This window comes from Sordaria macrospora, chromosome 4, assembly GCF_033870435.1.
Source record: "Sordaria macrospora chromosome 4, complete sequence".
Lineage (NCBI taxonomy): Eukaryota > Fungi > Ascomycota > Sordariomycetes > Sordariales > Sordariaceae > Sordaria > Sordaria macrospora.
The window spans coordinates 1,589,210-2,062,976 of NC_089374.1; the positions used below are offsets into that span (position 1 = coordinate 1,589,210).

Genomic DNA, 473,767 nt, shown 5'->3' on the forward strand with positions numbered 1-473,767 from the left:
TGACGTCTAGGACGAAGGAAGACTTGAAGCAAGCGAAAAGCACACAACAGTTGCTTCACGTATATACCGAGGAGAATGACATTGTTCGATGTTACGGATATGCAAGCCCACGAGGATGGGGAAGGTGGGTTTGTTTTTTCCCTTCCAGTCGTTTTCTGCGGAAGCACCACCAGACCATCAGAGAGACCACCTGAGATCGTAGATCGGGGACCCAGATGCGAGATGCCCGGAAAGAATTTTCTTCTCCTGCAGTCCTGCTTCTTTTTCCTTCCCAACGTCCTCTTTCCAAGCCACGATGCTACCTGATGATCAGTAAGAAACTGGGGAAAGTGGAGGTTTTTAGGTTGCAGTGTGGCAAGATGGCAGATGGATGGCTGATGCGGCTCTTTTTTTTCCCTGTTGGCGAGACAAGCGAGGCGACAAGAGGAGGAGGTTGGCCTTGCTTGGGAGTTGCTTTTTTTGGAAGGCGGTTGAAAACTGATCTCCTCTGGAGTCTTTTGACGTTTGGGGTTTGGATCGAGATCCGTAGCATCATTTGAAAGCGGGAGACTTGGCCGTGTCTGTCACGATGTGACTTGATTTTGTTTCTTCTATTTTTTTATATTGTTTTTTTGCATATGACCAAGCGTAGAGAAAGGGACCGGATTGGCAGAGAAGGAGTTCAGGCTGTCCCAAGAAACAGTAGCATATAAAACCGTCCGCGTGACTTGAACAGCAAGGAAGCAGGACGTACTTCTTATAGAAAAGAGGAAACGTGACGGCTGACAAGCAAAGGGAATAAGTGAAACGGTGGCTTATGATTCGTCAGTTTGCTTTTTTATAATTGAAAGTCGACACGGGTTTCCACTTTTGGCTTCCCTTCTCCGTATCATCAAAATCATCCGCTGACTTGTTTCTGAGGCTCGTTGTGCCGTCTGTTCCTGTGATGCTTGCTGTCTTGGTTGATGAGGGACTGACTGAGGCTCCCGTGGCTTCCTTATCTGTGTCTCTGTGTCGCAATTGGCTCGCCATTGGTATGTAAATCATTCACTCTTACATAGCTGAGTGTATGTACCCGTTACCCTAGGTATCTTGAGGTCGGACTGGAAGTTGGAGGTCAGAGGATGAGGCGTCCGGCAGCCTTTTTCAATGTCTAGCATACGTAGTCAATCAACTCAAGTCTTGCGGTCCAATAGCATTTCAAATCAGATCTCATACTTGGTGCGGGTATCTTCCCTTGGCATCAGCCAAGCATCATCTCTTTCTGGAAGGCGTTTCTGATGATGGAGAACAGCTGGGCTTGATAAGATTCTCGTATGCCGAGACACCTGATGCCCCCCCAAAAGCCGATGATTTCCATTATCAACAGCCCCGACGTTTCGGCGGTCAAGGGTCGATAGTCATCTTTTTGAATTTTCATTTTCTGCAATATTCCACAGAGGAGCCCGCTTTTGAGGACCGATTACATTATCAAAAACCCCATTACGGGGATCCTTGGAGAGGGGCTCGAGGGGTTCATCGTGGAAGGTGTCAGTTCATTGACGAGGTGTCGTGGGTGAGGAAGCGAAGGCTGCGAAGGAACCTGAAAAGGAGGACGTCGGTGCGGTGCAGTGTCGCATTGGTTAAGTTATTCAGTGCTTCTGGACTGTGTCGGACAGTGTCGCACTGGCGGTGGACTTTTTTCTTTTCTCGGGGCTTCTTCCTCATTCTGATAGGCCTGTGCCGGCCTAGATCAGCGCCGCCGTTCTGTTCCCCAGAGACACCTCACCTTGCGAACCTCCACTCTTCTCACTCTTTTGTTACGATCGCACTGCCCTGCATCAACACACAACGGAGGAACTCCCAAGACTCGGCATTTGTTCCATTGCACCTAGTTCACCATTGTGGTTGATTGATCCCTTCCCACGGTAAAAGTACAGGGAGGACCAGGCACGAGGACACTTGGGCGGACTGCATAAGGTACCTAATCCTGCACTGAGGCCACTGGTGGACGGGATTGACGGTCGCTTACTCCACCCCGCAAAAAGAAGAGGAAGGTCCACTGGTGCACTTTTGACGTTTTGCACGTCCATTTGACGACCCCGACACGCCGGCATTGGGATCATTCCAGCATCCCGTCTGCACCAAAAAAAACCGATTGGATTGGAGATCCTTCGGTTGGAGTTATTGGAGATCGATTGGAGACGGCGGGAGGGGCAAGAGCAACCTTGGATCCGCCGCTTTCGTTTTATCAAGTTCCCAGCTAATCAACTACCTATTATCGCCGCCTGCCCATCTCGTCGCCCTTCGGCTCTTTTATCCTACCAAGACCTGACTCTCCAGTTCTTCAACCACCACAAACCGCTGCAAACCGACACCGACGTCCGACCCAGGGGCCTACCTGGACCCGACAGCCCGACACAGCCATCATCACCACCGCCGGCCTCGGGTCGCATTAACTCCATTGCCGCCCCTAACCATGGCCCAGTACGCCGCCCCGGCCGCTCAACAACAAGCCGCTGCTGCCCATCACTCTCTTTCGCCGCTGTCGCCGTCCGCCTCCGTTTCCGCCTCGGTCGGAACTGCTCCGCCCTTGACCCCATCCGGCACCGCTCCGGCCGGCACGGGTGCAGCTGCGGGTCCCGCTCCAGCTGCCGCTACGGCTCAGAGTGGAGCCGGATCTGCTTCCGCCTCCCAACCTCAGGCCGAGCCCCGGTCCCAGTCGCAGTCCGGCGCCGCCCCTTCTGTCTCTGGCGGTGGTGCTTCTTCTTCTTCTACTGCAGGAACCCAACACAAGCGGGTTTATCAAGCATGTATTCCCTGCCGTCGTCGCAAGGTGCGGTGTGATCTGGGTTCCGTCGATAACCCCAGTGATCCGCCATGTGTCCGCTGCCGGCGCGAGAGCAAGGAATGCTACTTCAGCGCAACCCGCCGGAAGCGCAAGGTCGACGATGACATGACCGACATCTTTGATGATCCCGACCAGGATGACTACATCCTTCGCAACGGCAGGAAGCAGCTGCGCACTGGTGAAAGTCCGGTCGTAGCTGCCCCTCTTGATCGTCGACTCTACAGCGATGTCCCTCTCACTCCCGGGGGTAGCCGTGGCCGGGCACAGCCGTTGAGGAGACCTGGTGATGGCGGCCCCAGGAGCACCACCAGCACTGGAGGGGCTCGGAGTACCACCGGCGGTGAGTTTGGCGCCGGTGAGGCCAACACTCCGCTGGAAAACTTCGAGGCCAGAACGGTTATGCGCAGGGAGGTATACGGTCCACATGACGCTCTAGACTTGTTGTACAAGGCGGCGACCGACAAGTTAGTTGACACCCGTGATGATCGGTCCCAGAGACTGCCATATGCTGATGTCGCGCGCTTGCGTAGCCCGATGCATAAGCAGGATGGGGACTCTTCTGCCGCCGGGAGCTCTTCGCGGGCCAATCTTCATACTGGGCGCCCTGGTCTGGACTCCCGTCACTCATCTCACCACAATGATCGTCCGGGTCTTCACCCTCGTCACGCTTCAAGGCAGGAAGTTCCCGCTGAACCCATCGACCCGGAACTCACCAAGCGTGACATATCGCAGGAGCCGGGTTACAATGAGGCCTTGAAGGCATGGGCGCGCTTTCGGTTCGTGCGGGCTGGATGGTTTACTGCGCAGGAGGCAATTGACTACATAGAGTAGTAAGTCTTTGCCTTCTACATCTTATTCTTGTGCTAAGCTAACACGTCTACCTAGTTACTATGCATATCTTTCACCACTTACCCCTATTTCACCTCCTACGTTCCGGAATCCGGCTTCCCACCTCACGTTGTTGACAGAGGAACCCATCTTGACAGTGACGCTCCTTACGATTGCGTCTAGGTACCGCCGCATGCCGGGAACGGGTGGCCACTGCCGATCACACGCCATTCATGAACAGCTATGGACATACCTCCGAGGCATGATTGAGCGTGTGGTCTGGGGTCAGGAGGCATTTGGCGGTGGCTTCTGTGGCTCGGGGGCGGACGAATCGCAGAGTTCTAGCACGGCGCCATGGAGGGGTCTTCGCCGCGGCAGTCTCAGGACATTCGGCACAATCGAGTCCCTTATGATCCTGACCGAGTGGCATCCACGTGCTCTCCATTTCCCGCCAAGTGAGGCCATCGATGAGCTGCTTTTGCCCTCGTATGAGAACTCAGTGGATGACGACAACAACCAAAAACCTTCAGCCGGGTTTGGCGGCAGGAGAATAGAGAGCTGGCTGGAGCCTGCCTGGCGAAGTGACCGTATGTGCTGGATGCTGCTGAGTACCGCTTTGGGCTTGGCGTACGAGCTCGGAGTCTTTGACGACATCGACGAACTGCTCGCAACCGGGTCTATAACTCGGCCGGAATACGAGGATGAGTCGTATCGTCTCAGAGCCCATCGCATCAAGAGATTGCTCTTGATTTACCTGAGCCAGCTTGCTGGTCGTCTCAACTGGACAAACATGGTCCCCGAGAACATGCGTAACGATCCGATCATGTCACGGAGGCGACCTCACACGGGAGCAGAAGGCACCACTCCGGGAACTAATCCTTCGTCCATGTCCAATGGGTTTGTGTACATCCCTGACCTCGAGTTAGACGACCAGATCATCCTCTGCTGGGCCGGTGTCAGTAATGTGATGCACATGGGCAACGAGAAGCTTTTCCGGTCTCGCAACTACACCACCGATATCATCCAGAGCGGGAAGTACATCCAACTATTGAAGGAGTTTCAGCCTCTGTTGAGGAACTGGTGGAACGACTTCAACCGATTCGTTCTGCCACCATACATCCGGCACATTCTTACCATCGAATATGAATATGTCCGGATTTACGTCAACTCGCTTGCCCTACAAGCTGTGGTTGAGCGTTGTACTAACAACCCCAATGTCGGAGGCGGAGGCTCAGCCAACGGCGGCAGCGTCTCGGGACACTCGGCTCCTCAACTGTCGCCACAGACGCAAAACTACCTCGGCAAGCTGCCGCTCAGTCAACTTGGTGGATTCGGGGCTGAAGACGAGGAGTACGTGAAGGAGGTTGTTAACGGCAGCCGAAACCTGCTTCGAACCGTCGTCGAGGGTCTCTTACCCAAGGGTTACCTGAAACATGCCCCCGTGCGGACTTACTTCCGCATCATCAGTGGCGCCATGTTTCTGCTAAAGACATTTGCACTCGGTGCGCCCAAATCAGATGTCGAGTTGAGCATCAAGCTGATGGACCAGACGGTAGATGCCCTGAGGCACTGCGTCGTTGACGATGTTCATCTGGGAATTCGCTTCGCAGACATGCTCGAGACTCTGACCAGCCGTCTACGCAACCGCTTCATCCACGCCCCACCGCCGCCCGTTGCTACCACAGATGGTCGGTCTCCTAATCCCAACCACCATGCGGATAACAACGGCAACGGTCCCATGTCCCATGGGGCGCCAAATCTTTCCTCGGGGGACGTCTGGTCCAAGCTGTCTGCTAACAATCTCGGTGAGTTCTCCTGACATCCCTTCCACAACTGCCGTCCAGAAAGTGAACTGAACTAACAACCATCAAACAGAACGCTCCAGCATTCCAACGAACAACATATCCGCCACCCCCTGGGACGTCGCAGCTGGCGACTTTCCCTATCCCACCGGCTCAGCATCCATGTTCGGCCCCTCCACGCCCGCCGCCACGTCCAACTTGCCCGATAACAACGGCAACAGTAATGGACACAACGGCGGAAGCGGCGGTGCTGGTGGCGGCAATGGGGGTGGTTTAGCCGACAGCATGTTTGAGAACACGGATTGGGCCAACCCCAGCAACGAGATGTGGTACCTCCCCACCGGCCCGGCCTTTTTCCAGAACATTGACAACACGAGCGTGTCGATGACAGCGGAGGGTGTGAACGTGGGTGGTGTGGATTTGTTGGACTTCATGGCCATGGACCCAATGGATGGGGCTAGTTTTGTTCTTGATGGGGGGAGGTATTCCTGAGTTGTTGAGTCTTGAGTCGAGTTGTTGGCGAGAGAAGGGAATCGATCTGTTTGTGGAGCTGCTAGGGATCAAAGTACAGCAGGGACGGGAGGTATCATCATTGATTTGGTGGGGAGAGGATGATATATAAGGGAAGCAAGGGGGAAGACACAATACTGCTGAGAGCTAATGAGCTGCTGCAGAAGATCGGATGCAGCATGAAACACAAAAAAGTTATTATAGGAAGGGATGTATTGCTCTTTTGTTAAGAGCGAAAATTGGGACAAGCGCGGTGTTATTTGTTTGATCTTATGCCCAACATTAGGTAGCGTCAAAATGGGATATTACGGTAGGAAAGGGAAGGAACGAACGAAGTCATAAGTTGAATGGATCAACGGTACCTTGCAAGAGGTATGGAAGCCATGATCAATCAGTGACTGCAATTGTTTGTGCGCTTGTGAAGTTTTAGTGTGTTGTCGGGTTTCATCGAACAAGGGCAGGATAGATTTCGGATAGTGTCTTTTTGCCTTAAGCCATGAATACCGACATAGGGTGAATAGTCACCGAGTTCCTGATCTTTTCAACCTTGGTATTGGTTAATTGATGTGTTTACAATATTTTGAAGTGCCATGCCATTCACGGTCCAAGTTGATAATAGTTGTCCTCCCGTTGGGTCGGTTTTTGGTAAATTTTCTTGTAACTAACTATAACTTGTCTCTCGATGAAGGCAAATCGAGAGTTCCATGATCTGGTATGTTATACACTAGTTATCCGTCTATTCCCCTCTTGTTTATATGTATCCCTTAATCTCCATCATATTTGTTTATCCCCAGATTCACCCCCATATCGTATCGTGATATCCATTCATAGTCCATAGATGTACACCCTATTCTATTGTCTTCTTCGATATCGTCTCTTTTCAAACATCTTACATCCGTCACACTCAACTCGCTCTATACCCCCATCATCCTCACTGACCCATCCCATTTTACCTAAAATTAGTTAGGCAACGGCTCCTCCACCGCCTTGGCCCAACTCCTAAACCACTCCAGCGCCTCCGGGTTCGCCACGCTCGCATTCGTCTTCACCTTCAGCCCGCTCAAGATCTGCTTAACAGCAACCTCAATCTTCTTCCCGTTGCCCGTCCGCGGGATACCCGCGGGGCCACACTCCTCCACCACACCAGGGACATGTCTGGGACTCAGCTCGCGCTTGATCACGTTCTTGATCCTATCCCTCACTTCGCTGCTGAACTGCTTGCCAGGAACCATGACCACAAACAGACACACGGTCTCGTCGCGATCGAACTCGCGTCTGCGCCCGACGCAGACCGCGTCTTCGACTTCGGAAGCGAAAAAGCGGGTGAGCACGTTGTAGATCTCCGCAGAGCCGAAACGGACGCCGGCCGGCTTCAGCACGCCGTCGGAGCGGCCGAGCATCACCAGCGCGCCGGTGGAAGGGTCCATGCGCACAAAGTCGCCGTGGTGCCACATGGCTGTGCCGAAGCGCTCAAAGTATGCGGCGCGGTACTTGTCGTCGCCGCCCGGGCCGAAAAAGGTGAGAGGTTGGCAGGGGAAGGGTTTAAGGCAGACCAAGTCGCCTTCGGAGCCGACGGGGTCGACGGGAAGGGGGTTGGAGGCGTCGGAGGCCGAGTCCATTACCGAGATGGCCATGCCCAGGCCGGCGCATTGGACTTCTCCCGCGCGAACGGGGAGGAGGGGGCAGGGGGCGCCGAAGAGCGAGATAATGTCTGTGCCGCCGGTGATGGAGGCTAGGTTGATTGTGGCGGGGAAAGCGGTGTAGACGAAGGCGAAGGTGGAGGGTGGAAGGGGGGCGGCGGTGGAGTAGATGGCTTCAAGGGAGGAAAGGTCGAGGTTGTGCTCGGGGTCGATGGGGCGCACGTTGTTGGCTTCGAGAGTGGTGAGGTAGGCGGCTGAGGTGCCGAAGTGGGTTACCTTGAGGGAGGAGAGGAGGCGCGGCAGCGAGAGGTGGCCGTGCGGGCGGAAGGGGGAGCCAGAGTAGAGGACCAGCGAGGCGCCGCACGAAAGCGAGGAGACGGACCAGTGGTGCATCATCCACGAGGTGGTGGTGTAGTAGAGCATACGCGAGCCCGGGGAGAGGTTGCTGTGGATGAAAAGCTCTTTCTTGTGCTGGAGGAGAGTGCCGGCGGCGGTGTGGACGATGGCCTTGGGCAAACCGGTGGTGCCGCTGGAGTAGAGGACGTAGAGAGGGTGCGAGGGAGGAAGCTGGGCGAAGACGAGGGGCTCCTCCTTGGGCGAGCTATGAAGGAACTCGTCGTATTCCTCCGCCTTGACGCCCTTGGCGCGGATCTTGTTTAGGCCAGTCTCGAAGTTCTTGAGACCCTTGACAACGACGACGAGCTCGAGGCCATGCTTCTGCAGCTCCTCAACGACCTCGAGGGTCTTGGGAATGCCAGACCACTCCTTGCCGTTGTATAGAGTGGCGTTATCTGAGAAGAGAACCGTAGGCTTGATCTGAACAAGACGGTCCAAGACGGCGCTGACACCGTTGTCGGGGCTGATTCCTGTCCAGATGGCGCCGAGAGTGGCAGCACTGAGGAGGGCAACCAAAGCCTGCACATGGTTGGCGACGAAGCCCGCCACGACACTGTTCTCCTTTACTCCAGCAGCTCGGAGGGCGTTGGAGCATTGCCGGACCTGTTCCCTCAGCTGGTCCCATGTGGTTTCGGTAAGGTGCTCGTCGTTTTCGGTGGCGGTGATGACAGCAACATCGGATCCGTTGACGTCGGCATTTCCAGGGAACAGAAGGTTCTCGGCGAAGTTTAGTCGGGCACCGGCAAAGAAGTCGGGCCTAGGGAACATGGGCGCATTTTCAGGGAGCACCTATAGTAGTCGGCATGATTAGTCTGTATGAAGCAATACACAGGTCATCTCTGAAGGTGCTGCTGGTTGGCTCCCAATGCTTATTCCCAATAGGGGTATGTTTAGGGGTATAAGGGTCCGCCATGGGTTGTTCGGTAACCCCGACGACGCCATGCGGCCGTCAACAAGGGCAAATGAGACGAAGGGATGCGTTCAGGCGACGTCCATATGAGACATCAGTTCCCCAACCCATCGCATCCCATCTACAGAGTTCGTAGACATCCTTCCGGTCGTACATTGTGCTTCGTGAACCGGAAGTGGGGGCTGAACAAAGTTGGGGTTTGTCCGGGGTTCCCCATCTTCCCCCCTTTTCCCCCTTTGACCCCACGAAAAAAAGAAAATGAGACGGTTTGAGAATGGAAAACACCATCCATGGAAGCCAGCGTGATCGCATGAAAAACAAAAAGACTCAGCCACCCACCTCACCGAATAGCTTGGAACTCCTGATTCCGGTAAAGTGCCATGCCTCTTCCCAGAAGGCGGCAACGTTGTCGACTGACCACTTGTAGAGGGATGGATAATCGTTGAGCTGGAGGCCGTACTTGGAGTTCACATGCTCAATGAACTTCCACATCTGCGTGGACTGGGGGTCCTGATGCCTCCATAGCTCGTTGGTGACCGTCATGGTGAAGAATCGAAGAGGATTAAAAGATATATCTGATAAAATAAGAGACGCGTGAAGCGAGAACGGAGTCAACTTCCAAGGGACGCGTGGGGGGAGGAGAGTGATGACGATTCAGGTTGTCGCGGGGAAACTTCCACACTTTGGTCCGGGGTAACGGGGACTCGGGACAGTTATCAGATTCCGATGGTCGGATTGGGGAATCTGGGGTTCGTCAATCTCAATGCTCCTCCACTTTGCGCTCAATGCCCAGACCGGAGAGTGGGAGACGTGCGTGTTCGACGTGTTGGGCGGTCAGCGTGTACGTGATCGCGGAGGCGCCAGGGAAGGTTGAAGATGAGGAGCCGCTACGGGTTTACCGTTACGGGGCCTCGGGGGGTCTATAGTTTCGGCCTTGCCAGCTACTTGTAGGTAGTGTAGAGTGCTGGGCTCACAGACCATAGTAGCGCCGCAGTATGCCGGTTCAATGCCGGGGCATGCTTGAGTGCCACATGCCGCCGGCGATGGTCACCGGAATTGCAGTTGTTACAGCGGGCTGGAAAGGCAGAAAGGGACGAAAATTGTGTGCATCGAGTGGCTGAGATCGTCGTCCATCCCTCCGCGCTCCGATGGGATGGCCCGAGGCTTTTGACATCGGGACCCATCCAAAGCCGAGTCTGGGCGAAGCTACCTACCTCTAGAGGTACCTCTACCTAGAGCTAGACTCTGGAAACCGCTGCAGAGACTCTAATTCGCCAAGAATTTCCTAGAGAGGCTTTGGGGACTTTACCATTGTGAAGCATCCTTTCGGGCTTGAAGAAACCGGCAATCTTCTTTGACTTGTGAAACCGAAGTAGATAAGGCCAGCTAGGTACCTTACTGGAGAATTGTGTAACGGTTGAACTTGTCTTTTGCTCTCCGCATTTGTTTAATGACGGTGTGGTTCTGTTGGAGAAAATCGAGAAGACCAAGTGCAAACTCGCAAGAAATGGCCTTGCTTCCATCCCATCTTTTGTCCCGTCAGTTCAATAAACTCAACATACGTACCTTGCATAGGTATTCTGAACTGTCGGCATCCGTGAAACCCACGGCAACCCGTCATCATAATTCACGTCTCACGTCGCACGTCTCGTCTCTGATGGCCTTCAAGAAGGTCTTCTGTCTGCCATTGTCTTGGCGGCAGCTGTCGGGATCAGCCAATGGTTGGCGAAAGAGACAAAGTCGCACGATTGGCAATGCTTCTAGCGCGGCACACAAGCGGTAGCAATAAAAAGGCGGCTGCAAGTCTCATGCAGTCCCGTGTCCTGTAATGCAGCTCTGCATCACCGCATCTCACCACATCATCGCAATCAAACCGCTTCAGGACAGGCCGTGATCCCAGACCTTGACCGCCAAACTGCTCAACTACAAAAGAATCCAGCAACCTGCGACGGCCTGTGAATGTGATTCCTGCGAAAGGCTAGCCATGTTCCAGTTTCTCTTTTGCCAAGCGTCCGACGTCTCCATATCTTTGTGGATTCAGCCATCAGGCCATGGGCGCATCACCTCAATGCAGCAGGGCTGTGGTTGACTGCCCGTGCTGGGACCGACTGATAAACTCCGCCGTAGCACTACCACTAGTGTCGCGAATTTGGGAAGACAGATCGATGATCGGGCATCAACCCAAGCCAAGGGCGAGGGTTAGAAGGCGATGCCGAGCGGGAGAAAAATTCGTTGAATTGGGCCCTGTGGGAAATGGAAAAAAAGGGGAGTCAAAAGAATGTTTGCCGTTCTAGGGTTTCTTCCCTTGATCCCTTTCATTTCCAAAAGTGCTCGTTCGGTGGCAATGGTACACAACACAAGAGACACTCAGAGTCCCTTGCCTAGTCGGGACCAAAGCCGGCTGATGATTGGCACACCCGCCAATGTGTCGCGCCTGGACAAGTCCGTGTCAATGGTGCCTGCAGTGGTTCGAGGCGATCCCCATCCCAGGAACGCATTTTCTGAAAGTGAGCCCGTTCGAGGTGCAGTATCGGAGTGTTCCTGAGTCCGGAGAGCCGTTGGTGTCTCGTCTCAAGCCAAAACGCCGGCATTATAGAGATACTTCATGATAGTGTCTGCTTTCGTGTGGTGGCAGAGATACGCGGGAAATAAGCGACACTTGATCACCTTGAAGAACGCCTCGAGTCCGACCAACTGACAAAAAGTCCCGTCATCAAGCACAAGACCACCAACCGATCCCACCGATCCGGAGTGTTCGGGAGATACGGAGGAACTTCGCGTTGGATGGGCTAACAAATCCAGACAACCAGTACCAAAGTACACACCTCACAAGGGAGCGGCCGCATGATCCAGGGGTATCATGGTACCTGACTGGATAACGCACTCGGTGCTGTGACAGCCCGCTGAAAGGCCCAATCGTGCTAGTGCTCGTAGTGTCTTCGTCGTGGCCCTCTTGTCAGACTCGCAGTGACTGGCCAAATTAACTGGCCGAGTCGCCTCATTGGCCATCCGCCATCGGTTCCACAATTTCGGACGGCTACGGTGGGAATGCGGTGGACTGCGGTGGACTTTGTCGCCCGACTTGTGGTGGGTTATCTTTGAACCACTTGGTGGGCTGCCTGTGCCCCTTTCCGCGATTTCATTGAAATCTTCTGCCTCGTCCACTCTTTCCAGACAGCCGACGTCCCCGACTCTTCCGTCCTCGCCCTATTCAGGATCCAACACCACCAGACAGCCCTTCACAAGACAGCCTTGACCTGTCCTGCACACCACACAAGGGCGAGGGTGTAGTAGAGTTGTAAAGGGCGACACTCGACTGCGACGACAAGCGCGACGACGTTCCCCTCTCTTTTGGTTTCTTCCCGCCAACACCGCCTACCGCTACCGCTGCCGCCTTAGAGGTTCCATCACGACCGCCTTTTTGGCTCGAAACCTTTAATCGCTCGATCCGACTTCCCACCTCGTCGCCGCCTTGTACGTTGCTCTCGGAGGCTGTCGTACTTGTACACACATCTTGGATGATAGGGCAGGTGAGTGTTTCGAAGACTGCTTTCCGTTGTCCTTATCTCTCTTTCCCCTCGCGAGCCAAGGTGTTGGATGGTGGGTGTTGCACCCGGGCGGTCAATGGATGGGAATGGCTGGAAGCTGCTACTACTGTACTCCCGCAAGAGCATCTTAATATTTGGTAGCCGCCACCACATGCATGGCAGCTCGACTGGACCTGCATTGGCAGCACTGTGCAATGCCTGCGTCTTCGTCATTAACATGGCCATCGGGTGTTTCGAGCATGCGAAAAGCAGCATACCAGCATCCCCAGTTGCTTCATTGTTCGCAGAAACTCCATCATTCCAGATTGTTGCGATAACTCGTCCTTTTCCCTTGGCTTCGCTCGCGACCCGTCTCACTATCAAAGTAATCCTTCTGGGCCACCCTGCTGATATCTCTCTACTACAGTATCTGTTGGAGTTAGCATTTGCGCATCGCTCTACCTCCTACACGTCGTAAAAAGCGGCGGACAACTGCTTGCATTCAACCACCTAGTTGCGCCCTCACTTGCGCCCTAGACATGCCCCGAAGGATTACCAACCCCTTTTCCTCCTCCTCCTCATCCTCCACTATGCCGAACCCTGACAGGGCCGCTGAGCGAAGGCCGTCTCTGTCCAAAGCCACCCGCATCGCCCAGTTCTTCTCTTCGCCCAAGAACAAGGATCAGCTCTCGGAAAAGCAGGCCCTCCAGGCCATGCAACAGAACCAGGGCACCGGTACGGCCACGAGCCTCTTGTCTCTGCCCTCCATTTCGCTTTCCGAGGACCTCAACAGCCATGAGTCTACCACTCTCTTCCAGCCTCCCTCCCCCGAGGAGACCCTCAAGCGCCAACACGCCGAGGCGCAGTTTGGTCCCTTGAACAGCCCGGCCCACCGCTACATCAGCACCCACGATGGCAGCACTCTCGAGCCTCCCGTCGAAGACGAACCACCATATTACTACGTCCTCACCACATATCTGAGCTACCTTATCCTAATCTTCTTCGGCCACGCCCGCGACTTTTTCGGCAAGAGATTCGGAGACCAGACCCACTACAAGGCACTCCGGGTACAGAATGGCTACGCACCCCTGAACGACGATTTCGACAACTTCTACGTTCGTAGACTCAAGATGCGCATCGACGATTGCTTCGCCAGACCCACCACTGGCGTTCCTGGCCGTTACATCACTCTCCTCGACCGCAAGTCTGATGATTTCAACCGCACTTACCAGTACACCGGTACCTGCACCCAGACCTTGAACATGAGCTCGTACAACTACCTTGGCTTTGCCCAGTCCGTTGGCCCTTGCGCTGATGCCGTCGAGGAGTGCGTTCGCAAGTATGGCCTCAGCAGCTGCAGCCCTCGCGCCGATGTCGGTACTTCTGATCTCGCTGTCGAGGTTGAACGTGAAATCGCAAAGTTCGTTGGCAAGCCCGCTGCTATGGTTTTCTCGATGGGCTTCGTCACCAATGCCGGTTCCTTCCCTGCGCTCGTCTCCAAGGGTGATCTCATTATTTCCGATGAGCTCAACCACGCCTCTATTCGTATCGGTGCCCGTCTTTCTGGAGCTGTCATCAGGTCGTTCAAGCACAACAACATGGAGGAACTCGAGAAGCTCCTTCGTGAGGCTATTGCTCAGGGTCAGCCCCGCACTCACCGCCCTTGGAAGAAGATCCTTGTCGCTATCGAGGGTCTCTACTCGATGGAGGGAACCATGTGCGATCTGCCCGGTGTCTTGGCTCTCAAGAAGAAGTACAAGTTCTTCCTCTATATCGATGAGGCTCACAGTATCGGTGCCGTTGGTGCCAAGGGCCGTGGCGTCTGCGATTACTTCAAGGTTGATCCTGCTGAAGTCGACATTCTCATGGGAACTCTGACCAAGTCTTTCGGTGCTAATGGCGGTTACATTGCGGCTGAGAAGCACATCATCGATAAGCTCAAGGCTACCAACGCTGCTACCCTCCTCGGTGAATCGCCTGCTCCTGCTGTCCTGATGCAGATTCTCGCTTCCCTCAGGATCATTGAGGGTGAGCTTGCTCCCGGTCAAGGCGAGGAACGTCTTCAGCGCATTGCCTTCAACTCTCGTTATCTCCGTCTCGGACTTAAGCGTCTTGGCTTCATTGTTTATGGCCATGATGACTCCCCTATCATTCCCGTCTTGCTTTACAACCCCGGCAAGATTTCTGCTTTCAGTCACGAAATGCTCAAGCGCAAGATCTCGGTCGTCGTCGTTGGATATCCCGCTACGCCTCTCATTAGCTCCCGCGCTCGCTTTTGCGTATCGGCTGCACACAACAAGGAGGATCTGGATCGCCTCCTAGCTGCCTGCGACGAAGTGGGTGATATCCTCCAGGCCAAGTTCTCTACCGGTGTCGCTGGAGGTCTGGAGCCTTTGCCTGCTGGTGTTACCCCCGAGATGGAGAAGGAGTACATCAAGGCTCAGGGCCAGGCTCTCATCAAGCCACCTAGGTGGAAGCTGGAGGACGTCATTGCACGTGGCGCCGAGGACGCTAAGCGGCCATTGCGGTAAAACGCTCGTTTGGACCATCTTGGTGGCGCCCGACTCTCACTTGAGAAGACCGGTGCCGTTGTATATATATAGTACTTGGCGGTTAGGCTACATTACCCATGTGCCTCCTCTTAGAAATCTTCTTTGCCCCTTGGGCGCATGAGGATGTCAGTTGACATCTCTCTTTTTTCTTTCTTTGCTGCCGATGGCAGAATTTTCATGGGGCTTAATGAAGACATGCCAGAGACGGGCCTAATGTTTAAAACTTTGAAGAGGAAGCAACGGGACGGAAAGCAAACCGAATGAGCAAGGCATAGGTGTTGCAAAGGCTGCTCGTTTAATATGACATTGGCATTGGAGTTGGGGTTGGTTAGGGCAATCAACTGTACGAAAATAAATGTGGATGAAGGGGGTTTTAATGATAAAAAGCAATAGACCACCCTCACTGGGAGAACATTTCAATGTAAAAACATATATGAAAGAATCAATACACATCTTAACTCAAATGTTACATGTATATCTCTAGGCTGGGTGTAACTGTGCCAACCACCTTATCCTTCAAAATACCCCGCTTAAACACGTGAACCCGCGCTCATCATCACTTTTTCGTCAAGGTACAACGCGAGCTTCATCCATCAGCGCGTCACATTTCTGACCGACTTTGAACTTCAGTTTGAATCGTGCGTCCTTTTAGGCAAGAATTGTAATACTGCACGTGGGACTGTGTCTTGCAGTATTTTGCCTCAGACCTCAGCTCGAAGTACTTGCTCTCCAAATCGCCTCGATCGACTCCTCCACCTCGTCCACTATCCTCAACCTTGCTGCCAAAACGACCCGCCTACCTAGACGATCATCATTCCATCTCGCTGGTTCAAACCGATAGACATAGCAAAGGATATCTTCGATTCAGACTTCCCTCAGCCTCGCTACCTTGCAGATTTTTCCCGTTTTAGAACGGCCTCTTCCGTTTGCATCCTGCGCCGGGACCTCCTCTCTACATTGCTCTAATCCCAATTCTCGAACCAACGACTACTGTGTAAAGCCGCGACCATGCCACCAGGAAAGAAGTCCAAAAAGCCCAAGCAACAAACCTTGGAGGCTGCCTTAGGTGAGTTTATCATCACATCCATTTTTCTCTCCTAACCATTCACTTGCGTTCTCCCCCTCCAACTTTTTTTCACCCCGCGTCCACGACTTTTCCCAACCAAGTGGATTTGCCAACCTGGTCCCACCTGACACAATCTAACAAAGAAAAATAAAGGCCAACCAAGAGTCAAGCCGCCCACCATCACGAATCACTCAACTCGCAACAGTGCCAGTAAGAAAGACGACACATCAAAGAATCCAGCGGCCGGCAGCAGCTCCCCAGCCGCAGCATTCACCACCATGGCGACTACAATGACGCCTACACGAGCGCGACATCGGGAGCGCGAGGACATATCCCCCGACCGACAGCTCCCTGCCTCCTCAGCAGTCTTCATCCCCAAGATCTCCACAGCCGAGGCCAAGAAGCGGACCATCGTCATCGACGACTCGGACTCGGCTCCCGAGGCCGAAGATCACGGTGGGGCGGCGGCATTTGAGTATGACGAATTACCAGTCTTTTCCTCGCAGACTGCGGTGACGGTTACTCATAACCCCCGCGCTACTACTGGTGGCCGTGGTCGTGGTCAAAAGGGAAAGGAGGTTATTGTGCTGAGTGAGGTGGATGAGGATGCGGACGAGGACGATGATGACGATATGCCGGTGGCGACTCAACGTACTAGAGGTGTGAAAAGGCAGGTGGCTGTCTTGTCGGACGTTGAGGGGGATGGTGATGAAGAGAGCCTTGAGGGGAAGGGCAAGGCTGGATGCGAGGGCGGAGGCGAGGAAGATGACGACTCGGGCTCTGATCGGATTTTGTCGTCGGCAATTAGGAGAAGGGCAACAAGACGCAGTGGAGAGAAGTTGGAGTCCAGTCCGGCTAAGAAAAGACGGCTGATTAGGAGGGGGAATCCATCTTCGGCGAGCTCTGCTAAGGAGGAAGAGGACTCGGATGATGATTCGGAGGCAAAGAAAGACGAGGATGAGAAGACTGGTCGTTTGCGAAAGGGCCCTAACTCATCTGTCGCCACTTCCTCATCAGAATTACGAACCGTTAGAGCCAAGCATCGTGTCAAAAAGCCTATGACGGAGAAGGAAAAGGCGAGAGAGCTACTGAGGCGCAAGCGGGCGGGTGAGCCTATCGACGATCTGGAGAACGAGGAGGAAGATGACGAGTCGGAAGTCGAGCTCCCTAAGAGGGGCTACTACGACACCGACTCTGATAATCCAGCTCTCTCAGAGTTTGATGATGAGGAGACCGATGAGGGTGAGAACATCAAAGAGGAAGAGGAGGAAAAGAAGGGGGAAGGGAAGAAAAAGCACAAGAAGACCAAGAAGGATAAGAAGGAAAAGAAGCGAAGAGAGATCTCGCCCGACTCGGAGGATACTGGAGACAATGAAGACGAGCGGAAGGGCAACGTGGGTGGCTCCTATGAGGACGAGGAGATGGAGGATTTTATCGCCGAAGATGATTCCGACGCCCCTATTGGCGCACCTGATGAGATCGGTATCCCGCTCGAGTTCACAAGACACGCGCATAAACCTCTAAAGGAGCACTTCCGCGATGTCGTTGAGTGGCTAGTCTATTACAAGATCCACCCCAAGTTCCCGGAGAAAACCGCCGCACTATACAGGCTGGGCTGGCGGAAACTGGACGACGAAGTCCGTGGCCTGGCCCAGAGCAAGTTCGCTTCGTCGGCCTGGAAGACGGACTTCTATATGGCGTTGAGGGCCCGACCGTATTACACTAGCGGCGAGTCGCACGAGCTGAGCATATGCTTTCCCAACTGCGCGGCGTGCGGAAGGAGTGGACATCCTGCCAAGTAAGTTTGCTCTCTAAGATTTGTCTTTCCTCTCCTCTATTCGCCTGGGCTAGAAAGGCCTCTCAGACCCATGGCCAGGGCTAGACTGGGCGTTTCTTAGCCTGAGGAGTATTGTTTTCCCTTTCAAAACTAACCTCACTGCCCCCCACCCAGATACGAAATCACATTCTCCGGCGCTCCCTACTACAAAGATTTCTCCCACCCAAAATTCCTCGAACCTGTCCCTAATAACAACAACAATTCACCCTCCTCGTCCCCATCCCCTGAGGATGAAGAAGGCCAAGGTGACCCCGACGAATATGACGCCGACGGTAATACTATTCCCGCCGCCTCTCGCACTTGGAAAATCGGCTCAGTATGCCACTCCAACGCCGAGACAGCCCATAACCTGCTTCACTGGCAATACGCCCTGTTGGACTGGGTTGACACTCGCTTATCCGAGGACGGACACCTAACCGCTGCTGCTGCCATCGGCAAGAAGCGTGAAGGAGAGACCAAGGAGCAGCGCAAAAAGAGGGAGAAGAAGAAAAAGTACAAGTTGGTGGCCAAAGTGGTGAGCGAGTGGGAGGCCAACGGCACAGTCAAGGCGCTGTTTAGGGAGTTCAAGAGTATGTTGGAGGGGGCGAGGAACAAGAGCACGGCAGGGCCGAGGGTGCAGAAGGGGTGGGCGAGGTGAGCATACCTTATTCACATGGGTTTTGTGATTTGTGTGCTTCGTGGACGAGACTTGGGGAGACATATTGAGACAGGTTCAATTGGAGGAAGGAGCAAATCGCGTTGCACGTTCACTTGCCAGTGTTGCTTTGAAGGCGACGGTTGCTTTTTATCTTATAAGTATAGAAGAGGAAGGAGCAGAGGCCTCTGTTGTTAGTGGTAGAAGTGGCAAGCGATACACAGTCTTGCTCAGTACCTACGCGGTCACGCTTAGTTTCTTATTGCATTAAACCAACGAAGTCTAGCAAAGGGCTACACTTTCTTCAAGTTAGCCTGTTTGGCTTTCGAGCTTTTATAGACAGTATCTAGTCGGGCAGTCGAACTCAAAAGTCTCCTATAGGAATGGACTCGCCCTCTTTACCCATCACTCCTACCGTTTTCATCCCCATCATCAACTTCCTCACGTCCCTACTCTTCTTCCCTAGCCCCTTCAAGGACCACCAATGACAGTAGTGATCGGGCCCGTCTCAATGTACACACCAGAGAAGTAAAAGTCCTCCGTCGTATCACTATACCCGTTCCTGGGCAGTTCAAGAACACCCAAGTGCCAGTCGGCGCCGTTAGACGAAGTCGAGACCGAGACGGGGGCAACGACCTGCTTCAGAGGTTCGCCGCCTTCGGAGTGCCAGAACCCGACCTTGTTGGCGCTAAAATCCTGTACGTCGTTGCAAAACCGGGCATATCAGCTTCAACTCCCATCACCCGACGCTCATGACTTTTCCTTCTTTCCATCCATCGCACAACGAACTCCCCAGCCACACACATCACAGACACCGAAAGAAGGGAACAGAAAGAAAGGAACAGAAAGAAAGAAGAAGAAGAAAGACTCACAATCTCATAAGCAACATTATGCCAAACCCCCGCCTTCCACTCCGTCTTCCACCCACTCCTCTGGTTCGTCATCCACTGCAAATTCGGGTTACTCGTTCCCGACTCGCCCGAGATCCAGCCGCTCTTCAGCTCCGTAAAATGGCTCTCAAAGAAACAAATCTGATGTTCCCTATTCACGCTCGGCGCGTTTTTGTCGGATCTCATAATCGAAAAGTGATAGTACACTTTGCCCTTGTTGATAGCCTCCTTGGTCTGGGGGATGAGTTCGATGCGCCGCATGTTCTGCCCGTTCCAGTACGCCGTGTTGTCGAGCGTGAACTTGGCGCCCTGGCGGGAGCGCGTGTCGTTGGGGTTTTTGTAGGATTCAGACAAAGAAATGTACTTGTCGACGGAGCCGGAGCCGTGGATGTAGTACTGGTAGGGCCCGACTTGGTTGGACCAGGACCATTTGTTGAGGTCGGCGGCGGAGGCGAAGTCGTTGAAGCGGCCGTCCCAGATGAGGGCGGCGTTGGTGAAGGGGAGGGAAGCCAAGAGGACGGTGAGGAGGGATGCTGTCTTCATTGTGGATGAGGTGGTGGGGGTGAGCTGGAGGGAAAGGAGGTGGTGGTAGGGGAGTTGGGGGAGTTCAAAGGAAATAAGGAGGATACGCACCAAGGCTGTGCAGTGGTTTATATAGCTCTTGGGAAGCGAGTGGGAGACATTTCCACTGCCCTCGCAGTTAACTCGGACCCGTTGCATATTAAGTTGCATCTTACTCGGAGCAGGATATATCAAACAGCAATCTGGGAGAGGGGACAACGGTCCGTTACTGGAGGAAGAACAGATCACGCATAGAATTGCGTACAAATTGCGGACAACAGCCTCCGATCTTATATGTACGGGCGATATTGATCATCGGGATCGATGTCCTCGGGGTTTAGCCTGTAGTATATTATATCTCTGCCGCGGCATCAATGACACGGGGCTGTCTATGAGCCTATTGGAGGCTCTGTGAAGACACTCGGCCATTGCGTGATCGACGGCCATGGATGGCAAATTTGAAAGAAACAAAATAGCAAGTCAAAAAGCTCAGTCGCCCAGGTCTGAGTTGAACTCGAGACCAGCTGCGACCTACGAAAGCTGTACCACCAGTGCCGCTCACTAAGCAATGTTTTCTAGCTCCCCTACACGACACCACTTGGCCACGCACAGGGGGGTATAGGTGCGCGTGTAAGTACGAGAGTTGTTGAGATATGTGGGCTTGGGGCTTATATGGTTCAATCCGATCCGGGTCAGTGTTCCAAAATGCGTGGCCTGTCTTAGCTTTGGCAACCTCAAAATTCTACTCGGGAATAGGACGAGTATGATACCTTCCTGTATTAACCCTAGACCACTCTCTAAACTAGTTCCTGAGGAAGAAATACTGCTCTAAAGATATCACCCCAAGAATTAGTAAAGGGGAAAGTCATACCGAAACACAGCGACCACGTTGAGTGACCGAATATCTTTAGACGAACAGTGCGCGGCGCTGATGAACCATTACCCAGGCTACAAAACCAAAGATCCCAAATAAAACGATAGAAAGAAACCCAACTCGCTGCAACTTCTCCTTATGCCCCGCGCTTCTGAAGGTTTGGTTGCCCACGACTTTACCATACGGTCCGTATCCAATGGTCTATACCCCCGATGCGTCTGAGATAGAGCCGAGGCCAAGTTTGACGAAAAATTGTCTCAAGGATTGAACATGCACGGCAGGCTTTTAATACTCCATGCCACCGAAGCTCTTATTCCGGACAAGGGTTGCACGCTCGAGGCTCGCTCGAGGAGGTTGATCAAAGGAGCGGCTCCGACTATGTACGCTCGGTCTCGGAGCAGCATCTCCCTCTTCCACCGCACTTATTTCGTCATAAGCAACAGTAGGCTCGTCCCGAATACGATGGATGAAGAGGGCCGAGATTAAGACCGTGATACCGCCGAGAGCCAGAACAATGGCAATACTGTGGTCACCTGGCGTTCCCCGTGGTTTCTGAAAGAGACGGAAGATGATGCTGCTTGCCACCGTAGCAATGATCTGCGGTGCAGCAATAGCCATGTTGTGAATACCAAGGATCACACCGGCCTGGTCGGCGGCTTCTTCCTCGTCCTTACCGAGGTCGCTGTCCTGGTTGTCATCCGACGAGTATCCATCCAAGGTGTCGAGGCGGCTAGGTGAAAGGCGCTGTTGCTGAGTTCGCCGTTCCTCATCACGCCGAGATATTTCAGCGCTAATGATTGCCCAGGGTGCCCATAGTGTCAAAGCCCAGGTGATACCGACGAGACCAATGAGTACGGTGGCTGCTGTGACGGTTCGTACGAAAACAGTGCAGAGCATACTGCCGGTGAACAGGATTTGCGAAAACATCCAGGCACGACGAAGTGTAAATCCGGGGATGATAAGGTGATGGGTCCATGACCTCTGTTCGGGCTCGTAATCGTTAATTACTGAAGGAGCCTCGCCAGGGGCATCGGCCGTAACCGCTGGTTGGTCGTAGGTGGGCGCGATAAAGAATGGCAGGAAGACGTTTGTGGCCAGACTTGTAATGGCAAAAATGAGCAAGGCGAAAGTGCCAACCTGTGTTGCCCTCTCGTACAACTCATCGAGCTCCTTGTCAGTCATATTTGGGTTCTCCTCGAGGAAGGGATCAGCGTAGATCTCTCCGATATACGAGGAAGTATAGAAGAGCATGGGGAAGAAACCAATCCAGGCGCAAAACTGAACTTGGCAGACTTTCTTGGTTTGCGGCGGCAGGCGTTTGATCGATGTAAAAATCTTCTTGAAGAAGGCAACCACCCCAGGCTTATCCTTTGCTGGAGGACCCTCGAGTCTTGGATCCCTCTCCTTGATGAGAAGGCAAGTCATGAGAACGGTGATACCGAGGGCAAGGCTGGCAATACCACAGAGCTCCTTGAACTGACTATCTCCAAGCCACCAGAAGGTGGTGGCGAGGTGGGCGTATCCGGCGAGATAACCGCAAATATTGCCGATACCTACGAACCTGCTTGCCATAGCATTTGCCATCTCTGAAAGGCGTTAGTATTCAATGACTTTGATGTCTTTGGGCCTTATCGCGGGAGCACATACCTTGCTGGTGAGTAGGCGCGCAGTCTACGATGAAGGCGCGGATCGCTGCTTGGACTGAAATTGGCTTGTTAGCAAGGCACATGGAATTAGTTTGCGAGTTGTGAGGATCATACCAGTATTGATGGCAAAATCAAGAATATAGATCCAGAGCACGGCGGTGCAGATAACACAAAACTTGACGCCGTCGGACTGAGGGTCGGCACCAAAGAGCCCGAGAATGCCAGTAACAATCTCTCGGGTCCAGGCAAGGAACATCAGCGAGACAATAGTGGCAGCAGCACCTCCAAGCATGAAGGGCTTGCGCTTGCCCCAGCGAATGCGACAGTTGTCACTCATCATGCCGACATATGGTTGCACCAATGTGCCCGAGAGGGGACCAGCGATCCAAACCAAAGCCATCAAAGACTTGCTGATACCGAGAGAAAGCAAATATGGGGATCCATTGGACATCTCAACCGACCAGGCAATCTGCAGACCGCCGATGCTGATGGTCAAAAGGATCATATACCATGCGCTCTTTGTGGTTTGGAACTCGTCGGCCGAGTCGGCACCTGGATCGCTGGAGGAGCCATCCTGGTTATCGACCGGAGAGAGCAGCGGCGACTGCTCGCCAATGAAGAATTGCTGGTTTGTGTTTTCGCTCGCACCGTCACGACGACCGGTACTGAGGCGTGGTGCCGGTTCCTCGCGACGAGGTTTGGGCTGTTGCGATTGTTGTTGATGGCCTTCGTTGCCTGCGGGGCGGGCCCGGTCTGGATGCTCTGCTAATGACGACGTCATGCGGAGATGCGGGCTATCGATGCCTTTGAGTGACCTGCGTCTCTTGATATCGCGCGCAACGGATGCCTTTGTGACGGCTAGGGATAGAGTATCGACGACTCCCGCCGCAATGAGCTGCTGGAAAGAAGTGTTTGGTTGCGATGCGCAGTTGGGTCGGGATTAGGTTATTGGGAGGGTTATGTAGGTCGTCTGTAGGAAGAGAGAAAGTTGGTGTGTTAGTGTTTGTCTTGGAGGAGGCAAGGAATAAGTGCGGATTACACCACCGCGGCCCAGTGCTTAGCGGGCGAGATATCGATCGAGATGCCCTTGTTGAAGCTGCTGCTGCTCCACCAAAACCCAACATGCAATTCTTTCAAACAACGTAGAAGGAGAATGTGAAGTGCACTAGAAAGTGATAAAAATGGACAAGGGCTGATCCGGATGTTATGTAATAAACAAGCGATCAGTCCTTAGCATCACACAGCTAAGTGCTCAGGCGAGCTTGTCGCTTGTCCGTAATCGTCACGCGGGCAAGTCAACGAATGCCACGAGACCGGCGTGATTCGATTGGATCGATTACTGCGAATCGTCAACTTGCTGAATGAGGGTCAAGTGAGGGGAGACGGAAACAGGGCAGTCGCAGGCCCAAGGTCGGACAGGAGGAAGGCACAGAAAGGGTCAAATATGGTCAACAGACGCAAAAGAGGGCTAGACTAGGAGAAGGATGCACTAACAATTACAAGGCTGGGGGAGCACATCCAAACCGCTGAGACATGCGGGACATGCAAGTGGTGCCGCCCGTTAATACTCTGAGCGGGACACAAAGTCAGCGTAAGAAACACAGGCGGTTTGAAGATGTGATAAGACTCAATCCGACCTTATCAATTCTGTATGGGCGGGATGGGATGCTTGGTCTTATCGGACCAGGTATTCCGAGTCTAGGTAGTGTTATGCATAAATGCCCTCTCAGCTCGGGGCATGTCAGAGTCTCAGGAGTCCCCTTGTTACGTTATTTTGCACTACCGCGGGGTGTTAGAAAAACTATGCTCTTCGCTCTCAAGGCTTACCTAGACTATGTACGATGGCCCAAGTGTGTCTTAGTGTCACGGGTTTAGGTCTGCGCACTAAACGGGTGCACCACAAAAGAATGAATCGTTGTTCCAATTGTCAGTCGGAACAACTACGCAGACTTATAAATTCTTTATACTTAGGCTTATTATCCAAAATTCTATTGCAAAAAGGTTGCTATTAGCTGCAGGTAATAGATAGGCAACTGAGCGTGTCAATGTATATTCAACTTAGCAATTACATCTGTTTTATCTTCTATATAACCTCGCTTTTGCTTATAACAAGACTTATTTTAAATACTTTTATTGTAATAATAACTTATTAAAAGTTAACAATTACTATGATAGGCTAGGGTGCATATACCTAGACGGCCAAACTTATAAAAAATAGGACGATGTTCTGCTTGCAAGGCAGAACTCGAAATGCATACTATATAGCCAATGCTAACTTGTGACAGTTACAACTAGTGCTGATTAATTAGTAAGTGTATAGATGTAAATGCAACGTGATTCTTTTCCTAAATTAATGAAACTACAATAAATAGTAAGAATAACCAGTAGAGCAATAGCAAAGAGAAATATGTTTAATTGTTAATAATAAGGTGTAAGAGTGTAGAAGAACTTGAATTGATTCAGTGGAAAGAAGTGTGCGCGGTTGTGCGTAGAGTGTTAATAATTTGCTCTACTACCTGCCTGCACCTGAAAGCTCGGACCAATTTTATAACAAGCCTAAGACACACTTGGGCTACCGTAACCATGTAATATTAGCACGCTGGAGTATTGAGGAGTGCACGAGTCAATAGTGTAAGTATATACAAAATGTTATATTCCAGCGCTGAGTCTGGACACGCGATTGTAACCATTTATTCATAAGTCTATCATCTTGTCATCCATATTACAGCGAGACCAACGAAAATAACACCGGCACTTTTTTTCTTTCTCATCTGATCTTACAGAGAAACATTACAATTGGTCAACTAAACTCTGAACAAGTTATACTATGTCCTTAATTCCACTAAGTTCTGCTATGAAGGATACTCTAGCCTAGTAATTTATATAAATCAAATCAAATCAAACTAAATCCGGTATTTAATTAGCTTTGTTTGAGTAATTTCGAGCATAGATTTGCTTTATTTATATAGATATTTGATTTGATTTATTAAATTTGACCTGGAAGATTTATTTTCTAGTATATATTAAATCGCTGGAATACTAAGAACCTCATATATTTATTACTAACTTTTATATAAAGCGATACATCTAATAGTTGAGTACAATAGGTTATACTTTCGTTAACTAAGTACGAATTTCCTCTTACAAAGTATCCCCTCCGCTTTTAAAAATATTTTAGGTATAATTAAGATATTGATAGCTATACGTACCAATCTAAGGAATTTATTTTCTTATTTATATTCCAACTACTATAATATTAAGTATGACAGGCTGGGGTGCACATGCCCAGACGGCCAAACTTACAAAAGATAGGACGATGTTCTGCTTGTAAGGCAGAACTTGGAATGCACACTATATAGCTAATGTCAACCTGTGACAGTTTAAGCAGAACATACTATGACAGGCTGGGGTGCACATGCTCAGACGGCCAAACCTACAAAAGATAGGACGATGTTCTGCTTGCAAGGCAGAACTCGGAATGCACACTATATAGCCAATGTCAACCTGTGACATTAAGTCAATAACGTACTTTAATAGTAAATCCTTCTTTATAATGCGTATTGTCACGGAATGCACTCAGGTGCCTCTTCTGGGTATCATGGGGCTGGCGCCCAGGATGTCTGCCTGGCTTAAACCCAATATAAGCTAGGCCTGCCCTCCGGTTGAGTGCACTCCTGAGGTGCGCCGCACGAACCACACTTCTGACCTTGGCGTTTCTGGAACCTTTGATATCCGCATCTCTCTTGTGTATTTAGCTGCAAGCTCCATGCTATACTGGCACAGACTTTTCTTTTCCTCTTTGTCGAATATTACAACTTTCACTAAGGCCTACCTGCGTGTATACCTTGTAGAACCCTTACACTGGGACAAACTATATAATGTGACAGCCTGATCATCTGTCGCAACTATATAAGACCACTTGAGCAACTGAACTGCCAACTTCAGTTACTTGTATCCTTTTGGAATATAGCCTACTGGTGTAGTGGTCCGCCAGCGCTATGATAATTATAAGCAATATTTAAGTAGGTAAATATTAACAACGCTACTTTTAAATTGAATAGTATACTATACTTATTATATGAGAACTATTTTGAATCGGGTTTTCAAAAGTTTTTATTTTTAATTATACTAACTTTATACTATATTAGTCAATTAACACTTGATCGGCCCGTTTATTAAACTTCTATTTGCGTGGAATATATTTCCGACGTTTATACTCTAAATACAGCTATTTTAATAGTTATAAATAAATCATACCATTAGAGTTAATATTATTTAATTTAGCAATTCGTATTTTAATTGAGTTTGTGATAGGGCAACTGAAGAGCTAGCGGAGTTTAGTAAATATACTAAACAATTACTAGAGCGATTTTTCTATAATATCAAGTAATAAAAATAATAGTGTTATATTACTATCAATTAGTATTATAATATTAGAACTCGCTTAGTTAGATTAAAATGTAGTAGATTAGTAGTATTTAGTACGTATTGATAGTAGTATTAATTTAATTAATAGTATAATTAACAATTTGTTTAATAAAGAAAATAACAAACTGGGGAAAGAAGGAAGGAAGGAGAGATTCTAAAAGTAGCGAAAATAATATATCAATACCTTCAAAATTATGATAATAACTCGTTACCTAGTCAAATACAATATTTTTTCTTATTAATAGTTACGCATTTATATCTAAGATTCTACTGCAAAGACTATATCATATACATTAAGAGGTATTTATAACAAAAATCCTATATATTACTGACAAAATAAATCTCATAAATCAAATATAGCATTATATTTACGTTAATTTGATATCCTTTTTATCCGTATTTAGTTTATTAACTAGAAGTTAAATTTGCTTTGCTTTATTATAATCTGATTTGTGTAGACTACTGCTCTATTCAGCAGGCGTATACTACAATCGTTATGTCTCCGAAGAAGTTCTGTTGGAAGTCCGTGCCCTGGACACTCCTTTCTAGGTATTTAGGCTGCCCTGGTTTCCGTTTCTCCTCTTCCGCAAAACAACAACAATCAAGCCCTTTTTCGTTGTCGTCTTTTCCAGCCCTCCGACAAGTTCGCAGCATTATATGAAACACGGTATGTGTGAACGGCCTCACCTGCACGCTAGCAGTGCCAACACACCACACATTTGACGGACTATGGACCAGCTTCTGTATAAGGGATAGACCCTTAAAGCTTCTTATTTTCAGGGGATAGCCTCTCAGCATAAAAAGAGTGCGATGTCACGGACAATCGGTCAGGCTGCTCCATCTTTCTTGTTCCTTCAAAGAAGGACATTCACCTCTATATCTCGTTTCCTACTCAGATATCACAGACATGGCGACAGCTCCCTCAGCCCTCCCGGCATCTACCCCGCTCACTGCTGAAGTGGCTGAAAATTTGGGCATTCTGCCCGCGTCTCACTGGCATCATGATGAGGATGATGCAGGAGCCGATACTGATGATACCGCTTCCACCATCGGCTCCATTACCTCCAGTACTGCTTCTCTCTCCGAGAGCATTTTTGAATACCGGCAGGTCCTCGGCAGGACGTACCACAGGGATGTCGGCACTGCTGAAGCATGGCAACCAAACGATCCTCGTCACATCGAAGCTATGGATCTCTTCCATCATCTGCAGACGCTTATTCTGTCCGGGAAGCTTTTCCGTGCACCGCTTTCCAAGAGCATTCAAAAGTCATCCATATCGGAACCGGCACCGGTATTTGGGTAATCGACTTTGCTGACGAATTTACTGGTGCCGAAATCATCGGTACAGATGTCTCGCCCATTCAGCCTTCTTGGGTTCCTCCGAACGTCAAATTCGAAATCGACGATATCAACTAGGAGTAGACCTGGCCCGAACACACTTTTGACTACATCCACTCGCGCAGTTTGATTGGCATTGTCGAGGACTGGGAACGGTATTACCAGCAGGCCTTCCGTTGTTGCAAACCGGGAGGTTATGTTGAGGATCTTACCAACGGCGTCGTCCTGGACAGCGATGACGGAACTGTCAAGGAAGGCGGTGCCCTTCATCAATGGGGAAAGGTCTTTCACGAAGGCGGTAGGAAGCTTGGAAGAACCTTCAAGGTGATTGAGTTGGGACTGCACAAGAAGGCCATGGAGAAGGCCGGCTTCGTTGACATTGTGATTGAGGACTACAAAGTGCCCATTGGTCCTTGGCCAGAGGACAAAAAACGGAACGAACTGGGTACCTGGGCCAAGATTGCTATGGAGTCGGATCTTGAAGGATATGTCAACTACATCTGGGGATTCGTGTTGGGCTGGGCTCCGGAAGAGATCAGCCAATACTGCGCTGCTGTGAGGAGAGAACTGAAGAACCCCAACATCCATTCCTACTATAGGACTCGGGTGGCCTACGGCCGGAAGCCGGAGTAGGACAGGGAAGGATGACGCGGGATCATGGACGAGGATTGAGGAGGAGTCTGAAAATGATAGGCATGAAGTGCGAATGGGTGAGGGTCGAAATGAAAGGATTGATATATATATGTACTTTAAGTGCCGGTGTTATTTCAAAATTCGACTTCACATTGCCAAAGGCCCATTATTCTCACAGTGTTGTACCTGAACATAGAAACAATGTCTAAGCGGGAAAAAAGACGACAGTGCTCTCTATCTCCAACGAAAAGCAGGAATCCGACAAGAAGCACGAAGCGGTAGCATATGCGCCGGAAGTGCATATCCTGCAGGGACTATGGACGTTTTTATCTCTAACAAAGCAGAAGCGGACGGTCCAGGCTGTGATGTGATGGAGGGTAGCGGGGAGGCTTCGATTTGTTCTCGATTGTTTGGCGCCGCTGAGCTGAGGGCTAGCGGAGGCGGCTTTTGCAGAACTGGCAGATTTCCCTTGTAAGTACCACAACAAGTCACTTTGGTAGGAAGTGCATCTCGATGTTTCGTTTCCTGGAGGGTCTTCCAACTTCAAAGGTTGCGGGGAAGCCCCCCAGCAAGAGCTGTCACGCTCCGGCAACCCCGGACAAAGAGTGTGGACCGGCACCATGTGGAGACTCGCAGTGGTCGCAGATATGGAGTCCGAAACGTGAGGGTGGAGGAGTTTTTGACTCTGCCGAGACTGGGTTGGGGTTTCGATGTTCAGGCCTTGGTGAATTCACGCTTCAGAGCTTCCCGGCTTGACTTTCACTCGTGTTTGGAAAGCCACGAAAAACCTCCTGACATGTTGAAGGCCGCATGTGCGCTCTCGACATCCATGCTCAGCCCAGGCAGCCTCTGATGAAGTGGTGGTGGAAGTGGTCACGCAGCGATTCATAGACACCGGTTACGATTGATCACTTTCACAGGTGGTTTGAAAGCTGATGTCAGACATGTCGATAGGTTGTGTTCTTAACCCAGGGCCCAGTACAGAAAATCTGATTTACTTGAGGCAAGCCTCTGTAAGCTTCCCTAAATTTAATGTCTTAAGCGTAACCGCTTTGAGCCCTGCTTTTCTGTGCAGATGTTGTGTTTTCTGTTACGTTCTTCACGCGTGAAGACTTTGTCAACTGAGCCCCTTCAAATAACAGGATCTGGCAAACATTGAAGCAATTTTCCTTGGAAGGCCGCCATACATTGCTTCGTTGATCAAGTTTCCCCCATTTCAGCACAACTTTTCACTCCGCAAACATAGAAATGTGACCATAAGTCGCGAAACTGAAGGAATACAACTCTTGGAGCAATGAACAATGGGATCAACATGCTGGACGTTGATATCGAACACACAAATTCCATCTCGTTCCTGAACACCTCCACTTGACCTCGAAGATGGGATTGCGCGGATCAGTGATCAGACGCAGGGAAGGCTAAGTGTCCAATCAAAGCTTTCTTCCTTGCCAAGAACAGGCACCCAGGTCCCTGCCCCGCTATGTATCAGCCTGACAAGACGGGAGCGACCCGACAGCGGGCACTTGGCAACCAGCCTTGTTCCCGCCTTCTCCCAAACGATAACGCAATCCAATCCGTTCAACCTGGCGACTTTTTGACAAACACAACAATCAACATCTGGACCGGTATTCGGTCTGATGTCAACATAACCGACTCGGACATCTGTCATCCTCTATCCATAATCCATCGGGCTTTCATGGTTTCGCAGATTCTTCCGGCTGCTCTCCGCCGAGCTACATTTGCTTCTGTCCCCGACACGCCGAAGTCCAGACAACACCTTGCGCCAAGCTCGAAATCGCCAGTGCCGCCATACGAAACACCATCACAACCTCGCCATGCTCTCCGAGGTGATTGCTGGCTCCCTGGCGGAGCTTGCAAGTATGTACAGCCCTGCTCTTTGCGCCGATTTGGCTCCTGTGGATCATTGCTAACCTCACTGTTTCTAGAGAGAGATGAAGAAGATCCTGGGGGTAGGCCAAACCACCTCGACACGCACAGCGGGTTCACAGAAACTAATACGATGCAACAACAGCTGAAAACCCGACCAAGCAGGAGATGTACTCTGCAATGGCCATCTTCATCTTCATCCTGCTTCTCATGGCAGCCTTCTTCACGAGTTATATCATGCAGGAGAGGAAGATCCAGGCTGTCCACGAAACCGTTGTGTCTATTTTTGCTGGTGAGGATGCTACTCCCACACCTGCTAGTGCCATACTCCCACTGACTTAGCGATATACCAGGTATGATTGTTGGCCTTGTCATCCGAATCTCCGGCAGCGACAACATCCAAAGCTTGCTTAGCTTCAGTCCGCAAATATTCTTTAACCTGCTGCTACCTCCGATCATCCTCTCGTCCGGCTACGAACTACACCAGGCGAACTTCTTCCGAAATATTGGCACAATCCTTACATTTGCTTTTGCCGGCACCGCCATATCGGCTGTTGTCATCGGCGTCTTACTATGGCTGTACACCAGGATCCCGCTCGAAGGGCTGGAGGTGACCTTTAGAGAGGCAATTCAAGTTGGCGCGTCTTTGTCTGCCACAGACCCCGTTACCATCCTGGCCATCTTCAACTCCTTCAAGGTCGACCCGCAGCTGTACACGGTTATCTTTGGCGAGTCGATCTTGAACGATGCCATTGCCATTGTTATTTTCGAGTCGGCACAACATGCAGAAGGAAACGGCACGAGAATCGGTGTAGTCAGTATCATCCATGGCATCTGGTATTTCCTGAAGGAGTTTTTCGGCAGCTTGGCAATTGGATCTGTTGTTGGCATATTGGCTGCCGTACTCCTCAAGTTTACCTACCTCAGGCGATATCCTAAGATGGAGAGCTGCATGATCATCCTAATTGCCTACTCGACTTATTTCTTTTCACAAGCCATCCAGATGTCCGGTAAGACCTACCACTACTTATTCACATGTTTCAGGTACAAGTTCTAACCGTGCAACAGGCATCGTATCGCTGCTCTTCTGCGGCATCACACTTAAGCATTATGCTTATTTCAATATGTCACGCCGGACTCAGCTGACCACCAAGTTCTTTTTCCAAGTCATGGCGCAGCTATCCGAAAACTTCATCTTCATTTATCTCGGCTTGTCGTTGTTCACGGAGAAGAATTTGGTGTATCAGCCTCTTCTGATTATCGTCACTGTGTCATCGGTATGCGCAGCAAGATGGCTGGCAGTTTTCCCTCTGTCGCGACTCATCAACTGGTTTATTCGATACAGGGCTCGGCGCCATGGCAGGGAAGCTGCGGATGTATTGCCTTATAACTATCAAGCCATGCTCTTCTGGGCAGGCTTGCGTGGTGCCGTCGGTGTGGCTCTTGCCGCGGCGTTCACTGGCAAAAGCAGATTTGCCTTGCAAGCGACCGTGCTTGTTGTCGTTGTGCTCACCGTCATCATTTTTGGTGGAACCACTTCCCGCATGTTGGAGATCCTCGAAATCAAGACTGGTGTGGTCGAGGAAATTGACTCGGACGACGAGTTCGATATCGAAGCCATTCACGGCGGAACTTGGCACAAGCGATCAGGTACAGGCATCGGGTTCAGCGCCCCTCATCGTGGATCAACGGTGCCATTGGGGAACCTCGATACGGAGAGGAACGGAAGTCCTGGCGGCAATGGTGGCAGGAGCGGGTGGGCTTCTGGACATCGGTCCCCAAATCCCATGCCGAGAAGACAGTCGAGCCGTCTCGATGTCAAGAACAGCAACGACCTCGAGAGGGTGGATTTGCTGGGAGTCTCAGGGAACAACACAGACTCTGAAATTGGTAGCGACATCGACACATCGGATTTGCCACCACCGGCCCCAAGAAGGAGACCGAGCCCGATACCAGGAGGCGGAGATGCTGATCTTGAAGCCGGACCTGGCGAGCGTGGCAGCGGATGGAATCGATCACCCTCTAACAACGAAGGTGGTCAGGGCCTCAGTGCCACGGCTGCTATTCGACAGCTCTTCAGCAGTGAAGATCCATCGGCGCTGTTTAGACAGTTCGACGAAAACTATATAAAACCGAAACTTTTACTAGACGGGGGGACTAGGGGAGGACATGGTGGTCCCTCGGGGTCTGGCTAGGAGCGTAGAACCCGGCTAGAGTATCTCGTGAGTTCTTACAGCGAATGAAAGATTATTTTCAACCCGTTATGCGGTGGCTCTTCTCGTCAAGCACACCAGTGTCTAAGCACCCCCGGTTTTCATGGGCAGTGAGCACAAGAGACATGAGAACCGTTCAACACAGTCCGGCCTAGTCGATGCGGTTTCAAAAAATGCACTGCCCACTCGACTGCTGGCCGGGCTGAAGCAGTCTTTGTCTGGAAAAACGCCTTGTATAAATATTATCCTGGTTAAGCCGTTGTTACGCAAGCAGTCTGACGAGGCTCGAACCCCTGAACACCTGAAAGAACAAGGCCACAGCGTGTAGGTAACGCCCATTAACTAATTAAAGCCATGGAATCCAATCCCCTCGTGGCTTGAACAGGATCCACTACTATAAAAATTGCGCCGTTGCCAATTCCGTGCCCGTCGAACCTTCTGAATATTATGTTGTTTGGTGGTTTGCATATGACTCGTTTTCTAGCAAGACTCTCCCTGAAAGTCTGTTTCAAATCGCATGGCCGCGCGTTGCGGTCCCAACCGACTCGTCGAAGAGATGCTCGGAAAGATTTGGAGCCTGCACTGCCTCGTTTCCAAGAACGATCTCACAACCAATGGAAATCGGTTTGGCATGTCAGAGGATCAACACCAGCTTGGGACTCTGCCGCTCCTGTCCTCGCCCTCTTTCTTTCACTGCCTCTCTGTCAAAAGCGAGACTAAAGCGAAATACTAAGCTGGGTCCGTGAGAAGATGTACCGAAGATTTAGTAAATCGCGGCCCTGAAGAGCATGACTTGATTGGAATGCGGCTCACTGGTGACGTTGACGTTCTCTGCAAGGCGGGCGGGCCGTTCTTGGTGCGCCTTGCAGCCCCCTTGCTGTTTTGTGCATTTCTGGTGGATCCTGGTCACATTCCTCAGCCTGCAGGGGCATCACGACAGGGAGTTCCAGCCCTGTTGGAGGAGCTACAGCCGGGGAGTGGAGCGCGGGGTTCCTGCCCACTTCCTTGTAAACATGGAGCCCGTGGCCTGGATGGGATTCCACTTGGCGCCTGGTCATCAGGGCGGATTCAGGGAATGGCAGGGGGCGGCGGGGCTTCATCTTGGGCTTCCATCTGATCTTCTGGACTTCTCCTACTTTCGTTTATCCATTCTTCCTTCTCTTGCCAACACTCTGAAGGTCGAATGTAGGCGGTCTTCAGTTCATCCTTCCTCGACAACGAACCGGAAGCTACTTAACCTTGAACACGAGGATCAGTCCAAACACACTCCCTACGTCTGTCAGGATTACATCACTCCAAGAAACTTGTCAGATTTCACCTGTCGATACCTCGAGGAGCAGTTTCACCCACCGAGTGAACCAAATCGCAATACCGTGTCTAAGAGATTGATACCTTGCTTTTCAGCAGGGATCTGTATAAGCCAGTGCCCGAGACACCTCAGACTTACCATTTCCCCTCCGATCGGCGATGCTCGACGAAAACTTTCCCACCTTCCGCTCGCGCCCTTCTCCGGACAAACCGCTCTCTTCCATCCTCTTCTTCACGCAAAATGGCGCCGACCCCACTCCCGAGTACATCCTCCGACGGGCTGACCCGGCCCTTCCGGCCTCGCGCAACAAGTATGCCGCCGCCCTCTGCGGGCCCTTGAACGCCGACGTCATCTACGCCGAAGTCCTCGTCACGCCAGAATGGTCACAACCCGCCGTCTCTGGCGCCGAGATGCGCGCCCAGGCGCTGAACGGCGCCCCACCTGCCCCCGCGACGGCGCTGGTCCCGGAGACCTTTGCCATCCAGCTGTACAACCCAGACTCGACCGTCGCAATCAAGATGGTTCCAGGCACGTGGAACAAGACCGACTCCTGGGAGTTTGAACTTCCGGTCCAGACGTTCAAGCAGCCTTCGGCCAGCGAGCTGGACAGGGAGAACGGAGGACTGCCGCCGCCGGACCTGATGCCGAGGGTCATGTTCAGGTGGAAGAAGGACAGCAAGCTGAGCAAGGATATGACGTTGTATATGTGCGGAAAGAACTTGGAAGGGAGGAGAAATAAGGAGCCGGATATCACGATTGCAATGTTTAAGACTACCACGCGCAAGGATGGGGAGAGTGTGGTCACCATCTACCAGCCGAATCTGCACCGGGTGGAGGTGGAGGATCGGAAGGGGTTGGAGCTGGTACTGTTGCTGGGAGCCGAGGTGATCAAGGACTTATATCTGTCTCCAAAAGCCGATGTGTTCAATGTTGGAGGAGGGGGATCTCCCGTTGGAGTTGCGAGCAGGAGGAAGAACTCGAAGCCTACCAGCGCGCCACCAGGAATTCCCATCATGTCTGGTGCCGTGGTGACCAATGGTGGTCCATCAGGGGCGGCAGCATCGTTCGTGGCTGCGAACGCGATCCGTCATCCAGATACTATACCGGTCACTGCTTCAAGTGTGGCGAAAGCTGGGTCATCAAAGGCAGATATCGATGCTGAAACGCAACGGTTGAAAGCAATGGTTGAGCGCGAGGAGCACGAGCGACAAAAGAGGGAAAGACAAGAGCGAGAGAGACGTGAACAAGAAGAGCAACAGCGTATCAAGAGGATGCTCGAAGAAGAAGAACAACGCGAACGTCAACGAAGAGAAGCAGAGATAGCGGTCGAAACGGAACGGTTGCGCAGAGAGTACGGAATGGAAGGGCAGGAACTCCCATCAATCATCCACTCCCCTCCAGCTCCTCAGAACACAGGCACTTTCAGTAGCCCTGCCCTCCCGCCACGGCAAACCTTCCAAAACACACAACCTCCTCCCCATCTTTTCCAACAGCCAAGTCAGGGCCAGCTGTCGCCAACCACAATTTGGGGAGCCGCTCCCTCTCTGCCTCCGCGGCCCCTTAGTGCTGGTCCATTGGGGCATCACAATGTGAGCGGTAGTATTAGCAGCAGCAGCAGGCCAGGGCCGTTCCACTGTGATAAGCTGAACAAAGTGTGGAACGGTGTAGTGGTGCCAGCTCTTGACCGTGGTTCCGGAACTCCAGGGCCCGGTAGTTCGTCGAGGAGGCGCAGTAGTGGTGCGGCGTACTTGTCGGCAGATCAAAATGGCAGTGGGAGGTATGGTTATAGCCAGAGTTCGGTCGGTTTGTCTGGTGGTGGGACTGGGAGCTCAAGTGCGACGGGGAGGGAGAGGGAAAGGGACAGAGAGGAAAGAAATAGGAAGATTGCGAAGAAGAAGAGTGCGATTTGGTAGGCAGCTCAAAGGGGTGTGGATATGAGGTTTGTTATGAGCATATGGGAGCTGGTTCATATTTGCAATATCACATGTGTAAGGAGTTGGTTGGCGTACTGTAGCATCTTTCATACATTAAGACAACGAGCTGTTGCGTTGAGCGTGGATCTAGCTGCGGGGAATTCGATATCATTATAGCATAATGAAGGCAGATTTTGTGGATAACCAGTTTCCGAATGTGATGACGTTCGTTCACGAATCGCTTCAGCGACTAAACTAAATATTATGACGAGAACCAATATCAGACAACGATGCCTATCTATTTACGGAACGCACAACTGTTGCCATGTACTGGCAAAGACACGCTCCGGGTGAGCCAGGCCTCAGGGTCAACCAGAAACGTGGATGCGACAAAAGAGGTGAAGCAGCTGGGCTTGCCGACTCTCTAAGCAATGGAACGTCTGATCAAAGCTTCATGCCAGTAACCGGACTGTTTCATGATATGCACAAGGATGCGATGGCTTTCATGGAGGCTGGTATAGTGTTCATCCTTACCTATGTCCGAATGGCCTACGTAAACAGCCTCATGCTCCCAAGCTTGTCTGCATACGAATGGAGGAGTTGAGCCCTTGAGGAGGTGAAGCCATTCGCAACCCTGTTGTACCTCTCAGAATAACGTAGGAAGAAGCCCAGGGGAGAAGGGACAGGTCAAGATTCCTTGGGCATATATTGTACTACCAAGAAAGCTTTCTTTTTGCGTCAACTGGGGAGCGTGTACTAAAAGGAAACCCCCCACATCTATTCATACCATCTCTCATTGCCATGTCCATCCTATATCCCTTGAACCTACCTACCCGTCCCGCACGTTCCCTTGCGTGCTTTTGCTTATCTTCCCACGCTTCCCCGGCCTGTGAGCCCGCAACCACTGAGGCGGGTAGCGCACCGTAGCGGTAGCGTAGTGACACGGGATGAATGCGGTTCTGTCTTTTAAAAACTTTGAAGGGTTACGTAGTTGGGATAAATAGTTGACAGTAACGGTCTGCATCCCGGAGGATGGGAGCTTCTCGATCAGTAATCAGTCTGTTCATTGAGTTAGGCTCTCCTCCTTTGAAGGATCAAAGACTTGATAATTTAGCCGTCATTCCCATCGTGAAATTCATTCTGGCCTTCAACTTGCGTAGTCTTGACAATATTGCTCAGGCCGCAACGTCATGGTTCGGGCAGAATCCCACCGGAAGATATTGATGAGCAAGACACAGAAAGGACGGGCAACATGGGAATATAATATCCCACCACCACCGCTGTTAATCGTCATGCCATACAACGTTGTGTTCGGCTCATGGAGAGCTATAGTGTATTAAGTTAACGGATATTGGCAGCCCGACTACGACAGAAAGGGTGGGATCGTTCTGGTCGAATTTCCGGGTCATGATTCATTCGAATAGGACTCTCCAAGCAGATTTGTCGTCGCTTGTAAACCAGCTGGGCAAAGCTCCCAAGCTTTGTAAAATCAAGTTTTTGATATACGCCGAGCGGGGAAAGAAGAACAAGAAGACTTGGAAGTAAGGTTTTATGTCTTGAGCGATATACGCACCTGGAAAAACCAAAGATGAAGAACGGAAATGCCGACCGAGTGATATTATTGTTGGTATGTGCCTGATAAAGGGGAAAGGGAAGATTTTATTCAATGATACTCCATGTGGACAAATGAAAAAAGAGCCCACAAGCTGATGCAGTAGCAAAATCGCCTTTCCCTTTCGGACTCCTCCCGTAATGGGGTTTATGGGATGGTATTCCCAGCTTCAATGCCCCCGTCGCTCCATCCAAGCCAGCCTGCCCACGTCACCACCACTTGAAAAATGGCGGACTGAAAGACTCCAGCTGTGCCCCTGACAGGAACATTACTGCGTAGGTAGGTACACGCCCGACAGAAGCTTCCCGTCGTCTGGTAGTCTACACTTACAGCGTCCGGCATGGTAACCTCGACCACTGCAACTGCAAGGCAAAGCCGGGAGAGTAACTCATCACCAAACAAGATTCGAGATTTGAGGTTGGAGAAAAGGAGTGGGGCACACGCACTGGAGGTAAGCTCATAAGGTACCTCTCTGAGAAACGTCCAGTACGGAGCAATATCCGGACAGAACCCAAAAGCTGCAGCACAGTGCACCATCAACACCTCAACATTCCCATAGATAGTGTACCTTTGTACCTTGAGGTTTTGGGTCAACGACCGGGCGGCGCACAATGCCCAAAAGCCAACCAAAAGACTGAAAAGACCGCCGACTGAAAGCAACTTGTGAACGATTTGACCAACTTTGGGCGCTAGTAACGGTTTGGGCAATAAATGGGGTGCCACTCGATCGGCCACCCGCCAGACACGTTGCGACCACCTGCCTGACTGGCCACGAGCTGGGCAAGAACTGGGACAGGCGAGCGGCTAGCAGCTGCGGGCGGGCAATGGGCCACTGCACCTGAAGTGCTGTTGCTACGCACAGGCACTGCACACCTCTAACACCAAAAGGAAAGCACCTGCCGCCCGAAGAACCTCACAAGTGGAAGTGCCCCTGTTGTGTGGGAGAGACGCCCGCCCGCAAGTGGAATCAATATCTACCATAGCGCGCCCGGTCTTGACTGTGATGCCCAGACGGTGCGGGAATGGGAAGGATACTTCTAGAGGTAGACAGTGGCAGAAGAGCAAGTTCGTGATCTCCAACACACTGCACCACTGAACGCACCACGCACCCGCGCAGGCACCACACAGCAACAGCATTCAATCGCTGCACTCAATTCAACATTTGCATGTTTGGACCAAAACATCCACAACAATCGATCCAACTCCACCACCGCGACAAGGACATTGAACTATTCAAGAGAGTTGCACTGTCCACATCCCACTGTCACCACCGGCCGGTCTTCTCTCCCTAGTCCATTGTCTAGCGGGAGGTGTTTGTCATTCATTTACTACCTCTCCCAAGGTCTAGCCGGACTCCATCCGGCCGATTTCATCACACTTCACGACACAGGACCCTGACCGACCGACGAGACGACAAGTTGCTTGTCAATCAGACTCGATCCAAACCCGCCTCCCGCTTCTCGTACCCGACACTTGCTGTTGCTCCCAGCGCCGTAATTCTCGCCAAACATTGCCCGCTGCTTGTTGCACGATCCGGCCAACGTCTTTTTTACTGCAACCTGCCAGCCAAGCTTGGAAAGCCCACCGCTGTTGGCCTAGTGGCAGCTCTACCCGCCCACTCGCGCCTCCTCCTCCATCCTACTCGTCGCGGAACCGCTCATTGCGCTTCCAGTCGCTGGGAATCGAGGCGCTCCTCTTCGTTTGTCCATACCAGCAGGGCTCCTCCGCTCTTCTGTTTCCCCCGCATGTCGATCCGGACGACGCAGCGCCCATCGCTGATTCCCGCCTCTCCGTCCTCGAGCCTCCCATAAAGAACGACTTCAGCGTTTTCTGTCTCCTGCCGCCGCAGCCCCGGCTGTGGAGGCCCGGCAATTCGCGAACATGAACTTCGACTCGGGCACCGCGTACGCTGAGTCGGACGCCGACGACGAGTACGAGCGCGATATTCATGGAAGCTCCCCTATCGATCACACCGACGTCGAACACTCACCCATCGACTCTGGCCCCCCCTCGGCCGAACACACCCCTACAACCTACGGCTACCGAAATAGTGCAGATAGACACATAGAAACCTTGATTTCCGACTGGTCTGCCGACGACTGCGCCGACTTCATTGCCTCGATTGGGCTACAGCAATACGCGGATAGATTTATAGGTCCGTTCCCATAACCTGAGCAAATGGTTGCGTATGGCTCTGACTTCCGCTAACTCTACGCGCAGAAAACGAAATTGTGGGAGAGGCCCTGGTCGCGTTACAACATGATGATCTCAAGTCGATGGGCATTACTAGTGTTGGCCACCGCTTGATGATCCTGAAATCCGTCTATGATGTGAAGAAGGCTCAAGATGTTCCCATCGAGGACGACCACTACATGCCTCTTAGTACGTGTCGCGCCCCTTTACCTCGTGCAGTTCTCGCGTGCTAACAAGCTGAACCCTGAAGCCGCCGCAACCGAAGCGCTATCCGCAAATGCCACGCTCAACGATATTAAGCACCTTGCTGAGCAGTTGCGTCTGAGAGACGAGCGCATGAGCCTCTTTGAGCAAGACCTGCGCCGGTTAACCGAAGACTTTAGGAGGTTACGGGAAGATATGCTACCGGCGTTGCGGCTCGCCAAGGATGCTCAGCAACCGCTACCGAGCGGACCGTCATACGAATCAACTCTGTCACCGCCGGCTCCAGCCTCGGCGACGGGTGGCCAGCCGAGTGCCGGGCTAAGTCGGCAATATTCCACCAAAAGAATCATGCTTGGGACAACGCCGAAAGCAGTCTCCCCATCTCACCTTCAGACTTCCCACGGCCCGGCATATGACTCTTCTGCAACTAGTAGAGGTATGCTGTCGTCGACTCATCTTGGCGCCATGAACGGGTCTAGTGCGAACACTACATCCGGTGGTTATCCGTCACCGAACATGCCATCACCTACCTCACCACCCACCAACAACATGTCAGGCACTACTCTTGATCCGAGATCTTACCGCGGTGATAACCAACCCCCATCATCGAGCCGATCCACGTTTGGCGATAACGATCACTACGGTTCTCAAGACAAAGGGCCTGTGTCCGCTCCCCGTAGAGGACAGACGCCGGCACCTGATACCCCTGGTTCCGCGAGCAACGCATCCGTTGAGATCTTCAAGTCGTTTAGGGTCAGTATGGATGACCCTTGCTACAAGGTTCTTCCAGCGGCGCTCAAAAAGTACCAAATCAACGCTCCATGGGATCAGTACGCTCTGTATATCGTATATGGCGACCAAGAACGGTGTCTTGGACTGGACGAGAAGCCTCTCATATTGTTCAAGCAACTGGACAAGGAAGGGAAGAAGCCCATGTTTATGCTCAGGAAGACAAACAACGCTCCAGCTGAGGAACAACCTGGGAGCGCAGGACTATCGGCTGCGGCTCGTGGGACGACGACCGGGTATGATCCACCGGGAGGTATCATATAAGTCAATAACAGGTAGATGGTGATACTGTGACGGCGTTAAATTGGGCAGTTTATCCGAACCTGTCCACTATTCGAACCGAACTGTCAGGGTGTCTGTCTGGGTTGCACAGCTTTTGCATATCGTGGCGGAGGATTGTGCTGTGAAAGAAGCCCTAGCATAACTGAGGGTCCGTTGGTCGAGTGGCAAATGTCCATGAGGAGAACGGGAAAGCTGAGTCGAGGCTCAACGATTCAGTGTAATGGGCAGACGGCTTGACAGCCGTGAGGAGCGAGTGGAAAGGCAACCATTAACATGGAACTCCAGCCTTCTATACACAACAACCCAAAGAATTGCCTGTATATGAGGATGGTAAGCCAGTTACCGTTGCCTATTTTGTGTATCTTTCCTATTTAATTCGCGGGCGGCATGGGAAACGGGGAAACGGGTTGGAGAAACTAACTAACTGCGCAAGGGAGGGGGGGAGGGGACGGCCCGGGGAAGGCGAATTTTGTAAACTCAATTTCATCCGAAAGTGTGGTCCACACAAACTTTGAAGAACAACACGTCTTGGTCTTAAATGTGCTTGGAACATCTGGTTGAAGGATCAGGAGAAGGAGGAAGCCGTGATGAAGAGGGGACCAGGTTAGGGATGGGGGTCAAGTGGGTGGTTTAAGAAAACTTTTGGAACTTCTTGTGTTATTTATTTATCATTTTAAGTGAAGAGATCACGAACTCTTTTGTTGGGTGAAGGCTCTAGACTATGACTGTGGTATTCATGCGATGGTAATGTTTATCTTGAACTCGCAGGCGTTTCATGCTGTTGATCCAACACTATCTTCGAAGTCCATCCGGGCGGAGAACATTGCTCAATACCTCGAGCGCGGAACAATATGCTCAAGAGACACTTCGCCGAGACCGTTCATCCCAGAGATCATAACTAACGCCATGAAAGCATAAAATCGAGAAAACCGTGTAGTTTGCTCTATTTTTACCCAACCTCGTATTTTATATAGCAAGCAAGTTACATCCTCCATCACCTACACCATCTCCCCCAACTCAACAACCATCACGAGTCAGTCTAGACATCCTAGTACAGCGCATTCCCGGCCTTGATAAAGAAAGAGAAAACTGTTCCTAGGCCGGCCATCCACACCAAGCTGCGCACAGGCGCAAACTTGCGGTTGTCCTGCAGGAAGACATAGACAATGTTGTACACCAGCCTGCTGACGAGGTAGAACAGCGAGAGCGTGTTTAGCGTCTGGACGGGCACCTTGGCGGCGTTGGCGGCCACAACACCCGCGGCGTAGAGCCCAATGGTCTCGAGGCCGTTGTTGGCGGCGGCCTTGGCGCGCAGGATGCGGTTTACTTGAGACTTGGGGATGGAGGCGTCTTTGGCGAGGTGTTCCTCGGTTTTGCGGGGGCTATGGTACAAAAGATAAGGTTAGATTTGTGGTGATGTGATGATGTTGATGATTGCTCATTGGTGATTTGGGTGGGTTGTAGAAAAGAGGAAGTGGGTATCGAATGGGATGGATGGCTGAGAGGGTGAAGAAAATAAGGTGCTGAGAGGAGGTAAGATGGTGGAGGGACGGAAACGGGAAACTTACTTGGCTAAGTCATAGTTCTTGCCGGCAGCGAAGCTGGCGTAGAAGTTGGGGAGGAGGGCGAGCACGAAGGCCGCGGGGATCTGGTAGCATGGAGTCGTGTTAGTAGATCTGCTGCGTGGGAGATCATGGTCTTCTTCATCTTCTTGGACATGTGTTGTTTCTGCTCGAAGATACTGAAGTGTTTCAAAGACAAGGCATATTGTCCTCTTCACATGCTCGGTAAGGGGCAAAGTAGCTACATACCGAGTGGAGAGACCAGTTGGACGAAAGATCAAGAAAGGAAGCCATTGTGATAGAGTTGATGACGAGTTATCTCGGATTGGTGTGTTTTGAAGGTCGTTTTGGTGCTTTTTTGGAACTGAATGCTATGAAGTACGAAAACAATGTTCAGGTAATCGGAGAGGACAGAGACACTTTATATTAAGAAGACCTCGGCGGACCTTACATTGTGAGGAGGGGTTCACGAACAGCTTCGATGACGGAAGAAGCTTGTGTGGGGCGACCCACAGTCTGACAGGGGTACATGGTGGAACGAGCTGAGGGAAGAAGGATCGATCCACTCGGTGCTCCATGCCCCTTGCGGCCCAGAATAGCTCCCTTCCCTTCTTTTGACATTTTGACTGCTTTACTCCCGTCCTCCCGCCCCATGCGCCTCATGAGCCACACCAAATCAACCGGCTACCAACTGGCGAGACACAACCTGAGATCAGTAAACAGAAATCCTAGGCGCTGTGCTGAAACATTTAACTTTTGCCCGATGCAGAATGTCACCTTAATTAGACTTGGGGATTTTGCGCGGGACCAAACTTGACATCATGTTCGACGAAGGCGTATCCAAAACGCACGGCTGATTACAGAACCCAAATTCAAGGAACGAGTATTACATATGGGATTCATTGGACTTGGCAGCGCTATCAGCAGACGAGATGCCTGAGACACCTAGATTACTCAACAATAAGTCGGGCACAGTCTCGATCGCGACAAAGCATAGCAGCCTCCTTACATGGCAGTTGTCCCGAGAAACATCAATCGTCTCTCCGCAAAGGCCCCCAAGTTTCATGAACCAAATCCGCTTTTATTTCTCTACCAACAAACAAATTTTGAAAAAATACGCGGCGTGGCGTGTCCGTCTTGGATATAAGCCTGGGGAGACAGACACGCATCAACTTCACCGAACATCCTCTCTTCTGCCCTCTCCTCATTCTGTAGCGTCCCCATCTTGTCATCAACCTTTTCCCTCCCTCCGCCCTTCCTTCTATTCTTGCTTCGCCCACCTCCTTCTATCACTGAGATAGAATAGGTATCCGTACGTTCCACGTGTTTGAGGAAAATGATGCGCCCATGTAGAAGAAAAAGGCATGGAAAATAACACCCATTTGGTAATACCTATAACCCCTTTCCGAATTTGCGCAAACGTAGATTGTGAGCAAAGTAGAAGAAAACCCAGGTAAATTTGCGGCGAGAATGCTCTTACTGCATTGGAGGACATTGCCTATCCAAAGCAGGGACTAGATCGCGCGAGGGGTAACTGAGTCGTGTGATCGCTTGTGACTCCTTTGAGGGTGGAATATTTCTCTTCAAAGTCATTGGGGCTGGCAAAACGTGAGCAGGGCAACATGAGCCATGCACCATGCTTTTCGGAAGAGGCTTTCCGGCGATCGTGAAAAGCTGACGGGATGTCGTCTAGTGAACAAATTAGTAGGCACGGTTGGTGCCACGACGGCCCTTGCTGGGGACAGTGACGGTCGTCCAGCCATCATCTTCCTCAGCAGCAGCGGGAGTAGCGGGGGCCTGCTCAGCGGCGGCAGCCGGGGCAGCCTGGGCGGGCTGGGTGGCAGGAGCACCGCCGTTAGCACGAGGGCCACGGCCAGAGTCGCTACGAGGAGCGCGAGGAGCACGATCAGCGGGGGCACGATCGTTGCGGCGAGGTCCGCCAGGAGCGGCACCAGCACGGGGTTCCCTAGGAGCAGAGCGCCAGTTACCGCTCTCGGTGGCTCTGGTCTTGGGAGCCTCGCGGGGCTCACGAGGCTCACGGGTCTTGGCGGGGACCTTCTGATCGGCCTCACCGTTGGCGGGAGCAGCACCGGGGGACTTGACCTCCTCCTCAGCAGCGGGGGCGGGGGTCTCCTCAACGGGCTTCTCAGCCTCAGCCTTCGCCGCCGCAGCATCCGCTTCAGCCTTCTCGGCTTCGGCCTTCGCAGCGGCCTCCTTGGCGAGGCGCTTCTCCTCCTTAGCCTTTTCGTCGGCCTCCTTCTTCTCCTTCAGAGCCTGGAGGCGCTTCTCCTCGATCTCGCGTTCGCGGGCGGCAGTGTCGATAGGGCGAGCGGCACCGAAGGGGCTGGCCTTGGAATCAGCGGAAGGGGTCGATCCGGCCTCGGGGGCTTCAGAGACGGTTCTCTTGGTGAGGTTGAGCTTGGGGCGGCCAACGGGAAGGGCAGCCGAGGGCGCGGGAGAGTTGGGAACGCTTCCTTCACGAGACTCGGTGGCAGGGCGCATCTTGCTACGCCATTGGTTGTCCTGCTCGGCAGCAGTAGGAGCGCGCTCGGGACGGTCGCCAAACTCGCGGCGGGGAGGATGGGAAGTATCTTGACGACCCTCACCAGGGCCCCAAGCAGCGGGGGAAGCCCTCCTGTCGTTGCGGAAAGACTCGCCACGGGCTTCAAGGGGACGCGAGCGAGAGGAGTCTCTGATCTGCTCAGTAGGCTCCTGAGGGGGGAGGGGACCACGCCTCTCCCAATTGCCGAAGTCGCGCACCTTGCCATCGTCGGCAGGGGCAAACTCTCTGGGGGCTCTGCGCTCGCCAAAGTCACGCTGGGGACGGTCACGTCCGGGCAAGTCGGCGAGGGGACCCTTACGCTCCCAGGTAGGAAGGTCGCGACTGGACTCCATCCTGTCGCCGTATCCCTGCTTGGCTGTAAGGTTGTCAATACAATATCAAACGTGGCAGATCAATAATAAGGTGGCACATACGGGGATCGGCAATCTTGATGCGGATGCTGCGACCGTCGAAGGTCTCTCCATCACGGGTCAAAGCAGTCTTGAGACCCTCGACATCCTTGAACTCGGCATAGGCAAAACCCTTGGGGCGTTGGGTCTCGCGATCCTCGATGATGCGAACGTTCACAACATCGCAGCCCTCAAAGAACTCGGTAACGGTCTCGGCGGTCGCATTGTAAGAAAGGTTGCCGAGATGGGCGGTGAAAGGAGGGCGGGTAGGAAGCTGGGCCGGGCTGATGTTGTCGCGGATGGAGGAATAACCTATCATAAACTCTAAAGTCAACACAGGTTTGGGCCGACTAGTTGTTGGGAGGTTGACGAACCGCGGTCAGCATAGGAAGAGCCACCACCATACGTGGAAGGGCCGCGACGCTCAGCAGGAGGGAGAGGCTGGGTGCCGGAGGCTAGACGTATGTTAGCAAAGTAATATCACAATACGACGGAGAGAAGGCGTTACTTACCATAGGTGTCCTCGACCTCGTCAGCCCAGGAGCCGCCGAAAGCTGTACGACATGTCAGTCATGTATCTCATCAAGCGACAGGAACGCAGTTGACATGCCACCCGGCTAGGCGTGTTGGTGCCTTGGCGTAGAGGGGGAGGGGTGAACTCACAGGGCTCGTTCAAAAATTCGCCCAGAGAAAGCTTCTGGACTTCCTTCTTCTTGGGAGCTGTTGCAAACCCGAATCAGCATGTGACGCCAGTGAGAAGACGGTAGGACCGTAGCGTCACGGATGGGCGCGAGGTATGGTAGGTTGGGGTTGAAGTTGTCGACGGAGTCATGGGAACGGTGACGGTGACGGTGATGATGATGTCGTCGACGGTGGTGGTGCTCACCCATGATTGCGGTTTTTTGAAAGGCCTACGTGCGACAGTCGATGGTCGCAAGCGTAGACGAGGGGGTGGTTTGCCGGAGAGGAGTAGTCTGGCCGGCTGGGTTGATGGTAATGGCCTCGAGGTGATCCGAGAGCGATGGAGGAGGAGGAGGAGTGCCGAGTACTTCGCAGCTGTGGTACCGACAAAGTGGGAGGGAAGGACGAATGGTAGACGAGGATGGGGGGGTCGCCGTTGGTTCCGTCGTGATTTCCCAAGTGGATTCAGGATTCGGCGTTGCGGGCAGGTCGACAAAAAATTCGTCTTTTGATAGAAGGTGGAATCCAGTGGAGGGTTAACATTTTTTTGCTCGGCATTGAGTGGGCAGGTGGGCTGCGTGGGCAGCTGGTGGGTGAATGTGGGAAAGTGCGTAAGGGTGGGCGGTGTCATGGTCGAGCTAGTCCGTATGTAGCTTAGCGCATGTCTACTTACGCACCTCCACCTTCTTGACTTCAACCTTCGAGACCTTGAAAACCTGCGCGCTAGCAGAGGGTTCAGTGGGTGTTCTTGTGCGCAGAGAGCCCTCAGCTGGTGCCGCTTTTGGGACTTGCCCGCCCCGACCTTCGGTTCCTTCTCTCGCACCCCTCTTTGCGGGCCGTCATGCTGGGCTCCCCGCTATCGCTGCCCTGTGGCCTGTGCCTTCCACTTGTTGCTCCCCCTCACGTCCTCGAGCCGGATCCCTTTCTCCAAAGTCAAATCTCCAACTCCCGTCCTGCCTTGATATTCGAGACTTCAAGGCTGGGTTTCAGTAACGAATATTCCAAGCACACAATCCTACCGTACCCAATGCGCCCTGGGTGAAGCCCAATCCTTTGTTTGGGTAGTTGACGCACTCATTTGACAGGCCTAGAAGCTATCATCCGAGGTTCACAGCACTCGGCAGATCAGACTCAAAGAGAAACCAGACTCGAGTAACCTCATTCCCTAACTGAAATGAAGAAAATTGTGGCTCCTGTCCCCAACCAGGCGTTGGGTGACAATGTAAACAGTGCACAGATGCCAACTATTTCAGATAATGCGACCAAAGAACAGACGGGCGACCAGGCTCCTTCCTTTTCTAACACACGGCCGAATACACCAGTCCTCGGTCCTGCATTGAAACTTGGAGCCGGTGTTGGTGTGTTGAGCCCAACGTTACTAAATCATTTTTTACAGCCGATGAACTGACATTGTCTGTTAGGAACTCTGGGTCTCCTTACTGGAGCTGCAGCTGGTATCATACGCTCGGCGCCCGTTGGGTTATATGCGGCTACAACTGGTATTCAGTGGTTTGTCCTGAGTTCCACTTTCTGTGGTATGTAGTCCTCTATTTCTCTATATCAAATCTGATGTGTGCCATGGTATTAACCTCCTCCAGGCTCTCGTCAGTTCGCTACAAATTCTTTGACGAAAGGCACCGATATTTTGTCCTCAAAAGACAATCTCATAGCAACTAGCGGTGCCGGCGCATTTTCGGGAGCAACGGCGGGTTTACTTCGTAAGTTAGACCAGGCGTCTTGCAAGGAGCAGCAACATAGCTAACAAATATCGCAGGCGGACCGAGAAATGTCATACCGGGTGCCATCATCTTTTCATTGCTCGGCCTAGGTGGTGCGGCTCTTCAAAACAAGCTCAAGTCGAGGGAGCAGTCAGAGAGTTGGTTCCGCAAAGTCATTGACGGGAAATGGAGCCCCATCACCCGCATCACTAACGAAGATTGGGAGAGGATACTTGAGGAGAAGCTGCTGCGAGTTGAGACAGAGATTGCCGTCTTGGATGATTCGATTGCAGAGCTGCGCAAGAACGAAAAGAAGACCTAGTGTCCGTGGTGCGCTTTGTATTATGGAGGATTAATATATCACAAAAAGCTCCGGTGTTCGCACCTATACCCAACAGTAGCTAAATGGATTCACGGACATCACATGCACAAGTTCAAATCTCTTACACACTCGAGAGCGGGAGCCTCAAATGTTTATCCTGTGTTTATGTAGCCCAAGCTTTCAGGGGAAGTTCTTGGCATTTGTAGATTCATAAAGAGGAAACCTTGTGGAATATGAGGCCAGGACTCCCCAGAATACCCCCATATATGATGGGCAGCACAAAGTTGCCTTGATCATATACACTAGAGCTTAGACATTCCCCGTCGCGATGTTTGATCAACTTGAAGTTCAAGGCATACGTGCAGTACGCTGACGACGGTCTCGGAAATAGGCCAGCAACACTTTGAATCTGGCGGGAGTGAGCGGGAAGCAAGCGAGGTGTACATATTTATATGGTGGATCGGTGTCCAATAAATGAGCGAGCCCATCGGCAAATGGATGCAGTTTCGCTCGGGCAGAAAACCCGGAAGCTCCGGTCCCTTGACCACCTTTCCGAAAGACCACTTTTCACGCAACGTTGACCGAGCAGCAACGAGTGGCCCATCAGAGCGAAGTAAGGGAACAGCAGACCAGGAGAGTTCCAGTGGACTGTGATGTCAGTCTGGTTAAGCTTTTTAGTAGTGAGCCAAGCTCGTTGATGGCACGATGGGCCTTGGACGATCCTGAGAAAAAGGGGGACATGGGATGTCGTCGTGTGAGGCTGCCCTGGTGGCTTGGTCGAAGTGGAATTGGAGAAGAGTGTCGATTCACTGAATGTTGTCTAGGGACTCTGGGCAGGGGACCTGACGGGAAGCGGTCCCAACTCCAGCGGAGCATCAAGCATCATCCTTGCCTAAAGAAGCTTAGCGTAGAGATCTCATCTGTTGCTTGAAGCGTGCTCGCGTGCATTCGGGGCCTTCATTCCAGAAGAGTAGCACTGAGAGGAGCTTGTGGGAAATATGCCCTGACAGATCAAAAGATGAAGTCATATTCGGGCACCTCATCCGAGTTCGGGAATTTGTGCAAACCGCACAGTAGAAGGGCGGTATCAGATGGCAGTACAGGGAAGAGAGATGCCGTGGATGTGTTTCTTTTATCAAACGGGCGGAACATCAAATGCCCCACTATCGAGACTCTGGTGGGCACCCACAGTGCTGGGACTGGACCTCCTCCCTCGCCATCCAATTCCCCAATTCCAACGAGCCCAAGCAGGCGGATCAAGCGAAAAGAAGGGACGGACAAGCGGGTTTGACGGGAACTCCAGGGCTTCGGTCATAAGTTAGGACATCATTCCAAGAGCCTTGCAAATCCTTCCAGGGCATCCCACCTCGTTGGTTACGAGATTGCGAGCGGAATGGCGAATGGCGATGCGCTAGTGTAAAAGACCGTGGAATTCAGGAGTCGCGGACATTCATTTGGCTAGCTCGATACTTTCAACGCACAGCGCGGTGGAATTGGTGGAATCGGTGGAAGCTGTGGAATGCCTGTGGAATTCGTGGGGATCCATCTCGTCAATTTCCCTCCTGAGTCCGGGCAAATCTACAGACCACCCCAAGCCGGCCGGAAACCAACCAAAACGAGAGCCAGATTCAACTAGTCAGGAACACTTCACACTACCATCGTACGCCTGTCTTCTTTTTTTCCTTTTTTCCCGTTTTCAGGACATATCCTCGAGCACCTGCCCCTTTGCCTGTCTATCTTTTGTAACACCACGTTGCCAGTGCTGACAGCATCATTCTATCCTCCATCCAGCCAGCCATCATCAACACTGCGCTTCAAGTCAAGCATCTTCACAGTGTGCGCGCACCACTCAGGAGTACTGCCAAGTTTTAGTAAGCAACGTACCTCAACCTGCCCAGGTACCTTTGTACAGGTAGCTTCCCTTCACAGTCGCAGCCGAGCACATCGTAGCTCCGTAATTACGTCTTCGACTCGACGGTCACCCTTCGGATTCGAGTACTTGTCCGTCTATCATCCGAACAGCTACACTAACCACCATTGTCCGTACAGCACGATAGCCAGCACGGCAGACAGCAAGCACCGTAACACCACGACTCCGAATCTCCATTATCTGGACTACCTCTACGGCCAGCGGCACGACCGGGCGCATTCCATACTCGACACTCGATAGTCAACGAACCCAAACCCGATTCCGTACCGTTCGAATATGGCATGCTTCACCAACACATTGCGCGACTGAGAAAGAATCCTAGGCCGGCTACGCGCCTGGCGCCGTATCGACAATGGCACTGCTTAATCCGACATTCATTTTCGGCATCTTCGTCCTCCTCTACCTATCCTCCTTCATAATATTCGCCGTTGTTCGCATCCTTACCGGCCTGTCGATCCAGCGCATCGGCTACTTCTCCCTCCGACGACTTGCCTATACACCAAAAGATGGCATCAAGATCGAGATCCGTGGCCTGGGCCTCAATGTCCATCGCCCAACTTTTTCCCAACCGACATGGCTCAGTATAGTAGTGGACGAGCTGGCCGTCACCGTGGATGTCAAGGAGGTGGAAAAGAGCAAGGGCAAGCATGTTACAGCAAAGCCAGAGAGCAACACTTCCGACAGTACGAAGCAGGGAGAAAAGGGGGAGACGGAACCGCTGCTTTCAACACCGCCAAAGGTGCCCGCCATCAAAACCGATACGAGTCTAGAGAGTCGGGGCAAGACTTGGAGACAGTTGACAAAGTTAAAGGAGAAGATTAAGCGGCTGCATCGGAGCCTGGACTATCTCCGCATGGTCGATATCGTCGCCACAAGCTCGACCCTTACTGTTACAGATGTCGGCAGCGTACAGATTGGCAACTTTACCCTCGCCGTGGACACCCGAGACAAAATGGTAGACCGCGCCCGGTTCTTCCTACAGAGCAGGTCGGATCAGCCCGGAGAACAACGACAGGCCGAGTGGATCATAACCCTACGAAGCGTACTATTTACCGCCCATGGACGGGAGGCTACCGAAATCCTCGACGGCGCCAGTTTCAACGTTCATGGTTTTCTATATGGAATGCACAACGGGCTCCGAGATGCCGCTGTAGGTCTCAAGCTGGGCCGGCTTCATATTCCCTATGACGATGTCCTGTACAGCGCCTTGCTTTATAAGAAGATCAAGGAATTTGCCGAACAGGTCGTCGGGGTCGAACCCGAACCACTTGATGAGTTTGTCGACAAGGTCATGCAGGAAATCGATGTCCCAGGAAGCACGAACAAAGAGTTGATGCAGACCGTCTCTGATTCAAAGCAGCTCATAAGCTCCGTCCTCAGGGGCGTAAAGGAGGTCCAGTTTGCCGTCAGTTTCATCGGCCTCACCAAGAAGGTCGAGAGTGTCAAGGCTGGTGGAACGCCTGTGGTGCTGAATGCTTCTATGAAAGAAGTTGGTATCGACCTCCATCGCCTCGATCCCAAGTCTCCGGCTCATAGGATGTACTTCCCCTCCAAGGACATTGCCCACGAGGCGTTGGCTGCCGCGCTCTCTATCTCAGTTGGCATTGACGACGGGCAAGGGAAACCGGAGAGACTCATGTATATCCCAATGGCCACCACTACTGTCAGAACCACCCTGCCTTCCAAGACTGTCGAGCTAGCCGAGGAGGGAACTGCTGAAGAGCGAAATGCAAACATGCTTTTTGCGAATTCCGTTGTAACATCTCCCTCTGTCGACCTCAACCCTAGACATCTTCCGTTGCTTCTGGCAATACTGCGGCCGAAGCCAAAGAGGAAGACAGAGAACCGGCAACCGCACATGCTCATCTCACGACTTCTGCCCAAGGCCAACATCAAATTTTCGATGCACGAACCTGTTTTGCGCATAACCCTGCCTCCAGTCGAAAAAGGTGTTGGCCCTGACGAGTTTGACCTCCTAATCTCGTCCATTTCATCAGTGTCTTTGGATCTTGAGTCCTTCCATTCCGCAGTTGAGGAGCTACACTATTCATTAGCTGCTAGTATGCGCATTCAGACACACAACCTATACTACCAAACATGTTCTGGTGAGAGATTCGACCTCCTCATAACAGAAGCGTTCGACTTGAAAGTCCAGCTTAACGCCACGCCTGATGTCCACGTGGTTGCCCAGGGTAATCTCCAAACATTCGCACTGAAGCTGGTCCGCGAAGAGATTGGCGACGGCTTGCGTCACATTGTGAGACAGCTTCGCCCAGATGTCAAGCCGGACAAGTTGGCCATGCCGAAGAGCTCGTCCAAGAAGTCGAACTTCCTTCGTGGCATGCCCGCATGGCTGCTTCAGTTCCAATTTCAATGCTCGGATTTTAGCCTGGCAGTAGCTGGGGTCGATAAAGAAATTTCAGAAGAGGCCCGGGGTGTCGCCATCGACCTGGAATCTTGGTCGATAGACTACCGTGCCCAGAGAATAGATGGCCTGCAGAGACGGTCCTCTAGGCGGCGAGCAAGCAGTCGCAGCTTGATACCCTCCGAAGCAGAGCTGATGAGATCGGCACCTACTTCCCCCAGGAAGAAACACCGCCACGAAGGAGACGGTCGGCGCGTTACGGTTCAAGTGAGGGGCTTGGAAGCGTATATGGTTGAATCAGATGAGATCGGGAATGATGCTTTCCTCAACATGCCCAAGCTCGACCTCGCGTTCTCAACATTGAGCGATAACCAAGGCCCGATCTTCCATGTCCAGGCTAACATGAAGAAGCTCCTTGTTCAGTATTCTCTATATCGCCATTACGCAGTCGCTTTGGCTGTCTCGGTTCTGCTGAAAGCGTTTGGAAGGCCTGGAAAGCCCACAGCGGCAGAACCGTCAACTCCCACAGAAGCATCACCCCAACGACGGGTCGTAGGTCTCCTTTCTCCCCTGTCGGCCGGCAGCGGACTCGATTCTCTCACAATGGACGACGAATCAACAACAGCCCGAGAGTTTGTTACCATTGATGCCAAGGTAACATTAATCCAGATCAAGGGGGACATGCCTTCAGACCCCCCGGTGATGGTCCACATCTACGCGTTGGAAGCGGGCCGCCAGCGATGGTCTGCCCCTTTCTGTCAAGCGAAGCTTATCAGGTTGTATGCCGAGGCTCCCAGGATGCGCAAGGTTTGGGCTAGGGTCATCAGCATTAAGAACGGACGGGTGGACTATCGGGAGTCGAGACGGAAGTTCAGCAACGGAAGCGTGCACGATGAGCGTATGATCGACATTGCTACGGAAACAGTCCGGGTGGCTGTTCCACATGAAATGACCGGTCACAAAATCACGGACAACGTTGTCAATGTGCTCAAATCCGCCAAGCAACTTCATCATCGGTTCAAGACCGGCACCAATGAGTACATCCTCGACAAGGGACCCGAAGGTCCGAAAACTGTTCCCAAGGTATCCATAAGGGCTCGTACCTTGTTGTTTGACTTGGAAGATGGTGCTTTCGAGTGGAAACTCGGTATGATCTACCGTGCGGCTCGTGTTGAGCAGAAACAACGCCAGGCGCGGGAGGAAGCTTTCCGTATCAAGGTCAAGAAAATCCACGAAGAGGCTACACGCGATTCGAGCAAGCTGCGGACGCGGTCTGCTGCACCAAGAGGACGAGCTTCTCCGGGAGGCGGTGCCCATGCCAGGAGTCACAGTACTGATAGTCGTCAACAACCAGGTACTGACCCTCATTTCAGGGGACGTGTGCCGAGGTATGATCCAGATGGAGGGCGATTGAACATTACCGGCAACACGGACATCTCTATCGCGCAGGCGAAGCACAATCTTCACCTTCATAATGCAAGGAGTTGGAAACGGCGTATCGACCGACAGTATGCTGCTGCCAGGAACGAGGTGAAGGACATGCAGCAGGATTACTGGGCCGGCGACGAGACCATCCCGGACGATTTGGACGAGGGCGAGAACATACTGGAGGTCCCCTTGCGGCATGCTCTTATGTCCGCTGTTGTCGACGACCTTCACCTCGTGGTCGACAAGCCGTCTTTCCCCCTGAAAGGCATTCCTGACTTCCTTCATAAGGTCGGGAAGGGTATGCCAAAAGACATGGAATACACACTGCTCGTCCCCCTTAGCGTGCAGATTAGCATGGGAGAGGCAAGGGTGTCTCTCCGCGACTACCCTCTACCCTTCATCCATATTCCAGCCACCAAGTCGAATCAGTCTGCCCGCCTACCAGCCCTGACACTCAAAACGGACTTTGTGATTGCCGAAGAGTTCCGAGGCATCGAATCCACTCGAAAAATCAGGGTTCAGGTGATACCACCGCAAAGCCACGACTCGTCTGCGCCCAATAAAGGTAGCTTCGCAATCGACGTCAACAGGACTATCGGGCCCGTCAAGATGTTCTCAGACATGCATATCGATATCCACACCGCCAACCCGACTCGCATCACCTGGGGACCTTCCTACCAGCCTGCAGTTCAAGATATGATGATGGCTATTGAGTCTCTAACCAAGCCACAACTCGATCCTTCCGAGAGGGTAGGCTTCTGGGACAAGATCAGGCTCAATTTCCATTCCCGCCTCCGCGTCACTTGGAGGGGAGACGGCGACGTCCACCTCGCGCTCAAGGGAAGCAGGGATCCTTATGAAGTCACAGGCGATGGTGCTGGTTTCCTGATGTGCTGGCGCAGTGACGTACGGTTCAATATTAACGCTCACGACGACCCCAAAAGTTTCATGACCGTCGACAGCGGAGAGTATGTCCTTGCAATTCCAGACTATAGCCATCAAGTCCGCGAAGGTCGTCGTCGTCGCGGAGAAAACGAAAGCATCGCGAGCGAGAGCAGCCATAAATCTACCGCGTCCTTCAAGAAGGTGGTCATGAAACTTTCAGGGAAGGTCCAGTGGCTAGCCGGTCTTGTCTTTGAACAGGCCATTGAAAACGGCAAGAGGAACTTCGAATTTAAGCCTCATTACGAGGTTGTCCTGAAATCACCGCAGTACGCCAAGCCGCAAAACGGTCTTCCTTACGACGCTTTCCGTGGATTCCGCAGCCAGCATATCCATCTTTCAGTTGCGATCCGCGCGCCGGTCGATCGAGAATGGACGGCATCCAACCCTCCGCCATCACGCAGCTATAATGCTGTTCACCTTACGCCGCGTTTCTTTACCCACTTCTTCTCTTGGTTGGCCTTGTTTTCGGGCCCGCTCTCTCTTCCTGTTCGTCAAGGCCCCCTTTGGCCCAACAGGGAGAAGAACAGTAAAAAGTTTGGCAGACACTTGGCCACTATCAAGTATAACATCATGTTTGCGCCTCTGTTCTTGAGTCACATCTACAAGCACAAGGATGTCGAAGACTATTCCGAGAATGCGGTCTCGGCAACGGGTATCAAGGTTCGACTTGATAGCTTCATGCTCGATCTGCACCAGCGGCGAGAGGAGTTCAACACTAGAGACCGCGGACGCGGGACGCAGACAAGGATAAGCAGCATGAAGCTTCACGCAGGTCAACTAGATCTGGTCTCTGCGGATATTCGTGCTGTCTCCGCTAGTATCCGGGGCACGACCGCTGATGCCTTCCTAAAGCACTCGCTTTCGACCTTCGTCACCGACCAGGAGGAAGATGGTACAGACTTGTCTCGATTTACCATTCCTGATAATGACCTGACGTGGATCGATATGGATGACTTTGTTGAGCTCGACTGGATCTTGCCCACAGAACCAAACCCGGACACGAAAATTCTCCCGCTCGCTTTCGCACCTCGCATCACCTATTTCCGCCAGACAGATATCGGCGGTGTCATTGACGGCGATCCGGACCGGAGCAGCCCCTTCGGACAGGAGCCAACCCATTCGTGCATCATGAGCCAAGATGATGATCCTAGAAGGATACAGGCTCAGTTGATCCGCCAACGGTTGAAGCAACTGGATAAACAAATGGAGACGCACAACCGCAACCTGGGTGAAATCGAACTTCGTCTGGTTCGTGACGAGGATCCGGACCTGAAGGCTGACTTTGAGGCCTTAACCAGACACACAACTGTGTTAGCTGAGAAGAAGGTTTTCCTGGAGGGAATGCTAAGGGAAATGACGCAAACATCGCACTGTCATACTGGGAGTGAAGACTCGTCATCTTTCTCCTCGGCAAAGTCAGAAGCACGAAAGTCGAAAGCGGACATCAGGGGCTCGATGTCAACTCCCACAGAAGCAGAGTTTGCGAGCGATTTCAAGAACCGTTTCGTCGTCCACAACTTACAATTGAAGTGGAACAACACCCTACGAAACATCATCCTCCGCTATATCCATCAGGTTGGCCAAAGACGAGGGTTCGTCTACTACATGTCGCGGCCGGCGGTCAAGTTTATCCTGGACATCGTCGGGGAACAGAACAAGAACAAAGCGGCAAAAGAAAGCAACTCGACTCCGTCAGCTAGTAGCCCCAATGCCAACGGTGCAGAGAGGGAAACCCAGGCAGACATTGAGGATAGGATTCGCAAAATCTTGGAGGACGGCAAGAAATTCGCCAGTGCCGAGGATGCAGGACCCGGGAATCCATCCATGGCCGACCTCGCCAGTGGTATTGCCAAAGAGTACATGGCCCAAAGTAGCTACCATATTCGTGTCATTGCGCCACAGATTCAGTTGCAAAGCGACAAGAACAAGAAACACGTGGTACTCATTGCCGCTAAAGGCATGGAGCTCAAGGTTGTCGACGTGATGGACCAGAGCAGACTGTTTGATACGGTCAGTGGTCTCGTTCAGCGACGTTTCCTCGTCAACATGGACAGTACGCAGTTCTTCGTCACCCATCAGAAGTGGTTTTCGACACAGCTGGTGTCCATGTACTCGGGAAATACCTACGGGACTCCCGCTGGGTCTTCGTGGCCGCCTTGGGTTCCTATGGAGGTCATGTTTGACTTTGAAGCAGATCCGTTTGGTTTCAAACGGGTTGTCAAGAAGACATCTGCTATGTTGCGATACGACAAGTACAACACGCTGCGCTTGAAGTATAACGATGAAGTGAACGCCAGCGAAGCAACCGACAATGACGAAGAGGCCGCCGCAGACAACACGGAGTCCAGAATGGATAACCTCTGGATCGAATTCCCCCAGGCTCACGCATTGTGCAACTCATCTCAATACTATGCATTCTACGTCATCGTAGTGGATTTGTTGATGTACAGCGAGCCTTTGGAGAAGACGCGCAGCGAGAGGCTCGAGAAGATCATGCTTGCTTCCGACTTCAGCGATCTCAGAGGAGCCCCTGAAATGGTAATCAAACTTCAAGAGCGTGTCCGGCAACTGGAAGACATCAAAACCCACTTCCAGACCCATGGTAAGTACATGGATAAGAGAGGGTGGAAAGATCGACTGGTGCTGGAACGTGATTTGGCCGCCTGCGAGGATGAACTTTTCTTCATGATGAAGGCCATCACATCGTCTCAACGCAAGTACGACAGCTCAACAAGCAGCGCACTCCTGAAGTGGAGCATCACGGCAAAGGAGATCGTCTGGCACCTCATCCGGGACACTAGCGAGCCGCTTGTCGAACTCCAGCTCAAGAATGTCGAGTACGACCGTACCGACAATTCGGACGGCTCGCACGTCAACCTGATACAGGTTGGGAGCATACTTGGTCTCAACCTTCTCCCTGACGCAATATACCCTGTGATGGTTGCACCGTACGTTGATGGTAACCGTGGTGGGTTTGACCCAACCTCTCAGCCCATGATTCGGGTGTACTTCCATATGCTTGAGGCCATCGCCGGTATTCCTGTCATGGACCACTTCGAGGTCAATCTGTTCCCGCTCAAGATTCAGCTTGAGAGGGAGGTGGGCAAGAAGTTGTTCGAATACGTCTTCCCCGGTATCGACGGTGACGAGGCGACTTCTGCCAAGAACACTTCTCCTTTCATCATCAAGCAAACCCTGCCGGAAGATGACGAGGATGCGGACGATGATGGGTCTCTCGAAACCGTTGGAATAGCGGACAGCGACAGGGAGGCGGGAGGTTTCTCAACACGGCCGGGCTCTCTCGAGCTGCGCCTGCGCCCTACATTGACGTCTGATCCAGAAGCTACGCCCACCAAGAACAACAAGGCCTTGAGCATTCACACTGGAGAAGGAAGTTCCTTCAGACTCTTCCGGTCTGTCGGTACCGGGTTCAAGACGGTGTCTAAGAAACCATCGTCTGAAGAATCTTCTCTCCGTCCCAGCACCCCACGGCCCGGCATCGGCAGGACATCCACGGGTTTGTCATCCAAGGATAGCTCCAACCCGGAGACGAAGAAGGGAACTCGCTTCATGTTGCGCAAGACGGCCACAGACCTGGAGAAGAGAAAGAAGTCGGACGATCTGACCAAGATGATTGACCGTGCGTCCAACTACATGACGTTTGCCTACATCAAGATGCCATCGGTGGTACTCTGCCTGAGCTACAAGGGCAAGGGTGACCGTAACCTGGAGGACGTACACAACTTTGTGTTCAGGCTGCCCATCATCGAATACCAGAACAAGACGTGGTCCAACCTCGACCTCGCCCTCAACCTCAAGAACCGCATCATCAAGGCCCTCATCAGCCACACGGGCGCCATCATCGGCAACAAGTTCTCCAAACACCGGCCCAACACCGCACAACAATCCAAGCTTCGTGAACTTGCCACAAGCTCAGTGTTGCTAGCCACTCCGATGCTGTCAGAGTCGCGAGACAACAGCGGTGATGACTCCTCTTCAATCTACAACGCCTCTATCGTGGACTTTTCTCGCTCCCCGCCACGGTCCATTGCGCGGTCGCAAACAGTGTCTGTGGTTCCCAGCGCCGAAAGCCGCAGCTCTAGCATTGCTTCCTCGCAGCGATCGCCACTTGTGCCGCAGACCACCGCCACCGCCACCACCGGAACCAGCAGTAGTGCCCAGTCGATTGCATCTGGGCCACCAGCCGTCGGCTTCACCATGACCCCGCCGACACCCATTATGCCGCCGGGTATGGATGGCAGCCAACCACACCGGGGTGCATTCAGCTTGCTCCGGCCCGCAACCAGTGCCGGGTCAAGACTGTTCGGTAGCAGTGGTGCAGGGGCATCTGCTCCCGCGTCGATCGGAGCAGACGGCGAGACCATCTCCCGACCTGGCACCAGCAGCGGCGTATCGATGCTGCGCCAGTCCAACACGGTGCTGAGAGACGACAGGGAGAGCCCCGAGGCGACGCAGAGGAAGGCGGGGTACTTGAGGGATAAACTCAGTGCCATCTCGAGCAGAATCAAAGACCGTGGTCATCAATCACAGCCTGGTCCGGGTCCCACTTCGGCTCCTCGCAATCCATTCTCGAACGGCGACCGGGCTGGTGGTGCTCTTCAGGAGGTCGCAGAAGAACAAGAAGCTCCTGAGCGTAGTGAAGATAATCTAGAGAATAGGAGGCCGGTCACTGCACATGCTGCTGTGGGACCTACTAGCTCTAGTGAAGCCCTTGGCGGCGGCGGCGGGCCAGGTAGGCCGGATATTGTTGGGCATAGGCTCAGTAGGAGCTTTAGTGCGAGAGTGAACTCCTAAGCGGAGTGAGTGACGCTTCATTCAGGAGGGAGAGAGTGAGTGGGTGGGTGTCACCAAAACAGTGCTTTTTATTCGGTTTAATCATTTAGCTCGTCTACTTCTCGTCATCTTGTCATCATCGTCTTGAATTACGCTTTTATTATTTTTTCCTTTCTTCTTTTTTTTTCATTGTACTACTCGCACTGGGGTGTGAGAGGACAGCAACATTGTTTCTGGAATTGGCGAGCATGGCGACTGACTGTCTTGGTACAATGTAGTTGCAGTCAGTAGGATAAAGGGTTGAGGGGGAAACTGATGACAATAGAGGTTAGACACGTTAGGTTATTGCGAGGGGACTTGTACATAGACACGGCGGGCCGGGAGAGAAAGAGGCCGCGGGACTCAAAATATCTGGCGCTGGACTTGAGGTGTGCTTTGGAAGCTGAGCGGGACGGATAGCACACCTTGGATACCTCTACAGAACCGTGGAGCATACACGTATATAAGGTAGTAATATTTGGTAATTTAACAGCATGACATTCAAGGCGGCGTGGGAGTGCCGTGCAGCAGTGGAGGGATTGGTGAACATCATGATGTGCAGAAGTGATGGCCTTGAAGTGGCGGACCGTTTTACACACAGCTCAGCTGCAGTAATTGCAGTGTTTCGAGTCCAAGGCAGTCATCGAAGACTCAACTCGGAACTAGAGGCGGCGGTTACAATGAACCTGCAGTGAAGCGAGTGACATGTACACCGGCGGGACCTCTGTTAGAAGGGGTAGTAGAGCGATGAAATTTCACATGCTGGAGACTGAGCCTCGCCAACAGAGGTACATTGACTGCAGTACCGTGGTCTTTCATAGGCGGGTGGGTGGGTCTTCACGATCGTTCCTTCCTTGTTAACGATCGTTATGTCACACCCGCCCTCTGATCAGGAAAGAACGTGCCTTACTTCAGGTGCCTTATGCAAGCATCCGAACTGCCTAGCGGTACACTAGAGGTAGGTACGACCCACCATTGTGAGCAAAAAGCTGGTACGGGTGGAATCTAGCCTAGAGGGGGTCGTCTGGCCTAGATGGATTGACCGGCTGGCAGTCACTGGGTAGTAGTGCGGATAGGAGACACTTGAGGTTGCGAAACTTTAGTGAGGTTAACGTATTCCCAGACAGGCACTCAGCTTCAGATCGTACATGTAGAGGTAGTGTAGGTACCTACACGTATGAGCACCTCGGCGTGTTACCATGAAGGAGTGCCGACCTCGATGCCGGTCTTCAGTGAAATGTGGAAGGAGGGACTAGAGCTCCGTTGCAGGCAGGCCGGAATGTGAACTCAATGAGCGCTCGATGGCATAAATTCGAGCAGTGAGCGATTCTTGGCCTTTCTTTGCATTCAATGAGTGAGTGTCGGAATGCCTCACTTCACGGTAGTATTGGTCTGTTCTAGCCCTCAGCCTGCTCACCTGCCTGAATCAACCCAGGTTACTCTATGATGGTACCCAGCTCACTTGATTGCGTAAGAGGTGCCTTGCTCTTCCTTTCTGTTGCAGCCTCGGACTAGATTCAGCATTCTTCACGACACTCATCCTTATCAGCGCAGCTGAAACCGGTACGATGCCACTGTCACCCGCTGCAGATCTTGTATCCCAATGTTCGTAATTCCAGTTTAGCACATGTGCTGCCAGCCCGATGCTTCGGCTGGACTGGCAGCTTCACCACCAGCCCTGATTGCAGTGCGAGGCACTGGTGACAGGGACACTACCTTCCTACATATCCACCCTGCTGTCTTAGGCTTGGTTAGATACATACCATGATCGCTGCTCATTGTTTCAGTAGTGGAATACACGAGGTCGGGAACCTCAAGCTCGCGGAATGTTCTCAGTTGGCTTCACCAGCTCCAGTCGTTGAGCTGAGTTTGGACTGAGCGAGCTCCGATAAATTACTAGATTACGATGATGCTTACCTTCCAGTTACCAATCAGGAATGTACTTTCGGCTTTTCATCCAGTTCGCCACAGGTGGGTGTCTGGTATCTTGCTCCCGGCTGCGTCACTACCATACAGTTCGTTCTCCAGTCTCCGAATCAGAACGAGGTCCGCCACAAGCGAGTAAGGTACCGAAAGGTAGGTGAGGGCACCACTCAGTAACACTGTATTCTAGATCCTCTTTCGCCTTGTTTTTCCTTCAGTAGTCCTTTTGATTTCCAGCTGTTTGGTTACAATACTAGGTACCACAAGATATCTTACTGACTGACAGGTAGTACCCAAGACACCGAGAAGGTCCTAGGATGCCGGGCTTCACGTCTAACAGATCTAACTTACCATTCGTGCGCTTGTACAGCTAACTGTACACCAAACCACAGGTTCGTATCAAGTCCCAAGTCCCGTCGTCGTGTTGGTATAACCGGAAGATACCTTATCATTTGAGTCATGTATTGCCGTCCAGTCTTTCTAATTTTTCCTTTTCATTACTTCCATCCTTCCATGATTCCATCGGCCATTTAGGTCCCGTCGTCCGTTCGTTGGTTCGTTCACTGATAGCAAGCGGCTCAATCAGTCTCACATAAGTACTACCGCTTTTACTTAACCTGCGTTAAGATCCTGGCAAGCCACGCCTGACATGCAATTTGACCAATCTGCGAGTGAGTTGGTGCGGGTCGCGGGTTTCCTTATTGGTTGAGTAAAACCATATCGACTGAGTAAAAGCGGTATGCGTGCCGAACGTTGTGTCACCGTCAACTTTCTTCCCTACATATTCTGGAAGCTGTTGCGAGGTAAGTTCGGCTGGGGAAGCGAGCCGCTGTTACAACCGGTAGAGACTGCAGCAGATGACAGTGACTCAGCTTCAACTCTAGGAGGACGCCAAGCTCGTTATCTTGTAAGATGGACTGAGAATGACCGCTTCCTTCCGAGGCTTGAAGGATCCGTGTCCGATGTCGGTCAACAGCTGAGTAGAAGGGTGTGATGTTCTCGGCAGATGAGACATTACCCGGAAAATTGGTACTGCCGAAGAAAAAAAGAAGATTCCAGTTTACTCGGTTGTGGATGAGACGAGAGGTCAATTAGACACAGGGCCTCTCTAGACAAACGCTAACGCTCTATCGATGTTATCAAAGCCAGCGCATAACTCCATATGAATCTCCCTGAAACCTTATAAGCGAGAGTCTCAAAGCTACCATGACCTTTTCTTCCATTCTGGAAGCAGCCTTCTTTTTCATAAACCCATATCAACCCTTTTTTTTGCGCCAAAAACCATTATAATATGTTGGTGTGATGAACTAGGATGATTATTTTTCTTTGTAGAGCACCCAAAGATTTACTCCTTGTTGATGCTTCCCATTCTCCTTGACATGCTACGGAAATTGTTAGTATCATAATCGGTGTTTGAGAAAAGGTGTGGGTAAACTTACAAATCATAGAAAGCAAACTGGCTGGGCGAGCTACCAAACTCGTAGACAAAGCGACTGGCGAGGTAGCTGCCGAAGATGGCCCTCAGATACGAATCCGGAACGCGCTCGATGATGGTATCGAGGCCGACCTTGTTGATGAGAAGATTGGGCAAGGCATCGGCAAGGACGGACCTGCGGATCTTCTCGTTGTCCCAGAGCTCAGAGCGCTGGAGGTCCTCGTCAAGAGAGGTGATGGCCAACGACAGCTTGTCAGAGAGAACAGAGCGAGAAAGGCCTGTCTGCTCGTGTTCGCGCCAGATGGCCTCAAACTCGAGGCGGGCGTTCTCCTGGATCTTGTGCTGTACTTCCTTGACGTAGGCCTTGTAGAACTCGGGCGCATTGCCGCGGGAATCATGGCACATGTGGGTAACGAAGCTCTTGTCGTCAAAGCTGAGGGAGGCAAGGACCTCGAGCGATGAGCTGGTTACACCACCCTTGTTGGCGCTGGCATCCTTGTAGACGACGCAGCCGGCTTCTTCGAGTCTGAGCTTGGCATCCTGAGTGATGAAAAGGTTGGCACCCTCCACGATATAAGGGATGGTAGACTTGCCATCCTTGATGAGCTTGGTCACTGAGGAGAGGTCGATCGACTCGGGACGGCCACCGCAAGGCACGAACATGTCAGTGATACCAGTGTCACGGAGATGGTATGTGTTGCGGAAAGCAGTGCCGTTGTGCACCACCTCTCCGTTGGGGAGCGTGATGTTGGTATCGTCGCAAAGCACGCGGTAACCATCCTTGGAAAGCTTGGAGATGTCGAAGTTGGAAATCATGGCACGAGCCTTGGCAAGGCGGCGCAACTCCTCCTTGTCAATGCCGTTAGGGTCACAGAGAACGCCCGATCCATCGACAATAGCAGTGTATGTCTCATTGCTGAGCAGAATCTCGTTGCTGCCAAGGTCACCATCGGGACCACCAGTCTGCATCTTCCTGATCTTGGAGGGATCAAGCTCAAGCTTGCGGTAGATACCCTTGACGTACTCGCGGACCGACAAGGTTGTCATGCCATAGTGATCATGAGGGATACCGCCAAGACGAGGCGACTTGCCGGTGAAGAAGGACTTCCACCAAGGAGCGCCGCGAGCCCGGGCATGCTCAGTGGCCCAGTCGACAAGGTCAGCAGTGTTCTCATCCGGTCCCATGAACAGAATCTCCTCCTTGCCATAGAGATCAACAATGGGGTTCTTGATGCCAGGTGTCTCGGCCTTCAGAAGAAGGTCAAGGATACTATCAATGTACTTCTCAAAGGCCTCGCGGTGCCTGTCTTGCTGCTTGGGGTCCAGGAGAATGACACCCTTGGATCCGCCCTCTGGAATATCCTTGTTCTTGCGCTGCTGGGTGCTAGCAAGACCGTAGTTCTCATCAAAGAGGTTGCGGGCATTGATCTGGTAGGCCTCCTTGCTGCGAGACTTGACGATACGGATACCGCCACGTGCAATGTCCTTGAAGCGGAGGTGGAAGCCACGCGACTCTGAAGTGATGACGAGGAACATGCCGTACAGTGGCTTAGGATACTCGACTTCCGGAAGGAACGAGGGGTTAAGACGGAAGCTCAGAGCCACCTTGGTGGGGGTGAAGAAGTTGGTCTTGAGAACCGCATTGTTGAAAACACGGAAAGCAGTCATAACCATTTCCTCGTGCTCGTTAGAGACATCCTTGGTGATCCGCTCCTTAAGCTTGGCATCAGAAAGGACCTCCATGGCAGGTGTAGGCGCAATCAGGTGGCGATCATAATCGCTACCGACTCGAAGATGAACGCTGGCAAATGAGGCGTAGAGAGCGCGCACAAGCTGCGGGTGGGAGCTGATGATCTCGGAGATATAGTCAGGCGTGAAAGTCTCGGTGCGCAGACGCTTCTTCATCTTGGAGAGAATCTCAACATGCGAGTTATTCTTGGGATCGAGGGCAGCAATGAGCGAAGTATACTCAGTGCCAAGGCGGTTCAAGAAGTGCTGGACGTATACCCAGACGCAGTGGGCATAGATGGTCTCCTGCAGACTGAGCTCACCAGAGGCAAACATGTTGTGGAACTTGTTCTGGGGGAGGCAGTACAACAAGGAGATTTCCTTGGTGATCTGGTGAATAGACTGCTCGAGAGGGAGGTGCTTGCCGTCGACGTTCTCAGCAGGGCGCAAGTAGATACTCATGACGGTGATACCGTTGGAGAACTGCTCGACGTACTTGCGAGAGCTTGTGACGCCGTAGTAGTGGTAAAGATCGCTGAGGGCGCTGAAGATTCCCTTTGCTGTGCGAGAGCGGAAGGCAACTACCAATCTCATTTCCTCCGAGCCCTCAATGTCGAAGACCTCAATGACGGGGCCATTACGGCTCACAGCAACCTGGATAATGTCCTGGTAGATCTGCTTCGTGTTCTTGGTTGATTTAGCCAGGAACATGCGGTCGCTGATGACTTCCAGGCGAGTTTCCTTGGGATCGGCATTGGAATCAACGAAAAGACACTCGTAGACGAAGTAGCAACGAAGTGCTGCCTTGGAGTTCTCCCTCTGTCCCAGGACACCGGGGGATCTGAAAGTCTCGACACGGAAGCGTTTCGAGGTATCGTCACCATCCAAGTACTTGGACTCTAGCCTGTGCTCATATCTTGGGCCGTCAAAGGAGGTCATGCCGGGCTCGCTTGTGTCGATGTAAATGGCGTGGTCTGAGGCTTCCATATCCAGTCTGATCTCTTCTCGCTTGTCCTCGCGAGAGAAAGCGGCAACCTTGGCCGCATAAAGGGATGTGATGTGATTCGCAACCACCTGAGGGTTCTCTAGTTGAAAGTAGACGTCGTCAATGCCAAGCTCGTTATAGAACCAAGCAATCTGAGCGTCAACCAGAGCCTCGGGGATCCAGCCGCCTTGGACAATGATATCCTTGACTGAAACGGATGTCAGTGAATGCCACAGTGCAGTTTATCGTTGGAAATACGAACCTTGCTTCATCTGCTCTGCCTTCCCCTGGAAGATAGGGGCAACATACCCAACGGTCGCGGAGCGGAGCACTCTGTGTCCGTTGCCGTTCACCTTAGGATAGCTGACATGAGTCGGCTGAGGAGAAGGATGCCTGTTGGTCTGATCTTTGAGGCTGTCAACCAGCTTGTGGGCCGGGACAGGAGCTGAAGGGGACTCCATGATGGTATCGCCTGAGGATTCGAAAAGTTCCGGGAAACTAGACATGGGAAAGTCAGTCTGAATGGTCAAGCCAGATGCTTTGCGTTTGAAGCCCCCAGGACTTGGGAGGGCGACGACGTCCGCCATGGCAATTGGAGTGTGAGGTCACAAAAGCCGCCCAGGCTAAAATCAATGTGTAGAATAAGGTGTACAAGAACACATGGGGGAACAACAAAGAGGAAGAGGAAAGATGAGGCTCCCAGAAGGGGGTTTTGTAGGGTATTCATGGTGCAATGACAGGCGCTGGTTTTTCATCTCGACCGTGGTATGACCGATATCAGAAGGCTCAGTGTGAAAGACAAGAATAACCAGAACATGGGATGTCCCGTATCAGGTCAAACAGGTCAAGCCCCCGGGAATCGGATAAGCCAGATCGACCACAAATCGTAGCACAGCCATGAGCCCGGGGAGGGAGAAAGGAAGACACGGCAACATAGCATTGATAACGGCAAGACAAACTCAATGCCGCCATATTGGGACGGCAGCAAAAACGAGCGCGTTGCGTTTTGTTTTGCGGGACTGTAAGCTCCGGCATGCGAGTTTGTGCTCACCGCTGCGGAAGCCATCCTTCGTGTTTCCCTCTCGTGCTGATAAGAGAAATACACACCCTTTTTTGAGGGCGTATGCGAGGGAGAGCGGTACGTACCTTAGTCAGAACTTTGCTTGACAGCCGAGATTATCCGCCGAGGCAGATAAAGGGATTGACAAGTTCAAAGTAGCACAGATACTTGCGCTTAGGTGCTGGTGCTGGGGCGACAGGTATCCGTGTGTATGAGGACCTGTGCTAATTCGAGAAAATCACAGGCGTCGGTATGGCGATGCTGTGATGCTGTGATGCTGCTCGCTGGCGGGGCGATAGACGAATGGTACCTGGAGGGGTAAAGACCAAAGTGAGATGCAACGGTCTAGCGATAAGGGCAATTTTGTCTCGGAAGTTTTTCGAGACAAAGAGGACGAGTGTGAAAAGCCGTGAAAGGTATTTTGTTGACAGCAGTGCCTAAATTCCTGTTGGCCTGTTAGAACGCGGCTTTGAAGTGACTGACGAGATAGCACGATGCGCATTGTGAAAGGAATTGTGTGCTCGTTGGCCGGGAGCCCTCAATGGTGAGCCACTCAAACGGCTGCTTTCCATGGCGAATTGGCAAAGTTCCTCCCAATCCATCTCCAATCCCTCTTTCCTGACCGACTCATCCTTGCCGTTTGGCCGCCAATGGGCGGCGCTGACAGGATTCGGATGAAGATCGGGGGAGGTCGCAATCAGAGAAGGAGCAGCCCGGGTACGAAGTTCTTGCGCGTTCCATAGTACAGATGATACCAGGATTCATCCCAACATCCAGAGATACGGGATTCTGCTTTGCACGCCAGATATCACCGCGAGCAAGAAATTCAGGCAACACGCGGTCTTGGCACCCCAGCCCACTTCGGCGGTATACAATGCGGGCTTCCGCCTTGCCGCGCAACGGCTGAATTCCCAAGAGATAAGGGAAATAGGGGCAGGGAAGAACAGTCGGATGGAAACATGAAGGTGGTGGGACAGGATGACAAAATCCAGGGGAGATCGATATCTCGAGGGCCGTTGAATTGTGTTTGGAAGGGACAGTGTAGTGGTTGCAGCGACAATGGTCGTAAACCGTGCTGAGTGGTTCAGGGGTGTTCCAGGTATACATCGATCTTGACGACGTCACCCAAAGGTAATTGCTAGTGTTATTGGGGGTATTCGGCATGATATCTCCGCCAAGGGCATCTCTCCAGGTAGAAAGGGAAGACAATGCCACCTACCAAAAGGGACCGCTGGTTGAGGATATTCGGCCGAGTCTGTTGCACAGAGATAATACCGGTTTGTTTGTTTGGCTGAAAGTGTACAGCTAGGGGTTTCGTCGGTTGGCGGGTTGATATGGAGGTATAATGGAACAACAGGCCAAAGGCTTATAACAAAAACTGACAGAAAGAGGGGCCTGGGGTTGTGGACCTTTGATCAAGGGATGAAGAGTGTGTATTAAGTATAGTCTTTGATCTCAAGCCTTGTAACTGTTGGCTAACGGGGAGGGCGTCCTAGAGCTCTTTATATGTTCTGCACAATTCCGGCTTGTTGGCTTGATCCACTAATCCATGTTGTTGCAACAAGTGACCTCTGCAGTTAGTTGGGAATGGCAACTGACCAGGATGGAAGCTACAGATGGACCGTCGATGAGCCGTGATGGACCCGACCGACATTGAGGAGGCTTGTCAAAATTTTGCATTGCTGCAGCCGGTTTGCGAGGATTGTGGACTTGGCTAGAGTAGAGAGGTAGCGAAAGTAACTCCCAGGTACCTTCCTGACTGTCTTGACGATGTGCCATGCCATGTTGTCAGGAAGGAATGGATGAGTTGCTAAAACACCATTACCCCAGAATCCAAAGAGTCCCAATGGGGGCTTTGGGGTACAGGGTACGTACCCTTTATTTGTGGGTCCTTTCTCGCTCTGCCCACCAACCGAATTCGCCGGACTGCACACCTAAGCCTGATCGGGAAGCTGCTGGCCTGTGCTGATTGGGTCACAGGATCGGTACCTGAGCGGACGGCCGGGGTTTCCCTCGTTGCTATTTGCAGTCAAAGGTACGGGGTACGTATCTCTCCTCAGTGGGGCAGCCCCTTCTCCTTCCCCAGAAAGCGGCTATTCGAGGTCTTTCAGTTTTGTTGACGTTTAACAATTTCTAGCTTTCGTTCTCTCTTTCGTATTGCCAGGCCGCTCGTCAATGTCGCCATCCAATTCATGGCTGAGCAAACCTTTGAACCGAAGCCGTCGTGACTCTTCTTCGTGCCCCTTTCTGCCGTCTTCACTTCCAGCAACGCCCGCAATTCCTTTATGCGGTACAGGGCTTCCAATTGCTATGAGGAGGGACCCGTGGCCATGTCCATGTTACCAGTAAGCAACTTCCATACCGGAGTACCCCTGGGCATTGATGCTTGTCACGAGGTCAACTGGTCGAATATTTTCTCCAAAAAGCAAAACGTTGCAGACGCGGTTCACCACGAGTTTCCCACTTCTCAACAGAGCATCAACCGACCATAGGGGGGATCGCCCATCGAGCACGTTCTGGAAGCAAGCGTTCAGGTTTTCTGGTGCAGTTTGCCCCGTCAGTACCCAGTGTCGTAATGTACACCGTGCGAAGTTGGATGTCTTTGGTGGGGATCACGACATTCGCCTCACAGCTTTAGGGGGCTCGGTGGGCAGCTGGGAAAGGAGACAAAGAGGTACCTCCACAGTATTCGATGCTTCGTATCCCGGATTCTCTGCTGGATATGGCAGCTGGACGGGAAGAGATTTTTGCACCGCATGCAGCCCTGTAGAAGCACTACACATCACCCCTGGTTTAATTGTTAGCTCGTTACTTGCAGAGGGCACTTCCAACACTTTCAGGCTGGCCAGGCGGAACTTCTGGCCTGAGAAGCTTCTGGTTCGTTATTGCCCGCTGAGAATGGAGTCGTTCTGGCGCAGTTTTGGTGGCATGTGTGCAGGACACGATAAATCGTCGTTCTTGGCCTGGTCTTGGGATGGTTGTGGCTAATAGGAGCGCCGAAATCCCTTGTCTTTCTTCTGATCGGGAGAGGTTGCAAGTCTCGGGCTAACAGTTAAACCAGGGTTGATGTATATACCGCAGTAGTAAGATGGAGACAGACTTAGACAGTAGGTGGTGCTGCCGGTGGATTTCGTCAACATCGATCATGTTGTGTGACGGCGTGCTTCCTTACCGCCTCTTGGCTTGGCCATTGAGAATTCAGCGAGCCAAGAAACGCGTACTGGCACCATAACCGTGTATACTGGCCTCATCGGGGCTCTGGGGCCTCGAAAAATCGTGGTCAAATTGTGAAAACTTTGAATTGTGGCCCAAGAGGTTCCAAACAAAGTTGGTCCCGTGATGGCCCCCAGTACGTAAAAGTTGGAGAAGTTGGAGCTCCCTGGTGGCCTGTACTCCGCGATTTCTCCCTGTTTCTCCAGACCGGCTCCGTTGAAATAGTCGGGACCCACGGCGGCTGCTGAGTGGTTGTCCCACCGGTTTTCATTACCCCCAGCTTTTCCAAAAACCGTACTTGTTTAGGTCAGTCCGTGTGTGCTGGAGCCGCCATCAAGTAATCTGGGGGTAATGAAAACTATCTGGAGCTCGATCTCGACTGTCCTGACGTCGCACGGGATCCTGAAGTTGGCTCTCTTTGCAGGACTAAGCCCAAAACCTGCGCGCTTGGTATGGAGCCGACGAGGTTCCGTATGGGGATCTTCGCCTACCACGAGTGTCTTTCTAGGCTTGACCGCTGATGTGCCGTAACGGCCCCCAGGGATCACGACAGCCTCTACCTTCCGGATCGCCTACCGAGTAGGAGCAGGTCTTGCCCCTGGTGACACCGTTGTTTCCGAGCTGCGAGCTGCGCTTACAAGAGGGCTGGCGGGCTGGCGGAAACCATGGGGCTGCTGTCAGGGACGAAAGTTCTGTTGATCTCGTGCCTCATCGACAGGCTTGACAGGGCGCTGTGAAATTCGACCAAAAACAGACCTGACAGGTCACGGGAGCTTGGCTTCCAGGAATTTTGGACGGCCGTTGGCATTGTCCAATCCCGCCAAGCCAATCCAGGCTTTTTCCCCAGACTTAACATCCTGGCTCGCCAATCCGAATGTTCACACTGCTGATATTCAGACTTCAGGTACCCCTGGCTCTGACAGCTTCACAATGTTGAGAAAACGTCCACCTCAACTCTGTGTTCGACGCGCGGAACGAGACAGGGAGCACCGCCACGGCTCGAAATCCACAACTTTCAAGCATGCTACCGGGAGTCCGAGACTCAAATGAGCAATGAACAAGCGATCTCCCTCGTGTCTCATTGTCCATACCGTTGCCTCATTCAAACTTTCCTCAGCTGATCAAAGACTTATTTCCCATGGTAGACATTCCGATCTGCTGATCTACCCGAGAGAACCGTCGTGGGTCTGTCTTACGGTGTATACCCCTAAACAGTCAATCACCTTTGGCGTCTCGTTTGTTGAGTTTGTTGAGGTCTTGAATGGGCCCGGGCTTGCAGTTCAGGTATCCGGACCGCTCTGACCCTAAAAAGCTTGTACCGGCAAGCTGTCTACGAAACCAGGGACAGCGGAGGCTGTATATCAGACTCTCCTGGCCTTCGGAAACTGTCATTGCAATTTCAACTCTCTGCGAACAGGTCCTGAATCGTGGTGGTACTTTTCTCACATGGCAAAGACGCCACCGATGATGCACGTATTGCGGAATGCGGAGACAGATGACGCTGATGCTGAGGAGAGAGCCTTCCAACCTGGCTATCAAGTTCACGAGGCTCGAACGTTCGCATGTTGAATTGAACGCAATGCTTAACGTTTCCATCAAGTTGGAGGTGATCGTTAGGTGCCTCTCCCGTTGGAGGCGCACCATTTTCAGATGTTGACCGTCAAATGTTTGGGGTGAGCGGTGAAACAAACTGCAAAGCTGAGGACTGGTGCCTCTTGCGTAAGAAGTCACCACGTGGGTTTCATATCCTTCATCGGATGTCGTCTCTGCAGATGAGCGGGCGGGCGGGAAGATTTGGTGACAGAGGCCTGACAACTGACAGCGTTCCATTTTGAGATCGGGGGAAAACTGATCGAAGACACGGCGGGATTCTTTTTTTGGTTCAGGCCTTGGAGGTCGAACGGCCCCACCGTTTAGGAGTCCCGTCAGTGCGTTGGTGCGGGACGAATGAGGGGCATACACGGGCCACGCCAGCCGATGGCAGCGGGAAAGGTGGGACACGTCGTTTCCTCTTTGAGAAAAGACGCTTAGACCCTCCACTATCGATAGCGATGATGCAAGAGCCTCACACAACTTCATGACTGCTTCATCGTGGCCCACCAACAACGACAATCATCCCACCAACTCACCCGCCAAGTGGAAAAACATGAGTACCGCAGCGGTTCAAGACGCCCGGAAACAGGCCGAGGCTCTAGACAATGAGGACCCCATCGCCTTCATCCGCGACGAGTTCAATATCCCTACCAAGGCCCAAATAGCGAGCTCCCGCTTGGCCGACTCTCACCCAGGTTTGATCGCCAACCATGAACAAGAGATGATGTCCCGCTGAGGCTCACCAAGACGGGGGCTAATGCTCGGTTCTAGCCGCCTTGCCAGCGTCCAAGGATGATGCCAAGTCCGTCTACCTCTGCGGCAATTCGCTGGGTGTCCAGCCCAAGAGAACCGTCACTCGTCTCAATCAGTATCTCACCACATGGGCCACTCAAGGAGTGCAGGGCCATTTCAAGCCTCTTGAAGAATCCCCTCTTCCGACGTGGCTTGATGCCGATGCCAAAGCTGCAGAGCTTATTGCGCCCGTCGTTGGAGCCGACGTGTCCGAGGTGGCTGTCATGCAGACCCTCACTGCCAACATTCACCTCTTGATGTCTGCCTTTTACCGCCCAGATATCAATAATCGTCACAAGGTCATTCTGGAGAACAAGGCTTTCCCTAGTGACCATGTAAACAACCCCTCCTATCCGGCGCTATGTCAGATTGGCAATGGGATGACTAACATGATAATTCTACCATAGTTCGTGGTCGAAACTCAGATTCGCCATCACAGCTTGTCGACAGAAAAGTCCATGGTTTTGATAGATTCATCCTCCAAGGACAACATCATCACCACCCAAGAAATCTTGTCCGTAATCTCGGCCCATGCTGACACTACAGCTCTCCTCCTACTCCCCGGTATCCAGTACTACACTGGTCAGCTGCTTGACATTCCCGCCATCACAGCGTTTGCCCACAAGCACGGCATCTTCGTCATCTGGGATCTCGCCCACGCGGTAGGTAACGTGCCACTATATCTCCACGATTGGGGAGTAGATGCGGCGGCTTGGTGTAGCTACAAGTATTTGAATGGCGGGCCTGGATGTATCGGTGGCCTGTTCGTCCACACCAACAACAGCATCGTGACCAAGGAGATCACGGACGAGAAGCCGGAGGAGGGCTACAGCAACCGCCTTGCCGGCTGGTGGGGGAACGACAAGAAGACGAGGTTTGTCATGGCCAACAAGTTTCACCCTGTAGCCGGTGCGGCCGGCTTCCAGTTGAGCAACCCCAGCATTCTCGACATCACCAGTTTGAGCGCCTCCCTGGAGATCTTCCAGGAGGCTGGCGGCATGGAGGCACTCAGGAGCAAATCCCTCAAGCTGACCAACTTCCTCGAAGCCACTCTCGGTGGGATGAAGGAGGAAGACCGAGCGCATTTCCGCATCATTACCCCTTCCAAGCCAGAGGAAAGAGGCGCCCAGCTGAGTCTCATGCTCTCCGACGGGCTCCTAGATACCGTCATGAAGGAGCTCGAGGCGCGGGGAGTTATCGTTGACGAGAGGAGGCCCAATGTCATTCGGGTCGCACCGGCCCCATTGTATAACACATTTAGCGACTGCGTACAGTTTGTAGAGGCCTTTTCGGCGGCGCTGGAGGCGGCCACCAAGCGCGCACTCTAAGTGGCTAAGCCTCAGATTTCGCTCGTATATACAAAGTCACATGCTCCGCTATGTTTTCCTCCCGCCTGCCCCCGAATCTGTGAATAATAGAAACTTGGATCTGACCAGTCGGGCAAAGTTGTTGCAAAACCCATGCAGGTTTAGTCAAACCCCGCAAAATGATGAGCGAGTGAGAGACTGGTTCCGATCATTCGGGAACCGCATGTGGCTTGGTGTTCCTCGGACGGGTATTGCATCCGGATGCTTGGGCCTGGAACAAGGAGCAGGAGATCGCGGAGAGCACACCGAGCACATGGACAGACAGTCTTACGTTTCTGTGAAGCACACTATTGGTGGCTAAGCCTTCTCGGCAACGGTGTAGCTGGGGACGAGTATATGTCGTGCCATGTCTCGATAGTTGTGGTCCCTGATCAGGGTTTGGCCATGCTAACCGCAGATTGTCACTACTGACCGACTGCATAATGTATTCAGGGTTCAACTTTGTTTCCACTGGACTCCTGAATCATGTCTTATTGCGGATGAAGCATTACTTTCCCATTGATCATTCTCTTCCTTTCCCAAAGCTCCAGTCACCTTTTACTGCTGTCACAAGGCCAAACGGACCTTTCCAGCGCAAGAGACTAGTCAAGGCCATATAATTGTAAACCTCAATTATCTCCAAACCACCAAGCGCCAGAAACCCAGCGATATCTTTGACATCGTGATCAAGGACATCAGTCCGACACTAACCAATTGCCAAAGGCTACAATGACAAGACGGTCAATGAGAAAGTTGTAGCCAAAGATGTCGAGAGCCTGTTTCCTCTTTCTTTTCAAATGCTGACATCTCTTGCCATGGACGGTCATCGTTCATCATCCAACGAAACCCCAACGGTTCTACACCAGTCATCATCCTCTCATACCGACTCACAATGGCGCAACTCTCTCTGACGGCAGTCCACATCACATACATAACCAAGGAGACTCAACACGTAGTGCGACTACATGGTCGGCGCGAAGGGAAATTGTATATGACCACATGGGCTCAGATTTCGGGCTTCGGTACCTAGTCCGCACGGCACCAAGGTATCACAAACCACAACAGGGATGATGACACCCGAATAGGAGACGCTTGGTGTTTTTTCCTCAATCCATTCTCAGTTTCCATAACCTAACTTCTTCCACTTCCTTAATCGAACCTATTACAGAAAGCATCAACACCCAGCCCTCTACCAATAACTCGGAGCACCGCTCGAAGCGGCCGCCTTTACCGCGGCCTCCTCTCTCTCTCTCTCCCTCTTCCGCTTCTCCTCATCCTTCTTCCTCTGGCAGCTCCTACATCTGTTATCGGCCCGCTTACTAACCTCCCTATTGTCGGAAGTAGTACTACCGCAGTCGCCCCAGCTTCTTGCCTTTGTACACTTCAGGCTGTCGAAGCTGGAGGAGACCACCGCAGAGCAATCAGTACATTCGTAGTTGGTTGTTAGTTTGCCGCATATTTTGTCTTTTTTCTTTGCCTTCCAGAACTGATGATGATGATGATGATGATGATGATGATGATGATGATGATGATGATGATGATGATGATGATGATGAATATGTACAGGTAAGAAAATGTAACAGCCTGGATTGGGTAGAACTCGTGAACTTTATATAGGTATTGTATTCCTAGATTGTGATTGGAAGCTGATTATATTCAATCATGATGGACGGTAGACGTACGTAGTAGAGGTAAGCTATCGCGGCCGTCTAGAGCGTCCAGTTTCCATGTCTAGAACGAACTCAAACTTGCCGAGTCTTGGTGCCAAATGACTGACTGACACTGTAGTACTATCAAACATGCCCCTGCTGATAAAAGTCGTCAATGGTCTTGTCACCTATTTCCAGATGTTGTTAAAAACAAGGCTGTTCCAGAAAAGAGAGAACCTAGGTTCGTGACCAGAGAAAGATTGTCGTCTAGAACCCAACAACACCACCGACATGCCCATGTGGCCTACGGTCCCACGACATTAGGCTTGTGTGAGTATACATGTCCCCCGCCCCCCTTCTCCTCGGTCTTCGGACACGTGAACCCCTAGAAAAGACCAAGACTCGGATACTCGGAGGATAGATATCAAGTAATGATATGGTACTAGTGTTCGGGGAGGCCCTACGGGCCTCGGCCCTTCCGTGGTGGATGAAAGGCTTACGGTACCGTGCGTGATTATCAGATATGAGAGGAACACGTTGGGAAGGAAAAACGGGACGAAAATGCTGCACTAACAGAAATGAATAGTTAGATGTTAGGCCTAACAGTTTCTTTAGGGCGAAAAACAGTCCGTGCGGTAACAAACACATAAGGCTTGTACATATCAGCCCTGGTAAGTTAGCGCAATTCGTCTGACAGGGGTCTGCAAAACTCTACTAAAAAGCAATAGGATAACCACAATCAAATCGGTGAATTGGAGAGTGTGCATGAAGCAAGAAAAACGCATTGGCTTGATACCAGCTTTTTGCATGAAAATTGGTGGAATTTTGGTTGAGTTGCGAAGAGTACGTTGTGAAGTCTCACGCTAACGAACTTACCAGGGCTCAAGTGTAGATTTTGTAGATATATAGAGAAAAGCTAATTTGTTCCGCCGCTTTTACCACTCCAAGAGGGCACAGTAACTGAGAAGGGTGTGGGTAGGTCATTCGGTTGCTGCGTGGCAATGAAGATGACGAGTACCAAGTTACGTATATTACTTTACCGACCTGAATGAAGAAATTGCCCATGGTCGAGAACTTCAACCCTGAATCTCGACCCTTCCGTGTGAATGCCATACATACGTAATTAGTCTCGAGGTGTAATCCGTCAGGTAAATTAACGTAGCAAGCACAAAGTGACCATATTACATCCTAGGTCTACCGCTACCGATCTCTGTGCCGGAGATTGAGAGGTTTCCGGTGTCTTATGACCTTTGGTCTCCAGTCTCCGGATGACCCAGAGAGGTTATCCCGGTGCTCTTTATAGCTAGGTTTGGTCAATGCCTGGAATATCCATTCTGGTTCCCATCAGGGTTATGACTGAAGGAAGCAAGTTTGTGTAGAAGTGTACATGGGAGGAACCGGTACTTTGGGAACCAAGTGACAAGTGTCTTCAATGGGACACAAATTTAGGCGATGACTGGAAAGCATCACGCGACGTGATTGCTGCTTCGTTGCTGACTTTGTAGAAGGGATAGGGGTTTAGCAGTTCCTGATTCGAATGTAACGTAACACATGCGCCACTGGAGAAGATGTTGATCCAAACTAAGATCAAAATCCAAGATACAAAGAGAAAGACCAACATAGACACGAAACAGCCGACTCAGATGGTTTGGCGGCTTGCCTCTTTTGTCCACCTCAAAACCACAGCTATTCTTACAAAGACTTCACAGTAAGATAGGGCGGGTTCTGGTAGTCCTGACAGAGTGGGATAGCCCATTGTGTAATCTTCTCATGACCCAACATCAACTTCTAATGCCCGTACTAACGAAGTCAAAGTCGGCTGTAAGAAGTGTTGGGCAACGGCCTACTTTCTGTCATTAGTTCGTCTGACACGTTTCACCATGGAACAGCTGCAACGTGCTCTCAGCTTTGAGTCAAGATGGTCTGGTATCATTTCATATCTTCTGTCCGTGGAAGTGCTGCCCCATATCCCAGAGACAACAAAGATGACGAGGGGCCAACAAAGGCAGGTTCCTCATCACAACGCCGTTCCCGTCCGTTGTTTTTATGTGTGGTGCCCAGTGGTAGTAGATGCCTGGTTTTCGTATGTGTGCCTTGACAAGCAAGCCGCGTTTTGTATTTTCACTAGCCTGGATTGGTTGCTAGCAGAAAACCCGCTGACCAAAGAAAGCAGAACCCATTTCCCGTTGAGACCGCCTTGAGATGCTCCCAAAATCACACGTGACGAAAAAAGTGCCCCCTTATGACGATGAAGACAGGAAGATTTAAACCTCGGTGGTAACCTTGGCCTTGGCGTTGGTGACCTTGACGGAGAGCTGCTTGGCACGAGCGATGATCTCGATGCGCTTGCGGGAAGAGACGTTGTGGGCAATCCTGTAGGTATGAATGTTAGTGACTATCCATTGATTCCCCCTTGCCCGATGCGTTTATTTTCCATGGGAGACCGCGAGGGCATCCCCACGGTCTCCAATCCGGCTGGTGTCCTAGGGGGTGTGGTATCTCAAGGTAACGTACTCAGCAGCATAGGTCTTGTTGTGCATGAGGAGGAGCTCGACATCCTTGACGTTGCTGACGAGGAAAGCCTTGTGGCCGGAGGGCATCATGTGGCGGGTCTTCTTGTTGGAGCCATAGCCGATCTAGAAGCGCGAAGCAAGTCGCGTCTGGTTAGCCACTTGATTGATTGAAGTTCCCAGTCGTTTTCCCAACTACCACCCGCGGAGTGTCTCTCTGTCCGGGGACTTTGGACAATCCAATTTTGCGGTCCCCGTCCAAGCCCGCTCCGCGTTCCACCACCACCACCACCACCACCTCCATCGGAATAAGGCCAAACGTACCGAGGGCATAGCAAGAGTGCCCCTGAAGCGACGGCGGACGCGGTTATCGATACCCTTGGGTTTGCGCCATGCTGCAGCCACACGCATAAAGCGATCACTCTGGTGGCGCATGAAGCCCTTAGAGCCTATTTACCAAAGATTCGTCAACATTCTAGTTCCATTGGTGTTCGTCTCGATCTTTGGTCGATTTGCGTCGGAAACGGCGGTGATGGAGTTGTCGGCCCTCGAGCTCGAGCTAGCGAGGGGATTTCCATTTTTCGTCGGTCGGAGTCGCGGGATTGAGGAAAAACGTACGCTTCTTAACGATCGGGACGTGCTTCTTGGCGGCAACCATCTTGAATATGCTGTTAGAACTGCTTCGTTATTGAAAATACGATTGAACGAGGGTGCCTACCTTGACTGTCTGTTATCGAGTGATGGGGGACTGTTTCGGCGGGCAGCGTCACGGCGGGACCTGGGGAAAAAAATCGAGAAAGTGTAGCTGGTGGGCTTAGGGCTGTGCGAAATTGTTAAGGCGAGGCTTGGAGCGACGCTCTTATTGGTCAGAATTTTGGGACTGTGGGTCACCATCTGGGTGGCAGTTGTAAGTCTTGGCAGTCAAGCCGCACCTGGATATGGCGCCGAGCCATCTTGAGACCATTCACCATCTTAGGAGCAAGTATGAGCTGCTCGGATGATTTGGAGTCTTGTGCGGTATCCGCGCTTGATCTTACAGAACCAACACGCAACGCATGATTCGTGACCCGGCGCTCTACCTTGCAAGAGTCTAACCTCCGGAGACCAAGCACAGAGAGAGGCATGGCATGGACCACTCAGGCGATAAACATCATCCTTTACAGTTCACGCAGCAATGATTTCAGGAACCTTTTAACAACAAAACGGATATCCAGTCATTCATTCAGAATCATTGTCAATCAACTTTTATTCATCCGCTATCATATCGCTGGGTATGGAGAATACACACAAAGTCTATGTATCAAGTCTAAAAGATAGGGATGATCATGGGTGGTTGATGGGCAATGCTGCTTGACGTCTACAAGCATGCCGCCCCCTAAGGACCGTTCAAGATGTGTAGAAACGGCCATTGCTCCATGTTGACCAAAAGCATCCAAACCTGCCGTGTCCTGTGGCAGTGGGAGCAAATGGCCCGCCGGATCAGTGATGGGAACTTGCAGTTTGCTTATCCAACCGGGCAAGGCCATGCTCCTAAGCATGCTACTGCTGGGCCGCTCTGCAACAGAGCTGTATGAAACCACAAAAGGTTTAAGAAAACGGTTACTCTGGTCTTGCGTTCTTGGTCCGGCAGTCGGGCGACCGTCAAGTGCTGGACTCTCCCACTCCTTTCCAGCCACCCGCGCCGAGTTCGAGACTGGGCGCGTTGTACTCGTTGAGGGATCGATGGCGACGAGCACTTTGCCAATGCTCTAGGTATATAGCACTCCCTACAAAGTGTATATTTCCTTACTGGGTAGCGCACTGGGGACCAGCACCATCATCCTCATCCTCATCATCTTCCCAGTCGTTTCCGTAGCGCGGGTCACCTTGGTGAGCGCCCATCTGAATTCGAGTGTTAGCAAGAACTTTCACTTGAGCATCCCAGAAATCATCTTACCTGTTCGATATCGGCACCCGACTCATACTCCACGTCATCGATCTCCTCGGCCTCGATGGGCTTGCCCGGAGGAGGCAGGAACTTCGCCAAAGCATCATACTGGCTGTCGTCCTGCATCCAACCGTCTTCAGGGAACTCGATCTTCACAACAAGGTACAGATCGCCCTTCATATCACTCTTCTTCACAGGCATACCCTCGCCAGGGATCTTCAGGACATCACCGGGGCGGAGAACCTTGCCACGGGGGTGGTCGATATGAATGCCTCTGCCGTCAAGATGCTTGACGACAACACGCGAGAAGCCGCTCAAGGCCTCGATAAGGGTAACCTTGAGGTCGGCTGAGAGGTCATGGCCGATGCGGGTGAAGACGTCATGGGGTTCCTCGACAAGGTGGAAGATAAGATCTCCCGGGGCCTGGTCCGGAAGCTGGTCTGCCTCTCCTTCCAAGACGATCCTATCGCCCTGCATGGAGCCGGGAGGAATGTAGAGCTCAAGAGCCTTGGTCTCCTTGCAAGTCCGGTTGCCCTTGCACTTCTTGCAGCGGTCCTTCTCCTTGTAGTGCATACCAGAGCCAGAGCAGTGGTCGCAGGGAATGACGACTTGACGGGCCATGTTAGGGCCGATGGACTGGTAGGCCTCTACAAGGCCGCGCCCCTTGCAGCGCTCGCACTTGTTGGGCTTGACGTTCTCCTTGGCGCCGCTGCCCTTGCACTGGCGGCAGACAACCTGCTTTTCGGCGGCGAACTTGACAGTCTTTCCCTTGTACAGCTCCTCGAGTGAAACCTTGTAGGGTTGCTCCTCATCCGGGCTGCGCCTGGGGCGTCTAGGCATGCCGCCCATACCGCCCATACCGCCCATGCCTCCCATGCCGAACATGGCAGCAAAGATGTCATCCATGTTGCCGTGACTATGGCCGCCTGGGCCTGCCCTCGAGGGGTCGAAAGCAGCCATACCGTGGACGTCGTACGCTTCGCGCTTCTCTTCATCGCTAAGGATCTCGTACGCCTGGGCGATGGCCTTGAACTTGACTTCGGCTTCGGGGCGCTGATCCTCGGGGACCTTGTCCGGATGGTGGATCAATGCGAGCTGGAGATGGAAGAGTCAGCTCAATATCTAAAAACTTGGACACTCGATGGTATGTGTAGTGGCTTGATTTACTTTGCGATAGGCCTTCTTGATGTCATTAGGGCTAGCCGACTTGTCGACGCCGAGGAGGGCTACAAAAAGTCAAGTTAGTACATGGTGAAACTCAGTGCCGGCATGACGGCTAAAGTGCGTTCGGTGGCAGCCTCACCATAAAGATCGAGGTCGCCCTCGTCGCCGCTGTTGCTGCTCATGGTGATGGCGTTTCCTGGGGGCTTCAACGGCGTAAAGGTGGTTTGTCGGGTCAAAGGATCGATCCGTACACCCCGTCAAGAATCTGGTTGACAAAAAGGGCAGCTCGCAAAAGACGAAAGGTGGGGGAGGTTTTAGTCTGCAACGAAGAGGACACTGGACGGATGGAAGAGGGAGGTTCTTTTCGTTTTGAGTTCGTATGGGAAATTTTAGGCGGCCCCGCGTTGGATACCCGGCGCTCTGGGTACTTCTTCACCTGCTACTGCTCTGCTGCTCCTGCTGAGTCAAACTTTGTTTGAAAACCCACAGTCAACCTTTCTTTGCAAAAAAGTGATCAGATGAAAATACACATGCACTGCTGAGACCTTTGGGCGGCAAGAGAACCATAAAAACCAGAGTAGGTCGTGACGTGAAGACAAAAGCAGTTTCCCCTCATGGAAGGCGGTATCCGTATCGCCGTGTTCCTGATAACGACGGGCGGGAGTGTCAGTGCCATCCATTTCGCCCGTCCGCCCGCGTTCAAGCTTTTGTACATGCACGGGTATTCACTTTCAGGCTCCCAAACACTTTACTCTTGGGTTGTCTGCGTATCAGTGGCTCTGTCTTTTCTTGTGGCTAATTTGGTTTGTCTGCAAATATTGTCCTTGTATGAGTGCTTGGTCATAGACTCCAGCCGCGATGCTCATGGTATCGCCAAAAATATAGTTTGCCGATAACGTTATCCATGTTCCAGGAGCTGCCCGCGAACGACGGGACCCTTGACTTTCCAATCTTTTCAGAATTGAAGGCGCCATGAGATGCCAAGACTGCAGAATGACACCCCAGGGTCCACTTAAAGCTCGGTTCAAACTGGGCTCCACAGACCCCAAGTAGTATCCACTTCTGCCACTGGACCGGGGAGCACCGCCACATCACAAACCGTACCGCATGAGCCACAGTAGAAGTCCTTCTTGGCATCAAATCTTCAACTGCTTCTGTGGCTGTACTAAACATCCAGCTCACAGTCACTGCACCACAGCTCAACCCTACCTACCACCTTGCACCCCCCGCCTTCTCATGCTGTTAGTCTCAGCATCTGACCTCACGATTTGAATAAGAAGGTGGCAGTCTACAAAATGAGGGGTATAGGGGTACTGTTGAGAAGGCCAGGCTGCCCTTCTCTTGCGAGTGTTTCAAGTCTTTCTTCGCGGCGTTTGTGGTTCTCATCGACAAGATCCACCCTTTGCCCACATCAAACGCAGGTTACGCAGCAACAACAAGTAGAAGGCGTCTTGAAAGGATCCAAGAAAAAGCAGGCTGAGGATAAGTGGAAGCTGCCAGATTCACCAGCTCGTACCCGTTTTGCGCCATCGCCTACCGGATATCTGCACCTGGGATCTCTCAGGACCGCTCTGTTCAACTACCTCCTTGCCAAGGCAACCGGCGGCCAGTTCATCCTCCGCATCGAAGACACAGACCAGGTGATTACTACTCAACACCTTGCACCCCAGGATCACACTTGGTCAAATCGTAGAAGGAGCAAAGGCTGATGCTCTCCATTGTATCTGTAGACTCGCCTGGTACATGATGCTGAGCAGAGGCTATTTGATGACTTGAGATGGGCCGGTCTCTCCTGGGATGAAGGCAGGCAGTGACCACCCCATGAGTCCGTATATGTCTTCCATACCTGCCTCTCCATGCTAACTCTGCTTGTATCGTGATAAGGCCCCGATGTTCAGGGACCGTATGGACCGTATAGACAGGTAAGACGCAGAGCAGTTCTTGTGAACCACACATATGGAACTTGAGTTAACCACTTACACATGCCAGTCCGAGAGACTGTCACTTTATGATGAGCACGCCAACCAGTTGATCCGCGAGGGCAAGGCGTACAGGTGCTTCTGCTCGCCTGAGGATCTTGAGCGTCACAAGCAGACCGCACACGAGTCTGGAGAGTCGACAGCTTACCCCGGCACATGCCGCAGCGTTTCGCTAGAGGAATCCGATGACAGAGCTTCCAGGGGGGAGAAGTATGCCGTGAGATTCAAGAGCAGCGACAAGCCCATCATCATCGAGGACATCCTCTACACCCGGTACCGCAAGAGGGAGCCCGAGGAGGACTTCATCATCCGGAAGCGTGACGGTTTCCCTACCTACCACTTCGCCAATATCGTTGATGACCGGGCCATGAAGATCACGCATGTCATCCGCGGTGCCGAATGGCTCATCTCCACCCCCAAGCACGTCGAGCTATACAACGCCTTCGGCTGGGAACCGCCCAAGTTTGCCCACGTCGGCCTCCTCGTCGACAAGGAGCGCCAAAAGCTCAGCAAGCGCCACAAGGGCGTCGACATGTCCTGGTACAAGGACAACCAGATCCCTCCTGAAGCGCTGCTCAACTTCGCCGTCCTGCTCGGCTGGAGCCAGAAGAGCGGCGAGCCCGACTTCATGACGCTCCAGGACATGATTGACCGGTTCTCCTTCAAGTTCAGCAAGGGCGACATCGTCGTCTCCTTCGACAAGCTGCCCTACCTGCACGAGAAGCACTTTGAGCACCTGCTCCGTCAGGAACTTACGCCCGACAACCTGCCACGTCTGCAGAGCTACCTGATCAATCCCATCGAGAAGATGATCACGGCTGTTGAGGACGCCCGTGCCGAAACCCCTGCTGGAGCCCTGGAGGAAACTACGGCCCATAACATACCCCTCCCTTCGCTTGCGCGTCCCGTCCCCCAGATTTCCGAGTCCACCGCTTCCGCCCAGGACTACATCCTCCACGCTTTGCGCACCGCCAAGTCCGTCAAACCCGACCTGGAGCTCTTCCTCTCGCAGAACCGGTACGCCTTCTGGACCATCCCAGTCTCGGTTTTGTCCCAAAACTTCGATGAAACCCCTTCTCTCCTGCACGCCACGCTCGATGGCGAGAAAGCCAGTCCCAGTGTCGTCATGCGCTTCATCGTCGAGCAGCTCAGCGATATTATCTTCTCCAAGGGGGCAGAGGGGTCTCCGGAGAAGAAGGCCGAAGTGGAGGAATGGACGGCTGAGAAGATTAAGCCGGTCGTGGATGCCACGGTCAAGGCCGTGAGCGTCAGCGATCCGGAGACGGGCGAGCCGATCAAGGGCGCAGGCGGGTACAAGTTCTTGCGGTGGGCGCTGTTAGCGGGCGATCATGGCCCGGGATTGGTGTCGGTCATGGAGCTGCTGGGTAGGAGGGAGACGATGAAGAGGCTGGTTACCGCGTACAAGGTTGCGCTGGAAAAGGAGAATAAGGAGAAGGATGGGAAAAGCGGTTCCTTCACAATAGATGCGATGACGACCGGTCTTGGACTGGCGTTGTTCGATTTGTTCTAAAAGAGAAGGAAAGGGGATTTCATCGTGTAAGGTATCAATGGCCTTGGGCCTGTGGCTATAGCTGTTGAGCTGTGAATTATTACTTATCGTCTCGATCTAACTTTGGATCTATTTTTTTTAATCGGCATGCATTGGGCCATCATCTCCAGTTTGTGCTTTCGGTCCTGTTGCCCCTATCGATTCTGATATGCCTGTCTTGGTACTTCCTTGGACGCTTTTTAACATGCGGATGTCTCTTTCGTGCTACCAATACTGGCACTTTGCTTTCCCTCCTCGGTCCAGACGCCCCTGTCAATAACGTTCATTTTTGTCCACACTTCAGCCCGTAAAGACATCATGGGTTCTCAGGTTAAGCACCCTGCGCTTGCCCACGGCAGCCACATCCAAACACCTTGCCTTTGGCCTCCGCCGCCATCAGCCCAGACCTCTCCTTTGCAGCAATCTGCTTCATTTCGCCGAGCAACTTTTCAAGGTTTTGATCGACCGCATCACTCTTTGGCCCTTTTTGCCCAGTCGTTGAGAGCAGCTCAATTGTTTTCGAAGCCTTCGAAACCCGGGATCCCAAATCCACCATCTGGCTGCTCGTGTAGTCCCTGTTGGTAAGCAGTGGGTTCTGGGCAAGCGTCTGCACCCAGTACTTATTCCACAACGTCTCCAACAGCTTACTATCGAGCGTGCTCTTGAAGTGCTCAACATCGAGCGCGTAGTACCGATGACTGTGCGCGCCGAAGTCCTCCACTTTGTTCAGAGGGACGCTCTGTCCATCACCCGTCGTCGCATTCGTTGCCGTGGGAGGCTTAACGCCTTCTGGAATCGTCCTGAACGCGCCGATCTCAACCTTGTTCTGGCTGACCGTCCTGTCGGGGTCGATAACCACTGCCACGAAGGGCTCGTTGAACTGCTGCTGCAGGGACTGGGTGCCGACATCGATGCCGCTTAGCCAGCAGCCGTAGCCCGGATGTGAGTGGTACCATCCGATGACGTTCTCGAGGCGATTCTCCTCACGGCAGAGACGGAGGTACTCGACCATGTACTCGTTCGCTTCGTCCTGGGCGTTGACGCGGGTTTCTGTTCCCTCTACGGGTAAACGGTAGGCGTCGGTGATCACCATGGTGCTACCCTCAATGTAGCCCTGCATCATGCCCATGACCTCGAGATTGCCGCCGGAGCGGGCGTGCATGACCATCTTTATCATGGCGACGGAGGAGATGCGGACGGTTTTGAAGTATTTGTAATCGGTAGTCCATGGTCGCGCGTTGACAACGGCTTTGTGAGCTTCTGCGTCGTAGGCGTAAAGGGCATCGCGCTGGACGTCCACAAGGCCTGGGTTCGGCGGCAGCTCTGTGATGGGAATGGAGAGGTTAGCTGCCGGTAATAGGTAGTGGAACAGGGAGTTCTGTCACTTTGCGCCCACGCAGAACTTACCCATCTTGCCAAACGGTTGCTCTTGCCGAGCTGGTGTGAGGTAGCTTGGGTTAACGCGAAGGCTTTGGGCGCGATATCACGATGTTTATCTGGAGAATTGGTGTGATGGTGTTGAAGAAGTATACAGATATCTCTATCAGATACAATCGGAGAAACAGCAGTATCTCGTTGGATGATGATGTGTAACAGGCAACGAAGAGTGGAAGCAAGCTGAGTGGAAGCTTGATTGCGGCAGGCGGGCAGTGCGACCTTGTGTGGGGGTCGGATTACGGCGGGGTTCTGGCGGGCCCAGCCAGCGATAACGGGGTTGATGAAGCTGATAAGCTTCTAGTCAGCCATCAAGGTTCTACTTGTACTGCTCAGGGTCCTTTAACGAACGACGTAAGAACTGTCGACGTCAATGGCCAGGGTAAGGGAATATCAAGTTTTTAAGTCGGGGTGTCAATCTACACATAGACGGGAGGATTCAAGATGATTAAGGCAAAGTTCTGGTTCGCATGGCCGAGAACTGGAAGGGCTGGCGATGGCAGAAGGTACAGGCCTCCGATGCTACGGACATCATCTCTCGCAACGCCTCGGATAGCATGTCAGTACGCCCTAGAACCGAACCCGGACATTATCAAAAGACCAACCCAAGAGACAAACACTCAAGCCTTCATTCGGGAAATTCTCATTCATCAATATCGGAACCGCTCCTGGGAAGCCTATGCTGGGTAACTGTGTCCTATCTACAGGGGTAGATATGTCTTTCGAACCTTTTCCTTAGTGCCGTTCTAACAAACCTCCGCGCATAGCAACCTATACGCATATCCGTCTCTACTCCCCTCCAGGCTCGTCTTTAATCCTTCTCATCACTCGCCAAAACAGCCTTGATCATTGCGTTACCCACCTCCACCGCTCCCTTGAACCTCGGCTCGAAGAAAGCCTGGGTAACCGCAAACCGCTCTCTCCACGTCTCGAACTGTCTCAGACCAACACACTCAGCCCAACCCGCAGCCGCAATAGTAAACTGCAAGTCGTCCCTTCGGAAAGTGCGATCCTCAATGCCGACCTTCAAGCACTCATCCAGCAAGCCCGGGGTCCTGAACAAGTGCTCGGTCACGCCCAGCCAGAGTCGGAACAGGGGAGTCGAGCAGATCATGTGGTCGTACGGCACAATGCCCAGGGCGCTCCAGCAGTCGACCATGGCCAGCAGCGAGAGATGGTTGTTGGGCAGGGACGGGGTCGAAGGGTCGGTGTTCTCGGGCGGGCGGAGGCTGAACTGGTCGAGCACGTCGTCGCGGAGGAGAGGCTTGCTCTCCCACTTGGGGCTTCCCTCGGCGCCGAAGACCTTTTCCTTGGCGACGTAGACGCGGGCACGGAGCTCGTCACCGCGACCCTCCAGCATGAGGTAGAACAGCTCGGTGGTGGACTTGGCGAACTGGGCGATCTGCTTGTGGGCTTCAGGGTTGAGGATGGCGAGGCCAGCATAGACGTGCCACTTTTGAGCGTAGATGCGGAGCATGAGGTTGATCTTGACGTTTTCGATGCCGCCGACATAACGGGTTCCCTCCCAGGGGAATTGCTTGGTCGCGTGCCAGGCCTTGCCCATGCTGAGGAAAGCAGCGTGGGTGACGGCTTGGGTATCGGCCGTGATGCGGTCGTGTTCCTCGGCGCTCAAGTAGACAACCTTGGACTTGAGGCAGGAGAGTACCTGTTCGATCTTGGCGAAAGACTCGTCGGAGGCGCGATGCTTGATGAGCACCAACGGCTGGCCCTTGGGATCGACATTGGGACCGTGGAGGGAGTGGCAGGATACGATGTCAACGTCGGCGGGCAGGTACTTTTCGAAGGCCTTGATCTCGGGATCTTTACAGGACGTCTGGCCGCCAACGATGGCACCGAGCTTGGTCGCTAGAGGTAGAAATGCGGCATACGGTTAAGATCGGGTCTACGCGATGAGAGAGAAGTCATGGCAACACACATGGACCGTACTGGGCGACGACACGATCGATGACCGCCGCCTCGACACTGTAGATAATATAATCGCTGGCGCGAGACACGAGATAACCGTTGCGGAGGATTTGTATATTGTTCTAGAAAGCAAGATATGAAGACTCAGCACTGATTCTGCTGTAGAGATCGGGGTAAATGTGTGCGACCGTACATTCCCCTCGAACTCTTTGACCAGCTCATCATATTTCTCTTCCCTATCGCAGGCCATGATCCTGAAAGGGATCGTTAGCCAGCCAGCTCCTTGATCATGCTACAACACTAAGAATCTGTTGATATCTGGTCAGCGCGAGTCCCCTACAAAAGCTGATAGATAAAGGCCTGTGAAGATGTGTTTGTTTCAGACGAAAATTGTAAGGTAGCTGAGATTTTTCATCATGGAAAGCTCCCTACACAAACTGGGACCGGAACGGTTACCAGCCGTGACAGGCGCGATACTCTAGCCAAATGCACTCAAGTCATCATATTAGGAGGGGTGGGGAATGAGAGATGTTTGCAACATACCATTGAGAAAACTGCGTGATGTTTGTCGAAGGTTAGTCGCGGTGAAAGGCTCCGCGAAGAGCCTCAGCGTGATCGACGATGATGAGACGAGCGAGGAAGAATTATTACCTCCAACCTGCGCTGCTAAGTCTCCGGGCATACATCTTGCCCATATCACCCATGCCAATCAGGCCAACAGTGAAGCCAGCCATCTTGGAGGATTGGGATGTCGAAGCCATGGTGATAAGTGCTGTTGTTTTGTTGTTGTTGTTGTTGTTGTTGTTGTTGTTTCTCTTCCAGCAAAACCGGGCGCGTGCGGCAGCTATCACATCGTCACACAAGATCCTCGGCACCAATGAAGCACTCGCTCGATGATCACGCGAGAAGCAATGGGTGAGGCTGCGTTGCTGTTGCTGGCTTTGTGGTTCGGAAAGGAAAAAAATTTCAATTCGAGAACCGCAAGGTGGGATTTTAAATTGACTCGAAAATCCTGGGGCTTGGCCCCACTTTGATTTGCACTTGAAAGCTCGGGCCATTTCGACCCGACACCGCAAATGGCGGAGCCACCCTTCCGAGCTCAGCGGACCGAACCAGGGCCCCACCTGTGTCCCGGCCCGGCACCGGCTGCGCGCAACGAATGTCAAACAACGGGACGTCTCTGAGAAAACATCCGGTTACAGTACCATCACTACATGACGTCCAGCCCGCCACTCGATAAACCATTTCACAATGTTGCTACTCTTCGCTCTTGGGTCTAACGGTTCCGGTCAGCTAGGCATCGGCCACAAAGAAGACGTTTCCGTTCCAAAGGATGCCCATTTTGATGCAGACCTCCTGACTACCGCCTCCATCGCTAAGATTGCTGCAGGAGGTAACCACACGATAATGCTAACTTCGACTGGCGACATCTACTGGAGCGGAGACCCGAATACCGGTGCCTGCGGCAAGTTCACCCAAACGCAAATCTCGCAGCCTCCTCGATTTTATCCCGTCGATTTTTCATTTGTGTCTTCACCCCAAGACCCGTTCAGGGTAGGTCTCGTTGCAGCTACCTGGGAAGCGAGCATCTTTACCCGCCTGGATGCCCAAGGTCACAACACCAGAGTCTACTCTTGCGGCACCGGCCAGAAAGGAGAACTGGGTTTGGGCAACTTCATCTTCCGCACGGCTACCCCGTCTCTTATTCCGGATTTTCCTCCCGCAGGCACGGAGGTTGTTGATCTTGCCGCTTGCATGGGCCATGTCGTTGCGGTGTTAAGCAATGGCGACGTTTGGGGATGGGGTAATGGCCGGAAGGGTCAGATCGGAGCGCCGGAGGACATCGTTCACTCCCCCCGGAAAATTGAGGGTTTGAGCTTCAAGGTTGTGAAAGCTGTCTGTGGAAAGGAGTTCACATGTTTTCTGGGAAGTCCAGAAAGCGGTAACATCGAGGTCGCTGGGTCAGACAAATGGGGAATCAAGGCTGAAGTCCCGGGCCAGGTTGTCGGATGGCGGGAGGTCGGGGCAAGTTGGGGCAATCTATTCGTCTTGAAGGCAGATGGGAACCTGTTGAGCTGGGGTCGAAATGACCATGGCCAACTCGCTCCCAACAATCTGTCCCAAACCAAACATATTGCGGTGGGGAGCGAACACGTACTGGCTTTGAGCGAGGAGGGTGATGTCACAGCATGGGGATGGGGTGAACACGGCAACTGCGGACCACTCAGTACTTCGGATGTCACAAAGGGTCAGCAGAACGTTATTGCTTCGTCCAAGTTTATCCCCCCGGGCGCTAAAATAACCACCATCGGAGCTGGCTGCGCAACCAGTTGGGTTGGCATACAGATGCTGTCATCATAGAGCCCTGAGGACAGTCACGAAGATGCCGAGGAGGATTGATAAGTGGTACGTAATACTACATCAACAAAACTACACCCCCACTCAACACACTGCGTAGTTTACTTGCTTAAGAAAACAATCCAAAGCGCCGAACCTGGTCGACAGTTAGTGGAAGAAGAAGCATAACAGAAAAAATATTACATGCCTCGGAGAGCTGTTGGGTTGGCTCGAGTCCCCCAGCAAGTCTTTCTGGTTCATTGCCGGGCACAGCCGGTCTTGCCAGTAAACTACTAATTCGCAAGGACGGCGGGTTCTGTATGGATGTTAGCCAACTTCCTTCGCAAACTAGAGGAAAGAGACGTAAAAGTACCGGTTCGCCCATTGCATTCCACTCTACTCTGGCGTTGTCTACCTCATCATCATCCTCTCGATCCACGGGCTCCCATTGCTCGTCTTCGTCGCCTTGTTCGACAAATAATGGCGAGTCGGATCGATCAGACCTGGCGGTCACCGGGGCTCGAGGTGGAACGGGTGGTGGTCGGATTTCGAATTGTGTCTGTCGTGGTCGTGGAGAGATCTTTTGTTGAGGTGGACTCTGCACTGGCTTTGGGGCTTCCTGGGCCTGGTTGCTGGCAACAGAGCCCTCAGGTTTGGATGCAGGACTCGGGCCCGGCCCCGGTTTTGGGGTCTTTGAAGCCCTTGCTCTTGTATTTTTGTGCTTCTGGGTGATGGCATCCTGTTCTCCAACCGTCATGAGGATGAACTCACACAGGATACCGTCCGCACTATAAGACAACTTCATCGGTCGTCCGGGCTCCGAGTAGTAGGTTGCGAGCTTCCCGCTGGTTATTTGGGCGTGTTGGAGGATCGCACGGAAATCCTTGACACTAATAATGATATGAAGCTTGTCTTGCACCTCAACGTCGTCAAACTCGGCCATTTCCACAGAAATGTTGGTGTGAAGCGGCTTCTTGAGGACAGCTTTTTATGCCGTTGTTAGCATCATCCGATTTGGGTTGAAGGGATATCTCACAAACCTTCATTTCCATGGGGCCCACGCTTCTGCACCTTGTCCGTGAAGCAGGTGAAATTCACAACACGATCTTCGTCATCTGTGTTGATATCAAGCAACTCGATACCCGGACCGAAATGATCCATGAGTTGTCGCAGTGTGTTGGATGAAATCGACCAGCAATTCGCAGCCTCGTCCTTATCAAACTTGGCATGAATTGGTGGCTTTGACTCGAAAGGTAAAGAATGAGAAGCGGTGATTCCTGTGACGATGTGAGCTTTGTGGGTATGATAGTACTATGAACGGTAGCGTTACATACCGTTCCTGCAAGAGACTCTTGCAACCAACCGGCTCTTCTTGCCAGGGCCATCGTCAATGGCAACATCACAGCGCTCTATGGAAGCATCCTTGTCCCGTACAGAGTCACTGCCTTGGCGAGACCGGAAGATGGACAAGAGGGACTGTGACAGCTTGTTAGGAGACACCCAGGCACAGATGTCCGGAAGCGGCCACTTACTCGAATATAGAGCTGACAGAAGAACCTGTCACGATACTGGGCATTTCCCTCGAAATGGTAACGAGAGAAGAACCTGTTGGCGGCAAAGGTGAAGCAAACGTATGCTGACTTTGAAATGTTTAGAGTGGTCAAGGTAAGCTAAAAGATAAATGAGTTAACAGCCGCAATATTTGGAGAAGAGAAAACTGTCTGAGTGAATCCTTTACGAACGTACCTTGTCCTTTCTTGCTTCCAAGCAGACATCATCACTGAACTTGTACATGCAGGCGAGGGCGTCGTGGAAAACAGACACGCCTTCCTCGCTGAGCGTAAAGTTCAAGATCACCATTTTTAGTGGCCGCCGTCGTGATCAGTCGGGTCGATTTATCTAGGTTATTTTGGCCAGACGGGGATCTTCGAGTTCCAAATCCAGCCGCTCAACCACTCGCATCAATTCAAGCGATTTCTGTTGTCAACAGAAGAATGGCAGCCTGGACTGGAGTGTGATGGAAACCAAGCCAAAGACCAAAGAGTGCTAGGAGTGCTCCTTCCCTTCGTGATGGAAAACGCCGTACCACAGGCAGGAAGGCGCAAGGGCCCAACTGTTGCGCGGGTTTGCTTTACACGCTTGCAGCGTATTAGACTGCATTTTGGCGGTAAATTTCAGTGCCTAGTTCTCGTACCTAGGTACCTAGGCACTATCAGCCAAATCCAGGGTGCTCGGTCCCGACTTCCGGATTTCACCGGTGACGTTCTCTCTCCAACTTCGTGCAGCTTAAAGCCGAACTCAAAGGCAATATCTTGCATGAAATCTTCAAGACATATGGGATTCTCATCCTGTTCATACAATCTTTCTTTTGCTGGATTCCTTCTGAATTTAAAGAAGTGATATGGCTGTACTTTCCAAGCAGCAACAGTACTCAATCTGATTGGCTACCTTCTCGGTCGTGTGGGGCCGTTGAATTCAGAGTCAATACATCAGAGCAAAACACCAACTTGGAAGCTGTGAATGAAAGCACACACGCAGTTCTAGATTACCGCTGAACGCGCTCTGATCAATCTGTCATGTGCATTTGCCAAGGGCTCTAGTGCCCTATTCATTGCCCAAAAAATATTGACAACCGGCTTTTCAAAATCTTCAACCTCCTTTTCTCACCTCGTCCTAGACCGCCCAAGTCGCTTTGACAATTAGGACACGACCATCTTGTCTTCTGCTTCCCCTTCCTGACCAAATAATTGCGTCTTTTGTCCTTTCGTTCAAGTCCCTCGCGAAGCCGAGCCGGAAAATTCGTCGTCGTTCGACTCGTCTACGTTGTCGACAAGTGCGTTATTGGGAACTCAGCGAGGACAGCCACATTCAGAAGCCGACTTTGTCGTGAGCATTACATCTGAACGTGGGAATCATCACCTGGGTAATTCGGATCCTTCAAGCCGTCTGTCGGTCACGCCAGTGCCTCATTCTGCTTGTCGAAAGAACCCACGCTCCCACGGTTCCTTTTGAGTCCCGCTTCAAGACCGGGGTGCTTTCTCCGCCCCCTCTCTATCACGCGCCCAAGTTAACACTTGTTGCCGTAACTGCTTCTCCAGTCCCTCTCAAACTTGCAATATTTTCTGACATTTTTCCCAGACAAGTCTGATAAAGCCGTCATCTTCCGCCGTGGCCGCGGGCAACTACCCTGCATCTCGCATTTCCTCCTCCGTGTCATCACATGTTCTATGATGCCTCGATCGAAAGGTGCCATGAACTTCCGGGGCTTTCCCCAAGAACTTTGGTTTCTCATTGCCGAACAGGCTGTAAACTCGCGAGACACCTCGACGTTGGTACTCCTTGCTCGTCTCAATCGTGCCATGGCGGACTTTGCGTTGCCACGGATGTATGGCATCCCCTACGACCCTCGCCAGCCGACCAGCGAGTACAGGAAGTACAGCCACCCGGACAAGCAATCGGTCTCCTTCTGGAGGTCTGTCATTGTGTCCAGCTTAGGGCGAACCTTATATCCATATTGCTGTTGGATCAACACATTTGACTTCTCCTGCCTCTTCCTATTCCTCAAGGGGATAAGCAAATCTGAGCATGTCAAACTGCGTCAAAGATTTTACAGCAACCCGCTTCGCTACTTGGAACTACTCAACACCGAGATACACAACTTTCATAGTGTTGATGGTCCGGGCCCGCACGTGCTGTTCTGCGAACTCGTCACCAAGATCACAGAAGGTATTAAAGCCACTGTTGACCGAGGGGACGTCACTTCCCGCTTAGCCAAGATTATTTTTCCGAACCTAGAATACCCTCCCTCTATTATCTACTTTCCTGTTTGGATTTCAAGGCTCACTGGATTGAAAGCACTCCATCTCAGAGACGCACGCCTACTCACTGACAAGGCAGCTCTGGCTCTTGCTCGGAATTGCCCTGCCCTTCAAGATTTGTACGTATTCCCCGGTCCTCCACTGATATGCAAGTATGACTTTTCACGAGGCCTTCCAGTCATCCTTGTCAAACCCTAGTTACTAACTTGGTAAACGCATTAGCTCATGTGCGATTATAGCCGAGGAGGAAACTGAAAACAACCTGTCCACTTTGCTGCGGAGTCTTCCTCCTAATACATTGGGTATGCACGCCCCCTCATCAAACCTAGTGAATAACGGTAGCTTACCAAGCACAGCATCTTTCAGAGTCACACGGGGTATTGTTCACGGCCAAGAGATACTAGAAGCTTTGGATAGGCATTCCGGCTCTCTGCGGCGCCTTGTATTTGCAAAACTGGGGCCAGGGGCGCTGAGTGCATTGAATCAACTCCGAAATTGCAATGCATTGGAGATTTTGTCTCTCGGCGCTTCGGACGTCAACGCGGACTTTGACTTCGCACGGTCAGAAACAGCAGTCTATGATCAGTGTGTGGAATGGCTGCGAGGCTGTTACCAACTGAAGGATCTCAGCTTGCTCCGTTTCCCAAGCGGCACGCAACTACTCAAGGATTCATTGGCAGGGCCAAAGCTGCGTCTCAAATCTCTCACGCTGGTTGAAGTTGGGGCGAGTGCGCCCTGGTACCATGAACTGCATCACCAAGCGAAACTTGAGTGTTTGGAAGTTCATGTTCCAGATTTGGGACTTCTTGCACTTGGACCTGCTAGTGGGAGATGCCAGGACCTTGCTGCAGGCATATCTCGCTGTCCTGAGTTGACCGAACTGCACGCGGAAGATTACCTCTCGGTCGGTGATATCAGCAAGATCAGCGAAGGGGCTTTGAAGTTGGAGCGTATTAGCTTCAGCGGGACTCTGGTTCACGATGAGCACCTCATGCCGCTTGCAAATCTCCCACGCCTAAAGGAAGTTCACATAATGGGTGACTCGTCATTCACGGCCTCGGGTATCCTGAGATTCTTCGATAAGATGGAAGGGAACGCTGATCACGACCATCGGGGATTTAGTTTCAGCGCGGCGTTCCAGCAAGGCACCTTGTTCGGGCTGAAAGAGGACATGCGCCTTCGTGAGGCAGCCGAGCGAGCCTTTGGTGGCAATGTTACTTTTACCTACGTTGACTCTGACGGAGAAGATTACTACGGCGAGAGACCCAACCCTAACCGGTTCCTTGGTAGCCCCTGAAACTATATTCAAATATTGCCAGCGTGGCAGTAGTTCAAAGAAGTGATCGGGAGGGCTCTTGTTTGGGCAAAATGACCGGGGCGGCTACGATGTTTGTTCAGATGAGATTTTTTTTTTCCAGTTGTCAAAGACAGGATCGGAGAGAAAATCTATATATACCTGGACAAAATATGTTCTACACATATATGCTTTCGGGGTTTGCGAACGATGTTAAATCAGATTGCTTGTACTGCATGTAAGGTACGGTTGCATGACTACCGTATTTCTAGTCAACCTGCGTTTCCAGGTCCGAGAACAGAGCAGACAATGTTACAAGATACCACTACATCAGCCAGTCCGTTGTTAACTATGATATTGGAAGCCGTTGAGAAGGACAGCATCTCAGTAACCTGCATAAGAAAAGAAGGAAATTGCTCTCATAGGTACCATATAAGTAGGAGGAAGGTTGTAGGACAGTGGTTAGGGTTAGCTACGAAGGAATGATAATATTTCAAGGCAGGGCAGGTCGAACTATATAAACGGCTAGCAAGAGGACGGTGAGCCAGACTAGGAAAATCTGACAGTCACAGAGGTAAAAGTGTATCTAGATATATTCCACTTCTGTTGATATTCACCTTTCTGGTAACCATCACAAACAGACGAAATGACGGCATGCACTATGGCGTTCATAATGTCGGTGCGCGATGGAGCCTTCTACGTCTTTCCATATGAGCCCCACTCTTCCAGAATATCGTCAGGAGCTACCCCGCCATAACACAAGCCGACTGCTCTTCCGCTCTTTCCTCCATGCATGGTGCAGTGACTTGCCTGAAACAGAACCGTCATCCGTGTTTGCGCATTTCTTCGCTGGCCTTGCTCTAAGGTAGATTCACCATTTTCACGCCGGTATATTATTTCACAATCGCTTCCCGCAACAAAACATCAAAACCGTTAGTCAGATATACTGCTCGCCGCAAAGTGCCAGGATGCCGGTCGACTACAGCAAGTGGGTAAGTTACCCCCTTTTCGGCCACCACGAGTTTTACTCGTGGACAAATGCACTGACATGCGGATTTAGGATGCGCTGGAGCTCAGCGATGACTCTGATATTGAGGTCCATCCAAATGTCGATAAGCGGTCCTTCATCCGCGCCAAGCAGAACCAGATTCATGCGGAGCGCCAGCAACGCAAGCTCCAGATCGAGACCTACAAGTACGAAAGAATCATCAATGATACCCTGATCAAGCGGATCTCTTCCCTTCTTGCCTCTCTCAAGGCTCATGCCTCGGAAGTCACCTCGCGCAACCCGGGCGAGGTGGCCTTCCAAGCTGTCATAGAGTCGGCTGCTGGTCTAGATCCCAAGGATGACCAGCCCCCGCCGAGGCCCGCCGGCGTTCACAACGCAGAAGAACAACTGCCTACGTATACCAAGATGATGGCAACGCTTCTCGATCAAGTGAACAAGGCATTGGAGGAAAAGAAGGTCGAGCAAGACAAGAGATACGAGGCTACCATTGCGGAAGTGGAGGAACACTTAAAGAAAGTCACAAACCTACAGGGCGAGTTGCTCGAGAAGCTCGACGAGCTGGAAAAGATTGAAAAGAGCAAGATTACGAGCGAATCGATCCACACAGGCTTTGACAGCACTCACATCAACAAGTCGAAGCCTTCTACCTCGGAGGAGAAGAAGGATGCGTCCAAGGTCGAACTCCTGAATCCGAATTACAGCGGCACCGACAGCATACCCGCACCCATCAAGGCCACGGACGATGATGACGATGACGCTGAAATTGAGGCTTCTCCTACCGCCAAACACTTTGCTACCATCAAGGCCGGCGACTACCGCGAATCTCTCGCCTTCCTTACGAAGCACCCGGAAATCCTTACCGAAAAGGAAACCGATGGCCTTCTTGTCCTCGCCTTCGACGCACAGCTTCAGAGTCATGACGACTACGCTCGCAATTGCGTCCACCAAGCACTCCTGCTGCAGTACTGCCGGGCTTTGGGTCGCGACGGTGTCGCTCTATTCTTCAAGCGCATCACGACACAAGGTCACCAGGCCCAGGAGGTCTTCTTCAAGGATGTGCAGGACACATACTACAAGATCAAGAACAGAGTCAGGGAGATTAACCTGCAGAGGGCAAAGGAAGAGGCCGAAGATGGCGGCGAGGGTGTGGAACAGATTCAGCTGCATGCGGTAGAGCCGGGTACGGTGATCAACATCAGCATCCCTCCAGCTGACAGCGAGGACCTGGAGGTACAGCAAGCTAGAGCTATCTTCGAGGGCTTTAGCCCCGAGATGCAGAAGGCTCTGGAGACGGGCAAGTTGGATGAGGTGAACAAGGTTTTGGGCAAGATGAAGGTTGAGGAGGCTGAGGATTTGGTGGGCAAATTGGGAGATGTAAGTTCACGGTCGTCCGCTCGTATATTGGATTGCTGTGGGAACAAAGTTGCTAACTGTGAGGTCTTTAGGCCGGTATCCTGAGTCTCGAGGAGGAGATCATTGATGCTACTACCCAAGAGGGTCAAGAAAAGTGGAAGGAGATTGAAGCTGCCGGGAAGCACGCGGAGGCGCCCGCCGCTGACCCGGAGTGATCGATGTAGGACGCTGTCTTCACAACTTTTGTTCTCATTTGGAACCCTTTTAGGACATAAAATGCCTTGTAATTCGGCGGACATAGCAACGAAACAGGAGCATGTCAAGCTTATGGTTTATTGAACTCATGGATACGTCTGCGACGTTTACCACCCTACGGTATCTATGATGTCTTCTACGAAAATGGTCAATCAGATGAGTGCATCCACCAATAGTCAACTTTGTGTTTCTGAGTTATGGTTAGCGTGTGGAATTCTGTATCACTTCACGGCACGGCCTCGCTGGAGTATTCTTGGTTATTCTGGCGATGTTCGTAAAGCAACACAATGATCACGCAATCAAAGACCTATCTTACCGGAGAGAACCTTGACAAGGTCTAAGACTCGCGTGGATGTTTCATTTGTTCATCTTGAAATTTCCCAAGCGAGAGCAAGCAGCCTCTTTTCTCCACAAGCCTACGTTTCCTCTGCTGCGCTGACGCAGTCGTCCTGTGAGGTGCTCACAACCTCGAGTATTCCCGGTACAATGGCGATAGTTCGCTTGAGTTCATCATTAGAAGGCAGCAGAAGAATGGAAGGAAGAAACAAAGTACCAGTTTCCCCGGTGTTTCGGGGGTGTTTGGGAGGTTTATATTGATCAGAAAAACGGACCCCTCAGGGACCGTCGCTGGGGCGACCTTTCCTGGGCCACCGTGGACCAATCAGACTCTGCGATTTTTCTCATACCAAATCTACCCCTGAATTGCAAACCCCGAATTTATGTGGTACGTACACACGTCTCCAGATCGGGAACTCCGGCCTACTTTACGAGGCGCAACCTCACCTCGTTTCGGCCTTGGTCCGCTCGGGGCCTTTGTATGAGCCGCGCGCTCTTCTGAGAATTGGCAAGTCAAAAGGAGCGAAGATTGCGCGGGTCGTAACCGCTCGACCATTCACGATTAAGCGGGCTGACTGACTGGCAGTGACTGCGGTAGAGAAGCGAGGCGCAGCACGCCCCCTTGGGTCTTGTCAAGTTACAACAGAAGATTGTTTCGTATGGCTGAAGTTGAGTGGTGAGAAGCGGTGCTTATTTTGGAAACAGAGCCAGAGAGCCTCCTTGTCGTCGCAGAGACGTGGAGTGATCTTCAGCTCCGTAGCGGATCCCAACCCATAGGGTAGAGGTATGTACAAGCCCACCCATGCAGATCCGTACAAAGAGCAGGCTTTCCATTTTCTACAGTGCAGAAAGAAATGAAAGCCGGTGGATGAGGCAAGGGCCAGAAACGCTTTGCGAGAGACTTGCATTCTTCTTCTGCTTGTCATTCTCTTTCTTACTCCTCTTCAATACTTTTTTTTTGAGACTCTTCAATATTTACTTCCGGGTGTTTAGTCGTTTGCTTATTACACTAGATACCAGGCTCGGGACCCAGACCCGAGACCCCTTTCCCACGATCTTTTACCACCTCAACTCCTTCACGGGTCAAACCGAAAGTAATGATAATGCCATCACTCATCTCATCTCTGACGACGGCACTATTACTGGCATCTGGAATTCATGCCGTTCCACAAGGACCGTTTGGAGCTGAGACTGGGGTTGTAAGCGCGGTGCCAACAGCTTCAGCGTCGACGGCCGGCATAGCCGCTTCTCAACCAACAACATCATCAGCGTCATCAAGCAATGTCGCCAGCGGTATCTCAGCTTGCAATAACTCACCGTTGCTATGCGATCGCGCCTACAACAATGTCACGCACATGGGCGCGCACGATTCATCCTTTCTCAAAGATGCCAGCACCGGCAACAGCTTAGCTGGCAACCAATATTTCAATGCCACAGTCGCCCTCGACGCCGGCATCAGACTGCTTCAAGGTCAAGTCCACTACGTCAACGAGACACTCCGGCTATGTCACACCAGCTGCTCCCTGCTCGACGCAGGACCACTCCAAGACTGGCTGGCCAAGATCAAGTTCTGGATGGACACCAACCCCAACGAGGTGGTGACGATCCTACTCGTCAATTCCAACAACAAGCTCGTCTCCGACTATGCGGCCGTGTTCGAGGGATCCGGAATTTCCACCTATGGCTATCAGCCTGCTGACGGCAGCACAGCCAGCACGGCCTGGCCCACGCTCGGAGAGATGATCACCTCCAACAAGCGTCTGGTCAGCTTCATCGCCTCCATCGACTACTCCACCACTTATCCGTACCTGCTGAGCGAGTTCGACCACGTCTTTGAAAACCCCTATGACGTCCTCAGTCTGAGCGGGTTTAACTGTACTCTCGACCGGCCCAAGGGGCAAGGGACAGCGGAAAATGCTATCGCGTCCGGGCGGATGCCGTTGATGAACCACTTTGCCTATAGCGTGCTTATGGAGGGTGTCCAAATTCCCGATGAGACGAACATTGACATCACCAACAGCGCGGACACTACCGCCACGGGAAACCTGGGACTGCACGCTGATACCTGTGTCAAGCAATGGGGAGTGAAGCCGACCTTCATCCTGGTGGACTTTTTCGATCACGGACCGGCGATCGATACGGCCGATCGGCTAAACGGGATCACGGCCACGGGGAGGAAGTCGACGTCTGCGGAGAGTAAGGAGAGCACGAGCGGCGCTGGGGAGAACAAGGCAATGGACATCAATGCGGCGCTGGTGGCTTTTGTAGGCTTTGCTTTGGCGATGGTGTAAATGATGTTAATAAACTAAGGTTTTGTTAGATTGATCTCTTTGGACAGGATGAAGCTGTTAGCATGCCCATGGCGTTTAGGGCAATTGGATAGATTTGAAAGAGGATTATCGTTTTGTGACCATCTGTACGGGTAACGTTCGTCCCATTCTTTCCTCCCCTTGTGAAGCATCTTGCGAGATCTTGCCGTCCACCACCAGCGGTGTTCCTGCATCGGAGCATTAATGGGTTTCGGTCTGTATGATGCGTAAACATCTCTTTATCACCGATATCAGACGAAATTATCGCCATCGCCATAGTTGATCCGAAATCCCGTTTGCTCAAGTGGAGCGGAAAACTGTTCTCCCGCATAATATCCTTCTCCACGCGTCCACCCCCTCCCCGTCCCTTTGGCTTGCATGAGTGACCCTCCGCTGTGTGTTAACTAAGTAACATTAGTTTGGGCAGCACGAAGGCCACCCCACGAAACGATCCAGTTGATTTCACATTGTTATGAGCTTGGAGTGTATTCCAGTGTTGTCTTTTTCATCCGAGCTCCAACGCTCTTTTTCGTGTGTTTCTTTGCCTGGACTGGGTGAAATTGGCACGCTGTTGCTGAAGATGATTGTTAGTTCGATTCAAAGATTAGCCCTCCACGATACTGAAACTGTTGCCCTTAAAGGCAGAAGCACCGTTACTCTTTCTCCATCGCACAAAACTCCCATACCTAAAATTCAGACTCGTTCATGTGCGGGTAGAAGGTGGCCGCTCCTTCCACACTGCAATAGTTGATCTCGAGGTAAACTGGAAGGTACGGTCAACATACCCTATGCTCAGACATCAAGAAATCTACTCCCGTTTGTGAAATACTTCCTCTTCATCATCAAATCTTGCGTGCAGTTACTTGCCCATTCCCACGATCAAACCATCTTTACAACGTCGCTACCAGCGTTGTGGCCACCTTCGCATCTTTTATCCCCTCATTTGACTCATTTGTGATCGACTGTTAAGATAGACATCTGCAAGAGTTTACCCCGCGCAAGCACGATACATTCGAGATATTGAGGCCATCGGGGTCTCGACGTACTAGGCACGCAGAAACGATGAGTTCATTAAGAGCTACATTCTACGCGCACCAGACGCTGAATCTCCACGCTCGGTACAATCTATCGGACAATGCGAAGAAGCTTCTTCGGGCTCACGACGAGTGGAGAATGGGATCCCTTGGCCAAGAAGAACTGGGTCGTCGGGTCCGAATGTCTGTTGACAACCGGAAGGCCATCACGGATACGATCACCAAATGCGCCGCGACAATGCGCAAGAAACCCGCCGATACCAAGAACTGTATCGATATTATCCAGGCCTGTACCGAGATTTTGGACGCTGCTGGTAAGAAATTTCCATTGCTACTTGCCGCGGCTTTCATCTGCTATGTATACCTTTTGTATGTGGCTTGGATGCTAACAAGTCCTTTTACTAGACAAGCCACCTGACTCGGGCTGCCTCCCATTCCTCAAACTACCTGCCGAACTACGCCAGATCGTATATCGCTGGTATGCAAGCAGTATTGTAGCTTCGACATTGGTAGCATATTCAAGCGAACTGGACTGCTACTGCGGCAAATGGACATCTCCGAACACTTCGGCTAACCCTCCTATACATCGCGTGGACATGGCGTTGGCCAGGACCTGCAGCCAAATCAAGACCGAGTACCTCGAATTCCTCTACCACAAATACACCTTGTACTTCGACTGCTGCTGCGAACTGAGCAAGCGCTTGCAAGGCAACCCGACCCTGCGCTCCAATCTTCGTTCGGTCAGGGTCCATTGGACCGGTCCCTTGTCGGACAAAGCCTTCACCTGTCTCGCCAAGTGCCAGGAGTTAAAACATCTTGACATAGTCGTCTCCAAGTCAACCACGATTTACGAGACTCCCCGGGAGAAGGAGATGCGACGTTATTTTCGTTCAAACAAGCCAGTTAGACTTGCGGACGCTTTAGGAATCGACGAACTGCTCACCATTCGAGGCCTCACGTCTGTTTGTGTTTCGCACGTGCACGCCAGACAAACTGCAAAGCGAACAGATGAAGAGCGGGCGAATCTCCAGGGCTTGCTCAGGGTCAAACTTCGCGTTCTTGAGCTCAACTAGAGGAAGAATATCCGGAAATAGGGTGGTTGTGGCGGCCATGCTTAGGCGTGGATGCCAGATCAGAAATATTGGCGGCTAGGGCATTCAAGTGGAGGAATGGAGCAAGTGACCGAAATAAAGGCGATTGGCATGTCAAAGCGAGCAATGGAAAGGACTTGCTGGATTTTAGCCAATGCATTTGAGGGATGTTCGAGTACATGAAGGAGTATATGGACAGTTGCAAGTGTCAGTGGCTGTATGGATCACACAGGAGGGAGGATCTCAAAAGCCAACGGTCTACATGCGGCAACAGATATCGAGAACCACGTCAAGCTAGGAAGATGCAACTGGAGGGAAAATGTTGCAGCGAGAAATTGCGAGATACCTCCATAGGGAAAGAGAAGGTCCCGCACTCAATGAACGCCGCAGAGTTATTCTTGTCTTGTACGCAGCTCGCAAGCGAGGCGCATCCTGGCTCAAGATCAACCCCGGGGCAGGATAGTTGACCGAATCAGGCATAAGACGACAGCGCAAAGGTCGTAGTCATAGAGACACTGGAACCTACCTTTCATCGTGTTGTCCTAACGTCTTCAGTTTCGGAAGATAGACACATCTCGCATGGGGCTTTTGTTGCCCAGAGATGCTGGTGATTGGACTCTTTATATAGAAGAACGCTGGTTCATTGCTTTTGCGTCATTTTCGTAGAGATCTACGCGAGATATCAGCGTATAGTTTTGCAAACGTGCAAGCGGCGACGTTTCGATTCGTCTTTGGTCGGCGAAAGACCAGATGATGGAAATTAGGAAGGTTGTTTGTGTTCAAAAATGTTTCGGTTCGAAATGGAGTTGAAGTTAAAATCTGGACCCACTTTCCGTTGTGTGCCAAATGCCAAGACATTCTGGCAGCTGTCAACTTTCTCGTCTACCGCTGCGCTAGCATCGTTTCCTCAGCACTTCAAGCAACTCCTCACCAAAAACACTCTGACATCTATCACAGCCAAGTTATAGCGATGGTGAAAATGAGCAAATCTTGACTTTGCAAACCCTAGGCCATGAGTTCGAGCAAATATGCATCCAGAAACCGCTTCTAAAGAGCAGAGGGGAGAACATCCAACCTCAATCCGTGGAGTGGAAACATCGCGTTAACAAGTACCAGGCGTTTCTTCTTGTCGTGGCTTTCAACGTTCGTCGGATACATTCCCCACCTTCTCAGGGGCTTTGTCGCACCATAGCATCAAGCTGGATAACACTCGCGATCTCTTGATACGCAGCTTATCCTATCGTCATGGCTTTGGGGTTTGAGAGTGCGACGAATAACATCGAGCAATTCCTTAACTTGTCGTTGTCAGCCTTCGATACGGCATCCCTCGCACGTTCTCTGTCGAACTAGGCTGTTGACGACAAATTGGTGGTTAAAGTGATCGTTTCATCACAAGATCTCATAATACTATACCACTTCCTCTCTTACCGTGAACCCGGGTCTCTTAGAGTCCTTCGAACTTCTAGTTCTCGTGGAATTCCCCTTTTCGGCCATATGTATCTCACCCGAACACTCGCAACCTTATTGGGCCTTATGTCCCTAACCTCAGCAGGTATGTTCCTGTTCCTCACACGTCCTTGGGCAGACATAGAACCAAGTACTGCTAACACGGAATAGTCCCGGCGGCAGTTGGACGCCCCGTTGAACGAGACATTGCTCCATTCGAAGGAGGAGGAAGTGGCCCAGGTGGGGGTGGTCTGAAGCAGAGACCAAAACCCCAGAAAGCTCCTCTCGCTCAAGATCAAGACGCTGCCACTGTTACCACCACCACCACGTACGCGACCGTGACTATACCGGGAACTACTGAGACTACGGGAGTGGATGTTGCGGCTGCCGAGACCGACACCGACGCACTCGCGAGCAACGTGATGTTGACCCTTGTAGTTGGGGATAATTATGGTCCCGTGATCACGGTGGCATCTGCCTCGCCCGCTACGACATCCGTAACTTAAGTTATAGCCGTGTGATGGAGCGTTTGTGATGCGGAAAGTGTTGGTGGTTTCATTGGCTTTTATCGTTGGTTGCTTTCGGCGTTTGAGTGCGGCGGCCGAGCGTGACCATGGTTTTGGATGATTCTAGCTGTTGTAGGAAGGTTCGAAGGGTGCTTGTAAGTCACATATCTGTGCAATAAACTTCATCAATCAAAAGACAGGTCCTTAGCAAGAAGTTGGAGCGTCGTTGTGTTGCTCAACGTCATCATAGCGTCTTGGGTAGACACTCACCCATATGGCTTGAAGAGATGATGCGTTGCGTGAGATCAGCGTGGAATGCAGTCAAACCCGCAATACTATCACTGTAAACACGGTCTCGAACACCATGCCCGTAAGACACCTTTCCTCATAACCAAACCTGTCCCGTTGTTGTTGAGGTGAAGGGCTGCTTAACATCAAAGGTTAAGGGGCATGGGTTAGGGTTATCGCGGGAATTTGAGCCAAAAAGTACAGGCAACTGACGGGCACCTGACCGTGCACGGACCACAAAAGACCATTTCACGGCAATTGCACGCACTTTTGCCCCGCCACGTGACGCACAAATTTCGAAAACCATCTGGGCTCGAAATCGACGGAGGACTTCCACGAACCTGCGACCGAACACACAGCACAGACAGTATCGAGGCGGTATCCTCGAAATCATTGCCCAAGATGTCTCTTGTGTCCGGCGAGAAGGTATGTTGCAATCCTGCAGACTCTATTTCCTCCAGAAGAAGATCTTGCGTTGCCCGACCGAAAAAACAACAACAACGGGGGTTCTTGGCTGGCTGCGGTCGTTGTTCATCCTTTGGCGCCTTGGGGAGGCCATCACGAGTGACGAGTTTGGCGTCGCCGCCCACCTTCAAAACCGATGCAAATACGAGACGACATGACGCGAAAGTCCATGGAAATGGCATTCCTACGAAAATGTCGCGACAACAGACGATTCATCGACGCGCCGGTTTCCGAATACCGATGACGGCCTCGAGCAATGTGTAGACATGGATGTGGATATGGCTTTACAGTCAGCCTGCGGTAGACCGAGAATGGAGGCGAGCGACACAGTCTCTAACGACGAGAGAGTGCTATTCGAACTCGTTTCGCATGTGGCGGACGATGTCCAGAGACGGCGATAAGAGCAGGCGAACATGGCACTTGATTGAGAATCGAACTCTGGGAGCGATCCTTGAACAGAACATCGCAGCAGCCAAAGGGGAACAGCACGGCAGGACCAAAAACCAGGAACCGGCAAGCGCTGGGATGCAATGATCTTCGACTGGATATCACAGAAGACGCTTTCGGATGCTAACTATCTCTCCAGAGCAACTTCAACCACATCTTGCGTCTGCTCAACACCAAGTATGTTTACCGAGGCACCCATGATCCCGTCCGCATTGCGAATCCGGAACAAAAACCGTTTTCAAGAGGAGGGTCAACATGTTGAATACGGGTGCTGACTTTTATGCAGCGTTGACGGCAAGCAGAAGGTCGTTTACTCCTTGACCAAGATCAAGGGTGTCGGTCGCCGCTACTCCAACCTTGTCTGCAAGAAGGCCGATGTCGACCTGAGCAAGCGTGCCGGTGAGCTCACCTCTGAGGAGCTTGAGCGCATCGTCACCATCATGCAGAACCCCACCGCCTACAAGATCCCTGCCGTACGTTGAACCGATCCCGCTCGGCATGATTTCATCGTCTAACCATATCCTTTACAGTGGTTCCTCAACAGGCAGCGCGATATCGTCGACGGCAAGGACTCTCAGATCCTCGCCAACGGTGTCGACTCCAAGCTCCGTGACGATCTTGAGCGCCTCAAGAAGATCCGTGCCCACCGTGGTCTCCGTCACTACTGGGGCCTCCGTGTCCGCGGTCAGCACACCAAGACCACTGGCCGCCGCGGTCGCACCGTCGGTGTCTCCAAGAAGAAGGGCAACTAAATCTGTGCGTGGTTGTTCGGCGCTGCTTTTTCTCGGTTATTGGTGGTGTCATTCCTTACGGGTGGTCATGGGACATCTGGGACTGAATTTTTTCGCCCTGCGAGTATCTGGATTCTAGGTAGCCTATGGCTTATGGGGGAACTCGCATACTAAAGGAGAACACTCATCATTGACAGCATGACAATAAACGGCGCGGGTACGGAAAATGATTTACTGTTTCGATTCCCATATGGTGTCTATGAATGTGACAAGACAAAGACCGATATTCCCAGAACAGCCAACTGTGTGATTTTGGATACCATAACGCCCGCCCCATGTACCGGTATGTAACTAAATCTATCAAAGAGGAATGGCCAACAGGGTATCCGGCCAAACAAGAAAACAAAGCCGTGACTTTAATCCTCGTGAGTGACGGCCATATCTAGGACCTCGACTCTTCCCTGTCCCTTGGTCTCGCTTCCGATAAAGTCACCCAAGATCTTGAAAGCGCCGGGCTCTACGAAGCCCACCAGCTCCCACTCTTGGCCCATGACATCCTGGCTCTCAACCTGCTCAACGAAGCTGAGAATCTTGTCCTTGACGGTTGAGGGCGCCTTCTTCTCTCCCTCCCCGCCATCCTTGTCGGCCTCCGCCTTGTAAGTCTTGACGCCCTGCTTGAGCACGTTGGTTGTGCAGGTAATGCGCAACCTCATTCTCGCCCTGGCAACGGGTATAGGCTGGTGAGCAACAAGCGCCTTCATGGCCTCGAGCGCCTGCGACTTTGCGCTCTTGTTCGTCGAAACTCCGGTCCAGATCGGTAGGGACTTTGCAGGCTGGGGCTTCGCCTCGCCGCTCTCGCCCGTCGCCGGCGACGCCACGCCGCTTGTGGCTGTCTCCTTCTTCTCCTTCTCCTGGGCCTGCAGCTGATGCGCCTGCGAGCTCAACATGTCCAGCGCCTTGTCGATCATGCCAGTGGTGTAGACCTTCTTGGTCCGGGGGTCGACCAGCTTACTGGCGACGATGGAGACGACCTCGTTGTGGACGCGCTCCAGCTGCGCGCTGCGCTCCTTCTCTCCAACTTGCATTTCGCCCTTTTTGAGGATTTCGAGGATGATGTCATTGACGCTGGTATCCTTGCCGAAGGCTTTCTGAAGCTCGGCCGTCGGCGCCGTCTGGCCCTTGGATACGTTCAAGAAAACGTTGGGGATCTGCAGCACGTTGTCGAGGTCGGTCTCGATTCCCGAACGCCATTCGAGCACTTTGTTCTTGTAGCAGGCAATCTCGAAGCGTTTCTTGCCCTTTTTGAGCCGGACAAGGGAGACGTTGGTGAGCTTGATCTGGTTGGAGGGTTGTTGGATGACCATTTTGGCGGTGGTTGTGTGATTGTCGCCAAAAGGGAACGAATTGGGTAGTTCGTTGGTGTCAATTCTCCAGGAGATGGAGCTGTTAGAAATGGATTCGAAGGTGGTAACGATCGGTCCGTTGTATAGGATGTCTGACGGGGTTTCTTCTTAGACACCTGTTATGTTTCAAGAAATCGGGCATATGCTCAGGTTGACTTCCTGGAGTTTCTCCAAGAATCCGCCGGACGCCCGTCGCAGATAACGATATGCCCGTGGAGCACAAATTCTTGGTCTCCGCAACTTTCTCTGCTGCAGAGCCCGGGCCTTGAAAGTCTGCCCCGCCTGCGCGCCCGTGCCACCCAGTCTGATGGGCCGCCCCATGCCCCCATCGCCCCGGCTCCCTAGACCGCATGACGATTGACGGCGGGCAAAAAGCGGGCTTTGGAGTCGAGCAACGCGAGTTTACGAATTCCATTTGTCCATCGAATGAGTCAGTGGGTCTTCTTGTTATCGATACCACAACATCACGCTTGGAGACGGGGTTGTCAGACGGGATATTCCAAATGATAAACATTGACGCGAAGTGATGCCTCGTTCAATTTCGAAGGCCGGCGAAGTTCTTGTACATTAAACTCATTCATTTTACAAGGCATCTATACAACTAGCCATGTCCACATATCTTCAAGCTGGCGTCTGTTTATCTGAGCCGAGCGTGCCAAGGAAGCAGCAGGAAATCACCGTTCGTCTGATATCTTCCAGGGACGATAATCGCGTTGCATGATGCGCGATTCAGGACAGTTTTTGGAGTGCCGTGAAGAGTTATCAATGTCCGCCCGCAAACAACACTTCTGCAGCCGGAGTTTGGAGTATCGGATACATATGGATCATTTATCAGCAATGAGAAGGAAATGAGTGAGCTGTGCTCGGGCGGTGGACATGGAGTCGCATCAAGGCGACCTTGTTGGGGAGGTTGAGACAATGACGAAGCTTATCAGACATGAGGGGCTGACAGGTTGATTGGCGCCACGTCTTGAAGCCAAACCGTACAAGAAAATGACCGCTAGACATGGCGGTGAAAGCCTTTCTCGCAAGCTGTTTCGTGATTATTTTGTTTGGCTGATCGGCTAGGCGTCTGTTCTCGTGACCAACGTGACCGCCCTGCAAGGTACCTGACCAATACCCAGGCACGCACTCATGTGGCGGCAGCGTCTACCCAATCCCATGCCTGCTTGCCCCAAATCCTGGGGGTTTCTGCTGCATCCGCGTCCGGTGAAGCTCGGTTCCGGCGTTGTACCTTGGCAGTTTGTTGCCCATCCGTTTCCGTTATCAACCTCTTCTCTTCCTTCCTCTTCCTCTCTTCCATCTTCTTCTCATCCATTCATCTGTATTACAACACCACACTCCTATCACCGTCACAATGAGGATCTCGGCTTCAACCGTGCTCCTCGGGGCTGCGTCGGCCGCGTCGGCAGCTTCGTTCCAGAACCAGGCTCAGCAGGTCCTTGCCGATAACTTCCACAAGGCCCATGACGCCATCAAGCCCGTCGCCGACTCGTTCGCACACACCACCCTCGAGAGCTTTGAAGAGGCCTTTAATGGCATGAACTCGCAGGCCAAGGCCCTTTGGGACGAGATCAAGCTTCTCGTCCCCGAGAGTGCCTTCGATAAGCCCACCTGGTTCAGCAAGCCCAAGGCTGCTAAGCGCCGTAAGGACTGGGACCACGTTGTCAAGGGCGCCGATGTCCAGAAGCTGTGGGTCAAGGGAGCCGATGGCGAAAAGCATCGCGAGGTTGGCGGCCAGCTCGATAACTTCAACCTGCGCGTGAAGTCGGTCGATCCTTCCAAGCTCGGCGTCGACAAGGTCAAGCAGTACAGCGGCTACCTTGATGACGAGGCCAACGATAAGCACCTTTTCTACTGTAAGCCAATCTCGCTCGATTTGCCCTTAACACCACAATAGATCGCGCTGCTAATATCAACTGTCCAGGGTTCTTCGAGTCTCGCAACGATCCCAAGAACGACCCCGTCGTTTTGTGGTTGAACGGTGGCCCCGGCTGCTCTTCGCTTACTGGTCTCTTCCTTGAGCTCGGCCCTTCTTCCATTGACAAGAAGCTCAAGGTCATCAACAATGAGTACGCCTGGAACAACAACGCCAGCGTTATCTTCCTTGACCAGCCCGTCAACGTCGGCTACTCGTACTCCGGCAACGCCGTCAGCAACACTGTCGCTGCTGGCAAGGATGTCTACGCTCTCCTTACCCTCTTCTTCCACCAGTTCCCCGAGTATGCCAAGCAAGACTTCCACATTGCTGGCGAGTCGTATGCTGGCCACTATATCCCCGTCTTTGCCTCGGAGATCCTGTCCCACAAGGACCGCAATATCAACCTCAAGTCCGTCCTCATTGGTAACGGCTTGACTGATCCTCTTACCCAGTATGAGCACTACCGCCCCATGGCCTGCGGTGAGGGTGGCTACCCCGCCGTTCTCAGCGAGAGCGAGTGCCGCAGCATGGACAATGCTCTCCCTCGTTGCCAGTCTCTTATCCGTAACTGCTACGAGAGCGGCAGTGTCTGGTCGTGCGTTCCTGCCGCCATCTACTGTAACAACCAGTTCATCGGCCCCTATCAGCGCACTGGCCAGAACGTCTATGACATCCGCGGAAAGTGCGAGGATGACAACAACCTCTGCTACAGCGCTCTTGGCTGGATCAGCGACTACCTCAACCAGAAGGATGTCATGGACGCTCTCGGTGTCGAGGTTGAGAGCTATGACAGTTGCAACTTCGATATCAACCGCAACTTCCTCTTCCAGGGTGACTGGATGCAGCCCTTCCACCGTCTCGTCCCCGGCATCCTCAAGGAGATCCCTGTTCTCATCTATGCCGGTGATGCCGACTTCATCTGTAACTGGCTTGGCAACAAGGCCTGGTCCGAGGCTCTTGAGTGGCCCGGCAAGAAGGGCTTCAACAAGGCTGAGCTTGAGGACCTCTCTCTTCCCGAGGCTGACAAGGAGTATGGCAAGGTCAAGTCCTCTGGAAACTTCACCTTCATGCAGATCTACCAGGCTGGCCACATGGTTCCTATGGACCAGCCTGAGAACTCGCTTGATTTCCTCAACAGGTGGTTGGGTGGCGAGTGGTTCGAGCAGTAAGCGCCTCATGGCGTAACAGGAAACCCGCATTTGGAAAGCGGGGATCTTATGAGTGTATGATGGATGATTATTGATAAGGGATTGGATTGGATTATGACAAGGGTACGGTGTATACATCAAGGGGTAAAGACCATAGGGACCTTACAGATAACTTGGCTAGTGCCAGCGAGCTCGCGTCTGTTTGATCGTTCAGACTGGACACAGCGTGGCGTAATGGACAGAAGCACTCGACAGAGTTTGTATACAGAATGGATTTTCTTTCATCATTAATACCTCGTCGCAGCGAATATTTGAATATTGTAATCGTATCAGATGCAACTCCCTAAGTTCCTGGACACCGTTCCCAACAGTAGAAGTGATGGCCATGGAGACGATCAGCCAACATTGTGAGGAATGTACAACCACCGCCTCAGGGCTCAGATATTCGAGATGATGTGTCTTGTCATTGCCATCTTTCGATCTATGTGTAGCAGTATAGCTAGACACTAGTCAAGCCTTTCAAGCCAAAAGGCCAGTAAACTCTTCCTTTGATATTATATATGGACGAGTTAAATTCAGCTGCCTCCTTGTTCAGACGTCTCTACTTCCGAGACACTCAAAGCCCCTTCCCAACACGTCAATGAACCCATAAAAACATAGGTCCAGCTGACGAGGGAACGGGACGCAGGAACGACCAAGGAGTTCGATCTTGCGATCGCTCTTTCTCATTTGCTCTTCATTGCTCTCCATCGCTGCTTCTTGTATAAGCTCCGACTACCAGTCTGGGGAAGGAGCGCCTTGACAGCACAAAGTTTGAATCGTGAGAGAAGCCGAGATTGGTGATAGGGACATGCACATACATCCCACGGGAACGGTGGGAGCACCTATTAAGTAGATTGGCAAAGGCAGTGAGTGGGGAGGTGGGTGGTGATGAAGCAGAGTTAGATGGCAATATCATATCTTGTCATTATATTTTACGATATTTGTTGAGTAACCAAACCGAACTCAACCTAACTCAACTCAACTCCAACTCGACTCTTCTTCTTCAGTCTGTATTTTCCCGACTCGGTTAAGAGGCAGGACATAGCACGCGTATGTACCTAGGATGGACGAATGAGGAAAGCCAACAAAAAAAAAGAAAAAAGAAAAAAAGAACGTTGGTGAGTGGGTGTGTGTATGGGTTGGGTATGTATGTCAAAAAGTGAGAACTGAACTCCGGTGAAAAAAGTCTAAGCATAGTACAGTAACAATGATAATCCAATGTCGATGATGAATTCCGAACCAAGCCAAGGAACAAAAACTCAAACCGTGAATGACACAGAAAGGAAAGAAAATAACGGGAGGAAGAAGAAAAAGAAACCAAAAAGTAGGTATCATGTTGAAGGCCGAGAGGTAACAAGAAGAAAACAAAACGAAAGAAGTAGGAAGAATGCAAGTCCCACGTAAACCTCTAGTAATACACTAACACGGTCGAAGAAGTGGTTTACGAGTTGTTCTGTTTCCTGGGCAGAGCCTAGAATAGAGACGGGGCTTTTCTTTCTTGCCTGGCTCTTGTGGGGGAATCGGATGGTAGTAGTAAACCATCAAAAAAGTGTGTGTGAAACAAACTCCGAAGGAAGAATGAATAACCAGCAAGAAAAAAAAAAAACGAAGCCCAATGGTAAATGCTCTCTCCCCTTCTCCCCTTCTCCCCTTCTCCCCCCTCCTTTGCCTTTCCTGATCATGTGTATACGTATGTAATTCGCCCGTGCATCCTTTCCGTACCCCAACCTGAATAATCAATAATCATAAATGCATCCCGCTCCTCTTTTCCCTACTGTCCCGACTTAATGATGAGCAACCGCATGTGGACGCAAAGCGTTTGCGTATTGGTAACGAAACCCCCCTTCTCCGCCCGACAGGAGACGACACTGACTCATTATAATCTTGAGCGTCCAGTAGGCCAGTTCCAACCACCATCGATAACGATCCAGATGGCTCAGAGTCGTTATTTGAGACTTGGGGGGGTCAAATAATGAATGCAGGGCCGGCGTTCCACGAGTTCTCGCAAACCCTATCCAGAAAATACACACCCAGGTTCAGCAGCGGCGGTGTTACGAGCGTAGGCATCTCGACAACACCCTGAAGATATGATATCCGATAAAAAGGCACTATGCGTTAACAGTGTCAGAACCTTTGGCGGTATCATCCATGATGCCCGATCCACAGCGGAAAACTTCATGAGCCGCTGGATCTAGGCCTCCACTTCTTTGCGCGCTTGACAATATCGGGTGAAGAGTCCGAGAGCGTAGCATCGTTATCATCCGCGGGGACGACAAGCATGCTGCCTTGTTTCGGAGGCGGCGACGAAAGCCGAAGCAGAGAGATGGCACTCTATCCCATCGAATCTGCTGACCTTTCGGGACTCGCGGGGCATGATGTTTTTCCCTTCTTTGATTTGGTGAATGAGGAAAATTTGGACGAGAACTTGTTCTTGAGACCCATCAGGCTCGCCTTCTTCTTAATCGTCTTGCCGTTGCCGGGATCTTGTTCTGGTTTCAGATATTCTTGTCCTAACGTCGATCCGCTGCCATTCATATGACCGTTTCCGTTAGAAATGTTATCTTCGTCATCGCTTATGAAATGATCAAGCTTTTCGTTCACTTGTAGCTGATCCCGGTCCGAAGACAATTTGGTCGCCTCGGGTATCGCAGTTGGTGAGTCCGGCGCTGTGACGGTGGTCACAGGAACACCGACAGACTTGTCCATCGAGTCCCTGCTGATAATGCTCGTACCCTGCGTACTAGGCGAGAGCGGCATCTTCCCCGTCGTTGCGCTGTTTGCCTGCGAACCCCACTCTCCCGAGCAGGGTGCTGAGCTCCCTTCGGTCGCCTCACTGCACCGCTGACGGTTCGATCCGTGTAACCCAGCACCTCCGCGGGAGAAATCGGTGGTCGTAAGACTAGGAAGCACGCCATTGGGCCTTCCATTGAGGGCGCTCTTTTCTGTCGGGGGCTCCGCATCGCATTTTGGTGGGGGGCTGTGTTTAGAGATGCCAGGCTGATTTTCCATAGTCGATCCTCCCGAGGGGAGTAGCAGTTGATTCTCGAAATGAGTGAGGTTCAGTTCCATTTCGTCAACGGAGAACTGTAGACCGGGCAAGATATCTGCCACTCCTCGGAAAAGAGGGAAGGCAAACAACTCCATGAATTTCAGCTGGGATCTGATGCGGCCGTCGAGACTTGTTGATGGAGGAGCAACCAATGCCGTCTTTTGACCCATATCCCTCTCAATCTGAGTCTGCAAGATGAGCTCGTCATTTAACAGGTGCATCCACTGAGCCCCGATATCGTGCCTGCGTGCGACGTTGCTGATATCGGCGCACTTGATGATGAGAGCGCACACTAGCACCCTCGCCTCTTCCACAGCCTTCTCATTCCAACCGCCAAGATCGGGTTGCTGAGCTCGAAGTTTTTGTAGGTTTCCGAGTTTTGCCATGTAGTCAAAGTGAAGGGCCATATCTGTAGCCAGGATACAGCTGATCATCAACGTGCGCAGACGCCTATTCTCGTAAAACATGGGCCAATGTCGCTTGAGGATTTGGCAGTAACTGGTGCTGTGAAAGTTCTCTAGTACTGAGCGATCGTTGTAGAGCTCCGCGAGAGGCGCTCGGGCCTCGATTAGGAAGCCGTTGTTGACACCGGGATGCAAAACATCGTGACCAATGGCAGTTAGAAGGAGCGTGAAGGCTTCTTCCGGACCTATCGAGGGAGTTGTTGCTGAGCATTTCGCGGTTGGGCCCGTATGGTTGCCGTTCACGTTTGGGTAAGGAGGCAATGCGCCGATCCGGAGCAGCTGGTGAAACGTTGCCTGTAAAACATCGATAACATGTCGAAAGTTGTGGTAAGGCACAAAACCCATATAGGCAGCCCGACAAGCCTTGAGGAAGTTTTGCAGCTGCCATGACGAAATGCGAAATGCCGTTAGTTCCGGCATGGACAAGGCATGGTTGAGCGTAAGCTCGGCTGCAACTATCAGTTCGTCGTAGTCAAATTTGTGAGCATCGAAATGCCATGTGCTGATGGCGCGGGAGATCTCGGCTCGCTTCTCAGGGGACACCGAGACATTGGCCTTATAGATCTCATCATCTCTGTCGTCCTCCGTGCTGCATATCTTCTTAATCAGACTCTCCACTAGGTATTCGCGGAGATAACCGTACGGCCGGGTATCGTTAAAGACAGCAATCAGCGATCGCTTTCTGCCCTTGCGCACATCGGCTAATGCTTGTTTCCTCGAAAGAGCGTCCTTGTAAGCGTGATATGCCCTGTCTTGAATCACTGTGATGCTCTTAGCATTCAGAGGTCCCGATAGGACTGCCTTGGCCCCAAAATCGATACATTGCTGTCGCATCCTCGTCCTATCGGCCCCACTGACGTTGTTCATGGAGTCGGGTAATTGGATGAGTGGGACAGGTATAACTTGTTCGTAGAGATGGCGAGCACGAGCTTCAGACTCGACCTTTTTAAGTAACGAGAGGCCGTACGAGTTGCCATCGTGGCTCTCGTCCCTGCGTTCGTTCGGAAATTGGGCTGGGAAGAACTGCTGGTAAGGAGTGTCCAAGAGGATAATCGTTGGTTGAAGATCGGCCTCGTGGTCTTCTTGGGGCTTGAGCCAGTGGGACATGCAGGCACCCTCAGTGCTGCACAAGTAAGCTGCGTCCAACTGTTAGCACAAGAGGTCGACATAAAGGATGAATATCAGCGGCCCCGCAAACCTTCGGAGAAAACTTCCAAAATGCACTTCACTGTGTCGCCAATGCATTTTGGTTCCGTCTTCGCAACAACCTCGTCCAAATGCCTTGGGTTTCGTTGGATGCAGCGGTCCTCGGATACTGAGCGGTTGACGTATATAACACGGTAGTGGATGTCTTCCATGGCAACCTGTGGTTCCTCCATGATATCCATGTTGACTCTTGGTAGTGACCAGTCTCCTGCGACTGCACTCTGGACCCAAAAAAAAAAGATGACTGATCAAAACCACGACCTTGGATGCTTGAGTTTCTTGCCAAACCACCGAAACTAGCCAATGCTTGTGTTAGTTTCGGGGAGGGGGACCCAAAATAGGCCAAGACGACTCCGACAGCGTTTGGACGCCGATACCTCCTTTGACTAGTTGGTGTTATCTTTCGTCGATTTTTTCTCTTCGGGGGGCGAGAGCGATTGCGAGCGGTGCGATCGCGAGGGATGTAGGCGATATTTGCGACAATGAAATACAAATCTGGGATTGCGGTATCCGGCGAGTAGGAATGCTATTCGAGGCGCTCAGGGAGGCGAAGAGACGGATAGAGGCTCGATCGAGGTCGAGTTGCCTGGCTGGTCGGGAATTAGAAACGCGACGCACAGAGGGTCAAATTGAGCAGAACGCCGGCGACGACGACATGCGCATCTAGACAATTGTGCCGTGAATCGCGGGTAGGCGGTAATTGATGACATGTAACGGGTGGGTAGCGTGATGGTCGTGGTCGTGCTTCAGCGGACTGAGACTCGAGGGAAATTGGAAGACGAGAAGGAAGGATGGAAGAAACAAAAAGGAAGGATGGAATCGCCAAGGGCCTGGGAGGTGGCCAGACATGGACGGGAGAGAAGAGATAGGGGAGGGCGTGGAAAGACGGGAGGTTTGGAACTCGCTGCTCTACAGTGAGAGGTGCTAACGGTAGCAGTATCCGTACCCGGTACACACACTGGGTAGGTAGGCAGGGCCAGGCAAAGGTAAGGTACCTACACGTGGTGCAGGTACCTTTCTATGGAAGTAGAGGGCAGGTACCCGACCTGTGGACAATGGCTGCAAAGGGAAGAATGGGACGGGACCCGAGTTGGAGAGTGAAAGGCCAGGTACAAGTACCTTACCTTGGCTCCTCCCTCCACCTCCTACCAGGTCGAGGCAGCGAATAGCGGGCGGGTAAGTAGCAGCCGGTAGCAGCAGGCAAAGGACGGCAGATTATCAGGAAGATGGCAAGTGGAAAAGGCAGGCTCCCGTCACGGTCCCATGCTCCTAGGTACCTATGCTCCTTCGAGGACTACAGCCCGAGAGGCGGGCGGGTGGAGACTGGAGACTGCGTCGAGTGAAGCAGGCACGCAGGCACGCAGGCAAGGGTGGAAGTGAGCAGTGGAAGCGCAGTGGAAAGAGCTTTTGGCTGCCGTCGCGAAATGAACGGCGGCGACGGGAGGAAGGGGGCACCGGGGAATACTGGGGAGGAACTGGGAAGGGGTGGAATTGGAATCCGAACTGTGGAAGGGGATGGGGAGACGGGAAGGGACCTCAAGGCCACAGTCCAACCTGAACATGAACCTTCAACAAGGGGGTGCCGGGGATATGCTATACGTACATTGGACAGGAGATGTTTGTTGGTCGATATTGGCTACCACGGCGGCAGTGGTTGGAATATGACAAAGACAGGGAGGCCGGCGACGAAAGGGAAAAGCCACGGCTCCCAATGGAGATGTGGTGGTTGCTCAATTGGTAACCGCAAATGTAATAAAATGGGAGAGGCTAGACCCGTTCGCTCATGATAGGCATGGGTTTCCAAGGGCGGGGTTCGCTTCTTATACTCTATCTATTTTTTTGCTGGTCTTTGGTCCAATTGGTTTTGGCTTTGGAGCTGGGATGACGCGCGAGCCTGGCGACCGAACACTGGTAGAAGCCGGCATGGAAGCCATCCAGCGCTGCACTAACGCTTTCGTTTCATCCACCGAACCTGCGCGGCATGGCACTCGGGTTGGCCGATGCCCGTGGATCAGCACCCGCTCGGTAGGCCTGTCACGTCGGGTCAGGATCAAAACATCAACAAGACGGGCGGAAAGATTGTTGAAAAAATGCCACGCATTGCTTGGCGAGAGCGAAGTGTGCTGCGCGCGACAGCTCTTGCAAAAGGAAGCAGGCAAGGTCGACAGGGTCAAGTATCGCCAGGTACCACAAGGTGACTTTCAGATTGGGGGGTGGAACACAAGACGGAAGGGCGAGGGGCCCCCTTTCTGCGAGCCAGTCAGGCTCGGCCAAACCTCAAGTGAGGAGCGAATGGGAGGAGGGCATGGGCGGGCAGCGACCAGCCAGGGTTGGCCGCCTTGCAACCTAACGGTTGGGGGAAGCTGCTGCGCGAACGGGAATGGAAGGTATTGGCACGACATTTCAGTGGCCCATCAGCGAACAGCCCCAGCTTCTGGCCGCCTTCGAGAAAAATCATCGAACGCGCTAACGCAGCCCACGATTATTTGTGTCCTCTTGGTCCTGAATCCCTCCCGCCCACCCGCACACACTGCACAGCAACGGCACGCACCATTGGAAGGGCTACATGAAGCGCCTGAGGCACCCCTCTGCAGCATCCTCTGCACCATCCTCTGCACCCTCACAGCGCACAGCTCGACGCATTCCTGTCTGCGAGTGGACGCACCACAGATTATCATGTTGCCGTAGGTCCCTACCATCAGCGAATACGGTACGGTGGTCGAGGTTGTCGCTGTGGTCGAGGTGGTGGTCACTTGGTCGCCGTGGCCGAACCCTGACAGTGTGCGCTTTCCCTCTTCTTGACAGCTGGGCCGAAAAGACGGACCCACAAGGGGTGCAGCAAAATTTGATCGTTGACCATCATGATTGCGAAAGCGGATTACTGTGTAGCTAACCCCCCGTGCCTACGGGGGCCCGTAGAGACCCGTCCGCCGTGGCCCGTCTGGGCAATTGCTCTCCGTGCAGCCGCTTCGAGTTCCACGGCCTGGCTGTGGTGGACTGAAGGTCACTGGTCTGGAAGTGGTATGTGTGGCCCTGGTTGGTGCAGGTGCCTGCGCTGCATGTTCTCGAAGGAAAGAACATTCTCACATCTGTTGGCCCTTTCAGATGGCTGCGACAACTCGACATGCGCAACCTGTGGTCTCGATTGTGTGCCCGTCTGGCGGCAGGTACGACAGCTGGATCATCTTGATGCCCAGGGCGTGCCGAGTCTCCAAACAGGCGCATCACCAGGGGCAGTTTTGGTGTTTAATCAGAAGGACCACTAGCGCTGCCAAGTAGTCTACTTTGTCTTCCATGTCATTGGAAAGGAAACCGAACTCGTCCAAACAACACCACGTCGACATTTGCGAACAAGGTCAGCAAACTTGTGCAGCATCCCGATAGTCCAAGAAGGGAATTGTTTTCTCTGGCTGTGTGGACAGGCTGACAGGATCCCGACTTGGCGCGGGACAAACAGCACCCGACAGCACCGATGCTGACGGCTCACAGGCACTCACAGGCACAGCTATGGATCAGATCTCGGTGCTGGTCCCAGCCAAAGTCGTCGGCCGGCGTCTCACAGGAGTCCCATTCAAAGCTACACATGCACCGATATCCAACCTCGCCAACCTACCATCGAATGCTGAGGGTCCCAAAGCGGAGTGATCTTCGGAGTCGGCGACCTCGGGGCGACCTCCACCACGCTGCCTTCAGCTGTCTACCTACATTGCCCTTGGACATTTCACATACCTATGTACTACCTATCGGCCACATTGACACCTAGATCCTCCCTGTCTTGTCCGTTCCCAACCTGGCTCTTATGTAGGCTTGTATATGTCACAGTGGCATGGGTCAAGTCTCCAGGCCCTCGCTTTTCGTGCGCGCAGGTTGCCAAGGCACGTCTCTGGGCTCTTGTCTCTTTGGTCTTTGCCGCCCTGGCATGTCTGGGTTTAACTCGCCTCGGAAATATCCACCATCAGTCCCTCGCAGGGCCCAATGTCATGTAGATTTAGAAGGTTAGGTAAAAATCCAGCGCTGTCCTATACGGGTACGAAAGTGTATTTTCTCTCTCTCGGCCATCACATGGAAGAGGATCCAGTCTTTGCACTATTGCTTGGGCTTAGGTTTGGAACTTGGACGGCTCTTTACCAGTAGGCCCCTAGAGCCCTGCTGATGCTACGGCGTAGATATGATGTTCAGTGTTTCTCCACCCCACTGTGATATGTCATCATCTCGGTGCTCCGGCTCTCCATTTCGGTGGTAGGCGGGTACCTGTACCTTAACTCTAACCTCCAAATCCAACACTGGGCTCCAACATCACCAGACATCAAACCCCCATATTTATCACGGAACTATTTACGCGACGTACGAAATGCTTCGTTGCCTGAAACAAAGCAGAAACTTGCAGTGGTGGTGTGAAAGACTGTACATGATGGTGGCTTCCACTTGTACAGATTCTCATCTGGATTCAGCCTGTCACCACCACCTCCAGCTCGGGGAACGTCTCATGCCCTACGGGAGGCGGAAGTAGACGTTAAAAGAAAAATAACAACTCCAGCTCGGGGAAATTGAAGGCCTTAGAGGCTCATCACTGAGCAGTAGGCACCGGACGGAAAGAGGGAAGAGTTTCCAGCATCCCACCGTTGCCGTATTGGACACACACACACACACGATGGTCTGACCAATCCGTCATGCAGCCACGCCCACACCCTGCTGTCACCAATGCTACGACCTTCCTTATCAAGCTTCCGCGCTAGATCTCGACTTGCATGACCGGGGATTAGCTGGAGATGCGCATCCTGTCTTGCCTTTTGCCAGGCTTGCGTGTGAGCGGGATTTTTTGACTGGGCCAGCCACTCACCTCATTCAGTTCATCCATCCGGATCTTACCCTCGTCACCTACATTCTTCTAGAAGCAAACTCTGGAACAAGCTAACCACGGTTAGGCCATTGGGAGGAGGGTATGTAATGCCAGGGTGTGTGGGTGATGACCGACAGCAGATGCGAGATGAATGATTAGTCGTCTCTCGCTCGCCGAGGTTGTTTGAACTTGGTATAGTCGGGATCCGTGAGCGACACTCGCCAACCTTTACCCGATATCTCCGTTTGCCTGTACGCTCACCACATCCAGCTCAGCCTGACGACAGCCGCCCAGCGATCAACAAACTGTTTCTCGAGCAGTGCGCCAGACATCTCCCCTCGCTTCCATGGCAGAGCAATTTCAGGTGTCATCATTTAAGATGGAATTCGACATGGTCTATGGTTTTCCGAATCAAAGCTCTCTACATGCTCAGCTAAACAGGAGAAAGCCATTGCTAACTCTAGCCTTCGACTTGCCCAGGATGGCAATCATCAGAAGACAATAAGACATTTCCATACGTCGGCCGATTAGATTTGCCCGTTCAACCTCCCTTAGTCCCCATCCTGGTCTTCGCTTCGGACAAGTGGTCTTGTCAATCTGAGACATGCATCACGCTATGCTGAACGGGCCTCACAAGGGAGAGACATACAACGGACCGAGTCCCCTAACTGACAGGACCTCACTACTCACAACATGCCGCAGAGAATTTTCAGCAGTCGAGATTGGAGTGAGTCGCCACGCCAACCCGCGTGCTGCACAACATGATTCAGTCAGGTGTATGTTGTGGACTGGACCTTCTAAGGGAAGCCTGGTCAACTACCTACCTACCTACCTACCTACCTACCTACCTACCTACGCTGTACTACATATACGGATACTGACTTGATGTATCGTAAGTAATGGTTAAGTGCCCTGGCCCATGCTGCGTACTACCTGACCTGCAATGTCATCGAGACTTTTTGGCTTTGGATGCCCCCTTCGATGCCATTCATCATCCGAATTCCTCGCAATGGTCAATAATGTCCATGCTGAGGGTTTTTAAACCCATTGTCAACTTGGTTGAGAGGATCACAAGCCACTCCCACTAACTAGAAGAAACAAATGGACAGCCTCAGTAGCACTTGACGACCAGTAGCTAGTCCATCTAGTGTACTTGACGAGTCGACACCTATCATCAAAACCTCTTACCTAACAGACTACTAATCTTCTCAAGTGGCTCCCTCCGAAAAGTAACCCTCCGCCATCTCTTCCGAACATGATTTCCTTTTCTGTTTCAGCCCTGTCGATCAACCCTTCGATATCCACCTATACTGGATATTAGTCACTCCTTTTCCTCTCACAGCCTTACTCACACACGCAGTTTCCCTAGAGAGGGAGTCAGTACTCTGTTACTGGATGTTCTTGCTGCCTGTTCTGTCAAGGGTTGATAGGCAGATTAGTCTAGTCTTTCGGACGTGTGTTCACGCAACACTCCAGTCACACAGATCTCATCTCATCTTGCACATCTCGGTCTCTCTCTCTCTTGCTGTTACACATCTTTTCACCGAGATTGCGGGTGATGGTGGCGATCATTGCCTTGTCTGAGGGGTGTCTGTGAGTGGGAAGCTATGTATTTAATTGAATGGTTCATTGATCTCTGGAATTCTTGAGAAGAAGAGAGTATATGTGGGTTTCCCTCTCTGAAACAATCACTTTTCGAAAAACCAGACCACACATTTGGTCCAAAAAATAGGAACAGAGGCGACATGAGATAGTCATCCAGGCAGGTGTTATGGTTGCACAAAGGCACATATCCCTTTCTCAGATCCAATTCTGCACCCGTTCGAACAACGTCTTAGCACATACAAAACGCTTCCCTGGCCTACTGTTGTTGTTCTATGAAGTTTTGACAGGATAGTATCTTGAGACACTAACAATGTTGATCCTTTCACATACACACACATGTTCTTCTCCTCCTCCTTCTCCTTTTTCTCGTCCTCCAAGAAGCCAACTAAACCAAATTCACATACCTGAAACAATGGATCTTGAGCATGTTAGAGTCGACTAAAACGACCCTAACCGCTCAAAAACAAAACCCCCCCACTAAACTTCATGACAATCAACAACCGGGGACGTCGGCCGTTTCGGCGGCGGGATGAATGACGATCGTCCTGACTAGTTTCTTTAGTCAGAGGGCTAGACTAGTTCACGATTCTATGAGCACCTCCACTATTTACATAGTGTAGCTCTTACACTCTAGTAGCAGCAATTCTGATGTACGGGTTCGACTACCAAGTAATCATCACAGTTAACTAGTGAATTTTCTATATCTCAGGCACCTAGTACAGGTAATGATATGTACTTCTAACTTTTATCCTTGATACAGCCATATTCCAATATATTTCGTCTCAGTCCCTTAGTTCTCACTGGCGTGAGCGGCCACACCGAGCACACTTATCTATCTTACTATCCAATTGCCTTTTGTCAACTTGTAACACCCTCCTGGAGGTCAGGTACTCTAGTCTCAAAATCAAATCTCAACGGTTCTCCTTCCGTCTCTCTTTTCTTTTGTTTTTCCCTTGCGCAACCCCCCTTCCCCCTTCCCAGACCAGACAAGTAGAACAAGCAAGGGGGTCATGACGGATTGGTGGATTAGGTGGATATGTGGAATTGCGGGTTTCCTCGTGAATATCAGTGGCCTGATAATCCCGTTCCTAGCTCACATAGTTCCCTGACTAAAGCTTGCTAGCACCCGCTCGGTAGGTAGCGATCGCCGTCCCCCATTTCTTGAACGCGGTGAATCGGAAATCTCTCCGGGTTAGCTTGTTCGTTGACGATGTAAGGGACCATGGGGGCCTTGGAAACCGCAGTAAAGTGGTGTGGTGGATGTTTGTACACTAGAGAGAAAGGGCCCAGCGCAGATTTTGTTTCTTTCGGGTTATCTGAAGAGGGCGGCATGAGTCTATAGTCACCGAGGCTATCGTTCTCATGGACACAAGGAAGGCCAGAACCGTCTACACATTATGTCAGGTTAACTATGCAATCATCAACCCATCGACAAACGCTACGTGTTCCTATGATAATGTTCCATAATTCCAAAGTTCCAATGTGAGAAGTCCTTGTATTTTCCTAGCCTCATTGTCTTCCTTCTCCCCTCTCTTCCCCAAGCCTACTCCCTCTTTCTCTATCTGCTACCCGAATGAGAAGGGGTTCCACCCAGGCTTCGCTGTAAGCCCAGTGTATATGTATGTATGTATGTGGGCGTATGTATGTAAAGTTATGCGTGTGTATGTGTATGCGTGTGTATGTGTATGCGTGGTATGTGACAATGCGCTTGTTTTAAAACATCTAAACCAACCCATAAGACAAACAGAAATCTTTACCGATGACCAATGGACCATGCACAACCCCAAAAACGTTTTCAACGACAGCGATCAAGAACAAGGCTACGAAGCCTGTAACAAAAGGCAAGCCCGCCACGGCCCAAACGCTGGGAGGAAACATGAAGGCAGGGTAAAACAGCAGACAGACAGTGGGTGGTGCCACACAAGCAGGTGTCGAAATCTTCCCTTCTTCCAACAAAAGCATTTCTTATCTATCAAAGGGATCCAGGCTATGAGGATACGTCAGCGCAATCGGACCCTATTCTATGCTGCGGTCACGAACGAAGCCGGACGCCACTAGTCTGAAGACTTATCGCCTTCTTCCGGCTTCTTTGGCGGTACCTGACCTGGTGGCGATTGTCTTTGCTGCTCTTGATCGTCGACGTGAATCTCCGCGACCTTATCGTCGTCGATATCAGCGCCACCATCAACGAAGACCTCGTGTACTTGCTCCTTGTGGTCCCAGGTCAATTGCGTGACTTGGTCCATGTTGTCCTGGTCCTGTTCTGACGGTGGCGGGGGGACATTGTCAGTGAATGCAGAGTAATCGTCGTCCTGTGCAGCAGGCCCGATGAAGTCCACAGCGGAGCCATATTCATTGATATCAGCAAAGACAGAACCTTCGTCGCCGGAGTTGTCGCCTTGTGCCACATCGCTCGCAATCTCGTCGTCTAAGCCACTAGCTTGGGAGCCGGTCTTGGGCACGTTGTCGAAGCTCCAGGTTTTGGGGATAGCAGAGGCCATGCCGGACATGTTACCCGCAACTCCGTATTTGGGGAGGTCAATACCTTCGTCCTCAAACTCGATGCTCTTCCGCACCCCAGGGGCAGTAATCGTGCCATTGCTTTCCTCATAGGGAGGCAGTTCGGACTCGCCATTTAAACCGCGGCCACTAACCAAACCAACTTCTCCTCGCAGGAGAATTTGACCTGCTCCGTTCGAAGCGCTCGGCGACCCACGAAGGGAGGAGCCATGACCGAGACGCTGGTCTTCCCCCGAGCCCAGCATTTCCTCATCATCGTCAAGGGAATAGCGCTGGGCGACTTCTTCGCACTTGGGCCCACCGAGAGGTTTGTTTGAGCGGCGACGGTAGAACAGCAAGTATGCAGCAGGCGAGACAACCTTCGAGGTATCGGTCACCTTGGAAACGGATGAATCTACTCCAGGTTAGCATCTGTCTTGTCGGTGTATGTTGAAGGGAACCGGAAGCCTTACCATTGAATTCATACCACTGGTCATCAAGGAAGTTCTTGGCAAATGCAGTGTAATGACCACCGCCCAAGCCGCCCCAATGATCATCGACAGCAATCAGGTCATAGATCTCCTGCTTACCGTCCTCCTTGTCGATGACCCTCTCGGTCAAATCGAGGCCCTCGATGGGGAAGTCGACAAGAACATCCAGCTTATCCCGACGCCAGCCAACGGAGCTAAAACGTTTGAGATGGACGACCAAGATATCCGGGGTCTTCCAAAGGTCGAACTTCTTGCTTGCGCGACGGTGCTCCTTGCAACGAGGGCAGTACCATGTATCTTGCTCGGACAGGATTTCTTCCTTTTCGAACTCGGCTAAGCAATCATCCAGGCTGATACCATTCTTCTTACGCAGCTCCCGTTGCCTCTTCTTGGCGCCCAACGACGGGTCATTCAAGGCCTCGATCTTATTGTAGGTCCTGTTCGCGGGGGAGAAGACAGTATCGAAAGCGTCCTCGTACCAGTCCACAACGATGCCTTCGCCAAGACGCACAAGGGGCCCTTCCTCGGAATCGACACGGTAATCTTGCTCGGGAACCTCGATGGGTTGCTGGGCGGCCGCAGATCGTTTTCTCAGTTGTTCTTTCTCGAGACGCTTCTTTGCCTTCTTGCCATAAACGCGGCCATTCTTCATCTTCTTGTTCTTACCGCGATGACCGGTATTGGCTCCTCTAGAAGGACTAGCAATAAATCGATCCTAATAAAGGCGTCAGCACACTGTACCACGTAAGCCAAATAGCTGGAGACACTGCAGTAGTTTGACTTACACTTCCCTTAGGAGAATCCGGACCCTCGCTCGATTCATCGGCCATCCGTGTCACTGAATCCACATGTTCCGAGGAAGCATCTTCACTACCACTTTCGTCCGAGCCATCCAAAGCATTCGGGCTTCGCATCTCCACATCCGAAGACTCCTTCTTAGGGGCCCTTGTGCTCAGTCTTTCGTATCTGTTGGTCTCGTTGACGCTTTGCCAGCCAGTAGGAACACCGCCATGGGACTCTCTGAAGTAAGACATCGCAAATATGTTCTGCAGGGCTGGATTCAGGAATACTGAAGGGTCAATCCACTTGGGCCGCTGCGACTTGAAACGCTTGATCGACGCCGGAAGACTATTTTCAGTCCTAGTTAGCAACACTCTGCGCAGATTAACATACTCACGGGGGTTACTTACGTTTGAGGAGCTGGCGACACCGTTGGTTTCTCGGCAGTGTTACCCATGGTGACATCGACAATATCTTCCTCGCCCTCAACGGACTTGGCAACTATCTTAGAGTCCGCAGAGTCGATGTCGGATGCGCCGTTAACCATCTCGGGATCCGTAGCCTCTGATGCCTCTTCGTCGGCAAAGAATTCCGACCACGTAGACAGGGTGGCTACCTTCTCGAGAATCTTTCTGCGGATGACGTTCTCATCACAGGTCTCTTGAGGCGTCAACACAATGTAATGTGGCGGTGGCATGTCCTCCACTTTCTTGTGGTATCTGGCACTTGCCGCATTAGGGTCCATGCGATGTAGAACCGGAACAAGGAGACGTTCCGCCAAGGGATTTGACACAGGTTGAGCGGGCTCTTCCTCGGTATCGTCAAGCAGCGACCTGTACGCCTGCTTCTTGGCCTTTTTGGCGTTGACATTGGTAGGTGGGGCTTCCACTTCATGAATCGCTGCAATATCGGCCGACTGAATCTCCTCGTTAATTGCCATCATGTCGTCGTATTGCTTGAAGAATTTGCCCTTGAACTCCTCACCGCCAACGAGACGCTCGGGGGGGACTCCGACCCTTGTTGAAATGAACTCCTTGATGGCCTTGAAGGCGCTCGTCTTATCAACCTCGACAACGATTTCCACTGGGGGCTCGTTCAACGGGTAATACTTGACAGTCCGGGACCAGACGTTGCTCATGGGCAGGGGCAGCGTGAGGTTATTGAAAGGATCGAACGTAATGCTGATCTTGTCGCACACAGGGCAATGCAGGGTTGACTTGTACATTCCCGTGAACAGGTCGGCAATGATCGAGTCATCACGCTTCTTTGTGATATCCCACACCTTATCGGCCATTTCCTTGATAGCAGCTGGGTTGCCGATCATGTCATCCGTAGAATCTGGCTTTTCAATGTACGGCTTTTTCTTGATGCGGTTGAGGTCTTCTTGTAGGCCATCGAGCAAAAAGCCCAAGAACTCCTGAGAGTCCTGCTGACCATAGCCGGAAAAGGCGGAGGCATACCGACCCACGATGCTCTTGAAGTGACGGGGGGCAACCGAGTTTGGCGCAGGATTCTTATAAATTTCGTCCAATAGCCGCATGTATGCCAAAGCGACGTCTCCGTTATGGGAAAGCGGATTCTCAGCATTGATCTCTTTCTTGGCCTCGTGAGTGAGGAAATACTTTGTCAACTCTTCAACACTTCTTAGACATTGCAGAGCCGAATTCATGTAGCATGTGTTGCCCAGGTTCTGCAAGCCAACGCACCCTGGTGTACGACCAGATCGTGGTTGCACCCGGCCCCTATTAAGGACGCTCTGGGGAGCCGGACTGTTACGTCCGCTGGCAGCACCACGGGCCTGAGCGACAATCCCGTTGCCAACGGTCTTGTTGCTATTGGCCACCTTGGTGAAAAACGTTGAGACGTAATCATCCCGGTCAACCTGTTCGTCGATGATCAAGGTTTGGTCCACAGTAAGGCCAACCAATGACAGACTCTTCCTCCCGTTGTAGTTGGAATTGGTTGTAGTATCCTCCACTGCGAGGTAATCGCGGTCCACGCCACGCTCGAGTTTGCCGAAGTCTTCAACATCCACGAGCATTTGGGGCCAAGAGCCTGGAGCCCTAGGTAGGAAGTTAGGTATGTTCGAGGAACGCCCAGGAGAGTCGGGAGGGGTTTCCATGCCAGAGGGCCCTGTGACCTCTTCGGTGGCAGGAATGGTTTGCAGTCGCTGCCAGACCCGGACTTTTCGATCCACAGGGACACCTGTCAACTGCTTGATTTGCTTAAGGAAGTTGTGAAATGATCCAGACGTGCTTTGGACAATGACGGGCGGTGGCGGCTTCTTCAGTTTAATCTCTTGCTCGATGGGCAGGGGGCTCGCCGCCGACCATAGCCTGTGAATGGTGAAGACGGGGGGGTGAAACTCGAACTGGATGTTGGCCTCGCTGGCGGCATTGAGCGCGGTGTTGTGCGCTATCCGAATAATGGGAGTTTGCCCGTCCGCTAGACCATACCATGACAGCACCAGGTCCCATGCATCCTTGGGAAACAGCTCGGCAGACTCCGGGCCCACACCCGGCTTTAGCTTTACACACTGCTGGCCAGCGGAGTCGGTGAAGATAGCTTGAATGATATCCGAGTTGTCGATCGGCCCAAGAGACTCGACTGAAGCCTCCTTGCTCGTGGGCTGCCCATCTGCACCGAAAGCCTGGGCCTTGTTCAGCCATTGTCGTGATACCAAGTATGCAATATCTCCCTCTTTTGCGCCCGCATCATTGAAGGCCTTGAGAAGTGTTTCAATCGTCTTGATTTGTTGCTCGATCGGTGGAATTTCTGTATTTTCCTTCCGTTAGAAGACTGCGCGGTTTTAGTCAAGTCACGGAAGGCTGGCACGCTTACCTGTTTTCAACGGCAGTTCCATGTCAGCGACAGGCACGTTTGTACCTCCGGCGACGTCTGCTTCCACGGGCTGAGGCTCTTTCGCATCTTGCCCAGCCTGTTGGTCTTGGGGCTGGGCATCGGGAACTGTGAGCATATCCACGTCCTCCCGCGCGTCCACGTTCTCGTACTCTGGATCCATGCTGGATGCTCTTCGTTTCAGGGGAGAACCAGATCGATGTGTCTGCTCTGAAGCCCCACCCATGAGCGCACGGTGGGGCGGGCTGGTGAAGGGAGACTGATTTCTCAAGGTCCCGCTATTGGAAGCCTGCAAAGTCGAGCTCGAGTCGAAGAGCTGCTCGAAAACACGATCGTTGTCGACAGAGAGATCGGCCGAGGCAGCGCAGGGCGAACTGGCGGCGGAATCGGCAGAGACGTCGGTCGCAGAGCCAGACAGTGTGCTGAACTGGGTCTGAAGGTGGGGAGGAATGCCTGAAGGTGGTAGCGAGTCGCCGCGGCTGTATGCTGGAGTGTTGGTGGCAGAGGCCGAAGCAGAGGCCGATGTAGAAGTCGAGCGTTGGTGGTCAAACGAGTAGGCCGGGTCGAACTCTGCTTCTTGTTCGGTAGAGAGCACCACGTCTAGGGCAGTGTCGGTAGACCCTTCCTGTCCTTGCTCCCTTGTCGACTGGCGGGTAATCCTGCGTTTCTTTGAGGAAGACGTGGTGAAGGTGAGCTGCCTGTGCAGCTCGGAAGGCGCTGGGTCGGCGTGATGGAAGGTGGGAAGTGGGGGACGGCGCGCGGTGGAGGATGCCGGATGGAGATCGGGGAGATCGTGACAGCCCAGTGAGACGATGAGTCGGCAGAGCAGTCACGCACCGGCACGGTAGAGCGACTCGGACAGAGCGCTGAGTGGTTGAGGCAGGTAAGGCGGTCAGGTTGGGGACGGACTGACTGACTGACTTGACTTGACTGATAACGACAGGAGCAAAGCCAGACAATAAAGTTGCGTCTGGGGAAAGCGAGTCGTTGTGTCAACGCTTTGGTGGTGGCGTCCGTGATAGGTTAGTCGTGGTGCATGGGGGTAAACTGGTTGGCCCGACAGTCTTCAAGCTTTTTTTTTCTTTTCAAAGCGTCGTTTTTTTCTGGAGTCCTTTCCAGTGGACTCTCGACGCCTCGACGGGACCTCGTTCGGGCGATCGATCAGCAAGGGCAGGTTGGAGCCGGAAAAAGCGACGGAGGCCAAGTAGCGGGAATCGGGTGTTACAGCGTGGAAATTTGTTGCGTCACGTCAACGGGAACCTGGTACCTTTTTTGGTGGTGGCCAGAAATGGTATCAAATTTGAAAAAAAAAAAAAAAAAAAAAAAAAAAAAAAAAAAAAAAACTTTGACAAACGCCGTCTGTTGTCTGTCTCTTTTTGCCAACAACAAAAGCTGGAGCGATACATATGTTTGGAGAGCAGGTGATGGTGATCCTGTCCAATGAGCTTCTGGGCGTCGTCTACCTGTGGGTTGATGTGGTTTTTTCCCTGCCGCAGCGGAAGCTGGGGTTGTCCTCTGACCGTGGTCCCGCTCCCACAGACTGGGTCTCGTCGCTGTTGCAACCTGCAAGCGCAAGCGCAGTCGGCCACAACCCACAAAGTCACAAGCGAGCAGAAATCGCGGTCGCGTTACAGCCCTGCTTGTCCTGACTGTAAAATACCTGTATGTAAAATCGGGATGTGGTTGAGAGCACTGTCCGCCTCCCAAGCCCTGTGAAATGCGGGTTCTAGGGCTGATGAAGCGCCCTGGGCAAGGGGAAGAGCACACCCCCGCGTTTCTGGTACGCTGCTAGTGGTAGGCAGTCCGGGGGCGGGAAGTAGCGTTAATTTCTAACAGGACCTCCAACCTGGAACTTCCGTGTCCTTCACGGGAAGTCCCGTCGTGATTCCTGTGTTCTAGGGTTTCTCGCCGCGTACGTACTGGTTTGCTCCTTCAATAACGAAAGCTCAAAATGTTGAGAGCCGTGGGTTACGTTTGAAAGGAGGAGAACAAATTGAAACAAGCACGAACGTCACCAGCGCCGTTGTCAGTGAATCACTCAATCTGCCGTGAGACACGCTACAAATCAGGAGCTAGATCAAGTCAGCCGTGAACCATCTTAGCAAGATAGGAATTTCATCCCCTTGTATATCTAGAGATATTGTTCCTCCCAACCTTTATTACGTAGCCAGATGACGGGGAGAAAGAGGATTGAAACTACGATGAGAGCCTTCAAAGGTTTTAAAAGTGTGAAGTACATCACAACGAGCATGCCCACCAGTCCCTGCGGGCCGGATGCTCTTGAAATTTCCACAAAAGAGAGCCTTGAAGAGGGAGCATGATCCATTATTCTTGTCCATACCGCATCTCACCGTTGTTTTATCCAGGGGAGACTCAGTCGTGGGCTTTGTTTCGAAACGCCTGCAGGACTGGCCGTTTCTTTGTACCTACCTGCACGTTGGTCCCTCGAACTTTGAGCATATCCTCTGTTTGAACACACCGTGGCGATTCATCGCCACAAACGCCTACACGCCAAATCACCATAGCAACAACTGGATTGAGTCTACCTGTTATGGGCCTGTATGATTCAGCTGCATTTAATGGAAAGGGTATTTTTCTTGCAAGTGAATGCCTTTTCGCTTTGTCCTCCAGGGGAGAGCTCCATCCCATACATGTAACCTGCCAATGCTGTCTAAACAGGTCAGACAAACGCATACTCTGGCACATGCGTCTAGCAACAAACAATGGTCTTCCATCATAGCTTTGCTTTCCGGGGATTCCGAGCAAGGATTGATGTGCAATCCGCTAATACACTACTTGATGCTTCTACTTAAAGCTTGGAGTCCAACTCTTCATACTCGCTTAGATCCTTCACCGGCCGGGCAGCAGCGCTGACAGGCAGTCCAGCCTTGTAGCTACGCACATCCTCAATGAGGATCGGCTTCGTGCCGTTTGACGACGGGGGCGCCGCATCCTTGACAACGCCGCTGACCTTCTCGGCATGGAGCTTCTTCCATGTCTCGGTGGCAACGTCAATCTTGGTCTCGGAAACACTGAGATGGCTGAGATACTCCTTGAGACCAGCAATCTCCTTGTCCTCATCATGGTCTGCCGCGCTCAGTCTCGCTTGGAGATCAGTGGCAGTCTTGGCTGCGGTAGTGGCATCAAGTTCCAGAGTCTTGACGAGTTCGGTGATCTGGGCAGTGGTCACGTCGCTCTTTGCCTGAGCTTCCAAGTAGATGGCGAGCTTGGCCCTGGTAGGCGACGAAGGGTGAATGTAATACTTGAAGAACTCAACCATCTCTTCGTTGGTAAGAGGCTTGACGTGGGCGGCATCACGATGGGCTAGAGAAAAAAAGGTCAGTACAGACTCGAGGTAGTGGGGCCAACCTCAGATGTTGCGGACTTACCGATCTCGAAATCGTAATACTCGCTATGGATCTGGCTCCATTGCTTGTTGGTCTCCTGGTCCAAGAACTTGGGCTTCTCAAGACGCTTCGCGATCAAGCTGCGCTTGTGAGCCTCGAATTGCCTGGGGTCCATCTCTTCGATCCACTTAGCCATCTTCTCCAAGAACAGCTCAATCCTAGTCTCCAAGTAAGGCGCTGTCTTCTCGCTCTGGATAAGGAATCGGAATCCGTAGCTGGTGGAAGTGGCACGCACTCCCGAGAATACCACGTATCCGAGTTGCTCCTTGGTCCTGAGTTGATCGAAGCAAGGCTCTTGGAGTATCTGGGCCAAGAGCAATGTCTTGGCACGGACAAGAGAGTCGTTCTTGTCGCCGACATAGAGGAAGTATTCAATGCAGTTGTTCACGTTGGCAGGGTCCTTGAGCGTCTTCTTCCAGACGTAGTTGGACCCAGGCGGGAACACCAACGAACGCAGGATCGGCCACTGGGAACGCGGCAACACCCTCGGCTTGAGGGTAGTTTCGACCATATCCGTCAGCTTCAGAGCATCCTCCTTGTAGAGGTTTCCATGAATGTAAACCTCCATGTGCAGCTGAGCGAGAAGTTCCTTCCGGAACTGCCGGACCTGATCCGAGGTGATGTGTGGTAGCTCAGCTGCAAGCTCCTCGACCGTGTGGTCATGCTCCGCGGTAAGCCATTCCGTGAAGCCGCCAACCTGATACCATGGAACCTGAAGCTCCCAGTTACGGTAAGCTCTGGTCAGACGTTCCTTGATGATATTAAATCTGACGTCTCGGACCTCAAGATCCCGCATCGTGATGAGAACCCGTTCCAGGAGGAGGGGTAACTTGTCATTGTACCCAGATACCTCAACAAACAAGCCACGACTGTCGAGAGATACTAGGTAAGACAAGCCAGCAAGGTCGGCATCGTACGAAAACTCTTCTAAGGCATCCTTGACGTGATCGGTAAAGAGCCTGGCCTTGACAACGTTTTCGGCAGACGCATGAATCAAAGGGCTCTTCAAGCTGACAATCAGGTTCGCCTTAGGCACCCAAAATGTGTCGTCCTTCTTATACCAAGTGCGGACAAGGTCGTCGTTGCGTACAATCCGTGGAGCAAGAGCCGGCTCCTTAACGTCCTTTCGTTCAACCTCCAGCTTTGTAGGGATGAACTGGTTCTTATGCGGGAGATGAAGCTCCGGAATCCGTTCCTGATCAGAAACGGCAGCAGCCTCCTTGATCTCCTCCATAAGTTCGCTGGGAATCTTGGATAGGGAATACTCGGTACCGTACCACTTCTCCTTATGCTCCCATGTCCCAGGCACCTCCCTCGAAACGATAGACATACGGAAATTGTCAGGTCGCAAGCAATCTAGGCCCTTGCGGATGAGATTGGCATCATACTTGCGCAGCTTGTTAGTTCCGCTCAAGAGCCATTCCCTGGGCAGTGGCCGTTGCATGACTCCGGCTGTCTTGCTCGCGAAACTAGAAGCCTGAGTCTTCTGCTTGAACTTGAAGTCAATGTCTCCCATGATCTTTTGCTCGTCGTGGATCCATTCCTGGGGTCCTGCTTGTCTGAGCAAGGAGATGTATTGGAACACCACCTTGGCAACCTCCTGGTAGTTCTTGAGCCCCTGTATCTTTTGGTCAGCGATTTGGATCAGATTCAGGGATCTTGGGAGGACATACCTCCTGAGTCAACTTGATCTGAATGTCAAACATGCCAGGGGAGCCAGGGCACACGGCCCATGCACCAGCGCTAAGGCCATTAGCCCAGCCCTTCGACTTGATATAAGCCATGATGCTGCCCGGGCCCTCATGGCCAATCAAGTGGCTAAGGTAGCGACTTGGAAGCTCCTCGAACAAGAGATGCTCGTCTAGGAAGGGGAAGGTGATGTTGAGTTCTCGTGAATCCATTACGGGTTTGGCAAAGGTCACTACTCCGAGTTGCTCCGGCGTAAGAGGAGCTTCATCCTTCCACTCATTAGGTGGTAGGTCTTTGTTCTCTACGTCTGAGAACAACTCGGCAACCCAGCCTTCAAGAACGTCCAGTGATTCTCTTCCGAGCACGCAAAGTTTCATGCGGTTGGCCGAGTAATGCTTCTGGTAAAACTCGATGAACTTGTCACGAACATTGACGCCCTTGGATTCAGGAAGCGCCTTGAGCGTTTCCAGGTTTCCGGTTGAGAAATGGCAGTACGGATGCTTGGGGTTAGAGTTGGACTTGTCCAACTGGTGAAGCCGCCACGTATCGTTCTGCAGGTTCTTCTTGTTTTCAGAGTCCACAGCCTGAAGTTCCCGGTCAAGGGTGCTGGCTAAAAAGAGCGGCGCAACGAAGAACTGAGCAAAGCGATCCAGAGCACCGTAAAGGGGCGAGGGGTTGGTGGCCGAGAGCTCCTCATCATCATTGCTGGGTTTGGCGGACACCTCGAAATAATAGTTGGTATGAGTTGCTGCAGTGAAGGCGTTAGAGCTACCAGAATTTGTCGACAAATACTGGCTGTAGTCATTCTCGACCGGATACTTCTTGGTACCCATGAAAAGGAGCTATAGCCAGAAGCCATCAAGGTCAGTAAAACAATACATCTATGTATGTACCAGACGTGGAAACTCACATGCTCGACAGCATGGGCCATGCCAGGCATGTCATCTTCATCACTGAAGCTTCCAACATTTACATCCAAGGCAGCACTGGCCTTGTCCGTCGTCGGATCATGCACCAAGAGAGCCTCAAGCTTATTGGAGAGACGGATGACCCGGTAGCTACGATCATCAAGAGAAGGCTTCTCCAGCTGATCGGTGACCCGCTCAACAGCGGGTGAGCCCTTGATGGGGGTGTCTTGAGGTGAAGTGGACATGACTGAGTAATGACGCCGGTCCAGGAGGTGAAGAGTTGATGATCCGGAAAGACGTTGGGTGTTGTGAAGTGGAGGAGAAGACAGATATTCAAGCTGGGTCTGAAATACAGCGGGCCCAGAAAGTACTGGCAGGTTGAAGCGGCTGACGACAGGGAGGCGAGAGTAGGGCGGCGGCGTAGAAGAGAGGGGCGGCGTTGGCGTTGGTGGCGGTAGGCTAAGTGCCGTGGGGGAGGCTGTCCCAGGGGTCTTTAGCTCTAGGGTCCTGGAGCAAGTGCTGCTGTTCCGGGGACGGGTCCAGAATGGTGTCAGGGTCTGTGCGACGGGTGGAGACACGGCACCAGAGCTAGGCAAGGTTACCGGCAAGTTGGGTGCCAGCAAATCCGGGCTGGCAGTGACACTTCCGGTAGGACGGTACTCTCGCGCTTGAAGTCTGTTTCGGCTGTGCGCCGACGCGGGGAGACGTGTGAGGTTGCGGTGGCACTGTTTGAGGGGATACGGGCTGTTACCAGGTCCGTGTTGTGGTTGCGCAACGCGGTTTCGCGGGTTCAGTAGAGCTGAAGAAGTGAGGAGACGAGAAGTAGACATCCAAGTGGAAGTGATTGTCGGCTCTTTATACCTGATTGTGCTGTCAAGAGTTTCTCGCTGCGGGTCGACTCACTGGTTGACTGAATCCCGGGTCGTATCAGAAAAGGTGAACGTTGTAAACGAGCAACCGTTTTTTTCTTGGGGATTTTTACCCGTAAGTTGCGAGAACCTCGATGGCCATACGGGTAAAGAGGTTGGGGTGATGACGATGGAAAGAGCGCCTGGTGGAGAAGGGACAGACGACAAGTGCCAACCCCTTGGGAAATGATTCACGGACAAGAACCGAAAACCCACGATGACTTCGCCTGGCATTCGTATATATCACAGCTCACAGCCCAAGAAGAAATTTTGCCTGGAGTGAAAAGTGAGACGACATAAAAGTTTAATGATTCTCTGAGGGACGTTGGATGAGGGGCAGCTTCAAAACTTCCGAGGTACGGGGTACCTCTACGTAAGCACTGAGGCTTCACGCTAGAGCCTCAATATTTCCCCATGCAGTAAGAAGCTCAGCATTTCATCGACGCCTTGTCTGTTCAGTGCTTCGGTTCAAGGCAACACTTGTCATTACGTTTTTGCTCTCATTTGGTCGCCTGGGGACAAGGCTTATCTAGGTATCACTTGCCGGTCAAATCTTTAGACCAGTTGGTCTTACGTTGCCTGTTACGAGGTGGCTAGAGCAGGATTGGTAAGCATCAGCTCCTTTGGCGGACTACTCGTCAGGGCTCAAATTGCCTTTCTGACCTTGACCTGTGGCAGGGTCAGGCGGGTTAAGATCGAATGCGGGGGCAACTTTTAAAGAACGTGGAGTACCTACACAGCTACTAATTTTATTAGCAAGCTGAAGTAAACTAATTTTTGTATATAATCATATACTTACGTACAATTCTAAAGAGGTATTAAGGCTTGTAGTTATGTAAAAGAAGATAAGATACTAAATATATAGTAAAGTATAAATATTGAGAGGTAATAATATAAGATGAATATACAATAAATAAATATAGTAACAGATATTAATAAGAGTTAGAGTTACTTATATAACTAATAATAGAAATTTCAAAATCATAAACTACATTAGCTTACTAGTATGAACAGTCAAAATCTAAATACTCTAGTCCGTACTTAATTTTTAGAAGTTGCTCCCGCATTTAATCTTAACCCGCCTGACCCTACCGCAGGTTAGGATCAAAAAGGCGATTTGAGCCTTGACGAGTATAGAGCTATGATGTATGCACAGATCAAGGCAGCAAGTTCAGCTTACGGGTAGCCTCATCGTCAACAGTTCAGGTAGAAGATCATATATAACAGGATGCCCAGATGCGTAAAGCAAGCTGAACAGCCCGGCAGCCTGACATCCTCTGACAACCATCCTGGTCTCGTTGCCGTTTTGGGAGAGAAGTGAGGGTTTGAGGCCTGGAAACGACGATACCCCTTCTGGTTAGCATGGCTTTTTTTTTTATCCATCCGTCGATAAAGGTATCTGGGGACCCACAAACCCCGCCAGCCCACCTTGCCGTCAACTCAACGTCAAGAGCTGCACCAACTGATTTTAGGAAACACATCAGATGGCAAGAGCGATTCGAAGGTTCAAATTGAAGATGCGAATCCATGGGACGAAAGGGTAAGTATGGTGTGTGTCCAGTAGTTCGACCACTTGCCTGACTGACACTTCATAAACTGAAGCGGAATACATGCGGCTCATCACCATGTTGACCCATCAAAAGCCATCACCACAGGACGCACAATGAAGTGTTCCTCTCCCTCTCGCGCCATTTCATTGCCCCAACGTTTCGTGATATGTAACAGGAGCCGCACATCTTAAAATAGAATAAATATATAGAGTGTGATTAGATCCTGCACTTTTTCAACAAGTCAACCCCGACTGACGGACGACCCACGAACGGCAAGTGTTCCACTATGGGAATGTCTTGCAGGTGAACCATCATCAATGGCATTGTTGTCGTTTTTACATGTCGTTTCCTTTCTCACCCTAAACCTCTCGCCGTAATTGGCTGTTCACGTTATCCAGTTGGTTTGATTCATTATAGACACTGTATTGTACTAACTCTCCCTGTGAAGATAAGTGATTGCTCTGTCATAGAACAACATTCTGCTGTTAACCTGTCGTACTACATACGGTATCATCAAACAGAGCAGGCTGTGTAGATAGTCAGTGGAAGGGAGAAAAGGCTCGCAAGGTAGTCCGTTGTTGTCCGGGTGTTGTGTGCGTTGCCAAACGACAAACATTCACAACAAGCATTTGTCACACACTACACACGCGAACTTTAGCACAAGCACGCAACGGCACACTTAGCAGAAAAACGTCGGGCTTGGTGTTATGCTACCAGCTTACCTAGGCTGGTTATTATATCATATGTGTCATGGTATGTCACCAGTCTACTAGGCATGGCCACTCAGGTAACAAAAACTATGTGACAAGAAGTGACGATTGTAACTACCCTATGGGCTGTGTTTCCGCTCACGTGTAGTACTTGGTATGTATATGGGATAAAATCAGGATAGGAATCCTCTGGTTTTGCTATGGACGGGATGAAGCACGGATGTGTAAAATGAAAGTGAGATACGTGGGGGGTTGTAACAGTCCCCCAGATAGTGAAAGAGGGACCGTATAAAGTGTATTGTGGTGCGTTGCTGCTCCCAAGACCTTCAGCCGCCAAGATTCTTCAATATGTTCGGGATGGTACCGATGAAAAAGAAACACGGGACGGATGTCACCCGTCAAAAGCCAATATTGCGGTTGCCTGTGATTGATATTCCGTCCTGTTCCTCGCGGCTCGGCGGCAAAAGCATTCTAGGCCGCATGCAACCTTTTGCTTCCTCAGCCATGGCAGGGAAATTGAGATTCTTGGCCTATCGAAACCATGAATCATTAACAAATGCCTTGTCCGGATATGAGCTTGCCCGGTGACCGGTCTAGGAGGCGTGAGCGGGTGGGTAGACTTCCCCCCGGCGCTTCGGAGGTCTTCAAGAGAACGTTTCAAATCTCTTTAAGCTGCCTAGCGGCATGCAAAACTCATCACACTTCCACCCCTTTAACCGCCCATCAACAGAAGGGAAATACCCCTGAGGATTCATGATGCGATCCATCACACCGAAGGCCATACAATGCCTGGCGGGACCAAAGACCGCATATTGCGCGGTGCTACCCCCTGTAAAATGAATCCTTCCGCCGCCAGGATAGTCAACGTGTCAAAAAAAGTGCCCCTCAAGAAACCCCATTTATGGCCTGAGTCAAAGACCTTAACTCTAAGTCGGCGTAGACGCCATGGGCACACATTTCCCGGTCCTCCACAGGCCCCAAGGAACCCATCCGATCATTTGGCCTCTCTCCGGCCCGGAGAGTAATAACCCATGATCATGGAGCTTATGAGCATCGCGGCCAGATTTATACAGCCGAACACCCGGTCGTAACTGTAATGGATACTGAACCATCACGCTACTTCCGCGACTTGCGGGGGCAGTCGGCAGCTCTGTGACCGTTTTGTCCACAAGTGTGGCAGGCCCCGGTGAAACCCTGCCGCTGAGAGCCTTGGGGCTGGCCACCCGAAGATAGCGTGGCAGGGCGGTTGGGATTAACTTCCCTCTTCCTTCGGCCTTGCGCAAACTGCGCTGCCTTCCTGCGCTCCTCGCTCTTTCTGTCAGAGAACGTGGACCCTGGCCTTGCCCGTTTCTGTCCCCTGGGGTCAGCACCCTGTTGTTGGCCTCGATCCGCCTGCTTGTTGGAGTCTGAGGATGCTTCATCCTCGGAGCGATCGTCGTCGTCGTCGTCATCGTCGGAGTCTGAGCCTGAGCTATCACTGTCCTTATCACTCTCGTCATCGTCTTCTTTCTTCTCATCCTACATAGCCACGTTAGCGTGTGAAAACAAACTTGCTGCCCAATAAACAAACATGCCTTTTTCTTCTTTATGTTGAACTGGCGGAAGCGGGGGGTGGTTGAAACAACGGCGGGAGCGTCATCGTCGTCATTCGCGTTGCCTGAGTAGTCAATCTGCGCAAATCCAACTTGAACAACATTCAGCACCGGGCGAGCCCCGGCCTTGGGGGCGACGGCAGCTCCGGGCAACACCCAGTGGGAGTCACCAAGCTCTGCAGCACGCTTTTCAATGGCAGCTTGTCGCTTCTTCTCTTCCTCCTCCAGCGCAGCCTGGATAGCCTTTTGATCGTACAATGCCTGCTCGGCCTCCGCGTTGGGTGTGCTCGTTTTCGATGCATGGGAATGCTTTCGGCGCTTCGAGGGACCCTCGTCTTCTGTCTTCGAGATGCTGGACTTGTCCGTTGGCGACGCAGTAGCAGCAGTAGCAGCAGTAGCGGCTGCTCTCTGCATGAACTTCATCGTCATCAAGCGAGAAGACATCGTCTTTTGCACCTGTGGTGCCGCCATGGTCGGTGGGTTCGCGGGAGCCATCGTAGGTATGTGAAATGGGCGCGCGGTAGCGTTAAGTATTGGATAATATTATCGCAAATGATCTTGTCGTCGGGATTAATAGGTTGGGAAACAACTTTCTGGCGCCCAGTAATGCGACGAGGTTTTGACCCGCCGGTAATGATATCGCGTGTCGTCGGTGATGATATCGCGTCACAGAAGAATGGTTGACATTTGACAAACTGACAAAAATTCCCAAAGTCCGGGGTTGTCAAGGTGGGACCTCCCTTGACGGCCATTTAGCCCCACTTCTTCTAGCTTAATTGCCAGCTTCAAAGTAGGTGCACGGACCACCCAGGCTCAGAGCCGCACACCCCCATACCGATAATCTGCCGACAACAGCATTGGCCCACTGACGAAGCTCAACTTCATCATACCTACCTGACCTGGTCCAGCTCTCGGCCGGTGCCCGCAGTGACTGACTCGAGACGCTCCCGTCTCCATCACAACCTCCTCCACTGAACATCCACCATGTACCCGTTGCGATTGCGGGCTGCCCAGCAGCTGTCGCGCCAATGCGCTCGCTCGTTCACCACTTCCGGCCGTCAATTGTATTCGTCATCGACCATTCCAGCGCCCGAGAAGAAGGATGGAGAGAAGACTGTTGAAATCACGCCGACAGAACCGGCCGCCGTTGTGAAGCAGGCTCCGAATCGCGCTGAGATCTGGTCTCGGAGTCAGAAGCCCCGCTCCGAGGCCATGACCGGCCCCCGTTTCGAGCAGACCAACTTTGATCTCCAGGTGAGCTACGGCCTGTTGTCCAGGAACGGATCTCTGCGCAATCGCAATTCGCAAACCACCATTCGGGACAAGACCAGATATACCAACATTTTGAAACTCTTGCTAACCCAAGTTGCAAACTACAGCCTCAACCATGGTCCGCCATGGAGCTCATCCACAAGCAGCCTGTCAAGTGGGTGCACGAGCGTATTGTCGCATGCGATGGTGGTGGTGGCCCTGCCGGTCATCCCAAAATTTACATCAACACCGACAAGCCTGAGATTGCCACCTGCAACTACTGTGGACTTCCTTTCGTAAGTTCACAGCAGGCTTCGAATGCCTTTGTCCGGGCTGACAGCTAACGATATGATTTCCAGGCAAATGAACACAACCGCAAGCACCTCGAGTCCCTTCCCCAGACTTCCTACCCCCTTCAATAGAGGAGAGCGCGCCCGCTGCAGTCTGAATTACGTTGAGTCTGAAAAGTACCACGGTACCAGTCCGTGATGAAGGTCAAAACAGGGACCTGTACATAAAGAGCTGAATAATGACGGAATAGAACATTTATCATCACAGCGGGCACGAAGCAAGCCAATACTGATTTGCTTTAACAGATGGCCACAATGCAATATTATGAGCCGGTACACGTATCCTGCCGACTTGCTAAGGAAGGGTTGGTTATCGGCTTGATTTTCAAGCCCTTCGGCGAACATGGGCACCCCGGTCGGAGCACGCGCACACTGTCTAAGTGGCATATCTAGTCATTCACTACGACCGTATTCCTCCGCCTATTTGTATTGTGCCGGGGCTGAAGTTGTTTGTCGAAGAACGTCCGACGACACCGAGTATGTGTTCGAAGAACAGGTTTGGAAAACATCCGAAGGGGCTGCAAGGAGATGCCGCAACAAACTTGAACGACCTTCATTCTATTGTTACTCCAACTGACATGGATTTCTAAAAATCGCATAACGCCACGGCTGTTCCTTGATTACGGAACTCCCATCTCCAGGACCCTTACGATGAGGAAAGCTTACAGAAGCAACCGGTAGATGCTCAACCCACCTACGTATGTACCACTTAGGAAGTAGGTTCACGTGTGAGGAAGGCAGCGTTGAGGCTGATACCAGCAAACATTTGATTTGTATGTGGTCAGGCGCGCCCGGTCCTCAGCTCGTCCTAGTTGCATATGATTGCCATGTGTCTCAACCAAGGTTAACGGTTCAATCAAAATGCATGTGAGATGAACAGGGTTCGCTCGAGAGTTTGTGAGCTGCAAGAGCTTTCCAGCTCTTCTCAGCTTTGGACGACTTGGCCACCGGGAGGGCAGTGCAACGACCGGGTGTCACCGAACGGGCGCCAAGCTACCTCTACCCGCTACAATGTTGCTATAAATAACATCGGCCCCGAAGGACCGGGAGTCAATCGTCGGGACATTACGTCCAATTGACACCTATCGGAACCCGTTGGGCTTGACCGGGCGAGGACCCCTGAAGTGTGCATTCAAACTGTCAAAGTGTACTTTGGTTACACACCACCATTTCTGTAATCGCCCACCAGTTGCCAAGCGCCAACATATCAACACCCAGCTTCTTCGGATTCAAGATTTGCAACTTTCAAGGAAATGGCACACCTTTGTTGGGTTGTAGACCACCCTGATGCTACCACCCTCAATACATTCTTTCGGATATCCTTTGCATGGTGAAGTTTCTTTATTGAGGGGCCAGGAGATCACGAACTTCCTGAGACATGCTCGCATTCATCCGCCGTTCCTACGCTGAGGTTGCTCTGTTGTGATATCTGTTCCAATGCGCACATGCATTGTACCCGTCCAATGGCAATATTTTGCAACTCTGTTCTTCTTCACCACAGCCGGCTTGGTTGCCGGGTGACAATGAATCAAGTCCGTCACGAGATCACTCGGACTTGGCTTTCAAATAACATTGTGAAAACTAAGAATCAACTGAGTCTTGGAGCTAGTTGGGCATGGATGTCAAAAGCATCAAGCTCAAAGCGGGGAGTTAGTGTAGACAAAGCCAAGGATGAGGCTTGAAAAGCCTATCTACGGATCTACAGTCCTCTGCCTCTTTGGAACCTCGAATAGAGTTAGTCTCAAGGTCCGTTCCCGTCTCCTGCCTTTGTTTCCAACAAAAAGTCTATCGTAATCTCCGTTCTGCTCACGCTCACGGCATCCACATCGGTCGGTTTCCCGTCATTGTTCTGCTCCCCTCGCCTTTAATCGGCAAAGCTGAACTGTCATGGCACCTTGGCCCCTGAATGTGATGCTACCCACATCCCGTCCAACCAGTGGATAGAGCACTCGCACTTTGTGAGAGAAGAGAGGGATTCAGCACGCGGAGCACACGCGGAACACAGCCCCACGAAAGAGACCCCAGGATCGCCCAGAGTGGCAGAAAGTGGCATCTTGATGAACCCCCGTCCCCTGCTTTCGTCCAATCCATTGGGTCCGCCAGCTGCACCTTGCGAGGGTGGAGGCAATTCAGCACCAACGGCCTGCCCTGTTGCGGATCCTTGGAATCTTGGGTGCCTGGAACCAAACGAATGTGAACCTTGGACCCTTTTCGTCTCATTCTTTTTTGTGTCCCTTGCTCCACAGCTGGCTCCTAGCTCTGACATCAAACTCTGTGCTGTGGGTGAGCTCCAAACAGCTGTGTGTAGACTCCGTCACAGTGTCCCATTGTGATCGTGTTGCAAGCCATCATCTGAATGTCAAGGTACCTGGTCTCTGTCAGTCCGTCTCTTCACCTTCTGCTCACCACTGTTACTACCTACCTCTTCATATTATCTACACCCTGCTCCGTCCTCGTAGGGCGTTGAAGACCCGGACACGGCGGCCTTTTGACGTTACGTTGCGGAGGACAACCACCCCTCATTCACGCTTTGTTCCAAGAGCGTTCGCTGCGGTTGGGTTGTCGTGCTGCTTCTGCTGCCCGCTGTCGCCTGTGCGTGGATTCGCCGCTTGTGGTTTTGCATGCGCCTTTTGTGCCGTTGGCTTCTCCCTACCTCGACGTACGCAGTGCATCTGCGTCCTTGTCAGGCCAGCACTGTCCCTCACGCCCACTCCGATCTCCCAAACAGTTCAGGCTATCTGACGACCCGGTACGAGTGAAAGCGCTCCAGTCTCTGGGAGTGACGGGAGCCAGTTCAGTTTGTCGTCGTCAACGGTGCTTCTTTCGGTCCAAGCCCGGTTCCATCCATCCCAACTTGTCCGCTTAGGTCCGAGTCCTGTCAGCGCTATCTGGGGTTATCTGTTGCTATCTGATCTATTACTGGAACTCGGCAGCGCAACATCAGAGAGGAGGAGGAGGAAGAACACTGCCTCTACCACCACCACCACCCGTGCATTCGGCAACCTACGTTTTCTGTCCTCCGGCTCTGTGATCGCCGCCAGCGCAATACCGTCCTTTCTCTTTAACCTTTCATCTCGACTCTCTCCCGATAATGCCGTACTGGAATCGGTCTTCTAAGCACAACCGGTCTCAACACAACTTGCTGGGGTCATCGGTTGCTGAAGAACCTTCGCAAGCAACGTCCTCCGTTCCATCAGGCGCGAGCCCGGGTGCGGGCGCTGCAAACCCCTCTTCAGCCTTGCCAAACTCGGCCTTCAGCTCTGGGTCCAACGATTCTTTTCAGATCGATAACGGCGCCGCAGGACTAAACCTCGCACAGGCCTCACAGCCGCAGCCGTCGCACTTGGTGAATATTTACAACAATCCCGCCAGCGGTCCCTCTCATTTCGCTGATCCTGTTCCGCAATTGCAACATTCTAACACGGTGACTGGTGTCGTTGAGTCTCGCCAGAGAGACCACGACTTCCAAGATCAAGTGGCCCGGTCACACTCTCATCGCTTCCCCCAAATCTCACCGACCCAGGCCCAACAACAGCAGCAGCAACAACAACAACAACAACAACAACAACAACAACAACAACAACAACAACAACAACAACAACAACAACAACAACAACAACAACAACAACAACAACAACAACAACAACAACAACAACAACAACAACAACAACAACAACAACACTCCCCGGCCACGCCTCAACAACATCACCATCTGCAAATACAACAGCAACAACAGCAAAGTCTCCAATCAAACTCGGTTGATAACCTACCAGACACGGCCTCCATTCATAATTCTCCATTCTCCGGCCAAGGACAAGGCCAAGCTTTTGTTGCAAACCAGCAGCCGCCCCCACCCCCGCCCAAGACAAAGCAGTCGACGCGCAAACTGATCAAAAACATATTGAGCGGCTCGTCCTCGCATCGCAACCACGATTCTCACTCTGGACAAAGTTCGTGGGGCGACCCTTCAGGTGTTGTTCGCAGATCGTCAAGGCGTATAAGCCAACCGCCTCCTCCTCCCGCCATCCGCACGGGTGTATCCCAGGTTTCGCTTGACCATCCTCCCGCCGACTGGCAAACCCAATATCCTCCGTCACAGCCTTCGCCTCTCCAAACCGCAGAGTATCGAGACTCGTACCTTGTTGCGGGACAAGAAAGAGACTTGCATCTCCAGAACCCGCAAGACGGCCAATACAACCCCACCATTCGACCGGTCCCTCCTGAGAAAGACGTTTCGCCCTATTCTGCGGGGGAAAGCGGGTACCATCAGCAGCAACAATCCCATCCTCAACTGCAGGTTCAGATTCCTCCGGAGCCCCAACAGCAACAATTCAACCAGGCCGAGTTTGAGGCCGCACTCCAACAACAGCACCAGCACTCACAGCAGGTGACCCCCCAGGACCCATACCAAACCTCGTCGCAAGTACAATACCAGGCGAGCACTCATTCTGCAGTCTCGGGCCACCTTGGCAATCCCCAGCACAAGAATCCCGAGACGGTCTCGCAGCTTTCGCGCGAATCGCCCACCATCGATTCGGACCAGCGCTCTGCTACAAACGTGCAATCATCCCTCCAAGCTTCGGACGAGAGCAGTTACACGCCCCAATCCCAGGATATTCCCCTGCGTCAGAATCCACTCCCCGCGCAGCCTTCAGCCCAACCCCAAGGCAAGACCCCGCAACAGCAAGTCATGGCCCCACAACCCGGCGGACGCCGGTCCCAGGATACCACCGATAAAGCAACCGGGATCCGCGAGATACAACCACCCCCTGGCCCCCCGCCAAGCTATCGCCAAAGTCAACAGCCCAGCATGAACAACTTGTCCCAGCCCTCCAACGCAGGCGGGCAAAGTTCAAGCAGCTATCGCCAGGGAGACAGACAGGGTTTCGATGGATCGGGTGACCAAGGGCGTAATAGCCCCCAGCCGGCCTCTTCTGAACGTGCTGCCGAAGACCAAGAGAAGACCCTGAAGGAACTGCGTACGTGAAACCCCCGATCCCCCTTTCCGCTCTGCGAATTGCAAACTAATCAGGCGACTTCTCCGGCGCGTAGTGACCAAGTACAAGAACGTCAAGAGACTGTACTTTGACGGCAAGAAAGAAATCGAACAGTTGGGCAACCAAGTTGAACAGCTCCAGAATGCCATCGCCAACCAGCGCATGTCGCAAAGCCGGACGTCATTGGACGACAGCGAGTATACGACGCGGTTCAATCGTTTACAGGGTGCCATTACAAACCTTGCCTTCAATATCCGGAAGGAATGGAAGACATTACCCAAGTGGTTGGACCCATACGTGACCGCCGATGCGCTAAAGACGGGCAGACAAGAGATGACCGCGGTCGGCCGCGCAGTCATTACTCGTTGGGTCGTAGACGAGATCTTCAACCGCTGCTTCCACCCTGGCTTGGAGCCTGAGCTAAGCAAGCAGCTCAAGACGATTGAGCAGAACATCAGACACTTCAGCTACACGTTGAACAGCCAAGAAGAACACGATGCGCTGACCAGCAAAGTTGTCAGCTGGAGAATGACCACACTGGAAGGACTTCAGGACGTTCTCAGGAGTGCCGAGGCTGACGATCACAAAACTAACTTCACCCAGCTCGCCACCAGCAATTTGACCGCTCACCTTTTCCAGCACCTTACGGAACCCGCGCCCGTTGGAGTTGATGGAAGTGTAGGCATGATCGTGGAGCTGGCAGTAGGGATCGCCAGCAACCTGCCCCTCGAGAGCCGCGACGTTGCCATCGTCTACCCTTTGCCAGAGCAGCCCATCCAGACCAAGCTCATGGAAGTCGAAAAGACGGCCCTACCGCCCCTGGAAGGTCGTCCGTCCGATGCCAGCGAGGAAGGGACCGCAGGCGACGGAGCCAAGGAGTCTTCCAAGGAGCGCGCGCGCGGCGACAAGGCCACCAGATCCGGTATGTTGAACACCATCCATCACACCATAGGCGGGAACAGCGCCGCCGGCGGTCCACCCGGTAGCCGGAAGGGAAGTATTGCTGACAGTTCGACGCTGCCGACAGCACCATCTGGAGCAGCCTCACAATCCAAGGATGCTGGAAGGGTCCGCTTTGCCGGGTCCTTTGGCGTGGAAGTCAGGGGACGCCATGTTCTGGTTAAGGCGCCAGTCTGGACCATCTGAGGCCTTGACGGATATTCCTTACTCCTTTTAACATTCTATCTGCCCGTAATTGGCCATGAGTAGGGGCGCACAGAGGGAATCTGTGCACGGAGAGAGAGAGACAAGTTGTGAAGGACCAGTTCTCTGCATGTTTCGCAAGCTGGGAAAACGGAATAGGGATGAACTTGAGGAGACAGCTGAACGGACTGGTTTGAAAGGGCAGCCAAAGCACATTGTGGGCAAATGGAATACAAGATGCAAATGAAAACCGAGGATGGATTTATGTGACCTGGTTATGATCCTAAACTTCTCTTCATATGTTTGGGGTTACTTTAACATTGTGGGGTTGAACGGAGGGTTGCCCTTGAACAAGGGCAATAAGCCACCACATAGTTGTTTCTCTTCAAACCTTGAAAGGCATTTCTCGTGTACCCTTCTACACTTGTGTAACTCAAGATCTTCATCGAAGTGGTATCGTGTTCACTTCTGTTGGGAGATTGACAATGGAAGGTGTACTGGCGATAGGATTGTCGAATTGGCTGCATAACTTATACACCTTTCACCGCCTTCCCGTTTAGGCGGGGTTACCCCTCCATCCCCCAAATCGCAACTTTCCGCGCGCTTTCTGCCGCATCGCGAGAAGCATTGCCGTAGGAAAGATTTGGCTTCACACCCAGCGACCTCAATTCCACGAGAGAGAGGAAGATTATACGAGCGAAACGAACCCACCTTTCTCACACCAAGAACCTAAATCTGGAATATCATCAATTGGTAACCTCCCCGACTACGAAATACGAAGCCACCGAAAATGTCCGCCGACACAACTACCCCCGTCACCACGACGACGAGTGGTGAGAAACCCGCTCACTTGGAGCCCTCCAAGTTGGGGACGAAGGAGTAGTACGTTTTTTCCCATTAATTTTCCTTCTCCCTCCGCTCCCTACCATTCCCTCCCCATCATCCCCAATCCCAGCCACCCTCCAACCCCATTGACCAGCTTGCTAACCTTCCCTTTCCCCTCTCTCTCCAGCTGGGACGCCCTCTACACCCGCGAAATCTCCAACCACGCCTCCAACCCCTCGGACGAAGGCACCGTCTGGTTCGACGACTCCGACGCCGAGAACAAGATCGTGCAGTTCCTCGACGAGCAAGAGCACGAATTATTCTCTGGCCTCTTTACGCGCGACGACGCGGCGGTTCTGGACCTCGGGTGCGGCAACGGTTCCCTGCTCTTTGCGCTGCACGATGATGGCTGGGAGGGACGGTTGTGCGGGGTGGATTATAGCGCGCAGAGTGTGGAGTTGGCGAGGAGGGTGTTGAGGACGAGGGTGCTTGGGGAGGGCGTGGATGGGGAGGAGGAGGATGAAAAAGAAGAACAAACACCAGAGACGAAAAAGGGAGAAGAAGTAGAAGAGGAGGGGGAACATGCGTTAGAAGAAGATATCGGCATCGAGTTCAAAGTCTGGGACGTCCTCAACGGCGACTTCTCTACCGTCCAAGCCCGGCCCGCCCACGCCCCATCATCAGAACAACAACAACAACAACAACGAGAAGAAGGAGGAGACCAAAACGCCGGCTGGGACCTGATCCTCGACAAAGGCACCTTCGACGCCGTCTCCCTCTCCGACAGCCGGGACTCCCGCGGTCGGCGAATCTGCGAGAACTACGGCGCGCGCGTCCTCCAGCTCCTGCGCCCCGGCGGGTTTTTCCTGGTGACCAGCTGCAACTGGACCGAGGAGGAGCTGAAGGGCTGGTTCGAGACGGACTTTGCCGAGGTTTATGATGGCACGGAGAAGAAGAAGCTCGGGTTGAGGCAGGCGGGTAGGATTGAGTACCCTAGTTTCAGCTTTGGGGGTGTCAAGGGGCAGACTATTAGTACGTTGTGTTTTCAAAAGAGGAATATTTAGAGGGTGGGAGGGGGGATGAGGGTGGTTAGGATGAGAAGTAAGGGGTGAGAGAGGATAGACAGGACAGTAGCACACTGTAATGACTTCAAAGGAGATGAGGTTGTGGGTGCTCAAAAACCATGTGCAGGATGGATATCTAAATGCAATTATGAAGTGCAACTCTGAGTAATCTTCGGTTATAGGTAAGCACTCCGGAAGTCATGTCCTGTCCGGTCTTTCTCTTGCCTGGCCCGGAACGTTGTTTCTGAGTTGCTGGGTTCCCTGTCACCAGAGAGTAGGAAGCATCCAACAAAGAAGGAGGGAAGGAAGGAAGAAGCAACTGCAGTGTCGGCAAGGTTTAAAAGGAAGGCAACAACTTCAGCAGAGGACAGGGGGAGCTTGGGGTTAATTCCCCCGCCCCAAATGTAAGCTACCAACTTGTCTTCAACACCACATCATTTTTTATTTATTTTTTGATACACATCATCATCACCAAGAACCCTCCCTTTCCACACGCAACCCATCCAATACCACGATTTTGAATGAGTAGTAGTAAGCTCGTCGAAAACTTGTAGATGCCAGCACAGTGAGGGTCACGACGAGAATAGAGGGGGATGGGAACAAGTAGACCACAGTGAAGAAGCGAAATACATCAGCGTTGAAAGGGAGGAAAACAGCGCGACACAGGTTAAACTGGTTTTGTTTCCTTACATTGTTTGGCGGTGACTTGTCGCCCGTTGGTTGGATATCTTATTGAACGTACGGTCATTCATTTTAGCACTATGCCTATATAACGCAGAACCATGTTCGCCAAATCTGCAACGTATGAATAGTAGTGATGGTGCAACGCCCGAGTAACTACGACGAACCTAGGGAGACGAGAACCGGTCACTTGTTTATCAGTCTTAACGCTGCTCTGTTTGCTCATTGATGGTAACAAAAACTTTCTTCATTAGGTGGGACTCTCTGCTTTCTTATGTTCTTGCGTCTCAACGTCCGTTGTCTATGGAGATGTGTTCATGGGCTCCCCACCGCTAGGAATGGGGTTTCCTGCCTCGGTAGCAGCTCCCATAAGAGGACCAGTTGCTTGAGCCGCAGCAGTCGTCGCAAAATACCGCACATCCACATCATCGTCCTTCTGAAGCTTCTCCAAGCACGGCATGATGCGCTGCTGGATGAGTTCCTGACCCTTGGGCGACGGGGTAGCAGCCTTGCCCTCCTTTTCTAGCGTGTAGATGGTGCCCTCATCGGGAAGGCGACGAAGAACACCGATGATGACGCCATATGTCTTTGCGACGTTAAAGCGAATATTAGGGATCGAATCCGCTGTAAGCTTCTCCAGCATCGGGAGGATGGACTTAGCGATCACATCCAAGCTGACGACGGTAGCCAGGGTCTGTAAACATTGGTTAGTCATGCGCATTTACCCGATCGCGTACCACATAGTCTCTTACCGTGATAGCAAAGCAAGTGGTCATCCGGTAAAGGTAGTTGGGGTGGCCACCCATAGCCATAACCTTGGGAATGATAGCCTCGCTTGCCCATTCAACACCGAACACTTCTGTCAGCTTCCTTAGGTTGTGAGTAGCGGCCTCACGGATGGAGAAAACGGTGTCTCCCAGCCAGCCCATGCAAAGCTGGCTGAGCTTCTCGTCGAAGAACTTGACGCCCAACTGACTGGCAAGGAGTGGGATGTAATCGATAATAGCCAAGCGTACACGCCATTGCTTGTCTTCGGCTAGCTGAACAATCGCAGGAAGGAGAGACTGAGAAAGGAGGTCGATGCCGATAACCTGGTTGACAAGCTCCAGTTTGCTGATGATGTGAAGGCGAACCTCTGGGAACTCGTCCTTCAGCATCTGAAGGAACATGGGCAGAAGATGATCAATAGTCCTGTTACAATGGTTAGCATACGCGTGAGCAGGACGATTGCGCGACTGCGGGAACGTACTCTTGCTTGCCCAGAATAGGAGCGAGGCCGCTGATTTGTGTGCCAAGGGCGGCTCTGACATGTTGGGAGCTATCCGAGACGAGATCCTCAACACTTCCCATGATGTCATTCAGGAGAACGTTGCGATCAACCAGAGCACAGAAGCCGGGGATCTGACCAGCGATCGCAGTGCGCACCTCAGCCTCGTTATCTTTCAGTAGTTTTACGAACGCAGGAACAAGGTCTCTGGACACAACCTCCTCGTCAACCGCCTTCGCAATCTGGGTATGATGTTAGTCCTCTGAGAAGCAACTTGAGGGGAGCCCCAGCGCTTAGCGCGACTACGAACCTTCTCAAATCTGTCGGCGATCATATACCGGACCCTCCAGCTCTTGTCCTCTATCAAGCTGCGTAGCGATGTGAGGAGCACGCCGTGGCTGGACTGTTGCTCTTTGGGCACAACCTCCGCAATGGAGATCAAAATCTCGACAGTAAGGAGCCTGACGCTGTCCTGGTCGTCCCCGGCGAGGTGCTGGAACATGGGTATCATTTCCTCGACAACGATGGCAGTCGGCATCTCCTTCACGAACTTAGCCATGTTGGTGGCGGCCTGACGGCGCACCATGGGGGTCTCATCGTGGACGAGCTGTCCGAACTGCTGGCGCAACTGTTCTTGAATGGGCGGCGAAACTTTCGAGTAGGGGGTTGTGTAGAGGCCGCATCCGGAGACCTTGGACGTGAACCAGTCGGCCTTGGAGAGGCGAATCGTAAGAGGGATGAAGTATTCTTCGACTTGCTGCGAAGAGAGCTCGGTGCAGATCTTGTTCAACGATTCGACGGCCTGAAAGCTCGTTAGTACGTGTGCGGATTTCATCGCAAGAAACCAGGAAATGGTCGCGTATTCGTACCTTGTCCCGCACAACGGGTTCCTCGATCGCAGCGAGGTTCTCAAGGGGTGAAAGCAGAACATGTCCCCATGCGGGGCCTCCCACGTACTCGACAAAGTTACCGAGCTCTTCACTCAGAGCAACGAGGACCTCATCTTCATCTTCGACCGACTCTGTATTCAAAAGTGTCAGCGGCCGTATCAGATAATCCCAACGGCTGTGTGGCCGGACGCCGGCGTGAGTGGGGTTGCTAGGCTGAAGCTGGGTCGAGGGGTTGGCTAACCATCGAGAAAGGGAATCAGCTCCTCGCGAGTGCGCTCGGGACCCAAAGCAAGGGCGATAGTCGAGAGACGGTGGATGGCGTTTAATCGGAGAACAACCTCGTCGTGCTGCCCAAAAGTCAATCAGGGTTTACGTCCCATCAATAGGCAAAGAGGGATAGTCAGGGGTTCTGGCTGTCCGGGTCACCGCCAACATACCTTCAATTCGTCGATAAGCACGGCGATGGGAAAGAGCTCGTCGTTCGCGTTCGTCGCGTCGGCCATTGTGGGTGATATGTGAAGTGGACGCGGAGGATCGCGGGGAAGTATACAGTCGGCGAGCGAGGCGGATTTGGACAAACTGTTTTACTTGGTACGGATGTTCGCTTGCGGGCGTGATGCAATAAGACGGGGGTTGTGGACTGGACTGGTAGCCGATCGGGAGATGCTGTGCGGGCGGCGGTACCAGTGACTGTGATTGTAGTAGAGAGAGGAAAGTGGATGCGTGCGTGTGCGCAAGGTAACTGCGTTGCTTGGGCGGGCAGGTTTGTTGTGTTTAGGTTGGTTTTTGGTTGCTTGGATGAGAAAGCAGGAGTGACGCTTCGTCGGGTCGGAATCGGAATTGGATGCGATCTCTTCAGCGTCGTCTCACACACGGCGCCACGACACAACGGGCAGAAAGCAGGCGAGGAATGATACTGAATGGACGGGTTTGCTTGAGAATAAGGGTTGCTGGATGGAGGGTTGACGGTGGTTGTTCTGGGGGGGATTCACCTAGGTGCGGTTGGAGGTCGAAGCGAGCTTGGTGGTCCCGCAGGGCCGCAACAAGGAGGAGCAGCAACAGGCAGGACAGCAGGGCAGCAGGGCAGCAGGGCAATCAACCCACGGCGGGACACTGGACCCGGTCTGCGACACAAATTGACCTGACCCGCAACGCTGGGGTCCAGTTCATGACGGGGCCCGGGCGGACAAGGGTGAGGAAGTGGAAGGAAGGAGCACTGACCACTCGGCTTTTCAGCTTGGGACGTAGATAGCCGCCCGTTCGTCAAGCACCACTCGCTGTATTGTACCACAAAGATTCATCATATGCCAAATGGGCAATAACTTCTTTCACTTCAAATCCGTGACGTTGAGCCGCTCTTTCTGTTCAAGTTGCCTTTCGTCATGATGTAGGATTGTAGCAAGCCACTGGAGGGAGACCTAAATGAAATACGAGGTAGTACAGCTCCCGGAACCCAATGACATATATGGCAGGAGCAACCGAGACTTAAGAGCCGGAAACTGATTAGCATCAACGATTGCCCCTGCCTGATCACAGCTTGAGGGCAGTGGTTACAATATTTCATATCCAATCTGCAACTCACTGCCAAATAGCTTATCACATGCAACTTAGTTGTTGGTTATGGAATATGTGATGTTGATATTTCGCTGTCTTATAAAGTCAGGCATTACTACCACCAAAGTCATCGCTAACCTCGCTTCATCTGCGAACATGCTGTTCCAACGTGCTATTCCCATTACGCAACCAGTCGCCCATCTATTAGTTCTACTGTAGCCTTTTGCTCCCCCAATTGCTTTCTTCTTCCATCTACTCCATGCTCTTCATCTCTTGCTCCACCAGTTCATTCTGCGAATTCCGCCCGGAATCAGAGCCGGTTCCGCCAATGGAGTTCCGCCCAGTGCTGCCACCAATGCCGCCGCCGAACATAGCCTTTCCAAGCGACAGTCCGGAAATCCTCTCCTGAAGAGCTGCGAAAGTGCCCGTAGGATCTCCAGCGACAGCATTTCGGTTGAGTGGCGCCGGACTCCTAGTCCCGGGCGTCAGAACATCGTGCGCCGACTCCGCGCCGGTAAGCACGGACCCTCCGGCAGTAGTAGCTGCCAAGCCCGGTGGCAGCGGGCTCCGGGTGGGGCTTGCCGATGTCCGCGATGGTGCCCCGGACGACGATGGGTTGCTATTCGCGTCAGACGTACCCGCATCAATAGGCCCTGAAAGCTCTGACGACGATGAAGTCTGCTGATAGGCAGCTACACGCTCCGCTGTTGCGGCCAAGGCATTCAGATCACCATTCATCTCATCATCAGTCCGGTTGAAAAGCTGATGCCACCACCGCACGTCGTCGCAACGAGGAATTATTATACGCTCACGGCCCCTGACGTGGTCATCAACCGTGGGATCGTACTGCTCGTTCGTAAACTCCGAGCGTCGGCTCAAAAAGTAGGCCCACACGCTTCTTGTGCGTTCTTGCAACCGTGCTTCGTGGCGTTGGCGCTCGTTGTTGAACAAAAAGGTACCGTACTGACAGGAGTAAACATGGTAATGTAAGCGGCGCAGAAACCGTTCATTAAACTCGAAGCGAGTCGGGTGTTGCCTGAGGAGCTGGTAGGTGGCGTCAAGGAATTGGTGGAAGACAGGCGAGATATCTTTAGGTCTTGTTGCCATATTTTCGGCAACTGCAGGTTCCACGGCGGTCTCGATAGGGGTCCCATCCGCATCAGTAACGGCGTCCTTCCCGGGGGCTGTTTTCTTGGTCCAAAAACGCTTTGCACCGGCTATAGCGTTCTCAAAATGGTCTTGCCGACCATCGTTTTCACCGGGCCTCACGGCAGTCCCTGCGAGTGCATCGCCGTCCACTGTAAACCAGTCCTCGTGACTGAGGTGCCCTGACCGAAGGTGAAACATGTGCCCGAAGGATAGCCAATCCTTCTCAACCAGCACAATGAAGCCTTCAAGAGTGCGGTAATAGGGGTCAAGCATCAGCTGAGAAAGTGCGCTGAGCTGGCCTGTACGATCCCATCCATCGGAACAGTGGATAAGGACATTGGAGTGCTGGATACCTACTCGTTGCGCAATCAAGGCTGATCCGGACAAGATACCGCTTATATGTTTCAGCCATTTACTCTTTGCCAGGAGCTCTTTGTTCGGGGGAAAGGGTGACACATCGGCGTCCTTGATGGCGCTGATAACCTTTTCTAACGACTCTCGCATGACGTGGATGTTGTCGATGTTGAGGTATTCTTTCTTGGCGAACTTGTAGTGCTCCATGTTTTCGGTGCCGTATCCTATTGCCTGCATCGCGTAGGAGTTGATTACCGGTCGAGCGTCGACAATCAGGTTTTGTTGCTGAGCTCCATATATCAGTCTCTTGCCAGTCTTTTCGTCGTAAAGTATAGTGCCACCAACAGTAAGTTCATCCTCCGCCTTCTGAATATCCGATATTGAGCCATCAGTGTTCTCGCTCTCTGTCGTGAGATCGGCCGTACTCGGGGGCGGGCTTTCAACTGTTGTGTCGAGAGAGGCGCCGCCTGCAAACTCTGTCGAAGCCGAAAAGCACGCGCTGACCAGAGATTCGTCTTGGATGTTGCGTTTGAACGATATGCCTGGAAGTGGCTGCGAGCATCTTGTAATGGTACAGTTGTTCACCGGGTGGCGGTACGTGAGAGTCGGTATTCGCTGTCGGGACCGGTAACTCGCAGCATATTTCAGCGTGATGTCGGATATCTTGGAGGGCACAATAAGGAACCCCGGATAGGTCGGGGAAAAGGAGTAGTCCTTGTTGATCGTCGAAATCCTCCATCCCAAGTCGCGTGACTTCTCGCTTATACCTTGCCGGCGAAACTCGGCTCTGGCATCGTATATGTCCCAACCATTGATTTTGCTTTCGGGTGCATTGGATGGAGGCCGGTAGCTGAAGGCCAGAAGCTTATCGACGCTTCCAAGCTTGCATGTTCTGGCCTTGATGAACTCAAATGCCTCCCGGGCTTCCTGATCATCTGAGAAGTTGAAGCTAACATATGTAAAGTCTCTGAACCGAATACGTATCGAGGAAGGAACGCCACTAGAAGGGGGCGTGGGTCGCAAGGTGCATTGCGAAATGATGTGAAAGGCAAACCACACTTGCTTCACACTCTTTTTCAGATTCGGATCTGTGGCAGTCAGAGACTCGGGGGGGAAGCGGAAAACGAGATGGTAGTCACTGAGCGCAAGGTCGCCGAGTTCCGGCTTTCCGCCTCGCAAAGCATGTATGTTGGCGAAAGTCTAGCCTTGAGTTCAGTAAAGACACAAAACGAGGTTTGAATCGGGGTGTCATGGAGAGCATACGTGCTTAAGGTGAGGCGCCGCCATCGTGATGTTGGGAAGTAAATATAAACTACCCCGGCACTATGAGGCGCTGTGCAGCCAGGGCAGGAGGCCGAACGTCCGAGACCCAGGTTGTCCAGACAAGGGGGCAAAACGTTGACAATGCGGTTGCGGCGAGAGGAACTGGGAGGGGAGATATACTTCGTCTAAGTGTATCGTAGTTGTACAATAATGCCAGAGTCAGGACTGGGAAATAGAAGATGTACCAATCAGGAACATGTGTCCTGATATAAACGAAAAGGAGGAGCTCCGCCGTGTAGTCACCGGTGCCGGTCAAAGATGAATGATCCACGGGACCTTGTAAGGTCGAGTGATTGGCCTGAGGTCCAGATGAGGTCTAGAGGTAAGGCGGCTATAGCGACAGACACTGATAAATTTCTGATGCTTAACCTCCCTGCCGTCTGGATCCAAAGGCATCAGATGCGAATTGTGACTGCGGTTTGGGAACAAGCAGAAGGTCAGCAACTGGAGCTGGGCAGCATCGTGCCCTGGGCCGGGGAAGCGACGATTGACGTCGATGGAGCAACCGGTTACCCCACTATCAGCACCACCCCGAACCCGACTGAGGGATGTTCGTAGGTAATGCCTGCCGGTGTCAAAATCGCTCGAACGCGCAACGACAATGGACGAAGTGCACGAGGTGGTCTGGGCGCAAGGCTGGGCCTGGACAGGAAGCCCAAGGAAGCGACCCCACATGTGAGATCTGTACGTTCCCTTTTGGGTTGCGCTTGGCGGCTTTTGGCGTTGGGCGCGCAGACTGGGTGCACACTGCCAGCCGCTTGCCAGCCGGGATAAGCCGTGGCGGCTGTTAACCCTACTCCGCCAGCCACTCAGAAGCGGTAAAGGACAGCCCACCAAGGAATTCGCAAAAAGTAGCTGTGCCAGTCGAATTTCCCCCCATCTTTTTGAAAAGTCCGGTGAACACCGCGAGAAGGTATCCCACTCCATCCTCCTCAGCAGCACAATTGAAGCCCCCAGGACCTTCATAGCCAAATCGCAAAAATGGCTGTTCCCGGCACCCAGATGTAAGCAACCAGAGCAAACCAAGAGCATGGAAGCCTCCTACACGTCTACTACACGTTTACACGTCTGTTTCCACGTCGGTGCGATCTGCTGCTGCTGTGTGGTGCAAATGCAAAACGAAGGCCTTCAGTTACGAAGCCGGGAAAATGCTGCCCGCTTGTTGCAGCAGATTGAACCAACGGGGACGGGATTGGAATAGTGGTGGCTTGGGAAACAACAAAAGCGGCGTTGATGCTGACTACTTCTCTTTTCTGTCTACAGTTCCAAGCGCAGAAAGTTCGTCGCTGATGGCGTTTTCTACGCCGAGCTGAACGAGTTCTTCCAGCGCGAGCTTGCTGAGGAGGGCTACTCCGGCGTTGAGGTCCGCGTTACCCCGACCGTCACCGACATCATCATCCGCGCCACCCACACCCAGGAGGTTCTCGGCGAGCAGGGTCGCCGCATCCGTGAGCTCACATCGCTCATCCAGAAGCGCTTCAAGTTCCCTGAGAACTCTGTCTCTCTCTACGCCGCCAAGGTCCAGAACCGTGGTCTCTCCGCTGTCGCTCAGTGCGAGTCCCTCCGCTACAAGCTCCTCAACGGTCTTGCCGTCCGTCGTGCCTGCTATGGTGTCCTCCGCTTCATCATGGAGTCCGGCGCCAAGGGCTGCGAGGTCGTCGTTTCCGGCAAGCTCCGCGCTGCTCGCGCCAAGTCCATGAAGTTCACCGATGGCTTCATGATCCACTCCGGCCAGCCCGCTAAGGACTTCATCGACTCCGCCACCCGCCACGTTCTCCTCCGCCAGGGTGTCCTCGGTATCAAGGTCAAGATCATGCGCGGTTCTGACCCCGAGGGCAAGTCCGGCCCCCAGAAGACTCTCCCTGACGCCGTCACCATCATCGAGCCCAAGGAGGAGCAGCCCGTTACCCAGCCCATCAGCCAGGACTACGGTGCCAAGGCCGCTCAGGTCCAGGCTGCCGCTGAGGCTGCCCGCCAGGAGGAGCAGGCCGGTGAGGAGGAGGCCGCTGCCCCCGCCGCTGAGGAGTAGGATACCCTCAAGGTCGGATCAGATGAGGTTATGCCTATCACCGAGGTTCCTGTGTCTTTTGACGAGCCCGAGGCCGCTCCAGTGGCGGAGTTTGGATTCTCCCAGCTGGACGAGTATACCGGAGGCTGGTAAAGGACGCTGGGTTTGGGAGGGGTCTTTTTTCAATGTGCTTGCAAGCTCAAACAAACACTGGGTTGCGGAAATGGATGGGTTCACTTTGGCGTCAACTATGGTCATAGCACATTTGCATTAAAGACTTGCGAAAAGGGGAAATGGCGGACGGATTGTTGCTCGGGATTAGGAATTGTTTTTGTAACTCCATGATCACAAAGCAGCAACGTCAGGAAATTCCTGACTTCGCCAGGGAAATAAGATACCTGAACAAGCCCTCCTCTCCTGCCTTGCCTCACTGATAAATCGATATGTGCTCATCTTCTCATGATAATGGAGATGATACCCGTAAGGTAGTGATGTGAGACACATGGAGAAGTAAACTGAGTCTGGAATATGATATCATGCTGTATACCTACCCACGTCAACCCGCCTGCATAATCCAAAATAGGTAAATATTGACAATGGGCACTGTTCGCTCAGGGGTAAATCGTACTGCCTCCACCAATAGTCAGCCGTGGAAGCACGCTACGTAACTACCACGACTGGATACAAAACAACTTACGAATATTTTCGATTGGCACATGCCCAATCGTTGAGTTCATGGGCTCAGAAAGGCAGAAGGCGATGGTAAAGGAGACAGAATGCGCAATTTGGCTGTGTACTAGATATAGTCTATGGGTAGGTAACTCTATGTCATGACTTGTGCCTGCCTGGTGATTTCAAGAGGGGATATATCAGGCTCTAGTCTGGGTACAGAGGTAGGTTGATATAGCTTTGACCCAGATCCAACTAAGCCAACCTGTGCTCTGGCCTGCTGTAGGTATCTTAGTGATGAACCTCTTCTAGTGCCCCGTAAATCATACATAAGAAGAGTGACCTCAAACGCAAAACAAATCTCTCTTATTGTAGCAGTACTCGATCATCTATGGAACCGTTCCCCTTTCGTTCCCGTTCCCACGGTTCCGCGTAGATGATCCCTTTCTTGTCTTCTGCATCTCCTCCTGCCCTGCCTTCCCGTCACTCACTTCCGTATGTTGTCTATATATCCCTCAAGCGTCTTCTCTTCCCTTTCGATGTTGCGTGTACGGTAGATAGATCATCAATCTCTGTCGGGCCGTTACAGGTTGTAGGTATTAACCTATACCCCACTCATCTATGCCTCTCATTTTTGCTCGAGAGCTTTTGTAGGATACACTCAAGTGGGCCAGCTGTCAATGATCCCTCCAAACGAAGGTTGCCCCTTAGGGAGAACCTCAAGCCGTCAATATAAGGCCGGGCAACTTCGATCGAACTCAGTAGGTGGGCCTATACAGCTATTCCTAACGAACTTCGTTCGCATTGATATTCCGTCGAGCGGTGCACCGATCTCCCAACTTTCGTATTTTCGGAAAACAGGCAAGCATGCGTGTAAAGTAGTCAGCGTAGGGAGATTGGTTTTGGTACATGAGTACTTGGATTGCGCTTCGAGTCCACCATGCCTTCCGGTCAACGAAACAGAGAAAATGAAACAACCGACATGCCCCCTTTTATGTCCCATATAGCCTAGTCGGTCTATTGCGTTGAGGAAGAACAATATGCGAGTTAAAACAGGAGAGAGAAGAAAACAAGAGTAGCGAAAGTGAAAAAAAGAATATTTTCTCGGTTGGACTTCGGGGTATCGTATTCATCTCTCTCCAGACTTCTTCCTGTTTTGCATCTCTATCGAATCGCCGACCGCGTGTTTCTTTCCGTTAGGGGCGAGACGCCCTCCTTGTGTTGTTGATGTTGTCGTCGTTGCGTTTCCATTGGCCGGACCTCCGTTGCTGTGTCTGAAGCTGCCGATCATGGGCGAGCGGGGGTCGTCATCCTCCTCGTCCGAATCCTCGGCAAGATCGGCCAGGCCAAGGGCTTCTTCCTCGTCGTACGCCCTCATGAGACCGTCGCGGTCGCGGTTGCTGCCTGTGCTCATGCGTCCCTGTGAGCGCCGTGCTTCCATACTCATGCGGGTTTGCAGACCTGAGATCATATCGGTACCAGTGGCATCGCCGCGGCTCCGTCGTGCGAGGTGCTTGGTGCCATCGGGGTCGCCGCGGCTTAGGTTGAGTAGGTAGACTCCGGTAAAGGTGACCAGAAAACCGCAAAGAAGCGAAAGGGTGGCGACAGGCTCGGTGGTGTTGAAGCCCTTGAAGAGGATGAACGAGGCACAAAGGGTGGCGGTGGTGAATGTGACGTAGTACAGAGGGTTGACACTAGAAAATATGTTAACGGAGTTCCCATGTTTTTCCAGAACTTGAACCTCAAAACCCACATATTGGTAGGGAACTGGCTGAGGGCCTTGTTGAAGTAGTTCATCTGCGTCAGAATGCAGACAGCGGTGATGATCATAAAGACATAGGTCGAAGGGTGGCTGAATTGGTTGTTGCCCGCAAAGGTCAACTTCAGCGCAATACCAAAAGCCTTGACAGCCATGACCGAGATTGAACCAACGGTGGAGCAAATGCTAAGATAGACGAGGGGGTTCTTCTTGCCGTAGACCGGAGCGACCCTGTAGATCATGAACCCGGCAAAACCGCATACCAAAGCCGAGTAAAGGAGAAACCCTGGTAAAGACAGTTAGCCTAAATATCACCGCGAAGCGAAACCGACATCAGGAGCCAAGACATACCAGGCTGGATAGCATAGTTAAGAATCTGGTCGATCGTCTGGATATCCTCGTCAGGGGGAGCATGGAGGACAATGATGACAGCACCGATGAGGCAGATGGCGCTTCCCAACTTGCCCAATGTCCCGAGCTCTTCGTTGAGGAAGTACGATCCCAGTACAGCTCCTATTAGCACTGCCAGTGCACCTAGTGGAGTGACCAAAATGGCCGGAGCAAATGCGTATGCCGCAAAGTTGCAGATCTCGCCAGCAACCACTATACGGGGAAAAGAAATGTCAGCCTTCCTGTGTCTTTGGACAAACCACAGCCTTTGGTTGTAGGGATTCCATACTGCATCCAATTCCCGCCCACCACATGGGGTTCTTGAGGTATACGTAGCCATCCCCTTCGAAACCGTGTCTCTCTTCTGCTTGGTTCAATCCCTATAAAACCTTAGTGTTAGCACCAGTGTATCCTCTCGCTATGCAGTTCGTAATCGCAACCGAGGCAAGTGCAAGTGTGGCCGGAGCGGAGGAATCGCTGGGTTCGGTACCTTCTTGGTGATCACGAAACTCGTGCCTGTGTGGTGGAGTGTGTTAGAGGCCGGTGTTCCTGAACGTTGCCTGAGGGATATGCAAAACATACCAATTGCTAAACTCGACGTCATGGCTAGCGCCAGACCGATATACCTGTCCACATCTCCATCAGTATGAATGTCCTTCTCTCGACCGGAAACCGAGTCCCAGGTATAATGGGGACTGCTGTTGCTTTGGCCTACTTTTCTTCCAACATCCACGACATCTTGAATCAAACGAGTGTAACGACAGCTTAAGATTGCGCTGCACAGTTGTAGTTCGTAAGGAAGCCGCGGTGGCTGTCGTCCTCTCCCAAGTTGGAGTGGGGGAGGTAAAGTCGGGACTCGCGCCGGGCGAGATTTACGAAGAGAATGGGATTCCGAGGCTTAGTTGGTCGTCGTGAGGGTTGGGTGCATCCGCTACGCGCCCGGAAGCAAACGGCCGACGATGGCAACGGATGAGGTCAATCGGTGCGTGTAAAAGAGCGACGACAGCAAAATTGTCAAGCTGTGTGTGTCTGTTTTGCAAGCCCTCCCTTAGGTCAGGTCAGGGTGGTTTCGCTTCGTTCGGATCGGTTGTGTAAGGCAAGGTGTCGTCGTGTGTCTTGGAGTCTTGGACGTTGGTGGTGCCGTTGGTGGTGGTGCCTCCTCAGTAGTGCCCTGAGGCAAGGTTGCTCTTGGGGAATCTCCGGTTCTTCGAACGGTGTTTTAGCGCGCAGGGCAAGGTGGGCGGACTAGGTAAAGGTAGGTAAAAGTCGTAGCGTATGATAAATCGTGCTAAGGGAAATTCGTAGCCCTGTACAATGTCACGGCAGCGAGCCAGGTGGTTTCAATTCGAGGGGCCCCTGCTTCTGTTGCTGGTGGCTGTTCTGATGAATCTCTTTGTGTGTCTGGGGGGCGTGGTCGCTGTCGATGGTGCGTCGGCGCTGTGGTGAGGCTAAGTGCAGTGTCTGGGTGTCGAGCCAGTGGTGGAGGGAGAACCGTGGAGCCAAAACGGTTTCAAGAATCACAAGAGAGCGGGACGTGGATTCGGCACCCCCTGTCGGAAATGTGGTTGAACCCCTGGATATAAGTAGGGCAACCTGGTAACTCTGGCAATTCTGGGAGGGCGCCTGTCCCTGTTAGTCAGCCACATAAAACTCCCAGGATAACTTGCTTTCATACATACGTATAAGTACGTGCCTTGGATTGTGAAATGTCTTGAGTGCTCGGTTGTCCATGCACGTTATTGAGGACAGATTTCGTGTTGCCAAAGCACGCGTGTGCAGTCAGGTAAAAAAAGAGTTTGGTGATGGCAGTATCAGGCGAACCGACATGCCCAATCAACCTCGCCACTATAGTCACTTTGAAATTTTGTACACTACAGCACGCGGCCTGGCAGTTCGTGCTGTAACGACTTCGATATCTTTCTTAGCCTCATCCGTGCTGCCCGTCCGGCGCCTTCCTTCATTTGTTCTCTAGTAGGTGGACCCCATTCTGTTGAGCTCAGGATAATTCCTTCCCTTGTTCCTCGGCATCACAGGGTGGATTCGCTGCGGGCGTGTCTGACCTTCCATTGATCTTTCCAATTTTGGCTGTTCAGGACCTGACAGGATCACTGCCCCCGCACTTTTATTTTAGTCTTGGAAGCCTCCCTCCCCTGTGCCTGACATATATGTAAAAGTCTAGTATTCAAGGCGAGGAAAGTGACTTCAACCAACATCTGATATAGAGTAGGGGCATGTTATCTCCGATGTTTCTAGGCCTTTGTGTGTGGCACGTATTGAGATGATGCCTTTTTGTCAAGCATAACTCCCGTTCGCAATACCTGACGTTTGGGAAACGTCAAAAGTTGAAACGCGACTCTGGAAGTGCCGGAACATTATGCATTTCATCGAAACAGCTCTTCCTCCGTCCTCCGTCCAGAGTCTCCATTCTATCCACTTCTCTCAAGGCCCGCAGGAAGGAAGCCCCATTGATCACATCACCGTGCGTATCACAGCAACTAATTACACCTGCAGTTGAACAAAATAGCTAGCTGCATACCTACGTTTGCGGGACTGATCGCCTTAACGGAAGCAATGGGTTCACACTAGTGGTGTGAAACTTTAACCCTAGATCCGAACGGGGAAGAGCGATTTGATAAGATTCCGTCCCGTCCTCCTCCTGGTCTCCAGGAAAGGGGTTTCTCAATTACTGATGTCAATATGCCAAGGAGAGTGTAATTTTGTTTCTTGACATTGGTATTTACAAACCTTTGTGTAGCAACAGGCACTTTTGGGAGCACGTATGCTGTGCCGGATTGCAGAGTAATTACAATTGAGGCCCGGCTGTGTGGCGAAGCAAAACATTACGAATGCTGTGGAGTTTCTTTCAGCTGGGCGTGTTTGAGGCTTCAACTTCCACCACGACGTAGCCAGATCGACAGTCTCAGCCTTGCAAGAAAGTTCATCATTCCCGTTTGGTTCACAGTGCCTCTGCCATCGAGATATAAGAGGAACTCAAATGTTCATCCATAATCCCATCTAAACTGATACCTAACCCCAAACTTCCTCATCCGACTTTCCTTACGTGGTCCGCCTTCGCTATCTCTCTGTTCAACACCTATTTTTGATTTCGCAGAACCCTTATATCCACCTCTCCCAGACCGAAATGCGCCGCCACAAACAGAAAAAAGGCTCTACATACCTCGTAAAGAAGAACCCCATGCCTTGTGTCGACTGCGATGACCATATGTGACCCGGATATACCCACCAAATTCAAACGCACCTCTGAAGCCTTAGGGGCTTTTGAAAGATAGCCTAGCAATATGCCACCGCCGTTACACCAAACGCCACCAAAGACCAAAGTACAGGAAAATATGTACAACAGGAAATATGCTATATGAACCCCAGGGAGAGACGTTCCAGATATGCAGCTTTAGGTTGCAAAGATGACAAGCAATCCCTGAGGTACCGCATGTGTTTTGGTATATTCACCAGCATTGTGCTTCTTGAAGCGAGATGTCCCCCAGGTCTTCCCGGGAGTCTTTCGGATTGTTGATGAATGCTGCCTGCAGCCTAAAGTTGGGCTGCGTTATCGAGGTCGCCGTCTCGAATCCTGGTGTTAAGTGTTGCTGATCGGGGGAAGAGCAACGAAGCAGGGGCCAACCTGACTGGGCCCCTTAGAATACGGCGGATCCGTTTCAGCTTACCTTACCATCTTTGAAGCTGGGAGCTTCTCCCAACGCGCCTTCAGATTCGGTTTTCAATGGAAATGAAAGGGAAATCAAAAGCAACTCACAAAACACAAAGCTGAACTACAGCGGTTAGAGGGGAAGGGGAAGGGGAACGTGTGCTGGGAGGGTTAGAAAAGGGTATGGAGGTGTTGGGGCGGAGCTACATTTGAACCACAACTTTACCGATCAGGTCCGACGACGCTTGACAACTATTGGTCTTGATTAGCGAGGTGTTTTCCCGTGCAGATCAAGCGTTGAACTTACCGGCCTCTTCGGTTTCCTCATCCAGCTCATCAGCCCGTCCTCTCTTTGCTGTAAAGGGTGGCTGGTCTTGAGAGGTTGCGGTCTGCTGTGTGGACTCATCGTTGTCCTCTCCATCATCTCCCCATCCGATTTCGTCATCGTCATCCTGAGCATTGCTGAACTCCTGGGCTTGACCTTCTGTTTCGAAGGAGCCATCCTCTTCCTCGTGCTCGTCGTAGTCAATCTCGTCGCCACTCATGGTATTGGTTGTACTCGTGTGGTTGGCGGGTTCTTCGGCTGTGAAGTCGTGAGCACGTTCTTCAGTCTGGTCCCTCGAGTCGGTAGTGTTGATTGTGAGATGCGATGTGTCATGCGTGTACTCGACTTCGAGCGCATTTTCTACTTCAGTGTAGTCGTCCATGTTAGGGTCGTCGTCAGTGTGCTGTTCTTGGATGGTGGCAGAGTCCAAATTGCGCGAGGTGCTAATATCGTTGGTTCCTTGATAGGGCAGGTCAGCATCGTAAGCAGAAAAGGTGACGCTTAAATCGGAGTCTTTGTGGAAATGAAAACGACCTCCACTGCCCCGCTGGGGTGCAGAGAAGTTGACCGGGCTGTTGGATTTCTCTATGCAAGGTGAGTCGGAACGGAAATGCAGTGGCGGCAATGTCCCATCCGTTGGCCCGGGTCTCATCCTCTTTGCCCTTAAGCCTAGGTCCGGGAAACCGGGCTTTCGTTTAAGACTAGGCTTGGTATGGATTGGAGCTTCATCGTCCGTGTAGTCGATGAGATCGTCATCCTTGGCTTCGCTTGTGTGGGAAACGTGTGGGTGGCTGTGTGCGCCGGGGTCGTGTTGGGTTGACAAAAATAAAGAAGGGCATTTACCAGTTTCATTGTTGTCAAGGCCGAGCACTGCGTTGCCTTCGGTAGACTCTTCCATGATATCGAGGGAGAAGTTGCCGTCGTCCAGTGTCTGCCTGAGAGTCAAGTCATCACCAAACTCCTCCGCCCCCGCTGCGTAATTGGCTTCATCGTCGTCTTGCTCCTCGCCCTCAGCATCTTCATGATTCTCGAGGTACTCGTCCTCGTCACAAGCCTTCTCTTCTTCTTCCTCGTTGACAACATCTGTATGATCATCATTTTCCAGCTGAGGTTCGTCCATGGCAGACTTCATTTCGGGAGCATGCTCCAATTCACTGCCAGTCCCCTCCAGGTTGGGCTGAAGCTCTCCGAGATCACCACCCATCTCATGTTCGACATCAACTATGCCTGAAGGACCGTGAGTGGATTCACCGGCACCAATGTGGCTTTCACCGTTGATATCTGCAGATGGCTTTGCTTGGGCAGCTTGGTCGATGTTCTCTTCTAGAGAGAATTGCCCAGCATCACGCTGATTCTCGGCGACATCATGGGTGACCTGAGGCTCCGTGTGTTCCTCCGATGCTTCAGCCTGGATGTCTCCAGCTGAGACGGTGACATCCACAGTCTCAGCTACGTCCCCGCTGACTTCGATGTCTTCAGCAACCTCGACATCCTCGGTGATTTCGGCATTCTCAGTGAGTTCAAGGCCCTCTGGCTCTCCGTCATCTTCTTTCTCTTCTTGATCTTGATCTTGCTGAGCTTCCTCGCCTTGATGCTCTTGGTCATCGAATTCATAGTCTTGGGCATCCTCATGATCATCATCACCCTCGAGACATTCATTGTCATCGTCATTGTCATCATGATCTTCAATGTCCTGATCGTCGTCCAAATATTCATCCTCTCCAGAGGCGTCTGAGTAATCGGGAGAGTAGTCAGCTCCACTCCAGATGCCAGCCTCCTCGAGCAATTCCAAGAACCGACCCTCGGGGTCCGGACGGACCACAAGATTGAGCATCAGGGACGTCTCTGTAACGATTCCTTTAGCTAAGAGGACATTGTAGCAGTAAATGATCTGGTGGAAGCTGCGTTGCAAGAAGTCCCTGCTGGACCGTTCGCCAAAGTTCAAATCAAGCGAGTCAATAACAATAACCAGCTCTTCTCCGGGTGTCAACTCTGAGGCAATGACAGAGCGGATTGATGCAAGTAGTTCCGACAATGGCGCGGTTGCGATCTCAGTATCGGAGAGGAAGTATGTCTCAGGATCCATGTCCGAGTTTCCAAACAGGGCGTAACTGCTACCTTGATACTGGACTGTGATATCTGTGATGCTGAACGCGGCATCATCAACAATGGCCTCGTCATGGTCACTCTGGCTTTCCTCAAGCTGGTGATCTTCACTCACGACCTCGCCCGTTTGTTCAGCTTCTGAGACAGCTGTATCCGGAGGATTGGCAGCTGCAAGACGATCGACGTCTAGGCCGACTGTGGTCTCGGCAGCTTGGTGAGTAGCCACCTGATCACCAGAGTTTTCTGTGCCCGCCTCACGACCGGTGGGTTGTTCTTTCGCATCGTCGCCCATTTTGGGCTCGGAAATATCAATCTGGACGTCGTGGCCTTCCTGTCCCGATTCACGTTGTTCTAGAGCCTCGTCATTTGCAGGTGGCGCTTTGGACGCGTTGGTTTCTTCGGGCCCGTGTTCAGTCGCGGCATCTTCTGCAACGCCCTCCTCATCTTCGTAACCTATCTCATCGTTGTATGTCATAGAAACATCATGACCATCTTCCTCGGCGTGGCCTGACGCCTCTGCATGTTCATCGTTCGTAGTAGGCTGCGTCTCGATGCCATCGACTGCGACTTCCAGATCGGCCGTGGCGGGTTGGGCGTCAAGATCAACGGTCTGGTACCCGTCATCCTTATCGTGTAGGTCGTCGAGTTCTAAGACAAGCTCGTCGGCTTGCATGCCGGAATCTAGCATCAAATCATCGTCAAAAACGGGCCTCCCCGCCTCGACGGGGTCGTCCAAGCTAACTTCCTCCATGGTGATAATTTGCAGGTAAAAAAAACACGCCTGAAAGTTGAATCAAGTTCGAAAGACTGGAAGTAATGCGAAACTTTCACGAAGTCTCTTTGGGGTGGGACGTCTTGATTTTGGTACGTCCAGCAAGCGTGATGAAGAAGCGAGGTTGTAGAAAGTTGGTGCACTTGGTCAAAAACCTTGAGCTTGGCGATGGTTTTCGGTGGATGTCTTGGACGGAAAGACGGTGACTTCTTGTTTCAAGGGAAACCGTAGGTGTATAAAGACCACGAGTTCGGGGGTGTACTGAGAATGGGTCGCTCCGCACTCGACAAAGAACGCCCGACAAACAACGGCGCTTCTGGATGCGCAATATGGACCGGTGAAGGGCTGTGAGGCGACACGTAGACTGGGCGGGATCCGAGAATACGATTTAACCGCTGTTAATGATTCGGGGGTGGGTATTCCGGGCAAAAGTGCACATCGAATCGAGGTATGTGATGCTGGAAGAGGTGGTTGGTGATTGCGATGCCTCACGTTCACGGTGCTGCTGAGGTGGTGGACGGGTGAAAGGCAAATGGAATCGATTGTGCTCTTGATGGCAAAGATGCGTCACGAAGATAGTGAGTGGGTAGTTGTTGATCCGCGAATGGGGCTCGTATCGTCCGGGCAATGATCAAGCGATCGAGAGACGGGTTGTTCGATGGCAAATCGTTTCTAAGTTGGAGGTGGTTTGAGTGCAAATGGATGTCGGAGGATTTCGACACGCGGTTGTGCGTTGTTCAGAGGAAGGTGCGGTTGTTGCCCAGGTACTGCCGCAGTCTTTGAATGACGGTGAAATTCGCAGAATTGATCACAAGCAAAGTGCCGCATGGAGTTTAGCGGGCCTTGTGGGTGCCTAATCTTGGTGTGCCCCTGGATTTCCCTTGCCAGCTGGCAGCCCCTCGTCGGCCACACTGCCGCCGTTGCTCTGGCCTGAACTTGACTTGACGCTGCATTGAAGCTGCCGTCCAGGTATCGCTGCCCGCCGGGGTACCTCCAAATGGTACCTCCAGTTCAATTGGACCTGACCGACAGCGCACCTCAGCACGGCAACGGAAAGACCACATCAACCTTCCCGTCCACGTTAACTTTCAGGAGGTGAAAGCTCACGACTGGACTGACCTCAACACATCCCGAAGCTCCCCGCACCACGAAAATCCCTCCAAGTCAGTAGTAGTGGTTGTTTGCTGCTGTCAAAATGGTAACTCATTCATCCCTGTCTCCTAGTGGGAAGAAGCGATTGACGGAACATGTCAGGTTGTCCTCGCTGCCTCCATCTGCACCCGCGGCGGCAAGGCCGTCCTAGCCCGCGCCTTCAACGATATCAAGCGCTCCCGCATCGAAGCCCTCCTCGCCTCGTTCCCCAAGGCCGCCGACTCGGGCACCCAGCACACCATTGTCGAGCAAGACAATGTCCGATTCGTCTACCAGCCCCTGGATGAGCTGTACATGGTTCTCATCACCAACAAGCAGTCCAACATCCTCCAGGACATCGACTCCCTCCACCTCTTTGCCCAGGTTGTCACCAGCACCTGCAAGAGCCTCGACGAGCGCGAAATCCTCCGAAATGCCTACGAACTGCTCAGCGCCTTCGACGAGTTGGTGACCCTCGGTTACCGCGAGAACCTCACCATCAGTCAGATCAAGACCTTCCTCGAGATGGAGAGTCACGAGGAGCGCATCCAGGAAATTATTGCCCGGAACAAGGAGCTGGAGGCCACCGAAGAGCGCAAGAGGAAAGCCAAGCAGTTGGAGATGCAGCGCAAGGAGTCGGCCAGAACTGGACGTTCCGCAGTACCCCGGACGCCCGTATATCCCACATACACACCGCCTGTGCGACCTGCTGTTACCGAGTCTTACGATACGTATGAAGCCGAGAAGAACAAGGCCAAGTATGGGCTATTCCCTCTTCTTCCCTAGCTGGAATGCAAGCTAACGTTTTTGTAGGTTCAATGCTTTGCCAAAGGGCAAAGGTATGCAGTTGGGCAAGAAGTCCAAGAATACGGATATTTTCGAGCGCGTAAAGGGAGATCTTGGACACGAGACCGAGGAAGCGCCCCTTGTTCCCGTAGCCGCACCGGCAGCTGCCGCAGAGCTTGCCGCTTCCAGAGTCTCTTCGACACTTGATCGGGATGCTATTCATGTCCTCATCAACGAGACGATCAGTGCCAAGATCTCGAGGGATGGTGCCCTTGAATCCCTCGCTGTTAGCGGTGACCTCCAGCTTCGTGTCTCCGACCCAGCGCTCTCCAGAATCAAGCTTAACCTTGGCGCCACACCAACCCACGGCGCCCAATTCCGCACTCACCCGAACGTCGACAAGAATGTCTTCAACAGCTCCCAGGCTATCCAGTTGACCCAGATATCAAAGGGTTTCCCTACCAACAACTCCGTCGGTGTTCTCAGGTGGCGGGCCACTCCCAAGGTTGACGATACAAGCGCACTACCAATTAGCTTCACTGTCTGGGTCAATAAGGGTTCAGATGGTAACAGCACATTGACGGTCGAGTACGAGCTCACTGGCGGAGATACCCTCAAGGACGTTACTGTCGTAATCCCGTACTCGAGCGCAGAGCCTCAGGTGTCTAGCTTTGACGCTGTGTATGAAGTGTCTGGTGACAGTCTAGAGTGGTCGATAGGCACCGTAAGCGAGGAGAACGCTAGCGGAGCGTTCGAGTTTGAGGCGCAGACAGATGACGAGAACGAGTTCTTCCCGATGCAGGTCCGGTTCTCCAAGTCGTCACCGTTTGTGGAGGTTGATGTAAGTTGCCCCCGCCTTGTGTTTCGAAGACGGGAAAAGGGAAAACCACTGACACACCCTAGGTTCACTCTGTCGAGCTGGTGGATGAAGGCGAAGAGGTTTCGTTTTCCAAGGACATCAGATCGGTGGCCGACAAGTTCGTCATCGAGTAAATTTTGCTGTTGTTTTGAGTACAGCCAAAAAGGGGCGACCATAGTATGTCGGTCAGGCGTCTCGATCATCATCTTCCGCACCAGGATTAGAGTAATGTATGGGAAGTAACCGAGTTGTCTAGCTCCCATTATAATGAAAATTGTTATACGTGGTCATAAGCCCTGACGAGTTCCAGTGGGTGCTCGAGTTATGTTTTTCTTCCGTTGACAAGTGATAAGGGGTTCCCGGAAGAGCGGTTCTTGACATGTTCGGGATCCTGAGAGATCTAGAAATCGTCAACGTTTATCATTGGATATTGGCAGGGTTTTTTTTCTTTTTTTCTTTTTTTTTTGTATTTCTTTTTGTACAAGAACCTCTCCAATTCTGCTATCGATATTGTAAACATTTGGGTATCGCAATTCGATTCTTTGCTGTGTAATTCGCTACTAGCTTGAAGGGTTACAGTACGAATACCTAACTGCACGGTATCTCATTGCCATAGCAACTGCTCTGTTAGCACTGTGTTTTCGATCAACAGGCAGGACGAAACCACAGTCGCAGAACAAGAGCAACAACAGCAACAACAATGCACCAAAGGCAAGTGAAGTTATAGCAACTTAAACATCAAATCCACTGCCCAAGTTATGGACTTGCACGTGTCATTGCAATCAAAACATCACATCCCGGAGCTGAAGGCTGGGACCAGTTAGCCGTCGCTTTCCACGTCACCTAAACAATCCAAAAACCGTCACATAACTGAAGCACCGAAAGAATCCCAGACAATGTCATTAAATGGGCAGCTCCAGCTATTCAGTTCCAGCACCTTGAGTGCGCCAGTCTCAGGCAAACAAATTGCATGCAACCCGGTAATCAACCTGACAGCCACGGTCGGGGACAGCAACGTAATCTATGTCTGGCGTGGCAGCAATCAGTTGGTCTCTAAGCACACGGAACGAAACCAAAAGGTTGACGCGATCAAGTGGAAAGAGGATGGTAAGTGAAGCGTTCCCTGATGACTCTGATGAGTGCAAATATCTTACAAAAACTCGCAGGCCAATTCTTAGCTGCTGGCTGGAGTGATGGCGTGGTGCGGTTGATCGGCTTGGAAAGCAACAAAGCGGTACATCACATTCGCGTGGCGGGCCATGATGGGAAACCTTCCAGAATCGAGTTTATCGCCTGGGCTAGAAACGAAACTGGCAGGCAATCGCGCGCCGGCAGGAAGCACAATGACCTCCCCGATTTGCCGTGGAGGGATCTCATGTCTGACGAGAAGAAACATGTTTTGGATCTCCCTCATGAGTTGACTTTCTTGGAGGTGGAGACCGCTCTCCCCAAGATCAGCCCTCTTCCTTTGTCGGGAGGTACTGGGTAAGTAAACTTGATCTAGGAGCTTCTTGTTCAAGGAAGTAAACACGGAGATGCTGTAGCTGACATGGTTCGTAGTGACGACATGTTTGTTTTCTCGACAGCGGCATCACTCGAGTTCGTGTTCCGCCCCCACCAGCCCGAGGACTCAGACAACGTCCATGTTATGATCGCCGGCACGGCCGATGGAGGCATCCATCTCAGCATTTACGACTCATTTGTCATTGGCACCTTTCAGCATGTACCGCATACGGCAAGGGGATCTCCCTCCAGCAAGGGTGCTTTCCAGCTTTGCGGTCACAGCTCCCATCCCAAAGTGTCTACTCATGCACTCCTACTAAGGCATAAGGATGCCGGCAGCCTGGCATCCATTTATCTTGTTCCTATGGACCTCACTTTTGTTCATAAGTCACCAATCAACCTGTCCTTGCTGGCGTCGAAAACGACAACGCTTCAGAATCTCCTGAGATATCTGAAGCAGGCGCAGTCGCATATGATCAGTGAGTGGAAGTCGACAAGAGAGCTTCCCGGGCGTTTTCTTCGCAGTGTCCAAGAAGACCTGGAGAAGAGTCCCAAGGGGCCGGTGACGATTGTCCAGGCACTGTACCACACGGTTGCAACGGGGCATGTGTTTCCCCAGGTGAGGGAATGGCTAGTCGACAGTTTGGCCGAGAGAGTAAGTTTGAAAAGGGAGATGAGCAAACTGCCACGAGACTAACAAGTATTTAGGGACACAAACGGTGGGATAAAGCAGTCGTAAGCGGCCTACAAAATCTGAGAAGCCTCATCCACGAGAACTTCTTGCCTGCGCTCGAGAGGTGCGGTATCGTACTCAGCCGGCTCCTAGGCCTCTCTCGTTTCCACGGCGCGCGCGAGAACATTGGCTTTACCGCCGCGCAGATCGAGAAGCTTCTGGACATGGTCGCGGCGCTGACCTTGGTCTCGTACAAGATCCTTCTGGGGGTCATGGACGAGCTGGACCACTTCACTTGCTTTTCGTCTTGGCTCCGGATGGAAATTGACAAGCTGGCTTCGTCATCGGCAGCGGCCGAGGAGCTGACCGAAAAGGAGGCGACTATGGATAATGTCAAGGTCTTGACGTATATCCAACGATACCTCATGGGTAGTCCGTTGGCTGTCTATCTTGGTGATATTTCCGCGGAAGAGCGCGAGAGCGACTGGAAAGTCGTTGAGGAGAGCAATGGCACATCTCTGCTTGAACTGGTTGATCAGCAGTTAAAGAACAAGGAGTGCGGTAAGCCTTATTACAAGGCGTTGCCTAAAATCGACCAGTTGGTGAATCATCTCACTGGCAAATCGGCTATCGTGTTCAAGGAGATTGCTGAGGCAGAGAAGCGCAGTGTGCGCTTCAACCAGGCCGTTGAGATATCCACTGGCGAGAAGATCTGGAGGCATGATGTTCATCTTTGTGCTCGACCTCAAGCTGTAGGCCATCTTGTCACGGCTCAATTTTGTTTCTCGAGCTTTGATCACTAACGCGGATATTTAGACTGAATCGGGTGTGACAACATTCGTTGCGACAGTACCAGAAGGCGACAAGAACATGAGTATGTCTCCTTTACTGAAGCTGTTGTGCAAAGACTAATGCCATCTCTAGTCTTCATCGTACGAACCGTTATTCCAGTTGCCAATGGCACCAGCGGCACAGCCTCCAGTAGTGCATGTGGTCTTGCCTTCCCGAACGGGGCGACCGTAGTTGATATCAAGTTTATGGACGACGAGTCTCTGCTCGTACTAAGCCAACTCAAAGGTTAGTTTGTTCGCGACCATAATTCAAGAGCAGACCAGACAAGATGATGCTAACATTTCATACCCCAGACGAGCAAAGCCCTGCCCTGGTAAGGATCGGATATCAATCACCCACCCTACCTTACTCAGCCTATAAAGAAGGAGAGAGATCCCAAACAATCGACATCGGAGGTCCAGAAGTCCCGTTTATTCCACTTTTCTTTAACGCGGCTGGCTTCGTGCCCATTCAGATGGAAGTCCAGCGCGCGAGCAAGACCAGGGGCGAGCTTCATGCTAGGGTCTGTCTATTAGGACGCGACAGGACAGTTTACAAGACATATGCTCTCCCCGACCATTTTGAGACATCTCCTGGGACTGTTGCAAGATCGTCGACAGAGGGGAAGTCATGGAAACAACAAGATGAGGAGGAGGAAGATGTGGTGATGGAGAATAGCCAGTAGATGCCATGTAGTTTTTAGGTCCACGTCCGAGAGCACAGGGCGAGAAAGATCGGAAGATGCGGTAATAAGGTTGGGGGATTGGTGATAGCGGGAAGCGGAACCCTCAATTACTCTCATTACTCTGGGGATTGTGATAAGTCCCGTTCGTGAATATATGATTAGGAGGAGGCAGGTTACAAATGAGGAATTTCATTGTGTGAAAGGGAGACATGGATGAGGTATCGCTCGGTTAACAAACTGGGGCGTTCTACTTACGAATAAGGATGCTGAGTTCTCCTACTTGTCCGTTTCAGTAAAGTATCAACACGTATTCACGAAATTTTAACGTGCGCGTTTTCATTTCCATTCCTTATGAAGAACATTCAGTGTCCTGGTTGCTGTCCAGGTCTAATATATGAATCCGGCCACGAATTCCAGTCGATGGTATTTGTTAGTGAAGCTGTTAACAATGAGCGGAGCTGGCGGGACGTTTGAATGAGAAGTGGAATGCTTCCGTTAGCGTGCGCTGCCGGGACATGCCTTGTCCACTGATTAGCGGAATTCCAGGGGTTCTGCAAGCCAAGCCACGGGGCTAAATGGGGTTCCTTGTTAGAGCGAGCCGGCGCTGAAAGCCCACCCAGGTCGGCGGATACGCGGAATTCTTGGCAGTGGAGGCAGCTTCGATCAGGGGTTCAGCAAGTTCCAGTTGCAGTCGACTAGTCCGGCCCAGTCTCCCGTCTGTCTCTCTCACCACCCCCAATGTCCACTGCCGTTCGCAGTCGATCATGCCCCGGCCTGAAATGGCTGACCACCAGTGACTCCCGATCAACAACGTCATTGCGTTTGCAGCGGTACGGGCAACGGTAGCGACCTGGAAGCGGAAGTCTCCAGCTAAAATGGAATGGATGGTGCAGTGTGCTAACTTTAAGGTACCTACCTATTGCTGCCCTGAGGAGGAGCTGAAGAGGAGGTACCTTGGGTACCTTTTTTTGTGCGAGTAGGCGCCGCTTTCCCACTTCCCGCCTTGTCTCCTTTTACACATCGACGTCCATCCCGTCACCACCACCAACTTTCTCCAACGACAACTCCACCACGAACCAACTGCACCACCCTTTGCGCCAACTGCAACAACCGTCCTTTAGCAAACCTAATCGATAATGAAAGAAACCGAATAGAACACGAGCATATTGAAAGGGACTTTACGGATGGTACTACCGCGAGGAGTTTTGTAATACGCCACCACCATCGTTAGTTTGTTGCTGTGAAAGCTGCACCACCCGGTTAGACCGGTCCAGCTGCCAGAAAGGTTCTCGCATCTCGTACCTCGAACTCGACTTTTGCGACCGGCCTCCCCGAGCTTTTGTCCTGCCCTATTTACCCCTAATACAAGGTGCCGAGATCGACATAACTGTGGACAGCAGCCGCCGATTATACCCTTCGAGTTCCCCAGGACACCACACAGATCATGTCCGATACCACAGCGTTCCCCGTCTTACCGCCGGCTGCCACGGCCCCGAGCAAGCCGCAATCGACGCAGCCGGCATCAGTTCCTACACAGACCTCTTCGTTTACAACGCAGTCGCAACTACCCCTTACCAAGAAGCTACGCCCTGGCGCTCCCAACCCCGTGAGCCTCAACGAAGCCGCTCTCGATTCTCCCACATTCAGGGCCTCTACCGTCCATTTCTCCGAAAACCTCGACGTAATCGAGCGATGGCTCGACAACTATATCCGCAGTACTTCCAAGGTGGTTCACGACCTGCTCGCGCTCGAGGACAGCATCCACGCCTACCTCCAAAAGATTGCGCCGCCACCGGTTAACGCAACCGCCCAAGCCGACGCCATCATCGACACCGACTATACATTTCTAGCTCTCCGCCGAGCCGGCGATGGCGCTCGTGACTGGTGGACGGGAGTGATGGCCACGGTGCGGCGACTCGAGCCCATCAGCGTCGAGCCCATCCGCACTTTCGTCAACGGCGAACTCCGTACATTCAAGGAGGCACGGCGAGCGTTGGAGGCTGCTCAGAAGACGTTTGACACGACACTCGCCCGCTATGTGAGCCAGAACAAGACCAAGGAGCCAAGTGCCCTGCGCGAGGACGCCTTCGCTGTGTTCGAGACGCGCAAGGCGTACCTCAAGGCTAGCATGGACTTCTGCCAGTCGGCGCCTCAGCTACGGTTTGCGCTCGACAAATTGCTTGTGCGGGTTTGCGCCGATATGTACAGGGAGATGCGCCGCTCGCGGGGCGACGCACCCCTGGGCGCGGCAACTGCGGCGGAGGAGTTAGAGAGGATACGCGGCTGGTCGAAAGAGATGGAGTCGTATGAGCCCTTGTTTAAGCGAGAGCTACAGGCGGCGAGGAAAGAGGTTGGCGAGGCGACACTGGCGGTTTATAAGCCTTCGAGGGAGATCGAGGACTACAGTGTTTCTACGGTGCCATACCTGGGGTCTAGAGGACCGATGAACATGCAGCAGAAGGATGAGACGGACGTGATAGCGGAGAAGCAGGGGTGGCTCTTCCTACGAGTTGTGTCAGGAAAGCCGGCGAGGACAACTTGGGTGCGCCGGTGGTACTACTGTCGTAACTTCCAGTTCGGCTGGCTCATGAACGGGCCTCAGGGTGTGCTGCAAGGAGACGAGATTGGTGTGCTGCTTTGCAGTGCTAAGCCGGCTGTTCAGGAGGAACGTCGCTTCTGCTTCGAGGTCAAGACCAAGACGCAGACACTTTTGCTCCAGGCCGAAACTCAGACGCAGTTGATGGAGTGGCTGGAGGTTTTCGAAGTCGCAAAGAAGAGAGCATTTGAAGCGACAATGGGCCGTGAAGCGAACGCCCTTAGCAACGGTGTTGATCCTGCCTTCTCAATTAATCCGTCCACGATCCCCGAGTTCTCGGCCAAGTCACTCGACAGTGTCGAGAGTGATGCACCTGGCCCTGGCCTTGAGCGGACGGCAACACTCGCTGTCCCTGGTGCTGACGCTGCGGCGCGCGCCAGCTTTGATGCCGCCACCAACCCTCCCCGGCGCTCGATAACGACCGCATTGGGCCGAGAGGAAGGCGAGAGCGGTCGGGAGCATGCTGCCCGGCTCATGCAGAGGCTCGATCTACACAGGAAAGCCATGCTTGCCAACACGGACGCGCAAGCTCAGCCTTCAGGAGGGATTGCAAACTTGATAACAGCAAGTCATGGCCTCATAGGCAACAGTCCTATCTCACCCATCGTGCCCCAGACTCCCGCTCTGCGGGTACCGATTCCCTCGCTCGGCGGTCCTTTCGATCACGCCCCTACCAGTCTTGCGCCTGCAACGCTATCTAAACCTCCGGTCCCGACGAATCTCAGCAGAGCCGCTGTTATGGCCAGCGCCACTGCAGATATCAATCGCGGCCTACCGAGTGCGGTTCTCGCCAACTACTGGGGTAGCAATCCCTGGGCATCCTCCTTCACGCCCTTGCCTGAAACTGTTCGGACGCCAAAAGTAGATTTGGACGATCCGCTTGTCGGTATCGTCCAGCAGAGAGCACCCAGTGCCATGAGCGAGAAGGCCTCGGTTGCCAGTCTACACAAAAAGACTCTTAGTGTAGATGCTGCGTCTGATGCCCACGGGAAGATCCAGGAGAAGCAAGGCCAACTCGTCGATTCCTTCCCGGCAAATTATCCTCCTGAGTTGAGAGCTCAGTATGCGCAGTTCCGGTTGGTCTTCCCAACCGTTGCTCCAGAGGAGAAGCCGGTCTTGGTCTTCAATGCCGCCTGGTCAAACTCATCTGGCGAAGGCAAGGAAGGGAGAGGCATGGCTGCTAATGGGCGTATTTTTGTGACACCCGATAACATGTACTTCTTTGGTCATCAGTTGGGCCTGGTCGTTGCCTACGCCATCAGTCTCGACAGCATCACAGAGGTCACGGCGGCTCCTGGAAAGGATTGTGATTACATCTTCCTACATTTGAACCAGGACGCCAGCGACTTCAACATCTCTCGCATCACTATGAAGATCTTCTTGGAGGACTTTACGCTCCTGCATGCCCGACTTAATCTCCTGGTCGATGATCTTCAGGCCGCTGAACCAATGAGCCTCGGGGAGATTATCACCGCGTTGATTAACCTCGAAGGGGAAACCTTCGATAAAAGAAGCCCCAGTGCAGAAAGTTGGGAGGAGATTGCTTCAAACACACCGATGGATGACGGAACACCCCAAGGTAGGCCGGTTCAACGCCGAATCGGGGACTTGAGTGGCCGCTTTATTAGAGGAGCACGCGGTCTGAAGAAGGCTCCAATGCACAAATTCCAGCTCCCAGCGCACCCTGTATACTACGAACCAGAGGATATGGGCAAGCCTGTAGCAGAACGGAATTTCGAGCTTAGCGCCAAGGCGTGTTTCCATGTTCTGTTCGGTGACAAGAGCTTCATCTTCCCCAAGCTCTACTTCGAGCGGCGGGCCAAGGAGATCGCTCAAGGGCCTTGGGAGCTCAAAGATCACGGTGGCAAGATGGCGCGTCAGTTCAAGTTCAAAGTTGATAAAGCCGACATGCTTGGGCGCAAAACGGATGCAAACATCGTCGATACGCAGAATATCGACATTTTCAATGACCACATCACCTACGTCGTCACCCACGTCAAGACACCCTGGCACTTGCCCCATTCGCACGCTTTCAAGCTCATTACCAAGGTCGTCATCACCCACGTCGCCAAGTCCAAGTGCAAGCTCGCCATCTATACAAAGGCCGACTGGTCCAAGGCCCCAGCCATCGCCAAGAATATGGTCGAGCGACAGGCTCTCGACGACGCCGCCAACGATGCCGAGGAGCTCGCGGAGGTTGCGACTGACCAGGTCCGCCGACTCGGCCCCCACAGCCGCACCAAGCGCGCCATCCAGGTTTACGGCAACATTGGCCAGCAGACGCAGGTCGTGGTCTTCTCGCCCAACGCGGGCCTCGACGGGTCCGGCGCCGCGTCGGGATCCAAGAAGGGCCAGCCCATCCGCGTGAGGTCGCTGACGGCCATGATCCTCGAGACTGGCCGGTCGTTGCTGGAGAGCGCCATCACGTCGGTCATGATGTGGGCGTTTGCCGTGGTCAAGAAGGTTTTCAAGATCATCACTGCGCACCGCGTCTTGCTGGTGCTGCTGCTGGGTAGCCTGGCGTATAACCTGGTGGTCGTCAGCCAGTCTAGTGCGGCGTGGTGGGCGGAGCGCAAGGCAGCAAGGTATATGGAGCGGATCGGTGTCGGACCGAACACGGTTATGAGCAAGGCCATCTTCTTGGCGGATCTGGAGGAGGCGGCGAAGGGAAGCGCGGTGGTGGTGGAGAGGCCTGTTGGGAGTCAATGGTATGTTATACGTCCCAGTGTTTCCTTCCTCAACAAAAACATACTAACATGCATAAAACAGCTACGAAACCTTCCAATCGATCCTCAACTCCACCGACCTCGACGCACCCCACACCGACGCCGGCGCTGGCTTCGCCTCGACAACAGGCAAGGCCACGGCCCGCCGTCTCCGCCGCACGCGCCAGCGGCTTGGCACTTACCGCCACGATCTCCTCGTCGCCATGCGCGTCGTCAACGGCATCGAGCGGGAGATGATCCAGTCCGAGTGGGAGAACTGGCTCGCCGACGAGAACCTCCGGTGCGAGCAGGTGAGCAATATGTTGCTTACCGGTAATAATAGCGGGGTTCTTGATCAACAGATCATGTATGATACTTCGCAGCATCAGAGACGGGGACAGCAGAGTGTTTTGAGCTCTGACACTACGAGTATGGGTACCAAGGGTGCTGCTTCTGGTAATGGCGATGGGGGAGAGGCTACCGCCTCTGGTGACAGCGAGCAGCAACAACACCAAATCACTAGGAGAGACGCGCTGAAGAAGTGGTATGCTGAATACTGCGGCGCTTGTGAGGCTGATCAGAGGGCGTTGTGGGAGGGGAAGAAGATGAGGCAGGTGGAAGTTTCGCCGTTTATTGGTTAATTTGGGACCGTCATTGGTTAGTATCATGAGTGGCTCAGTTGGCATAGCATGGCATGGCATGGTACGGTGGTATGCATACCTAGGTGGTAATCGAAGCAAGGAAGCACCCGTTTGGACGGGCTCTTATTATTATTTTTTAAAGTCATTGATATCGGGGAAGGGGCGACACCGGAGATGGAAGTGAGTACCTCCAAGTAGAAGGGGACGGAGTGATCCGGTGTATATGCGTATATAATTATTAGAATCAGGACATAAGCAAGTGAACAAGTGGATATATCAGTTTGGTGGTCTGTCTGGATACCCTACCTTATGTATTGTATTCTCTTGTAGTATCCTCGCAGAAGTAAAAAGAATTAGTTGAGTAGAGGAGGGAGCATCGATGGATTCATTACCCACCCCGGCCGCCCATCCAGTTGAGCTTGACAAGATATATAGCTTGCAATTATATACACATCTCACTCAGCATATCTCACTGGCTTCCATCGTTCGCACATCTCTAAGACATCGCGCAGTGTCTGCGATAATGGTTATTTTGTACGGTTGTGTTGTTCACCGCCCGCCCGTTGCCCTATTGTGACGGGGTCTGGTAGATACCACTGTTGACACGGAAAGTAAACATTAAAAGCAAGGGTGTCACGAACATCACCTTGTCTACATTACATACCCACGCTTCTACATACAACGCAACATAACTGATTGAACCCTATTCGGTTTCATGTCTCACCTCTATTTGATTTTCTGTACCCTCGTTCTCATAGCCTCATCATCTCTCGTTCATTATTCGTGTCTTCGTCTTTTCATCGCCTTTCCACCCTATTATCACGCAGCCTAGTTTTCCAATCTTTGGGTTTCTCGTCTTCGCCTCTTTTCGCGCATGTAAATGCTCCCACGGAACTCCCACCCATCCCGGACACATGTGTGCTATCATTATGATATACGACCAGAATGATAATAAGTGATGTAGGAAAGATCAGAATGTAAACAATAACGAAAATAGGGGCTGAAGCCCTGAAAAACAAAAACTGAGATTCAAACTCCGCCACATGCTCGCTCATGCGCTCACATAAACACACAAAACACACTTTACTCCTCAAGCCTCACCCACCCCATATCCCACCCGTCTCGTTCCCACTTTCTCATCCCTATCCTTACTCGTTTGTGGGTGACTTGGTAGTAGCCCAGCTCCCACGGGCAATCACCACGTCTGCCTTGGACATAGCCGACAAGCTGCTGCTTCTGTCCTTCTTTCCAACCGCAGCTGCCGCTTCGGCATTGGTGGTGTTAGTCGTGTAGCTTCCGTTAGCGATGACCACGCCGCTTGTTGATTCCCTTCTGTGCCCCAGCTTGGGAGGTACCGCTAGTGCGGCTGTCAATGCCAATGAATTTCCCTTCGTGTCCGTTGTCCGCCTATTGGAATTATCCTTCCTGTCGTTATTCTTGTCGTTGGTGACCTTCGCCCCCTGGTCACTCTTCTCTCTACCCTTACCACACGGCATATCCGTACTCTTGTCTTCGTCGTTCTTACCATCTCCATCACAAATCTCTTTCAGCTCGTCACCTCCCTTCTCATCCTCTGCTCCTTCGACGCCCCTGGTTAAACCGCCTTCTCCTTTTCCCCTTCCTCCACCCCCATCTCCCTCCTCCCCGATAAACACCGCCCTCTGTTCAGGCACCCAAGCCTTCACTCCCAAGGAAAGCTTCCCACAGGGCTTTTGATCCAGATGTGCCACTGCCAACTCCGCATCTTCGACGGTTTTGAACCGCACGTATGCGGTATGTCCATGCGGTGTGGTTTCCTTCCTATCCAAAATCTGGATGCCCTCTATTTGGGCGGCGACAACTTCGGAGACATGCTTAGAGAGAAGCAGACGGATTTTGTCGGGTGTGAGATTATTCTTCAGGAGGCCGGTTATGATGATCGTGCGTGGTTGCTGCTGTTGATGTCGGGACTGCAATGGATGGGGTCCAGGTAGGTTGATAGACAACGAGTTAGAAGGGTTACGAGTGTTGGGAGGAGGAGATGGAACGGTCAGCGCTGTGTTGACGGTATTCACCGTATTCGGTGTGCCAACGTTGGTGATGATGTCGGTTATCGGTGTGCTGGGGCTGGGGATGGAAGCGAGACTATTGACAATGCTGTTGTTCCGGTGGGTCTGAAAGGGAATAGGATGTGTGGCGGCTGCAGCGATGGCTCCATCGTAGTTGTTGTACCCTTCCTGATAAATAGGAGGGCTGTGATACGACAGAGCGGCTACATAGGCCTGAGTATAAGGCTCTTGACCGTGATCATGGGTAGCGTATCTTGAATTGAAGCCTTGGTGAGCGTTGTAGGGCTGTCCAATCGAAGCATAGGGGTTCCACGCCGGATCGACGCTGTAGGGACTGGTCATCAGCGGGGCCTCAGGATATGGCGCCACAACATGGCCTCCATACGGCTGCGCGGCCCCATAAACCGCCGGAGACCCGGAGATGGCCATGTTCGCAAAGGCCGGTATCATACCACCGGCCGCACCACCTGGGCTGAAGCCGTATCCATATCCATAAGCTGGAGCGGGGTCCGTCTCTAGGGATGCAGTAGGCCGAACGGTCAGAGGTACGGCGATGGTGGGCTTGACCATGACCCTTCCACCTTTGTTCCTCCCATCAGCAAAAAGGGCACGGCCATTAAGAGTACTGCCGTTCAAGAATACTGACTATGCTATCAGTAAACAGGGACCGGGGTAGTTAAAGATGATGATATATCACTTACTGAACGCTTTGTCAAAGTTGTCCCTCTCTCGGATTCGAACACAGCCACCGAGAGGAGCATAGACCTCGATTTTATCGGCTTCGACACCACATCCCCTCCTTACGTGGTCCTTTAACTGTTGCCACGTCGTTGTGTGGGGAAGCTGCATAAAGAGAATGGTTAGTGTCAATGTAACGGTATTGGCAAGGAGAGAGCTAGGTTACGAACACCAGAGATGGGAATGTAGTAAATTCCCGTCAGCTCACCATCCTCGACGAACACAGTGTCCGCCGTTCTGATAGAGTCTTTGGCATTCTTTGAGCTCCGTGAACCAGGCATTTTGGCCCCAGTGGGCAGTTTTGACGTGGTTTAGGTAACTTCGTCTAAGAAGAGGGTGAGGGCGGAGACCACAATAGGTCGCTGCTGCCGTCGAAACCGAGCCTAGTTGCTGATAGTCCTGTATTCTTCTGAGTCGTAAGGTTGGGTGACCTTGAGAAGGCGTGGCTGTAAATCTATGATCACATAGACAGTGGGAATAGAGAGGATTCCAACTGAAAGAGGATCTGGGCATTCTTGAGTATTTGCCTCGAGATCACCTTGATGAGCGAGAGTTATGGCGAGTCCAGAGCTCAGTGGAGCTTTGGATATACCTTCAACTATTGCCAGCTGGGTCGTTCTAGATTCGGGGTCATCCTTGGTGTAAAGTGTTGATGCCGGACTGTCAGGAAGTTTCTGGCTCGGTTTCAACGAATTGTGGCTCCGACTAGAGACCGACGTTTTGACAACTCCCTTACCCCTGAGACTGCGTGTCATCATCAAGTTCGTAATCGACGCCGGCCAGCTATTTAAATCCGAAATCTGTACACATCTCGGTGTCCAACCGCATGCAACGGAAGATTGCCGTCGCCTGGTTCTCGAGGCTCGGTGGCCTTCCGGCATCAATGTAGGTTTCCTCTAAAGAGGATCACCAGAGGCAATACATCCTGCTCAACCTCTGTCCGGGAGGTGTTGACTCGGCTTCCGAACCGTGTGTTAAACTGATCACATCTGATAAAATGATGCACAAAACCATGACCACTTGGAGATGGGAAAGGGGATTCCTCTTAGCCACTCTACGTCATCCTCATTACAATGCTACTCCGTGTCCTTCTTGGAATAAGACATCTTCGACAACAACAGTGTTTTGGCATCGGCGTCGACGCCCACAATTTCCCTTTTAACTAAAAGCAATGTGTGCGGCCCGGACAGGCCAGCAATAGTATCCGTACTCGCCGTGATGGTCTCAAGGATGCAGAACTGGAGATGCAAACACACGTTACGGGAGTGCGTGATGCAGCACCTATAGGGACTCGTACGTTGTGTAGCGTAGGTAGCCCACCAACCCACCCAGCTCCCGTGGTCGCCGTTTCGTAACTGTGTGATGCCAGCTTGTCAACTACCCGAAGGGTACTGAAAACGGCAAGGACCCACTGAGCTACGTACAGCTGCGGCTCAAGAGATGGAACCTGTCAAGCTGCTGTCTCAGTGTCAAGCGAGGCAGGTTATAACGGCGACCCATGGTTGGCGACGCTCTAACTCGTGTGTACGACAAGGTGAATGCAAGCAAGGGTCCGTCTGTCTGCCAACCTGTGTTTATGAACGCGAGGGAGTTTGACTGGCATCCTCTGGTTGGACTTTGGTCTGTAAAAGGAATTCGATCGAAGCCCGAAAAGACACAGCGGTAAGATCCGGGTCGCCAGCAGCTGCAGACGAAGGTGATTTCTGGGTTATGGGGTAACTCGAACGGGGTCAAAGGCCGGACCGTCATCCTTTTGGGACAGTTTATTCCGAGTACGGACCACAATGTTTGTTTTCACTTCCGAACATCGTCAGCTAACCAGCTGCACGAGTCATTCGAATCAGGGTTTGGGCAAACATTGAAACATGTGAGCTGGCATACGGGATGAACGCATGAAGGTAGGGTCTCTGGGAACAGATTGTCGCGCGAGTCGATTTACCATCCTCCCACCGTGTGATGATTAAAAGCGCGGGGGTCATTTGCTGCGGCAGTTCATCGTGGGTCCCCGTTAAAACGCCACTGATGTCGGACCCAAAGCCTAATTTGTCCAAGCGGTGCGTCTTGGATCCTGTCACAGTGACTTGACAGCATAGTACTGAGGGTTGATAAGCCCATGAACAACCTCGGCGGCTGGTCCTTCGTGCTCCCAAGTGGCCAGTAACGAGAACTGGAACATCTGCCAAACTCCCGGGTCGGGTATCCAGGAAAGATCTAGGACATCTGTAGGTAGTGCACAGCGCCAAGATACATGTGGCAGGTACGGGAGATCGTTGTATAAGATCAGTCGCACAAATTGCCTATCGCTTGTAGCCATATGTGTCCTCCATTACAATGTCACCATCATCTCCGGTGTGTAAAGCGTCTGCTTCGTCTGCTTCGTCTGCTGTTGCTGGAACAAGCTCAAGGGGTGATTCAGCGCGGCTCGGGCCGTCACCATCTTGTGGGTTGCGTGGATTAATCCACGGCAGAGAGTCCCTGTCCGAATCGGCGAGAGATGCCAACACGTAATTCTGTGTATCCGAGAAGAAAACAGACAGGGGAGTTGATGCATCAAGGCCGAGCCACGAGGCATGCCACTTACCAACTGCTTTAAACCCGGACAGTTGCTGGCTAAAGTCGACCGATTGAGGCCCTTCGGACAGAGGATCCCAAACAAACACGACGCTATTATAGTGATCTCCTTCACATCTTATGAGTAAAGTCTCGCGAACGCGCGGATGCCACGACAGGGTGCTGACGCTCCCGTGAAAAAGGAGAACTGCACGAAGCACTGCGGCCTGTACGTCCCAAATCCAGACGGTCGAGGGGAAATCTTCAATCCTGGTTGCTATGAGATTTGACGACAGGTCGAAGGCAATGGTAGCACAACCTGACAGCTGTTCAGCAGCCTCATGGGGCCTCGGCGGCGGAGAGACAGCTTGAGAGGCTCGGATAAAGGTATGCATGGTAGGCCCGTGAGAGATTCCGATTCGTTCTTGCCAGATCTGTTGCGTTCCATCAGCTGGTCTGACTCGCAGGAGCCAGGACCCGTGTTACATTCTTACCTGTAGCGTGCCCTGAGGGACAAGATTGTTGGGATGTCGGAGCCGCAGCATTTCCATGGTGGATGTCATATCGACGATGGATAGACTTCTGCTGTGATCACCAATAGCAAGCAGGCGGGCATCTGGAGAGAATTGCACCGTCTTGACACTGGCACCCAGGGCAAAGTCCTTCTCCTCGTGTGTGGGGTTGACGGGACCCGACCAAGTCTTGAACAGGTTGCCATCTGGCGTGTAGAACACGACCTTGTGGCCAAGGGCGGACGACTCCCACGCAACCAGCCACCTCCCATCTGTGCTCCAAAGCAAGCCTTGTGCATCAATAGTTTCAGGAGCCCACGATCTCTGCAGTTCCCTGCTGGGAAAAGCGTGGATGCTAATCATATCTTTTCCAGCTGTCCTAGTCAGGATGGCAAGATGTTTTGACTGAGGGCGAAACGAGAAACCCCTGCGGACAGCCGTGGAGGAGAAGAACTTGGGGCTCCCGATCTCGGTGGCCTTTGATGAGCTAAGGTCAAAGACGGTGAACTTGACGCCGAATGAGGCCATGACACAAATTTCTGTATCCGAGGCGCCAAAGTCAATATGGGTAGGCTTCAGATGGGGAGCAACAGGGTTTCGGATGGTGGCATGATAGTTCGCATCCAGAGCAGAAAACACTCGAACCTGGTCGAAGCTGGCAACAAGAAGCAGGCGGGAAGACGGCGACCACTGGAAAAAGAGGAACGGGCCAATGAAGTCCTGAGGCAGTCTGACAACGTGGATGGGCTCCCATGACTGGACGCTCCGAACATTGATCAAAGTCGGGAACAAAGTCGCGATGTATCGGCCATCAGGGCTGGGCAGGCAGTGAGCCGAAGCTATTGAACAGACCATCGATCAGCCATGGTGCCCCGGGAATAAGTTTGGCAAACAACCTGGACTGCTCCGAGGGCAGCTCCCGACGATCCTGATGACAGTCCAAGCCCTGCCTGGGGGGGCCATGTGGATGTTGTGGTTGTGGTTGCGGTGGTGATGGTACTTCCTCACCTACACTTTACGTTTTTTGAAAACAACATCTTCCTCGCTTTTGGGTTCAAGTCCGGCGTCGGTTTGGTGTCGGTCAGGCCCAAGAAGTAGTTGAGTGGTCCACGTTTAATTGCCGTTTTGTTTTGGTGGGTTTCTGCTATTTTTGGGCGTGTTTTGGCCGGATGTTGTTGGCCAATTCCAGTTGGCAAAAAGATGTTGAACGGGAAGTGGAAGCCTAGACGAAGAAGAGAAAAAGGGGCACGCGTCAGAAGGAGGAATTGAACAGGAAAGCACCGGCAGCTAGAGTAGAAGGCGGTCAGCAAACAGTCAGTCGACCAACAACGTGACTTCCATCACCAACTGTTTCGATGAGAAGAGAAGTGACAGGTTCGATGGATTGTTCCTTCCTTCCTGTCACAGGCTCAAAGGCGGAAAGTGCAGTGTCGTGCAGGCCACTACGCTATCTTATCGCTACCTAGGTAGCGCTACCTCTACACAGTAGGTACCGTCTGGGGTGCACAGGGGCAGGGCACAGTCAGAACAGTTCCCGTTCCCAGAGCCCTCAACGACCCCGGGCTTGTCAGAATGAAGTGCACGGCGATGCCTGCCGGACAGTGTGTTGATTCCCCTGCCAAGAACGGAGGCTTCCAGGGGGGAGGTGGTCGGTGCGCCCTTTCGTGGACAATTCTGAAATGTTCGCCGCTCTCCGCAAACACGGTGCGGGGTGAATGTCCAGCGCCGGCTTCCGTGCCATAGTAAACCTTGTCACCACCAACTTCTCCATCTTTAGTCGGAGATAATCGATAGCAGTGTTACTACGGTTTGTCATGAGACTTGGGTATTATCGTATCTATGGGTGGATGTCAGATTGTTGCCACTATCCTGCTGAGTCACCTTTTCGATCTGGAACTTTGCGATACTGAACTGTAAACTTCTTCAGCAACTGCTTCAAGTTGACTTTCTCTCATTCAAGTCCATCCTGGCTTCAGCAATTGCGAGTCTATCACGGCCAGCTGATAGGCTGGTACTCGGACTTGCACCTAATGACCAAAATAGTTGATGAGGTCATCACATACTAGCTTGCCCATGTTCAGCCAAGCCAGATTTTCTCTATCTCTCTAGTTCAAACATTCTCGAGGTTCAGAAATACGAAAGAAAATCAACCCAAAAAGAGAAGCCAGCAATCATGTCTGCTGTGGCTCGCCATGCGGCCCAAGGACTCCGAGTCCGCATCGGAACACGGCACCTTACCAAGACGTCGATCCCCTTATCCCGGCATGTTGCCACAGCTGCGGCCGCAACAGCAACGATAACCACATCGTCACCAACATCGATACTTCGCAATGGTTCCTCGTACCTGTCATCCGCCCAAGCGCCAGTGACTCCAGACGAACATGGTTCGTCTAGTACACCTGTCGACGTCAGCATCGGGACTCGTCTCCCTACTCCAACAACACAATCTGAAGAGCCACTTCGTCATCCGGCGCCAACGTCCTCACGAAGGGACATGCTCAAGGATGCAAAACCCTTCTCCGACTTTTTGACAGACAACTACAACCGCCAGCATGATTATCTTCGCATATCAGTGACGGAGAGATGCAATCTTCGCTGCCTGTACTGCATGCCTGAGGAGGGTGTCCCTCTGTCGCCCCCAAAGGAGCTTCTGACCACCCCCGAAATTGTCTTGCTCTCGTCTTTATTCGTCTCGCAAGGCGTGACAAAAATCAGACTCACAGGCGGCGAGCCAACGGTACGGCGCGATATCGTGCCGCTGATACAGCAGATAGGCGCCCTACGGGCTCACGGCCTAAGGGAGCTATGTCTTACTACGAACGGGCTCTCGCTGCATCGCAAGCTGGACGCCATGGTCGAAGCCGGACTGACGGGCATCAATCTCTCCTTGGACACCATGGACCCCTGGCAGTTCCAGCTGATGACGCGCCGGAACGGTTTCAGTGCCGTGCAAAAGTCCATCGACCGCATCTTTGAGCTCAAGCGCCTCGGCGCTGGCATCAAGTTCAAGATCAACTGTGTCGTTATGCGCGGGCTGAACGACCGCGAGGTTCTTGCCTTTGTCGAGATGACACGGGACAAGGACGTGGAGGTTCGCTTCATTGAGTACATGCCGTTTGGCGGCAACAAGTGGACCGAGGGCAAGATGTTCAGCTACCAGGAGATGCTGGAGCTCATTCGCTCCAAGTATCCGGACCTGCAGAGAATCCAGGGCCACAAGAACGACACCAGCAAGACCTTCCAAGTGCCCGGTTTTGCTGGCAAGGTTGGCTTCATCACGAGCATGACTCACAATTTCTGTGGATCCTGCAACCGACTGCGCATCACTGGTGATGGGAACATCAAGGTGTGTCTGTTTGACAACACTGAAGTCTCTCTGCGAGATATCGTGCGCAAGATCAACAAGGGAGAACCAATCGATGAGGAAGCTTTTGAGGTTATGAGGCAGGCTGCGCTGGAAAAGGCAGGCCAGGCCTTTACCGATGGTACTTCTCCATTGCTTGCTCCCAACTCAGAGGAGCTGCTAAATATTATCGGCATGGCAGTGAAGAACAAGAAGGAGAAGCACGCCGGCATTGGCGATCTTGAAAATATGAAAAACCGACCAATGATCTTGATTGGTGGGTGACGCTCCTCCTCCTCCTTTATTTTCTAGCTTGTTCCTGTTCTTTCTTTGCACTTTTGGCCGGAGTTGGGATGGCGTTTTGGTTTGAGGGTTTGGCACATGTACATGATATGGGTGGTAAAATTCCAAAATATTCGGTCACAAAATCAACGAGCAACGAACATACTTGGGCGTTCTTGTATACGTATTCTTGAGCTTCAAAGATAGTAGACATACTAAGAATGTTTTGTCTACGTAGATACCAATATTACCAATGCCACATCCCAACATCGCTCCCAGTCTCTGGACCGCAGCAGCCATCAAGTTCAATGGAACCACACCGGACTCTCTTCACTTCTCTCGCCTCTGGCCAGTAACACCACCAGCAGCTTTGCTCATCACAAACTCCAAGGCACCAGGATGTTCATCCCTCCATCAACCCTTCCTCAGGGACTCGGGCACCTCCGCCTCTTCTCCACCACACGCTCCTTCCTCACATCTGAGGAAGAATCCAGTACCAACAGGAAAGAACAACCCGAACAACTCGCACCTAGCAACGGGAAAGAACAACTCAAACTCACCCACCTAACCCCAACCGGCGAAGCCCACATGGTCTCCATAGCCACCAAGACGCCTTCCTCTCGCACCGCCGTCGCCCGGTGCTCCGTGCACTTCTCCAACCCGACGGCCTACCCGCTCCTCATCACCAACTCCCTCAAAAAGGGCGATGTCTTGGGCGTGGCGCGCATAGCGGGCATCATGGCGGCCAAGCGAACGCCCGATATCATTCCGTTGTGTCATCCAATTCAGTTGACGCATGCCGAGGTTGAGTTGGTGCCTGTTGGGCCTGTTGGACCTCTTGAGGATTCCTTTGAGGGGTCAGAAGGTTCGGAAGGGGGGTCGTCAAGCGGATACGGATACATCGACATCAAAGCCACCGTGTCTTGCTACGGCAAGACGGGGGTGGAGATGGAGGCCATGACGGCCGCGTCGGCGGCGGCGTTGACGGTTTATGATATGTGTAAGGCGGTCGACAAGGGGATGAGGGTCGAGGGGTTGAGGGTGGTGATGAAGGAAGGGGGGAAGAGTGGGAAGTGGGTGGAGGGTGAGAGTATCAAGAATGAGTGAGTGAGTGAGTAAGATCCAAACTGATGGAGACATGATGGCGGATAGGCGGACAAGGGGAGGGTTATAGAAGGCAGAGAAACGCGGTTGTTGGTGACGAGTGCCAGGGAAGGATGAGACTCTTGACGGGGAAGAGGAGGACGGAGTGTTTGCACGAGTGGCATGTGGAAAGCCCAGAAGGTATTCTGCTTTTGGCAGACAGCGTTTCCACACCTCTCTTCAAGGTGAAGAAGATTAAACCATCATGCCGGTGTATGCTCTTTCGTTCTCATGTTTCGTATGCGCACATAGCATGCTTACAAGAAGCTGCAGTCAAGCATCAACGAGTGTCGCATGGCCATTCCCTTTCCTCCCAAAGAGACATGAATCCAGTTCAAACTAGAGAAACCATCGTGATCATGCGTTCATCTACCCATGTCGCTGGAGGGTATGTGTTCGAAAACACCCAAGATCACCTTCTCGCGTTATCTCGTAGATGTTCGAGATAGGAAATAAGTAAAAAGACAGCAACCTCGGCATATCCCTTAATCTTCGCCATCAAGAAACTCCGGCGCGCGCGGCTCCCGCTCAGCTCTATCACACCTACCTAATTAGGCAAACCCAAGAGCATCGCCAAGAGTCTCCAGGATTCGTCTCGACTATGCCATATGTAACCGCCGCCACCGTCGCCGACGACCCTGAGGTGTTGCCGGCTTGCAAATGTTCTGGACTTTCAGTCTCATTGTAAATTGTATCATCTCATAGGTATGCACCGTTATCTAATCTTAACCTTGGGTCGGGGACCTCCGACGAGGGGGGTCGGCGGGAATAGCCTCAGGTCGCCGCCCTAGCCTCCTCAAGTCCCTACGGGCGCTACGGCGTACCCCTGAACCTGACTGGGCCTGCGGGATCGCTGAACCCCGATGTTCCGTCCTCAGCAGGAGCCGCCAGCCAGCGCCTACTGGTAGTTCACAAGGTCCTTGGCGTTCTTTAGAGGCATTAAACTAGCGGTTGCTTGTCCCGTCCTCTTTTCTGTAGCGCCGCACCGTGGTTTCTCCAATGTCATGGTCATGATATTGGTTCTGCAGTATCGGGCCGTAGAACTTGAAGATTTGGTTCTGCTGGCCCTGGCCCTTGCTGACCTTGCTTGCGGTTTTGTGGTTCACCCATCGTTGTCGACTCGCTCGTCGTCGTCGTGGTCCATTAGCGCCCACCGACCACCACGACGGGTCCGGACCTTGACTGGTTAGTCACGGTAGTTGTCATGACGTAACAGTATCACAGGCTTTCAGCTGGTTCCGCTGCCGCTGCCGGGGTGTGTTAAAGTGAAGTTGGGGGTACCTCGTAGGCTCGTAGCGTCGAAAGGCAGCCCACGCAGAGCCCCAACACCGCGAGGGATCTCCGAGACCATTGGGTTTTAGGTTGAAGGGCTTATGAGATGCGAAATGAGAAAGGGACGGGATGGGGAGATGTGAAGGATCATCGAGAAGACGGAGATGAGATGCAGTTAGAGTTGCGCAGGGCGGGTCGACCGAGATTGAGGCAGATATTGAACGGGAATGCGGAGTATTTCGAGTCGAGGGAAGTTAAGGTTTTCACAACTTGGTGAGATGAGACATGTCGTGGTGTGCACAACCTGTCAAGTTGACCATCTGAGATTGTCAGTCCCCGGTCCCGGTTCCCGCTCCCATGGAGGGGGGAGGTTCGGTTGTATTCAAGTTGTCCTACAACGCTCCATGCCTGTGCAACTTTGAAAGCGGCGGGACGTCGTTCGCTGGTCTCCCGCTCCGAAACGTCGACCGGCCGAAAGCCAACTTCATGGACAACTCCCACCATTTCGCCTTCTTCTCCCAACTTCTGTTTCCTTCCGTTGTCGGTCAAACGGGTGCCTGTCCCGTTTACATCAAGCAGTCAAGGCAAGCAGGCAAGTTGGCAAGTTCCATCAAGCATCTCGCGTCTTCGGGGCGACTCGCACGAATCTCGCCTCACCACATTTCCTCCCATTCTCCCACCCCCAAGTCCGACGTTCGCTTCTCTGTGGTGGCTCTTTCCTCCAGCGCCGCTCCAGCCGCCGGCAGAGCGCCCACGGCGCCAGTTGGACAATTCCAATTGAGACAGTGGCCTGGACCCATTGTAAACTCTTTGGCGATGGAGCCAGGTCTTTTGAGGGATTGTGAGGGGACCATGTAACTGCGCTAACGCAAGGCAAAAAGAAAGAGTGTAACCATGACCATACCCGAAAAAGAACACACATTCCACTCTGCCCCTTGAACATGCTTTTGGCTGTTGGAGCTCTTTTCTTTCGAGGATTCAGATGCGTGACATTTTGGATTTTCAAAATCCCGAATCGAGCTAATCAGCTCGTCGCGATAACCTTTAAGTGAGGTTGACGAATCATGTGGCGGGCTCAGAAAGAACTCCGCTTGATGTGCATGTGCCATTGCTTGCCGAAGCATGCTTTTGAAGTTCAATGCTTGATGCAAATGCACCTCTGCCATGTTCACCAATGTCTTGTCATTGACTCTTTTGGAAAGTTTCGACGTTGAGAACGAGATCTACTTTTTGCGTTTTCGTTTCTCCGGGAAGAAAGAGACAGATCGTGGCTCTTAGGTTCCTTTTTTTTTTTTTTTTTTTGCTGTACGGGAACGTGGCATGTCATGACATTGGAACAGTATAGCAGATGTGTATCGATGTATTACATCGTTACAAGCATCCACCAAAATCTGGAAAAGTCCTTTCAACTTCTCTCACTTCGACAACCGCAAGCGATTGTTACACCATCTTACTTGGCGGGTGAATCATTACCCACACGAAAGGTAGATCACCCGTAAACCGTGGGCCGTGGGAGGCCGAACACACACATACAGACACACAACCTCTCCCCCCCGGCTCGAAGAGGACGCCCACACCCACTTCCATCTCATCATGCCAGAGCCTCTTCCCCTCCTCAATGTCGACCGAACCACCAGAAGCAAAAGAAGCAAAAATAAAGGTCACCCCAACACACACACCCCTCTGCCCAATCTGCCCCTCCTCGAAACCAAGGAACTACTGCACTGCAACGACGGGAGTGATGAGAAAGTTAGTGAGTGAGTGAGCAAGATGAGACTTTTCACCCCTCACTTTGAGAAAAAAAAAAACCGTAACCGTTTGTGCTTGACTGGTATGGGTGATGTCTGTCTCTGCCCATCAAATCCCCTGGCCATTTGTGACGACAGGCAGGATGACTCGTTGCCAGGGAAAGAAAAAAAATAGAAGGGTGACAATCAAGATCTTGTACCACACTTCCATCGATTGATGTCCGGTTTGGACGGGCGGCGGTGAGTCCTTTTGCTCATGGTGGCCCTTTCATTTAGCTGTGAGCCCGTTTTCTGTTTTTAACAAGCTCAAGACAAGATGGCTCATGTCATTGGAACCAGAAGAAAAACAACTGAAAATCCTCACTGAACTGTGCTTGATTTTCTCACGTATGGCGAAAAAAAAAAGAAAAAAAACCCCAGGCCTGAAAAGAGTGTATATTCCACGGGAAAACGTCTTGATAATACTTGATTGTATATAGGTAATACCGCTACATAGTATGTACAAACATGCATAGATATATAGACTTTGCATCTGACTCCCATTTGGAACTTTTTTGGTACCGGTAGGTAAACAAACGCCTTGGCCACCGGGTCCCGGCAATGGGTTTGTTTGCTTTGGGATATGACTGCGTGTAAGTGATACATACATATATCTCGAGGTTTAATCGGCCAATGTCAAACAAAGCTCCAGCCCAGTTCCAAAAGATAACGTACGCTATGTCTCTACGTATAGAGGTTCCCAGTTTCTGACATGTTCTTAACTTGTGATTGTTCTCGACATGTCAGTTTGGCGGTTGGCCCCGAGAGCCCAACCCCAACCCCATCCATTTGAAGCAAAGGCGCGACATCAGGCATGAGAGCTCTATCGCCCCACCAGCTATGAGTTTCAGTTTCATCTGATGTTGCTTTGAGGTAGGTCTATAGTGTATATTACATAGATATGTCAATATATTCCTCATGACGTCGATAGAATTGGGAGAAACATCGTCACGGAGGCAGATGCGTACGCAATTCCACATCATGGATCAGCCGGATCATGTTGTTGGGAGTGTACATTGTAACGTTTCCGATTGAAGGATTCGAGGATCCAGATGGTCAGAAGGTCTTTTTGCCTGGACTAGCCTGGGATAGAAATCAAACCCCTAAAATATACAGTACTGTATAGTTTTGTCTTGGTTCGCACAGTCTATAGCTACGCTGGGGCTACCACTGCGTGGCGGACAGGGTCGTCATCACGACCGAATGTTGTGATTGGGGGAACCCGATCGCTTGTGTCGGCCCATCAATCTTAAAGACGGACGGGTGGTGGCAAGACCGCCTACCAAATGAGGACGGAATGTGGGCGAAAGGTATGGATACCAAGCAATTGGATTGTCGGTGGGTATGAAACTAACGGGTATGCAAGAAACGGAGTGGCGATCACCAATGGAACGCAGTCTGGGGTTCAACACATAACAACTCTATAACATGACTACAGTAGTCTAAGTAGACATGTTGACATGGTGGTTGATGTAGTAGTTTCCGCATTGTTCTTCCCGACGCGTACTTGTTTTCATTACTACGTTTTGGTATGTGCCACACATGTATGGACATGAGGAAGGGTATATTGCGGGTTTAATCAGATGTTTAGCATACTAAAAGCCCAAGAAGCCGACAAGGTGAGCGGCTTTCATATGTCCAAACCGGCTACAGCAAAGCCTTAGGTTGTCATTGCCAAGACTGCAACCTTCGCGGAAACCAATAACAGAATTAGATGAGACACTGCCTACGCCTCGGACGAGACGAAAGGCCAAGCGCTGCTTTGTATTTCGATATGAGGAGACGTCGTGGTGGATGGTATATATCGTGCGGCTGACTAGAAGCCAAGACAGCCGCGGGCGGTTGGATGCGGAAGATGACCTTTACATAACCAGACAGCACGAGTTTTGCTTCTTCGCGCTCTGGTAGAACATCTTGCTCTGCGCACTCAAGTCGGAACTCTTGGCAACCAGGTCGTCAAGCTTTTCACCTCTTTGGAGAACCTATACATCTGTTAGCAGTTTATAGAGCAATGCTACCTCCCGTATATGGACATACGCTATCAATGGCCTTGTGTAAAACAATCTTGGTCTCATCGAGCTCCTGCTGGATCTTGGCGATGCTGCTCGCATTGTTGGCATCCTGGTAGTCGCGGAGGTACTGCTCGATGGCCGGGAAAGGGATGTCGCCATCATTCTTCGCGGCGTTTATCGTGGCGATCGGCTTCTCCGAGAGGAACTGGTCCATGAGCTTGGAGAGGACACTGTGGGCGGCGATAGGAGGGTAGTCCTTGGTGATGACGACACCGCAGACACCCTCGGAGCGGGCATAGGCGTGGATAAGGTAGTCTGTTCGAACACAATCTAGTCAGCTAGGCGTATCTACACGAGCAGGAAGCTGACCCTAGACGCACCTTGTTCCTCAACACTTTGCCTCTGGCCAGGCTTCGTCCTCTCTGCGACGGTCCTGCTAATCATGGTCATGAAGTTCTTGTATTGGTCTCGTGTGAATCTAGAGAAGTCGCTAAGCTCATGAGCACCGCAGAGCTGCACCGCGGGCTGCTCGGTGTTTTTGTAGATCTTGTTCCCAGTCAGCAGGTGCCTTTTTCCCCCAAAGACAGCCGTATCTTACACCGATGTAGTAGAGCTTCATGGTGGCGGTACTGAAATGTTCCCGAGGATTTGTGATGGTCCTGTTTCAGGGGTTTGGCGCAAAGCAAACGAAACTCGAAGTTGACGTTTTTTTATGGCCCAAGATGATGTTGATGTTTCGCGATGGTCAAACAAGGGCGACGTGACAGCGTGAGGAGGAATGAGGTCTGGAATTAGCGAATCGTGGGGTACGTCGTTAGATTAGGCTACGGGTTGCAATAGCTCGGTCAAAGAAGCGCGTCGCTATATCTGTCGTGGTTCGGGGTCGAAGATTTTCGATGGATTAGGGGGGAGGATTTGATGGTAGATGACGCGCGGTTGATGGCGGCGATGGCGATGCGATGGAGTATCGTTGGACTGAAGCCGTGTCGTTCGAGGTTGAATGGCGATGTGTTGAAGCCAACCACAGCCGCCCGCTTCCATCTTGTTGAGCCGGGCCATCGACATCCTGGGCTGGAAGCACAGTCAGGCGGGCGTCGGCCAAACACCGCCCCGCTAGTGCATGTTAGTGCCTACAGGCCTGTAAGTGACCACGACCTAATGATAGGCAGACCTTGTCCTAACTTCTTGCATCTCCGTGTCCTTCTCATTGCTTTGTTCAACCATGATGATTGACACGTGCAATGACAAGGACGACCACCCAGAGCCTAAAACATACTTCTCGCCCTTGTCATGAGTATGGATTACCTGGACCTTCAAACAATGGTTTCAAGAAGATCAACCGAGGATGCGGAAAGGTAACTAGGTTCAAAATACAAACATAACCAACAAAAGACGGCACATGCTTATAACGAGGGTTCGTGAAGTTATAGAGCCTCTGCCATGTTCACACGCAAAGCGAGTTTGTATGCTCCAAGACAGGCACTTTACTCCGAGTCTAGAAGGGATCATAGACGTCAATATCATATCGTCTCTATGAGGTCCAAGATCTCACTACATGTTAGCAATGTATGTGATCTTACGGAGCAAAGCTCCTACAAGTCAGACGAAAGAACATGAAATGTCATTGATCATCATCAACCAGGCCCGGATATTACACCCCCATGGATTCCCATAATTTCTTATCGTAACTCGAAACCTTTGGGGTACACATCATTCATGGTTACACAATGTTCCCATGCTACCATGGAACCGGTTACCTGCGAGCTGGTACATCTTTCACCAAATAATGAAACTCTGCTCCTGTACATATCTCTGAGATGTCAGAAGGATGAAGCTGAGGCACTAGACCTACCAAGTTCAAACTCGACGGAACCGCATGCCTCCATCTCAACATCTGTAGTGTATGTAACGACGAGGAGATGGCTGAAAGCGGAAAGCGAGGCCTGCAACGGATTCAAGCAGGAGACAGGGTTTTCCGTGAGATGGCCTCTAGCGGATGAGCGTTCCTCCTTCCACACCAGAGTTAACGCCCCGATGGTGCTCCACCGCTCTTTGCACCGATTAGGACAAGTCTCACGAGTAGTGGCTCTCTGCCATTCTTTCCCCAGCGATCTCACTCTGCCGTCGCGGTGCTGTTCGCTTGTGAGCAAGAGAGAACGGGATGCTGGGGACGTTGGGACGGCGACGAAAGCGCAGTGGACACTGGATGGACTCTTTGCAGTGGGTGGGTGGATACGCTGCTGCAGACCAGGGCCGAGCCAATCCCATTGGTTGTAAAGGCAAGTCCAGGGTGCAACGTCTTGCCGGGTACGTAACCTGGACAGGAACCATCGTTCGCTCTTGGCCCGCTTGGCTCTCACTCGTCTTCCCGTGCTCCGTCGAAGGACGAAGAGGACCTTCCCGACACGACCTCGTCCCCCTGGTCAGCTTCTCGAGCCTTGTCCACACTGGTGAGCGCTCCCTGCCAGATCCCCATCGATGCGGTCTGCCATCGGCCAGACTTGCGGACTTGTCTTGACAGGCAATTTGAGGTATCCACCTGTTGGGTATTGGAAAGCGATAATAGTCATGGTGCATCCGTGTTCTATACATATGGACTATTGCTGCAGAGTATCTGTCTTCTTTTGACGGCCAGACTCCAGATATCTCCCTGGGTATCTGTCCCGTATAGCTGGCGGTACCTTACTTCTTCGACTCATCATCCGTCCGTCCCTCCGTTCGGTCTTACAAACGTAACTTCGGCTCTTATACCTACCTACCTTACCTCTCTCTACCTACCTACCTATCCGCTCCCTCCCAAGCCTCCCACCGCACTCGGTGCTTCCTCCTACATTACCATACATATTACCTCTACTTCTTTGCCTCTCACCCTCATTCCCTAAACTTGCCCTTTATGCCCATGTGCAAGCCGCGTACATAACTCCGAGTTTGGACACACACGGACCCCTCAAGGCTATATCATTGACGCATCAACCAAACGAGGTTGAACGTCAACCGTGACCAGCTCTCACTCTCACCGTCTTATCTACGAATGCCTGCCGTTTAATTTCCGACCACTATCATCTTATCAAAGTTACCTCAACCTCACCTTAACGTATCTTCAACTTCGCCCATCCTTATATACTTCAAAGCGATAAGCTTCTTCACATCAGCCTTCGATCCCTCCTGAGACGTCTTCAACTTCGTCTCTCGCGACTTTCCCTTCTGTCTACTACCACGATTCAACAAGCCGCGCGCACCATCCGTCCTTTCCCGCGCTCCAAGTTGTTTGGCCTGGAGCTATCAACAACCACACATTATTCGACCTGCTGTTCTGCGAAATCGGAACACATCACCGCCCCATCAGCCCACCGCCACAGTAATGGCTACCGACTTCGTGATGCCTCGGTTCCCCAACCAGCAGCAACAGCCCCATTCAGGTTTCCAGCAAACGTATCGTGGCTTTCACAATAACCCCAATATGAATCGCCAACAGCCGCCGCCTCAGCAAGTGAGCACTGGTGCTCCTTATCAGCCATCGGCCCAGTACGGCGGCAACGGCAACAGTCAGCAGATCTCGCCCCTTAGCACATCTGGCAATGCTTCGCCAACCTCCCCAAAGACCCTCACCCGTCAAATCCGCCCGCTGTATATGCCGGCGGCCCTCAGGCCGAACCAATACGCATCTAAGCCGCCGACATCGAGGCCCAGCTCTAAAGACGAGGAGATCGTCGAGGAGCCGAAACTGAAGCCAAACACCAGCTACATCGGACTGGGCGCTTTGGGGCGGCTGAGCAGGAGAAACACCGGAGACAGCGGCATGTGCATCGACCCCAACGTGAATCTGGATCATTATCCCAAGCCGACTGGGATGCCGACGCGGCAGCACTGGAAGGTACGTTTTCCCCATTTGCCCTGGCATGTCTCACTTTTCTGTGGCTTTTTGTGTGTTTTGGAGTGACACAGGGTGCATGAACTGACACATCTTCACTATACAGCCCGACGCAGAGTCTACGGTATGCGATGATGCCAGGTGCAAGAAGAACTTCAACTACTTCACCCGCCGCCACCATTGTCGCAGATGCGGAAACATCTTTTGCGACATCCACAGCGCATTCGAGATCCCCTTGGACCAAGATGCGAACTACAACCCCCGGGGAACTCCGAGCCGCGCCTGCCAGCATTGCTATTCCCAATTTAAGGAGTGGCGAAGCCGGGCCAACAGCCAGTCGTCTACCAGCGGTTCCTCTACCTCGGGTGATGGCAACTTGACCAATTCTGAGCCGGGCAGCCCGGTTCTCGCTTCTCCCACCACCCCCACGGGGATCAAGATGGGATTCAATCTAAGCTTGCCGAGCATGCCCGAAGTGGCCCACAGCGTCCCTAGGGACTGGAACTGGAGCACATTCTGAAGGCTTGATCGGCCTTTGCTAAAGTCATTGTCTACACAGGTCTCCTGGCTAGAGAAGAGACCTGTTCTTTTTGCACCATGCGATCCAGCTGGATTGCTAGCGCCCGGAACGATCACGCAAAGCACATGTGCATTTACTGGTCTGGTCGAATCGCACCGGAGACGCGGAGTTGAGTGGATCCTCCCATCCGGCAACGGCGACGACAACGAGCAACACTTTTTACGACCAACATGGCACAAGATTGGACGAAACCATTATACGTTCAACATGTTACGCACCTAATATGGCACAATGAGGTGGAATTGATGGGTTGCATTGCTTCAGATGGACATTTTAGACGTTCGTTCTGATCTACACGGCATAGAATCCCAAACATCGCGGGATTGAGCGTCTGCTTTTCGGCTTGCTTCAGTTTTATCACGACCTCCTGGCTTTAGGCCTCGCAAACCGCCCGAAAGAGAGAGGCTTGCGCATCACAACAACAAAGTCGCCGCATTGGCAACGGAGTTGACTCCTTTTGCCTGCATTCACCCTTTGGCCATACACACAACGAATTGCCAGGGTTTGCTTGCGCGGCATTTCGGTGGGCTTTTCGTCGAGCGCAGGACACACGACTCGCGACTTGCAGCTTCGGACCCGCATCATTGAGGCCGCTCGCTCGCTCCACGCCGGGGTAGGGAGGGGAGTGGGAGGTTCCACGTCGTCCCGCTCAAGACTCCACTTCCTTTACCTCGACGCTGTCAATCCCTACCACTCCTCCCAAGTGGAGTTCCGCCGATTTGGCTTTTTGGTGATGGACAGTCCGATCTGGTCATGGGATCAGATTCAGAGCACGCGGGCGAGGAACCAATATTACCTCGTCATACGATGACAACGACAGCAACGTTTGTGACAACAAATGATCTTTGTTGCTTGCTGCTCTGTATTTGTTGGAGTTCTTGATGGAGTTTGAGAGCTGTTGTTCTCTGCTGTTTCTGTTTGAGAAGGGGGGCCAGCCTCTAGCTAGCCCAACCCACTGATTTGCAAATTTGCATAATTGGCGCTGCCGACGGAATGTTTACTGTTTTCGTATAAGCATGTCCGAAGAAGGACCCCTATACTCGGCATTCGCGGTGTTGTTTTTCTGTTGAGATCTGCATCATGTTTGCGATTGTTTCAGCTTTTACTATTTTTTCTTCTTTTTTTCTTCTTTTTTCGCTGGTTCAAAGAGACATTGCTACAGGACAGTTTACAGGCGTTATTAGAAGATGTGTACATTTACAACAACATGGGACTCAAATGAGAAAGGATGGAGAACCGGAGACTTGTCCGGTTCGTTGCTCAGATCAGTGTTTCGTTCCCACTTTCTCCCGCATTGTGTGTCGGCATTCATGTCTGAGTCATGTAGAAGGAGGATATACCAGTCAATGTGTCAGATGAGAGAAGTTTTACAAGAACTCGAGCGCGTCTTAATCAGATGGGTTACAATCAGTTCTCCCTTTCTGTAGTCCCGTTGCTGTTGTACTCTCCAGTAAACCAGTAGTCCCCATGGTTTTCCTTTCCTGGGATGTTTAGGTCATGGTCATTGAAGGATGAGCATACCGGCAAGTACCTAGGTATCATTGTCTAGTCCGTTCCTCACGAGTAGTCCGGGTAAAGTGGTTCATTCTACCTAGACATGATAGTCCGTAGAGTATTGGACGAGTGTCTAATCTCAAAAGCAGTTCTTCCATCCATAACGGGCTGTAGTCACCACTCCCCACGCTCCCACCCTTGTCTCATCCTCCATGAACCTCTCGGTCCCGCTGGCAAAGGCCACTTAAGTTAATGCAAGATGGAACATGCGTGGAGGTACATATGTGCGTCACACATCACAGAGTGGCATTGCTGGCGTGCGTACCTGCGTTCATGGCGTCCTGCAGCAGCAGCATGTCTTCCGACACTCTGGACCTGGACACTTGGACGGACGGCGTCCATGTTGGGGGATGACATCGTCGGGCCGCCTCGGGACTTGAGGCGGGATTCGGAAGTCGAAACTCGGATCCCTCCCGGCGTTATTCGGTCCCGCTCCCGTTACGGGCTCATCATAGCTGTGCCTTTTCATCACACCTACTGCAGTACTTTTTACTGTATGGTTTAGATAGACAAACAGGGACTGCACTGCAGTTGTCTCCCTTGCAAGTTGCAAGCCCTGGGGGTACATGGTACTCCTGTGCACTGCCCGGACTGCTGATGATGATCATAATGAGGCAGATTTCTAGGAATATCTTGGCGTCGCGAAATGAGACCTACTTGTCATTTAACTTGTCCCCATTTGCCTTAATATATCAAACACTCAAGAGCTAGAGGCGGCAAAGCTGATCTTACAACAGTTGGCTGACTGACTGACTTATTTACTCACCTACTGACTTTTCCTCTTGTCCAGCCATCTAGACATTGGTGGGTTAAAGGGGGGGGGGGGGGGGGGGGGGGGGGGGGGGGGGGGGATAACAGGTTGCAAACAGGCAGGCATTTCTGCTGTAACATTCCTGCTACATTAAGAGGTTGATACCTACCTCAAGCCTTGCTGAGAGAGTATGATAGGAGAGTTAAGAGTTGAGATGCGGGTAATGGAACAAGTGAGCAAGGGAGGGAGGGAAGCAATCAAGAGAAGTGAAGAGAGAAGTGAAGAGAGAAGTGAAGAGAGAAGTGAAGAGAGAAGTGAAGAGAGAAGTGAAGAGAGAAGTGAAGAGAGAAGTGAAGAGAGAAGTGAAGAGAGAAGTGTAGAGAAAAAGAGAAAGGAAAAGTGCTACCCAGGAAGTTATTTCACCTCCCTGCCTCCTACTATAAGCCACTCTGAGTTTTAACCCGAGGTTTGTTTATGAACATATATCTACTTCGCTCGAGTTTCTCTAAGGGGGAACAGACATTTACCTCTTCCATCTGATGGTTAGGTGTGAAATACAGTCACTCCGTAAGCACAAATTAAAACAAGACAGACGTTATCAACACATGTCATCAACCTTCCCTTCACTCCACTACCACCATACAATTCGACGAGAATATGAGGAGCACATACTTCTTCATTTCTTTGTGTTGACAGTTAGTTAGTTACCAATGATGGCAACTTGCCCATTTTTGTGGGCGACACTGCAGGAGTAATAGGGCTTGGAAGATTGTTAGTCAAACACTTGCAGATGTGACGGTAGCTTGGCCCGATATTTAAGGTAGGTACTTCTAGAGGTAGAAGACTGGAATGCAGAACTTGGGAAGGCGTGGGGGCAGTTGGTTTCACAATTCTTTCAAGTATTGGGCAAGAATACTGCAGCTAGTACTCCGTTAGGTATAGGTATTGCTTTGCGCCATTGTCGTGACATTGAACACAGCCAGGCCTTTCAAGGGTGCCTGTATTACTATGCTGGACCAAAGTGGAATGGCAACGTTGACGCCTACACGCCGTTAGCCTTGACCATATTGGAAGAATGTCCGTCATCAGAGCATGATCAGACATCATCGACAGGATATCACTCGGTAGGAAAGAGCTTCACAGAAATGCAAGAGTTTGAAGTTGGACCATGAATAGTTCTATTCTATGAAGTACCAAAATATGCTGATGAAATAACGATATGCCAATAACCCAAGCAAAATACCCGTCCCATGCTAGTTCCATTCCCTTTTTCTCTTTCCATATGCTAATAAAACCCAATCAACGTTAATCATCTCTCGTTTCAGAGAACCACAAATTTTCTTGTTTTCTATCTTCGAACAACCTCGAACGGCCAAGTGGCACTGCTCTTGGCTTGAGATAATCTGCAACCGCCTTTAGAAATACAGGTGTTTACCCACAGACCAGAGGCGTGGGCGCGGTGCAGAGAATCGGGTATCTCTGTATGTCAGGGTATTTTTTGTTTGCTTCACCTCCTTTGTTGGCTCATCACAGAGACCATGCAGCGAGGGAAGAAGAGACCAGATGAGAGCTGACATCATCTGATCTCTTGGGGTTATCGCCAGGTCCGGATTAGGACCGGACCTGTAACGCGTCATAACCCCCATTCATAATGGAAGTTATGGGACTGACGACAAATCGTGGTCAGGAGACACTTAAGCGCGCTGACGAAGGGTGCGCTTGGAGCCGGAGCGGGTGGTGCGAGCCTCAGAGTCCTCCTTGGTCTCGCCATAAACCTCACCCTCCATCTTCTTGGCAGCCTCCCAGCCAGCCTTCTCAGCCATGGCGACGTTGTCGACGGGCTTGGCGTTCTTGGCCTTCTCAGCAGCGTTGCTGCGGCGGGTGTAGCTCTCAATGAAGAAAGAGACGAAGAGGTAGGTGAGAGGGGCAAGGTAGAAGACGTTGAGCCAGATGGCGAAGGTAGAGTTGTTGTTGGTGACGCAGGGGACAACGCGCTGGCCATAAGTGGCATCGGCGGCGTCGACACGAGTAGCGTTGCCGAAGACAAGAACCTTCTGGCTATCGACGACGGTGCTGGCGGCCTCGGCAGCGGAAGCAGTCTTCTCGGGGTTGGCGACAACAACGGGGATGGTGTAGGAGACGAAGGAATGGACGATGGCGTAGGAGGCACCGACAAGGAACTGGGTGATCTGCATGGTGGTGAGGGAACGCTTGATGGGGGTAGGGACGCGGATGTTGAGGGCAGTAACGGTGTAGTAAGTGTACTGGAGAACTATTAGCTTTTGTGCATGCTTAGAAAGCGAGTATTGGCTTTGAACTTACCATCAGAGCGTGGATGAAGGAGTTGACGAAGCAGAAGACCCAGATAGGAGTGGACATGTAACGCATACCAGCCCACATGCAGAGCATAGCACCGGCGTGGTGGTAGGTCTGGAGAGTGGAGCTGAGCTTGCCCTTGGCGAGGATGATGAGGGTATCAAGGACCTCGTAGAACTTGGAGAGGTAGAAGATCCAGCCGTAGAAGGCAAGACCCTCGTTCCAGAGACGGCCAGAGTCGAAGCGGCTGGGGTTGCCATCGGCACCGAGGGTGACGTGGGGAGAGTAGGTCTGGAAAGCACCGGCCTCATCGCTGTAGAAGACGGAGTTGCTGAGACCAGCGGGACCGTTGATGCGGCAGACGGAGTCGACGAAACCAGCGAGACCTTCAGGACCGAAGGGGCTCACGAAAGAGCGGTGGACGGCACCGAGCATGCCGATGAAGGTCCAGGCGGAGTAGACGGCGAGGAAGACATTGTGGGCAATGACAAACCAGTGGAAAGGCCTGGTCTTGCTGATAGCCCAGGGCTTCTTGCCGGTAGACTTGTTGTAGATGTTGAGGAGCTTGGCGGTAACGGCGTAGACGGTAGCGATGGTCAGAGGGACCTTGGGGTCCAACCAGGCGTAGTAAACATCATCGGGGATGTTGAAGACGGTCGCGGAGTTGGGGCCGACCGGAGGAGGGGGGACGAAGCCCGGGTTGGTGGCGGGCGGGAACTTGAAGAGGGCTGCCTGGGGCAAGGAGAAGGAGACGGACGCCATTGTGACTCCTGGTGCAACCTAAATCGAGTTGAATTCGGTGAAGGATGGTGTTGAAAGAGAACCGGGAGAGAGAGCTGGACGTCTACGAGATTTTGCTCTTGCGTCTTTTGTCGACTTTTAAACAAACTTTCCGTATAAGAGGATCCCCAACGCTTTCGGGATCGTCCAATCTCTGCGTCACACTAGCAAGGTACTGGGTACTTCTGGGTACCTTTGGGTACGTACTGCGGTGGGTTGCAGGGGTATGGTGGACGTCGGCAATTGGCCCGATGGACGGCCGTGGACGGCGACACTGGATACCGGGGTCGGATTGTCTAGGCCTCTGGTCAATTTGATGACCGTCTGTTCGCCGGGTGGGTGAAGATGCTGCCGGCGTCGGATCGGCTCGGAACGGGAGCAAAGACGAGCGTGGTCAAATACAGGTTTGCAAACGTTGTGGGCAGGATGGGCCAGTCAAGTGGACTTTGGACCGGAGTATAACGACCGAGTGTTTGGTGGAGGAGAGGACGACTAAGTAGTAGAATATCAGCAGCCAGAGATGTGCCATCTCAGATAGGCCATATGCCCTCAACATCATGACTGCATGAGATTTGGATTACAAAGGGTCGAAGAGGGCAGTGAGAGACGAGCAGGATCGATAAGGCACTGGGCACCTCGCAGATACGGGCAGAAACCAAGGCGGAAATTGGGCGAGTGCATCTCATCCATGGCAGGAGGCAGGCGAGGCAGGCTGGACCGTCGTTGGCTTCTTTCTTTCTTCTTTTGTCAGCACTGGGCTCGCATGGCAAGACCATCCGGGGGCATTGTCCGTCCACAGGCACCTTGCAAAGAAGGCACCTCACGCCATCACCACCACAATTTCTCGCTCATAGCATGACTGCACCGATAACACCAGAGCGCTTGCCATTACTGTACTGGCGAGCCATGAGGAATGAGACTTCCCAGTTCAGAAGGTTAACTTTTCCAAGGGTTCCACCCAGAACCCAAGGTACGTAACCTAGATAGGTACATGGGGTGGGTAAAGACAAATGCATTTTCCAGCAGACTTCCATAGAGCTTCCATGGAGGCAAATTAGGCAATCAAAGAGGTTAGTAGGAAGATGTGTGCAAAGCATTTCAGCCAACATGTTAGACATGCAGGACATGTCAACATTTTGCTTGCCAGTATTTTCCAGCATCGACGGCGTTGCTCTCCCACATCTTTCGCCGCTGGCCAAGAGGTCCACTCATGCACCGAGTTTATCGCGACTCCGCGAGTTCATGGCTTTCAGGTATCGGTACCTTGGCAGTACAAGACAGCGGATGTAAGCCAAGGTCAGCCTCGGCCGACCCATATTTTACCATAAACAGAAGGAGAAGGACTCATTGAGGGTTTTCATTGGCTCACCACCTTCACTTTCCCTACCCAGCTGAGTTATTAACAAAATGGGTGATCCTGGGCAATCGAACATTGCGACGAACTCGGCGACCATATCGGGAGCCGCGGGGAGGCAGCGGCAGCGGCATGGAACAGAAGCACAACGACAGAAGCGCAGCAAAAGAGGCGGGCGGGCGGTTGTCGCTATCTTGGCACCTGCCCAACCAGTATCTGCCAAGGTAGGAGGTGCTAGGTTGTCATTGACGTGCCATCATCCGGTTTCCATCATCCAATAAAGCCGGCTGTCAGGCGTTGAAGCAGTGTTGCAGTGTTGTCGAGAAAGCCAATCACTTCGACAGCAACTGAACCTGGAAAGATTGACATGTTTGACGGTATCGGATCGCTCGGTGGCGGACGTGAAGTTTTGGCGTCTTGGGTTGTCTTGGCAGAGCGAAACCGAACGTCGATGCGTTCAAGCGGCGGTCGTGGGCAGTCATGGAGATCCCGTCGCCGCCAAACAGTCGGACGGTGATGTCAGTTTGGAAAATCGGATGAGATGGCATTTTGCGACCCAGGCGTGCCGACGGACTCTTGGCGTTCCCGCTCGAAATCTCCGAACGGTTTGGTTCGTCCGATCAAGTTGACCCCGGGCTTTCAACTTTCTCTGAGCCAAATTGGTCTCGTGCCACAAACTTTGCATGTGAAAGCTCAGGACAGGGAGCCTATAACCTTGAAGCTCTAATTGGTGGCATCCGAAGGCAAAGAATCCATTATCCCGAGGCTCGTCGGAAAAGGAGGTCCACTTTGTATAAAGTTATCGCACTCAAAAGGCTCGAAGAGAACGCGGTTTACGGCTGTCAGGGTGCGGTTCTAGGCGCTTGAGAATCTCTAGGGCTACAAATTCAACAAAAATATCAGAAAAGGCAGCCTTGTTACCCCGCCATTTGATCCACATCTCCCCAACAGTTGGAAAGAGCTTGCGCATTTTCATGCACTGTAACCCTGCGCGTCCTTCCGCGTCTGTAGTACACAGTAGGGTGTCGCAGGGCGGAAGGTACGTACCTGCCGCTTGTGCCTTGCCTTGCAGCACGCCGCAATTCTTGGCATCAAAATTGGGGTTTCTGTTGAATGACACCGTCCACTACAAACACAATTGAGCCTTCGCTGCGACTCTTCCATTGCAACTGTCGCCTCCCACAACGTCAGCCATGGTTTGTCGTCAAGAGAGAGAGTGAGAAAAGGGATCGTGAGGGTTCCCCAGACGAGCCAAAAAGTCAACAAGTTCGACAGTTCGACAAGCACGTGAAAGAGGAACATGGATCCAACGCCAAAGGTGCTCTCAAACGCCCACACGCCCACGCCGCCCACGCCTTTGATCGCCAGCTTTCTCCAGAACAACGTCCACTTCCCCCGCGTTTCCGTTGTGGCAGTGCTCACTCCCGTTCCCGCGTGGGTATCACAAGGATATTGAGCCATGAAGAAGATCTGGAGTGCAGAATCATATGGTTCCTGCAACTTCTGCAAGGTGAGCCATTTGGGCGTACCAATGTGTCGTCCTGTGCATCCAAGGTACATATCTTCTACTGCAAACTACACTTCACGGAACGTTGATCGCCGTTCAACAAAAAATGGTGATAGCTGCTTCCGGTAACAATGGCCGTCCAAGCGAAAAGAGGAGGTGGGACAGACGTCATGAATTCAAGGTCTTTTTCTGCATTGGCAATGCTAGCATTTTGCCTCTGCTATCTTTACCAAAAGTCCATTTCTAGCAAAAGAAACTCTGTCGCTATGCCCAAGATGGACTTGGACTTATACCCAGCCTTGGCGACGACGCCCACAAGAGTCTCAGTGTGAGAACGCTGATTCACCTCAGTTTTTACCGAGGTGTGCACGGACACTCTTCCCGTCTTGGATAGCCATGTGTCAATGAGGCCGGATCAGATGAGGGGTGAAAGAGAGGGGACGAGAGTGAGAATTAAGCTTCATGTTTGTTGAGAATGCACGTTTGACACTATTCGCAACTTCATCTCGTCTAGCCTGGTGTGTCGCCGCAACTCAGGTGCATCTTGATCGCGAAATCCGACATCGCATTCCAAACCCGCGACTCCAAAAATGGCCTCTTCCGTATCCGGTCCCACTCCGCCCGGGCTCCCGCCGCTGCCGCCCGGACATGGAGATTACTATACCGAGACGCAATGGACCGTGCTCATGTCCCTGCTGGACGCTACTATCCCTTCCATCACAGCAGTCTCAAATAAGAAAGATGATAAGACCCAGCTCGGCCTTGCCGATGCCGAGTTCAAGGAGATTGTCACCAATGCCCAGGCCAGCGTGGTAAAGAAACCCGCGGTTGAGGACATCACGGCTTATCTAGCCGAACGTGCATCCGATGACCCGGCCTTTTGCTGTGCCATGCGCCGGACTCTCAGCACCGTCCCCGCATCGGCCCGGAATCAGCTCGGTGCCGTCTTATACGCTCTCTCGTAAGCTACCACCAATCAGGTTACACAGGATCTGTACAAGCGTTGCCCCGGACTACCCCTTTCCTTGAATCCCAATGTAAACAAAACAAGACAAGCCATGAGATCTAACCCCCAACCGTAGGACACGCCCCGGCAGCCTCCTCCTAACCGGCTATGCAACCCCAATTCAAGACCAGCCCCTCCACATCCGGGAATCCATCCTCCGCAGCTGGGCCACCTCCTGGTTCGGCACTCCCCGCGTCCTCTTCAAGACTTTCACCGTCATCGCCAAAGTAATCTGGCTGCAAACCAGCCCCCTTTTCCGCACCGTCACCGGCTTCCCCGACGTGCCCGTCAACTGGAACCCCGGCCGTACCGAAGGCTTTGGATTCTTGCAATTCGACACCTCCGTCAACGAGCCCGCCACCGTCGAAACCGACGTCGTCATCATCGGCTCCGGCTGCGGCGGCGGCGTGTGCGCGAAAGTCCTCGCCGAAGCGGGCCACCGCGTGCTTGTTGTGGAAAAGGGCTACTACTTTGATCCGTCCCAGCTACCCATGCCGCGCGACCAGGGCGGGTTCCATCTATTCGAGAACAACGGGTTCGTGAACAGCGTCGATAGCTCCATCAACGTCGTAGCGGGCTCGTGCTGGGGGGGCGGCGGGAGTATCAACTGGAGCGTCAGTTTGCAGACGCAGGGGTACGTGCGCAAAGAATGGTCGGAGCAGCACGGCTTGCCGTTTTTCGAGTCGGGCGAGTACCAAACTTGCCTGGACCGCGTGTGCGAGTTCATGGGCGTGGTTGGTGGGGATGATGTGAGACAGAGTTATCGGGGCCAGAAGCTGCTGGATGGATCCAGGAAGCTGGGCTACGCGGCGCAGGTGTGTCCACAGAATAGCGGCGGGAAGGAACACTGGTGTGGACATTGCCATTTGGGATGCGCTAGCGCGGAGAAGCAGGGGCCGGCAGTTAGTTGGTTGCCGGCGGCGGCGAAGAGGGGGGCTACCTTTATGGAGGGCTTTTCGGCGGATAGGATTTTGTGGGATGAGTCTGAGTCTTCGTTGTCGTGGTTCGGCTTTGGTGGTAACAACAATAAGAGAAGGGCGGTGGGCGTGGAGGGGACGTGGACTGCGAGGGATACCAAGGGGGGAGTGACGGGGGAACAGAAGACGAGGAAGGTTATCATCAAGGCGAAGAAGGTCATCGTTGCTGCTGGAACTCTCAACAGTCCTTTGATTCTTCAGAAGAGCGGGTTGAATGTGAGTGCTCACTACTGGTATTTCATGGCAGCGAGAAACGTTATGGTAATACTGACATCTGGACAGAGCCGACACATTGGCCGCAACCTATATCTTCATCCTGTCAACTTCCTCGGCGCCTACTACGAGGATGATGTTAAACCCTGGGAAGGTAAGTCTTGTCTCCAGCTTGGTCTCACACTTACAACATGTCACATCACTAACCGCAATAACTACGACAATCCAGGTGGCATCATCACCAGCGTCTGTACCGCTTTCGAGAACCTCGACGGCCAAGGCCACGGCGTAAAGCTAGAAGGCACATGCATGCTTGTATGTGTCCTCGTCCTCGTCCTCGTCCTCCTCCTAGTTATTATCTCTCGTCTTACTAACGCATAACGCAACACACCAGCCCTACGCAATCCTTACCCAACTCCCCTGGCGCGGCGCCCTCGCCTACAAGCTCGCCTGCCTGCGCTACCGACACCTAAACGCCTGGATCTCCCTCGCGCGCGACCGTGACACTGGCCGAGTCTACGCCGACCCGATTACAGGCAAGCCCAGCATCGAGTACACCGTCTCCCCCTTCGACGCGGCCCACATTCTCGAAGGCCTCATCGCCCTCGCAAAAATCGCTTATGTCTCCGGTGCCACGGAAATCGACGCTTTCTTACCGGGCGTGGAACCTTTTGTTCGATCTTCTCCCACCACCACCACCTCAACCTCAGAGCAGCCTGCTAGTGAAGAAGATTACGACAAAGGCGTCAAAGACCCCCTCTTCGAGTCCTGGCTAAAGACTCTCCGAGAAAGAGGCAACGCCCCGCCTTACCCACCTTATACGTCCGCCCATCAGATGGGTACGTGCCGGATGAGTAGCACGCCGGAAAATGGGGTGGTGGACCCCAAGGGCAAGGTCTGGGGCACCGAGGGACTGTATGTGGCGGATGCTAGTGTCTTTCCGAGCGCGAGCGGGGTGAATCCCATGATCACCAATATGGCGATTGCGGATTGGATTGCGAGGGGGGTGGTTGGGGAGTTTGGGAAGAAGATCTGAAAGAGGGTACTAAACTAAGAGAGGGAGGACAAAGGAGGAGGGGAGGTATGCGGAAGAGTTACGATATGAAGTTGGAGATACCCGCGCGAGGTTCTTGGATAATTTTTGTATGATATGATATGTATGGGTGTGATGACTTGGATAAGATGATGATAATACTTTAGGGAAATGTGCTTTGGAAGGAAGTTTCGTTGTTGCCGTCGTTTTTTTCTCTTTGAGCTGGTATCGACTTGCGTTTACCTCACTTGCGGTGCAATTCATACATAATACCAGGGGTTGAAGAGATGTTGATATCCGGTGTATTCTCTTGATAACGTAACGCTGATAGCATTGCCTAGCACAAAAAGGACCGTCTTGCAACAACAAGAAACTGATATCTCAGGTAACAACAATCGTGACTAGCAATAATCATTACTGCAACCAAGAAGAGGTATACCCTCCTCGTATGCTCATAAACCATTCATAAAAAACCAACCACCATTTCATCAACCCGTCATCCTCCTCTTCATCATCCCCATCCTAACGATCCCTCCTCTCCCACCTCTCCCTGAACTGCTTCCTCTACCCGAAATACTTCCTCTCCTCGACCAGCGAGGTACTGCTGTTGTTGTTTCACCCTACGCCCCTACAACGCCGTTGCCGTTCTTAACCACTGGAGCTTGACTTTCTCCTACAACGGCGGCTTCACTTCCAGCCGCAGGCCCCTCATACTTGCCCAACCTGGCCGCCAGCATGGTGTTCTGCCTCTGCAACTCGCCCACCTGCTCTCTAAGCATCTCCATCTGCCTCAGCGCCAGGTCCCTCTCGGCTTTCACCTTCTCCATCTCCCTCAACACGTTCGCCTTTTCTTCTTTTTCGGCCGCCTTCCTCAACTTCTCCTTCGCCTTGCGCTCCTCCCGCAGCCGGTGCTGTTCCAGTCTCGTCAGCTCGCGCTGGTATTTTTCTTCTTGCTTGGCAATCTCGCGCTCGTGTTTCTCGCGCAACTTGGCGAGGCGAGCGTCCTCATGCGCCGCCTTGCTGCTCTTGCTGTGCTTGGAGGCGGTGTCATCGTCAAGGGCGGCGGCGGCTGCGGCGGCGGCGAGTCCCTTCTCTTCCTGCTCGCGCCGCTTGGCGGCTTGTTTGGCTTGGAGACGGTGCAGTTTCTCTTCGGCCTTGCGGTGGCGCTCCTCGAGCTTGCGGAGTTCCTTTTCATGCTTCTCGCGCCGGGCGGAGTAGTGGTCAGGGAGATGGATGCTGCCGTTTTCGCCGGTGGTGATGGGCTGAAGGGAAGAGGCAGATTCCGTGGCAGAGAGGTCGGAGCGGATTGATGTCGCATTGGTGAGATCGTTGGTAATGTCGTCGTTGACGCCGTTAGCTGCGACGGATTGACCGGATGCGTTGACGGCGTGACCTTCTCCTTCTGTCGCGGAAACGAAGCTGCGGATGGATGAGGTGTCGCTTTCAATGTCAGAGGAAGAGGTGGAGGAAGCAAGTGAAGCGGTGTCGTCTTCCGTGTCGTTGGTGGTGCCGGCAAAGTTGGATACTTTGTTGGCTACGGCATTGCCTGCTGCACCGAGAGCGCCGGTCAACATACCGTAGAGGCCACTCGACTGTGAAGCAGGGGTTTCTTCCTCAACAGCCTCTGTCTGCCGTAACGGAGATTGAGCATGGTTGACCTTATCAACTCCAGGAGCTCTTTTCTGTTGTACGGGAACCTCCTTGCGCTTAATCTGGTTTGGTGCCGTCGTAGTGGCGCCAGGCGTTGGGACAGTCTCGATGGTCTTCTCCGGCACCTCGTCATCGCTGCTTCCGGTAAGCTCCTCAATACTCATGGTCGACAGCCAATCCACGAAACGCGCGGCATCATTAGTTATACCGCCAGGAGTTCCTCTTTCGACCATGAACCTAGGCACGCTGCCTCCGGGATCACTGCGTGTCACCATGAGCCACTCAACAGCAAACTGCTGATCATCCTCATCACCCTTAAAAGACGATCTGCCACGATCATCAGCGCCATCAGCCGCTGCCGCGGACGCTTGCTTAGCAGACCGCAGCACAGCCTCCTTCTTGATATCATCCACGCCCGCCTGGTCCAGCGCATCCTTCACCTCGTGAAACTCCTCCCTACTAAGTTCCGTAGAAGACTTTGTCTTTCTCAACGGCCTGTCCAGCGGAATCTCCCTGATGACCTCGACAGACTCGTACTGTCCCCGGATAAAGTTCGACCGAGCCGGCGCATCGGGGTGTTCGCAAGGTCTTGACACCAACATGAACTGTCTCGGCTGTCTCGGTCCTCCCTTTTTCGAAGGGGCATTCCCATGCCCGGGCATCATCAAACAAGTGACAAAGTCCCTAGGCGTAGTCGGCCCAGGAAATCTGGCGCTCACCAAAAACACCTCCAACTTCCCTTCTACCCCAGCTCCCTGCTCTTGTTCTTGTCTGCCATTACTCTCCCCTCCGCCTGCGCCAACCCTCACGCGCTCAATCCTCCTCTCTCCCCCAATACCTCTAATATTCCCCGTCCCCGGCTCCGTCCCATTCTCCTGGTACCGTTTAATGCTCTCGACAAACTCCCTTTCCAAGCCAGCTCTCCACTTATCAAAGCTCATGTCCTTATGGACGCTCCTCCGAGCGAACCAGGCGCCCTTTCCGTCCTTCGATGAGAGCTTGTACACGTTAATGCCGAGCGGGTTCTCTTTCGGGGAGGAAACCTTGCACTCCTTCCACTCTTTGCGCAGCTTGGTGGCTGTTTCGGCTGCTTCTGCTGAGAGCTTGGGAGGGTGCTGGTGGGAGCCAGTTGTGTGATGGCTGGTTACGACCGAGTCGGTGGCTGAGCGGGTGCGACCGGCGGCGGTCTTGTGGGCGGCTGCGACGCTGGGTGGTATCGGGATCGAGTCGACGAGGGTTTGGGCGTCGGAGAAGGTCAAGGTTAGGAGGGCTTGTAGGTCGGAGTCAGGACGGCCGGCGAGGTCGGTGGGCCAGGAGACGGGACCGAGGGCCTTGAAGGGTTCGTGATGCGCTGATCCGCCCATTGTGGTAATGTCGTCGTGTATGGTTCGTTATGGAGGTGGTGGGTATCCTGCGGATGAAGAAGCTGAGAGAAAGTGTGTGTATGTAGCCGGGCTCTATACAGATACCACTGTCGAGGATATGGTGACGGTTGGCAGCGGTGAATGATGGGTCAAGTAGAAGGGCGATCGTATCGCCATGTAAGTCCAAGTGGCAGTATGGGTTTAAAGTAGGTACTCGTAGGTAATAGCGTAGATGGTAGGCACAAGATCGACAATTCCGAAGTTCGATTGGCGTAGACTGTCGTGTGTACGTCTAGCAGTCCGTACCAGTTCCCCAGGTTGTTCTTGGAGGAGATGTTCTTCGTGGTCTCGTTGATCTTTTGTAATCTAATGATTCAAGTTGTCGTTCGGGCTTATCGTTGCTTCTTCTGCTTCTGCTTCTGTTCAGGTTCCTGTGCGCAGAGGTTGTGGATATAGGTAGCTTTCTGTATTTTAGGAACGATCTTTAACCCACGAAATTTGTTATCAACAAGACGGAACTTGACCTAAATCCAGACGGCCCTGACGACAACTGACATCGATGGAAACCATACAAGGAAAGAAGAGTGTAGTGTAACCTGCTGCGACATCCATGTTGTTGTTGCTCCTTGGCTGATGCCCTTGTTGACGTCATATCTCGGGACCCATTGTCCATACAGTGGGTGTCCATTGCTCAGGGGCTTCTACACTACAGGGGTCTACAGGGGCACTAACAGCTCCATTCCCTACGTACCCCTGGAGCCCCTACGGCTGGCCATGTGCTTGATGGGCCACTTGGTAATGATCATAGCGGGGAACCAACGGGCAGCCTCACCTCACTTACACCAGACATCCAAAGATGCCCGAGTTGTCTGCAGAACAACAACAAAGATGCCGTCCGTGCCGTCTTAACCATGTAGCCAAGAGGAAGCATGCCCTGGAGCCGTCATGCAATGAAACTCGTCTATGGAGGTAGTAAATGCAGACAAAGGCACGAGGTAGCACAATGCGCCAAGCTTCGTACGGAATTCTTTCATCGATGACGATCTGTTCGCCGGTTTGCTTCTTATGAATGGGAATGTTGGGCAATGAGTTGTCATGATGCACTCATAATGCGTCGAGAAAGCGTTCTTTCCAGCGGTAGTATCTGATTCAGTTTCATGTACTGACTTAAATCTGTTAACATGGAATCCGTAGGATGCCCATGCGATCAAGTCCCAAATCACTTCAGTTGTCAGCTGCAAGATATCTGAATGATTGCAGCCCAGCTATTCGGAACAGAAACCGCCTCCAAGGATCATTAGTCGGGGCCAAATTTAACCAATCCACTTTATATAAACCTATATAACACCTCATAATCGCATCTGGATGATTATCTCCTCCACTGGCCGCGGCTTCTCGTTATCCCTCATCAAATTAAACGTCTGCTCGACCAGCGGATTATGGATGCCAGGAACTCCAGGCTGACATGGCAGTTGTGGCACCGAAGCCAGATATGAAGCCTCGTCCCGCTTTTGTCCGCGATTGACACGGCTGCTTTGCTGAGCAACCCACGAATTCAGACTTCGGAAACGTGCCGGCGTGTCTTCGCTGGCCTCCGTATACATCGTGTCCCTTTTACCTCCTCCTTGCTGCGTTGATAATTCAGAGAATCGGTTTGTAGTGCCGGTGGGCGAAGACGGGTAGGCTATGGCGGCCGGTAGGGGTGGCTGGAGAATCTGTCCCCGCATGATGAACTCTCCGTCGCCAAAGCCGGATGAGAGCGAGGACATATCGCTCATGCGTTGGCCTGGACCTTGGAATGGACTGCAGGGTGATATCAGGTGCTTCGAATCAAGGTGGTTGACATACTGTATTTCTCCTGCTCCGTTCGAAACCAGTGTCGTCCCGAGAGATCCATCCTGTGAACGGTTGGAGGAAGTGCTGAATTGTCCGGCCTGATGAGAGTACATCGCGGCAGGTGCCAAGTTGCGCGGATCCGCGATATTTGCCGGGTAGACGAAATTTGCAAATGTCGCATATGGTAAGGGACTTCCGCAGTGTTGATGAACAGGACTGGGCTGCTGGTATTGAATCTCGATACCCGGCGTGTGTGGTTGAGGCAGCAACTCATTCACCTTTTCGTACGAGCAGAGGCTTCCGACACTCTCGCTATCTGCAACAGTCTTGGTCCTCTCTGTTACCGATGATGGTTCATTCAAGGCCCTAGAACTGTCATTCAAGTTTTGCCAATCTCTTCGCTTGAAAATGGCCGTTTTTGCTGAAAGACCTGAGAATATCCCACCACGCTTGCCTCGGGTTTCTTTTGACTGAGGCAGCGCTGCTCTTCTGATTGCTTTCCTAATAATCCAGATCAGAAAGCAAACCAGGACAAAACCACCTACGACAGATGTTAGCGATTGCTCTTTGATTTTCGAGTTGACAAGAATGAGTACCAATTGATCCTACTGAGATGAGAACGCGTTCATCAGTCTTATCGAAGGTGGTTCCAGCAGCTTCAACTCTATTATTTTCCACCCTTTGCGGATCGGCCGTGTTGCTACCTGTACTAATGCTTTGTTGACGAACATCTGGAACGCCCGTTGACGACGAGGATGGTACGTCTGGTGGACTCGTAGTAGAACCCATGGGAGAAGCGCTGGTGACGCTTACGACCGCAGTTTGTACCTTTGTGGATTTTGAGGGATATATAACATTGTCTGGCCCAGGATTAGAAGGAATGGGCTCAGTCATGGTAGCCGGATCAATAAGCTACTCCTGCTGTTAGTGGACTGAAAAGTAAGAATGATGGCCATGGAAGCTCACCTCAGGTGTCCACGTTGCCTGGTTCGGTTTGGTTGCTTCAGGGACATAACTGGTTGTAAAGGATGGAGAAACCTTGAGTGAAGATGACTCCATCGAGCTGAGAGAAAGGTCTGCCGGGAGAGACAGAGTTGGAGCCTGAGTTTGTCCGGAAACCAGCGAAAGCGACGTTGGACCCGGGGTTGGCGATATTATGGTGGTGCTCTCCGGTTTATTAGGTCTAGAACTGCTGTTGCCGTCGCCATTCCCGCTGTCCTTTTCCTTTCCGCCTCCTTTGTCCCAACCGTCGCCATTATTGTTTCGGCCTTTTCCATTTGTTCTGTTGCCCCTGCAAAAGATATTGAACTTGCCGCATCCTGTCTTCCCGCCCGCCTCATTGTTGTTGTCGGCACCCCCCATGTCGTTTGAATTAGTCTCCTTCCCTCTATCACCGCCCCCCCTTCCATTACCAGTGGCGTCGTTTGTCTCATCGCCCTGTATCACCGTGCTTTTGCCGCTATAAGTAGTAGTCCTTGTGCGGTAACTTGCCCGGGATAGATGAACTGGGTTCCCGCCATCTGTACGCCCAGCCTCGTCGCTGCCTCCTCCGATCAAAGAACCCCGAATCGTCACAGGACTTTTTCTCGTCCCGTCCCGTGTCTCGCTCCCTCCAGGCAGAGCAAATGGTGCCATTCCGCATCCTCAGGCTGTTCTGGTTTCTGGGGAAGCCGATTGATGTACACATGAACTCGATGCAGGGGGCAGGCTTGATATGCCATCGATGTCGTGGTCATGAATATGAGTGAGGAATAGCATCAAGGTGGCTCACAAACAGAAGATGAAATACCAAGCAGGGAAAAAGAAGTTATCAACATCTGGTTATTATAATTAGTGCTAAAAGCCAAACAAAAAATGATGTGTATATAAGACTTGAAGTAGCAGGCCAGCCTGGCTACAGCAGCAAGAGAGAAGAGAAAGAGAAGGAGATGGATGAGGAGTGTCAGCTCAAGTAGAACAGAGGTGGTATTAGCAACACAATGCAACGATCGAAACTCGACTCCTCAAAGAGTTCGTCTACCTTGGCGCGTTGCCGGCGCATGACAGAGGTAAACTCTTTCGGGCCCGAGCCGCCTCACCCCCTCAACCAGGAGGCCTCGCGGCGACAAGCTGCGAGGACAGTGTCTGCTCGACCACTCTTATGTTCTGGAGTGGACAGCTGTGCTTAATCTATGCTTTATCAGTGAGAAGCTCCGGATCTTCGTCCTTGTTACCATGGTAGGCAGCCACATACTTCTGGTAACGGGAGACAAGCTTTGGAACGTCATCTGCTATCCATAGGACAGAGCTGTATCCCAACAGAGATCCGTGGAGTCCAGATATCGAGATTGGAAGGAGGGTCAACGTGAAGATAGATTGGTCGGAGACGGGAACGGTCGAGACCAGAGCAAAGACGGGATGCTACCTGAATGGTGGTAGTGTATGAGATGTGCCGCCTCATGTCGTCGCCGCGCAACTTAAAGATGTCTGGGCAGGGTCTTGCCAAGTGAAGCGATCGATGTTGTAGTGTAGAAACTAAATGTTGCTTGGAAGTGTTGGGAGGGTGCACTGACTGTCGTCTCATCCGCCCCGGCAGATATCGTTTCACCTCAGCCTCAGAAGATTGCTGGGCCGTTCCAGGGTTCAAAGAGCCTGGCGGGGTTGTTCACGAGCTTGTAAAGGGAAGGAACAAGGGCAAAGGGCGATCAAACACACCTTCCCCGGAGTTCATGACTCGAGGCATTTGTGACTTTAGAGTTTCAATCGGGTAAGGCAGGAGGGCATCCACACCGTCGAGGTACCTTCCATTTATGATGACATGGAAGCCGTCATCATGGGCAAGAACATTGCTTGTTCAGGCAAGAACGCAGCGTGTCTCAACTTCGAAATGTCATCCTCTTCAACATCCATCACAGAGATACCGAGAGCCTTCGACTGACAATCCCGAGATCCCATTCAAGTTCCGTCTCTGCCGTCGAGGTTGCAACAGTGTTTTGCAAAGTTCGGCGTTTAGCCAGGTGGACCATCAAGAGCCCACAGTGGGAGGAGCCTTGGCCCCTCTGGCTATTTTAGCGGCCCATAAAATTCCCTGCAACAACTGCACTGCATCATCACCACTGACACCACCAGGAGCATCACTGCGTACGGTACGACATTCCATTCTGTGAGATGCAACCGAAGATGCCACTGCACCACCATTCTAATGCCGGGTGGATGGGAGCGCGGGATTGGGATGGAACACTCGGCAAAATCCCGTCGGTGCAGACCGTGGTGCCTGCTGCTGTGTCGTGCTAGGTGGACTCGGACATTGTAGTGAGGTGAGGTGCCCGTTGGCTCCGTGCAGGGGTTGAGGCCGGACCGGGCACTTCTTCCTTCTTGGCACCCCGACCACCGGCCCGGTACCGACTGTCGAGGTGACGATACTGCACATCTGCCACTGCTCCCACATGCTTCAGCTTCCTCTCGATTGCGATGTTCGGAGCTCTGCTTATGGGAGTGGAAAGCCTGGTCCAACTTTCACAAGTGCACGACTCGGGCTCCCAAGACCGAAACCGTCCGACCCCAATGTTGAGACGGCATTGCATGTGACATATCCTGGGCGGCGCTCGAGGCATCTGTTGCTTTGACATGTGCCTTCACGCCACTGCGCATTCTCTGTCATCCAGTCTGTTTTGACCCGTTTGACAAGTGGTCGAACGCAGGGGGAAGTTCGCATCAAGCAGATGGGATAAATGCCATCGAATGCCAGAGCCGCAGCGACCACCCCTGCTCAAAGTGCTGACGGTTGATATGGCTAAGTTCCCTCCGTCTTGGCTCGCTGGCTCTTTTTCCTATGTGCTCCATCGCAATGGTACCATCACCAAGCGGCCAGACCGTTGCTAGCTAGGTGGTCGATGCTGGCCGACGGCACTGGCCCCGATAGAACCTACCGCCCCGTTTCACTCTCGCCGTCTCCGATTGCTCAAAGCTGAAAGAAGAAGGTCTTTTGCTCTCCTTTTTAAACTTATGTCTTCTTGCCCTGGATGACTTGGCAAAAAGCCACCGGGCTGATCCTGAGACGAGAGGCAAAGAAACAAGTCTCATCTGCCGGTCCAATCGCAAAATTTGTATGACGTGAGGCTCTCGAGTTTTGCATCAATGGGATTGATGGTCGACTTGGCCAAAAAACCCACAAAACCCGCCAACCTGATAGGGAATAGGGCACTCCTTGCAGAGGGTTTAAGGCCCGATAGAGAGGTCCCACCCGGGCGGGTTCCTTCCATCATGGATCGCTCCTGAAGCCTTTGCAGACACAAGACAATCCCCTCGATCTAGGATCAGTCAGAGTCCAGTGGGCAGTTGGGGGTGTTTGGGGGGTCCCGAGGCTGTTTTCGCTGAAATGCTTGGCTCGCTCCCACCCCCGTTGTACGGCAACTTCCTACAGTGACGGGAGGACGGCATGGACTGCGCCGATGGGAGATGAGGAGGACTAGTAAGAACCAGGAAGGTGGGACGAATCGAGAACCCGGGAATTTGTTTTAACCAGAACTCAGGTTTGGCCTTATTTTTTCTTGGGTCCTGGATTCGGTGTAGCTCAGACACGGGTACGCGCATTTTTAGCCCAAGTCAAGGTTGCAAGATTGGAAGAAGAAAATAAGACGGCCGCCAGTGAAGAGAGGCTAAAAAGAGTCACTCCTACTCAGACTCCTATTACAAGGCCAAGCAACCAATCCTAGCTGACTCGCTTATCACGCCGCCCGTAACCTTTTTGCTAGAGCTTCAACTTTTCTTATCCCCCACCTCCCCTTCAGAATCCTTCCATTTTGCTTCCTTTTCCTCCTTTTCTCACCTAAGCACACCTAATTTTTACCCCTCCCTCCGTGTTCCCTACCTCCCCTTTCGAGGCCATCCAGGTCGCCATCCCCATACCGCGTCGTCACGCTCGTCAATTCAAAAAACGACTAAACGACCAACCATGGCGTCCACATCCAGAGCTCTGGGCAGGCTTTCGGCCCCCTCCATGGGCGTTGCCCGTCTCCAGACCCAGGCCATTTCCCGCCTTCTCAGCTCTGCGCCTCGTCGCGCCCTCATCTCTGAGTCTAGGCAGGTTGCTGTCACTCAGCAGATCCGTCGCGCCCACACAGAGACCACTCCTGCTCTCCCCGAGCCCCCCAAGGAGCGTCGCCGGTTTCGCAAGTTGAGGTGGCTCTGGAGGGCACCTCTTCTCGCTTCCCTCGCCGGTATCGCCTATGTCGGCTGGGGTGTCTACGAGGAGAGAAACCCTGGTCCTCAGGTTGAGCCTGACCCGTCCAAGAAGACCCTCGTTGTTCTTGGTGAGTTTTAACTCTTGCGCAGACGAGAGAGTCATACGCGCATCCTTGCGCCATGCGCTTTCTCTTCCCTCTACGAGTTCATACTGACTGACTGATCTCTTTCAGGCACTGGCTGGGGCTCTGTCTCTCTTCTCAAGAAGCTCGACACTGAGCACTACAATGTCATCGTCATCTCGCCCCGCAACTACTTCCTCTTTACCCCCTTGCTCCCGTCATGCACGACCGGTCTGATCGAGCACCGTTCCATCATGGAGCCCATCCGCACCATTCTGCGCCACAAGAAGGCCAACGTCAAGTTCTACGAGGCTGAGGCCAGCTCCGTTGACCCCGAGCGCAAGGTCGTCCGCGTCCTCGATACCTCCGAGATTCGCGGCGACGTGATCGAGACCGAGATCCCCTACGACATGCTAGTGGTTGGTGTCGGTGCTGAGAACGCCACCTTTGGCATTCCCGGTGTCCGTGAGCACACCTGCTTCCTCAAGGAGATTGGTGATGCCCAGCGCATTCGCAAGAAGATCATGGACTGCGTCGAGACTGCCGCTTTCAAGGGCCAGTCCCAGGAGGAGATTGACCGTCTTCTGCACATGGTTGTCGTTGGTGGTGGTCCCACTGGTGTTGAGTTCGCTGGCGAGCTCCAGGATTTCTTCGAGGAGGACATCAAGAAGCTCATTCCCGATATTGCTGACCGCTTCCGCGTCACCCTCATCGAGGCTCTTCCCAACGTCCTTCCCAGCTTCTCCAAGCAGCTGATCGAGTACACCGAGAGCACTTTCAAGGAGGAGAAGATCGACATCATGACCAAGACCATGGTCAAGAAGGTCACCGACAAGACCGTCGAGGCTGAGATCAGCAAGCCCGATGGTACCCGTGAGAAGATCACTCTCCCCTATGGTCTCCTCGTCTGGGCCACTGGCAACGCTGTTCGCCCCGTCGTCAAGGACCTCATGGAGCGCATCCCTGCCCAGAAGGACTCTCGCCGCGGTCTTGCCGTGAACGAGTACCTCGTTGTCCAGGGTACCCGCGATATCTGGGCTGTCGGTGACTGCGCCGTTGCTGGATACGCCCCTACCGCCCAGGTTGCCTCTCAGGAGGGTAACTTCCTGGCTGGTCTCTTCAACAACATGGCCCGCACCGAGGTCCTTGAGCAGCGCGTCCGCGAGCTCAGCGGTTCCCTCAACCTTCAGCCTGGCAACGCCGCCGAGATCTCGAAGGAGATTGAGGAGCACGAGCGCCAGCTCCGCCGCATCAAGGACATCAAGCCCTTCCACTACTCTCACCAGGGTTCTCTTGCCTACATCGGAAGCGAGAAGGCCGTTGCTGATGTGAGCTGGTTCAACGGAAACCTTGCCTCCGGTGGCAGCCTCACCTTTCTCTTCTGGAGGAGTGCCTACTTGTCCATGTGTTTCAGCAGTAAGTTTTCTCTTGGAAATGTCCTCGCTTGTTTTAGGAACAGTATAACTAACATATCCTGCCAGCTCGCAACCGTCTCCTTGTCATCAATGACTGGGTCAAGTCCAAGCTCTTCGGCCGTGACGTTTCTCGCGAGTAGACGACGACTTGCATCTATAGCATGACTTGGATTTCACTCTCTCCTTCTTGCACGCTCTTTTGGCATGTTTAGCGTGTCTCTTGTATAGCGGGTGCGGACCTGGGGACTTCTTTGCCTTTTCTTCTTCTGGAGTCTCGGGCTGCTTTGGTCATAGAAAATGGGGGCTTTTTAGACGGGTTTTTTTTAAAGGGGATTTAGACGAGGGAGCAATGAAATGAATGGGCCTTTTGTGTTTTCTTTTGTATGATGATTTTGCTATTCCGTTCAATATCCTGTATCAAATATTCGAGCTATTCTCGCAGCCCTTACAGCAGTACAGTCTTCTTGTCCGTTTTCTTTTTTTGCCTGTTATCAAGGGCTTCCAAGACATACCTCACACAAAAATCATCTACTTGACCTATTGGGGTCAGTAACTGTACAGTACCTAGAAGTCTCGTCAATAAGTTACATGTATTGCTAGATTTAGATTACTGGTAGATGCGACAAGCAATTTTTGGGTCTTGATATCTGAAAGAGTGAAATATGATAAGGAACAGAGGAACTGTTTTGGCGATGATGATGTCGGCCCCTGAGCCGAGCATGACCAGGGTTAGGGTTTCAGTAGCATTGCACTTTGCTCCTTTCAGGCAATCGGCATCATCATCATTGTCGCTTTTTCATCTGACGACAAACGAATTCGAAACCCAGACTCAACAACCACTCTTGAAGGCCACTTTCCCCTCAAAAAATAGAGATTTTATTTTGATTCAGACACATCTTGACTCGAATTTTCCTTTTCTTTGATACTGCCACGTAATGCACGAAATCATCACGCTCCAGCTCGGGCAGCAGAGCAATTATCTAGCAACCCATTTTTGGAACGCCCAGGCAAGCAAAAGTCATTGATCTCACCTGAAACCCCAAGTAGGAACTAACAAATTCTCCAGGAGTCATATTTCACATATTCCGAAGATCAAGAGTCAGCCGTCAACCATGACATCCACTGGCGTCCCGGCATCGGCGCGGATGGCACCGAGACCTACATGCCGCGGACCGTTATTTACGACCTGAAAGGTGGCTTTGGGTCCATGGCAAAGACAAATGCGCTGTACAATAATCTCGAGGAGGGACAGACGCCTCAAGCTTTGTGGTACGTTGAGCAATCCTCTTTCTGGCCTGGCGGACATTTTTACCGGGTTCTTTCATTCTTCGATCGATGTCCCAAGCATCCATCAAGGTCATCATCGCCTCCTCCATCCACCAACTGACTGACTCACTTCAACCATAGGAATGGCCCAACCGTCCTTCAAAAACAGCCAACCATCCCTCAATCCGCCTACCAACAGTCCCTCGACGCCGGCCTCGAACCGGCCCCCCTCTCAACAGACTCAGTCCGCTACTGGTCCGACTTCAACCGCGTCTTCTACCACCCGCGCTCCGTCGTCCAACTAAACGAGTACGAGCTCAACTCATCCATCATGCCCTTTGAGCGCTACGCCACAGGCGAAGACCTATTCGCCTCTCTCGACAAGGAATTCGACCTTCTCGACCGGGACCTCCGCCCGTTCATCGAAGAAGCCGACCAGATGCAAGGCATCCAAGTCCTGACGGGTATCGACGACGCCTGGGGCGGCTTTGCGGTCAAGTACCTGGAGAGGGTGCGGGATGAGTACGGCAAGACGGCGGTATTCGTGTGGGGCAACGAGCATGGGGACTCCTTCAAACCGGGACAGACGAGGGAGAAGCGCCTCCTTCGACTGGCCAACAAGGCGCGCACGCTGACGGAGGTGTACAAGTACGCGAGCGTCGTGGTGCCGTTCACGGTGCCCTTTGCTACGCTGGACCCGACCAAGTTGGCCCTGGACGCCGGGTCGCAGTGGCATACTACTGCGTTGTTGGCTACGGCCATGGAGAGCGTCACGCTTCCGAGCCGCTTGAGGGATAAGGCGAATAGGGATACGCTGGGCACGCTGGCTGATACGCTTAATGCGATGGGCAAGCAGAATGTGGCGAGCTTGGGGATGAGCTTTGCGCCGCAGCCGATAGACGAAGAGGAAGAGGAAGGCTCGACGGATCTCAGGCAGAGGCAGCTTGGCAAACAGAAGCAGAGTGGACATGCGGCTGTGATGGCGAAGGAGAACCCGGAGGGAGTGTTCCTTGATATTAACTTTACTCCGTCGGATCAGCTGGATTATATCCGTCGTCGTGGCGGTGGTGGTGGGGGTGATAACAGACCGAGGATGTTTAGCCAGGTGATCACCTCGAGAGGTTATGAGGTTGGTGATGAGGCGCAGGAGGCTGAGGAGGCTGAGGAGGATGAGAGGTTCCGCAGGAAGAGCTCGTATGAGCCTGTTACGAGGAGGTACGTTTTTCCTTCGTTTTCTTTTTTCATGCTTGTCGTCTGTCGCTAACAAAGTTCTTCTCATACAGTTATCACACCTCCCTTCGCTTCCCTCTTCTGGATAGCTTCCCACAGATTTTCAAGGATGGCAATGGTGAGCTACTGAAGAGAGGAGGAGGCCTCAACGTCACTAGCAGTCTGTCCACGGATGCTTCGGTGTGCAAGAGGCTGAAGCTGTTGAGGACCACGGTCGTTCGGTCGATTGGAATGGAGGACAGGGAGCAGCTTGGAAATGAGCTGGCGGAGATGGCTGATGAGTATCATGAAGGGTGGTCGAGCGGAAGCGATGATGGCGATGACGATTGAGCGGCTCAGATGTAGCAACAACAGAAGAAACGTTCAAGGCAAAATTCAGGATGAAGCAGACAAGGCGATTGCTACCTAGTCTAGGTATCTAACCATCAGTCCAAACCCAACAGCGCCCCAATTAAATCGCCTTCCCCTTCCATCTCCCAAAAATCCATTACCACAACACCTAACCTCTTCCCCCTTAAACCATCCGATCCACCCTCCTTCAACAACCCCAACAACTTCTCATTAACTCCCCCCTTCACCGTCCCTCCCTTACCACCATCCACCTTACGCCCCGGCATCCGCTGCTCCTCCGGACCCAACGCCATAACCTCCGGCGTAATATTCGGTTCATTCAACACATGTTCCCCCGACGTGAAGGTAATCCACAGTCCATCATCCTCCCCCTCACTTCTCTGCGAAGCCGCGGCCGCCGTTCTCAAGTGCTCCTCCACAGCCTCCCACTTGGCGCCCACGTTCTCCTCCACCGTCCCGTTCATCTGGTTAGGCAGGTCGTTGGGCTCAAAGTAATCTTCTATGTAGGCCGTCTCGTTCCTCCTCTTGTTTTCGTCTTTGGTGTCGTCGTCGAGTCCTAGTTGGTTGTAAACCAGCTCGAACCCTCTGTTGTTTTCTGGCCAGAGCGAGGGAGAGAAGTTGAGGCCTGGTATGGCGAGTTGTTGGTCTAACGACAGGTCGGGCAAGTCGAAGCGTTTGAGGAGGACGATCTTGCCGCGGGCGTGGCCGAGTGTAGGAGGCAGGAAGTGGGAGGGGTAGATGAAACGGCGGGCGGCGGGGGTGGTGAGCGTGGAATGTAGGAGGCGTTGGACTTGAGGGGTGTTGGAGGCTTTGGAGCGGGTTGGGTGCTGGATTTGGGTTGTTGGTTTAGTTTAGTTTGTCTGAGTTTTCTTGGTAGGAGGAGGGTGATGGTGTAAGAGAAGGATGTGAGTGAGTAATTAGTGTATGAGGAAGGATACGTAGTGATGATTGAGATGATGGCCGGGCCCCTTTTATTTACATATAACCAAATTTGGCTATACATATTCGAGACCACCAAGAAAGCCCCAGGTCATCATCACCATCATGACCAAGACACCAACACCACTATCCCCCTCCCCCAAGAACAGAAAATCAAAAGAAAAAGAACGAGAGAAAAACTCACCTCATACTGCAAACTAATCATCACTGTCTCCCCCTTCCCCCTCGTCTCCAACCATTCATAAAACCCAAACAACACATCCTCCACCGTCGCAACTTCGCTCAACAGCACCATCTTATGCCAAAACACCAACCTCATCCCTTCCTCTCCTTGCTTCCCACCATCTTCAAGTGCCGCATACCTCAAATCAAAGAACCTGATCCCCGCCTCCAAGCTCTCCACGATGCTTCTTTTTTGACACCGAAACCATTCCGCCGGCAGGTAAGACGGGTTGGAAGGGATCGCGTTCCTTGTCTCGGTAGTAAAGTTCCATGTCGCGCTGTCGTGCGTCCCCGGAATGGCTTTCAGGGCAGTGAGAGGGATAGAATCGGGCAGGGGGGTCATCCATTGGGCGCGACGCTTGGCGGCGGCGGATTTGTTGAAGGAGGAGGGGAAGGGGCCGAGGATCCGGCGGCCGTCTTTGAGGACCTTTTGGAGGGCCAGGTCGGCTACTGAGGGTTCTTCTTGTGGTGAGGATGGAGATGTTGTTGAGGGGTTGCCGGTGGTAAAATCTGGGAAGAGGGAGAAGAAGAGGAGGTGGACGAGCCAGAATAGGACGGCCATGATACAGACGGAGCTAAGGACCGCGCGGTAGGATGTTGTTATTAATGTGGGTAGGAGACTGCAGAAGCGCTTGAAGCGCCGTGGTGATGACGATGATGGCGAAGGTGTGGATGCTGGTGAGGGAAGATGATGAGGAGGATTCGGAGGAAAGGGCGCGGAGAGGAGCGCCCGACTGGCCTTTGGTTCCCGGTGCATTATCGCTGCATATCGGATGGGAATTGGAGGCGTTGTGTGATTGTGGTCCCTCGAAGTTGACTCAGGTACTTCGTATGAGTTTACACAGCGAAAGTACTAGAGGAGGTTTTCTCCTCGGTGAGATGTTGGGTTGAGACGGGGAATACCAAAACGGGTGTTACGGTGTAAATATTGGAGGACGGGCGACGATCTACAGGGGCAACGTGCAAGCATGATTGGCTGCTGGCATTTGTACATATGGCGTTTTGTCAAGCACAACTCACAGCTCAATTCACCAGCAGAAACAATCCATAAAGCAAGGGAGCTGTTAATATAACATTGAATGAAGCAAAAGAAAACATAGGAGTCATATCATGCGAGATGGGACATTGACTTAGTTGATGGGGCACTTATGCCCCGAAAAACTAAATTTATTAGTCTAGCAGATTTAGCAACTCTATCTTAGATACATTTCTCTACACCTCGCGTGTGATTCTGATCGCACATAGCAACTGATTCGTGTTGTAGCCACCAACAAGACCCGTCTGTGTATCCTCCGATCACTGTTCGCTCTTGATGGTCGGGGGCGCGGTCGCCATCTGTTGTCGCTTGGCCATCGGGCCGTTCGCAGGATCGCCCTCTGCCATACGCTTCTTCTTCTTGACCGGCTTCGTAGGCTTCGTCTCTCCAGGCTCGAAAACGTCATCGGGGAGATCGAAATTCCTAACGTGTTGGATAGTCAATCCCATCAACTCTGCTTTGAAGATGTCGTTCGAAGTGCACATTGCCTTGAAGTCGTCCACTTCTCTAGACAGATCCAGAGACTTAGCCTTCTCCACCAGCTGCAGACCGATGTAATGGTTAGTGGTATAAATCTCAATCTCCAGCTCCTTCTCCGGTATATCCGCCAGCTTAACCTTGCCATCGTCTTCGTCCTTGGCCTCGGGCTTTACGGGTGTCTCCTCGGGCTTAAGAGGTACCGTTCCTAGATGCACCACGTCGTTCGGCTCTTCCTTCACAGTCGGCACAGCCGAATCCGGGGCAACACCGTCCGCCTTCTTGATCTCCGCCTTGACTTCAACTTTGCTTTCGTCCTTGGCGTTCCCATTCGTGGCTGTATCCGTCGGCTTGACCATGTATGAGAGGTTTCCAGTTTGGATCTCTTCGACCTGAGTATCTGTCTTGCATCGGTGCACTCTGTCGTAACCTTTGTTGAAGGGGCGTGCAAGGGCGATGGAAGGGTGCAGCTCAAGCTTCTGGACCAAAACACGCACTCTTGACTCGACGAAACCAGACCAGGTATTTTGCGCCTCTTTGGTCCTACCAGATGAAATGACTGTCAGGTAAAACTTGAAGCCATTGGTAAAAAAGGTGTGTTTCTCGAACAGATCTTTCCAAGGCCTTTTACCCAGCATGATCTCTTCGGCAATTTGCACCCCGCGTTCCAGCTCCTGTTGAATTACCGCCATTGAAGACCTTCCAACGTTGTGTGTTGCGCACATGGAAGGGTATGACGGGGTGATGATGGGCATCTTGTGATTGCGATCACTCGGGTATATCTAGTCTGTGGTGAGACATCAGCGCGACAATATTGAGGGGATGACTTACCTTGGGATTCCACACCGCTACACGCGTAATGGACTGGTTGTATTCGATATTCTTCAGGAGAACCGGGAGCGGCCACGGCCAGTTGAGCATGATGGTGAAGAACTTCCGGACAACGACAGCACTAGTCGCCTTCGGGTAGAGTTGGCATACTCTGGCGACCAGCATAGCCCAAGCCACACCACCAGGATAACCCATAATATTGGCATATATAGCCCTTCTCTGAGCCCAGAGCTTGATGGCGCGAAGTGCAAGCTTGAATGTTTTCTCTTCAGGGACCAGCGCAAGGATCTCATCGGTTACGCGTGTTCCATTGAGCGAGCGCACCTCGTTTTCGGACAAGCCGCGCAGGAGGTTGTTGTTGTTCAAGTTCCACTCTTTGTCGTCGGGAAGTTGACGAAGGCTCTGAATCGAACAGAAGATAAGATCGATGCTGATGCCCGAGTACTCAAACTTGATGATGGGAACGAAAGCCTCGGGTACCGGGGTCAGGTCGGTAATAGCGCCAGGGGGAGCCATTTCCTCGAGAAGCTTGGGGAAGATGTCGAAGTATTGCTTTACAGTGACGTACTTGGGTACGACGACGAGGGTATCGATATCGGATCCCGGCCCATACACACCCAAGCGAAAGCTGCCATAGGTGAAAATTCTGCCTCGAGCATCACGAATGAGGATGGAGTTGTGCGGCTCACTTTCCTGGGCGGCCCTCTTCACAAACTCGTCAGTGATGCGCTGGAGGTCTGCGAGCACCGCCCATCTCTTCTCAGTTTCGGCCTGACTTTCGAACGTGCCCTGCGCGCGCAGCTCTTTGAAAAGGGCGTCGGTCTGTCGTTTCTCGGCATCGGTAGGCAGCGCGGTCGAGATAGGAGGCGTTACCCCCAAGCTATGTTCGGGGTTCGACATGGTGGCACGAAGCGTGGTGGGACGAGGAAGCTTGCTGGGTGCGCCAGTGGGAGTATCGAAGATGAAATAGGTCGTGCAGGACTGATCGATGACGCTGTTCGGGACGAGAGGATCTAACGGATCGCGCGCAAGAGAGGGAGGCGCAAGCGCAGGGAGAAAACGCTGGCAGGCAAAGATGGGAAATGAATGGAGTTATGAACAATGCCTATGATGGGATTGATGAACAGAAGGAACCAAGTAGCTCCACGAAGTCAAAGAACTCTCAGGTCATGATATGCTGTGCTTTTTGTCGATTCGAATGATTGTGATGCCAAATAGTTGATTGATTGTGGTATTGACCCTGGGGCAGTCGGAGAAGCCGAAACCAGGCAGGGCAATTGATGGGGAGGGATGAAGGGGTTGCGTTTGTTGCGAAAGAGAAAAAGCACGTCGCCGACTCGGCGCGTCTTGGTTGAGCCTGGGGTGCTGAGCACGGACTCCTATTTAACACTGAGGACGGGAGCTCAAGGGTGCGGTAGCGGGATTGGCACGAGGCGGTGGCAGGGCCGGACATTGCAAATGCAACCTGCAGGAATCACACCCAAACTTCGATCCCTTGGACCCGCTTTCAGACGGGATGATCTCCACTAAAGGTCAAGTGCTCACCTCTAGATACGTCCCTCATGCCGCAATATCATGTTGGTCTGTTGGCTTGTTGGTTGCCAGAATTCAAGGGATTCAAGCTGTTGGAAAAGTCAGTCGTCACAATCAGTCTAGGCGCCTTTTAGAGAACCAGAGTATTCGACCGCTAGACTGCCGCATTGTGGATTAAGCGGGTGTTGTGTCATTCCATGAGCGGGCACTGTCTCCAAGTAATTCGCCCTTCAAGTTAATACTGTACAAATGGATCAGCAGGACGGTTCAATGCTCGCAGGATATGTTGGTCCAGCATGTATACCGAGCCTCAGCCTCCAGATGCCATGATGTTAATATGATATACCTGTGTCGAAGAAAGTCCTCCTGCTGTTAAATACTTCATATACCTCCATTGAAGTCAAGGTCTGATGGTTTAAAATTAACCAAGGATGTATTTGGATGATAGATGACTGTGAACTGGGGATGTCGGAATTCTGGAGGATGGGATTCTGGTCAAAGACCGGAACTCGAGACCGAGCGTCCATGCATCCACTGGAGCTTTCCCCTGGAGGTCCCTTCCATAGGACGGCCCCGCCCCCACATTGGCCCTGCAGGCCCCCTGCACATGACGATCGTGACAGCCCGGGGCAACGCGGAAAGTTTACATCCACATTGTCGCATTCCCTCGGGCAGCCTCCCCTACATCCTCTTTGCACCACTTCCATTGATCAGTCTCAATGCCGGAGAAGGATGAAGAAGACATTACTTCTCTGCTTCATCCACGGCTTCAAGGTATGTTATGATCATTATGCGACGCTCCAGCCAACGCATCAAACTAACCTTATCGTGTAAAGGGGGGTGAGTCGACCTTTGGCGACAACTATGCCTTCACCGAGCACCTCCGCCAGCTTGTCGCGGCCGACCTCCCCAAGATAAACGTCAATGTCGTCGTATACCCCAAATATGAGACTCGAGGAGACTTGGGCGAGTGCGTAGGGCGATTTCGCGATTGGTATGTTGCTCATCGACCGCTGTCTGCTTATCTGTCACATGCTGAAAGCCCTGAACCAAACCACCACTAACATCCTCATTCTCAACCCATCACAGGCTCATGAACAAAGTCATCGACCTCGAAGTCGCCGCCGGCACATCCTCGCCGACTATCGACCCTTCAGTCCGCGTCATCCTAGTCGGCCACTCCATGGGCGGTATCGTCGCCGCCGAAACCGCCATCGAGCTCTCCTCGGACAAGCCCATCCACGGCAGCACCGACCCGGCCGTCGAGGACCCGAAGCTGGAGCATCGCACCGCCAACTCTGCGCCGCTCCACCGGCCACCGAGCCCCAACTCGCTCATGTTCCCTTACATCCAGGGCGTCCTCGGCTTCGATACGCCCTACCTGGGCATCGCGCCCGCCGTCTTCGCCCACGGCGTAGAAGGCCACTATGCAACGGCTTCGGCGGCGCTGTCGCAACTGAGTAGCTTAACTAGCTTGTTCGGAGCAAAGGGGGTGCAGGCGCAATCTAATGTCACGACGCAGCAAAGACAAGTAGCCGCTTTGCCGGCGCCGGAGAAGAAGGAGGAGCAGAAGAGTAATGGCAGTGCCTGGGGCAATTGGGGCAAGATCGCCATGGTTGCCGGCGCTGCGGCTGCTGCGGCGGCTGGTGGAGCGGCGGCGTATTACAATCGAGATCAGATTACGCAGAGCGTGAGCTGGGCGACGTCGCATCTCGAGTTTGTGGGCGTGCTTTATAGAAGGGAGGAGCTGCGGCGCCGGGTGGCGTACATGGTACGGCTCAACAAAGACCTTGGAGTTGGATTCGGGAACTTTTACACCCGGCTGGGACGGGCCGCGGGGTCAAAGGAAGTGAGCATGGTTGGGACCGTGATGGGCAATGAACGGACGTTTTGCGTCCTGCCCAAGAAGGATCCCGCTGGGGACTGGAGGGAGGCTATCAACAATAAGGCTATGGACGAGGTTTCGGCCCACATTTGTAACTGCACCCCCCTTTTGACCGGTTGAAGAAATCATGATAGGCCGAACGATTACTGACACGTTTTATAGCCATGTTCGACCTGAAGGACAACCCTGGTTATACGAAGATGGCACATGATGCTAGAGACATGGTTGTCAAGTGGTTGCAGAACGATTGGTACGAAAGCAGCAACGGTGGTGTCATTCGCGCGTGAAGCGCACCCCAAACACCGTATGCTTCTGTCTAGTACCCAAAGTCTTTTTATTTATCCCATCATAAAACGTCTATCATAATCTATACATCTCCGGAGTTCGTTGCGAGTCGTACGTATGTTCCCCCAGTAAACCTCGACCGCACACAATCTGCACCTGAAGTGACTTTGTAAAGAGCATACACTTTATCCACAGCACTCCAACAGCTAGGAGAGATGGAGGCATAAGCCGTGCCCGAGTCCCATTCCCCCATCAATCACCCCCTCGTCATTTAAAGGGTATAACCCCTTACTGGCTCTTCTTCGCCTTCTTAGCGGCGCCCTTAGCACCACCACCAACCTGCTTCCTCCTCTGGCTCAACATATGGCTATACAGGATCACCGAGCCAGGGATATACGACAACAGCACGGCAACCAGCGCATACGGGTACCAAGGCGCGAGCTTATCGGCCGGTCCCACGAGCCCCTTGATGATCATGGCCACCTCGGAGCTGATGCCCATGGGGTACAGAACCAGGAAAGCCGAGTAACGCAACCAGTGCAAAAAGTAAGGGATGAAGTCGAACTGCTTGAGCGCGAAATAGGTGTAGCGGATGACCTCGGTGGTGGACCACGCGGTAAGCATGGAGCTGTACCAAGTCGAGGTGTTGAGCTGCGGGAAAGGGTAGGAAATGCCCCAGACGAGCATAAGGCGGGAGGCGACTTGCATGAGGGTGGTGAAGAGGGGGGCGGGGACGATGCCTTTTGCAAACAAACCAATTAGCTTTGTCATTTCTACGGATAGCGGGGAGAGGATGAACGAGGGGATGGGAACGGGCATAAGCATACCGGTAAGAGCATGGAAGATCTCCATGACAGCAAAAGTCTGCGTAACGCGAGCAAAGTCGTCAACGACCAGGGGCACGGCGCCCGCGCCGTTGGCCAAGTAAACGGACGCGACGCGGACGAGAATCATCGCCCAGGAGACGGCCGAGGCGGCATTGTAGAGGACTAGGTAGCCCTTGCGGAGAGCGGAGCCAGCCATTGTTTGCTGTCGTGTGAGGTTTCTCGTTGTTGTGTTGTCGTGATGTTCGTATAGATGAACTCGACTTGGCGGTTGTGGGAAGAAAGTCAAACTATGATCCGATGTTCTCCTTTCTGAACGTGATGGACGGATACAGTGGATGAGATTCCCCAACAAGACGGAACCGGTACCGATGGCGGCGGGGACAACAACAATTTTCGACACCCAAAAAGAAACCCGACCGAGGCCGCGGCAGGTGCTGTGGATTCGCGCGTCGGGACAGGGGTTGGGGTTGAATCATGGATGGTTCTTTCCTTGTGGGGCTCTTGAGTGTAAACTCCGCGAGGCCCACCATCCATCGGCGGCCCGGCGTCTGGAACGCCGATCACCGACCCCGTCTGTCGAACCGTCGATTACACTAGACCGGTGGTTATGAATATTTGCATGTGACGGAAGAACGCTCTGTTCACTTTCATGGCATTTTCTAGAATGATTATAAGAAAAAGGATAAAGCGCAATGATGAGACGAAGCCAAGGATAGGCGACTTTCACAACAGCAAATTCGCCGCTCAAAGTCTCGGCATCCATCATTCTCACCAAAGAACGGACGTCGATTGTCGTCGCCCAGGACTGGGCATTCGTGGCATCTTGCCGTGTTAACCGACCGTGAAGAATTGTGATACCGGTAATACTTTGTCTTACATTTCCAGTCTTTACACTACTAGTTACGCTGCTGTAGTCCAACATCCTGATAGGTATTGCCCTACTTTCCCAAGCATGCATGGCTCATATCTGGTATTAACCACACCACTACCCAGCCCTCAAAAAATGCACCCAACTCCATATCTGTTCTTCATAAACCCATAACTCCTTTGGTATCATATCCCATAGAACAAGAAATGAAAATACAAATGATGTTGTTACATGCAACGAAAAGGAGTTGTCATGTCATCGTTGAGCGTAGATGGGTATCCCGTTGTTGTTGTTCTTCCTCCCAAAGCATCCAATCTCCCTTGTTGAGACGAGCTGGTAATGTATTACGTTCCCCCCAATGCAACCTGTTCCAGCCAGTGCAGACGGATGAGAACCGTAGCCGAAGTTGAGTTTTCTTCACAAACTTGATCCATTTTCAGGAATCAATAATGATGAGGATGGAATCACTCCCGCGAGTCTCTTCGGTGCTTAAGGTTGCTCAAGAGGTCCCTGATGGAACGACCTCCAAACAGGAACTCAGTCGAGTGTCGTCCGCAGTAGCTATGTGCGTTGACGTGCTTGTTGTGTGACTTGGATCTTCCTAGTGGCCTTGATGATGACTCTGCCGAGCTGGCTGTGTTCCCCGAATCCTTTCGGCTGTTGGTAGGGGCCATTGTTGTCCCGGAGTCGTACGAGAACCTCATCTCGTTGTACTGTTGAGTTTCATTAGTCCCATGAAGATGAGAGACCCAGAAGGGAGCATGGCTTACGCTATCTGGAGACTTGGGCGAGGTAAGAGGGCTTGTGATGGGTGCGGTGGTGTTGATGTTGATTGCCGACGGGGCAGAGGCACGAGAAGAAGAGCGCTTCATGGCTAACTGTTGTTGATGAGGCTCGGTGGTGTTGTTGAAAGGTGCTATTTTGTGTTTGACTTTTGATGTCAAGGACTATTGAGAAGAGCTTCGAGACGTGTAGCTTCCTCTTAGTTCGAGTAGTGTCGTTGGTTCTAGAGAGTGCCCTCCGGGGTAGATAGTTGTTACACGCCGGGTGCTTGGTGTTGTATCGATGGAACAAAGGGAACGTAAGTTTCACTTTGCTTGAAGCTGACGATGATGCTTGATCTTGATGATGGATGAGTAAGTAGGTAAGTAAAGAAGGTCTGAGTTCGTCAGTCCGGAGCCGGGTCGGCCGACTTATATGTTTTCAAGACACCGCGGGGCCGATCATCTTCCTTGGGACGAACTCGGTCCTATCTGGTAAACCCTTCTGACCTTTCCCTTCAAGGTACTGGGATTGCTGCAGTGTTCTGACAGAACAAACAAGCCAAGAACCCTTGGCACACGTTTGTTCCACCGGGACCCCATGTTTGACTCTTCGCCTGTGGGAGCCAAGGGAGCGCATTTGCGTGTAAGTCGGACCCTCGGCCGGCCGAGCAACGTAACGGCAGAAAAAGATCCTCGCCGAGAGGTCCTTGCAGTAGGTAATTCAGTGTTGCAGCGCTCATTCTCGCAAAGCTTCCAGTAGGAAGCCTGAGGAGTGAGGACATCCATTGAACTGGCCCCTGCCGAAAATTAACGGCCAATGGCATGTCATTGCATTGAGCAAAAGGGACGCCATTCGCAGCTTTGATTGGTCGCCTTAAGAAGAGTGTCCCACCTTTTCAGGCATCCATTGCGATCCTTCATGCAGGTCTTTGCTCACAGGGACACCGACCAGCAACGGGACAGGTGGACCATGGCAGTTTCAATGCAGTCGTGACTTGATGAGTCAAGTTGGGCCCCCGGAGATAGGCCGTTGACGATAGGATAACGGTAAAAGATCAACAACAGACGTGGGTATTGCCAAGTCGGCCTGGCCGAATGATTATCGGTTGCTCCATTCCGCGTTTTCAATCTCCGTCTGAAGTGTGCGGCGTCGTTAGTCCTGTCGTCCTGTCCCAGGACTGACCTGGGTGGTGGTGATAAGCCAGCTCGAGCTAGGACTTGGACGAATGCCCTGGGGACAATAACACCTGGAAGCCGAAGGTGGACAGTTTGGTCTCCTCGGGCCTACATTCCTCTTCTGTGTTTGCGCTGTCGGCGGGTTTCACCAAGATTGCCGACTCTGGCAGCATGCCAGTGTTGACCGCCAGGAATAGGGACTGTCCCACGCAAAGAGGAAGGATAGTTGGCTGGATGCGGTGGGTGAAGCAGATAGCCGTCGGTGTCGAAAACCAGACTGGCGAGGAGTTGTGTTGCACAAAGACACGGGGACGGGAAGCGAAGTTCAGCAGGCTTGTGTTGGCGAGGGACGTTGCGAATTGCGGGACGCAGGGTCAGGGCTCCCCACACTGGACATCCACACATCCCCAAATTCTCCACAGTTCCCGTTCCTCGCCGGATGGAACTCGACCCCAATCCATTCCGTCTTCATCCGTCTACGCCGCAATTCAACCATCTCCCGGCGACACGATATTTCCCTGTCATCAACAAAAAACAAGTCACTCGTTCTCTCCCATCAAATCAATCCAAAGCTATCTTCGAGGCTTCAGTTCCGGTTTCTTTTCTCTATTGAAACTGAATGGCTGCGCCGGTGACCTGAAGAGAAATCACTCAATAGCCCAGGAGTGGTTAGGTCCGTTCCCGTCTCCAGCGTACGAGGTCATGTTACCCGAGTGCATAACTCGAGGAGCCTGTTTTTAGGTACCTACATCTAGCTTCTTTCTTTGGAGGTCGGGTGCGTATGTGTCCGTCCGGGGCGGTTGCAGGACAGGCCGCCGCCTGAAATGGATACGATATGTACCTGTAGGAACACCGCATCGGAGTTATCATGATGGACAATGGTGTTTCTTGGTGGTGGTTGCACAGGCCCGTCGTCGTCGTTGACCCGTCGTCGCTGTCGTAAGACGTGACGCGGGGTTTGTAGGGGGCCACCTCATCTCTCCCGTGCTTCCCAAAGGCCTTCATGCATGATGTTCCGGTGCTCAGCAGTCCGCAGGCCACGACCGGAATGACCAAAAAAGGAAAATCGGGCATCAAATGGGAAAGGTTTGGTTTTCTTCCCCTGGTTGTCGACAAAGGCTGCCTTGCGCTACTGCACAGTAATTAGGTCGCTAGAAGCGGTCCAACCTCAGCAGAGCCGCATACAACTCATCTCATGCGAAGAACACTTGTTTCATGTTTGGAGGTTGCCATGCATGCGAGGGAGGCTTCTGGCGGCTTTTTTCTGAATTGGTGTTCCATCGTGCAGTTAGTTGTTCCTGCTGGGGTCTTTGAGCTGGTTGCCTCATTTACGTCGCTTGCCCGTCATAGATATCCACTTCTCAAGGTTGAGTTTTGGAAATATTGGAGAGCCCTGGCCGTAGAATGACCGGAGTCAAGAAAGTTGGCTCAGTTGGACGGTATTAAAAAGATGCCTGGCTCACCTGTCACTTGACTTGGAGGCAGATTGCGCGATCATTGGTTTCCGGTTTCCGGATCCTACTGAGGCATATGTCTTTCAGCGGCAAAGTGCGTTGGGGACAGTAGCATTCGTGACATTGGAGATGGTTGAAATGATGTAAGGGGCAGAGGATTAGTCAGGTAAGTGTCTCGTTTCTTTCACTTTTTTTTTAGGTGAGGCTGAAGAAGTGCGATATTCACATTGGAGACAGATATGTCTCGGTGTCGTGCCTTCAGCTCATGCTACTTGCACCTTTTATCTTTTTCAAACGTGGATCTTCATGGGACTGGTTACTTTGTTAACGCAGCTTTGACAGTGTCTTCACCACCTACTTCTTCTTGAACGCTCCTTACCTGTAATGCCTCATAAGGTTCTCTCGGCTTTTAGAAAGGTCATACGAACACACTCCCTAAATATCCGGTACCTTTCACGCCGTTAAACCACGGTGTCGGGAATCTTAAAAAGATCAGTAAGACCTCCAACACCCCTTGTCAATCAATTTCCCCTTGGTGGCTTTCCCCGGATTCTAGACTTCCACACGATTTCACGTTTGTCAAGATCAGGGTTCCTGGGTGCCTACACAAAAGGATCAAGTGGTATCCGATTCGGCACTCACTTTTGCACAGCCTCAATGTGCCGTTTGGATGGTGACTGTTCCTGCGTCGTTCTGTTCCATCCAACTCTTGGCTTTTCGAGAACGACAATGGAGCGGAAGCTGGGGCAGTGGGAAAGGAGATGTCTGGTTCTTTAGGACACTGAAACTTTTGCGTTACATTCACTGAGCGGCATTCACCGGCTCATGTCTACGAACATTGATGTACGACGCAGATAACAAAATATTTATAACCGTCAGCGCCGTGCGTTGGACTTCCCCCTTGCAATCGTCCTGCTAATTAGGCGTCCAGCGGCTTTTGCGCATACACACACTTCCAGGGCCAATATCCATGTTGCTTTCCTTCCTTGAATTCCTTACGAAGTTGGGCACCAAAAGCCGAGATTTCTTCCTTGCTCCAGCCCATGATCTGACCGAAATGGAACTGGATAGCACCTTCGACGTCTGACGCGACTGCAGCGTAGCCGCAGAGGCCGACTTGCTTCTGCGCAGGATCCTCTGGCCACCCGGTCGTGGGCATCTGAACTCGCTGGTTAGCTGTTTATTCCGTTGATGGTAGCTCGTGACGCAACCTACCTTGAATGTCTTCACGTGCTGGTTCACGAACCCAGCATCCTTTATGCCGGACTCCATTTTCCCCTCTTCAGCGACCGACGCGCTTCTGCCGAATTTCTTTCCGGCCTCGACCAGAATCTTTCCGTACTGATCGATGGCAGATCCGGGGATGATGCTGTCATCGTCAGACCTGATGATAGACGCCACATCAACGTGCTCAATCCAACCACCAGGCTTGCAGCACCGGTAGGCCTCTTGGTAGATAGCGTCCCAATCTGCGATGGAGCCATTCATGAACATGATATGTACGTAGTCGAAGTGGTTCCCCTTGAACGTCCATGGCTTTGTTGCATCGTCGATCTGGAAGTCCAAATTTGGAGGGCACCAACCGGGTTGAATGGGCGAGATATCAGTACCGATGACCGCGCAGGTAGTGTACTTATCAGCAAAGTCGATAGCCCACAATCCTGATCCCGTACCGATATCTACAGCATGTTTAATCTCGTCTCCTTTGATAGGGGCTTGATGAAGCTTTTCGCCGAGCATTAGCCACGCGCCATGGTAGTAGATATCCAAAGCATCAATGTGCTTTGAGTCGTTAGGGCCCCAGTATTCATTGTCGGTTACTGACTCGCTGTGATAGGTTCGACCGTGCAAAGTACGGTAGTTGAAGATACTGGAAGAAACGGAGGCAGTCGAGCTTTCAGCATCACTTCCGAGTGTTGAATCTTCGTCGTCGTCTGCTTCATTAAGCTGTTGTTGCAGCCAATGTGCACCAGACATCAGATCAGGGGCAGCAGACTGGTCGGCCGCTGGCGCTCCGGGACTGGATGGTGTTGATGTTCCCTTGGCTTGAGGAGGTGCGGGGCCAGGAGTAGGTGACTTCTCCTTGGGGCCAAGGGATGAGGGACCAGGAGCTGTTGGCTTGGCTTCAGGTTGAACATCGGACAATGGCGTCCCGGCCTTCCGTTTGGCGGGAGTACTCATGATTGCAGAATCGTCTGTCGGTGTCGGTGTCTCTGAACTGAAGGGTAGAGGAAGAAGTATTCTGAGCTAAATGATTGATGAGGAACTTTGTGAGAACCAGCGCTCATCCAGAAGGCCAAAGCTGCTCTTTTAAACTCGAGCGGCCAACAAGGTCTACAACTGAAGACTGGGGGCTTTGAAGATCTAAGCCCAGGCGGAAAGCTGATACAACATCGGACTGAATGTGACAGCTTCCGCCGAGAGTCTGGTTCCTGCTGCAAATTGCTTTTTCTTAGGTTACTATTGATGGTAAGGTAGCAATCAGGAACCGCCCGGATGGTTACCCGGTGGTTGTGTGGTCCAATGAACATTTTTGTCAGGTTGTTGTCGCTTACGATAATCTCGGAGGAACAGGCACTAGAGGTATACGTTGTAAGTTGCCATAGCTAGTTGGTCTGCTGTGATGGCGATGAAATATGAGAAGACACTCACTTTGTAGTTGAATGTTCATGCTGGAAAGCAGCCTCCCAACGCTAGGAATCTTGTGCACGATAATACATTTTGAGTCGTCTGCACAAACACGTTGCTGAAGCGCATTATACTTAATCGGTCCAAGATAAATTGCCTCGGTTGCGAACCAGGGTCTTGCTATGTACTGATGTTTGATATGGTGCGGCGACGGCGTTACTCTCGTTAGAACGAAAAACGTGGTTGTTAGAAAGAAGTAGCTTTGGTTTGTCTGGCTTGGCTATGTTATTGGCACGGAGTATATAGCTGACTGGGGTGTTGGCAAAAGGCGTGATGGGCTTATTGTTGCAGAGCAGCTAACCTCTAATGTCTCCGGTAAATGCACCCAAATGATTCTGTTACTGCGTTGGTACTTTACCCCGAGTCTAGAATGCTGAAGATCCACAAAGAGGCTGGGACCACAGTGTTTTATTTTATAGAAGGTATCGTGCTACACGGTACTGGGCTGTCGGAGCGCCGCTCACAAGTGGACATATATCCCGAAGTTGTCTCAGTCGTGCGCTATCACGATGGGAAACCCCGGAATTCGTGGAGAAGTAATGGAGTGTTCGTCTGATTGATGAAAGCAGGAGACGAGCCAACTCCGAGAATGAACTTCACGAGGATGGAAGCTTGGGTGGGCAACGACTTCGCAACGAGGGTGATACCCAGGAGAAGCAACCACCTACCTGTTTTTGTTCAGCTATGGTCAACTGTGGAAGGAACACTTAGCATAGATGAGTTGGCAAACCACGAGCATGCTTCAGCTTGAATTGCCTTCTTGCTAGCTGTGGACTCTTTTCTCTTCCACATATCAGCATGCTAAGTTTGAACTGTCACCGTCGCTATTTCTTCACACAGTCCCCCTGGATTAACCCTATACTTGGATTTGCAGAGGCCAACTTTGGTAGACGTGGGAAGGGAATCTAAGGAAGAGTCAGTCTAGAGTTCTTTATTAGCAAAAAGTGTTGTTTCTGCTTATCAAGTTGAAGTTTTACGTAAGGTCATGAGCTGGTACCTTGTCGCACCTATGTACGGTATCCCTTTATAAGAGCGCGGGATGCGGAATTGAAAAAAAAATCGGACCGTGGACAGGATACTTGTACAATACCTCACTGGTTGTGTACTGTTAGGTCATTTTAACCTTAGCTCTGAACTTTTGCCTGGAGGGTCCATGACAAAGTTTAGAACGACCGCGCAGAAGAAGTGTGAGCGCTATCGCTCTCGGAGACGCAGCGCGAGAATGTGGGCTTGGTGACATGTACTGATGAGAAGCTCATGATTCGTCTTTTGTTGTGAGCTTGAAGTATTAATTTCCGACGGCTCTGGCGTCGAGTGGTCGCCGGAGCCGGTCCCATTAATTAAAAGAAGGCTATAGAAAGCTCGTAAGCTGTAGTATGTAGGCAGAATCTCTGAACCGTTATGTCGTTTTGTTTGTCATCAAGGCATCCGCTGGTACCAACCACCACGGGACATAACCCCTTAGAACGCCGAGAAACCCGGCCCGCCGCCGCCGTACGTATCCGATATACCCAAGTCATGTGTTGGTGTATGTAATTCCGTCGATACGACCAATTCCCGAATGTTGATGTTGTTGTCATTGTTGTTGTACAGATTCTCCTCGTCGTTCCCGCATCATCTCAAAACCGGTGGTGATGTTCGCGCATTCCACTGGTTTTGGCCACTACTCCTCTTTTACGGTTTGCTGCTTACTTGGTTAGAACATAGAGACGATAACGGGCCGGGAGCAGCAGGAGAAGAGGTTAAACATACCACCAACCAGTCCATGCCCTCGTTGATGCCTGTCCCATCCACTGCACTGCAGGCCATGATGCTCCAGTTCCTGTCCCTTAGCTCGCCTAGGCGGAGAGCCTGTGAAATGTCTGCCGCCCCCTTTGCACCTGGTTGATCTTGCTTGTTGGCGAATACCAAAAGCGCAGCGTCCTTAAGCTCTTCCTCGTTCAGCATGGCTGCCAACTCGTCCGCCGCGGTCTGCAATCGCTCCATATCGGTCGAGTCAACAACGAATATTACCGCCGCCGTGTTCGCATAGTAGCACCTCCAGTAGGGGCGGATGCTTGTCTGACCACCCAGATCCCACACGTTGAAGTTGAGGTTCTTGTATGTGACTGATTCGACGTTGAACCCAATTGTTGGTATCGTCGTTACTACCTCGCCAATCTACACAAAGACTGTCAGCTCTCTGAACCTTGATGCGCTGCCATGCGTATTTCCTTTTTTTTTTTCAGGAGGTGAGCCTACCTTGAGTCTGTATAGTAGTGTCGTCTTTCCGGCGTTATCGAGACCCAAAATCAGAATGCGGATTTCCTTCTTTGTCCAGAAGAGGTTGGACAGGCTAGACAGCCATGACATGCTCTGACCCATCTTTGCGTGTTGGTTGGTGCCCCGGAGGAGTCTATGCGCGTAAAGTTCGTGGAAATTCTTTGATCGAGGCAGATGACACGAGGCGAACAAGATGGGTTGACCGGGCAGGGCGACTCCTTGATGCGGATCGGGCTCTGACGTGACGGATCGGGCCGTACTAGTCGACGGAAATGATGACGGGGAGTAGCGTATTATCGAGATGACAGTGAGTCGCGGTCAGCCCAGTCGGTAGCTTTCGGATGCTCGAGCGTGCACGGTTGAGGATAGGATAACGAGATTTTGTGACGCCGTGGTGTTGCGACAAAGGTGTTTTGGTTTAGATTGCTTCAAGATGGTCTTCTCTTGTTGTCGTTGACAGGTCGCCGCTCCAATGCCGCCAAAGAGCTCCTTGATCATGCCGGCACTCAGGGGTCTCGGGAGGCAAAGCCGTCCCCAGCGCCCAGCCCAACTGTAAACATCCCGGCAATCGATTGGCAGAGACGGCGCCGTGGAAGCCTCCGATAGCCGCTTCCAATGGTCCGTGCGTTGCCTTCTGGGCCCAGATGGACCTGCCTGTCAAAGAGCGGAACCTTCGACGCGAAGGGAGACTGTGCCACAAAAGTACGAGCCACAAGCACACACGTGACTCAGCCACCTGCGCACTTTCGGGCCCTAGTGTTCTGCTTGGTTTTTGAAAGCCCACACCAAATATTCTAACCCACCTCATCGACACCAGCCAAATCGACCGGTAACTCGACAACACCGTCAAAATGCCGGTACGTAACGCCCCGTCGTATTGAGAGTAGAGATCGCTCCGAATTGCTCTGCTGTCGAATTTTTGGCCGTTCTGCGATGCCCGAAATGGCAGCGATACGGAACTTCCAAAATGACGGTTTCGGAGCGATCGATTGAGGCACCGGGGAGGGGTCTATGACTTCACCCGTCCAAAACGACGACAAAGACAGGTTATGCTGACGATGTGCATCGCGAAAACAGAGCCACAAGACCTTCCGTGTCAAGCAGAAGCTTGCTAAGGCCCAGAAGCAGAACAGGCCTATCCCCCAGTGGATTCGCCTCCGCACTGGCAACACCATCCGGTACATATCACCATGAAAACACCCACTGCAGTGGCGTCCAGCCGGAGAGAAGAGGGAGAGCAATGGGCAGTGACGGGGATAGAGATGGGGGCAGTTGGGGAACAAACCAGCTGCCTCTGCCGTTCCCGGCGCAACATGCCCTCTCGCAAACTCTCTGGAAACAAGAACGCATGACGATTGCTTCATCATGACACTGGATGCTAACATGACGCCAAACAGCTACAACGCCAAGCGTCGCCACTGGCGCAAGACCCGTCTCGGCCTCTAAGTGCTCTCTCGACTTTTCCATATTCCACCCCCAACGATGGTCTTCTTTTCCTGGCTGCTCTGAACCACCACCTCTATTCTTCTAAAACTGGAGCGTGGTGTGTTTAAAAGAAGCGACCCTATGACGGCAGCCCTCTTTTCTCGGCGACTTTGTCCTTACGAAAACCAACACCGATAACGAAATCCTCCCGACCTCCCGCCACGGGGTTGTTTTGTTTGGCATGGAGTCACCGCATATCAATTAGGAAGCACAACAAATGAGAAGAGTGGCGAGGGAGCAAACCAGGAAGCAAAACAAACCCGGAAGATGATGTGATCACAACCAAGTTCTGGCTCGGCGGCGGTCGGTTTTCAGCTGTGTTCTTTCGGCGGGGGGAAAATATCCTGGAACTTGATCCTTGTTTTTTTGGGAAACGTAAACTTTCGGAGTACTACTGCTTTATGGCAACATTTAGAGGGACCGTTACGGGGCAAATTAGGATCTGGAATGAGAGAAAGCGTGGTGTCGATGCACGAGAGTTTGATTCCCATACTTTTACCCATGCTCATGGAACTGTGATACCCAGTTGGTCCATCTGCCGTGTACATGTCTGCATCATCTGTAAGATCTGTGTGACGCTGTCGGTGATGGTTTCCGAAACGTGGACAGCGTTTGTCCAGATTGTTCATATAGCGTCGACGACCTCAACGCCTCTGGCTTTCGAACCGAGCTACATGAGCCCTGATATACCACTTGGGTTAGCGCTCGGTTGAACCATCTTGAACTATTCCCGGACTTCCCTGTAAATATACAGTTCCGGTATTTTTTCTGAGTTGCGTTAAAGTTGTAACGCAACTTAAGCTGGCTTTGCGCGTGAGCATGTTCGTGTTTCCCAACTTCCATGGGAGTAAGAAACGTGACTCTTGTACTGGAGACTATTATGAGTGAGAGCCAGATGGATGCATGGCTGCGTTTATTTCCCTTAGTCTGAATCCTGTTTCTATCTGGTCACAGCGGCACTCAGGCGCACCTCGAAGCATGTCGGACCGCAATTAGCTGCACAAAGGGTTTCCTGTCACTATGAGCTACTGATCATAGCTACTGATCATACTTCGGACGTGATAGGTGGTGAGGATGAGGCAATGCGAATGACACGCTAGGCGTGTTGGGAAGCATCATGGAAACAACACGGGATCACGGCGATATGGCATGTCTGGACGATAAGAACGCATTCAACCGCATGAGTACCTGGTTCACTAACCGTGTCATTATAAGAAAACCCTCGATTCAGCCCAAGAAAAACAAGCTAGAAGCAACGCCTCTAAACGCCTGACAACGCAGAAGTACGACTGAGCGCACTGCATGGAAGAGTTCCTGAATTCCATTTGTAATCCCTCCAATTGAAGACCAAACTGCATCACATCCGCGTCAAGATGTTGTCCGTAACACGGATGTCTTTGGTATCCATCTCCATCATAACAGACCTCCATATATCTGCCAGACTCGGCTGACGTGTGTAAGTCCCGGTAGACTAAGCACACGGGCGACCTCTGCCTTTAACGATCCTCGGCCCACTCGTTCTCGCGACGGATCTGCTCCTCCTCCTCCGGAGTGAAGTCGTTGGTGATGTTGAACGTCTTCCTGATCTCCTCCGGGGACTTGCCCTTGATCATGTTGGCTACGGTCTTGCAGCCGACATCAAGGAGGGGCTTGATGTCCATGTAGTTGGCAGCCTGAATGAGGAATATGTCAGCATGGCCTGACCTTGCAAAACCCGAGTGTCGTATGCATGTCAAGTAAGCGTCGACCGATGGAACGAAGGGGGAACCTACGAGAATGATCTCAAAGAGCATCTCCTGGTCGACCTGCATAAACTTTTGGTCCCACTCGTCGATTTCTGTGCTCTTCTTGCGGCTGTCGTTCTCGTCCTCGGTGGTCTGGGGCGGGTCCTTGCGGTGGTGCTCGCACCACTCGACAACCTTGCGCAGGACAGGCTCGTTCACGTTTGGTAGGGGGATAGCCTCGTTCATGACAGCCTCGTCGCCCAAATCCTCGATCAAGTTCTTGATGAGAAGAGATCGCTCGGCAACCACACGATCTGTATTTGGCGTCGGTTAGTCGGCTGCCATCCCAGGGGAACAAAGGAGGCAAGCCAACGTGGCGGGGTAACTCGACTCACCGACGGTGATGACCTGGCCATCGTTGCTCTGGAGAGATACCCTCTGGAGGGCGCGCTCGTCGTTCTCCGCCATATTGATGTCTGTATTTGCGATCTCGACGTTAGAAAATAAGTCGATGGATGTCGATGGGCTGAGGTGGCGTTAAATGCGATTGATGCTGGTGGGTGAATGATGCAAAGAGGAGATGGTTCAATTGTGGGGGGAAGAAGTGGGAGGGGGTGTTATTTTAAATACCTGTTTGCGTAAATTCAAATCCAAAGCAGCAAGTGGCCTGCTCTTTCGTTGCAGAAGGTTTGGAAAACAATGAGATGAGTGGAAGGTATTACGCGGTGTGATTCACCGGCTGCAGTTGGCTCTTATGGTTTCCCCGTCAATGGTGCCTGTAGTTTGCTTGGGCTAGTGATGAAAGTTGAGGTCCGCGTGAGTGCCCGTTGGCGGGCGCAGTCCTTCAAACGAGTCGCCTCTGCCTTCATTTTGTGGAGCCCGCTGCACGCAAAGGGTCCAATTGCACGCGTGGAAAGTGCGTGCATGGACCACCTAGCAGTGCTGGCCCAACTGGTCAGCCTTCTTGGGATTGATTTTGTGGGGTTGGGCAGTCGGTGCCTGGAGGGACGGGAATTGTTCCAACGCTGAAGAGCTTCAGGTTAGAACGACCGGAGACGACCTGATCGTTGGGCACCACCCCAGGGGCAGTTGCCACCATCCATGGAAACGAACATTTGTCAATAGCTAATCGGTACTAGGTATTAATGCCCGGAATGGGATGTCGTGAACCAGACATCGTAATCATCAAGCAGTTGCTGTAAGGCATGAAGCTGAGGACGTTGGAACCAACATGTCTCTTGCTTGCAATACAGACAAAAAACGTTGCATCAAACAGGATATCATACGAAGTTGTCTATAAGCTACATATAAACATAGTTTCCCGTGCCGGAGATATTGTGATTTCCAACCAGTATGTTGAAGTTGGTATCAATCAGAAACATGACGCTTTTGATATATACACTACGGATATGATAGTCGGGTCTTGGCGTATCAATACTGTAGAAAGGCTTCTCGACGTACTATTAGGGATATTGTGTATGGTGTGTCAATTTCAGTATCATGAGTACCTGACCACGTGTTATCAAATGCCGGAATGCACATTGAATTCGTCGAAAGCTGCGGTATCATTGTTCTTCTGAGCACGTCATGACAGCTCGGAAGGAAAGAAACACCGAGGGTCAACTTCAAAGCCTTGAGGTACATATGGGTCTTCAAGACCGTTCCGCTTGAAGGCTCCAAGATATCCATGGACTGTGTTGACCCTTTCATCTTTATAGTGACAGACTGATAGTTCTTGGCTTACTATATCTACACGCATCGCAGTATGGTATCGTGTATAGTCAGATCATGTAGATATAGTTTCCGTTTTCAAGATCGTGTCCTTCGGCGCTACCTAGGATGTTGGTATACACGTATAAATGGTATGTAACTCGTCGTGGTCCGGCTCGCGTAGATCGACAAGTCGCTGCACCCGTACGGGAGGAAATTAGACTCGCGCCAACGAGCCTGCCGCGTGGCCCGAGTGCGGACGGGCAACTGCGTGGGGAATCTGGAAATGTCTTCACCCCACCTAATTTGAGATTCAAGAATTCCAGAAGCCTTCCTTTCCGATCGCAGCCAACAAGTCCGAAGCTTCTCAAGATTCGAACAATAGTACCTGCAGGGGCTTGCCGTAAAAGTCGCTCATCATTACCTTCACCATATGACCCTGCCTTCCATGGAAAAGTTGAATCCCTGATTGTCCCGGTACTCGTGAATGCTTCCCAGAGTGCCTTGTGAGACATCGTCGCTTCTTATCTGGGCAACATCTGGACGCCTGATGAAGAAGGCGTGATGCTCTGTACCATTGCGATGACGGCAATGAGGCTGGATTGGCTACAGCGTGGTACAGGGTTTGCATGATTCAAACGGACGGCTGGATTTTTAGCGTGCCTGGCGCTGACCATTACCCCCCTGTCCAGAGCTGTTCGCGGACAGGGTTCGCTCCTACCTGAGCTCTGGCACGATGCCACCGTCCACTCCCGGTCCATGGACATTCTCTTCTCACGGAGGTTACAGGCCCATCCCTTCTTTTCGGATTACCACCCAAAGGTCCTCCTCGTCGCTTTCGGGTTATTACTTGAGCGCAGCCTTTCCGCGACACGCCATCATGCCCTTATTATAATCACGGCGACTTCACTCCTTAAATTTTCCCTCTGGTGATGCCCTCCTACACATAGCTTTCCTCTGACCTGTGCCACGAACGGCTGCATGCGCTTCAACAACGGATGCTCACATCGGTAGCGAATGACTGCGCTTGCAGGAACACAACGAACTTGACATGTGGCGGAGGACATACCTTCTTTTGCTGTTAGCAAGGCTCTGGTTTGCCTTATCACCAAGCTATCTTCATCCAGATGAGAACTTTCAGGGCCCAGAAGTTATAGCCGGTATGTTTGTACCTGGACCCCGCCGATCGCATGGCTCAAAGCTGACACTCTTCGCGCTTCAGGACAGATCTTTCACTATCCCGTTCGGCACACATGGGAATTCACGAACGAGTACCCGATACGCAGCGTTTTCCCGCTATGGCCTGTATACGGGCTACCGATGCTTCTTCTTCGGTGGCTATGGATAGGAAATGGAAATGATGGCGAGATTCCGCCTATCGCAGTGTTCTGGACTCTGCGCGTTCTCATGTTCGCCATAAGCTTCGTCCTGGAGGATTGGGCCATCCACGAACTTATACCATCGCCGCGACACAGGCGCGTTGCCGTCCTTATTGTCGCCTCCTCCTACGTTACCTGGACGTTCCAGACACATACCTTTTCGAACGCGGTGGAAACATTGGTGGTAGCATGGTGTCTGGTGCTGATTCAGCGCATAGTTGAGAATCCGGTGAGTACTCCAAACGGATGATTTTGATGTGTCCGGGTATCAGGGTTGCTGACAGAGTCCGGCACAGCATCGCAGTTCGTTCCTTGCCTCGGCGGTATTGGGCTTCGTCGCAGTCTTTGGAGTGTTCAATCGCATCACATTCCCCGCGTTTGTGTTGATCCCTGGCTTACAGCTGCTGAAATATTACTGGAAAAAGTTGGTCTGCCTGATAACCGTTTTCTAGCACGTATGCTGACAGCCCACAGTCCGTTGTCCTTTATGACAATAGTCTTTGCAGGTATCTCGACAACACTATTTGCCATCGCCCTCGACACGGCCTTCTACACACCGCACTCGATAACCTGGTCGTACCTTATAAGGAACCCCGTGTTGACGCCACTCAATAATTTTCTTTACAATATTGACCCGGTAAACTTGGCTCAACATGGATTGCACCCGTGGTACCAGCACTTGCTCGCCAACCTTCCTCAGCTGATCGGACCGGCCGCCGTGCTTCTATTCACCCGACCGATATGCTCCATACGACTATACTCGGCCATCTCGGGCCTTGCCGTTCTCTCCTTATCAAAGCACCAAGAAGCAAGATTCCTCCTCCCAACGGTCCCCCTCTTTTTATCTTCCATTCGACTTCCGAAACAAAAGTCGGCCTTGCGCATTTGGCTGGGGTCCTGGATTGTGTTCAACCTCGTCTTGGGCACACTTTTTGGAACCTATCACCAAGGTGGTATCGTGCCAGCGCAAGTATTTCTGAGCAAGCAGCCTGATGCGACCCAAGCGATTTGGTGGAAGACGTATATGCCACCGACATGGCTTCTGAATGGGAAGAATGAGGTACTCATCACGCGGGATCTCATGGGAATGAAAGGAGAGACGATGCTTGAAGAGTTGGAGAAGATCGCCACGTGTGATACCCCGGCGGATAGGAGAAACAACGAATATTTGAAAGAGAAGAACGGAACATATCTGGTGGCGCCTCTATCGGCTGCGTGGCTGGACCCTTACCTACCAAACAAGGGCCTGGATGGGCTACGGTTTCGGAAGGTATGGCAGTATCGGCAGCATTTGAACCTGGATGATATGGACTTTGGGGATGACGGCGTTTGGAATACCCTGGCTAGAGTGATTGGGAGGAGAGGTCTTGGGATATGGAGGGTTACCAAAAGTTGTCCTAAGTAGGACTTGCATAGCGGGATGGCCGAGCGGTCTTTGATTTCAACAGCTATTTTTACCATAGTGCTGGACTTAATGATACCTGAATTCTTCACGGAACGTGAAGCTACCGTAGAATTCCGGGGGATAGCTTTTCAACAACCCTGGGAATCTCTTCTTGAACCCAAGCCCTAAGGCACCTAATGCAGGGTTTAAAGAGATTCCCAGGGTTGTTGAAAAGCTATCCCCCGGAATTCTACGGTAGCTTTGCGCAATGGAATATCCATCGACGGTGTGAAAGTAAATAAACATGTGCCAAGAGTCAGGGGCAGCATTTCGTCACCGGGCAGCCGGGATCGGTTGCTGTGGGGAGCCAAGAGCGGAAGCACGGCCGGACAAGGGCGGGGAGTGTTCTACGGGCGTCGGCCCACTGTAAATTTGGAACTCGAGCGCACTGGACGGAGCTCCGTCAATGACCCGAACATTGAAAGTCCGCATCCACTCATCCGTCCCGTCGAGTCAACACCACCCACCCGACACCACCACGTTCTGTAGCTACTTGCGCCGCCCCATCCACAACCCACTACCACTACCCGTAGAAATCACATTAGTCACAGCCGATCTAATCAAGATGGGTGGTCTCAACCTCGAGGTTTTCAAGGTGAGCAGCGCCCCATCCACATCCCGTCCCAGCTCCAAGCTGCCCCTCCTTCGTCCCTCCTTCCCCAGTTCCGTTTCCCGTCACACCTTAGGCGCGTGAGCTACAGTTGGCTGACCATGACTTGCTTGTAAAAACCAGTTCGGCATGTATGTCATGTTCCCCATCGGGATCATGTTCTACTTCGGCACCAACCTCGACCAGCGCTTCACCGTGCCCGACTTTTGGCCCAAGCCCGAGAACGCCAACAAGGTGCCCTTTGACCGCGAAGAGATCCACGAGGAGCTCGAGAGGTTGAGGGCGAGGAGACTCTACCTCAGGGAGAAGAGGCTGGCGAGCGAGGGACAGCAGCAGCAGAACAACAACAACAACAACAACAGCAGCAGCAGCAGCAACGAGTAGGGCGGTTACCTACGGGATTTGTCGGTTGTTCAGAAGAAAGTTTGTGGCAAGACGAGACGCGCCGTTGGCGCTCGGCTGAAGAGGGGGCACAAACGCTGCTTTGAGGCTGGGTTCTGGACAACTTTGGCTGAGGGGGATTGTATGATTACTGGGGTAGCAAAAGGAAGAGATGGGAAGTTGATATGGTTAGAGATGGATGAGTATTGACCTGGGTTACAAGGCGTTTATGGGAAAACATGTCATTTTTAGGTATCCTGGTCACGACGGAGGAACCTCTCTGCTTTGCATCGGGCCTAGACATCATCTTTGGAAATAGGGGGGTATATCAATGTTTACAATCGTCTGTTTTGTGCCTTTTTTTGCTTCCTTTCGGGCCAGGACTACTCGTTAATGAGCTCAGCCACCCTGGCCCACTCATCATCACTCATGTTTCCCCTAGAAACATTCGACCAGATCGCCTGGACATCAGGGTAGTCCTTGATGCTTGTGAGGAGGTCCGTAAACTTGGTCAACTCCTCAGACGAGTCCAGCGGCACCCTGGTATCTTCAATAGCATGCCACACGATGTCGGACTCGGCGATCTTGAGGTTGAACTTGGACCCAACAGCCTTGCAGATCTGCTGCGTTGACGAGGGGTCCGACCAGACAATAATGTTGCCCTCTGCGTCGTTCTCCAGGTCCTCAGCGCCAGCCTCGATCGCCTCCTCCATGATATCATCTACATCCAGCCCGCTTTCGCCCTTCTCAAAGATCACGCGGCCCCTCCGTTCGAAGAGGAACTTGGACGGGCTCTTGGTGCCGTTTGCCTTCTTGACGTACTGGTTCAAGTCTTCTATAACGCGCTTCGTGTTCTCCGTCGCAGCGTCAACCACCAGTGCAATGTTGGGCGGCACAATCGCCTCGTATATCACGGGCTCCAGCGTGGCGCCTTCAGACGACTTGCCCTGGCCTCGGGCAATGGCTCCCTCGATCAACGCCTTGGGTGTGCCGGCCTTCTTGGCCGCCGCGACAACGGAGGCAAGCTGCGGGTTATCACTCAGGTTGGGTCCATAGACTAACAACTCGCGTAACTGCGTAAGCTCGGGCTTTGACTTTCAGCCGGCCGGGGGCATCGGGATGATCGGTGGATGTGGATGTGAATGAACGCACGCTTCGAGTACAAGGTGATGTTCTTGGTGAATGATGTCCGGATTGCAGTCTTTTTGGCGTCAGCGGCGGCCTTGTCATGCTTAATCTTGGACCACTTGTTGTGTCCGGACTGCAGGGCGGGACTGGCGATGAAGGTGCGCCGACATTGCGCGCATATCGAGGAGGAGCTCGTGGATTTGGGAAGAGAAGACCGGGAGAGTGGGCCGATGACGATACTCCGCGTGAGAGAGGCCATGGTTGCGGTTTGCGAGCGAATTATCAGTCTGGAGAATGAGCAGATCACGGTCAGAAATATAGCCACTAGAGAAAATAACGAAGCGCGTTGAAGAATCGACCACCTATAAAAGAAAGGCGTACAAACGCAGGAGGCTGCGGCTCTTCCCGCGACAATGGACGGAAGCTCTCAGCCAAACTTCCGAGAATTGTTAAGAAGTTGTGCCGAATGGCGGCCGGGGGTTCGGGCGCGGGGCGGAAAGGAAAACGACCATGGGCGCAGCGCGGCGGTTCACCACCGTGGCAGGGGCGTCTCCCGAACCCCTTGTCGGGTTGTTGCCCCTCGGAGACCCCTCATTGGCCCACGGGCTGTTAGGTATAGCACGCTTGCTTCCCTGGACGCCCATGCACATGCGCCCGTAGACTTCTGCAACCTCCTGTGAGCTGCATTGGATGTTACAGACCTCGACCATGTCAACCGGAGAACTCAAGGCCAGGTCAACTCCCACCACTTGCGACTGACACCTTCCACTTGGCTTCAACAACTTTCAGAGACACTCCTATTCTAGACCGGATTGCCCGATGATGCTAGCTTCGACCATTCCAACGACCATACGAATTATTTAGACCAGACTACAGTACAGCTATATACACCTAATTCCGCCGTCGAATCCGCACCGACAGAGCCCTCGACCGGCACCTAATAATGTCATCAACACCAGCTCCTGGGGAGCCCAACGACGCCGCCCATGGCGAGCGCAACGGCATCACGAACACATTGACATCCCACGTCACGACCAATCCCGAGCTCGATCTCGCCAAGCTCCAAGCCCTCCCCGCCGAGCAGCAGGAACTATACCTCCTGACGTCCGTCTCGGCACTTAGCAGGCATGTCCTGGCGCTCGAACCAGACGACTGCACCGCGCAGCAGTTCTACATAAAAAAGGAGGCCTTCAAGGTCCTGAACCTTACCTCCCCATCGCCAACGAGGGTCATACGAAACGCGCTGGGCCGGTGTCTTGCTCACGTGTTCGACAAGGGCGATAGGAAGCTTCTGTTCGAAACCGTCAACGAGCTGGTCGGTATCATCTCGAACGGGAAACTGAAGGCGGAGAGCGAGATTCGGATGAAACATGCGGCCGTGACTTGCTTGGGAGACATATACGGTTCGGCCGGTGACAGCGCCATTGGCTTGCACCAGCTGGTATGTTCGGCGCTCTTGAAGCTGTTGAAGGCAGCTTCGAGCCACGCGGGGCTTCGCGCAGCTGTCTTGACCGCCTTGGGGAAGATTGTCATGATGATACAGGGAAGCATGGACGAGAGTGTCGCAAGAGATATATGGAAGCAGGGGAGGAACCACGCCTCTGCAGACAAAGGGTCGCTGGTCGTTGTGGCGGCTTGCCGATGCCTTCGGTCGCTTGTGCAGTACACCCCCTATTTCAAGAACTCGACCGACTTTGACAAGCTCAAGTCGACTTTGTTCAAGACGTTCGACAACCCATCATCAAATGCGCGATCGGCAGCAGCGGATTGCTTTGCCCAAGCGCTTGTCGGGGGTTACTCCGAGTCAGCCATTGGGGAGGCACCCCTGCCCCTAATCAAAAGATCCAAGTCCAAGGCGATTAAGAGGCAGTCGACAATCGGAGGGCTTCAAGATGAGGATGAGATGCCCTCACGACCCGAAAGCCCTGCTCCAACCCAGAGGACACCAGACTTGGCTTTGTCGCTGGCCGACATACTTAAGCATCTGTCTACCCAATACGTTCGTATGTCTGCTACAAACAAGGCTAGAGCTGCCATCGCTATTTGTATCGGAAACGTTCTCCAGAAACTTGGGGAGAAGACTGTAGAAGTCAACTATCTCCGCATTCTCGAGATCCTCACTGCCGACTTTCTGGGCCATAACAACATCCTCAACAACCGGTACCGCTTGCTCATCTCGCGGCGCATGGTTGATACCATAATCCAGGACATAATAGGGAAAAGGATCCTGGGCGAATCGGGCCAAATTACGGCTGCTAAAGCTATCGTCAACGATATTCTCAAGAACTACCCTCAGGCTCTCAAGGAGAGGCCAGAACCATCCAAACACACATTGGTTGTCTCACTGAGTGCTCTGTCGTCATTGATCTCTAGCTTAGGAACAGCGGCAACAGATTTCTCAGAGGGATGTCGCGATGGTCTGCTTCAAGTACTCCAGCACCCTAGCTACACTGTCCAGGTATACGCTGCGGCCTGTATGAAGATGTTTGTGCTGGCCTGTCCGCAACAGCTTCTTCCCTGTCTGTCAGTTTGCATGAACAGCTTGAGCAGAGAACTCAGTCTTCTTGGGACGGGAAGGAATTCCCCTCGCAGATGCATCGGTTTTGCTCACGGCCTCGCTGCCGGGCTCAGCGCAAGCCCTCAACGGCCTCTTTATGGTTCAGTTGAGATCAACAGTCGTGTTCTGACCATGGCTACAAACTTGCTCAAGTCAAGCGGAACTTCGGAACTACGAGTTGCAAGCACCCAGATCCAAGTCGCCTGGACCTTGATAGGAGGACTGATGTCCCTTGGGCCCAACTTTGTCAAAATTCACCTCTCGCAGCTCCTTCTTCTCTGGAAGAATGCGCTGCCTAAAGTTCTGGCAAAGGATAGCATGGCGGTCCATAGGAACCTGCTCAATGCCTCGTTTCTCACACATGTCAGGGAATGTGCGCTTGGGTCTATCCTAGCGTTCCTTCAGTACAATAGCCGTCTTCTGACTGTGGATGTGTGCAAGAGAATCGCTACGATGTTGCAAAGCACTACTGCGTTTCTCAAGACACTACCAGCAAAGAAGACATCGGATGATATCGCCGAGAGGTTGACACCAGCCCTGCAACTCCAGGATTTGGAGGTCATGGTGCGACGCAGAGTTCTTCAGTGCTATACCAAGCTTGTGAACGTTAGCCCTGCTGGCGCCACTGAAGCTCTCCTACAGTCTAACCTTCTGACTCTTGCCATTTCTCTCTTTGCCGACCCCGATAACTACACACCAAGCTCTCTCAGCACGTCGATCGCGAACGCAGCAGGTACCTTCGACTCGATCTGGGAGGTGGGCGACAACTCAGGCTTTGGTGTGACCAGTCTTGTTAGGGGCTTCGCAACAAGAAGCCTCCCAGGACAGCAGACCAACGGCTTGGATAGCAACGAGCAAGAGTATGAACCGGAAGAGTGCATCGAAAGGCTGCTTCTATCTCCGGTTTGCGGCACTCTGGAGAACGACGCTTGTCTTCTGTATATCGGCAACTCGGATAACCCGGGGCTTCCCGACCCTGCTGCCACCGAGGTGGTCAACATGGCTATCCAATTGTTTGCCTTTGTCTTCCCCTTGACCCCGTCCAAGGTGCAGGAGAGTGCCCTGGAGCAGATTACGACTTTCATGGGTGCTGGCTCTCTTCGGCGGGAAACTGGACGTGGGGCTGCTGTCAACGTCAACGTGGCTACGGCCCTTCTGTCTACTCTTCGGGTGGCTTGCAAGGAGACTAGGTCTTCACCTGGCGACATCACAAACATGGCCGTTGAGAGACTTCTGCAGGAGCTGTTGAGAAGTTTTGTGCTTGACCCTGATCAGTACGTCCGTAGCATTGCGTACGAGGCAATTGCGAGACTCTGCAGCGCTTGTGGCAATGCATTCACCAACCAAGAGATCAAGTTCCTCGTTGATACTATTGTTGTCAACAGAGAACCTAGCGCAAGAGCGGGCTGCGCCATGGCTCTTGGATGCATCCAGACCAAGATTGGCAGTATGGCAGCTGGGTATCATTTGAAGACGATTCTCAACATCCTCATGTCTCTGTGTAACGATCCACACCCGACTGTTCATTACTGGGCTCTGGAGGCTATAGCGCGCGTATCGGATGCTGCTGGACTTGGTTTCTCCAGTTTCGTTTCTAGCACACTCGGAATGCTGGCTAAGCTCTACGTCTCGGATACACACAACCCTGAATTAGCTTCTCCCATCACCATGAACTTAGAGGTTGACCTTTCCTCATCTGCCGCGATTGCTCGCTGCGTTGATGCGCTCATCAACGTTCTTGGCCCGGATCTACAGGACTCTACTAAGTCCAGGGAGCTGATTCTAACCCTGGTTGGATACTTTCAGCAAGAGGAGGATTTGGAGATCCAAGGGGCAAGTCTCGCCTGCATGGAACATCTGACGTTGTATGCTCCGGGGTACATGGACTTCATCGACTACGTCAGGAACCTTCAGCGGTACATCAAGTCCGATCATGCCGCCCTCCGGGATGTGGCCGTGGACAGTCTCTACAACCTTATGAAGAGGAACTCCTACGACGTCATCAAGGCTGCTGAGCAAGGTTTCGAGGATCACCTGTGGTTGGTGCTTGACGCCTCTCCTAACCATGATGGCATGCGCAACCTGATCAGGAACTGGCTCCGCCAGACCTGTCTTTCGGACACTGCCGCTTGGCTTGCGCGCTTCCAACATATCTTGAAGATGACTAGGCCGAAGGCTTTGGCTCAGGCGATCACGAACACCGGAAGGTCTGGTGGAGGCATTGACTTGCAGGACGAAGAGGTAGCTGGCTTCGCCGCTGCTGGAGGAGGTGCCAAGGACGACAAAGACACTCCTAGCGGTTCAGATGTGGAGCCCCTGAAGTGGCAGGTCACTACTTTCGCCATGGACTGCCTGAACGATATCTTTGTTCTCGTTCAAAAGGACGTCGCGACTCATGGCGAATCTGCTGCGCAGGCGGCCCTTCAGAACAAGATTGCTGATGTTGTCCGCATGGCGTTCTCGGCGTCCACATCGGGAGTCCTGGACCAGAGAATCTGGGGCTTGAAGATTATTGGCGCTGTCCTGAAGATGTTTGGAAAGATTCCCGATCCAGACTTCGAGGAGGCCATGTTGCTTGAGCAATACCAAGCGCAAATTAGCTCCGCCCTTACACCCGCTTTCGCTGCGGACTCGTCACCCGAACTGGCCTCTGAAGCCGTCGACGTTTGTGCAAGCTTCATTGCAACGGGCATTGTCACTGACGTGGACAGGATGGGCCGCATTCTGAAGACGCTGGTGAGCTCGTTGGAGAATTTTGCAAAGGATGAGGATAATGCCGGTATTGGTGACTTGAAGGGACTCAGCTCAAACGCACAGGTTATGGTCAAGATGTCCGTCTTCGCCGCCTGGGCCGAGCTACAGGTTGCCAGCTCTGAGCAGAAGTACCTACTGGATGTCCTCAAGCCCCATATTGGTACCTTGACTCCCCTATGGCTCGAGTCTCTGCGCGAATTTGCTCGGCTACGGTTCGAGCCGGATATTTCCATGACACTTGGCCCTCCATCGCTTTCTGGAAGTTTGGACACTGTCTACGCAGCGCTGAACCGCGAGACGTTGCTCAAGTTCTACCAAGAGTCTTGGTTGAAGTTGGTAGATGCCATTGCCAGCCTTATTGAACAAGATAGCGAGTTTGTCTTCGATGCTCTCGATGGCAAGGAGCTATCAGGACCCAGCACCAACAACAGCTCAAAGGGGGCAGATATCAACTACCGCGATGAGCCTGTTGCCTTCTTCTTTGTCTTGTTCGGTATCGCGTTTGAAGCTCTCGCCACGAAACCAGGTCAAAGCGAGTCCCTCGCTACCCGAGAACAGACACTGGAGATTCTCCATGCCCTCAAGAAGATCCTTCACCCAAGTGTATCTGGCCATGCCATCTATCGCGATGCTATCTTTTCTGAGACCATGGATCTCCTGGACCGTCTCGTCCTCACTGAAGGCCTTGATGTGCAGGGTGTCATCGTCGAAATTGCGCGTGCCCTGTGTGTGGCGCATCCGGCAGCCAGAAAGCAGGCCGACGACCCTGAGAACAGCGAGCTGTCTGATGACATTGAGCAACTCTTTGAGCTTACCAGGATCATTGTCTTGGTTCTCTCCGGACTGTTGCCCAACCTCAGCGAAGCTCAGCAGCCCGTCCGCCATCAAATGACGGAGGAAGCGATCCTCCTCGTCAAGACATCGCTTAACGCACTCGTTGATTCCGCGGAGGTGTTCCCAGCCATCATCAAGACGGATCTACACGCCTGCATCTTGCACATCTTCGCGACCATCCTTGCTACCCCATCATGCCAGGAGGTCATTGTCCCCCAAAATCTGTCAACGCTCAAGCGTTTCATCAACGGCATGACCGGCTCTAGAAGAGACGGCGGAGACGAGGACGAGGGCAACTCACCCACGGACGTCCAGCTGCTGGGATGTCTGCGCCGCTTCCTGTCCATCTACCTCAATGCCCAGAAGCGTGAGGTCCCAACATCACTGACCTGCGTCAAGAACTGTCTCCTGGCCATCACCATCCTCTTCACCGGCGGCAAAAACCACCTGTCAGCTAGCGAGCCGCTTGTAGCCAAGTTCCTAGATGAGTTGGTAGACTGTCTAACTGACCGAATGGTAAGCCTTTTCATTCCCCCTTCCTTTCCCCCTTACCTCAGAGCCATTTGATAACTAACGTAAGTGTGTGCTACAGACCGCAAAAATAGCCGCCAACTGCATCCGCTCCCTCCTTCTCAACACCTCCGGCTCATCCACCTCAGCCGACCACTCCCTCTCCCGCCACTTACTCCCGCGCCTCATCGCCTTCGTAACCAACACCTCGCCCGAAGACCCGGAACACGCCCGCGCGCTGATCGCCCAAACCCTCGTGCAATTCACTGTTGTGGTTGCCCGGAGCTCATCCCAGCAGGACGGAGGCCAGGGGGCATCAATCGCCATGGCCCTCGTTGTTCCCACTCTCCTCTCTCGTGCGGCGACGGAACCCGCGAAGGATGATGCATACCGCGAGACGAGCGCGAGATTGCTGGAGTTGGCGAGCGCCGATCAGACCTCCTTTAGGGCGGTGGTGGGCGCGATGAGTGAAGGCCAGAGAGCGTTTATGGAGGAGGTTATCAGGAGTGGACGGGCGGGCGGGATGGGCGGTGCTGGTGGTGGTGCTGTCGCGGGGAGGCGGAAGATAGAGGAGGAAGAGGAGGAGCATGCGCCTACTATTGCTTTGAAGATGAACTTTGGTGGTTGAAGTGGTTGAAGGGGTGGTGAAGAAGAGTTTGTGGGGTTGGGAGAGGGGATTGGGGCTTTTGTTGGGTCGTGGATTTAGGTGTAGAGGGAAGGCATATATAGATATGATATAGGACGTTGTAACACATTTATATGAGACACTCAGTTAAGACAATTGTCTGGAGCGAAAAAAAAAAAAAAGGGGCGTGGTTTGGAATTCGGTTTTGAGTTGAGATGAGAAACAGGGGTTGGCTTGAGTTGAGGCCCCTTTTCTGTCAATTGTTTATTTGGGTATCTCCTGGTTTAACCCTAACCCCCCCTGCCCATGTCCCTTCGGCTTAACAACAGAACAGCTGAACCACCATGATGCGTTCTTGAACATGCAAAATCCACCCCTTTCGCTTCCTCCATATGCCTGTACCATTGCATTCCATGTTTCCAAGTCCCAAAAGCGACTACTTCTAATTCGCCATAAGAATTTCCGCCGCCATCGGTGCCGGCGCACCGTCCCTCGTGCCATCATGTCTCCTGGCCTCCTCAGCCTCGCGCTTCTTCCTGTCGGCCTCCTTCTGTCGCTCGTGGTTCACATAAGTGGCGTAGCGCAGGGTACCGAGGGTAGCGACCGCCATGAACAGGATTCCCAGCACGGAGCGGCGAATGAGAACCCAGCGCAGGGCTTCGATGTCGGAACGGGCGTCGCTGTTGAGCATGACCGAGATTTTATAGTTTATTTGTTGGATCTGTCGGCGCATGTCTGTCAGTCGTCTACGTTTTGGGGGTTCCTTGTCCTTCTGGAAAGAGGCGGGGGAAGAGAAACCTACCCGACTGTCAACAGCCTTCTGCTCCTCCCTCACCGCCATCTTCCGGTCGTTGAACATCCCCCGCACGTTGTCGTTCAGCGTCAACAGCTCCTGGTTGAGCCTCTGCGTGAGTATGTCCACCTCGTGGAGCAGGTGCGTGCGCTGCTGCCGCAGCTGCTCGTCCGCCACCCGCCGGTTGTTCTTCACCTCGGTGCTCAGCTCCGAGCAGGCCGCGCGGAAGAGGTAAGTCTCATTCTCCACGTCGCTCTTGCTCACCAAGCCCGCCTGCGCCACGTCTAGGTTCGAAGCCAGCAGCCCGCGGACAGCCTTCATGGCCGTGATCGCTTGCGGGAGCGTATACCCGCCGCTCGAGAGCTGTTTAACGAGCGAGTAGCTGTCGAAGTGGTGTACGTAGGGAGGCGGTTGGAGGTGCGGTGGTCGGCCGTTACCGTTTTCGGGGTCGGTCAGGAGGCGCGTGGTGTGGTCGGAGGGAGGCGGTTCCATGTAGAGAATGGTTTCCAAGGGCGTGGCGCTCTTCTTGTCTGCTTTTGGATCTGAACCCGTTTTGGTAGCGGCTGCCGTAGGTGGCTGTTCGGGAGACCCTGAGGTTGGGACTGCCTTTGGCGCATCGGGAACACCTTCTTTTGGTGTTGTTGGCTCGCTTTTGTCTGGCTGCTGCTGCTGCTGCGGTTGCTTCTCGGCCGGGGCAGCATTGGGCTTTGAATCGGCGATTGGTTTTGTTGGTTCGGAAGACGTTGTCGGGGTCTCTTCATGTAATGGCTGTGGTTCTACGGCCTTTCCATATTTGACAAAGGCGGCTTGCCTCCGAGAGGCAGAGTTCGAGAAAGGAGCTGAAGCGGTATGCGCGCAGCATGATTGCTGAGAAGGGAGAGGAGCGACGAGACGACGGGGCTTGCGGGCGGCACGAGCGGCAGCTGGCTCGGACCAGAGTGCTCCTGTGCGGAAGAGCTGAGGGTACAGGAAGGTCAAACGGCCTGAGGTGGCCATTGTTTCGAAGATGGGGAGCTTTGTTGCTGCCCGAGCTGTCACAATCTCGGGAGCGGACTTGGAGGGGAGCTTCGAGGGAATCGCAGGGTTCGAGATAGGCGTTGGGAGGGAATGTGAGTGTTGGGCTGTACTGTAGCAGAAGTGTTGTTGGATGTCTGTGGATGACACTTTTCATCCGGGAGCAAAGGATAAAAGGAGGAAAGGGAGCGATGACAACAGCTAGGCGGGTATGTCGGTGGGTCGGGAACAGCCGGTTGGAAATCACCTCAATGTCATCTGCAGGACTAGGCCGCCGTCAACGGAGCTCGGGATCCATTGTCGCGGGTCGCTAGCGCATCACAGGATCGGCTTCTTGGTGAGTCCATTCCATTCCCGCCCAGGGGCAATGGAAGCGATGAAACGGCTAGTTGCGGCGGTTGGTGTGCTGTCAGCGCAGTTGAAGTTCAATACCAAGAGATACAAAGAGCAGGGCCGCTCAGTGCTGCAGGGCAAGCGGTCTCGGTGGAGCACGCACGTCAGACGTTCCTGAAGGGGGAAGTGACGTGCGTTGGAATATTACTGAACTGGTGTCTCGAACGCACTTGACAGTCAACTTCTTGAATGATGAGGCTCTGATAAGACATTCCTGACATTGAAGCAGCTTCCACTGTCTTTTTCAATCACATTCTTCCATCTCAATTGCTCAAAAGAGACAGATATCTGGTACCCAAGTACCTCCCGATGATTTCAGATGAACTCGTAGCTGTCGGCATTTCAAGGCGAAAAGGTAACATCATGTGGCCAATCAGAAACCGACTTTCATCTACATTTTGCGGGAATGACGATCGTTGACTCCGCTGATGTTGACACACAAGACAGTACCTGCCTCCACTATAACGCAAGAAAGAAGGCCCTAGAGGTACCTTACAGGGCATTCATGCTATGGTTGCAGAACGCGTGTGAAAAAGATGGGTTTCACCGTCTCAATGCAATATTTCTCCAGGGCAACTTCTGCTGCCTTTGATAGAACCCTCAAACTCAATCACATCTCAAATTAATATTTTGCGCGTCCACCTTGTGTAATGGGAAAGCGCACCACGAGATATCTTAACTGCGGCACAAGGCATATAAAAGAGGTAAGTACGTTCCACCAACATGGGAGAATTGCAACCATGTCGAAAGGACCTTCCTTCCATGACCGAGGTTCCTGGTCCCGCGCGGCAGGCTGATTGACTCACGGTTCGCTTCAAGTCGTGGAACTCACAAACGAAAACCCAACTGCAATCTTTGCGCCCAAACACACGGCACGGGTGACAGCCCTGGGACGCTGCTTCTTGTTCATCTTCTCTGCTCGCACACATCATACTCGCCCTGCCGCTTCATAAACTACACGGACCCGTCCCCTTGTCCCTCTTATCTTCACTCTACTCCAACCATTTTTCTCGGTACCATTTTACGCATCACCATCCACCGGTGCTAATCAAATATTTTGGCTCATGTACGCCTTTACACTGTCTTTCTTTACCAATTCTTGCCCATGTCTCATGCTAACTGACGCTGTAGTCCATAGTGTCTTGTTATAATTCGCTGGCCTGGCAGCTGTTCCAGGCGTTAATGCTGGCTGCAGATGGCTTCCCCGTATGGTTTGTACACCTATCCCCATCCGAGTCAATCCTGGCCAATATGGCTCCTCAGAACCTGAAGGTGCTCACTGACAACGCCTCCTTTTAGATCCCGTGGCTACGGATCCACCACTTCTGGAAAGAAGTAGTGAGATCAAAACTTATACCACCTCAAAGTTCACTTATCCCGGCCTGCGTGTCTTCTATCGCCGACACCAACAAGCCGACCGTCTTCCAAAGTCACCAGCGCCGATACCACTTCTCGTTTTCATCCATGGACTTGGCGGCTCGGTAGCTCAGTTTCACCCGTTGCTCACCAGCTTGACGTCGGTCGCGTCCTGCTTGGCTATTGATCTTCCAGGATGCGGGAGATCCGAGTTCTCAGTCCGGTCATGGGAAGCATATACCACCGATGCTCTGGTAGAGCTCCTGGAGACTATTATCGAGGACTACCGTGAGAAAGAGGATGGCCAGGGTGTGGTATTGATTGGTCACAGTATGGGTGCCTCTCTTGCCGCACTCCTGGCGAGCCCGAGACTGCCACCCCAGACTTCACTGAACAAGCACGTCGTTGGGTTGATTGCAATCTGCCCCAGCTCAGGCCTTCCATCCCAGAAGCAGATCACAATCTTTAGGGCTCTGCTTTGGATCCCCGAATTCATTTTCAACTTTTGGAGAGCGTGGGACAGGAGAGGCGGAAGCGGGAGTACGAGCGTTAACAGGTTCGTTGGCGCCGATGCCGACTCCGAAGCAAAGCGACTCCAAGACTTGTACAACAACCAAAGTAACACCTCAGTCTGGCGGCGCATGGCTTGGGGTTGTCTACCTACTTATGTCAACGGGGTTGCTCAAGGTGGCATGCCCTCGAAGGAAACCTGGGAAAAGCTGAACGTGCCAGTTTTCTTGGTGGGAGGAGAAAATGATAAAGTGACTCCTCCCAGGGAGGTTGCTAAAGTCTGCGACTTTCTAGAAGACGTCAAGACAATATCAGACACAATTTCACCCGGCACTTCAGTTCTTGCTGATTCAGCAGCGCCGGTAGACATCGTCGCAGCGGGATCCAAGATTGATGCCATGACAAGTTTGGGACAAGGGCACGAAGATACTCGAGGGTGTGCGGATCAAGAGCCAGCACACAAGACACGGGTCGCTGAGCCAGAGGAAGGAGCGGACGATCCGGTGACGCCTACTGAGCAGGCAGCGAGTCTACCGTCTTTGTCTCTCCACCCCGAGAAGGTTGTGCGTTCAATTATCATGGGCAAGCCAGCCACGCACGCCTTACTATATACACCATCAACAGTCCGTATTCTGGCCGGGCTGATCTCGGATTTTATGGTCGTGCATATCACTGGTCGTCTTGCCCTGGGTTGGCAACTGCAGTACCTCTCTCAAGATGGCAAGTGGGATGTCAAGAATCTTCGGAAGTGGCAGGCTGTGGAGCCTGTTTCTGAACCCATTGGAGGTATCTTCCGGGCCATCAAGACATTGCGCGAAGTGGACGAAGATCACAGTCCTTCAGAATTTGTCAAGAAGTGGGGTGGGGTCATCAAGGACGTCATCGACATTTCGCACGACAACCCGGTTTACAACCCTCAGGGCCTCGAGAAGGGAGGAATACATTACCACAAGTTCCCAACGGTGTCCAAGGTCCCGCCTACGGATGCGGAGATCAAGGGCTTCATTGAGGTTGTTGACAAGATCCGCGCCGAACAAAAGGAACGGGCGAAGAGAGAGAACTGGGGAGAGGAGTACTATGTTGGAGTCCATTGCCATTACGGCTTCAACAGAACGGGATTTTTCCTCGTCTGTTACCTTGTTGAGCGATGCGGCTATACCCCGGAGGCGGCTATTGAGCATTTTGCTAAGAGCAGGCCCAAGGGCATCAAGCATGCTCATTTCAAGGACCGGCTCTATGTCCGGTACTCTGGTTTGAAGAGCGAGGCGATAGAGGAGCTTTGAAATTCATTCGGCCCCTTCTCTTCTGGTTTACTTCACTGTAAATCTCTTTGAGTTTCTTCAAGCTTTGTCTATCTTTTGATACGAGCGGTTGGATTAGTTGTAAGCAGTTCCTTGGTCGTGGTAGTGGGATTGGGTCTTGTGCGAAAAGATAGATGGATGACATGGGCGTCTGGATGGTTAATGCTGTTTGATTATTGATACCTGAAAATACTAGGTTGTAATCATTGTTTTTCATTGTTGGCTGTGGGGTAGAACCCAGAAAAAGGTCATGTTTCCTCCAGACAGTCCAGAACAACCGTCATGTTTAAGCTTTGAAACACAGTCTCAAATCTCGAACCTCATCACGACAACTCTCCCCGACTAGCCAAATACGCAGCCCCCGAGTCAGCCCAAACCTCATACTTCTTCACCCTCGCCTCCTCGTCAAACTCCAACACATACGTAAACATCTCGTCCCAGCTCTGTCCCGTCTTCGTGTTCGTGAACACCGCCTGTCCCCTAACCGAAACCTTGCGCACCTCGGCGTCCACAATGTAATTAGAGAATGTCATGTCTTTGTAACTCAGTTGCTCCCCAATCGTCTTGAAGTATTCCAGAAATCCGTCTTTACCCCGATATTCGCGACCGAGAAAGGGTGCCAAGCGAGGTAAGCCGTGCTCGAGGACTATGATGTCATCGGTTTTGGAGGTGAAATGTTTGGTGAGGATTTCCGGCGGAGGGGTTTGGGAGGCGAAGGCAGAGCAGAAGGACTGTGCGGAGGTGAGGAGGGATTTCCGGATGATTGAGGACATTTTTGGTATGTTTGGAAGGTTGGAATGAGGTGGGGTGTGTTGATATCGTCAAGTTCGGTTGGTGTTGGGGTTGTGACAGTACAGTGTTCTCTGTGTGAATGAAAGCCGGAGTCGAGCGGCTTGGCTTCCACTAGACATGGATTGAGGTGACGGATTGGGGAAGCACGACAGGGGACTGACAGGGTTGCTTTTAGTGGTCAGGCGGACGAATCGTGGGCTCCAGCTCCTGCCGCACCCGATGCAGCCCTATCGGTGCTGCCCGCAGTCCGCACTGCGTCTTGACCGCTGTGCTGCGTTGATAACGTCCAGTTAGATGCTAGGAGGAACGTCCTGCTACGGTCTCTACCTGGATACCTTAGGTAGCCAAAGAGGTGCTCAAACAGTCACCGCAGACAACGCTTTACCTTATAAGGTCCAGGTGCACCACGTCACACGACCACCGTGACGGAGACGGAGGACGGAGGGCACAGACAGGCACGCGCCAGCCGCTCGTTCGAAGTCGGTTTCAGTCCCATCTTTCTTTTCCGTCCCATCTTTCCCGCATCTCTTTTCTTTCTTCCCTTTCCTCCCTTGTTTTTTGTTCCTACTACCGCAACTGAAAGCTCGGTATAGGAAGAAGTCCCAGCCAAAAGATTGACTGTGGTTTTCTTCTGCTGGGCTGCTGATCGCAACCACCATATCTCTAATACACCACAATGGTAAGTTGAAAGCTCTCCGCTTCCCGTAGTCCTACAAAGAGAGATTTTGGAATGTTAACCGGGGGTGTGGGTACCCTTCGCAACAGGCGCCGTCTCCGGAACGCAGGCCGTTGTTGGCCTCCGACGACCAGTCTCCCGGTCGCCGGGACGAGCGCGACAACGAGAATGCCGCTCCCAGGTCACGATGGCGCGAACTTGCGCTCTTCACCTGGGCTCTTGTGGCTACCGCCGTCGTGATCGTTCTGGCCGTGGTGATCCAGCACAGTAACTCCACCCAACACTTATCGACTTCGCCGGCAGCGGTCTCTGACTCCTCGGTAGCCGACGGCAAGAAGTCCGGTTCATCGCCTTCCGGTGGCAAGCGCAACTTGGTCTTCATGGTGTCCGATGGCATGGGGCCCGCCTCGCTCTCTCTTACGCGCTCGTTCCGCCAGCTCACCCAGGACTTGCCTATCGACGATACCCTCACCCTCGACCGTCACTTCTGGGGTACCTCCCGCACGCGCTCGAGCAACAGCTTGGTGACCGACTCCGCTGCCGGCGCTACGGCCTTCTCGTGCGGCCTCAAGAGCTACAATGGCGCTATTTCGATGCTCCCCGATCACAAGCCCTGCGGTACCGTTCTCGAGGCTGCCAAGCGCGCTGGATACCACACTGGCTTGGTGGTGACTACCGATATCACGGACGCCACTCCTGCTTGCTTCGCTGCTCACGTCTTCCATCGCATGCAGGGCGATGAGATTGCGCTGCACGAGGTTGGCCATGGTCCTCTTGGTCGCGTTGTTGATCTCATGTTGGGCGGCGGCAGATGCCACTTCTTGCCTAAGGGCACCCCGGGCAGCTGCAGACAGGATGATATCGACGTTACCAAGCTCGCTCAGGAGAAGTACGGATGGAACTATGTTGATAACCGCGCCGGTTTCGATTCCCTTGGACTGGGCAAGAACGTTTCTTTGCCTCAGTTGGGTCTGTTTGCGACTACGGACGTTCCCTTCGAGATCGACCGCCGCAACATGGCGGATGTGTACCCCAGTCTGAGCGAGATGGCTGCGACGGCGCTTGCGGCGCTTGAGGAGGCTACCAAGGACAGCGACAAGGGTTTCTTCCTCATGATTGAGGGCAGCAGAATTGACCATGCCGGTCACATCAATGACCCTGCTGCTCAGGTCCGTGAGGTACTTGAGTACGACAAGACCTTCAAGTCTGTTCTTGACTTCATCGAGAAGTCGGACACTGAGACCATCTTGGTTGCCACGAGCGATCATGAGACTGGTGGTCTGTCCACTGCTTGGCGTACGTTTTTCCCATCCCCCCTCTTGTCTCGATCATTGACAGTAATTAACACCCCAAACAGAGGCACCCAGCGAACTCCCCGTCTACAACTGGCACCCCACCATCCTTGCTCGCGCCAACGCGTCATCCGAGTACCTCACCGCCCTCCTCATCAAGCATATTGCCGAGACCGGCGACAAGGAAGACTCGCTTCTCCGCTGGATCAACGACGAGCTGGTCGTCAAGCACCTCAACATCCACGACGCCTCCGAGGTGGAGCTGAACTCGATCGCCAGCAACCCGTTGCTGGCCGTCCAGCTCTTCGCCCGCCTGGTCAGCGTCCGCGCCCGCGTCGGCTGGAGCACCCACGGCCACAGCGCCGTGGACGTGAACATCTACAGCTCTGGCGGCCGCGGCACCGAGAAGATCAGGGGTAACGTGGAGAACACGGATGTGGGTAAGTTCCTGAGGGGATGGCTCGATTTGGATAACGAGGTGGAGGATATAACCAAGGAGCTGGTCAAGAAGTTGGGCAGCAAGGCTCCCTCGCAGCAGCAGTTTGAGAAGATTGAGAAGGCATCGACTGCTTTTGAGGCTGACGGACTTGCGAGTGGCGGGTTTGAGTCGGGGCTTTATGGTCATTTGTTGTGAGATTTTGGGCTGGATTTGTGAAGAGTGCGTTTCTCGGAAGTTTCCTTTGTACTGTACATGGATATGATGCATATATCTTGATATGAGATATAGGTGGAAGGATGAACGATACGAAGTGTTGCATAAAGATTGAACATTGGCATGAGCGAGAACGGAGTTGCATGGTACATATTGGCTGGTTGACGTTTGTATCGTAGGAATAGTGTTCATGGATTAATGCTAGCGTTGTCGTTTGGATACGTATTGTCATATTGAATACTCGCGGTTTCTCGATAAAGAGTCATTCTCTATCACCACCATGTATGCACACACATTTCATCAAATTCGATTTCATTCCCAACTCCCGCTCCTGCCATTCTGTTTTCTGGCGGCATCGCATGAGCCTTTCAGCCAAGTAAGAGACAAAACCAGCAAGTATCATGAACTACATCCATCACTCATAACCATCATCATGTCCCGTCCCACCCCTTTACTTAAAAGAATTGGCAATCTTCTCCAAAGCATCCACCAAAATATCCGCATGCCTCTCCTCGAAAATCAGCATCGGGCGCAGCCTAACCGCGCTCTGCCCGCTCCCGCCAATATTAACCCCAAACTTCTTGGCCCTGGCCAGAAACTCGTCCCGGCGCGGGTTATCAAACGCGATGAACGTTCCCTGGCCTTTACCTCTCAGATTGGCAAACTGGCCGGGGTATTTTTCGCCCAAAGCCTCCAGCTTGCCATACAGGTAATCGCCCACTTTCGCCGTGTGCTCCACCAGTCCCAGGCGCTCAATCTCCTCGATGATGGCCTTGAACAGCAACGCCCGTGCCGGGTCGCCCATCCACGTGTTGAACTGTCTGTACGGCTTATTGGGCCGCAGCTCGGGGTTGCCAAAGTAGTAACCGGCCGTTTGCGCTTTCTTGGAGAAGGTCACCATGTCGGGAGGATCCTGCAGGTTCCAGTGGTCGTGCGCCCAGAACTTGCCTGTTGCGCCCACGCCTGTCTGCACTTCGTCCACGATCAGCAGCACGTCGTGCTTCTTGGTGATGGCGCGTAGGCCGCGGAAGAAGGCCGGAGAAGCGTGGTTGTCGCCGCCCTCAGACTGGATCGGCTCGACGACCACCGCTGCCGGGGGCACGTGGTACGTGGTTATGAGACGCTCGACTTCGTCTAGCGCCGCCTGCTCGGCCGCAGCGTTTTCCTCGGCGTGTTGCTCGAGGGGATACTTGAGCGCTGGGAAGGTGGCCTGCGGCCAGTCGAAGGCGGGGATGTCAAGCTTGTGGATGGGCTTGGAGCGGGTGGTGGATAGGGAGCCGAACAAGCGGCCGTGGAAACCTGTCTTGAAGGACAAGATGGAAAGAGGCTTGGAGCCGGCGGGGGTTTGGTTGACCATGGCGGACTCCATCTCCTCGGCGGTGAATTCGACGTGAGCGCCGCCGCGCTCCTTTTGGCGGCGCCACATGAAGGCGGCCTTGTAGGCGGTTTCGTTGGCGTCGGAGCCGGCCATGGCCGTGAAGACTTGGTCGAGCCCCTTGGGGGAGACTTTGAGGATGCCCGTCTTGAGAGTGGAGGCCCAGTCTGTGGGAGGGAAGTTGCCGAGGGCCGGACGGTTGATGATGGCGTTGACCATGGCGGAGCTCTGGGCGGCACTGTGCAGGACCGGGTTGTTGTAGCCGATGGGGATGGAGGCGATTTGAGCGTAGCTGTTGGAAGAGATTTGGGTGGTTAGCTTTTTCTGTATTTTTAAGTCTGTGGAAACTCATGGTCGCTAGGTACTTACACATCGAGCAGATAATTGCCATCAGGATCGGCAATGTAGTTGCCTATGCTCTTGTTGTAATCAGTGAGCATGTTCAAGCTCCGAGTATCAAAGACCTCATGAAGCTCTTTGATGGCCTCCTTGGATTTGGGGCCCGGGATCTCGGTCCTGACTACGGGACCTTCGGGTTCCCGGCAGAATGGAAATCCCATCTTGTTGGAAGAGGCAGAGGACTGGCAACGGGCAGGGAACTGGCGAATTGCGGAAACTACAGCAGGGCGAATCGTCGTCGATGCAGCAGTAGATACGGCACGCAGGCCGCCGGTGTAGCTGCTCCTAAGAAGTCTGGAGGCCATATTGTGTGTCGCACTCGTGATGATGCTGGCGTGTTCGTCTGAGATGGTTTCTTATAACCAATCTCCAACTCAATCAGTTGTCCAACCTGTGTACACCTCTTTTAGAGGTATTGTGTAAGTCAATGAACTCCCTTCGGGATACACAACCAATTTTCAACAACAAACAGAAAGAGCGATTGGGACTTACAGAAGTACAACACGAAGTAAGAAGTAGATGAGATTCGGAGAAGCGGATGTGAGCAACCTCAGCTGATACCTGCAGGTAATGCGGAGAAGAGGAAGTTGAACTGGACGCCACTCAACTTTCAATGGAGCTAGAGAAGGAAAGGACGGTACGATGTAGTAAACAGAAGCGAAGTAAGATGGAAGTAAAGTGGCTATCGCCGGCTTATATTGGTATTTTGTATAAGTAGCCCCATGCCACCGCATGAGGAATGAGAAGCGGGGAAGCCGATATAGGACGTCAAGACAGTTCAGCATTGGGGAAACGTTGGATGTCTGTACGTACATTAATTGGAGATGATTAGCTGATTGGAATCTTGGGTGTCCTGTTCTAGACTTTCCACTTACAGCAGCCTTGCCAACACGGGCAGGACACGAAGTGTTTACGTACATGGAACGGACGTCACGTACCCGACTGTCAAGCTATCGCTTAATAGGGGCAAAATATCCCGAGATCATCACCATTGCGAAGGAAGAGGACAAGCCTTCCGACCACGGCAATGAACAAGTATGGAACCAGCTCCGTCCTCTGATTCCGTTGCGCCGCACACCCCGGGCTTTGTCTTTGTGCCGTGGACTTCAGATAACCCTTTCTGAGTATCCTTTTCCGTTAGCACTGCGATCGGCTCTCTCTTGTTATCACCTCGTGAATAGTCGTAGAAGAGACTAAGAGTATGTAATTGTTATCGGGCGCCATATCACAGCATCCTAGCTATCAGTTAACTGCGTCATCTCCAGCCTATCAGGTGATTGGCTTTGACCCCGCCGAGTTCCGCTGAACCCCGCTGGAATCTGGGGACCTGCCGTGTGTCTGCTCACAAACTCCATCCGGACCCAGAAAGCTTCCTTCACACATTGTTTTATAACTCCACTCATATTCAGATGCCATCATCAGTTTGTTGATCCAAGAGTATCCAAGAGTATTTCGTAAACCTTGCTTTACAGCTTCACGCAGCCACCAAAGAAAACTCCCAAAAAATTTACAAGACAAAACACAGTTGCACCGTTATCACGATGTTCCTCAAAGGATGATGTTGAAAACAAATGATTTGAGTGACGGCTGAACACGGGGTCCACTCACTCCCCACGAGTATCTAATAAATGCCAAACAATACCTCAGAAGAATAATAGTTCATCCAACCAAGTAAGAAGTAGAAACTGCTCCCTTCAAAAGATCCATCCTTGTCCCTAACTACTGCCCTCTGGCTCTTCTTTTGGTTGAGGAGGCTGTAAACCGGCTGACTCGGCAATGCTCTTCCACATCTCCTTCTCCCGATATAGTCGATCCACTTCCTGCTTCAGTTTGTCGTTGGACTGACTTAGTTCCTGGATGGCCTGCTCCGTGAGAAGTTTCTCCAACGTCCATTTTTCGATGTTCTGTGTCTCATTCTCCTTGAGTTGGGTGATGAACTGGACGGCACGCTGAAGAATGGATCCCTTATTCTTCTCGCATCCGGGTACAATCTTCGCAAGCTCATTAATGCCTTCGTTGATGGTCTCACGACGCCGTCTCTCCACTGTTACCTTGGTTAACTAAGTTCTGACCTCAGTTGGTGAATGCTCAATACCTACCTTCTTTGTGGTTGTCCTTCCTCATCTTGTGCCACTCTTCACTACCAACAGCCGGCTTGGGCGTTGGCGGGAGATGCGTTCCCCATTTTGGCGGCTCAGGTTGTACACCGTTGGGCGGTGGGAGAGATGCCTGAGGGGTCATAGGTGGAAGTCCGTCTGGCTGTTGAACGGGAGACGGGTTGTGATAGGCATTCTCATCGTGGTGTTGCATCTCTGGTCCCGGCGGGGGAGGAGCAAAAGTCTCCTCAGTTGGTGGAGGAACATGAAGGGTGGGATACATGTTGAGAGCGGCGGCGGCAGTATTAGTAGCGCTGTTCGCGTCGGCCGTGTCTGTGTGATCCGAGGCAGCCTGAGCCAGCGCATTGAAATCGTCGGCGCTGACATGATCATGGGCTGCTTGCGCGATGCTAACAGCATTCTCAAGAAAGGCCTCTGGCTCGGGGACCGACATTGTCGCAGGTGGGACGCCGCGCTTGTTCCTGCGAGAATCGGGCGAAGCAGACTCGGATGCGCGCTTTCGCTTCTGTCCTGGGGTGTTGGAGAGGTCTGTGAGGTCGGGATGCTCCATAGCCATAGGAGCAGCCATTTTGTATCTCTCAGAGGAAAGGATGCTGGTACCTCATAGTCAGTAAACAATCATCAAGGGATGCAACGACCCATTTTACGTGTTGCCAATGCCTCATGTTCAGCCCTAATTTCAGAGGCAAGCACCACCACCAGCAACTTGGAAACCCAGAAGTCTCGCACTCCAAGCCGCCTAATCATTGGCAAGCACTTGCTTGACATAGATCTTGTGGTAACGAGGGGCCTGTTGGGCACAGCTCCAGATGATGGCAGCGCTTTATGCGACAAAATCAACACGTCGCTCCGCTGATACCGGCTGGGCAGCAGAAAGGGTCCCGATGTGAACAGGACTGAGTGTGGTAGTTTCCGCGATCTGTCCGCAAGCGTCGTGGAAGCCCTATATGAAGCTGCATTCGTGTTCGTGATGCGACAAGTAGGATTGATCAATGACTTGATGGTTTGTATGGAGAAGACGATGTTCTCTCGATCCATGTCGCCTCGGGTTTTGTAGGAAAATGACGCCGGTTGCATGGTTCGCGAGAACAGAAAGAGTCTTTGGAGACTCGACGGCGGATTGTGCAGCGTGCATCCACCAGCCAGGACTCCATTCGCGTTGATGGGGAAAGGCACATGGAATCGTGAAGGCAAATACCTTGACTGGAGGTTTTGGTAGTCGGGACGCTTAGGAGGTCGAGGTCATGTGCAAAACTCGTGACTGCCGTCAATCAAGGACTTGGACCCATCCGACAACGCTTCAAGTTCGAGGAAACAAGCAACCAACAACAACGCAAACAAGAAACCTGGGCATCAAGAAAAGGATGTTTATCAATCGATTTAACATGGAAAACGTACCGGTTATTTGAGGAAAATCAGTTTCGAGTCTTGCGTTCGTTGGGCTTAACAAAGCCTCTTTTTCGAAGTTGATCTGGAGAAAGTCATGTGAGCTGAGCCGAGCGGCAGCGAAGGAGGTCGAGCCGCCCGGCTTGTATAAAAAGCCTACAAAGTAGAGGCACACCTTGCTGTGCACGGACCATGCGCAATGCTCAAGTGAAAGTGAATGCTGAATGTCCGAATGTCCATTCCCCGGTCAACTCACCCCTTCTTCCCCACTGTTTTATTAGTGTAGCCTGGCCGCGCTTGGGAATCCCCCCATCTATCTTCTGAGCACCCCTGGCTCTCTCTCATCTTATGAGGGCATTCTCGACGGCATGCATCTGTTTGGCAACACATAACGTGTCAAATCAAAGTGGAAGATTGGCACCTTGGAGGCGTCGAGGACTCTACCGGGTAGCACATGTGCGGCCTCCTAATCCCATTCCAGGCACGTGCGCCCAAACAATACGACCCCAATCCTTCCCATTTGCCTGCCTATTCCACTTGACCAACTCCCTCCTGGTTAAACCCAGGAAGTGAGTGTGGCTGTCCAAGGTGAAGAAGGCACACATCTCTGGGCTGTGCGTGTCGGGACATGATACCTTGTGAAAACCAGTTGCCTTCTTCCTACAGATTTCCTACAGATGGTTCCGATGCACAGGAAAACCCCGTGCGTGACTGCAAAGGCCCGTTGGTTATCGTGGATGCAACGACTCAATCACACCCCAAGTCCGGCCGCCCTTACTAACTTCTCTTTTTCTCATAATGCCATTGAGGCCTCTGAGATGACAGTGTGAGACAGGTCGGCACATGATTTGGGTAACTGTGATCACGAGCACGAGCATCTGACCCTCCATCAACATCACTTCCTCTATGGGCAAGTTTCAAACCAACGGGGAAAGGTGGCAGCCTTTTTGAATCAACAAGGCTGCCGTGAGTGTTGATCCTTTGAAAGACTACCATGCCAAACTCACATCTGAATCGATCTTCCACCAACGTTAGTTATGAAGTGCAGCTGACCATATAAAAGCCAAAGAATGAAGAAGCTACGGCAGCGCGCACATGCTTATCAGTTGAAGCCTGTCATTCGATGCTAATCACAGCGCCATCACTCACACCAGGCCCGGGTAACGCTTCGCAGAAAACCTGAGGATTTCTATACCTTAAGTAACAGTCCAAACATCCTAAATGCTACTTACAGAGCATAATATGGAAATCAACATCGGGTGTGAATTGTGCTGTTGTCCTCGTTGCCAATTCGTGAGAGCGATGGCGGTACGTACTGTTTAGAGGTGACCCACTCGGTAGCCTTTATGCAACTTGTGCAGCACTAGTAGGTAGCTCACCTAAGGTGGGGAAGTGGGGTATAGCCAATGGACGTTGACATCAGTGGGGTACCCGCTCCCGCGCGCTGTACGACGGGACTGACACACTGGAAAGCAGGCCCGGCTCCGTGGCCGTTGAGGTTCATCTTCCATCCCGTCATTTACCTTTCCGGCATCCATAGATCCCGTGTATCAACCAACGTACCACCCGCCCTTTCTTTCATCCCGTCTTGTCTTTTTTGGACTCTGACAACAGCCATATCTCCGGACTTTGGAGCTTCCACTTACCCCGGAACACCGTCTTGGCGATTCACTAAGTGTGTTGCTGCCCTGCCAAGATGGCAGATCATGAAGCTTCAAAGATAAACCACGACAACCATCTTCTACTAGTGAGTTGCTCCTTCGCCTCCCTTTTATCGCTGTAATCGGATGCCATATACTAATCATCAGCTCTACCTCACCTATAGGACCAACCACTACTCCGTCTGCCATACGAACTCCTCCGCAAGAACTTCCGATCCGCCCACTTCACAGTCGAGAAAGAGTCGACAACCCTCAACAAACTCCTCAAGGACACAGCGAAAGGATCGCTCGACAGCAAGACATCGCCCGAAGATGTCGTCAAGAACCTCGATACCATGATCGCCAAGATGCGCGGCATGAAGCGCAAGCTGTCAACGTACGCCAACGAGGAAACACGGCTCTACAAGCAGCTTGACGCTCGTGTGGCGCATCTGCGCGAGCTCTCCGACATGCACTCCGTTGAGGACGTCAAGTACGAAGCTTGGTCCAGGAAACGCCTGGATCGACTGCTGGTCGACTACATGCTACGGCACGGATACAATACTTCTGCCCAGGCCCTAACAAACGAGCGCGAGATGCACGACTTGGTAGACGTGGAAACATTCCTGACGATGAGTAATATCCGTGAATCCCTCGAGAACGGCAGCGTCACGGAGGCGTTGGCGTGGTGTAACGATAACAAGAAGGAACTTCGGAAGTTACAGGTATGATGCCATACCATTCCCCATTCACCACGTCAAACACTTATACCGGCACCATACTAACCCTTCCCCCTCTTAACTCCCCAGTCCAACCTCGAGTTCCTCCTCCGCTGCCAACAATACGTCGAGCTCTTGCGCGTCAATACCCAGTCCAAGTCGGTCGAGGCCATCGCCCACGCCAAGAAATACCTCGCGCCCTTTCAAGAGCAATACCCGGACGAAGTCCGCGAAATGACGGGTTTGCTCGCCATCCGACCCACCGACAACGACCTCCTCCCGCTCAAGTACCGCGCGTGGTACAGTCCCGACCGGTGGTCCAAGCTAGCCGCCACGTTTGTCGAAGCGCATAACAAGCTCCTCGGCCTGCCGACGTTCCCCCTTTTACACACAGCCCTGTCCTCCGGCTTATCAGCCCTCAAAACTCCCGCCTGCCACGGCACGCAAAAGACTACGTCTTCCTCGCAACCGGGCCATAGCCAGACTAGCATGACGACAAGTGTCTGTCCGATCTGCTCGATTGAGCTGAACGAGCTCGCTAAGAACGTGCCGTATGCTCATCATAGTAAGAGCCATCTGGATAACGACCTGCTTTGCTTGCCGAACGGGCGCGTGTACGGGCAGGCGAAGCTGGATGAGTACGCGGCCAAGGCGGGGCTGCCCGATGGACAGGTCAAGGATTTGGTTACGGGCGAGGTGTACTCGCGAGTGGCGTTGAAGAAGGTTTTTGCTTGAGACGGACTGCACAGGCGTACAGTACTTTCTTCGAACCTTTTTTTTTTTTTTTTTTCCATTTCGGGAATTCGGGGGCTGCAATACGGCGCAGTTTAACTAACGCTTCTGATTATGGGTGTTTCGGGGGTTTTATCATTATTATGGTCTTATGGTCTCTCAGGGAGAGGAGCCCAAAATTTGGGGAATTATCGTTATGAGTCTGGTTCCAGTCTAGACACCTCCTTCCTGGGAAGAAGATACACAGCAGCGGAACAAAGGGTTTCATTGGGAATAAGAGTGTGGAATGGGAAATGGGAAGATTGGGGACAAGGTACACTATACGGCATACAGTACACACACAGAGAGAGAGACAGACGGTTATGAGATTTTAAAACAGCGATGCCATTACCATACCTCTAGGAAGAATTCAACGAGACTTAATGACTTTACATCACATCGTGTGCTTAACTTGACGATAAAGTGTCATTACCCGCTCGTCAGTACGTGTTCGCAAAGTGAAAGCCAGTAAGTACTCATTCTGTATCAACTATACGACCCCTTTTTCTATAAGCTGGAGATGAAAATAACAAGTACACCAAAAACTACTGTTGTAAGTCAGTCATGTCATGTATACCGAACCATCGAAACACCGCTGCCCGTCCATGTTGCCTTCCATTCTTGCTAATCCTTTTGTCTCTCATTCATTTCCATGTTTTTGAATGCCTTCCGCCAGGAGCCAGTGTTAAAGCAAACAGACAACAGCTGAATGGCAAGTTAAAAACGTAAAATATAATAAACCACACGAGTGTAATGTAGTGTAGTGTAGTGTAACTGCTAATGGACTAGTATACAGCCTGAATCAAAAAGAAAAGGAAAAAAGAAGCTGAATCAAAATCAAAAGACCAGGATATAACTGGTTTTTTTTCGCTGGGTTGTGTATGGTAGTGTTGTGTTGTAGTGTTGTAGTGTTGTAGTGAAGAGGTAGACAGACGATATTGAGGTAACTAGGATGTTGAGGTAACTAGCGTTGATGTAGATGTCAAGGAAGATTCGCAAGTACCGCCGTTGTTTTCGATCCCGTCGTTTTCAATCCATCCCATCCCTTTTTCTTTTTGCTCGCTTGTCTCATCAGTTGATTTATTGTGTCCCATCCACAATGTGTTTCCCGAGGCACTTTCGTTGTACGCTTTTTTTTTGCCTCCTTTCCACGCATGTATCGCCGACCTAGACCTAGGTATTCTCTTGTCCGGAAATTGACTGTTGCAGTTTCGTCAAACAAAACAAGCCAAAGCGCACAATCGATCCATCACGCAGAAGAACAACGAAGGCAAAAGCTTATAGGAGGTGTCCCAAAAGATATAACCCGTTTTTGAGAACATACGGAGAGACCAAAAAAAAATTTGAAATAGAGCGCAAAAAAAGGGTAGGTAGGTAGGGAGACGACAAAAATAACAGCAAGCCAGCATATATCAGACTCCTTTGACCCATGCATATCGCATTCCCATTCCATCTCATCTCTTCTATCCACACAAAAACACACACACACATACAACACAGATAAACTTCCTCCCATCGTTTACACCGCCCCATTCCTAGATTTCACCAGGGACTCCCCGCAGGCTTGTAACAGCGGCCGGCACTGTCCCATACCAATGGCGCCCCAGTGAAAGGATCACGCACAACCACAGCGGCAGGATGATATGAAGGAGGTCCGAATCCAGGCTGAGCAAGACCATGGACCGGCGACCCAGCAGGAAAATTGTGTCCATATACCGACGACCCAGCAGGAAAATTTTGTCCATGTACCACCGACCCAAGGTGAGGGAGAGCAGGATGCATATAATGTGGCATCACCCTAAGAGGAGGGGGAGGAGGAGGATGATGTCCCACGAACCCAGGATGTGTGGGAAGTTGAGATTGAAAAGGTTCGGCAGAATGTTCCGACTGAGAGGCGGCTGCTGTTGCTTTATCCCGTTTTTGTTTTCCCTTGTTCCCCCTAGCTTCCCTCGTATTAGAGCCCGCCGCCGGATGGTTCTAACCTCGGTTGGCGCTGCTATTGTTGCTATTGTTGCTATTGTTGCCGAACGCAAACTGGCCGAACACGCCACCTCCGCCACCGGGGGTCATAGGTCCGAGGTTGCCCAGCGCCGCCGCAGCACCGCCGTTGGTGTTGTGCGAAGCGGCAGCGGCAGCTTGTGCGGCGACGGCCGCCTGAGCTGCGTTGGCGCCCGCAGCCGCGAGTGCACCGGCAAGGTTCACTGAAGCGCCGTTGGGCGTGCTGGGGGTTCCGTTCTGCGCACCGTTTTGCTGCTGTCCAGTCGATGAGCTCTCGGCGTTGGCGCTGTTATTGTTGTTATTGCTAGCAGTCGCGGCTGCCGTGTTAAGGCTGGGAAGGCTGGCTACAACAGAGAAATCGGGAATGCCAAGACCCCAGACCTTACCGACGTGCTCGCCACCGATATCTCCGTTAAAGATGCGCTTCCGTAGCTCGAAAAAGACCTTGCCGGTGATAAGGCTGTCACTACCCGCCTGGTGTGCACTACCCACGCGCTTAACCTTGAGAGTGTCGGCGATATGTTCCAGGCCGGATTTCTGTTCGAACTTTTGAAGGATTTCGGCTGCACCCGGATCGTTGGGGGTCAGCGCACCGCTGTTGTATTGCTTGATCGCGTGCTTCATGAGGTGCTTAACGTCATACGTTGAGGGAAAATAGAGCTTCATGATCTGATCAAACTCAACCTCGTCGTTAGGAAGCTGAGAACAGATCAAAAGTTTTGTAAGGTACCCAAAGTCGTAGCCACCGTGGAAGCTGATCCAGCGCACTTCTTCGAAACACACCAAGCCAGATGGGATAAGCAACGCGGCGAATTCCTTGGGGTCGATGCCGTCCCTCTCCAGTAGGTTGAAGTCGATACCGGCTTGCTGCAGAGACTCGATCGAGGTCTGGTTAAACATGTCCTCCTTAAGGGAGAATTTAAAGTTAAACTGCCACGCGAAGGGAAACGGCCCCTGTTGATTGGCCGCCCTTTTTCCTGCAAGGTCCATAGAATCGGTCGAGTTTGGTCGTGCGGGGGGCTGCTCGCCGTCTTCGTTGAACAGGGCGATGCCGATCTGGATGACCTTCAACATGTCGACGTTGGTCCTGAGACATTGGTAATGGTAGTCGCTCTTACCCCTGAACCCGCCCATCGGTCTCGACACAACGCCGGGAAACTCGGTGTCCTAGAAAGAAGCCCAACCCACGTTAGCCATTTCCGAGCTCTCCTCTCTCCAGTAAGGGGATAACTGCAAAGTCCCACCATAGCAATGTACGGATACTTGTCCACCAAGTCTCTCAGTATGGCCATCTCGTCGTGCAAGTTGTACTTCCACACCTCCCGTATCCGGCTCTTTTGCTGCGATCGTGTGGGATGGTCGGCAAGGGCACCGTGGCCCTGTTGTGGTGCGTGCTGCATGTGCTGTTGGTGCTGGGCATGCTGAGCGTGTTGTGGGTGTTGGGCCGTCTGTTGTTGAGCCTGCTGTTGGTGTTGTTGTTGAGCTTGCTGTTGTTGCTGAAGCTGAGCCCCGTGCTGGAATGACATCCTCGCAGCATGGCTCGCCAGCCCCGAGTCTCCCCCCACATTGAAGCCGCCACCACCAGCATTCAGTGCCCCGCCCAGGCCTAATAGGTTGCTATTCGCCGAAAAGGGGTTCACTTGGGCGTTCTGGTTGAGGTAGGCGGGGTTTGCTGCCAGCTGCGGAGGATGGCTTGCCGTGTGCTGGCCATGTGTGGGAAACTGCTGATGGTAGGGCGAAGGTCCGCTGGGGAACCTGTTGATGGGTGGAGGAGGCATCGCGGAGGAGCGACAGCCAGTGGAACGGGCTCGATGCTATGCGTCTATCGTGATATCGGACTTGTAAAGGTTGATCTTAAAAGGGTGAGCCGTGTATGCACCATTCCTGACCAGGCGCTGCTCTGAGGGATGACGGAGGGGCGGCCGGGCGCTCAGTCGGCGGTGGAACCGGCCTATGTGGGCTCGATGATATCGTCGTCGTGGTTGGCAGGCGAATGATCGGTACGACTGCGGTCGAGGGGAACGAGTGCGGAGGGGTACAGCCTGGAAAGTTGATAAGGTGTGTAAGTTCTGTGGTGCGTGTTGACAGATTTCGTCGGACGGGGTCGAAAGCTGGTCGAGTGCTGTGCGTGTTTCTGGTGCACGGTCGAAGGCTGTCAACAGCAGTTGCTATCTGACTTGTTTCGGGCGGGCAGGTTCGCTCAATCGCTCCAGTTCCAGTTGCAGTGTTGAATGCGGGAAGGTTGGAGGCGCCGAGGCGGCAGGCTGTTGATCGCACGGGCCACTCGAGGTTGATGTCAAGTGCAGCGAGAGCACAAGGTACAAATGGGTACGTACCTTTTTCTTTGACTGGGCGCACGAGCCAGCTGCGGTTGCAGTGTTCCCCACGAGGAGACGAGGCCCCTTTCTGCCGCCAAGGACAGGGTTGGGGGTGGTGGTGCGGCGGGTGCGGGTTGCCTGTTACACACTGGGCAGTCGCACTGGCCCAAGCACGTTCGGGTGCGGCGACAACGTCGTCGACGTCGCTACAAACCAATTGAAGCCCGCTCTGGTGTGAAGCCATTCCCGCATCGACGTTAACAAGCAATTGCCGGTCACCAAAATGCGCGTCACACGGTGAGTCTTGCCTATGATTACAAGTATACCAGCTTCGCGATTCCTAACAACGACAACGAAAAAGGATCCTCCGGGCCATCCCCAAGACCAACCCCACGGGGTTCAACATCAGCGAGTACCGTAGAGCTGCCCGAGTGCCCGAGAACGATCCCTGGAAGGAGAAGTGAGTACAGACCAGTTTCGACAAAATTAGAGGAAGCTCTGATGACCAACACGAGAACCCCGAACACAGCGAGTCCTGGCGTACGACCGGCGAATTCACCCGCGCCGAACGCTTCAAGGGCGCTCTTCCCGGCTTTGGCACCGCCTCCGTCGCCTTTGCTATTTACTGCGTTTACGAGCACCTCTTTCTCAAGGATGAGCACCACCACGATGGTACTGCGTCCACCGTCACTGCGCACTGAGGTACAGACGGAGATGGAGCAGAGTGTCTGAGTCGGACTGGGTGGATCCGGGTGGATATTGAGAGGAGGGGCAGGCCGTTGATATGGGGTTCGACAAAGAACAAACGACAAACAGGACGCCTACTACAAACGCCAGATATCATCAGATAGCTGGCAGCCGAGCTCTGGTTGAAAGAGCTTCACCAGGGAAGTCTATCTCGGATGGCGGGAAATACACAGAAAGAGGTACGTGTCATAGCAGTACATAAGACGTGGGGTTTTCAGAGGGAGAGCGGAGGCTACAATAGACTGGTCTTTCTAAAGAGCATACATATCATCTCATGAAAGTGATAAACATTCAGAAACGTTGGTTTTTGATCGTGTCTATATTACTGACTGCTTCTTGTATGTTTCGGCAAGACATTCGTGTTCAACGGTGTTAACACACTTCCAGGAAGGGGTATATGTCAGCACCATTCTGCCCTATAAACTTCGAATATCGAATTTAGATTAATAGAACCACCAGCACTTTTATATACATTATCTGTCTTTTTTTTTTTTTACATGCATGCTCTCTCTCTCTCTCTCTCGCTCTCTCTTGGCCTTGATCGCCCATTGTCTGCTTCTTCATCCTGACATCATAAAACCCTTCTCTTCCATCCCGTGCCGACCCCCAACACCCCAACCTTCTGGTATATCTATCATCTCATCTTGGCATTTGAACAAAAAATGGTATCTGTTTCAACGGAAAACCCAACAGACACACACACACAATGCAAAAAAGAAACGAAATCCAGAGTCCATCTAGCCTGCGGCTGGCTAGCTAGGTCATGCTAATTGTTGTTGTTGTCATCCACAGCCATTATACTCAAGAAAAAAAAGCAAAACAAAAAAAGCCAAGAAGGTAAAATGTCATCATAAAAAAACCTTTAAAACGCCACATCAACTGAACTTGACAAAAGGGCGAAGAGCTTCTTTTACAAGCCAATGCCATTAACCAAATCCAAACATCCCTCGACAGCCACCTCTAGCTCGCCCACGCGCTCCTTCAAGTGCCTGTTCTCATCCCGCAGCAAGCCGACCGTGTCCCAGGCCATGCTGGCGTCCTGGCCCATGCAGTTCGGGCAGTCCGAGCCGGGCGCGATGCCGCGGATGATCTTCTGGAACGCGCTCATCTGGGTGCCGACGATCTTGGGCTTGGGCGTGGTCGGGACCGGAGGCGGGGGACCCATGGATCGCCTCTTGTTGGTGACGCTCACGTTGCGCTGCAGGGCCGATACCGAGGGAGCCGGGCTGTTGACGATGCTCATGGTGCCAGACTCAAAACCGCCGCCACCGGGAATGACGGGGCTCCGGCACCGCGCCGAGAAGACGCTCTCGCTCTCGGCGACGCTGTCAGTGTCGGTCGAGTACGAGTAGTCCGTCTTAATGGTGCTGGCGCTCTCGCGCCACTTGCGCCGCGTGTTGTAGTCGGCGTCGACCCCGAGGTCTTCCGACACCACACTGCACTCCGACATGATGGTTGACGTGCGCTGCGGAAGAGGGGGCCGGAACTTGCTGCGCTCAAAGGCCAGCTCGTCCATCAGCTTCTGAATGGCCTGCTCGTGCTCCGAGGCCTTGCGCGCCATGCCCTCGAGTTGCATCTTCAGGTGCTGGGCGCGCGTCTCGGCGGCGTCGATCTCGTCGCGCTGAGCGGACTTCTCGGCTTCCAGGTCGCGGACGGCGATCACACGCTCCTTGTAGGCAGCTTGCATCTTGGTGAGCAGCTCGATGGCGTTGGCCTGCAGGTTCTTGTAGGCCACCGGGGAAGAGGTGTCGGTGGGGGCTCCGGAGGGAAACAGGGCGGCCTCGATGTCGAGGTTGCACAGCTCGTCGTCAACGGCCGGGCTGGAGGGCGCCGGGCCCGGCGTGAACTTGGACGAGATGGCTGATATGAGCCGGGAGGTGACGTTTCCCTTGGGGGTGGATGGCTCATGCATGCTGCTGCGGTTGCTGAACTGGCTGGCGTTGGTCCCGCTTCTACGTGACCTTGTGGGCGTCTTGTCCATGGAGGTGTCGCCGTCGCGAACGGAACCGGTCAAGGACGAGGACGAGGACGAGTGACCGTCCGCCGCCTTGCTGCTGCGGGCTGTCAAGGTGGGAGCCATTCCCAATGCTTCTGCTGCTGCCGAGCCCGAGCTGTTGAGCCAGTCGGCAAACCCTCCTTGGGAGCTGCTGTCCGGTTGCTCCGAACAGGAGGAGGAGGCGGGCTGGTTTCCGGTGCCAAAGGTGAGGGCGATCAGGTTCGGGAACGATGTCCCGCGGCGATGTTTGTTGGGGCCTGAGCCCGACTCAGCGTCTTGCTCGGAAAAGCCGCTGTGGTACTCTTGCAAGGGGGGCAAGGTGGAGGGGGCTGGGACGATGATGGTCGAGGCTGGGCGAGGCGGTGGAGCGGGAGCTATGCGCTTCTCAGGTACTCTTGGGGGAACGAGGTTGTGGTCTGAACTGACGGATCTGATGGTGTCCAGAGACCCTCGCAAGGCTAGGGCTTTGGGAGGAGGAGTTGGACGTTCAATGGGGCGTGTGGGAGGCGGTAAGTCTCTTGCTGGCTGCGAGGGGGGCAGGGCAGGATTGGGTCTAAGGGGCATGATGTAGTAATGTTTGGAATGCCACAGTATCCCTGGAGGTCCCGTGTGTTTTTCTCCTGTGTCTCCCCTGGTATGGTAGTCCCTGGTAGGCGAATCTAGCCGTTGTTGGTCTGGCCGGCCGGCTTATTGTTTTGTTTGGCGGGGCCGGAGTGTTTTCTATGAAGTCCAGATGACCGATTGTCCGGCTATCCTCTACCGCCGTATTATTCTGGGAATACAGAGAGTGGTACAATATGTGGAGGGGATCTCTGGGACTGAAGCCAGTTTCGACGCCAAAGCAGCAAGGACAGTGGAATGCAACAAGCTTCGACAGCTTCCACGGGGTGTTGTTTGGGTGGAATTGGTGGCAATTGGCGGCGGGGATCCTAAGTCGTGTTTTTGATTCCAAGATGGGGAGTTCCTTGCGTCGAAGGTGAACTCGAGTCGGGCTTTCGAAGAGAGTGCGGACTGCGGAGGTGGACGGGGCGAAGAGTAGTTTATGCTGGCGTGCCGTGGTTCATGCGCTCATTTCAGGGGTCCAAAAGTCTTGACCGATATATGGCTCCGGAGAGGTGTAGACCGATGTTGGCGCACGAGATGCTATCGTCCGAACAGGTGAGTTGGGTGAAATGGATGTCGAACCTCGACGTTGATAGAGGAGAGGAATTTTTCGATAACCAAAGCCATTCAAGAAACCAAACCAAGGGAAAATAAGTATCAAGGGGGTAGACCCTCATAGAAAAAAATAAAAAAACTAAAAAAGGTTCCAACGGTCTGGAGAAGTTCGAACCGAAGCGAGGTCCCGTTCTCCCCTTTTGCTGATTGCGCGCGCACGCGGCGGCACCACCACCACGGTCACCACCACCGCAACCACGACCACTGGGGGCCGGCGTGGACACCCACCAGCACCGTCCGCAACAGGGATCGCGGCGGGATAGGAGACACAGCCACGGGCCCAATGAACCTCCAGGGGTTCGCTAAACCGGGACTCGTTCGCTTTTCCACTTTTCCCTTCCTGTTCTGTTTTCTGTTTTCCGGGGTCGTGAAGAAGCTAGAGATTCCCAACCTTCTTTTTCGAAGGCTTGGCAACCTGACGTCTGCACAACGCGACAAGGATCCCGCCAATTGGTCCGGCCCCGGCAATGCGGACTGCGGGACCACCGTGGGCAGGCACCGCACTTGGCAAAGTGGAAGAAAGTGCATTGTCACCCACTTTGTGCAAGGTTGCAGCACTTGTGCATATCAAACTCAACATGATCAAAATCCACCATCACCGCTTTTCAAGATCTTCATCATTTTGCAGATTGTACATACTACGGGGTTTCCCTCCAAAACAAGCACATCTGGAGAGTTGGTTATCAGTTTTCCAACTTTTTACCTTATCCTCAACACTTGAGACATTGTCTCGCCCTATGACCACGAGCACCCGCCGCGGGAGTCGGTTCGGAACTGCCGAGTACATCTCAGACTATCAGACAGTACCGTGGGTCTGTGTAATTTCATCGGATCTCGCGTCCCCGGAAATCGATAAAAAGCCCAAATTGACGAATTTCATCTCGAATTGGTATTTTCCACTCACGAGCAAGCAATCCACTGTCTCCTCCCACCACGGCATATCTCCTCAATATCATCACGACAGAAGATGTTGCCGTGGTCAAAGCCCAGCCAACAGATACCGAAAAAGCATGGAACTTTCTTCACAAAGAATCTAGACGTCACATACGTACCTAACAGTGATGTCGTGGAACTTGTGGAACTAAACCTAACCAGCATTCGTCAACAACAAACAACTTGATATGCATAGCATAGCATAGAAGGGAAGGGGGCTATAAAATGATGCGCGTATGTACATATAATACCACGAGTCCACGAGTCCTTGAAAAGTGAAAAAAAAAACGAACAACCACATCATCGTGCATGAAACACTGCATCACCACCCGCCCGCTGGCCGCTGACTGCTGGCCGCCCGCAATTGCAACCAATGCCGGCAGCATAGGGCTTAGTATGTACGTAGGTACCGCACTTTTACATGCTGCTGCTTTGAAATGGTCTCTGGATGGATGGCATCTCGCTTCGTGTCTATTTGGATTTACATTCTCTAAGAATCTAAAGGGGTTGAAGGGGTTGAAGATCACTCACAGAAATGGAACTGAAGAGGACAATGCACACTACAATATCTTCTTGGTCTCGGTCAACTGCAGGTGTAACCCTAACCCCGAGATACAAGTCTCAGTTTTTGTTCCCAGGCCGCACCACAACCCCCAAGTACTCGGGCTTCCCTCTCCGTCCATCTTGTTCTGTAGACAGATCATAGAAGGTGTTATGCGATGACTTGATTGGTTGGTCAAAACCTCATGACGACTTGATCAGGACTGGAGCTTTGAGTGTTGGATTGCATGGCTTCTCGTATGCGACAATCGTCACCATGCTACCTATATATCTCTGCCTGCCAGGGCTTGAAGAGTTTCGTAAGAGAGTTTTGAAAGCTTGTCCCTTGATCCTTCATTCAAGAGATGTCGGCCACCTTGTCGAATCACGACAAAGTCTGCGCCAGTCTTCCAGGCCTAAGCCGAAACCAAATGTCTTCTAATCGGATTTGCCGGTGACAAGTGTTGGTGATCCCTTTTCTCCTCTGACCATGGGGGGCTCCGAGCGGGATGCGGTAGCTCTAGATTTGTCGAAATATGCTACGCATCATCATCATTGGAGTGACCGCTTGAATGATTCGGAAAGGTAGAAATACTCCTGTGATGATTATAGTCCATAACGACATTTCAATGCGACAGAGTACTCCCCAGAATGCAGACAGTCTCGCAACCTATCCGTTCCGAGCCACAACCGGGCTCACCCTCACACGCATCATGATATCTATACTCACGCAGAAAAAAAAAAACGCCACTCATTGGAAGCATTTTGTTGGATGAAAAAAATCGCCAATTTTTGCTCACGCTTGAGCATGCATGTCAGAAACGACTACCCATTGTCGTTGTAAGGTATACCTGACAAGAATCCCGCCTCCTACAACAGTCATCTCTCGCCTCCGCTCCTCCTCTTCCTCCTCTCAATACATCCATCCATCCCTTTCCCTACCAAGCAGAAAAAACCAACTCCAACAGAAGAAGAAGCCAAAAGAAAAACCAGTGATTTAGTAGAAAGACTCGACCATGGTATCCTTGAGGCTGGAGTTGATCTGGCCAGGGGCGGCGCCCTCTCCTAACCTGAAGACGCTTTCGATAACACTAAGCTCGGGCGCCGTGGTGTCAAGACCGGTGACGGCCATCCAGTCGTTGACCACCATGCCGCCGCCGATGACGTTGGAGCCTCTGTTGACGGAACCGGCCACGAGCGGTACCTGGAGCAGGGAGCTGAGCTCGTCCTGGTCCTGGATCGACGTCTTGGGGTGCACGAGGCCGCCCTGGTTGCTGAGCGACATGTAGCTGCCGACCAGCACGTTGTCGGCAATGGTTTGGCGGAACACCTCGACGCCGAGCACGTCGGCGATGATCTCCTCGGTCTCGCGCTCCAGGTCCGGGTGGATGAGGGCCGTGTGGTCGTTGCACACAATGACGTTGCCCAGGGCCGAGAGACGCTCCTCGATACGTTGTATGCGCACGTCGTCGGGGAGGGAGTTGCGCAGATGTTGCAGTTCCTGGTCGCTTGTGCTAGTAGGGACGAGGAGACCTTTGCGGTTACTGTTTTGGAGTTGTTAGCTTACCAACATTCCCATATCAAGATTCTGGTTTTGCGCCCCCTCCTTCAAGGACTTGGGGAGTAAAAAGTTTTGACATACCCAGCTGTTAGGCGACCGATAATCCTTGTGCCGGCAATGGTGGTTCTGCAGATAGGGATAACATCTTGGAGCTCGGCCTCGAAGACGCTGTAAAAGTTCTCGCTGGCGCCGACGGCGACCAAAGCGTAAGAGTTTGTAAGTGTGGAAAAGACTCCAACCCTGTTGAGAAAAAACGGACAAAATGTCAGCATGTCTGTCGCTTGATATCCCAAATGACAACCACCACCCTCCGCTCCCCATTCGGATTCACAGAGTCGCCTTGCTGGTCACGGTGTTGTCGAAGCATGGTACTGATGTCGTTGTCGCCGGTGGCGGGCGGGGCAGTTTTTCGATCTTTTTCGCATCGCAGAATTCCATCTCGGGGACGTGGAGGCCACAAGCAAAACTTACTCGTTGGAGTTCTCGAACTGGGCGCGGACAGCCATGGCTTCGGATTATTTCGTGTAGTGCTGATGTTTGTATTGCCGTGCTTTGTAGTGAAGGAGCAATCCGAGAGACGGAGAGATGAGTTTATGCGACAGAAGAAGCAATGGAGGTGGGAGGTATAGAATGCTGATTGCTGCTTTGCGAATGACGACTGGTGGGGTGGGCGATGGAAGGAAAATATAATCTGATAGCGACTGGGCTAGGTGTAAAGTGGGGCTGCTATCAAATCTGGACTGCAGTTTCTTTGGCAACCTTTCAGCTTTTTGGCAGCGGGTACCAAGACCCTTACATATATACCTTCCCGTCTTCGACAACAGCATACATGCGGCTAATCAACTTCGCCCGGCACTTCTCAAACGCCCTCGATTTTTGCCATTAAGAATCTCGAGTTTGTCGGCATTCCACTTGCATTGCAATTTTCATTTTCCATCACCGGTGACTCAGCCAAATCAGTTCTTCGCAAATCGTAAGGCTGCTGCACTAGAAGCAACTAGCCACCCTCAGGATGGCAAAAAAGCTTGCCACTCGGCCCACTACAATCGACGGTGGGTGACTCCACTGCTACAGCGGGATGGAAGCTATCTTCTACCCTATTACCGCCTCTTTGAAGCGCGTTTGCCCAATCAGATTTGCAGTGGCATTCCCATTTTGGTACAGCCATTTTCATTATGATTCATCATTGTTGCAAATATGCAAGGTACCCAAAGGAGCTTACTTGCGCGGGGCGTAGAATGACTGGGGGCTGTTTCTAACATTTTGACACTTGTTGCGATATCATGGTGGTTGAAAATGCCAGAAGTCGAGACAGAGAGATTCATTCATTTTGACCATCTTTCCTGTTTGACTTGTTCGCTCAGCTCATACTGAACCCTAACCCACGAAATCACGATCTCGCCTCGTCAACCCATGCTGCCACGGACCTTCGATGAGGACACCGAGTTGTGGTGAAGGAAGCCGTCAATGGGCGAAGCAAAAGAAATCGGTGAATATCCACCTGAGTCCATGTGATATGCACCCATTGCAAAACGACACAAAGAGGTAGAAAAGACCTAATGTACAAGATATATGCGGTCGCGTAACGGCCGAGGAAACATATGGTTCGTTCGAGAAAGCGCCCTTCGACCTAATGCTGTGAGGACATCATACAACTCGCTGGCGTCAAAACCCATGACCATTGAAAAGCCATTCATCATCCAAGTACCATGAAGCCCGACGCCTTTGAACAAGATGCATCATAACCAAAACTCCAAAACTCCCTTGCCCCCGGCTGGCGGTCAACCCATGATCCGTTGAAGCCCCGTCTAGTTCGGAACGACTCGACCATTCATATCGGTGATCTTTATACCAGATAATGTATGCTTTGCAAGAACTGATATCCTCCCTTGTCTCAGTCTCATTGCAGTGTTTGAGCGGGAAATAGCTGTGGACCAGCAAATCCCTTCGCGATAACCCCCTGAATATCAATATTCTTAAGAGGATCCGGATGTGGACTCCACATCTTAAGCAAGATGTACCGCGCGCTCACCGGCGGATTGAACTTGATGGTGCACTTGTTCTTGTCCTTCTCAATGTGGAACTGAGCCAGCGGAGACATGAGCGCTCCGCCAACGGCTCCTACCGCCTCCTGCGTGGCCACCTGCGAGGCTTCCCGGGCTCGCTCCAGCGCCGGGGTTGCCGTGCCGTACTCGTTGCGCCAACTAGCAGAGTGCTGCGCACGCGTGATATCATTCGGCCAGTCCAAACTGGTGGGATTCCATGGGTCCCTTCCATCATCACTGCTGTCGCTTTCGAAAGGCAAAGCCCCAATCCTGTTGGGGGTCCGCCTACGGCGTACGTGATTCTCGTCTCCTTCGCTTTCATCGTCACTACATTCGGCCGTAACATTAAACGGTTGGGATGCGGTCGAAAATTCGGGTGGTAGCGCGGCTGTTGCTTGGTCTTCATCGTCATCATCGTCATTATCTATGGTGTTGATCAGATCAGATATGTAATCGCGTCGATACCTCGAGGGGTACTGTGCGATCCGCCCCTCATCGTCGTATCTAAGGGAGTAGATTGTTCCAGTGTCGCGTGATGCCCGGGGCTGTGGATTCGAAGGCTGCTCATACTGAATCTGATACTGCGCTGTACGCTTCAGCAGGTTGTCATGTTCCATCGAGACAAACACCATCCCCTCTCGGACTCTATGGAACGGGTCAGCAAGGCACTCGGGAGACGACCGGAAAACGACAACACATACGGTTGAGAGTAATGTGAGCCAGGTGCTTTGATGACCAACTCCTTCAAACTGAAGACAGTACTACCTTGGTGTCGCAGAATGATATTGCACCGGTTTGTCCTTGTGCAGTACACCGAAGCGTCGTCTTGCAGGATATTCTCCGCCACATATGCCCGGCCGTCCCTGAATATGCCGCCATCACAGCTAACGATCTCTAATAGAAGCGGACCCGGTTCCACCTGACCGTATTTGCCATACAGAACGTTTTTATAGCTTGGCGATACCTTGTCGGAATCTAGCTTCCGTCGTTTTGCGCGCCGATAATTTTCTATTCCTTCGACATCTTCAGGGGGGGTATCCGGACCGAAGGCCGAGGGTTGAGAAGAGCTAGAGGAGTCTTGACGCTCTCCAGGTATTGCATAACTGCTGCGATCCCTGACAGAGTTCATATAAGTTCGGTGTCTCTCCATTGCCCGATCAGAGGGCCAATAACGGGAAGGACGGCCGTTCTGGCCTCCGGGGGCCGACATGCCGGGTCGCAGCCTTGATCCAAGCGAACGAAGGGACGGAAGTAAGGGTGGTGTAGGGGTCGAAGAACTTGAACTTGGGACGGCAGGCGGCAAGAAGCTGCTAGACGGCTGGGAATCCTGGTTAAATCTCCGGCGTAGGGACCGGTCAGAGCCGGAGGACATCCTGGAGTGAGCGAGCACCCTAGAGGCAGCCTGTTCGATAGCTAGATTGCGACTGGTGCGATCGAAGCTATCGATTCTGTGTTGAAATCTCTCAAGAGCCTCAAAACGTTCTCGGGATATCGATGTGGGAGATCTCGGAGGGGGAGCATTGGGTTGGGTGTTGTTTTCGTGAGATTCCGAATCCCAAGGCGGCCTTAGAGGTCGACTGTCGGACTATCATATGAAAGAAGAATGTTAGTAAAGTAGTGGTGAATAAAGGCAACACAACACATGTAAACGTTGTCCTTGCAGCGAAGTTGGCTGTGTGTAAATCAAAAGCTTACGGCTTCGGGCCAGGTTCATATGTATCAAGTTGGTGCCAGTGCGTGTCGAAGGCGCAGAGATGGCAGGTGATAACGCGGTGATATGTTTCGATGGGGGCCGTGGAAGCGAACGTCAGAAAGGGCAACTCACCATGAACCTTGAGGGCACAAAGACCAGGGGTGGGCAGGCGGAGGGGTAAAAGGAAGAATAGGACCCGACTGGGACAAGACGAACTACCTAGTCTCCGAAAGCGAGAAGGAGGAGCACAGTAAAAGATGCCGTTTCAGATTTGTTATGTATGGGATACAGTAGGGAACAGTTTAAGGTTATCGAAGCGGGCAGAGAAAGAAGGGAAAGAAGGCGATAGTCAAGGTTAATGCAAAGTGTTCAGGTAAGGAAAGAGTATTTGAAAGAAAGTGGAAATGGATTGCTACCTGGGCAGGTGGCAGACGTCAAGCGCAAGCCCATCATCTTGTACACTAGACGTTGCACGGGACACCTTGAGACGAGCGGAGGAGTCGACCAGCTGGGCAAGCCAACGCCATCCATACCTATCCACCGAGAACCTAGGCTGGCAGGGCATTCTTCACTGACGTTGTGGAAGTGGAATTGTTAGCATGTACTTGACAAGACAGCGTAGTGGCTACGATGTGTAGGTACCACTTTAACTGCCGTCATATCAATGGGGATCTACGATACGTGCGTTCACACAGGCGTGACCCCATGCCCCCCCCATCCAAACCACAAGGTGCATTCCCTTGATTCCGTTCTTCTCCCTCGTTTCAAAGTCGCCTTGATTGTTGATTTCATTGCTTGATATAATGGGTGGCGTTTGTATGATCGTTACCGAGAGCGCGAGTGTTTGCCGTGGTCCGATCTTACGGAATTACAAACATTACTCGGTTTGGTACTGGAACTAGTGGGCTTAACCGCAGTACACGGTAACACCGCTGAAATGCACAGGCCTCTAACACTTTTGCACCACGCGTCTCAACCTCAACACCATTCACCATCCTCACCTTGAAATCGAAAAGGTATTACGGTATGTGCATTGATATCACTGATCTCGAATAATTAAATCTCGCTAACCCGTCTTCAGATTCTTGAAAGGCAACTCTTCGCCGGTTTTCTAGGTCTAGTTCTCGGTCCAGTCCTCGAATACTCACTCGCTTGTCCGCGCGTTCATTCGCCTCTCACCTCAACCTCACCACCAACGACTAAAAGCGCAAATATCACTTGGCGCAAGATATACCATAGGAGGGTGCTTTTGTTCCTGATCACAACAACCACACTGTCATTATCAGAGTCATCCCCCATCATGACAAGCACAACCACTCAGACTACCGAGACCAACGGCTGGGGTCAAGAGGCTTCCCATTCAGCTGCTGGTATCAGCGCAGGCAAGTGTTTAACCCACCGTTTGTTGGAAAATAGATCACGGAATATATGGCTAACCCCCGTAACAGATGAGATCGCCCTCTATGACCGACAAATCCGTCTCTGGGGCATGAAAGCCCAAGAGAAGATCCGCTCCGCCAACATCCTTCTCATCACCATGAAAGCGCTCGCCAACGAGATCGCCAAGAACCTCGTCCTAGCAGGCATCGGCTCCCTAACCATCAATGACCACGCCGTCGTCTCCGAAGCCGATCTAGGCGCGCAATTCTTCCTCTCGGCCGAGGAAGGTCACCTAGCCCAGAATCGCGCCCTAGCCGCCAGCGCCGCCCTCCAGCGTCTCAACCCGCGCGTCAAAGTGGTTGTCGATACGGACGACATCCGCAGCAAGCACTCATCCTTCTACTCGTCCTTCGACATCATCATCGCCACCGACCTCGATGCCGACACCCTCAACGTCATCAACACCGCGACCCGCATCCACAACCGTAAATTCTACGCCGCCGGCAGCCACGGCCTCTACGGGTTCCTATTCGCCGACCTAATCGAGCACGACTTCGTCATCGAGCGGCAGCGCGCCAACCTGCCCACCAGCCTGGGTCCAGAAACCAAGACCCGCTCCATCATCTCCGTCGCGCCCAAGGAGCCAGAAAACCCCAAAAACGACATCGAACTAGTCACCAAGCGCGAGCTCTACTCCACCTGGCTCCTCGCCTCCTCCGACGCCTCGCACCTTCCCTCAGAAATCCTCTCCTCCCCGCGCCGCAAACGCGCCGTCACCCCCGTGCTATCCTGCCTCCGCGCCCTCTGGCAATTCACTTCCACCTTCGGCGTCCCGCCCACCGGCCCCGAGCTGCTCACCAACCACACCGCCCTGGCGGCCTTCACGCAGATGTGCAGCGACAAGCACAAGGCGCTCGGGCTGCCCGCCGAGACGCTGCGCAGCGAAGTGCTGCGCTCCTTCCTGCAGAACGTCGGTGCGGAACTGAGCCCCGTGGCCGCCGTGTTGGGCGGACAGCTGGCGCAGGACATGATTAATGTGCTGGGGCAGACGCAACAGCCTGTGCAGAACTTTGTGGTGTTTAGCGGGGAGACGATGGAGGCGAATGTTTATGCGCTGCATCCGCGGGAGGGCGAGCTGGGCAGGGGACTGTTGCCGGTTACGATGGGCGTTATTGATGCTGCGGCGGAGGTAGCGGGCAGGGAGGGAGGCGAGCAGGTTGATTTGACCAAGTTGGGGGGAAAACATTTGGGCCAGCAGCCTTCTCAGATGGAGGGTGTCGAGCAGCAGCAGGCGGGTCAAAGTAACGGAACATCGGTCGAGTTTACGGGCGCTGCTGGACAACAGCAGGAGCAAGCGCAGGCGGGAGCTGATGCCGGTGTCGGTGCTGGTAGCGCTTGATTTCTCTGAAAAGCTGATTACCTACCTCTTGGTTTGCGTATTACTTACTGGCTTACTTCCCTTCTCTGTGGCTTGGCTTGGCTTGGCTTGGTTTGGTTTAGATCCGGAGTGTGTTTTGGCAGGCGTTCTTTTTTTTTGTGGTTGTTAGTTAATGGCCTCCATGGCTGGCATGGACCAATTACATGTATGATGAATGTAGTAACAATTTTAGACAGAACATGGTGAACGACTTCTTCGATGAAGGATTAGGCGGTTAACTTGCTGGTTACATTCTGCAAGAAGTATGAACTTGAGCTTTTCGAATGGATATACATTATTGTTATGATGCTGAAAGCTTGTTGAACCTACATATGTTCGCACAAATGTCCTGGTATCAAAGGGAGGATCCGGGAGATGGTGTGCAATGTTAATGTCGTACATTGAGAATCAAACTATGCCTGGACTTCACGTTCAAAGCACATGTTCTAATGAGTCCATGATTCCAAGTAGTTCAATTCTATGTATCTCAATTCGCAATGTATATATGATCTCTCGAAAGCTGATGATCTCAAAGCAACTAATTCTTCAATATTCTGTATAATTTCGTAAAACCTCAAAGAAGACCCTTGATGAAATATGCTTTTATGCTGCCGAAACTCCTCTTGATAGTAAAGTAAGTAGCAACCGAAACCGAAACCGAAGAAAAAAAAACCAGGACCATGACCAAAGACGGTCGGTCAAAACAACTCCGTCCAGTTTAGCGTACTGTGACCTATGTGACACGACACGGTATGGTCGTGATCGTGGTATATACGCTTCCTTCCTTCCTTCCTTCCTTCCTTCCTTCCCTCCCTCCATCTTCTTTTGATATTGTACGAAGCAATACAAGTAGAATGCAATCTGCTATGTATTCAGATTCCTTTATAAAGCTTTCTTTTGTAAGCCCTGAAATCTTCTTGGATATCCATATCCTTCCATCTTCCATCTCCAAGATGGACTTTGTGTGTGGTGTAACCAAACCACTCCAACTTATGTCGCGCTCTCCGAGTTCTGCTGCTGCTGCTTCTGATCATGCCCAGTGGCATCATCCTCAGCAGTGGCAAGCTCAACCAACTCCATCTCGCCCTTCTTATTCTCCACGAACTCCAGCCGCGGCCCGCCCCTGTTCCTAAGTCTGTAGTTGCTATGGACGGGCTGATGTTGGCGCGGCTCTTCGTTCTCCTTTTTGATTTTGACCCTCTTATTAGGGCCGGGATTGATGCTTTCTGCATCTCCCTCGGGCTCTACTGTGCCTCTCTTCCTTTTGGCTGGAGTCTTAGCCGGGGTTCTGGCTGGGCTATTGCCCTTGCCCTTGCGCTTAGCTGGGCTCTTGCTCTTTGCGGCAACCGGGCTGGTAAAGGTGGCTACCGGGTTGCTGCTGAGAGACACGGTGATGGAATCCAATATGACATCCTCATGTTGTGACTTCTGCTGCTGCTGCTGATAAGGTGCTGCCGCTAACGAGGAGGCCGACGAAGACGCATCATTTCCCAATTTTGGCGCCGGGATTGCAACCGGCTTTGTAATAAACTTAATTCTCTTGGGGCGGTTTTCTGATTCCTCAGATGTGGATGCTCTCTTTCTCTTCGTAGACTTGGCGCTGGGCTCCGTTGAAGGAGTGGGGGTGGGAGTAGGGACTGCTACTTGAGTTCCTTCTTTGATGCTGCTATCGCCCTTTTCATCACGGGTGTTGGTGTTGACACTCGCAATTCTGATGAACTTAATCGTCTTGGGACGGCTTTCTGAGTCCGCACTTTCTGACGATCTCTTTCTCCTGGTAGAGCTGCTGCTGGCCGAGCTGCTGCTGATCTCCGTTGGTGGAGTGAGAGAGGGAGTATGGACCGCTTCTTCGCTTTCCTCTTCGGCGCCGCTATCGCCATTGGAATCGTAGTCATCACTGACGCTACTGGCGCTGCTGGAGCGGATACAAGTACTGGGAGTGGCATTTCTAGACCTATTCTCGTAATACTTGTCCATGACCGACTTGGCAATAACCAACGATGACCTGCCCTCGATACGAGCCATCGGAACAGACTTCTCAGGCGGTTGAGAGCCGGCTGCAGACGGTTGAGTAACGGTGGACGGATTATCATAGATGGGCGCTGGGAGAACAGCGGGGCCCTGGGGGACAATAGCTGTGTGAGAAGCAGCTGGTTGAATACCAGCTGATCGAGTAGCGGCCGATTGAGGCGCAATTGGCGACGGAGCAGGCGCCTGGAAAACAACTGGCTGTTGGAAAACTACAGGCGGCGGGATGATAGCGGATGTCTTGCTGGCAGCCCTTAACGAAGACGAGCCAGCGTTAGCACCGACGGAGGACGGCTTAGCGACGGCAGAGACCCCTTTCTAGGAGGTCTCCTCAGTATTGCTTGATGTTGTTGCCGGTGCTAATGCCGAACCGTCTCCGTTTGTGGAATTCGTGCCATTGATGCCGTTGGTGATGGCAGCGGCGCCCTTGGATGAGGAGGGGCGGTTGCTGTTGGCCCCGGGTCCCTTCTTGAGATTGTTATGGGTCCATCCCCGGATGTGAGTCGGTCCATGCCTAGGGGGCGGCTCAACCGGGGTGTAATCCTTGATTGCCTCGCGGTAGTCGAACTGAACTGTTCGGAGCTCCTGACCGTTGGCGGTGTAGCCGAGACGGTGAGGAGGTGTAGGTGCGGGCTCGAGTTTTCGGTATTTGTTGGAGGCGGCAGAGGCTCCGGAAGGCGGAGGTGGTCCAGACGGCGCCGAAGAACTGCCAGGACGTGAACGACCGGGCGGTGGGCTACCGGCCGTGGGCATCATGGGCTGACCAGCCGTCGGTGCCATCGAGTGCGGTTGTGGTGCCGGCTGGAGCATAGGGGGCGCATGGCCGGGACCGGGCGCAGGCGAAGGGGAAGCCGCGGGAATATGTACGGGGCCTTGCATTGGACCTGGCGCCGGCGCAAGAGGGATCGGACCGTTTTGATAGGGCTGAGGCGGCATCGGATAATGATGCATCTGCATCTGAGATGGATGCGGCTCGGCATGGCCGGGTGGTAGCTGGATGGGCATGCCCTGTGGATGATGCACAGCCGCTTGCATAGGTACTGGTGACTCTTGTGCCGAGTAACCATTGTGAAAGGGTCTGTTAGGCGCCGGAGGATAGAATGCACCGCTATTCGAGACCACCATGCTAGGATGGGCCGAAGGCTGGAGAACCGGGCTGACCTGACCATCAGGACCAGGCGTTCCGTGCATAGGTCGCAAAGCCGGCAGTCCCTTAGACGAAGCCGTATTCGAGAAGGGAGTTCGGCCAGTGGCAGAACCCTGCATGGAGTAGTCCTGGTATTGTCCGGGGTGTGCTTCCGGGGGCGGAGGATAGGTGGAAGGATTGAGCGCCGTCCTCATAAAATCATTCGGCCTCGATCCATCGTTAGGGTGAGGCTCTTGATGGGGGTAGACCCCGTATCCTTCTGGCCGAGGATATTCAACATGGTGGTAGTGTTGTGGTCTTTCGAAATCGCTGTTACGAAGCACACCGTTGTGCTGTGACTGTGGTGGCAGTAGCGATGGGTCGATTGGAGTACTCTCTTGATGAGCATCCGAGTATGTGCGCGGCGGTGCTGGACCGGACTGCATTCCCTGGTGGTGGTAAGGGTGCATTAGGTACCGCTGCTCTTGTGCCTCCCTCTCAGCGACATCAGCAAGATAGGACAAGCTGGTAGTATCAGCAAAGCCCGCGGCTTGCGTCTCCTGAGTCGGGATTGCGGCCGGTTGCGGTGCCGGCGCAGGCGTCGAATTGTCCATAAGTGCATCTCTGATAGCATCGAATGGCTTGGAGGCTTGCGTTGAAGCCTGCGAGCGGGATGCGGCTGCTGCCCGTTCAGCTTCCTCTTCGGCTGCGGCGGCTTGGAGTGCTCCTTGAACAAAGTCGTCGAAGATGGCAGTGTTAACAGGCGAAGGAACCCGAGCAGGCGTGACTGATTGCGAGATCTGGGACTCGATATCTTGGTCAGGGTCGATACCCCTCAACTCAAGCTCTTGCCTTCTCTTCTGTTCACGCTCCTCCTTGCTCGGGGCAATCTCCTTTTCGGGGATGCCTTCCTCTTCGCTGAACTTATGCAGAGCATACATCAGATCAAACTTCCTTCCTTGAGCATCCAGCCTGGCTGTCTTGATGGTCCTCGACGCATGGACTTGTTGTCCCTTTGGATCGACCAAGACTACAGGCTTCCAGCCCGAAGCATAAGGAACCGGGGGCTGATCGATATTGACGGACGTGGCCATAGGAACGCCCAGTCTGGGATGGACGCCAAATTGTTTGACAATCTCCTCATCCAACTCGCCCACAACTTGGGTACTATCCCAGTTTGACGCGCGGCGGTCGAGGAAAAGGTAATTGGTGTTCGGGGTCATGTAAAATCTGCCACGCTTAGCTTTGGTGGCGCCCTTGACGGGATCGTTGGTCGAGTCGCGGAAGCCGATCTCGTGATCTTGGAATTCGAAAAATTGCGGCACCATGATGCGGTTGTTGTGAAATTCGGCGCGCTTGTCCTTACGCTGGATGATGCGTACCCCGTACTCATCACGTTCGTCGGCACCCTTGGGAAGAGGGGGGTCCAGCAAACTCGGTTGGGCCAGTCCGCCCTTGGACGGCGAGTAGGGCACTGGTGATGGAGCTTTTGAGCCGGGCTCCGGTGTGTTGCTTTTGCTTCCCTGAATGGTATCGGTGCCGCCGAGAAGGCTGGCAGTGTGGGCCTTGATCATCTTGGGGTTGGGTTCGCTCGCCAGCTCGCCATCGGCCTTGCGCTTGGGCGGAAGGGTCGAATAAACCTGATATGCTTCCGTCATAAGCTCACTAACCTTCTTGCCGGAGCATGGCAGTTCATTGCCCTCGTCGTCGCGCTCGTAAAATATGCCCTGCTCATCCATTTGCTTCTGTGAGATGTCCTTGTAGGTGTAATCCGTGCAAGGAGCAGGGGGCAGCTGTGTAACACAGTCAGTATGTAAATACGAGGACAAAGGGGTAGCGGAACATCTTACGTCCAGGGGAAGTTTGTTGTCGTGAAGAAACTCTAACCTCTCAATCTCTGCCAGCGCGGAGATGTACCATTCCTCGCATAGTTCACCCGTGAGTTGCTAGGAGGTAGATTAGTGTTAAGCACTTTAATATGTGATTGCAAAGTGAATGGAGGGATCTCTGCTTACCTTTGTTGACCTGTCAATAGCCTCGCGCTGCCCTTCCAAGACTTTGAGGCTCATAGCTTTCTCAAATTCTAGACGACGAGCGCTGGTGGCGATGGTGTCATCACGGCGCTGGTCGAGGAAGGCCATGACTTGTTGGTACTCGGGAGCTTCCTCGACGATCTTTGGATTTTCCATCAGAGCCTTTTTCTGACGGGTCCCGATTTCGTCAAGAACGGGCTTGGCCAAGCGGGCGAGCTGGTTGTAAGCCGAACGAAGCTCGATGTTGCGCTCATAGGCGGCCTGGGCCCTGGTATACTGATATGCCCTTTGACGACGGCCACGACCAGTGCCTGGCTTGCTGATAGTAGTAGAGGATTTGGTTGCTGTGATCTTGGGACCTGCCTTTGCAACTCTGCCCTTGCCTCTGGCACGACCACCTCGGCCCCTCCCGCGAGTGCCGCCTCTTGTGGGAGCTGGCTTTAGGACGGGGGCTGATGGGGCGGCAATATCGGCAGCGGGCTGCTGGACATTGTTGGAGGGGGTATCATTGGTGAAAAAGGAGGAAGGGGTCATTGTGTTGGTTAATGGTTCATTCTGTGAGTTTGGGGTAGATTGACTGGTATCTACCAGCTGCTGAGAGCTGCTGGCGTCGTCCATGATTCCATGGACTGGGTGAGGCCAGCCAAGGTGTGAGAAGAATGTGATATGGTTAGTGGTGTTGATGCTGCTGACTGTGTGTTGCAAAGCGCGGCAAGAAATAATCCGAATGGGTGATGGCGACTACCAGAGGAACGAGAAGACACCGAAGTAGGGTATCCGTGATTGCTGGTTTGTTTGGGGTGGGTATAAGAGGTTGTTGGTGTGGTGTTGAGTTCGGGATGCCGGCCTCACTTTTTTGTAAGTAGAGGCACAGATCCTTTCTCCTTATACGCCCCGCGGGTATGTTGCTAGGGGTGCGGGCAGTGCGGCTAAGGAGATTCTGAAATCGGGATAGACGCCCGGAAAAGGAACTGCAAAAACTGCAGAAAAGGAATACCAAGGGTATGAAAATTGCTGATGTTGCAAAAAGAAAGGCTGTCCAAGAGGAAGCATGAAGAGGTTGCTGGGTGAGGGAAGAAGTAGGTAGAGGTTGAGAAGTATGTGGTGTGGTCTGCGGTGGTGCCTCTGGTGGTGGAAAGGGTGAATAATGTTCTTCAGGATGGTACCTATGTACCCTGGACCGTGGTCTGCCCAATTTTCGGGTCTGCAGGTTCGCAAGACAGCGACAGTGATCAAGATGTCGAGTTTGACAATGGGATGGCAAGACACGTCCCTATTGTGCCAGACCTCGTCTTCTATTGTCCGTCGTCACTGCAAGCTGAGGATGGGATGAGATGGAAAGGGCCTCCTTCGGTTGAGGTGTTGCACATATCCAATGCCTGCTGGATGCTGGATACCTATGGATCCGTGCCTCACAGACCACTCGCTGCTCGCTGCTCTGCACACACAGGAACGCTCACAAGTGGAAGTCAACGAGGCCCGGGCAATAATCGTCTCGCTGGCCGCCCATAAGGCATTTGAGCCATTCAGCAGAGGGCAAATGGACCACTGGCGCTGCAGAGCTTCACTTGCAGGGCTGGCCGGTGCACTACAGGTAACAAACCTGGACGCCCGCCCTGAGCACAGACCTGGACCGGCTGCCCGTTGTCTTGGCCATGAACGAGAGGTCTAGGACCCACCACTTTTCCGCCTTTCAGCCAATCACCAACTGTGTGCTCCTGCCCAAAATGGAACTGGTTCCAGCAGCGGCGGCCGGCGGGTCCAAAAGCCTCCAAACTGGTCGCCGTCCGCCATGTCAAGGTGAAGGCTTTTTCAGACGACGACACAGATGGAAAATGGTGACCATATGGCAATGCACAATAGCAGTCACTGGGCAGAATGATCAATAACCGAAGGACCTTAATAGTTGAATAGAATCATGATTCCCATTATGACCAATACACTTTTGAGCGCAATAAACATGACATGACCGCCTCGAGTGGTTTCAAATCTTTGCAAGTGAGAGTGACCCTGACGAGAGAAGAGACCCACATCTTGAATTCAACGTTGCCAAGACTCCTCACACGCCCGGTCGTCGTGCATTTCGGAACCAGCACTTGTCGCGAGCATGGACCACACTTTGCCAGGTGTCCTGTCAACGTCTCTCGTGCTAAATCATGGCAAATAAAAGGTAATCGACTAGAAGGCCAGCTCGGTAGATGATGCTATTTCCAACCTGATCGGCCTTTTCCGTTCTATCCTGTCCCTGTCTGGTGATGCTGCTCAGGGGGAAGACGGGGGGATGTTGATCAAGATCTGATCTAATGTCTCAGTGCGCCATTGGTAGCGTTGGCTAGAGGTATAAAGATACGCTTTCAAGATTAGGACTATGGCCAATGTTCAATGGCCCGATGTTTGGGAGCCGACATGGACGTATATATCGTCAGTTTGGCCTGTGTTGGAGCCGACAAGTAGACGACCCCCCTCTTAAGACGTGGACTGAACCCTGCTTGATATATCGTATTCCCCTTGAGAATCATGGTCACGGTCGGGCTCGCCCTGTTTTCCCATTTTCCTTTCACTTTGAATTCAACTCAATGCAAGATGTCATCGTAGCATTTGGACCTGCAGTAGGCACCATGCATACCGTATCTAGCGACCCGTTGGAACTGGAGCACATCCTTCTGCTCGCTGTCTGTTGTTTTGCTTCTGCCGCGATCAATGCTGATTGCGCATATATAACGACGTCAGTCATGGCTTCGGGACTGCATTGAGTTAATACATGAACCTCATCAGGCGCGTCAGGCATTTATTGTCGATGGCGTCGAATACGTAGCCTCTGTCCAGGACAAAAGTGATGACATTCAAGTCCACCATTCAAAACACCAAATCCGGCCAGAACACCACGAAAATCATCAACTTAATCGAACTTGATACCTAGTAATGGCTTATTGTGGATCTATACAGTCCTGGGGTGTTTGGGGTAATCAATTTAGTCAGTTGTTGTTGGTCTCCCGTGTTAATCTGCTAAGGACTTGGTCTCGGGTGTCATCAATTTTGTCCTGGGCAAGCTTTGTAGCCTCCCGCACCCAAACGTGGAAGTGAGGACCAGTTGGTATGGGTGCCTCACAATCCGCCTAACAACCTCATTGAAAACAGGTTGGATTAATATCAGCCCAAAAACAAAAAAGGTGGAGGAATAGGTTTTGGTCACTTATAAACATCGTTAGAGGTAGGTAGGTAGGCCTGATCTTGATCGTTGGCCGTTGCAATGTCGTGCATATGTTGTAAAGGTACCTATTGACTATTCCTCCATTACATGTTCGTCTCAACCCCATCGTTCCAACTAAATATGTAATTTCTCCAAGCCTGTCACCTCATTGGTATTTCGGATGTCAGAAACGTTTTCACCTGTTGCACCATGATTTCGCGGCGGTCAATGGGATAATAACACCACGATCGAGGTATGCTGTCGTGGTGGTGGTACCTCACGTGGGGCCAGGTCCCGTCCCGGAGCCGCCTGGCTAGGGTTTAGGTGCCTGTGGGCTTTCCCTCAGTGGATGAATGTGGTGGGGCAGGGGCACACAACGGGACCCCTGCACTCCATGATCTGGTTCCTGCCGGATGGAACCGAACAGCGCAAGACAAAAAGCGGGAACTAAATTTTCAGCACTCGACAGCGCGCTTTTGCTGCCAATCTCGCCCGTTTCAATCTCCGTCCATCCGGACCCTGGATTTTTTTTCCCTTGCATCGGTTGGCCGCCCGCGTGCCGCAACCGCCTCCTCCGTGCCCACTGCCCCCCCGTAGCCCCGAAAGCCCGAACCCCCGGAGCCCGCTTTTTTTTCTTTGCAGCTGGGGTTGCTCCAGACACCACACACACCGGCCACCGCATCCACGCACTTGGCATAACGTAGAAGGTATTGTATCGAACAAGGCTGCTTTGCAGTGTTTCAACTACAACAGGAAGACAACATGGGAAAGAAGGGAGGTGGTCGTCTTCTTCAGGCCGCAAAGGCTGCCAACGTATGGAAAGGTGGTAGTGGTGGTGGTCCACCGGCAAAGAAGCAGAAAAAGAGCCACGGCCCCGGCCCCGCGCAACATCAGAAGCAACAATCCACCAAGCCTTCCCGCTCCGCCTCCGCTTCCTCCGCAACCTCTGCAGCCCCGCCCCCGCTCTCGTCTTCCTCGACGTCCGGCTCCAAGAAGCAACACAAGCAAAAGCAGCATTCCGAACCATCAATACCCTTCAGCCCCGACGAAAACATCCTCCTCGTCGGCGATGGCGACCTCAGCTTCGCCGTCTCCCTGGTCGAGCACTACCACTGCACCAACCTGACCGCCACTGTCTACGAAAAGGACCTTGACGAGCTCTCCGCGAAATACCCCCACGTGCGCGCCAACGTCGACAAGATCTGCGCCATCCCGGGTTGCAAAGTTCTCTACAACGTCGACGCGCGACGCATGGCGCCCTTCGCCCACAAATCCAAAGACAAACAAACCGGCCGGGTGGAACAGACGGGAACAATGGACCGCATCATCTTCAACTTCCCGCACGTGGGCGGCAAGTCGACCGACGTCAACCGCCAGGTGCGCTACAACCAGGAGCTGCTGGTCGACTTCTTCAAGCGCTCCTTGCTCTCGCTGGCCCCCGGCGGGTCCATCATCGTTACCCTGTTCGAGGGCGAGCCCTACACGCTGTGGAACATCCGGGATCTGGCAAGGCACTCGGACTTGGCAGTAAAAGAAAGCTTCAAATTCCAGGCCAGGGCGTATCCGGGCTATCACCATGCTAGGACGCTGGGCGTTGTCAAGAATAAGAAGGGCGAGGCGGCGGAGAAAGCTTGGAAGGGCGAGGAGAGGCCGGCCAGGAGTTATGTCTTTGTGAGGAAGGATGACGTGCCGAAGCCGCCGGCGCCGGGGATGGGGAAGAAGAGAAAGGCCGAGGAGTCGGATGATGAGGATGAAGAGGAGGAGGATGAAGATCATTGGGGGAGCGATGATTTCGAGGAGGCGTTGGGTGATGACGGTGAGGGCGATGTGGACGATGATGAAGCTGCTGATGAGGATAACTGAGTGGCTGGGTCATCAGCTCACTCGTAGGCACACCGTATACAGACAGCCCTGGAGTATGGCGAAACCGTATGTGGTGGATGCTCATACGAGGTATCATCCTTGATACCGATCTCTTGACAGGAAATAGGTCGCGTTCAAGCTCAGACGCCGTCGAGACAGTCGCTTTTATCGCATCGGTTGGTATCACGGGGATGGTGTACGAGTTCTGTGGTTCAGGAAGCGACTGGATAGGGGCCATCATACGCTGATGAGGACTGTCACCTTACCAGTTCGCGAGATACACCACACAAGCCAAAGCCTCTGCGTGCTCGATTTAGGCCGGTATCCATCTGACGATATGCGGACAATATAACGGTGGGTGAAGCATGGTCCAGGGCAATATTTTCAGGCAAGTTCTCCTGAAAAGCAACTTGTCAACCGTCATCTGTAAGACGGGATGACTACTTCGCACCCAACGGTCAGTTCTGGTGGAAGAACGCTATAAACGCGATACCCAGATTTCTTTGGGAGTAATCCACATCGAGCTCTTCAGGCTATGCGATACCAACCACTAGAGTTGCCGGCAGTAGAACGTTATGTGGTGGCTTACATACCATACCGTTGTCCGTCGTCAGCATCGTTGCAGAGTATTGGGCCTCTTAGTCTGTCTTAATACTGCCAGTTCATCTCATTCCTTGCCGTCCTCAAAGGAACCTTACGTATAATAAGAACCCGTGCCTTCGTCCCAGCGTCTTTTGCGGTTTTATGTTTCATTTGTGATGTTGGGCAGCGATAGTGACGTGCGTCTTGAATGAGAAGATACCGCGGCATGCCGTTCAACAGCGACGAAATCATCACTGTGTACATTTCCACTCGCGATTCAGCTATTCTGAATGGAAGCGGATGGACATCGAGAGATGGTGTTGTTCTTTCCAGGACCAGCATTACCAACTGGGCCGCCATCAATCACGCCTCGCCCCTCATGTAAGTGGTCTACCTTCAACCCCTATGAGAGGTAAATTCCTCCAGGCAAGAACCTCAAACCTACCCGCACTTCCTTCATCAGCTTTTGTGTAGCTCACAGTTGATTGAGCCTTGGGAGTGATCTCATCATCACTCAAAGCGGTTTTCACTAATGCCATGCATCTCGAGCTGTCGGGAGATCCACTCCTTAGTTTTCATTCATCCGATACACAAGACCACATCAACATACACGGTCACCGCCCTCACAACCATCGCCAGGGATAATCTGCCGGTGCATAGACGCCCAACCACCAATTTCCGTTCAGGACACCTCCACCTCGCTCGGCGGCTGAATTTTGAGTTACTACGACCGAGTGGCCCTGTACCTTCATTCGGATCTCTCGACACTACGACACCGAATGCCAGCAAAACCCAGCTCCAACACAACAACACTTCAAGTCATGTTATAACACAGTTCGTTGTTAGACGCGGGCTAGGGCGGAGACATATCTTCATAAAAACGTCCAAGTGACAAGAGGCAGTAAGTACCCCGGATCCTTCTGGTCCCGTTCAAACTCTCCAGGCCTCAGACAAGCAAGCCAGTGGCTAGTAGACAGTAACCGGGGCGAGAAGTCTTGTTGAAGACTATGTTGTTGTATGTTATACCTTGAAGGAGCGGACGCAATTTTATCTCGTTCCTGCCCTTCCGGGAACATGACTCTGTGTGTATGTGTGGGTATAGGTATATAGGTGCAAGTTCTCGCGGTAAAATTCGTGACCAGTAAGCTCTACCGTTGAGAGTCCGTGGATATGGGTTTGTTATGAGCTCAGTGGTACTGGCAACTGGCAACTGGCAACTGGCGCAAGAGCTAGAAATCGCCGTTAGTCATGTACCTTGGTTACAGGTTCGATTCCTGTACGGGCTACCTACCTACCTTTTTTGCCCTTCCTTCCCGCAATTTTGGTCTTGGTTCGTCTTATCCATACGGAGTGCGTCTTTCTTCAATTTGAGATTTCCCGGGCAAGCAGCCGTGCAACGAGACGCACCCCTTCCTTCCTTCATTTGTTAGATAAAGTTTCCGATCCCTCGAGGGCCATTGTGGTTCCGGTGCCCACGTCACTCATCTCAACCGCTGGGTGTTGGTATTCTTGTTCGTCAGGTTGAACAGAAGATGTACCATTCGTTGACCAAGATTGATGATGATCTAGACTCTTGCACTTATACATCCTAGATAGATGTAATCAACTACCGTCAGGATGATGACGAAGAAGAGGAGGAGGACAGGAGACAACTAGAGCGATGTATGGCGATATGTGACGATAGTGCCGTCGAATCGAGGCTGGTCACGATGGGCGCCAGTACAACTATATCCATGTATATATATCACCTAACACTTTTAGTTGCCGAACTGCTAGCTGCAATTACCTGCAATACCCTTTTACTGGGACATGGCAGATTGGTGGAGGTTGTCCGATTCATCGAGGTCCGTGACAAGATAGACACATGGAGCATAAATCGGGTTTTTTTTCTTTTCGTTTTTTTTTTAACACTTCGTGCGCTCGAGATATATCCAGTTAATCCTATAAAGTTGCTGAAGCGATAATGAGTAGTGGGGGAACTGGTGTTGTATTATTCGGTGTTTTTTGGGCGTCTTTTTTGGGCGTCTTTTTTGGTCTCTTGCTTCTTTGTTTTCCCCCTTCGCGGTTTGATTATTGTGCTGAGGTAAGGATTAAGTACCGTCGGCGCATGACAAATTCGTGATAGTGCACGAAAGCTGAACACCTTGCTGTGTGTAAGAGAGATACAGTATTCTTTATGTGCAGAAACTTTTTTAAACCAGGGCACCCCATCTTTACAAACTCCACCTATAAACTCCAAAACTGGACCGAAATTTTATCAAATTATCTCAACACGGTCCGCTGGCTCAATGGCAGAGCGTCTGACTACGAATCAGGAGGTTCCAGGTTCGACCCCTGGGTGGATCGAGGATTAACAGATCTCTATATCTGATTTTTTTGCGTATGATCTTTTTACTCTAGAGGCGAGTATCTGCTCTTTTTGCTTTCATGTTCTTTGTCAAGAAACCTCAACCTTAAGTCAACGACTCAAGTCTGGGCTTTGCGCCCCTTTCACAATCACTACTCGTGGACACATCGTATGTTAATTCAATGCACGAGGCTTGATGCAGTGTGGCATTGTCGGTGTATCATATTTTACATCTCATTTGGTAGTCATTACTCTGTGGCTCGGTCTCTATAAGCATCAATGGGTGATAGACTAACAAAATTTTAAGTGCAGGAGACTGAAGAACACAAAGCTTTTGGCCTGGAGTATCCCATGGGAAAGAAAAGGTTCCGAAAAATTTCAGACAATAACATTGCATTTAAATCTTACCAGAAATCTCAGTCCAACAAAAGATAACATTGGCTCCTTTTTGCAATATAAAACTTCTGCGGCGGGTAGAGTGCACGTCTTAAAAAATCCGAAGCAAGATTGATCATGCCAAATATCTCCCATATTTCGTCAACACTTCCCACCAGCATCTCACCTGCCCATTACCACTTCCCAAAAACAAAGCTGTCATCGCAGACCACCATCATCATCACCACCTATCAATCTCACCATTGCAACCGCCGTTCGCATAGCGGGTCGGAGCGAAGCGGCCTGCATCCCGTTGCCAAATGACAACTTCTACCACTCTGGCGAAAGATATCCCCACGGAAGAAGAAAAAAGGAACGGAGAATACCACGCAGTCCCTCACTTCTCTTCCCAAAAGCCACTGCCCAACTGCGGACACTCCCATCCATACCCACGCTCCCACGCCCAGCCGGCCCCACGGAGCATTTTTTGACAGCAAAGCCACTAAAAGACCTGTCACTTACGGTTCGGGATCAGATCACGATTGATTGATCATGATGCTGATTTTGCTTTTTGTTCTTTTTAGCTTACCTGCCAGGCAGTGTCCGTCATAATCGTCGACCTATCATTCATGTTCAAGAAAAAAGGAAAAAAAAAGAAAAAAAAGGTGGTCCGCAAGACCTGACAGCAAGCAAGCAGGCGGGGGCGGGCGGGCAAGCGGGAGCGGATGAACTCCCCGGCTGAGTGAAAAGGGAAAAAAAGAAAGAAAGCAACATAAAAATTTGCGTGGGTATCATCGAAACGATTGTACAGTACAGTAAGGAAGACCTGTTCATGCTTCCTGCACGCTGCAGAAAGCAATCTGCCTTAGTTTCCTGACTAATTCTGGTTAGCAAGGGTAGGAATGTTTGACACCACCACCACCACCACCACCCAAGAGGAAGCAAACAATGTACAATTTTGACGCCATGGAACGTCGTTTGGAATTGACGATTGAGTTGAGGACACTGGGCATATTAGAATTCGACCAAATCCGGGACTCTCTCTCGTCATCATGGCCAATTCATGTATATTTTTGAACAACCGCTCAAACGCTCCTTGAAAGGGTTTTCTGTCCTGTCCTGTCTGTCCCGATAGAGGTAGGCCGCCCCTCGTTCAAGATGTGCCAAAACCAAAACCACGTTGTACTTCTAGCTTCTACTACTGTGTCCGTTGTATATAGAGATTTGTTATCTTTCTCGGAGACACTCCCCAGGGCATTCTATCCGAAGCATTTCCGCTTCCCCGGCCGGCCGAGCGAGCGAGCGAGCGACCGACCTCCCGAGACGACATCGTCAACTGACACCGTGACACCAAAGAACCCTCTTCGTAGGTAACGTAACTTCCATTCCAGACAGACAGACAGACAGACAGACAGATAGATAGACTGTGTCATCACTGTCTGTCGTGTTCCAAAGTACAGAAGAAACACAAGCTAGGTTCCAGTTAAACCGGCGTCAAAGCCGCTGTAGTGTGGTGTTGTGTTGTGCTGTGTACCACACCCCCGTTGGGCTCTCATGTTACTATGTAGACCTAGTTGCTAGACATTCATTGCCTTTCTAGATGGAACCTCGGTCTTTGCACTTATCCTCTTTTTCTCCGCGGCAACCACCTATCCTCGTTGATTGCTCGTTCTGGTCTACGTATCTACCGGTGTATGTTCGGAAACCAGACAGTCCAAGTTACCTTACCTAAATACCTACCCCCACTGCACTACTTGACCCCATTCATCCATCTCGTGTATCCCGTGTATCTCGTGTAGCGTACACTCTCTCTCGCACACACAGTACGATATTGTACCACAACCCACCACAGTATGTTAGAAGAAGAGAAAAAGAAAAATGACAGGTACCCTGCATATACACATTGAGCCCTAGTCCAAAAGATCAAAAAGATCTGCAAGTAGCCGTTTGCTTCCCTTTTCAAATGTGAAAATGCGGTGGGGTGTGTCGCCGGAGGTGTCGCCGCTTCTTGTGCTTGTTGTGATGTACATAGTATGTGAGTAGTGCAGTGTAGTGGTTGTGGATTGCTAGACTGCTTCGCTTTTTTTTCCTCTGGCCTGTCACTCACCCACTCACTACATACCTATTCATTCACGAGCTCCGAGCTCCGAGCTCAGCCGCGTGCTACATGGAAACCTCCTCCAAGTCCCGAACCGGAGGAGACATTGCCGTATGTACCTACATATATGTACACCGTGATGTGGCACTGGTATTGTTACAAATAGGCAAGTAGCTAGCATAGTTTGTGTATGTAGAGAGGCATCTGTTTGTGCTTCCACCATACGTAACCTAACTTGCCCAGACGAGGAAACCTGCCTTTACATATACATACCTCCTTCACTTCAGTGTCGTTGACCCCCACACCGCGGTGGCCCCTTTCCCAGTCGTGTTCCCATGCTTCTTGTTGTACAATTATTCCTATTACCTTATATCGGTACTGTGGTAGCTGTATGTAGACGAATACTGGATATCGTTTGGAATACGTAGGAGTGATGACATACGTAGTGTCTCCAAGATCCGGTGTGTACCTACCAAGAAAGACGCATTACCGCTTCCATACGATGAATTACCCATGTACCGATAGGCCCGAAGAGATAACTGCACAATGATAGATCCTTTAAACCGACGGAGTGTTCTTCTTTTTTGTCTAGTGTCACTGTATCAGTGCCTCCTTACTTGTAGAGGTAGGTAGATAGGTAGGTACTCACCCCACGTCCAGTCCACGTCAAGACAACCCCCCTCCCTCTCTTATGTATATGAAAGACACTGTGGAACGGCAGCATAACAAACTCGCGTACAACATTGTACAGTTCCCGGTCTAACACAGTCCCTGGGGGTCGCACCTTTCAGGCAATTTTGCTTTGTAGTCATGAACGGACAGTATGTACCGATACTTGCCCTCTCATCTCTTGACACCAAAAACCGCATACAATAATATCTTTGCCCCTCCATGCTATCCGCCTCCTCGGCTTTTTCGGAGGGTTGAGCTTCCCCTTGAGGTTCTTGAAGCCCAACCCAACCCACACTCTCTCATACCGTGGTCACGGACCGCCAGGGACTCTCACAGCCCACCACGGGACTGTCTGCCCGCCCTTCCAGAAGCAGATATACGTACATAACCCCATACCGCGGTCGTGTATCAAGTAGAAATGCCTTCATGTCTTGATGGCTCAGCAGACCTCGGTTCTTATGCAGCGACCCGATACTGGTATACGACGTGGAAGACCGGTGACGGGGGCGGGTTTGTTCGGTTAGCTTGGGCTTAGCTCAGAGGTTATTACCGGGAGCTCATAGGAAACAAAAGAGTAAGGGTTGATGATGTTCCACATGCCACCTTTCGGGCCAAGGGGTGAGTGAGTTGTGGGGATGGGTAAGCGACGGGATTTTGGGCGTAAAAGACAGGAGTGAAGAAGAGGAGGCCCGGTGAGCTTAGCTCTGCTTTCATGATCGCCGCTTGGGTGAAAGATGAGTCGATGATAGTGTAAGACATACTGTGTGCAACGCATTGGGGTGAAGGACAAAAACATGTGAGCACTTGTACGGTACCAGCAGACATGACGACAACAAGGCATTGAAAACGACAAGCAATAAAATAAGCACAAGTGATATACTAGCTATGCAAGAACTAACAAACGAACTCGACAAAAGGCCACCCACCCAACCAGTCCAGAGCCCCGATTCAAACAACCTTGTGGGGGAAATCAACTAGTAAACTCATGTGCGCCATTGTGTAAACTGAAAGACAGGTCGGCCACCCACGCAACGATGTTGTAACTTGCAAAAGAGCAAACTTTGTTTGGCGCCCGAAGAAAAAGCAAAGAGTCAGAGACGCGATAAAAAGGAAGGGCACCGCACAGATTAAGAAAGAAGGATGAGTAAACACACTATCAGCCGCCGAGCCCTAAACTCGCAGAAAAAAACGCACAACCTCCCGCTTTTTTGGAACGCTAAAATTGCAAACAAGTAAGAAACCAAGGAAAATGATGATGCCAAACCAGATGAAGAAGAGTCCAACCGGAAAAACAGTCTCCCTTTCCTGTTCCATATCGATGACCGCAAAAGGTCTCTGGTCAGATGGTACCATGTCTTTCTGGATGTCCTCTCTTCCATGCTCTGACCACCTCCGTGTACCCGTTTCCACTTCCCTCTTCCATCAGTCCATATTATCACCAATTGCTTGGCTATCTCAGTGTATCATGTCGTGCGCGCGTGTGTATTGATGCCATGCCATGAGAGGTGTACCGAATATCAGGGGAAGTGTATGCATAAGGTGGAAATACTGAATGCGCTAACACAAGATGGGTGCTGTCCCGTCAACCAGCGTAGCATTGTAGATGAATGCCCCTTCCGCCATCTAGGATGCGTAGGAAAATATGAAATCGTGCTTTGGATGGGAATTCTTCGAGTCATAGAACCAACAGTGACACAAGCGAACCAGTGTTGCGCTATTCAGTTCCGACTCAGTGCGGCGGTAACCCGCGATTTGAAGGATCCATCTTCATGTCACCCGGCAGGCCTCTGGAATCATGCTGCATGTAGCTCGGATAACTTTGCCCATGAGACACGGAGCCTTGACCGACGTTGGGGCCACGGAAAAGACCGTTACTTGTATGAGGGAGTGTGTCGAAAGATGAGCCCATGTACGGTGGCTGGTTTTGACCTATTTGTACCCCCTGATGCGAAACAAAGGTTCCCTGAGGATGAGGGAGCGGCGGATGCGGCGGCTGCTGGGGCTGTTGACTTGGAGTACCAAAGGAATACATGGCCGCGCTACCAGGAGCCGTTGTAGTCTGCTGCCAAGCACCGGGATACAGTCCGGAGGCAGTAGTGCTTGCGTAGTCGGACGCGGGACTGAACAAGGGTGGTCGACGGCTTGTTTCGTGAGGACTCGGTATCATTTCCTGCATCTGAACGGGCGCTCCGTGCTGCTGCAGAGATGCTTGACCTCCCACAGATATCCCCCCATTCTCCACATAGTGCTGGTCAGGCGTGAGATCTGGCGGCATCAGAGTAGTCGAATACTGATTTCTAATCGGCATCTCGCTAACGAAGCCTGGTTGAATGTTGGTAGTTGGGCTGTGGTCAGTAGTCGGAATAGGCATGAGCGCGTGAGGCATCGTTGTCTTGGGAGGCGAGAGTCGGGATGGCATTACCGAAAGATGATGCTCGTCATCCTCCTCTCTACACGCGTCGTCCTCATCGTCGGATGGAAAGTCTGTTTGGCTGTTGTCGGCCATGACATATACGACCGTATCACCATCTGGTTAGGTTAGCAAAGTGTCCCCCGCAACTTTGACGGACCATGGATGTTGTAACTAACCGATTTCACCCCTTTTGTACTGCTCCTCAACCTTAGCGACCTTGAAGATCTCCTTTAGGAAGGGTTTCTTTTTCGCCTGATTAGGATTGGCCCTGTCGTTGAAGAAGCCTCCCATTGCCTCCATTGTCAGCTCCTCCAATTTGGCCACAGTGAGCTCTTGTGCGCGGATGCTCGGATGCTGCTGAGAGTTTGGCTCGACAATGAGTCTCAACAGGTGGCATAACAAACGGAGGCGCTCTGTACTCGTGTTAGGGAGGATTCTCAACTAATCGTACATCTTGAAGTCGCATGAGACAATTGTCTTACCTGGCTTGAACAGGTGGTCCGGCTCCTTGTGCCTCATGCCCTCATCCTTGCTCGGGCCCAGAGGCTTTGGCCACCAGTCGGGGATTTTGGTTCCTGTGTAGGGATGTGTAGACTGCTTCTTGGGTGCAATCGCCTTGATCCACGCTTTGGCAATCAGCTTGCAAGTGTTCTGTTGTATCTTTTTGAAGCGCTGGTCGTAGAAGTCCCCAACCTCCTGCGCATTATTGATTCGTATCCCCTTCTTTGCGGAGACAGTCACCGCTGGCTCGTCATCATCGCGAACACGTCTGGGAACGTTAGCCCTCTGGCGCTTTCGGGTCCGGTATGTTGGTGGTGCATGATCGTAGAACTGTTCGGGTGCCTCGAGACGGCGGTCACTTCCGCGACGCCCATACTCTGGCCCAAAAGACATCTCATCATAGGCCCCAGCGAGACCGCCTTAAACTTCTGTTAGCGTGAGCCTAGACCGAACATGTGGCAAAATGACCACTCACTCTCAGCAGCACGTTTTTGGTAGCGGATAAACCGCTCCATGTCAAAGTATCTCTGGATTTCACCCTCTGGCAGCTTATTCGGGCCCGTGAAATAGACCGTGCGACCATCTTCGGTAAGAACGGCAAGGAAGAAGCTCTGATGGTTTATCTTGCACTGGTCACGCAAGACATCGCCAATTGTCTGTATCACCGTCAGCACCAGGCAGGTGAGTAAACAGGAGGCATGACCTACAGGTGGCGGGGTTCTGATTCCAGTATCGTAGTAACGACCATTATCTGGCATGTGCTCCCCAGTGGGCCTCTCTGTCGTCCATTGTGGCCGAGTGTAATGGCCATGCCCGTTATATGTATTAACCATGGCTGGCACCTTCGTTCGTGAGTTCCGACAAGTGATGGTGCTCGTAAAGAATCGTTGTGGTCAAGAAAGAGTGACCGCCAAAATCAAGTTGATGAACACAAATAGTTAACAAGACAAGATGTAAATGCTGGGATGGTTGTTGATTTATTCTTCGACGAGCCCACCAGGCTTGTTGGCGGCACAATGAGAACAACAGCCGTCTTGCAGCACGAAAATGGCTGAGACAGAGCCTTTGAGCCAAAACAAAGCTGGCAAATGTCTCTGGATGTCGGTGGGATAGATTGTTGATGTTCGGTCGAACCAATTCTTCCTCGACGCGCAGCTGTGGCCACAGCGTGAGCCAAAGGCCAGAGAATTTGTTTCAAGAGTAGTGGCCAGGCAAGACAGGTTCTTCTCAATCGTGCAAAGGGACCGGGAACGTGCTTGGAGCGGAGACGAGCTGGAACCACTGCCAAACAGAAAGATTGGCAGAATCAAGGTAAGATTAGGTGGATCTAACCACGCAGAGAGAGACAAAGAATGGCGTCCCTAATGTTAGAGATTGAGCCAGAGGTGTTTGGTAGACTTTGCGCAGGTGGAGACAGTCGGATCGTGGCTTCAAACAGAACGTCAGCTGAGGGCAATCAAAGTGATGAAGTTGATCTTACCGAAGTCTTTGTTTATTGAGTGAGACTGAGACAGGCCAGAATGAAGAGCGCGAAACTATCGGTTCAATGTTGCTCAATATTCTCCTTCTGAGGTTGTTAGGTCAAAGGATTCAGCGTTGCAAAGCGCGCCCCCTACGTCGAAAAGTGAAGCGGTGCGGAGCTTGGCTGGATACCAAAGGTGGCTACCGGTGAGAGCGGTGATAGCACGAGTGCTTTGGCACACACAACCTACGGAACAAATGGCTGACCTGGCAATGGGGTAAAGAGGAGAGCAAGATGGGATCAGGACTGGCTCAGTGGATCCTGGTAAGGACGAAGAAAGCGTGGACTTGCGCAGCCGTTTGACAACTTCTCCTCGGTCCCACCAGTGGTTGGTTGAGGTTGGTAGAGGCGGGTGCTTGCAACCTTCCGATGGCAACGGCAAGACACAGACAGTGTGGGGATGGCGGGCACCCGGAGGACTCGCCGGCTATCTTGTTCAAAGACCAGTATGTTTATCAGGTTCGTTGTCCTTGAGCTTTCGCACCCTGATATCGTGTGGAGATCAGTGCCGTGGATTCCTTGTGTTGTTTATGTCGTAGAGCCTCGGACAGGACGGAGGCTGAGACTTGTCGGTTCGGTCGAAGAAGTGAAGGCGTGGTCCCGGAGATGTTGACGACAAGAACGATCGGAATGTCAAGATGATGACAGCCTGTCTGACCCACTACCAAGTCTAGACCAAGATGGACAGGTCGACGTTAACCAAGCGAGGGAAACTGGTTCAACGGCCCGCGTTGTTAGATCAGGTGTTCCAAGTTCAGGATGCAAACATGGGGGCTGATGGTCATCGTGGACGGGGATGGGAAACGGATGATGTTTAAGAAAAAGAAAGAGAGGTGACGAAGGCCTTGTTGATTTTGTGCTAGGCGTCCCAAAGCATCCACCGAGTAGGAGAAGATAGCTGCCCACTTGGTAAGAATAAGAACGAGGATGGTCAAGAGAGGGCCCAGGTAACATCCAGATTATCTTGCCCACTCACGCAGTTGAGTCGAAAGGTTCCACCAGAATCAGAGTCCACACACACGCATCGAGAACACCACTCAGCACTAGCTGCAGGAGGGGAATTTTGAGACGATGAATACCGAGGGTAAATAACGCACAGGATGATGGTAGCCCGACTCTTTTCCTCGTAAAGTCTTATATTGACCCCGGAAAAGGCTGAGTGACTGGGCTTCGGAGACTTTACGAAAGGTTGTGTAGTGTTGAATTTCCAAAGAGTCTCTTGTGAACGGAACAGCCGGGCAACGACAATCAGACGAGAGCAAGACAAGCAAGCAGCAGAAGCAGTCCCACGGAGTAACAAGCTGCATGCCTCCCATGTCCCCAGTTGCGGTAGAGACGTAGAAGAGACCAGGAGAGAAGCTCACGAAATGGTGGCCGCGCACTGTGATCGGACAAGTACCTGGGGCTCATAGAATATGTTTTTCTACCTGATGGCTGCGTCAGTACAAGAACATGGGGGGGGGGGGGGGGGGGGGGGGGGGGGGGGGGGGGGGGGGGGGGGGGGGGGGGGGGGGTGGTTTAACTTGCTCCGAAGACACTATATGCAGTACATCGTCCGTACTCGGTACTGGGTGCATGCACATCCAAAATAATCCCAGACAACCTGAAGAGCTAGCATTGGGCATGGCGTTTTCCAGTCCTGCCAGTGTCTATTTGGCGCGGAGTATGGAAGGGTGCCACAAAAAGCCAACACCACCACGGCACCCCTACTTCCCCTCCCCTTGTCCCACCGCGCCTGTGGCTCACGTTGGATAGGCTCGTAGGCTGGCTGGTAGGACCGCAGTGGTGTGCAGTACGAGTGGTGTGCGTATGATGTGGAATTGGAAGCTCTGGCCCTGATGGCCCAAGGGAGTGTGAGATGGGAGGGTGGTAATGATACGGGACCGTGGCAGCAAGCATCAGCACCACCACTGCACAAGAGTCTCCATGGATCTTGTACCCAACCAGACTCTTCGTTTCCCGACACGGTAGTCGACGCAGGAGGTAGGCGTCCAAATGTCCAATAGTGGCTGGGCATGTCCAGAGCATGCCCGTCGACCGTCTCGTCGCTCTTTCGGGAATCTCTGTTGCGACAGGGTTTGACTACCGGACGCCCGCCGATTCGGTTGATTTGTCCAGGGTTGATAGGTACCGCGGGGCTGCTTATGGATGATGTACCTATTGGCTGTCGTCACGGCGTCATGGTACCAGAGCGATTATGACCATGTCCACCATTGTAATCGAGAGGCCCAGACTGATTGCAACCGCCCTAGTACGGCCAGACGCACACAATGAAATATGCCACGATTAGCAATAGCAAGTCTTGCTCGACTTCGAGGTGGGCTCGCAAGGTGATGCTCAACTCGCTGTTCTTGAATCCCGGGCATATGTAAACCGTACTCTCGTCAAGTGCCGAAACAAGATGGAGAAACAGCTGAGGACAGCTTGAGACATGGAAGGGAGAAACAAGAACACGGAAAGAGAAGAAGCAACCTCAAGCCACTGAGAGAGGGGAATGTCTTGGTGCGGTGCCATCGTCGAACTGAATGTTCCGTCGTGTGAAGTGGGCGCTGGGACGTGTGCTCAGTCTTGCGTTGTCAAGGACGGAAATTGAAGATGACGGGAATTGAAGCGAGAGGAGCGAGTGTGAAGGACCACCTCTGGACTTGAATGAGACTCCCCGTGGAGAAACTTGCGGTCGACTTCCTCCACAGTGAATGATGGAAAGTGCGCTTTGCAGCTGCCTGATCTTCGCAAATTGAGTTCATAGGTCGTGACTTCCCGAAGTCGATGCTCTCGAAGGCTTTCATGCTTTCTTCCTTCCCAGTTCAAGAGCCCATGCTTTGATCCCTTGTTCCGGTTCGCAGTTTCCAGAAGAGGAGAGAGAGGGTTGTAGTCCTGAGTGGAGACGTCCCCACCACCCCCTCCTTCAGGCCTGCCTTAACAGCGGGTCGCAACTCGCCAATACTTTCGGTGCGCAAACATCACCACCATCACTCGCGAGTGATACATCTTGTCATTGGGAGCATTGCCGACAACCGTCTCATCCAGGCACAGGGCATCATCAGACAGCACCTGGCCAGACGTGTTCTCCGGGTCGTTCTTGCTACGATCATATCAATCGAACTGGGGATATATACGACCAAGCCCCGGATTATGAAGAATACAGTCTGAGACTATGTAAGATAATACCCTGTGCTTCGGTGGATACCGTTAGTGCAACAGTCTCAACTCCACCAAGATCATATGCTCCTTAATCGCTCCAACCCCTCGCCTTAAAAATGACGGGCGGGAACAACTCGCCAGTTGCTTCAAAACAACCCACCTTCATCCACCAACAAGACGACATAGCACATCAGCAACACAAACACAGGGAAACATTCGACGTCGTAGTGCTCATACAAAATGGCGAGCTTGAGCCCGTATCTGCGCCTTTTGTGGAAACCTTCATATAGAGGGTCCTACGGTCCATCGTCTTGGCCCCGATCCGATATCTCATTGGGTCATCTGCCACCATCGTCACCACCACCATCGTACTCTGCGTGCGAATATTCCCAATCACCAAAAGGTGGTGGGTGTGCTGCCCCATCTACTACCCAGCCAAGCCAGCAGGTTTCGGTTCTCTAGCTTCTTTCTCAAAATTCGGCTCTGATGGCAGGACGATCAGCCACTTCTGGGTTGTAGTAGCCCTCCGCTCTATCGCCAAGTCGAACCTGTATTATATGACCATCTTCAAGCAAGACACGATCAAGTAGTATGCACCAGATGAAGACTGACTGATCTCTCCTTGCAAGGTCCAGCGCGGAGATCTCCCGGACACTGGGACGGAAGCTAGCAATTCCCGTCCACTTTTCGGCGGGGATAGCAGCAGAAGAAACAAGACAGCGAAACAAGCCGAGTCCCCACAACTTTGGACATGCTCGACTATCGTTGCGTACCTTACGGAGTCTATGGCTTGTTCTATCCTTCAATTTGGTCAAACTGCCCCCATTATCCTGCGATTACCACCGGCTTGATAGTATTATCGCAAGAGAGTCGTGGGAGCGCTGGACCTGATAACTGATACCGTACCCCCATTTGCCCACCTTCCAACATCCCGTCCATGCAATTAACCCCTGCTCAGGACCAGAGAAAAGATAGAGATTGCGTCTTCTCGGCATAATATCCCACATCGGTTATCGTCACTTGAAAACCGTAGCTCCCAATGAGCCAGCAGCTCGTCCAAAACATCGGGCTCAATTTCTCAAAGCGGATGCATTCAGGTCCGTCCAAAGTCGAGTCTTCTTCGGGCCGCCTAGCAAAACCTGGCGCGGAAGCAATCCCTCGATTTCCCGGGCTGGTGTCTCTGCAACAAATGTTGGACCATTGGATCAATAGCTAGCAGCCACCGAGGATTGAGGCAGTTGATATTGGGGAGCGCGGGAGCGGATGCTCCTGAGACCGCCCATGGTTGCCTGTTAGTGGACGGCAGGTAATCAGCCAGTGAAGTATGCCTTATCTCTCCGGGTGAGTGACCCGATCACCATCGAGCCAGTGAATGGACTCTGGGCAAGACCCAAGATACGCTGTTTATGGAAACAAACGCAGTCTCCATTTCCCTGGTGCCGACTGTCCCCAGCTGTCCTGGATCAATGGGCTCATCCGTTTCCACAGGTCTCGCAAGTCAGACCACCTGAATGGGTCCTCGGGTCCATGTTTTGCGCAGATGAGCAGATATTATTCATTGAAACCAGTGTTGTTGGCACTGCATCGCAGTATATACACGGCTTACTCGACAGCACCAGCAGCTGCAATGGTAGGTATATCTTTGCCCAAAGACATGACGGGCCAATGCCATGCCCATAGTGGGCTCGTATCACGCCTATCAAAGACGTCGTGAAGGAAGCCGCTGTCGCACACCCATCAAATGGGTCCCGGATTCTGTCATTCAAGGCGGCAACTAAGACGGTTCGACCTGAGGCTCGTTATGAAGAGGGCTGCCAATGTCGTAATACCAAACATGGATCTATGCTCGAAACGAGGAGTAATACATGGCACATGTTGCCCCACGTCTGTTGACAGCTGTGTTGCTTCACAGTTACAGATATTTATGTCATTCTCCGCAGTCGAATGGCAGGTCCTTGAGAATACTGGCGGGGTATCGTTGGGCCGGGTTGATTCCGTACGCTCGCCAGTTCACCAGGCATATTGACCTGCACTTCTTGCACGAAAATGCTCCTCGGCCACTTTTCCACCCTGAAGCAATTCCAGACGCAAGACTTGGACAATAGACGGTACTGACTTCGGCAATTATTGCCTTCTGAGGGGGAGCCAACAAAAGTTTTGTAACCCTCACTGTCACTATTCCCGCCCTTGCTCGACTCAAGTGGAAGCTCGAGTCATGACGTGCTCTTTGGATACGGGGAGGTGCATCAGATCCTGCAACCTACCCATCCGTGAACATTCTAACCAGCTGACAATCTCCAAAGAACTTCCGACTCTGATATCAATAACTCGAAAAGAGAAGTTGAAAGCACATACCTGTTTCTGTAGCCAATATTGAATGCAGTGGTAGCAGGAGTTTCAGTGGTATACATGGAAATAAACTTTGTGGGAAGGAACGACGTCGGCAATGTGCTTGCTGATGATCACTGATCAGCACTCATCCAACAAAAAGGCCCCACCTTCCTTCCCCAAGCACAATTTACAGCCCAGATGGAGGCAGCATCATTTCAGGCATTCCCGTCTGACTTGAAGCTGGATGGGAAGGAGGCACTCAATGGATATGGAAGGTTCGAGGCAACAGTGTCCATCTCCCGCTCGTTCCCATCCTCAAAATTGAGTTCCCTCACCCCGCCATCATCCTTTCCATCCTTCACCTTGGCATCATGATCGCCAACAAAATGGATGTCGCCGTCTTCGTTTTCAATACTTCATCCAGTCCGTCCACCCCAAGCAACAACAGCCCAGATGCATATTCCCGTTGACATGACACTTTTGCTGTCAGCCAGCCAGCCCAACATCAACATTGGATGACGCCGCCTTGCAGATGAGACAGGGGCAACCGAAGCGAGACAGGATGAACCACAGCACCCACCCCATCTTGGCTCAACGGTGAAGTCAGGTTACTTACCCGGATCGTCCAGTCCTTCTCCATAGCCCTGGGGCTCCCGGTCAAGGGGTCTGCGGCGTAAGGCCAGGTACGCCTGCCACGGCATCTGGTACCTGCCTGGCCCTCAACCATCATCCATCATCCAAAGTTGAAAGGAGGCAATGTCCAAGCAAGGTACCGTGGATCCTGTGTCCCAGACCGGCTCCTTCTAGGGTGCAATCGAGGTGCAATGTGCATCCTTCAGGTACGCCTTGGTCATATCTCGCAGCGCCGCATGTCAGAGGCACAGCATCCTCAGAATGTCCTACCTGGCCGGGAGCTTGTGTGTGTAGGCTCAGCTGTGTCCTCTTTCTGGCTTTGAGTACCATAAAAGCTCTCCCCTCGTGTTTTCGAACATACCTACTATGCTTCATCCACACGTATGCTGACCTGGGGAAAACCCAACAATCCAGGTTAACCAGAGAAACCTGCCCCAACATAAAACGATAACATCATCAACCATCTCGACTTCGAAACTCGTGCGCAGGTGCCGTTTCCCTTCAATCGTTGTCTAGAACATCCTGTGTAACCGTCGCCGGCATGCGGGGAGGGAGACATCGGGCAGGTCCCCTGTGGGACTCTGCCAAGTCTCCATGGCCTGGCTGTCATGTCACTGAATCGAGATCCTGCACGGTGAACGAGCGTGGAGCTGGCGGAACACGATGCTGAGAAGGAGGTCTCTGAAAGTGACAACCATCCCCTCGGAAATGTTGTCTTCCCCTGTCTCGCACTGCTAATGGTAGGCTAGTGGCCAATGAGACGAGTACTTGTCCCACCGGGACGGATCAGAATTAATAGTCTGCTGCGAGGCTTCGCATTCCGGAATAGTCTGACCCCCTGAGGTCTTGGATGGATCGCAACTGTAGTTCCACGCAAGACGTCCAGACTCCAGACCGTTGGTGAACACTCGATGACCCACAAGAGTCAACCTCCTACCACACGGCAACTCTTTCTTTTTCGGCGGGCACTTTTGTGGTCACCTCTGCTTCATCACAGTCACAATCACACAGGACCCTCTCAAAGCCAAGTGCTTTAGACATCGTTCAAACAAAGAGGCGTTCTGATGTCTTCTCTTCATTGGGAACGTCCAGTTCTTATCCAGAACATGAACGGCACGGATCGACCTCGAATCTCCTTCTGCTCCAGGTAGGCAGTCCTTATGAAATCTCGGACTTCACCTACTCCCAAGCCATCATCATCCCGACCTCACCTAGACAAGATAATTGGACCCCGTTGGTTTCGTTACGTTGCGGCATTGCTCACACAAGCGACTTACTGACAAAGAGGGTTTCAGCTGTCAGACATGAAGTCGAATTGGGTTACACGGGAACTTCCACATCCATCAACAAAACCGCCCACCGGCACATTTGGCCATGCCTCTTTTGGATCTTTGTGCATTGCGACCACCATCATCCAGGTCGAATACGCCAAAAGGGGTCCAAATGATGACACCCCTCTTAGCCACTATTTCTCCTCTTTGATTTCCAAAACACGGTGGCTGGCGAATTTATCTTTTCCGCCAAAACAGCAGCGTGGTTTGGTGATTGGATGCTGACTTTTGCTTCCCCGACTACTGTCCTTTGGCGAAGGGTCCTCAGTCTCGACTTACTAATCAATGTATATACCTTTTGCTTGGTTGATGCCCGACTTACGGTACAGTTTCAGTAATGCTCAATACGGTCACGTCTTCTTCTGGCGAGACCTTGAAAGCCAAGATCGGGCTTAGAAATAGCTTACTCTCTTTTCTAGGGTTGAAAGAGTCAGACCCAAGACCAATTGACCAGCAGAAGGCTTCCTCATGGTAACAGCTTTACGACGCCTATTGGGTCAAGTCTTCAAGGTACGCATTAATAGTCCGTGGATGGACCATGGCTTCCCTTCCTATTGCTTGACTGGTAAACAACTGATAGTGAGCCCTGCGAGCCTGCCACTAATCTTGTGCAGCCGTTTTGAATCGGCATGACGGCAAGGATGTTTGAATGTCTGGGTCTGCCAGGGGCGTGTGTAACCTAGGGCTGCTCACCTACAGCGCGGATGCGCTACAAGTCGGGTCTTCAACCCTGTCTTAACCCCGGATTCTCATGTGGTCAGCACGGAAATGGAGAGCATTTCGCTAACAATATTCTCTCCAGGTTGACCGCATGCCTGGACTTCTCGATGGCCATTCCCTGCTCAGAACATTCATATGTCATGAAGGATGTCCCATAAATGGTCATCAGCCAATCCACCGCTTCCCCTTCTCTCGCTTCAACCTGATTTCATTGCTTTTCTTTTCTCCCGTACCCTGCCGGCGATGCGGCGGAACGAGCTTGGTCTACCGTGGCCCTTCTCTCACCGCACACAGTAAGCGCTATGTGTTGGTGGACAGTCTTCTGGCAATAATGTCTTGTTATGCGTTCTCTTATTGGCAATGAAATGATAATAATAATATGTCGGCCAATCTGAACTTTCAACCCAATCAATTGTGGTGGGATTCCTCCGGTCGTGGTAGGATTGATGGCTTCGATAGACCATCAATATCATGTCCCGCACCTCCTTTCACTTCCTCTTTATCTTTCTCAATGCGAATCAAGGAACAAGCTGGAAAGCCTGAGACTCCACAAGGTTTCATGCATGGGCTGTGAAGTTATCACATTTGCTATCGTCTTGGAACCTTTTCTTTCATCACCTCCATGGGGAGCGTTCCTATGTCAGAAAATGCTGAACATCGGGTTCGGTACCCGGAGAAGGTATCTTTTGACAGCGGGTGGCTTTGGTACAACTCTCGCCCTCAATTCTGCTTGGACGTGGATTGTAACTGGCTTTCCTCCCTCATCATCAGCTCCCTACCCTGAGACACTCACTTCATATCGCCTCTTCTTTTTAACACTGATGGCGTCCAGTAGCAGCTGTCTCATCCATGCCTACTTTGTCCTGTCTGGCTGGTAACGCACCATTGTGAAAGACCCCCGGTTGTCTGGGTTGATGAGCAAATGGGGCACCTCAATCTCGGACTACGCTGTCTCTCTTTTTGATGACCGAACCTGTCGGCATCAGTATCAGTATGTCACACAAGACATTCAATCCCGATATGCATCTTTCTCGATGAGTTCCGTGTAAACATTAGCATTCCACAAGGCGTTATCTCAAAGCACCAAGTTTCCCTCAATCCTCACACTTCACCGCAATACCCTATAACAGGACTTGTTATACTTTCGACACCGTGTTTTATGGTATCAAAAGGATCGATATAGGTATTCCATGGCGATAAGTATTCGTAGCCGTACATGAGCGTGCCGTGCTGTGCCGCACGAGTGCTTACTGCTTGGTTTACCTACTGTCTTGTCCCGATAAATTGCATTACACCGTCGTTTACCGGGTCAAGGTCGCAAGATCTACGTGTTTGGTCGAAAACAGTAAGGTGATTTAGGTGGTCAGCACGTGAGCTTACCGTTTGTTGTATAGCGTATCGAGTGAAGGTAATAACGAAATACAGACTTTGTTGAGAATTCTCCCCTGACAATCAACCTGAACCCACGGCCGGCACGAGTTGTGTCGCACAAGATAGCATCGACACATTCGTTGTCCACAGCTGAATAGCAGCCAATTCCCCATGGCATTCTGTTTTTCCTTTCATTGCTTGTCAACCCTCTGGTTTTTCAACATCCTCATGTCAACATGTGTCCAACCCATCGGCCCCAAGTAGGTACCCTTCGTCTTACCACACCATCACATCACAGTGACGATAATGACAAAGCAACACCTCAACTCACCTATCGCTTGGATAAAATATAATGCTACCACAACCCACCGCTTCCTTAACTCTCCATATTATTTACGATTCCATGCATTCCCATTTGCCTCAGCTCTTCTAATCTCAATCAGCCCACTCCAATGACATGCTTGAGCGGAGACAACTGCGCCCTCCACCCTGACATAACATCTCTCAGCAGAGAAACTCTAACGAGAAAGATAATTAGTGCTTGCCTTACGTTGTGTTGGAACTAATCCAATAATTCAGGCCAGCCGCCAAACATTTCCAACCTCACTGGCCGTATGCGATCTAGGAAGAGATTGGAGATTGATCGCCGTGTCATCAATTAGCAGTCAACGTGTTGGCTTCACTCCATCGAGATGACGGTGAGCTCCAACGAATCGCCATTATATCGACTCAGCTATACATATGGTAAGCAGATACCTCATGATCTCCAGATTACCTTACTGGAGACGAAAATCAATCGTCGAATGGACACTCGCGGGCTCCGAGCCAGACTGGCCCGAACCACAGACCAGTTCATGATCGTCATTTGTCGTCTACGTCTGCCCATCGACAATCGACAACACCACCACCACTCTTATGGTCACATTGCCGAGCACCGACTTGAGCGATTTCTAGAACCTCGCACCTCGAATCGAAGATCAAAGTCAAACTTTGAACAAATGACATATACCTTCAAAACCTACCAAATTCTCACCTACGTAATTATCTTGTGTTTGCCCAAAGCCGTTAGTCATAAATGGCCGGCTTATCTTGACGATGTTCGGTTTGAACTTCATGATCCATTTTCTGTGCACTATCAATTCATCGATCCACAAGCTACATTACCAACAATCCTACGATTTATGAGCATTAAAACACGATAGTGCGTGATCTCACCGTCCAAGCTAACTATTTGTCGGTGCCTATTACACCTTCGCCATCCATGCGTTCATTCAACACCTCTACCCACTCTACCATCTCTATCAAATATACTTTCCTTACCCTGTGTATTTTACCAGGCCCAGATGGGCAATCACCACTGCAATTTCTCAGACAGCTTTCTCACTGCCTGAGTGGAGCATCTGGAACCAACAGCCGGGCAGCGAAGCAGGTACAGTACAACCATGAACCAACAACCACAACCACAACCCCTCCACCCTTCCGCCCCCTCCGCTTCCTCCGCACCTTATACACCATAGCTGTCCCCATAGGTATTCGATCTGCCCCGGCCATAATCGGTCTCCCCATAATCATCATCCTGCCCTCATACATACTCAATCCATATCCATATCCATATCCATACATAGCTTTTGCCAACCCGTTCCAGTCCAGTCTACTATATTCTGCTTATGCCTAGAGGTACCTACCTTAATTATCCGATTCTGATCATGACGGATTAATGCTCGGTCTCCCTCGTCATCTCGCAAGTCCCTACCCCCAGCCCCCCAATACCGGACTCCATAATCCCTACGCCCTCAACATATACAATCCGAAATATGCAATATACAACGTACTCACTGTGCCGTCCATCTCCATATCCATACCCATACCCATGCCCGTCCGTCTGTGCCCCTTCCCCCTTCCCACTCAAACTTTGCCGAACTGGACTGTGTAATCTGTAAGAGGTAGGGAACCCATTTAGAGTAGAGGTACTGTGATGAATGTGATGGTGATGAAGACGGCACAGCCTGCAGGTAATCCTGATCACGAGATTTCTTGGCTCTTTAGGTTTCTCTCTTGTCTCTCTTGTCTCTCTTGTCTCTCTTGTCTCTCTTGTCTCTCTTGTCTCTCTTGTCTCTCTTGTCTCTCTTGTCTCTCTTGTCTCTCTTGTCTCTCTTGTCTCTCTTGTCTCTCCTGTCTAAGAGTACCCTTTCCGCACTTTCCACACTTTCCACCTCTATCTACCCATCTCCCCTTTCCACCCCTATCTGTCCTATCTACCTCCCCCGTCCCGTCCGCTCTGTCTGGCGCTCTGCCCAGTCCGTCCCGGGACTGGGACTGCGACTGAGACTTGCAAAGATACACAAGGATTATGGTAGACTCTAGGTTTCTGTTTCGCTGGTTTCATCGATGACTGGACTCGCCCGTGCAGTCTATGGTTCCTATGGTTCGTATGGTTCCGCTGGGGGGTTCTTCAGACGGTTCGTCGGACGGTTCGTCAGGAGAGGTTCCATCAATGATGGAATCCAGTTCAGTTCAGGTTCCCAAGTCCGATGGGGGCCGATGGAGACCGAAGCGTGGTGGCTATCTGTGGGTTTGTGGGTTACCATAGAGACTGTCTGTCCGTCCATGATCCGAACTCCGAGGTCTCTCTGAAATGTAAATCTGAATGTGAATGTGATAAGGTGGGTGAGGTGATAACAGGTTATTGGTGCTTGCTAATGTGTGTGTGGGTGTGGGTGATTTTGCCACAACACCATAACACCATTCCTCTGTTCCATCACCAGTATTATTGTGGTAACTGTGGTGTTGTAAGCTGGAATAGCGCCTACCTACCTTTACCATCAAAGACCATATTGCCTGCTATGGCAGATACTTCGAACAATGCATGCACCTGGCAGCTTCATATTTAACTGTCATCGTGATTTCAAAACCTGTCAATAGGTAAAACGTATACAGTTCGTGCATTTAACTTGTAACAGACCTTAAAAAGCTTCATGTTCGACTGTTCATGATTTCATACAGTTTGTACATACATACATATACACTTTCGCTTTCTTTTGTCCCATCCATCCATCCACCCATCCATCTTTTCATTCCAACCACCAACTCTTTCATATCCATCCTGGCTTTCGTTACCACCATTTCCAACTGCTGCTCATCATTCCATACTTTCCAACACAACACCGTAAGTAACAATCAGAAAACTTTTATATTGACCTTGATTCACTCATCACGTTGCGGCGTGCTACTCCTGCTCTTACTCCACCTCCCGACTCGACGCTGCTATGTGTTCGGAAGTGGAAAGAACGACCGGCCGCCTTCTGCCCTTAACGACGCCGATGAAGACGTCGACGCCGAAGAGTCAGAGTCTAATGACTGCTGTGATGGAGAAGCTTTTCACTCCACATCCTGGAGCAGACCAGCCTCCTTGACCAGTCCATAAAAGATCCCACGCTTCTTGATCAGCTCTTTGGGGTTGTCGAACTCGGCCACCTCACCCTTGTCGAGCACCACGACGCGGTCACTGTCAAGGATAGTGTTGATACGGTGCGCGACCGTGATAATGGTACGGTTGGCGAACAGGGGGCTACGCAGCGTCTGCTGGAGCAGGGCGTCCGTTTGCACGTCGACCGCCGCCGTGGCCTCGTCGAGAACCAAGATGTTGGACGGGGTAAGCATGGCCCGGGCCAAGGAGACCAGCTGGCGTTGACCTTGGGAAAGGTTGGATCCTGGAAGAGTGCGAATTGATTAGTCTCTCTGTCCGATGTCCTGATGTGTAGCGTTCCAATCTCGACATCTGATGCAACTGTTTGGGGGTGGAACAAAGAACGATGCAGCACTCATCCATACAACCGGGACCACTAGTGTGGTGCACTAAAACACACCGCAATCCTATTCTACACCCTGGTGGTATTGGGAGATGCAACGCCACCAAATGCTTGATAGGGTAATCCGCCGCTACCACCAAGGACTCAAAATAGAATCACCGGATATTGTGACCAGGGGTTCGCCCAAGAACATAGAATGGATCAGTGGTGTATTGGATGATGACCGGAGTATCGCTCGGCATAACCAGAAACGAATAACCACGGGAAGATTGACAAGAAGTAAAGGTAGATAGATAGGCGCCTTCATGAGTGGGTGTAGTCGGTGAAGAATGAGATGTAGAGGAACCGTGCCGAATACATGGGTACTGTGTGACTGCAACTGATGACGAAGGTGAAGATATCACAACGGTGGGGAGTACACGGAATCTCCGTTGTAAGTTGCACACTTGCGCGGGTCGATCATGCAGGGGACAGAGTGGTGGATAGGGATTGTAGATGAATGGAAAAGACAAAAAACACGAGCGGTAAGAAAAATAGCATCATGGCAGAAGCAAATGTCTAGCTCTCAGTTTTGAGGGCTTGCTTCGGAATGACGCGGGGAAGAAAAGAAAGCCCATGCCATTCCCGCCGCCGGTGACAAACATCTGGCTGGCATGCTGCACGGCCAAGTAGACAAAAGAACAGCACGAGGTGTGTCTGCAAGGCAGCTATCACCGCCATGCGACAGGATCTCATGTTACCACAAGGATGGCGGGGAGGAAGAGGCAAAGGGAAGTTGGGTCGTGCAAGGCAAGCAGCCGCAACTTTGCAACCGCCGAGATCATCGACGAGGATCGACCCACACCAACCGTGATATGTGTGTGTGATAAGACGAAGAACCTCGCATTCGAAAGCCGACAAAAGCCGACCGCGCAGGAAGGGAACACAAGGGAACACGGGCTGTGCGATAGGGAAATTTCTAAGCTTACCTCCTTCATTGATCTTGGCCTCGAGTCCACCTTCCATAGAGGCGACATGATCCTTTAGCCGAGCATGTTCTGTACCGAGCGAGTCCGGTTAGCATAATGTGCCGCAGCAGTGCCGAGCCAGATATGACAATGTACAGTACATGTTGGCCATGACTATACACACACACCAGATGGTCACCGACAAGGGAAAAGGGGAATGATAGTCACGATACGTACCCAATACGCTCCAGAGTTCCGTGTCATCATGGACATGACCGGGGTCAAGGTTGTCCCGAATCGTGCCTTCAAACAGAGCCGCATCTTGTGGAATGATGGCCAGGCGACGGCGCAGATCCAGCAAACCAATGCTCGATGTGTTGATTCCGTCAATGGTAATGTTGCCCGAGTCGGCCTCAATGATACGGAACAAGGCCAAAGTCAACGAAGACTTGCCAGCACCCGTCCGCCCAACAACGCCGATCTTCTCGTGCGACTTGATATCAAGCTTGATGTTTTTGAGGACCAGGTCAAGGCCCTCACGATAACGCGCGCTGTAGTTGTTGAACTCAACCTCGCCACGAGCGGGCCAGCTTGCAGGCGGCCTGTTGCGGTGAACAATCTCCGGGGCTTCGCTGGGAAGACGAGCATACTCGAGAACACGCTCGACCGAGACAATGTTAGTCTCCACCTCGACAGTTTGGCGGACAATCCAGTTGAGTGAGGTGGTAATCGTGAAGGCGTAAGACATGGCAAGGCCCACCCATCCTGCGCTGAGCTTGGCACCGTTGCTGACGGCAATGACAGATAAACCAGCAGCTGCGAGAATAACGATGCCACCGATAAACTCCAATCGAACAGCTAACCAACGGTTAGCGCTGATGGAGGGGAAGTATGCGCGCAGATTCGCATCCACCCGCCACTCGTTCTCGAGCTCGAATCTATCCTGTTGACGGTATGCCCGAATGGTCGAGATGCCGCCAAGGGATTCTTGGAAGTGAGCATAGATCGGACTGCGGCTCACACTGTCCAGTCTCTTCAGCTCTCGGGATGTGCGCAAGTAGTATCTCTGGATGAAGATGTACATGGCACCTAGAGGTATGATCAGACTAGCGAAGAGCGGCGTGGCAACGGAAATGAGGACAAGCGTGAACCCAGATTTGGCGAGATTGTTGAACAGCATGTTGAACGTCCGGGCGAGTACCTCGTCCACACGGTAGATGTCACTACAGGAAGGCGAAGTCAGCATATTGCATCTTACTAGCTTGAGAGCACCGCATACTGCTCGGTGCAAACCCAGCAGTCAGGTGTGACGGGCAATGAGTGGGGAAGAAGGTTGATACTTGTATCCAGCCAGATACAGCCTCGGTTCATGTCCACCTCACACTGCATAACATCCCGTACGACACCGGGAACTGAACGGGCCGGGAAAGAAGGAACACGGAGAACTCTGGCTTACCTGGAAAATCGGTTCAGAATTCGGCCGGCTGGTGTGACATCGAAAAAGGACATCGGTGACCTGAAGATAGCTGTTGCCATTCTCTCATGCAGCTTTCGGGATGCCTGATTTCGCCACGCGTGAGTATACTTACAACAGTTACTAACGTCTGACGGGGGCTTACCTCGATGGAGCAGAAGATCCAGAGAACAAGAGTTTGCAGAACAGTAAGACCTGCCGCGCCGACACCGAACAGGAAGTAGATACCGAGGTACTTGCCGACTTGGGGGTTGCCGCCGGCTTTAGTGTTCTTGTCGGACCAGCTCTTCAACCAAATGCCACCAGCTATACGAAATGTTGTGTTAGACCTACACTTGTCAAGAGAACGACGAGGGAATACAAAGAGAGTTTGGACCGAGCAGGCGCAACAAGACAAGGATGAGCCGGAGCGGTCCGCGCAGACCAGAGGTACTATGGATGGTATCTTCTACCCAGACCAACGACACACGAGAGCATTAAAATGGGGGCAGCAAGAGAAAGCATGACTTACCAATCGAGGCGGTTTGGGCAGCAACGAGAGTAAATAGGTAGAATGCAACAGCGCCAAGGTTGCTTGTCTTGGCGTATTCGCCGTAGACTGTATCAATGATCAGCATGAGATGTTATCCGAACCGCAGGAGAAAGACATAACTTACCTGACCACTTGACCTTGCCTTGCTCGGAGTGTTCTTTAGCCTGCTTTGTCTTGCTCTGCGGAGCTTCCTCGTCGCCGAGCTTGCCTCTGGGACCCCTGAAGCTTGCAGTACTGGCACGACGCAGAGTACCCATGCTTCCGGTTCTCCTCTTTCCAGCAGCCGACGAACTTCCGGGACCAGGTTTAATGGCCTGAAGTGTGGTGAGACCTTCTTGCTCTGCTTCCATTTCGTCCTTCTCCTGGCTAGATTCTGCCTCGATCACCGTGGAGGTCTCGCTGTCGCTGCCACCAGGGGAGGAACCACTCGGTGAGCTGGAACCAGAATCGTTTTGACCGGCAGACTTGATAACTTCGGAAACAAGGCCCTTCATGGCCATGAGCTGACGGTAAGTTCCCTTCTCGACAATCTCGCCGTCGCTAAGCAAGCAGATGTAATCGGACTGAACCAGGACAGGGATGGAGTTGGTGGCCAAAACTCTGGTCTTGGAGGCAAGAAGACCCTTGGGACCGAGGACATTGTTGATGATGTGACGTCCAACGTGGGAGTCAACAGCCGAAAGACAATCATCCAGCAAGTAGATGTCAGCCCTAGCGTAGACGGCTCTGGCCAAAGCCACGCGAGCCTTCTGGCCACCACTGAGAGAGATACCACGTTCTCCAACAACCGTCTCGTCTCCGTCAGGAAGCTGAGCAAAGTCGTCAATGAGAGCGCAGGCCTTAACCGTCTTGTCGTAAAACTCGGCGTCGAACCTGTAACCGAAGACAATGTTTTCCCGGACCGTAGCATTCATAATCCAAGGGTTCTGGGCAACATACGCAACATTTCCGTGAACCTCGACTTCACCCTTGATCTTCCACAGATCGCCCAGGATGCTCTGCAAGAAAGAACTCTTGCCTGCACCGACACGGCCCACGATGCAGGACAACTCACCCTTGTGTGCGCGGAAGTTAATATCGGTAAGAACAGTCTTATTCTCGTGGCGGTTCCAGGAGAAAGTACCGTCACGGATGACAACCGTCTCTTCTCCAAGCTCCTCGGGAGGAGGCTTGACGATGATAGCATCAGGCTGAATCTCCTCAGCGATGAGGTAGGAGGTAAGACGACCGACAGCGACACTAGCCTCAATGATAGACGTGATGACCATGGGAAGAACCGCAAGAGGGAAAGTAAGCAAGTTGAACAAGGCAAGACAAGGGAAGACGATGTCGGTCGTCAGAGGCCTGTCCTGGGTCCAGACAAAGACGGCAAAGGTCGAGCATGATACAAGGAAGGGGGTGGTAGACCAGGTGAAGTTGGCGACAGCCTGGCCAGCACCAATCTTGCGCAGGTTCTTGAGCTCCTGGTCGTTACGGATGTAGTTCAGCTTGTTCATGAAGGCCGTGCCCCATGCATACAACTTGATGCTCTTCATATTGTTGACAATCTCAGCAATGAGACGGCTTCTGGCGTCCTTGTTCTTCATCTGCTGCTTTTGTAGGTTCTTCATGAACTTTGCGATCATGCCGTTGATGGGAATCATGATGATCATAACTCCAATACCAGCAAGCATGGACCATCCAACAAGCTGGTAAAGGGAAAGCATGCAGAGGGTGATCTGAAACGGGGCAGACCACGCCTGCTGGGCGAATTGGGTCAAGTCCTGGAGACGCTGAGCATCGACAGCCATGTAGTTGACGATGTCTCCGGTCGACTTGCTGGCACGGCCTTCGTTCGACAGCTTGAGCGCCTTTCTATAGATGGACGAAGTCAATCCACCCTTGATCCTCATGCCAGTCTCAAAAGCGAGCTGGAAGTACTGGTGGATCATGGTGGTCTGGAAAGTGGCAACTGCAAACATGGCGAGGGAGATGGCAATACCCTTGATCACGGGTTGGTGCTCCTGTCCATCACGGTAAGAGTCAATAAAGCTGATCAGGAACCTAAGAAGCTGGGGCTGCGCGAAAGCCGAAAGATCGTTTCCAATCTTGAAGACGGCAGCAAGGATGTAGGGACCGCCGTAAGCACGGAAAAGGGCGAGCCACAGGGAGGGCTTCTTCCTGTTGTTCAACTCATGGTCCCATGCCTTGGCAAACGCTCCACCTGTAGCCTTGGTCGTATCGCTCTTTGCCAGTCCCCAAAGATCCTCCTCGGTCAGGTATTGGGCGTAGCCATGCTTCATCAAGGGAGTCATCCACGAGAAAGTCAGTCTGGAGAAGACGGTCGCATAGTCCACCGGGCATTCTGGCTCGTCGATCAGGGCCTCATATGTAGTATCCTTCTTGGGCCACAACCACTCGAAACCGAACTCGGCCACGGAGAGACCGAAGCCGATGCAGTAGGTGATGAAGTAGGCCTCGTTCTTGACGTAGATTTGCTGAGAAATGAGGGACCTGAGCTTGACTGCAAGGGCGATGAGGAGGAACAGCCAGTAGAAGAGGACGACGCCGTTGGCATTGCGGAGGCGCGAGTGCTCGAGCCACTGGATGGCGAAGATGACGAAGAGCGAGAAAATGGTTCCGGCGGTGGTCCAAATTCTGAAATCGCCATACCAGATCTTGGGGTAGCTGACGATCTGAATCGCCAGCTGGACGGCAACATCGGTAATAATGAAACCTAGGAGTACCTTTTCCGACGAATGTTAGACATGTGTCGGGCTTGCTGTCTTGCTTGACAGTTTGCAACGTACCTGCTTCAACCAGAAATGCCAGTCCTTGGCCACTGGAGTTGGTGTCTTCCTCTTTGCTAACCACCATACCGCGGCAGATCCGGCAACCAGACCAAAGGCCGCAACCGAAGCCACCCACACGTCGATAAAGCACGGCGTGAAGTCATATCGAAAGGGACTCATGGGTCCCCATCCCTCCTCGTTACCGCATAGCGGCTGTTTGAAATCCGTGGACGCCGCAAGATAACCACTACCCATGTCGAAAATGGAAGGGCGATAACCGGTGATCGAGCCGCTCCCATGGAAAAGAACACTCTGCGAGGCGAAGCCGTCGTCGCCTATATATTCGAGCCCCATTGGCGCAACTATACCCTCGTGGGAAAGTCCAAACGCGTCATAGCACGGGGGAAAGGTTGTAGGTTTTGCAGGTTCTTTGCGCTCGACAAGATGCGAATTGGAAGTTGAAAGTTATGCGGCGAGGTGTGTAAGTCGCGGTTCGGTTCTCGTCGGTTGTCACACGCTGAAAGACCTTTCAAGTTGTCCAAACGGAGTCACAGTCGCCGTGGATATGGTATATAACACGATGCTCGTCAAGGTCTGTATGTAGAGGTAGGTGTACCGGTAGTGTGTAGTTCTGCCGGCCGTGCGTCGTCTCTCCAAGTGCGGCGGCGACTTGCTCGGTAATCAAGAGAGGAACCCTTGAGAAAAAAAGATAAGATGGAAAAGGAAGAAGTTGTCGTCTGTCGGATCGAAGGCAACAGCAATCCGTCTGAAGCTCGGCTGTTTACACTAGGTGCCTCCGCTAGGCAGAACAGACAACAGATGGCCGAGAAGATGCAGAGATTCGGAGTCGGAAAGAAAAGAGAAAGAGAAAGCCTTGCACCTTCCGCAGTTCGTGACTTCAGTTTTCGCTTTCCTTTGGCTGCTGCTTGCCTGCTGGCTCGTCTCGCTGGATGCAGCTTTCTCTGGCGCATGTCACAGCAGGAATTGGCCCAATGGCGACTATCCAATGCACTCATAGCGCGGTACCCGGATAGCTGACAAATCCGCAGCATCCGTAGCGGAAGCAGGTGGCCGGTCCCATGTCCTTTTCTAACGGCCGTCGCTGGCATCCCTGCTGATCCCCACCCGAAAGTCGGAGCTGTGCCCCACCAATGACCTCTTTGCCGCTTGCCGTCCACTTACAGGCTTCCACAGCGTTCCCACGTTGCAAAGCCGCCCACTGTTTCGAACGCGCTAGCGGACCAGAGTCGTGACGACAGCAACCTCGATATGTCAGGGCACGAAGCACGATTCTTCGTCTGATACGCCTTTTTGAAATGTTTGATTTGGATGGAATCACGATACCGGCGGTGAGGGTGATCAAATCGACACGTAAGCTTTACCTAGGTAGAAGTCGGAAGACGTGTTCATTGATATCCGATTACCTGGGGTTTTGAAACCCACAAACAGACAGCCGAAGTTGACGAAACTTCCCTTTATCGGGACGTCCCGCTCACGGACGGCAATGGAACCCGGCGTCCATCATCCGCTGCAAGGTGTACCTGAAGGTGAACGCTTGGCCTGGGGGAGGAGGATGACTACTCATAAAATCACCAAGATACCACGCTAGGTGCGTTGGCAAGTTGTCACGATACTGATGGATGGTCCAGACTCTGTTCACACAAAAGATGAAAGCGGTGAGAATGTCTGCGATAGCATGAAGCATCGGGTATGCTCAGATGACTGGGTCTGGTGATTACCTGTTAGAAGCAAAGTCACCATGCAACAGCAAGTCTCAGAAAGAAGCCATGTCTATATATGTTCCGTCCCCTCGACCATGATTCGGTAGACTTGATACATCATGGATCGTTTCCAGTCTCTCTGAGAGAATATGGGGCACACATTGGACAACTGCAACATCATCTGAAGAAGCCATCATATCGTGAACTGCGTGATCCGAACTGAAGCTCTTACACCCACATTCTCATATGGACTTCGTCTCACTGCCCCGCAAATAGGGCTCGAGTGTAACACCAACAACTGAAGGGCAGCACAACAGAGCCATGACGTTGAACCCTAAAAGCGACCAGCTGAAACTCCGAGCGGTCCTCCTTCGTTATACTTGATCGTTCGTCTTCCACGAAGGAATGGAAGCGAGACGGAATTCGAACACACCTCGAGATTTACTTTCTCTAGACGCCTACCCTCCACTTTTCATTACCCAACTGCTCCCCGCCCCGCCCCGCCCCGCCATCCCGCCTTTCATCCCCCCCCCCCCCCCCCCCCCCCCCCCCCCCGGGGTGCCGACCTACCTACATTCATACACCACATTACATTATACAGTACATTACCTTACCTAAACAGAGAGCTTCCTAGTTCTTCATACTACCGTGACAGCTTCCCATGGTACCTGTACCCAAAATCGAGCTTTTATTACCTCCACCTCGATACCTCGATATCTTACTCTTGTCTCATCTGATGCCTCCACGAACGACCAACGCCCCTCAAATCTCCCAAAACACCACCATCCTCCTTTTCCTCGTCCTCCTCATCGCCTTCTTTCCCGGCAGTTTCCATTACCTGTGGACTGCTCCACTCAAACTTTTGGTTTTGCCTTTTTCTCTCCTATCCTCCCTCTTAGCTCCATCGAACACGACGTCATCGCCCGAGAGTCAGCAGCAGCTTCCATATTGCCAGCAGCAACTACAATCAACAATGTCGTGGTCGCAAAAGACTTTCTCACTGCCCGCTCAATCCCGCGGATCTTACCTCATCACGGACATTGTCTTGAACGAAGTCCCCGAGATCAAGCAGTATAAAGTGGGCTTGCTGAATTTGTTCATCCAGCACACGAGCTGTGCGTTGAGTTTGAATGAGAACTGGGATCCGGTGCGTACCTACACTACTGATTGATGTTTTTTTTTTTGATGATTTTTAAGCTATAGCTCAGCTCAGCTCAGCTCATACACGCTGGCTGTATAAAGCTGGTAGCTACGTTAGAGTTCGCAGAAGAAAAAAGGCATCCCATACTTACACCTTCTGGGTCTAACTTTCTGTGTGTTGTCATCGTCATATAGGATGTGAGGCTGGACATGAGCGACGCCCTCGACCGCATCGTGCCCGAGGCCACGGACAAGAACCCCGATCTGTACCGCCACAGCGACGAAGGGCCGGACGATCTACCAGCCCATGTGAAAAGTTCATTGATTGGCACCAGTGTGACGATTCCCATCAAGAACGGGAAGCTGGTATGTCTACCTTACTCCGTGTTCACGCCTGATCCGGATATAGTTCTGAAGAAAACTTAAAAAGTACTGACAAAAAATGTACACCCATATAGGCCACTGGCACATGGCAAGGCATCTGGTATCTCGAGTTCCGCGCTCACAAGCACAGGCGCAACATAGTAGCCACCATTCAGGGAGAAAAGGAAAAGCAGTAGTATGTGAGGATGTGATAACACCAAAAAAAAAGATGATTGAGCTTCGTCTTCTTTAGAACCTGGTATTGATACCAAGGAGCAAAAGGAGTTCTCTCTGTTTGTTCTGACAGAACGCTTTATCCCAACCCAGTTCTCAATCAGCCAGTGTTGTTGCCTAACCTCACTCCTTCGTCCATCTCTAGTAGTCGCCTTTGACCCATTTGTCCTTTCTCAGTATATTCCGCCGTCTCTTCAGTATAATCAGAACAATGGAGGAACGAAAACATGCTCCTGGTTGTGCAGACATGGCTGCTCTGCTCCTCCTGTAGTCTATACACTTGTATCCTTAATTCCTCACAATTATCCTTAGTACGGACGTGAACCAAGTAACTTGTAATTTGAGCGATGCCGTGACAGCCAATTGTCCTCTCTTTCCGTCTTAATAATGTTGATGGTCTTTGTTGTGGCTTGCACAAGCCTTGTCTTCGCCTTCGCCTCATCCATGTGTTATTTCAAAAGAAAGAAACGGACATACTCTAAAGACCGTTGCCTTCTTCCGTCTTCATGTCCACATCGTCGCCGCTCGCCAGGATCTTGGTCTTGGGCACGTAGCCGTCTCCATCACCGGGAGTGACAGCCACCACCTCGCCGTTCTCGTCGACGAACTCAAAGTTGTAGCGGCTAAGCAGATGGGGAATGGCGGAAAGCTGCGGGCCGTATCTGGCTGTGTTATCGTAGAGCTCGAAAAGGGGGACGGCTAGGAGCTTCATGTTCTTTGGCACGCTGAGGACCTCTGTAGTTAAAGAAAAGCGGGAGGTTAGCACGCGTCTGTTGCACAACAGAAGAAAGTGACCAAGGGCAATAAATTTTAGAAAATGGCGGGCGAACATACTTGACTTGGGTAACTGAATAAAGTAAAGCTTCTTGCACTCCTTCGGCCTCGTCACATGGGCCGGCACAAAGGGGTACATGAACGTCTCAAAGTTGGGCCTCCACCACTGCGCGAGGCAGTCGCCCACCTGCCAGTCGCCCGCCTTCTCGCCTTCGCCGAGGCTGCCCACGGGCGCCAGCCGCTCGTCCAGCCGCTGCTTGAACCCCTCAATCTCGTCGTCCTCCGGCCTGAGATAGTCACCCGGTAACTTAAAGAAGGCGTTGGCGATCTGCAGCATCAGAATGTGCGGGTGGTTGTGCTCGTGGCACACCAGGATGCCCTCGCACGTGCGCCGCATCCCGTGCGCGCTGTAGTGCTCCTCGAGCCGCTTCAGGCGCGCCAGCACCGAGGGGTCCTCTTCCGGTTGCGTCTCTTTGACGCCAAATGTGTAGTTCGATAGCGGGTAGAGGCGGATCTTCTCGGGCTGGTTGCCGTTGAAGGGCAGGGGGATGGTCGGTGGCACCGAGCTCTGAAGAGCGTTGGGGGTTATCGTGGACATTTTCGTCGGGTCGTCGCGTTTTCTGTTGCGATGCGAATGGGTTCTTGTTTGGAAAAGGGTGGTGGTTGGTTCGGAAGAAGAAACCGAATGGTAGAGACAGGATCCCCAAAGGTTTCCGATGAAACGGAGTCTGGGCTTTATCTAGTTACGGAGCTATAGAATTGACCTTCCGGTAGATGTGATGTGATTTGGCGTCGCAGATATGTGCTCGAGGTCATGGAACGGTCGAGTTGGGAAGGAGGCAGCAGAGAAAGAAAGCGGTAACTCGGTGTTGTTGGGTGTTTGGTACTGTAATGTGCAGTGCAGTCATGAGTTTCCCTTGGGAATTTGGGGGACGACGCCGCGGCAGCAGTTGGCGCGACTGACAATCCAGACTCGAGCCAGATTAGGAAGGCGGTCAAGTCCTAAGCTCTGAAAACTGTGGGTCATAATTCTGTGGTGGAGCGAGCCAGGCACCTTCCTGGGCACTTGAGCTGCATTCAACTCCTCCAACGTCGACACATATTGGGTCACTCACGAACAGATTCAGCAAGTTAAGGTAAAGGCCTACCGCCATGATATCAAACTTTGTTTCCTTCGAGGCCGAAATGGCGACAACAGTATTTCTTTCCCTAGAAGAGGCCTTAGCTTCAAACCTTATTTCTTCTCGTTGTTTAGGCACCCAGTCCGACCAGACCAGACAAGACAGCAAACGTCTCACAGTCTACTATCGGCGCCAGTATAGGAAGACCGACGCCGCTCCCCTTTCTTTGCCCCGATATTTATGACGCAGAGAATGTTTTCTACAGAATCATTCCTGGTGATATGCCAAACTTTTGCAGGCTGAGGGGCCTGTCCCACCGAGGTTATCGTGTCTCTAGGTCTAGGGTAGAGGCAGGAGTCCTTCTGGAGATTGTTCGTGAAGACGCTGTCAAGGTGTTTATACACATCTCACTCCTTTCGATGAGCTGCTTTATTTCTCTGATAACCTTTGAGGTTACATAGTTCTCCTCAATTTCTTTGGACTTACCTAGGTCTGCTACTAGCATCCTTCTCATGACTGCCCCATAATCCCATTTCCTCCCGCCTGAATGCTTTGATACATAGCTCAGCATCTTGGAGAACCGGCTAGGATGCACACTGGCCATAGAAGGGATTTCCCAGGTTTGTCCTTTGTAGTCCATCGTCTTGGGTATCTGTTGTTTTCGTATTCTAGGCTAACCAGGCCTTTCAGATGTTTGGAGGTAGTGAGCGACTAGCAAGACCAAACGCCATCTCACTCCATAATCCACTCCATAATCTGTTCTCACCAGTTTGCTCTGCGCTAGGGACATGCAGAAGCTCTTTCATTGTGAACAACGAGAGTTGTGTGGCAGATTCTCGCGGCGATTCGTCTGAGCGTACCCGTGAACAAACGCTTCCTCTTCAAACGAAGGACCTTCTAACTTACTGTTGCCCTCTCGTTTGTTTGCTCCTGAACCCCTCTCCCTCCCGCTTCCTGACACCATATCAGCCGGCACCTCTGCCTCTTGGAGAGTTGTCACCAGTCAATTAAACATTAGCCACATTCACACTTTCGTTCTGCACTATTGGGTACCCAAACACGGGTTGTCTTCACCACCATAGCAACAACACGATCCATCAAAGTATGAGATATCGTGCTCCTATCATGATACGAATTTGTCCACTCAGAAGGACTGCACTCTTTCCTTCCGGTGAGCCTTTTGCCATTCTACATTGATACCCAATCCTATTCATCTACTCTTGGTTGGTCCGGAGACGAGGACTAATGGATTATTTGTATGATGTCTAGTGGCCCGAGTGAACCTGTCTCCAAGCCCTCAGCGTTCTACCACATCCTGGCTGAGAGCTTTTTCGACGTCGCGTACTGCTCGGGTTCCAACTACGGAGACTCGCGATGGCAAACGGAACAGCCTTGACGAACACATGAGGAAACTCGCGTCACTCCAGCAGCTCATATCTGAGACTTCAATCGTGAGGCTTGAGGCTGCCCTGGAAACAGGGAACGATGTTCTTCGAGAAATTAGATCTGCTTTTGCTGACGCAACTAGCGTTGAGGAAGTTGCGAAGTGGGTCAAGCAGGCTGATGAGCTCCTGGCACAGTCCCGCAAGCAAAGAACAGTTGTCGGTGTTGTCGGTAGCACCGGTGCCGGAAAGAGCTCCATGATTAATGCTGTTCTAGACGAGGAGAACCTGGTGCCGACAAATGGCATGCGCGCATGCACTGCCACTATCACCGAAATCCAATTCAATGAAACTGAGGATGAGCAAGCGGCCTATAGGGCTGAAATCCACTTCATTCATGCGAATGACTGGATCCAAGAACTTCATGCTCTGCGCGGGGATCTCAGAGAACCTGACGGCGATCTTGTTGGAGCAGAACAATTGGGCAGCGAGCCTCGAGCTGCTATTGCCTACGACAAGATTAGATCTGTTTACCCGCAGTTGAGTAAAGAGGATGTTGCAAAGCATGGTTTCTCTCCGGAAGCCCTGGCACACCAGGCCCCCGTAAAGCAAGTGCTTGGTACCGTGAAGGTGATAACTGCACCAACAAGCAGCGCATTTACGGAACTTTTGCGGGAGTACATCGACTCCAAGGACCGAATTTGGGATCATAAGAACAACAGCGACCGGATGGAGTTCTGGCCCTTGGTCAAGTTCGTACGGGTCTTTGTTAGATCACGCATCTTGGAACCAGGAATGGTCTTGGTTGACTTGGTGAGCATCGCCATCTATTCGTTATGTTGAGAATTGCTGCTAATGAAGGGACAGCCTGGTCTGCATGATTCTAATGCCGCCAGATCCGCAGTGGCTGCCAGGTACTTGCAACAATGCACAGGTCTATGGGTTGTTGCCCCTATCACGCGGATTGTTGATGACAAAGTCGCACAAAATCTCCTCGGGATGTCTTTCAAGAGACAATTACAGTTCGACGGACTCTACTCAGCTATAACTGTGGTTTGTACCAAGACAGATGACATCTCTGTCACGGAGGCTTTGAGATCCATGCCGATGGGCCATTCGATACGTCAGGATTGCATGACCATGGCTACGCTGGAGAAAACCGAGCAGCGATTGATCATGGAGTCTTCTCTGGTCAATAAGCGCATTGCGGACCTCAGTGGCCTTGTTGATAAGTGTGAAGAAGATGTCGAGCAACTGGAGCTCTCACTTGAGTCCCAGGACAATGAAACCCTTGATGACAACACGAATACCTCATCTTCCGAGGAAGACAGTCTCGATGATAGCGCCGAGCGCCAGGAGAAAAGGGTTGATTCTAGGGAGGAAGCAATCCGGCGGCTAGCGTCTCTTCGAGCAGAGAAAAAAGCTATTCGTGCCGAGAAGAGTGATCTGCAAGAAAAAGCCAAATCTCTACGTGAGGATCTTGACAAGGCAAGGTTTGATATTGGGGGTCTCAAATCTGGTATCAAGAGCGCTTGTATTCAGTATCGCAACCAGTACTCGCGGCCAGTGATCCGGCAACAGTTTGCCGAAGGACTTAAAGAGTATGAGAGACACCCCAGTCAAGAATAAATCAAACATGACAGGCCAGCAAAGCTAACTCAATTTAGGCTTGATGAGGAGAGTCTTTCCGGTCAAGGTGAAGGCGGACACGACAACTCATACACGCGCAGAGATTATCAAGCGATCGCTGCCAGGCTCCCTGTGTTTTGCGTCTCGGGCCGTGCTTACCAGAGAATGTCCGGCATGCTCAGAAATGACGAGCCGACCACCGGATACCTTTCCCTTGAGGAGACGGAGATCACAGCTTTGCAACAGCATGCCCAAAGAACAGTCGCCAATACACGCACCGATACTTGCCACTGGTATCTTACGAATCTGCATAGCCTTGTCTCCCAGCTAATGGTTCAGGTTCTCACTGCTGACAAACCACTTGACCTGGCAAAGGACTTGAAGGACGAAGAACTTGCTTTCCTAGAGAAATCTTTGAAGGAGCTGTCTCTGGTACGTTGCCTATTTATCTCCCCTCAACAAGCAAGATGCCACCATATCATTTCAGTTTCAGCGGTACATAAATCTGTATGGTTTGTATTGATCGTAACATCAAGCATTAGAAAACGCATTCCGCTGTTGTCAAGGCAGTCGACAGATGCGACCTTGCGCTACAGGATGCCTTGAACGACAATTTCGCCTCAGCTGCTACTCGCGCATCCAAGGATGCGCCTGGAATAGCAAAATCATGGGGAAAGCCAAAGCGTGATGGCGGTATTCCCTTTTCCACGTATCGAGCTATTTGCGTGCGAGAGTATGTGAATTCAAGTGACTTGGTTCTTGCTTTTTTTATATGTCACTAACAGCGTAGTAGTGGCGCGTACGAGGGATTGTCTGGCACAAAGGACTTCAATGAAGGCAAGTTCCAATACAAAGTCCGATAGTAGCCTGTTCATGTGTACACTATGGAGCCGACTTTCTGACCTGCCACAGACCTATGCCGGCCGTTATTGAACCATATTGCTCTGCCGTGGGAACGCGCCTTCTCCCGCACAATTCCTGATATCATCGATGCGTTGGGGCAGGATCTGTCCCAATATCTTTCTGAGTTTCAAGATCAGATGCACACTCGTCCACACCTGAAGAACTCTGAGCCATACGAAATGGTGAGCTACCGAGTCAAGAACCAGGCGGACTCGTTGCGAAAGGCTGTGAAATTCAATAAGCTTATCAAGTTGGATGATCAAAAAAAGGCGAATCGGTCTTTCAAGCCAGCAGTCCAGAAAGCCATGCAGAGAGCGTATATGCTTTGCAAATCAGAGAGTGGTACGTAAACCGTTGATACTGGGACGAAACGAATAGATTTCGCTGACAAGTCATTGCGCCCCACGAAAAGGTACTGGTTCGTTTGAGCGTATGAAGCGCTACATGGCCGAACAAGTGCGAAGCGAGAAAAAATCAATGTTCGACTCAGCAGTCGGTGCTGCTCAGGACAGCCTTGAGGACCTGCTCGATAAGCTTCAACAAAATATCAAGTCTAAAGTAGAAGAGGCAATCCGCGAGGTGTCCGATGACTACATAACCCTCATCGAGGACCACAACGTCCTCAAGGCTTTGACCTCAGCTCAGAAAAAGATCAGGGTCTTGCTCAATAACCTCGACAGCCGCTTTCAACCGGTGCTCGAAATACCGGTCAGCACCACAATCGGCCATGGCAACAAAGGAGACGAAGCTGCCGACGAGGTTTCCCTTATCACTTCTCCTGCTTCTGCTGTTTTGGAATCAGAGGCCGAGCAAGGCACCATCGAATACGAAGTGACTCTCTAAGGGAAGGTGTTGAAAGCGATATGGCCGACTCGGCAAGCACATTGGAAGAAGCTGCCAAAGGATCGCCCACGACATCCGTCCCTACAGAACCGGGCTTCTCCCTGAAACAGGGTTCTGGCTAATAAAGCCACTGCTCCGGCTACGTCTTCCTCTTGTAGGAAATTCTTATATCCTCTCAGCACCAAGTTCGGTCCTGTTACGGCTTCGCTGGAGGATATGTTCCGCTTCGCTCGTGCTGTGACGGGCGGTACCTGGGTGTGAAGAGAATGGAGGATTTGGACAAGAAAGAATTGGTAGAAAAGATTGCTCTTCGCCATTCCGCAGACAAGCGAATTTTCACAAAGATAAAAAAAAACTTGGTTCCGGTTGCCTTCAGTTCGCTTCGTTAACAGTGAGACCTAAGATTTGGCAATTATATTCAAACTTGAAGTACGGAGAAAAGGGAAAAGAAAAAGGATAACTCGCTTGCTAACTGTACGATTTTGCTATAATACGTCAACTCCTGTCCAAGGAAGATACCCTTCGTCAACCAAAACGGATGTTAAGAGATACTGCAATGAGGATTACCACATGTTGGTTTGTTGATGGATGAACTGATTCGAAAGGAAATGTACAATGAGTGACTCGGCACTTGGTCAAATGACAATGTTTTATATCAATGGCTAGGGACTTGGGTAGATGCCAACGGGGGTGTCTCCTTGATGAAGCATTGCCCAGCAACATGATGTTGTTTACATAGGCTAGCTCAGGTAGTTAGAAGAACAAAGAAAAAAAAAGCTAAGAGCTTGTTGCTCACCATTCGCGTCGCACTAACATTGAATAACTTGACCCGGCTTTGCATGATCCAGCTCGAGAAACATCAACCGGTCGGAATATCTCACCACGACAAGGCGCTCACTGAACTCAACCCAGTGTCCGTTCCGACAAGACAGGTAAGTGACTGCGGCTCTCGGAAATGGTATGGGAAAGGGGACCTCATCCGACTTGGGGAAATACCCGAGTGGTCGGCCAATTGAGCTTTGCGTATGGAGGTGACATTAGCCTGCATCACGATGAGGCATACCCGACCGGTCAAGGACGATGCCGTAATGATTCCCGTCCTTTTTGTGATATGTGAAAGTGTTTGTTGACATTCGGAAACATGTGCCTCTCTGCTTGGACGTTTGCTATGGTCTTAACAGTTTCCCACTACCAGAGGATTATCACCACTCCGTACAACCCTCCCGCCTGACATCATCCCGCCAGAGCGATTCCCAACACAACCTGGCAAACAGCATCATTGAGGTTTATCCTGTCTCATATCTGACGTGGAGGATGTCCGGATCTGATCTTTGGACTTAATTGTTTGCTCATCCCTTAATTTGGGAGTGTTTTCCCCACAATCGTGCTGATGTTGATACAGTCGATAATTTGATATCTGCCTGTTAAGAGCCCTGCATTGCAGCGGTACGTACATACCTGTACATTGGCACGTTTGATAGGTACTCCCGTTGCATGCGTCACCTTGGCATATCTGACTGTCACTCTCTCACTCACAGCTTGACGGGAACTCGGAATGTGTGGCAGAACCGGTCACCACACCCACCCACTGCTACCATCAATGATCCGCATCCAGGGCAGGTCTCAGCGGGAGGTCTCAGATCGACGATACCCTGGCCGAAAGATAGGTACGTCTTATCCCGTCGGGTTGGTTGCGGGCCGGTGGGCGGCTGTAGCTCCGGGTCCGTCTTACGCATTGCTCGTCAACTGTGAGTTTTCGAGTTCATGTAAAAGTTGAAGTACCTGGGGCTGGGTTGAGTTTTAGAATGCCTTCTGTCATGTCCGTATCACATCCTGGCTGCCTGGGTAGTTCATTGGCACATTATGTCCTCGTGATACACAAAGAGATGAAGATGTGCATAATTTACCGCATATGGAGGAAGGAGTTGCCTGGACGGAGGTTGAAGACATCCACCAAGAGTTTATCGCACCTGCTAGTATAAAGATCAGATATGGGGGTACCATCTGGGCCGCTGATGACCGCTAATAAGCGGCAGCTACCGTGTAAGCACCCAAATGGTCAGGTACCGTTCCATGGCTTTCATGGTTCCTGACAAGCCTGGCTCACATCAGGCGGGTGGACAATTAAAGGCAGGCATGCGGTGATCTCGAGGTCCTTTTTCCGCCGCTTTTCCCCTTTCTGGACACTCCCGCTGGCACTGCACCTAGGTATGGAAAGGACCGAGTTCCGGGCATGACATCGCCAGCTGCTCGTTATCAAAACTTCTCACCGCCTTCATCCGGCAGCCGGCATGCCTCCCATGTTCTGGAACAAAAGCTGGCAATTCCACCACCTCCACGCTCCACGCTCCACGCTCCACCTCCACCACCAGTGTTTTCCACTTTCTCTTTGTGCTCAGCGGCCACCTCACCTCCACCGTCTCCCACTGTCCCCCGATGACCAAGTTCCTCCTGCAACCAATTACTTCCCAAGAATTGACCCGGAACTGCCTCTGCGACACTACACACTACGAATCCGTCAAACCGCAAGAATCACCGTCTCCAACCACCAGGCAAAAAGGCCACTCGCCCCCCAAGCCTATCAAAAACTCTATCAGTCAACACTTGCCGTACCTCCGTACCAACCGTCCAACCAGATCGCTGCCAGATCCGGCCCTTCTTTTCTTTGATCGCCTTTGCCTCCCTCGAACGGTTCGCCGCTATTCTTGGAAGCTGCAGCCCAACGATTCCAGAACAATAGCCGTCTCCAACGGACCATGAATGGCTGCCCTCTCGCCGCCTACCCGTTTGGTCACGCACAGTGTTGAACCTGAACGGCCGGCATCGCCTTCCCCCGCAATTGCACCACCCGCAGACGCAACAGCAGACGCACCAGCACCAGCACCCGCAACAATGGACGACACCGCGAGGCTTATCTCAGATCTGCACCAAAAGCTCGCCGACCTTGACGGCAAAGTCGCTGCTTACCAGCGCGACATGCTTGCCGAGTTTCACCGGTACATGGACGACTGTCTGAAAAACTACCCAGTCCACGTTTCGTCCGAGGTCTCCCGAGTCATGGCCGAGTCCATGCACAAGTACCCGGCCCTCACCTTGATGGCCCGCGACGCCCGCGACCCTGAAAGTCCTCGACCTCAATCGCCAACCAACAACAAGATCCTCGACAGTGAACGTCTTCCCAGAGACGTCCGCAAGTCGCCTCCGCCCGTTTTATACCATACATCCGGCACCCCGAAGGAAGGCCCAAGAAGCCCCCATGAGCGCGAGAGAGAATTCCAAGGCTTGTTCACTCCTAGATACCTGCCCCTGCTCGATAGCACCCACCGCGGCCTGCAGTCACCCCCGGAGTCTCCAGTACCCACGCCCCTGCCGCTTCCCTTGTCTCAAGATAATGTGAAGAAAGTGGAAGACATCAAGGAGCCAGAGGCCATGTTGAAGCTTGAGATCCGCCCGACCCCGGTCAGACGGATGACCGATCGATCCTCATCGTCAGTTGAGTCGTCGGTTTCTGGAAGCGACTCGAAAGTGCGAAGGAGTGCTTTGCGCCGTTCTTCGAGTTCGACCAAGGGTAGCCCGCGCCGGGTGCGTTTCGAATTTGCGGGTGAGGAGGTCTTTCCATCGACTTCTCCGCAGAACACTTCTTCCGTTACGGTCCCGCCCCTACTAAGTGGGGATGATGGGGCAGATGGGGCGCAGACTCCTCTTCCTCCTCCCCCTCCTCCTGAACTGGAGGCCGCAGCGCCCATCATACCCTCGATAAACGAACCACCCTCGTATACCGGAATGTCGTTGCTTGATGTTGAAGGCGAGGAGGACGCGCTGCCGAGGCCTAAGAAAGTCTCGTCCACGCAAGCACTTCGCGCGCTCTCTCGGAACGCCCCCCTAGATGCCGGAACTTGGACAGAGGTGAACTCGGAGCTGGAAGAGACGCCCAAGATGAACGGCGGAAAGCACGAGGATAGCGCCGTGCGGCAAGACCAGCCATCAGGGCAGTTTTCCGGAGGAAAGCCGCAAGACAGTCAGCGTCCCCAACAGCTGCATCCTCAAGCAGATAACTTTACAAAACCCAGAGTCGAGACCAAATCTTCCCCTCTCGCACACCATGTTGTAACCCAACAGTCCAATGGCAACCGGAGTCTTGGGTCCCCATTGGAAGAGTTGCAACGGGAGGAGGATGACGACGACAGTTCTGACGACGAAGAATTCCTCTCGATGAAACCGAAGAAAAAGCCCATCTCGCCAACAACTCAAAGCTCCTTTGGACGGCTACCTACGATCTCTGAGACCGCTCAAAACACTGCGAGAAATTCCCCCAACAACGTCGCTCAAACTCAGTCGCCGGCAGTAGATGAGTTTGGTAAAGGGAAGGTGGTGGATGACGTGCCCGAAGATGCCTTCTTTGACTTTGAGGGAGAGGGCATCTCCAATGGTGCCGAATCCGATACAGAGAAGTACATCGCCGAAGATGATTCCGATGACGACGACAACGACGCTGCCGCGAGCAAGATACCACCCGAAGAACGCCCGAGAGTGGCCTTCATAGCCAGCGGATCTAATGCGCAGATAGAGCCAGCACCAGTCCGCAAGATTCCTGCGGCCACACCATCGGCCGCCTTGTTTGGCCACTCAGTTGGATCGTACAAGGGAACTCCCATGCGAATGAACCCTATCAGCAACCCGAAACTATACGACGAGATCTCTGGCATGAAAAACGTACACACCTTTGTCGGTAGTGTCGATGGCCGCAGCGGCGTGGAGGCTATTGATATGGGGAGCTACCGCGCATATTTGGTTAAGAACCATGCCAGTGCTACCCCCCGCAGTTTCACGGAGCGCTTGGCATTTGAAGAGGCTATGGAGCGGAGGAGGACAATGAGGGACTCGGACAACGAAGATGCTTAAGGCATACTAATAACGACACGCTGTGGTCCGCATGATACCCTAGAGGAGATACCCTAGAGGAGCAAGGGGTTGGAGAGGGTTATGCATGGGGTTGCTGAGATAGGAGTTCATGGAAACTGCATTACTAGAGGTAGACATTTCCCCTCTGAAACTTTGCATCGAACCTGCTTTAAGCGATACGTCTTCTATCACCTTGTAACAGTTACACGCTTCATTATGATACAGACGCAAGTGGGCTTACGAGGAACCTAATGGCATGTTATTCCTGAGTGAGCGGCAGTCGGATTGGGACCATAGCGTGTGGTACACTTGACGCTCAGTAATGCAATGGGAAAACAAGTAATGGTGCTTTTTTAATCATGGAATCCTGACTGTTGAATTTGTCCATATCACCGTGCCTAGATAGTTATCCGCTTCGGGGCCATGGACCGGCGGTAGAAACAAGCCGGACGCTATCCGGTTGTCACTTCAGCGCATCGGGTCCGGGCGTCAGTTCCCGAATCCGGGCACGGAGGCTCATGCACAACCAATCAGGAGACAGGAAATCTGGGGGGTCTAGAAGGGGTTTAGAAGCAGGCGGCTGCTGTTGCACTACGTCCAATCTTTGTCATGGCGGCTTGTCTCTTCGCACCACTTCATGCACCCCCATTTCTCCAAGGACACTGTTTGTTACAAGTTCCTCCAGACGTGATGCAGGACTCAACTTATTCCCAGCAATCTGGCTTGGTGTTTTTCGTCCCCTGTTGGAAAACCAATTGACTGGAACTTTAATTACACAGACCGGCGAATCTGCTAACAAGTTCGATAACCGCGATACCATAATTGCCCTGTGACTGGAAAACTATACAGATTTACATCGTCACGAAGACAAAGGAAAGGTGGTGGCGGGCAAGGGATACCAAGCATACAGCTAAGGTGTCCTCAGAGACAATGCCCAAACAAGGTTCCCAACCAAAAGATCCGAAACCGACCGGAAAACAAACGACGGAACCAAATGAAATGACACAATACTACCGTTTCGCGACCAGGTCGCCGCCGCCAACAACAACAACAACAATCACGGCCGGAACAAAGTCCCTACGACCAACAACAATAACAACAAGAATGTCTTCCCTACCAACCCTTCTCAACCTTCTCCTCCTCATCGCTGTCTCGATCTTCATCACCCCACCAACAGTCCTCGCCTACCAGGCCCTCTCCGATACCCAACTCCAAGCCGTCCCTGGCCCGCTCGAGTCCGACTTCGACATAAAAAATGGCGCGGGCCTCCTCGCTCCGATCCTGATCCCCCGCGTCCCGGGCACGCCCGGACAGGCCAAAGTCCAGAAACATTTTGTCGACTTCTTTTCTCGGAACTTGTCCGAGTGGGAGATCTCGTGGCAGAATTCGACGGCCACCACGCCGCTTTCGGGCTCCAAGCAGGTTCCGTTTCAGAACCTGATCTTCAGGAGAGAACCGCCATGGACTAAGGAGCGAGGACCCGGTAGGGCGGCGCTGCTGACGCTGGTGGCGCATTATGATTCGAAGATCAGCCCGGAGGGGTTCATTGGGGCGACGGATAGCGCGGCGCCGTGTGCGGTGTTGATGCATGTCGCGAAGACGGTGGAGGGATATTTGAAGAAGGTTTATGAGGAGGGGATCGCCGAGGGACTGGGGAAGGGATCCGGAAAGGAGGATCCTAAGAGGGAGGTGGGCGTGCAGATATTGTTGCTGGATGGCGAGGAGGCGTTCAAGGAGTGGACGGATACGGATTCGTTGTATGGTGCTCGGTGAGTTTTCTTCTGCTACCTACCATGATTGTTGAGCTATCGAAATTCTATGGTATAAGACAAGAGACTAATCTTTGGTTCTGGACAGATCTCTCTCCACCGAATGGGAATCCACGACCTACGCAGCCCTCTCCCGGTTCGCCAACCCCCTCGTGCAAATCGACCTCTTCGTCCTTCTCGATCTTTTGGGCAGTGCCGACCCCGGCGTCCCTTCCTATTTCCAGACCACCCACTGGGCCTACAAGAACATGGCCACGGTCGAGTCGCGCATGCGGGCCCTCAATCTGCTGGAAAGCAAACCCAAGAACCCCTTCCTGCCCGAGGCGGGCAAACTCAACGAGCATTTCGGCAGGGCCTACGTGGGCGATGATCACCAGCCGTTCATGGCGAAGGGGGCACCCGTCCTGCATATGATCCCGACCCCGTTTCCGCATGTGTGGCATAAGATCGAGGATGATGGGGAGCATCTAGATCTGCCGACGGTGAGGGATTGGGCGAGGATCGTGACGGCTTTTACTATTGAGTATTTGGAGGCTGTTGTTGACCCTGTTGGGGGGGAGGCTTCTGAGGCTGCTGGGGGTGTGAATGGGAAGAAGGGGAAAGAAGGGGATGATGGGGCGGGAGTTGGGAAGGGGCCTTGATATCTACATATTTCTTGACCCTCTTTTGTTTTGTTGTTCATTCCCAGTGTTACCGATGCACTCAATACACATGTCTCGGTTATACTGCTTGATCTCGTTGTGGATGGATGAATGTGCATTCGGTGTTTAGAAGGTCCCTACCTCTATGTGGTCTGATCTACAAGGTGCGTCAGAAGGGATGGTGGAGCGATGGAGATACATGCGGCAGGACGGGACTTGGGGACTGACATCGACGCAAAGCACGCCCCGATTTGCATGCGTCAATGCCCGTCTCTGACTCTGCAACTCTTGAATCTACGGTTCAATCCATTTGCCTGTGTACCGATCGCATGCTCATCGTAGGAGTCGCTAGCCTGGTATTCGGCGCCGTCGAGATAGTCCAATATATGGTGAGGCATCCGATGTATCTTATAGGGGTGCAGCGGGGTGGCGGGGCAGGACCTTGTTGGCGCTATAATTCCATCCAAAAGTGTCACAACAGTGGAGAGAAGCTCACACGTTAAGTTCCATCGCCTCCCCACTGGCGCGCGCCTGCCCAACCCGACGACCAGGGCAACCTTATTTCCACTTCGACCAGCTCCGACCTGAGTTGACTTGTTTCACCAATCTTCCACCATCCCGGCCTCAGCTGATTCCGACATCCACAGCCAACTCTTCCACCTTTCAATTAAAACCGTCAAACGTAGTCTACCGTACGCCGTCTCCCGTAAGGATTTCTCTTTCCAACTAGTCGACGCGCGCGCTTGTCTTTCACCATCCGCTTGTCCGCGGAGCAGAAGTCCCCGACCGATCAGATACATATCCAAACGCCGCCATCTGCTTCTCGTCAACGTTGACCGTTAAGGATTCTAACTCTCCGCGATTACCCAGCTCAGCCAATTCCACCGCGCCGTAACTTCTAGGCTACCTCCTCCCTACCGCCCACTGGCGCCGGTCCCATTGTCGCATCGTTCTGGACTTCTTTGATTTGTCGGCGCAGAGACTGCTTCAGTGCATCTCTGCTCTCCAACACGGCTTCTCACGGGCGACAGCTGCCTGACCAACAAAATCCAACAGGCGGCGAAATCTTCAATCCTCTGCGGAAAACAACGACTATCGGCTCCGTCCTTTTCAACCGCGCCCATACGACACAGCGACAGCCGTCGGCTCAGCCGCACTATCTGATCCAACAATCCTCCATCTCTTCAACCGCAGCCCACTCGGGTCCATCTTCAGCAGTCAGAGAAGCCATGGACGGCAGGAAACACCCAAGCTCTTTCCAGCAGCTTGAGAAGTTGGGAGAGGGCACTTATGCTACTGTAAGAGATCTCTCCTTGGCCTGGCCCAGGACTATGCTCCGCTGGGCGCACCACGAGGAAGCAGTCATATGGCACAAATGACTGACAACCCACTTCTAGGTCTTCAAAGGCCGCAACCGACAGACAGGCGAGCTAGTAGCTCTCAAGGAGATTCACCTTGACTCGGAAGAGGGAACACCTAGCACAGCCATCCGCGAGATCTCTCTTATGAAAGAACTGAAGCACGAGAATATCGTAGCTCTGCACGATGTCATTCACACCGAAAACAAGCTTATGTTGGTGTTCGAGTACATGGATGGCGATCTCAAAAAGTTCATGGACACCAACGGCGAAAGGGGAGCCCTGAAGCCCCATGTCATCAAGTCCTTCATGCATCAGCTGCTCAAGGGTATCGACTTCTGCCACAAGAACAGGGTCCTACATCGAGACCTCAAGCCCCAGAACCTGCTTATCAACAGCAAGGGCGCTTTGAAGTTGGGAGATTTTGGTTTGGCGAGAGCATTCGGCATTCCAGTTAACACCTTTTCGAATGAGGTCGTCACTCTCTGGTATCGAGCTCCCGATGTGCTGCTTGGAAGTAGAACCTACAACACCAGTATCGACATTTGGTCGGCGGGATGCATCATGGCTGAGATGTTCACCGGCAGGCCCTTATTTCCCGGCACCACTAATGAGGATCAGATTGTTCGCATTTTTAGGATAATGGGCACGCCGACGGAACGCACATGGCCTGGTCTCACCTCGTTCCCCGAGTACAAGCCCAACTGGCAAATGTATGCGACACAGAGCCTGTCTTCCATCTTGCCTCAGATCGACCGCGACGGCATCGACTTGCTTCAGCGCATGCTACAGCTGCGACCCGAATTGCGAATTTCGGCCCACGATGCGCTCCAGCACCACTGGTTCAACGACCTGGTTCACCAACAGCATCACCACCAAGCGCAGCAGTCATTTGGGCAACAGCCGCCCATGATGCAGCAACAGCCAATGATGCAGCAGCAAAGAGGCTATGGGCAGCCGCAGCCCAACTACCACCACGAGGGCTACTAGACAGAGCACCCTCGAGAAGCGAATACCGGAAGGCGGACACCGCCGGTGCCAGGGTTTCCTCCACCAGTTTCGTTCCATCGACCGTGGCCGTTTGTGCCAGGGTTCAATCCGCCAGAGTTCTGTGATCGTGGGGGATATGTGCCAGTATCCAAGGGCTGGGGCGCCGAAGAGAACAATCCAGGTCTAGGAAGGCCGACAATGCTGGGGCCAGAGCATTATCACCCACCAAGATCTTTTCAGCCGATGCCAGGATATCCTCCACCGAAGAGCTATCTACCTATACCCAAACATTATCCACCAATGGGGTATCATCAACCGATGCCAGGGCAACACCACTCATTGCCTTCTCGAACGATGCCAGGATATTACTCACTTGGGACACATCCCCAACCAATGTCCGGACATCATCCACTGGGGAGTCATCCTCAACCGAGACCAGAGTATCCTTCAGCTCAACAGGTTCAACCCCAGCATTTACCGGGACTGAATGATTTGGTTAACAGTGGCACTGCTCTTCTTCAAAGTGAAAGGCTGGCAAATCCCAACCCTGGCATGGGTCTGTCTACAAATCGAGAAATGGCGATGGAAAAACTTATCAGCATGAATACTCGGGCATCCGGACTACCTCTACCGCCGATAGTCCCCGTGGAACACTGTTTCAACCCGCTTCTGCGTAATACAGGACAGCAAAATATAATGATGCCACATCAGCCTCGTGTACAAACAAGTGCAGCGGGCAGTAATGGACACCCAAATGTGATGCCGCCGCGGCTTCCTTTGCCTCAACAATCTTTTGTGCCTGCGGTTCTCCCTCCTTTTTCGGCGTTAGCAGCGTCATTTGAGCCTAGACAACAACAGGCGGAGACCCCGCGAGCCTTCCACACTCAGACTCACAATGTGGATCATTCTGATCCTGATCAAACACCTAAAGCCAACCATTTTGGGAGAGATGACCGTGTCTAGGCTTGGGATTGAGGAGCATTCTTGTGATTTTCAATTATTTCGGTTGGGTTCGCGCTCCTTGAGCTCCAGGAGCTCCTCGAGCCTTACAAGCGAAGCCAATTACATACGACGGACGAGCACAAGAAAATAGTAGGAGTACAACAGCCAGTGTTTTCATCATCCACGTAGCACATTTATTTATTTATTTATCTTTCACATACAAAAAAGGGGAATGGCGGAACCCTGAACGATGATAAGAAGAAAACGACAGCATAGGCTTATGGGAGTATGAGGCTAGAGGAAGGTTCAGATGCTGTAGCGTACTTGTGTATTTCCATTTCTTTCGAGACCGATATGATGTTTTTGCAGTGGAGATTCTATGGGAATAGGTATGAAATCAAAGCGAACTTTGAGAGTGTTGTCTATTCATTGTTTTTGTCCTGCTGTTACTGAGTGTTCTCGTGAGCGGTGCTTTGGGAACTGATCAACCTGTCTTAATGTATTTGGAGTCCAGATACTACCAACGATACAAGCTCATCTGGCTGAGTGCTGTGAAAAAGCAGGTGATAAAATTTTTCACTTGTTTGCAATTAGCATTCATTTTAAAGCCTACATTGTTTACGATAAGTGTACAATTATTATCAACCCAAACGGCTCTTCACATTCGTTAAAACAAACACAATGAGTCCCTTGTTGGGTCGATGCATTGAGGTCCCCCAGACTCCACGCACCACCCCGGAGGTGGAACACCCCGCAAGAGGGCGGGAGCGGCCTATCGATAAGCCTTGATCCCTGGCCGGCCCAGACCTAAGACGGGAGTGCCTGGAAGCCTGGGCCTTCCGACTCCCGTCTTCACCTATTTTATTGTAGCCGCAGTGTACCAGCGCCGGACATAGCGCACTGCGACGAAGTTCGACGCTACCAAAGAGCCGCTACTGGACTGCCCGAGCTTGATCCATGCCCTGCAACCGTACAATAACCCGTCCCCCAACGACATCTCGTGTCTCCTGGCCACGGACAACCCAACTTCAACCACTTCCCATCTCGATTTCGGCGCATGGCATTTTGCCTTCCCAGCATCTAACCGACCAGCGATCTCTCCATCGACAACTCCTGATCTTTCCACTGCATGCTTTAAACCCTTTCCCCCAGGAACAGTCGCCGCGATGGCTACCGTAGAGTCACGCAAAGGTACGATGCTCCTTCTGACGCGCGCCCGCAACCATGGCGATACAATGCCTTCCACAGAGAACGACACTGACCATTCTTGTTGCGAGGAAACAGACGAGGAGGCGACCACTATCAAAGTCGCCTCGTCAAAAGCGATCCGTAATGTTGCCAAGCTGAAGAGACAATCCACTAAGCCCTCTAAGCCAGGCAATTGGAAGGAGGCCACGACATCGATCGAGAGTATGTAACCAAACCATTCAGCTCCGAAATCCATCATCAACTCGATCCCCATGTCCCCGGTTGCTTACACAAAATTTAGACGAGGAAAAGAAACGAGCCAAAGAGGCTCCCCCGAGCCCCATCATCAATCAACTCGACCCTCCCGCACAAGTAACATTCGACACCGGTCGGCCGCTCGACGATGTTCCCGACCTTATCTACTGCAAACTCTGCAAAAAGGGAGTCATCAGAACCTCCGGTAAGGAGCATATCGACGAATGTCTCCGCATCAAGAGGGAAAAGGCGCAACGCAAAAAGGAGGCCCGCGAGGCGCGTGAGCGCGCCAAGGAAGCTGCGCGCGAGGAGGAGGCCCGCAAAAACAATCCCGGCGGTGATGCACACGACGACGACGACGACAGCGATGCCGAAGAACCCCCCGAGAGGAAAGGGAACAGCGGGAAGACGACCAAGAAGGCGACTGGCAAGAAGCCCGATACCGGCGGGAAGAAGAGGAAGGCCGAGGGAGACCTGGAGAAGGGCAAGGCCAAGAAGAAGAAGGACGAACCGAAACCCAAGACCGCCAAGCCCAAGGGCCCTGTGGATGTTGAGAGGCAGTGCGGTGTCATCTTGCCCAACGGCCAGCCTTGCGCCCGTTCGCTCACTTGCAAGAGTCATAGTATGTCGGCCAAGAGATCGGTACCAGGGCGATCCTTACCGTATGATATGCTACTGGTGGCATACCAGAAGAAGAACCAAGCGAAGCAGCAGAGGGCCGCCATCGACGCGAATGCCCCGTTAGAGGACGACGACGATCCGAATGCCGGTGCGGTGGACAGTGACGAGGAGACAGCTGCCGTCATGAACGCCCTAGCGAATTGGCGACCACAACCGGTTGTCCCTCAGCCCATTATTGCACCGATCAAGAGGCAGTACCAGCTGGCACGACTACACGAGCAACTCCAAACGGTAACCAATGGCGGTCGACTCAACATCTTCAAGGTCGTTGGATTTGGTGCCCAGAAGCTGCCAGAGGGCCATCCCGGTCTCTATCAGCAGCACGAAGAGGAACATGGCGGCGACCCCGACGTGTCCATGCAAGATTCATTTTCTCGACGTTCATCCACCTTTAGTCTTGCAGGACCACCGCAGCGAAGGCCATCAGTGACAAGCAGAGCTTAGGATGCTCGGCCACAAAGCCCCCCATCGCAACAACATCGAAATCCTAATACTGCTTTATCCCCTATACTGGAAGATAACACGATAGCCAGGAATCCTGCCCCGAAAACAAAGCGGCGGGTAGGCCAACTAGAGGAGGAATCTTTGGATATATCACGACAGAAACGACCACGTTTGGACCCTGGATTGGATTCGAATCTGGGATCGCAACATCGAAAACCTAATACTGCTTTATCCCCGATACTGGAAAGCGACACGACATCCAGTACGTCTGCTCCAAAAAGGAAGCGGCGGGCAGACCAACTAGAGGGGGGATTTTCGGGAACACCACAACTGAAACGAGTACGCCCGGATCCTGAATTGGATTTGAATCTGCGATCGTCACCACACGGGAAGCCGGTACAACGACCTGTACCGCCACATGTGACGGATGCTTTGGAGGGTCCCAGGAGTCCAAGGGAGATAACCGGACAGTACGTCAAGCAGACGTTTGCTCTTAACAGGAGACATGATAGCGTCCGATTACCATACTCAGCAAATTCCTTGAGACCTGGCCCCGGGGCAAGCCCACATAGGCTCCCTAGGCAGGCAAACACCGCACAGAGACCTCCAGGCCGCGATGCGGAGGGCGGTGTTGCCCGTCCAGGACCGAATAAGCATCACGACAATAGATCACCCGTTAGGAGGGGCCCAGTTGACGTGTCGCTTCAAGGAGGAGGCCCACACGTCGCCTCTCCAAGAAGGAAAAACCTTGTGAGCGCAGCAGTCGCACAAACCCCGGCCCGGCATCCAAGTCGGCGGCTGTCCTCAGCATCACCCGGCCAAACGTCTTCACACCACAGTCCTCATATCCCGGACGAAGTCCGCACAATGGACGCCAAGATCTGTCCGGATATTTCACCGGAAGAGATGGACATGCTCCGTGAGATATATATTGCTTCTCAGCACAACCCGGAAAAGCTTGATGAGTACCGGCGGGAATACTTGGCTTATCAGCAACGACTACAAGCACAAAAGGGCTTGAGCGGAGGGAAACAACCAACGAGACCACAATCCGCCAGCCCGCCGATTGACCCTCGTTCAGAATTTAACAAACCCGAAATTCATCCATCTCAGCATGCGCTTGAACAGGCGCATTTCAAACCTACTTACTCCCCTCGGCACGGCTCTAATACGATTTTCCGCGGCGGTACTACTTCACCCTCAAATACCCCGGCAGCCGCTCGTCAACGACCAGCAGCATCATCACCGGTATACAGAACTCAGCAATTTTTACCAGAAACTCCACAGACGGGCGGGAACCATCGGCGAAACCGGTCTGGGCCTATACCACGGATTATACTCAAGGTCCCGAAGCGTACTCAACAAGCGAACGAGGGCATTTCACCAGTGAAAAGGGGTTTCCAAGGAGATTTGATCAGCTCACCGAGGAAGGTTTACGGGCCAATGGGAGGGAAGAGCCTCAAAGGTCCTCCCGTTGAGGAGGACAGTCTGGTTGATATTGACGACTAGATGCGCTTCAGCAATCGGCAAAATTGAGGACTGGATGGCTTTGACAGAGGCCCTGGCTGCATGCGAGAGCGGAGTTCGCGACTGCACAACCTCAGTACATTTGATATGAGGTCAGAATATGGAGATCGAGAAATGCGACTACAGCATGACCCTACACGGGGAGGTTTTTGTTATCTGCGTGGGCTCGCCAATATGGGCATTTTTTTTCTCTCCTCCACGCTATAATTATGCGGCTTTCGTGTTTTTGGTCTCTTTCATTTGGCGTTAAGAAGTTTCTTCAGGAACGGTTTACATTTGGGATACCTGGTTGGAACTGAGAGGGGATAGGCGTTGGTCGGTTCTCCTACGTACGGGTGGTACATACCGATCTTGTTTTTACTTGACATCTTTCGTCTGCGACTTGTTGTCCCTTACTTTCTGGTATTGGGACTTGCTTGGTCAGTATACTAGTTCATTTCAAGCGGGTAGGATAGGTTTGAGTTTTCAGTCAGTTACAGATTCACGAAGTCGTACGACCTCGTGCGTTTGGGTTGGGAAGAAACCCAGGTCTAAGGTTCAAAGCGATCACCCGGTATGAAAGGGTAGTGGATAGAAAGGGTGAATATATTTAGCGTGATACTTCAACTGGTATTCATGAATCTGTGAGAAGTTTGTGAAGTATCTTTGAGTGTCAACCAAATCTGCTGTCCATGATGATGGAATGAACGGGCAATGAATGGCACATGCTTCAAACTGCCGATCAACCAACTCCCCGACCGACCCCGAAGAGACCCCCCATGTGCGCCAAGGACGGGATGACGTCGAATCGCGCCTACACTTTTAAGTCGCTTCATACTGTGTAAGTGTACAGCCAATGTGGGCATAGTTCTAGACCTCGGCATCTGCCATCCCATTGCGACATTGTCCAACCCAACCCCAGGTCTTTTTCGCATCATCGTTATCATCATAGTTTTTTTGTTTTTTTCGGAGTCGGTCTGCGTTGTTCACTTCTTTTTCTTCCATCTACCAGCAGTGTCCTGTGATTTCTATTGTCGGTTTCTTTCCAATCCAGCCAACTCCTCTCCTGATTCATTACCCTCACCATCACCACTCCTCCTCTTTGTTCCCCAAATAGCATCACATCACTTACACCACCCGCCCATCCACCCACCCACACCCCAAAACCTCCGACACAGAGACACGCAGAAACACAAAAACAAAATGCCCCGAGCATCTAAACTCCTCCCCTCCCTAGGCCACGCCGCATCCGGCGCCGGCGGCACCATCATCTCCACCTTGGCCACCTACCCGCTCGACCTCGTCAACACGCGCCTTAAAGTCCAGCGCCAGCTGCGCGCCGACGGGGCCATCGGGCCCGAGGACGGGTATGGCGGGATACTGGAGGCGTTTGAAGCGATTTACGAGAGGGAAGGAGGGGTGAAAGCTTTCTTTGCGGGACTGGGCGCGGATTTGGGGAAGAGTGCTGCTGATAGCTTTTTGTTCTTTCTTTTCTACACTGTGAGTTGCTGGTTTTTTTTGGGTTTTTTTTTTTCCTCTTCAATTACTTGTTCTCGTGGTATGGTGGCTTGAGTTGGGTTAGGGGAAGCTGGAGGAGGGACGGAACAAACGGAGAAGGGGAAGGGGAAGGCGAAAGGGGGGATGGAGAAGTGGGCGGGAGGTGAACTGTCAAGGAATGAATGTTGGCTGATAAAATAATGATGACAACAAACAGTGGTTCCGCGCCAAACGCCTCCGCGTTAACGAGCCCTACCTCAAAGTCCTCGAAGAACTCGCCGTCGGCGCCGCGGCCGGCGCCTGCGCAAAGCTTTTCACCACGCCCGTCTCCAACGTCGTTACGCGCCGACAGACGGCCAACCTTATTTCGTCTTCCTCCTCGCGAAGCCAACCTTCTACTCCTACCGAAGGAGGCCCAAGCCCAACACTACCGCTCTCCCCAACTTCCCCCACTTCCCGGTCCCAGAACCAGACAACAAATGGAAACGACCTCTCCTTCACCGAAAGTATTCTTCAGATCTACCGCGAGCGCGGTGTACTGAATGGGTTATGGGCCGGCTACTCCGCCAGCCTGGTATTGACGCTTAATCCATCCATGACTTTCTTCCTGCAGCAGATCCTGAAGCGGATGTTGGTTTCGCGAGAAAACTGGGAGGAACCTGGCAGTGCAATCACGTTTGTGATTGCGGCTTTTAGTAAAGTCATGGCGACGAGCGTGACGTATCCGTTCCAGATTGCAAAGGCTAGGGTTATGGTTTCTGCGCCGCCTGGGGCTCAGTCACAGTCCCAAGAGCAAGAGCAAGAGCAAGAGCAAGAGCAAGAGCAAGAGGATGGGGTAAAAGAGAAGGGGGAAGCAACGGCGACACAAAAAGCAAGGGAAACGACGAAAAAAGCAGCTACGGGAAGAGAAACAATCTTCTCCACCGTCCTGCGCATAGCCCAAACCGAGGGCGTCAAAGCCCTCTACGACGGAATCGGCGGGGAGCTGCTCAAGGCCTTCTTCAACCACGGGCTGACCATGTTGTCCAAGGACATCATCCACGGGCTGATCATCCAGCTGTACTTTGCTATGGTGGCGGCGCTGAAGGATTACAAGAAATTGAAGGAAAAGGTGAACCGAAAAGCGAAGAAGGCGAGGGCGGACGTGAGCAGGTATCACATGCTTGCGGGGTTGGCGGCGCAGATGGTCAGGCAGAGGGGGTTGAGGCAGACGTTGGTGATGGCTGGGTTGATTGGGAAGGGGAAGGGTGAGTAAAAAGGAGTGGGAGTGGCTGGGTGGATGATGACGACGATGAGTGTCGGTGCAAAAATGGGCGGTTGCATTTAAAGGCGTACAGGCGTATGTATAGTACTGGTGACGAGCATGCTGTGAATTAAAATCTTTGTCTGTTTGGGCTGAAGGGTATAACATATATCTGTGACAGTGATCGTAACCTGTGAATGTCAAGAGAAGAACTTTAACAAGCGAAGCCCACTCCGTCCTTCTTAACCTGATTCGTGCCTCCAGCCGAGAACCCGGTACCTTCGCGTCTCAGCTCCACCAGCCCAGGCTTTATCGTCTCCTTCTCCTTCTTCTTCTCCTTCTTCCCTTCTTTCCTCTCCTTCTTACCGCTGCTGCTCGGCTCCTCTTTCTTCTCCGTCAACTCCGTATCGCAGACATAGCACACGATAGCATCGGGATCAACATCCGGCGCATGCGGATCGTGATGGCCCGTAGGCTTCATGAACTTGTCGACGCAGTTCTTGCAGAGCACATGACCACATGGCTTCGCCAGCGTTGCCCGCGATGAATTCGACAGCGCCTTCTTGCAGGCGGGACATATCCTTGTCTTCTTCTTGGTCTTGGTCGCGGGGTCCTCCTCCTCTTCTTCGGTGAAGTTGACGGTGACGAGCGTGTGGAGTGAGTAAGAGTGCGGCTTGTCTTCGGGCGCGGCGGGACATGTCGGCTGGGATTTGACCTTCTTTTTGATGTCGTGGAGGATGTCTTTAGAATTCGAGGAGGGTGTGACGGAGGGTGACCAGAAGGAGGGGAGTTTGGGTTTCGAGGCCTGGAGGGAACAGGAGTTAGTATGTGTGCGATCAATGTCTAGTACGAAACGAGCAAAAGGGGGGAGGGTGAACATACCTTCTCATCTTCAATGGCTCTCCTTGCTTTAGCTCGCTCCTCGTCGGCAATTCTTGCGACCTCGTCTCCGTCTAGAGAAAACTTGCGCTTCTCCCCTCTCTTTCCTTCTTCTATCCTCTTCTCGTCTCCATTTCCGCTAGCTGTTGTCGAGTCGCTTCTTTGCACCGTGATGTCCTGCTTCTCATTGCCACTGGCCCTCTGAATCGACAACCCAGCCTGCGTCATCTCAAACTCCCTGATCGCCCTCTCTTGCGCCTCGGCATCTCTTCTCGCTTGCTCTTCAGCTTCTTCCCTCTCCTCCTGTTCCCGAAGCTTCTCGGCGCGCTTGATCTCCTTCTTTTGCGCCAAGATGTTCGTCAGGGCACATTCGCGGCAAAAGATGTCGCCGTGCAAACATGCGACGGGGTCGATGGCGGTTTCGAGGCAGAGCGAGCATGAGGCGAAGGGGAGGAAGGATTCGCGCGAGAGGCGGGCGGAGGAGGCGGTCCAGGCGGCTTTGGCTAGCTGCCGCTCGTGCGAGGTGAAAACCGGTCGGCTGGTGTTTCTTTTGCCTGGGAGGTCAGAGTCTTAGAGTCTCGGATGTGTTTTCAGCGAATTGGAGGTTGGGGCTTACTGTGTGACATGCTGTTGATGCGGTAGAGTGATGTGGTTGAAGAGGTTTGGTGACGTTTTGATTTGGCGAAAGTTTTGGAGAAACAGTCGTGAGGTCACGGAGTGTGGAAGAGAAGTCGCGACGGAAGCTCCAAGCCGGGCTGGGAATTGCAGCAGTTCCCCAGGCCCACTGTTTGGGCGGGCGCCAGTGGACGGGGCCCTTGTGGAACCAGTCTGGCCCAATGTGGATTAGGGGATTGTGGGGAAGACTTGTCCACTGTGGTGACCCTGTTTCGGCCCCGTGCGCCCCTGTCAGGCACATGCTGAAATCGTTGGCCCGGTCGCATTTTACAGCGGAGGAACGGTTCGTTACCGATTGCCTCCCACCTGCCGTGTCAATTGAAGAAAGATGGAAAGAGACGGTAAAAAAGGAAGCGAAACTCGGATATTTCGCCTCAACAATTTCCATTGTAACCTAACCTAGAAAATCTGTTGTTTTTTTTCTCTCTTCTCTCTTCCCTCTGCTCCGTTGTGATTGTGTCGCGGGGACGGCTATCCGAGGGATCGACTAGACTCACTGCCTGCTCCATGTTCCACTCCAGTTGAGTGACTTGCACTGCACTGCGGATGGCAAAAGGATTGAAAAGAAGCCGGGTTTGACTCGTTATTAAAATTTCAAAATACTTGGTACAACACCTTCGTCTTTTTTTTATACCGCGCCCATTCGCCGAACGCTTTCTCTTTTTTAAATCCTACCAGAACAGCCAGTGATACATTGACCGTCGTCACTCTCACCTCCAAAACGGTCAGCCCTTTTTCGGGAATGTCGTCCAACATGACGTCGTCGGCCGATTATAAACCACCAGCAACGGCTGCAGATGCCGCTGCTGCTGCCACCGGCTCTGGCACCAGCAACAGCACGATGGCTTCGCCACAGCAACAGCAACAACATCAAATACACAATCAGCTGTCCTCGGGTGCACAAGCACCTCACAGCCCTAATCTCGGGGCGCGCATTGCGTCGGTGATGATTATGGGCTTGACGGGTGTCATCTCAAGGACGTTCTTGTACGGCTTGAACGACATTGAAGTCAAGGGTCTCGACAGGTTTAAGCAGCTTTTAGACAGTCGTGAAGATCCGGAAAGGAGAGAACGTGGACTTCTTACAGGTAAGTTTAGGAAAATTTATCTAAGGAAAGAAATTCTTGGCTGACACTGTAAAATACAGTCTCCAACCACATCAGTGTGTGAGTGCCTCATGTTCGTGAGCTCTTAAATTCAACTCAGAACACCAAAAGCTCACAAACGTGATATCATTCCAGACTCGATGACCCGGTAGTATGGGGTGTCCTCCCATTCAGTTATGCCTTCAACCCGAATAACCTCCGCTGGACGCTGGCCGCTCATGATATCTGCTTCGCCAACCCGTACGTCTCCATCTCCCACTCCCCATCCCTCACCCTATTCCATCCCATCCCATCCGTCTCATCCCATCTCACTCCAAGTCACTAACCTCCCCTCACAGAACATTCTCCGCCTTCTTCACAGCCGGCCAAGTCCTCCCCTGCCACCGCCTCAAACACTCTCAGCACGGCGGTCTCTTCCAGCCGGCCCTAACCCAAGCCATCCGCCTTTTGTCGGCTCAGCCCTTCACGCAGCCCGGCTTTTCCCCAGCCCCTCTAACCTCCCCCGTCACCTCTTCGCAAACCCCCTCAGCAGTCGACATCCCCGACCCTTTCACCGTCGGCACGCTCACCTACTCCACCACCGGCTTCGACTCGCACCCCTCGCCCTCCATCTATACCTCCAACCGCCACTCATGGGTGCACGTCTTCCCCGAGGGCCTGGTCCACCAGCACCCGCAGGTGGATCTGCGGTACTTCAAGTGGGGCGTGGCTCGCTTGATCCTGGAATCGGAGCCGGCCCCGGACGTGGTGCCCATGTTCATCGACGGGACGCAGCAGGTGATGAACGAGGAGCGCGGCTTTCCGCGGTTCCTGCCGCGGATCGGCAAGAAGATCAGAGTGGCGTTTGGCGAGGTGGTGGATTACGAAGCGACGTTTGGGGATTTAAGGAGACGGTGGAGGCAGGAGGTTGAGAGGGTAAGTCGCGAAGAGGAGGCTGCGGCTGCCAAGAGCAAGGAGCTCGTTGAGCGCAAGCCGAGACTGCTGGGTGACTTGCCTGAGCAGCTCAAGTACTCTGAAGAGGCGCAGCAGATCAGGATTGAGTGTGCGAGGAGGATGAGGGAGCAGGTCCTTAAGGTCAGGAGGGAGTTGGGCGGGTATGAGGAGAGCGATCCTGCCTTTGGAGAGGCAAGCACGTGGGCGCCCGATAGGAAGGTGAAGGCTGAGAAGTACAAGAGCAGGGTAGATGGGAGCGAGATTAACCAGGATTAGGAGTGTCGTGATTAGTCTCTGCTCGTCGACTGGTCTAAGGCTGTTGTGTGCGAGAGAGGGTGTGGGAGTCGAGATGATTGGGTGCAATCGGGGTCAGGGTTAAGGTAGGCTAGGATGTGGCTCGCTGCCAGTCTCATTACCTCGGTCTGAGAAGGGAGAAGGAGGGAGGAACATTAAGTGTATTTTGTATGTATATAGATTTGCGGGTTGATTGACATGGGCGTCTGTGTTAGGGTGGCAAAATCTAGAAAGCGGTCAGATTAAGATAGAGCATGGTTGGGAAAAGCAATATATTTGTATTTCATCCAAGAGATAGCAACGAGAGCAGCGGATTTCACATGCACCCTCTTCCGTTGTCTACAGTCGAGTACGATCATGGGACTATTGACACATCTAAGGGGCGTGGTTTCGACTCAAAAGTTCATGAGAGCTCACAGATGCAATACACCTGCTGGTTCTTGTTATGTCCAAGCTTGATACTGTGGTCATGATTTTGTGGTGGAAACTTTCAACTAGAACTGTGGCCTCTGTTAACCTTGCTTGCGCCATTGCTCTTCTCGGAAATAGATACTGAATATTAGATACCTACTTACCGATTAACCCTCAAGCATTAGATCAGAAAGAGGAGCACGGACAAGACGTTCCAGGAATGCTGAGGTGGGAAGAAATGCCAAGTGGTGTAGTTTTTGTATATGCATGATCGCTCCGAAACTCCAAGCATAAAAACACAACCAAACACCACACAACCGTATTGGGACCCTGCCCGCCCACACAAAAAAGATAAGAAACAAGCCTAAATATGGATGCGTTGTAGCCCTCTCTTCCTGGCCTGTTTCCTCCCAAAAATGAAAGTCATTTCCCTGTTTATGGTTGCGGCGAATATGCCTCCTTTTGTCTTCAGGTCTTTTCCCAACCTTCCAAGCGATTCCAGCCCATCCGCAAACGAGACGAACAACCATATATACCTTTATGTAAATTTCATCACTCATCACAATGGGCAATGTGACGAGCTTTCAGGCAACACCGACTGTGACCTTAGTCAATCCTTCACGCCACCTAAGCGGTAGGGGGTTGAGCAGTAGGGGCACGGCCACGGTTGGCTCCGCCGCGGCCACGAGACTGGCCACCAAATCCACCACGGCCGCCGCTCTGGCTGCCGGAGCGACCACCCTCGAAGCCACCACGGCCACGGCCGGCGGCGCCGCCACGGCCGCCAGTGGAGCTGTAGTTGCTACCACCGAAGGCAGTAGACTTGGGGCGACGCTGCTCAACAACAATGTTCTCGCCATTAACGGTGTGGGGGTTGGCGGCAACGGCGGCGTTGTAGCCGGCCTGGGTCTTGAATTCGACGAAAGCGCAGTTCTAGAAGATTGTTAGTTTCTGTTCATATCAACGAAACAGCATGAGCCGTGTCACATACCTTGGTGCGGTTGATGTCGAAGTAAACGAGCTCGCCGAAGCTGCTCAGGAGACCCTTGAGGTCCTCATCCTTGACCTTGTCTGTAACATACTTGATGTAGGCCATAGCACTCTCCTTCTCGGCGCTGGCGACCATGGACTGGGGACGGGTCTGGCGCTTGGTCTCAGCGGTTTGCCACTCGTTGGCCTGCTCCTTGGGGGCGGCAGCGGGCTCGGCGGCGGGCTGCTGAGCGGCCGCAGGGGCAGCGGTGCGGGTCTGGGCAGGAACCGCAGGAGTAACGGCCTTGGTCAGAGGAACGACAGGCTTGGGGCCGGCAGCAACAGCGACCAGGTTGGCCCAGGTCTTGGGCTTGGGAGGCTCCTTGGGCTTCGCAGGCTCGGCAGCAGGGGGAGCAGCGGCGCGAGGAGCAGCAACAGGGGCAGGAGAGGGAGTAGGGGCCTTGGGCTCCTCAGGCTTCTTAACCTCCTCCTTGACAATCTCCTCAGCAACCTTCTCAGGCTCGGGAGCCTGCTCGGGAACCTGCTCGGGAACCTGCTCGGGAACCTGCTCGGGAGCAGCCTCCGGCTCGGGCTGCTTGGCCTCCTCAACGGGCTCAGCAGCGGCCTCTACGGGCTCAGCAGCGGGCGTCTGCTCCTCCTTGACAACCTCTTCAAGCTTCTCGTCAACAGCGCTGGCATCGAGCTCGACAGCCTCCGGCTCCGGCTCCTTGGTCTCCTCGACAGGCTCAGCAGCGGCCTCAACAGGAGCCTCGGGCTGAGCGGGGGCCTCCTCCTCGGGAGTGGCAGCAGCCTCCTGGGCGGGCTCCTCGACCTCCTCCTCAACCTCCTCCTTGATGTAGCGGAGCATATCGTTCAGGACGAAGTAGCCCGAGGGTTGCTGGGCAAGGACGAAGGTCTGGACGAACTTCTTGGGCTCGGCGCCCTTGTTGGAGGTCTCGCCGATGACCTGGATGACGATGTTGTCGCCGGAGCCTTGCGAATCGACATTCGAGATGCGGACCTTGCAGTCCTGGAAATCGAGTCCCTTAATGCGCTCCTGGATACCCTGTACTTGGGAGTCAGCATGTGATGACGTGTGGGGCCACTATAGGGGAAGGGGTGGGCGCGATGACTACACACCTGCCTGCCATAGGAAACAGAGGAGATCTCGGCCTCCTGACCGTAGACGAACTGGGACTTCTTGCCGTAGAAGAGCTGCGAATAGAGTAAGCAATGACTAAGAAGGGTTCGGGGTAGGATCAATTGGACGCACGTGGAGCTTCTCGGGGTTCTTGCTCAGGGTGGTGTAGTATTGCTCGACGAAGTACCAGCCGACCTCATCGTTGGGGAGGGTCTGGTTCTGGCTCTGGGAAGTGGTGGAAGTATTGGCCGAGGCGGCGTCGGTTGTCGAGCTGGGCGTCGCGTACTGGTCGCTGTGATTAACATTACCGTTTGTTGCCATGATTGCGGTGGTGCTGGATAACGCCAAGAAGAGAGTTGATGGATGTGGATGTGAATGCGGTGTCGTGGAAGGGCAGGATGAATCCCAGAAGGCGGCGCGCGTCGAGGGAAAAAGCTGCCGATTTAACGTGGACGGCGGCCAGGAGAGTGGGGCAGTCAAGAGTGGAGATCTGAGCTAAACCTGGGGCAAACGTCAGTCTGGTCATTGACAACATCCCGGGACCATGACAGGACAGCTTCGGGCGAGCCTCTTACCTCGTGCTTGACGGATTGAAGCAGGATGCGAATTGTTTGCCGTGGCGGTTGATGATGATGGTGTGCGAAGAAAAAGGATAATGCGGGGTGGCCGCACAAGAAATGAGAAAATTATTGGTGGCGGGGGTTAAAGTCGATCGAAAGCTGGCAAGGGAAGGAGCACTTGTCCTCCTCGGCGATGACTGTTGTTTGTTGTAAGTCTGGCGGAGTGGAGAAGGGCGTGCTGTAATGGCAGTTGAGAATTGGACGCTGGTCGTGAGTTCGGAGAGAATTGGGACCAAAGGGTAAGTCGTAAAATTGAATGATGGTCACGGTCTGTAAAGGCAAAACCCAAAGCTGGTGGCAGCAACGGACAGAAAACTTGATGGTTTGGGTTGCGGTGCTGTTGCACTTGCCGCCGCCCGCATTTGGGGAATCTCCCTCCCTCTGGCAGAGCCCCCACATCCAATCCAAGCTCACCCAAGTCGGAAGTTGCCGTGGGCGCGAAGGGGGAAAGAAGCACTTACTGGCAGGCAACAGGTACCTAGATACATACCTCTTCTACCCAAGAAGCTTCTCATCTCCTTTGCACCTTCCATCTTGTACATGTAATGACGGACAGTTGATCATCTGAGTTTCAAAAGAAGATGAACGGACCGAACGCAACTGCCCAAGTGGAAGTCTAGGCCTCCGTTTGGATGATAAGCCCCCACTCGCGACAGCAGTCCCTTCCACTTTGCAACCTCTTCCATCACCATCGTACTTGCAGGTGGCTACCACGTCTTCTCTCCGATGGGAACCGTTCAGTTCCATTCCTGTCTTCGAACTGACTTCCAGATCTGGACACGAATACCTAAATCTCGACTCCGTCAGATATCCCGGAGCCGACCCAATAACGTCGAGTTACATCCGCTCGAAGCTATGTATTTTCTTGATGATCCGGTACAGACTCAATGTCATGTTAGAACCGCCTCAGACTTGAATCTGAGTTCAAGACCGGGAAGGATTAGGTTTAAACGACTTTGAAGAGACCGGAGAGGGGCATGGCGCATCGGGTTATGATGCGCCCTATCCGCGTGAGCCATCGATGGTCTACTACTAGGAACGATGTAGGGTGTGCTTCACATGTGATATATATATGGAGGGCACTTTTCCAGCGAAACCATCGACACTCTTCTTCCTATCAAGCAGACTAGCATCTGCCCCAACCCATCCAGGAGCAGTGTTTGTGCTTGGAGCCCTATAGTACCAGTTTTGTCGATCATCCAATCGTCCATAGCTAATTCTCGCATAATATCAAAATGCTAACAGTCAAGCCAGTTTCCACCATTACACTACATGATGGACAAATCGGCTTCAGCCCATTTTTGAGCACTTCATCTCTTTAGAACCTCACTTGACTATGTCCTGAAGGATTGAGGCGTGCGCTAGACATCCAGGTTCTAGGTCTAGGATGTTATGTACCACTAGAAGGGCTGCAGCATCAGGGGTGGTGGAGGTTGATGACCTAAACCTAAGTACCCCTTACCTAGTTCTAGTCCCCTGCCTAGCCACCAGACGCTATACACAACCCCGGACTACCAATAGCACTCGATATCTGAGACTGGATCTCTCGGAAAGTCTCCGACTCTGACCATCGTCGTCGATAGCCATCTAGTCTGCTCTTGAGTTTTCGTTGCCGTGTTGGGAGCCGAACGATTTCGGCCTTGAAGTGATGGAAGTTGAAGACCATGGCTGCTTAACAGACATACACGGGAGCTCCAGTTCTGCAGGCTTGACAGCTACTGTAGGTACTATCTATGTCAGGTACATCATCACAAAAGGTTTCGTCACATGGCAACACCGCAACCATCACGCCTCGGCCATCTCTATCGGTGATACAAGCTTTTTCGCGAAGACAGGCAGCAAGTGGAAAGCAAAGCGGTGTCGTCGCTCGGGGTCTCGGGCTGATCAACAAGCATCGAATCCGTGCCTGGGCTTACAAGGATGGTCACCCCACACCGTTGAGGTTCGCTGTGGATGTGCCCCCAACAGACAGTAAGTGAGGCAAGTGGAGCGTGGGTTTTAAACCCACAGATGAAAGCAGTGGTTCATCCAACCATTCAACGACAACCTACCATAAAAGCTGGAATGCTGACCGTGCCAGGACTCTTGTCTACGATCGCGACGACCAACTACCCGACCTCGGACTGTGATGTGATGGCTCAAGGGATGAAAATGGTCACCTCTAGTGTACGAACTTTGAACATACCTAGGAGGCGCCTTCTGGACATCGCTTCGGGGTCTACTCTACACTCCACGTCTTTACTGCGTACATGTGGCGACTGGCGAGAAGAAGCCAGGAGTTTAAATATTGGAATGGGGCTCTTTTTTGCTGCCTGTAAGTGATATTTACTGAGGTGGTAATCTCCGCGCCGGCTTACTACTTGTTCCCACGTTGCTTTGCTTGTTTTCCCCGGACCCAGCTCGGGAGTCCCCTCAGAATCCACAAAGAAATATTATACATCAATTTTAACGGCGGGGGTCATCGGAAGACACCAAAACCTGGAAGCCTGACTCGCTTTCGCTCCCCTTTACTCCATCCACGATTTTCATCATCCGATATCTGCTTTTAGGCGGACCGCGGAGAGAGTTCCGTCGGCGACAGTGGCGTCGGCGGCATCACGCAGCGAAAAATCATCGATCGGTGATCATCAAGCCAAGGGACATGTCGGGCATTTCCCCTGTCCAAGCAGGCTCACACGCTTGTTTTTTTTTCCTCACAAGGTCGAACAACAAATTCGAGTCTCAGTCGCCCCGCCCTATTCTAGTCCACTCCCTGCACTTGTTCCAATTAGACAAGTCCAACAAGGCACTCAATCCTACCCTCCTGTCTTCCACGCTGTCAAGCTCGATACAAAGAGGACCCTTATTCCACGGTTAGGTGGGTTACTTCGAGAAATTATCGGCGAAACCCCCGATGCTGTTCCATTCCTGACATCTCTTTCTGCTTTACACGGAACCCTAGCTGCATCCCTGACTGGGTGGTGCGGGAGAGGCAGGCTTGAGCTTGTCCACTGATATACCCTGAAGTTGCTCGTTGGGGGCGTTCAGGGGAGTCGACAGCAAGCATATGCCACCGTCTCTAGCGGGAGACCAGGAACACGGCCTGCTTAATGTGGAGGCATAAGGCATGGTTTCGCAGTGATATGCCGCGCTTTTCCCACCATTTTACGATCTGCTTTCCCTATCCGACAACTGTCTCATCAATGGTCTCCTCTTGGTCACTCTTTTGAAACCTCACGATACGACCGGCAGTCCTTCAGGTGGAATCGATAGTACACGCATTGCCTCTGCAACTACTGGTTACCGACACCGGAATACGGAATCTATACATCTTGCAAGTACTCTGTCATCATCGGCTCGTACCGAACCATGGTCTACTGCGGCAAAGCCTCCCAGGGGTGCCAGAACTGTCGAACCAGGAGAATCAAGGTATGCTCGGCCATCTCCATACACATGCCCGCTCACACACAACACCCTCAAGCACCAGCACTGTCTCACAATGTGCAACGGACAAACATATACAAAGTAAAAGTACTCTTTGTCCATGTTGAGGCTGTGAGACTATTGGGGTCATCCTTGCTGAGTGGCAGTCGTGGCTCAGCCCACAAGAGCCCCAGGTCACAACTACACAAGCATACATCTTGACCTTCTGCATGTCTCTATTGACAACTCGTCTGATTGCTGATACCTACCTTTCCTTTACAGTGTGATATGGTGCGGCCACAATGCACCCAATGCATCCGAGTGGGCAAGAGCTGCCCCGGCTACCGGGACCAGTTGTCGTTGATGTTTCGGGATGAGAGCACCAAGGTTATCCAGAAGGCACATGCTCAGTGGGGGATTTCCGACATCCCGGATTCCGTGCGTTCCCCTTCAAGCTCTTCGTCATCGTCGTCTTCATCTTCATCGTCAACTCCTTCTCCCAAGAGTATCGTCTCCAGTCGAAGCTCCTTCTCTGAGAGGCCGCGGTTCAAGTTCTCGGTATCACCAGAACACAGCTTGGCAAGGATACCAAAAGAGATCTACGCCACAAGGGACGACCAGGCCATTCAGTTTTACGTCGACCATTATGTGGTGGGACATCCAGATGAGCCTACTGCTTCACATGAGCTGCGGATGGTGGAATGGATTCATGCCCCCGAATTTCGAGACATGATGGCAGCCGTGGGGTTGGCAAGCATGTCCAATCTTACTGGTGACAAAGTCTTGGACACCATGGCGAGGCAGAAATATGGTTTGGCACTTCAACATACCGCAACGTCGTTAGCAAACCCTCAGGCAATGAACCTGGATATATCTCTACGAACAGTTGTCATGCTTGCGGTCTATGAAGTAAGATTGCTCTCTTCTATCATTCGTCCTTGATGGTATCACTTACTTGCTCCTAGGTTATTCGAAACAAAGGTCGACCAACCGACGCTGTGCGAACCCATATGATGGGGGCCACGGCCTTACTCAGCAACTTTTTATGCATTCCCAACCTACCTCAAGACCTAATGCGTGGCTTCCTACAACTATGTCTTTCCATGGTAACCCTCTACCCCCTGGCCTCTACCCCTTTACCTCCTCTCAACAGACTAACACACCCACCAGCTCAACCCCTTCTATGCCGGAAACCTCGCCCTCCCACCCGCTTACAGCGGCTGGTTCGACTTATGCAACCGCCTCGCCGCGCCCGAAGACAAACCCGCCGTCGAGGTCCTCGACATCGCCACGCGGCTCCTGCAGCTACAAGCCTACCTAAACAACTACGCCCTCATTGACGGGCGGCCCAAAACCGTCCAAGTAATCCGGGATGCCCTCGCCATCGACGCCGAGCTCGACGCCTGGGAACGCCGACACAGTCAAGGGAGTGCCAGTCCCATATGGACCGTCCTCGAAGAGCGCTGCGCCCCCGGCTTTTTCCCGTCCGACGGCATCTTTGACGACTGCTACCACGTCTACACCGACCACTGGGTCGCCCGTGGCTGGAACCACCAGCGCTGGCTGAGGCTGCTGACGTGCCGGTCGCTGATCGAGTTCAGCGATCGGTACCCGATTAGTCGTTCACGAGTATTTTCTGCGAACATGCCGGCCGAGCAGCAGAATATCCTTGCCACCATCCGGCGTGTGGCGCGCGACTTGTTGGTTTCCATCCCGACGCACTACCGACACCCGAGGCTGGAGAGGAAACATCGGGATTTAATCGATAAGACGAGTGGAGGGGCGGGGATTGGTGTTGCCGGTGTGCCAAATTTGTTGTTCCAGATACAGGTGGCCGGGTCAGCGCCAGGGGTGCCGAGGCATTATACGGCGTTTGCAAGAAATATGCTGGAGACTATCTTTGCGGACACAGGCATGTTGCAGGCAAGAGGGTTAGCGGAGACGTTGGTTGTGGATGGTAGTGCCGGAGGTGCCAGCGGCAGCGGCAGCAGCAAGGTCAAGCAAGAGAGGGCGGATACGCCACCGGCGGAAGGGGTGTTGTCGTCGATAGAGTCGCTGCCTCCATCGAGGAAGGCGTCTATTGTGGTACCACAAGTACAGCAGCCGTTTGCTGGTGGGCAGCAGTTGCTTTGGTACCAGGAGAGGCCGGAAGAACATTACTACTAGTTGGGTTGGAAATTTAATATCCGGCGAAAAAGACTTGGCTTACAAAAAGGAATTGGGAATATCCAGGTCAGGCAGGCAACCAGTGGGCAGTGGGCAGATCTTCTAGGATTGGCCAACTTGCAAAGGTATATATTTGGAAAGCTGGCACTCAGGCCATGTCCTACCCCTTTGGATACCAGGTTCGCACAACTCTGTCTTTCCAAGTCATATGTTGCCCACTTACAGTGTATCATGTCCACAGCGGGAAAGGAATCCAGCTGGATTTTTTCAAAAGACTTCTCATCGTAAATATTCCGACTTCTTCTATATCGAGGATATTCACCACTAATCGAGTCCAACAGACCGTCTGTATGCTTCCTATTTACCTATAGACGTGCCTTGCTGAATACCGCCATCTGACCAAGCCGTTACAATATGACGATTTTATCGCCTTTCCTACCCTGATACTCATTATGGTGTCTAGTCTGACATCTGATCCTTATAAACAACACGGTAATCTGCGCGCCAGGTTGTTTTATTTGACTGGCCTGCTTACCTACCTAACTACACCCGTTGGTGAGATTTCTTGGCCGGCGTCTATGTTGAGCACGTCCAGCTCGATGATCGTGGGCGTAAGAAAGGGTCCTCCTGATTGTAAGTTTCTGAAACTCGGGTTATTCATTGGGTTTGTTATCATGACCATCGAGCTGAGGCTAATCAACATGTAGATTAGCGTCTAAACCTAGGCAATACGAGTGTAAGCAATACGCATGCTCCACAATCTAGAGATACCCTCCTCCCAAGTCTATCTGTATCTCACGGAATCTGGGGACCTAAAACCTCATGTGTCGAATATCGCCAAAACCTTGAGGTGCTTTACCTTCATCCTCAAACGAACCAACCAGCACGGCAATGATGGATAAAACCCCCTGCACCCGCCTACGAAAATACGCCCGAAGAGTCAAAGACAAGCTCAGCCTCCACGGCATCAGCGAGCACAGCATGAACTACTACGAACCATTCAACTACGCCTCCGTCCCACTCCGCACCCCCTCAACTCAAATCCGGCTCCTCGAGCTCTTTCCACCATTCAAATACTCCGACCCCTCCGCTGCCAGCTCTTCACCGTGACCCTTTCCCGCGCGCCTCGCTACCGCGCGCTGTCGTATGTCTGGGGCGATGGCACCAACAAGACTCATAATTTTGGCATCGTCAATGACAATGACAATGACAACCAAACATCTCCAACTTCACCTCCAACTCACAAAAGAGCGAGAGCGAGACTGAGATCAAGGTCACCAGAAAGATACCTCTACCCCCAAGTGATAATCCCAAAAACATCCTCCCTCAACACCGCCCTCCGCCAATAACCCAACCTTCATCGTCTGGATCGACCAGATCTGCATCAACCAAGCCGACAACCAGGAAAAATCCCGCCAGGTGCAACTTATGGGCCAGATCTATAGCTAAGCAATCAAAGTTCTCGTCTGGCTTGGCCCAGCAGCGAACGGGTCAGATGAAGTGATGGATACGTTGGGTGGGTTAGCGCGCGAATGGGCTGAAACTGTGGAAAAAGTGCTGGGAGGGGGGGTACGAGCAGTGGGCAGGACATGTCCATGAGTTTATGCGTCGATATTGGACCTCGGCAAACGGACAGGAGGAGGTGCAGGACCTGTTTGAGAGATCGTTGCGGACGGTTATCAAGTTGCAAGACAAGGATAAGTTGAAGAAGTGGTATACCAGAACTTGGTTCATGCGCATTTGGACCATTCAGGAATTCTGTCTCTACGAGGATACGGTGTTTATCTGCGGGCGCAGGATTACACACCATTCGGCTGTTGGGGACGCGGTCAGGCTGATTAATTTCATCATCTTGGACTGGGACTTGGCTGTAGGGATATTAAGCTCATGTCCCCCGCGGAACTTACACTGTTGCCGTTAATGAAATTGCTGTATGTATGGATTGGGAGAGATGAGTACGAAGGGAACGAAGAGGCACCAGCAGGGCCGCAAGCGACGAGGTACAAAGATCGGGTGTATGGACTGTGGGGGTGGCGGCTGATGCGGGAAGACTGGGGATCAAGCCGAATGATTCGGCGAGGACGAGTATACCAAAAGTGTTGACGGATACCGCGAGGGCGTTTGTGATGAATGGTGGAACGTTGGAGGTTCTTAGTTATGCGCAGCTTCCCAAGTTGAAGACCGAAGACATGGAGCCTCAGGATGGGTTTTTGCCTTCTTCGAACGAAGTGGAAGGGGAAGCGGAGTTAAGGAAGTTGCCATATTGGGTCCCAGACTGGCGTCCCCGGTATTTTACCTTCTTACTATGTGATTGGAAATCGCAAAGCAGGCGACGAACGGATTCCACTGTTTACACCTTGCGGGAGAAGATCGACGGTGGAAATCATCTCTACCGAGTCCCCTTATGTCCTCGGACTGCGAGGATATCTGGTCGACACGATTGAGGAGTGTTCGGAACATGTGTGGTCCGATCAGACGCTTGAGGAAAATGGTTATGCGGGGATAGTTGAGTATTTCGCTTCTTTGGAGCGTTTGTGTCGACTTTCACAGCAGAAGCAGGAGAAAAACTCCAGCAGCAGGCGGATCTACGAAACAAGCGCTAGACAAGAAGAAGCTCTTTACAGAGTGGCGGTCGGAGACAGGATGTTTGTCATGGAGGAGGGATACCAGAGGTCGACCTCGGAAATGGTTCAGGGTTTTGACGAGTGGTTGGAGGGTTGTCGCTCAAAGGCAAGAACAGAAGCAAAGGCGTCGTTATCGTTGCTGGCTACAAAACACCATCACCAGAAGAAGCGACAAAAGAGAGAGAATGAGAAGGAGGACAAGAGGAAGAAGAATGGCTAGATGACGCCGGTCTAGCAGCAGAACTCGCAATGACTCTGGATCAGATGAGCAACAAACGGCCGTATCTGACTCAGAAGGAATATCTCGGAATGGCTTAGTTCCACGTGCAGCCGGGTGACGTCGTGGTGGTGTTTATGGGAGCAGAGATTGCCTAGGCTCGCTGGAGCGAAGGAGGAAAACAACTACGTCTTCGTGGGTGAAGCTTATGGTGATGGGGTCATGGATATGGAGATCAGGTTGACCGAGGAGAAGAGGGGGTTTTCCCTTGTTTGATACCTACCGTCCTGGTTTCTTGTTCAGATACCTGCGGCTGATAATGCGCTTTGCACATTCAATACCACTTCAGATACCAGCCGAACAACTCGGGTCCTTGGGAGATAAGACATTGAAATTTTCTTGGTTCTTGGTGATAGTACTAGTGCATGGTAAGATAGCTTTTGTCTCACTCTCACTCATGTGAGGACACTTGGTCGAGGATATGTACTCAGCTGGTCCGAGGCTTACTTACATTGCATGTTTATATGGGCACGTAGTTGACTCGCTATCAGGAAGCGATGTAAGCCTGGAAGGAAGCCGGTTACCCATTCAGGAAGGTGAAGATAAAGTGCTGGTAGCCCGGTAGCTTGGTTCACTGGTGGACTCCAGCCTTCTCCATCTTCTGAAAGTTGGTCTTCCAGTCCCGTCGGTTGTTTCGGCTCAGTTCGCGATCGTTTTCCAATTAAACAAAAAAGGATTGGACTCCGGTGCCGGAGCTTGCCTTGATATTCATGCCCAACCTGTATCGTTCGGCCGCCAGGTCGGAGTGCCCTTCTTGATCTGGCAGAGTTAGTGTGAGAGCCATACATATGCTGGTGGTCACAGGATGATGGTGTCAAATGGAACGAAGAGATAAGGTAAAGACTAACGGGTCTGATCCACCAGACACTCAAAGGTTGTGAAATACGCGCGGCTATTGCACCGAGTACGTCGTACGGGATTTTAATCCAAGGGCCAGCAGTAAAAAGGTGGTGTCCTGGACTTCGAGTTCCAAACAATCAAGGCGTGGTGTTAGTGTTACACCAATACGTACACTACGCAGTAAAACAGGAGGCATGCTGGTAGAGTACTCTTATTGTTGCGTAGCTGTTGGCTATACCTTTGAAATAGAAGCGGATCCTGTACCCCGGATAAAGGTGGCTCCAAAAGGCATCTTCTTGGAGGTGCCTACTCCCTGCTTGTTCCGATGGCTTGCGTTTTCAACTTCACGATCATCACCGAAATGCTCAAGAGGCTTTGGCCACCTACTCAGGAGTATAACGTCACTCCTTATTATCTCCTCAGAGAAGAACTGCATAACTGTCAAATCTCAGGCCTTATACGGGCTATAGAGCCCTCCATGTCTCCAACGCGGAGAATAGCGCCGTTTGTCGTTGGATGAATCACAAGCCTTCTGACTTGTAACTCGTCGGCTCGGTCTTTAGAGGACAAATCCGAAAACGAGGCTTTACTGGCGTTTGTTGCGTGTGCTTCTGCCAATCTGACTGCACTTATAACGCTTCTTTGCCACCAACGACCAAGAATCGAGCTGCTTATAGCGGTAATCTGCTGAATCAGTCAGCCACTGACGGTCCGAGTGGTGGAAGAAGTAGGGTACTGCTCTAGGGAGGGTGGACCTCGGCCCAGCAAAAATAGGTCATCTCTACCTAGGTACTGCTGTTCCGAGATGGAAGGTCAGTAGACTGCGCACCAGCCTTTCCAGGCTCCGATATTAAAGAGAGCTGAGGGAAGCACACGGTTCGGGCTTTGCTTGATGTATTATCCGACCCAGAAAGCCATTCACCCGGTGTGTTGCTGGCTGACCGTGCTGGGAGTTTTCTCCGTACGAAGTAATGGATATTTTGACCATTGACCGGATTTAGAAGGTCGATATCCGGGTATAAGCATCTCGCGGTTAGTGGGCCTGAAACATGCAGGCAATATGACGGAGTAAGACAACGCATCTGTCATGATTATTACCTCGAGAGTCTCTCGACAGCAAACATAGAGTGATGTCTTGTGGAGAGAGGCCCTTTCTCTGAGGCCGTGTTTAGTTCCGAAGTTGCCCTCACCTTCGGACGACCCAGGGTCCCCGGGCCCCTAGATGTTTGACGACGGGAAGGGAGACGATGATGGGCTACCCGAGCAAGTAATTGCACCACAAGTGGCGTTCCCCGTCCACTTTCAACGCTGTGGCCTCACGGCGCTGGGCGTAGCCTGATAGCCCTGTTCTAGCACCTGGTCTCGGGAGCTAAGAAGGAGCCACGTGTGATGCCAATGGACGAACTTAAAACGGGGTTCCGCGTCTATTAAACAATAAATGACGACGACACCATCAATGCACGGAATCCCGAGGTTATCCTGTTTTAGCTGTGCCCCTGTTCCTGCATTGAAATGGAGAAGGACAGACTTGTGTGAGTGTCGACTCTTTACCGTCTTTGCTGTACGTGCATATCAGTTAACTGAAGAGGTAGGTGGTTGTCTCTGGGTTTCCATCCCCACACAGTAGACTACTTGACCGACCTTATCGCTCTTCATTTCAACCCGTGTGGACACAGAGTTGAGGGGATTCGTATATCTTGGCTCAGTGCGGTAGGTAGTCTCCAATTGATCTTGAAACGTCGACTTCTGGTGATCTGGACGATCTCCTTGTGATCTCCAGTGGGCCAACGGGGATGCCTGGGTTATTCTTGCTTTGATCGATGGCCATCTAGCCCATGTGAGAAGGAGCAACTGCCGAAACCAATCTGGCTCTGGTAAAGAGTAGCATTGCGGTTGGGTTTTGGGAAGCGGCACCGGATCGACACGCGGTTTGACCTAGTCAGGCAGGAGCAAGTGTCGTGAGTGAACAAGTCTGCAGTTCCATTGGTAAACCAACAAAGTCGAGTCAGTCACTCCCGTCTGTCAGCACGCCCGGTGAAGCCCCAGAGCTGCCGACACCGGAATGACAACCCGTTCCTGCCTCTTATTTGAGTCGTTAAACCCAAATAGCAACTGCCTGTCCTGTGGTTGACGCCAACCCTGGACTGACCTCACAACAGGGGCGCTTGCGTGCTTTTGCTGCTATCGCGGGGAAGGAACCATGGCAAGGCACTCCCTGGATATAAGAAGTCGTTGTCGGGTCAAGTCCCAATTTCGCCCGATCAGCAGCTGCGATGATGTAACCGCTCGGAGCTTCCTCAACCTTCCTTCCTCTTCAGTTTCCGATGTTGAAGGCCGGGGATCGAGAACCGGAACACCTTGACGGCCGTATGTAGTCCTCGTGCCTTCCGTACCGTCCATTAAACCCGGAATCCGGAAGGCATCTTGGCATCCAATAAACCAAGAAGTAGAAAGAAGCGACCTTCCCATTCTCTGTGAATTTATTTTGGAAATTGCCAGCGAAATGCGGGCGACCTTTTTGGCATGGCAGGCAGGGGCGAATCTGGAGACCATCCAAGGGTCAAAATCGATTTGATGGAGAACCCGACATCAAGGTCCTCAGGGTCCACAGCATCCATGCCAGACCTCCATGTCAGCCTGCCAGCGACAAAGGCATCCTCTTTGTTGAAACACAATATTGGGATTAGGGTTTCGAAAGTGACAAGTGCAATCGAGAACCTTAATGCCCGGCGCGACGCTGAAAGATGACATGCTGAAGCTGACGGGACACAACTGAGATTGTGGTGGCCAACAGCATTCGGTTCAGCAAACCTGAAAGGTGAGAGAAAGCGGGAGGTTTTTGACAGAGAAATGGGTGTCAAACACCACCTTCCAAAACAAGAACGAGACATTGTTGGTTTAACCAAACGAGAAGGTCTGGCCAGGGGTCCTAACCCCTACCACAGTGAAATGGGCAGCCCTCACTGGCTTGACTGGCTGCGAATGGCTTTCCAGCAATTCAGCCTTATTCGGTCGAGCCGGCCGTCAACACACACACACAAGGACTCGACTGGACTGAAAGCCGAGGCAGGGGAGGTGTCAAGGTGTGAACTGCAAAGCCAACTGCAGGAGATATCTCTCACTTGATCCGTCCAACACTCCGACTCCGACCGACCGACTGACCTCCCAGAGACGAACTGAGTCTTGGAGAACCGGGACGGAGTTTCCACTTATCCACTTATCAGAATTGAAGACAGCCACAGAGGGCCTCGACTTTGTCAAAGACAATCCACATTCCCAATGGCCAGCCTGAAACAAAACCCTTTGGCTGCCTTCTCGATTGGGATGTTCGTTTTCTGGCGCAGTAACACGGCCGGGGGTCGCACAGAAATTGCGTCCAACTTCCAGGGTACCGCCAAGAGATGGAGATGTGGATGGCAAGCAATAACAAAAAGACACACTCAGCAGCCGGCAACCACCTGCGATGACGGATGACATTTTTTACGGACTACCTAGGCAACCGACTGGAGGTGTTCCCGAAGCGAACAACAAGCCGAATCACTCTTCTCGGAAACGGACCGTGACTGTTGACGGAATGCAGCCCGTCAGGAAGCAGTGAGCTCCGGTCCGCGGTGGAAATGCTAGAAATGGCTCGAGCGCCCATGTCCCATTGTGAACGGCTTGTGGTGATGTCTTTGGCGTTCCCCTCAAAGCACCTACCTGGAACAGCCTAGCGTGCCATGCGCAAAGTGGCCCATCCGCTTAATGCATGAATTCTCATTGGCTGGATGACGCGGTGTCCAACGATAGACGGCCAGCTGGGGCCGCTACGGCTGTGGAAGGGAAGAGGTGCGGTGGGGCCGAGACGCAGGCAATGCGAACTACTAAACGATCGTTCAATATATTTTGTTTAAAACTTTCAACTGCTGTGTACTAGACGAGCTTGGAAACAGAGGACGGACGATAATTGTTTCGCTGCTACATGGCCGCGTCATGCGTCTCAGAAACGAAGTCTCAGTTGTTCGATCTCGCTTTAATTCTTTTTTCCTCCCTCCTTTCTTGATGTGATGAAGACGAGGTGCATAGTCGGGCGTCGGGATGGTGTCGTTCAACGATCGATGGACACCTGCAACTGCATGCCAGTTGTTGCTTTTATGCTTTTCAAATCCGGGGCATTCCAACATCACACGTCTGAACTCACAACTCACCTCGCCATCCTCTCTGCCATCAAGAGTCATCAAGATTCAAAAAGTCTCAAGCATGGTTCCGGGGCCTTGGTGTGCATAAGATCAGATCATCATGGCGATTAGCGTGGCCCGGTAGCTGTGGTCCAAAAAAGTCAATAGAGTGACTGTACGGCCGTTGCGAGCCGTTGATGGATCCTCTGTCACTGGTGCCTTGCCTGGAAAAAGAAGAAAAACCGCGAACCGCTTTCGCACTTGGCCATGTTGAGCTGAGATGGCTTGGCAGTGCGCGTCCAGAGTTCCGGGACCACAGTGAGTGGTGGACGGCGTGGGCTGCTTGCGGGCTGCTAGGACCATCTGAGTCTAAGTGCTTTTGTGACTCGGGAAACGAAGCGATTCTCTATCCATTCTGCGCGCTTCTCAGCCCCTCCGTTGAACCAAAAGGGCGTTGCCAAGATGGGAAACCTGGAAAGCCCGGTGGAGGGTGGTGGATGGATGGGGGAGCCCTCAAGGGAAGGAAGTAGGGGGTGAGAGATTCGATATTGGGGACCGCTTTCCGCGAGAGCCCCCCCTGTCCATGTGCATCTCACTCAACCCGGACGGTTAGGTGACCGCGACTCTCTGGGTCGTACCTACTGTGTCCAGCTAGGTGGTGGTGTGAATGCCTGCACTCCCACAGGCAAGTACAACCCGGGCCACAGTCACCACACACTAAACTAGTTCGTGGTAGGTTTCTCTGGAAGCTCCTCCTTCCCTCGCTACGCTGCGCTTTCCACACTGCTACTTTTCTCCACTACCTTCTTCGTGCTCGCTCCTCCCTCAGCTCCGTATTTCGCACGAACACAATCCGAACAGCTGCCCGAGTTCCATCTTGCCCGTCTTTTGCCCAATTCTCGTCTGTCTCTCTTTCGCCCTTTCCACCCTTCTCTTCCGGCCCGGGCAAGCCCTGACTCTGGAAAACTTACCTTACCACTTGCCCTCTTCACTCTTGCAAGAGCCTGATTTCACTACCATTTTACCCCTGCCACACCACTATACTTGGCTTTGGATCTGACCGTTTCCTTCCTTATTCCTTCGATACCTTACTCCGTACCACGTTGACGACCCCCTGGATTATCTCATCTTTCCCTCCTTTACATTGAATCCCTTCTGTGTCTGTCCGCGACCTCCGTCTCTCTCTATCGCGCCTCTCAAAACCTAGCTTACACAAGCATACACCCAAACTCTCAACTGTCACCATCCCGCCAGCAGCGCCGGCCGAGAGCACCATCTCATGTCCCTCCACCCTCCGTCGGACTCGGCCTTTCTATGCTAAGCTTTTCCCACCCTGGCGATCACTCCACAGAGTCACACCTCCCCACACTGCCGCCCTAGCTGAGCGACTTCACTACCCAAGACACAGCTTAAAGAAAAGCGACTCTCGGTCCCGACTCTGTGTATCTGTCGCCCTCATCCACCCCTAAGGTCCCTGCATCGACGACTCGTTGGGTTCCGATCTCTGGGAGAAAGGACTTTTACCAAGCGAGGATCCGCTCACGGCTTTCGTTGTCTCACCCCTCTTTCGCTTGGATCCAATTCTCTTTGGCCGCAAGTTATCATTACCTGGCACGGGGCTGGGCAACATGCCAAAAAGCACGGATTAGGAAGGAGGAAGCTACCAGCAAACAACCGACGGATTTCTTAGATCACTTCCAGGCGGTGACGGCGGCCCCTTGACGATACCGATTCAGCAAACGCCGCCGACAGACGGATCAGGGGATTGGGGATTTATAGGTAACCAGGCCTGCTAGAGTTGAAGCACACGTTGTGCACCCGCCCACACGGAGAGCGGGAAGGTGTCGACTCATGGATTCCAGCGATGCCTTCTCGCAGCACACCGTCGGCGATGAGGCGTCGCAGCGCCCGCGCCGTATGTCGATGGAGGAGGATTTGTTCTATCGGGAACTCATGACCTCACGACCGGCGAACCCACCTAGTTATGAGACAGCCATGAAGTCAGCCATGGCCGCGCAAAGGAGAGCGTTGGCTACATCACAACAGGGTTCAAAACCGGTCGCTCCTCCACAAGATGTGCTGCCCAAGTACTCATGTGATATACACGCGGAAGGGGTCTTTATGAGAAAGATGGAAATCGAACATACGATCAAACGCGCCGAGGTCCGAAATTGGCAGATGGTTTATGTCGAATTGCGGGGGACTGCACTCAACATCTACTCGGTCAAGAAGGAACGAACATGGTTTACACCGAGACACGACGGCCCCGATATCTCGCCAGATAGCCCCCCGTGGGTCAAGAAGTCTTCTTTGGAGAAGAGCTACTGTTTACAGCATGCGGATGCTGGTATTGCCGCAGATTACAGAAAGTGCGTTTACATATCTTGAAATGGTTGAAGTATTGATGGCTGACACAACAGCAGACGGCGTTATGTGATCCGTTTACGAGCTGAGACGGACCAATTTCTGCTTTCATGCGTCGAGCTCAAGACGTTTGTCAAGTGGCTTGATTGCATCTTTGCCGCCATCAACGTCGCAGCACCTATCGATGAGCGAGACTTTCCCAGGGACCAGAGTATACCGCGACTTCAGAGGATAAGATGGCTTCGTGGGGAACGGCCGACTCCGGATGACAACATCAACGGTTTTCCGAGGTTGAGCGAGAGGAGGCAGAGTATCGCGTCAAACGGGAGTGTTGAGGAGGATGAGGAAAACAACAGGAATGGGCGAAACAGCACAGCACGGCCACCGACGATACACGAAGAGGAGAACGAGCGAGGAACTCAGGGGCAGGACGACTACGCGGCATTTGCGCGAGGAGTTATCGGTCAACATCCGATAGTAGGTCGGCTATCGACAACATCATATCCGAACGAGAACGTCGACCCAGATACAGGGAAATGGCGCCCGAGACAGATATGGACTGAGACGCACGACCAGTTGTATGCTAAGCTCTGTTATTCGGTCTTACTGTTCAAGAGTCCACGGAAAAGCAACTACATTATCTCAAACGGCAAACGATGGTACGTGGACTGGGCCACAGGGCGGATGGTACGCGTGCTGCCTCCAGCCTATGGAGAAGTCGAGCTATTCGGTCCATGGCAGGTCATCCGGGCGGAAAACAGATTGCTTTAAGGTGTAATGGGAACGAAAAACTAGGAGGATACGGGCGGTCCCCGTATCAGGATTGGGCTGCGGTGGGATGTTGTTGTGCTGTTGTCTTACTTTTATCATATACCCATTTCCTTTGTTATTTTTCCTGTTATCATCATCAATCATATCGGGTCAGCGGACTGACCGGAGCGGCTGGAGTGGCATATACCTGCATTGGTTTTGATTGGATCCGTTTGCATTTACTGGAAGCATAAGAGAGAGACTGCGAATCCAGCGCCCGTTGTTTTCGACCACATTTTCCTTACTATACCAATACCAGATTCTTGTTTGTTGGAAAGGAAAGGGGAGGTTGGCTACTGGAGTTTGGCATCGTGCTTTGATGGAAGAATAGGTGGATGGCAGCATGGAAGCAGCTGTGGGCAAAGGGACGTCATGGTTCGGGATGAAAGATTCGACCTGATCCTCTCTGCTTGCCTACTAGTCTGCGTAGCGTTGTATTACCGGCATAGCTACGAGACATCAGATAGAATGCTCTGGTGGATGGGTACCGCTGGATAGCGGCTTACCTAATGGCTGGGCAAGCGGTTGGTCGGGTTTGGTTGGCTATGCATATATACATCCTCCCATTCATAAACGTATATAACTTGATATACCATTGTCGATACACTCTCCTGACAAGTTATGATGTTCCTGCGTGCCCGTTGATCAGACATGAGCTTTCCTATCATTTGAGAACCCACTTCACTGAGACCTGTGACCGTCGTGCTACAGTCCAAACCAAGCGGATGTGGCCAGGAGCTAGTTGTTTCCATGGTACACTACCGACTTCATGACGGCCCCAAATCCGGATAACCCTAACCCGCAAGCCAAGATCGCCTCCGTTGTTGAGTGTCTTGATCGAGAGTATGTATGATAACTAGACCTAGACCGTCTTCGAGACACCTAATCTTTTGACGACACACTGAGATACCGCATCGTGCCAAGTCCATCATAATCATCCTGTTCACCACCCCTGTGAGCTGCAAGCCGGCCATGCTCTCCTCCGCGGTTTCTGTCGTCCAGCTTTTCTTCGCATGCCGGTTTTCTCTCCGCAATTCTTGACCTCTTTATGTTAGCCACTTCATTCCATATTCTCTTTCCTCTCTTCTCTCTGTTGCCCAACCCATCAACTCTTCCACTCCTATTCTTCTTCTTCAAGTCCCAGCCCTCACCTAACCTAGAGGTAGGTAGGTACATCTCAAACGCCAACCGACCTAAGAAGAAGAAGATATTTCCCCATCAACACCCCTAACCTCCTCCACCAGGCCTCCCTTCTCTACAACATTTTCCAATAACTCGTTGGCCCCCTCCACATCCTTGAGCGCTTTTTCTACTACGGCGAGTAACTCTTCGATTTCGGTCCGTTGGGCTTGGATATCTTGGAAGAGCTGGTGGTTCTCGGATTGCGTTTGTTGGAGAGTCGTGGTGAGAGAGGAATGGGTGGTTGTTAGGTGGGGAATGAGGTGGGCGGAGAGGATAGTGGTTGGTGGGAGGGTGTGTGGTCTTTTTTTTTTTGTTCACATGGTTAGTATTTACTTTGAGGGGGGAATGGTGGAAGGGGAGGAAAAAAAAAACCAAAAAAAAAAAAAACCGTACGGTACAGGAGTAGCATCGTCACCACCAGCCTCTCGTTTCCTCTTGTTGGCTTCGCCGACTAGTGTCTCGAGCTCGTTGAGCTTGGGTACTACTTGCCGCGCTTGTAGGATGGAGTTGAATTCTTTCTGTTATTTTTGGGTGGGTTTGGTTAGCCTCTGTTTTGGTTCATTTTCATTTTCAACTATTGTTTTCCGGGGGTTTTTTTGACTCCCGGTCATCTTTCTCGTTTTTTTCTTTTCTTTTTTTTTCTTTTGTTTACGCCCGCCGCTTCAACACCTCCCTCAAAATCAAACACCAAATTCTCCTCCTCTTCTTTTTTCTTCTCTTCCATTTTATCCAACTTCCTCTCTTTCCGCTCCCTTCCGCTTCCATCATGTCCATTTCTCGTCTCCTCTACCTCTTCCTCTCCCATCTTCCTTTCTCACTCTTACCCTCTCCTCCCCAATTTCCCTCGTTTTCCTCCCGTTTCTTCCTCCTGGCCTACTTCGCTCCCCATTTCCTCACCATCCACCCATCCACATACACCCTATATCACCAACAAAAGGAAAAGAAATACTCACATCACACTGAACACCCAACCTCTCCACCATCTGCCTCTGCACGAACTCCAACGTCCCCGGCGCCCGCGCCGCGATCGTAGGGTAACATGCCGCGAAATTGTCGCGCGAGATCTTGTCGAGGGTGTGCCGGAGAGTTGTGGAAAACAGTTGTTGGAGGCGGGTGGCGCGGGGGCCGGGCAGTATTTGCTCTTCTTCTTCTTCTTCTTGTTCGGGTTGTTCTTGGGTGGGTTGTTGTTGGGGTTGATCGGAGGAGGAGGAGGGTGGTTGTGCTGGTTGTTGTTGCTGCTGTTGTTGTTCGGAGGAGGGCTCTGGTTGTTGTTGGCTTTGGTTTTGGGATCGGGCTTGGGATTGGGCTTGGGATGTTGCTGGTTGTTGTTGTTGCGGTTGATTTCTTGTTTGGGTTGTTGTGGATTGTTGTTCTTGTTCTTGTTCTTCTTGTTGGGACTCGTTCTGGTTCTGGGGCTGGGAGGTATTTGTTGTCTGTTGGTTGTGATCGTGACTGTGACCGTTCGTTTCTTGTGCTTGTCCTTGCGCGTGTCCCTGCGGTTGCGACTGAGGTTGTTGCGATCCTCCCCTTTGCGCCGCCGCCGCTGCCGACGACGACGACGGCATAGCTCCTGGTTGTTGTGATTGGTCTGTCGACATATCGTGTTCCTTCTTCTCGTTGATTCTTCGCTAGTGCAATTGGTATCGGAGTTGGTTTCGTTCCTTTCAACTCGCGTGAGGTCTGCGTGCTGCAACTGGTGATGGTTGGTGATAGTTGTCTTGGAAGAGAAGGAACCGCGTCCGTCGTGTACGATAAGAAAGTCAATTAGACGCGATCAAAGCGATAGGTACGATGCTAAGCGATCCGATGGCGGGGAATGCGGGGCAGCATGCCCGGGGCTTGGCCTGCTTTGACAGGGCGTAGACAGCACATGCAGGCCCCTGTGTTAGTGCGTTGCCTCTAAAAGCTACCGTATGTAAATGGCACATCCCTGAGGGTTCCTCATTGCGTTCGAATCTGCGCGGGCATAATTCCGCATGTGTTAGGCAGGCCCAAGAGCACCTCCGTTTTCAACGGCAACATGTCCGGGACTTGGCAAGAATCAATAGTTTGGTGATATGAACTGATCTCTCTTTAGTGTAGTCTTACCAAGTTTATTTGGTACCAACAAAAGTCACAGACATTCCTTGGCATCGTCCGTAAGTAGCGATCTCGCAGTTCCGACGATTCATTGAGCCTTCCAAAGTCTAAAGGTCACTTCCTCCCAGGTGCAGTGACGTACCTATGTTGAAAGGCATCGGTACCATCACAAGTCTGTCACCATGTCCCCCTGGGTATGGGTAGTAGTAAAAGCCCATTCAACATTCACGTTTAGCTTGACAGCAGATATATACAAGACATCTTGCGTCCATAATCCACATAGACTCGTCAACATTCCTTTTGAGAATTGGTCCAACTGTTGGCACCAAGACACCCATCATCCATCCATCATCTCATGACCATCCATCCATAAAGAAAACCTAGACGCCATGCCGGCATGGATGAAAACACAAGCCAGCAAAGAAGAGAGAAGCAAAACAACCCACGCCAAAGGGGGAATAGAAAAAGCCCAACCCATGTGTGTAAAGAAAAGCCAAAACAGCCAAACAACCAACCCGATAAGGCGAGCTCAACACATGATGCCACTCACTCACTAACCACCAAGTGACGACTCCGCAGCAGCCCGCTGCCTACTTCCCTCTCTCCTCTCAAACCTCCTCCTCTGTCTCCTCTCCGCCGCACTCGACACCTCTCTCTTCACACCACTAGGATTCTGGCTCGCACCGCTCGGGCTCAGCGCACTCCACTGTGCGGGACTATCTAAGCTAGAGATAGTCCCCGCGGCATTGGGCATCTGGCCCCCGGACGGTCCCGCAAACGGCGGCGAGTCCTTCCCGCTAATCGGCCTAGTCCCCTGTCTCGCAAACGCCGGGTCGGGCGGAGACAGCGGATCGTCAAAATTCGGCGGCAAGCTGCTTCCACCGTGGGACGCTTGCTGCCTCGGTGTACCGCTACCGCCCGTGTTAAGAGGGGCTGGATAAAGAGGGTTGGCGGTCGGGTCTACCCTCGCCTCGGCGGCCCGCTCGGCTCTGCCACGTTGACTCGAACTCCTGCTCTCGCGGCGGTCTGACCGGCGATACCGCCTGCCGCTGCTCGGCTCTGATTCCGAGTGGCTGCTGCTAACCGAGTCGCCTCGGCGGCGCCGGTTGTTGCCGCCGTCCTTTCTCGCATCCTCGTCCGTCATCCTACGCAGAGTAATGTTCCTATCTCTGTCACTCTGTACCTTGACCTTGACGCTGGGCTGGTCAGAAGGACCGCCTGGCCTGCGACGCCGGTCGTCTTCCTGTTGTTGGGCGGCCAGAAGACTGGCGGATGCTGCTGCTGCTGCGGCCGCCGCCGCCTCAGCCTCTCGTCGTCGTCTGTCAGCATTGACATCTGTCAGGTCGCTGCTGCTTGTATCGGTTGGGGGTCTCAGTGGGTAGAAAACGCCGCGTGGGTCGGGAGGCATGGCAGGCATGGCGATCGGGCCATTTCCGGGAGGTGGGTTCCCGGAGGGTCCAGGAGTAATGGGAATGATTGTAGGTGGCGCACCAACGCCCGGGGCACCTCCTGCAACCGGAATGGGGGCGGGTGGCGGTCGAGCTCCGCCGGCCATGGGCGCTGGGTCGTAAGGGGCATGCCCTCTCGGCTCCATGGAAGTGAATTCGTCAGAGAAAATCGAGGATCCGGTCGTGCTCGTGATGTCCGTTGGTGCCGCTGGGCGCATGGCAGCTGGGCGACGTTGGGAGTCGCGTCTGGACGGACTGGGATATCCATCACCTGTGTACTTGGAGTTCCGACGTCCAGCTCTCCGTTCTTCTTCTTCGTGCCGTCTCTCCTCTTCCTCACGTCGCCTCTCCTCGTCGTCTCTTATCCGATCCTCCTCCTGTCCAGCGCGTTTGTCCACCGTCTTTTTGGCAAACCAGCCAAGGCCAAGTCCAGCGAGCAGACCCTTCCCAGCCCCGCTGTTCCTCTTCTTCTCGGGCTCTTCTCTCCTAGAAGGGCTAACATACGAAGAATAGTCTGAGGCAATCGTGCTCTCGAATCGCGAATTGCGACGGCCAGCATGCGATCGTGGTGGTGTGCCAGGTCGGTAAGGGCGTCGGTCATCTGCAGCGCTCTCCACTTCGGAAGCAATAACCGGGTTCTGCTTGGAATTTCGTCGATTGTCCGTCCGGGTGAAGTCGGTGTAATCGGTATAATCGCTTTCGGTTGGAGCCGGGCCTCCCCTCGGTGGGCGAACACGGCTGGGGGTTTCTGTTGAGACGGCTGAATACTCGTCATCGCGACGGTCATGTTTGTTCTTCAGATACTTGGCGGCCAAGAGACCAGCGCCAAGCCCAGCCAGCTTACCCATCCATCCGCCTCCACCAGTGTCGCGTCGCGAGGATACGTCAGTATACTTGTCGTCGTGATAGCTGTCGTGTCTGCCATGTGCATGTGAAACTTCAGTTGCGCCATCATGGGGAGCATGGGAACGATACGGGCTGGGACTACGGTCCAGGGCCCTTTCCTCGTCTTTGTTGCGCTTACGGCCACGAAGCATAGCCAATGCGCCACCAGCGGCTGCGAGACCGAGCCACTTCTTCTTTCCGTGGTGGTGGCTCTCCGACTTCTCATCCGTGTATCCAGTAACTTCAGAGCGAGCACCACCTGCGTAGTACTCGCGGCGTTCCTTGTCTCTGTAATCAAGAATGAAGTACAGAAAAAGGAGGAAACTCATCCAAACAGCATAGAGGATGAATGTGTACTTGGGCGAGCCATAGAGTGTCAAGCCAAGAGGCACTTGGGCAATACCAAGGATGGCGATAGCGCGGCCCATCCAACGATGAAGGTGTAGACGGAAGGAATGGCCGGTGATTTTGCGAATGAGACTGCCACCAAAAGCTTGAACCAGAATCATGACGTAGATGGCGACACCGATGCCATGGTGTGGATTTGTGAGGTTTCGGGGAGGGCCGACAGCGATGAAACCGAGAACGAAGACGACGGTGCTGAGACCGACAGTGATGACCTGAAGGTATGCATGATATCGGATGGCGTATCCCGGCTTGCGGGAGTAGAAGCGGGCAATGAGGACGGCAATTGGGATGATGAAGAGGAAGGTGATGGCGGCTATCACTCCGTGGCCGAGAATGAGACTGTGGTATTGGGTCAAGGTCGAGAAGCGATTGCCCATGCCTGTTATGGGGAGAGCATTGTTAGTTCCATTCTTGATGTTTGATGCAGTGGGTGGATGGACCAAAGGAATGGAAGGCCATACCATTGTATCGCATAGTATCAAAGTTGAGACCCTGGAGATTGGGAAGCAGGAACGAGTTCTTCTCAAAGTCCCAAGTTCCATCGCCTACCGTTAAGGTATTGGACGAGTACGAACTCGACCCCGGCGGTGAAAGATTGTTCGCCATGGCGGGCAAGACTTGCTGGAGACGGCCCTGCAGCTCGGAGCAGGCCGAGGAAAGATCACAAGAAGTTGCTCAATCCTCCGTCTTCTTGCAAGTACAATACAAAAAATGCACAATAGAGGTATTGGCAAAAGTTGGATGAAGAATTGGCGAAAGCTGTGTGTTGCGAGGCGGCGGTTCGCGCCTGGCGACAAAAAGATTGCCAAGTTCCTGGGACCTGGAACCTGGACGGGCCAGGAACAAACGGGGGGGCTGGCGTCGACACAGGCGCGATGGCGGGGCAGGACACAGTGGGCGACAGGGCACCGGCAGTAGTTGCGAGCTGTGAGCTGAGTTGAGCTGGGAGGGCTGAGTCGTGGAGGGATTCCGTTGTTTACTTCCAAATACCTAGGGAGTCGCTAAGTGTGTTGTCGCTACCTGCTTCCAGAACTCAAGGTAGAGAAATGACTTCCAGCGTCTGCACGAGTTGCACTTGCACTTACAGCGGGAATGCACATGGCAGTTCGTTCTTTTTCCCCCGCGTCGCTGGTCTTTAGGCTGCCTTAGAATCGTCATGGAACCTGCATTCGCGCTTTCCTGTGGACAAGACCAGAGACCCTGCAGCGCTGCACAAAGTTCAAGATTCCGGAGGCTGGGGAAGCGTCCATCGGCCTCCCGTCCAACAAGGCAGCCGCTTCGCTTTCCAAGTCGGGTCACTTTCAGCGGGCATTCTGGGCATCACGGTTGGTTGCTGGGGAACCGAGCTTGGGCCACCACCATCCCCAGCCCCCTCACAACAACCTTCTCCAAAATCCAACCTCCATCATCATCTCCACTCCCGCCGTTTTGGGACGCCAGGAACGGGTAAGGACCGCCAGGGCAGCTGGGCGACAGGGGTGAAGCTGTCTTCAGCCTGTCAGATTTGCCGCCAATCAACTTTGATAATGGTACCTGAGCGCTGTGAGTGCGGGGACAGGGCTTTATTTTCCAACTGCAAACACTCTTTCGCCTCTTCAACCTTCAAACCCACGTTTCGTCGTGATATTCTGGGCTTTAGAGTGTTTGGCATCTGAAGAAACGGCGAAGATGGCATGAGAAGTCAGAGCTAGGGGTGGTTACATATACTCTTATACAGAACTTTATCTCTAGCCTCTACAACCCTCCTCATGTAGACTGTCTGGTACAGAGCTCCTCCCTCTCATTCCCCGTCGGTATCTTTTGTCAAGTTGCGGTCTCATAAAGTATGCAACCCAGCCCTGTGAGGCATCCCTTAAGCCTCAGCGCCTGGCGATGCCTTCATATCCGAGCTTGGCGACAATGCTTAGCTTCACTGTACATGGCTGCCTCAAGCCTATGATCACAGTGGCAGGTAAATAAAAACCAGCAAATCCCCCTACGCGGAGGTCTGCCGGTATCAGTATTCCAGCCTCATGCCCGGCCTCCCTTCAACGGTCAACCACCACCACTCAACCCTCACCAAGACCCACCATGTCAATGATTCAACGCTCCCTCCTCCGCATGTCTCAACAAATGACAGCCGTCGTCGTCGACCTCCCTCTCCAACCCAGCAGCAGCGAACCAAGCACAACAATATTCGCCTCCCTCTCCCTACACGGCCAAGACCGCATCCGGCTCCTCCAGTTCCCCGACGACATCGTCAGCGATATTCGGCACATCATCTCTTCAGCTTGGTCGTTCGGCATCACCTCCAGTGGCCCGTACGGTGAAGAAGCCTACCAGTATGTACTCAAGGGGAGGCCGTTCGGAGGCCACCACTTCCTCACCTCGCACGATAAAACCGAAGCCGTCCAAGCCAGACGGCCCATCCGCGACATCCTGGCCTTTTTGTACAGTCGCTCCTGGCAGCTCGTTTGTCCATTCAACGGGAGTATTCATGCTAGCGCAAAGGATGAGCTCATCTTCCGTCGTCTTTCTCCTTCGAACGAAGCACCTCCTCCTCCGCCGCCGGTTGAATGGTTAGCTCTGGGCTTTCTGTCTGACAGCCGGATACGAGTTATCTATGATGTTGAGAAATCAATCGATGGTGGTGTCGACGATAATACCTGCAGGGACGCCGCCGACTTGGACTACATCGGGACTGTCATTGCTAAGATGAGGGACATGTTTCAGTCATTGGACATGTTCGAAAAGGGGGAGTGGGATAATGATTGCTTTGAGTTCCGGTTGAAGCATCGCCCGTTTTTACAGCGCGGCGTGGAGGGGAATAAGGTCCGGCTTATGAACTCGAGGCTTGTTGAGCTGCTTGATGGGCTGGGGTGGAAATCGCACGCGACCATCTGTCAGAACTCGGGAGGTGATGAGTGTGGGATGATGGATACTTGGTATTTTGTTAAGGAGAAAGGGTCCGGTGTGAGGTGATGGGCGTGATGGCGGTGGAAGTCCTGGAAAAGGTTGGAATATGAGGCTCAAAAGCCAGGTCGGCAAAGCTAACATTCAACTCTTTGCGTCATGATCCTTCCAGAACCCCGCGACTTTACTGAAGAGGAGACCTGCATACCTTGAGGTTATTCTAGATGGTAGGTACATCTTCTCAATCGCTACGCCACCATGTCCACGGCGTTTGACTTTGCAGTCGATGACAAGGAGTTTGATCGAGCCCTGCCATGTCGCGACAAGCTGTGGATCAGGGGTCAGAAAGTTGAGACTGGGCAGTCTGTCAGTGAAGTGGTGGTAGAAGAAGTACAGCGCTTTTTCAAGCTGGCGGAAAGAGAACTGTGGATCATAGTCGCTTTCGGTGCGCATGCCGACGATGCTACCCTCGATGGTCGACATCGCTTACTTGCACACGAGACCGTCTCGTATTCCATTAACCACTGCACATACTGTACGCATTTGATAGTTGTTGAGAGGTTGAAAGATCTATTGCAGCCGGTCGATGACAACCATGGACTTCCTTCACCGATCCGGAGGAAATTCTGGTTTGTGCCCAAAATGAGGCTTTTGGGGATCTCAGAGTGCAGTCCAATGCCGATATCTTGTTGGTTTGGTTCTTTTGAAGAGGCGTTTGATCAGTCTTCAAGATCACGAATAAGCCCAGGGTATCTCGGGTTCGTCAACCAACACAGCATTGGAAGAGGCTCCAATCCTTTGAGAAAGATGCACAGAACTATCATATATGCGAAGCAGAGCACACAAAGCCCGAGAGCCAAACTGTCCTGAAGGGGTCGTGAATCCCCGCACTAACATATTTACTCGTGAGTCTTATTTTGGGACGTGGAATATCTCGGCAAGTTCTATCTGACTACCGACCTCCCTAACCGGGTGTTTTTCAAAGTGTCAGCTAACTGCCGATGCAAGAGCTCCCTCTTGAAATACGAGAGCAAATAGCTTGACGGTGTTGGACATTTCACACTGGTACTGCCCAAAAACATATCTGCCTACCTTAATCATTCACCGCAAGCCAGGTCCTCGGCCTGCCCGCGGTGTAGGTACCTATGTCTTGCAGTTGGCCATCGACTGAGACGGCACAGGAACGTTACCTCCACAGAAGAACCTACTCTGCCACTCGCCACAATCTCAACTGTCCAGTGCAACCATCAGTTCAACGACACGGTTCTTGGCGCTTACACAGGCTACGCTCAGTTAACTGGGACTCTGAGGCTCCTGCACTGCTTGTCGTAATCGACCGTGAACGATGAAAGAGTAGTTTCCCAGGTGGGATCGGTAACGCCGCTCTTTCCTTACCCCCGTAAGGCTTATACGAGGGGTCTTTACTCAGACAAGCTCACAAGAGCCGCGATGGAGACTCGAGCGGGGACTGCCAATGCAACCAAGCAATACGTGGTTGCAGTGGTTCGTTTAACACGGGTTGAACCTCACCTGTTCCGTCCAAGCTCACGATAGCTTCGCTCTTACCCTCGTCACCAACCCACCAAAACACTAGCCACGATGCCGATCCACACAGCAATGGAGCCATCATCCCGAACCCGCCGGCCACCTTCTATCTTCCATGGGAGTGTCCCTTCCCCGGAATTCTCGTGTCTCGTAATCCTCGTCGGCATCGGCATTGGCCTCCCATGCAACCAACCTTCCTTCCCTTGGCTCTTCGACTGCAACGTCAGGGTGGAAAGAAGTCCCTGGAAATATTCGGCCTCTGGACTGCTATAAAACCTTTCATCCTCTCTGCCCCCCATCAACTTTGGTCTCTCTTCTTCTTCAGCAGCATCATCATCAGCAGACACCACTTATCCAAGTTTTTGGTTATACACACAACATCATCATTGCATCTATCTGTTCCAGTCTCCTCTTACCCATCCACCCCTTCTCACTCTCCACCATGAAGTCTTTCACCTTGTCCGGCGTTATTGCCGCTCTCACTGCCACCGCTGCCGTCCAGGCCCAGACCTACTCTCAAGATGGACCTTTTTATCTCAAGCTCCAGTCTGACGACACCTCCCTCGACGGCAAGTTCCTCTATGCTTGCCACGCCGGTGCCGCCATTGAGTCGCTGTGCCTTGGCGGTACCGAGAATCCCGCCGGTTCCTCTTCAGCCTCCTTCTACTACAACTACACCGTCTACGACAATGTTCCTTCCAACTCCGGCCTCTTGACCTGGAACCTTGTGGCCAACGGTCCTGATGGTCCCATCACCGTCTCTTCTCCTCTGTCTTTCAACTATGACCCTGGCTCTAATGTCGCCACGACTCTGTTCACGGTACGTTGTTCCCAGTCATGTCTCCTCCACCGCGAGTATCGCTTACTGACATACCCTTCACAGCCTGGTTCTTCCCCGAGCATCAATGTTGCCTTTGACAACGAGGACAAGCTTTTTGTTCCTACCTACACCGACGACTCCAAGTACGTTCCGGGCCAGTACCCCGAGTACCCTGGCACCATCGCCCTCCAGAACTGGCAGGCATGCTGGGCGCAAGTTGGAGGCTACTACTACAACGTTCTCGCGTGGGTTACTAGCGGCGCGCCGAAGAATCCCACTTGCAAGGCTGTGAAGGTCGCCAAGGTTGCGGCTTAGGAGGCTCAACAGGAGAAGCCCAAAGGTGACCAGGCAGGGGAGGTTGCTGCTCAGATCCCCGACGGCCAGGTACAAAACACTGAGCAGCAAAACCCGGAGGATGATAGTGTCGAGAAGAGTGCTGGAGAGCCTGCCGCCCAGATCGGTGATGGTCAGGTGCAGAATGTTCCTGCGAAGGAGGGTGAGGAGGTTGTGACTCAGATTGGCGACGGTCAGGTTCAGAATTCTTTTGTCAAGGGGCCCGTTTCTCAAATTGGTGATGGCCAGGTGCAAAATGCTCCTGCAAATGACCCCAATCCTGTTGTCCAGATCGGTGACGGCCAAGTCCAGAATGTTCCCCTTCCCGTCACTCAGATCGACGACGGTCAGATTCAGAACGCACCAGTTCCCGTCACTCAAATCAACGATGGCCAGATTCAAAACGCCCCTGTGGAGGAAGACTCGACGCCTGTCACTCAAATCGGAGACGTGCAGGTGCAGAACGCTCCCGCCAAGGAGGAGTCAGTCCCCATTACTCAGATTGGTGATGGTCAAATCCAGAATGTCCCTGTCACTCAGATCAACGATGGCCAGATCCAGAACGCTCCCGTCAAGGAAGAGCCCCAGCCTGTTTTCCAGATTGGAGATGGCCAGGTTCAAAACGTCCCTGAGCCCAAGCCTACTGTTCAGATCGGTGACGGCCAGGTACAGAATCCCTTTGTCAAGGAGCCCGTTGTTTCTCAGATTGGTGATGGCCAGATTCAAAACGCTCCCGTGAAGGAAGAGCCCCAGCCTGTTGTCCAGATCGGAGACGGCCAGGTCCAGAATGCTCCCGTTCCCGTTCCCGTCACTCAGATTGGTGATGGTCAGATTCAGAACGCCCCAGTGAAGGAGGAGCCCAAGCCTGTCGTTCAGATTGGAGATGGCCAGATCCAAAATGTTCCTGCTCCCTTTCCTTCTGCCACGCCTACTCCTGCTCTCGCACACGAGGGACAAGATGGCGAGGAGCATAAAGGCCAGGACGACAATGAGAGCTGGGAGGATGCCAACGCTGAGGAGGACATTGAAAGCTGGGAGCACGCCGGTGCTCATGGTGAGGGCGAAGGCTGGGAACAAGCCGATGCTCAGGAGGAAGGCCATAACTGGGAAGGATCTGATTCTCAGCATGACGAGTAAACGGACTTAATTACTTGGCAAGAAAGATGAGACGGATGGTCGGGTGACCCGGGCAGAACATGCATCATTAATCGCTACTGTTTTCTTATTTAAAGTAATGATGGTCGGAACTCGATGCTCCGGCGTTGAGAAGAATCATAATTAATACATTTCATTTCATTGACCTTCTCTCGACTCCGTCTTTTGGTGATTGTAGCGACCAACATCTTGAAGTGAAATGCATTAATAGATCTCTGGTATGAATTCCTTCATCTCGAAGGCACTGATTACATACTGACAGAAACTTTGGCATGGAATTAAGGCAACTAACCACGTAGATAACATTCCGTACAGTCTAATGCAGCTTTGTTAGTTCGAGACCTCTAGTCAACCTTCCTAGCCGTAGTATACATCTAATTGATCCCTTTTGTTCGTTAATAAACGCGTAATAGCACCTCGACATGATATTTTGAAGTTTGTTGTTGTCTTTCTAATTCGTACTTGGCCATTACATACTGTCCTTGAGAGGTTTGGGACAGATCTTGTCTAGTATACTAGAAGTACCGAGCTAACAAACAAACCAATCAGCATTATATTGTACATAAGCCGGGCACCGGTATCCTCAGTCCTGGCATTGGTTGACCGACTGTGTAGGCGGTGGTGGCGCATGGCTCAGATCTTCTGTTCCGAAACTTGGGCGCCCAGATTGCCTCTTCAATCATTTCAATGAGGCTCCACATCACCTTATCACGAAGATGGACTCGAAACGAGTTGGGAGCCTCGCATGGTATTGGTAGTTACTACTATGCATGTTTCTGATGATCATGGTGGTGGTGGTGATGGGGGACTGGTGGTTAGTAAAAGAAGGCTTACATGGCAACCTGCAGGCTCTGTCTTGGCTTTGTGCCCGGGACGGCGGGAGTTAAGTGGAAATGAAGGCGGTAGGTACATAGTAAGCGTGATGTTTGGACAGATAGGTATCGTTGGATGGATGGATTGTCCGATCTCGATAGGTACCTATGCAGTGGTGGTGTCCTGTCCAAGCCTGCCTGGCCGTCCGGGCTCGGGAAGCTCGACACGATAACCTTAGAGCGTTAGAGGTATTGATGATGATGGTGGTGGTGGTGGTGTTGAAGTGTCGAGGTGTCGATCTGAACTGCCCAACTTCTGAATGGCACCGCACCATTGAACAAAGTTGCCCAGCCTGCCTGAGAGAATGGTTGCCTTATTCTTTAGTTTGAGTTCGCAGTTGCTTGTCTCATTTTCTGCTTCTGCTTCTGGTGGTTTGAGTTGAGGAGTTGAAAGTTGCGAATTGAGGCTGCAGTTCTTGCTTGGGAGTAAGGCAACGGGCGTCGTTTGTGTGCTACCAACCATCTTCTAGGTCTAAAGGATAGAATGATAGAAGTGCGGAAGGTCGATTGATATCGGAGCCTTGTTCTTAGGGACTGTGACGTTACCGGGACAATGATGGTTGTGGAAGGTGTTGGGGTTATATAAGGTATCTTCTGCTTAGTCTCCCCCTTTTTAAAGGTTGGGACATGAATGCCAGCTAAATCCGATCAAATCATTAACTGCTGTCGTGCACGGGTGATTGAATCCATTGAGGTATACTTGTCAGTTGTTGATACTGCAGCATCTTGCAACTTTGCAACTTTGCAAGCATCGCCACGTCAGGAACATTCTTCATCTTCATCATCATCATCATGGGCGACCCCGGCTTTGTGTCTCTCCCTCAAGGGACGATTGCTAGAAGTCAGGGACAGCAGCAGCAACAGCAGCAACAGCAGCAACAACATCAACACCCTCAACATCATCTAACAAGCCACCAGTGTTCACCTTCACCTGTGGTCAGAAACACTCATTCCGGCCATATGGGCTCCTTCCAACCACAGAGCATAAACTCGACACCCCATCCTCCTCCTCATCATCATCATCCTCAGCAACCACCACAACAGAGACACTCTGAGATGCCACAATCGTCATCACCACCCCACATCGCTCATCCAGTATCTCATCAGAATTCTTCCTCTTTCAGCCCCAACTCCCTCCCAGGGAACATCTCAAGAAGAATGACACAGTCGGAAGCCAGAGAAGCACTCACCACCTACCTCATCTACCGCCTCTATCAAACAGACAACGCAAAGTGGGAATCCACCCGTAACACTGGTGTCTTGAGCGATCACCAAGCCGCGAGAGATATGCAGGCTTTGGGGAGGGACGACGGCATCAAATTAAGAGACAGGTTGAACAAGCTCAATGGGTTGCAGAGACGATGTTTGGAAAAGAGGTTGAAGAAGATGAGAGAGAGGGAGATGAGAGATCCTTCTGAGGGGGGGAGTTATAAGATTGATTTGGTCGGCGTTGAGGAGTTGAGTCTAAAGGGGGAGAATATAAAATGGAAAAGGGGGGAGGTTGAGGTTGAGGTGAGAGATAGAGGTAGGGGTAGGGGTAGGGGACAACGTTATGACCGTGAGCGTTCTTCTGGGAAGGGAAAGAAATCCGTGAAACATCATGGTCATTGGTACCGTGTTAAAGGGAAGGTGGGGGGTGGGAAGAAACGGCTGGAGCGACATAAGCATAAGCATAAGGACAAGGCAGAGAGGAGAGGAGAGGGGACTCGAGGGAGGACCGTACCTGTACCAGAGACCAGCTACATTGTGGCTTACTATAGACGGTCACCAAAGTCTGGTGTTGATGCGGTTGCGCTGTATAGAGGGCTGGCAGAGGAACCAAGGAGGAGGAGTCACGAAGGTATCATTCAGTTGCATGGTGGCAACACACATCATCAGCAACCTCGACTTGGGCCACCTTTGCTGCCACATCAACCGCATCACCTGCATCACCTGCATCACCCGGTGCTTCAATCACAGCAGCAACATCAGCAGCAACACTCTCACCAACCTCACAGCCTCCAACAACAGCCTCTTCATCCTCAACATCAACAGTTCCATCCTGTACCCCAACATGGCTCCAACCTGGGACTCCCAGGTTGGGGACCGCCTTCAGGACCTGGCGGGCCTGGAGGACCATACCCACCACACGCAGTGAATCCAAGCTGTCCAGCTCTTCCAGCAGGATGGCCACCAAGACCGCCAACCGGCCCGTCTACACAACACATAACAACTCATCATTCTTCGAACCAACTTCCACTCAATACTCAGCACCAGCAACATCCCAACATGGTCCGCATTGTTTCCTCTTCCGGTAGCGGAAGCTTCAACTCGTCATCGCCCACAACCATCTTCTCCAGGGCAAGAGAATCAGGGAGTGAGTCAGATACCGAGACCGACTATAGTGACTCCGAGTCCGAGTCCGAGTCCGCATGTGAGTCCGAATCTAACAGCGAGAATGGCCAACAAGGTGGTCATCGATACCACTCGCGCTCTCACTCTCTTGGCCTGAAGAAATCGGGCACTCGCGGCCGGAGTCGTCATGCTGGAGCCGACAGTCGGGGTTCTTCACGGTCCAGTTCACGGTCAAGGTCCCGTTCCCGTATTCGTACTCGTTCGAAACCGCGAAGAAGACACCACTCTCATGCCAAACCTCAAAGGGCGTCTCACAATCGTCAACGACGACGACAGCCACGGCCACACTCCGGCCTGCGGTCCAGATCTCAATCTCAATCTGAATCTCAATCCCGATCCCGATCTCAATCCCATTCAAGGTCGCGAAGAGCCTCCTCTCATTTTCGTCGTTCCCGTTCCCGTTCTCGCTCGTACTCGTGCTCAAAATGCCAATCTCAGTCCCCAGACTACAACAGACACAGCCATAGCCATAGCCGTAACCATGGCCATCAACACCGACAAGCAGATTCAGACGCAGTCCTCCTCTCCAACCGCCTGCAAAACCTACAGATCAGTAGCACAAAGAACTCGGAGTATGAAACGGCGGGATCATACCGGTATCTTCCTGCTGACAAGGGAAAGAGATGGTCCGGTCCGCTGGCGAGTGATGAGGATTACGATTATGGTGGGCGTCCTGAGCCAGAAGTAATCGGTGTTCGTCGACTGGTTGCAGATCCTGGTGGACATGGTGGTCGTGGCGGGTTGAGTATTAGGGGTAGGAGAAATGATCATGGGTGGGGGGTAGAGGAGAGGCCTCGTGATAGTGGTGATGATGGGGGAGCAAGAACTGAGCGCATGTATTTCCCACTTGGGAATCGGGAGGCTACCAGAAATCCTTTTTATCCTTTGCCTTTGCCGAAGGGGTTTCCTGGACGTTAGTACATAAGCAGGAAGCAATGTCTCGAGCTTGTTAGTGCAGGGTTTTCCAGGATTGGCATCTTCTTCCTATTCAATTTCCCTATCATGTGGTATGCAATAAAGCTGCCCTTGGTCAACTTTGAGCAACTACAGAAAGATGTACAAAACGTATGACGGGTGAGAAAAGCTATTGATATTTTCCCGCGACCGCAACCATAACTTATCCTGCCCTGCCCAAAGAACCGTGAAACGTGTATCGCTAAGCCAAAGCGAAGCTGTGACGGAAGGAAACTAAAAATAGGAAAATCTATGACACATTGTACCCCAAGCCATTGATGAATTGTAAAAACAACTGTTAAACATGCCCAGTCCACGGGCAAAAATGACCCCTCCGAATTTTATGACAGGTAACGCTTCGGGGTTCGACGTTCCCGAGTGCGCTTCCCCTATTGCGTCTCCTCAGCTTTTGTCTCATGATCGTCCGTGTCGTTATTGCCCATCTCGACATCCTCCTGTGTCGCCCGCGGCGTGTCCGTTCCCTCCTCGACGGCGGCCTTGGCGCTACTGCTGCTGGCTTTCCTCTCGTCGGTAGTCTCGGCGTCGGCAACGCGATCAAGATCCATCTCCTCGGCCGTCGCACCACCCTCGGCATCATCCGTCTTGTTGCCGGTATCGCTTGTCGAGCCACGGGGCTTGTCTGTTGCCTCTGCTTCTGCTTCTGCTGATGCCTCTGCTGATGCTGCCGCTGCAGCCTTCTCCGCCGCAGCCTCTTCTTCCTCGGCTTTGGCCTTGGCCTCATCGTAGGCGTCTTTCTCCTTCTTGTATCGCTCCGCGTCCCGATCGGCTCGATCTTCGAACTCTTTCCTGCGGTCTTCTGGAAGATCTTTCCACTCGCGCGACAATGTCTCTTCTTCGACATCGGTGTTATCGCCGTTGTTTTCGTTGTCGTTGTCGTTCTCGTTCTCGTCCTCGGGGCTGCCGGACCCTTCGGCGGCTTCCTTGCTGAGCGCCTTTGCCGCGGCCTTCTCTTTCGACGCGGCCCGCTTATCGTCGCAGTAGAGCTCGAACGCGCTGCTCGGCTTGATGGGCCTGAAGGTGCCCTTGTGCAGACCGTTGGTCGCATGGTGGGCTGCCGAGAAGGCGTCGGAACTGGGCGACTGGGTCTGAAGGTTCTGGTTGATAAAGGTAGCGCCCGCGGCACCACTAGGCAGGTCGAGGTTGGGCATGGCAGAGGGCTTGCGATGACCACGCTTGATGCGCAAGGGCTTCTCTTTTGGCTGCACGGCTGCTGTCAGCTTACCGATTCGACCTGTGCGTGTTTGATGAAGGGATGTATGATGTTGATGGTGATGGCGAGTATGTCCGCCCGGATTCAGAGGTGATCCTGGGGGTGATGATACGGCGTCACGTACTGTGGGCGGCGGGCTGGGGCTGCCGTCAGAGTCCTCCACGTTAGTGCTCGTCCTCTTGGCCAGCTGCTCAAGAAGGAACGCCCGCTCCAGCCTCATCTTCTCGACCTGGCGCTTCAGCCGGGCCAGACGCAGGCGAGCGGCATCGTTGGCCTCCTCAACCTCGTTAGTGCGCTGCTTAAGCTGGATGCACTTCCTGCGGTAGGCCTCCTCGACTGAGGGCGGCAGCATGGGCGGAACTGAGCTCGCTGATGGGGGGCGATGGGAAGAAGGGTCAGTAACCTTTTTCTTCATTTTGAGGATGATGGAGGAAGACATGACGAGAAGAGAAGAGAAGGGATTCGCAACTGAATCAACGCGCCTGAATTGCAAGGCAATGGTTCAAAGGGAAAAACGGGATGGAGGTTGGCAGGGCAAGAATATGGAGATGTGGTGGGAACGTGGTTGGGAGTTTGGGTTAACCTGGACTTACCTGGCGCCATTGTTGGAGTAGTTGTACCGTGGTGGTGGTGGTGGTGGTGAATTAATGATTAATAGTGGAGTTGTTCGCGTTTGCGATCGCGAGTCGTTACGAGAATGATGAATTCGGTCAGAGGCGACTTGTTTGTTTGCGGAAGGAATAAAAGGGAGGGAGTGTGAAAATGGCCGGCCACCTGCTGCTTTTAAAAAGTCATGCAACTGTTCGGTCGGGCGGTGACAATGAAATCGAAAGGTTGAAGCTGGTTGTCTCCCAAGTAAAATGGATGAAGGTTGACAAGCAAGTGCAATCAATGCAGCCAAGTGGACGTGGACGGATGGCGCCGGGACCTGAGAAAGTCACGAAACGATAGAACGCCATGGACCGCTGTACCCAAGTACAGTTACAGCGAGGTTTCCACTATTTCCAGTTTGCCCAGACCCCCCAAAGCTGGAGTTCCAGCTGCTCCCGGTCCAGATGGAATGTCCTGAGTGCAGGTGCTCCTGTGGAAAAGAAGGTGACGATTCCTGGTCGCGAGATCAAGGGAGGTTCTGGGATAAGCGGATAGTGTTAAACGCTTAGGCCCCTGGTGAAACAGGTTTGCTGCGGTGAACGCGGATTGAGAGGTCTAGAGCTCCCTATCCGCTTATGCCAGCTGTTTGCCTGCCGCTAGCCCGCCACACTGCTGGCTTCTATCCGCTTCATCGACTTTTTTTGTGGGCCCCGCACCGCTTGGGGGGGAGCTCCTGAGGAGGGTCCATTTGGCATTTGGACCATGGCCAGCGAAGACACCGCAAGACAGAAGAAGCCCGACAAAACAACAAAGATTCAGGAGAAACACCAGAATCAAAGCCCGCCATGTCGTTGAATATCCCCAACGCCCCGAACGCTGGCCTGTTCAAGGGCGGCTACAACAAGTAGGTTTTATCTCCTTTTATTCCCCTGATTCTGCTTGTTGCATCATGTCCAGTCCTACCCCGCCAAACTCCCCTCCATGGCTTTGCTTGCCTGCTTGCTTGCGCCTATGCGGTCCCAAGGGGGTTCATGATCCGTGAACTTCACACACATGGGTATACACAACAACAGATGGTTCTAACCATGTTCCCACCTCAACAGCTACGATTCCGAGGATGGCGCCGTCCTTCGCAACATCGACGCCTGCAGGGCCATCTCGTCGACTGTCCAGACCTCCCTCGGTCCCTTTGGCCGTAACAAGATCGTCATCAACCATCTCCAGAAGATGATCCTGACCTCGGACGCCGCTACCATTCTCCGCGAGCTCGATGTCGTCCACCCCGCCGCTAAGCTTCTGGTCATGGCCAGTCAACAACAAGAATCCGAGATGGGTGATGCTACCAACCTTGTCATCGTCCTGGCCGGTGAGCTCCTGAAGAAGGCCGAGGACCTGCTGCGCATGGGTCTCAAGACTTCCGACATTGTCACTGGTTACGAGCGCGCCCAGAAGATTGCCCTGGATACCCTGGAGGAGCTTGTTGTCGACAAGGTGGAGGACTTGCGGTCGCAGGCCGGTTTGAGCAAGGCCATCCGCACCGTTATTGCCAGCAAGCAGAACGGCAACGAGGACTTCCTTGCCGACGTGGTCGCCGAGGCTATCCTTGCCGTCCTCCCCAAGAACCCCGCCAACTTCAACGTCGACAACGTCCGCGTCGTCAAGATCATGGGTGGCAGCCTGAACCAGAGCCGTGTCGTCAAGGGCATGGTCTTCCCCAAGGAGCCCAACGGCACTGTCAAGAAGGTTACCAAGGCCAAGGTTGGTGTCTACACCTGCCCCATCGATACCAGCCAGACCGAGACCAAGGGCACCGTCCTTCTACACAACGCCCAGGAGATGCTCGACTTCACAAAGGGGGAGGAGAACCAGCTCGAGACAATCGTCAAGGAGCTCTACAACTCCGGTCTCAGAGTCGTCGTTGCCGGTTCCACAGTCGGTGAGCTGGCGATGCACTACCTTAACAGATACGGCATTCTGGTCATCAAGATTCTTTCCAAGTTCGAGCTCAGGCGTGTATGCAGAGTCGTCGGTGCCACTCCCCTGGCCCGTCTCGGTGCGCCCATGCCCGACGAGATGGGTAGCATTGACGTTGTGGAGACTATGGAGATTGGTGGTGACCGTGTTACCGTGTTCAGACAGGAGGATGAGGTCACAAGGACAGCAACCATCGTCCTTCGGGGCGCTACTCAGAACCACCTCGACGATGTTGAACGTGCCGTCGATGACGGTGTTAACGTCGTCAAGGCTATCACAAAGGATGCTCGCTTGGTCCCTGGCGCCGGCGCCACTGAGGTCCAGCTCGTCGAAAGGATACAGGCTATTGGCGAGAAGACCCCGGGTCTTGCGCAGTACTCCATCAAGAAGTACGGTGAGGCGTTCGAGGTCGTTCCTAGGATACTGGCGGAGAGCGCTGGCCTGGATGCCACCGAGGTGCTCAGCAGGCTCTATGCCTCCCATCAGAAGAAGGACACCTGGTCGACGGGTGTGGATATCGAGGCATGTTGAATCCGTTTGAACTCTCACATCTTATGCAGCGGCTAACAAGTTTGTAGAACAACGACAACTCCGGTACCATTGATGCCGTGAAGGAGGGTATTCTCGATCTCCTCGTAACCAAGCAGTGGGCTATCAAGCTCGCCACCGAGGCTGCCAGGACGGTTCTTTCTGTTGATCAGATTATCGTCGCCAGACAGGCCGGTGGTCCCAAGCCCCCCGGTCCCAACCCCAACTGGGATGAGGACTGATCTGTTAGAAGAACGGAAAACGTGTGTAATTGAGCCAAAGGGATAGATACTGCGGCTTGTGAAATGAAATGTTGATATAGACAGCTCCATGTACACAAAGTAATACCCAAATTTCGGTCTGGCAAATATCTTGTCTGCCCTTGTCACTTTATCTGATTGGGGCGTGAATGTGTGTGTATCTGTACTCTCCATGATGCCGCCGTGTCCTTGCTTGCGCTTCGTTGCAGTTACAAGAAACTTCACCACCTACCTGCTTCTGCCCCGACGCCATCAAAAAAAGAAGAAAAAAAGAAAAGAAAAAGGAATTTCTGAAAGATTTGAGATAGAGAGAGAGAAAATAGAGAAATAAACCAATGAGCATTCCCAGAATAGTTCCAATCAGCGTCGCGGTGCAATCTCTCTCCCTACAGCAAGGTTCACGCTAAAAAGTGCGGTTAGTGTGTTAGGGTCTTTCGCGGGCGGACCCCATACAAAACTCCGCACGCACTATCTAACTGATAACGCACGGCCCGAAAGTGCACTTTTCGTCCGCAAAAGAATTGTTAGGCCTAACATTTAAAATCCATTTCTGTTAGTATCCTCTTTTTCGTCGCATCTCTTCGTGCACGTCACCCCTGGATCCAGCCTTTCATTGCCTGGGGAAGGCCGAACACTCGCAAAAAGGAACCAAAAAGAAAGAAGCTAGCCCGCCCAGATCCGAGTCGAACTCGAGACCAGCTGCGATCTTACGAAAACTGTACCTCGGGATACCAACGCACCCGGCAATGTTTTCATCAACGCGGGCGGGTAGGCGGTACACGGAACCGCTGCGCCATATAGACACACAAAGTATTTGGGCCCTTGCGTTGTGGTAGAGAGGTCGGATAAGGGGGCTTATAAATTCCGCTTCGGGTTCCCTTCGGGCACTGCAGGTCCACAGGTGCCCGCTGCCGTGTTGCTTAGTGCCTGCCCGGTGACGGGAGTTGGGATGACGCGGCGGGTTACTTACCGTGGTTGTAGGCAGGAGCGACGGGAGACCCAGTGAGTACGGTAGCGACGGGCAGAAACTAAGTAGCGAACAATATTCCCGTCCCGTCGTCCACGTATCAAGGCAGTCGCGACACTCAGTGATCATCCCATGGATCTGCGCCGTGTGTCTTGAGTGTGAACAGGCAGGAAGGAAGGAAGGAAGGAGTATTGCAGACCTTGCCGTCAGCCGGGCACGTTGGTTCAGTTCAGTTCAGTTCCTCTGACGCAGAAGACAAACCTACCTACCTTAATGCTTGTGATCATAAGCCAGTAGAGAGGAGGTAAGTAGGAAGGAAATAATTGGCTTGCCATACTTGATCGAGGAGAAGGAAAATCCCATCATATGGTAGACGGCTCGGCTCGTTTGGTGTAATAGAACTTCATCCCTGCGTAAGTATTTCGCGTCTCGTGCATACCTGGGTGACTACCGCATCCAAGCAGGGTCAAGACAACGGCTCGAGTCCTTTAAGGGAGGGATCCTCACTCATGTTTTGTTATGGCAACTTTTTGTTCTTCTTTTTTTCTTTTTACCTTCTTCGTTTTTCTCTGTTTTGCTTTTTGATTAGGTACTTTTAGGGAGAACCTACGGTATCCGTGCCCAGCCGTCGGCCAAAGATGGAGGAGGTTTCAATGAGATTGATAATACGTGTGTGTATGGGGAAGGGAAGGATGCGGGTCTGGAGATAGAGCACAACACACAGGAGCGTTCTTGTCGTCGATACTTTCGTATGGCTTCCCCAACCCGGTTGCCATCGTAGACGGGAGCTTTTAGCCAAGTCTGTTCGGTCTGGTGAAGAATCTAATCTGTCTTTGAGTGATGATTGCGAGAGTGACTGCTATCTACCAAGATCATGGCCACCAAGAGGCTCCTAGGAGCCCTGAAATACCTAGTGCTCAAGTTTGACACATTCTCCATCAGGACATTTGAAGATCCATGGCTTAATACCAAACTAGCCACCAAGCAACTTTGCACGTTCCATTTCTTAGACGGGATGATGTATGAGAGTCATTGATCTGAGCGACAATGGATGGTACGGGACATTCTGGGGATGCCCTTAAATTTATATTTCAATCTAGACGGATGAACAGAAATGGCAGTAGGTATGTCGCAGGAAGAATTGCAAACATAGCGTGGAAAATAAACGAGTGTCTGTCGATATCATTGATAGACAACACCCAGTCCTCCAAATTTCCTCTGTACATTTGTTAAGTTTAGCCTCTCCCATTTTGAGCCATTCAAACCGCCTCGTGTCAGATGACTTGCTACTGATGCTGCGAAGACATATTGAGAAAATATTTTCAGCTTTTTGACAAAGTTGTTGAACAAACTCATTGCAGTTTTGCCTGCATGACCGTACGCAACTACGGACAACCCCAGACAAGTGGACATCACCGAGGCCTATCAAGCGGCCACTCCATCTCCCAAAAGCTGTCAAGCCTAGTTAGTAGTTCAACATGACTCTATCGCTATGCCACCTGGTAGAGTATGCCTGATTATCGGCCTGAGGAGACGGTGAGAGACAGATGTTTCCTGTTTTGTCTAAAGACTCGACGCAAAAATGTGTCGGTCAGCGTAGCGGCTACTTGGTCGTTGGCTCGTTCGCTGTCAAGTTAGAGCGTCTGTGTGTTATAAGGTCAGTGCGTCGGCATTGCGACTCTGCAATGTCTCAACTCTTTTACTTGAGGCGGGCGGGGGTAGCCAAGATAAATTGATCAAAGAACTTGTCTTCCAACGAATGTTAATACCGGTTTTTGGTGTTCACATTCAACATCACCAGGTTTGCGCACGGTCTTCATGATGATGTAGTGTATGTAGTCGATGAGGTGGCTTTGGTGATGATGTTGCGGGGCCCTAACATGGTGGTGTGAAGTAAGGTAAGAGATAGACGATCAGCTTGACCACCAAACAACCCCTGGCAGCAGCAGTTCACCCGCCTCCATGGAACGGAATCCTGCAAAGCTGATGCTGGAAAATGCGGAGGAGACTTGAGAGGTCTTAAGAGGCCATCTCGAAGCGGAGACGGAGGGGGCTCGCCAGCTCACTCGGACACCGGTGTTATTATCGCCTTTTCTCTTGGTCCGTCATGGGTGTTACGGTGTCGCCATCACATCACAGCGGTCCGCCACCATGAGGCTACTGTAGCTACTATGGTAAGGGTACCGGTAGTAGTGTCGCCGAAAAGCTTCATCGGCCGTGATGTCCCGTGTGTGCTACCCCGGATGTGTTTTGGGATTCTGAAGAGGAGTTGAAACGCAAGCGAGGCAGGGGACTGAGCCTCTCAGAGCAACTGGGAATTCACACCCCATTGCCGATTTGATCCACTCAGCTTCAGACCAGCGACGTCCTGTCCTTGTCTCCCCCAGAATCCCACTCAGACGAACTAGCGTTCGCATCTTTTAACGCTTGGACCGTTGCGAGCCGCGATGCTTTTTGGCCGGCGTCGCGCCCATCTGCAATAAAATATGCGGGATGGGATGCCGATTTGCTTGTCTTTTACTTGGCAAGATGAAACTGGGCGAGGGGAGGCAATTGCCATGAACCAGTGGGATGATAACGAATGCCGGACTAGGTAGTCACAGACTCAAGCCGCCTTTGCCCCAAGAAGGCTGAAAAAGAGTCCCGCTTGACCTGATGAAAGTAGATTAGGATGTGTCTGATATCACATCGATCTGTATGATTTGGCCTTTTTGTCTCGCCGTCCTGCCGTCCAACCGCGGTGCCGACCTCGCCGAACGACGAACGGCCTCTGGATTCTGTTCTAGGTGTGGCCATGGCAATTGACCGCGAGTGCACTGCCACATGACTGACCAACCAGATTCGCGGGCGCGAATAAACCTGCCGTTCTGGGTTCGTACGTGGTGTGGTATTGGACCGTTGGAAAAGCCATCGTAGGTAGCAATCGCTAACATGGCCATGTTTGGTTTTTTTGCTTCTCATCACCGTTGCAGTTCATTCCCCGCTGCGAGGGCAGTCGCAAGGATTCGGTCAACATTGGCGGCCTTGATGTTGCAACCGGACGCACGAGATCACAGGCTTGGGACCAATGTTTCCTTTTGACCCTGAAGAGCTTCATTTTACCTTGCAGATGGCGGATATGAAGTCTGGAGTCTGGGTATAAAATGCTCGGCTTATAACCTGATTTTTGGACAGCAGGACAAGCGGAAGCTGTGATTGGCGGAAGCTATATCGATTCCCAATTGTCAGTGCTGTGTGGATGGGTGAGATGATGGTGGATAGTTTGCCATCAGATATTGAGGTATGATTGGTAACGATACCGCGCCTCAGTCTTAGCAATTGATGATGACTGCTCCGAGTCTCTGGGCCTCTTTCTAGTTCTCCAAGCTAGAAAATCATGGAGCTGCTGTTGAAAGTGGAAGTTGTGCCCCTCGTTCCTCTCATGCCGCCGAGCTGAAAGAGAAGTGAGTGGATCAGGAGCGAGCACGGTGTCCCACTTATATACAGGCCCCACTCCTAATTTCCAACAAGTCATGCCTTTTGGAAGGTGCAATATCATCGTTGCCATGAGCTTGGAAGGGACATCTGAGAAGTTTTCGTGTTCAATATTCGACAGTCGGTGGTAGGGAAGGTGCAGGTCGAGGATGAAGAAATTCTTCAAGTACCTCTAGGTACTGACAACTGAAGCGCTAATAACTGTGGAATTCAGGCAGACAAAGAACTCGACAAGTGCTGTCCAACCGGCATCAACCCCGCGCGCCAGACGAACAAGTGGGATTCCGATTCACCACCTTTACATTCGCGCCCACATCATCTCCAGCTTGACCAGGCCATTCGGAAAAGCCGTCTCAACGGTGTCAAGGGTATCGAGCAGATCGTCACTAGTACGCTTCAAGAAGCTCTTAGTATAGCTGTACACTACATGATCAAATCTTACACTCTTGCGGCGCCTGAAGAAGCGCCACCCTCCCGCGCGCTTGGCACACTCACACACTCAGCACCATATCTCCCAGATACCTTCCAGAGCAAGGAACTCCTTGACCAAAGCTGGACATCAGAGGAGCCAGTCTGCCAATCTCCGGCCATCAAAATGCCGACAGCTCAGCTTACCACTTCCAGAAGCCCAGCAACAGGTGGGGGCGATGAGGTTATGGCTAGGGGGAAGAATCGGAGGAAAAAGCAGGACAGACAAGACACGGAGGGAACTTTTACCAGGAAGTCGGGCCTGTCAGGGAACCTGGAACACTCATGGAAGCATCCGCGACACCGATTTGCGCTGAGTTTCCATGTATGGCACCGCCACGTGCTGGCAACGACACCAAGGATGGCTCTAGAGTTTCGGGTTTGACCTGCCCCTCAAAGCCCCCCTGTTCCCACCACTTCCGTCTATTCGTCTGCCCCGAAGAAGACGCCTCAATTTGACTCGATTCGGCTGTTCCTTCAGCCTTGCAAAGCTTTCGATAACCAAGTCCGGTTGCGGACATGGACGGTTCGTTACCGTCATGGCGAACATGTAGACGGCCGGGCGGTTTTCTTTCGTGATATCCTGTACGCCTCAGTCAATGGTGTCCAAAGTACGTCGCATTGCAAGAAATTCGGGTTCTGGACCTCGGAACATATGTGTTGGTTGGACGGCCCACGGCCCTTTCCGTCTCACCCTCACCCACCTACCAACATGCTTCTGGCACAACACCGAGGTTGGCCGGAGGCAATGTACCGCTCGCACTTTCAGGATGCTAAGAACACATGTTTCAGCCATGATATATCAAGCCCTGAAAATCGAAATTCGTCATGGCAGTGCCCGACGATCAGTTGATGGTTGTCTTGCTCATCGTTCCCTTGAACAGGAGGCTCTGCATGTCTCCAGAGCAAATACCGAAGCCTCGACGAAAGAAAAGAAAATTGCAAACAAAAAGAGATTATACCAGGCGCACTCAACATAAGCAACGTATTGTCTAGCGTACCGTCATCCGCTCTCATTAACCCCTGATGCCCCTGGATGGTGGATTGTTTGGTTCACCACTCAGAAAAGAGTTTCGCCCGCGCGGTGGGCAGCGGAAAATGTCCTTCGCTGCAGGTCCTCCTTAGCGCATGCTTGACCCGGTCAACTCCACAATCAGAGTAACGATACAAGGAACAGGGTCAGAACTGGAAGTGTCCAAGAGACGATTGGAGGACCCGGACGAGATGTCGCGGACTTGGACAAACCCACTGACCCAGGCGACCGGTGGCCCACCACAGCCCGTGAGAGGTTCCCTTGGAGTCTCGGTCCCCCCTACAGAGCGGGACGCCCCCGATCGCTCCCATGTGTCTATGGGCCCGCCCTCCCCCAGCTTGCGTGATGCAGAAGCGAGGAGCAGCACGCCTGGCGACCTGCTAGACCTGCCTGGGTGGTTCTGTGCGATGCGAACCGCCCGGCACGTTAAAATCGACTGGAGCCCCGATTTTCCCTTTTCCTCCAGCCCGCTGCCTGTCTTGTCACGTCCATCTCTAGCCGCCCTTCAGTTTGTTTTTCTCGAAAGCCGCCCTTTTGTTGGTGGTGGTGGCGTCACGACCCTTCCTTTTCCCACTGCACACACGTCTCTCTAGTGTGTACAAACAAGTTGACGTTGGCCGCATAAAGTACCGCGCCGCCGCATCTTGACCTCAGAGACACTTCAACCCGGTCAAGAGCCAATCATCCAGTCCTTGCGCGCGCCATACTGCTGCATCGAGCAGTCACCTGCAGAACCGCAGAAGTCGAACCGACCCGCACCGGAGTGTGGAACGAGGAAAAGGAAAGCAGGAGACAACCAAGCTGGTGCCGAGCAACCAGAGCAGTCGACGACTTCAGCGATACCCTCGATTCCCTGCCACCTACGTAGCTGCTCAACGAAAGCCTTTTGCTCGCCAATTCGCCCATCATATTCTTCTACAGACGACCGATTTTTTTGCGCATCAACCAACAAAACAAGATATCTCAAACAATTGGTTTCTTGCGGTTCTACGGGTTTGGTGTCTGTGATACTATATTAAGCCTCGGGTCTTGGTCTTAGAGTCATTGGAAGAGTTTTCGACGAATCGGCATTGGTGTTGGACAAACTTTGCGGCTTTCTCACTGTATTCCGTGTAGGTGCTCTGCGAGGCTAACAGCCACGAGCCCGTGTGGTGAGAAACTGGACCGTTGAGGACAGCAAACACATCGGCCAAGGCTTCGCATCGACGACAACAGCTAGGAGGGTTTGATTAACACGGCTCCCATATTGGTTGGTCCTCACCTTGGAAAGAGAGAAACAGAGAGGGAAAGAGTGTAGGACAGGAGTCTCTGTTTTTCAGTCAGCTTTGTTCCCAACAGCCATGCGCTGGTCGCCATCCCTGGGACTCTTTCTACATTGTTGATACGACCCCTGAAACGAACCCTAAAGGCTTGACCTAAGCGTTTGTGAATTCGTGCAGCCTTCTTTTCAAGGGCGACAACCTGGAAGCAACGAAGTGGGAAGGAAGACTCTAGGTTTCTTAATAGATTTCCGATCGGCAGTCTTTTTGAAGGAGATCCCGCAGAAAAGGCCAAACACCTTGGAACTGTTCGGCTGCAGGCCAAACGTACCCCCCTAAACACCCCGCCGCGGCCGCATATTAACTCAGCCAACACTCGACGTCACTTCGGTCGTCGAAAACCGTCTTCCACATGTTCAGCAGATTGCAGAGCAAGCATAAGGGCCACGCCAAGGAGCAGCAAAACAGGCGGCAACACGACCATCAGGCGTCGACATTGCAAGACCTTGGCCTGCTTGGGCCCTCTTCATCATCCATTCCCTCTGCAAGCGGCAGCTCGCGGAGATCAGACTTTGACCGGCCCAACCATTCTTACAACAATCACTCCGGCGCTCCTGCAAGACAATATCACGCGGCGTCATATCCCGAGAGAGGTAGGTCATGTCCTTGTGGTTTGAGTCTCAGACCGGCCATCCCTCTCATTTCTCCTCCTTCCCTTACCGCAATCGAGCTCTGGTGTCTCGGGAGCAAGGACTCTTAGGTACCATGGATGCGCCTTCAGTTGAGATGGCTGCTAACCTAGGCTTTGCCTAACAGACAGCCCGATCCCTAACGGACACTTGGGCACGCAATCACACTACTCACCAGTTACACCTACTTCACCTTCTCACACGCGAGAGAGCAATAGAATGAACACTAACGGGAGCCGGGGACGCCGGGAGCGCACGTTTGTTGGAAGCGAGTGTGCGGTTTGTGAGGAGCCGCTGGAGCATACCCTGCAGGGCGAGAGGATATTACAGTTCTCGTGTACCCATGTGTCACACGAGGCTTGCTTTTACGAGTTCATCCGCGAGTTTGAGTCTCAATATTGCCCAACATGCGACGCGCCATTGCATTTGGATACCAGCCGTGGCGGAAACGTGCTGGATATCGGTAAGGCAAAATAACCCTTCCTGACGTGAGTGCTCGGTAGCGCTAACCAGCTCAACACCAGAAAAAATAAGCAACATGGTACGCTCAGTTTCCGTAAACGATACCCGATCACCACCGGCTCCAACTCCAACTTCATCGCAGCAGCCATGGGATGATCAGCTAGCACGAGCACCAAGTCGAGGATCGAGTGCTCGGCAAGATGGAGGTTTGCCACCTCATGCCATGGCAAGGGGTAGCCAACGCGACAGTCGCGACGCGCCTTCGTCGTCAGATCATCGTTACACGCCTAATTCGAGACACGCACGTAGCGATAGTGAGGCAACAGGGGCCACGGGCGCAACCGGAGGAATGGCTTCATCAGGAGGATATCCGGAGACGGAGCAGAGTGGTCCACCGCGAAGACACGACTACGATGTCCAGGCTATGGAAACATCGATATCAAGCTCCCGTGCGATAACCCGAAATCCGATCCCAGCACCAACCGTTACCATCCGGTCGGAGTTCCCTACAATTAGCAGGTCGCGACAACAACAGACGCTTACCTGTTTGGTCACGGTTGAGGTGCCTGACAACAAGTGGAGGCCGGATCCCGAGGACCTACAGAATGGACCGCCCATGCTACCGCCACCCAGAGCTGAAGAGCCATATCCACGCCCACCGTCGCCTACGAGGAGTGCGCCTCGTTTCTACCCCTACGAGTCACCTCAAGTGTTGGCAGAAATGACCGAGAACCTGCGCAGCCGAGTGGACAACTGGCATGGCCTCGACTTCAGCCGGTAAGTGGATAGTTCATTTGGTTAAGCACATATCTCGTTCGTATCCTTGCTAATACAATGTTTAGCTTCGGGAAACTCCGACTGTACGGCACACTCCGTGTAGGCAAGGATAAGGTGTCATGGCAGGAGCTGGAATGCTTTCTCTTCGCCGAGATGCTCATTTGCGTAAAGGAGAAGAAGAATCCGCAGCTACCACCAGGACAGTGGGAGGATGAAGCGGCGCGCAAAACGGGTCGATGCACGCTGAAGGGATCGATCTTGATCAAGAAGCACTTGAACGAGGTATCGGAAACCGGATCTGTCGACGAGAATGTCCTGACGCTCAGCTTGTCAGTGAACGAGCTACCACAGTTCCACCTTCGCTTCGAGAATCGCAACCAGCTCAAGCTGTGGCAACAGGCCCTGTTGGATCTGAATGCCGTCGAGACATCACCAATGCGCAGTCCTGAGTACGACCGCGAGTTTTCCGAGGCAGAGGAAGACGAGTGGAACAGAAGCGCTGGTTCGAAGCAGCGGGTATCATCCCAGGCGTCATCCTGGGGCGGAGCCAGGTCTGCCACCACGGCCCCGACCGAGTATACCAATGTACGAAGCCCAGGACTGCTACCGTCGATCCACGTCCCTGTCGACGTTGTCGTTGTTGTTCCGATTTCGGCCTCGATGCAAGGTGTGAAGATCAACCTTGTCCGCGACGCCCTTCGTTTCATGGTCAGCTCCCTAGGCGAACGTGACCGCATGGGTCTCGTCACGTTTGGTTCCTCTGGCGGCGGTGTTCCAATTGTGGGCATGACCACCAAGGCATGGCCTGGCTGGAGTAACGTTTTGGCATCAGTCAAGCCTGTGGGGCAGAAGAGCCATCGAGCGGATGTGGTTGAGGGTGCGAACGTGGCTATGGATCTGCTCATGGGGCGCAAGTATAACAACCCCATCGCCACTATCATGCTGATCAGCGATGCCTCGACTTCGGATGCGGACAGTGTCGACTTTGTAGTGTCGCGTGCGGAAGCTGCCAAGTATGTCTTGATCATTTTTTCGGAACTTTGTTACATGAAACTAACTGAATACTAGGATCACCATTCACTCTTTCGGACTCGGAACAACGCACAAGCCTGATACCATGATTGAGCTCTCGACGAGAACCAAGGCATCATATACTTATGTCAAGGATTGGATGATGCTTCGAGAGTGTCTGGCAGGCTGTCTCGGTGCCATGCAGAGCTTGTCCCACCAAAACGTCAAGCTCAAGCTCAAACTCCCGGAGGGGTCGCCGGCCAAGCTGGGCAAGATTAGCGGCGCGCTCCAAATAACGAAGCGGGCAACTGGGCGCGATGCGGAGGCCAACTTGGGCGACCTTCGATTCGGCGACAAGCGGGATGTGCTTGTACAACTGACGATTATGCCAGACACGTCGACCGAGGAGCCACAGTCGCACGCTTACTGGGATACCGTCGTGTCGGGGCTGGAGGCAATAGGCGGACCCATGGACGACGAGGACCAAAGGGCCATGTCGGTGGAGGAGGTTCCTTTGATACAGGCCGACCTTACATGGGGGGATATTCTACGCGAAGGTGTCACGCAGCACACAAGACCGTCCCTTTTGGCAATCACCATGCTGCCGGCCTCAGCAGGGTCGAAGAAGCAGTGGACCTCGCCAGCGATACCGCCTCACCCATACATCGTACAGCGGCGGATGGAAATTCTCACGTCGGACATGTTGACTCGAGCATTAACCTTGGTCAGCAGAGGCCAGCACGACCGCGCCCATACGCTTTTGAGCGAGACACGATCTATTCTTAAGGGCCTCGGTAAGGGCGGGTTGCCCCCAGTGCCACCAGCACCAGGAGGACCGCCTACCAAGTCGCTTCCCTCGACGCCTCACCCGCACCACGACCACTCGCCGATTCCCGGCACTCCGGACCGGAAGAACACGCCGTCACCTACGATGGCTAATCACTCGTCGGCACCCGGAACCGGCCTAACGATCTCGACTCGGCGATCCAACGATGCGCTTGGGGCCATGAACACGGGAGCATCGGCCATCGACCCGACTACCGTGTCAGCTCTTGATGCGGAACTCGAGTCCAGTCTCGAGTGGATCAACCACCCTGCCATCTTTGGGCGCGACAGCCGCAAGGCAGTGTTGCAGGCCATCGGCGTGATCAGCTCTCAGCGGGCATTTACGTTCCGCACGCCCATCGAAAGTCTCTGGGCCGGCCGGGTCAGCGGCATCAAGAAGCTCACGGAGAAGAGCCAGGAGTGGACGGCGGAAGGAGGAGGGGAAGGCGGCATCATGGAGGAAGCATAGTGGACTGCTCATGGACTGCCAGCTTTCCTCTTCTTTTCTCGCCAACATTGCCAACCGATAACGGAACACTACTCTGTTAATTGGTGGCACTTTTCATTTCTTTTATTATTTCTGTTACATGGTTGGCTGGTTTGTACTTTGACCTTGCGCTTGATGATACCACTTTTTACTTGTTGTGTGTTGCACTTTGGTGCACTTGATCATGTTTCGTCTTTATCATATATAACAATATCTTGTCAGCTTGGTAGTGGCCATTTTTGGTTTGCGGTTTGGATATGTTTTGGGGTTGGCTTTGTTTTGTCGGCATCTTTGGGCTGGCTGGTGTTGAATTTGCAGTACTTACTTGAGAGATGGACCCGGAATATGAAGGAATGGTGGCGGACTGGCGGTGGTTCTTCTGTGTAAATGAATGAGATTTATGTACACCTCTGCCGGGGAAAAAAAAAAAAAAGGTTAATTCTGTACCTCCAGCCTACAGAAAACCAGGGTTCGTCGTCGGACCAGACGGGCTATTCTGTAGAATGCTGCCTTTTGTCACCGATCCGCACTAATGGCGAATTCACGAGATTTAACCTTTTTTTCCCCCGGCAGAGGTGTACGTGGTAATTTGGGAGTGGAGGATGGGGGGGATAATGGGAGGAAGGGAAGGGAAAAGCAGATGGAGGGAGTTGAAGACCTAGGATGAAATATTGAATCATCACCATCGCGCTCCGCATTACAATCCATCTCGCATCAGTGTCTGTCTTCGGTTATTACACCAACTCGCAGCTGAACTCTCTTGTTGATCACAAGCACGAATCATGGGAAGCGGGAAGCAAAGCAGCTAGCCGGCAGCGATAATGTTGATATCGATCGTAGTGACACCACAGTGTATCACGGCATTTGAAACGTGCTGCTTCCACCAAGCATGGAAGCGGGCGGTTGAAGCGGTTGGCCGTCGATGGCGTTGATCAACAGCTTCCGACGTCGCCGAGATCCGGACAGACCAATATGCCCTGTAGGTAGTTAGCGGCCGGAGATGTAGTTCTACTATGTCATGCAACGGGGACGGGCTCGGGCTTTCGGGGCGGCGGCGGCCAAGAGCGGCCAAGCAATGCACTAACGGGAAGCGCTGGATGGGTTTTCCTTGAGGGGGAAAAGGACCCAAATTTATCAGATGGCTTGATAATCTTTGACCAATCGAGATTCAGTGTAGGATGTATCATGTGGGGTGCCAACCTTGTCAGCGGTCGTCAGACTCCGTCCACGAACGAACCCCTCGTCAACTGCCCCGGAAAGAGTGGGAAATCGTCAGGTCACACACACTCACTGCTCACACTGGCACTCTCGCTGCAGTCATCACTGGCACTCGCTGAAAACAAATCCCTGAATGCGCCTTGTTAGGCAGGTCACACGGAAGTCAAGCACAACATGGAACTACAGCCAACTGGGGCTGGTTGTTGGATAAACCCACGATACCTACCTTACCTTGCCTAGGTACCTACCTCGGATCTGACGAGCTGCCAAGGGCATCTTCACTTTGTACACCCTCTTCTTCTCTTTGGTGTTTCCCCTCCTCTCTCTTCAGATGGACGACCCACAGAGCTTCATCCATCGGGCCTGCCCTGTTGTTGTTTGTGGTCAAGCACGGATGTACACTACCATAACTGCTGGACTGATGATCTTGGGGAAGTCGGAACTGAGACAAACGCGGCCAGCCAGCCACTAGAATACGAGAAACAACAACCCTTCTGAAGCGGAGCGGGAGTGAGGCAACTGGAACCTCCCAAAATCCATCAAGAAAGAGAAGGCAGCAACGAGCCTTCGGACTCTACAACTGGACTGAGGGAACCGAACCAATCCAACCCCTTCCTATTCAGCAGCGCCATAACCTTTTATATAGGGATGCGCGGCGCAGTGGTGGTCCTATGTAATCCGAATTCCGAAACAGTCATCTATCCCGCTCAGGTTGGCTGCCTTGCCTTGTCCTATGGTCGACCTGCTTTCTGCTACACTACATAGCTACGTATCCCGTCCCGTCTCACTGGATCGATCAGTTGAGGCGACCCAAAGCCGATCTCCACAGATATCTCAGGCTGCGGCAGCTTGGGTTCTCTGTTTTGGGTTGGCTGAAAAAGGTGACCAAATGTGACGACCAGCAGACAACGGCACTACCTATCTTTTTTGGACCTCGTGGATACCCTCCCCCCAAAAAAAAAACTTAAAAAAAACTTACAAGGGGTCCGGTCAACTACCTATTCCGTTACCTTACGCCGAGAAAAAGCACACAGCGAAAAAGACTCCATACATTGGAGTGCGCAATCTTACGCTGTTTCTGAGCCGCTGTTACCGCTACCGCACTAAAGACCTTGATACCACCGAACTGGGTCTCGTCTCACCTCACCTCGGATCATCGTTGCCTACTTACTACCTACTCATCTTTTCTCTTTTCTTTACCTCTTCACCTCTTTCCTTTTCTGGTTACACTTTTTTTTTTCCTTTTTTTTCTCTTTTTTTTCGATGGAGATGGCTCTGTGAGATTTCATCTTTCGTCGACATCCTTACCGGTTCTACGTCTGAACATTCTTACAAGAGCATCTTTTACGCAGTCATCAAACAGGGTGTACACAACAAACATCTCTAAACCAAGCCACATGTGAAAGTGAAAGAGGTGCATTTTATAACAGTACGCTCAGCTGCTCACTATACCTGCAAATTTCCCTCAGACTACCCATTCAGAGACAACCCGAAACGACATCGCCGCCCGTTATCTATATCAGCAACAGACAACAGCATTCATGAACACCATCATCTGGCAAACATAAAATTAGCGCAGCAGCGGGCAATATGAGGACCGACGACGACGACGAGATAGGGTCGCCCCTCTTACAGGACCACTTCTCTTCGACGGACCGTCTCGAAGTCGGCAGTGACGGAGGAGACTATGGCACGGCTACCACCCCCCTTTACGAGAGCGATTGCGCTACGCCCGGATCCGATGTTCAGGAGGGAGTGAGGCAGATTGAGGCCGTCTCGAGGGCGTGGACCAAGTCAGCCTTGATCGTGGCTTATATGAGGTTTGTTACGTCCAACCAGGTGGTTTATCCAAGGAATTGGGACGAAGAAAGAGTGCTAACATGTCTTCCTTCAAAGCATCTTTCTCATCGCTTTCACAACGTCACTGGAGGGACAGGTCACATATGCTCTGACGGCTTTCGCTGTTAGCTCTTTTAACAACCACTCTCTGCTGTCGACTGTTTCGGTTGTTCAAAATGTTGTCAATGGTGAGTTCAGAACTGCAGGATGGCCGGAAATCGCAAGTCACAGAAAAACTAACAGTTACCAGCCGTCATCAAACCTCCTATGGCCAAGATAGCCGATGTCTTTGGTCGTCTCGAGGCCTTTGCTATTTCCATCGTCCTTTGCGTACTTGGCTACATCCTCATGGCAGCCTCCAAGAACGTGGAAACCTACGCTTCTGCACAGATCTTCTACGCGGCTGGCTCAACGGGATTGCAGATTCTTCAGCAGGTATTCATTGCCGACACCAGCTCCTTTCTCAACCGGGCTTTATTCTCCAGTCTACCGGACAGCCCCTTTCTAGTCACGGTTTGGATCGGTCCGCTGATAGCGTCAGCCATTCTGGCAACGACAACCTGGCGATGGGGCTACGGCATGTGGGCGCTCATCCTGCCCGTTGCCTTTCTCCCCTTGGCCTTGAGTCTGTACCTCAACCGCCGAAAAGCCGAACAACTAGGGATCCTCAAGCCCAAGCACCATCATAGCAACAACGACGATGGCAGCACCAAGATCAAGATCCGCAACATCCTCCTCCGCGACCTCGACATGATCGGCACCCTCCTCTTCAGCGCCGGCCTTTCCCTGATCCTAATCCCCCTAACCCTCATCTCCCGTTCCCCCCAGGGTTGGCGCGACCCTAAGCTCCTGCCCATGATCATCCTCGGCAGCTTCCTCCTCATCCTTTTCCCTCTCTGGGAATCCCGCCCCAACCTCGCTCCTCACCCGCTTTTACCCCTCGACCTCTTGAAGTCTCGCACCTTCGTCGCCGGCTGCACCCTAGGGTTCTTCTATTTCATGATCTTCTACATCGCAGTCATGCCCTACTTCTACTCCTACCTCCTGGTAGCCCTCAACCTCCCCGTCAACCGCGCGGGCCAGATAACCCAAACCTTCAGCTTCGCCTCCACCATCGCCGCCATCTTGGCCTCCCTCGCCATCCGCCAAAGCAAGTCCCCCCGGCCGCGCCCCTTCATCATCGCCGGCGCCCTGCTCTACACCTTCGCCATCGTCATCCTGCTCATGACCCGCACCAAGGGCGTCAGCATCCCCTCTCTCTTCTCCGCGCAAGCCGTCCTCGGCGCCGGGGCCGGGCTGATGCACGTGGCAACACAACTAGCCGTGCAAGCCTCGTGCGGCACCAAACACGCGCACGTCGGCGTCGCCACCGCGGCCTTTTTGACGCTGGTCGAAGTCGGGGCTGCCGTCGGAGCCGCGTTCAGCGGTGTAATCTGGGGTCGTCTGATCCCGCGCAAGCTGGTTGAATATCTCCCCGACGCGCTGAAAGGGGAGGCGAAAAAGATATATGCTAGCGTGGTGGTGGCCCGCTCCTATCCGTGGGGAAGCGTGGAGAGGGAGGCGATTGCGCGGGCGTACCAGGAGACTGTCACGGTGCTGCTCAAGTGTGCGCTGTTTTGGTGCGTGCCGCTGGTGGTGGTGGCGCTTTTTGTGGGGGATTATAGGCTTGGTGAAGGGGGCGAGTGGTCGGAGGGACCGGAGGGGGAGGTTTGGAATGGAAGGGGGTTGGTGGTAGGGAGGACCGGGGAAGAGGAGGTTGATGAGCGGGCGAGGAGGATGGAGGAACGGGTGGAGTGGTGGAGGTTTTGGGTTTGGATGGGGAAGGGGGGGAAGGGGTATTGTGGACGGAGGGGAAGGAGGAGAGGGACGGTGAGGAGGGAGGTGGTTGGGGAGGATGATGCGGCTGTGAGGTAAGGTGATGAGATTCTGTTTTGGATGTTGGACGTTGGATGTGGACTGGTTATTTCTGCCGGAAGAGGGCTAGGATGGATGTTGGATGTTGGAATAGGATATACCACCAAAGAGAACCGGGAAGATCATATAGCGCAAAGCTGAGGTGCCAACGTTGTTGGAGTGATTACATAGGTAGGCAGCGTGTTGTGTGTTGTTGGGTTGAAGTATATCGATAGATACCATGACCACGACCATGACCGTGACTACAGTGATTTAGGAATAAGTAAGTTCTGAGTCGTGTAAAAAAAGGGGGTCCAACCAAGACAAGATAGATTTCAATTTTCTGTAGCGTGGATATTAACCATTATTTCCACACATCATAGATTCGCCGAACCGGGGGATTCATACGACTATCATACTACTACAACTACTACGGCTTAGCTCGGTATAAGCTTATTGAATTTCCACAGAGATATAAATATCTTCGAAAGGTTCAACCTAAAGCTGACTCATTCATTCATGAAGCACATACAGTTCAAAACTGGTGGTGGTTTGTTTGTGTGTTAGCTCGACTCATGACATCGGGTCAACTTCTCTAAACGTCGTTGTGTATATCTAATTAATACCTACATTTCGGTGTTTTCGTGCCTATAACCAAAGACATGTATTTTATTTCGCATACCTACCTTGAGCTGGTTTGGGAATTTGATATGCTATTATGTTGATTTGTTATCAATGCCTCCCCACCACTACTTTTCAACCATAAAAAAGCCATTCATGTAATGTAATGCCTTTGATGATGAGGGACCTCGGACAATCTGTCGTAAAAAGATACGGTATCTCGTCAAGTAGGTAGACAGGTAGACCAGACGTACCGAAAAACAAACCAGATTGTACATGCTAAACGCCACATCAATGCATCTCGTTCTCATGCCCTTCCTCGTGACAACCTTCAGGCAAGCTCGACGACCCTGATCTGTTGTGTCGATACCGCCTCGCTTCCTTACTCCTCCATGGTTTTGGTCTCAAAATGAAACCCGGCCTTATCCAACCTGTCAATAAACGGCTGACCCAAGCAAGCAGGCGTATAAATTCCACCGCCACCAAACTGTTCCTCTACGCTTTCCTCCTCTAGCAACGTAGCAGCCGCCTCAGCCAGCAAGACACCGGTATCTGTTTTCATCAAACACATCAGTCAGCATATCATCCTTCCCAAGTACCCACTCAGCAAAGAGGGGCAAGGAAAACTCACAGTAATAAACCGGTCCCCGAAACCAACACCTTCCAAACGCCCTCTTCTTCGTATCTCGTTCAACATCCGGCTTCGCAACCCCCCAAAACTCCAGCTCGTCCCTCTTTGCAACCTCCTCGTCCGCGCCCTCCCCGGGTTGGTAAACAAACTTTCTGGCAATAGCCCTCAAAAACGGCGTAGCCATCACCAGACCCAGCACCATCAGTCCGAAATGGATAGCGATCCCGTTCAGCCAGTTGCGGGGTTTCATATATTGCTTGAAGCTGAAGTTGGGTCCGTAGCTCTCATCTTCTTTGCCCTTGTTCTTGGGCTGGGAAAGCAAGCCCCAGGTACGTTCCACAATGGCAGCGTCGGTTTTGGCTGCTACTGAACTTGTTCCCAGTCCCAAGATGGGGGTCGTTGCCAGGCCGGTGAACTTGGTAGTCCACGTTGTCCTGCATTCCGCCAGGTCCGGGTTGGGATGCGGGACGGGACTCAAGGCGTAAGGTTTATGCGCCTCGCGCAGTTCCTTTAGAGAAAAGTTCTCGAGGATGGTGAAGACTGTTGCGAGGGTGCCGCCCGAGGGCGCAGAGCGCAGGTTGTGGATGCTGAGCGTTACCTCGCCCGTTTTCGTCTCGGGCCCGAACTCGCGCTTGATTTCTTGGGCGAGCGACCAGGTCAGCAGGTCCGAGGGCGCGGATTCGATGCCGATCTGCGGAAACATCTTTGCGCCGGACTGGGCGGCGAGAGAAGAGTACTTGGTGATCATGCGGTGCACGAAGGGGACTTCGCCTGTTACGTCAAAGTAGTGCGTGCCGGCGGCGGCGCAGGCGGCGAAGGCGGGCTCGCCTAGGGAGCCGTAGGGTCCGACGGTGGTGAGAAGGATGAAGGTTCGGCGGCAGAGGGATTCGAGGGCGGTGCGGTCGGTGGCGGAAGAGATGATTTCGATGGAGGGGGGGGTGCGGTCCGGGTTGAGTTCCTTGAGACGGGAGACGACGGCTTCGAGCTTGGAGCGGGAGCGGCCGGCTACGGCCCATTTGAGGGTGGTGGGCAGGTGAGTGGTGATGTGTTGGGCTGTGTATTTACCGGTGTAGCCTGGTGGTTTGTTAGCTTGGTATGGAGTCTGAGGTTACAAGCTGGGCTGGGTACTTACCTGAGGCTCCATAAACGACAATGTCGTAGTCGCGGCCGTGGTTTTTCAAAGCCATCTTGGAAAGATGTGGTCTTCCTCTTTGTTTTTGAGTGTCAACGTTAGGTGAGACTATGTCGATGTGTTCGAGACAGGTGAGTCTTTTCACGACAAAGGTTGAGGTTGAAAATGTCAAGGTGGACAAAAGAAAAGATGCAAGCCTGATGTCTCGACCCTTCACTTCTTATAATACCAAGAGGAAAGAGCGGAGGTGAAGGGTCTTGGGCTTTGGTCAAGTTGAGACGGTGCATCATTTATATGGAGATTTCCGCGCACGGGGAACCACGGAGGCACCGCACCGGCGTCATCGGAACACCAACCCTTTTCCAAACACATCTCCGTCTCTCTTTTGTTTGGCTTCCACCGAAGCATGTCAAGGCGCCAGTATGCCACCATGGCAACCGCTTATACTTGTTTCAGCCGAGATATGACAGCAGTTCCGTTGTTTACTCTGGATGTCAACCGAAATAGGCAAGCATCGCCGTTTTAGAAGTTGTTGAAGGAGCCTTAGGTGCGGGACGGGACCGTTGCCATTGACAGCTCTTCGCAGCCCGCAATGCCTCCCGCCGGAACACGGACCAGATCTGGAGTGCGCCCGCGATCGTCGATACAATACTATCCGGTCTCTCCCTGATCAAGCACTTCAAACGACCCGGAGACTTCTCCGCATGTCGGATTCATTCCGCTCATTGAAGAAATGCGGTGGTATATCATTGGTTAGGGTTACGGGAGTGAACGAACCATAGTCTGTTGACAGCGCTCGAACACTGTAAAGTTCACCAAGTTGTCACGGAGTAAACAGTGCGAACCTTGAGGGCCATTGCGGTACACTGTGAACTTCCACTTGGGGCCTGGGGGAAGCTAGGTACCTCTAGGGCGCTGCACGCTGTGAGCGCAAACCCACATCGAGACTTGTCTGTAGTCCACCAGCATACCTATGCGGAGTAGATGTCGTAGCTGGACAATGAGTGAGGACAAGAATGTCGAACGAGATCTTTCATGTTGTCAGAGGCGGAGAAGAGATTGCAAGTACGGTGGTGGTGTTTGTAGAGCTTATTTGAGAGCACGACAGGAACTCCAAAAGACGATGACGGGAGACGGGAGACGGGAGAAGCAACGATTGCTGGGTGGCCGAGATGGATGTTGTTGGCTGATGTCACACAAGCGACGAGGTGCGGGCCAGCTGTCAAACCGGGCCCTGACAGCGGGGTCAGCTGCCAGTGTGGGCAAAAAGCCCCGCCAATGCCAAGACTCTGGTCAGGCACACACTGGCACAGAGTCGGCAAAATGGTTCCGCCTAGGGTCCGAAAATGTTCCTGGGGTGGGACCGGCCGTCGCAGCGCTCGCACACCACACAAGAGAAAAAAAGCCCTGGCCTTTTGTCAAATTCGCACATCGCCAGCAAGGACGGTAGTTTTCCAGACAACGACCACCTCAACCAGCCAAAATGTCCAAGCGCACTAAGAAGGTCGGCATCTCCGGCAAGGTATGTAACTCCCCATCTCCAGAAAGAATGCGTTGCGGCGAGATGGCTAATTTTTGTTTGTGAATTAGTACGGTACTAGGTATGTAACGGCGACGGTTTCCTTCGAGTTCACACTCCCTTGATGGGCGAGATTTGTTCCGGCCATTCAACGACGACGACAACACCAACGGCGACAATACGACCGAGAGCAAAAGCAAGAACTGGATGACTTGGAATGACGAGCTTCTTTGAGCCTTAGCCGCGGCGGACGTGTGTTGAGGATGGAAAATGAGGGAGCATTCGACACGAGGATATGGCATGACTCGGCAACCAAAGACAACAATCTGTGAGAGCGACACTCGAGCCGCGTCAATGTCGACCTCTGTAACCTCCAAAATCATGCGCCATCGCGAACGTCATCACCTGGGCTTCACCTTTCCCTGGACCTTGGATATCCTGCTCGGTCTCGACCAGCTCAACCCGGAATCACGATAACGAATCTCGTCCATCTCGCACTCAAACCGAAATGAACCGAAGGAACAGCGTCACTAACCAATAACCACAACAGATACGGTGCTTCGCTCCGTAAGCTGGTCAAGAGTCAGTACCCAACAAACACTCCCACGCCGCGTCGCTCATCAGGTTACTAACAACCCCACAGAGCAGGAAGTGTCCCAGCACGCCCGCTACACTTGCACCTTCTGCGGCAAGAACACTGTCCGTCGCTCCTCCGTCGGCATCTGGTCTTGCAAGGCCTGCAAGAAGACCATGGCTGGTGGCGCTTACACCGTCTCGTAAGTTCTCACCAGCAAAGTACGGCCCTTCGACGGATACTCTTCTAACACGCTATCTCTAGCACCCCCGCTGCCGCTGCCATGCGCTCCACCCTCCGCCGTCTCCGTGAGATCACTGAGGTTTAAGGTGGTCGTTTAAAAGCTGGCATTTTTGGTCTTTCGGGTTAGGTGGTGTCATGGAAAAGGACAATGGGGATCTGCGGATTTACTATGGGATGAACCAGATTTCCTTCAATAACGACTTTGCTGCTACCCATTTACGACATGACTGTTGCGTGGTCTGGATACGGGGCGATCTAGACAGGGAGTTTTACCGGCGTCTCTTTCCTCACATGAAGCATGGCTTGGGAAGATGTCTCAAAGATCGCCAGGTTTGATTTTACGGTAGACAAATGACCATGATACCCTTTTCCTGTTGGCCAATCCCTACGACTCTTTGCGTATTCCGTGACCAGATGCCCGCGATATCGGGTCGAGAAACTCTTGCTCCCGGTTTGCGGGTTCCTGGATTCGAAGACCAGCGTAAAGCGAATTCGAGGAACTCTGAAGTTGCCTGACGGCCGCCTCTCAAGGAGTGGACGGGGCACGCGGACGCGACGTTCATAACCAACAAGTCCTCCGTTCCGGATAGATGATGACGGCATTAGATGGGGTACGTGAAGTGTGAGCGTGAGTGGGAAGAGGACCGGTCAGATGCGATTTGTGCTACAACCTAGGCATGACGACCACAAGCATCGCGGTCCCGACTTATAAACCACGCTGCAGTGCATACCCGACCGGATATTGTGTAACATCTCTCAAGTCCTTGACTCCTGGATTCCGTAGTCACATCCCATGGCCATGCTCGCAACTCATGGGCTGAAGCGCATCCTGGTATCAACATGACCGTGAACATGATTACAGATAAGGATTCTCTATCATCGGCGGCAGTCGACTTGTGATCCACTCTACCTACCTACCCCTGTCAATGAACGAGGTCCCGAGGACTGTCCCCGTGAATGAACTCCCGGTCGGTAGGATCATTGCACTCGTAAATCTAATGTCTGGTGGCACTTAGTCGGTGGACTGAAGGCGACATGTTCCCCTACGAGGCAAATCCGCCCTCAAACAGAATATAATGGAAATCAGGAAAACCTCGAACAGGGCTATGTACTTGGTATGTATCATGGCCGCTGACTGATGCGACGAAAGGGACAATATCTATCCCCAACAACGACAGAGGTGCCAGAAAGCGGCATCGCGAAATTCGGTGATACATTGCCCGGTAATCGTGGCCGAAGACACCCTTTGTATATCACTGCTGCCTATGGTCATCCCAACAGTTGATCATGAAGAGAAATCTGAAGTTGTAAACAAGTGGTCCTCAGTCATCACCATCAACCCGCAACAACAGCAGCAGCCTATCAAACGATCTTGAATTCTTGATTGCTTGGCGGTCTCTCACGGCTGAACTAACCGTAGAGGTACCTGGCATCATCTTCTTTGAGACAACCCTCCATTATCCCAATCCAGACCTCCGGTTTTGGGCAGGCAGGCAGTACCGCAGTAGGTACCTAAGGTACCTTCCCGCCCTTTTCATCCCGCGGGTCGGGTGTGTGTCCCTTCCTCAACCACCTAGAAACCAATTTACTTGCCCTGCCTCTCTGTCTGAGGCGCCCGAACGGACCAGGGCGCTCCCCGTTCTCTCCATGCTTGGCTTGGCGTTCGAGGCTTGGGGAATTCAAGGTTTTGGCAACCATGATATAAGTACATCAAATTGACCGTAAGTCAGCTGGTCCATCTTGTTCGGGTGTGGTTTTCTAGCAGGTATGTAGGTAGGCGGAACACACACATCTGCACGCAGGATGTACTTTATCAATTAGGTACGAGTTGTACGGTAGGAGGGTAGGTAGGTAGGAGCTCTATTCATGACCTCCGACCCTGTCCCTGGCCGGTGTAGTGTACTTACCTCACGTTGGGCGGGGCCTCGCGTGGGATTGGTCCATGTCTCGGTTGCGTTAACACGGGGCTTTGAAGGCGAAAAAAGGCCGTCTCCAGATCTGGAATCTTTTGGCAGGCAGGCAGGCATCATTCTTCCTCCTCTTCTTTCTCCAACAAGCGCGCAAGCAGTGCTCTCTCGTTGTTTCTCCAAAAAGTCCAACGCTCGAACCCTCCAAACAAACAACGCCCGTGCAGATCAAGACCTTCCCTGAAAAGGACCATTCCCAATCTCTCGTCTACCTACCTTACCTACAACCCACTTCAGCTTCTCAAGTCTCATCCTCTTCAGGTTCACGCACTTTCATCCGTTGAAGCTTTTCAGGTTCCAGGTCCCTTGTTGTTGTTGGCAGCTTCCACTTTCTCTCCCGCTTGTTCGTGAGTGGCCCGTTCACAGCAACCTTGAAATTCCACTTTCTAGCTTCAGGTTGCTTTCCTCTTCCTGCCATCCCGTCACCATTCACAAAACGGATCCGACCTGTGACCTATCTCCATCTTTTGCACTTTGGCCGTCTTTCCCTCCCGCAACTCACCTCACCTTTCCCTTCCATCCCACACCGTCTGCTTCTCCTACAGCGACAAACTACCCACCTCACTGCACAAACCCAAACCCACACACCCGCTACTGCAAATCACTTATACACGCCACGGCACCATTACCACCACCACCACCACCAGCACCGCCAACCACAGCAACATTCAACACCTGCCTCTTTGTTAGCCCTGAAGTGACCTAACTACGTTATCTCATTTCGGACAGGGGAGGCCCATCGTCGCTTGCTTGGAGTGCTTGGTCAGGTAACTTCTTTAGACGTTGCCAATCGCGCCCTGCACACACATTCTCATTATTTTTATCTTTCAGTTGCATGACTTCATTACCCGTCTTTTCCCCAGAGTCTGCATTTCTCAGCATCGCGCCACCATCCCAGTCGTGATGGCTGATCAGTGCATTGTCTGTCTAGAGACTCTAGACGTCCAACAAGCCCCAGACCCACACCCGTCCACGTCCTCCGTCAGCGCTCCTGCCGGCCCTGCTACAGGGGATTCAAGTGAGCCCGGAGCGCCCGCCGCATCGATCGAGGTAGACGCACTTGTTACCACACCCAAGGACGATGCCGACAGCAACAACACCCCCGTTAGCACAGCCGCCGCCAGCATCACAGGTATCAGGCTGAAACACGACAACAAGCACGATCATGTAGCCGAGATCCAAGTTTGTGGCCACGCGCTGCACGATTCCTGCCTACGACTATGGACCGACAAGGCCAATAGCTGTCCCATTTGCCGCCAGACATTCCACCTGGTGCATGTGTACGACAAGATAGGAGGTGAGTTCATGGTTCCCACAAAATATTTGTGCATACGGAAAGGAACAGCATTGCTAACCAGTTCTGTGGCCAGGCAACCTCCTGAGTTCCTACCATGTCGAAGATAAGAAGCAGGTAGCCGAGTTCGACCCCCAACAATGGCTTGACGAGAACCCCGAGCCCGAAGAGGATGTTAGCCTGCCGTGCCCCATCTGCAACCGTTCAGACAACGAGGAGGTTTTGTTGCTGTGCGATGGCTGCGATGTGCCATATCATACATACTGCATTGGTCTGGAGAGAGTTCCGCCTAGTCACTGGTTCTGCATGGAATGTGCGGACGTGCTAGGTGAGGATATCAACGCCCAAGATGGGATGCCCGAGGACTTTGCGCCAGCTCCGAGGACCCGTCGTAGCTCTCAGAACGCCCAGCGCGAGCGCGGCAACTACTATTTCCCACGAACCCAAGGTAGCATGCGCCGGGCCAGGATAAGGGCTCGATCTGACGAATGGCAAGGTGCTTGGGGTAGGATTGCCGGCAGAGTTTGGGATGCCCTGAGCTTGGATCTCGACTATCAGGATGACGGCGACGACGATGGAACACTCGAAGACCTGGAGAATTACCGCCGGTCGCAGCGGCTTAGGGAGCAGGAAAGGTTGGAGCATGAGAGGTGGCAGCAGCGTCTGATGATTGCCACTAGACTGGGGGCTCGAGACGTCTTTACCACCAACATGCCTAGTGTGTTCCAAAGCCGGTACGTCCCGCGCGAACCTTCGCCTCAACAGACACGGGAAGAAGAACGGGCATGGGGTGCTTTTGAGATGGCCAGAGGTAACCAGGAGAGCTCTACGAGTCGCAAGCGCAAGTCACGTTCCATCAGTGGTGAAGTGGACGCATCAAACCATGAGCCGGAGAGAAAGCTGAAGAGGCCTCGAACGCGGAGACTACACACCACCCAGAACGGCGAACCATCTACCTCAGCGGCGAACCAGCCCAGCTCATCCACCACCGCCGGACCATCAGCATCCACCGAAGCATCCACCGAAGCAGCTCCATCTTTCTTATCGTCTTTGCTCAAGGAAGTGGAGATGAGCACGCCTACTGACGAGGATGGGTTCCGAGATGTTCCTGAACTTCCTGTTCCAGGAAGTATCGATACAGGGTCACCAGTTCCTACCTATGTCAGTCCTCGGGCGACAACACCGCCGATGGTCATGAGTCGGCCGAGTTCTCCGGGCCTCAGCTCCTATCTGGCCCCTGTCTATGCTCCGGCAAACTTCTCGCTCAATCGGTCGACATCACCCACAACCAAGACTTCCCGATCGTCCTCGCCCAACAACAGACCTAGGAGTCGAACCTCGCCTGAGAACAGTGACACGGAACAGCCGCGTGGTCGTTCTCGCCAGCAGACTGGCTCAGTGGCTGCCAGAGGACCATCGTCGTCGGGGCCGATTCCTGTCCAGGCATCGCTAGCGCGACGACCTCATCCCAATGCGCCACACAGGTCTCCCGAGACATCGCCATCACGACCTGCTCTGCCTCTCGATGTGAAGCAGAGCATCAACAGTATTGTTCGTGGAGCATTGAGGCCTCATTGGCATTCGCAAAAAATAAATGCGGAGCAGTACGAGGCTATCAACCGGGATGTGTCGAGGAAGCTTTATGAGGAAGTCAAAGATCCTGCAATGGATCTAGGTGACGAGCTGAAACAGAGCTGGGAGAAGATTGCGGCTAAGGAGGTCACCAGGGCGGTTGAACACTTGAAGGCGTGAGTTCGGATTTTGGTCATTTGGGCCTGACCAACAGCGTGCTCGATGATGGTGACGCCTGTGGGTCTCGACTGGTAAGGCGATTTGGTATCGAGCGCCCCGTGACTCTGTAGGTCTGATAACAGGCACGGCCAAGGCATGAAAACAGAAAGCAAAGCTGCCAGGGCAGAAAAAACGTCAGTCTTCCAGCGTCCAGCGTTCGAGTGATGGCTGGAACTGAAACTTTGCATCAGGCGTCAGCAACTAGGTTGACGATGCTGTACTGAGCGCTTTATGGATTTTCGGTATTCAATGATAAGAGAGGAGAAGCAACTTTCTGATCACAGATGTGATGTATATGTTAGATGGTGTATGGTATTAGGACCGGCTGGCTGGGGGGAATCTGGGTAAATATCCTGGCGGGCAAACTGGCGCGCGGTAGCTTTTTATACATTAGGATCTTCGCAATGAACAGACATGACTATTTCAGTACTGAGGCCCCTTTTGGTTTCTTTGGGTATGTTTGAGTTGTGGTGCAACTTGGAATGTGTAATGTAATCTGTCAGAACGGCCTCAGAATATGAAATGGAGCATGCATGTGCATCGCGATCTGCAACGTGAGTCATTGGAATAATGATTCTTGCAAGTTTGGCAGTATGCGTATTGGGCGGCGTAGCTGAGGTCTTCAGCAGGACATGGTGTTATCGTATGGGGGTGTCCATGTGGCCGTCCTTGATCGTGACAGTGACTTGAATCACTCATTCAATGACGACCAGTCGGGAATGGAAAACAAGTCCTCGAAGTCCTGAAGGATCCTAACGACACCACGAAAACATATTGACAGTACGTCAGACGACATGCGGGACACGATAACAAGTGCAGGCCAAACACGAATGAAGCGAAATAACACTTCAACAACCAGCCGATCCGAAAATCGTAGCTCGTCGCGCGTCCCCAAGATGCAATAAATGATCCAAACATTCACACACAAAGGATATCACAAAAGTACCATAGCATGCATGGTATGTAAGCAGATTCTATCTAACAGCAACCCTTGGAGCATTTTTTGAAGGTACCGCTAGCGAATTGGTCTGCTCATGGTGGTTCCTCTCGGCACGACTAAATGATCAGGACAGTTTTGGAGGAAGAGAAACGTCGTGATGATAAGGAATGGTGCCTGAGGAGAAAAAGAGAAAAAAAGAGGAAGGAAAAGACCGAGGAGGGCGCACTCGTTTTATTCATTTGGGGGTCCCATTTTTTGGGTAAGGGAATCCGCTTTGGTCAGGTGAGTGGTCAGGTGGAGCAGGGGAAGTTGAGGTGGGGTGTCCCTAAGGTGCGGGGAGTTTGGAGAGAGCTTCGAAAAGGGAAGGCGGTGAAGAGAGCAAATCAGTTGCCAAGATTCAATTGTTCAATCGCGCGGTACGGGACCACGACCAGGAACGAGCAGGGACCGGTGCCCGGCAGGCGGCCCCCAGGGAAAAAGTGGGGCTGCGGACCTCGAAAAAGTTCACGGCCGGTTTCCCGCGCTGTGTAGTGTATCGCCCGTCTGCTCTGCCTGCCTGCCCGCCGCCGCAGCGACCGAACCGACCGACCCCGTCCCCGAATCCACTCCCGAGACTTGCGAGAGAGAGTTGAGCTGAGGACTGTGGCGCGCGCGCAAGATCAACCCGTAGCTCCGTTCTCCTCCTCCCTCCCTCCCCCGTCCCGTGTCCGTTGTTTACATCCCCGGGCCCCGTCCAACCACCAAGTTAATACATACTGCCCATCATGTCGGCGTCGAGTAGGGGAGCTGCTCTCCTTAGGAGTATGTATACTTTTTTTCCTTTACCCTTTATATCACCAAATCGTTGCGAATTGGTGTTTCTCATGCATAACTCCCATTCCGATCGCAAACTACAAGAAGACCACGCCAAACTAACCCGTCGCAACTTTTCTTCTCTCCCACCAGGCCAACAACGTTCCATCTGCCTACAATGCCGCACCCAGTCCCGACTTGCGCCCGCTGCCGTCTTCAGCAACGTCGCCGCCGCCGCTCCTAGACGTTTCTATTCCGCCGAGGCCACACCATCCCCGACGACGACAACGACAACACCTCCTCCTCCTACTCCTCCTCCCGTCAACCCCCCCTTCACCACATCAACAGGCACCCACGCCGCCACCTCGACCTCGTCGCAAGTCTACCGCATCAAGTCCGGCGTGATCCTCACTCGCCCTCCCCTGCTCACCCGCGAGCTGACGCCCTTTGAAGAATCCTTCTACTTCTACCAGAAGCGGCTCAACGAGCGGCTGACCGCCCCCTTCCGCAAGGACTTTTACTTCAAGAAGGACACGGCGGCCGACCTGGACTGGCGCATCAAGCTGAACGAGCGCCACGGCGTTCCCGCCAAGGACATTGGCCGGTACAACCCGCGCGGCCGCATGGCGTGGAACGACGAGCTGCTGGTGGCCTCGCAGACCTCGTCGCGGGCGCAGATGGTGGAGAAGCTGCTGGCCGATGCGGAGATGCGGGTGTCGGAGGACGGCGAGGAGATCCCCGCCGAGGACCGCGTGCCTGTGGAGAAGCCGATGCCGAGACGGACGGAGGCGGACGAGAAGAATGATGTCAAGAGGCTGGATCGCGCGCTGGATCGGACGCTCTATTTGGTGGTCAAGAAGAAGGCGGAGAAGGAAGGGGAGGAGGCCAAGTGGGTGTTTCCTACGGGCGTGGTTCCCACGGATGAGGGTTTGCATGAGGTTTGTTACTCTTCCTTTTCTAACCAAACCTTTTTGTATACACATGCTAACTATATGTTCTCCCTAAAAACAACAGACCGCAGCCCGCATTCTAGCCGAGTCCGCAGGCGTCAACATGAACACTTGGATCGTCGGCCGCGTGCCCGTCGCGCACCACGTCGCCCGCCCCGTCTTCGGCCAGAAGGACGGCGCCCTGCTCAAGAAGGGCGAGAAGATCTTCTTCCTCAAGGGCCGCATCATGGCCGGCCAGGCCGACCTCAAGGACAACCTGCACGACCTGGTTGACTTCAAGTGGCTGACCCAGGAGGAGCTGCGCAGCACGTTGGCCGAGGATTACTTCCAGAGTGTCAAGGGCATGTTTGCTGAGAGGTGAACGGAACAGAAACACCTCTTCTTATAGGCTAGGCTATTGAAGTGAGTAAGGCCGCCGCAAGGTTGGGGAGAGATGGATAGGGTAGACCTGGTGGATGGACTATGTACCCATCTGGGAGGAGGCTCGAAGAGCATGTGTACAAATGTATTGATATCAAAAGATGGTTTTGGGTTTTCGGTGGCAATATACAAGTGTTGTTTATGCGCTGAGTGGATCTGGACCCTGGACCCCCTAGTCAAACACGATCTCAAAGTCTCGAGAAAGAATGAGAGAGTATTTGGAGTTGAGTTGATAGGTCTTGCGAGCACCCGTTCCTCGGCGTATTTGACAAGGCCAAGCCAAGTTCGCATGCCACCATTTCTGTAGAAGCGGTGATGGCTGGCATCAGGCACGGAGACGAGAAGGGGATGCTGGATGAGCCCCTCGTTCCTATGTTTGTAATATAGAAACATATGCTATGTATAGAGATTTGGGCTGGTTACAATTGTCATGTCACATTTGGCCTTGTCCACGGATGTCGTGAGATGGCTCGTGAAAACTACATATAAGACATCCGCTGGTGTGGTCATTCCGCTATTTGAGGTGAAATCTAACACTAACGTACACAAACAGAACAAAATTACTTGAGCCGACTTACATATCCGTAAACCAATCCTGCAGTATAGACCACTGTGGGTAATGGCAGTGATCTCTTCAGGATCCATCCAGCCTTGATCTTCAACAAACACCGGTGCTTCCGGCTTGAGACTCAGAGCTTGAGCCGGCCCGGCAGAGCGAGCACCGGTATTTTCAAGCTGGCTAGAAATCCTCATAACGACCTGTACGGGAATCTTCAGGCGTCTCCCTGCGCTGCCTCTGGCACCTCCTCGATCATACATCCATGTGAGGCCATTGGCTTGCTCCTCTAGCGGGAACATCTCGCACGCGTACTCCTACAGTCCTCAAACTTGCCCAACACATTACCTAAGTGACATTACTAAACACACACAAATCGAGCATCAAACCAGTTCCCACCAGAAGAATAATGTCAGCAATACACAAACCGGGATGACAGCCCAGACAAAAAGGAGCTCCTCCTAGAGATCCCGATAATCGTCCTACAAATTCCGAAGAACCCTGGTCTTTCTGGGCGGAATCGAAGCAGCGAGTGGCAAGACTTCGCCGTCGTCGAGGATCAGTTTGTTTCCAAACTTCTCCCAGAAAACCGCCTCCCACGGCGGAAGACGATCGATCTCGGGTGCCTCCTGCTTCTCTTCCTCCTCCTCCTCGTCACTGCCATCGCCAATGACACTGGGCGGGGTGTCAACCATGCTTCCGGTCATGGTCATGCCAGAAGCAATGGAAGAACAGATGCTTGAACGACGACTGACGATGCTGTCGGGTACAAAGGGGTTGAGGGTGAAGAAGAGCTTGCTTGGTTTCTTCGCCTTCATTCTCATGGTCCCGTGCGTCTTCTGGGGCCTGGTTCTGCAAAGCCAGGGCTCTTTCTGCAACTTCTTTGCTGCGACCTTGAGGAACGCGAGGTTGGAATACCAGCCGTAAGGACCATGTTCTTCATCCATCTTGTCCTTGTATTTCAGTCCCTGTACCTGTGTCACATGAGGTCCTCCCTCCTCCTTTGCGGCAGAGAACAGCTCGGTCAAATGGTCGCGGTTAAGAGGTAGGAAGGTGTCCGGGGAATACAAAACTCTAGTGTCCACGATTCGAGGGTAGATTTGATGAATCCTCTTGGTGAATTCGTCGAGTGTCTTTGGGAGTGGGCCCAGAAATGTCGAGTAAAAGTGACACAGCATGTCGAGCTGAGAGTGTACTAGCAGGATTGGTCGTTTGGCTCTGTTCCTGTCTTCAGCTGCTTTGAGTCGTTTACGGAATTTCGAGATGAGTTGTTCGCGCAAGTCGTGAGCCATACCCGATACGTATAGCAAGCACAGCTCGGGCTCGATATCGTCGGCAAATTGTCCCCCGAGGAGGGCCTCTACCACGTAGAGAAAGCCTATAAAAGCAAGCGTTAGTGGAGTCAGGAGGGTCCGGCTCTTGGGATAAGCTGTCGGTGTGACATACCTGACTGTCGCGTCAATGCAGTACGGCGGCTCGCCAATCTCTGTGACAATATATCAGTGAACAGTCCTAGACTAGTGAATTTTATCCCACTGACCTCCTTGGTGAGCTCTGGGCGACCGAGCTTCTTGATGTGCATGACGCGATGGTCATCCTTGGGCGTGGCGCGACACTCATCAAAGCGGGAATGGACGAGTTGGCAAACGAGCCCAACTTGAAGGCTGGTGAACCGTTTGCCTGAGGGGGTCGCTAAGTCAAGGGTTTTGTCCTGTATAGTAGAGGAAGGCGCGTGTGTGAGCTTAATGAGCCAACAAAGATGATGAAGATGGAAGAGCACCAGGTGTCCCCATACCTCTGTTTTCAACCAAGATGTAATCTGGTCATATGCCCAATTCCGGAATTTCTTGGACTCGACATCTAGTTTGTTGACGTTCAACGGCGTCTTGGACTCCCAGGGCTGGAGGAAACGTTCCTCGACTGTTTGCGCTTCGTAGCGGGTCAAGTAAGGGACACCACGCTCCCAAGCTTCGTTGTGATCCCAGCCGTGTGTCCTCAACTGTTTCAGAATGTCGTGGCTGAAGGAGTATGTTCGACTGACGGTCTTTGCGATCAGTTCCGCCTGGAAGTTCTCGGAACGAAACCAAGGGGTGATGGCGAAGTTGAAGCTACGAGCAGAGTATTCTGCGATTCGCCGTGTCAGCCACGTCCTTGAGACAGTCAAGTGATGGATGGCCATCGCATGTACCCTTTTTGTTCTCCTCGTACTGGAAACAAGTGAGGCCAATCTTGGAGACGTGGTAAGTCTTGGAGTGCTCTACCAGCTCGCGGTAGAGCTCCTCCTTGGACCGGTTTCTTTTGGCAATGGGATCGGGAATGCCGATCAGCGAGAGCGAGATGAACTCGGCATCAGCAATCGCGTCGAGGATGGTGGGCAGGTGGCCCCAGAAGTTGACGTTGTCGATTTCCATTGTGAGAGAGGACTGGGTCGCGATCCGAGTACTCGTCAATGTGAGTGCCGGGCCTGATACAAGTCGATGTCGTGGGGACGGGGAAGACTCTGGGAAGAGGATGAGGCTGGAAGGACAATATTCAAACCCAGAGGTGGGGTGAAAAGGTGATGAAACTCCCGTGAAAATAATGTAACTTTCCTCGCTGCTGGGCAACGTGGTAGACGTGCCTTCCGTTAAAAAACCTTACCTCTCATAAGACGCAAGCCCTCTCAGCGTACCTTCCTCGCGAGCTGGAAGCTGGAAGATGTAAGCTGTGCCTGCCGCCTTCATGTGCTGCAGTTCCTTCCTCGTTTGCGGACGTCACCGACGGGCACCTGCCCAGTTCTGCCTGCTTGGTGCCCCCGACCAAAACATGAACGGCTCCATGGCCGTAATTTGCCAGAATATCAGATGATCAGACGGGATGAAGCGTAGGTGGGGGTTGTCACAAGACCAGAGAAAGATACGGTAACGGGTAGCATGTTGGCAAGAGATAATGAAATGAAGCCTTACGGGTATATGGTCTATCACTGATAGTCAAGCCAAAATCGGGAATATGGTTGGCGCTCTTTGAAACCTTTCTCTCTAGAATACCAATGCCTTCTGCCTTCCTTGTTGACCGTCGCGACCTACGAAGCGCCATCCATCCCTTCTAAATGCTGTCCACCAAAGAATCCAGCCAGACAAAAACACCGTCACAACTCATTGCGTTCAGACCCAGAACTCCGAGTCCAGTGCTCAAAAAAATGACCCTTTCCATGCAGAAGATAACAAAAAGAAAAAGAAGCGAGTAATGAAGAAACGCCCCTTGCGCTGACGCCATCTCCCGAGTTGTTGTCTTCTTCTAGTCAACACCCGCATACAAATCGACAACGATGTTTACGGCCGCAACAAGAATCTCGGCAGCAATAAGAACAATCACTGCGAAGTAGTTAGTATGACCCATGTCGCTGAGGGCTTAGGCATGGAATGAGACTCACCAATCCACTCTAGTTTCTCTCCGTGACCGTGAGTTAGCTGATCCTTGAGAACAGCCAACAGATCGGCAATGACATCCATACGTTCTGTCAGCAACTTGACTCGCTGGTCCATTTCGAGATAGCTGCGCACGGCCTTGTACAGAGGCTCAAGCTGCGGCTCGACCCAGAACAGCTCCGGTGTATCGAGGACGGAACCGTTGAGGTGAATGTTGACGCGGAGAATGAAGAGTTCTCCGATTTGCATATTGATCTGTTGACGACTGAGATCAATCTTGCCCGTCAACGCAATCTGTGTGGGAATATCCTTGCATGTCTCGATAGTTGAGGCAATGAGCTCTTCAAAGAGGGATGTCTGAAGGATACGGTTAGCCAATGGCCTTCTATCGCATGATGAGTAAGATGGAACCAACCTTGACACTCTGAGCCAGGGCGTGAGAAATGGCTAGCTTCGTCATGTAGTTGTTCTTGTCTCGCAGGGTGATGAAGTCGTTGTAGATCCGGGCCTGGTATTCGTGCGTGTAGTAAAAGTTGAAGTACTCCGTCTCCATATCATCAGGTCCCAGCTTTTCCAACTCGAACTTTGCGATCTCCTTTAGGAACCGTTGTTCTTGGGCAACCGACATGCCCCATATTACCACGACACCGTAGTCGAAGAGGAAGACTTCGGGGGTGTGGACTTGAATGTCGAAATCAGCCAGCGGGTCATCCGACACAGCGTTCTCGTCGCTGATGACCCCTTGGGCCACCATATCCTGAACACCTTCCCTAGAGGTGCTGCCTCCATTGAGGTTGAGGCTGATCAGGTCCTCTGTGCTTTGATAACCACCGCTGTCACCTTGAGGCACCTCGCCGGTGGAATGCCTGCGGGAGTGTATCGGGTCAAAATGTCCCAGTTGCTGTTGCTCTTGGGCTTCTGCCTCCACTCTATTGTTCTCAGCCGCCTGCTTGGGGTTGTAGCTATAGGGAGTGTAGATGCACTCGTCGATCAACTTTGGGTTTGCGCCACGGTTCTTGGATCTGCCCTTGAGGAACCGCATGAGACCGTCCATCTGATACCTACTAGCTGTGCAGTATGCCGTCACTCTGGGCAGTCTGTCGCGGTCCGCCTTGCCGAGACGCGCAGCATCACGGCGAGCGGTGGGGTCCTTGATACGTGTGTACTGCGAGTATACTTCGCGACCGCTTTCCTCGTCGACACCATCCTCCTCCAGTTCTGGGTTGGGTAGTAGCTTGAGCTTCTGGGCATTCTTGGTGCTACGCTGTGGGCCGATCTTGGGCAGGTGAGTGTTGCCAGCAGAGGCGTAGGGCAGTCCAGAATTGTGGTTGAATCCAATAGCGCCGCCGCTATTCCGTCGTCGCAACTTGCCGTTCAGGGCCGATAACATGGGAGGGCCGCCGCCTAGACCACCAGTGCTAATGGCGGAGGAACTTGAAGGGGACATTGGCGGATGCGGTAGGCTTGGATGTGAGGCGCGGGTCTGGCGGTGGGATGCCTCGGGCTCAATGGTCTTGGTGACGGGATTGGGGTTGAAGGTGACATTTCGTTGCGGTCTCGCGGGGCGGGCGACGTCGGGAGAGGATGGTGTCGAGGAGGGGAGTAGCGGTGTATTCTCTGATGCCGTGGTGGTCTCCATTGTGTATGTTGTCGCGATCGACTGGTTGGATGGTTATGATGTTGGGGGGCTGGTATGGTGATGCTTTGTGGCAGGTCTGGGGGTCTTATGTGTGTTTGCTGATTCACCAGTGGAGGAATGGTCGCACGGGACAGGCAAACTGGAGATATCGACAGGCAAGGCCACCTCAAGCGCCAACGTGGATTTTCTGAGGAATGGAAGTAAAACAATGGGTATTTATTCTGTATATCAACACACTCAAGCGTCCAAAATCTGATGCTCGCTGGTTGGGTTAGAAGAAAAAAACACCAGAAAAACACTGATCGTCGGCCGTTGTGCTGACGGTGATGGAGGTGTATGCGGAGTACCTAGTTTTTGATGGATGGGTGGTGGTGGTTGTTGTTGTCTGGTCCGTTTCAAGGATCAAAGGCAAGATTTGGAGCCGAGCAGTGACGTCTTGTGGCCGGTGGTCGTTCGCTTGAAACTTCAGTGGTGTAGTCGGCTCCGGGGCCGGCCAAACAGTGGATTGTCAGTGGAGATGGCGTCCACTCACATTTCCGAATTCTCCCCTGCACTTTTCGGGCAAGACGGCCCCCACCTGGCCAATGCGACAAACCTAAGGCTAAATTTGCGGAGAACGGGTGCTAGGACACTCGCGGCTAGACTAGTCCAGCCCAAAGTCGGGAACGCTCCAGCGGGCACCAGCTGCAAGCTTCCCTTGTCTTTCTTTCCACACGGAGAGACAATGTCTTTCTCAGGGCATTCTCAAACATCGGGCAGGATCTGTCATACAACGGACTGTTACACCAGGGTATACTGCATCACCACCTCAATATATGCATAATTAAAGCTGGGAATAGCTTCATTTCTCTCAGCCTCTCTGAATATCACACGCATTGCCACACTGCCCTTCAACGCCATGATTGTTTCGTGTCCCGGATCATGGCACCCATACATGATGGCGATGAGACTTCAACCCCAGCCTTAGGATGAGGAGTTGAGTAGAATAACGACCGCAAATATCTTGAGACGGCGGCGTTTTTTTTCATCCGGACTTGCCTATACGGTGAGCTCCATATTGGTTTGTGGATACTTTGGCCTCCTTGCTGGGAACCCAATACTAAACACACAACACAGACAGTGATGGCGATGGCGACGACAACGAACTTCTCCTAGACCTTGGTCTGTCATTCCATGATTTCTTCCTCGAAATCTCACTCTTGCGGAACGTGGAATCATTGATCCAAGCAATATCACAGTTTGATCTTTCCTTTTGCTTCGTCGTCCTCCTACTCTCCTCCATGACACACTTCCATCGACTCCCTTCTATTATCTTTATATTAAACCGTCCTTCGCTGTCCCCGCAAGACCATACAGGACACCCAAGTCTACACTCCGCATCCAGTATATATGTATACCTCGATTGATTATTCCGACTCCCACAATTCTCTTCCCCCAACGCAACCTTGTCTTGCGTTCCTAGTCTAGTGTCTACGGACTAGGGAAGTGTTTGTCGCCGCTGTTTCAACACATTGTTAACTTCGACAAGACGTCAACACATTTCGTTTCTTACCTTTCAACCACTTCTCTCGACCAGTGTTCTCCTACACTCAGTGTGCCGTTATATATTAGTCAGTCAGGGATTACGAGGGTCACGTCGGAGCGACTTTAATCTTCAGACACAGGATACAGATCAAGATGGTGCTCGAAGTTCTACACCACGGCCGCGATGAACTCAATATTTGGATCAAGAGCCAAAGCTTTATTTACGTCGTTGCCGACATCCAACCCGGCTTCCGATCCAGAACCAGCAACAAGCAGTCCAAAAAGCTCAACATCCGGTCAGAGCCACGGTGTGTATTCGATTCCATTTAACGTTATGTCGACCGAGACAGCTAACAACCTTCCCTAAAACAGCCACATGCGCATCATCGACATCCCCGAAAAGTACCAAACCGGACAACGAGTGTAGCTCAGAAGATGACTGTTTCATTACGGACATCCAAGTCCGCCGACGGCAGACTCCTGTCCAACAAATCCCAAAAACAGAAAAGGCAGAGGATGAAGAGCCGTTTGGGGGAAGGTTTGCAGCTCGTGCAAAAGTCTCCAAAGGGAACGCAGACAACAGCCATGCTAGTAAGCCATCCCTGGCGGCTTTTCCTACATCGTCGACCAAAGGCGACAAGCGCGCGCCTCCAGATACCGAGAACAACAGTTGCAGCGGCATATTTAGGCCAGACGCCCATCGATCGAATCAGGAAGAGGTCAACGGAGTCGAAGGCGTCGTCAACTTCTCAACCTCACAAACCGCCATTTCCACAAACCGCAACAGTACTCATATTGTACGCCACAGCAGAGAAACTCCAAGCATCTTTGGGGCTGGGTCTTCGAAACGACCCCTAGTCGTCCGATATTGAGACTTCCAGCCGTAGCGGAATTATCGAAAGTGTAAAGAGACGGAAGTTGAGCATTGGCCGACATCAGTCCGGATCTTATAGCCATATTCTTTCGAGGGATCAGCGTAAGCGCCTCGGACAAAAGACCAGCTCCTCTCATTCCCGGCATAGAGCCCCTTTGAAACCTCTGGGCAACAACTTCGGTTCTTTTACAAGGCTTGGTAGCAACCTGGATAAGGAAAAGTCAAAGGAGGTTGCCAAGTCTATCAGCAACACGCCAGCCACAGCAAGTGTTAAGGAGGCGAAAGAACTCCACCAAATCAAAGGACAAGCTAAGGACGCAACAACATCAAAACCGACAGAAGAGGAGGTTCTCCGAGATTTTGCCAAGGCATCTATAGCAAGCCTGTTCGGCGATAGGACTGCAAGCAATCCAACAGACACCGTTGCCGCTTCAGGCAGCCAGCAAATCAAAGCGACTCGACAAATTGGTTGGCAAGGCTGCAAGTAATCCAACAAACACCATCGGTCCTCCGAGGAGCCAACCGACCAAAGATACACGAGGCACGCGAGGCGACCAAAATTCGGCATCAACCCAACCAGCAACCCATCGGAATGCCCAGGGAACGCAGCCGTCTCTCCCAGAAGAGAAGCATTCACAACCGCGTTATACGGAAACAGATGAAGATCTTTATCAAAGTTTAAAGTCGAAACAACCACCAAAGAAAACGGCAAGATTCGTCAATAGGCTCCCCATCGGCGAAGAGCGAACAGGCTACAGGTTCACGGCTCCGAGCGCCACTAATGATATCCAACAAGTACCACATGAAGATAGGGGACCAGTTCACCCACCGGTACCGAGAACCAACATCGCCGCTCGCCCAGCAACCCTGCCTATAAGGCCATCACCCCCTCTTCACCTCCCGGCTGCTCCTTCAGCTCCAGATCCGATTCCTGCTCTCGCCATTGCTGCTCCTTCATCTCCTCCCAAAATCCCTCTTCCCGCGCAATCCCTCTTCCCGCGCAATCCCTCTTCCCCCCAACTGAGATCATCCTACAATACGTGATCAAACAAACCAGAAAACACCCAATCTCTGAGTCCAAGTCCGTCCGCCACTACCCATCGAAGGTGTACATCTCCAAAGAAGAGGCCAACGAAATCTGCCGACAACGGTTTCTGAAACTACTCAAGGAAGACACCCCCTTTCAAACCGTGGATCAACGATTTGCGAGCAACAATCTTTTCAAGGGAATGATCATTTACGAGGATGATGAGGCTCAGCAGTATTATGTGCATGAGGAGGAGACCCTAGTGGGAGACTATAGAGAAAAGGGAATTATTCCTAGATGAGGGAGGTATGGGGATGTATACGAAGAGGAGGTGGGATGTTTGGTCTGTGAGGTATTATCTAAATGAGGAGGAGGAGGAGCCTCATGAGCAGCAGGTGGTGTTGGATTTAGGTGTAGGAGTGGGAGTGGGATTGAAAGGTGGAATGGTTGAGAATGTGGATGAGGGAATGAGGGTGATGATGAAGATGATGGAGAAGAGGAGGAGGATCTATTTGGAGATCAGGATGTTGATGGGCAGTTCAAAGAAGGGGTTATGGACGCGGAAATGCACGGGGGGTCGGAGAGCAGCAAGCAGTCCGGTGTTACGGCAACAGAAAGGGTCGACGCCATCGGCGAGAGCTTGACGGATTCAGGGGTCCAAACGAACACTGACGACTCTCTGACAGAAGGTCGCCAAACACAAACGCGAACTGAGCTCGAACTCCATACGCAGCATGAGATTACGAGCGATGGGCAAGACCAAAGCACACGCACACTACTGCCATACCAACAGGCGCAACAGACGCTGCAACCTACAATTTCGACGCACAAGAGTATTGAGCGACACTCAGATACTCAGCCAGAGCCAAAGTCTCAAACCGAACCAACTGTCTATCCGCAGCCAGACACACTGACAGCCCGTAATACAGCCCAGCAATTGCCATCACAACCCATCAACCCGAATGCACGACCACCCACAGCCCCCTTACCATGTACCCTCTACTCACCGCCTTCCCCCTCAACAATCTATTCCTCCTCGTCAGAATCCGATTCAGAATCATGCTCCAGCACCGGAAGAAGCCTTCCCAATAACATCCCCCTCCCTCCCACTCGTCTCCCCTCCCCCGTCCTCCTGCGCCCCAAAACCATGAATCACGGCACCTTCACCAAACTCCGCAACGCCAACCTCGAAGTACTGGAAGTTTTCAAGCAGCTAACAAGGCCAGAAAGGGCAAGGATCGAAGACGTTTCATACTGGCAAAAGGAGCTTTTGCCCGAGGCGGAGCGGTTGTTCAAGGAAGCCACGAAGGGGGTTGATTGTGATGAGGAGAATGGCGAGGAAAGCGAGGATGATGATGGTGAGACTGAAAGGGAGAGGAAAGAGAGAGAAGCCTGGGTGGATGATCGTGGATTGGATCAGAGACCAATAACTCTGGAGTGGGAGCCTGACACGACGCAACTGTTCAAGTGGCGGTTCAGAAGAATCGAGGTTTGGGTTCAGAAGCTGGAGCTGAAAGGGCCGAAGGATTTGGGAGGGTTGGAGGTGAAGATGCCGAAGGGTTGTTCGGGGAGTTCAGTAGGGCAAAAAAAAGCGTACGGTACCGCTACAGGCTCGGGCTCGTCTTCACCCGCCGCCGCCGGCGCCGGTAATGGAAACGACGTGCGGGCTGAAACAAGAACGGGAACGGGTAGGACGGCAAAGGTGAAAGTAATTACCACCAGTCCCAAGACCGCCGCCGCCCCTAACAATACCCCCGCCACCACCCAAGAGCAATGGAAACATTATAACAACGTCCGGCCAATAGTGACAGTCAAGACTGAGACAGAGAAGAAAAAGAGGCGTCGAAGGCCAACAAGAGCGGAAAAAGGAAAGGGCAAAGCTGTGGATCCCGTTGCGGCCACAGAAGGAAGTGGAAAGGGGGCGGAACAAGGCATTGTCGATATGTGGGCAGGGGAGTTTGGGGAAATTACTAGCGAGGAGGGTGAGTGTAGTGAGGAGGAGTGATTTGAACTAGGGCTAGGATTAGAATCATGGTGGATAGGATAGGATAGGATAGGTGTAGGTTAAGTTGTACGATGTCTTCAGTTTTTAGCAGGGGTCCGCAGAGGCTTGGCATGATGGATAGGTAGGTAACGAGGACGAAGACACAGAAACCCGGTGACCACGCGCTTTGTTAAGGGAGTTCTATGCTCGCGCTTTACTCTGATCAGAGTAAGGAAGTGCAGTTGGGATGCGGTGGAGTGTGAATCGGTTACGTTATAATCAGAGTATATATCAGGAAAAGGTAGATAGATAGATAGGGAGGGCAAATGCCCCCATATCGGAAATATGAGGACTATTGAAGCTTAGAGACGCATCGAAAAATTGGTGAGGAGTTTTAATTCTCGGCCATGTTGTTGCCCCATGGGGGAACTTACCTCTCGGACACGTATGATGCGGAAGGAAGGAAGGAAGGAATTGGGAGGCAAGACTCGGGTGGGGGAGGTCTCTAATCGATCACGCATCTACACCGGCCGGTACTGGTTTGGTCTCGAAGCGGCTGCAGACTATTCATAAACTACCTTAGGTATTATCAACCATATGAATGGTCGGAGGCGTTTCGAGCCCTGACGGCGAGAGTAGCTATGGATATACTTGGGCATCATCTAACAGATTCACTCTGAAATGCGCATTTCATGGCTTCCAACGGTGCACTTTTCGCTCGCACGAACGAACTTGGAAAACACTCTGCTTCGAGACGCGAACAGCAGAAGAAGTAACATCAAGCTGAGAACCAAAGCCACCCTTTTCAATGATAAAGATACACATCAAACCCAGATTGGGACAAAAACTTGAACACCCATACTTGAGGAAAAAGATAACCATATACAGCCAGCCTTACTACCTACCACCCTCTTCTCGCCTATTCCTCCTACTCCTTCTCTCACTCTTTGCACCCCTACCCCTCTTCATAATCTCCATCCACACATGTCCCATTTCCCACCTGAACTAACCTCCCTCCCACTTACACTCGCCCCTTACACCTTTTACTTCCCACCACTAACCTGCCCCTCCACGAAATTCAGCGCCTCCTCAGTGGGGACGCAATCAATGGTGCTCGTCTTATTATGGAACGTGACGCCGTAGCACTTATCGGCGACCAGGACGATCTCGGGCCGGAAGGTGGTGCAGATGAACTGGGTCTTCTGGGTCTTGGAGATGGAGTCCAAAAGGGCGGCGACGGCGGTGCGGTACTGGGCGTCCAGGTTGGCGTCGACCTCGTCGAAGATGACAAAGGGGGACGACTCGGCGGCTTGGAGGGCGAAGATTAGGCAGAGGGCGCAGAGACCTGTTTTTGATGCAAAAATGGTTAGCTGGGTTAATTGATTGATGGAAGAGAGGGAAAGAAAATAGGAAGAACATACTCTTCTGTCCACCACTGAGCTGCTGAATCTTTTGCTGCTCATCCATGACCTTGGAGTTGAAGCTGACGCTGATGCCCACACCGCTGTAGGACTCAACGCCCTTAGCTCCTCCCGAGGCATCCTCGTCCGAGTCCTCTGCGTTGCGGTTCTTGCTGCCGGCAGCCTTGCGCTGGATGACCAGACGGCCGTGGCCGGCGGGTACGAGCTTCTCGAATATGGTGGAGAACTCGCGGGAGACCTGCTTGAACGTTCGCTCGATGGCCTCATCCTTGGCGTGGTCGAGATGCTGGATGAGTTCCTCGATGGACTTTTGCGAGGTGTCGAGCTCCTTCCTGCGCTTCAGGAGCTGCTCGCGCTGCGTGGTGAAGTTGTTGTATTGGTCAAAGGCTTTCTTGTTGATGTGTTTGTACTTCTTGAGAGCCTCGTTGACTTTGCGAAGTCTTGTCTCGATCTGTTTTTGCTTGGTTAGTATGCTGATCTGGAAAATGTGGCCAAAAAGGGATGGGTGAACTTGCCTGCTCAGACTTCATCTTCTCATACTTGCCAAAGGCTTCCTCAGGCAGAATACCGAGATCACGGATGTTCTTGGCATACTCAGCCGCCTGTTGCAGGAGACGAGCCTTGGTCTGCGAGTTCTTCTCCAACTTTTTCTGATACTGATCGATCCGCTTCTGGAGCTCCTGTTGTTCCTGCTCCTTTTGCGCCTTGTGGGCCTCTAGCTCGGCAATCTCGGCCGCGATACCCTCCGTCTTCTCCTCGTTCTCCTGCAGTTGCCTGTCGACCTCAGCAGCAGCCTTCTTAAGCTTCTCGAGTTCCTTCTGAGCGTCCTTAAAGCTCCCGCTTCCTCCGGTCGCCGAGTTCTCAAACGCCTGGCTGCGCAGCTGATCCTCCTGCGGCCTGAGATGCGCACGAAGTTCCGTCTCTAGCGACTTCTTGCGGCCTTCCAGCTCCAGACGCTTCCTGCTAATGTCCTTCAGCTGCATCTGCAGACGATGCTCTTCTGCAGCGAACTCTTCGAGCTGGCGCTCCTCAGCGGCTGATAGCGCCTTCTTGAACTCGGAATCCATTTCGGCCCGGTACGCTGTGAGGTTCTCGTCGAACTCCTTCAGGTTCTTCTCGATCGCGGCCCAGCGCTTCTTGGCGTCCTCAAGATGTCGCCGTTCGCGATCCAGCTGAAGCGACTTGGTCCGCAAGTCGGCCTTCAGGGGCTCGAAGCCCGACTCGAACTGGCGTATTTGTTGGTCGAGCTTGCGTTCCTCGCCGTTAGCGCTCGTGATCTTCTGCTCTAGAGCCTCATCTTCCTTCTTGATCTTGTCCAAGTCTTCCAGCTGTTGTTCGTAAAGTTCCCGAAGCTCTTCGAGTCTCCGTACCGCTTCCAACCGTGATCGGCGAGCATCGACATAGCCACCGGTCATAGCACCCCGCTTGTTGGTTGTGTCACCTTCGGGGGTGATGGCATCTACACCGTGTGTGCGCGCATACTGACCGGCCACCGTCAGATTAGGGCAGACAATAGTGCGCCCAAAGACCTGCTGGAATGCCTTCTCGTATATCGGATCGAACTCGATTTTGCTGATAAGTGGTTGGGCGTCCGAGGCCCTTGGCATCTTGACTTGCCTGGGTCGTAGTTGTTCAAGAGGCATGAATGTGACACGACCGCCATAGTTCTTGTGGAGGTACTCAGAGAGTATGGTGCCGGTTTTCTCATTGTCGACGACATAATGGAACAGGCTGTTACCAGCCACCTGCTCGACCGGCAATCTGTAGGCGTCTACTGGCACGTTCATAAGCTCTGCCAGCGTACCATAGGCACCGGGGATGTCCCGCTCTCTCTTGAGGCGTCTGATCGCTGCCAGACCCCTTGCTGTAGCGGAATCCATGGCATGTGAGAGGTCCGCCTCCGCCTTGTCCCTATCCGCACGGGTGTTTGCAAGCAAAGAACCGAGCTTGTCCTCCTCGCGACGCAGTCTCTTTCGCTCCTCGTACAACTGTTCCCTGGCCTCCTGAGCCTTGGTCAGCTTCTCGGAGATTGATGACCGGTCTTCACCGAATCCTTCAAGTCTGTCGCGGATGTTCTGGATCTCGTTCTCGAGTTGCTTGATAGAGTTCTCGACAAGCGTCACCTGCTCCTTCGCATCCATTTCGTTGGCCCGCTGGTTCGCAAGCTGCATGGTTGTCTCCTCAATTTCGCTCTTCAGGAAAGCATCGCGCTCGGCCTTTGTCCTGAACTGGGAACTTCTCGTCTGCTTCGTCAGCAACCTGGTACGACCAGCGTGCGCCAGATCCCTCTCGGCCGCAACTTCTTCCTCCTCCTTCTTCCACTTCTCATAGTCTGGTGTGATCTTGGCAATCTCGGACTCGGCCGCCTGGATCCTTCGCCTGACCTCGTTCAGCTCTGCTTCCTGTTGCTGCTGGGCTTTCTCGCGCGAATGTCGTGTCTCGTCCAGGTGTTTTAGCTTCATCTCGGCCTTTGCCTGCGACCGCGCCGTGTCTTTCCTGTCCTCATCCAGCTGGCGCCGTTCGATGGCCAGGAGTTCAAGGGTCTGCTTCAACTCCTGGAACTTGTGATCTAGGGCGGCGATTTCCTTTTCCGTTTTCTGGAGCTGGCCACGGTCCTTGGTCGTTGCGCCAGCACCTCCCTGTCTCACCTCTTCGATCTGCTCCAGAGTGTTGTTGTTGGTCTCCTGTAGGCGGTGCCAGTGGGCGTACTCGAGACACCTGCGTTCGCGGTCCTTTTCTTGGAAGTCGCGGAGTTCGTCCTTCTCCTCCTCCAGCTCGCTAAGACGCTCCTTGATGTACTCGAGCAATTCGTCGATCTTCTCGCGCTTGTTATTGGTCTCGGCCATGATCTTCAGCGATTGTATGCGCCTGTCGTCATAGAGGTTGGTACCGGCAATTTCCTTGAGCAGGTTAAGTCTTTCGTTTTCCTTCATGTTGGTGATGGCGGCAACACGACCTTGGGGCACGATGTAGAAGGGGTTCTCCTTGGCGAAACCGGCCGTCTCCAGAATCTTGAGGACGTCGGCACGGGTCTGCACCTTCTTGTCGACCGAGTATTCGTCCTTCTTCAAGCCGATTGTCCTCCTGATCACGACCTCGTCGCCGGGTTCGCTGAAACGTTTATCGGTGTTGTCGAAGATGATCTCGACGTATGCTGACATGACAGCCGAGCCGGAACCCTCGTGGAGAAGGGCCTGGCGTTCTTCGCGGCTCATGTTGGTGTAGGCATCGCTGAGGACGAATCGGATGGCGGCGAAGAAGTTACTCTTGCCTGAACCGTTGCGACCAACAATAACATTGGTACCGGCGGAGAAGGGTTCTATTACGGTTTGCTCCTTGTAGCTGGCGAGGGAGTGTCAGAAGTCAGCACCAGATTCAACCTGCTTTCAACGCGCCAGGCGCGCGCCACACCCAAAGCGATAGGCTGGTATTTGCCAGACGCGCAATACAGATGGAGACAACATAGACAAGCATGCGACGCACCTTTTGAAGCCCTGGATAATGATCTGTTTGATATGCATGGTTGCGAATTTGCCGTCGTCAGCTGGACGACAGCGCGGCGGCAGCTACTTTGTTGTTGAAAGAAATGTGGAAGTGGGATGAAGTAGGTATAGACCAATGGGAATACCACAATAAGCTGTTGTTGGACTAGTGACAGAAAGCCGCGCGCACCACTCGGCGCAACAAGGGTACAACAGTTCAGGTCGAGAGGTCGGAGGTATAGAGTTGTGGGAATCGGATCGTCTCTGTTTGCATCGTTTGGTTCGCATCCATCGGTCGCGGGGTGGGCGCGGAAGGGGCGTCGTGGTTGAAGGATGACGGAGTTCAGTTGTACCCTTTCAGTGGTCGAGATATGGGGAGGAATATTGTGATCGATTTCGGATTTGGACGGTACACACGCGAGCGCGAAGTTTCTGGGAAGGAAGAGGGGCGTGTTGGCCGGGCTGGCGGGTGACGATACCGAAGAACTTCCGTTGTTCTTTCTTCAGTTGCACTTGAACCTCCAATTCACTTTCACGCGTTCTCGCCGGTTCCCCTGTCGCGCGCTCTCCCCTCTTGCAGGGGATTTCTCTTGCACGTAGGCAGCACAGCGGACGGCAGGGCCAGAGTCGCAGCGAGTGAGCTCTCCAAGGCGCTCGAGCCATCGTGACTATGAGGGTAGAGCAAAGCGCCTAGACTTATCACATATCTGACCAATCAGAAGACTGGGATCCGCAGCTTGGTGGATTCGGTGACTTGACGAAACATGGGAAGGAAGCTCTTTCAAGATTCAAAGTCTCCATTGCTCTCTGATGACTTGTGAGATGGGCTTTTGAAATAAGCTGTACATAGACCAAAAGTGAAACGTCTGGGACTGATGAGCAACGGGATATTTCAGCTCCCAGGTTGCCAGTGTCTTGACAGACGCGTGGCAGTAGCTGCATCCGTCAGAGCCCCTAGCGCGGCGGTTGATTTGATGCAATGTCTCGGCCATCCTTTCAGATTTCATGTGGGTTCTTGATATCCGTTGGCTTGTGATGATGATGTTGAAGCAGTCACAACACTACAAAAACATGTATCTCAAAAGGATACCAAACAGTGTGAGCAACGAGTGTTTAAAGTGTAGATGGTTCTCAACACAAGGCGCATTGCCACTTGTATCGTGGAGATAAAGAACCAAGGACATATCGCAGTTCCATAGTATCTGGGACCTGGGTTGCTCCTCCAACGAAGGGTTTATTTGTTGTATTTCTCTACGACATAGTGATCCATTCGTCAGAATGTGTCAGGGTCAGTGACAGTAATTACCGTCAGTGAATTGAAAAAATGGTGAGCCTGACAGCGATTCTGACAGCACAGTTCCTTGATATTGTTCTCAGAGCAGCAAAGTCTTCGAAATCTTACCTCCGAGTGGCCTAGGGCTTCTCTTAGAGCAACGGGAAAGTAAGAAAGTACTAAAATGCTCTTGAATGGGCGGCTGGTGTCAGCTTTGTGCTTGTATCAATCAGTTGTTGAAGCTGTCTACGTAAGTGAGTGTTCACATGACCCAACCTCTTTACATAAGCTTGCTTACCCAAGTGAATACGCTAAAACAAGCCCTACACTGTAAAACAATTCTCATTTGATCTACGCTCCTTAACTTACATTTCTTTTTTCTATAAAGAAATAATAAATTGCTCACTCAAGCTTTTTTATAAAGGAATAAATAATTATTTACTTGAATTTTTCTATGAAAAGTTAATTAATTACTTACTCGAGCTTCTTTATGGAGAAATAATGTATTTAAATTTGCGTTTTTTTGAATATTTTCATAATTTAAGTGCTACTAATAACAATGAATAAATAATTACGTTTAATATTTCATTACTACATACATATATCTTTGAATTATTTTTAATATATTTTTGAATTGTTTTGTTAACATGTAGCTAGTACCGTGCTTTGTAACTGCCTTGTACTACCTTGTAGTATAAAAGGCTAATTAAACTATTCCTTTTATAGAATCAGTCAACTCAGCCCTTACAAAACGTGCTAGAATACAGAAGTTTTGCTACTGTATTCTGAGATTTTCTAACTTGTTCAGCATTTCTTCTAGACTAATTTGTCATCATAGAATGCACTAGAAGCTTATAGATCTAGTATATTCCTTTCATAATATAGTGCTTCTACAGGCACTCCTATCAACTTATAGAAGCTTCTACACTCTGGAAGCTTCTAGATACTTAACGTTCGTGTATATAAAGACCTTTTCTCTTCTTTAGTTAGTCACTTCTTAAGCAAGCAAGCACAATCTAAGTAATATAATACAGTCTACTCCTATAGTAGAGAGTTCACTATAATAGTTGTTTCTCACAGTATATAGTCTACTGTACTCTTCAGTCTTGAGAGTAGAGTTCTTTCTAAGATCTCTTTTACAACATCTCTTTATTGTCTTTACTACTATGACGGCTGGCACCATCTGAGCTGTCACATGCCTGCTATCAAGGCTTCCATTCATATGGGTGCTGTTCATTTGGGTCATCCTATTCACGAGTTTAGCTGTCACTGGTTGTCGCCTATGGTCTAGGTATAAAATCTAGCTCTGACATCAAGCTTTTCCTTTTGTGATTTCTTTCCTCTTCAATTTCTTATTCTTAGTCCAAGTTAATCAAATCATATACAACGTGCCTTTTGGTTACGCTGTGACAGTTACTACGCTGCTTTCTTTAGTATTGGTATCATACTTCCTACCGCTTCCGCTCTGCTCTGCTACAAGTGCATAGTTTACTGTAGTATTTCTATACTAGTGTTATTATTATAAGCTAGGTAGTGCATTGCAGCAAACAATATTATTACTAATAAGTAAGATAATGAAAATTTAATTTTGCTAGATTGTTATATAACTTTCATAATATTTTATACCATTTAAGATCCTAACTAGAGATCTATTAAAGTGACTTTGTACAAATATGTATTGGAATAAATATACGAACTATAAGATTAGCGAGTTTGTACAATAAGGTTGGGTTGTTTAACCACTTTATGTAAGTGGAAGTCGAAAGTTCAGACTAGTGCACAAACCCGGTCAGGTCAGTAATTACGGAAATATTCCGTGTCATAAAAAAATAGGAGAATGACTGAAATAATGGATTACTACTACGACATATTCCGACCAAGTGTCCGTTTTCAACTCCTCCACTCTTGGAACAGCCAATCGTCATTTTCGTAAATGGAGACGACCCAACGTCTTGTTTTGAAGTTGGGGTCCCAAGGTTTCAACGACGGCGAGAACAGGAAGTGGATGATGAAGCAAAGGAGAGGAATGACGAAAAATCTGTTCGAGGCTTTCAACTCTCTCTGTGGGCTCGCTTGGGACCGAAAATGGTGCCCGAATGGGGAGCAGCAAGGAAACCCCAGACTTTGAAATGATCAGTGGACGTTCCCATGCCCCACTTGACGGAAACCTAATTGTTTTTAGCTTGCCCCACTGTCCCTGCGGTGCGGCAACCTCACAAAGACCTCATAGTAATCGCTCTTGATGTTCCTTTTTCTCGATAAAGTTGGTTGTCCGTTATGTGTCGAGAACTCTCTGGTTCTGTGTACTCCAGAAGCGCGAGATGGGAAAAGGGAGCAGATCGTTATTGTTTTAAACAAATGGTTCCTATGTCGCAGATCCCGCGTGGAGGTTGTCGGTGATTACACACTTCCAGTTGTGCCGTCCGACTAATGCACGCGTATACACATCAGTCCTTAAAAGTTTGTTAGCGCGGTTCGTACGGCCGGGGTCTGCGAAACTTAACATCAAGACAAGAGAATAACCAGATTTAAAGCGGAAAATTGGATAGATTGTATGAAACGGGAAAAACGCATCAGGTTGATACCAACTTATTGCACGAAAAGTAGTGGAATTTTGGCTGAGTCGCGAAGAGTACGTTGTGAAGTCTCACGCTAGCGAACTTACCAGGACTGATGTGTAAACCTGGAACTAAATGTCTGACTTGAACCTCTTTTCGGACACATCCAAGGCTGGAGGCTGGCCAGATATCGGCGTTTATTAAGATTCTCGCCAAACAGCCCTTTGTTACAACTCTGGCAGCCGTTTGGAGTGCCCTTCCTTACCGCTCTGCATTTTGAGGTTGCTTCCAGTGTCCCTTGGCGGTGGTCACAGGACGGCGGCGACGCGACAGCGGTACCATCCGAATCGAATGCATGACTGGCGAGACAGGCACCAACAAGGGCATCGTTACGTACCGAGATATCCCCAATCATTGGCTTTCCTGGTTCGAGGATTCTCACAGTACGAAGCCGAACGACGATGGCTATCTTTGATATGGATCAGGCACACGGTTTTGACAGATTGGTGGGCCATGGGGTACGTCGCCAGCTTGCTTATGCTGCACTACCGTGTACCGCATCCTGGTTTCGTTTTCGTTTCGCGCCGCGCCTTGACGGCTAGGTAGACAAACGTTTTCCATCATCAACAATGAGGTTGTGGGCCGCCGTTAGCTTGATGTGGGGGGATATAAATATCGGCTTGTATCATGGCTCTTCCACGAAATGTGACCGTCCAGATTTGAGGGCATCACATTTGCCATCGTGGCCCTAAAAGCAGGAGGACAGTAGGAAACTGCAATGTGGCGGGTCGAGCCGACCCGGGGGCCTGGGTTTATATATTTATACGACTAGGTTGCCCTGCAGCTGATCAAGCCGAGACCGAGACGAGCCCAGTCCCGAATGCGCGGGGAAAGCAAGAAGCTTAGCACCACTCCGTTGCTTATACTCGATGGGAAGAGAGCCAGCTACTTCGGGAGAAATGAGGTTCACACAGACGGTTATCGGTAGTCGTTACCTTATATCGGTGCCCGGGTCTGGAAACGGATGAGGTCGTGACCCGGACTACTCCCGATTGCCAAAGTGCAGGACTTGCGGTATCCGACCGACCGAGTCTTCGGACCGTGATGGCAGAGTGATCATTCAGCCAGACGACCCTCTCCTGTCCAATGTTTTGCAGCGCAGCCTTTCTGCCGGCTATTCGTCATCGGGTCGCACTGGGCTTTGTCCCGAAGGGTTAAGGCAGGCAGGCAGGCAGGCAGGCAGGCGGGCAGGCGGGCGGAACAGGCAAGCACTGGCAAGCACGCACCTCCGTCATCCGACTCGACTCGACTCCTCCAAGTCCACCCAGTGAGTTGGTCTGGCAACAGGTACACACCTGAAGGAAGCGCCATCGATAGAATCCCATGTTTAAAGAATGGACTGGGCAAACGTACAACAAAGGAAAGGGAAAAGGGAAAAAGAATGGCATGTCGTCTCCAGAGACAAAACCGTCAACCGTGCACCACCAAAGGGCCACAGGGCAAAGCTCTCAATCTGATGAAGCTCAAAGCAAAAGCACTCCTTCCTTCTTGACTGGAGAAACCGACTGGGGCGTGAGGGCGGGCAGCCAATCGTGGGCCGCACTTGACTGGGGGCAATGGGGTGCAATTGGGGGAGGCGCATGGATGGCAGGGGTGGATGGATCGCGCTAAAATTTGAGAAGGGAGGAACGTTGGGAAGTGCCGGCTTGTCTATAAATTTACTAACCAATATTCTTTATAGACAGGCCGCTGCCCTCCACCCGAACCTCCCACTGCCCGCCATCGCCCATCCGCGCACTTGTTGCTCGCTACGCCCTACTACAACCTGCGCCCTGCTGCGCGCGTGCACGACCCGACCTCACCTTCTCCGACCAACCAACCACCAGTCCGGGCGACACAGTAACACAAGGCAGAAGCACATTTCAGAAACGCAAATTGCCATAACCTGCCCTGCCTCAACGTCACCACCTTCCGATACTTGGCTACTTGGCTACTATTTCAAGGCGCGACAAGACCGGGAGTTGACCGCCTGGTCCAGACCCCTCCATATTATTTCGATACTCCCCCGCCAAAATATCCACGGACCACCACACGCACCACACGGACCATCTTTGGCCTGCCGCTGCTGTCACCGTTGCACCGTGTGTGATTTTGTGTGTGTTTGCTTAGCGCAAGGTACCGGCGACCTTGGTGGCTTGCATACAGAGACTTTTGGCAGAACGGGGACACCACACCACACCTTGCTCACCTTGAGCCCTTCGGACGGTGAGTCTTGAGTTTGATACTTTCCATTTTCATCCCACAATGTCATCTCATCAACACCACCACCCCCACCACTTTCATCTGTCTACAAATGTTTGATTTCTTGCAACAAGTACTGTTGTTATTGCTAGCCCCCCCTGGAACACATCATCTGGCTTGGGTCATGCCAACCGACTCCCTTCTTTGCACTTTCTCATACTGCCCATCCTGTCACTCTGTTTGCTTCTTTCACGATGACCATGGACCACCACACACAATGCGTCAACTATGGGATCAAATCCAACAATGTGACCCAAATGGCTAAAAGCTGATATTTCTAGACCTTCTCATAGAAATATTCTTTACTTCCCGCAATCCCACAACAACAGCCGCCACCATCACAGTCTACAGTGGATCTTGTGTTGTGCATTTGGGACTACAGCCTTGCCATAACTGTGGATATTCCCAAGGTATGTTCACATACCCATCATCCTAACCTCACTACTTATCCCTTCTTTGCCCTTCCTGTCCAAGCCTTTCCCTTGCTTCAGAGTTAGTGTTCTATGGACCTTGCTGTCACACTTGGCTGTTGGATGTTGTCTGTTTTGAGGTTGCTCGTCATCGAGGTTGGAGACGTGAATGTGGACTGTATCTCCCCTAACCCTCAGACATAACATTCCGGGTCTTGGCAGGGGTTTCACCTCGTCAGCGTCTCTTGTTTTGTTGTTGTTCCTCTCCCATTCCATGCATCAGACAAAGCTTGAAGGGTACAAGACTGACTTTGTTGCAGTGCCATGGCAATAACCCCCTATTAACCACATAAACACAGTCTACTGACATGAACAAGAGATGGCGTCACGGCTAGATCGCCTTGTCACGTAAGTACCCTGCCCTCTTGGAGGTTCATGTTTTTCTCGACACTTGGCTAACCAGCCTTACGTAAAGGCTCATTGAGACGGGCAGTACTCGCCTGATCCGGGATGCTGCTGTAGACCAGCTCGCCACATGGCAAAAGGAACATCCTGATGAGCTTTTCAACCTGCTCTCTCGGGTTGTCCCCTACCTGCGCCACAAAGACTGGGAAACCAGATCAACTGCTGCCAAAGCTATAGGCAAAATCATCGAGAATGCACCGCAATATGACCCCAATGCCGACGAGGAGCCCGATACGGCGATAAAAGATGAGGACAGCAATGGCTTCATCAAGAAAGAAGAGGGGCCAAAACTGTCTCTTAGCGAGGAGGAACAGTTCAGTCTTAGGACCCTGGACGTTATCAACATTCTCAAGTACGGCAGGTCGTTGCTCAGAATTGGCGACAAAAATGATTGGGGCCTTGCAGCTCTCGATCCACAAAGTCGGCTGAACCATCAGAAGAAAACGCTCAATGGCCGTCTGGGTCTCCTTGGACGTGAGTTTAAGGATGAAGAGATACCTGTCGTTAACGATGCCATCCTCAGCCCTGCGACCCCTCTCGATCCAGCTGCAGCTAATGGCTTCGGCCGTCATGACAGTGTCGGTTCCGGCAACAATCAGAACGGTGAGACGGCCGGGCTTAGTGCACGCCAGCTGAATGTTCTCAAGCGAAAGCGGAAGAAGGAGGCCCAGAAGGCTGCTCAGGGCAAGACCGGCTTCGGTGACCTCTCCTTGCGCCGAAACACGACCGCCGGCTCCGAGGGCTTTGACGACACCCCGATGGTGGACGCCGATTCCAAGGGCGGCAAGATGAACGACTATTTCAGCCTCGATAGGCCCGCCGATATTGAAGAGGACACTAAGGTTGTCAGCGAATACAAGGGGCCCATCATTCCCATCAAGTCCGAGATTGAGGCCGACAACAACTTGGAAGGTGTTGAATGGCCATACGAACGTCTCTGCGATTTCCTCAAGGTCGACCTCTTTGATCCTCAATGGGAAACTCGTCATGGCGCTGCCATGGGCTTGCGCGAGGTGATCAGGGTTCATGGCGCTGGCGCAGGAAGACTGATGGCCAAGTCTCGTTCGGAGAACAACGAACTCAATCGCAAGTGGCTGGATGACCTCGCCTGCCGCTTGTGCTGCGTTTTGATGCTTGATAGGTTCACAGATTATAGCTCCGATACCTCTGTGGCGCCTATTCGTGAGACCGTCGGCCAGACACTTGGATCCGTCCTTCGTCATTGCCCTTCAGTGACGGTCCATGCCATCTACGAACTGTTGTTTCGTATGGTGATGCAAAGAGATCTTCAGCTTAACCACCATGAGTGGGCCATCTGCCACGGTGGCATGATCGGCCTTCGATATGTCGTTGCTGTGAGGAAGGACCTGCTGCTGCAAAATACTGCCATGATTGACGGCGTTATTCTCGCTGTCATGGAAGGATTGGCCAACCAGGATGACGATGTTCGCTCGGTCAGCGCGGCAACCCTCATACCTATGGCCAAGGAATTTGTTATGATGCGCTCAGATGCCCTACCCAATCTCATCAACATTGTTTGGGAAAGTCTCTCTAACCTGGGAGACGATCTCAGTGCGTCTACAGGAAAGATCATGGACCTCCTGGCGACTCTTTGCAGTTTCCCAGAAGTCTTGGAAACCATGAAGCACTCGGCGTCACACGACGAGGAGCGATCATTCACACTCCTCGTCCCGAGGCTTTATCCCTTCCTTCGTCATACTATTACCTCTGTCCGGCTCGCTGTGCTTAAGGCTTTGATGACATTTGTCAAGCTCGGAGGCGACACAACGCAAGGGTGGCTTGGTGGAAGGATTCTGCGTCTAATCTTCCAAAACATCCTTGTTGAGAGGGACCAGGAAACGCTGAATGCATCTGTCGATCTTTGGGCGGCCCTCGTCCGCACACTTGCTAACAACAACCCTGCGATACTCGCTGATGAGTTTGGCCCGCACGTGGACACGCTCATGCAGCTGACGCTCCATCCCATCGGTGTGTCCAGAAACCCCATCCCCATGAATGCAAGCTTGTTCCAGAAGCCTTCTGGCGGAACCTATTCTTTGCCGGGTGTTGTTGCTGGTGGTAACAGGAGGTCATCGCCACCAGAAGGTGCGGAGAGGACTGTCAAACGGAGGAGAAAATCGACCAGGGTCGATGATCCTCCTCCAACTTCCCATACTCACGATGTCGATGGCCACATGATGCAGGGAGATGTCGACCTCGTTGGAATGGATGTTCTGATCCGTTCTCGCGTCTCGGCTGCTAAGGCCATGGGCTTAGTCATGGCTTTGGTTCCGCCATCAACCGTCGAAGCCTACGATGCCAGCATTATTCCCGCCCTCTCATCCGCATACTCTTCAACTCAGCTTACTGCCGGCGTCATCATTGACGAGTACGCCAAAAATAGCGCCTCTAGTCAGGCGTCAGCTCGCTTCGTACAACCATTGCTCGCAATCATTGAGCAAGAACGGCCATCCCACTACCGAGACCTGGTTACCTACGTGCAGCGGGTACGATCACAATCGCAGCAGCTGCTTAACCTCTGCCGTGATCATGGCAAGGTTTCGCAGAGCAAGTTGCCCACTCTCGCTGTTGTGGTACAGGGCGAGCCCGAAGCTGGTCCCGGCGCCTTTTCCATTGCCAACGCTGAGAAGGTCGTCAACGAAGATTTCGAGAGGCTCAAGAAGATCATGGCCCCTGGTCAGCGGCTGATCGCTGTCAAGGACCTCAATGAGGCTCGCGATCTCGTCGTCATTGCCATTGAGGAAGCCAAGGCGGCAAAGGAAGCTCGTGACACTCGTATTCGTGCTTCTGCTGCATGCGCCTTGGTGTCCATGCAGGTGCTACCCAAAAAGCCCAGCCCACTCATCAAGGCTATCATGGATAGCGTCAAGGGCGAGGAGAACCACCTGCTACAGTGTCGCTCCGCTACTGGCGTCGCGCGTCTGGTACAACTCTTTACTGAGTCTGGCCGCCGTGGCCCTGGCGACAAGATTGTCGCTAACTTGGTCAAGTACACATGTGTGGAAACTGCTGAGACACCTGAGTTCCCCCAACACGCTCATAAGATGAACGTTATTCTTTCCATGTCCAAGGAGGAGGACCGAGCCGAGCACGACGATCCCATCAGATTCGCGATCGAAGCAAAGAGAGCTCACATTACTCGTCGCGGTGCCAAGCAGGCTTTGGAGGTGCTGTCACAGACATACGGACCTGAACTTCTGAGCCGGGTCCCTAGTCTCCGCGCCTTCATGGAGGAGCCTCTGGTCAGAGCCTTTTCAGGTGAACTTCCAGCAGAGGCCAGAGATCCTTCGAGCATGTTTGGTCAAGAAATTGTGGATGCCCTGTCCATCATTCGAACCATGACACCAACACTCCATACCGCACTTCACTCATTTGTCATGAGACAAGTGCCCTTTGTCATCAAGGCTCTCCAGTCTCAGCTTTCGGTCTTCCGGTACATGGCTGCCAAGTGTATGGCCACCATTTGCTCCGTCATCACCGTTGATGGTATGACTGCTCTTGTCGAAAAGGTTCTCCCCTCAATCAATAACCCCGTCGACCTCAACTTCCGCCAGGGTGCCATTGAGATTATCTACCACTTGATTGCAGTCATGGGCGATGCTATCCTGCCATATGTAATATTCCTCATTGTGCCTGTCCTTGGCCGCATGAGCGATTCCGACGACAACATCCGTCTTATTGCGACGACATCATTCGCTACGCTCGTCAAGCTCGTACCTCTTGAGGCTGGTATTCCAGATCCTCCCGGTCTTTCAGAGGAGCTTCTGCGTGGACGAAACCGCGAGAGAACGTTTATTCAGCAGCTACTTGACCCGAAGAAGGTTGAGCCGTTCCAGATTCCTGTCGCCATCAAGGCCGAGCTGCGTTCGTACCAGCAGGAGGGCGTCAACTGGCTCCATTTTCTCAACAAGTATCACCTCCACGGTATTCTCTGCGACGACATGGGTCTTGGCAAGACACTCCAGACAATTTGCATTGTCGCCAGTGACCACCATCAGCGTGCTGAGGAATTTGTCAAGACTGGTGCGCCAGATGTCAGACGACTACCGTCTTTGATCGTCTGCCCGCCCACCCTTTCGGGACATTGGCAACAGGAGATCAAGAACTACGCTCCGTTCCTCAGCGTCACAACCTATGTTGGTCCTCCTGCTGAGCGTAAGGCTATGAAGGACGTCCTGGACGAGACCGACATCGTCATCACCTCTTATGATGTCTGCCGCAATGATATTGACGTCATTAACAAGTACAGCTGGAACTACGTGGTTCTTGATGAGGGGCATTTGATCAAGAACCCCAAGGCAAAGATTACCATTGCTGTCAAGCAATTGACGAGCAACCACCGTCTGATCCTCACCGGAACGCCCATCCAGAACAATGTGTTAGAACTCTGGTCTTTGTTCGACTTCCTGATGCCCGGCTTCTTGGGTGCAGAAAAGGTGTTCTTGGACAGATTCGCAAAGCCCATTGCGAACAGTCGATATAGCAAGGCGTCTTCAAAGGAACAAGAAGCAGGTGCTCTAGCTATCGAGGCGCTGCATAAGCAAGTCCTGCCGTTCCTCCTACGTCGTCTCAAGGAGGAGGTTCTTAACGACTTGCCGCCCAAAATTCTGCAGAACTACTACTGCGATCTCAGCGACCTCCAGCGCAAGCTTTTCGAGGACTTCACCAAGAGGGAGGCGGCGAAGATCACGGAAGAAGCGGGCCGCGATGACAAGGAGGCCAAGGCCCACATTTTCCAGGCACTGCAGTACATGCGCAAGCTTTGCAACTCTCCGGCGCTCGTCATGAAGCCTGGTCACAAGCAGTACGACGATACACAAAAGTTCCTGGCCAAGCGAAACACCAGCCTCGAGGATCCAGTCCATGCCCCCAAGCTCACGGCGCTCCGAGACTTGCTTGTCGACTGCGGCATTGGTGTCGAAGGCCAAGAATCGTCCGACCCGCTCTACACGCCCATCAAGCCTCATCGTGCTCTCATTTTCTGCCAAATGAAGGAAATGTTGGATATGGTTCAGAACACCGTCCTCAAGAAAATGCTTCCCTCAGTGTCTCACCTTCGTCTTGACGGCTCCGTCGATCCTACCCGCCGTCAGGACATTGTCAACAAGTTCAACAGTGACCCGTCGTACGATGTGTTGCTTCTCACCACGAGCGTCGGTGGTCTTGGTCTCAACCTGACTGGCGCAGATACCGTTATCTTTGTTGAGCACGACTGGAATCCGCAGAAGGATCTGCAGGCCATGGATCGCGCCCATCGTATCGGTCAGAAGAAGGTGGTCAATGTCTACCGGTTGATCACCCGCGGAACACTCGAGGAGAAGATCCTCAGCCTACAGCGATTCAAGATCGATGTCGCTAGCACGGTCGTCAACCAGCAGAATGCAGGACTCTCGACAATGGATACGGATCAGATTCTCGACTTGTTCAACCTTGGTGATGCCGGACCAAACCTCATAACGGAGGGCAAGAACAAGGACAACCTCGAGGGCAGGGAGGAGGACATGGTAGATATCGAGACAGGCGATGTCAGGCAACCTGGCAAGAAGGCGGCTTGGCTCGAAGGCCTCGGGGAGCTGTGGGACAACTCCCAGTACGAGGAAAGCTTCGACCTTGACGGGTTCTTGAAGACCATGCAGTGAAGACTGGGAACTTCATTTACGCCCACTAGCCATTCAACCGACCGAGTAGGTCTATATACCTCCTCAAGTCGTTGATGAGCAGTGGATATGAACAAGTCATGTACGACTATCCCCATGCGCAGCTTCGCAGCTCGCGTGCCAAGTGCCGAGCCGCGGTGGATGGTGGAAGAACAAAAGAGAAGACTTGAGGTCTGATCACAGCCTTGCTGGCTGGTCAATTGCCTGAATGGAAAACCCCCAAGAGTGGGTGGATGAAGGAGACTTTGTGTATCTCCAGGTTCCAACGAGGTGGAGTGGACACTCTTATGACCACTTCGATGAGAGATATTCACAAGGACGGTTAAGTCCATGGTCTCTTAGAAAGATTGAGGACTGGGAACGAGAAGGAGAAGAAGGAAAAGAAGAAGAAAGCTGGTTTCATCGCCCGGAGAGGCAAAAGATGGCAACAAGAATGGTATCTGACAGACTGGAGGATGAGCAAGGCGAAGGCGGAGGAGGAGGAATTACGAAAGACATTCAGTCAGTCATGATGAGGACAGGACTGTTTTGTAGGATATATATATACAATAGCAGCCATTGTATCTTGCTTTTTTTTCGTCATGCTTGGTTTTATCTGCTGCCTCGTCTACGTTTCCCTCTTTTATCAATGCGTGTGGTAAAAGCTAGAATGATAGCAGGCAGAGTGATGGTGAGGAGTTCCGGTGTTGGCTGGTTGGGGTGTAACTAGGAAGAAAAAAGAAAAGAAAAAAGATATAAACGAAAAATATGGGCGATTGGTGGATGGATGGATGGATGGATGGGATGATACAACTGAGGAATGCATGACCAATGAACTGGGTGGCTGCCATTCAAGGGAAAATAGGTACCTACCAATAAGTAGATCGACATACCATCCATTCTGGTGAAAACGCACAAGTTGAATTATTATCTCTCTCATCTTCCCGTTCATGCGTGGAACGAACGAAAGGATGGAATAGAGCCTTGTAGCTAGCCTCCCTCCTTCTCATGAGGACGTTCCTCCTCTTCCATGATGGAAACAAAAAAAAAATCATTACCTAGGGCATTGTAGCCTGCGCGCTCGTTCGTTGAACACGGGAAGATAGATGTGTCACGCATGAAAAACAGCAGGAAGGAAGGAAGGATGGGAAGGACGGGGAAGCTGGCAAGAGAAGATGAAGAAGAAAGAAAGACCAGGGAGGAAGGAAGCAGAAAAAAAGAAGAAAAAAGTGGAAAAAGAATTGCGCCAGCCGCGAATCGAACGCGGGGCCCATCGATGGCAACGATGGATTTTACCACTAAACCACTGGCGCTATTTTGGTGATTGTGATTGATTGATAAGATAGCGGGGAATCAAAACTTATAAAAGTAGGTAGCCATAGGGCAGAGCGAGAAGCGAACCGATTTTCATCAACAACTCTGCCATTCAATGATCGACAGCTTGCCCTATAATAGACCGATGCGCATTTTGATTTGATGGATAGGAAGATCGTGGGATATCCTAGAAAACAAAAAAAAAACTAAAAAAAAGTGGAAAAAATTGAAAATGGGTATATAGCGATTCATGAGCCGTAACATGTGTATGTGAAGAACCGAACCGGGAAAAGAACCCGAAAACCGAAAACCAAAAACCAAAACTCGAACCAGAGGCGCAAAACGTTCAAGCAGTTGTTCACGAAGACCCCCTCTTCTGCCTTTTGTTGTTGTTGTTGTTGTTGTTGTTGTTGTTGTTGTTCCTCCCCTTCTTCCCCCCTCCTCCCCTTTCTTCCGAGCTTTCATCTCCATCATCATCCCCGCTCTCCTCCTCCCTTTCACCTTTACTTCCCCCATTATTTCCGCCCTTCTCATTCCCCTTCTTGATACTGATCAAACACCCCTGCTCCTTGAGCCGTTTCGTCAACGGCGTACTGGCCTTCATGCCCGGGAAATCCTTCGCATTATACACCTGGAACGGCTCGCTCATGGCCGTGGCCACGATGCTCGATCGATCGCCCGCCATCATGCGTGCAGGGTCCAGCACCACCAGCGCAAACTTGAGTCTGAAAATGCCGGGCGTGCGACAGCTTAGATCGGGGAAGCAAAAGAAACACCCTTCCTCGCCGTTCTCGTCTTGCCCGACAAAGGGCGAGGCTACCAGAGTGCCCATCAGCCGGCGCTGCTGCCGGAAGTCCTCAGGCATGCTGCTCATGTCCTTGATGCCTGTCTCGTCCCAGATGCTGCAGTGGATGACGCTGAACTGGTGTCGCAGCAAGCGGGAGTGCTCTTCGCGCGAGAGCGTGTCGTTGTGGATGGTTAGTTGCACGATGGGTGGTGGGTCGATGACGCGCCGGTCGCGCTCGCCGAAGCCGCAGCTGCGGGCGGCGAAGGGCTGTTGGCGGACCGAGATTCGGTAGTCGGTCTTTTTGCCTGAGTTGGGCGGTGGCGGGACCGGGTTCCCGGTGTTTCGGGTGTTGTCGGTGCTTATGAGGTTGGATATACTCATGGGCCGGGATTCCTGCCTTGGAGAACCGCCTTGCTGGGAGCTTGATGGGGTTTGTGATCCCTCGGGTGGTGGGGAGCTGTTGCTGTTGTTATTGCTGGTGTTGTGGTTTTTTTCGGGTGCAGATGCTTTCCGTGTCATGGTGGAATGGCTGAATGACTCCTGCCTTAGTCGTGAGGGTTGCTGGTGGAAGGGTGGCCAAGATGGTTCAATGTGCGCCTGATGATAGTTGCTCATTTGCCTTGAACGAGACTCGTAGGTGGACTCCACGGTTGACCTGTCACTGGCAGCAGTGGAATAGGCCGGAGAGAGACGGCCATCTGGTTGTCTTCCATGATGAGAACGAGCCTCGTTATATGTAACTGGGAATTGAGGAGGTGTTTGTCCCACTGGTGAAGGGGTTGGGTAGTCTGAGTAGTAAGTCCGGCCATGGCCTCGATAAGCTGAATCGCAGGAAGAGGAAACAGGACTAGGACCAGTGGGTATTATGGTGGTCACGGGAGGCAGCCTGCGTTGTTGCTGTTGACGATACAAGTGCGGCTGTTGTGATTGCTGTTCTGGCGTGTAGTGTACGTGCTTTGAGGAGTAAGCTTCGTGATGAGCGTGAAGTGATCGAGACATGGTGGTGAGGGTGGGATTGGTGCTAAAAGCGTGATGAGAAAACTCGGCAGCAGTAGACATTGAAGAAAGAGGACATAGGACGGCGGGGAGCCCGATGTGGTTATGGGTTCTGTAAGCAATGTCAGTCAAGGGATCTTCTAGGTCGGCGATCCTGCTGTGTTACAATATGGCAACAGCGAAGCAAAGAGCGAAGGAATGCAGATGGAGCCGGTTCTGCTTCCGACCAACAACCGATACGAACCCGGATAACTGGGTTCTGGGATGGAGCATGGGCTGTGTATGTCTTACATTGGGAGAACAATAGGTCCAGCCAAGACAGATGCCAGCAGTGCAGGCGTCTGGTGTTACATGCAAGGCCGTGGGTATACTTGGCGGCTTCCGGCTTCCAGCTTCCAGGAAGTGCGAACGAGGCCGGCGGAGATGGACAGGTGTGTATTGTGCAGATATTGTGAGGTTTCGCTTGGACGAGATGTTGGGTAACCTCTACTTTGAGTAGCCGAGTGATACTGGGGGGTATCGAGCAGGATGACAGCCCAGTGCGATGGCCCCCTCGAGGTCACAAAAACCACTGTTGTAGTCGAGTGTGTCGGTGTACAGGTGTATGTGTATTGATTCTGAACGACGCTGTCTTGCTGGTTTATTCGAGGACAATATGGCCAAAACGGGCGGCATGCAGGGGCGAGGCGCTCATGTATAAAATGCGCTTAAGTGTGATGCTGAATGGTTGAAGGAGCAGATCCAAGACTGTCAACTGGACTGCTTGGAGATGTGATGTCTTTATTATTGTAGGGTTTGGACTGATGTAGGAACAGATAAGCTGACGAAAAGATATGAATGCAATGTAGCAAAGCCAGGGTGGTTAACAATTGGGGAGATTAAAGAGAGGCCGATATTATGAAGAGAGCATGATGGATATTGCCTTGGCCGGCACTTTGAGGGACGGGGAAGAATGGAGAGGGGGTGTTGAGGCTATCCTAAGTACCGCGTCTCAAGAGAAAGAGGGACGAATAAGAAAAAGGGCTGTAGATTGCCTAGCAGGGATTCCAAAGTCGGCCAGGGGGGAGTCGATCAGTGACAATCCAGAAAGCGGGTTAATGGGTCGGGAAATATCATATGCAGCTTTGGGGGTCTTTTTCATCCTGACACTGTCCTGATGTTCTGACTGCTGCAGCATGGAAACGCGCAAGATTTGGTGTGGAAGGCGTGGAAGTCAGCAAAAGTAAAGGGGAACGATTTGAAATGGAACAGCTATCGGGGCCGGGCAAAATGTCCGTTCTACCAAGAACTTTGAGAGGCCCTGATCTGCATTGTGCTTGTCGTTGGTGGTCTGTACCTTGTACATCCTACGCCTGTCTGATCACGGATTAGAGAAGAAAAGGACAACGGTGACAATGAACGATGACGGTCTCCATCTGTAAGTACCCTTGGAGGATCCGCGCTACGGGTAGCCCGGCGTCGACGATGAAAGGCTGTCGAACAAGGGGGTGGGTCGTTGACTCAGTAACGGGGGTGGTGTTACTGTGTAAACAAGGGGATAAGCAATGGAGCAAGGGGTGCGCAGGTGGTTTCCCCAGGCACGTCACAATCCACACCCAGCCAGCACCGCGGACTGGTTTTAACAACTGGTTTTAACAACTGTCATGGTAAGACCTCAAAGAGGGCCGAGAGAAGAAATGAGATGTTGGCTAGTCACTTGGAGTGGGACATGCAGAGCCAAAATCTAAAGGGTCCATGTTGAGGTCTCAGATCTGGAATGGAGTCAGTAATGATTATGGCCTGAGTTTGGAACAAAAGATGCCGTTCTTGCAGCAAACTACCATAAAGGTCTCGATAGCGCAACAATGCCGTCGAATGGAAACCAAGATCATGATCCTTCATCACTCACCTAACCTCGTGAGCCCTGCCGCCATCCTCTCTGATGGTCATGTCATGCCATTGGATGCTGTTGACAAAGCATCTTGTGGTTCTGCAGGCGAAACCACTGAAATCACTTCGTTGAACGCTGTGCTTGGGGGTTTTGCACTTATGAGAAGCCAGATTGGGGGTGTCACTGCAACTGGGACTGTGAGTCTGTGACCGAGACTGTGGTCCTTTCGTCGGCTTGTAGCGCCCGAAAACCTGGATCAACAAACGTCTTTGAAAAACTACTCATGGTGCTCCGACTTTGGCTATCTAGCTGATGCTAGCTGATGGGGAAAGCCAAAGGATAGGTTGGTTGAAGAGAGCTGAGGTCCAAGTTCATAAGTACAACAAATAAGGCCACAACTAACTGCCATGGCGAGGTGTATGATCCCAATCATCCCACATGGAAACGCCACTGGGCTGTTGAGATGAAGTGGTCAAGCTGAGATGGCTCTACACCTCTAGCTCTATGAGTGATGGTGTGAAATTGGTTTGGCAGTGGAGAGTGAGGACGGGAGACGGGATGCTCAGAGAACTGGAGTGCAAGTGTGAAAGACCTCGGGGCTGGAGGTGCGGTTAGGTAAAACAGAAGTGCGACCCCTCCCCCGGCACGTGTCCACCTGGGTACATACGAGGGGGCCCCGGAGATGCAGCAGTAGCGAGCCCCCTTGAGCCAATCTGAAGGGCAGATCTGTGAGCACACCTGCTAGATGGCCGTCGATGAGATCCAATGTTGCCAGCCGGCCGGATGGAGTGCGAGAAAAGACAAGCCAAGGGCCCCCATTCTGCCCCATCTCTGCTGACCTGGGGCTGTCTCTTTCCACTTCCGAGTTCCGACTGGACTCCTGTTGAGGGGGTTCACACTGCAGTGCAGTGCTTGGAGCCTGCTCTCGTCTGCGGCTTGTTACATGTTCTTTCCTCATTCTGGTTGTTTGCTGTTCTGCTCCTGCTTCAAGTGGTCGACATGATGAGCGGGCGGTCAGTCTCTTTGGCTGCAAAGGGGAAAGAGCGATGAGGGGGCCAAGTGGAAGGAGTGTTCATCCGGTCACACGCACCGAACTGGGTCTCAGTTAAAGTTTGCTCAGCGTTGCACTCCAGCACTCACCCGCATTTACTAGCGCACTTGCCAGGGAGCCCAGAGAGGCACAAGTGGAAGCTTGCACTCGCAAGGCACCGAGCGACAGGGAAAGGAAAGATCCCCCGGGACCCACTTTTGCTTGCGGTTTGCTACTACCAACAGCCAAGAGAATTGATTGACCCCCTCTTCTCTTTCCACTCCCTCACTCGCCTCACTCCCACTGCACTCACTGCCTGCACTCGGGCTCTGTTCCGTCTTGTGGTGTCTGACCCCTGCCTTTTTGCTGTTTCCATTTTCCTCCCTTCCTCCTCCCAACCTCAACCATCCACTCGATTCTTCACGATCCAACCCAATCCAATGCAGCAGCAGCATACCCGGGATATTGTTCAGGCAACCAATACCCGAACGGACGCCAATACGTACACACACTTCATGTTCCTCGGCATCTCGAAACTGATGACCCGTCCATCCACTCTTTCAACTCAATCGGCCTTACATCAATGGACGATACTGATGTTCATGATCGAGATATGAGCATATGGGCTGCCGCCATGGACAACATTCAACCACTCATGAGCCAGTTTCTCCTCGCCGGTCTCCTCGTGTAGATCGTACCCTACCTAGATGTGCATGGTCAGTGGTGGAAACTGTACAAGTTGACACCCCTCAACACCAAAAGTTTCAGTCAAGGGGAATGGGGGTGGACAACGGCAGGAAAACACCCAGGATTCGAACCCGGTCAGAGATGCCCGGCAAGGCACACTAAAGCGGATAAGCATGCGAACAGGAACTCCTTCACACACAGAGGTCCAGCCCAGCCCAGGTGCGTGGGATTTCCAGACTGCTGGTCCCTACC

At 52.4% G+C, this 473,767-nt stretch overlaps 123 protein-coding genes and 2 non-coding genes across 125 annotated transcripts, besides 1 other annotated feature; 67 read left to right on the top strand and 58 right to left on the bottom strand.

The window, feature by feature from the left end:
- Positions 1–2,437: 2,437 nt before the first annotated feature.
- On the top strand, positions 2,438–6,484 carry SMAC4_01881 (uncharacterized protein; the record flags this gene model as incomplete). Its single annotated transcript, XM_003348810.2, has 3 exons — positions 2,438–3,639; positions 3,695–5,442; positions 5,513–6,484. 3 exons carry the CDS (start codon positions 2,438–2,440, stop codon positions 5,929–5,931), a joined length of 3,369 nt encoding a protein of 1,122 aa, XP_003348858.1. The 3' UTR covers positions 5,932–6,484.
- A 182-nt stretch (positions 6,485–6,666) lies between these two features.
- SMAC4_01882 (uncharacterized protein) lies at positions 6,667–9,518 on the bottom strand. Its single transcript, XM_003348811.2, has 2 exons — positions 9,235–9,518; positions 6,667–8,774 (listed from the first exon to the last, which is right to left on the bottom strand). Exons 1-2 carry the CDS (start codon positions 9,436–9,438, stop codon positions 6,909–6,911), a joined length of 2,070 nt encoding a protein of 689 aa, XP_003348859.1. The 5' UTR covers positions 9,439–9,518; the 3' UTR covers positions 6,667–6,908.
- Positions 9,519–12,384: 2,866 nt separating this feature from the next.
- On the top strand, positions 12,385–15,424 carry SMAC4_01883 (uncharacterized protein). The gene is made up of 2 exons (XM_003348812.2): positions 12,385–12,425; positions 12,850–15,424. Exon 2 carries the CDS (start codon positions 12,962–12,964, stop codon positions 14,951–14,953), a length of 1,992 nt encoding a protein of 663 aa, XP_003348860.1. The 5' UTR covers positions 12,385–12,425; positions 12,850–12,961; the 3' UTR covers positions 14,954–15,424.
- Positions 15,425–15,906: 482 nt separating this feature from the next.
- SMAC4_01884 (uncharacterized protein) lies at positions 15,907–18,863 on the top strand. The gene is made up of 3 exons (XM_024655278.2): positions 15,907–16,040; positions 16,194–17,838; positions 17,992–18,863. Exons 1-3 carry the CDS (start codon positions 15,983–15,985, stop codon positions 18,512–18,514), a joined length of 2,226 nt encoding a protein of 741 aa, XP_024511182.1. The 5' UTR covers positions 15,907–15,982; the 3' UTR covers positions 18,515–18,863.
- A 119-nt stretch (positions 18,864–18,982) lies between these two features.
- Positions 18,983–19,944, bottom strand: SMAC4_01885 (uncharacterized protein; the record flags this gene model as incomplete). Its single annotated transcript, XM_003348814.1, has 2 exons — positions 18,983–19,207; positions 19,384–19,944. 2 exons carry the CDS (start codon positions 19,942–19,944, stop codon positions 18,983–18,985), a joined length of 786 nt encoding a protein of 261 aa, XP_003348862.1.
- Positions 19,945–20,625: 681 nt separating this feature from the next.
- On the bottom strand, positions 20,626–24,272 carry SMAC4_01886 (uncharacterized protein). Its single transcript, XM_003348815.2, has 4 exons — positions 23,522–24,272; positions 22,597–23,452; positions 22,484–22,537; positions 20,626–22,422 (listed from the first exon to the last, which is right to left on the bottom strand). Exons 2-4 carry the CDS (start codon positions 23,261–23,263, stop codon positions 21,122–21,124), a joined length of 2,022 nt encoding a protein of 673 aa, XP_003348863.1. The 5' UTR covers positions 23,264–23,452; positions 23,522–24,272; the 3' UTR covers positions 20,626–21,121.
- A 3,334-nt stretch (positions 24,273–27,606) lies between these two features.
- SMAC4_01887 (uncharacterized protein) lies at positions 27,607–29,030 on the top strand. Its single transcript, XM_003348816.2, has 2 exons — positions 27,607–28,209; positions 28,374–29,030. Exons 1-2 carry the CDS (start codon positions 27,818–27,820, stop codon positions 28,879–28,881), a joined length of 900 nt encoding a protein of 299 aa, XP_003348864.2. The 5' UTR covers positions 27,607–27,817; the 3' UTR covers positions 28,882–29,030.
- An 870-nt stretch (positions 29,031–29,900) lies between these two features.
- On the top strand, positions 29,901–33,509 carry SMAC4_01888 (uncharacterized protein). The gene is made up of 5 exons (XM_066089666.1): positions 29,901–30,759; positions 30,828–30,851; positions 30,914–31,060; positions 31,122–31,778; positions 31,837–33,509. The coding sequence occupies exons 1-5, from the start codon at positions 30,717–30,719 to the stop codon at positions 32,961–32,963; spliced, it is 1,998 nt and encodes a 665-aa protein (XP_065946777.1). The 5' UTR covers positions 29,901–30,716; the 3' UTR covers positions 32,964–33,509.
- Positions 33,510–34,448: 939 nt separating this feature from the next.
- Positions 34,449–36,401, top strand: SMAC4_01889 (uncharacterized protein; the record flags this gene model as incomplete). The annotated part of the gene is made up of 1 exon (XM_003348818.2): positions 34,449–36,401. The coding sequence occupies one exon, from the start codon at positions 34,449–34,451 to the stop codon at positions 36,201–36,203; it is 1,755 nt and encodes a 584-aa protein (XP_003348866.1). The 3' UTR covers positions 36,204–36,401.
- A 2,155-nt stretch (positions 36,402–38,556) lies between these two features.
- On the top strand, positions 38,557–41,720 carry SMAC4_01890 (uncharacterized protein). Its single transcript, XM_066089667.1, has 3 exons — positions 38,557–39,970; positions 40,036–40,197; positions 40,259–41,720. The coding sequence occupies exons 1-3, from the start codon at positions 39,697–39,699 to the stop codon at positions 41,263–41,265; spliced, it is 1,443 nt and encodes a 480-aa protein (XP_065946778.1). The 5' UTR covers positions 38,557–39,696; the 3' UTR covers positions 41,266–41,720.
- A 202-nt stretch (positions 41,721–41,922) lies between these two features.
- SMAC4_01891 (uncharacterized protein) lies at positions 41,923–43,218 on the bottom strand. Its single transcript, XM_003348820.2, has 3 exons — positions 43,095–43,218; positions 42,852–42,931; positions 41,923–42,665 (listed from the first exon to the last, which is right to left on the bottom strand). The coding sequence occupies exons 1-3, from the start codon at positions 43,137–43,139 to the stop codon at positions 42,332–42,334; spliced, it is 459 nt and encodes a 152-aa protein (XP_003348868.1). The 5' UTR covers positions 43,140–43,218; the 3' UTR covers positions 41,923–42,331.
- A 688-nt stretch (positions 43,219–43,906) lies between these two features.
- Positions 43,907–47,010, bottom strand: SMAC4_01892 (uncharacterized protein). Its single transcript, XM_066089668.1, has 6 exons — positions 46,684–47,010; positions 46,461–46,517; positions 46,310–46,351; positions 46,172–46,252; positions 45,822–46,109; positions 43,907–45,763 (listed from the first exon to the last, which is right to left on the bottom strand). Exons 1-6 carry the CDS (start codon positions 46,685–46,687, stop codon positions 44,547–44,549), a joined length of 1,689 nt encoding a protein of 562 aa, XP_065946779.1. The 5' UTR covers positions 46,688–47,010; the 3' UTR covers positions 43,907–44,546.
- A 144-nt stretch (positions 47,011–47,154) lies between these two features.
- Positions 47,155–48,838, top strand: SMAC4_01894 (uncharacterized protein). The gene is made up of 4 exons (XM_066089669.1): positions 47,155–47,836; positions 47,900–48,013; positions 48,077–48,196; positions 48,253–48,838. The coding sequence occupies exons 1-4, from the start codon at positions 47,653–47,655 to the stop codon at positions 48,516–48,518; spliced, it is 684 nt and encodes a 227-aa protein (XP_065946780.1). The 5' UTR covers positions 47,155–47,652; the 3' UTR covers positions 48,519–48,838.
- Positions 48,839–50,399: 1,561 nt separating this feature from the next.
- Positions 50,400–60,001, top strand: SMAC4_01895 (uncharacterized protein; the record flags this gene model as incomplete). Its single annotated transcript, XM_003348823.2, has 1 exon — positions 50,400–60,001. The coding sequence occupies exon 1, from the start codon at positions 50,801–50,803 to the stop codon at positions 59,999–60,001; it is 9,201 nt and encodes a 3,066-aa protein (XP_003348871.1). The 5' UTR covers positions 50,400–50,800.
- A 2,989-nt stretch (positions 60,002–62,990) lies between these two features.
- Positions 62,991–68,817, bottom strand: SMAC4_01896 (uncharacterized protein). Its single transcript, XM_003348824.3, has 5 exons — positions 68,370–68,817; positions 67,237–67,595; positions 66,353–66,588; positions 63,382–66,298; positions 62,991–63,324 (listed from the first exon to the last, which is right to left on the bottom strand). Exons 3-5 carry the CDS (start codon positions 66,549–66,551, stop codon positions 63,288–63,290), a joined length of 3,153 nt encoding a protein of 1,050 aa, XP_003348872.2. The 5' UTR covers positions 66,552–66,588; positions 67,237–67,595; positions 68,370–68,817; the 3' UTR covers positions 62,991–63,287.
- A 3,392-nt stretch (positions 68,818–72,209) lies between these two features.
- SMAC4_01897 (uncharacterized protein) lies at positions 72,210–74,149 on the top strand. The gene is made up of 3 exons (XM_003348825.2): positions 72,210–72,651; positions 72,728–73,083; positions 73,156–74,149. Exons 1-3 carry the CDS (start codon positions 72,441–72,443, stop codon positions 74,074–74,076), a joined length of 1,488 nt encoding a protein of 495 aa, XP_003348873.1. The 5' UTR covers positions 72,210–72,440; the 3' UTR covers positions 74,077–74,149.
- Positions 74,150–75,515: 1,366 nt separating this feature from the next.
- Positions 75,516–75,551: a sequence feature (Short protein (SMAC4_13619, WPJ63132.1) was converted to a misc_feature.).
- Positions 75,552–77,327: 1,776 nt separating this feature from the next.
- Positions 77,328–79,029, bottom strand: SMAC4_01898 (60S ribosomal protein eL32). Its single transcript, XM_003348826.2, has 5 exons — positions 78,972–79,029; positions 78,872–78,911; positions 78,578–78,702; positions 78,258–78,379; positions 77,328–78,116 (listed from the first exon to the last, which is right to left on the bottom strand). The coding sequence occupies exons 2-5, from the start codon at positions 78,909–78,911 to the stop codon at positions 78,008–78,010; spliced, it is 396 nt and encodes a 131-aa protein (XP_003348874.1). The 5' UTR covers positions 78,972–79,029; the 3' UTR covers positions 77,328–78,007.
- Positions 79,030–79,045: 16 nt separating this feature from the next.
- Positions 79,046–82,285, bottom strand: SMAC4_01899 (uncharacterized protein). Its single transcript, XM_003348827.2, has 4 exons — positions 81,484–82,285; positions 81,348–81,406; positions 80,190–81,275; positions 79,046–80,134 (listed from the first exon to the last, which is right to left on the bottom strand). Exons 1-4 carry the CDS (start codon positions 81,524–81,526, stop codon positions 80,039–80,041), a joined length of 1,284 nt encoding a protein of 427 aa, XP_003348875.1. The 5' UTR covers positions 81,527–82,285; the 3' UTR covers positions 79,046–80,038.
- Positions 82,286–82,522: 237 nt separating this feature from the next.
- SMAC4_01900 (uncharacterized protein) lies at positions 82,523–84,911 on the top strand. Its single transcript, XM_066089670.1, has 4 exons — positions 82,523–82,984; positions 83,075–83,169; positions 83,229–83,266; positions 83,334–84,911. The coding sequence occupies exons 2-4, from the start codon at positions 83,142–83,144 to the stop codon at positions 84,852–84,854; spliced, it is 1,587 nt and encodes a 528-aa protein (XP_065946781.1). The 5' UTR covers positions 82,523–82,984; positions 83,075–83,141; the 3' UTR covers positions 84,855–84,911.
- An 85-nt stretch (positions 84,912–84,996) lies between these two features.
- On the bottom strand, positions 84,997–86,462 carry SMAC4_01901 (uncharacterized protein). The gene is made up of 2 exons (XM_003348829.2): positions 86,280–86,462; positions 84,997–86,195 (listed from the first exon to the last, which is right to left on the bottom strand). The coding sequence occupies exons 1-2, from the start codon at positions 86,281–86,283 to the stop codon at positions 85,204–85,206; spliced, it is 996 nt and encodes a 331-aa protein (XP_003348877.1). The 5' UTR covers positions 86,284–86,462; the 3' UTR covers positions 84,997–85,203.
- An 85-nt stretch (positions 86,463–86,547) lies between these two features.
- SMAC4_01902 (uncharacterized protein) lies at positions 86,548–89,290 on the bottom strand (the record flags this gene model as incomplete). The annotated part of the gene is made up of 4 exons (XM_024655279.2): positions 86,548–88,172; positions 88,243–88,354; positions 88,426–88,486; positions 88,884–89,290. The coding sequence occupies 4 exons, from the start codon at positions 89,288–89,290 to the stop codon at positions 87,118–87,120; spliced, it is 1,635 nt and encodes a 544-aa protein (XP_024511183.2). The 3' UTR covers positions 86,548–87,117.
- Positions 89,291–89,351: 61 nt separating this feature from the next.
- On the top strand, positions 89,352–90,683 carry SMAC4_01903 (uncharacterized protein). The gene has a single exon (XM_003348831.2). It carries the CDS (start codon positions 89,484–89,486, stop codon positions 90,591–90,593), a length of 1,110 nt encoding a protein of 369 aa, XP_003348879.1. The 5' UTR covers positions 89,352–89,483; the 3' UTR covers positions 90,594–90,683.
- A 16-nt stretch (positions 90,684–90,699) lies between these two features.
- On the bottom strand, positions 90,700–92,740 carry SMAC4_01904 (uncharacterized protein; the record flags this gene model as incomplete). Its single annotated transcript, XM_066089671.1, has 7 exons — positions 92,316–92,740; positions 92,102–92,239; positions 91,904–92,045; positions 91,610–91,846; positions 90,943–91,553; positions 90,778–90,885; positions 90,700–90,726 (listed from the first exon to the last, which is right to left on the bottom strand). Exons 1-7 carry the CDS (start codon positions 92,427–92,429, stop codon positions 90,700–90,702), a joined length of 1,377 nt encoding a protein of 458 aa, XP_065946782.1. The 5' UTR covers positions 92,430–92,740.
- Positions 92,741–93,751: 1,011 nt separating this feature from the next.
- SMAC4_01905 (uncharacterized protein) lies at positions 93,752–95,684 on the top strand (the record flags this gene model as incomplete). The annotated part of the gene is made up of 2 exons (XM_003348833.2): positions 93,752–94,041; positions 94,610–95,684. Exons 1-2 carry the CDS (start codon positions 93,797–93,799, stop codon positions 95,682–95,684), a joined length of 1,320 nt encoding a protein of 439 aa, XP_003348881.2. The 5' UTR covers positions 93,752–93,796.
- A 614-nt stretch (positions 95,685–96,298) lies between these two features.
- Positions 96,299–98,986, top strand: SMAC4_01906 (uncharacterized protein). The gene is made up of 3 exons (XM_003348834.2): positions 96,299–96,673; positions 96,742–98,064; positions 98,136–98,986. Exons 1-3 carry the CDS (start codon positions 96,650–96,652, stop codon positions 98,256–98,258), a joined length of 1,470 nt encoding a protein of 489 aa, XP_003348882.1. The 5' UTR covers positions 96,299–96,649; the 3' UTR covers positions 98,259–98,986.
- Positions 98,987–99,506: 520 nt separating this feature from the next.
- Positions 99,507–101,014, top strand: SMAC4_01907 (uncharacterized protein). Its single transcript, XM_003348835.3, has one exon. The coding sequence runs from the start codon at positions 99,732–99,734 to the stop codon at positions 100,923–100,925; it is 1,194 nt and encodes a 397-aa protein (XP_003348883.2). The 5' UTR covers positions 99,507–99,731; the 3' UTR covers positions 100,926–101,014.
- Positions 101,015–102,005: 991 nt separating this feature from the next.
- SMAC4_01908 (uncharacterized protein) lies at positions 102,006–103,050 on the top strand (the record flags this gene model as incomplete). Its single annotated transcript, XM_003348836.1, has 2 exons — positions 102,006–102,291; positions 102,383–103,050. 2 exons carry the CDS (start codon positions 102,006–102,008, stop codon positions 103,048–103,050), a joined length of 954 nt encoding a protein of 317 aa, XP_003348884.1.
- A 2,554-nt stretch (positions 103,051–105,604) lies between these two features.
- Positions 105,605–107,207, top strand: SMAC4_01909 (40S ribosomal protein uS13). The gene is made up of 4 exons (XM_003348837.2): positions 105,605–105,734; positions 106,360–106,397; positions 106,507–106,693; positions 106,751–107,207. Exons 1-4 carry the CDS (start codon positions 105,711–105,713, stop codon positions 106,970–106,972), a joined length of 471 nt encoding a protein of 156 aa, XP_003348885.1. The 5' UTR covers positions 105,605–105,710; the 3' UTR covers positions 106,973–107,207.
- Positions 107,208–107,367: 160 nt separating this feature from the next.
- SMAC4_01910 (uncharacterized protein) lies at positions 107,368–108,516 on the bottom strand (the record flags this gene model as incomplete). Its single annotated transcript, XM_003348838.2, has 1 exon — positions 107,368–108,516. The coding sequence occupies exon 1, from the start codon at positions 108,313–108,315 to the stop codon at positions 107,368–107,370; it is 948 nt and encodes a 315-aa protein (XP_003348886.1). The 5' UTR covers positions 108,316–108,516.
- A 1,152-nt stretch (positions 108,517–109,668) lies between these two features.
- SMAC4_01911 (uncharacterized protein) lies at positions 109,669–111,747 on the top strand. The gene is made up of 2 exons (XM_003348839.2): positions 109,669–110,213; positions 110,282–111,747. The coding sequence occupies exons 1-2, from the start codon at positions 109,712–109,714 to the stop codon at positions 111,442–111,444; spliced, it is 1,665 nt and encodes a 554-aa protein (XP_003348887.1). The 5' UTR covers positions 109,669–109,711; the 3' UTR covers positions 111,445–111,747.
- A 2,049-nt stretch (positions 111,748–113,796) lies between these two features.
- On the bottom strand, positions 113,797–116,366 carry SMAC4_01913 (uncharacterized protein; the record flags this gene model as incomplete). Its single annotated transcript, XM_003348841.2, has 2 exons — positions 113,797–116,114; positions 116,177–116,366. The coding sequence occupies 2 exons, from the start codon at positions 116,364–116,366 to the stop codon at positions 113,797–113,799; spliced, it is 2,508 nt and encodes an 835-aa protein (XP_003348889.2).
- Positions 116,367–123,500: 7,134 nt separating this feature from the next.
- Positions 123,501–129,484, bottom strand: SMAC4_01914 (uncharacterized protein; the record flags this gene model as incomplete). The annotated part of the gene is made up of 5 exons (XM_003348842.3): positions 123,501–125,543; positions 125,602–126,334; positions 126,405–126,747; positions 126,810–129,174; positions 129,241–129,484. 5 exons carry the CDS (start codon positions 129,482–129,484, stop codon positions 124,684–124,686), a joined length of 4,545 nt encoding a protein of 1,514 aa, XP_003348890.3. The 3' UTR covers positions 123,501–124,683.
- A 2,268-nt stretch (positions 129,485–131,752) lies between these two features.
- On the bottom strand, positions 131,753–136,113 carry SMAC4_12071 (uncharacterized protein). The gene is made up of 4 exons (XM_003348843.2): positions 135,265–136,113; positions 134,339–135,196; positions 132,648–134,283; positions 131,753–132,582 (listed from the first exon to the last, which is right to left on the bottom strand). Exons 1-4 carry the CDS (start codon positions 136,090–136,092, stop codon positions 132,068–132,070), a joined length of 3,837 nt encoding a protein of 1,278 aa, XP_003348891.1. The 5' UTR covers positions 136,093–136,113; the 3' UTR covers positions 131,753–132,067.
- A 3,433-nt stretch (positions 136,114–139,546) lies between these two features.
- On the bottom strand, positions 139,547–140,517 carry SMAC4_12099 (uncharacterized protein; the record flags this gene model as incomplete). Its single annotated transcript, XM_066091055.1, has 2 exons — positions 139,547–139,948; positions 140,005–140,517. The coding sequence occupies 2 exons, from the start codon at positions 140,515–140,517 to the stop codon at positions 139,547–139,549; spliced, it is 915 nt and encodes a 304-aa protein (XP_065946783.1).
- A 377-nt stretch (positions 140,518–140,894) lies between these two features.
- Positions 140,895–141,806, top strand: SMAC4_01915 (uncharacterized protein). The gene is made up of 3 exons (XM_003348845.2): positions 140,895–141,276; positions 141,402–141,569; positions 141,633–141,806. Exons 1-3 carry the CDS (start codon positions 141,007–141,009, stop codon positions 141,693–141,695), a joined length of 501 nt encoding a protein of 166 aa, XP_003348893.1. The 5' UTR covers positions 140,895–141,006; the 3' UTR covers positions 141,696–141,806.
- Positions 141,807–144,714: 2,908 nt separating this feature from the next.
- Positions 144,715–148,062, top strand: SMAC4_01917 (uncharacterized protein; the record flags this gene model as incomplete). The annotated part of the gene is made up of 2 exons (XM_066089672.1): positions 144,715–146,602; positions 146,676–148,062. 2 exons carry the CDS (start codon positions 144,715–144,717, stop codon positions 147,764–147,766), a joined length of 2,979 nt encoding a protein of 992 aa, XP_065946784.1. The 3' UTR covers positions 147,767–148,062.
- Positions 148,063–148,361: 299 nt separating this feature from the next.
- Positions 148,362–150,109, top strand: SMAC4_01918 (uncharacterized protein). The gene is made up of 2 exons (XM_003348848.2): positions 148,362–148,645; positions 148,776–150,109. The coding sequence occupies exons 1-2, from the start codon at positions 148,554–148,556 to the stop codon at positions 149,650–149,652; spliced, it is 969 nt and encodes a 322-aa protein (XP_003348896.2). The 5' UTR covers positions 148,362–148,553; the 3' UTR covers positions 149,653–150,109.
- Positions 150,110–150,286: 177 nt separating this feature from the next.
- SMAC4_01919 (uncharacterized protein) lies at positions 150,287–153,490 on the bottom strand. The gene is made up of 7 exons (XM_003348849.2): positions 152,928–153,490; positions 152,732–152,837; positions 152,470–152,621; positions 151,911–152,402; positions 151,583–151,842; positions 151,086–151,524; positions 150,287–151,027 (listed from the first exon to the last, which is right to left on the bottom strand). The coding sequence occupies exons 1-7, from the start codon at positions 152,991–152,993 to the stop codon at positions 150,635–150,637; spliced, it is 1,908 nt and encodes a 635-aa protein (XP_003348897.1). The 5' UTR covers positions 152,994–153,490; the 3' UTR covers positions 150,287–150,634.
- A 614-nt stretch (positions 153,491–154,104) lies between these two features.
- SMAC4_01920 (uncharacterized protein) lies at positions 154,105–157,442 on the bottom strand. The gene is made up of 2 exons (XM_003348850.2): positions 156,811–157,442; positions 154,105–156,747 (listed from the first exon to the last, which is right to left on the bottom strand). Exons 1-2 carry the CDS (start codon positions 156,832–156,834, stop codon positions 154,297–154,299), a joined length of 2,475 nt encoding a protein of 824 aa, XP_003348898.1. The 5' UTR covers positions 156,835–157,442; the 3' UTR covers positions 154,105–154,296.
- Positions 157,443–157,767: 325 nt separating this feature from the next.
- On the top strand, positions 157,768–159,279 carry SMAC4_01921 (40S ribosomal protein uS3). The gene is made up of 2 exons (XM_003348851.2): positions 157,768–157,874; positions 158,134–159,279. The coding sequence occupies exons 1-2, from the start codon at positions 157,852–157,854 to the stop codon at positions 158,897–158,899; spliced, it is 789 nt and encodes a 262-aa protein (XP_003348899.1). The 5' UTR covers positions 157,768–157,851; the 3' UTR covers positions 158,900–159,279.
- Positions 159,280–159,634: 355 nt separating this feature from the next.
- On the bottom strand, positions 159,635–163,411 carry SMAC4_01922 (uncharacterized protein). Its single transcript, XM_066089673.1, has 6 exons — positions 162,412–163,411; positions 162,187–162,322; positions 161,986–162,076; positions 161,658–161,909; positions 161,301–161,592; positions 159,635–161,241 (listed from the first exon to the last, which is right to left on the bottom strand). Exons 1-6 carry the CDS (start codon positions 162,432–162,434, stop codon positions 160,677–160,679), a joined length of 1,359 nt encoding a protein of 452 aa, XP_065946785.1. The 5' UTR covers positions 162,435–163,411; the 3' UTR covers positions 159,635–160,676.
- A 996-nt stretch (positions 163,412–164,407) lies between these two features.
- On the bottom strand, positions 164,408–169,375 carry SMAC4_01923 (uncharacterized protein). The gene is made up of 3 exons (XM_066089674.1): positions 166,529–169,375; positions 165,668–166,144; positions 164,408–165,612 (listed from the first exon to the last, which is right to left on the bottom strand). Exons 1-3 carry the CDS (start codon positions 168,540–168,542, stop codon positions 165,590–165,592), a joined length of 2,514 nt encoding a protein of 837 aa, XP_065946786.1. The 5' UTR covers positions 168,543–169,375; the 3' UTR covers positions 164,408–165,589.
- Positions 169,376–169,542: 167 nt separating this feature from the next.
- SMAC4_01924 (uncharacterized protein) lies at positions 169,543–171,778 on the top strand. Its single transcript, XM_066089675.1, has 4 exons — positions 169,543–169,761; positions 169,818–170,452; positions 170,508–171,321; positions 171,384–171,778. The coding sequence occupies exons 1-4, from the start codon at positions 169,759–169,761 to the stop codon at positions 171,471–171,473; spliced, it is 1,542 nt and encodes a 513-aa protein (XP_065946787.1). The 5' UTR covers positions 169,543–169,758; the 3' UTR covers positions 171,474–171,778.
- Positions 171,779–171,983: 205 nt separating this feature from the next.
- SMAC4_01925 (uncharacterized protein) lies at positions 171,984–175,362 on the top strand. Its single transcript, XM_003348855.2, has 7 exons — positions 171,984–172,446; positions 172,506–172,824; positions 172,900–173,497; positions 173,551–174,267; positions 174,332–174,389; positions 174,440–174,592; positions 174,661–175,362. Exons 1-7 carry the CDS (start codon positions 172,236–172,238, stop codon positions 175,029–175,031), a joined length of 2,427 nt encoding a protein of 808 aa, XP_003348903.1. The 5' UTR covers positions 171,984–172,235; the 3' UTR covers positions 175,032–175,362.
- Positions 175,363–175,920: 558 nt separating this feature from the next.
- SMAC4_01926 (uncharacterized protein) lies at positions 175,921–181,252 on the top strand. The gene is made up of 2 exons (XM_003348856.2): positions 175,921–180,335; positions 180,397–181,252. The coding sequence occupies exons 1-2, from the start codon at positions 176,476–176,478 to the stop codon at positions 180,971–180,973; spliced, it is 4,437 nt and encodes a 1,478-aa protein (XP_003348904.1). The 5' UTR covers positions 175,921–176,475; the 3' UTR covers positions 180,974–181,252.
- Positions 181,253–181,683: 431 nt separating this feature from the next.
- On the bottom strand, positions 181,684–184,040 carry SMAC4_01927 (uncharacterized protein; the record flags this gene model as incomplete). Its single annotated transcript, XM_003348857.2, has 3 exons — positions 181,684–183,662; positions 183,723–183,864; positions 183,930–184,040. 3 exons carry the CDS (start codon positions 184,038–184,040, stop codon positions 182,122–182,124), a joined length of 1,794 nt encoding a protein of 597 aa, XP_003348905.1. The 3' UTR covers positions 181,684–182,121.
- Positions 184,041–186,056: 2,016 nt separating this feature from the next.
- On the bottom strand, positions 186,057–187,687 carry SMAC4_01928 (uncharacterized protein; the record flags this gene model as incomplete). Its single annotated transcript, XM_024655282.2, has 2 exons — positions 186,804–187,687; positions 186,057–186,743 (listed from the first exon to the last, which is right to left on the bottom strand). Exons 1-2 carry the CDS (start codon positions 187,674–187,676, stop codon positions 186,057–186,059), a joined length of 1,560 nt encoding a protein of 519 aa, XP_024511186.1. The 5' UTR covers positions 187,677–187,687.
- Positions 187,688–188,860: 1,173 nt separating this feature from the next.
- Positions 188,861–190,589, top strand: SMAC4_01929 (uncharacterized protein). Its single transcript, XM_003348859.2, has one exon. The coding sequence runs from the start codon at positions 188,995–188,997 to the stop codon at positions 190,447–190,449; it is 1,455 nt and encodes a 484-aa protein (XP_003348907.2). The 5' UTR covers positions 188,861–188,994; the 3' UTR covers positions 190,450–190,589.
- A 5,195-nt stretch (positions 190,590–195,784) lies between these two features.
- On the bottom strand, positions 195,785–197,976 carry SMAC4_01930 (uncharacterized protein). Its single transcript, XM_003348860.2, has 4 exons — positions 197,259–197,976; positions 197,041–197,206; positions 196,686–196,975; positions 195,785–196,630 (listed from the first exon to the last, which is right to left on the bottom strand). The coding sequence occupies exons 1-4, from the start codon at positions 197,277–197,279 to the stop codon at positions 196,511–196,513; spliced, it is 597 nt and encodes a 198-aa protein (XP_003348908.1). The 5' UTR covers positions 197,280–197,976; the 3' UTR covers positions 195,785–196,510.
- A 476-nt stretch (positions 197,977–198,452) lies between these two features.
- SMAC4_01931 (uncharacterized protein) lies at positions 198,453–202,584 on the top strand. Its single transcript, XM_003348861.2, has 2 exons — positions 198,453–200,534; positions 200,638–202,584. The coding sequence occupies exons 1-2, from the start codon at positions 200,022–200,024 to the stop codon at positions 201,049–201,051; spliced, it is 927 nt and encodes a 308-aa protein (XP_003348909.1). The 5' UTR covers positions 198,453–200,021; the 3' UTR covers positions 201,052–202,584.
- Positions 198,734–199,237, bottom strand: SMAC4_13620 (uncharacterized protein; the record flags this gene model as incomplete). Its single annotated transcript, XM_066091508.1, has 1 exon — positions 198,734–199,237. The coding sequence occupies one exon, from the start codon at positions 199,235–199,237 to the stop codon at positions 198,734–198,736; it is 504 nt and encodes a 167-aa protein (XP_065946788.1).
- Positions 202,585–204,585: 2,001 nt separating the features above from the next.
- SMAC4_01932 (uncharacterized protein) lies at positions 204,586–206,557 on the bottom strand. Its single transcript, XM_003348862.2, has 2 exons — positions 205,739–206,557; positions 204,586–205,680 (listed from the first exon to the last, which is right to left on the bottom strand). The coding sequence occupies exons 1-2, from the start codon at positions 206,492–206,494 to the stop codon at positions 205,111–205,113; spliced, it is 1,326 nt and encodes a 441-aa protein (XP_003348910.1). The 5' UTR covers positions 206,495–206,557; the 3' UTR covers positions 204,586–205,110.
- A 2,818-nt stretch (positions 206,558–209,375) lies between these two features.
- SMAC4_01933 (uncharacterized protein) lies at positions 209,376–212,605 on the top strand (the record flags this gene model as incomplete). Its single annotated transcript, XM_066089676.1, has 5 exons — positions 209,376–210,334; positions 210,456–211,572; positions 211,639–211,723; positions 211,799–211,884; positions 211,964–212,605. Exons 1-5 carry the CDS (start codon positions 209,964–209,966, stop codon positions 212,603–212,605), a joined length of 2,301 nt encoding a protein of 766 aa, XP_065946789.1. The 5' UTR covers positions 209,376–209,963.
- A 617-nt stretch (positions 212,606–213,222) lies between these two features.
- SMAC4_12101 (uncharacterized protein) lies at positions 213,223–215,616 on the bottom strand (the record flags this gene model as incomplete). Its single annotated transcript, XM_066091056.1, has 1 exon — positions 213,223–215,616. The coding sequence occupies one exon, from the start codon at positions 215,614–215,616 to the stop codon at positions 213,223–213,225; it is 2,394 nt and encodes a 797-aa protein (XP_065946790.1).
- A 1,132-nt stretch (positions 215,617–216,748) lies between these two features.
- On the bottom strand, positions 216,749–221,611 carry SMAC4_01934 (uncharacterized protein). The gene is made up of 4 exons (XM_003348865.2): positions 219,686–221,611; positions 218,419–219,621; positions 217,883–217,953; positions 216,749–217,818 (listed from the first exon to the last, which is right to left on the bottom strand). Exons 2-4 carry the CDS (start codon positions 219,085–219,087, stop codon positions 216,966–216,968), a joined length of 1,593 nt encoding a protein of 530 aa, XP_003348913.2. The 5' UTR covers positions 219,088–219,621; positions 219,686–221,611; the 3' UTR covers positions 216,749–216,965.
- A 3,336-nt stretch (positions 221,612–224,947) lies between these two features.
- SMAC4_01936 (uncharacterized protein) lies at positions 224,948–227,012 on the top strand. The gene is made up of 4 exons (XM_066089677.1): positions 224,948–225,159; positions 225,219–225,421; positions 225,560–226,633; positions 226,702–227,012. The coding sequence occupies exons 1-4, from the start codon at positions 225,088–225,090 to the stop codon at positions 226,976–226,978; spliced, it is 1,626 nt and encodes a 541-aa protein (XP_065946791.1). The 5' UTR covers positions 224,948–225,087; the 3' UTR covers positions 226,979–227,012.
- Positions 227,013–227,030: 18 nt separating this feature from the next.
- Positions 227,031–229,021, bottom strand: SMAC4_01937 (uncharacterized protein). The gene is made up of 2 exons (XM_003348868.2): positions 228,123–229,021; positions 227,031–227,826 (listed from the first exon to the last, which is right to left on the bottom strand). The coding sequence occupies exons 1-2, from the start codon at positions 228,915–228,917 to the stop codon at positions 227,074–227,076; spliced, it is 1,548 nt and encodes a 515-aa protein (XP_003348916.1). The 5' UTR covers positions 228,918–229,021; the 3' UTR covers positions 227,031–227,073.
- A 275-nt stretch (positions 229,022–229,296) lies between these two features.
- Positions 229,297–232,105, bottom strand: SMAC4_01938 (uncharacterized protein). The gene is made up of 2 exons (XM_003348869.2): positions 230,505–232,105; positions 229,297–230,455 (listed from the first exon to the last, which is right to left on the bottom strand). Exons 1-2 carry the CDS (start codon positions 231,402–231,404, stop codon positions 229,457–229,459), a joined length of 1,899 nt encoding a protein of 632 aa, XP_003348917.1. The 5' UTR covers positions 231,405–232,105; the 3' UTR covers positions 229,297–229,456.
- Positions 232,106–232,734: 629 nt separating this feature from the next.
- Positions 232,735–234,393, top strand: SMAC4_01939 (uncharacterized protein). Its single transcript, XM_003348870.2, has 4 exons — positions 232,735–232,811; positions 232,874–233,031; positions 233,127–234,013; positions 234,085–234,393. Exons 1-4 carry the CDS (start codon positions 232,770–232,772, stop codon positions 234,207–234,209), a joined length of 1,212 nt encoding a protein of 403 aa, XP_003348918.1. The 5' UTR covers positions 232,735–232,769; the 3' UTR covers positions 234,210–234,393.
- A 47-nt stretch (positions 234,394–234,440) lies between these two features.
- On the bottom strand, positions 234,441–235,391 carry SMAC4_01940 (uncharacterized protein). Its single transcript, XM_024655286.2, has 2 exons — positions 235,035–235,391; positions 234,441–234,947 (listed from the first exon to the last, which is right to left on the bottom strand). Exons 1-2 carry the CDS (start codon positions 235,228–235,230, stop codon positions 234,496–234,498), a joined length of 648 nt encoding a protein of 215 aa, XP_024511188.1. The 5' UTR covers positions 235,231–235,391; the 3' UTR covers positions 234,441–234,495.
- A 476-nt stretch (positions 235,392–235,867) lies between these two features.
- SMAC4_01941 (uncharacterized protein) lies at positions 235,868–237,512 on the bottom strand. Its single transcript, XM_003348872.2, has 2 exons — positions 236,673–237,512; positions 235,868–236,615 (listed from the first exon to the last, which is right to left on the bottom strand). Exons 1-2 carry the CDS (start codon positions 236,772–236,774, stop codon positions 236,367–236,369), a joined length of 351 nt encoding a protein of 116 aa, XP_003348920.1. The 5' UTR covers positions 236,775–237,512; the 3' UTR covers positions 235,868–236,366.
- A 501-nt stretch (positions 237,513–238,013) lies between these two features.
- SMAC4_13621 (uncharacterized protein) lies at positions 238,014–238,583 on the top strand (the record flags this gene model as incomplete). The annotated part of the gene is made up of 1 exon (XM_066091509.1): positions 238,014–238,583. One exon carries the CDS (start codon positions 238,014–238,016, stop codon positions 238,581–238,583), a length of 570 nt encoding a protein of 189 aa, XP_065946792.1.
- A 1,574-nt stretch (positions 238,584–240,157) lies between these two features.
- Positions 240,158–241,560, bottom strand: SMAC4_01942 (uncharacterized protein). The gene is made up of 2 exons (XM_003348873.2): positions 240,512–241,560; positions 240,158–240,455 (listed from the first exon to the last, which is right to left on the bottom strand). The coding sequence occupies exons 1-2, from the start codon at positions 241,475–241,477 to the stop codon at positions 240,216–240,218; spliced, it is 1,206 nt and encodes a 401-aa protein (XP_003348921.1). The 5' UTR covers positions 241,478–241,560; the 3' UTR covers positions 240,158–240,215.
- Positions 241,561–243,258: 1,698 nt separating this feature from the next.
- SMAC4_01943 (uncharacterized protein) lies at positions 243,259–244,903 on the bottom strand. The gene is made up of 3 exons (XM_003348874.2): positions 244,226–244,903; positions 243,737–244,144; positions 243,259–243,668 (listed from the first exon to the last, which is right to left on the bottom strand). The coding sequence occupies exons 1-3, from the start codon at positions 244,346–244,348 to the stop codon at positions 243,648–243,650; spliced, it is 552 nt and encodes a 183-aa protein (XP_003348922.1). The 5' UTR covers positions 244,349–244,903; the 3' UTR covers positions 243,259–243,647.
- A 144-nt stretch (positions 244,904–245,047) lies between these two features.
- SMAC4_12790 (60S ribosomal protein eL39) lies at positions 245,048–246,216 on the top strand. The gene is made up of 3 exons (XM_024655287.2): positions 245,048–245,103; positions 245,324–245,424; positions 245,644–246,216. Exons 1-3 carry the CDS (start codon positions 245,098–245,100, stop codon positions 245,690–245,692), a joined length of 156 nt encoding a protein of 51 aa, XP_024511189.1. The 5' UTR covers positions 245,048–245,097; the 3' UTR covers positions 245,693–246,216.
- A 746-nt stretch (positions 246,217–246,962) lies between these two features.
- On the bottom strand, positions 246,963–248,088 carry SMAC4_01944 (uncharacterized protein). Its single transcript, XM_003348875.2, has 3 exons — positions 247,851–248,088; positions 247,504–247,769; positions 246,963–247,404 (listed from the first exon to the last, which is right to left on the bottom strand). The coding sequence occupies exons 1-3, from the start codon at positions 247,921–247,923 to the stop codon at positions 247,228–247,230; spliced, it is 516 nt and encodes a 171-aa protein (XP_003348923.1). The 5' UTR covers positions 247,924–248,088; the 3' UTR covers positions 246,963–247,227.
- A 1,313-nt stretch (positions 248,089–249,401) lies between these two features.
- On the top strand, positions 249,402–251,949 carry SMAC4_01945 (uncharacterized protein; the record flags this gene model as incomplete). The annotated part of the gene is made up of 4 exons (XM_024655288.2): positions 249,402–250,325; positions 250,388–250,773; positions 250,841–250,968; positions 251,019–251,949. Exons 1-4 carry the CDS (start codon positions 250,217–250,219, stop codon positions 251,947–251,949), a joined length of 1,554 nt encoding a protein of 517 aa, XP_024511190.2. The 5' UTR covers positions 249,402–250,216.
- Positions 251,950–252,364: 415 nt separating this feature from the next.
- Positions 252,365–252,982, top strand: SMAC4_01946 (uncharacterized protein; the record flags this gene model as incomplete). Its single annotated transcript, XM_003348877.2, has 2 exons — positions 252,365–252,583; positions 252,722–252,982. Exons 1-2 carry the CDS (start codon positions 252,395–252,397, stop codon positions 252,980–252,982), a joined length of 450 nt encoding a protein of 149 aa, XP_003348925.2. The 5' UTR covers positions 252,365–252,394.
- Positions 252,983–253,238: 256 nt separating this feature from the next.
- Positions 253,239–254,427, bottom strand: SMAC4_01947 (uncharacterized protein). The gene is made up of 2 exons (XM_003348878.2): positions 254,132–254,427; positions 253,239–254,036 (listed from the first exon to the last, which is right to left on the bottom strand). Exons 1-2 carry the CDS (start codon positions 254,364–254,366, stop codon positions 253,363–253,365), a joined length of 909 nt encoding a protein of 302 aa, XP_003348926.1. The 5' UTR covers positions 254,367–254,427; the 3' UTR covers positions 253,239–253,362.
- Positions 254,428–255,050: 623 nt separating this feature from the next.
- SMAC4_01948 (uncharacterized protein) lies at positions 255,051–261,538 on the top strand (the record flags this gene model as incomplete). The annotated part of the gene is made up of 2 exons (XM_003348879.2): positions 255,051–260,768; positions 260,845–261,538. The coding sequence occupies 2 exons, from the start codon at positions 255,051–255,053 to the stop codon at positions 261,388–261,390; spliced, it is 6,264 nt and encodes a 2,087-aa protein (XP_003348927.2). The 3' UTR covers positions 261,391–261,538.
- Positions 261,539–261,829: 291 nt separating this feature from the next.
- Positions 261,830–263,176, bottom strand: SMAC4_01949 (uncharacterized protein; the record flags this gene model as incomplete). Its single annotated transcript, XM_003348880.1, has 1 exon — positions 261,830–263,176. One exon carries the CDS (start codon positions 263,174–263,176, stop codon positions 261,830–261,832), a length of 1,347 nt encoding a protein of 448 aa, XP_003348928.1.
- Positions 263,177–264,134: 958 nt separating this feature from the next.
- SMAC4_01950 (uncharacterized protein) lies at positions 264,135–267,016 on the top strand. Its single transcript, XM_024655289.2, has 4 exons — positions 264,135–264,291; positions 264,407–264,653; positions 264,719–264,798; positions 264,887–267,016. The coding sequence occupies exons 3-4, from the start codon at positions 264,783–264,785 to the stop codon at positions 266,734–266,736; spliced, it is 1,866 nt and encodes a 621-aa protein (XP_024511191.2). The 5' UTR covers positions 264,135–264,291; positions 264,407–264,653; positions 264,719–264,782; the 3' UTR covers positions 266,737–267,016.
- A 61-nt stretch (positions 267,017–267,077) lies between these two features.
- On the bottom strand, positions 267,078–267,721 carry SMAC4_01951 (uncharacterized protein; the record flags this gene model as incomplete). The annotated part of the gene is made up of 1 exon (XM_003348882.2): positions 267,078–267,721. The coding sequence occupies exon 1, from the start codon at positions 267,525–267,527 to the stop codon at positions 267,078–267,080; it is 450 nt and encodes a 149-aa protein (XP_003348930.1). The 5' UTR covers positions 267,528–267,721.
- A 168-nt stretch (positions 267,722–267,889) lies between these two features.
- Positions 267,890–270,381, top strand: SMAC4_01952 (uncharacterized protein). Its single transcript, XM_066089678.1, has 3 exons — positions 267,890–268,225; positions 268,312–269,518; positions 269,580–270,381. The coding sequence occupies exons 1-3, from the start codon at positions 268,223–268,225 to the stop codon at positions 270,146–270,148; spliced, it is 1,779 nt and encodes a 592-aa protein (XP_065946793.1). The 5' UTR covers positions 267,890–268,222; the 3' UTR covers positions 270,149–270,381.
- Positions 270,382–270,450: 69 nt separating this feature from the next.
- On the bottom strand, positions 270,451–272,343 carry SMAC4_01953 (uncharacterized protein). The gene is made up of 2 exons (XM_003348884.2): positions 271,911–272,343; positions 270,451–271,833 (listed from the first exon to the last, which is right to left on the bottom strand). Exons 1-2 carry the CDS (start codon positions 272,243–272,245, stop codon positions 270,618–270,620), a joined length of 1,551 nt encoding a protein of 516 aa, XP_003348932.1. The 5' UTR covers positions 272,246–272,343; the 3' UTR covers positions 270,451–270,617.
- A 745-nt stretch (positions 272,344–273,088) lies between these two features.
- Positions 273,089–275,542, bottom strand: SMAC4_01954 (uncharacterized protein). Its single transcript, XM_003348885.2, has 3 exons — positions 275,256–275,542; positions 274,040–274,650; positions 273,089–273,984 (listed from the first exon to the last, which is right to left on the bottom strand). Exons 2-3 carry the CDS (start codon positions 274,623–274,625, stop codon positions 273,656–273,658), a joined length of 915 nt encoding a protein of 304 aa, XP_003348933.1. The 5' UTR covers positions 274,626–274,650; positions 275,256–275,542; the 3' UTR covers positions 273,089–273,655.
- A 1,148-nt stretch (positions 275,543–276,690) lies between these two features.
- SMAC4_01955 (uncharacterized protein) lies at positions 276,691–278,972 on the top strand. The gene is made up of 3 exons (XM_003348886.2): positions 276,691–277,190; positions 277,269–277,808; positions 277,893–278,972. Exons 1-3 carry the CDS (start codon positions 277,140–277,142, stop codon positions 278,535–278,537), a joined length of 1,236 nt encoding a protein of 411 aa, XP_003348934.1. The 5' UTR covers positions 276,691–277,139; the 3' UTR covers positions 278,538–278,972.
- Positions 278,973–279,042: 70 nt separating this feature from the next.
- Positions 279,043–282,809, bottom strand: SMAC4_01956 (uncharacterized protein). Its single transcript, XM_066089679.1, has 2 exons — positions 281,816–282,809; positions 279,043–281,738 (listed from the first exon to the last, which is right to left on the bottom strand). The coding sequence occupies exons 1-2, from the start codon at positions 282,347–282,349 to the stop codon at positions 280,551–280,553; spliced, it is 1,722 nt and encodes a 573-aa protein (XP_065946794.1). The 5' UTR covers positions 282,350–282,809; the 3' UTR covers positions 279,043–280,550.
- A 266-nt stretch (positions 282,810–283,075) lies between these two features.
- Positions 283,076–284,040, top strand: SMAC4_01957 (uncharacterized protein). Its single transcript, XM_003348888.2, has 3 exons — positions 283,076–283,186; positions 283,251–283,349; positions 283,419–284,040. The coding sequence occupies exons 1-3, from the start codon at positions 283,173–283,175 to the stop codon at positions 283,588–283,590; spliced, it is 285 nt and encodes a 94-aa protein (XP_003348936.1). The 5' UTR covers positions 283,076–283,172; the 3' UTR covers positions 283,591–284,040.
- A 32-nt stretch (positions 284,041–284,072) lies between these two features.
- On the bottom strand, positions 284,073–286,906 carry SMAC4_01958 (uncharacterized protein). The gene has a single exon (XM_003348889.2). The coding sequence runs from the start codon at positions 286,194–286,196 to the stop codon at positions 284,547–284,549; it is 1,650 nt and encodes a 549-aa protein (XP_003348937.1). The 5' UTR covers positions 286,197–286,906; the 3' UTR covers positions 284,073–284,546.
- Positions 286,907–288,499: 1,593 nt separating this feature from the next.
- On the bottom strand, positions 288,500–290,639 carry SMAC4_01959 (uncharacterized protein). The gene is made up of 3 exons (XM_066089680.1): positions 290,356–290,639; positions 289,966–290,124; positions 288,500–289,867 (listed from the first exon to the last, which is right to left on the bottom strand). The coding sequence occupies exons 1-3, from the start codon at positions 290,388–290,390 to the stop codon at positions 289,321–289,323; spliced, it is 741 nt and encodes a 246-aa protein (XP_065946795.1). The 5' UTR covers positions 290,391–290,639; the 3' UTR covers positions 288,500–289,320.
- A 551-nt stretch (positions 290,640–291,190) lies between these two features.
- Positions 291,191–294,032, bottom strand: SMAC4_01960 (uncharacterized protein). The gene is made up of 3 exons (XM_003348891.2): positions 293,625–294,032; positions 292,631–293,514; positions 291,191–292,574 (listed from the first exon to the last, which is right to left on the bottom strand). The coding sequence occupies exons 2-3, from the start codon at positions 293,299–293,301 to the stop codon at positions 291,785–291,787; spliced, it is 1,461 nt and encodes a 486-aa protein (XP_003348939.2). The 5' UTR covers positions 293,302–293,514; positions 293,625–294,032; the 3' UTR covers positions 291,191–291,784.
- Positions 294,033–294,576: 544 nt separating this feature from the next.
- Positions 294,577–296,687, top strand: SMAC4_01961 (uncharacterized protein). Its single transcript, XM_066089681.1, has 3 exons — positions 294,577–294,646; positions 294,704–295,004; positions 295,071–296,687. The coding sequence occupies exons 2-3, from the start codon at positions 294,923–294,925 to the stop codon at positions 296,399–296,401; spliced, it is 1,413 nt and encodes a 470-aa protein (XP_065946796.1). The 5' UTR covers positions 294,577–294,646; positions 294,704–294,922; the 3' UTR covers positions 296,402–296,687.
- A 214-nt stretch (positions 296,688–296,901) lies between these two features.
- On the bottom strand, positions 296,902–302,563 carry SMAC4_01962 (uncharacterized protein). Its single transcript, XM_066089682.1, has 3 exons — positions 301,589–302,563; positions 301,424–301,519; positions 296,902–301,366 (listed from the first exon to the last, which is right to left on the bottom strand). The coding sequence occupies exons 1-3, from the start codon at positions 302,222–302,224 to the stop codon at positions 298,766–298,768; spliced, it is 3,333 nt and encodes a 1,110-aa protein (XP_065946797.1). The 5' UTR covers positions 302,225–302,563; the 3' UTR covers positions 296,902–298,765.
- Positions 302,564–305,410: 2,847 nt separating this feature from the next.
- On the top strand, positions 305,411–307,389 carry SMAC4_01963 (uncharacterized protein). Its single transcript, XM_003348894.2, has one exon. The coding sequence runs from the start codon at positions 305,559–305,561 to the stop codon at positions 306,657–306,659; it is 1,101 nt and encodes a 366-aa protein (XP_003348942.1). The 5' UTR covers positions 305,411–305,558; the 3' UTR covers positions 306,660–307,389.
- Positions 307,390–309,515: 2,126 nt separating this feature from the next.
- SMAC4_13622 lies at positions 309,516–309,587 on the top strand. Its single transcript has one exon. It is a non-coding gene; the product is annotated as a tRNA-Arg (tRNA).
- Positions 309,588–313,590: 4,003 nt separating this feature from the next.
- SMAC4_01964 (uncharacterized protein) lies at positions 313,591–317,912 on the bottom strand. The gene is made up of 6 exons (XM_003348895.2): positions 317,128–317,912; positions 316,355–317,075; positions 316,123–316,303; positions 315,629–316,066; positions 315,323–315,559; positions 313,591–315,262 (listed from the first exon to the last, which is right to left on the bottom strand). The coding sequence occupies exons 2-6, from the start codon at positions 316,478–316,480 to the stop codon at positions 314,463–314,465; spliced, it is 1,782 nt and encodes a 593-aa protein (XP_003348943.1). The 5' UTR covers positions 316,481–317,075; positions 317,128–317,912; the 3' UTR covers positions 313,591–314,462.
- Positions 317,913–324,581: 6,669 nt separating this feature from the next.
- Positions 324,582–324,833, top strand: SMAC4_13623 (uncharacterized protein; the record flags this gene model as incomplete). The annotated part of the gene is made up of 1 exon (XM_066091510.1): positions 324,582–324,833. One exon carries the CDS (start codon positions 324,582–324,584, stop codon positions 324,831–324,833), a length of 252 nt encoding a protein of 83 aa, XP_065946798.1.
- A 6,233-nt stretch (positions 324,834–331,066) lies between these two features.
- Positions 331,067–337,174, bottom strand: SMAC4_01966 (uncharacterized protein; the record flags this gene model as incomplete). Its single annotated transcript, XM_066089683.1, has 7 exons — positions 336,251–337,174; positions 333,586–336,187; positions 333,441–333,527; positions 333,075–333,235; positions 332,912–333,015; positions 331,693–332,678; positions 331,067–331,545 (listed from the first exon to the last, which is right to left on the bottom strand). Exons 1-7 carry the CDS (start codon positions 336,584–336,586, stop codon positions 331,067–331,069), a joined length of 4,755 nt encoding a protein of 1,584 aa, XP_065946799.1. The 5' UTR covers positions 336,587–337,174.
- A 1,515-nt stretch (positions 337,175–338,689) lies between these two features.
- On the top strand, positions 338,690–339,660 carry SMAC4_01967 (uncharacterized protein; the record flags this gene model as incomplete). The annotated part of the gene is made up of 3 exons (XM_003348898.2): positions 338,690–339,100; positions 339,289–339,459; positions 339,552–339,660. The coding sequence occupies 3 exons, from the start codon at positions 338,690–338,692 to the stop codon at positions 339,651–339,653; spliced, it is 684 nt and encodes a 227-aa protein (XP_003348946.2). The 3' UTR covers positions 339,654–339,660.
- Positions 339,661–340,168: 508 nt separating this feature from the next.
- SMAC4_01968 (uncharacterized protein) lies at positions 340,169–341,062 on the bottom strand (the record flags this gene model as incomplete). Its single annotated transcript, XM_003348899.1, has 2 exons — positions 340,169–340,425; positions 340,525–341,062. 2 exons carry the CDS (start codon positions 341,060–341,062, stop codon positions 340,169–340,171), a joined length of 795 nt encoding a protein of 264 aa, XP_003348947.1.
- A 1,752-nt stretch (positions 341,063–342,814) lies between these two features.
- SMAC4_01969 (uncharacterized protein) lies at positions 342,815–346,799 on the top strand. The gene is made up of 7 exons (XM_066089684.1): positions 342,815–343,780; positions 343,835–344,568; positions 344,635–345,028; positions 345,139–345,329; positions 345,390–345,433; positions 345,509–345,841; positions 345,912–346,799. The coding sequence occupies exons 1-7, from the start codon at positions 342,989–342,991 to the stop codon at positions 346,340–346,342; spliced, it is 2,919 nt and encodes a 972-aa protein (XP_065946800.1). The 5' UTR covers positions 342,815–342,988; the 3' UTR covers positions 346,343–346,799.
- A 1,700-nt stretch (positions 346,800–348,499) lies between these two features.
- Positions 348,500–351,544, top strand: SMAC4_01970 (uncharacterized protein). Its single transcript, XM_003348901.2, has one exon. It carries the CDS (start codon positions 349,103–349,105, stop codon positions 351,242–351,244), a length of 2,142 nt encoding a protein of 713 aa, XP_003348949.2. The 5' UTR covers positions 348,500–349,102; the 3' UTR covers positions 351,245–351,544.
- Positions 351,545–351,913: 369 nt separating this feature from the next.
- On the top strand, positions 351,914–353,654 carry SMAC4_01971 (uncharacterized protein; the record flags this gene model as incomplete). Its single annotated transcript, XM_003348902.2, has 2 exons — positions 351,914–353,013; positions 353,102–353,654. The coding sequence occupies exons 1-2, from the start codon at positions 352,175–352,177 to the stop codon at positions 353,652–353,654; spliced, it is 1,392 nt and encodes a 463-aa protein (XP_003348950.2). The 5' UTR covers positions 351,914–352,174.
- Positions 353,655–354,031: 377 nt separating this feature from the next.
- SMAC4_12919 (uncharacterized protein) lies at positions 354,032–357,479 on the top strand. Its single transcript, XM_066091157.1, has 3 exons — positions 354,032–354,360; positions 354,525–354,952; positions 355,052–357,479. The coding sequence occupies exons 2-3, from the start codon at positions 354,884–354,886 to the stop codon at positions 356,000–356,002; spliced, it is 1,020 nt and encodes a 339-aa protein (XP_065946801.1). The 5' UTR covers positions 354,032–354,360; positions 354,525–354,883; the 3' UTR covers positions 356,003–357,479.
- Positions 357,480–357,941: 462 nt separating this feature from the next.
- On the top strand, positions 357,942–361,691 carry SMAC4_01972 (uncharacterized protein). Its single transcript, XM_066089685.1, has 3 exons — positions 357,942–358,135; positions 358,229–358,354; positions 358,434–361,691. The coding sequence occupies exons 1-3, from the start codon at positions 358,111–358,113 to the stop codon at positions 359,510–359,512; spliced, it is 1,230 nt and encodes a 409-aa protein (XP_065946802.1). The 5' UTR covers positions 357,942–358,110; the 3' UTR covers positions 359,513–361,691.
- A 311-nt stretch (positions 361,692–362,002) lies between these two features.
- Positions 362,003–363,770, top strand: SMAC4_01974 (uncharacterized protein; the record flags this gene model as incomplete). Its single annotated transcript, XM_066089686.1, has 2 exons — positions 362,003–362,518; positions 362,733–363,770. Exons 1-2 carry the CDS (start codon positions 362,222–362,224, stop codon positions 363,768–363,770), a joined length of 1,335 nt encoding a protein of 444 aa, XP_065946803.1. The 5' UTR covers positions 362,003–362,221.
- Positions 363,771–363,844: 74 nt separating this feature from the next.
- SMAC4_01975 (uncharacterized protein) lies at positions 363,845–365,347 on the bottom strand. The gene is made up of 3 exons (XM_003348906.2): positions 365,254–365,347; positions 364,641–365,191; positions 363,845–364,563 (listed from the first exon to the last, which is right to left on the bottom strand). Exons 1-3 carry the CDS (start codon positions 365,261–365,263, stop codon positions 363,973–363,975), a joined length of 1,152 nt encoding a protein of 383 aa, XP_003348954.1. The 5' UTR covers positions 365,264–365,347; the 3' UTR covers positions 363,845–363,972.
- Positions 365,348–365,690: 343 nt separating this feature from the next.
- Positions 365,691–367,927, top strand: SMAC4_01976 (uncharacterized protein). Its single transcript, XM_003348907.2, has 4 exons — positions 365,691–366,400; positions 366,460–366,478; positions 366,554–366,658; positions 366,757–367,927. Exons 1-4 carry the CDS (start codon positions 366,055–366,057, stop codon positions 367,625–367,627), a joined length of 1,341 nt encoding a protein of 446 aa, XP_003348955.2. The 5' UTR covers positions 365,691–366,054; the 3' UTR covers positions 367,628–367,927.
- Positions 367,928–368,201: 274 nt separating this feature from the next.
- On the bottom strand, positions 368,202–371,102 carry SMAC4_01977 (uncharacterized protein). Its single transcript, XM_066089687.1, has 5 exons — positions 370,742–371,102; positions 370,299–370,667; positions 370,166–370,240; positions 369,048–370,091; positions 368,202–368,989 (listed from the first exon to the last, which is right to left on the bottom strand). The coding sequence occupies exons 2-5, from the start codon at positions 370,485–370,487 to the stop codon at positions 368,684–368,686; spliced, it is 1,614 nt and encodes a 537-aa protein (XP_065946804.1). The 5' UTR covers positions 370,488–370,667; positions 370,742–371,102; the 3' UTR covers positions 368,202–368,683.
- A 2,121-nt stretch (positions 371,103–373,223) lies between these two features.
- On the top strand, positions 373,224–376,757 carry SMAC4_01978 (uncharacterized protein). Its single transcript, XM_024655293.2, has 4 exons — positions 373,224–374,194; positions 374,471–375,097; positions 375,154–375,294; positions 375,359–376,757. The coding sequence occupies exons 1-4, from the start codon at positions 374,135–374,137 to the stop codon at positions 376,352–376,354; spliced, it is 1,824 nt and encodes a 607-aa protein (XP_024511195.1). The 5' UTR covers positions 373,224–374,134; the 3' UTR covers positions 376,355–376,757.
- Positions 376,758–377,245: 488 nt separating this feature from the next.
- SMAC4_01979 (uncharacterized protein) lies at positions 377,246–377,464 on the top strand (the record flags this gene model as incomplete). The annotated part of the gene is made up of 1 exon (XM_003348910.1): positions 377,246–377,464. One exon carries the CDS (start codon positions 377,246–377,248, stop codon positions 377,462–377,464), a length of 219 nt encoding a protein of 72 aa, XP_003348958.1.
- Positions 377,465–384,976: 7,512 nt separating this feature from the next.
- SMAC4_01980 (uncharacterized protein) lies at positions 384,977–387,982 on the top strand. Its single transcript, XM_003348911.2, has 2 exons — positions 384,977–386,621; positions 386,676–387,982. The coding sequence occupies exons 1-2, from the start codon at positions 386,104–386,106 to the stop codon at positions 387,385–387,387; spliced, it is 1,230 nt and encodes a 409-aa protein (XP_003348959.1). The 5' UTR covers positions 384,977–386,103; the 3' UTR covers positions 387,388–387,982.
- A 3-nt stretch (positions 387,983–387,985) lies between these two features.
- SMAC4_01981 (uncharacterized protein) lies at positions 387,986–390,305 on the bottom strand. The gene is made up of 3 exons (XM_003348912.2): positions 389,562–390,305; positions 389,002–389,126; positions 387,986–388,908 (listed from the first exon to the last, which is right to left on the bottom strand). The coding sequence occupies exons 1-3, from the start codon at positions 390,204–390,206 to the stop codon at positions 388,620–388,622; spliced, it is 1,059 nt and encodes a 352-aa protein (XP_003348960.1). The 5' UTR covers positions 390,207–390,305; the 3' UTR covers positions 387,986–388,619.
- A 554-nt stretch (positions 390,306–390,859) lies between these two features.
- SMAC4_01982 (uncharacterized protein) lies at positions 390,860–394,274 on the bottom strand. Its single transcript, XM_024655294.2, has 2 exons — positions 393,890–394,274; positions 390,860–393,807 (listed from the first exon to the last, which is right to left on the bottom strand). The coding sequence occupies exons 1-2, from the start codon at positions 394,032–394,034 to the stop codon at positions 391,241–391,243; spliced, it is 2,712 nt and encodes a 903-aa protein (XP_024511196.1). The 5' UTR covers positions 394,035–394,274; the 3' UTR covers positions 390,860–391,240.
- Positions 394,275–395,498: 1,224 nt separating this feature from the next.
- SMAC4_01983 (uncharacterized protein) lies at positions 395,499–396,389 on the top strand (the record flags this gene model as incomplete). The annotated part of the gene is made up of 1 exon (XM_003348914.1): positions 395,499–396,389. One exon carries the CDS (start codon positions 395,499–395,501, stop codon positions 396,387–396,389), a length of 891 nt encoding a protein of 296 aa, XP_003348962.1.
- A 1,234-nt stretch (positions 396,390–397,623) lies between these two features.
- On the top strand, positions 397,624–400,314 carry SMAC4_01984 (uncharacterized protein). The gene is made up of 3 exons (XM_003348915.2): positions 397,624–398,685; positions 398,749–398,988; positions 399,013–400,314. Exons 1-3 carry the CDS (start codon positions 398,308–398,310, stop codon positions 400,153–400,155), a joined length of 1,761 nt encoding a protein of 586 aa, XP_003348963.1. The 5' UTR covers positions 397,624–398,307; the 3' UTR covers positions 400,156–400,314.
- Positions 400,315–401,725: 1,411 nt separating this feature from the next.
- On the top strand, positions 401,726–403,182 carry SMAC4_01985 (uncharacterized protein; the record flags this gene model as incomplete). Its single annotated transcript, XM_003348916.2, has 3 exons — positions 401,726–402,557; positions 402,806–402,822; positions 402,924–403,182. Exons 1-3 carry the CDS (start codon positions 401,838–401,840, stop codon positions 403,180–403,182), a joined length of 996 nt encoding a protein of 331 aa, XP_003348964.1. The 5' UTR covers positions 401,726–401,837.
- A 131-nt stretch (positions 403,183–403,313) lies between these two features.
- SMAC4_01986 (uncharacterized protein) lies at positions 403,314–404,127 on the top strand (the record flags this gene model as incomplete). The annotated part of the gene is made up of 2 exons (XM_003348917.1): positions 403,314–403,458; positions 403,604–404,127. The coding sequence occupies 2 exons, from the start codon at positions 403,314–403,316 to the stop codon at positions 404,125–404,127; spliced, it is 669 nt and encodes a 222-aa protein (XP_003348965.1).
- Positions 404,128–404,502: 375 nt separating this feature from the next.
- Positions 404,503–406,748, bottom strand: SMAC4_01987 (uncharacterized protein). Its single transcript, XM_066089688.1, has 3 exons — positions 406,218–406,748; positions 405,749–405,993; positions 404,503–405,613 (listed from the first exon to the last, which is right to left on the bottom strand). The coding sequence occupies exons 1-3, from the start codon at positions 406,225–406,227 to the stop codon at positions 404,783–404,785; spliced, it is 1,086 nt and encodes a 361-aa protein (XP_065946805.1). The 5' UTR covers positions 406,228–406,748; the 3' UTR covers positions 404,503–404,782.
- Positions 406,749–406,920: 172 nt separating this feature from the next.
- Positions 406,921–409,022, top strand: SMAC4_01988 (uncharacterized protein). Its single transcript, XM_066089689.1, has 3 exons — positions 406,921–407,119; positions 407,319–408,711; positions 408,768–409,022. Exons 1-3 carry the CDS (start codon positions 407,061–407,063, stop codon positions 408,957–408,959), a joined length of 1,644 nt encoding a protein of 547 aa, XP_065946806.1. The 5' UTR covers positions 406,921–407,060; the 3' UTR covers positions 408,960–409,022.
- A 7,326-nt stretch (positions 409,023–416,348) lies between these two features.
- Positions 416,349–421,497, top strand: SMAC4_01989 (uncharacterized protein). Its single transcript, XM_066089690.1, has 5 exons — positions 416,349–416,831; positions 416,995–417,330; positions 417,371–418,106; positions 418,172–419,119; positions 419,175–421,497. The coding sequence occupies exons 1-5, from the start codon at positions 416,591–416,593 to the stop codon at positions 420,409–420,411; spliced, it is 3,498 nt and encodes a 1,165-aa protein (XP_065946807.1). The 5' UTR covers positions 416,349–416,590; the 3' UTR covers positions 420,412–421,497.
- Positions 421,498–422,878: 1,381 nt separating this feature from the next.
- On the top strand, positions 422,879–425,871 carry SMAC4_01990 (uncharacterized protein). Its single transcript, XM_003348921.2, has 3 exons — positions 422,879–423,467; positions 423,544–423,674; positions 423,737–425,871. Exons 1-3 carry the CDS (start codon positions 423,238–423,240, stop codon positions 425,398–425,400), a joined length of 2,025 nt encoding a protein of 674 aa, XP_003348969.1. The 5' UTR covers positions 422,879–423,237; the 3' UTR covers positions 425,401–425,871.
- Positions 425,872–426,382: 511 nt separating this feature from the next.
- SMAC4_01991 (uncharacterized protein) lies at positions 426,383–427,818 on the bottom strand (the record flags this gene model as incomplete). The annotated part of the gene is made up of 3 exons (XM_066089691.1): positions 426,383–426,552; positions 426,632–427,705; positions 427,764–427,818. 3 exons carry the CDS (start codon positions 427,816–427,818, stop codon positions 426,383–426,385), a joined length of 1,299 nt encoding a protein of 432 aa, XP_065946808.1.
- Positions 427,819–429,137: 1,319 nt separating this feature from the next.
- Positions 429,138–430,476, top strand: SMAC4_01992 (60S ribosomal protein eL43). Its single transcript, XM_003348923.2, has 5 exons — positions 429,138–429,285; positions 429,354–429,364; positions 429,833–429,864; positions 429,926–430,058; positions 430,121–430,476. The coding sequence occupies exons 1-5, from the start codon at positions 429,247–429,249 to the stop codon at positions 430,182–430,184; spliced, it is 279 nt and encodes a 92-aa protein (XP_003348971.1). The 5' UTR covers positions 429,138–429,246; the 3' UTR covers positions 430,185–430,476.
- A 1,431-nt stretch (positions 430,477–431,907) lies between these two features.
- SMAC4_01993 (uncharacterized protein) lies at positions 431,908–436,265 on the top strand. Its single transcript, XM_003348924.2, has 2 exons — positions 431,908–433,363; positions 433,437–436,265. Exons 1-2 carry the CDS (start codon positions 432,970–432,972, stop codon positions 435,110–435,112), a joined length of 2,070 nt encoding a protein of 689 aa, XP_003348972.1. The 5' UTR covers positions 431,908–432,969; the 3' UTR covers positions 435,113–436,265.
- Positions 436,266–436,657: 392 nt separating this feature from the next.
- SMAC4_01994 (mitochondrial 54S ribosomal protein mL46) lies at positions 436,658–438,640 on the top strand. The gene is made up of 3 exons (XM_003348925.2): positions 436,658–436,892; positions 437,037–437,821; positions 437,898–438,640. Exons 1-3 carry the CDS (start codon positions 436,856–436,858, stop codon positions 438,192–438,194), a joined length of 1,119 nt encoding a protein of 372 aa, XP_003348973.1. The 5' UTR covers positions 436,658–436,855; the 3' UTR covers positions 438,195–438,640.
- Positions 438,641–438,742: 102 nt separating this feature from the next.
- On the bottom strand, positions 438,743–441,220 carry SMAC4_01995 (uncharacterized protein; the record flags this gene model as incomplete). Its single annotated transcript, XM_003348926.2, has 5 exons — positions 438,743–440,187; positions 440,256–440,295; positions 440,350–440,520; positions 440,605–440,933; positions 440,998–441,220. 5 exons carry the CDS (start codon positions 441,218–441,220, stop codon positions 439,292–439,294), a joined length of 1,659 nt encoding a protein of 552 aa, XP_003348974.1. The 3' UTR covers positions 438,743–439,291.
- Positions 441,221–441,626: 406 nt separating this feature from the next.
- SMAC4_01996 (uncharacterized protein) lies at positions 441,627–444,527 on the bottom strand. Its single transcript, XM_003348927.2, has 3 exons — positions 442,632–444,527; positions 442,222–442,573; positions 441,627–442,162 (listed from the first exon to the last, which is right to left on the bottom strand). Exons 1-3 carry the CDS (start codon positions 443,853–443,855, stop codon positions 442,086–442,088), a joined length of 1,653 nt encoding a protein of 550 aa, XP_003348975.1. The 5' UTR covers positions 443,856–444,527; the 3' UTR covers positions 441,627–442,085.
- A 1,005-nt stretch (positions 444,528–445,532) lies between these two features.
- Positions 445,533–447,581, top strand: SMAC4_01997 (uncharacterized protein; the record flags this gene model as incomplete). The annotated part of the gene is made up of 5 exons (XM_003348928.1): positions 445,533–445,687; positions 445,752–445,781; positions 445,856–446,176; positions 446,261–446,600; positions 447,066–447,581. The coding sequence occupies 5 exons, from the start codon at positions 445,533–445,535 to the stop codon at positions 447,579–447,581; spliced, it is 1,362 nt and encodes a 453-aa protein (XP_003348976.1).
- Positions 447,582–447,845: 264 nt separating this feature from the next.
- On the top strand, positions 447,846–449,285 carry SMAC4_01998 (uncharacterized protein; the record flags this gene model as incomplete). The annotated part of the gene is made up of 1 exon (XM_003348929.1): positions 447,846–449,285. One exon carries the CDS (start codon positions 447,846–447,848, stop codon positions 449,283–449,285), a length of 1,440 nt encoding a protein of 479 aa, XP_003348977.1.
- A 546-nt stretch (positions 449,286–449,831) lies between these two features.
- On the bottom strand, positions 449,832–454,206 carry SMAC4_01999 (uncharacterized protein; the record flags this gene model as incomplete). Its single annotated transcript, XM_066089692.1, has 4 exons — positions 449,832–450,609; positions 450,686–451,136; positions 451,201–454,027; positions 454,169–454,206. The coding sequence occupies 4 exons, from the start codon at positions 454,204–454,206 to the stop codon at positions 450,308–450,310; spliced, it is 3,618 nt and encodes a 1,205-aa protein (XP_065946809.1). The 3' UTR covers positions 449,832–450,307.
- A 6,650-nt stretch (positions 454,207–460,856) lies between these two features.
- SMAC4_02000 (uncharacterized protein) lies at positions 460,857–467,552 on the top strand. The gene is made up of 2 exons (XM_066089693.1): positions 460,857–461,117; positions 461,185–467,552. Exons 1-2 carry the CDS (start codon positions 461,089–461,091, stop codon positions 466,832–466,834), a joined length of 5,679 nt encoding a protein of 1,892 aa, XP_065946810.1. The 5' UTR covers positions 460,857–461,088; the 3' UTR covers positions 466,835–467,552.
- Positions 467,553–468,073: 521 nt separating this feature from the next.
- SMAC4_13625 lies at positions 468,074–468,144 on the bottom strand. The gene has a single exon. It is a non-coding gene; the product is annotated as a tRNA-Gly (tRNA).
- A 51-nt stretch (positions 468,145–468,195) lies between these two features.
- Positions 468,196–469,931, bottom strand: SMAC4_02001 (uncharacterized protein; the record flags this gene model as incomplete). The annotated part of the gene is made up of 1 exon (XM_003348932.2): positions 468,196–469,931. One exon carries the CDS (start codon positions 469,929–469,931, stop codon positions 468,504–468,506), a length of 1,428 nt encoding a protein of 475 aa, XP_003348980.2. The 3' UTR covers positions 468,196–468,503.
- Positions 469,932–473,767: the final 3,836 nt, after the last annotated feature.

What these genes read in the sequence shown, in the direction of transcription:
- SMAC4_01922 (XM_066089673.1), bottom strand. Translation starts at nt 162,434, where the DNA reads ATGTCGTGGATGTTGGAAGAAAA. An exon ending in GTTTCGTGATCACCAAGAAG is followed by an intron (nt 162,077 to 162,186) that starts GTACCGAACCCA and finishes AAGGTTTTATAG; the next exon opens with GGATTGAACCAAGCAGAAGA. An exon ending in AGCCAGTTCCCTACCAATAT is followed by an intron (nt 161,242 to 161,300) that starts GTGGGTTTTGAG and finishes CATATTTTCTAG; the next exon opens with TGTCAACCCTCTGTACTACG.
- SMAC4_01947 (XM_003348878.2), bottom strand. Translation starts at nt 254,366, where the DNA reads ATGGCCTCTCTCACGCGGAGTATCGTCATCGGCCCACTCTCCCGGTCT. An exon ending in CATCACCTTGTACTCGAAGC is followed by an intron (nt 254,037 to 254,131) that starts GTGCGTTCATTC and finishes GCGAGTTGTTAG; the next exon opens with TCTATGGACCCAACCTGAGT.
- SMAC4_01970 (XM_003348901.2), top strand. Translation starts at nt 349,103, where the DNA reads ATGGCTGCCCTCTCGCCGCCTACCCGTTTGGTCACGCACAGTGTTGAA.
- SMAC4_01942 (XM_003348873.2), bottom strand. Translation starts at nt 241,477, where the DNA reads ATGAGTACTCCCGCCAAACGGAAGGCCGGGACGCCATTGTCCGATGTT. An exon ending in AGCACGTGAAGACATTCAAG is followed by an intron (nt 240,456 to 240,511) that starts GTAGGTTGCGTC and finishes CAGCGAGTTCAG; the next exon opens with ATGCCCACGACCGGGTGGCC.
- SMAC4_01958 (XM_003348889.2), bottom strand. Translation starts at nt 286,196, where the DNA reads ATGCCCCTTAGACCCAATCCTGCCCTGCCCCCCTCGCAGCCAGCAAGA.
- SMAC4_01921 (XM_003348851.2), top strand. Translation starts at nt 157,852, where the DNA reads ATGGCTGTTCCCGGCACCCAGAT. An exon ending in GCTGTTCCCGGCACCCAGAT is followed by an intron (nt 157,875 to 158,133) that starts GTAAGCAACCAG and finishes TTCTGTCTACAG; the next exon opens with TTCCAAGCGCAGAAAGTTCG.
- SMAC4_01959 (XM_066089680.1), bottom strand. Translation starts at nt 290,390, where the DNA reads ATGGCTGTCCGCGCCCAGTTCGAGAACTCCAACGA. An exon ending in CAGTTCGAGAACTCCAACGA is followed by an intron (nt 290,125 to 290,355) that starts GTAAGTTTTGCT and finishes TTTTCTCAACAG; the next exon opens with GGTTGGAGTCTTTTCCACAC. An exon ending in ATCGGTCGCCTAACAGCTGG is followed by an intron (nt 289,868 to 289,965) that starts GTATGTCAAAAC and finishes ACTCCAAAACAG; the next exon opens with TAACCGCAAAGGTCTCCTCG.
- SMAC4_01992 (XM_003348923.2), top strand. Translation starts at nt 429,247, where the DNA reads ATGTCCAAGCGCACTAAGAAGGTCGGCATCTCCGGCAAG. An exon ending in GCTCCGTAAGCTGGTCAAGA is followed by an intron (nt 429,865 to 429,925) that starts GTCAGTACCCAA and finishes ACAACCCCACAG; the next exon opens with AGCAGGAAGTGTCCCAGCAC. An exon ending in GGTGGCGCTTACACCGTCTC is followed by an intron (nt 430,059 to 430,120) that starts GTAAGTTCTCAC and finishes CGCTATCTCTAG; the next exon opens with CACCCCCGCTGCCGCTGCCA.
- SMAC4_01898 (XM_003348826.2), bottom strand. Translation starts at nt 78,911, where the DNA reads ATGGTTGCCGCCAAGAAGCACGTCCCGATCGTTAAGAAGC. An exon ending in CGTCCCGATCGTTAAGAAGC is followed by an intron (nt 78,703 to 78,871) that starts GTACGTTTTTCC and finishes TTTGGTAAATAG; the next exon opens with GCTCTAAGGGCTTCATGCGC. An exon ending in GCACTCTTGCTATGCCCTCG is followed by an intron (nt 78,380 to 78,577) that starts GTACGTTTGGCC and finishes TCGCGCTTCTAG; the next exon opens with ATCGGCTATGGCTCCAACAA.
- SMAC4_01906 (XM_003348834.2), top strand. Translation starts at nt 96,650, where the DNA reads ATGCCGGTCGACTACAGCAAGTGG. An exon ending in CGGTCGACTACAGCAAGTGG is followed by an intron (nt 96,674 to 96,741) that starts GTAAGTTACCCC and finishes ATGCGGATTTAG; the next exon opens with GATGCGCTGGAGCTCAGCGA. An exon ending in TGGTGGGCAAATTGGGAGAT is followed by an intron (nt 98,065 to 98,135) that starts GTAAGTTCACGG and finishes TGAGGTCTTTAG; the next exon opens with GCCGGTATCCTGAGTCTCGA.
- SMAC4_01978 (XM_024655293.2), top strand. Translation starts at nt 374,135, where the DNA reads ATGGTCTACTGCGGCAAAGCCTCCCAGGGGTGCCAGAACTGTCGAACC. An exon ending in GTCGAACCAGGAGAATCAAG is followed by an intron (nt 374,195 to 374,470) that starts GTATGCTCGGCC and finishes TTTCCTTTACAG; the next exon opens with TGTGATATGGTGCGGCCACA. An exon ending in TCATGCTTGCGGTCTATGAA is followed by an intron (nt 375,098 to 375,153) that starts GTAAGATTGCTC and finishes ACTTGCTCCTAG; the next exon opens with GTTATTCGAAACAAAGGTCG.
- SMAC4_01911 (XM_003348839.2), top strand. Translation starts at nt 109,712, where the DNA reads ATGAGGATCTCGGCTTCAACCGTGCTCCTCGGGGCTGCGTCGGCCGCG. An exon ending in CGATAAGCACCTTTTCTACT is followed by an intron (nt 110,214 to 110,281) that starts GTAAGCCAATCT and finishes TCAACTGTCCAG; the next exon opens with GGTTCTTCGAGTCTCGCAAC.
- SMAC4_01929 (XM_003348859.2), top strand. Translation starts at nt 188,995, where the DNA reads ATGTCTGCTGTGGCTCGCCATGCGGCCCAAGGACTCCGAGTCCGCATC.
- SMAC4_01903 (XM_003348831.2), top strand. Translation starts at nt 89,484, where the DNA reads ATGTTGCTACTCTTCGCTCTTGGGTCTAACGGTTCCGGTCAGCTAGGC.
- SMAC4_01994 (XM_003348925.2), top strand. Translation starts at nt 436,856, where the DNA reads ATGTCGGCGTCGAGTAGGGGAGCTGCTCTCCTTAGGA. An exon ending in GGGAGCTGCTCTCCTTAGGA is followed by an intron (nt 436,893 to 437,036) that starts GTATGTATACTT and finishes CTCTCCCACCAG; the next exon opens with GCCAACAACGTTCCATCTGC. An exon ending in CGGATGAGGGTTTGCATGAG is followed by an intron (nt 437,822 to 437,897) that starts GTTTGTTACTCT and finishes TAAAAACAACAG; the next exon opens with ACCGCAGCCCGCATTCTAGC.
- SMAC4_01924 (XM_066089675.1), top strand. An exon ending in GCCGAGAAGAACAAGGCCAA is followed by an intron (nt 170,453 to 170,507) that starts GTATGGGCTATT and finishes ACGTTTTTGTAG; the next exon opens with GTTCAATGCTTTGCCAAAGG. An exon ending in CACCGTTTGTGGAGGTTGAT is followed by an intron (nt 171,322 to 171,383) that starts GTAAGTTGCCCC and finishes GACACACCCTAG; the next exon opens with GTTCACTCTGTCGAGCTGGT.
- SMAC4_01963 (XM_003348894.2), top strand. Translation starts at nt 305,559, where the DNA reads ATGGGAAAGAAGGGAGGTGGTCGTCTTCTTCAGGCCGCAAAGGCTGCC.
- SMAC4_01896 (XM_003348824.3), bottom strand. Translation starts at nt 66,551, where the DNA reads ATGGAGTCCCCTTCAGCTCCTGTCCCGGCCCACAAGCTGGTTGACAGC. An exon ending in GGCAGAGCAGATGAAGCAAG is followed by an intron (nt 66,299 to 66,352) that starts GTTCGTATTTCC and finishes CATCCGTTTCAG; the next exon opens with TCAAGGATATCATTGTCCAA. An exon ending in CAGTTTGCTTTCTATGATTT is followed by an intron (nt 63,325 to 63,381) that starts GTAAGTTTACCC and finishes CAATTTCCGTAG; the next exon opens with CATGTCAAGGAGAATGGGAA.
- SMAC4_01890 (XM_066089667.1), top strand. Translation starts at nt 39,697, where the DNA reads ATGAACTTCGACTCGGGCACCGCGTACGCTGAGTCGGACGCCGACGAC. An exon ending in ATACGCGGATAGATTTATAG is followed by an intron (nt 39,971 to 40,035) that starts GTCCGTTCCCAT and finishes CTCTACGCGCAG; the next exon opens with AAAACGAAATTGTGGGAGAG. An exon ending in CGACCACTACATGCCTCTTA is followed by an intron (nt 40,198 to 40,258) that starts GTACGTGTCGCG and finishes TGAACCCTGAAG; the next exon opens with CCGCCGCAACCGAAGCGCTA.
- SMAC4_01938 (XM_003348869.2), bottom strand. Translation starts at nt 231,404, where the DNA reads ATGTCGAACCCCGAACATAGCTTGGGGGTAACGCCTCCTATCTCGACC. An exon ending in TAGCGGTGTGGAATCCCAAG is followed by an intron (nt 230,456 to 230,504) that starts GTAAGTCATCCC and finishes ACCACAGACTAG; the next exon opens with ATATACCCGAGTGATCGCAA.
- SMAC4_01926 (XM_003348856.2), top strand. Translation starts at nt 176,476, where the DNA reads ATGTCCGATACCACAGCGTTCCCCGTCTTACCGCCGGCTGCCACGGCC. An exon ending in AGGCCTGTTGGGAGTCAATG is followed by an intron (nt 180,336 to 180,396) that starts GTATGTTATACG and finishes TGCATAAAACAG; the next exon opens with CTACGAAACCTTCCAATCGA.
- SMAC4_01932 (XM_003348862.2), bottom strand. Translation starts at nt 206,494, where the DNA reads ATGGCGTCCGTCTCCTTCTCCTTGCCCCAGGCAGCCCTCTTCAAGTTC. An exon ending in CCTTCATCCACGCTCTGATG is followed by an intron (nt 205,681 to 205,738) that starts GTAAGTTCAAAG and finishes ATAGTTCTCCAG; the next exon opens with TACACTTACTACACCGTTAC.
- SMAC4_01953 (XM_003348884.2), bottom strand. Translation starts at nt 272,245, where the DNA reads ATGGCCTCCAGACTTCTTAGGAGCAGCTACACCGGCGGCCTGCGTGCC. An exon ending in GGCAATTATCTGCTCGATGT is followed by an intron (nt 271,834 to 271,910) that starts GTAAGTACCTAG and finishes CTCTTCCAACAG; the next exon opens with CTACGCTCAAATCGCCTCCA.
- SMAC4_01962 (XM_066089682.1), bottom strand. Translation starts at nt 302,224, where the DNA reads ATGGACGACGCCAGCAGCTCTCAGCAGCTGGTAGATACCAGTCAATCT. An exon ending in CTATTGACAGGTCAACAAAG is followed by an intron (nt 301,520 to 301,588) that starts GTAAGCAGAGAT and finishes TCTACCTCCTAG; the next exon opens with CAACTCACGGGTGAACTATG. An exon ending in ACAACAAACTTCCCCTGGAC is followed by an intron (nt 301,367 to 301,423) that starts GTAAGATGTTCC and finishes TGTGTTACACAG; the next exon opens with CTGCCCCCTGCTCCTTGCAC.
- SMAC4_01897 (XM_003348825.2), top strand. Translation starts at nt 72,441, where the DNA reads ATGACTGCTTCATCGTGGCCCACCAACAACGACAATCATCCCACCAAC. An exon ending in CTTGGCCGACTCTCACCCAG is followed by an intron (nt 72,652 to 72,727) that starts GTTTGATCGCCA and finishes GCTCGGTTCTAG; the next exon opens with CCGCCTTGCCAGCGTCCAAG. An exon ending in AGGCTTTCCCTAGTGACCAT is followed by an intron (nt 73,084 to 73,155) that starts GTAAACAACCCC and finishes ATTCTACCATAG; the next exon opens with TTCGTGGTCGAAACTCAGAT.
- SMAC4_12790 (XM_024655287.2), top strand. An exon ending in CGCACTGGCAACACCATCCG is followed by an intron (nt 245,425 to 245,643) that starts GTACATATCACC and finishes GACGCCAAACAG; the next exon opens with CTACAACGCCAAGCGTCGCC.
- SMAC4_01884 (XM_024655278.2), top strand. Translation starts at nt 15,983, where the DNA reads ATGCCACCAGGAAAGAAGTCCAAAAAGCCCAAGCAACAAACCTTGGAG. An exon ending in AACCTTGGAGGCTGCCTTAG is followed by an intron (nt 16,041 to 16,193) that starts GTGAGTTTATCA and finishes AGAAAAATAAAG; the next exon opens with GCCAACCAAGAGTCAAGCCG. An exon ending in AGGAGTGGACATCCTGCCAA is followed by an intron (nt 17,839 to 17,991) that starts GTAAGTTTGCTC and finishes CCCCCCACCCAG; the next exon opens with ATACGAAATCACATTCTCCG.
- SMAC4_01915 (XM_003348845.2), top strand. Translation starts at nt 141,007, where the DNA reads ATGTACCCGTTGCGATTGCGGGCTGCCCAGCAGCTGTCGCGCCAATGC. An exon ending in AGACCAACTTTGATCTCCAG is followed by an intron (nt 141,277 to 141,401) that starts GTGAGCTACGGC and finishes TGCAAACTACAG; the next exon opens with CCTCAACCATGGTCCGCCAT. An exon ending in ACTACTGTGGACTTCCTTTC is followed by an intron (nt 141,570 to 141,632) that starts GTAAGTTCACAG and finishes TATGATTTCCAG; the next exon opens with GCAAATGAACACAACCGCAA.
- SMAC4_01989 (XM_066089690.1), top strand. Translation starts at nt 416,591, where the DNA reads ATGTTCAGCAGATTGCAGAGCAAGCATAAGGGCCACGCCAAGGAGCAG. An exon ending in CGGAAACGTGCTGGATATCG is followed by an intron (nt 417,331 to 417,370) that starts GTAAGGCAAAAT and finishes AGTGCTCGGTAG; the next exon opens with CGCTAACCAGCTCAACACCA. An exon ending in CATGGCCTCGACTTCAGCCG is followed by an intron (nt 418,107 to 418,171) that starts GTAAGTGGATAG and finishes TACAATGTTTAG; the next exon opens with CTTCGGGAAACTCCGACTGT.
- SMAC4_01972 (XM_066089685.1), top strand. Translation starts at nt 358,111, where the DNA reads ATGGCTACCGTAGAGTCACGCAAAG. An exon ending in TACCGTAGAGTCACGCAAAG is followed by an intron (nt 358,136 to 358,228) that starts GTACGATGCTCC and finishes GCGAGGAAACAG; the next exon opens with ACGAGGAGGCGACCACTATC. An exon ending in GGCCACGACATCGATCGAGA is followed by an intron (nt 358,355 to 358,433) that starts GTATGTAACCAA and finishes CACAAAATTTAG; the next exon opens with ACGAGGAAAAGAAACGAGCC.
- SMAC4_01930 (XM_003348860.2), bottom strand. Translation starts at nt 197,279, where the DNA reads ATGAAGCTCTACTACATCGGT. An exon ending in TGAAGCTCTACTACATCGGT is followed by an intron (nt 197,207 to 197,258) that starts GTAAGATACGGC and finishes ACTGGGAACAAG; the next exon opens with ATCTACAAAAACACCGAGCA. An exon ending in TACACAAGGCCATTGATAGC is followed by an intron (nt 196,631 to 196,685) that starts GTATGTCCATAT and finishes ACAGATGTATAG; the next exon opens with GTTCTCCAAAGAGGTGAAAA.
- SMAC4_01961 (XM_066089681.1), top strand. Translation starts at nt 294,923, where the DNA reads ATGACAAGCACAACCACTCAGACTACCGAGACCAACGGCTGGGGTCAA. An exon ending in AGCTGCTGGTATCAGCGCAG is followed by an intron (nt 295,005 to 295,070) that starts GCAAGTGTTTAA and finishes CCCCCGTAACAG; the next exon opens with ATGAGATCGCCCTCTATGAC.
- SMAC4_01993 (XM_003348924.2), top strand. Translation starts at nt 432,970, where the DNA reads ATGGCTGATCAGTGCATTGTCTGTCTAGAGACTCTAGACGTCCAACAA. An exon ending in TGTGTACGACAAGATAGGAG is followed by an intron (nt 433,364 to 433,436) that starts GTGAGTTCATGG and finishes TTCTGTGGCCAG; the next exon opens with GCAACCTCCTGAGTTCCTAC.
- SMAC4_01887 (XM_003348816.2), top strand. Translation starts at nt 27,818, where the DNA reads ATGGCGACAGCTCCCTCAGCCCTCCCGGCATCTACCCCGCTCACTGCT. An exon ending in GAACCGGCACCGGTATTTGG is followed by an intron (nt 28,210 to 28,373) that starts GTAATCGACTTT and finishes CCACTCGCGCAG; the next exon opens with TTTGATTGGCATTGTCGAGG.
- SMAC4_01940 (XM_024655286.2), bottom strand. Translation starts at nt 235,230, where the DNA reads ATGGCTGGCTCCGCTCTCCGCAAGGGCTACCTAGTCCTCTACAATGCC. An exon ending in GATCTTCCATGCTCTTACCG is followed by an intron (nt 234,948 to 235,034) that starts GTATGCTTATGC and finishes TGTTTGCAAAAG; the next exon opens with GCATCGTCCCCGCCCCCCTC.
- SMAC4_01988 (XM_066089689.1), top strand. Translation starts at nt 407,061, where the DNA reads ATGTCGTTGAATATCCCCAACGCCCCGAACGCTGGCCTGTTCAAGGGC. An exon ending in TTCAAGGGCGGCTACAACAA is followed by an intron (nt 407,120 to 407,318) that starts GTAGGTTTTATC and finishes CCACCTCAACAG; the next exon opens with CTACGATTCCGAGGATGGCG. An exon ending in CGACGGGTGTGGATATCGAG is followed by an intron (nt 408,712 to 408,767) that starts GCATGTTGAATC and finishes ACAAGTTTGTAG; the next exon opens with AACAACGACAACTCCGGTAC.
- SMAC4_01899 (XM_003348827.2), bottom strand. Translation starts at nt 81,526, where the DNA reads ATGAGCAGCAACAGCGGCGACGAGGGCGACCTCGATCTTTATG. An exon ending in TCAAGAAGGCCTATCGCAAA is followed by an intron (nt 81,276 to 81,347) that starts GTAAATCAAGCC and finishes TTCCATCTCCAG; the next exon opens with CTCGCATTGATCCACCATCC. An exon ending in CGGGTGCCGATATCGAACAG is followed by an intron (nt 80,135 to 80,189) that starts GTAAGATGATTT and finishes ACTCGAATTCAG; the next exon opens with ATGGGCGCTCACCAAGGTGA.
- SMAC4_01939 (XM_003348870.2), top strand. Translation starts at nt 232,770, where the DNA reads ATGAAGAAGACATTACTTCTCTGCTTCATCCACGGCTTCAAG. An exon ending in GCTTCATCCACGGCTTCAAG is followed by an intron (nt 232,812 to 232,873) that starts GTATGTTATGAT and finishes TATCGTGTAAAG; the next exon opens with GGGGGTGAGTCGACCTTTGG. An exon ending in CGAGGTTTCGGCCCACATTT is followed by an intron (nt 234,014 to 234,084) that starts GTAACTGCACCC and finishes CACGTTTTATAG; the next exon opens with CCATGTTCGACCTGAAGGAC.
- SMAC4_01936 (XM_066089677.1), top strand. Translation starts at nt 225,088, where the DNA reads ATGCACGAAATCATCACGCTCCAGCTCGGGCAGCAGAGCAATTATCTA. An exon ending in CCCATTTTTGGAACGCCCAG is followed by an intron (nt 225,160 to 225,218) that starts GCAAGCAAAAGT and finishes CAAATTCTCCAG; the next exon opens with GAGTCATATTTCACATATTC. An exon ending in TATGAGCCTGTTACGAGGAG is followed by an intron (nt 226,634 to 226,701) that starts GTACGTTTTTCC and finishes CTTCTCATACAG; the next exon opens with TTATCACACCTCCCTTCGCT.
- SMAC4_01883 (XM_003348812.2), top strand. Translation starts at nt 12,962, where the DNA reads ATGCCCCGAAGGATTACCAACCCCTTTTCCTCCTCCTCCTCATCCTCC.
- SMAC4_01944 (XM_003348875.2), bottom strand. Translation starts at nt 247,923, where the DNA reads ATGGCGGAGAACGACGAGCGCGCCCTCCAGAGGGTATCTCTCCAGAGC. An exon ending in TGGCCAGGTCATCACCGTCG is followed by an intron (nt 247,770 to 247,850) that starts GTGAGTCGAGTT and finishes CGCCAAATACAG; the next exon opens with ATCGTGTGGTTGCCGAGCGA. An exon ending in TGCTCTTTGAGATCATTCTC is followed by an intron (nt 247,405 to 247,503) that starts GTAGGTTCCCCC and finishes TTCCTCATTCAG; the next exon opens with GCTGCCAACTACATGGACAT.
- SMAC4_01980 (XM_003348911.2), top strand. Translation starts at nt 386,104, where the DNA reads ATGGATTCCAGCGATGCCTTCTCGCAGCACACCGTCGGCGATGAGGCG. An exon ending in ATTGCCGCAGATTACAGAAA is followed by an intron (nt 386,622 to 386,675) that starts GTGCGTTTACAT and finishes ACACAACAGCAG; the next exon opens with ACGGCGTTATGTGATCCGTT.
- SMAC4_01981 (XM_003348912.2), bottom strand. Translation starts at nt 390,206, where the DNA reads ATGTCGACAGACCAATCACAACAACCAGGAGCTATGCCGTCGTCGTCG. An exon ending in GGTTGGGTGTTCAGTGTGAT is followed by an intron (nt 389,127 to 389,561) that starts GTGAGTATTTCT and finishes CAAAAATAACAG; the next exon opens with AAAGAATTCAACTCCATCCT. An exon ending in GACGATGCTACTCCTGTACC is followed by an intron (nt 388,909 to 389,001) that starts GTACGGTTTTTT and finishes AAAAAAAAAAAG; the next exon opens with ACCACACACCCTCCCACCAA.
- SMAC4_01900 (XM_066089670.1), top strand. Translation starts at nt 83,142, where the DNA reads ATGAAGGCAGGCAGTGACCACCCCATGA. An exon ending in AGGCAGTGACCACCCCATGA is followed by an intron (nt 83,170 to 83,228) that starts GTCCGTATATGT and finishes TATCGTGATAAG; the next exon opens with GCCCCGATGTTCAGGGACCG. An exon ending in CGTATGGACCGTATAGACAG is followed by an intron (nt 83,267 to 83,333) that starts GTAAGACGCAGA and finishes TACACATGCCAG; the next exon opens with TCCGAGAGACTGTCACTTTA.
- SMAC4_01941 (XM_003348872.2), bottom strand. Translation starts at nt 236,774, where the DNA reads ATGAAGCGCTCTTCTTCTCGTGCCTCTGCCCCGTCGGCAATCAACATC. An exon ending in CGCCCAAGTCTCCAGATAGC is followed by an intron (nt 236,616 to 236,672) that starts GTAAGCCATGCT and finishes GAAACTCAACAG; the next exon opens with TACAACGAGATGAGGTTCTC.
- SMAC4_01969 (XM_066089684.1), top strand. Translation starts at nt 342,989, where the DNA reads ATGAGGAAACTCGCGTCACTCCAGCAGCTCATATCTGAGACTTCAATC. An exon ending in CACAAAGGACTTCAATGAAG is followed by an intron (nt 345,434 to 345,508) that starts GCAAGTTCCAAT and finishes GACCTGCCACAG; the next exon opens with ACCTATGCCGGCCGTTATTG. An exon ending in GCTTTGCAAATCAGAGAGTG is followed by an intron (nt 345,842 to 345,911) that starts GTACGTAAACCG and finishes CCCCACGAAAAG; the next exon opens with GTACTGGTTCGTTTGAGCGT.
- SMAC4_01990 (XM_003348921.2), top strand. Translation starts at nt 423,238, where the DNA reads ATGAGGACCGACGACGACGACGAGATAGGGTCGCCCCTCTTACAGGAC. An exon ending in TTGATCGTGGCTTATATGAG is followed by an intron (nt 423,468 to 423,543) that starts GTTTGTTACGTC and finishes CTTCCTTCAAAG; the next exon opens with CATCTTTCTCATCGCTTTCA. An exon ending in TGTTCAAAATGTTGTCAATG is followed by an intron (nt 423,675 to 423,736) that starts GTGAGTTCAGAA and finishes AACAGTTACCAG; the next exon opens with CCGTCATCAAACCTCCTATG.
- SMAC4_01956 (XM_066089679.1), bottom strand. Translation starts at nt 282,349, where the DNA reads ATGCCTCCTCCACCCATCAACAGGTTCCCCAGCGGACCTTCGCCCTAC. An exon ending in AGTATCCGTACATTGCTATG is followed by an intron (nt 281,739 to 281,815) that starts GTGGGACTTTGC and finishes GCTTCTTTCTAG; the next exon opens with GACACCGAGTTTCCCGGCGT.
- SMAC4_12919 (XM_066091157.1), top strand. Translation starts at nt 354,884, where the DNA reads ATGGACGGCAGGAAACACCCAAGCTCTTTCCAGCAGCTTGAGAAGTTG. An exon ending in GAGAGGGCACTTATGCTACT is followed by an intron (nt 354,953 to 355,051) that starts GTAAGAGATCTC and finishes ACCCACTTCTAG; the next exon opens with GTCTTCAAAGGCCGCAACCG.
- SMAC4_01934 (XM_003348865.2), bottom strand. Translation starts at nt 219,087, where the DNA reads ATGGCACCATTTGCTCTGCCTGGAGGGAGCGAGACACGGGACGGGACG. An exon ending in AGGCAACGTGGACACCTGAG is followed by an intron (nt 217,954 to 218,418) that starts GTGAGCTTCCAT and finishes CTGGATTATTAG; the next exon opens with GAAAGCAATCAGAAGAGCAG. An exon ending in GCGTGGTGGGATATTCTCAG is followed by an intron (nt 217,819 to 217,882) that starts GTCTTTCAGCAA and finishes TGACAGTTCTAG; the next exon opens with GGCCTTGAATGAACCATCAT.
- SMAC4_01954 (XM_003348885.2), bottom strand. Translation starts at nt 274,625, where the DNA reads ATGGCTGCTCCTATGGCTATGGAGCATCCCGACCTCACAGACCTCTCC. An exon ending in GAAGGACAACCACAAAGAAG is followed by an intron (nt 273,985 to 274,039) that starts GTAGGTATTGAG and finishes CCAAGGTAACAG; the next exon opens with TGGAGAGACGGCGTCGTGAG.
- SMAC4_01955 (XM_003348886.2), top strand. Translation starts at nt 277,140, where the DNA reads ATGGCAGATCATGAAGCTTCAAAGATAAACCACGACAACCATCTTCTA. An exon ending in ACGACAACCATCTTCTACTA is followed by an intron (nt 277,191 to 277,268) that starts GTGAGTTGCTCC and finishes CCTCACCTATAG; the next exon opens with GACCAACCACTACTCCGTCT. An exon ending in AGGAACTTCGGAAGTTACAG is followed by an intron (nt 277,809 to 277,892) that starts GTATGATGCCAT and finishes TTAACTCCCCAG; the next exon opens with TCCAACCTCGAGTTCCTCCT.
- SMAC4_01919 (XM_003348849.2), bottom strand. Translation starts at nt 152,993, where the DNA reads ATGGCCGACGCGACGAACGCGAACGACGAGCTCTTTCCCATCGCCGTG. An exon ending in AACCCGTTGTGCGGGACAAG is followed by an intron (nt 152,403 to 152,469) that starts GTACGAATACGC and finishes ACGAGCTTTCAG; the next exon opens with GCCGTCGAATCGTTGAACAA. An exon ending in TCGCCGACAGATTTGAGAAG is followed by an intron (nt 151,843 to 151,910) that starts GTTCGTAGTCGC and finishes CATCATACCCAG; the next exon opens with ATTGCGAAGGCGGTTGACGA.
- SMAC4_01931 (XM_003348861.2), top strand. Translation starts at nt 200,022, where the DNA reads ATGGCTACCGACTTCGTGATGCCTCGGTTCCCCAACCAGCAGCAACAG. An exon ending in CGACGCGGCAGCACTGGAAG is followed by an intron (nt 200,535 to 200,637) that starts GTACGTTTTCCC and finishes TTCACTATACAG; the next exon opens with CCCGACGCAGAGTCTACGGT.
- SMAC4_01987 (XM_066089688.1), bottom strand. An exon ending in GCCCCAGCCCGCCGCCCACA is followed by an intron (nt 405,614 to 405,748) that starts GTACGTGACGCC and finishes GCAGCCGTGCAG; the next exon opens with CCAAAAGAGAAGCCCTTGCG.
- SMAC4_01925 (XM_003348855.2), top strand. Translation starts at nt 172,236, where the DNA reads ATGTCATTAAATGGGCAGCTCCAGCTATTCAGTTCCAGCACCTTGAGT. An exon ending in CCTTTGTCGGGAGGTACTGG is followed by an intron (nt 172,825 to 172,899) that starts GTAAGTAAACTT and finishes CATGGTTCGTAG; the next exon opens with TGACGACATGTTTGTTTTCT. An exon ending in TCGACAGTTTGGCCGAGAGA is followed by an intron (nt 173,498 to 173,550) that starts GTAAGTTTGAAA and finishes ACAAGTATTTAG; the next exon opens with GGACACAAACGGTGGGATAA.
- SMAC4_01976 (XM_003348907.2), top strand. Translation starts at nt 366,055, where the DNA reads ATGTCGTCCAACATGACGTCGTCGGCCGATTATAAACCACCAGCAACG. An exon ending in GATATCTGCTTCGCCAACCC is followed by an intron (nt 366,659 to 366,756) that starts GTACGTCTCCAT and finishes CTCCCCTCACAG; the next exon opens with AACATTCTCCGCCTTCTTCA.
- SMAC4_01943 (XM_003348874.2), bottom strand. Translation starts at nt 244,348, where the DNA reads ATGGGTCAGAGCATGTCATGGCTGTCTAGCCTGTCCAACCTCTTCTGG. An exon ending in CACTACTATACAGACTCAAG is followed by an intron (nt 244,145 to 244,225) that starts GTAGGCTCACCT and finishes GTCTTTGTGTAG; the next exon opens with ATTGGCGAGGTAGTAACGAC. An exon ending in AGGGCATGGACTGGTTGGTG is followed by an intron (nt 243,669 to 243,736) that starts GTATGTTTAACC and finishes CCAAGTAAGCAG; the next exon opens with CAAACCGTAAAAGAGGAGTA.
- SMAC4_01892 (XM_066089668.1), bottom strand. An exon ending in CGAGGTCGAGGACACCTATG is followed by an intron (nt 46,253 to 46,309) that starts GTAAGTAACGCC and finishes ACATACGTCTAG; the next exon opens with CCTCCGGCACCCAGCCTCTC. An exon ending in CTCTTCCTATGCTGACCGCG is followed by an intron (nt 46,110 to 46,171) that starts GTTCGTCAACCT and finishes AGTTTATGATAG; the next exon opens with GTTATTCCTCCATCCGCGAC.
- SMAC4_02000 (XM_066089693.1), top strand. Translation starts at nt 461,089, where the DNA reads ATGGCGTCACGGCTAGATCGCCTTGTCAC. An exon ending in CGGCTAGATCGCCTTGTCAC is followed by an intron (nt 461,118 to 461,184) that starts GTAAGTACCCTG and finishes CCTTACGTAAAG; the next exon opens with GCTCATTGAGACGGGCAGTA.
- SMAC4_12071 (XM_003348843.2), bottom strand. Translation starts at nt 136,092, where the DNA reads ATGTCTACTTCTCGTCTCCTCACTTCTTCAGCTCTACTGAACCCGCGA. An exon ending in TGGCCCATGCTGTCGAGCAT is followed by an intron (nt 135,197 to 135,264) that starts GTGAGTTTCCAC and finishes TTCTGGCTATAG; the next exon opens with CTCCTTTTCATGGGTACCAA. An exon ending in AGATCAAGTTGACTCAGGAG is followed by an intron (nt 134,284 to 134,338) that starts GTATGTCCTCCC and finishes CAAAAGATACAG; the next exon opens with GGGCTCAAGAACTACCAGGA.
- SMAC4_01975 (XM_003348906.2), bottom strand. An exon ending in GAGCCATTGAAGATGAGAAG is followed by an intron (nt 364,564 to 364,640) that starts GTATGTTCACCC and finishes TGTTCCCTCCAG; the next exon opens with GCCTCGAAACCCAAACTCCC.
- SMAC4_01952 (XM_066089678.1), top strand. An exon ending in TGGTCTGTCCACTGCTTGGC is followed by an intron (nt 269,519 to 269,579) that starts GTACGTTTTTCC and finishes CACCCCAAACAG; the next exon opens with AGGCACCCAGCGAACTCCCC.
- SMAC4_01882 (XM_003348811.2), bottom strand. Translation starts at nt 9,438, where the DNA reads ATGACGGTCACCAACGAGCTATGGAGGCATCAGGACCCCCAGTCCACG. An exon ending in GTTCCAAGCTATTCGGTGAG is followed by an intron (nt 8,775 to 9,234) that starts GTGGGTGGCTGA and finishes CGACTACTATAG; the next exon opens with GTGCTCCCTGAAAATGCGCC.
- SMAC4_01937 (XM_003348868.2), bottom strand. Translation starts at nt 228,917, where the DNA reads ATGCACCGGGAACCAAAGGCCAGTCGGGCGCTCCTCTCCGCGCCCTTT. An exon ending in TGATTAGTTTGCAGTATGAG is followed by an intron (nt 227,827 to 228,122) that starts GTGAGTTTTTCT and finishes ACCCAAATCCAG; the next exon opens with CACCCAACCCGCTCCAAAGC.
- SMAC4_01982 (XM_024655294.2), bottom strand. Translation starts at nt 394,034, where the DNA reads ATGGCGAACAATCTTTCACCGCCGGGGTCGAGTTCGTACTCGTCCAAT. An exon ending in TGATACTATGCGATACAATG is followed by an intron (nt 393,808 to 393,889) that starts GTATGGCCTTCC and finishes TCCCCATAACAG; the next exon opens with GCATGGGCAATCGCTTCTCG.
- SMAC4_01996 (XM_003348927.2), bottom strand. Translation starts at nt 443,855, where the DNA reads ATGGAGACCACCACGGCATCAGAGAATACACCGCTACTCCCCTCCTCG. An exon ending in CCCTGGCTCAGAGTGTCAAG is followed by an intron (nt 442,574 to 442,631) that starts GTTGGTTCCATC and finishes CGTATCCTTCAG; the next exon opens with ACATCCCTCTTTGAAGAGCT. An exon ending in AGAGAAACTAGAGTGGATTG is followed by an intron (nt 442,163 to 442,221) that starts GTGAGTCTCATT and finishes ACTACTTCGCAG; the next exon opens with TGATTGTTCTTATTGCTGCC.
- SMAC4_01977 (XM_066089687.1), bottom strand. Translation starts at nt 370,487, where the DNA reads ATGGCAACAAACGGTAATGTTAATCACAGCGACCAGTACGCGACGCCC. An exon ending in AGAACCCCGAGAAGCTCCAC is followed by an intron (nt 370,241 to 370,298) that starts GTGCGTCCAATT and finishes CTCTATTCGCAG; the next exon opens with CTCTTCTACGGCAAGAAGTC. An exon ending in CTGTTTCCTATGGCAGGCAG is followed by an intron (nt 370,092 to 370,165) that starts GTGTGTAGTCAT and finishes TCCCAAGTACAG; the next exon opens with GGTATCCAGGAGCGCATTAA.
- SMAC4_01886 (XM_003348815.2), bottom strand. Translation starts at nt 23,263, where the DNA reads ATGACGTCGTCATTAGCAGAGCATCCAGACCGGGCCCGCCCCGCAGGC. An exon ending in TGATTTTGCCATCAATACTG is followed by an intron (nt 22,538 to 22,596) that starts GTATGATCCTCA and finishes AGCCAATTTCAG; the next exon opens with TCCAAGCAGCGATCCGCGCC. An exon ending in CGCGCCTACTCACCAGCAAG is followed by an intron (nt 22,423 to 22,483) that starts GTATGTGCTCCC and finishes AACGCCTTTCAG; the next exon opens with AGATGGCAAATGCTATGGCA.
- SMAC4_01888 (XM_066089666.1), top strand. Translation starts at nt 30,717, where the DNA reads ATGCTCTCCGAGGTGATTGCTGGCTCCCTGGCGGAGCTTGCAA. An exon ending in AGATGAAGAAGATCCTGGGG is followed by an intron (nt 30,852 to 30,913) that starts GTAGGCCAAACC and finishes ATGCAACAACAG; the next exon opens with CTGAAAACCCGACCAAGCAG. An exon ending in ACAAGCCATCCAGATGTCCG is followed by an intron (nt 31,779 to 31,836) that starts GTAAGACCTACC and finishes ACCGTGCAACAG; the next exon opens with GCATCGTATCGCTGCTCTTC.
- SMAC4_01984 (XM_003348915.2), top strand. Translation starts at nt 398,308, where the DNA reads ATGAAGTCTTTCACCTTGTCCGGCGTTATTGCCGCTCTCACTGCCACC. An exon ending in TCGCCACGACTCTGTTCACG is followed by an intron (nt 398,686 to 398,748) that starts GTACGTTGTTCC and finishes TACCCTTCACAG; the next exon opens with CCTGGTTCTTCCCCGAGCAT. An exon ending in AGGCTGTGAAGGTCGCCAAG is followed by an intron (nt 398,989 to 399,012) that starts GTTGCGGCTTAG and finishes GAGGCTCAACAG; the next exon opens with GAGAAGCCCAAAGGTGACCA.
- SMAC4_01923 (XM_066089674.1), bottom strand. Translation starts at nt 168,542, where the DNA reads ATGGAGGAAGTTAGCTTGGACGACCCCGTCGAGGCGGGGAGGCCCGTT. An exon ending in CCTTGACAACAATGAAACTG is followed by an intron (nt 166,145 to 166,528) that starts GTAAATGCCCTT and finishes TGCCCTATCAAG; the next exon opens with GAACCAACGATATTAGCACC. An exon ending in TGAGGAAACCGAAGAGGCCG is followed by an intron (nt 165,613 to 165,667) that starts GTAAGTTCAACG and finishes CAAGACCAATAG; the next exon opens with TTGTCAAGCGTCGTCGGACC.
- SMAC4_01957 (XM_003348888.2), top strand. An exon ending in AACGATCCCTGGAAGGAGAA is followed by an intron (nt 283,350 to 283,418) that starts GTGAGTACAGAC and finishes CCCCGAACACAG; the next exon opens with CGAGTCCTGGCGTACGACCG.
- SMAC4_01891 (XM_003348820.2), bottom strand. Translation starts at nt 43,139, where the DNA reads ATGGCTTCCTTTCTTGATCTTTCGTCCAACTGGTCTCTCCACTCG. An exon ending in CCAACTGGTCTCTCCACTCG is followed by an intron (nt 42,932 to 43,094) that starts GTATGTAGCTAC and finishes CCATGCTACCAG; the next exon opens with ATCCCCGCGGCCTTCGTGCT. An exon ending in AAGAACTATGACTTAGCCAA is followed by an intron (nt 42,666 to 42,851) that starts GTAAGTTTCCCG and finishes TTTGTACCATAG; the next exon opens with CCCCCGCAAAACCGAGGAAC.
- SMAC4_01909 (XM_003348837.2), top strand. Translation starts at nt 105,711, where the DNA reads ATGTCTCTTGTGTCCGGCGAGAAG. An exon ending in CTCTTGTGTCCGGCGAGAAG is followed by an intron (nt 105,735 to 106,359) that starts GTATGTTGCAAT and finishes CTATCTCTCCAG; the next exon opens with AGCAACTTCAACCACATCTT. An exon ending in TTGCGTCTGCTCAACACCAA is followed by an intron (nt 106,398 to 106,506) that starts GTATGTTTACCG and finishes ACTTTTATGCAG; the next exon opens with CGTTGACGGCAAGCAGAAGG.
- SMAC4_01907 (XM_003348835.3), top strand. Translation starts at nt 99,732, where the DNA reads ATGATAATGCCATCACTCATCTCATCTCTGACGACGGCACTATTACTG.
- SMAC4_01918 (XM_003348848.2), top strand. Translation starts at nt 148,554, where the DNA reads ATGTCCGCCGACACAACTACCCCCGTCACCACGACGACGAGTGGTGAG. An exon ending in AAGTTGGGGACGAAGGAGTA is followed by an intron (nt 148,646 to 148,775) that starts GTACGTTTTTTC and finishes CTCTCTCTCCAG; the next exon opens with CTGGGACGCCCTCTACACCC.
- SMAC4_01964 (XM_003348895.2), bottom strand. Translation starts at nt 316,480, where the DNA reads ATGGTTAATACATATAACGGGCATGGCCATTACACTCGGCCACAATGG. An exon ending in GAATCAGAACCCCGCCACCT is followed by an intron (nt 316,304 to 316,354) that starts GTAGGTCATGCC and finishes ACGGTGATACAG; the next exon opens with ACAATTGGCGATGTCTTGCG. An exon ending in CCAAAAACGTGCTGCTGAGA is followed by an intron (nt 316,067 to 316,122) that starts GTGAGTGGTCAT and finishes CAGAAGTTTAAG; the next exon opens with GCGGTCTCGCTGGGGCCTAT.
- SMAC4_01920 (XM_003348850.2), bottom strand. Translation starts at nt 156,834, where the DNA reads ATGGCGGCGCCTCACCTTAAGCAC. An exon ending in CGGCGCCTCACCTTAAGCAC is followed by an intron (nt 156,748 to 156,810) that starts GTATGCTCTCCA and finishes ACTCAAGGCTAG; the next exon opens with ACTTTCGCCAACATACATGC.
- SMAC4_01894 (XM_066089669.1), top strand. Translation starts at nt 47,653, where the DNA reads ATGAAGAAAATTGTGGCTCCTGTCCCCAACCAGGCGTTGGGTGACAAT. An exon ending in CCTGAGTTCCACTTTCTGTG is followed by an intron (nt 48,014 to 48,076) that starts GTATGTAGTCCT and finishes AACCTCCTCCAG; the next exon opens with GCTCTCGTCAGTTCGCTACA. An exon ending in AGCAACGGCGGGTTTACTTC is followed by an intron (nt 48,197 to 48,252) that starts GTAAGTTAGACC and finishes CAAATATCGCAG; the next exon opens with GCGGACCGAGAAATGTCATA.
- SMAC4_01960 (XM_003348891.2), bottom strand. Translation starts at nt 293,301, where the DNA reads ATGTCCTCCGGCTCTGACCGGTCCCTACGCCGGAGATTTAACCAGGAT. An exon ending in GGCTCACATTACTCTCAACC is followed by an intron (nt 292,575 to 292,630) that starts GTATGTGTTGTC and finishes CCCGTTCCATAG; the next exon opens with AGTCCGAGAGGGGATGGTGT.